Raw genomic sequence first — 525,335 nt, forward strand, 5'->3', positions numbered from 1 at the left:
ATTGTTTCTGTTTTGCATCCGTTGAAAAGGGATTCCCTTCTGACATTGCATCTGTTACAATCGAGGGGCGAGACGTAGCCAAGTGGTAAAACGTTCGCTTGATGCGCGATCGGTTTGGAATCGATCCCCTTCAGTGGGCCCATTGGGCTATTTCTTGCTCCAGCCTGTGCACCACGACTGGTACATCAAAGGTCGTGGTATGTGCTATCCTTTATGTGGGGTGGTGCATGTAAAAGATCCCTTTCTGCTAATCGAAAAGAATAGCCCATAAAGTGGTGACAGCGGGTTTACTCCCTCAATATCTGTGTGGTCCCTCAACCATATGTTCGACATCATATAACCGTAAATAAAATGTGTTCAGTGTGTCATTAAATAACCCATTTCCTTCCTTGAATGCCTACAATTGAATTGCCTTTAGTGATAGCATATGTTGCAAGTAAATTCGATTCTGGTTTTGCGTCGGCTACAAGGGAATTAGCTTTAGGCCTAGCATCCGTTAACAGTGAATTTCCACGTGAGTTTTGGTTTTTCCTTTTCAGATCAAATTTACGTAACAGATTATATGAAATGGGTTTCTCCAATATGCGCAATGAACGTTGTGAAGACCTTTTTCTATGGGTGTTTAATTTCCTAAACGATATTTTCAGTTGTCTTATGATTACAATATTGCAGATGATCATAATGGTAAATGGAACAGAGGAAAATAAACTAAAATCAATCCATGACCACACGTGTTCTACATGACAGTCCAGCAATTGCACTACATCCAGTGTTCACCAAAATTACATGTTGAAAGCCACGAGAATAAGAAAACCCATAGCCGAGATCGCGTCTTGCATTCTGAATGTTACAACGCTTCACTGTCATACCAGGGTGACGGACACATAAAGACCTTTCTACTGCTAACATCGGCATGATCCATGCGGAATAGTCAATAAACAGGGTGGATTCCACTGAACTTGTCCTGTGCAAGTTTGAGTGTTTTAAGCTAGTCTTGGAAGTGTCAGTCCTCCTACAGGCAGCACAAAATCGAAGAAATCACTATTTCGCCTGACATGGTTTCAACAGCATTGTGCAGAGATACGGTTTTGATATCGGAATATCGTTTTTCTTGTTCAGATTTATAATCTTTAAAAAATCCTCATTTGATTTAAAGTCTAATGATTCAATTTTTTTTACAAAATCAGCTTGCTATCAAATTATACAAATTGGTTAAGTCCTAGATTTGTCTCAAGTGGAACCCGATGCGGGAGTGACAAGCATCATTAGTCAAAATTGGTGGAAGAACTCTGACCCGGAAGTGCAACAAATCTGCTGTGAAACACAATTTCACGTCAGATTCGGCACATAGAGCGAGTTTTAACAACTCAATGGGTAGGTGTAGGACCACCACACTCTCTTCTCTCTAACTTACCAACAATTAACCCGCTGTCCTGGACGAACAGCCCAGATAGATGAGGTGTGCCCAAGAGAGCGTGCTTGAACCTTAATTGATTATAAGCACGAAAATAAGGTACAAGAAGTAGCTGTTGTGACCAATGCTTGGCACACACCTACCGATTAACACCGACTAGACTGTCGAGTTGGCGTTAATTGATCGGTGTGTGCCAAGCATAACTTGACATATTTACGCGATATTTAACTTGCCAGTTCACCTTTTTCTGTCGACCTTTTCGTTGAGTGGATGTTATGTAGCTATTCAACATATTTTGCTTTAGAAAAAAATAAATAAATAATAATAATAATAATTGACTGTCGTTCTTAAAGACAAAAATATAATAGACCTATCACGAAAATTGAAGACAAAAAAGTGCCTCCATTCCTTTTATATTTCTCATTTAGATGATTAATAGTCATTTTTCATTTTGATGACAAAGAAAGTAAAGTTTGTTTTAATTAACGACAACACTAGAGCATATTGATGTATTTATCATTGACTATTGGATGTCAAACATTTGGTAATTTTGGCATGTAGTCCTACAGATTAAACCCGCTAAAGTTCTTCATTAACAGCAAGGGATTATTTTTATATGCACAATCTCATAGACAGGATAGCACTGTTTGGAGCGAGAAATAGCCCAATGACCTCACCGACGGGGATCGATCCCGGACCGACCGGGCTTCAAGCGGGCACTTCACCACTGGGCTACGTCCTGCCCCAATACAGTAACAATTCGAGATCTCCTTATGCCATACACTCGTATGAAAAAAGGTGACTAAATTAAAACATTTTCTCTCATTTATGGGAATTTTATTACACAGAATACTTCATACAATTAACTAAAAATGCAGAATTTAAAGAGAAAAAAAAGCATTACACAAAGAAATATTAAATAATCTGGATAATAATAATAAAACAAATAAAAATCCAGAAGTTTTCATATTGATGTTCGGGTACCGAGATTGGCCTGGTGTTATGGTTGTACAATGATCTAAAAGAAAGGCCTCCATTCAGAATGTATGCAAAATATCAACCATATTGTAAATTTTCAACAGAGAAGCTGGCAACTTCAGGAGGACCAGTGAAACACCTGAAAACCCTATACAAACACTCAAATTTCCAGAATTCAGGATAAATATTGAAAACTTTCATGTCTGATTTGAAGAGAAGTAGCAGACCAGACTCTCGTTAACAAAACAAGCTGGAATACAGTTCTTTGATATTAAGGATGTGATGTGAAATATTTTCATTGGATTCAACTGTTGTAAGGGGGTAGGATGTAACACGTCACTTACACCTTGGGACTGATACGTGGTTTACCAAATGTCGACCAGAACACTTTACGGAAAGAAGATATTGTCAGGTAATACTGGAAGAAATGAATGGAATTGCCAGCATACTGCAAGATGTTGGTTACAGCCCAGCCAAGCGTTAGTTCCGCCTCTTCGTGTACATCTGGAGAGACCTGCCAGTGACTTAACCCAATCAGGTAAATCACAATTGGTGACGTCAACAGAAGAAACGTGTAATTAATCAATAGAAACATTAGTGCCAGCTTTGTATGGCTCCCCCTTGTAATAAATATTTTTGTGCAGAATGATTTCAGTTTTGACATGTTTGTAATCATCATAATTTTAAAGTAGATCGACTGCTGACTTTCTGCAGTTCCGAGTTTAGATGGAATTGTTTCTGGCACTGCATCTCTTACAAGTGAATTACCTTCTCGCATAGGATCCGTTATATGTGAATTAGCTTCAGTCATAGGATCCATTACATTCAAATTATCTTCTGGATTGGGATCCATTACATGCGAAATGGCTTCTGAATGAGCATCTGTTGTAAGCGAATTATCTTCGGTTATAGTGTCTATGAATTGGGAATTTGCAGGTGGGCTAGGTCGATCCTCTTCAAGATTGTATACTGACCAAACATTACTGAAAATTGTTTTGACTGTCTGCGGTCCTTCAGTAGTTTCCGTTTCAGAAGGAATCGTTTCTGATACTGAATCTGTTACAAGCGAATTCGCTTTTGGAATAGGATCAGTTATACACGAATTTGCTTCAGAAATAGCAAATTTTACATACAAATTTTTATCATGCATATGATCCATTACAAGCACATTAGCTTGTGGCATAGGAACTATTACATGCGAAGTGACTTCTGACATAGCTTCTTCTGGTGCAAGTGAACTTTCTTCTGGAATAGTATTAGTGTCCACGAACTGCGAATTTGCAGGTGGGCTTTGTTCTGACAAAAATATACTAGAAATTGGGCGTTTCAAAGAATGGTATGTACTACGCGAAGACTATTCTCTATGGTCCTGCAATTTCCTAGATGATATTCTCAAGTTTCTTAAGATTAAAATGTTTCCAACCACCATGATAACAAATGGATTAGATGAAAAAACAAAGAAATCGATCCACGTCCACACATACTCAACAAAATATTTATATTCTAGTCTGCCTATATAACAGTCTTTTTTTCGTCCATGCATGCCTATTTCCACCACATCATGTGTCCACAAAAAATGCATGTTCACTACCAGGAGCATAAGAAAGACAACCGCTGAAACGATTCTTGCATTCCGTATGTTACAAACCTGTGATTCCTTAGTAGGGAGGCAGACACAAATACATCTTTCTACAGTTAACATTACAATAATCCTAGCAGAGTAGTCTAAAAACAGGGTGACGGCCAAGGCGTGAACCTTACAGGCGAAGCTAGAAGTGTTACTTATATTGAAACTGAAGGTATAGTCCATCCAGTTGTGCAGCAGTCCCAGATTGAGAACAATGACATCATTACACGCCAGCTGGACCAGATAGAATTTCGTGGTCGCTGAATGCAGTCTAGTTCTTGACAGCACAACAACGGACAGAATGCTTCCCACGGTGCCAACCAACAGCAATAATGGAGAAATATAGCGCCAGATTACCATGGCAGCATCGTACTCGGCAAAGTCTTTCACTGTCAGTGTGATATTTGTTAGCTGTCGTCGTTTCTGTCATAGCGTTGACTGGTATAAGGACTGCTGAACTAATATAGAGAACTGGTTTATAATATTGTTCTATACAGGTGATTCCTAGTAACATCCAGCATGACAGTTACAAAGCGATGTACACTAGGATTCATAGAGCATCCTGTTTGAATTCTGACATTGTGTCATTTTGCTTAAGAGTGAAATCTGACCAAAATGTACTATGTTCGTCTCTTTCCACGAAACACTTATCCATCAAAGGAGAAACCCAAGAAGATAATTGTGTTTGTTAGGGCAATGCAGGTTGGCTTTATTAAAAGGTGAAGATCCGTAAAGCTGTTCTGTTATCTTTTGTCCTCATCTAAACAATTTAGGTGTTGTGCGACATGGCAGTCATCTGTAAAATGAAACAAGAAATGATTAGAATTAAATGATGGACAAACTATGTATTTTCTCTTGCAAAAGTTTGTTTTGTTTAACGACACTAGAGAACACTCTTTAGTTAACCATCGGCCATTGCATAAACAGTTTTAGTAACTTTAATTCCAGCTGCTGATCCTAGTGTAAAATATGTTTTGTGTGGTACAGCGTTATTTTTTTTTCCATGCCCACATAAACGACACCTACATGGGAGTTTGTCGATATGCTGTGCAAGTTTGGGTTTTTTAAAGCTAATATTGGGAGTGGCAGTCCTCCTACGGGCAGTGAAAAATGGAAGCAATCACCATTTTGCCTAACATACTTTCAACTGCCTTGTGCAGAGATACGATTTTGATATTGGAATATCTTTTGTTCTTCAGATTTATCACCTTTAAAAAATCCACACTTGAATGAAAGTAATTATTAAAGTTTTTACAAAATCGGCTTGTAATCAAATTACACAAATTCGTTATGTCCTAGATTTCTCTCAAGTGGAACCCGGTGCATGATTGACAAGCATCATTACAGTCAAACATAGTGAAAGAACTCTGACCCGGAAGTGCGACAACTCTGCTGTCGAACAAAATTTGACGTGAGATTCTCATCTACGTATATAAGAGAGAGAGCGGTTTATCAGCTTCGTGGTGTCATGGTTAAGCCATCGGACATAACGCTGGTAGGTACTGGGTTTGAAGCCCTGGACCAGCTCCCATACAGAGCGAGTTTTCACGATTCAATGGGTAGGTGTAAGATCACTACACCCTCTTCCCTCTCACTATCCACTAACCCTGGACGGACAGCCCAGATAGCCAAGGTGTGCCCAAGACCAGGTGCTTGAACCTTAATTGGATATAAGCTCGAAAGTAATTTAGAAGACGAAGAAGAAGAGAGCTGTTGTGACTAATGCTTGGTGTACACCTACCGATTAACACTGACGCGACTATCGAGTCGGCGTTAATTGGTAGCTGTGTGCCAAGCATAACTTGACATCACATTTAAGGATATTTAACTTGCCAGTTCACCTTTTTCTGTCGACCTTTTTCGTTAAGTGGGTATTATGTAGCTATTCAACATATGTTGCTTTAGTAAAAATAATAATAATAAATAATTGACGGTCTTGGTTATGAAGACAAAAATAGAATAAAATAGATGTTTAGCAACACCTAGTATGAATATTGAAGACCAAAAAAAATGCTTACATTCCTTTTTTTTCAGTTAGATGACTAATAGTCATTTTTCATTTTGACGAGCATATTGATTTATTTAGCATTGGCTATTGGATGTCAAACATTTGGTAATTTTGGCATGTAGTCTTACAGACGAAATCCGCTACAGTTCTTCATTAACAGCAAAGGATCTTTTATATGCACAATCTCATAGACAAGACAGCACATACCACCACCTTTGATATACCAGTCGTGGTGCACTGGCTGTTTCGAGAAATAGCCCAATGACCTCACCGACGGGGATCGATCCCAGACCGACCGGCATCAAGCGGGCACTTCACCACCGGGCTATGTCCCAACCCGATACAGTAAAAAATTAAAGATCTCCTTATGCCATACACTCGTATGAAAAAAAAGGTGACTAAATTAAGACATTTTCTTTTATTTATGAGAATTTTATTACACAGAATACTTTATACAATTAAGTAAAAATGCTGATTTTTTTTCAAAAAAAGCATTACACAAACAAATATTAAATAATATGGATAATAAAAAAATAATAAAACACAATTTAAAATCCAGAAGTTTTCATATTGATGTTCGGGTACCGAGACTGGCCTGGTGTTAGGGTTGTACAATGATCTAAAAGAGAGGCCTCCATTCAGAATGCATGCAAAATATCAGCCGAAAACATATTGTAAGTTTTCAACAGAGAAGGTGGCAAATTCAGGACGAACAGTAAAAGATCTGCAAACCCTGTACAAACACTCAGAATTCAGGATAAATCTCAAAAACATTCATGTCCGATTTGATGAGAACCAGACTCTCATTAACAAAACATGCTGGAATACAGTTCACTTGGTATTCAGGATAGATTCCTGTTCAAACTGTGTCGATAAGACATACAATGTGTGGCACTGAGAGAACGCCTATGTGAAATATTTGCATTGGATTCAACTGTTGCAAGGGAGTAGAATGTAACACGTCACTTACACCTTGGGGTCGATACGTGGTTTACCAAATGTTGACCAGAACACTTTACCAAAACAAGGTATTGTCAGGTAATACTGGAAGAAATGAATGGAATTGTCAGCATACTGCAAGATGCTGGTTACAGCCCAGCCAAGCATTAGTTCCGCCTCTTCGTGTACATCTGGAGAGACCTGCCAGTGACTTAACCCAATCAGGTAAATCACAATTGGTGACGTCAACAGAAGAAACGTACAATTAATCGATAGAAGCATTACTGCCAGCTTTGTATGATGGGTCCTTCTAAATAATAATTTGAATAATTTGAATTTTGACATCTTTTTAGTCATCATAATTTTAAAGTCGATTGACTGCCGACTTTCTGCAGTTCCGAGTTTAGATGGAATTGTTTCTGGCATTGCATCTCTTACAAGTGAATTATCTTCTCTCATAGGATCCGTTATATGTGAATTAGATTCAGTCATAGAATCCATTACATTCAAGGTAGCTTCTGGCTTGGGATCCATTACATGCGAAATGGCTTCTGACTGTGCATCTGTTGTAAGTGAATTCTCTTCTGTTATAGGGTCCACGAAGTGCGTATTTTCAGTTGGGCTAGGTCGATCTTGTTGCAGATCGTATACTGGCAAAACATTACTGGAAACTGGTTTGACTGTCTGCGGTCCTTCAGTAATTTCCGTTTCAGAAGGAATCATTTCTGGCACTGAATCTGTTACAAGTGAGTTCGCTTCTGGCATAGGACATTTTACATGCATATTTTCATCATGCATATGATCCATTACATGCACATTAGCTTGTGGCATAGGATCCATTACACGCGAAGTGACTTCTGACATAGCTTCTGATGGAAGTGAACACTCTTCTGGTATACTACTAGTATCCACAAAGTGCGAATTTGCAGGTGGGCTATGTTCTAAGAAACATATACTAGAATCTGGGTGTTTCAATGAATGGCATGTACTACGCGAAGACCGTTCTCTGTGGACCTGCAATTTCTTAGACGATATTCTCAACTCTCTTAAGATTAAAACATTTCCGACCACCATGATAACAAATGGAATGGATGAAAAAACACAGAAATCGATCCACGTCCAAACATACTGAGCGAAGTATTTATATTCTTGTCTGCCTACATAACAGTCTATTGTTCGTCCAAACATGATCCTATCCACCACATCATATGTCCACAAAAAATGCATGTTCACTGCCAGGAGCATAAGAAAGACAACCGCTGAAACGATTCTTGCATTCCTTATGTTACAAAACTGTGATTCCTTAGCAGGCAGGCAGACACAAATACATCTGTCTACTGTTAACATTACAATAATCCAAGCAGAGTAGTCTAAAAACAGGGTGACGGCCAAGGTGTGAACCTTACAGGCGAAGCTAGAAGTGTTCCTTAAATTGAAATTGAAGGTATAGTCCATCCAGTAGTGCAACAGTCCCAGGTTGAGAACAATGACGTCATTACACGCCAGCAGGACCAGATAGAACTTCGTGGTCGCTGAATGCAGTCTTGTTCTTGACAACACAACAATGGACAGAATGCTTCCCACAGTACCAACCAACAGCAATAGTGGCGAAATGTAGTGCCAGATTACCATGGCAGCATCGTACTCGGCAAAGTCTTTCACAGTCAGTGTGATATTTGTGTTAACTGTCGTCGTTTCTCTCATAGTGCTGACTGGTGTAAGGACTGCTGAACTATTATAGAGAACTGGCTTTTACGATTGTTCTATACAGGTGATTCCAAGTCCCATCCAGCATGACAGTTACAAAGCGATGTACACTAGCATTCATAGAGCAACCTGCATGAATTCTGACGTTGTGTCATTTCGACTATGGGTGAAATCTGACCAAAATGTTTTGTCTTCATATCTGTCCACGAAACACTCATCCACAAAAGGAGAAACTCAAGAAAGATAATTGTGTTTGTTAGGGCAATGCAGGTTGGTTTTATTAAAAATAAAGATCCAAAAAGCTGTTCTATGTGTTATCTTTTGTCCTCATCTAAACAATTTAGGTGTTGTCCGACATGGCAGTCATCTGTAAAATTAAACAAGAAATGATTAGAATTAAATGATTGAAAAACTGTATTCTTTTTCTCTAGCAAAAGTTTGTTTTATTTAACGACACCACTAGAGAACACTGATTAATTAATCATCGGTCATTGAATAAACATATTAGTCACTTTAATTCTAGCTGGTGACCCTAGTGTAAAATATGCTTTGGGGAGTACAGCAAGGGTTTTTTTTTCATGCCAATACAAACGCCACCTAAGCATACAAATGACACCTAAGCGGGAGTTGGTGGATATATATATATATATATATATATATATATATTCCATTGAACTCATCCTGTGCAAGTTTTTTTTTTTTTTAACCTAGTCTTGGGTGTGGCAGCACTCCAACGGGCGGCACAAAATGGAAACAATCACCATTTTGTCATTCTTTCGATTGATCTATACAGAGACACGATTTTGATATTGGAATATGATTTTGTCGTTCAGATTTATCACCTTTCGAAAATACTTGAATTAAAATCTAATTATTAAAGTTTTCACAAAATCCATTGGTATCGAATTACACAAATTGGTTATCTTTAATTTTTATGACAAAGAAAGTAAAGTTTAATTTCAATAACGACAACACTAGAGCATATTGATTTATTTATCATTGGCTATTGGATATCAAACATTTGGTAATTTTGACATATAGGCCTACAGAAAAAATCCACTACATTTCTTCATTAGTAGCAAGGGATCTTTTATATGCACAATCTCATAGACAGTGGTAAAGCGTTTGCTTGATGTGCGGTCGGTTTAGGATCGCTCCCCATTGGTGGACCCATTGGGCTATTTCTCTTTCAAGCCAGTGCTCCACAACTGGTGTAACAAAGGCCATGGTATGTATTATCCTGTCTGTGGGATGATGCATATAAAAGATCCCTTGCTGCTAATCGAAAAGAGTAGCCCATGCAGTGGCAACAGCGGGCTTCCTCTCTCAATATCTGTGTGGTCCTTAACCATATGTCTGATGCCATATAACCGTAAATAAAATGTGTTGAGTATGTCGTTAAATAAAACATTTCCTTCCTTCCTTTCAATGATCAATCTCATAGACAGAATACCACATACCATGACCTTTGATATACCAGTCGTGGTGCACTGTCTGGAGCGAGAAATACCCAATGAGCTTACCGACGGGGATCGATCCCAGACCGACTGGGCATTGAGCGAGCACTTTACCACTGGGCTACATCCCACCCCAATACAGTTAAAATGCGAGATCTCCTTATGCCATACACTCATATGAAAAAAGGTGACTAAATTACGACATTTTCTCTCGTTTATGGGTATTTTATTACACAGAATACTTCATACAATTAACTAAAAATGCAGAATTTTTTGTTTAAAAAGCATTACACAAACAAATATTAAATAATCTGGATAATAATAATAAAACAAATAAAAATCCAGAAGTTTTCATGTTGATGGTCGGGTACCGAGACTGGCCTGGTGTTAGGGTTGTACACTGATCTAAAAGAGAGGCCTCCATTCAGAATGTATGCAAAATATCAACCGAAAACATATTGTAAGTTTTCAACAGAGAAGGTGGCAAATTCAGGACGAACAGTGAAACACCCGAAAACCCTGTACAAACACTCAAAATTCCAAAATTCAGGATAAATATCGAAAACTTTCATGTCTGATTTGAAGAGAACTAGCAGACCAGACCCTCATTAACAAAACAAGCTGGAATACAGTTCACTTGATATTCAGGATGGATTCCCATTAAAAATATGTCGATAAGACAGACAATATGTGGCACTGACAGAACATGTGATGTGAAATAGTTGCATTACATTCAAAAGTGTTATAAGGGGGTAGGATGTAACATGTCATTTATACCTTGGGGTTGATACGTGGTTTACCAAATGTTGACCAGAACACTTTACGGAAAGAAGGTACTGTCAGGTAATACTGGAAGAAATGAATGGAATCGTCAGCATACTGCAAGATGTTGACAATAGCCCAGACAAACGCTAGTTCCGCCTCTTTGTGTACATCTGGAGAGACCTGCCAGTGACTTAACCCAATCAGGTATATCACAATTGGTGACATCAACAGCAGAAACATACAATTAATCGATAGAAGCATTACTGCCATCTTTGTATGGCGCCCCCTTGAAAGTATTAATTTTTTGCAGAATGATTGCAGTTTTGACATGTTTTTAGTCATCGTAATTTTAAAGTTGATCGACTGCTGACTTTCTGCAGTTCCAACTTCAGAAGGAATTGTTTCTGGCACTGCATCTCTTACAACCAAATTCTCTTCTCGCATAGGATCCGTTATATGTGAATTAGCTTCAGACATAGGATCCATTACATTCAAATTAGCTTCTGGCTTGGGATCCATTACATGCGAAATGGCTTCTGACTGTGCATCTGTTCTAAGTGAATTCTCTTCTGTTATAGTATCCATGACGTGAGAATTTCCAGGTGGGCTAGGTCGATCTTGTTGCAGATCGTATACTGACAAAACATTATTGAAAATTTGTTTGACTGTCTGCGGTCCTTCAGTAGTTTTCCTTTTAGAAGGAATCCTTTCTGGCACTGAATCTGTTACAAGCGAATTTGCTTCTGGCATAGGATCCGTTATATGTGAATTTGCATCAGTCATAGCACATTTTACATGCAACGTTTCATCATGCATATGATCAGTTACTTGGACATTAGCTTCTGAAATAGGATCCATTACACGCAAAGAGACTTCTGACATAGCTTCTGATGTAAGTGAACTCTCTTCTGGTATAGTACTAGTGTCCACGAAATGCGAATTTGCAGGAGTGCTATGTTCTGACACAAATGTACTAGAATCTGGGTGTTTCAATTAATGGCATGTACTACGTGAAGACCGTTCTCTGTGGACCTGCAATTTCCTAGATGATATTCTCAACTCTCTTAAGATTAAAATGTTTCCAACCACCATGATAACAAACGGAATAGATGAAAAAACACAGAAATCGATCCATGGCCACACATATTCAACAAAATATTTATATTCTTCTCTGCTTACATAACCGTCTATTGTTCGTCCAAATATGATCCTATCCACCACATATGTCCACAAAGCATGCATGTTCAGAGCCAGGAGGATAAGAAAGACAACCGCTGAAAAGATTCTTGCATTTCGTATCTTACAAAACTGTGATTCCTTACCAGGCCGGCAGACATAAATACATCTGTCTACTGTTAACATTACAATAATCCAAGCAGAGTAGTCTAAAAACAGGGCGACAGCCAAGGTGTGAACCTTACAGGCGAAGCTAGAAGTGTTCCTTATATTGAAACTGAAGGTATAGTCCATCCAGTAGTGCAACAGTCCCAGGTTGAGAACAATGACGTCATTACACGCCAGCTGGACCAGATAGAACTTCGTGGTAACTGAATGCAGTCTCGTTCTTGACAACACAACAACGGACTTAATGCTTCCCACGGTGCCAACCAACAGCAATAGTGGCGAAATGTAGTGCCAGATTACCATGGCAGCATCGTACTCGGCAAAGTCTTTCACTGTCAGTGTGATATTTATAAATAAGTTTGGCGGAATCCTCCATTATTGCAATTTGTCAATATTGTTGGCACTGTGTATGTGTGTGCGTGTGTGTGTGTCGATATATATAGATATATATAGATATATATAGATATATATAGATATATATATATATATATATATATACTACTAATAATAATGATATATACACATACACACACACACAGTTGAATCCCGTTGGCTCGAACCCCGTCAGTGCTCAAGAAAGTGTTCGACCCATCAAGTAGTTCGACCTAACCATTCGATCAACATCAGATATTTCTGTAACATCAGTTACAAAGTTGAATTAGAGATACATATTATTTTGATAACTACAAACTTTAAAAATTTCATCAATGTGTTATATAGCAAATTATCTTGAAAGCATGTATTAGAAATTACACTGATTGTGTGATGCAGAAGCCCTTGCCGGTATTAATTAAATATGTGGTTGTGGAAGTCAAGACAGCTGATTAACTCACCCATTGTTTCATTTAAAACTGGTCTTATAGACGTGTTCAAAGTAACGCTTTATGCCGAGGCCTGTTTATACACTAATTGTTTTATTGGTATCACGGTCCATCTAACAGTGACCCTGACACCAACAGTTCATTCCGCCTAAATAATTAATCCAAAGGTTGTAATAACCAACTGTCCAAGCGCAGCAATAGTTGATCCTTTTCGGTGGTTTCCCATTTAATATGTGATGGATCACCAGTTCGAGGGAAATATAGCTAATAACACAGACGGAATCGAAAATTTAGTTCGAGCAAAGGCTTATAGTCGACCCTGGACATGTTCGACCCGTCAGCAGTTAATATAAGGGTTTATCGAACAAAAAACTCGGGACTTCGTTTTTGGTTTGACCCTTCCAAAGTCGAGCCAACGAGATTCTACTGTAGGTATTAAAGTTAATATCAACTATTAGACCGAACATACGTTTTGACCACAGACATCCTAGTAAAGAACGTTCAGGTCTATTTATCAACACACCGAAACACATTCCATAGTTTGCACGTGCACCACGCAGTTGGTCGATTTCTGTCAATCGTTTTCATTCTGTTGATCATACAGTTGTTATTGTTTTGTTTTTAGTCATTTTTATTGTTTGAATTTGCGATTTACTGATAAAAAAACGTCAACTTTCATATTTCACTTCTGACCCCAATCGTTCTTCGAGATCTTTGGTGGTCATAAAACCTACTGTAATAATGAACTACTGGTTGTAATGTTTGCCCAATTAATTCACCATTATCATATAACCATTCCCCACAGCTAATATACCTTACAATTTTGGCAATTGTAAATTCTTATTAGAGTTTTTGAAGAGTATATGTATATACATGTATGCATGTATGTATGTATGTATGCATGTAAAATGATAATATCACAGTTCACAACAGCACTAGGGGTGAAATGTGCGATTTCATAAAGGACCACTCATAACGAAGGTGAATAAATTTGACCACAAAGAACATGTTTCAATAGCGTGTATGTCCACCATGTGCAAGTATGCAAGCATGGACCCGACGTCGGACAGATTTCCGTCGATGACAATAAGGTCTGTCCGCTGTTGGCCACAGATACCACCCCAAACCATCACAGATCCACCACCAAACGGTTCAGTCTCCTGAACACAGCACGAAGCTGTTCTCTCTCCTGTACGTCGGTATATCCGAGTCCTGCCATCAGCTCTGAATAACTGGAACTTGCTCTCATCAGAAAAAGAGTACACGCTGCCAGTTCCGATTTTGCCAACGTTGAAACTGACGTGCCCAACGTAAACGTCGAAGTCGATGTTGCCTCGTCAATGGCATCCCTCTGAATGGTCGATAGGCCCTGATACCATGCTGTCGTAGTCAACGACGTACAGTGTGACGACTGATGACATGTCCAAGGCCAGTCGCTGCAGATGACGTCATAGTGAGGAATCTGTTACGTAAGTGTAAGATGCGGAGATGGCGGTCCTCGTTGGCTGTTGTGACGCGAGGTCTTCCACTTCATGGTCTGTCTGCAGTCCTGCCAGTCACCCTGTAACGCTGTATCAACCTGGTGATCTACAATTTTGTGCAATTCAGGATTCTTGCCACATGGGCATAACTCGCACCCAACTGCACCATACCAATAGCTCTCTCTCTTTCTTCGGCAGTTAGCCTTGCCATGTTCTCTGGTGTTTTACTGTTGACCGAGGCATGTTCTAAGCAATGGCACCCTTTTTTTACATCCTTATGTGCACGAGTATCATGTTTCTCGTGCAGTATAAATTTGATGAATAAACTCATTTTGCCCAAACGCAGCAATGTGCGACTATTCGTCACTGATTGCATTATAACGAGCAATACTGGAACCTATCTAACCTTCCATGAACGTGTAATGTGTTTATTTATCATAAAAATAATTGGTATACTTTCTTTTGATCGTCAGTTTATATATATATATATATATATAGATATATAGAGAGAGAGAGAGAGAGAGAGAGAGGGGGGGGGGGGCAGGCGGGCAGACAGACAGACAGACAGACAGAGGATTCGTCACGAGTATTTTTATAATAAGGAAAATATCAACCGTGTCTGTTAATCGGTATTTAAGGTTCTGCCGAGACAAATAGCGATTAAGTAGACGAGGTTGATATTTTATATATTAAAAAACACGAGCAGAGAATTCTATTTATTATCCACATAGTTCAGTGTATTCAGGGGAATATAACCAGTATGAACCACGTGTATGATACTGATTTCACGTGCACAACGAATGACGTAATTTTGTGAAGCGACGTCATAACTTAATGCCGCTTCCCCAGTTTTAGATCTTTGTAAACGCATGTGAAAATGACGTCGTTTCGTAGTCTCTTTTTCGTTACGCTTGAAAAGTTTTAACATGGTCCTAGCTTGTTATTCATAAAAATAAAATGTTGGATAATGTGAATAATAAAGAAATTATTACTCTCGAGTGTGAATTGTACCGATTTTACGAAAATGGTGTCAGGATTCATGTATTACCCTCGCTCTTGCTCGGGTAATACAATAATCCTGACACTCGTTTCGTAAAATCAGTTACGCCCCGGAGTCGGTCACTGGCGAAGTCAGAGGCTGAATCCGGGGCGGGCGTGCCTGAACCCTTGTGGATAGGGGCACGTTAATAGAGTTTCCCAGTTCCCCAGTTACGCTCAGGAACACAGGTCTTGTTGGATTATAAGTAAATGACCCATCCACAGCAACAAATTACCTAGAGACCTTGCAGATTTGCATACCATTATTAACCGGGTTAATGCACTAAATTATTATCCACATAGATCAAGATATTCAGGGAAATATAACCAGTATGACCCACGTGTGTCATAATGATTTCACGTGCACACGAATGACGTATATAGAGGATACTCCCCGAGTGTCTTGTGATATCATAATTTATCAACACGAGTTGATATTATACTTTTATCAACCAGTGCTGATAAATTATGATATCACAAGACACGAGGGGGGTATTCTTTTTATCATCCATTATCATTCTTTTCATTTGCGACAGTTGTAAACAATGTCAGTAATGTGGGTTGAATGTCAGCGGTAGACTAGCAGAACGGCAGTGGCGTGACGTCACTAATAGTCGGTTTAGCGCTGAAACAAACACAGTGACGTAACAAAACATTGTCTTGTGATTAAAATTTGACCATCTAGATTATAAGAAGCGTTATCTCGCCTTCGTGTAAAATTCTTTAATCCCATTGGTTGTTTGCCGTTGGACAAATCCCTTATACCCCTGTGGGCGGAGCCAAATTCTCTTATATCCCGTCTGTAATTTCCAACAGTTTCCAGCCACCCCAGTTAATGCTAAAGCAATAATTAGATTATAAATAACATTGATAATCAATCAAGTATACATAATTAATTTTATTTTTACTATAAAATACACTATTTCAACACTTTTAAAAGCTGCAATGTTGAACTCGGCTACCTAATTACGGTCGTGGTGTTATTGTATTAATGCGCGATTAGCAACAGTTTTTTTTTTTTTTTAGTATTTTTATTTTTTTACTACATACATTTCTGATAAAAAAAAAAAAAAAAAATTATTTATTAATATCTGTTTCAGACAATTTCGTATTACAAACATTTGAAGTTAAAAACTCGTTTATCGATTGAACTATTTTTCGTCACTGGCAAGTGGTTTCGTTCGCGTCCGCGTGGTACGGCTCCGTTAATAAATTCTTAACAATTATTGTCTGGCGTCATTTTGATTATTTGGCTATATAGTTTAACATGTCGGCAAGATAAATTCGTTGTAGAAGCATCTCTCGGGGTATATGGCTTTTTATGTACCCTCTGTGTGCTGTTTTACCCCTCGCCTTCGGCTCGGGGTAAAAAAACACACAGAGGGTACATAAAAAGCCATATACCCCTCGTGATGCTTCTACAACTTATAATATCTCCTGCGGAGATATCGCAGGAGATATCACAAATTATAGTGCCAGTGATCTCTCCTACAAAAGCCTTTAATGGAAATAAAAACGCTTATCAAAAATGATGTTTCGGAAAATGACGTCGTTTTGTCGTCTCGTTTTATTTACGTTTCAATCGTTTTGACATGATCCTAGCTTGTTATTCATAAAAATAATAGTTTGGATAATACAGATAATAAAGAAATTATTACACTCCCGTGTGAATCTTACTGATTTTACGAAACTCGTGTCAGGATTCATGTATATTACCCTCGCTTTCGCTCGGGCAATACAAAAATCTTGACACTCGTTTCGTAAAATCAGTACGACACACAAGCTCGTATAATAATCTCTATTTATCACATGGGTTTATGACATGGATATCATGGGTAAGTATAGGATAATTTTGTGTGTGTGTGTGTGTGTGAGAGAGAGAGAGAGAGAGAGAGAGAGAGAGAGAGAGAGAGAGAGAGAGAGAGAGAGAGAGAGAGAGAGAGAGAGAGAGAGAGAGAGAGAGAGAGAGAGAGATACCAAAACTGTTCACTCGTTTCATAAAAATGGTATAACAGGCAAGTTCGTTTCGTATTTCTATATATATATACGAGTCGTTCAACAATTACGTAACGCTTTAAAGTCCGAACCATGTTGTTAAAAAGTTTGTTTTGTTTAACGACACCACTAGAGCACACTGATTTATTAATCATCGGCTATTGGATGTCTAACATTTGGTAATTTTGACATAGTCTTACTGAGAAAACTATATTTTTCGATTAGTAGCAAGGGATGTTTTATATGCACCATCCCACAGGCAGGATAGCACATGCCATTTGATATACCAGTCGCAGTGCACGGGCTGGAACGAGATATTGAATAATATGTCGTTAACAATTACGATAAATTACTCTTCTATTTTTAATGGCGAAGGCAGTTACGCCAACTCCTCAATAGGTCCCACGTTACACTGTCAAAAACAAGGAAGTAAACGACTTTACATCTATAACATTTGGTAAAAGTTCTATAAATAATGCCTTCTTCGTGTTTTTTGTGTTCCTCGATACCACGGAAGAAGGAAAGAGTTTTCTTGCCCACTGGTAACGGGTTATCCAGCTTTTGCCCGGTGCAAGAAAAATCTGTCTGACCCTAGGGCTAGATTAATAGATTCCATTATATGTAGTCATGTGGGATAGAAAAAGTACATCCGAGGTGGTGGAAATTTCTACCACCAAGAGTGTACTTTTTCTATCCCACATGACCGCATATGATGGAGTCTTTTATTTCAAGTGACTAGATATCGTAGAAAAAAGACGTATTGTTGCCATGAGATAAGACAAATGGCATTGTTCTATACATGATTATAAGCATAAGTGGCAGGCAAAACAAAAAACCTAATATTTAAAAAATATCCCCTCAACAATTTTACCTCCCCCCCCCCCCCCCCCACACACACACCCAAAAAAGAAGAGAAAACCCCAGTAACAACAACAAATCTGCCCCCAAATAAACAATAGCCTACAAAACAAGCCCACACACCAGTACACACGCACAACCAAACATAGCCCAGACTAACACGCACATTTGAAAAAAAAAAAACGTTTTATCTATGTACATATACCAGTGGCGTATGGAGATGGCAAGGCGGGGTGTGTGTGTGTAGAGAGAGAGAGAGAGAGAGAGAGAGAGAGAGAGAGAGAGAGAGAGAGAGAGAGAGAGAGAGAGAGAGAGAGAGAGAGAGAGAGAGAGAGAGAGAGAGAGAGAGAGAGAGAGAGAGAGAGATTAGTGGCGCAGGAAGGTGCCAAAAGGTCTGGGGAGGGGGCCACACTTTTATATTTACACACTTTTACACTATTATAAAGCAAAATATCTGAAAAGTAGGGGGCACTTGACCCCCTGCTTCCTACGCCAGTGAATATATATATATCACGGAATGCTTAATGGTTGTGCTGACAATGACACTGGACTCGCTGTTCCGATTTGTTTGCGAGTCAGATAGTAGAAACCGTATCGTTAGGCGAGGAAGTGAATTTCTGTATCGTTAGTTTCATTATTAACTACTGTATAGGTCGTAGTTAATAATGCAGCTAGCGGTACAGAAATTCGCAGCTAGTCATTTAGTCAAATTAATGTACACTTCCATTCGTACACAGTGATATATACACAAACACATGCATATTATTTGCAAATATCAAAACTTTATTAAGGTGCAGTTTTAACGAGTCAATCATGAATGAGCCATTTGTCTTGGAACCCCCCCCCCCACACACACACACACACACACCACCCCCCCCCCCCCCCCCACCCCCCCACCACCCCACCACACACCCCAAGACGTGTTCGTAAGTATTTTTGTTGAGCACAAAACATATTGTACATTTTCTTTTCTATAAAAGAAGGAGATTGCACACAATCTGACAAACAATAATAGTAACAGAAAACTTTAACGTCAAAAAATAAAAGAACAAGTCCACTACTTCACAGTTCAGTAGTAACAAAGGGCCTTTGTTGCAAGTAACTGAAGCGTAACGCGCCGGAAATAATTTAGTAGCTAATTGGGGCAGCTAAACGCGATGCAAATCAAGGGCAGATAAGTATGTTTCTAATAGAGGCTATAGGCTAAACATTGTTCTATTATCAATTGCAACTGTGTTACTGTCACACACAATTCATTAAAACTGTAGGTGTGTTTGTATTTTAAATGAAATTATGATAATATGAGGCGAGATTGCAGCTTTGAAAAAAAATATCTAAAATTTCCAAGCAAGAAAACCAAAACAATCAGGGCGGGTGACAGCTCGCTAGATTCATCTCTTATATTTAATACATGGTCAGTTATAACAAAACGCAATTTCATCAACTTAATTTTTACCTGCATCCTTCTTTATTTTTAAAGCATAGGTAGGGACATTTATGATGCCAGGGGCTGGTATGAATAAATCTCAGCTGAAGATTCACAAACAGTTATGGTCATCAGCCATTGGTGCTGCTACCGGAACACGCCGGAAGTGGTTAGGGGACGTAACTCTGCCTATTTTTTCTCGCGAATTTCTAATAGAGGCTATACTATAGGATCTGCGGAGGCGTCTTTAAACAGACAATCCTGTTCTTTCCTATTTTTTGATTTACAAATAAAAACTTGTGCAAAATATATTAGGCTTAGCTACATGAATACATTTGTACAATTGAATTTTGCATTTCAAGTACGGTTCGTTAAAGACTGCTAGAAGCCATTCCATGCTTGTTTTTGTTTTTATAGACAGAGCCTGATTTATTGTCCTGTTGGGACAGGACAAGCAGACTACAAAATAGAAACAATAAGAAAAGTGCCAGATTTGTATTCAGATGATGAAACAAAGTTGTTCATGTTTCATGATGATTGTTCCTTAGTAAAAAAAAAAGTAACAAGTGTCAATGTGTCAGATGTTGAAGTTTTGATATACACGTGAATATCACTGTATTTGGAACATTGAGTACTGAAATTTTTGTTATGCTTTGAATGACTAAAAATTAGTTCACTGAAAGTTGGCTATGAAATAATGGTAATAAAATTGATATGAAACAGGGTTTTTACACCTAGACTATTATTCAGTACCATTTCACCTGTTATTTGTATGAGTGAAGCCTACATGAAACTGGGTTCTGGACAGTTAATCTTTAAAAAAGTTAATTGCCCTAGATCAAACAGACAATGTCATGGTTAGGGATCCTTGAAGTAATACATATTGTAAGGACGTGACATGAATGAAAACATAATATGATGACAGATATAAAATAAGAAAAACCCGAAATATGTTGATAACAAAATAGAATTCATCTTAAAATAGTTCACCCTTCACAGCTTTGCATTAGTGGCACCGGTATTCAGGGCTTTAAATCTCACTAATTTGGGCACAATAGATATATTTTGTTTTTAGAGTACAGAGAGGTCTTTTCAGCACAATAATATCATTAACTAATGCTGAAGGGGTTATATTGCATTAAAGTTATTTTAATCTAATTAAGAAAAAATATTTCAGTGGTTTTGAGGTAAACTGTTTTGAGGTAAAATGTTTGTATCTAATTTGGTATGTTTATTTTGGGCACAGCATTTAATGCCTTGGTTTTGTTGCAATCTAAAGCCCTGGGTATTGTTTTCTTAACATGACATCTCAGTTTACCATACCATGAATTGGCCCATATTGTTTCACTAGTACAATTTGTATTCCAAAAACCATTAAGTGGAACACTTTATTATTAAATGGAGAAAAGGAAAGGTGACTTTACTGTTCTTTTGAAAGAATGATATTCAGTCTAACAAAATGTGTAAAAAAACCCACTATTGAAATAAAACATTCAAGTATAGTTATTAGTGGTATGAATGTATAAGTACTTGATTATAACTGAATATTGTCCCAAACAGTGCACCATGACTGGTATATAAAACCCCATGATATATTCTGTCCTGTGTGGAGAAGTGTATAATAACGCTGCTAATGGAAAACTGTCAATTACCAAATGGTTGACATCCAATAGCTGATCATTAATTGATCAATGTGCTCTAGTGGTGCCATAAAGCAAACAGAAATTTTAACTCAAAAGGCATTCACAGCATCCAGGTAAATTTGAAGACTGATAATAACATTTGCCCTCACACCTCAAATATGTCAGTTCGTCTCCAACTAAAAAATCCGGTTCGCGGCCACTTGGGTTTTGGTGTGTCCTTTATGTTTTTTTAATAAGTTATGAAACATGACTACGTTTATAGGTAAAATAAGTCACGTGATCACTAACACCATGCATATTATTCAACGTCATCTTTACTGCCGAACATAATATTGGTAGAGGGGCGAATCGACAAATAGTTGGGGGCGAACTGGCTTGGAGAGGAAACGTCATTCACGATAATTTTCAAAATATCTTTGTTTAAAAAAAAGTCATAATAAAGTTTATATAAATTCACAGGCATTGTACTTCACAATGATTATCACTTCTGAAAAATATTATTAATAAAAAAATAATAATTTTACTCCATTTTTCAGTTGGTCCGAATTAATGTTAGTCACGAAAAAAAAAAAAATGTTTTCCTCACATTTAACCATGTCACTTGTATCCAGAGCCGTAGCTACCGGAGGTGGGGTGGAGAAACCAATCCGGTAAAAATAAGAAACACTTTTTTAAAATCCTATTCTTAACAGTTTGAGGAATTGTAAATTTGCGCAGAATTCATCTGCCCTATCAACCCACAACTCTCCACCCCCCCCCCCCCCCCTAAAAAAACAACAACAAACAAACACAAAAAATACCCCCAAAATATCCTAACTATGGCCCTGGTATCCAATTCGCTGAGATCTCCTACTCCAAACAAGAAACGTAATTTATCGCTGCCGTCTGCCATTTTACTTTTTTATCGAATACTCTTCAAGAGGGGTGGAAGCCTCTGAAGTATGTGACGTCATCACGATTGCATTTTATCATAATCAGCGCTGGTCATGACGTGGTAGATTACGTCACACCCTTCCCTCCCGCCATTCAATAATTAGATAACGCTCTAAAGTCCGAAACACATTCTTAACAACTACGATAAATTAATTACTCACCTACCTTTAATTACTGTTTGATTTCAACCACATTTTGTCCAGTCAGAAATCTTGAAAAAAAAAGCTATTATGACACAGATTTCACATACTATATTTTAAGTTATTGGCATAGCGTGGGCGGGACCACCGGGGCGGTTGCCCTGGGCGCAAAATTTTAGACTGGTGGATGGGACTCGGGGAGTGCTAACGGTCCACTGGTTAGGGGCGCAATACTTGCCTTGCCCCGGGCGCTGGCAACCCATGCTACGCAATTATTTGTAACCATGTCACCTATATCGACTTCGCTGAGATATCTTGGAGAAAAAGCTTGTTATTATTCGCCGACTGCTAATTGTTTGTTTGTTTTTGTGTTTTTTGTTGTTGTTTTTTTTTTTTTTTTGTATTTGTTTTTTGTTTTGTTTTTTCCAAGAGGAGTGGAAGCCTTCGAACAAGCCTTCCAACAAGCTTTCACATACTAAATTGTAACCATGTCACCTATATCGACTTCGCTGAGATCTATTGGAGAAAAAGCATGTAATTTTTCGCCAACTGATATTTTTCTTCCGTTTTTGGAAGCTTTCGAACAATGTGACGTAATTAATATACCATAACTCGATGGAACGAGTCATGTGCGTACGCTATATTGTATATATTAACTATAATAGTATCTACGACAATACAGCGTACACGCATGACTCGTTCCATCGAAGGGGCGGGACGTAGCACAGTGGTAAAGCGTTCGCTTGATGCGCGGTCGGTCTGAGATCGATTTCCGTCGGTGGGCCCACTGGGCTATTTGCGTTTGTTGACCGATTTTATTTTATTTTTTATTTTTTTTATTATTATTATTTTTTATTTTTTTCTAGATCCTTTTCCCTATAATAAGTGTTTGGAAGTTTGAATTAAATCAATGAAGGCTTTGTTTTAGTCTGCAATAAAAAATATGTTTTGTCTTAACAGCATTTAGTTCATGTTTTAGGCAAGATTTTCTTTCGTTTGTTTTTTTTCTTTTCTTGTTTTTTATAGTTCATTTTGCCTATAATAAGTGTTGGGAAGTTTCAATTAAATCAATGAAACATTGTTTTGATCTACAATAAAAACATGTTTTGTCCTAAGAGCATTTAGTTATTTTAGGCAGGATTTTTTTTTTTTTTTTTTTTTTTTTTTTTATAGTTCCTTTTTCCCTATAAGTGTTTGGAAGTTTCAATTAAATCAATGAAGGCTTTATTTTGGTCTACAATAAAAACATGTTTTGTCTTAAGAGCATCTAGTTCTTGTTTTAGGCAGGATTTTTTTTTTTTTTTTTTTTTTTTAAATTAAAACATTACTAAAAGCTTTCGCAGGCCCGTAGCCAAGGGGGTGCGATGGGTTGCGAACGCGCCCCCACCACCACCACCGAGCGAAAATCGGAGTTGCGCTAAAAAAAATTTTCAATTTTTTTTTTTAACAAAATCTTTGCCGATTCATACCTGCCGCCTTACTCGATATACATAGTTCCCCAACCACCCCATAAAACCGGCTGGCTACGGGCCTGTTTCGTGCCTAAATTTGAAAAGGGTAGTCGTGCTCCACATAATGTCTAATAGTTTTGTTTATTAGATTAAGTTTTAATTTAAATTGACCTCGGGATTCTTTCTGCAATATGCTGGGGTATTTTTAGTCCACTACCTGTCCAACCGGAGGAAACTAAAGGTTTCATCTCCGCCTTGGCTGTCTGTCTATTTGTTTGTCTGTCTGTCCCACATAGTTTTCTGGTAGTTTTTCCCACAATACCTCAAACTATTGATCAAAAATTTTGTGTATAGCTTTTTCACGTACTGTTACAGATCAAATTTGACTTTCATGGCGATTTACTCATTTTTGACAGAGTTATGGCCCTTGCACTTACGAGATACCAACATATGTTAGGCCCGATAGAGAACATGTATGTATTTCTTTAGCAGTTCTCTCAGAATGCGTTTTTATATTACTTATCGCAGACTGATTGGACACTGTGCATAAATATAGGATATGGCGTGACATTCACTACAGACAAGATACGTCTTGCCTGTTTTCCACAAGATGTGGTGCATAGTCCAAGAACATTAGGGTTTAACCCGAAAATAAATACTACAGAGCGGATTTATTTTTTCAGGATAGATGCAGAACACCGTCAGTAATAACATATCAAATTTCCTCAAATTTCCGAGATGTGCTAACGTCATAACAGACGTATAGATATAATTATCGTCATATAATCAGTTTACGTATGTACCCCATTTTCGTTATCAACCGTAGCGAGTTCAACCAAGTATCGCGCGCGCATTTTTGATATTTGCGGTCGAAATGTTTTAATAACGTATATGAGAAGCTGGAGACAGTAAAATTATTACATGATTCATAGAAATTAGAACAAGAAGATTAAGAATGAAAAAACAAATGTTTTGTATGGAAGTATTTTATTTAAAAACGACAAACAAATTGCGTTTGAGGGTAGGCCTACTTTTCTTTTGCAAGTTAAAATAAATATATTAAAGTCACTACATGTATTTTTAGTTGCATGCCCCAAACTTAGTAGGACTATATCAGGATTATCAGGATCACATATTACTAAATCTAACACAGACAATGAGTCTGATACCAAGATGACGCGTGTTGTATCTGCAAAACGTTTCAGCCTTTTTCATGAACTAAGCGGGTCATCTGCTGTGGGTTATTTACAAAATTAGTAAAGTTTGCGTATCCAAAGACATACACTTCATCCAAAAAGAAAAAGAAGAAAGAAATCAAGAAGGAAAAATAATGAATGATGCTGTTGCTGAAACAAACAAACCCCTGTATGAATACGCCCTGCAGCCGTGTGTTTGGGCTAATATGTCCGACACTCTCAATGTCCTGGAAGTTCCGATATAGGGACTTTAGAAGTGTTTGTTAAAAAGTCCGGTTAGAGGGACGGAATGTACGTGTTTTATGTACTAATATATAAAGATCAAAATAATACTGCTTGTAACCCATCGCTAGAGACTGGCCCGTTATTAAAGATTGTGCCCCTCACCCAAGATATCGTTTATGCGGACTGCAATTCATGTATTGTTTACTTAACTTCATTCATATTATACAATGGATTATGTATATACATGTATATTATAAAACAAGAACCTTATTTATTGGTTGATAATGGACAATTTGTAATATGAGAGCACACAAAATATCACAATGTATGTTAATGTTCTGAACACTGGTTACACGAGGAGCGTTTCCAGATTAAAAAAATATATATTAAAAAAAACAAATCTTTTAAAACAAAATTAAAAAAATTAATTGTTTTCTTCACAAAATAAAAAGTACGGCTTTTATTAACTAGACACTTTTCATTAGGATAGACAGTAAACTATGTATCTTTTCACTATAAATACTAATATTGTATTTGAATTTCACAAGGCCTCAAACGTTTTTCGTTCTGGGTTGTAGTGCCTATTGATACTTTTGACTGTCGTAATCTAGTGACCGGCCTCGGTGGCGTCGTGGCAGGCCATCGGTCTACAGGCTGGTAGGTACTGGGTTCGGATCCCAGTCGAGGCATGGGATTTTTAATCCAGATACCGACTCAAAACCCTGAGTGAGTGCTCCGCAAGGCTCAATGGGTAGGTGTAAACCACTTGCACCGACCAGTGATCCATAACTGGTTCAACAAAGGCCATGGTTTGTGCTATCCTGCCTGTGGGAAGCGCAAATAAAAGATCCCTTGCTGCCTAACGCAAGAGTAGCCCATGTAGTGGCGACAGCGGGTTTCCTCTCAAAACCTGTGTGGTCCTGAACCAAATGTCTGACGCCATATAACCGTAAATAAAATGTGTTGAGTGCGTCGTTAAATAAAACACTTCTTTCGTAATCTAGTTTGACATACCAAATGACCTAAATATTCCAGATTGTAAAATCATATATACATGTTTAACAATTATATGGTTTGGCTGCGAGTTTTGCTTCTTGTAGTCTTGTGCACTTCCCAACACTGATAAATGTTTCTTGCCTAGACACTTAGGTTACATTTCAGGATATATAAAGTTCGTGTATCATTAAAGGTTTTGAAATTTACTTTAGAAGCAGTGTAACTGGCCACAGACCACAATTACTTTTGCTATATGTTTCTATATAGCCTTAGTGGCTATAACATTTTTATTAACATCAGCAGGCCCGTGGATTTTTGTATGTACCTTTGCCTGCCTGGGGAACACATACCCTGAAAAGGACAACCCCTATTGTCCAGCTTTCTCCCAGGATATTGGTTTGAACGAACAGACCCTCTAAACCTGGCCGGAGTACACCCATTTTACACAAAAATCACTACTTTTGCATGGACCGGAATTACCACAAACAAGTCTTCAATGTCAACAAGTTACACATGTTTACAAACTACATGCTCTCACCTGTCAGTTCAGTCAAATAGTTGCCACTTCATAGCTGTCTGCCATGAAATAATCAGTCAAACAGCAAACTACTTGCACGGAAAAATTTCCAAATTGGAAGATAACTGTAATCTGAGGCCAACTGTCCGTTGTTGGTTACATGCAAGTTGTGTGTTCTGCACTTATCTGTATGCCATAAAGACATGTTAAGTCGATAAAACAAAAGTTTCGATTTATGAACAAAATTGTGAGTTTTAATCAAATATAACCTACTTTTGGTAGTACTAAACCAAATAACTTCTGGCTGGGTCAAAGTTCGAGGTGCACCCAACTTTTGATAGAGAAGTTAACACCACAAGTCCTGTGATTGGTAATACATGTGTGTTGGTTGTAAAAAAATATATATATAGTTTCATCTGGGCAAAAAAATGTATGCAATTTTATTTCATCTAGTACGACTGTGTCAAGTAGCTTTGTGCTTGAAATATGTATGGGGTACTACAGGTAAAAAAAAAAGTATCTCTGAAATGAGCAGCTTGACGTCCATTTTTTTTTTATTCACTTTAAGGGTGAGGGGAGGTAGTATATATACCTGTGGTGTTTATGTCGATTGATACGCTGCAGGTAGGAGTTTTAGCCACATATGTTACTATTGTCATCTATGGGATTTGATTTGGTAGTATACACCCTATTTTCTTCATTTGAAACTAATAACGAACGTTTGCACATTTAGGTTCGTAAAAGTATTATTAAATTATTTATCTTAATAAAATTTATCCTGGACCTGTCGAATTCCGTCCAATTAACAGGAAAACGCTACTGGGCGTGTTTAATCCAGCAACCGGATAAATTTAATGACATGATTGTTTATCTCGTCCAATACAAGTACATAATAATAAATTTTTTGTAATTACTTATCTTTTTTGTCAACGAATGTAAAATTCCAACCAGTAAGTGAATATTTGTAAAACAAAACAAATAAAAAATAATAATAATAAAAAAAATAAAAAAAATAACACCATCGAAATCATCCCATGTGAACGTCACAAACGCGGAATGTATGAAAGACCACACCCATCATAAAATTGAGGGAACAACAATACAACTGATTGTCAACGAAGCAAATGTAAATGAATTATGAACATATATACACGTTTTTGGTGAACATTGATTGTCGACAAACATCACTATATTCGAGATTAGAAAGTTCCCCTTGCTTTTTTAATTCTTTAGAGTTTGTTTTAAAATTTGATTTTTTTTTTAAATGCTTTGTAAACAGTCATGCCACTCTTAACAGCTTTTCAAGTAGTCAATACATTTTCATGAATATAGGAAAATGGTTTTCTTGTGCTAACAACTTTTGTAGTTGAATGAAAAAAGAAAAAGCTTTCTTATACAAACAGTAAAAAATCTACTAATGTTGTTTCTCAATAACTATTATTGTGGATCTGACACAAATAGCCTTTCATCACCCACCCACCCACACACACACACACACACACACACACCACACACACTAAGAGTGTCAGTCATGTGACTAGTTACTAAATATAGACAAAACTTATGCAGACGACAGTCATTACCGATCTGTCAAATCTAGTTTCTTCAATTATAAAGGTTTTAATATATTATAACCTTTGGATATGGTTCCTGTATGCAATAATAGAATCACCGGTACTGTACAAGGGAGGGGAAAAAATCTTAGCTTTTTCCACCCTCATTTTCAATGTTGATCGATCGAGGCTTGGTTAGTTGATATATATGCAGTGGTATTAAAGTTCGTGCTTACACGGTTTGATTAAAAGGAGTTCGGAAGTGATATGGGACGGAATTCGATAGTTTAGGATAAATACACATTATTTATTTAAATAAAATGTATAAAGGTATAAGTAATTTAAACTATCGTCCACTGGCAAATATGCCCCCACCCCAAAAAACACACTTATTGGCACCTTCCTACGCCACTGTAGTCGTAATTCAACATAAAAGTCAAACATCAAAACCGGAGATCCTTATAATGTTTTTGTTCTGAATTTACAAATGTTTAAAATGTGCGTGTGATGGGGAGTCTACAGTATATTGCGGGCTTTCAAAGGCTGAAGACAAAAATAGGTTACTGACGTAATTAGGTTACGGGACGATAAATATACATTTACGTCTGTAGTAAAGTTAGCACACCTCGGAAACTTGGGGACTTTTGATATGTTATTACTATAATTATCCTGAAAAATTCAGCTCTGTACAATTTTTTTCGGGTTAAACACTGATTTTGATCTAATGTTCCTATATTATTATCTCTTTCTTTACCTGTTATTTTTTTTTTTTTTTTGTTGTCCGTTTAGTTTTTAGTGTTAATCTTTGAATTTATTTCCCTCCTTTTCCTCCTTGTCAAATTTGCTCTGCACTATTAATATCCGTTACAGTCTGGATTTGAAAAGTTTCTTTTCTGAAAGTTGTGCTTGTTGTAACGTTTGATATTTCTTCCCCCACTTTTTGCTTCTGCTTGTGTATGCTTGCCTGTGCGAGTCAGGAGCATTTTTCTTTGAACTTCAAATGCATTTGGAATGATCTTAGGCATAATTACTTCAATTTCGTCCGGCCAGTGGAAGAAATAATAAAAGATACTACAAAACATTACGATGTTCAGAAACGATTTGGTTATATTTCAAACATGAAAATGTTTGTAAATTTTAAAAATGTAAAAATATTTTATTTGCCGAAAACCTTTTAAAATGGCTACAAACCCCAACTCAGGATAGTCCCTTTAATAATTTCTCGGCAAAACGAGACATCCACACAATTAAATCCCAATTAACCGTAGTGAATATCAGTACTGTCAAATACTCGATGGCAAGGATACATAATACTTAGTCATGTACAAATAATGAAATTGCAAGTTTGTAAACGAATTGGGGGTGTGGGGGGGGGGGGGGGGGAGATTGCCCCAGGATTGTAATCCAGTACCGGGATTTATGGTATAAATAATAAACAGAGGTAACAAACTTGTTTTGTTAAGCTTCAACAAAAAGAGGACTTGTTAGGCTCTTTAAAGATAACTACTTTGCCCTACAGAATGCAGTCTGCCAGAGTAATACTATAAGACTCCATCATATGCTGCCATGTGGGATAGAAAAAGTGTGGTGCATATTTTGACTTGGGACGAGGCTTTCCGGGTCCCAATGTCGAATTTTCGTTCTCTCACCCTCAAGTATATGGGACAGAGTTATCCCATGAAAGACAGTTATGTGAGAGATCTATGTCTTTCTTGCATACCAGACAGGTGAATCCATCCATTTGCGGTATGGCTGATAGATCTGACTTTCCCTAGTAGATCTATACTATAGTATAGGGACAGACAGCTAACATGCGCAGAATGACGTCATTTAATCAAAACCACGTCACTGAGTTTCTTTTCCCGCCTTCTTTACCATATAATTGCATTAATATTTTGTGTATATTACATCGGTACCGTATATATTTAATACATGCATTTGCAGCAACTGGTAGAAAATGTATTGCATGTGTGTTAATACAAATATTAGTAAAATAAATACAACTTCACATAACAGCCGCAAGCGACAGCGGGGAAAATACCAATCTGATTAAAATTAGCTCTACTGGGTCTACCAGTAGATCTAACAGCAATGCATGGACTCTCATGTCCAGATGACATTTCATCTATAAATAACAATTTAAATATCGACCAATTACACTTCGCCTTTTATAGCGTTATTCGGGAACATACAAATTCTAAAAATATCGGGCGATACTATTTATGCAATAGGCGAACGTGTTGGTCTATTTCAACATTGAAAAAACAGGGGGGAAAGTGCAGTAATAAACTCTGGATTGTATACTAGTATAAACAGATTTTATGGCTATACCATCACGGTTTTTTGTTTCGTTTTGAAACGAATTTTATATAAAATTTTATATTGCAATTAGTTTCCGGCATACTTCGTAATTCACCCGAATCATTTCGTATACCCTCGGCATAATCCCGAATGTTTTCAAATTCTTTTTAAATCACTGGCATGATTTTGCAAGTAAGGTTTTGATTGGTCACATGAAAGGTCAACTGGACATGAGCAACGGGCTGCTGTTAGATCCACGTGTAATAGTGGAGCTAATTTTAATTAGATTGGAAAAATACATCCTACCTTTAATTAACGTTAGATTTTCTCCACTTTTTGTTCAAACATAAATAGTGAAAAAAAAACCATTACAGTGACACAGACTGCACATACGAGTCTGTAACGATGTCACCGATATCGACTTCGCTGAGATTGCATAGGGCAAAATATATGTAATTTTTCACCGTCTGCATTTTGCTTTTATGTGGAATACTCTTCAACACGGGTGGACGCCTCCTAAGTATGTGACGTAATTAATGTGACGTCATAAGTGCGTTAAACGCGCTCAGTCACGGATGGTTAACCTAATTAATGACCTAACAATGTATTATCTAAAAATATACACATTTGATTTGTCGCTAAAAGTACTTTATTTAACAATCTACAAAACTACCATAACCCACTTGTTACTGATATTTTGTAAAAATAATTTAATTATGTTGACGGTCCATAATTCAGGAAAAAATAACGGCTATTTGGAGCGAAGAGGTGTGACGTATTATTTTTGTATTCACATGATGGGCAAACCCCGAATAATTGCAGTGTCAAAACGATTTGCCAAGCTCGTGTAACGAGAACGGTGGACCGTCCTCTGCTACCTAAGGTAAATCGAATGAAAAACAATGAAAATAAGTTATTAAAATATTGTATAAACATGTACTGAATATAATAATAAGCTTATACATTAATTTATTTTAGTAACAGAAGCATTTTAAACGGCGACGATCCCGACTAAAATAGTTAGGCCTTTGCATGTAGGGCCTACAGTTAAATGTAGTTTGTTGTACGCGGAAAAAATCTAAACACCGCATTCATTTTTCACTTTGTCAAATTAATTATTATGCAAAATATGCCACAACCCCATGGGTAATTACAGCTGGCTTGGGATAGAAATTATTACATTTTTAAAGAATAGTGTGAACTAGATGGCGTTTATATACGAAGTGGCTATATACACGACATCCGTGTATAAGGCCTCCGCTGACGAGGACTGACTATAAACACTGCAAAAATGTATATAGGCGGTAAATAAGTATTTGATTGATCCATATTACCAAACCACTTGGAACAGGAGGAATATATACTAAGTACAAACAGTGCGTGGGTTGAACAGGAGAATGGGGGTTGAATATGAATCTAGCGGACCCTTTTGTGTACGTTTTTCATTGACACCTACCCAGTGTTTCTGCCGGAAAGAAATATTTTGGGTATGGCGCTATGAAATTAAATATTTGCAATGTGTTTGCTGAATGCAACAGCAGTCGATGGGGGGGGGGGGGGCGGGGGGGGGGGGGAGAGAAATAAAATGTGTTAGGTGTAGGGTTAGTGTTAAGAAAATCATACAGTAATAATAGAGAGTCATTAATATTGTCAAAAGGTTAACTTTAAAAAATTAAATCTGCAATAAAATTTGGGTATACCCATTTTACTCTCTGGCAGAAACCCTGCTACCGTATATTAATAGCGTAATATTGCACCTGCAGTACTATAATAATAAATAATAATAATAATAATAATAATAATAATAATAATAATAATAATAATAATAATAATAATGAATGAATGAATGAATAAAATTATCAGCTGCTGAGAGATTATCTGAAAAAGAAAACAAATACACAAACGGACAGCGGGGGCTTGTAACTGGAAGCAGTCGGAAGGAAACGTGTTATCTGTTTTCGAACCGTCAATGTGCCTTTAAATTGTTAGGCTACAGATAAGCATAATTAATAACTATGATTCGGTAACAGTACTAACAGTTTAGTTAGTTTTGCAGATCAGTACGGTTAGTGACTTGAATATGGCGGCATTCTCAGAAGTATTATTATTATTATTATTATTATTATTTTAAATTATATATTAGCCACGAACTGTATTATATATAGCAGGCCGTTTAATCATAAACAACTGGAAGGAAGCTGTTAGTGCGTCACCAACTACACTCGAAGTGGTGACCAATCACTATCCGTATAGTAACGGTATAGTTGAGAAACCTCTCTATAATATTTTTAAATACCTGCAGATAATATATATAAGGGATGGGACACAAGCTATATTTTTACGTTCGGAAAAATTATTGTGCCACAATGTTTTTTGTCGGTACAGGCACATACCCATCTCCTTGCACAAGCATTTTGGTTATTTGTTGTTGTTGTTTTGGGGGGTTTCTTTTGTTTTGTGATATATTTTTCGGGGAACATGTCTCGACCCCTCACCGTAGACTTCGCTCGCCTCCGTGTAGACCCCCTCCCCATGTTAAAGTCCCTGCACACGCGTCTGCAGTGGTACCGTGTACGGAGCTCCTCCTTCTCCCCACCCCCCAAAAATTAAATAAATAATAATAATAATAATCGCTTGCTCAATCCCCTGCTCAAGCAAATTTAGTTTTCTGTTGTTTTTTCCCGATAATTGTTCGGGGGAGCGTGTCACCCCCATGAAAACGTTGTTCACCTCAGTCTAGATCCCTCTTGCTACAATTCCTACACACGTGCCCGCAACCCACAAATATATAGCCTCATCAATACTCGGTTTTGTCGTACGTTTTAGACTCCTCATAAAAGAGTTCCAATTTTTAAAAAAAAGCAAAAAAAATTAAAAAGCTGCTCACTCTATCATGGTTCAATTAAAATGTTTTGGGTGATACAATAGCGAGGTTTGGTATTCCAAATTAATGTAATTGTCATTTATAATCCATATTTAGCGAAATAAGGCCCACTAAATCTGTGACCGGGTGCCTTTAAGGCCTGTCCCTGAAATAGGATGAAATGGGAATGAATGGGCATAATTTAATATTAGTCTAAATAATAAACAATGATAATAAATAATGTTTTCAATCGTTAAATGCCAAATTAGTTTCCGTGATAATCAGTTTGAAAATGATAATGTTAATGTTAATTTTATTTCTAAAACATGGGTGTCAGATGTTTGGACGGGCGCAATACAAGTGATTGTCTTGTCATGGGCGCTATTTTCCGTAGATACGTCACAGCATACACTTAGTCTTGCAGAATGTATTTATGTAAATTGGTCCAGCATCCCACAACTTCACACTGTGAAAACTAATCTGAAACCGTAATTGTTTAAATCTCTGATTAGCAAGGTGTTTTGAACTATCAAACATCATGATGGTCCAATATGTCTTGAACGTCTGTCTATTGACGTTAAAAAACCCCAAACACAATATAGGTCAGGCGCGGATGCAGGATTTCTGAAAGGGGGGGGGGGGGGGTGTCCAAATGTGATGACTGATCTCTCCTTTTACACAGAACAGTTAATATAATCATGTTTCCCCTTAACGGTTATGGTCGGTTTTCAAAAAAGGGGGTCCGGACCCCTGGACGACCTCCCCCCCCCCCCCCCCCCGGATCCGCTACTGTGTGTACAGAAATATATTTTTGAAGCAAGAAAATGTAAGTGTTAATGTCAAGTACCATATAATCGTTTTAAAGAGTTGAAAATGGGCAGACCTTTGAAAATAGCAATTAATAAACAAGTTAAAGGGACATTCCTGAGTTTTCTGCAATTTTTAAGAGATATTTTTCTGCATAAAATATTAGTGGCTGTATATTAAAAGTGTTTCGGATCGTTCTAATATCTGTACTAGGTTAAATTTCATTTTATTTCCTAAAAAAGATTTTTTCGTACGTACGAAATTATTTGAAGACAAAATCCAGTTTGGACTTCTTACAAATTTTAAGACGACTAGAAACACTTTGAATATACAGAAACTGATATTCTAAACAAGAAAATGTATTTAATATGTAAGTTTAATCGTAGAACTATTTTATAGTCGGAAACATGTTACAATGCAGCAAACTCGGGAATGTCCCTTTAATAAAATTAAAAAAATAAAATAAAAAGTTAACAAGCCAAAAATAAAAAGAATTGACTGCTCGGCAGAATGTTATTGTAATTTGGAGCATTTTAGAAGGACAGTCAAAAAATAAATACAAGAAAGAAAAGAGGATCGGGCTATTTAATAATATTAATAATTAAGTAATTTCGACATAAAATTTCGAATGAAGGTCTAAAAGTTCAGGCCCGTAGCATGGTGGACATTATTGGGGGGGGGGGGGGGGGGGGGGGGCTCAATTGAAGGAGCGCCGAAGGCGCGAGTTATCTGGAGGGTCCGGGGGCATGATTCAAATGTTATTTGCCGTTACTGTAACTTCCGCCGTTAATCTCGATCCGTTAGTCTCGCAACAATTTTTACATTCAGTAGAGATGTAAAGGTTATAAAAAAAATAAAAAAAATAAAAAACAGCCAAAATTATTGGGGTGGGGGGTGGGGGGCGGGCCCCCCCTGGCCATCCACCCCATGCTACGGGCCTGAAGTTTAAAGTCCGATTTATATGTCCACGTGTGTGGCCTCGTTAAGACCGTTAAGGAAGGAAGGGAATGTTTTATTTAACGACGCACTCAAAACATTTTATTTACGGTTATATGGCGTCGGACATATGGTTAAGGACCACACAGATAATGAGAGAGGAAACCGCAGTCGCCACTTCAAGAGCTACTCTTTTCGATTAGCAGCAAGGGATCTTTTATATCCAGCATGACACAAACAGGATAGTACATACCAAGGCCTTTGCTACCCCAGTTGTGGTGCACTGGCTGGAGCGAGAAATAGCCCAATGGGTCCACCGACGGGGTTCGATCCTAGACTGACCGCGTATCAAGCGAATGCTTTACCACTGGGCTACGTAATTGATTGATATCAGAATCCATGTACATTTATTTACTGCTGATTTAATTACAGATTTCATGTGTGCTCTTTCGATTATTATTATCCTCGAGTAACCATGAACCGGGTTATTAACAGGAAATGGCTTCTATACAAGCGCATTGTAATCACACGATCAATTTGAAGAATGTTGACGTCATAACTGACCAACTTTACGATCTTTAACATGCATGAGATGAGGTTTTAAATAAGAGGTACGTAATTTTTATTGTTTTTGTACCTGCTCCTTGTGAGTGTTTAGTACAATAAAATTTAATTGAAATTAACTAACATGGACTTAGTAGTCTTAAACAATGTCCTTTTATAAAAATACAAATTAAAGAGGCCTATAGTCTTGATTGATATCAGAATTTATGTAGACCTACATTTAATTGCTGCTCATTTAATTACACATTTAATGTGTGTGTGCTGCTTTGATTAATATTATTCTATGTTTAACAAATTTAGATTTCTATCATTGTCATATTATTTAGCTTGTTCATGTATTAATAGACCATAATACGTGGCACAACTCATTTATACTGTTCATGTGTTTAAGAATTGACCACAATTATTTTTTGCTTTATGCAAGTATGAACCGGGGGAAAAAATATGTGCACACTATATGACTCCACGTAGGGTCATACAAAAGTGTGTACATCGTTTTTTCGGTTCATACTTGCATGAACCAAAAATAATTGCGGTCAAATCTTATAATTAGGGGATGATATCACTGTGTTTCGTTGTTAACTATAAGGATTTATCACAAAATCTGGGTTTTGTGATAAATCCTTATAGTTAACAACGAAACACAGTGATATTGTCTCTATTCTAATACTACAGCTATTAAGACTATCTGTAAGCAAATTTATTATGTTTTTTATTAAAGAAATCCCACAAATTTTAAAAACCTAATTATCTATTCTCCTTACACACGATATTCAATGAAAACGCTTGTAGTAAAAAGTTTGACAAACTTTTGGGGGAATCTAACGATAGGAGAGTAATCTATGGTAGTTGGTAACAATTTGGTTCGGACTTTAATTAAAAGAAAACGCAAGCAGACGACGATTGTTATAGAATGCAACTAAGGTCGACGACAGTCACTTTTCGGACCCATGTTTTGGCTTCGTACACAATAAATGAAACATATCCAACATTTTTTATTTTTTATTATATGATATATTTAACAAAAGGTACTTTTCATTTCTTTCATCTTTTAAAACTTCAAATTAATATTTTGTCCAGAATTATGAAAAAAATAAATAAATACAATTTAGCCGAATCTCCCCTAACTTTAAACAACGTCTGCTTGTTATAGAAATTTGACAGGGGTCAAGGTCAATAGATTAATGCACCTGAATGTGTTTGAAGAAAATCTTGTAATTTAAAAATTGTACCTTTTACGAAATATGGATTTCAAGTGAAATTACGATAAGATATGCTCTATTGTGTACGAAGCCAAAACAAGGGTGCGAAAATTGACTGTCATCGACCTTATAAGGTCCGGGGGGGGGGGGGGGGGGGGGGGGTATACAAAAAGGGGTGTAGTTAGCATCTGCTGTGCAAATTGAAAATGATAAAGAATGATGGGACGTATGAGTGAGACTAATTTATCCTAGTTTTCGAATAGTTAGGAATGCTTAGTGTCAAGCACGGGGCGGGATGTAGCCCAGTGGTAAAGCGCTTGCAGGGTTTCTGCCAGAGGGTAAAATGGGTATGGCACCATACCCAATGTTTTAGGCAGATTTTATTTTTTCAAGTTAACTTTGACAAAATCCCGTTTACTGTGGATGCATTCAATTCCATAGCGCCATACCCAAAAATGTCTTGTTGGCAGAAACACTGGCTTGCCTGTTGCGCGATCGGTCCAGGATCGATCCCCGTTGGTGGGCCTATTGGGCTATTTCTCGTCCTAGCCAGTGCACCACGACTGGTATATCAAATGTCGTGGTATGTGCTATCCTTACTGTTAGGTGGTGCATATAAAAGATCCCTTGCTAGGCTACTAATGGGAAAATGTAGCCGGTTTCCTCTCTAAGACTGTATATCAAAATTACCATACATTTGACATCCAATAGCCAATGATTAATAAACCAACGTGCTCTTTGTTAAACAAAAGAAACTTTAAAAAAAACCTTTTAGGTATTTTGTACGATGCTTTGCGGCGTTTGCATTAAAGCAAAAAAGGAAACGATTGAGACTGAATCTGAGGAAAATATCATGCTTGAATCTAAGAAAACGTTGGAGATCAAATCTGAAAGGAACACAAGGTCCAGTAATAAAGTAAAGCCTTTAGCACGAGCTACAAAGAGGACCCATACAAAGCTCACGGTGATGCTGCTGTCCGTTAACTGTGTGTTTTTTCTGCTCGTGTCACCGGTGTCGGTATTCACTGTCATATTCAACAGGACGACATACCAGCAACCACCACACACTTTGGCGACGGTGCAGCTGCTCTGGGCAGTAGTCAATATGCTGATGTATGCAAACAATTCCATTCATTTCTTCATGATCTATCTAACAGTGCCGTCCTTTCGCAAATGGTTCTTATCAATGTGCAGATGCAAAAGACAAATAAATAACTAAATAAATAATAGTGTTTCCACGTCACCACCAGTAGAACGAAAGGAAAAAGATTATTTTAAATCTGGACTATTTGGGATTTTAAAAAAACCCCCATTATTTTGAGAGTTCGTCGAAAGATATGGTGATACTTTAAGAGTATAAGTAGGACCTGTATACCCTGTGCTGTAACCAGTTAAACCACTTAACCAATTGCTAGGAGTAGGACAGTCCAGTGGCAAAGCACTCGCCTGATGCACTCTGTCAAGGATCCATCCCTACCGGTTATGGCCATTTCATGTTCCAGCCAGTGCACCACGACTGGTATATGAAAGGCTGTGGTATCATGACTCTGGGATGGTGCATATACAAGATCCCTTGCTACTAATAAAAAAACAATGTAGCGGGTTTCCTCTCTTGGATTGTCAAAATTACCAAATATTTGACATCCAATAGCCGATGATTAATAAATTAATGTGTCCTAGTGGTGTTGTTAAGCGAAACAAACTTAAATTTTGCTACAGAGCTGGGGTCATCGTTTGTTTTTTGTTGTTGTTTGTTGGGGGTTTTTTTGTTTTTTTTTGTTTGTTTTTTTTTTGGTGGGGGGGGTGTTTGGGGTTGTTTTTTTGTTTGTTGTTGTTGTGGGGGAGGGGATCGTTCATGGCTTGCCCGAGTGTATGATATCTTGACTATAGCACTGGGTCGTTCTGCTATGTTACTGCAAGATTCACATGAACCGCCAACACTAAAACAAAAAGACATGGCGTGCAGTATAATTACAGTTGTATTCTAGTTAATGATTTTCAAAATATTCCACAAATACAGAGACTTTGCATTATGTACAATATTATCTACAAGGCACGAGTAACTAGGTGTAAATAATTTTATAGTTAATAAATATTACAGTTATACTTCTGTTATAAAAATTAGTATATCAAGAAATAGATCAAGAACAACACCGTGCATGTAATCGACATTATGTGCATGCTATCACTCGGGAGTGGACTGAAAATATTTAGGGCTGTTGGATGAGTTATGGTAGGATTCTGATACTCTTTCCGATTAGCAGCAAGGGATCTTTTATATTCACCATCCCACACAGGGCAGTACATACCACAGCCTTTGATATACCAGTCGTGGTGCACTGGCTGGAACGAGAAATAGCCCAGTGGGGATCGAGCGAAAGCTTAGAAGGGAGTTCTATCTTAAAGGAGATATCAATTGTGTTTGCCAGTAAAGTTTCATAAATTGTTAGGGGATGTTTAACAAAATAAGTAAAACAGTGTGGGGACCATGTCATGCGTTATGATTCGAGTATTTGTCAATCTGATTAAAATTAGCTCTACTGGTCTATCAGTAGATCTAACAGCATTGCGTGGACTTCCATGTCCAGGTGACATTTCATCTATAAATAACAATTTAAATATCGACCAATTACACTTCGCCTTGTATAGCGTTATTCTATGAGCATACAGATTCTGAAAATATCGGGCGAGACTATTTATGCAATAGGCGAACTTGTTGGTCTATTTCAACATTATAAAACAGGGAGAAAAGTGCAGTAATAAACTCTGGATTGTATACTAGTATACCATCACAGGTTTTTTTGGTCTTGAAACGAATTTTACATTGAAATTGTTTCCGGCATACTTCGTAATTCACCCGAATCATTTCGTATACCCTTGGCATAATCCCGAATGTTTACAAATTCTTTTCAAATCACTGGCATGATTTTGCATGTGAGGTTTTGATTGGTCGAATGAAAGGTCAACTGGACACGAGCTCCAACGGGGTGCAGTTAGATTCACAGGTAATAGTAATTAACCCGTAGAGCTAACTTTAATTAGATTGTTCAACAATAACAAGTAAAACTGTGTGGACCATGTCATGTGCTGTGACTCTAGCACATAATTTTAGAGGGATGAGTGGTCATAATATTACATAAATAATATAATATAATATAATATAATATAATATGGGAAGGGGGACACAGAAAACGGCCAGATTTGTTTACGGTATATGTAATAGTTAGGGACTAATTCAGCACGTCTCAAATACTGAACACATAGGCCCCTTCCCAAAGGCATGTGGCTCTGAAATTTCCTGTTATGTGTATATATTTTTGTAATTAAATCTGTTACAAGAAATTAATTTAGTAATGGTGCAATGCATCATTCGGTGTCCTTAAGAACATCCCATTTTGTTTCAATCGTACTAGTTTTCCCAATCCCATCAGCCGAAACTCCAGCCAGCAAACGTTTCGCGAACTATTTTATTGGTTCCCAACGTGGCCATTTGGTTTACTGTGAAGCGTACAAACCAATATGGCTGAACGCAGCCCAGATATAGGACTCTTGACCCAAAAAAAATCCTGAATAAATTCCTGGTTCAACAATAATGTAGGTAAACTGGTGAGGGGACCATATTGTTATGTGTTGTGTCTAAATCTGGATTAAAGAAGAGTGAAATACAAAACAGAAAAAGGGAGATAACGTTTTAGATGTACAAGGAGTTTTCACCAACTTTGTAACTGTAAACAATTTGGCAACAACCTAGTTTCGATCGATTCCATTCCTTTCAATTACCATCTTTTATTTACATCTTTGATATCACTCATATTTTACCATATATTGGGTACGATACTTTAAATTTATTTGTGGAAAAAGAAAATTAATAAGCAAAAAATGGTTTCTTAGTACATATTATTAAAGGTAGACTAAACTCCAACAAGAGCCTTATGTGTTGGAAAGATGCATACCCGGACCACCAATACATACTGACACTTTAACAAATGAAAAACGCGTAATTTTAGAATTAATTTAAAAAAACGTGATTATTCCTGCTAACTGGGGGCAGTCATTTTGTTTCGTTTTTGTGACGTCCGGTGGTATACATGTAGCTTGGGGCGAAGTGACGTCAGCTCAGGTCCAACTTCTCTATTATGCATAGTGTAAACAAATGCTCTAATTTACAAGGCGCTTCGCTTTCATCAACCTGACTTGTAAAACAACATAAATGACTTGATAGTATAATAACCTATTTAACAAAATATATTTCAGTTTGCATCAATATAACGAAATGGAGTTATAGTATTTTTTTCTTTTACAAAATCCAAAGAAAAAATGCATAATATTGTTATTAGGCCTATTGGTAGGATATGTTCGAGCAAAAACGACCACTCACGATACCCAAGTGATAATTTTCTTTTCTCTGGGACTACGTAATTGGTCAGTTTTGTGATTTTAGATGGGGAAAGTCTACCTAATCAAGGGTTTTATAGAATTATTTACAGTAATAAAGCTGGTAAAGTCCATTACGATTTGAGGTTATCACACAATACCCTGTGATCTTAATAAAAGAGGCACATCCTTTTAGTGTGTCTAGACACAGTGTCTAGGGACAGTCTGAATATAAACCTGCCAATCAAGAACCACTGGTACAGGTCACAGAAAGAAAAGACCAATTAAGCAAGAAAACATTCTACTATTATTTCAGTACGTGGGTTAATTTATATACAAAATATAATAGTTATTTCAACACTGACAATGGTGGTTTATTTTGTATTAAATAAATAACCACATACATGTATACAAGTTGCTGTGTTACTGGGATAGATATTATTACAGAACATTGCGATGCATCCGCAAAAATCAGGTATGTTTTGTTTCTTCAGTTCGAAGACTAATTCCTGACGTGACACGTTAGGTATTACGTAACCACCAGCTCGCCAGAGGGCATATTCACTGGGAAGGTACAAAATGGCTGCGCCCGTTATATATAATAGCCGTCACATTTAACCGTTTTATTAATTAACTATACGATTATACTTGTTGATATTAAGCAATAATGTGCATTATGTATCGTTGAATATGCACACCAGTCCAAAAGTCTTGCATTATCATTCCTTTAAGGGATGACAGTAATAAATACTTCTTTTTTTTAATAATAAATTCTTTTTTAAATTTTAGACAATTCCAAAAATAATAAATTCTCTTTTAAATTTTAGACAATTCCACAGATACTTATTTTTTTAAAGTGCATTTCCAAAACACACTATCAGCAAATTTCCTAATGTTGGCATTAAAGGGGAAGCTGTATCGATGTTAGACCAATTCAGCAGTACGACAATAGGTTTTACCTCACAATGCTCAATATGTGGATGTTGCAGCTAAATCATGGGTCTCTCAAAATAACAAATGGATTTATCCTACAAGTTACACATGGTATACATGTCATAAATCCATGTGATAATTTAGTGTATTAACTCTGTTAATAATGGTATGCAAATTTAAAGGGATATGCAAATTTGCAAGGTCTCTAGGTAATATGTTGATGTGAATGGGTCACTTGTTTACAAGCCAACAAGACCTGTATACCTCAGTGTAACGTTTTCATAAGATTTAGTTAAAATGCATAACGTCAAACTAATTTGTGCTAATCATGATGACGTCATTTTACAGATTTAGTACTGTGATTTACTAAAAATCGAATTAAAATGTCATTTTATTAGTGTTATAAGATAAATAGAATTCGCTACTTATGTTTTTTTAATATGTAAAATATCAACCTGGTCTAGTTCATTGGTATTTGTCTCGGCAGTCTCTCGATAAAAAAAGTAAAGTTTGTTTTATTTAACAACGCCACTAGAGCACATTGATTTTTTTATCTTATCATCGGCTATTGGACGTCAAACATAATGGTCATTCTGACACTGTTTTTAGAGGAAACCCGCTGTCGCCACATAGGCTACTCTTTTTATGACAGGCAGCAAGGGATCTTTTATTTGCGCTTCCCACAGGCAGGATAGCACAAACCATGGCCTTTGTTGAACCAGTTATGGATCACTGGTCGGTGCAAGTTGTTTACACCTACCCATTGAGCCTTGCAGAGCACTCACTCAGGGTTTGGAGTCGGTATCTGGATTAAAAATCCCATGCCTCGACTGGGATCCGAACCCAGTACCTACCAGCCTGTAGACCGATGGCCTGCCACGACAAATACCGATTAATGTTTATTATCCACATGGTCTACAAGTAAACAGTTATATAAATATAAATATTGTATTTTCCCCAGGCTATCTTTATGGCATGGGTCATAATAATACATTGAAAACCGTTATGACACACTTGTGATGTCACTGTAGTTGCTATAGCAGCTACAAGTTTGGGACAGTCGCGGCTGTGCTATTGACATGATTCAACGTTACTGTAACTGACATCGCTGAATGTTATTAACATTGATTGTTATGGCATTACAATAACATTTCACGTTTCCTATAAATCAGTTTGTGCCACTTTGTGGATAATAAATAAAGTATAACATTCGTTTGGAATTTTTTTTATACCCATCCCTATCACTTGTTTAATAACTTCCATATGGCACTCCTACTCATGCAATAATCTATCTATATTGTGTTCTGGAAATGAATTCTTCATTAATTGTTGATATTTGAGAGGTATACATGTACATGTATGTTCGGAACATTAACACTTGGTAATAGATAGTACCGAGGTTACAACCCCTGTAATTAAGACAATATCCACGGCAAAAAAAAAGAAAAAAAACCATGCCGTTGAAAAAAAACCTGAATATAGTCCATTGCAGAAAAGTGCCACGGATAATTAAAACCCCCACGGCATTGCCGATTGCCGTGGGCAGGTGAAGGGATCGAGTTATTATTCTAATTATTACCCCCAGCTATTTGTTATCATTATTATTTGTTGTTGTTATTGATATTACATAATTCTGACACCAGATTGTGTTGTATTATGAAATGAATTGAATTGAAGTAGTTTGTTTTGTTTTCTTTCTTTTTTTAAAATGATTATTTAACATGCACATATATGTATATAAAACCAAAGTAATCCAATTTTAGTGGGGACAATTTTCCATGATCACAGAATAGCGGATGGAATCACGGAATTCTGTAACTGAAACAGAATTCTTGATCTTTACAGATGTTTACTATTTGGTATTATTTCTTTTCAACATGCTTTTTATTTCATTCTCAAACTTGGTTATAAACATTTGTTGTATTTTGGTATGTTTACCATTATTTGACCAAAAAAACTTGCATTTGTCTTACACTAACACTGATGTGTACTATTTAACATAAGCTGCAAACAACTGAGGTCATTCTGGAATGTAATGCTAGGATCAGACTACCAACTGCCAACAGCCAACTTTCTGCTCTCACATACAACTTCTACAACTGTCCAGTTACTAGCCTGAGCACTCTTACAACTCGATCCCCATTGTATAACATATTAGTTGTTAATCTGAGCACATTTGAGGAAATTACAACACAACCGTCAAGTTGGCCAACCTCGTCTGACAGTTGACAGTCTGATTAATTACTCAACACTTGATTTCCATTTTAATGTCTCATTACTATTATTATTTTATTTCTCTGGTTATTCATAAGCATAACTGAATTGCACGACACATTCGTAAAACTTTGGCTGTATTATCCATTAGAATAAATTTGTATGGGGAAATTTCACATTATTTGTAGCAAAAACTTAAATCATTGCTTGGCACATAAATTGCCAAAATTGGAAATGGAATTTGCTAAAATATGAAACGGAAAATCATCTCTACTTTTTATAGACAATTCTGAATATTACTTTAATGTTCCATATTATTCACTTTAAATACCAAAGCTCTGTTCTGTTGAAACTCTATGAAGAATCATGTTCAATCACATTGTCAACAAATTTACCAATGGAAACAGATGCACATAAACTCAAACTCAGTGATGTCAATTTGTATATTTGCCAATTAAACCATCATGATGACATTTAGTATGGTATGGACAAGACCAGTGGTTCGTAAATGCTAAATCATCCAAAAATATTGTTACACCAATGACAGACATTTTAAATTCAATTTTAAAAAATGTGTTTCCATTATGAGTCAGGGTTTCTGCCATACCCTAATTTTTTCACAATTATTTTTTTAAAAAGGTAACCCTTTTAACAAAATGAATTACTCTTATCATTACTGTATGTTTTTCTTAACCCTAACCCTAAACTTAACACATTTTCTTTTTGGGGCCACAGGGCTTCTGCCAGAGGGTAAAACGGGTATGGCACCATACCCAAATTTGTTTGCAGATTTGTTTTTGTTAAGTTAACCTTTTGACAAAATTAATTACTCTTTATCATTACCGCATAATTTTCTAATTCTAATCCTAATTTTAACCCATTTTCTTTCTGGGGAAGGCCCTATACCCCATGCTGACTGTTGTTGCATTCAATTCCACATAGCGCCATACCCAAATATTTCTTTCTGGCAGAAACACTGAGGGACGCTCCCCATACCCACTGTTGACTGTGCTTGCATTCAATTCCACAGCACCATACCCAAATATTTCTTTCTGGAAGAAACACTGAGGGACGCTCCCCATACCCCATGCTGACTGTTGTTGCATTCAATTCCACATAGCGCCATACCCAAATATTTCTTTCTGGCAGAAACACTGAGGGACGCTCCCCATACCCACTGTTGACTGTGCTTGCATTCAATTCCACAGCACCATACCCAAATATTTCTTTCTGGCAGAAACACTGAGGGACGCTCCCCATACCCACTGTTGACTGTGCTTGCATTCAATTCCACAGCACCATACCCAAATATTTCTTTCTGGAAGAAACACTGAGGGACGCTCCCCATACCCCATGCTGACTGTTGTTGCATTCAATTCCACAGCACCATACCCAAATATTTCTGGCAGAAACACTGAGGGACGCTCCCCATACCCACTGTTGACTGTGCTTGCATTCAATTCCACAGCACCATACCCAAATATTTCTTTCTGGAAGAAACACTGAGGGACGCTCCCCATACCCACTGTTGACTGTGCTTGCATTCAATTCCACAGCACCATACCCAAATATTTCTTTCTGGAAGAAACACTGAGGGACGCTCCCCATACCCACTGTTGACTGTGCTTGCATTCAATTCCATAGTGCCATACCCAAATATTTCTTTCTGGCAGAAACACTGAGGGACGCTCCCCATACCCCATGCTGACTGTGGTTGCATTCAATTCCACATAGCGCCATACCCAAATATTTCTTTCTGGCAGAAACACTGAGGGACGCTCCCCATACCCACTGTTGACTGTGCTTGCATTCAATTCCACAGCACCATACCCAAATATTTCTTTCTGGAAGAAACACTGAGGGACGCTCCCCATACTCACTGTTGACTGTGCTTGCATTCAATTCCACAGCATCATACCCAAATATTTCTTTCTGGAAGAAACACTGAGGGACGCTCCCCATACCCACTGTTGACTGTGCTTGCATTCAATTCCACAGCACCATACCCAAATATTTCTTTCTGGAAGAAACACTGAGGGACGCTCCCCATACCCACTGTTGACTGTGCTTGCATTCAATTCCACAGCACCATACCCAAATATTTCTTTCTGGAAGAAACACTGAGGGACGCTCCCCATACCCACTGTTGACTGTGCTTGCATTCAATTCCATAGTGCCATACCCAAATATTTCTTTCTGGAAGAAACACTGAGGGACGCTCCCCATACCCACTGTTGACTGTGCTTGCATTCAATTCCATAGTGCCATACCCAAATATTTCTTTCTGGAAGAAACACTGAGGGACGCTCCCCATACCCACTGTTGACTGTGCTTGCATTCAATTCCATAGTGCCATACCCAAATATTTCTTTCTGGAAGAAACACTGAGGGACGCTCCCCATACCCACTGTTGACTGTGCTTGCATTCAATTCCATAGTGCCATACCCAAATATTTCTTTCTGGCAGAAACACTGAGGGGAGGCTCCCCATACCCACTGTTGACTGTGCTTGCATTCATTTCCATAGTGCCATATCCAAAAATCTATTTCTGGCAGAAACACTGTGAGTGACTACAGAATAAATGTCTCCAGATTATTGAGTAATCATAAATGTTGTACAACATCAGAATCGACATACCACTGAAAGGCAAACATAACTAGCATGGAGGTCGTGATAATAATAGCCATCGAACTGCAAAAATTTACACGAGGAAATATTTCTCCCTAAAACATAAATAATACAGTGAAACCTCTCAAAACCAGACCTCAGCTTCTGTAAACCAGAATTCCTTTAAACCGGATGTTTTTCGTGGTCCCTTTTAAAATATCTGTATAGAAGAGAACCTCTCTAAACCAAATACCTCTTAAAACCAGACTTATTATTGGTACCTAGTGTGTCCGGTTTAGAGGAGTTTCACTGTACTTAACTTTAGCTTTTTGTCCACAAGGAAAGTTATTACATATATTATTATTCTGTTTGTAACAATTAGTATATATAAATTTATAAAACCAGCATTCACAGGAATTAAATGATTCCTCTTTTTTAATAAACGGATTTGGTGTCGAGCATAGCTGCACCTATAAAGCCTCATCTATATAAGGTTTTCTAACCTGGGTTAACCGTTTGCACGATGAAAACCAGAGTTACTCTACTGAGAGAAAATTTAACCCGGGTTATTTGACCAATTGTACCAGAGACAGACTATTTTCATACTTGGGTTAACTTCAGTTCTGCTTTTATATTCCCGTGTCTAGTGATATTCAATGTTGGGCTAGTAAATAACTACTACTGCCATGCCCGATGGCTAGTGAAAGATTTTGGTCAATTATTGCAGTTAAGTCTATTTTGTAAATATGAATATCCTGCCTTCACCCCAACCCCCAAATGTTAGTCTTTTTAAGCTCTATTTCTCTGTTTAGGTGACATATCCAATTATTACTATTATTTAATAAAATTATACTAACATAAAGTAAAGTAGAGCTAGTGAATTTTTAATTGTGGTTAGTAAAATGTTTAAATCACTGATTCCATGGCTAGTGGATTTCATAAAAATTCTAGAAGCCCTGCGTGTAGATGAATAACCCAGGTTAAAGCATTGTGTCTTGACTCCGCTCTGGAGGTGGTCACAGTAGTGGCTAGTTCAGAGGCGTAGCGTCATCTGGAGTTTACTTTCACTTATGATATCACATTAATACTTTGCAAAAATTAAACATCTAAATGATAAACTAAACCAGAAATTCTGATGATAACGGTGAATCGAACAGGGCCATATATGAATGTAACTACCGTATGTTAGTAGCTTTTTCATTGTGGTTTTCTTCTATTTCAAAAATATAGTACTCCTAAGTCATTATGCAAATTTTAAAGTTCAATCACACCATAGCCCGGAGACATTAAACTGTGTTACTACATGTATGTTGTGTACTCACAACTCTGATTTGACTCGCATTAAAGCGACAGCCCATGTACATGAAGTATTAGATATGTAGGTGCAACTATAAACCAAGTTTTCAATGGTCCTGAATGTATACTTTATGATGTAGTAAAATGTAATCAGTGATATCACTGCCACCATCACAAATATAAACCTGCAGGTGGCTTTTCAACTGCATAAAGGCAAAACAATAAAACGTTACCGGATCATTCACACATTTTGAAAATGCAACAGATCATATCTACATGTAGTGGTATAAACTTTTCACTAAAATAATATATGAACATGAAAATCTATATTACACTGTGCAATAACAAAAAAGTGCAATAACAAAACAAAGAACAATGAGTCCACTAACTTAGACTAGCGATCTTGTGCAACCTGATTAAAATCATAACTTGGTTATCACCAGAGACGAAAATTATATCCTGGGCCCGTGCTTATAAAACTTTTTAAGAGTCCACACTCCATCTCTAATGACATCACATGCATACAATTTGTATGGCATTGTCATGACATTACTGTTTCGGACTCTATTAATCTTGAGTCTAGACAAAAAGTTTTGTAAGTGCCAGGCAAGGCCTCTTAAAAATTGCAAGAACAATAGAAAGTTAAAGTTTGTTTTGTTTTACGACACCACTAGAGCACATTGATTTATTAATCATCGGCTATTGGATGACGAGAACAGCAGTTTAATTTGCCAGATACTGATTTAATTTAAGCCAAATGAACACAGGAGTGAAAAACATGTTTAGCAAACAAAACAATGCTTGATTTTAAAAACATTATTAGCTATACAGCTGCACATAGACATATGGGCTCACATTTTTGTAGGGGGGGCAGGCTAGTTTTGCCAGAATTAAATGAAAATTTCCTCCAATTTGGAATTTTTTTTTTTTAATCATACTAGCATTACTAATTGCAAATTAATCACTACATATTTTTACATGGATTACAACTAGTTTTGAGGGTAGAATGATGAAAATACATGGTAAAATGGTCTCAGGTTAGAACATTTTGCCTGAATATCAGTATAATTTTTGCCCGAATTTGAAGTTTTACCCCTGTCTCGTACACTTATGTAGTTGCAAAACGTTTTCTTTCTTTTTTTTCATCAGTCTCCAATTATGTGCTTTTGCTTTGGGAAAATTGTTTGCATTTGGCTTTAGTTTTAATGGTTAACTTGATAATAAAGGATTAAATCTATTTTAGTGTATACCAGTACCAGTACTTCGTATTCCAAAAACCCGAGTAAAATGTGTTATTCTGACTTTTTCTTTCACATAAATGCTGCAAAATACGTATGCCAAAGATTCCGAATATCCTGTGAAAAAAGGACGCATTATATGTGAAGTTATTTGAATTTGTTTAGTACTTACATTAAAGACAAACAAATTCTGCCACTATTCCAGAGAAAAATCACACACGAAAATACGTCACTATTCAAAAAGTTACATGTAACTTGGTCCTTTTTTCATGGCTGTTAACAAAAGTAAAATGTTGTGACTGAAATTTCAAGGTACAGGGCATTGCCCTGGTTGGGGGTTTCGATGGCGGATGTCAGTGCCATGATTATATCACCATTCAAAATGGTAGTGTTTTACATGACAATTGTAGTCCACTTTAAACATGTATTTCTCCCAACCCAAACCCTGTTATTTTTTTTTTTATTGGACAAAAACATTAATTTGATGGGTCCTGTAGTGAACCTATATTAATAAAAATAGTCCTATTAGGCTGATATTTGCTGGGGTGTTCTTTCAACAAGCTACGGACATTTTTTTTAAAGTTTGCATTATTACTTGATATTATTTATTTAGGCTTGACCGCCAGCTAATGGACGGCAAATCAAATATTCAAATACATTTACATCGGGTCGCCGTAGTCTTATCGCAAATTCATTATGGTCGTTAAAACTTGGGGTAAAAGCCAATGTCTGATACTGCATTACGGTAACGTTGAATAGTCCTCTGTTGATCTTTGTGTCCATTAAACAATACGTAACGCAAAATCTTGCAGTTTTAATACTCTTCTCGCTCGTGTAACGTTTTGTGACCATGTCATATTTTACTTTGGGGTCTTTAGTAATACACATATGTTAAAATAAAACGGCAATGACTGGTTGCATACTTTATTAATTAACATTACGTTGCACAATAACAACCCCCCCCCCCCCCCCCAAATTACGTTTTGTCACACATCCCATAATTCCAACTCTCCTTAGTGCACGTTGAGTCAATCTAATTAAAATTAGCTCCACTATTACATGGAGCATACCTAACTCCATACATAACTTTTAATGAAGGATTTTTATATATTTGAAATAGCCTTTGTTGGAAATGAAAACATATATATCATCTGATATTTGACTACAACTTGGCCAAAAAAATATTTTGGTTTCATTTTAATTTTAATTTATTATGAAGTTAACCTTGAAGTAACTCAGTTTTTCGTATATGTATTAAATTTATAATATCACATAAATGGTTGTGACATGCTACACAAAATGAAACGGGTTACTGGCACCTGTAAAAACACTTTGCTCAACCAATAAATTGTTTACACAATGTTCCAATTCTTAGTGGCATGACATTGGACAAAAAATCCAAAAATCTTGAAAAGCAGGGGGTTACTATGAGCTTTTCATCAAAGAACAATTTTCTGACTGCTAACAATACAGTTTTGAAAAAAGTAGTTTTTCAATCTCTGCGTTACTCAGCATCTTGGAGGGCTCTGGATCTGATCAAACCTTTCATTCAACCAGTCAAAACACAGCTGGTATAAACCTGCCAGTAGATTAAAGCAACATATTTTTCACTATTAGAGCTGTTCACGATCCCTGAAATCAAATATTACTTACATTTTATTCTTTAGATGATCCATTTCCGTAGAACAGAAATGTTTCTGGTCATCCTGGTGTTTCTATCATATTTTTAAAAATGCACATGCGTCTGAGAAGTAGCAGTTTATTGATTCAAGATCTAGTCTATTTTTAAAGGATATTTCCCATTTTAACATCACAGACTCTTCTTTCACTCTATTGTAACATTATCCAAATGAGTTACAGGCTTGTAAATTAATTAAACTTAAGTGTACATTTTTTATAGGTTAAAACTAAACTAATGATTTAAAAATTCTTGTTCATAATGAAAGGTTACCCAAGTCATGTTAAGGACGACAAATGTTCACCGTCACTCACTAGACCGGTTCTTCCACCTAATATTAAAATAAATGTAATAGGATTGGATATGATGAAAACCAGTCAAACTGTGCACATAATACACGAATACCCATTGGTGTTGCCAAATGTATCCGAGTGTAAGTGAGTTGGATACTTTTGGGAATGACGATTGTAAGATAAATCGTCTTCAACGGGTACTCAGATATTATTCCATTTCTTACACACCCTTTAAAGGGACAGCCCCTAGTTTTTAAACACTACAACATATTTTTCACTATCAGAGCCATTTACAATCACTTAAATCAAACATTACTTATATTTTATTCTTTAGATTATCCATTTTCGTACAACCGAAGTGTTTCTGGTCATCCTGGTGTTTTTAATACCAAATTAAAAAAAAAAATCTTCATATTTTAAAAAAAGCATGTGCGTCTGAGAAGTAGCGGTTTACTGATTAGAGTTTTAGTCCATTTTTAAGGATATTTCCCATATTAACGTCACAGACTCTCTATTGTAACTTTATACAGATGTGTTATACATGTACACATGTAGGTTTGTAAATTAACTAAACTTAGTGTCCATTTTTTACGGGTTAAAACTAAGGTCTGTGCCTTTAAACGGTAATTTTTATTATAGTGTAATGGGAAAAAACTAAACAAAAAGACTCAGCATTAGTTTGAAAGAATGTAAGTCAGTGATATCATAGAAATACATGACGCACTGACATGACATCTATGGTTATTTGGGACACTTGGGTCATGACCTCGGAACAGCCAATCACAAGTCTCAGCAGTGATCTACATCATCATATGTTGAAAACAATATTGATCTCCACCAGTTCATCCATTACATGGGTGTGTAAGAAAAATGCTCTCCCTAATGGACACAAAACTATGATATTTCATATAACGAAAAAAACCTGGACATCAAATGGCATTGGTTGACATCAGATCCACTCAAAAGGGTAGAGGCAGTAAAGTCTGATCTCAATCAGATCGGATCTTGAGGTAAAAGAACGGGGACACACTGTGACACATCTAGTAATGAAACTAACAAAAACACTAACGTCTGTGAAAGAACATTGTGGTTACAGTATTTTGGCTTCATACAAAATAAATATGAGCTTTATTATACATTTTCATTTAAAAAGGTTCAGATATGTCTATCTATTCACATTAATGTTTGGTTAAACTGTACATTTTTCTTTCTTTCTTTTTGTTTTTCAAACGGCAAACAAAAATTTTCTTTAACAATTTTATATTGTAAATTTGCATGTACACAGATGGTCAAATAAACGTTGGTTCCAAACTGATTAGATGACATCATTTATATTAATCAGTATATTTGTTTTTAACAAATGTAAAGAAACAGATATGACATAATTATTGCATATGAAGCCAAAATATGAAAACAATAGTCCGACAGTATCAGATTATAAAGTTGAAAGAACACGGAAACATTGTGATACTTGTATACTGACGTCTAAAAGAAACTATACTAAGTCTTGAGACTACTGAAGAAAAACCAAAATATACTGCTTGTTTAAAACATATATGTTCATGAGGGTGGTGTTTTGGCATGTTGTGAACTAAATTTCATTCCATAAACGCAAAAACATATTTAGCCATCATGTTATTTTCATTATCCAAATTATAAAGTAAATTAAATCAATTTTTCTTGGTATAGTTTCTTTTGGACATCAGTATACATGTAGTATTCAAAACGAGAACACTAATACATCCATGTGTTCCAGGATATTTTCTTTAACACATTCAAACAGTACATTACTCTAATATGTACAGTATTCACAATGAAATAAGCTACAGAATTGTCAAAGTTTATATATATATATATATATATTCTGCAATTAAATTGGCAACTCGAATTTAACGTCCACAGAAGCCTCTCGCGCCAATCCAACAATTGCTGACAGCCGCACAACCTAAAAGACAAACCAAAGGTCAAGGTCAGTCTAAAGTAAATAAGGCAGCAAAGTGTCCAATCATTTTTTATTTAACAATGCCTGAGTAAATTTTTAAATAGGGCTTTTAATTAACATGACGTTATTTTGACACTTAGTAGAAAGAGTCCCAGGTTCAAATCCCATCAGAAGACAGAAGTTATTAATTGGATAGTTATCAAGGGAATAAACATGAAGTAGGTCGTCAGTTGTATTCTGTGAAAGTAAAGTGTTACACTGCAATTACCAGTTATAGTCTTTGTAAATAATTTCAGTTTGGTTTGACATAAAAAGCAAAGTAAAATGGTTTGGAAATAACAAAAATGTACTATATTTGTGTGCAATTTAGAAAAGAATCAACTCAAAGATAAATAACTTGTAGTAAATTCCATGAATTTATGATAGTATGAAAAAAGGCATTTCCTGTGGGAATGGACTATTACTTTTAATAGCCTGGCTATACACTTATCCAACCTAAATGTAAGTCCACCTAACATCCTTAAGCCCATTCACCCACTCGTCGGGGCTTTCAGGATTTTCTAAAAATTAGCTACCGAATAGATCAGTGATTTTCAAATTTCACAAGTCTTAGTTAAAAATTTACTAGTATCATACGTTTGTAATACAAGAAAATAAAAACAAAACCTAAACACATTATATAATAAATAGCATGTAAGTTGTAATGTTATTTGCATAAATACCATTAACTATTTCCAATAAATTAACAAACATGTATATATATGTACATGGATTTGGTGTACAATTGCTAAACAAGAGGTTGCAACCTGAACCAGTATGGGGTACAGTTAAAAAATACAAACTGTTGATTTCTACAAAACTGAGGGATGCTAATAAACACATTCTTTGAATCTCTTAAATACCATTAACATTTTTTTTTTAGCATGTAGTTTAAAATATACAATACCACCCCTTTTAATGTGTACTGCCAACTTTGTTTAGACAAGTTTTATTGATAACTCTTAACAATATCAAGCAATAGGAAACTGATTTGGTTAAACGTGGCAGGATTCTTACAAAAAATCAGTCATATCTGTTTAACTTAGATTTGCATAAAACTAACCTGGTTTGGATCATTAATTTTAGAAATGATATATATGTTAATGATAATTATACATGTATTTTCCATATACTGTAGCCAAGACAACTTTAATGACTTCGACTGTGTCCCCAAAATGACCTCATTTGGACCCAAAATGTCATGGTGTGTTACAATATTATTAGTTGAGGAAGTGCGGTATTACTTCTGGTATACATGTAGATGGCTCTGTTGTAAAAAAAAATAATTAAATGTTGAAGGGAAGGATCAAAATCGATGTGCATGCTTTCAAAGGCCAGTACTCAGTGTTTCTGCCTGCAGGGTAAAAGGGTAAAATTACGTACCCAAAAATAATTCTAGGGTAAAATTACGTATCCAAAATAAATCCTGATAACATTCTACGCATTGGAACGAAACCGTGCCAAAACATTAGACAAGATGGAACGTACATTGTAGCATTGACTGGCTAAAATGGAAACAAGTTTTTTTTAAGTTTGCTCCCACCACCCAATACATATTTTTTATTTTTTTTTAAATATAATTATGCTTTTGTCTTCCTAGAGTGCTTAATACATTATCAGTAGTAATTTCAAGACATAAATCCATAATTAAGTACGAGTAGCACTTGCTGTAGGTTAGGTAAGATCAACTTTGTATATTTTTGAAAAATATTGTATTAATATATTTAATTTATACATTCATGTGCTTACAAATTTTCTATCATTTGTTTATATGTTAAATTTATTTTATCTTGATTGGCGAGGGGTTTTTTTTAAGTTCATAAAAAGAACAAATAAAATAAAACTAATGACATGTATTGTAAACCTTTTTGTTGTTACTTTTATGATGTTAATAGGTTATCGGACATCTAAATAAAATATATACGTGCCATGAATGGGAGGGGTTGAATATCACACACAAAGAGCGTATGGGAGGGGTTCATGACATACTCTATCAAAATGTACCAGTGCAACCAGTCCGGGTTCGGGTAAAAAAAAAAAAAAAATTTCAAGTTTGTTTAAAACATTAAATAATTGTATTTTGGTGTAGACCTGCACATGAGATGGCAGGATGGGTAGTTATGAATGGTTCCTGTTTATTGTATGCAATAATAAGAATATGTTTAAAAGTTAGGCTACCATTTTAACCATACTGAGCCAATACTTTGAGGTATGTATTTGCCAAATCAGTCTGTTTTTGACAACGAAAATTGTTAGTTTTTTGTAGTGGTTCCATTTTAACCTGATCCCATTAGCTAAATTTCAGCCAACCGTTTGTGGTTTACATCTGCTTGACTTTGTTGGGTTTTTTTTTTAGTCAACATGTGAAACCGAATGACCTTTTCAAGAACAGTCAAAATAGTTTGGGAAAGTTTCCATCATTCGCTGTCGCTGAATGCAGTCTACTTCATGAATAATCGGATAATTAAAGGGACATTCCCAAGTTTGCTGCAATTTTAAAGATGTTAACGACTAGCAGACTTTTTAACGATTGTAATTACATATCAAATATTTTTTTCTGTATAACATATTAGTAGCTGTATATTAAACGTGTTTTTGATCGTTCTAATATTTGTACTAGGTTAAATTTCATTTTATTTCCTAAAATATGGGTTTTTTTTCGTATGTACTGAATTATTTGAAGACAACTCCAGTTTAGGCTCCTTACAAATATTAAGACGACCAGAAACACATTGAATATGCAGACACTGATATTCCCTTTAATTCAAAAATGTGAAAGCAAGTTTACAAATTTCCTGCTGACTGTTACATTCGTCATTCTTTCTCTTAAGAAACATGGAAAATATCACCATAAGCTGGCCTGGATTTTAGACGCCGAGAATTCGCTTCTCCAGACATCTACAAATCCATTTTTTTATGGACCCCCCTACCAAGCTTCGCCTGCCAGCTCCGGGATCACAAACTCATAACTACGTACCCAAATTTAATTTCTGGCGGAAACCCTGGTAATATAAATTTGTTTTGATCAAAATATGAATTTGGTAAAAGTAACTATTTACTAGGCAAACCTCCCTAATACTACACACCCCTCTCCATCCTAACAATTTCTGAAACGTGTGGCAAATTAATGCGACAAAAACATTTTGTCTAATAATATTTTTGTATGTATGTTTTTTCCTCCCTCCATCACACTCCACATTTACCATTCTGGCTGCCTCATCTAAATTATTCATTTTGTTGAGTATACTATGTCTGTATGTCTGTTTTTTCCTCCCTCCATCACACTCCACACTTACCATTCGGGCTGCTACATCTAAATTATTCATTTTGTTGAGTATACTATGTCTGTATTTAAGTTTTTTCCTCAGTCCACACTTACCATTCTGGCTGCTTCATCTAAATTATCACAGGACAAAATTTTCATCTGGCTTGCTGCTATTACCGCACGCGCATCTTCATTTCTTGTTCCTGAAATACAGTGAAAACAATGCTTCAGGTGAAAGAAAGAAAGGTTTTATTTAACGACACACTCAACACATTTTATTTACGGTTATATGGTGTCAGATATATGGTTAAGGACCACACAGATAATGAAAGAGGAAACCCGCTGTCGCCACTACATGGGCTACTCTTTTCAACAAGCAGCAAGGGATTTTTATATGCACCATCCCACAGACAGGGTAGTACTAACCACGGCCTTTGATATACCAGTCGTGGTGCACTGGCTGGAGTGAGAAATAGCCCAATGGGCCCACCGACGGGGATCGATCCCAGACCGACCGCACGTCGAGCGAGCGCTGTACCACTGGGCTACGTCCCGCCCTCTCGTTCCTGAAATACAGTGAAAACAATGCTTCAGGTGAAATTTTTATTAAAATATATGATGTAAACGCACAACCAATAGCATTTTATTCCATCGCCGAAAAAGTCTGCATACCACCTGAAAATCCCAAGCTAGGCCCCTGCAGTCAAATATACTGTATAGCTTATAGTGAATAATTTTATCATAAATTTAACCATTAAAATGTGTTCCTTTAACGCCACCAATAGAGCACACTGATTTGTTAATTATCAGCTACTGACAGGAATGGGACGATTACAAATGTAATCACGGTTCACATAAATTTCAGTTTTATTTCAATTGTTTTTTATTTCTTGATTTTAAAAAAACAAAACAATTTTAATGGTACATGTATAAATGGTTCTGCACCCTGCTGGTAATCCCAATGACCAGTAAAGTATTTCGGCCAATCACAGTGCTCAATTTCCCCTAGGTCCCATTCGGATTTTTTTTTTCACTTTCAATACCAACAAAAAAAATAAAATAAATAACAATAACTAGTTAAATAATTCACTATTATATATTATGTGCATGCACATGTGCTAAGTTATATTTAATTTTTTTAAATCAATGATACCTTTTTATGTAACTTGTGTTTAGTTAAATAATCAACAGTAGGCCTATTATGTATTTGTGATTATTCCATAATTCTTGTTTCAAACTAATGCTCATCAAAGAGTATTAACATGTGTCGACTGATTTTGATAATAAATAACAAGGTAAAACATTATTTCATCAAATCAATCGTACATTATAGTGTGCAGAAACCATTTCCCCGATTTATGATTACTCGAGGATTACAAAGTAAAAACACTGTCTGACATGCGGCAACAAGGTGCCAAGTGAGCTATGACAATAAACAAGTTGGGGTCTTGACGTCCGTTGTTTGATTTCGTTTTCAAAATCGGATTAGGTCCAGAATATTACGGGGACTTCGACTTCTCATTACTGGTCATAACTCAGCGACTTGAGACGATTTTCAGCTAAAAAACTGCTCATTTTGCCGGCAAGATTAGGGCCTGGAATGTTAAAGAGGACAGCAAAAGAAATTGAAAGATAGGAGGAGTTGCCAGATGGGGAAGAAATGAGATGGAATTCAAAGGAGCGAAAGGAAAAGGAAGCAGTTCTCACATAAATTCGCGTATGATTTGTTTTGGTCATTCCCAGACAAACGTAAAAGCAATAACTGACAATATTTATAATTAAATTCGAATCATACTTGCTAATAACAACACTACAACTTCATACTTTTATAAAAATTATTTTTAGTCGATAAACAGTAACGTTCAATAAGACAACTTGCCCATATAAAATGATGTCATCATATATAACATTTGCTGACAACATAATTTTTTACATTCATCGAGAAATGAACAAACTTCCATTGCTACATCTGGACCGGATCAATGGCATGACGTTATGTTGTAATGAATGTAGCAGAAATGTAATTATTATGTAATTAATGGCACGGGAACAAACCTGCTTTTTCGTCATGCTCTTTTGAGCATGCTTATCTCCCCTTTCTTTAATGAATTTACCAGAATGTTTTATTTTTTTTAAATGACACCAGTAAACCTGAACTGACCTTGTAGGCGAACAACAATGGGTATTTTTAGGCTGAGTTCCAGAGCCGCAGCTACAATACCCTGAGCTATGACATCACATCGCATGATGCCACCAAATATATTTACAAGAATTGCATCAACCTGAAATTAAAACACACACATTTATTTCTATGTACTCATGAATCTCAATTTAAATCACATTACCCAAGACTTCAAACTTAAACATTTCTACTCACACACAAGAAAAACCTGAACAAATCAGATATGTCCCTCTATGTACAACACCTTTTTCACCACCACTATATAAATAGGTTCTTCACAGGAGGCAAAGTCCTCAATATATATTTATGCTAAAGATTTTGTACTTGATTTGCATATTATTCAGTATTCATGATCTGTATATATATATATATATATATATATATATATACACACACACACACACACACACACACACACAGGGCTTCTAGATTATGGTAGGCCCACTCCCACAGCTAGTGATATTCAATGTTGGGCTGGTAAATAACTACTACCATCATGCCTCATGGCTAGTGGAAAAAAAGTTGTCAAATGCTGCATTTAAGTCTATTGAGTAAATATGACTATCCTGCCCCATCCACCCAAATCTAAGGGATTTTAAGCTTTATCTCCCTCTATGGGTGACATACCTGTATCTTATTATTCCTTATTAGTGAAATTGTATTTATTAAAGTTGGGCTGGTCAATTTTAATTATGGCTAGTAAAAAATTTTTGATCCCATGGCTAGTGGATTCTATAAAAATAGTAGAAGCCCTCATATACTTATGTACATATGAATCATGTCCCACTACCTCAAGAATGCAAAATGGTCTCCCAATATATTATGTGTTCCACCTACATTGTATGTCCTTAGCGATAGATCCTAATCTATCCTCATCAGTAGATATTTATCAACACAAACACAGATTCCTTGTTGGGCAAGATGACTCTTATACAAACCTTGGGATCTGAAGTAACAAGTCTGAAGGCTTTTCTGTGACTTGTTTTGAACCTTTAGTAGATATCAACACATAGATTGATGTTTGACAGGTCAACTGTTCTACAAACCTTGGGATCTGAAGTAATCAGTCTGAAGGCTTCTGTGACTTGTTTTGAACCTTCAGTAGATATCAACACAAAGATAGATGTTTGACAGGTCAACTGTTCTATAAACCTTGGGATCTGCACTAATCAGTCTTAAGAACAGGACAACTGTTCTACAAACCTTGGGATCTGAAGTAATCAGTCTTAAGAACAGGCCAACTGTTCTACAAACCTTGGGATCTGAAGTAATCAGTGTTAAGAACAGGACAACTGTTCTACAAACCTTGGGATCTGAAGTAATCAGTCTTAAGAACAGGTCAACTGTTCTACAAACCTTGGGATCTGAAGTAATCAGTCTTAAGAACAGGTCAACTGTTCTACAAACCTTGGGATCTGAAGTAATCAGTCTGAAGGCTTCTGTGACTTGTTTTGCTGTTGCTCCACCTCCAACATCAAGAAAGTTAGCCGGCGCCCCACCGTGGAGTTTGATGATATCCATGGTCGCCATAGCCAGACCAGCTCCATTAACTACAATAGATAAGTTACAATTAATAATTTTAAACACAACGTAAAGGGAAATATATTCAGGGGAAAAATTCACGCAAAAATAAATTCTGTCTAACGCAAATAAAATAAGGTTCTTTTAGGATAAAGAAAACCTTACCCCAGGGTTCATACACCTTTTTCAAAACTAATTTCCATACTTTATCCATACCTTTACGAAAACACATTCAATAATTTTCCAGACTTACTTTTCACAGATTATTTCCCATATTTGCATGAAAACAATGTCCCACAAATCGAAACCCGCTTATTTTAAGATATACATACATGTATGACCAACTTTCAAAGGGACACTGCGCAAGTATTTAAAATAAAAAAACTCCCGATTAGCTTCCAATAGTTAACGACTGCATGTAATAGGAGATCATATTCAGGCGATGTTACACAAGTTGCTGACTAAAATAAAAAAAGCACGAAAATAAGTTAAAATGAATGAATAATTAAATATGATAAAGCTATACACAATAATTTCAGCTCAATATCTTGGCATTTAAACAGGTCTTAACCCATAAACTAGTGATGACAAGGCATTTAAATAATACGTACTAGACATATTTCAGTTAGAACTACCAAGACAGCCGATGTTGCCTTCAAGACATTTAAATACAATGTAACACGTACCAGAGATATTTCAGTATGACCTACCCAGGCTGCCGATGTTGCCGTCAAGATAACATGTACCAGAGATATTTCAGTATGACCTACACAGGCAGCCGATGTTGCCGACAAGATAACACTTACCAGACATATTTCAGTATGACCTACCCAGGCAGCCAATGTTGCCGACAAGATAACACTTACCAGAGATATTTCAGTATGACCTATCCAGGCAGCCGATGTTGCCGTCAAGAGAACACGTACCAGAGATATTTCAGTATCACCTACCCAGGCAGCCGATGTTGCCGTCAAGACCGATGTAGTTGAGATCTGCCGCAGCGGCCCGTCTGTCACGGTCGTCTTCCTGAGTCCAGTCACGCAATTTGAAGATTTCCTGCTGTCGGAATACAGCATTGTCGTCAATGTTCAGCTTGCAGTCCATACAATAAACTATTGAGAAGAAAATGTTTTATATCTGCAGTTTAAAAGTCAACACAATACAACGGCTAGCTCTGGATGTTCGCAGCCCGGTACCGGCTCCCACCCAGAGCGAGTTTTAATGACTCAGTGGGTATGTGTAAGACCACTACACCCTCTTCTCTCTCACTAACCACTAACAATTAACCCTCTGTCCTGGATAGACAGTCCAGAGAGCTGAGGTGTGTGCCTAGGACAGTGTACTTGAACCTTAATTGGATATAAGCACGAAATATGTTGAAATGAAATGAAATAAAATGATATGTAACAAAATATCAATTATTAAATGAATTTATTTCGCCAAATCAAAATGAAATTTGTCAACTGTACTTAAAATTTGCACCTGAATGTGTTCCTGTTCTTAATTCCCGCACTTATCTCGGCAGGTGGTGTGACGAGTATGGGTTCTAGAACATACGCGAACACAGTTTCAAACACAGATTTTCTGGTTCAGTCCACAACATGGTCATATTTAGATTGTAACTGTTACACATTAATATTTATTTGGAGTATTGCTTTCATTATACCAACAATAATACCATATTCAATTACTTTCGAACACACTTCAACTTTCAGCGGATATGTACAGGGGCTTAGCATTATTCAACAGATTATGGCAGATTGGCATTCAAATAGATTATTGCCATCTTTTTAGAGGGATATTTGATAAACAAAAATATAAAAAATTCATTTATTTTCATTTCAACTAATTTTTGTGCTAATATCTATTAAGGTTCAAGCACAATGGGTTAGTTGTTAGTTGGTTAGTGGTTAGTGAGAGAAAAGAGGGTGTAGTGGCCTTACACCTACCCATTGAGCCCTTAAGAACTCGCTCTGGGTTGGAGCCAGTACCAGGTTGCGAACCCTGTACCTACCAGCCTGTAGTTTGATGACTTAACTACTGCGTCACAATAAGATTTCTAAAATAACACTATGCCCTATGATGGGGCACAATATTTCATGTGCACAACTGTTCCATTTCAGGGCTAGCTCTGGCACTAGCTAAATTCGCAAATGCAAAATTTAAAACACAACTGGCAAATTTTATTTTAATTTGGCGAAAAAATTACATGTAATAATTGATATTTTGTTAGAAAATAACTATGTTTCTGCAATTTTTGAAGTTTTATAGATAATTTTGCGAAATTGTTTGCTCATCCACAGCTAGACCTGTGTTTGCGTGTCCGTTACATAATTTTAAACTCAGAAACTGCCTATCAGTTACATAGTGAACCATTACATTCTAAAATTAAGTTCCAAACTTTAGGATCATCAGAACTTTATTCCCAGTGCAAATATATTTCGTGCAATCAAAGAATCACTTAATTTGGTAAAATTCAAGTAGACCAACAAATATTGTCTCCCGCATTACTTGAGTTTAACAAATCTTCAACATGGAACTCAGGGCTTCTAGAAATTTCATAAAATCCACTAGCCATGGGATCAGTGATTTAAATTTTTTTACTAGCCACAATTAAAAATTCACTAGCCCTACTTTACTTAAGTTGATACAATTTAGAAAAATAATAGTAATAATCAAACATGTCACCTAAAGAGTGAGATAGAGCTTAAAAATACCAATACTGGTGGGTTGGGGTGGGAGCAGGATATTCATATTTACAAAACAGACTTAACTGCAACATTTGACCAAAAAAATTCACTAGCCGTCGGGATTGACAATAGTAGTTCTTTACTAGCCCAACATTAAAAATCACTAGCCATGGGAGTGGGGCTACCATAATCTAAAAGCCCTGGAACTGATAGTCACTATTTTATTGAAGACCTCACTTACCCTTTCCACTAGAGTCCTCTGACATGGGGTTGATTTCCAGTAAGGTGGAATCGTACTTGATAAAGACGTCTGTGTACAGTTTCATCATCATCTCAGCTGCCTAAGAAGATAAAAATATAAATTTGACACCTCAGCATATTTCTACAAAAGGCTGTTCAGTGTATCATTATTTTAACACTGCCATCACATATATATAAAAAAAATACTATTAAAAACCAGCAGGGGATCTTTAATATGAAAGGAGGGAGGGAGGGAGGGAGGGAGGGAGGCATATAAGTCTTCTTTCCAAACCAGCAAGGGATCTTTCATAAGGAAAGAAGGCATATAATAGTCTTCTTTCACAACCAGTGAGGGATCTTTCATATGAAAGGAAGGAAGGAAGGAGAGAGGGAGGCATATAAGTCTTCTTTCCAAACCAGCAAGGGATCTTTCATAAGGAAAGAAGGCATATAATAGTCTTCTTTCACAACCAGCAAGGGATCTTTCATATGAAAGGAAGGAAGGAAGGAGGGAGGGAGGGAGGGAAGGAAGGAAGGAATGGAGGGAGGCAGAGAGGCATATAATAGTCTTCTTTCACAACCAGCAAGGGATCTTTCATATGAAAGGAAGGAAGGGAAGGAAGGAAGGGAAGGAAGGAAGGAAGGAACAAAAGAAAGAAATGTTTTATTTAACGATGCACTCAATACATTTTATTTTACGGTTATATGGTGTCAGACATATGGTTATGGACCACACAGATTTTGAGAGGAAACCCGCTGTCACCACTACATGGGCTACTCTTCCGATTAGCAGCAAGGGATCTTTTATTTGCGCTTCCCACAGGCAGGATGGCACAAACCATGGCCTTTGTTGAACCAGTTATGGATCACTGGTCGGTGCAAGTGGTTTACACCTACCCATTGAGCCTTGCGGAGCACTCACTCAGGGTTTGGAGTCGGTATCGCAATTAAAATTCCCATGCCTCGACTGGGATCCGAACCCAGTACCTACCAGCCTGTAGACCGATGGCCTACCACAACGCCACCAAGGCCGGTGAAGGAAGGAACAAAGACAGAAAGATTTTATTTCACAACAAACTAAACACATTTTTATTTACAGTTATACTGTGTCGAACATATCATTATTGCCCACAGACAATGAGAGAGAAAACCCACTGTTACCATTTTACAGGCTACTCTTTTTGATTAGCAGCAAGGGATCTTTTATATGATCATGGCCTTTGTTACACCAGTTGCTGGAATGAAAAATAGCCCAATGGACCAACCAACATGGATTGTTCCCAGACAGAACAATACTTATCACAGCCTTTGGTGTACCAGTTGTGGGGCACTTGTGATGGAGGGACAAAAACACAAGCCCAACGAGAGAATTTGATGCCGCATTGCACACTTCAATTAAGCACTCTGTTGAACAAAGGAATATGAACATTTAAAGGCACAGATCATAGTTTCAACCAGCAAAAAATGGACACTAAGTTTGGTTAATTTACAAACCAGTCACTAATTTGGATAAAGTTACAACAGAGTGAAAGAAGAGTCTGTGATGTTAAAACAGGAAATATCCTTAAAAATAGACTAGATCTCGAATCAATAAACCACTACCGTACTTCTCAGACGCACATGCACTTTTAAAAATACGAAAAATGCTATTTTTGGTACTACAAACACCAGGATGACCAGAAACACTTCGGTTCTAAGGAAATGGATAATCTAAAGAATAAAATATAAGTAATATATGATTTCAGTTATCATAAACGGCTCTAACAGTGAAAAATATGCTGTAGTGTTTAAAACCTAGGTTCTGTTACTTTAAAGTGAAAGACGCTAGTTTTTAAACATTACGGCACTATTAGAGCTATTTTTGTCGATTGATATCAGACATTACTTAGATTTTATTGTTCAAATTATCCACTTCTATACTCCGGCCAATGCACTATGACTGGTAGTGGCACTGGTACATCAAAGGCCATGGTATGTGCTATCCTGTCTATGGGATGGTGCATATAAAAGATCCCTTGCAGCTAATCAAAAAGAGTAGCCCATGAAGTGGCAATAGCAGCTTTCCTCTCTCAATATTTGTGTGCACCGTAACCATATGTCTGACGCCATATAACCGTAAATAAAATGTGCTGAGTACGTCGTTAAATAAACCATTTCCTTCCATTTCTGTACATCCGAAGTATTTATGATCATCCTGATGTTTCTAATACCAAGAAATGCATTTTTCATATTTTAAAAAAATACAATAACATGTATCTTTCATCAATATAGTTTATACATGTAGATGATCTCTAGTCTATTTTTAAAGGCTATCTCTCCATTTCAACACCACAGACTCTTGGTTAAAAAATTATTTCATTAAATCAATCGTACATTACAGTGCACAGGCACCATTTTCCGTTAATAGGCCGGTTCATGATTACTTGAGGATACTTTAGTTTGTTTTTATTTAACGACGCCACTAGAGCACATTGATTTCTCATCTTATCATTGGCAATTGGACGTCAAACATATGGTCATTCTGACACGTGTTTTGTTTTTTAGAGGAAACCCGCTGTTGCCACATAGGCTACTCTTTTTATGACAAGCAGCAACGGATCTTTTATTTGCGCTTCCCACAGGCAGGATAGCACAAACCATGGCCTTTGTTGAACCAGTTATGGATCACTGGTCGGTGCAAGTGGTTTACACCTACCCAATTGAGCCTTGTGGAGCACTCATTCGGGGTTTGGAGTCGGTATCTGGATTAAAAATCCCATGCCTCGACTGGGATCCGAACCCAGTACCTACCAGCCTGTAGACCGATGGCCTAACCACGACGCCACCAAGACCGGTCGAGGATACAATCTGGCGCCAAAGTAAAAACACTGTCCGACATTTGGCAACAAGGTGCCAAGTGAGTTATAACAATAAACAACACAAGGTCTTGATGTCTGTTGTGTGATTTTTTTTGTTTGAAATTTTGATTATATCCAGAATATTACAGCAACTTCAACTTCTCACTACTGCTAATAACTCGGCGACTGAGCTGAATTTTGGGAAAAAGAAGACGTTTGTCTTGTTGAACAACAGCACAAGAGTGTATTGATATATATTAATCAATTGGCTAATGGATGTCAAACATATAGTCACTTTGACAGTCATAGAGAGGAAACCCTACATTTTTTCCATTAGTAGCAAGGGATACTTTATATGCACCATCCCACAGAAAGGATAGCACATACCACAGCCTTTGATATACCAGTCGTGGAGCACTGGCTGGAACGGGAGAAATAGCCCAATGGGCCTACTGACAGGGATCGATCCCAAACTGACCGCACATCAAGTGAGCGCTTTACCACTGGGTTACGTCCCACCCCATGGCAAAAACAAACGCTCATTTTGTCAGCAAGACTAAAGAAAGAAAGAAATGTTTTATTTAACGATGCACTCAACATACTGTATTTACGGTTATATGGTGTCAGACATATGCTTAAGGACCACATATATATTGAGAGAGGAAACCCGCTGTCGTCACTTCATGGACTACTCTTTTCAATTAGCAGCAAGGAATCTTTAATATGCACCATCCCATAGACAGGGTAGTACATACCACGGCCTTTGATATACCAGTCGTGGTGCACTGGCTGGAACGAGAAATAGCCCAATGGGCCCACCACCGACAGGGATCGATCCCACACCAACCGCGCATTGAGTAAGTGCTGTACCACTGGGATACGTCCTGCCCCCAAACGAGCAAGATTAGGGCCTGAAATAGTTGAAACAACTCACCTCGTCAATGCAAGGTTCACTGAATCCCATCTGCTTGGCAAAGTTGGTGGTCTGCTCCTTCGTGATGCCAGTGAGAATGTCAACTGGTTCCTTCAGAATTGCTTTTGGATCCTTTTGGGCCACCTCCTCAATATTCATACCTCCCTGAGAGCTCCCTACTAAGACTGGCCCCTGAAAAAACCCCACCAAGAAATAAGCTATACTGATGAAAAGAAATATGGAAACATTTTAGATCAAATTGAATTCATTATTAGCATAAAATACAAAACTATGATGTGGGATTGAATGTCACTAATATGGAGTTGAAAGTCAGTAACATGGGGTGGAATGTCAGTAACAAGTGGTTGAATGTTGGTAACATGGAGTTGAATGTCAGTAACATGGGGTTGAATGTCAGTAACATGGGGTTGAATGTCAGTAACATGTGACTGAATGTCAGTAACATGTAGTTGAACGTCACTAATATGGGACTGAATGTCACTAATATGGAGTTGAATGTCAGTAACATTTGGTTGAATGTCAGTAATATGGGGATTTAATGTCAGTAATATGGAGTTGAATGTTAGTAACATGTGGTTGAATGTTAGTAACATGTGGTTAAATGTCAGTAATATGGAGTTGAATATCAGTAACAAGGGGCTGAATGTCAGTAACATGGGGATGAATGTCAGTAACATGTGACTGAATGTCAATAACATGGGGATGAATGTCAGTAACATGGAGTTGAATATCAGTAACATGGGGTTGAATGTCAGTAACATGGGGTTGAATGTGAGTAATATGGGGTTGAATGTGAATTATATGTGGTTGAATGTCATTAACATGGGGTTGAATACAATTAATATTCCTTGATAGTTCAAGCATATGACTATTAAAACCGTAGTTTGGTTTTTATTTGGGAAGAGAACTTAGGAGAATATTACAGAGATACGGCCTTAAAAATTAACAGCCATATTCAGCAGTGCTGCTGCAAAAGCCATTGTACTTTTTTTGCCTACTCTATATAAAGAAAGATAAAATCTAGCTTGTGCCACCACCCCCCATGCACCAACAAGACTGTTCCCACATCCACTAGGCATTTACGTTGTTATTACCTAGCAATGTGCAAATTAGACGTTGCAAAATGATCTAATTTTCAAGAACTGATGACAGTGTTTTCAAGAACTGATGACAGTGATTTCAAGAAATGAAGATACAGATTGACCAAGAAAGTAGCGAATTATCAAATTCTAATAATCAATTACAAGAAATTTTTGGGTATGGCGCAATGGAAATGAATATTTACAATGTGTGACAGGGGGTATGGGGGCCTCCCCCAGAAAGAAAATGGGTTAGGTTTAAGAAAATCACACAGTAATGATTAAAGTCAAAAGGTGAATTTAAAAAAAAAAAAATCTGCAAAATGTTTTGGGTATGGCACCATACACCATAATCGAATATGTAGGAATATGTTTACTGTAATAATTGTTCCTCCATTTTAGATGAGGGAATTGATGTGAATATGTTGGCGTTTGTTTTCATGTGTACATAAAGATAAATGATAGCAAATAGTTAGTATCCCAGTGAACACATCAATATGTTTGTTTTGTTTAACGACACCACTAGAGCACATTGATTAATTAATCATAGCCTACTTCATGTCAAACATTTGGTAATTTGACTTATACCTGTAGCCTTAAGAGTGGAAACCCAGTACCATTTTTTGTTAGCAGCAAGGGATCTTTCATATGCACCATCCCACAGACAGGATAGCACACACCATGGCCGTTGATATATCAGTCGTGGTGCACTGGCTGGATTGAGAAATAGCCCAATGGGATCAATTCCAGACCAACCACACATCAAGCGACCGCTTTACCACTGGGCTACATCCCTCCCCCCAACACTAAAAGAGAGAAAGAAAGTTGGACAAGGCATGGCTAGCTCTGGGTGAGCAAAACAATTCGCCAAATTGTCTATTAAACTTCAAAAATTGCAGAAATTGTCAAGTTATTTTCAAAAACATTTCAATTATTACACGTAATTATTTTGCCAAACTAAAATAAAATTCGCCAACTGCTTTCAAAATTTGCAATTGGCGAATTTGGCAAGTGCCAGAGCTATCCCTGACAGGACATACAGCGAAACTTCTCTCCATGGTAATGGCGAAGTAGAACTCTCTGCGAGAGTAGAGGCGCTGGACAACCATCACGTTGCTGCAGAGTCGGCCCTCCGTGCCCGTCTGTTTGGTGAACAGCTTGTGATTGATCATCTTGTGCGATATGTCGCGGGCTTCATCGGCACTGCAGGGTAAATCACAAAGAAATTAGATAAATCACAAAGAAAACAGATAAATCACAAAGAAAATAGATACATGTAAGTCACAAAGAAAACAGATAAATCACAAAGAAAACTTGCAAATCAAAGAAAATGGATAAATCACACATAAAAAAGATAAATCACAGAAAAAACCCAGACAATTCACAAAGAAAATGGATCTAGATAATTGATAAGATAAACCCCAAAATATAACTGTAGTTAGTCAACGAACATAATGTTAAAGCCACACACCCTAGTTCCATCCAGCGAAAATAAATTATAATTTGGTTAATCTACAAACCTGTAACACACTTAGATCACGTTTTTATCAAATAGAGTGAAAAAGCAGGTTTTATATCGATAAATACCATGGGAATCCCCATGTCCCAATTGCTTGAAATAATTTTTAAAGTTAGTATTCTGATGTCACCGGTAGATGTCGCTCGAAGCACAACAATGCCTACGTCACGACAAATTTCACAGAGTGCGCACAGACTTGGGGTGCGTTCTTTTCACCTCTCCTGGACATGTTCCAACTGTTCTGTCTTGGTTGTATCCCCTCTCCAGATATCATAAGACTTAGCAAAATTATTGGTTTTAAGGGTTTGTAACGTTTTGTATTGAGAAACTTACTTGTCTGAACTTTATTGTTACTGAAAATGTTCACGAACTGTGAAGAAGAATCTCACAAATGAACAACAACAAATTGGATGTTGATTGTGCGAACCGTGCACGAGAAAACAAACCGAACCAAAATGATAACGGTCACGTGGTATACCAACGTCTGTGACATTGAAATGGAAATATCCCCTCTTAAAATAGATTAGACCATGTCTGCTCAACGTTTTTTTCTGAAACATGCGTGCGTTTTTAAGAAATAAGAAAAATGCATTTTGCTGTATTACAAAAACCAGGATTACCAAAAAACACTTCAGGTGAATGGAAATGTATATTCTAAATAATAAACGGTAAGTAAAGTGCAATTTTATTTGTGAAAAAATGGGTTTAATAGCGAAAAACAACGCCGTAATGGTTAACAACTAGCTGTAACTAGGGTGTTTAACTTTAAATGTTTTGTGTCTATCATAAACCTATTTGGTGTAAAGAAAAAAAAGTTAAAATAAATACAGTGCCGTTAATGATGCCATCTACATGTACATGTATCTACAACAATCTGTATTTTACTGACGGCAATTGCTGTCAGTACCATCGTTAAGTTCGAGTCCTGTGTTAATCGAATAGTAACAAACATTTAATGTTTATAATTGAGTAGTCATGTCTGAAATATTCCTAGTAGATCGCCATGCAATATTTGAACAAAATATTCCCTGCAGAGATACGTCACTTGACAAATTAACTTACGAAAAGACGAGCTTAACGCCTCCTTGTAAACCACTATCCCATGATCCTTTGCCTCGACCACCAGCTAAAACTTGTGCTTTCACAACAACATCAGGGGTTCCAGTCTCATCACCTGTAATCAAAGTTTAAAAACAATAAGTTTGCTTTGTTTAATAACACCACTAGAGCACTTTGATGTATTAATCATCGGCTATTGGATGTCAAACATTTGGTAATTTTGACATATAGTCTTAGAGAGGAAACCCACTACATTTTCCCCATTAGTAGCAAGAGGTCTTTTATATGCACCATCCCAGACAGGATAGCACATACCATGGCCTTTGATATACCAGTTGTGGTGCACTGGCTGGAATGAGAAATAGCTCAATAGACCCACTGACGGGGATCGATCCCAAACGGTTCACGCATGACTGGTTGTATTAAATTATTAAAACCACCACCTCAAACTTTGAGCCAGGATGTGACATTGAGCCAGGACGTGGCATTCAAGATGGCAGGTTAAACTGAGTAAAGATTAAAAATGTATTAAATCTCTCTATATAGTAAAAGTAAAGTTTGTTTTATTTAACGACGTCACTAGAGCACATTGATTTTTTATCTTATCATCGGCTATTGACGTCAAACATATGGTCATTCTGACACTATTTTCAGAGGAAACCTGCTGTCGCCACATAGGCTACTCTTTTTACGACAGGCAGCAAGGGATCTTTTATTTGCGCTTCCCACAGGCAGGATAGCACAAACCATGGCCTTTGTTGAACCAGTTATGGATCACTGGTCGGTGCAAGTGGTTTACACCTACCCATTGAGCCTTGCGGAGCACTCACTCAGGGTTTGGAGTCGGTATCTGGATTAAAAATCCCATGCCTCGACTGGGATCCGAACCCAGTACCTACCAGCCTGTAGACCGATGGCCTGCCACGACGCCACCGAGGCCGGTCTCTCTATATAGAGAAAATGACAAAACTGACTAGATAACGCACATGTACCTAAAAGAAATTACTTTTATTTTCAATGTCGCCATCAAGAATCGGAAACGGAGAAACTGGACATTCGGGGGAGCATGTTCGAATATTTAACATGGATTTATGTTGATACAAAAATACTACATGTATTATCAATTAATTCTATGCTTCTATGTTTTGACCAAATAATGAATGAATGATAATCCACCAATTTAAAGAAAATTGTATTTATACCAATTTAAAGAATATTGTATTTATACCAAATTTTCCATTTTGTGAATCCAAACTGGAACATGTACAGGGCTCAAATTTAATGGCAGTGACATATAAACAGCCGTCAGTTGGGGTCGTCACCGATGGCACTTTTGTTCCGCCAGATAAAAATTAGGCCCTACTGCCATCGGTAAAGCTCCTCACCGACGACAAAATGTATAAACGTGTATGATCATTATCTGCCAGTATTTAACACGAGCGTTCGGATCCTGGTTGGAGTTAATGGGTGTTTGGTTAGTACCATTTGATGGAACTAGTCATGCGCATACCCTGTGTTGTTGTATAATATATGTTCTCACTGCATTTTGCCTCCTCGCTTTCGTGTTATGCCACATATTTTTACGTTTGGCATCCCCATTTGGGTTTTTCTGCACCCCTCTTTATTTTTTGGCATCCTGTTATAATTTACAACAGCCACCTCCGCTATTTCAAAATGCACACTAAAAAACATCAGTCAGTCTGCACACCAAAGGAAACAAGCCGTATTGTGTACGAAAGCACAACTCACAGAAAACTTCAGTAGCTTACAACAGTGACTGTAACATAATTTAACAATATTTTTAACAGCGTCTGTTGTGTCCCATACCAGTATCCATTTGTATGTTTGTTACACACAATAAAAGTTATATTTTATTTTAGCAATGAAATGTTTTTATTTTTATCATTTCGGCAACCTCCGACTACAAAACCACTTATTTGGCGTCAAATTTGCCACGTGATCAGAGCGGTCTTTTGTGTCCAATAACTCGTCTGATATTTTATCCTCGGTTTCAGATTTAATTGGTCAAAACTGATTTTTACTTACAGTCATTTGTTTATTTAGCAATTCTTAATAAAATATAGAAACTTTAATTTTGGGGGTGGGTGGGTGGGATATATTATCACCACTTACAGAAACAACGGAAGTGGTAGTGTTCATTATTAAAATCATTTATCTTGGGCACCAAATAATATATATACACCGCCTTTACAAAAACAAAACTATTTTTTATTAGCTGGCAATATCAATGCGATCAATTCATTCGATGAAAATAAGAACAGAAAAATGTTATCCCACAGTAGGAGATCACTTGAAAAAACTATTATTTTTCAGATATCTTAAAATCTTTATTAAAATAATAATATTAAAACTTTGATCGGTTTAGCAAAATGAATGCCCATGAATGTCAGACCGACACTCCGTTTTAACTGAACTACATTTTTAACTAACAGTGCATAAAAGATCATCTTCATAAATCAAGGCTAATATTCGTTCCTCGTATTCAGCCTTGATACATGTAGTCAAGATTACTGATATCCACTACTAGCGCCCTCTATTGGAAGAAAATTTGTAACACCGATTATGTCCCTTACACAATGACATCGCTGACCAATCACAGTGTCGGTAACATGTGACAATCTTGAAAGCAATATCAAAAATTAACCGCCGAAACCTTTTTTTTTAACATATCGTGACAAACACGACACATTTCCACGGACGCTGACGCTGCCATCTTTGTTTACAATACAAAGGGAATCTATAAGGAGCGTTGCGATTCATTGCAATCAGATCTCATCGCATCCAATGAAATGTAAGCATTTTGTGGCACGATTTCTTGACGACATGTACCAAGGCTGAATACGAGGAACGAATATTAGCCTTGATTTATGAAGATGATAAAAGATAGACAACTTGTACATCATACCAACTTTCCAATACCATGGCAAAATAAGGGATACATGTAGGTATTGCCACAAAGTCGACCAACATACAACTATATACGGTAACCGAACATTCACTTTTTAGTTTTTTTGCTTTTGAGTGGTGGGGTTTTTTTTAGTTTGTTTTTTTAGTTTTTTTAGGGTTTTTTAAATGGTGGGGTAGGGGTGTCGCACGACCATCCTCCTTTAATTTTCACCCAGTGAGAACACTATATACAGTTTAGTATCATAAAGAGAATCATTTTTATGTCACATTCACCGAAAATTTTGGCAACTTCGACTTTAAATGTTAGCTTATGCTAGTAGTATATGATTCCATTTTTAATAACCGTAACCATATGTCCGATGCCATATAACCTAAATAAAATGTGTTGAGTGCGTCATTAAATAAAACATTTCCTTCCTTCCATTTTTAATAAATTCTTGTTTATTGAAGTTTATTGACATAAACTGAAGAAATATGACTACATGTACATACAGAAAAATAACCTTTCAGTCAAGTTTATTTGTTGCAAAATTAAGTTTTTAAAAATTGCCGTTGGCATAATCAAAATTGCCGTCGGTGGGCCCTTTCACAGATGGCAGTTTTTTTTTTTAATTACCGTGGGTGATAAATTGTTAAGTTCGAGCCCTGTGGTATACACATAAAATAAATATTGTGTCAAAGAATTGTTCAAATACAATGTGCTGCTAGAATCTTAAGTTTATTCCTTGGCAGATACAGGTATTCAAACATGAATTGGAATATATAAACCAACATTTTTCCAGTGAAGGATGCAATTGATAAAGATATACGAGCCGTCACACACGAAAACCTACAACTTAGCATGACACTGGAAACCGAGTAAACATGGCTCAAAGTTTGAAGTCACATGTAAACATGGAAGTAAAAGTTGACATGCTGTTTGCATTGTTTGTTTTGAAGAATTTAGAAGATGACATCTTCTTCTTTACATGAAGATCAGTTTGAAGTAAACATACATGTATACATGTATCTGTATGTACAGTAGTGTTTGGTTACTATTTTGTATTTTGTACCTGATAACATTGGTTGAGATCATTAGCGATACCATCAGTACTTTGATACACATTTACAAGCATAGGGAGAATTAAGTCCTATATATCGATATGGTATGCAAGTATCACATGTTTTTATAACACACGATTATAAAGTTCAGCAACTTTTCCAGAAGTTATATACAACATTCATAAGTTAGACCAAACATCAAATTAGGATCGTGTCAGGTATCAAGGGTCTACCACTCGGTTAGGCCTACCTGTTCTGTCGACTACAATCAACACCACTATTTCTACTCCTATTTCTATTTATAATCTAAATACTGAAAACTAAATCATTTCCTACAAAAAAATATATATATCTGTAACAATACTACATTTTTAGTTATTTATTTTACCATCGTTTGCAAACAAATTTACTGTTGTCTGCACATACATTGCAGTACAGTAACAGAAACATTTCATTTATATACCTTTATTATACGTCATGATGTCATTGCATAAGCTGGTCTAGAGATTAACATGCTAGATCAATTCTTGAAAGGTTGTTTCTCCCTCAACAAATTTTATTATTATTATTAAATTATTATAATACATGTATCTGTTCACTTTACTCACTTCACATCATTTGTATAGGAGTTGGTTTTCTTTCCTTACAGATGTATATTTTAATTTTACAAGAGCCTGAAGTAGGCCTACTCTTTGAGGCACATTTTGGAATTCAAAATAGAAGACTAAGAACAGTGGAAATAGAAGAAACAGTATCTGTATTAGATGATGAGCGGGACGTAGTCCAGTGGTAAAGCACTCGCCTGATGCGCGGTAGGTCTGGGATCGATCCCCGTCGGTGGAGCCACTGGGCTATTTCTTGTCCCATCCAGTGCACAATGACTGGCATATCAAAGGCTGTGGTATGTGCTATCCTGTCTGGGATTGTGTATATTAAAACATCCGTTTCTACTAATAGAAAAATGTAGTGGGTTTCCTCTGTAAGACTATAGGTCAATATTACCAAATGTTTGACATCCGATAGCCGATGATTAATAAATCAATGTTCTCTAACTTTAACTTTAACTGTATTGGATGAATATGATAAATACAGTCCAGTAGATGTTGACAATAATACTGAACATAGAATCAAACACTCATCTGATGATAACACCAGTGAGCAGAATGACACTGAACCTGATCCAATTAGCACAAGTTACAGAAAGGATGCAGTGGATTAGTTTTTTAGAAAATAATTTGAAAATCAAATTTATTACCATATTTTGAAGTTGAGGGAAATATAAAAAGAGCCGACGGAAATGTAGGCCTACATAATATTCTCGCTGGGTAAAAATTAAAGGATGGCGGAAGCACCCTCCACCCCACCCCACCCCCCACCCCCAAATAGAAACCAGGAAAGACAAAGAAAAAAAAGGGGTTGGAAACATGGTTACCGTATAGGCCAGCCCGAGTACTTGGGCTATGTGTAGGCCTATCGTTGGTTATTAGTCGACTTTGCGAAAAGACATACCCCTTGTTTTAATATTATTTTAATAAAGATTTCAAGATATCTAAAAAAATAAAGGTGATCCCTTAAATTGGGATAACATGTCTGTGTTCTTTTTATATCTTCATCGAATGAATCGATCGCATTGATATTGCCAGTTTCGTTTTTGTAAAGGCGGTGTATACATGTATATAATTTGGCGTCCAAGAAAAATGCTTTTAATGATGAACACTACCACTTCTAATATTTTATAAAGAATTGCCGAATAAACAAATGAAAATCATTAAAAATCATCAGTTACGACCAACTACATCTGCAATTGAGAACAAAATATCAGAAGAAAGTTAGTGAACACAAAAGACTGATTGACCGAGGCTTTTAAAATAGTGTTAAATTATGTTACGGTAACTAACATAAGCTGCTGAAGTTTTTTCACACTGCGGCTTGTTTTCTGTGATGTTGACTATGCCGACTGATCAATTATTTTTTTCAGTGAGAAAAAAAAAGTGTCCAATATGAAATAGCAGAGCTTGGTTCTGTAAAATATAGTAGGATGCGGGAAAATAAAGAGGGATGGAGAAAATTAAAGGGGGCGACAAAATGCAATAGCGGGCCGGCCACCCCACTTAAATGGAACAGCGAGAACACTTGTCACAACAGAAACAAAACTAAATATAAAACCATTCGACCCTTTGTCCGCCCCAAGTACCAGGATACAACACACCTATTACCAACCGAAGAATGAAACGATATCATTCGACAGTACGATACCAACAAAATATGAAATTACTCCATAGTGTATACAGGAATCTGAATAAAGTGGGGTGGGGGTGCAATATGTAACAGAAAATTGAAAAACATTGGTGCGAAATATTATAGTTCGCTAAATGTCATATCTCTCATTAATTAGTATTACATTCATGTATGGGATCTGTAGAGTTATTTAAAAAAATTAAATTGGAATATATTGCTTTAAAAAATAATAATACAAAAATTGGAATATACAACTTAAAATACTGGGTAAAAATAAAATGAAAAAAGTACTGATTCCAAATCAATTATTTTATTGAAATTGGTGGGAAGTAATCTAGAATAAGGTAATAACATTGAAATTTCATTTTGACACTGTCTAGTTTGATTTTGAAAACGTGAAGTCATTAATGCTGTATTTTTACAAGAATAATTAACATAGATCCCAAATACCTGAGATTTAGTTTTGTAAGGTTATTATTACCTGTTATTTACCCCCCAAAAAAGACAAATTTTGTTTTTTTGCTAAGTTGTAGGTTTCCTTTGTGACGGCTCATATGTGGAAGATAAAACTGGAGGAATTCTAATCAATTGTGCCGTTGAGATTTTTGCTATTGTCATCCATCAAGTTTATATTAATATACATTGTTGATAGTTTGGCCTATCAGATAATGATGAACAGAAAGAAGAAACTATCCAAAAACTATAATTTCTGTACTGATTGGGGTTCATATTTTGAATTCCAGTTAAATCAGATGATCATAAAAATACCAACAAAAGGCAAAATATAATAATATATTGATTCTAAAATATATGGTAAACTGCAAACAAGAATTCTACAGAATTATATGTCTGGCCTACCATAAACGTATTCAGTGTCATTGATAGTGTATCTGTAGATATCTATCTCAATGCATGTTAAAAAAGTTTTTAAAACATTAAAAAAATTAAACTTCCAAAAATTAAATTAAAATTTTAAAATAATGAAGTTGAAAAACAAATTTTGACATGCAGTGAGGTGAACATTCATAGATAGAACTATAAATGAAGCTTTACTGATACAGGACATGTGATTTATGAGAAATGTAGCTACATTTGTACAATCAATGTTGAGCTAAATGCAAAAGCTGATGCCGCAGCTGTCAACAAAAAAAATATACCTATATTTAATCTTTTTAGTTTGTACATGTATTGTAATGTAAAGGTAAGACAAAAATCACCAGACTTAGCAACAACAGGATGAACAATGCTGTTGACAGTATGGTTATAAAAGTATATTATATGAATATTGTATGAGAACTCTCTTTTTTTGCACAATGACAGATTTTATGCACTTATTTTGATGATAAAAACACTTAAAACTAGTCAATATAATTGATTTCATAAATTAACAGTGTTTCATTACTAGTATTTGATATACATATCATTTATTAGTTGTGTAAGTGAACTGGACAAATTGTCACATCCTGGCTCGTCACGTCCTGGCTCCTACTGAAATTTTAAAAAGTAAATGTTACATCATAAAGAATATTTTTTTAGTAAATTGCTATACAGCATTTAGAAATAGACTGGATATTGTGTTAAACAGTGTATTTCATAAACAAACATTCTATCAGGAGAGCAGAGTTTTGGAAATTACTGCAGTGTTAAAAAAGTGATGTCCATTTTCGACACGTCCTGGCACATTTTACTTTTCCCTTTATAAGTTTTTTTTTTTTTTTACAAAAACAAAATTAGGCCTGACATGTTTATACTACTATATGTAATGAGTCTATAAATGATAAAACTGCATTTCCATTTAAAACGGATTTTTAGTGAAGGAGGTCATAAGAGTCAGAATGTCACATCCTGGGCATACCATGGAATGGCCCACCATCAAAACTGTGTTAAAGGCATATTGTCACAGACCACTGACCTATTACTTGGCCTAGCAAAGTATTACCTGAAAATATATATATTTGATTTGTCCCTAAATATTCAACCATACTCCACTTATTAATGATATTTTGTAAAAATAATTGAATTATGGCAATGGTCCATAATTAAAAAACTAACATTGCTGAGAGGGTTGACATGGATTTCACTCCATCATGGTGTTGTTAAAGTGATGCAATAGCTAGATTTGGTCTGCAAAAATTAATGTAATTTTGATTTATTATCCATTTTTAGAGCCACCAAAGGGGTATCAAAATGTGGCCTTTTAATTTAAGACAGGTGGCTGCTTACTACAGGTCAGATTGAACTATATTTGGAAGAATACAATGTGGCCTTTTTAACAGCGGTGGCCTACTTAATACAGCAGCAGTGTTTCTGCCATAGGCGTACAGGACTACCATTTTTTTTTTGGGGGGGGGGGGGGGGTGGGGGGTGGGGCAGCAGGCTGGTTTTTGCCTGAATTAAACAAAAATGCCAGAATCTAGATAACATTTATTCATATTTGCATTACTACCAAACAGCAAAAGAACTGGGTTTTTGCAATTTTTTAAGTTTAATAGATAATTTGGCGAAATTTTCTGCTGACCCAGAGCTAGCCCTGATAAGGAAGGAAATGTTTTATTTAACGACGCACTCAACACTTTTATTTACGGTTATATGGTGTCAGACATGGTTAAGGACCACACAAATATTGAGAGAGGAAACCCACTGTCGCCACTTCATGGGCTACTCTTTTTTAGTAGCAGCAAGTGATCTTTTATATGCACTATCCCATCTTCATAAATCAAGGCTAATATTCGTTCCTCGTATTCAGCCTTGATACATGTAGTCAAGATTACTGATGTCCACTACTAGCACCCTCTGTTGGAAGAAAATTTGTAACACCGATTATGTCCCTTACACGATGACATCGCTGACCAATCACAGCATTGGTAACATGTGACAATCTTGAAAGCAATATTAAAAATTAACCGCCGAAACCTTTTTTTTAACATATCGTGACAAACACGACACGTTTCCATGGACGCTGACATCTTTGTTTACAATAACAAGGGAATCTATAAGGAGCGTTGCGATTCATTGCAATCAGATCTCATCGCATCCAATGAAATTTAAGCATTTTGTGGCACAATTTCTTGACGACATGTATCAAGGCTGAATACGAGGAACGAATATTAGCCTTGATTTATGAAGATGGCACCATCCCAGACAGGATAGTACATACCACAGCCTTTGTTACACCAGTTGTGGAACACTGGCTGGAATGAGAAATAGCCCAATGGGTCCACCGACAAGAGATCAATCCTAGACTGATCGCGCATCAAGCGAACGCTTTACCACTTGGCTACGTCTCGCCCCTGCAATATAAGGGTGCAAACGAATCACTACGCATTTTTACATGAATTATAACTAATTTTGACAGTACAATGATGAAAATACATAGTAAAAAGGTATCAGATTGAACACATTTTGCCCGAATATCTCTATCATTTTTGCCCAAATATGTTTTGCGGCCCCCTGTCTTGTACGCTTACAGAGGTTGAAATTTAATTTTTTTACCACTATCCCAAAGGAATAGTGAATTTCAGAAAACACTATTCCGTCTAAAAATGTACTATCCCTTCAATTATTAATGTACCACTAGTTTTCCTGACTGTGCTATGTCGCCCTGTACAACATTGCGTAACGAACAATTGTTTATATACCAGTCTATGCATTATTGCGTACTAGCTGGAATTACAAACAAAAATTAGTCTCGATCAAAAAGACGTTTATTTTGTACCAGTAAGTGCATGAGACATGAGAAAGGTCTTATAGCGCGAGAATTTGTTCTGCCGAAAAATGTAGCTGAAGAAAAAGGATAAGCAGAATAGTCGCAGGCGATTTTCGGTATTCTGTGCTTTATTTTCACTTTCATGATGGAATATTGGAAGAATTGTTTTACTATTCCGTTTCGAAATTTACTATTTGTGGAATAGCGTAAAATTCGACCCCTGGCTTATGGTTCCTGCCAGAAATAAAATTTTGGGTACGGCGCTATGGAATTATATGCAACGACAGTCAGTATGCGGGGCTTCCCTCAGAAAAATGGGTTATGTTTAGGGTTAGGGTTAAGAAAATCATACAGTAATGATAAAGGTGTAATTTTGTATGATGTACACACATGTACAACAGTCACAAATTTAGTATAAAATTCTGTAGGGTAGCAGGGCATAAAATTTGGCACAAATGATTCTGTCGTTCGTCTATCGGTTAATGCAAAACCAATATCAACATAAACAACGAATCATTTGTGCAAGAGCTGATTCGGGTCTATTAATTGTAGATGTAATGACATTCTAGCGACTGTACCTAGTGTTAAACAAAATGACTGCTATTAACTTGCTGACTGTCAAAGCATGCCAATACATAGCCTCATCTGGCTCACGCGAAGGTACCTGTACAGCTACCGTTAGATTGATTTAGTTGGAAACCCATTTTGTCTGTCACAAGAGGATGTAGTATTACTAACATGCACCATGGTGTGCGAGATCTCATGCCACAGTCACGAGAAAATTGTGTTCTCATTACTATGAATAGCATTTTACAGAATTTCTAATTTCCTACAAATCGAAACTAGCATAATTTTTTGTTTCGCTTGGAAGCTTTCAAGATAGTTCTACCACACAAAAATTATATTTATGATAGGACATGTGATGGAGAAAAGCTATGAAAATCACTCATCTTAAATTCTCGTTTGATTATTGTTGCCCATTGATCTTTTCATTTGTATCCGACTACTGAAGAAAATTGTTTGTGTAAACACTAAAACCACACAAATGACATATTGACCATTGTCTGAAAAATTCCAATTTAAATTTTATGCCATGGGGTAGCAAAGTGATTTTAAATGCAATTCTTGTTCTTAAAATATAACACCTGATTCAGGCATGTGTGCAGATAACTGTGCAGGGGGTCTAGACTGGAGGGAGCGAAGTTTTTAGGGGGAGTCAAGTTATAATTCCCTGGAAAATACAATTTTGAGTAGGAAGGAAGGAAATGTTTTATTTAACGACGCACTCGACACATTTTATTTACGGTTATATGGCGTCAAATATATGGTTAAGGACCACACAGATATCAAGAGAGGAAACCCGCTGTCGCCACTTCATGGGTAACTTTTTTCGATTAGCAGCAAAGGATCTTTTATATGCACCATCTCACAGTCACAGACAGGATAGTACATACCATGGCCTTTGAAATACCAGTCGTGGTGCACTGGCTGGAACGAGAAATAGCCCAATGGGCCCACCGACGGGGATCAATCCCAGCCAAACATGCATCGAGTGAGGGCTGTACCACTGGGCTACGTCCTGCCCCTACAATTTTGAGCAGGGCAGAGTTTTGACATACACACACCCAAAATCTCCTCTGCACATGCACATGTGATTTGCTAACATTAAGAAATACTAAATTAGAAAAACTGTACCAATTTTCTTGGCATCCTCAAAGGCTTGGTCAGATGATGCAGCAACCTTGAACTTTGGTACTGCAACACCGGCATCGTGCAGAAGTTTGAAGCTGAGGTGTTCGTGAATGGATAGGTGGCGTTTTGGCTGTGTTGGGAGAATGTTACAAGCTGCAAGTACCTGAAACATATATTTAAGTGTAGTGGTGTACCATTATATTAGGATTCAAAGGGTAAATACTACAGAACAAGGGTTTGAGACTGTCATTTATTTCTGGTAGTCAGTGGACTCTGGGAACATTTTGTTTTCAAAATCTTGATTAGTGATATTTCTTGTCAATTGAAAATTTATTAGCAATTACTCTTTAATGTCTTAACATATCTGTAGTAATCTCTGTAACTTGTGTTGAGAATCGCAACGCGGTACAGTACCGTATGGAACAAAATATTTCCTGTGAGTCTGACTCAATTGAAAATCTACAATGTTCATTAAGTTAGGAGTCATCTTTTGTCATGATAAAAACACATAATAGCTGAGGTGCACACTTAGTATTCCACCTAATAACATTTCATATAAATTGCTAATTATACATGATCGACAGTTCTGCATTTGTTTTATGGTCTACTTAATTTTGGTACAATTTTAGTTTCCAATTCCAGAAAGAACACCTGTAGGCATTCTGAAACTAAAATAAATAAATGAAATAAAACTAATTTTTTAAACTATGAGAGCAAACACAGCATTTATGTGTAGTTTCCATAAGTAGGCCTGTAAGGATTACAACAAAAAAAAAACGGACATAAATAGTTATGAACCAGTTCAACTTGCTTCAAGGCCAAGGTTACAATCTGGAAATGTTAGTTAGCTAGAAAAACATCGAATAAAGCAATAGTAAAAAAACAGCACTGAAATTACAGATTTTTTAATGCAAGAAACAAATAGTATGAACAAAATTAGGTTATTACTTTATTGGTATTATTTTATTTTATTATTTTATATCCACTGGAAATTCCAGTCGTGTTCACGGTGTTGTGTTGAACTTTCAATGTCAATCCAGTTTATGCAGATTCTTCGAGTCTCTCTTTGCAATATACCTAAACCTGCATACCAGTTTGTTTACGTCATCTTCTGATTAAAATGAAATATTGCAATATTTCTAAACTTACTTTGGCAACATGTTTTTGAGTCAAACATTCTGAAATTCGGCAGCTTCGAAAGAAAACAGACGCCATTTTCCACCAAAGTTACCGTTTGTGAAAATAGAGTTATTTCCCTTATACCATTAGCCTGTGCAAACATCCTGTAATGGATCTCCTTGGGAGTGGCTGTCCTCCTAAGGTGAGCACCCGATAGTGGTACATGGAAGTAATCAACTTTTTACCTAAAATATCATTTCGACTCTGCCTTGTGCATATATACAATTTTGATAACGAAATGCGGTTTTGTCATTCAGATTTCTTAAAACGGTAACTGAGCATACACACGGGATGGTGGGTTGGGGGTGGGGGGTCTGACAGATGAGGTGCGTAGATGATGAGAGCCTTGAGATATTTACGCTATTTTTCGTTCAAGCCATGTTCTCCACAACCCTGGTGCATGGGCGTACATAGGATTTTGGAAAGGGGGCGTTCCAAAATAGATTGCAGAGATATTGAGCATATATTTCTATGTTGAGTAAATATAATAATGTCAGATATCAATGTCAAATATATTAAATTATTTTAAAAAGCGATTTGAGGGGAGGTTCGGTCGAACCCATCGCCCCCCCCCCCCCCCTCATGTACGCCCATGTGGTGAAATAAAGGCCGTGGTATATATTATACTATCCTGTCTATTTGATGATGCATAAAATATCTAAAATATTCTTTGCTGCTAATCGCTGCTAAAAAAAACAACAAACAAACAAACAAACAAACAACAAACTCAGCTTCATTCTATAGATTACAGCTGTGTTCTAACATATTCACTTCAACTTCTCAACAGGTTTTTCCTCCCGTCCCGGAATTACCCACTGGCGATGTCAAAGGTGAAGTCCGGGATGGGCGTGCCTGAACCTTCAGTGGACATGGACACGTAAAAAGGAGTTCCCATTCCAACAGGTTTCACATCAAATGTACTTTAGTTTGCCACTTTATAAAACAAAATTTTAAGAGTAACGGACGTTTCATATATGCATTAAAACACAGGATAGGGTCCATTTGTATTCCTCATATGCTGTAAATTATATTACAATCATTTTGTACATTAGGACAGCTTCATCTTATCAAAATTGTTACCGTGAAATGCACTTGTTTATTGAGAATTAGTGTTAACTGGTGTAGTGGTTAAGCTATCGGATTTAGCCTAACACTGGTAGGTACTGAGATCGCACTCTGCAGATTAGTGCAGGGCGTACATTAAGTCAAATCTTTCCTTAAAGAACCACACTTTCTACTTCTTCTTCTTTTGCGGTCAAGCTGTAGTTGATCATGCTTTATGTTTGGAGTCCGGTTGTCGTGGTAAAAAACGCTGTCTCTGTTGAGTCTTCTTTGGAATCCCAAAGCTTGACAGCCAGTGTTGCTCCGTTCAGCCAGTGCTTTATTCTGGCTTCATCGTAGAGGGGGCAGCATTGTAGGATGTACTCTGGGGACTGGTCCTGTTTGACATCGACATTCATCAGTGTCTGCCAGTTTCAGGCGGTACATATGGGATCTGAGATGACAGTGACCGGTTCTTAGCTTGAAATGATTGTCTCTCGGTATCTCTCCAGATGATGGATTGGATCCTTGGTTGTGGCGTGGGTGCATCGGAACGTTCTCTTAATTATGGTTTTTGCCTCTCTGAAGGAGATTGGATGATTTGGCTGTTCCATTGTGCTTCCCTCTTATGCCAGCCTGTCAGCATGTGCATTCTCTGAAATATCACATTGCTGGAACCCACTGGACTATAACTTGCATGTGTAGAGAAAGGCCAGCCAGTTCCTGTTGAACTGTTATTACTAGGGTTTTTTCAGGTGACTGTATGCTCTGAGTGAGGGATTTGCATGTGATGGAAGTGGATTCTCCAAATTGATTATTCTGGTGGCTTGAAGAAGGGCAATTGTTTTTGTTCTGAAGTCTGTTGATTGTTTTCCTGCTAGGTATGATCTGGAAGTTACTCGTCCATCAGGAAATCTTACGTGAACACCACTACCAGCATTCTTTACTGCCTTTTCAGCTGAGACATCTGTGTAGACATGGGTCCACTGTGAGGTGTTGTACTTGTTTTAAAGCATTTCCAGCGTTAGAGACTTAGGATGGCATCTGACTGTTCTCCCTTCCTGGTGATTCCTGGAACATCCTCTATAATCGTTACGTCGTTCGATGATGTTGTTCAATCCTCTACATCTATAAAGGATATCAGAGTATGTGTGACCAAGCTGTGTGGAAAGATGGTTTATGCTGCTTCGTTTTAAATGTTTTTTGTTGGGTTTTTTGTTGTTGTTGTTGTTGTTTGTTTTTTTTGTTGTTTTTTTTTTGTTTTTTTTGCTCTTGGAGTTGCTGGTGTGCTGGGTGAGATGGAAGCATCTTTAGTTTCTCGACCCTGATTAAGAGTTTCTCCTCTCTTCGTGTGTCTAGTGGCAGCAGTCCTGTTGTTTGTTCCAGTGCACTGATTGGAGTGGTTTTCATGCCACCTGTTATAAAGCGCATTCCTGTGTTCTGTATCTTTGTCAGTCTGTTGGTGTTTATCTTTGCAGCGGTTGCCCAGGCTGATGATTCTTATTCCATAATAGGTCTGACGGCTCCTGTGTATACTTGTTGTAGGATCTTGCTGTTTGCTCCCCATTTGGTGCCTGAGAGAGAGACTTTTCTTCTAATTGATGAAGACTGAAGATAATTGGAGATATGACACTACCTTGTTGTACACCTTGTTTGATCTTTATGAGGTAGCTCAAACATCCATTTATTTTTCCTTCCTCTGTTCGGTGTTGCAGGTAATTCTTGATCCAGCTGTACATTTTGCCTGCTATTCCTGCAGTCAGCAGCTTCAGCAGGAGTGCATCCTTCCAGACCTTGTCAAAGACCTTTGAGATCCATGAAGACTGCTATGACTTTTGTTCTTCTCCTGAAAGCTATTTTCAATTGACGGAGTTAGGATGATAAGCTGGTCTTCAGTGTTTCTGTTCTACCTGTAGGCAGTCTGTTCTTTGCAGATGAGACCATTGCTTCCCAGACGCCACCTAAACCTTCGGTTGACCATTCTCTCCACGATCTTTCCCAGAACACTTAAAAGACTTATTGGTCTGTAGCTTGTTTTGTCTTTTCTGTTTTTGCCTTTTTCAGGATGGGGATAATTATGGCCTCCTTTCAGGCTGGGGGGGGGGGGGGGGGGGGGGGGGGGGGGGGGGGGGAGATTCCATTGTTCCATGACTGGTTGTAGAGTTGCAACAACCTTTCCTTGGCTATTTGTCTCAGATGTTGGATCATTTCATTGGTGATACCATCTTTGCTTGGTGCCTTTTTTTCCTTGAGTTTTCTGATGGCATCAGTCAGTTCCGAAAGTCCTAAATTTGAGATCAATGATAGGTTCGGTTTTGATTTCTGGTCTTTTCTTGAAGACTGTCTTTGATCTTTTTGTTCTTTTCTGGTGGGATTTGGAGAGAACATTCATTTCGGAATGCATCTGCCAGAATATCTGCTGCTTGCTTTCCCGTGTGGAGCGTCCCAGCTTCTTTTATGATGGTATTCCTTTGTGAGAGTGTTGCATCGTCATTGAGCGACTTTGTGAGGCGCCATAGTATTTCTGTTTCTCGTTCTAGATTGAGAGAGGAAGTTTTCTCACGCCAGCTGCGACGGAGTTCCTCCGTTTTTTCTTTTGTGAAGGCTTCCTGTAGCTGGTTGTGTATTCTCATGTTAATAGGTGTAGGTACCTGTTCCATTTGGGATCTTGCATCAGACAGTTTGTTGTGGATTTTTCTGAGTTTGTCAGTCCAGTATGGCTTGTAATCCTTTCTGGATCCACGTGGAATAGATTTTTTAGCTGCATTCAGAATGGCTTCTGTGAGGAGTTTGATTTTGTAAGTTGATGTCTTTTGTGAGATGCATTGACAAGTTGGTCTGTGTGATGTTTGAAACTGCTCCAGTTAGCTTTCTTGTAGTTCCACCTGGGTTCTTTTCTTTGGAGATGGTCACTTCTACCTAACTGGTTGTTTACAGTCCTGGGTGCATTTTTCTGCACATCTTCTGTTGCCATAGCTAGGTCTGGTGTAGATGTTTTCTTACATGCTCTATAGTAGTAGGATGGTTTGTCACTTGGCTGGTTGATAAGGATTAGCTGATTGTCTACCATCCAGTCCTCGAGCTCTTCTCCTCTACTGTCTGTAACTTCACAGCCCCAGCTAGGCGAGTGGCCATTAAAGTCTCTATGTCCCTTACACTTTCTACGTCCCTTCGAACTATCTGCAGATGGGACCGGCTCCCATCCAAAGCGAGTTTAATAGCTCGGTGGATAGGTGTAAGGCCATTACACCAACCCCGTCGGTGGGCCCATTGGGTAATTTCTCGCTCCAGACAGTGCACTACGACTGGAACATCAAAGGCTATGGTATGTGCTATCCTGTCTGTTGGATGGAGCATATAAAAGATTCCCTGCTATTAGTGAAAAAATTAAGCGGGTTTTCTTTCTATATGTCGCAATTACCGAATGTTTGACATCCAATAGCTGATGATGATTACTAAATCAATGTGCTCTAATGGTGTCGTTAAACAAAGCTTTTTTTAACTCTCACTAACCACTAACAAACAGTCCAGATAGCTGAGGTGTGTTCCCAGAACAGCGTACTTGAACTTTAATTGGATATAAGCACAAAAATAAGTATAAATGAAATTAATTAATTAATAATGGAAAAGACCAGCCTTTGGCGTGGCGGAAGCGTGATTCCTCTTTTATTATTTGTGGTCCTTAACCATATGTCCGACGCCATATTTTATCATAGAACGTGCTACGGGTCCGCGCTTTAAGGGACCCCTCGGTGATGTGTACATTTATATTCCCCAGGTCAGTATTCCCCTCTCCCCGAGGGGGTTGCAAAATATATAAATCCTGGGAAGGTGGTTCCTCTGTTATTTGTGCTACAGGCCCCGCTGATCCTTAAACCGGCTTTGCATATACTCGTAATTAAAAAGTGCGTCCTTAAATAAAACATTTCTTCCTTCCATCCTTCCTTCAAGATATTTAGTTTTTAAAAATGTCCGAGGAGGTCATGCCTTCAAACCCCCAAGAATGTAAACGTTATACCAAGGGAGTCGAATCAGGTCAGGTCAGGTCAGGTCAGGTCATATGACTTAACGTGCACATCCAGAGCACGCTGTTTTAGCGCACGCCTGGCATGGGTCGAATCAGTTCTGCTAGTCCTTTAAATAGCCTTCTACATAGTAAACTGATAATGATACAAGACAAGACAAGATATTTATTCAGTTATTGAGGCCACACGATCAAGATAACTACTTTTAAAACAAACGAATCGTGCGCTACTTGTATAAAATATAATATAAAATATTTCCTGCTCAAAGCTCAATATGGACATACTAGTTAAAAGAAAATGATTTTCATCTTCCACATGATTAAGATTACACTTTAAACAGATAGTTTCATTTCTTTTTATTACTGGATTATATTTGCTTTTCTGTACTTTTAATTTATGTGACAAACACATAAATTTAGAAAAAATTCTCAAGCGATCCTGATTGATAATGTTACATTGCAAATGACATATTTTTAAATTACTATTCATGATGCATTTGTTATTGTAATTGCAATGGTTTACTTCCTTTGACTAGGTGAACGTGTCCCACCTAAAAATGAAGTTCACCCTTCAAAAAAAACAACAAAAAAACACACACACACACACACACACACATACACACACACACACACACACACACTCAACACACAGTAGTTACAGACAGTAGAGGAGAAGAGCTCGAAGACTGGGTGGTAGACAATGAGCTAATCTTCATCAACCAGCCAAGTGACAAACCATCCTACTATTCTAGAGCATGTAAGAAAACATCTACACCAGACCTAGCTATGGCACACACACACATTCACGAAAGCCATTCTCGTTTAATTGGATGCCGTTTTCATTGGTTTGTCCTACGTTCTTCTGCTCTAGGTCCCCTCCCTGGAATATTTCCTGGGTCCGCTACTGTTTTGCAGACTTCAGCTTTGTAGTCTCAGCATTATAATACACTCCCATTACTGCATCTGTTTCCTTAACGACTCCACTAGAGCACATTGATTTATTAATCATCGGCTATTGCATGTCAAACATTTGGTAATTCTGACATATAATCTAAGCCCCGGTCACACTGTCAAGGATCAGGACGCTGCGTTAGCCACGGATACGATCCGGCATCATTCGTGACAATCCGTTGTGGTCCGTACTAAAGTGTACCGATCCTTAGCGTTCCGTAGCGACCCGTAGCGCTTCCCGTTGTGAACTAACCCCTATTCTTAATAATCCTTGGTTTATCCGTCAAAAACCGTAGTTAAACCGTGGTGCATCCGTAGGGGACCGCGGATAGACCGTGAGGTTTTTATCCGTCATGGATCCGACCAGACGATTCTTGACAGTGTGACCGGGACTTAAGAGAGGTACACTTTTCCATTAGTATCAAGGGATCTTTTATATGCTAAACTATCCCACAGACAGGATAGCACATACCACAGCCTTTGATATACCAGTGGTATATATGCTATCCCGTTTGTGGGATGGTGCATATAAAAGATTCCTTACCACTAACAGAAAAATGTAGCGGGTTTCAACTCTGAAATCGTATAAGACAATTACCAAATATTTGACATCCGATAGCCGATGTTTAATAAATCAATATGCTCTAGTGGCTAAAATATGTTTTAAAATTCAACATTAGGCTATTCATATAGGTATCCATGTCACATGTAACAACAACAAAAAAATGTTTTATTTAACGACGCACTCAACACATTTTAATTATGGTTATTTGGTATCAGACATGTGGTTAAGAACTACACAGATATTGAGAGAGGAATCCCGCTGTCCCCACTTCATGGGCTACTCTTTCCAATTAGCAGCATGGTATCTTTTATATGCACCATACCACAGACAGGATGGCACATACCTCGGCCTTTGATATACCAGTCGTGGTGCAGTCTGTAACGAGAAATAGCCCACATGGGCCCACCGACGGGGATCGATCCCAGACCGACCGCGCATCGAGCGAGCGCTGTACCACTGAGCTACCCCCCCCCCCCCCGCCCATACAGACAAAAGGATCCACTATAGATACATATTTGATCCTCCCTATCCCCCCTTCCCAAGGTTCAAACTACGCTACGCCCATGTTTAATGCCTGCAGACTCATCAAACATCTGGCGCCAAAGAGAAATTTTATATATAGATTTCATGAGATTCATCTTTCCAATCAAGATGACGACTCTACAAATTCCACGAATAGTATGGGTCCTGTAACGGCAGTAGTATCAGTAACTGTAGAATCTGTTCAGTCGCGTGACAATGTTTGGCTCGCGTTCGATAGGTCGTTCTATTCACTAACAAGATGTTAATTAGGAACGCGCGTAAATCAGGCGATGTCACTTTGAAGAGATCGATGTCGATAACAACTGGATGAAAAAAGCTATTTCATGTCAAAGCTAAACGTTGGATTAAAGAAGATCTGCGATAGATATAGAGATAAAAACTATTTTTATTTGTCATCGAAAAATGATACTTTACAAATATTAATCATAATAAGAAGTTGATAGTGTTTCCCTGTTGTCCTGTTGCTTTGTTACTTTGTCTTTTTTTTCATGTCTTTTTTTCTCATCCAGATTTGTTTTGAATTTTGAATTTTGAATTTGAATTTTTTTTTTTTGTCTTTCATTATTATATCTGTTTGGAGGATTTTGGATCATATAGAAGCAGAAAAGGTAGAAGATGAGGATGACATTTCTATAGAGTTAAAGTTTATTGTTTGTTTTGTTCAACGACACCACTAGAGCACATTGATTTATTAATCATTGGCTATTGGATGTCAAACATATGGTCATTTTGACAGTCAGAGAGGAAACACGCTACATGTTTCAAAAATAGCAAGGGATCTTTTATATACAGACATGATAGCACATACCACGGCCTTTGATATACCAGTCGTGGTGCACTGGCTGGAACGAAAAATAGCCCAATGGGCCCACCGACGGTGATCGATCCTAGACCGACCGCGCATCAGGCGTGCGCTTTACTACTGGGCTACGTCCCGCCTCTTTTATAGAGAGGCATTTAATTTTATAGGTTTACCGATCCACTTCATTTGTTTAAATAAATATTGTGAGCACCGTGGTCTAGTGGATAAGCTGCTGGACAATCAAGCTGACGACAGTGGTTCAAATCCCGTTAAAGCTGGCTCACACATTCATTAATATTTCTCAGCACCACCCTCTGCCTACCATTCTCATTATCTTAATACAAAAAAAAAAAAAACTTTCCAATTTCTCCCACGATTTCAATCTGTTTCGACTCTTTCTGTCAATTTCCTCCAATTCTGTCTTTTGAGCTGTCCACACCATCGCCTACCTGTCTGAACTTTCTTCACGGGTGCAGTCTCTGTGTATTTCCCAGTACCCACCTGAAATCCTTGTCCTCTGCCGCTAATAAAACTGGTCTGACCCACGGCACTAACTAACGACCGCCGGTAGTAGGGGAGCATAGTAGGTAGTTACGCGTGCCTCTTAATAATGTCGGAAGTAACTATTGAACAATCTCCGAAGTGGTCAGACTAAGCCTACAACTAAAATTGATATACCAAAAGCCGTGTTATGTGTTATTCTGCCTCTGGGATAATGCGTTTAAATGATATTTTGCTGGTAAACTGTAGAGAAAGCGATGTTAGTTTATTGAAACGTATTTCATTTATATATGGCTTACGCTACTTAATAAATATTTAAATATGAATTAACTGTTATTAATTGGTTAGACTAAACGAATCGATAAATTCGTGAACTAATGGTAGAGAGATACACGATATTTCCAGTTAGCAGGTGTTTTTCTACACAATGGGGCGCGAAGTGTTGATAAACAAGCATGTGTTGTTGTTTTTTTTTTTTTTTTTTAATTCTTCTAAACATCCATCAAACAAACTAAACATTCGATCATTTATTATAATATGTACAACTCCTACAAACTAAATATCAATCGATTTACATGAGCATATCTACAAGCAAAACATCCATTCTTGGCATTTACAAGGTACGGAAACTTAAAAACTAAACATACATCCATTCAGACATGACGAAAGCAAGTAAACATTTGGGTGGGATGGGGTGGAGGGGGGGGGGGGCTGAGATCGAGGGCGCCAAGCAACCTTTCTAGGGGAGTTCGGTGGTACGCTCCCCCGTAAAATGTTGAAAAATAGATGTCCTGAAGTGTAATTGTTTGCATTTTATAAGTAAAATTGATCTCTGGCGTAAGATTTACTACCAATAATATTTTTTATTCAGAATTATTGGAGGGGTGGGGGCTAGAGCTTCCCCAGCCCCTCTCCCCTTGCTTCGCCGTGCCTGTCATTACATTTACAATGTGTACTACTTCTACAAACATATAAAAGCATGCAGTCATTACATTTACTATGTGTACTCTTGTACAAATAAATAAAAGCATGCAGTCATTACATTTACCATTGTACTACTTCTACAAACAAATAAAAGCATGCAGTCATTACATTTACCATTGTACTACTTCTACAAACAAATAAAAGCATGCAGTCATTACATTTACCATTGTACTACTTCTACAAACAAATAAAAGCATGCAGTCATTACATTTACAATGTGTACTACTTCTACAAACAAATAAAAACATGCAGTCATTACATTTACAATGTGTACTACTTCTACAAACAAATAAAAGCATGCAGTCATTACATTTACAATGTGTACTACTTCTACAAACAAATAAAAACATGCAGTCATTACATTTACAATGTGTACTACTTCTACAAACAAATAAAAGCATGCAGTCATTACATTTACAATGTGTACTACTTCTACAAACATATAAAAGCATGCAGTCATTACATTTACAATGTGTACTACTTCTACAAACAAATAAAAGCATGCAGTCATTACATTTACAATGTGTACTACTTCTACAAACAAATAAAAGCATGCAGTCATTACATTTACAATGTGTACTACTTCTACAAACAAATAAAAGCATGCAGTCATTACATTTACAATGTGTACTACTTCTACAAACAAATAAAAACATGCAGTCATTACATTTACCATTGTACTACTTCTACAAACAAATAAAAGCATGCAGTCATTACATTTACAATGTGTACTACTTCTACAAACAAATAAAAACATGCAGTCATTACATTTACCATTGTACTACTTCTACAAACAAATAAAAGCATGCAGTCATTACATTTACAATGTGTACTACTTCTACAAACATATAAAAACATGCAGTCATTACATTTACCATTGTACTACTTCTACAAACATATAAAAACATGCAGTCATTACATTTACCATTGTACTACTTCTACAAACAAATAAAAACATGCAGTCATTACATTTACCATTGTACTACTTCTACAAACAAATAAAAACATGCAGTCATTACATTTACCATTGTACTACTTCTACAAACAAATAAAAACATGCAGTCATTACATTTACCATTGTACTACTTCTACAAACAAATAAAAACATGCAGTCATTACATTTACCATTGTACTACTTCTACAAACAAATAAAAGCATGCAGTCATTACATTTACAATGTGTACTACTTCTACAAACAAATAAAAACATGCAGTCATTACATTTACCATTGTACTACTTCTACAAACAAATAAAAGCATGCAGTCATTACATATACAATGTGTACTACTTCTACAAACAAATAAAAGCATGCAGTCATTACGTTTACCATTGTACTACTTCTACAAACAAATAAAAGCATGCAGTCATTACATTTACCATTGTACTACTTCTACAAACAAATAAAAGCATGCAGTCATTACATTTACCATTGTACTACTTCTACAAACAAATAAAAACATGCAGTCATTACATTTACCATTGTACTACTTCTACAAACAAATAAAAGCATGCAGTCATTACATTTACCATTGTACTACTTCTACAAACAAATAAAAACATGCAGTCATTACATTTACCATTGTACTACTTCTACAAACATATAAAAACATGCAGTCATTACATATACATGCGCGGCAAGGCTCACTGGGTAGGTGTAAATCACTTGCACCGACCAGTGATCCATAACTGGTTCAACAAAGGCCATGGTTTGTGCTATCCTGCCTTTGGGAAGCGAAAATAAAAGATCCCTTGCTGCTAATCGGAAAGAGTAGCCCATGTAGTGGCGACAGCGGGGTTTCCTCTCAAAATCTGTGTGGTCCTTAACCATATGTCTGACGCCATATAACCGTAAATAAAATGTGTTGAGTGCGTCGTTAAATAAAACATTTGTTTCTTTCTTTCCTTACATTTACAATGTTTACTACTTCTACAAAAATATAAAAGCATGCAGTCATTACATTTACAATGCGTATAACGCCTACAATTTAATGTATCTGTTCATTGCATTTATAATATATGTATCACACCCACATTAAAATTCCAGTTCTTAAACCGTACTTTTTGAAAATTTGACCGGCCTGGGTGGTGTCGTGGTTAAGCCATCGGGCATAAGGCTGTAAGGTACAGGTTTCGCAGCCCGGTACCACAGGCACCCTCAAACAGAAACTCCTAATACATATACATGTATACATACTAGAGTTACATATATATGTATACATACTAGAGTTATACATATACATGTATACATACTAGAGTTACATATATATGTATAGTAACACACACTATTTATTATATAACGTAAGTATAACAACATATCAAACGTTAGTGTTTGGGGATACCTCATCTTCATAAATCAAGGCTAATATTCGTTCCTCGTATTCAGCCTTGATACATTGTGTCAAGATTACTGATATCCACTACTAGCGCCCTCTATTGGAAGAAAATTTGTAACACCGATTATGTTCCTTACACGATGACATCGCTGACCAATCACAGCATCGATAACATGTGACAATTTTGAAAGCAATATCAAAAATTAACCGCCGAAACCTTTTTTTTAACATATCGTGACAAACACGACACGTTTCCACGGACGCTGACGCTGCCATGTTTGTTTACAATAACAAGGGAATCTATAAGGAGCGTTGCGATTCGTTGCAATCAGATCTCATCGCATCCAATGAAATTTAAGCATTTTGTGGCACGATTTCTTGACGACATGTATCAAGGCTGAATACGAGGAACGAATATTAGCCTTGATTTTTGAAGATGGGGATACCTGTGCCCGGTACCGGCTCCCACCCAGAGCGAGTTTTAACGTCTCAATGGTTAGGTGGAAGACCACTACACCGACTTCTCTCTCACTAACAGCTAACAACTAACTCACTGTCCAGGACAGACGGCCCAGATAGCTGAAGTGTGTGTGCCCAGGACAGCGTGCTTGAATCTTAATTGGATACAAGCACAAATATAAGTTGAAATGAAAATGAGATGAAATTTTGAAATTTTTCTGACCAGATAAAGATACGTTTATTAACCCTTCTCATTGGGTTGAGGCGTAGCCCAGTGGTAAAGCGCTCGCTTGATGCGCGGTCGTTTTAGGATCGATCCCCGTCAGTGGACCCATTGCGCTATTTGTCGCTCCAACCAGTGCACCACGACTGGTACATCAAAGGACGTGGTATGTGTTATCCTGTCTATGGGATGGTGCATATAAAATATCCCTTGCTGCTAATCGAAAAGAGTAGCCCATAAAGTGGCGACAGCGGGTATCCTCTCTCAATATCTATGTAGTCCTTAACCATATGTCTAACGCCATATAACCGTAAATAAAATGTGTTGAGTGCGTCGTTAAATAAAACATTTCCTTCCTTCCCTTCTCATTGTTCATATTAACAAAGTTTGTTTTGTTTAACGACACCACTGGAGCACAATGATTAATTAATCATCGGCTATTGGATGTCAAACATTTGGTAATTCTGACTCGTAGTCATCAGAGGAAACCCGCTACATGTATATGCACTTTCCCACAGACAGGAAAGCACATACCACGGCCGTTGTCCAGTTGTGGTGCACTGGTTGGAACGAACAAAAACAACAATCAGCTGAATGGATCCACCGAGGTGATTCGATCCTGCGACGCAAGCACCTCCAGCAAGCACTCAGCCGACTGAGCTAAATCACGCCCTGTTCATATTAACAAGTCTGTGCTCCATCGTTCAAGTACAGCCTTCCACGTAGACACTTTCATTGGAATCCATTCCATATTAACATTTACAGTTACACTGGAGCTATATGTCCCAACACCAAAAAAAATAAAAAAATCAATAAAAAATAAAATAATAAAAAATAAAAATAAAAATCTATAAGCACAGTTTTGAACTACATTTCCCGTTAAGTTACGAAAATTACCGAAGAGGTTACCATAAAAGCGTCAACATTCCCTTGACGTGACGTCAACAATGCTTTTACGTTTTATTTTAATATGCTTACTGATGTCAAAGCGATACTACGCACATTCGTCTGAATATAATTTAACTTCAGAAATGTGCGAAAAAATCGTTGTTTGACATTTATAATCATATTTATTTTAAATATGTATACATATAAAGTATATATGTGAATCTATCTAATACTACGTACTGCTGACATCTAACTACTGTGTTGTTAGGGTTATGTTCCAATATTTCCAGCCAATATTGGATGGATATATCAATAGAGGTAAGTGATCGATTATTTGTTTGTTTGTTTGTTTAACCGTTTTTTTTTATCAGGACGCCAGTAGAAGCCAGTATTTTATATTGGGCGGGGGGAGGGCAGGCGCGGATGCAGGATTTCTGAAAAGGGTGGGGGGTGTCCAAATGTGATGATTGATCTCTCCTTTTACACAGAACAGTTAATATAATCACGTCTCCCCTTAAAAGTTATGGTCGGTTTTCAAAAAGGAGGGGGGGGGGGTCTGGATTCCCTGGATCCTCTGCTGGAGGGGGTAGCCACAATGGGAGGAAGAACCCACACTGTTAATGAGTCGTGTTATGGGGCAACAGGTAGCCTGCAGATAAAAAAAAAAAAATTGGGGGAGGGTAAAAAAAGAGGGATGATTGGCGGGCATTAGCCCAATGCCCCCTCCCCCGGCTACGCTAATAAATATTAATAGAGAATACAATAAATATTCGCTAGGTTAATTCAGTTCAGTTCAGTTCAATTCAGTTTGTTGCATCAATTTAAGCATAATATCTGCTTCCGTTCAAAGGACTGCTAGCGTGGATTCAAGAGGAAGATGCTGTAGTTGCATCCCCCACCCACTTCCTAAATTCGAAGTGTCCCCCCCCCCCCCAAAAAAAAAAAATCCAAAAACATCCAGTGCTTACTGGTTTTTTGTGGGGACCATGTTTACAATATTTATCTTAATATATCTGTAGATGATTACTATACTGTAATACAGATAATACATGTTAGTTTAATTTTGAATACTATAGATGCCTATTTTAAAGACACTTGTCGGAGCCACACGAAATCCATTAAAATGTCAAGGCAGTGTTATGATAAGTCCACCACTGCTGATCACGTTATATAAACAATATTGAAGCCGGTTCCCTTCTTGCACTCAACACCTTGAACATATCCACGGACGGACCTCGGTAGACTATGGGGGGGGGGGGGGGGGGGGTGCATACGCACCCATCGCACCCCTGCGTACGGGCCTGCACCACCTACTTCTACATCACCAGCTTCACAGCCTTGCTGTGACCTCCTTCTTGATTTCACGCTGGATCCGCCACTAAATTAATTACATTTACAAACTAACTTTTACACCTTAGAATACGTACGTATGACAAGTACAAACAAAATGAAACCTTTTTTACATTTTGAAGGTCAGGGACTTTATTCACTCAACTCTCGCAACTTTACGATCTCGTTGTTCAGTGCAAAAAGCATTAGCGTACAAGACGGGGCGGGGAGGAGGCAACTGCTCCTCTCCCCCCCCCCCCCTCCCACACACACTGCTGGAGAAAATCCTCAAATTTGGGCAGAAAAGATAAAGCTATTCAGCCAAAAATGAGCTTGCTTGAAACCTTTGTACCATATATTTCCATCATTCTATCCGCAATGTTATTTATAATCCATGTAAAAATGCGTAGTGATTCGTTTGCAATTCTATATAGCTGTTTGACAGTTTGAATAAACGTTGTTTATAACATTCGGGGATTTTCGTGTAATTCGGGCAAAAATCCACAAAAATCTGTTAAGTATATCGGTAGCTAGATGGGACTGTTAGAGAAAATTAAAATGAGTTACACAGAGACAGCAAACTTGTCGGCATAACGTTACAGTGTTCGTCTCTACTGAACGCGTCCCATGTTGTTGATTCTTGAAATAAATAAATAGTGATGTTCCAAAGATCGATTATAATCGAAAATTGATCGATTTGATGATCGATGATAAAAATCCATAATCGATTGTGTGGGAAAATGTTAACTGTAATTGTACCTCTAATTTAGATGCTAGAATTGATTTAAATATTTTGGTGTTAGTGTTTATTTTCATGTCTACATAAATAAAAATATATATTAAATAGTCATTAAAGGTAAAATGTACCATTTGTAGGGTCCAGATTCCTGTGAACACGGCAATAGGTACACGACCCTTATTATTCAAATATTTGTTGTGTTCATATAATTATAACCGGTTGTGTAATCGAAAGTTGATCGGTTGGAGCAAACCGATTATAACAGGTGATCGACGATGAAATTCCAATCGATTCCCAACACTATAAATAAATACTAGTAAATTGAATTAGTTGGCTGTAATTTTTATGGGCTTATGGTTGAAAGTACAATATTTATATTTCAAAGCAAAACAATATGAATAATTTATGCAACTTTGAGATGGCACCTTTAAATTCACTTCACTTCTCTTTAAAGCCGACGCATTCTAATCAACATCATTAATTATTCAGCAGATCATAAAACAACAATTTATTATTATTTGTTTTTAAACAAAGTAAAAAAGCAATAACATTATGTTCGGATGTATTCCCTTCAATTCATTTTAAACCGAACACATTACTTTCAACGGAATTAATTATATCTGTTAACATAAAACAACACATTTAATGTTTCCCTAAAGTAACACCGACGTGGTTGTTTAGATAGTAATATCGATACATAACACTAGACTGGTTATCTTTTGCTTCTACAGCATCTAAATATAAAGAGTTTCAAAGGGAACCGAGTGCGCCGTCTAGACACCCGAGTCCGCGGATTAATATCCTTCCGCGCAGAACACAAATTATTCATCGGGAACTACGTGATTTATGGCTGTGACAGTCGACAGCGAGTCGCGGTGGCACCAATCTGATCGATCGCTGTACAATAAATAACTGTATTATGCGTGTGACATATCATTTAATACCTCACCGCGACACACGCACGCGATAACTGTAAATTCAAAGTTACCTGTCCAAGGGGTGATCCAGTGGGGTTCAGGGTCTAACCTAGCTGAGTGACGACTAGCCCTCCACCCCACCTCACCCTCACTTCACCCCCACCCCTTATTGATATGTTATGGGGGGGGGGGGGCTAGAGGTGACTGTGTGTAATACCTCACCGGGACACACGCACGCGAATAACTGTAAATTCAAAGTTACTTGTCCAAGGGCTGATCCAGTGGGGTGCAGGGTCTAACCAGCTCGAGTGAATTCTAGCCCTCACCCCTTATTGATATGTTATATGAGAGGGCCAGAGGTGATACTTCGGCAATCGTCGACGACCAAATGGTGGCCAGCTACTGTGTCTAAAATACTCCACAAATCTGTACCCATATAACTAAATGCACGTGCTAAACTGGTATAAATGCCTCGTTTGTCAGCAGTACAGAGAGAGACAGCCATTGGTATGGCCCAGCTGGGAGCCATGCATGACCACATTGCAAGAACATTCGCTTGTACTCGTGCTACCATAACCAGGTTGATGGGACGTTTTCGGCAGACAGGGCAGACAACTGACAGGGCTAGGAGTGGAAGACCGCGTGTGACCACGCCCATTCAAGACCGTTACTTGCGCATTCTTCATCTCCGAAATCGCTTCCTCCCCGTGACAACATCGGCATCAGCGGCATTAGGACATCGTGTTAGTCGACAGACAGTGTCAAAGACGATTACGGGAACATGATATTCGAGCACGTTGACGCTACCGTGGAGTTGCGTTAACGCAACAACACCGATATTACAGTTTGATATGGGTCAATTGGCATCGCCGTTAGCAAGTGCGAAACTGGCGACAAGTTGTATTCAGTGATGAGAGCAGGGTTTGCCTGTTTAGAGCTGATGGTCGACAGCGTGTATACAGACGTCAAGGAGAGCGTGTAGTGCAGAACTGTGTCCAGGATGTTCAAGCGTTTGGAGGAGGTGGTGTCATGGTCTGGGGAGGAATCTGTGAGGACTTGAAAACGAGGCTTGTTAATTCAAGGTAACCTTAATGTACAGATGCATCGAGATGAAGTTTTGCGACTCGTTTTGTTGCCATTTATTCAACAGCAGCCACGCGGTATACTCTTACAGCATGACAACGCTAGACCCCATACTGCAAGGATAACACAGGACTTCCTCAACAAAATGAACATTCCTGTTTTGCCATGGCCTGCATGTTCTGCTGACATGAACCCCATCGAACATTTGTGGGATCATCTTGACAGACAAATCAGAAGACGAATAGTACCACCAGCCAACCGTCAGGACATGGAGAGAGCTTTGACTGACGAATGACAACGTCATCCGGCGCTTGACGTCATCAATGTGGCGATGTGTTGTGGCATGTATTGATGCACAAAGTGGACATACTTGCTTTAATCCAATGTTTAGTGACTTTGCAGACACTTAACATACTGTTGTTGAAAAGCTTTTCTGACAGTGACTTTGTGAATCATCTCATTTTGACCCTATATGTCTTTGTAGTACAGTTTCTTGAACATTTTATGCTTTTATTGAATGAAATTTTGTTCACAACATGCCAAAACACCACTCTCATGAATATATATCTTTTGAACATGCAACATGTTTTGGTTTTTCTTCAGTAGTATCTCAGAGTCTTGGTATAGTTTCTTTCGGACGTCAGTATATATAGCAATACGGGGAGGGCTAGATGTTACTCGAGCTAGGTCTAACCTTGTGATACGCTAGGATCAGACTGTCAACAGTTACTGTTACGACGAAGTTGGCCAACTGGACGGATCTGTTGTCATTTTCCCCAACTCCCAACTTACGACGGGTGCGTTCAAATTAACACGAATATACTCAAATATACGAGTCTTGCGGACGTCGGAGTAAAGCGGGAGACAGTCGTAAGGAGTCTTAATTAAGTACAGTCGTAGTAATTCGTGGCGTATTCCGGATAAATCATAATGATTCGTATACTGTATTCGTCAAGGTACCGTAGTGGAGGCGTACTACGTCGTAGCAATTCGTAATGAATCGGCTTCAAGAACGTAGTGCAATCTCGGTATTAACTTACAGCAGTCGTGAATAGTCGTAGAGAGGTCGTCATTGAAGCTGATTCATGCTGATTTTGGCTTAAATTCGGGAGCAACCGTGGCAGGATAGAATCGGGGATATTCGTGGCCATTCGATGCAAACATCGTGTATATGTGACTGGGGCTTGAAGCCGATTCATGCTGATTTTGGCTACAATTCGGGAGCAACCGTGGCAAGATAGGATCCGGGATATTCGTGGCCATTCAGGGCAAACATCGTGTATATGTGACTGGGGCTTATACATATAAAATATTCCTTGCTGTAATGAAAAAATGTAGCGGGTTTCCTCTAACAACTACGATTCAAAATTACGAAATGTTTGACATTCAGTAGCCGGTGATTAATTAATCAATGTGTTCTAGTGATGTCATTAAACAAAATAAACTTGTTTATGTTAACATTTCTTCTTCTTTTTTTACACAGGATATTGTTTAATGCAGGTGGCCGCTTGAGCAGATTTTGCATCACTGGATTATTTTCTAAGTAATGTGTGATTTACTGGCATTTCGAATACCCATTACCAGAACTACGGACTTTTATATAAAATATGTAGCAAAGCAAAACACGTTACAAGTCCATAATTCATTCCATTTTTTTTTCCCCCATTGTCGACAGACCTCACGTGCTTACAATCCGAAACCAGGATATCAAAGTTCATTACGCTGTAGCGTGATCCTCACACATAACATTTAGGTTGACTCATCGCGAACCGTGATTACCAGTTAATGAAATCAACGCATTTCCCGTTTTGTCTTAAAAGAGAATTGGAAAAATGGAACTAATTGCAACAGTTCAAATTGCATGTTCTATCGCTTTCGATTTTCTTACGGTAATGTATTTGGTTGTTGAGTTCTCTCTCTCTCTCTCTCTCACTCTCACCTTTTCTCTTCTCTCTCTCTCTCTCGAATTCTCTTCTCCATCTGGGTTGTTGGAACTAATTGCAACAGTCCCCCTCTTTCAAATTGCATGTTCTATCGCTCTCTTTCGATTTTCATCGGTAATGTATTTTCTCTTTGTTGAGTCTCTCTCTCTCTCTCTCTCTCACTCTCCCCTTCTCTCTCTCTCCTCTCTCTCTCCTCTCTCCCCGCCCTCTCTCTCTCTCTCTCTCTCTGTGTGTGTGTCTCTGTCTGTCTCTCTCCCCCTCTTTCTCTCTCTCTCTCTCTCTCTCTCTCTCTCTCTCTCTCTCTCTCTCTCTCTCTCTCTGCTCTCTCTCTCTCTCTCTCTCTCTTCCAACTGTTTGACGAATGTTTCCTAATTCATGTTCAGCAGGTAGAGGTGAGGATGCAATAAGTTTAAGGTTACACTCCACCATTAATTACTCCACGCGGTTCAATACAAGTCCTATGTTGGAATATAATTTGTGAAAAATAAAACACTATCGAGAGGGTCATGTGACTTATAAATTTGTGGAGTGATCTCAACTAACAAGTACTGTGTCAAAAAATCAACATGAGTCGACCACGAAATCGTTCAGTCACCCAACCTCATGTCAGAGTACCGCTCTGTGTTGCTGTTATATAAGTGGCACTATATCACTTGCACAGTTGTTATCAGTTAGTACTACATATAACAAATAACTCAAACCAATGGGTTATTTAAATACTACAGACGTCAACCTACTCGTAATCATCAAAGAAAGATTTCAAAAGGCATATCAGATGTTTTATTATCATTATTTTTTATAAGTAGGCCTATTTCCTAATCCGGACTATATTTAGCTGCTACAGCAAGTAACGGCACGATAAATGGTGATGCATTGTCTTAAAGGGACATACCCTAGTATTTAAGCATTAAGGCATATTTTCCACTACTAGAGCTGTTTATGATCACTGAAATCAAACTTTACTTATTTTTATTGTTTAGCTTATCCATTTCCGTACAAATGAACTTTTTCTGGTCATCCTGGTGTTTCTAATACCACGAAATGCTTCTTCTTCGTTTTTATTATTTTTTTAAAACGCACGTGCGTCTGAGAAGTAACAGTTATGGAGTCGAGTTTTAGTCTATTTTTAACGGTATTACATATATTACTATATTGGTATTACATATATTACTATATTACTATATTAGTATTACAGGTTTGTAACTTAACCGAACTTAGTGGCTATTTTTACGGCTGAAACTAGGCCTTTAAGGATTAGTGAATTTCAAAAAGGAAAATTGCCTGTGGACTCAATTCCAAAAAACCCCAGTCACAGCAGGCGTGATATTTTAAAGCAGCATTTTGATTGTTAGAAAAATATCAGTTTATTTATTTGTAAGTTTGATTAAATTAGGCCTATATGTACTTGTAGTATACCTGCTGCTAAAATGTTTGTATAAATAAATAATAATACTTTAAAACAGCATTTTGATTGTTAGAAAAATATCAGTTTATTTGTTTTTATTTATTTATTTATTTGTATGTTATATTAAAGTATACGTACTTGTAGTATACTTGCTGCCAACATGTTTCTTAACCACCTCAAATGTAACACGAATGGTGTTCTGAGAGATTACAGTTGTGTTCTGTTCTGTTCTCTTCTGATTGAAATCACATATAGATATAGATGCGGACACGAACGCAAGTCCAGACGATACCAGATATCCACCGGTCGGTTTAGCTCCATGCTACGTAAGGGCGGGACGTATCCCAGTGGTAAAGCGCTGTCGGTCTGGGATCGATCCCCGTTGGTGGGTCCATTGTGATAGCTATGCCTTGTATTAGCCAGTGCATCACGACTGGTATATCAAAGGCCGTGATATGTGCTATTCTGTCTGTGGGATGGTGCATATAAAAGATCCCTTGCTAATAATGGAAAAATGTAGCAGGTTTCCTCTCTAAGACTATATGTCAAAATTACCAAATGTTTGACATCCAATAGCAGATGATTAATAAATCAATTTGCTCTAGTGGTGTCGTTAAACAAAACAATATTCTTCTTCCATGCTACGTTAAACTGATTGGAATGTTTTTTATAGCCATATATCGTGACAAAAACCCATATAACGTTTTAAAAATGACGTAACACGCCAATGAATAACAGTCGCCATTGATCCATAACGTGGTATTAATAGTTTCGTTTTGTGATCGTTACAGGAATAATGTTTGACTTTTACATTTGGCATAATGGGTTATGGGTAACTATTAACGTGCCAACAGTCCTCTAAAGGTTCAAGCATGTTCCCTCTGGGTACGAACTTTGGCATCGCCAGTGACTGAGTTTAAAGGACGGAACGGAGGGGGACTTGCCAAGCCAGAGAGATTTCCGTAGTGTGTGCTGTTGTTGTTGTTTGTTGGTTTGTTGGGAGGTGGGTGTTGTTGGAGGGGTTTTGGGGTGTTGCTGTTTTGTGTGTGGGGGGGGGGGGGGGGGGTGTTGGGGGGTAATTCTAATTTGCCATTAGTGAATTCAACAAATAATCCGTGGATGTCTTCTTTGGTAGTTGGAACACTGCTGATATTGACGGGGACATCGCCGAATGAAGTCCAGCGCGTGTTCAATGGGGGAAAGGTCTGGGTTCAGGGCTGGCCGTGGTTGCAGTAATGCTTTGCTTCAGCCATCTAAACCATCCTTTATGCGACTGCCATACTCACACTTATATAAAGTCTAAAACCTGTTGTTTATTTTGGACAGTATATAATAAAGTAGCTAGTGCGACACGGATATCTGTTCTAGTGTTCTAGTGCACGTGTTCCTTCTAATCAAATCTATATTCGTTTTCTTTTAATTTCAACGTCTCTGTTGACACTTATTTTACAACATCTGGAATTTGGCGCCAAAAAGATTGTAATTGACGTTTTTGCCGTCTGCCGTAATCAAGTACTTTCACATCGTTCCATGTGTTTCTCTTTCTTTTCTTCTTGGGGTTTTTTTTTTTTTTTTTTAGTTCTTTTTTAATTTTTAATTTTGTTTTGTTTTTGTTTTGTTTTTTGTATTGTTAAACCCAATTTACAGTGTAATTTTGAAGCTAATGCGGAAAGATGAAATTTGACCTTTCAGCCAGAACACGTCAGCCATTGCGTTTCGTCTAGTGATTTCTCCAATGGTAGCGCGAAGACATGGACAAGATGCTATTTTCTATACCACCATGACGGTTTGTTATCCATTTTACAAGACAAACGTGTGTTGAATTAGTTCTATTTCTTCAGGTTTGCAATCTGATTAAAGTCAGCAACACTTGTCCATAACTATTACCTGTGATAGATAGACCAGTAGGGCTGATTTCAATAAGATTGCCAGGTTTGTATTTTTTGTGTCGGGGGGGGGGGGGGGGGGGGGGGGGGGGGGGGGATGGGTGTGGTGGAGGTTGTAGGACTCCTCTTTATAATGTATGTATGCAACCCTGACCACGGCAGTCGGCAATGCCGTGGAGATTGCCGCGATGTTTTAAACTCACCACGTCATTTATGGATCCAGCCAGTGCTCCACGACTGGTGTAACAAAGGCCGTGGTATGTGTTATCCTGTCTGTGGGCATCGTACATATAAAAGATCCCTTGCTGTTAATCAACAAGAGTAACCCATGAAATTGCGACAGCGGGTTTCCTCTCTCAATATCTGTGTGGTCCTTAACCATATGTCGGACGCCTTATAACCGTTAATAAAATGTGTTGAATGCATCGCTAAATAAAACATTTCCTTCCTTCCTTCAGTTATGGAACTTTCATAACTTTTCTGTCTCTTTTGTTATTTCTTTCTTTCGTTTTTAAAATACTGACAAATTAGAATGTCTTTTAAACATTAACCGCATGTCGCCACGACATTTTCTTTCATTTTATGAGGTGGCCATTTTGTTAATAGTCACGATTGTGTATGTATACATGTATGTATGTGTGTATGTGTGTATGTATTGATGTATGTATAGATGTATAGATGTATGTATGTATTTATGTATGTATAGATGTATGCGTGTGTGTGTGTGTGTGTGTGTGTGTGAATGTATGTATGTATGTATGCATATATATATGTATGTATGTATAGATGTATGTGTGTGTGTATGTGTGTATGTATGTATAGCTGTATGTATGTATGTATAGATGTATGTGTATGTGTGTATGTATGTGTATTTAAGAATGAATGTATGTATAGATGCATGCATGCATGCATATATGCGTGTATGCGTGCATGTATGCGGGTATTCATGTGTGTATGTGTGTATGTATGTATGTATATGTGTGTGTATAGATGTATAGATGTATGTATGTATAGATGTATGATATATATATATATATATATGTTTTATGTATGTCAGGTTTGACTTGTACCTTAAAATATATAAATGTAGGGGCGTATTGTATGAATGTATGTACGTACGTGTGTATTTCAGTGGATGGATGGATGGATGAACCGCACGAACGCACGCAAACAAGCACGCACAAATACACATACACATACATATACTTACATACATACATACATACATACATACATACAGACAGACAGACAGACAGACAGATATACAGACATACATACAGACATACATACGGATACATGTGGATGCCTCGATAGCTCAAAAGGTATCGTGGCAAGTCTGCAAAGTTGCGGGCGATTCGGTGCCATAGGTTCGAGTCCCAGCAACGGCATGGGACAATTTGTAAGGCCAGAAAGGATTTAATTATCTCCTGCGCAAGTGCGTTAATATCTATGTATGTAACAGTGAACCTCGACATACATACAATATATAGATATTCATACATCAATACATACATACATACATACATGCATACATACATATATACGGGGCGGGACGTAGTCCAGTGCTAAAGTGCTTGCTTGATGCGCGTTCGATGTGGTATATCAAAGGCCGTGGTATGTGCTATCCTGTCTGTGGGATGGTGCATATAAAAGATCTCTTGATGCTAATGGAATTTGTTTTAACAGGTTTCTTCTCTAAGACTATATGTCAAAATTACCAACTATTTGACACCCAATAGCCGATTATTAATAAATTAAATCAGTGTGCTCTAGTGGTGTTAAACAAAACAAACTTTAAACTTTTAAACTTTAAAATATACATACACATACACAATAAAAAAAAAACTAATAAAAAAAAAAAAACTAAAAAAAAAACCCACTAAAAAAACCCCAACTTAGTTCAAATAGATCGAGGGCTGTAGAAAAAGGCGTAAAAACTCTCAAACCTTGAAAAAAAGAAGAAAAAAAACAACCCGTGAAAACTAATATATATATTAAGCTGTGCCCGATTGGCGAACGTGTTACATCTCTAAGAGGTTATGGTGGTGTGTCATTTTATTTGGCGGCTGATGGATTTCATTGAACATCGCCACTTTGCGTAAATTGGAAAATCTTGGTTTGGTCTTTTCAAAAGGTTAACGCGGCTGGCGGTGATAAAAATAGTTTCTACTACGGCTATTTTATGTCCGAGACGTAATTTGGTGTTATATAAGTTCAGAGAGGAAACCTTTGGTGCGTCTAATGTAATAGAGAAAGTCATGAGCTAAATGGAATATTGCATCTTTCAGTCGATCATCTGTGACGTCATAGTTGCACAGTTTCGCGACTTCAGCTACTGGGAAGGTGTTTACAGCAAGCGTTGAAGACGAACGAGGCGTCTGATAGTATTACTATAACACATGGCTGGTATGCGACAGGTTATGAGATCAAATCAGAGGAACCTTTAATTTATACTTCTGGTATGAATGTTTTTTTTTTTTGTTGTTTTTTGTTGTTGTTGTTGTCGGGTGTGGGGTTTTTTGGTGTGTGTGGGGGTTTTTTTTTGGGGGGGTTGGGGGGTTGTTTGTTTGGGGGATTTTGTGGAGGGTGAGTGTTATTTCTTGTTTTGTTTTGGGGATGGGGGTTTGTTTGTGGGTAGGAGCATATAAAGGATCCCTGGCTGCTTATGAAATGTCTGACATCCAGTAGTCGATGATAAATTAATCAGTGTGCTCTAGTGGTGCTGTTAAACAAAACAAAGTTTACCTTTGATTTATTTATAACAGTAGAATAGGCCTACTCCCCACATTCTCTGAGTGATAACCCACGGGGCTATCAGCTAACAAAATCTAAACCTAGACATTGGAAACCTAATCTTTAAAGGGACAGACCCTAGTTTCAACCCGTGATAATTAACACTAAGTTTAGTTAATCTACAAACATGTAACACATTTGGATAAAGTTACAACTGAGTGAAACATGAGTCTGTGACTTTGAAATGGTGAAATATCCTCTAAATAAATAGATTAAAAGTCGACTCCATAACTGTTACTTCTCAGACACACGAGCGTTTTTAAAAATATGAGAAATGCACCAGGATGACCAAAAACACTTTTAATGTACGGAAATTTATAATCTAAACAATAAAATCGAAGTAAATTATGATTTCAGTTATCAAAAACTGTTCTAATAGTCAAAAATATTCCTTAGTGTTTAAAAACTAGGGTATGTCCCTTTAAAAGCTATCTTATTGCTTTATCCTTAGGAGTAGCCTATGTGACAGTAGCCTATGTGACAGTAGCCTATGTGACAGTAGCCTATGTGACAGCAACTTGTTTCCATTCTTTTTCTCTTCGCCAAAGGGGCGGGACGTAGTTCAGTGGTAGAGCGCTCGCCTGATTCGCAGTCCGTCTAGGATCGATCCCCATCAGTGGACCATTGGGCTATTTCTCGTTTCAGCCAGTGCACCTGTCTGTAGGATGGTGCATATAAAAGAACCCTTGTTACTAATGAAAAAATGTAGCGGGTTTCCTCTCCAAGACTATATCACGATAACCAAATGTTTGACATCCAATAGCCGATGATAATGATTAATGAATCAATGTGCTTTAGTGGTACCGTTAAACAAAACAAACTTCTCTTTTTCCCCCTCTCTCTCTCTCTCTCTCTATCCCCCCCCCCCCCCCTCTCTCTCTCTCTCTCTCTCTCTCTCTCTCTCTCTTTCTCTTTCTCTTTCTCCAAAATGTTGAAATAACCATATAATAACCAGCTATTAGGTATTAAACATTTGGTAATTTTGACATATAGTCTTAGAGAGGAAACCCGCTACATTTTTCCATTAGTAGCAAGGGATCTTTTATATGCTCCATTCCACAGACAGGGTAGAACATACAACGGCCTTTGATACACCAGTCGTGGTACACTGGATGGAAACAGAAATAGCCCAATGAGACCAACGATGAGGATCGATCCCAGACCGCCCGCGTATCAAGCGAGCTCTTTACCACTGGGCTACGTACCATCCTCCACACGCGATGAAGACATTGGGCTAAGTTTACAAGAAATGGGGTGGGGTTTATTCTTTTTTTTTAGTCTTACACACGTGTAATTACACTCATTTACGATACTTAAACACCTGCGTTTAAGAAAAACAACAGTCTTCGTACATTCTGTCCATCAATGTTATTTATCACACACAGTTTGTCCCTGTTCTAGATAAATAAATTAACCAATATGGCTTATGTGCCACCAGTGTATACTATTCAGAAAAAAAGTTGGACAAGAATGATAACAAATCAAAGACATACGTAGGTGTATTCGTAATGGAAGAAGTTTAACGACACCACTAGGGCACATTGATTAATTAATCATCGGCTATTGGTGTCAAACATTTGGTAATTTTGACATATTGTCTTAGAGAGGAAGCCCACTACATGTTTCCATTAGTAGCGAGGTATCTTTTATAAGCACTATTCCACAGACAGGATAGCACATACCATGCCCTTTGATATACCAGTCGTGGTGCACTGGCTGGAACGAGGAATAGTCCAATGGGCCCACCGACGGGGTATTCGTAATGGATGGATATAATTGTAAGAGTGAAGGAAATAACAAACGAAGGTGACGAGAACAGGAGGACCCCCCCCCCCACCCCGAAATTATGATTATGCATCCCCCTAGTTGTAGTGCAGCAGATTGGTGAAAATTATAGAAGAATTGTGCCTTTGATGATAAAAGCATGAAACTTGGCATGAAGTATGAACATACCAAAATAGTTATTTCTAGATATAGGGACATTGCAGATTTTTCCTGTAGTTGCCATGGTGGCCATTTTGAAAAATGGCCACCATGGTCACAACATAACTTGATGCAGGGGTTAGAATGTAGCTTACTTTTTGTTCTTTACACAATTAATGACGTTGATTTATAGATATGCCTTTTCACATCATGTAGGGGTGCTGATTTCAACGACAAATCTAGAGTATGAGCCAAACGAAATTATAATAATTAAGAAACTATGGTGTCTATATTTTCTTTGCCAATAAATAGCTTATATAATTATAGTGCAAGTATTTACAAGGTTCATATTAAACTGTTTTATAGGTATGTCCATTCCACATATAGAGGTGTAGTTTATTAAACATCCCAAAGCATATCCTGAATGAGAGAGAATTGTCTATGGGAAAGAGTAGCGTTTCTCCCCATTTACTATATTATTTATTCCTTAATTAATCATTTCTGAATTTTAATTATCAATTTATAGTATCACCGAATTCAAATAGAGAACAAATTATTATTTCTTAATTGCTTTCATTCACAATATATATGATTTGTTGTTTTATAAGTAGTACAGGACGTACAGTACTAATAAAAAAGAGTCATGACTGTGTCGTAATTTTGCACCTTCTTATAATGTTTCCGAATGAATACCTGTCGGTGAGTCCATTGGTCTATTTCTCATTCCAGCCAGTGCGCCACGACTTGTATATTAAAAAGATCATTTGCTACTAACTGAAAAATGTAACAGGTGTCCTCTCAATGACTATTTAACAGAATTACCAAATGTTCTACATCCAATAGCCTATCAATGCCCTCTAGTGGTGTCGTTAAACAAAAAACCTAACTTTTCTTACAATTTGTCCATGCATACATCTTAAATCCTGATTAGGTGGCAATAAGTACCCTGGATCAACCTTTGTATGACACTGATAAACAAATTCATGGTCCCGGCCAGCAACTCGCGATGTAGACAAGTTTATTGTGTTCTTTGGTGCTCTTCATATTGATACGACAGCCCTTAAGGTGGTAAGGGATCTATTTGATGGCAGTGGTTGGACAGATGCCCTTGTACAGGCTGGAGTTGCCTCTGCAGTTATAGCAGATTCTTTCTTAAAAGCTACAAATGTAACACACACTCATAAAGCTTATCAAGTTACAGCTTGTAGCCTGCACATACTCCTACATGGTGCAGCCGCAGACTTGTAGAAGACAAACATCTGATGTCAATCAGAGCGGTGAAGTATCAGAGCTATAGCAAGTCCCCAGTTTTAGTTTTGGTTCATGGTTTTCAGCTGGAAGTGAAAGTCTTGATCTTTGTTCCTGCAATCCAGATGACAAAGTTTCTTGTGTACATTGATACATTGACCAACATTGACCCATTCTTCTTTGCCTTACATCACACACATTATGCCAGATGGATTCCAGTCCATTTGAGAGATTTGGTAACACTTAAAGAATGTCATCTTCTTTTATATTCCGAATTTTAGAAAGCAGGTTGATGGTCAAGAAGACTTTTCCCTGCTATTACCATTGATTAGACCCAACATAACGCTGCTGTGAAAGGTGATGGTGTAGCTATAAGCCTGACAGAGAATCCGACAGTTCTTAGATGCTGGATGGTATGTGGACCAGAGATAACTCGACTAATAGTTGAGTCATCCATGGAGATGAGTCAGAAGAAGGCAGCAAATTCGGTACATAATGAACAGACCAAACAAACACAGAAATCATTTCTTTGAGATGTCAAGTCACTGACAAATACCATAGAAGGGATCCATTTTGTGAAGGTAGTGATAATCTACAGAAACTAGACGGCTGGTACATTGCAGACCATGCTATTGTTTATACCATGCGCAGATTTGAGATGTTAGGACAGGATCAGTATGGAATATTTGTGAAAGAACAGCATGTTTTAGAGACAAAATCCATCCAAGAACCAATCGAGAATTTCTGCCGCTCTTCAAACATTCTCCAGTTCGAAATAAATCCAAAGTACAACAGCAAATGTCTGCTCAGTTTCCCAGACTTGACGTTGCTTGTCAGGTAAAGGTTGGCAACTTGGATGAGTTGTTTTAGCATGAGATTCAAGCCTGGCCATCATCACTGCCACATATAGGGAAACTGAGTCTGACCCCTTGTGTACTGTGTACTAGAGGAGCTTATTACATCAGATTGCAATATTAACAGACCTCCTGTTGAGGTAGGCATCCTTGATGGTGAAGCTGTAAATAACATGTTGAAACCAGGAATTTCCATGAATATGCAGGTCAGATCTTCCTCACATATCTGGTATCACAATTACAATAGGCTATAAGGAATGATGTCATCTGGGATTTTTACAACCTAACTAGTCTGAATTCAAGCACTTTAAACATCAGAGGAAAAGGCACATGGAGCCATTGAGTAAAATTCCTGGAACCTGGCATGGATTACTAAGACTGAACTGTTTTCCTACCTTACCAAGAAATCAGTTCTGTTGGAAACAGAGTGTCAGGTCATTTGGACACATGGCTAATTTTATTTTAATATGGCGAAATTATTCTTATGTCATAATTGATATTATTTTTGAAAATATCTCAGTTTCTACTATGTTTGAAGTTTTATACATAATTTGGTGAAACGTCCTGCACACCCAGCTCTAGCCCTGGCACACATCTTCAAAATGTCCTATGCAAACAGCCAAGAGATGTCGCCAGTATAGCCCGATATACCCAAGAGGAGGCAGACACGAATATTGCTTCATGTAGCTGATGCTGTCAGTGAAGAACACACTGGCGTCTTGGCACCATAGCAACTGTTCAATATCTCTGAACTCTGGGTGGCTTTTGGTACTGGACATTTTCGATACCTGGCTGTCCATGAGATATCTCATGTCTTGGGTTCAGACAGGTGCCTTTCATTGCCCATGTTCCATTCTACTGTCTTCATTCGGTAGTAAGGGCAATGATGGAAGTTGGGCCATCTGGAAAGTAGCAAATGAAGTCACACTAGTTGTTGGTGCCTTAACAACAACACCAAGCGCCACCTGTGCTTTTCGACCCTCCCAAAAATAGTACTCGATCAAATACCTCCTACAAAGGCAACCCTTCTACAGTATGTGAAAAGGACAATGTACCAGCCATCACGCTGTTGGGGTTAGATGCTAGTTTGTGCACCAGAACTCCCACCACCAAATGAATAAGGATGACATCAAGGTAACACAACCTTGCCTAGGGCTACCAATGCATGTAGAGAACTCATTAGATATGGTTGTAGAAAAGGAAGTGTTTCAAGGCTGCCATTCCTCATCAGCTTTTAGCTGTTGGCCTAGTGTGATCTCTTCGGGGAGTGTTCAGTAGTTACTTCTGGCATTGTTAAGAAAGAAATGTTTTATTAACGACGCACTCAACACATTTTATTTACGGTTATATGGCGTCAGACATATGGTTAAGGACCACTCAGATCTTGAGAGGAAACCCACTGTCGCCACTACATGGGCTGCTCTTTTCGATTAGCAGCAAGGGATCTTTTATTTGCGCTTCCCACAGGCAGGATAGCACTAACCATGGCCTTTGTTGAACCAGTTATGGATCACTGGTCGGTGCAAGTGGTTTACACCTACCCACTGAGCCTTGCAGAGCACTCACTCAGGGTTTGGAGTCGGTATCTGGATTACAAATCCCATGCCTCGACTGGGATCCGAACCCAGTACCTACCAGCCTGTAGACCGATGGCCTAACCACGACGCCACCGAGGCCAGTCAGCATTGTTAAGAGGCACTTGTAACCACCCACTATACACCCCTACTACTGGCGGCTGTAGTATGACCATGAATGATTGCACACGTATGTATGAGGGGGAAAAAAATAACGTCGTTTAGCTTATATTCCGGAACTGTCCCTGAAATTTGTATAAAATATCACCTCTACATCATGTACAATGGACATATGTATAAATCAGTGTAATTAGTTCTAAAAGGACACAAAATATGGTAAATTCAGACACTCGCATTGGATCTTGCGTTAGTCATGGTGGCCATTTTGAAAAATGGCCGCCATGGCTCCCAGAGGACAAATCTGCAATGTCCTTATATCTAATTTTTGTCTCTAGGGTATGTCCTAGCATCATGCAAAGTTGCATGCTTTTATCATAAAAGGCACAATTTTGTCACATATCTGCTGCACTATTGAAAGGTGGCTTAATATATTACCCGCCCCTCTTGTTGTTGGTATAACTCCATATGGAGCGGCATTTGTATTGTTTATTAAGAATGTTTCTCGTGTATTTCTACAGTGTATATATTGGGTGGGACTTGAATAAAATATACCAGCCTCGGTGGTGTCGTGGTTAAGCTATCGAACATAAGGCTGGTAGGTACAGGGTTCGCAGCCCAGTACCGGCTCCCACCCAGTGCGAGTTTTAAAGACTCGATGGGTATGTGTAAGACCACTATACCCTCTTCTCTCTCACTAACCACAAACCACCTAATAACTAACCCACTGTCCTGGACAGAAAGCCCAGATAGCTGAGGTGTGTGCCCAGGATAGCGTACTTGAACCTTGGTTGGATATAAGCACGAAAATAACTTGAAATGAAATGAATAAAATATCTGTCTGTCTGTCTGTTTGTCTTGTTGGCTGGCATCTTTCGACGTCTATGATCCATTTCACAGGGGAAAACAGAGTTTGAAAAAGACAAACACGCATTTCGATAATCATACCACCTACCTTTTTCGCATAGTATACATTTCACAGGCTAATATCAGTTTTGGTGAAAGATGTTAACTGTGTCACCAGTGGGATTTGATTTGGTGTGAGGCAACCTCTAAATGATGACAGTGCTGGATGTGTGGCTTCCTGCAAGGTGCCGTGATTAAACAATTATACATCCCTGTTTGTACAAACTACAGCTGCGTAACAGCAGTGTAACCGAATCTCCAAATGGATTCTCTAACGAGCTGTAAGCTGTAGAATACAATTCTGGAGAAGACGATTACTCAATGTCATTACTTGCCAAGGTGTTTTTTTTGTGTGTTTTAAGTAGCAATCTCAAATATAGTCCGAACGGACATAGATAGAAAGTGTGGTTCTTTCTACGTTCGAACATTGTTACATTACCCTATATATAGCTGGTATTCAAAACTTGTGGCACCACATTTCAACCGTTTATTGACCGAAATAATGCAACAAATAGACACACGAGTCAAAAATGTATAACCTACTGTACTCACTAAATCCTGATTGAAGTACTTGCGTCATTATTAACAAAATAAATCTTCCAACGACAACCTTCAAAACTTTCCCTGCCATTTTAAATTTGCTAAATAGAGGGAAGCAACTCGCCCTGCACATGAAGAAAAGTATTGAATTAATAGTATTGTCGGAATATCTCGAATATATTTTTTTTATTTAATACTTTTCTAGTATTACCGTTTTTAAAGTAGCAATTTCGAGTATATGTTTTATATTTAATAATAATACTTGTCTAGTATTACCGTTTTTAAAGTAGCAATCTCGTGTATACTTTTTTATATTGAATAATTTAATATTTGTTTAGTATTACCGTTTTTAAAGTAACAATCTCGAGTATATTTTTGATATTTAAGAATTTAATACCACCATCTTACCGTTTTTATAGGGGGGACTTATATTGGGGGGGGGGGGGAGCAAACCCACACTATGTATGTATATACTGTAAGTATGTCGAGGTTGACTGTTACATACACAGACAGCGCAGGGGATAATTAAATCCGTTCTGGCCTCCCATGCCGTTGCCTGGACTCAAACCTGTGGCACCGAATCGCCCGCAAATTGCAGACTAACAACGATGCGTTTTGTGCTATCCAGACGAGTGTGTGTGTGCGCATGTATGTATGCATGTATGTGTGTATGTATGTATGCATGCATGTATGCATGTGTGCATGCATGTATTGATGTATGTATGCATGTATTTTTATATTTTAAATATCTTTATTGTATGTATGTCGGGTTTTGACTTAAACATACATATATTCAATGACGTACTGGCACAGGGGATATTAAAATCCTTTATTGCCTTCACAAATTTCCTCATGCCGTTACCGAGACCCGAACCTGTGGCACCCAATCGCCCGCAATTGTTGGGCCGGAACGCTACCAATCAGACCAATTACGTTCCATGTATGTATGTATCAAATTTAATACATGCTCGGCTATGTGAAAACTGGATCCCCATTTCTGAACCATTGGTCTATTCTTGCAACTACTCGCACCTCTGGCGCACGTTTTACCACTGAACTAAACCCCGGACTGTCTGTAGTTAATTTAACCTCCCCATTACCGGTGTGGGTCTTTAAATCATTCGCTATTCAGCAAGGCAGTAACCGCGCGTAAACGACGCTGACAGGCGCAAAGTGTAGGGCATAATAAACATTTGCAAGAAACGCAATTTAGTAATACGCGACAAATATAGAGTAAGCCCTAGTTTATGCTTGTGTGGTGATTTATGACACAGCACGGTCTCTCTACTGGGGTTTTTTCGCTGAACCTTCACACCATGTTATTCTGGTAAAAAAAAAAAAAAAAAAAAAAATAGTAGGGAAGCATAGTAGGTGTCACCTGACATCCTCGTCCTCTGCCGCTAATAAAACTGGTCTGACTCACGACACTAACTAACGACCGCCGATAGTAGGTGTCACCTGGCATCCTCATCCTTTGCCGCTAATAAAGCTGGTCTGACCCACGGCACTAACTAACGACCGCCGATAGTAGGGGAGCATAGAAGGTGTCACCTGGCATCCTCGTCCTCTGCCGCTAATAAAACTGGTCTGACTCACGACACTAACTAACGACCGCCGATAGTAGGTGTCACCTGGCATCCTCATCCTTTGCCGCTAATAAAGCTGGTCTGACCCACGGCACTAACTAACGACCGCCGATAGTAGGGGAGCATAGAAGGTGTCACCTGGCATCCTCGTCCTCTGCCGCTAATAAAACTGGTCTGACTCACGACACTAACTAACGACCGCCGATAGTAGGTGTCACCTGGCATCCTCATCCTTTGCCGCTAATAAAGCTGGTCTGACCCACGGCACTAACTAACGACCGCCGATAGTAGGGGAGCATAGAAGGTGTCATCTGGCATCCTCATCCTCTGCCGCTGATAAAGCTTGTATGACCCACGGCACTAACTAACGACCGCCGATAGTAGGTGTCACATGACATCATCTTCTGCCGCTAATAAAGCTGGTCTGACCCACGGCACTAACTAACGACCGCCGATAGTAGGTGTCACCTGACATCCTCGTCCTCTGCCGCTAATAAAGCTGGTCTGGCCCATGGCACTAACTAACGACCATCGATAGTAGTTGAGCATAGTAGGTGTCATTTGGCATGCTCGTCCTCTGCCGCTAATAAAGCTGGTCTAACCCACGGCATTAACTAACGGCCGCCGGTAGTAGGGGAGCAATAGTATAGGTGGTTACATGTGCCTCTTAACAATGCCACAAGTAATTACTGAACACTCTTTGAAGTGATCAGACAAAGCCCACAGCTAAAGCTGATGGGGAATGGCAGATGTGTGGCACAGACAGTCACAAGAGACAAGCACCTGTCGCGGATGTAGAGACAGGAACTGGGATGTGGAGGTGGACAGCGAAGGAAGTTGACAGGTAGAAGGAGCTGCCAGATCAGGAAGAAATGAGATGGGATTCAAAGGAGAGAAAGAAAAGGGGGCAGTGGGATAAAAAAATAAATAAAAATAAAATAAAAAAAAGAGCCATCTCAAAGTTGCATAATGATTGCTTCTCGCCAAAATAATTTGTAAATTTTCGCTTTGAATTGTAAGCATTATCTTCAACTATGTACCCATAAATAAGTATAACTAACTGATTTAATTTATTAGTGGACGGGAGAGCAAAATAAGAATCGTGGCGCAGTAAAAAAACCCAAAAAAAACAAAAAAACAAACACAACAAATTGTTTGTTTGCAGGTTGTTTGATTGGGGTGTATAGGAGTTGTCCCCCCCCCCCCCCCCCCCTCATTTTTGTTATGTTTTCCTTTGTTTTTTGTTTTGGGGTTAGGGGTAGGTGTTTGTTTTTGGGGTAGGTGTTTGTTTTGTTTTTGGGGTAGGTGTTTGTTTTGTTTTTGGGGTAGGTGTTTGTTTTGTTTTGTTTCTTTTTTCTTTGAATTCTTTCTTTTTTAGGGGTGGGACGTAGCCCAGTGGTAAAGCGCTCGCTCGATGCGCGGTCGGTCCAGGATCGATCCCCATCGGTGGACCCATTGGGCTATTTTTCGTTCCAGCCAGTGCACCACAACTGGTATATCAAAGGCCGTGGTATGTACTACCCTGTCTGTGGGATGGTGCATATAAAAGATGCCTTGCTGCTAATCAAAAAGAGTAGCCCATGACCATGTCTGATGCCATATAACCGAAAATAAAATGTGTTGAGTGCGTCGTTAAATACCCCCCCCCCACACACACACACACACATTTATCCTTTTCTTTTTTCTTTTTACGTTTTTCTTTTCTTCTTTTTTTTTTTTTTTTTGGGGGGGGGGGAGGGGGTATTATTATCATGTTGGGTTGTTTGTTATATTGGTTTTGAGCATTTTTTAATTTTTAGTTTGTTTGTTTGTTTTTTTGTTTGTTGTGGGTTTTTTTTGGGGGGTTTGGTTGTTTTTTTGGTTGTTGTTTTTTTTACTTCGGTGTGCCGTTTCTAGTGTCGTACACTGTAGACCGGTTGCGATGACATATCTAAGAGGCGGGTTGCCATGAAACCCGATATTTTTTGGTGACAGGACACATTATCCTCAGATAAAGACAGATGGTGGCGTCAGATTATTCTCTTTTACCGTTAGTTTTCCTTTAAAACTACGAAATCCAAACTAATCGTCTGCTCAAGTAGCGCAGACTGAGCTCCTTGTATTGTTCCGGAGCTTGCATTACACGTGGAAGCTTGATGCACAAGTCATTAGTTACAGTCAATGTTTTTTCAAAGCTTCAATACTGGGATAAAGTAGATGAGCTGTGCACAAGCGTACGAGACGTGGGGTCGGGGAGTGGGTGCGCTGGAGCAAAAACGATAAAGATGTTCGGGCAAAATGTGATAACTTGAGACCTTTTTACCATGTAGCCCAGTGGTAAAGCGCTCGCTTGATGCTCCGTCGGTCTAGGATCGATCCTCGTCGGTGGGACCACTGGGCTATTTTTCGTTCCCGCCATGTGCACCACGATTGGCCGTGGTATGTGCTATCCTGTCTTTGGGACGGTGCATATAAAAGACCCCTTGCTATTAATGGAAATATTGAGTGGGTTTGCTCTCTTAGACTATTATGACCAAATGTTTGACATCCAATAGCCGACCGGCCTCGGTGGCGTCGTGGCAGGCCATCGGTCTACAGGCTGGTAGGTACTGGGTTCGGATCCCAGTCGAGGCATGGGATTTTTAATTCAGATACCGACTCCAAACCCTGAGTGAGTTCTCCGCAAGGCTCAATGGGTAGGTGTAAACCACTTCCACCGACCAGTGATCCATAACTGGTTCAACAAAGGCCATGGTTTGTGCTATCCTGCCTGTGGGAAGCGCAAATAAAAGATCCCTTGCTGCCTGTCGTAAAAGAGTAGCCTATGTGGCGACAGCGGGTTTCCTCTCCAAATCTGTGTGGTCCTTAACCATATGTCTGACGCCATATAACCGTAAATAAAATGTGTTGAGTGCGTCGTTAAATAAAACATTTCTTTCTTTCTTTCCAATAGCCGATGATTAATAAACAAATGTGCTTTTAAAGGTGTCGTTAAAACCAAAACAAACGTTAAATTTTGTAACAGGTCATTTTAGAGTGCAGTAAGTGAACTTAATGGCTCCGTGAGGAGGGGGGAAGGGGGAGGGGGGCTTTCGCTTTGAATAAGAGTATTTTAAGACATTAAACGGCCACATATTTAGTATTCTCTAAGCAACAGAACATAAGGATACACTACACAAATAGCTTTTACTAAATAATGAAATTAACTCTTGTTTGCCGTGAGCCAATTTACATTTATATTCCACGTGGTACCAGTAATTTTCTGGCTAAATGCCATTTCAGTAATTTGATCAAAGGGTTGATTTCAAAGGTAGAACTTTACACCTGCTTCGGCATGCTGTCACTAATTGCCATATGCCATCAAAAAGCAGCGATATTAATTTCTTTCAAACATATTTGGCCATCACGACATCTTCATTATAAGTTAAGTACGACAAAAAAATACCGCTATTTTGTTCCATCCACAAAGACACTTCCGGTGTGGCGGACACAAATGGCAACTGATAGAAAGCTGCCCCTGTTCGTGCGCAGACTCGCTTCCGAACAAACTTCCGGGCCAAACGAGTAGAAGTGTCTGTATTACAGACATCGACCCAAGGGCTGTCTCGGAAGATACCGATCGATAGTTTGTAAATGAAAACGGCGAATTTGAACGCGCAATGCACTGGAATAATGAATAATTATGCCTTCGGTTTTTGTTTTGGTTTTTTTTTAATTCTTTCAAAGATGGCTGCATAACTCTTGTTAGGAAATTTCTGTTCGTTGTAGGGCGTCTGAAACTACATGCTTCATTGGTTAATGTCTTTTAAAGGGATTGTCCTGTGTTTTATATTAGTAGCTACACTGCTTAAATCTGTTTGGCATACATGTTAAATGTATGATATTTCTTGTAACTTTCCCGCTAACAGTTACACAGTCTTTTTAATAACTAAAATTATATACATGATTCTTGTTTAGAACACCAATATCTGTATGTATGCTCAATAAAGCATTTTTAAAATGGCAGCAAACCCATTATAAGGTATTTAAACGCCCACATAAAGTTTACGGAACAGCTGATGGATTAATATTATTTGCTTGAAGCATAACTGACAAAATTAACATATGTATTTCAATGCTATAGGCCTGTCTAAGTAGATGAGTAGGGTTAATAAGAATTGGGTAAGTATATACGTTTGTACATTGTCTGCTGGTGGGAAAAGACACTGTCTTTGGTGTCTAACTTAATTCTTGTTATTTCGACACTTGGAGAGAGAGAGAGAGAGAGAGAGAGAGAGAGAGAGAGAGAGAGAGAGAGAGAGAGAGGGGGGGGGGGGGAGGGAGGGAGATGGGAGAAATCTGCCACCGCATAAGCTAATCCTGCTGAAAAGCAACAAGAGATCTTTTATATGAAGGAGGGGATGGAGAGAGAGAAAGAGAGAGGAGAAGAGAAACATACAGAGAGAGAGAGAGAGAGAGAGGGGAGGGGGGAGGGAGGGAGGGAGGCAGGCAGGCAGAAAGAGACAGACAGACATACAATGGCAGGGAGAGGAGAGAAATGTTCTGCCACAGCATAAGCTAAAGCTGCTGAAAAGCAACAAAGGATATTTTATATGGAGGAGGGGAGAGAGAGAGACAAAAAAAGACAGAGACAGACAGACAGAGAGATAGACACAGAGGGAGAGAGACAGGCAGAGAGAGAGAGACAGACAGACAGACAGATAGACAGGCAGATAGACAGACAGAGACAGGCAGACAGAGAGACCGAGACAGACATATAAACAGAGAGAGAGAGAGAGAGAGAGAGAGAGAGAGAGAGAGAGAGGGAGAGGAGGAAGGGAGGGAGATACAAAGACAGAGACAGACAAACACAGGGAGAACAGGAACCTTTTACCGTGAGTATATTGAACGCATGTGGACATGCCGATAACATGATGAACTGATAGAAAGATGGGTATTTCATGTTTTTTTGTCAAATATGATTCATATCTCATCGAGTAAAGTTTGCAATCATATCTCACGAGTCGCGCTTTCGCGACGAGTTTGATATGATTGCAAACATCACGAGATATAAATCATATTTGACAAAAAACATGAAATGTTCTATTTATTATATAACTTTGGACAATTTACCTTTATTTTTAAAATGTCAGCAGCCAAATAGTTCCGGCTTTCTTACAGTGAAGATAACACTTTCTACAATGACAATAACACATTTTAGAGTGACTGATAACACTTTTATTTCACTGATATTTTAAAATATTTCACTAAATGTTATATAATAAATTGTATACCATAATATTATGTACCATAACACAGGTGTCGGAAGCAGATGTGATGTGGGAGTTTCTTTCCAGCAGTTTATATATATTTATTTCTTTGTTTGTTTGTTTATTTATGTGAAATACTTATACGTTTGCCATATTGTCGAAATATATGTATAAATGTATTATGTACCTCATATGCCGTGGTTTACACCCTGAGAGTAAATAAAGTTCAGTTCAGAGGTTATTGCTGCTAATGAAAAACAAAGTAGCGGGTTTCTTCTAAGACTGTACGTGTCAGAATGATGAAATGTTTGTCATCCAATTGCCTATGGTTAATAAAAATCGGGTTGGCAGTACAAACATAACCAGGCACAATTTTTGTTAAATTGTGCCGTCACCTCCCTTCTTGGAACGACCCTGGTATATATCGCGACGCACAGACAATGACGTGTACATGAATTGTGGTTATAATTTGTTCAGCGTACACATTTAAGAACATTGCGCATATCTGCCTGTGTCATATCTAGCAGAGGCGTGGGAAATCAGAAGAAAAAAATGCTTTGCCGCCAACCCCACCCCATTGGCGTAGCCATGATTTTAAACTGATTTGGGGGTACCGACCATTGAGGGCGGGGGAGGGGGGAACCACATTGTCTATGAGTCATGTTATGTGAAGACAGGGAAATATATAACGTGGTGGGTGGAAAATAAGTATTATTGTGAGGATGGTCCTTATGGGTTCTCCTTCTGGCTAAACCAGTAATCACCCTCAATTCCCACCCTTTGTATAATATAGCTGCCCCTATACAACTTATGGCATTATTACAACGTCTACGGGTAACCATACTGTCTATGCTTTGCAGCCAACCCCTCCCTACTGGCGTAGCCAGGGCCCATATTTTCGAAGCTATCTTAGCCTACGAAATCGTGAAATCATCGTAAGCTATGACGTCACTATGGCATGTGCTGTAGTGACGTCACAACCTGCGACGGTTTTATGATTTCGTAGCGCTAAGATGGCTTCGAAAATAGGGCCCCAGGATATTATACTGTGTTAGGAGGTACCGATCATTCGGGGAGGAGGGGGGGGGGGGGGGCAACCACATTGTCTATGAGTCGTCTTATAGGAGACAGGAAAATATATAACGTGTTGAAAAGGAAGAAAGGAAATGTTTTCTTTTACGACGCACTAAGCACATTTTATTTACGGTTATATGGCGTCAGTCTTATGGTTAAGGACCACATAGATATTGAGAGAGGAAACCCGCTGTCGCCACTTCATGGGCTACTCTTTTCGATTAGCAGCAAGGGATATTTTATATGCACCATCCCAAAGACAGGATAGTAAATACCACGGCCTTTGTTACACCAGTTGTGGCGCACTGGGTGGAACAAAAAATAGCACAATGGGCCCACCGACGAGGATCGATCCTAGACCGACCGCGCATCAAGCGAACGCTTTACCACTGGGCTACGTCCCGCCCCGGCTTTGTTGAAGACAGCGTGTATGGTTAACGGTTCGCGTGATCAGACGACTGATCTTTATTGGACACCGGCCATTTCCAACTAATATTAATAACAATAATTACTGGCAACTTTTATGAGCGATCTCACGTTATAGTACACTGCACACACAAGAAAAGAAAGAAAGAACGGGAAAACTAAGACAATGCAAATCAGTTTCTTTTGATTAGTTCCTTCCGAATGAATGAATGTTTAACGACACCCCAGCACGAAAAATACATCGGCTATTGGGTGTCAAACTATGGTAATGCAAATAAAGTGATGATCAACATCAATATAAAAATTCAAAATTTAAACAAAAACACAGTGTAAAGAACCGTGCAAAAACACAAATATCACAGATAGATACTGACTTTTACTCTAAATTTATTTGTGCTGTATTGGCCATTCTCAAAGAGAATGTTACACCCCTGCACCACGGTGAGGTTACAGCACGCGCAGGGGAGTTCCTTCCGAAGTTTGTTTCCAAAGACGTTTGGTAGTTTTTGTAATGGTTGAAAACGCCCGAGTTATATAAACAGAAAACAAAAAAACCCCAACCCAAACAAACAAAAATAACCAAAAAACGCCCAAAGAAAACCAACCAACAAACAAACAAACCACCACAACCAAACCACGAAACAAATAAACAGAGCAGCAATACAACGCCTCACACCCCCTTCCCGGTTGGTTTTTTTGGGGGGTTTTTAGGGGTCGGTGGGTGGGTGATGGTTTTTTGTTTCTTATTTTTGTTTTCGTGTTAGTGTGTATGAAGAGTCGTTGTTTTTTTGGTGGGGGGGGGGAGGAGATGGAGTAAGGTATTTATGAATTATTAAATTGTCAAAGAGAATCCATCCATCCATCCATCCACCCATCCCTCCATCCATCCACCCAGCCACCCATCCATCCATCCATCCATACATACAAAATCAACCCATCCATCTATCCACTCATCTATCCATCCACCCACCCACTCATCCATCCATCCATCATACAAAACCAACCCATCCATCCATCTATCCACTCATCTATCCATCCACCAACCCACCCATCCATCCATCCATACATACAAAACCAACCCATCCATCCATCCATCTATCCACTCGTCTATCTATCCACCAACCAACTCATCCACCCATCCACCCATCCATCCATATATCCATCCATCCATCCACCCATCCATCCATACAAAACCAACCCATCCATCCATCTATCCATTTCCTAGGGTTCACAACCATTCGTACATATAACTTATGCCACCGTAGTTTTCCTAATTCCCTCGAGAGCATGATCCCAAAATCTGAACACCATTAAATATTTTCAAGGCCACGTCTCAAGCCACATCTTTTCTTTTTTTTAGGCAGAATGGTGATAATGACATATTAATATTCATACTAGATATTTGCAGCAGTTTTCTTTTTTAGCTATTTAAATTATAAAATCGTTTATAATATTTATACATCTCTTTGTTTGGCAAGGTTATTTTATGTGCTAATGCCAATCGGCTATTTTATCGATTTGTCAATCCTCCCGTTGGTTTAGGATGTCTGTATACATTAATAGAAATACTATCGGAGCTATAATGGTCTGTCTACCTTCCGTTGGGCTTTTAATTTGTTTCTGTTTGTTGTGAGGTGTCTGATATTTTGATACAATTAACTGGTTTCAATATCAGTATCTTTAGAATTTATATGCAGTCGTTTTGATGCATCAAAAACAAAATCTCATTAGTTGGATTCTTTGCTCCAAAATTGGCGCGCTGAAGGTTATGATATATGCTGACCATATGGGTTTTTTATGTCGGGGTTTTTGTTTTGTTTTTGAGTGGGAGATTACCTTTTTTTTTTTTTTTTTTTTTTTTTTTTGCTTTCTTTTTGTTTGTTTGTCGTGTTTTGGGGTTGTTAATCTGTCTTTATAAAAGCGTTATTTTAATTATTTCTGAGAGATGTTATCAAATGATATAAATACCACATAATACAATAACAACAGTTTATATATGTATGCAGTAATTAATATTAATAATTGCGCGAGTGCGAATAATTTTTACATGCTCATATACCACTAGAGTTTCGAGCATGTCCGCCCCGGGGCCTGTCTCTGGATAGTCAGGGGCTTATCCCGAGACAGAACAAAATTAAGCGGACAATTTTGAAATTTACATCCAAAAATTAAATAGTGGACCTTTAACATTTTGATGCGCATCTCTAATATAATTAATAAAGAAAATTCTACTCATTAAATCTGGTCGCTAGATTAGATCGGGTGGTCAAAAAGAAATTAGATAAGATGGAGGGGGGGGGGGGGGGGTGTAAAGTTGAAAATGGGCAGAATTTTGAAAATAGTAATTAGTAAAAAAGTTAATAGGATTTTAAAAAAAGAAGAAAAGTTCCAAGCCAAAATTAAAAAGAATTGACTGCTCGGTCGAATATTTATATAATTTGGAGCATTTTAGAAGGACAGTCCAAAAATAAATAAGAGAAAGAAGAGAGGATCGGACTATTTAATAATATTAAAAAAAGAAAGTAATTTCGACATAAACTTTTGAACGAAAGTCTCAAAGTTTAAAGTCCGATTTATATGTCCACGTGAGTGGCCTCGTTAAGGCCGTTAGGGTGCACAGCTTGTAGGGACGAGATGGGTTGCATCCCGTCAAGAAAACCCCTAGATTGACAGTCAATAGACGTGGAAGGTGTAGTGCTGTGCTGAAATACAGATTTTGAGAAGCCGGATCCGTCTGAACGAGAGAGAGAATCAGACTAGGGTATAGTCCAGTCGTCATAGGTTGGTATAGTGGTGCGGACGGGCCCGACTCCGGAGGATACGAGGTGGTATCACAATAAAACAAAGTAAAGTATAGAAAAGAGTAGTAGGGGCCGACCCCGCTTCCTTTTTCTTCTTAGAGTGGGGCGGTCAATCTTCCAGTGCTGCTAGGACAGGCTCGGACATGTAGAGACTAAACGCGAACAACCATGGCGTTCTGCAGATGGCCGTCATACGAGTCACGAAAAAAGAAAGCCAACATAGTCAGACGGAGAAATGACGTGGAGGCAAGGAATCTCGCTAAAAAAGAATCCAACCTGGTGGTGCAGACTGTCGAAACGAGAAGCGTTCCAGCGTTCAATCAGTTCCAATGGCCGCATACATCCCAGTAGAAAACTTCACTTCGCTGATAAAAACAACTAAAGTTAAGGATCCCCAAGTCGAGCCGCGAAAGCACGCGCAGTGTGCACAAACACGTCTTAATGCGACGAGCTCCAGACTGGGAATGTTAATAATTGCATTGATACTATCTACAATAATCGTACATCCGGGTATAAATTGTTATCCTAATTAATTAATTTAGTTTCAGAAATTGATCCCCCCTAAAATATATCCAAATAAGGTTCAAGCACGCTGGCTGTCCTGGGCACCCAACTCGGCTATCTGGGCTGCCTGTCCAGGACAGTGAGTTAGTTCTTAGTGGTTAGTGAGAGAGAAGAGGGTGTAGTGTGTGTGTCTAGTGGTGTCGTTAAACAACAACAAACTTTGACTTTAAACTTTATTGGCTGTAAGGAAGAGGACGTAGCTCAGCGGTAGAGCGCTTACAAGGTATTCTGCGAAGCGCAACTAGCGACATTTTGCTGGTTGAACGTAGCCCTTACTAAATGTAAACCAGCTCATTTCATTTCATTTCAACTTATTTTCGTGCTTATATCCAATTAAGGTTCAAGCACGCTTATCTGGGCACACATCTCAGCTATTTGGGCTGTCTGTCCAGGACAGTGGGTTAGCTGTCAGTGGTTAGTGAGAGGGAAGAAGGTGTAGTGGTCTTACAAGTACCCATCGAGTCGTTAAAACTCGCTCTGGGTGGGAGCCGCTGTCTGTCTGTCCGTCCGTCTGTCCCGAGACGTTCATGGCGAGTTATGGCTCTGGAACTTAGATATGAAAATTTGTTTGCCGGACGGACCGGCCTTGGTGGTGTCGTGGTTAAGCTATCGGACATAAGGCTGGTAGGTACAGGGTTCACAACCTGGTACCGGCTCCCACCCAGAGCGAGTTTTAACGACTCAGTGGGTAGGTGTAAGACCACTACACCCTCTTCTCTCTCACTAACCGCTAACAACTAACTCACTGTCCTGGACAGACAGCCCAGATAGCTGAGGTGTGTGTGCCCAGGACAGCGTGTTTGAACCTTAATTGGATATAAGCACGAAAATAAGTTGAAATGAAATCAAATGTTTTCTGGACTTTTTATCCCTTTTTTTGTTTTGTTTTTTGGTCAATGCCTAGAGATAATGAGATGACAATTTGTATATACCTTTATCATGTACTGTTACAGATCAAGTTTAACTTTAATTTACCCATTTTCAATTAGTTATGGCTTAGGAGATACAAAACTATGTTGATCACGGTAGCGGACATATATTACTTTAGCAGTACTTTCAGAATGCTTGATGAATGTCAAACGTTCAGTAATATCCAGCACTTGCCTTAAACAAACAAACATGACGTTCGCGTTAAAAAAAAAAAAAAAAAAAAAAAAAAAAAAAAAAAAAAAAAAAAAAATCCAATCATTAAGCTAGCGACCTGCCCCGTCAGACTAACTTCCATCCCGGCACCAGTCTATTTATTATAAATACGTATATATTTTTACTTTTTTTTTGTTCTTTTTTTTAAAAATCTGCTTCAGACGTGTCGGATATGGCTTAATATCACATCAAAGAGGGTCAAAATGGGTCGTAAAATGCACCGGATGATTGCATCAATTCGTTCCCACTCGTGCTGGAAGTGGAAAAATACATTAATTTGCGCGACAGTGTGCGAAACTAGACACAATTTATTGAAGTCATTAGATGCGCGATGTATCAACGTAGACAGGTTATTACGACCATCATAAAATGTCTGCCGCAGACAATGCAATCATTATCACACATTTTCGTGAATCGGAAACATGCTATCTACAGCTGTTAGCTTATTGGGTACATATTGATGAGGCTTTGCGAAATTACTATTGCATTTATATATATATATATATATATATATATATATATATATATATATATATATATATATATATATATATATACACAGTGAAACCCCTCTAAACCGGACACCCTAGGGACCAAGTAAAATGTCCGGTTTTAAGAGGTATCCAGTTTAGAAAGGTTAATTTCTGTACTGAGTTTTAAAAAAGGACCGCTTTACAGAGGGTCCGGTTTTGAGAGGTATCCAGTTTAGAAAGGTTAATTTCTGTACTGAGTTTTAAAAAAGGACCGGTTGACAGAGGGTCCGGTTTTTAGAGGTATCCAGTTTAGAAAGGTTAATTTCTGTACTGAGTTTTAAAAAAGGACCAGTTTACAGAGGGTCCGGTTTTGAGCGGTTTCACTGTATTTACATACGTTTGTTCATAGCCATACACTAAATCATTATACATTATACTGTATACATGAAATATACCGACCTCGGTGGTGTCGTGGTTAAGTCATCGGACATAAGAAGGCTGGTAGGTACTGGGTTCGCAACCCGGACTCAATGGGGTAGGTGTAAGACCACTACACCCTCTTTTCTCTCACTAACAATTCACTAACAACTAACCCACTGCCCAGATAGCTGAGACGTGTGCCCAGGACAGCGTGATTGAACCTTAATTGGATATAAGCACAAAAATAAGTTGAAATGAAATGGAAACCGAAACATATCAAACAGCTGTAAAATAAATATATAAATAACGTATACATGTATATATATATATATATATTAAATTTATTAACCCAGAAACAAGTTTGGTAGTGTCAGATTTGTGGGACCCTGAGATCACTACCTTAAAGTCATGTTATAGGTTAGAAACTGTACATAATATATAAGCTGAAAATATATAGGTGTTTATATTATAGAAGGAAAGAGAGATTGAATTGAAATATTAACTTTCAAAGTAGAGAATAGTACACTTTGTATTATTATTCCATACCTATGGGGATAATTTAACAAGAGAAACGAGGAGTTAATTTGACGTATGTATAAAAAGTTTGTTTTGTTTAACGACACCACTAGAGCACATTGATTTGATTGATTGAAACATATTTTATTGCTTTTTAACGAACAAATGGATTAGGAACAAGTTATACAACTGACTAGGCCTTCTCCATAATACATGAATGTTACGATAGTAATATATTTTTGCAATTTAAATATGAACAGAAATAAATATTTTTGAAAAAGAGAAAGAAGAAAGGAAACAGAAAAAAGACGCAGTAAAGTGTTCTATGTGTTCTATAATTAGACAGCAGGTTTGCTAAAGGAAAACAAACCCAAAAAAAAACATAAACAAGGCATCGCAATGATTACGTAATGGCTACAAAAATAACAATAGCAATAAAATAAATAAATAGTAATACTTTTAAAGATCCATACTTTATTTACAAATTATGGGAAACGTTTTGTTTTATTTATAAACTTGTGCACAGTGATTTATTAATGATCGGCTATTGGATGTCAAATATATGGTTATTTTGACACAGTCATGGAGGAAATGTTTTATAAAACGACGTACTCAACACATTTTACTTACGGTTATATGGCGTCAGACATATGGTCAGTCATAGAGAGGAAACCCGTTACATTAGTAGCAAGGGATCTTTTATATGCACCATCCCACAGACAGGATAACACATAACACGGCTTTTGATGTACCAGTCGTGGTGGACTGGCTGTGACGAAAAATAGCCCAATGGACCCACCGACGGGGATCGATCCCAGATCGACCGCGCATCAAGCGAACGCTTTACCACTGGGCTACGTCCCTTCCCACGTATGTATATAATAATCACCTCTGTCCATCAAGCGAACGCTTTATCACTGGGCCACGTCCCTTCCCACGTATGTATATAATAATCACCTCTGTCCATCAAGCGAACGCTTTACCACTGGGCCACGTCCCTCCCCACGTATGTATATAATAATCACCTCTGTCCATCAAGCGAACGCTTTACCACTGGGCCACGTCCCTTCCCACGTATGTATATAATAATCACCTCTGTCCATCAAGCGAACGCTTTACCACTGGGCTACGTCCCTTCCCACGTATGTATATAATAATCACCTCTGTCCATCAAGCGAACGCTTTACCACTCGGCTACGTCCCTTCCCACGTATGTATATAATAATCACCTCTGTCCATCAAGCGAACGCTTTACCACTCGGCTACGTCCCTCCCCGCGTATGTATATAATAATCACCTCTGTCCATCAAGCGAACGCTTTACCACTCGGCTACGTCCCTCCCCGCGTATGTATATAATAATCACCTCTGTCCATCAAGCGAACGCTTTACCACTGGGCTACGTCCCTCCCCGCGTATGTCTATAATAATCACCTCTGTCCATCAAGCGAACGCTTTACCACTGGGCTACGTCCCTCCCCGCGTATGTCTATAATAATCACCTCTGTCCATCAAGCGAACGCTTTACCACTCGGCTACGTCCCTCCCCGCGTATGGATATAATAATCACCTCTGTCCATCAAGCGAACGCTTTACCACTCGGCTACGTCCCTCCCCGCGTATGCATATAATAATCACCTCTGCCCATCAAGCGAACGCTTTACCACTCGGCTACGTCCCTCCCCGCGTATGCATATAATAATCACCTCTGCCCATCAAGCGAACGCTTTACCACTCGGCTACGTCCCTCCCCGCGTATGCATATAATAATCACCTCTGTCCATCAAGCGAACGCTCTACGTCCCTCCCCGCGTATACCGCGAACGCTTTACCACTCGGCTACGTCCCTCCCCGCGTATGCATATAATAATCACCTCTGTCCATCAAGCGAACGCTTTACCACTCGGCTACGTCCCTCCCCGCGTATGCATATAATAATCACCTCTGTCCATCAAGCGAACGCTTTACCACTCGGCTACGTCCCTCCCCGCGTATGCATATAATAATCACCTCTGTCCATCAAGCGAACGCTTTACCACTCGGCTACGTCCCTCCCCGCGTATGCATATAATAATCACCTCTGTCCACCTCTGTCCATCAAGCGAACGCTTTACCACTCGGCTACGTCCCTCCCCGCGTATGCATATAATAATCACCTCTGTCCATCAAGCGAACGCTTTACCACTCGGCTACGTCCCTCCCCGCGTATAATAATCATATAATAATCACCTCTGTCCATCTCAAGCGAACGCTTTACCACTGGGCTACGTCCCTCCCCCCACGTATGTATATAATAATCACCTCTGTCCATCAAGCGAACGCTTTACCACTGGGCTACGTCCCTCCCCACGTATGTATATAATAATCACCTCTGCCCATCAAGCGAACGCTTTACCACTGGGCTACGTCCCTCCCCACGTATGTATATAATAATCACCTCTGTCCATCAAGCGAACGCTTTACCACTCGGCTACGTCCCTCCCCACGTATGTATATATAGAATACTATACGAGTTTTCGCTAGATATCATTTTTACGAAACGAGTGAACTTCCCAAACGTATCCGACCTCACTTTCGTTCGGTCGGATACGTTTGGGAAGTTCACGAGTTTTGTAAAAATGATATCTAGCGAAAACGAGTGTAGTATTTTATTTATTACCCTCCTTTAAATCACGCAAATTATGAAAAATAAATAAATCAATCAATTTTGTAGCCTATTTCAAGACCGGATGTTGATTTGCATAACTAGCCGGTGCACGACTACGTACCGCCGCATTGAGAAATAGTTCGTTGTACTTCCGCTACTTCTCAGTGACGTTTTCAGGGGAGTGGTGTAGACGTACTTCCCCATAAATTTCCATTGGGTTTCATTTTTTAATTTAAAGAAAGCTGTAAGGTACATGCATCAATATATGTTTATTTTCATATTGGGTGAAAAATGAGTAAAACTAATGCATAATTTCATATTTTAACAAAACGCCCCCAAGAAACAAATGTTCCCGTTACCCCACTGGTTATGCTAATAATGATGTATTCACAAATCACAACTGACAATAACAATTTGTTGACCAAAAATCCAACCAATAAGAGAATAACAAGTGTTTTTGCAGTTAAAAACGTGTAGCTTGCAAAAGCAGCTCAGTTCACGGGAAAACTAAAGATAACTTTAAGGTCGACGACAGTCACTTTTCGCGCCCTTGTTTTGGCTTTCTTTGTACACAATAAATAGGCCTATAGCATATCTTACCGTAATTTCACTTGAAATTCATATTTCGTAAAAGGTACAATTTTTCAATCACAGAATTTTCTTCAAACACATTCAGGTGCTTCAGTAATGTTCGAAAAAAAAAAAAATCAATAGGAATTTTGCATTGGATTTTTTCCAGCATTCTTAAAACGGAAACGTCATGTACCCAGTTTGTGGTTATTGTAAGGAGGTGCAAAGTGACGTCATTGGAATTCTGACGTCATTCAAATTCAAAATTAGCTATATTATTACAATGCATCGCCACATTAAAATAAAAACTGGTCTACTAACCTTGACCCCTGTTAAATTTCTACAACAAGCAAACAACGCTGTTTACAGGTCGATATATTTTACTTTTTCATAATTCTACAATTTTTTTTATTTTAAGTTTAAAAAAATAAAAAACTACTTTTCGAGTTGCCAAATAAACAAAATCGGTAGCAGACGATACATGTTTACGATATTTTATTTGTGCATTTTATTTTTCAAGGTGTATATAGCTTTGTTTATAGAAATAATACATATATACAATATTCAATTTTATTTATTTTATATATTTTATTATTACTTGTCTCGCGACATCCGATGAATGAATGAAATATATAGTAAAACTTGTGGAATGTTGACAACGTAATTTTTCATGAATGAAAAAAAAAGTCCCGGTAGACTTACTGCTTCATTGTCAACCAATGAAAAAACGTACATCCGGTACGACCCTCGTGGTGCGTACCGCTATACGTTCACCAGGTGGGTGATAAATAATAATCACCTCTGCCCATCAAGCGAACGCTTTACCACTGGGCTACGTCCCTTCCCACGTATGTATATAATAATCACCTCTGCCCTCGGTGGTGTGGTGGATAAGCGATTGGACATCAGGCTGGTGGGTACTTGGTTCGTCTGCCGGTACCGGCTCCAACCACGAGCGAGTTGTATCGACTCAGTAGGTATATTTTCTTTCACTAACCACTAACAACTAACCACTAACTCTCTTTCAGGCAGCCCATATAGCTGAGGTGTGTGCCTAGGACAGCGTGCTTGAACCTGAATTGGAAATAAGAGCGAGTTTTAATGACTCAATGGGTAGGTGTAAGATCACTACACCCTCTTCTCTCTCACTAACCACTAACCACTAACCCTCTGTCCTGGACAGCCAGCCCAGATAGCTGAGGTGTGTTCCCTGGACAGCGTGCTTGGATATAAACACAAAAGTAAGTTGAAATTAAAGAATTAATGAACATATCCAACAGATGAAAACAAATATATAAACAACGTATGTATATATAATCATCACTATTATTAGTCCAGGCAATAAAAAGAACAACAATAACAAAAAAGTATTAAACGTTTGAAATGAACAAGAAGCAAATTCAAATTACACATCTTAAAGTATTGTGTATCTGATTAACAATTTACCACCAACAGTGTCAACATTAACAGTGTTAAATTAAATATTGTAACCCGATAGATGATGATTTATTTTTATTTATGTTAAATTAAAGTACATGTTAAAGTTATATCAGTACAAGAGAACAAAAACTGCTTCTCAATTTTTAGGATTTGATTCCAGATATTTAAAAACCCGAAAAACCCCCACACAAAACACACACACACACACACAAAAAAAAAGAAAAAAAAGAAGAAAAAGAAAACAAAAAAGAACAGTGCTTCCTATTTCATAATTTTAAGCCTTGAATACAATATATCTAAAAACAGCAACATACAAATTCCACTTAATTTTAAGCCTTGAATACAATATATCTAAAAACAGCAACATACAAATTCCACTTAATTTTAAGCCTTGAATACAATATATCTAAAAACAGCAACATACGAATTCCACTTAATTTTCATTTCAACTTATTTTCGTGCTTATATCCAATTGAGGTTCAAGAACGCTGTTTTGGGCACACATCTCAGCTATCTGGGCTGTCTGTCCAGAACAGTGGGTTGGTTGGTTACTGGTTAGTGAGAGAGAAGAGGTGTAGTGGTCTTACACCCACCCATTGAGTCGTTAAAAATCGCTCTGGATGAGAACCGGTACCGGGCTTCGAACCCAGTACCTACCAGCCTTATGTCCGATTACTTAACCACTACACCACTGACACCACCGAGGCCGATCTCTTATATGCATTTTTCCACAGACAGAACAGCACACACCATGACGTTTGGCATACTAGTTCTGGGGCACTCGCTGGGACGGGGAAAAACTAATCAGATAATGGGTCCACTGACAGGGTACGAACGTACGATCCTAACACCTCAGGCGAGCATTTTAATGATTTCATTAAAACTTGCCCTTTTTTTATTTTTTTTATTTTTTTATTTTTTACTAAAGTAAAGTTTTGTTTATCGACATTACTAAAATATGACCGATTAGTTGTTATTCTGAGCACACGAGGCCAGTCGTAGGGAGTAGTGGATATTACAACACAACTGTCGAGTTGGCCAACTTCGTCGTTACAGTTGATAGTCTAATGCGAGGCTGAGACTTACGACGGGTGCGCTCAGATTAACAACTGATGAGTTATACAACGATAATCGAGTTGTAAGAGCGCTCAGACTAGCAACTGGACAGTTGTTGAAGTCGTGAGAGCAGAAAGTTGGCCAACATTCTGCTGGCAGTTGGTAGTCTGACACTAGCATTAGATGCAAGATGGAACTGGGAAGCACAAAATTAATATACTCCCTAACGGGTTTCGATCCTTCGACCGGGTGCATCCTCTAACCACTGTACTAAGCCCCGCTCAGATGCATGCATGTAAATCAACACCGAACCGTTACCCCGTTTCATTGCACATAAAAATTTGCTTTTTGCATAGCGCAATTCTTGGACGATGGAATAAAATCTAGATTATCCTGCAAAAACGATTTGTAATGCTAAAATATTACAAAGCTCAGTGAATGAGAGATGGTGTGCAATAAAATGAAAGACATAAAAAGAGGAAGAGAATTTTTTCTTTCATTTTGAAATTGCTTCCATCAAAACGAGAGAAACAAACGAAGAACACCGCTGTGCGATTCCAAAAGCACGAACAAAGACGTGTCACGAATTGGTTATGAATTTTAATAATAAAAAAAGCGCCCGGGACGAGGGGCAATTTCTTTAATTACTAGATCACTTTGTTGTTAACTCAGCGACCGTAAACCGAAAAAGGATTCTTATTTTGACAAGTGTTTAAAGTGCAATGAAGGTTCCAGTACGCCCGACGTCAACATCCGTCATGCTAGGCTCAGACTACCAACTGTCACAATTTTTGCATCCGTGTCCATTGTTAAAGATCGATGGCTTGCTTGCCCAAATCACTAGATTGTTCTCAAGTACGCGAGTGCGAATAATTTTGATGCGCATCTCTAATTAATATAATTAATTAAAAAAATTCTACTCATTAAATTTGGCCGCTAGATTAGATCGGGTGGTCAAAAAGAAATTAGATAGATAGATAACTAGTTTAACGTGTTCGTATTCTACTAGGGTTTCGAACACGCCCATCCCTAGTCCGACCTCTGATAAGATCGGTGGCCTGACTTGGGATGGGGGGGGGGGGGATGGGGGGGGGGGGGGGGGGGGGGGGGGTTGAAAATGGATAGAATTTTGAAAATAACAGTTAGTAAAAGAAATTAGTAGGATTAAAAAAATTCGGAAGAAAAAAAAATACAAGCCAAAAATAAAAAGAATTGACTGCTAGGCCGAATATTTATATAATTTGGAGCATTTTAGAAGGACAGTCCAAAAATAAATAAGAGAAAGAAGAGAGGATCGGACTATTTAATAATATTTAAAAAAAGAAGAAGTAATTTCGACATAAAATTTTTAACGAAGGTCTAAAAGTTTAAAGTCCGATCTATATGGTCCGGGCCAGGAGGGAGGGTAAGTTGGAGGTGGGCGGAATTCGGAATACGAATTTAGTAAAACTTTAGGTCAAAGACCGAAAACCAAAATGAGCTGTAAACATTTAAGTCCAAACAATAATCTGTCCCGGATTGAGCCCCTGGCTTTCCAGAGGCCGAACCCTGGGGCGGACGTGCTGGAAACCTATGTGGTATATGAGCATGTGGAAGTCTTACGCACGCACCCAAACAATAAAATTAGAGTGCTCGACCGAAAAGGTTTTAAGATGATTTGAGCAATTTAGACAGGCTTTCAAATTAAACTGCATCGGACTGTTTACAAAAAAATAAACATAAAATGTTCAATTGCGGCCGAAATGTGCGAGTGCGAATAATTTTTACATGCTCATATACCACTAGAGTTTCGAGCATGTCCGTCCCGGGGCCTGTCTCTGGATAGCCATGGGCTTGTCCCGGGACAGAAAAAAATTAAGTGGACAATTTTGAAATTTATATCCAAAAATTAAATAGTGGGCCTTTAAAATTTTGATGCGCATCTCTAATTAATATAATTAATAAAGAAAATTCTACTCATTAAATTTGGTCGCTAGATTAGATCGGGTGGTCAAAAAGAAATTAAATTAAGATCGGTGGCCTGACTCGGGATGGAAGAAGGGGGGGGGGGGGGGGTAGCGTTGAAAATGGGCAGAATTTTGAAGAAAAAAAGTTACAAGCCAAAAATAAAAATAATTGACTGCTCGGTCGAATATTTACATAATTTGGAGCATTTTAGAAGGACAGTCCAAAAATAAAGAAGAGAAAGAAGACTATTTAATACTTTTTTTCTTTTTTAAAGTAATTTCGACATAAACTTTTGAACAAAGGTTTAAAAGTTTTAAGTCCGATTTATATGTCCACGTGGGTGGCCTCGTTAAGGCCGTTAGGGTGCACAGCTTGTAGGGAAGAGATGGGTTGCATCCCGTCAAGAAAACCCTTAGATTGACAGTCAATAGACGTTGAAGGTGTAGTGCTGTGCTGAAATACAGATCTTGAGAAGCCGGATCCGTCTGAACGAGAGAGAGAATCAGACTAGGGTATATTCCAGTCGTCATGGGTTGGTATAATAGTGCGGACAGGCCCGACTCCGAATGAATGAATGAATGAATGAATGTTTAACGACACCCCAGCACGAAAAATACATCGGCTATTGGGTGTCAAACTATGGTAATGCAAATAAATAAAGTGATGATCAACATCAATATAAAAATTCAACGTTTAAACAAAAACAGTGTAAAGAACTGCCAAAAATACAAATACAAATATCACAGAATTTTACGGACACAGAATTTTACTCTAAACTTCAATGTGTGCTGTATTGGCCATTCTCAAAGAGAATATTACACCCCTGCACCACGATGAGGTTACAGCACGCGCAGGGGGGCCCGACTCCGAAGGATACGAGATGGTATCACAATAAAATAAAGTAAAGTCTAGAAAAGAGTAGTAGGGGCCGACCCCGCTTCCTATTTCTTCTTAGAGTGGGACGGTCAATCTTCCAGTGCTGCTAGAACAGGCTCGGACATGTAGAGACTAAACACGAACAACCGTAGCGTTCTGCAGAATGGCCGTCATACGAGTCACGAAAAAACACAAGTCAACATAATCAGACGGAGAAATAACGTGGAGGCAAGGAATCTCGCTAAAAAAGAATTCAACCTGGTGGTGCAAACTGTCGAAACGAGAAACGTTCCAGCGTTCAAATCAGTTCCAATGGCCGCATACATCCCAGTAGAAAACTTCACTTCGCTGACAAAAACAACGAAGTCAAGGATCCCCAAGTCGAGCCGCGAAGGCACGTGCAGTGTGCACAAGCGAAACAAACACGTCTTACCGCGACGAGCTCCAGACTGGGAATGGGCCGAAATGTTTCAAGTCCAACTAAGCCCCATAAAGGAGGTGCCTGTCCTAAGAGAGGGTGCGCAGCGGAACTCATGGCGAGTTGATGGGATGATCTGCTCGGAACCTCGGGAAGAAGTGGGGCAGGTCGATGTAACACTCTCCCCGAAGAAGTGCTGAGTATTCTTCCGGAAGTATTAGCTTGATAATCCGATGGATGATTGGATTATCCATGTCTGCCTTCAGCAAGCCTTGCCGGTACATCCCGTTCCGCTCCGCAGTCAGGTAGAAGGTGCGACTTCCCTCGACATACTGGAACTGGTACCGCCCTTGACCAGATGGTGTTGGTCTCCAGCTCTTTGAGACGAAAGGGCCTGATAGCTGAGAGGTCGCAGTGAACCCCCACACCCCACCCCCTTCACACACTCGCGGTACCGTCCAGGAAACTTGTTACCGGCGACCTGCCAAGTCGTGGGCTGTGTGTCGGACAAGTCCTGGACCGACACCTTCCTCTTCTTGGCGTCACGCTCCGTAGCAGCTGTCGCAACAACTTGTGGAGGCGCCGGTGGACTGGTTGGTGCGGACATCACTCTTCCGGTCTCCATCGGCCCTGGTGCTGCAGGGGGAGGGACCGTCCCCCCCCCTTGCCGCTCCTGGCGTCTGCTGCTTCCGAGTAGTGTGTGTGTGTGGGGGGAGGGGGGAAGGGGGGGGGGTGACGCAGAAGGGACCGCCGCCGGCAGTTGAGCTGCAGGTTTTGATCCCCCTGAACCGCCCCTGCCGTTTTTGTCTTCTTCTGTGAAGCCGGAGGGACACCCCCCCCCCCCCGAACCGCCGTGGGACGCCGTCTCCTCCTACTTCCCGATCTCTTCTGTTTATTGTCAACATAATAAAGGGTGACAACAGCCGTGCTCCCATTGTGTTCAACGCGATACTTGGCCAAACGGCCAAGCTCGCGCAACACAGCCCCAAGGGTGTGTGTGTGTGTGGGGGGGGGGGGGGGGGGGGGGGGGGGGGGGGGACCTCGACGTCTGCTAAACACAACTGCATTGTAGCACAGCTCGAGTGATGTGAATACGCCTTTAGCAGATTTGTTTCAGTTTCAGATGTTTGTGGAATGTTTTATCTACTAACGTGTTTCTCTCCTCGCTCACCAGACCGAGTAAGACGTTCACCACATGTTAAATCACCTGATAGTCCCCTGTTAGACAATGTGCTGGGGTGTCGTTATATCATAAATACATTCCTTTCTTTTCTTTTTATCCTCAAGTTGTTAACAAAACAAATCTGAAATCAATAAATTCGCTTTCAAAATTTCCGGTAGAAAAACTGGTTTTCAAAATCTAATTTTTGTTTTAGCATCAGAATGCAGTAAATCTGTTATGCAAATAAGACGCAATAAAGATGTGTTTTAGATTAGTGCAGGCAAAGAGAACGCTATCTCAAGGTGATTAAAGTCTTTACATGTTAGTGTTGGTCGACAAATATCTTTCATTTTAGCTGCACAGACCACAAGATATGACGTACACAGGCCCGTACGCAAAATTTATATGGAGGGGGGGGGGGGGCGTAATCGACGGCCGGAGTTGCTGGGGGGGGGGGGGGGGGGGGCCGGGGCATGTCCCCCCGAAATGTTTTTAAATCTAGAATGCAGGTGATGCATTTTCCTGCATTCTGGGAAGTAAATTTGTCACATCGTCGGACTTTTTTTTTCTTCTTTTTTTACACATTTACACATTACCTCGGCAGACTATGGGGAGTGCGTACGCACCCTCGCACCCCCTCCCTAGGTACGGGTCTGCGTACATAGTTATAATAACCGGAACATTTTGATGACTGGAACATTTTTAAACCAACGGTTATTTAGTTATTTCGAAACTATTTCTCGCTCTAGCCAGTGTACCACGACTGGTATATCAAAGGCCGTGGTAGGTGCTATCCTGTTTGTGGGATGGTGCATATAAAAGATCCCTTGCTACTAATGGAAAAATGTAGCGGGTTTCAATTCTATGACTGTCAAAATTACCGAATGTTTAACATCCAATAGCCAATGATTAATAAATTAATGTGCTCTAGTGGTGTCGTTAAACAAAACAAACTTTTTTTATTTCGACATTTGATCGATAGAGAACAAGCGAAACACACTGCCACCAAATAAGTTACTCCTATCGATAAAGCAACAAGGGACAGCACTTACCTTGACTTTTGATATACCAGTCGTGAGGCTCTGGATGGGAAGGTGAAAACCCGAGTTCACTGAGAGCGATCGATCCAGCGACCTTTCGTACACCAGGCTAGTGATGTAGGCCTACCCCTGAGGTACATCCTGTCATTTTTCTTCTTCTTTTTAAAAACTTATTTTTTTTATATACTAATGGCCATTGAGCTAATTCACGTTCCAGCCAGTGCTCCACAACTGGTATAACAAAGGCCGTGATATGTACTGTCCTGTCTGCAGGATGGTGCATATAAAAGATCCCTTGTTGCTAATCGAAAAGAGTAGCCCATGAACTGGCGACAGCGGGCTTCCTCTCTCAATATCTGTGTGGTCCTTATCCATATGTCCGAAGCCATATAACCGTAAATAAAATGTTGTGAGTGCGTCGTTAAATAAAACATTTAATTCCTTCCATTAAATGTTGGAGGGTAGAGTGTTCGCATGAGGTACTTGCGTTATGGGATCGAAACCCAGTGGTGAACCCATTCTCTGATTTTTTCCACGACTGGTATATTAAAGACTGTGGTATGAACTATTCTGCCTGTGAGAAATTGCATATAAAAGATCCATAACTGTTAATGGAATTTTATAAGACCATATGTGTCAGAACCGGCCTCGGTGGCGTCGTGGTTAGCCATCGGTCTACAGGCTGGTAGGTACTGGGTTCGGATCCCAGTCGAGGCATGGGATTTTTAATCCAGATACAGACTCCAAACCCTGAGTGAGTGCCCCGCAAGGCTCATTGGGTAGGTGTAAACCACTTGCACCGACCAGTGATCCATAACTGGTTCAACAAAGGCCATGGTTTGTGCTATTCTGCCTGTGGGAAGCGCAAATAAAAGATCCCTTGCTGCCTGTCGTAAAAGAGTAGCCTATGTGGCGACAGCGGGTTTCCTCTAAAAAAAAACAGTGTCAGAATGACCATATGTTTGACGTCCAATTAAAATAGCCGATGATAAGAAAAAAAAATCAATGTGCTTTAGTGGCGTCGTTAAATAAAACAAACTGTACTTTACTTTATATGTGTCAGAATTGCCATATGCTTGATATCCAGTTGCCGATGATAAATAAATTAATGTGCTCTAGTGGCGTCGTTAAATAAAACAAACTTTACTTTACTTTATATGTGTCAGAATTGCCATATGCTTGATATCCAGTTGCCGATGATAAATAAATTAAATTGCTCTAGCTAGTAATGTCGTTAAGCAAAACAAACTTCTTGGGGCTTTTCTGTCTTCTTTGTTGTTGTTGCGTCTATATTCTGCGTTCCGTACCTGCCTCACACTCATACAGACAGCGCCCGCACCATGCCAAAAACCGCGCACATGTAAAACGGTCCTAAGCAGTTTCGCAAATGGTTTAAACAACTGGCGTTAGATATATATATATATATATATATGAACGAAGTTATTTTCTCTAATTTATGTCTGCGTACCTGTAATTTAGGTATGGACCAAAATATCGATGACAAGCTGGATATAAAAAATATATGGATGGTTGATAGAAGTAGCCTGCATTTCGGGGCACATTAAATGATGAATCTGTTATGATTACACTTCATGTCCATGGCCACAATTAAAGTGAACAGGCGGTAGTTGCTCCCCCAACCCCCGAATACGAGGTGTGTGTGTATATATGTGTCTATAAGTTTTCTATTTTTGTCTAGCTGAGTTTTAATTCCATTTTACTGTAAATTAATAAATAATAATAAAACAGGCCCTAATAATACTAGTAATACATTGTATTATGTTATGTTATGTTATGTTATGTTATGTTATGTTATATTTATTATATATTATATTATATTATATTATATTATATTATATTATATTATATTATATTATATTATATTATATTATATTATGTTATATTATATTATATTTTATTTTATTTATTTACTTCTTTTTTTTTACTGTTTATTTGTTACGGTTGGTAGAACTTAAAGCATGGATGGCTGTTGTTAAAGTTGCAATTCTTTTAAATACTTGTTTTAATCATTTAGAATAGATAATTTGTAGGCCCTATCACAGATAGTTGAAATATGTAGGCCTACCCACGACAGCGTGCTTGAACCTTAATTGCACATCTTAAGTATGAAAATCAAGCTCAAAATGAAACGCAACATTAGAATGAAAGTGTTTCTTGGTTTGGTTTATGGAATTAGTGTCGGTGTGTTAGTGTCAGTTACAACTCATTGGCCGTTATTTTTTCAAATTTGAAATTTACATCCCCGCGTCTCTGTAAATAATCAATAGCAATTTTGCGTAATTTTCCCCGCAGATTAATAGCGGAGTCAGAGTTAGGGGCAATTCAAATTTTTGTGATAATTCACTTGACACTTTTATTACTAGTCGCAATCGACCCGCATAAAGTGCTGGAGAGATAGAGTGTCTGGTCACTCTAACACGAGCGATTGGGTCACGTTGACTTCAGATTTCGAATTCATTGGCTGTTGAATTAGCGGGACGTAGCCCAGTGGTAAAGCGCTCGCCCGATGCGCGGTCGGTCTGGAATCGATCCCAATCGATAGGCCCATTGAGCTATTTGACTGTGAATTTGATGATAAAAGTAAATACATGTAACAATCTGACTGTGAACTATTTGTCGTGCACAAAAGTTTGTTTGTTAATGTTTGTTTTGTTTAACGATACCACTAAAGCACATTGATTAATTAATCATCGCTGGATCCATTCAACTGATTGGGTTTTTCTCGATCCAACCAGTGCATCACACATGGTCAAATGCCGTGCTATGTGCTTTCCTGTCTGTGGGGAAGTGCTTATAAAAGATCCCTTGCTACGTTAGATTTTTTTTTTAGCGGGTTTCCTCTGATGACTACGAGTCAGAATTACCAAATGTTTGACATCCAATAGCCGATGATTAATTAATCAATGTGTTCTAGTGGTGTCGTTAAACAAAACAAACTTTATATACGATATGATGCTATCCCATCTGTCGGCTATTGAATGTCAAACATTTGCAAATTTTGATATATAGTCTGAAAGAGGAAACCCGCTATATTTTTCCATTAACAGCAAGGGAACCTTTATATGCACCATCCCACAGACAGGATAGCACATACCACGGCCTTTGACCAGTTGTGGTTCACTGGTTGGAACAAGAAAACGTCTGTGGATTGGTGCATATAAAATGTTCTGCACCTCATTCCTTTTAATACCACATGTACTTTTACACAACATATTAATAACGATATGCCATTATATCAAACATATTTAATAAGCGGTTTGCTTGCAAATTCAGCGAGTAGTGTTCGCCAGTAATTTAAAATGTATCATGTAAGAATGAACTTTTAGCTTCAAAGTTTAATTTCAAGCATGGAAAGGTAGGTAAGGAAGGAAGGAAGGAAATGTTTTATTTAACGACGCACTCAACACATTTTATTTATGGTTATATGGCGTCGGACATATGGTTAAGGACCACACAGATATTGCGAGAGGAAACCCGCTGTCGCCACTTCATGGGCTACTCTTTTCGATTAGCAGCAAGGGATGTTTTATATGCACCATCCCACAGATAAGATAACACATACCACAGCCTTTTATATACCAGTCGTGGTGCTCTGGCTGGAGCGAGAAATGGTCCAATGGACCTACCGACGGGGATCGATCCCAGACCGATCGCACACCACGCGAACGCTTCATCACTGGGCAACGTCTCGCCCCTAGGGTGGGTAAGGAAGGCAAAACGCCGATTGAGAACCACAAAGTAATCCTATTGCAACAAACAACCTCTCTGATCCAACTGAAATGGAAATTTCGCGAAACAGTTCAAATTTGACATATGAAATTAGGCAGGTTTATATTTAATCATTTTGAGCCATACAATTTCGCGGGGAAGAGGATGGGAAGGGTGCATAGCGTCTCGTGAACTAAACCTTTGATCACTTTTTTATCATTTAATTTCGTGAAAAACGAACAGCAGATTAGCAACGCATTATTTCTGTCCAATTTCCGACATCGAAAGTAGATCCAATATCGAACGTATTGGATAAAAAAAAATTAATTTGTTTTTTTAAAGAGTGAAGGCAAAAACATGAAAATAAAAGGAATAGTAGCTTAATGAATCTTCAACACGTTTTAACCCACAGCTGTTTGATGTCTAACATATTACTGAACCATGGGCGTCTGCGATAATGTTTCCAGAGAGGGATACAACATAACGGCATATAACAGGGGCGTCGGAAGCGGTACCGTACCACTTTTGGGGCTAGGAACTTTTTTTTTCTCTTCCTATGACGCTCGCATAGTATAGAGCTCATTATATACATTGCTTCCGCAATCTAATTAAAATTAGCTCCACTGGTTATTTACTATTACCTGTGGATCTAACAGCACCTCGTTGGAGCTCATGTCCAGTTGACCTTTCATTCGACCAATCAAAACTTCACTTGCAAAACCATGCCAGTGATTTGAAAAGAATTTGAAAACATTCGGGATTATGCCGAGGGTATGCGAAATGATTCGGGTGAATTACGAAGTATGCCGGAAACTAATTTCAATATAAAATTTTATATAAAATTCGTTTCAAGACGAAAAAACCCCAACCTGTGATGGTATAGCCATAAAATCTGTTTATACTAGTATATAATCCAGAGTTTATTACTGCACTAGTATATAATCCAGAGTTTATTACTGCACGTTTCCACCTGGGGGTTTTTAATGTTGAAAAATACCAACAAGTTCGCCTATTGCATAAATAGTCTCGCCCGATATTTTTAGAATTTGTATGCTTCCGAATAACGCTATAAAAGGCGAAGTGTAATTGGTCGATATTTAAATTGCTATTTATAGATGAAATGTCACCTGGACATGGGCGTCCACGCAATGCTGTTAAATCTACTGGTAGACCAGTATAGCTAATTTTAATCAGATTAGTTGCTTCCGTGGCCGTACTAACTTTTAATTGCTTCCGACGCTCTTGCATAATATTAAAGTTTAGGCATGGTGAGGCATATGCAGGCATGGCCAAAGTAAGTGAACATTTTAGGGGGCCGATTAATTGAGATTATTTTTGGAGGCTTTGGGGGAATGCTCCTCTGACAAAACTGAAAACTAGATGTTCTGAAATGCATTTTCTTGCATTCTACAGGTAAAAATCATCAGTACAAATGTTGACAAATGCAACACTTGTTAAAAAGAAAAATGTTTTATTTAACGACGCACTCAACACATTTTATTTACGGTTATATGGCGTCAGACAGGAAACCCGATGTCGCCACTTCATGGGCTACTCTTTTCGATTAGCAGCAAGGGATCTTTTATATGCACCATCCCACAGACAGGGTGGTATATACCACGGCCTTTGATATACCAGTTGTGGTGCACTGGCTGGAACGAGAAATAGCCCAATGGGCCCACAGACGGGGGTCGATCCCAGACCGACCACGCATCGAGCGAGCGCTTTACCACTGGGCTACTTCCCGTCCCTAACACTAAAAGAGACATAGTCTTCAGACAGGGGTACATACAAATATTGGGCGCTTGCCTGTTACCAAAGAAGAAAGTTCCGTGTCAACGTTCAAGGATTACGGAGTAAAAACAGCTGCGGCTGTGATTGGTAGGAATAAGTGACATTGATTATTTGTGCAAATACTATTACCCAGTAGCAGTATATTAATACAATTTTATTTGTTATACACTTGTTATGCAGTATATACCAGAGGTTGAAACTAGTGCAGGTACCCCCAAATATGGAACTGCGGGTTTCTAATAAAAACCTTAATTCACACACACACACACAGACACACACACACACACACACACACACACACACACATTTTTGCAGGTAGATTAAACCACTACCACCAACACCACCACCACCACCACCAATAATAATAATAATAATAATAATGCGGGTTGCTAACAAAAATATTAATTAATTTCTTAAATTCCACTAGTAACAAGGGATCTTTCATGTGCACCATCCCACAGACAGGATAACAAATACCACGGCCTTTGATATACTAGTCGTGGTGAAATGGCTGGAATGAGAAATAGCCCAATGGGTCCACCGACGGGGATCGATCCCAAACCGACCGCCTTACGACGAGCGCTTTACCATTGGACTACGTCCCGTCACAAATAAACACAAACGTGTGTGAGTGTGTCATTATGTGTGTGTGTCACTGTGTGTCTGTATGTGTCACTATATGTGTGTCATGTGTGTGTGTCACTGTGTGTGTGTCACTGTGTGTGTGTGTGTGTGTGTGTGTGCGTGTGTGTGTGCTCGTTACATACGCTTTAAAACAACTTGCTATGAGATAAAGAATCATATAAATGACTTTTGTTTGAATTAAATACACACGGTATTGTGGCAAGATTTATGTCACAAATACAAACGTGTTGTTCTTGGGGGATCTCTCTCTCTCTCTCTCTCTCTCTCTCTCTCTCTCTCTCTCTCTCTCTCTCTCTCTCTCTCTCTCTCTCTCTCTCTCTCTCTCTCTGTGTGTGTGTGTATGTGCGCGCGCGCATGTGTAATACACTGCGATAAGATGAGATATCTATCTTTCTACAAAACTAAACTTTCCCCTCTTCTTTTCCTTGGTAAATTTTTTTTTTTTTAAATCTCTCTCAGCTCTAAGATGCTATTTGTGTTGAATCCAGAACTAATGACGCATTTTGTGCTAAACGACCCGTTTCAAATGTAACGACACAGCTGTATACGTGTTTTAGTCATTTCGCTTTGTCATCCGGGTGATTAAACTATATTTGAAACAGACAGATTGATAAATAAATTTCTTTACAAGACAGCAAAGCGATGCTTCGTTATAAGAGCTTTATATATATATATATAAAAAAAGAAATAAGTCTTATTGATTTATACATCCCTTGTGGTAGAAACGTGTTATCCTTAATTATCCTAAAGTAATATAATGTTTGTCTGTAATTATTTCTGTCTGTCAGAATAATACGCTGAGAGTGTCTGGCGCCTAGGAGATAAACATAATTTGGTGCCTCTTGCTTCCGGGGGAGTGTGTGTGTGTGGGGGGGGGGGGGGGGGGGGGGGGTGTCGACGTTTTACGTTTGTATTTTCTTTTAACTTTACATAATACACAATAATTACAGTCTTTCTAATATTACAGATATCGAGAATACTACATGAGTGATCGTTAGATACGATTTCTCTCATGACAAGGTGTTTTAAAACTTACGAGCACACACACAAACACACACACGCGTGCGTAGAGAGAGAGAGAGAGAGAGAGAGAGAGAGAGAGAGAGAGAGAGAGAGAGAGAGAGAGAGAGAGAGAGAGAGAGAGAGAGAGAGAGAGCACATATACACACGCACACACTCCAACCCCCACACACAGATAATGAGATAGAAACACACACACACACACACACACACACACACACACACACAGACAGTTTTTATTTCGGGACTTTAAAACGTCTTATAATGCTAATACGGAAACCTGACGATAGAACAACCATAAAAATTAAAATGTATCTAACGAGCGACGTTTTTAAACGAGTTGCGAGATGAATGGTATCTAACGGACACGAATGTATTATTCTATTTCTTACATATCCTCAATTAAGCAAATTTTAACGTCTAACGTCTAAACGTTATTTAGGCTACAGTCGTTGTACTTGTAGCTAACTTACGCGTCACAGACACATGATTGTCAGGTTAACTATACATCACAGTGTAATCTATTTCCACCGTGTTGTTTTTCATTGGATGCATGGCACTGGTGACCTGGTCATCATCTAGGAGCAGCCAGTCGTATGTCTTAAAATTGTTAACACACATACGTGTGTAAACAACCCATGTGTTATAAAAAATAAAATAGATTCGGTGGCGTATTGGTTAGACCATCGGTCTACAGGCTGGTAGGTACTGGGTTCGGATCACAGTCGAGGCATGGAATTTTTAATCCAGATACCGACTCCAAACCCTGAATGAGTGCTCCGCAAGGCTCAATGGGTAGGTGTAAACCACTTGCACCGACCAGTGATCCATAACTGGTTCAACAAAGGCCATGGTTTGTGCTATCCTGCCTGTGGGAAGCGCAAATAAAAGATCCCTTGCTGCTAATCAGAAAGAGTAGCCCATGTAGTGGCGACAGCGGGTTTCCTCTCAAAATCTGTGTGGTCCTTAACCATATGTCTGATGCCATATAACCGTAAATAAAATGTGTCGAGTACGTCGTTAAATAAAACATTTCTTTCTTTCATACAAACCTGTATGATAAAAGGGCCTTTAAGGGAGGGCTTCTGTTTTCTAATAGTTAATGTTCCCTTCGTGTCGAGCAATATTCCTTTAAGTCCAGATTGTGGTGCCTTTATTTCGCAACTTCTGAGACACCTTAGGGCATGCTAATGATATATATTACAGACCGACATATCGTTCTGGGAAAGAAGCCCTAAGTTCAACCAGCGAACGTTTCGCTAACGTTCGAGAACTATCTGAATGGTTCCCAACATTGTCATTTGGTTTACCGTAAAGCGCATTAACCAGTCTGGCGGACGTTTTTCTGCTCGGTCTGGCTGAACTCGCCCAAGTTGTTTGATCAGGGTTATAACACTCATGAATTCCCGAAAGCCTTCAAAAACCTTTATGGTGGACACTTAAAGGCCATTCCACGGTAAGACGCACCACTGACTAAAATCATGTCTTATGCAATATCCTACCTTGACCTTGTACATATCTTTTCATTTTTAAAGTGAAAATCATGTACATTTTAGCTATGGACTTGATGGCTGTACGCTGTTCTTATGACAGGTGCCACCGGTGGGGCAGGATAAGCTCATCTTTCACGATCATCTGCTGTCATCGCTCTTTTTGACAGTGATTCATGGGTGCATACCATCACAGCTGTACATATTCCATTGGGCTCTATCCTGTGCAAGTTTGGATTTTCTAAGCTAATCGTGGGAGTGGCAATCCTCTTACAGGCTTTGCAGGATGAACATCCTATTACGGATCTCGTAGGAGAGTGGCGGTCCTCCTAGGACGAGCACCTGATCACCTGATAGTATATCATGGAAACAATCACGACTTTGCCTAACATCCTTTCGAATCTACCTTGTGCAGAGATATGATTTTGATAATGGAATAGGGTTTTGTCGTTTAGATTTACTGGCTCCTTTTTGTCATATATATATATATATATATATATATATATATATATATATATATATATATATATATATATATTTATCTCAAGTCTGTAAGTGCCAGTCACAGACGCAGGAACTCTTGTTTCCTTGGTTACTGGAACCGTGGCAGGAAGACGATTATAGTCCTGTAATGTCTGGAAATATTTGGGAGGCATATTTCTACCTGAAAGTGTCCGCATAATGGGCTAATGGGCTAATGGGCTATGAGCCTTATTTCATAACACGTCTGCAGATATAGAATGTCAAGTGATATCCATTATATAGCAGAACATCGTCTCATATTATTCTGTTAAGTCTGAGCAACAGATAATAAAGTATTCCTGAATAAATATATATAACAATGTATTGATAAACACGGGTTGGTTTTTTTTTTGTTATTTGTCACTAGATGTAGCCCGTGAAAACAATACGACAGCTGCGTAAATAGCCACTTCTGTTACGTAACACAGATGGCGGCCTCCATTATGGTTGTATTTATGGAATGCACAATATTTATCACAGGAACGTTTAGATGGGGAGTGGTGAGTGTACACAGTCCCCCCCCCCCCCCCCCCGAAAAAAAAACACGGTATATATAGGCGAGAGAGAGAGAGAGAGAGACAGAGAGACAGAGAGACAGAGGTGTAATTTCACGAGTGTTTTTCGTTATCGTCAATATCATGTATTAGGAATAAAAATTGTATTGTATCATTTATCAATTTTATGACCTCCGCGTAAATAGTCACTTTTGTGTTTAGAATGAAACAAAGATGGCTGCCTTCATTACGGGGCGAAGTGCAAGCAGTGCGTAATTTGACACCTGTCCCTCCAGTGCTTAAGCAAATTATCAAATTCGGAAAAAAATGACAAACCTAATAATAAAAATGTCATATAGGCTTTCTAGTTCATAAAAATAAACTCGAATGTAAAAGTTTATTTTTATGAACTAATAGGCTTTCGTGTCCGTACGCCTATGCACATGACACATACCAAAACCCATTGCGCATGTTTCTTTCATCCGGAAGTCATGAAAGAAATAAACAGTCATTTCCCGCTAAAGAAACTTAAGTTAACATCGCATTCTTTTGAATAAACTCAACCGAAGTGTGTTGCTATGCATTGACTGGATGAAAGGTGAGTGTGTTTTGATAGCTTTCAAAGTTTCATGTTATTTCGTTTTTAAAAATCGACACATGATTATTGTAAAAATGTGCAAGCTCGAAATTGCGGCCTGCGAAAAACAGTCTATTTTTTTTTCTTTCTACGACAGTCACTTTTTGTACCCTTGGTTTGGCTTCGTACCCAATAAATATAGCATATCTCACCGTAATTTCACTTGAAATCTATATTTCGTAAATAGCATAATGTTTTTAATTACAAGATGTTCTTGGGGGGGAAAAAAACCCCAAAAATCAATAGCGTGTTTTTGTTCTTTCCGTATTAATCCACCTCTCCACAGATGTACCAAGGACTGTGTTCTCATAGATACAGTACACATTTTCAGAGAAATGTGAATACAATTCTGAATAGATTTTCTATTTGGAATGAGATTTATAGTCTGTCCCACAGGGAACACCTGTTTTCATACTATGAAATTTACTACAAATTATTTATTTCTGAGCTGACTGATTTGTAAATTGTATCCTAAACTATCGAATTCCGTCCCATATTACTTCCACACTCTTTTTAATCACACTGCGCAAGCACGAACTTTAATACCACTGCATATGTATTAACTAACCAAGCCTCAATCAATCAACATTGAAAATATGGGTGGAAAATGCTAAGATTTTTTTTTTCTTCCTTATATAGTACCGGTGATTCTATTATTGCATACAGGAACCATATCCAAAGGTTATAATGTATTAAAACCTTTATAAATTAAAAGACTAGATTTGACAGATCGTAATGACTGTCATCTGCATGAGTTTTGTCAATATTTAGTAACAAGTCACATGACTGACACTCTTAGTGTCTGTGTGGGAGGTGTGTGTATGGAAGGTCGTTTGTGTCCGATCCACAATTGTTATTGAGAGACAACGTTAGTAGATTTTTTACTGTTTGTAGAAAATGAAAATTTATTGACTATTTGAAAAGCTGTTAAGATGCATGACTGTTTACAAAACATCTAAAAAAAAATTCAAATTCTAATACAAACTCTTAAGAACAAAAAAGCAAGGGGAACTTTCTAATCTCGAACACAGTGGTGTTGCTCGATAACCAATGTTCACCAAAAACGTGTAGATATTTTCATAATTCATTTACATTTGCTTCATTGACAATCTATTGTCTTGTTGTTCCCTCAATTTTATGATGGATGTGGTCTTTCATACATTCCACGTTTGTGACGTTCACATAGGATGGATTTCGATGGTGTTAAAAAAATTACAAATATTCACTTCCTGGTGGGATTTTTACATTCGTTGACAGCAAAGGTAAGTAATTAAAACAAATTTTTATTTTATTTTACTTTGTATTGGACAAGGTAACCAATGATGTCGTTAAATTTATCTGGTTGTTGGATGGAACATGCACAGTAGCGTTTTCCTGTTAATGGGATGGAATTCGATAGGTCCAGGATACACACAAATATATTTTTTTTGTTATTTCCAAAACACTTTTACTTTTCTTCTTATGTCAGACCAAACTGAAATTATTTAATTTTTAATTTTTTTTTATCAAATGACTATAGATTGGAGTACAGGCAGCCATTATGCATTACACTCATAATGCAGTGATTGTTTTTAAATGTATTTTATGACATAGTTCTATAGACAGGTGATTCAGCCACAAATTTGCATTATACTTTACAGATCTGAGGCCTAATTCACTAAACTCTCGCAACTTTGCGATCTCGCAATGCAGTGCTAAAAGAATTGCAAAGAGGATGCTTTGTTGTCTAGCAGAGCCTAAGAGACCTTTGTGAATTAGGCCCCTGTACTGTCCAGGATGATTTGTGTCAGACAAGTTTTGCTTTACATTCTCTATTCCATGTGGTGACACCTAATAACTTCATTAGCACTCTATTAATGCTTGACATATAAAGTTTTCTCAATGAATGGTATTCTGGACACCGGACTCTTGCTTTTGTTTGTTTGAAAGTTCCTTTTTCACACCAATTTTCTTGGCAGTTCATTCATATTGGGTAACTGATAACGTTCCAGTGTATTGGCAACACCGCAAAAGACATATATTCAGGGTTCCTGGAAAATCCTTGAAAACCCTTAAAAATAAACTAATGTATTCCAGTGCTAGAATACCCTTGAAAATCATCTTGCGGTCTGGAAAACACTTGAAAATTATAATTTGATGTCAAATAAAAGGTAAACGCCTAAAACTTTATTTAACATGTAATTAAATTATTTGTTTAATTTCCGTGGCACAATCAAATGCCAATCGTCCGGCCAATCGATGTTTACCAGCTCAGTTGACGTGAATGTTTGTTGTTGTTTTTTATCTCGCAATGTGAGATTCACGCGGGCCACGAGATCCAAGCGACAGCTTTGCCATATTGGAAAAGAAAGTTTGTCACTTTTTGCCGCTGGGTATTTAGCAAGTTCAGGGAGCGTGTCAAGTTAATGAATCTATTGTAAACCCACAAAGATGGTTGGCACTTGCGTGTTTAATGACCTGTGGGAACTCGGTAAGGTCCTGGAATTTTGGTAAAGTTGACCTGGAAAGTGCTTGAAAAACCCTTGAATTTTGACTTCCTTTAAGTGTATGAACCCTGTATATTGAGGATTGATTATTCATGTTAACAGCAGTTTGATCGCTAGTTCTTGAATAGTAGTATTGTTACAGTTTAACCATGCTACAGGAAACTGAGCTGTCTTCTGTGAAGCTCTGCAGATATGGGTAATGCTCCAAGAAGGAGATAGACTATACCAATTGCAGTCCATTGTGGCGAGACTGGAACATTCGGAGGCTATTGAGATAGAATCTCCTCAGCCTTTCCAAATCTGAGCTACTCAGCTTCAGTACATCCAAGCCCAACAACGAAAGAAATGTTTTATTTAACGACGCACTTAACACATTTTATTTACGGTTATATGACGTCAAACATATGGTGAAGGACCACACAGATAATGAGAGGAAACCTGCTGTTGCCACTTCATGGGCTACTCTTTTCGATTAGCAGAAAGGGATCTTTTATATGCACCATCCCACAGACAGGGTAGTACATACCACGGCCTTTGATATACCAGTCGTGGTGCACTGGCTGGAACAAGAAATAATACAATAAGCCCACCAACAGGGATCGATCTCACACCGACTGCGCATTGAGTGAGCGCTGTACTACTGGGCTACATCCCATCCCAAGCCCAACAAAAGTCACAGTAGTACATATGCTTAATAAATCTTATATGATGTTTTTGGGTCGAGTCCATTTGTACCATGTTGGACAGTATTAATGAGACTGGACATTTTTCTTCTTGTTAAACTAATACGCTCACTAGTGTTCAAATTAGATTCACCGGAAGTCACACGGATTAATCCCAAATGGATTGTCTGTTCACTAGCACTTATTTCATTATCATCTATTATCCAATATTCTGGACTGACATCAGTGTTTCTACCAGAAAGAAATGTTTGGGTATGGTGCTATGGAATTGAATGCAACAACAGTCAACAGGAGGTATGGGGGGCCTCCTCCAGAAAGAAAATGGGTTAAGTTTAGGTTTGGGGTTAAGAAAATCATACAGTAATGACAAGAGTAATTTATTTGGTCAAAAGGTTAACTTAAACAAATAAAATCTTTACAAAATTTGGATATGGCGCCATACCCGTTTTACCCTCTGGCAGAAACCCTGACTGTTAGTTCTGGCATTAGTAATTACCTTGCTTTTACTTGAGTGTAACATGTAGCAGTGTTGTTTTGAATATCCACTGGCAACATTCAGCATTAACTGCAATTCACTTTGATTGTCTGATAACAATGCAACATTGTAGGCACATCCAGCATACACATTACCAATGTAGAGACCAATACTATTTTGTTTTAATTCATGAAGTAAACCATCTACGTATACTTTATAGAGTTCTGTTGATAGCACACCTCCTTGTCTAACACCCTGTTGGATCTAGAAACCATCACACAATTCTCCAGCCTTCTTCACTCAAGTTGTTAGTCCTTCGTACACATTCTTCCCAAATTCATCACAATTAACCATAGATCCGTATGCATTTTCTGATAATACAGCTTGTCTAATAAAATGAAAGAAAGAAAGAAATGTTTTATTTAACGACGCACTCAACACATTTTATTTACGGTTATATGGTTAAGGACCACACAGATTTTGAGAGGAAACCCGCTGTCGCCATTACATGGGCTATTCTTTCCGATTAGCAGCAAGGGATCTTTTATTTGCGCTTCCCACAGGCAGGATAGCACAAACCATGGCCTTTGTTGAACCACTTATGGATCACTGGTCGGTGCAAGTGGTTTACACCTACCCATTGAGCCTTGCGGAGCACTCACTCAGGGTTTGGAGTCGGTATCTGGATTAAAAATCCCATGCCTCGACTGGGATCCGAACCCAGTACCTACCAGCCTGTAGACCGATGGCCTAACCACGACGCCACCGAGGCCAGTTAATAAAATGATGTCATCAACAACATAAATTTATGTATTTTGGGCATCTAATGTTGCTGATATATGTTGCTAGATACATATTTGCATTGTAATTTTTCCAGCGTTCTTAAAATGGAAATGTCATGTACTCAGTTTATTGTTATTGTTACTTATTTCCAGACTTGTTATATAAAAATTATTTTATTTTGTTATGATATCAAGGTTAAGGTCGACAACAGTTACTTTAGAATTTCGCAGCCTTGTTTTGGCCTCATACGCTCGCTCGCCAAATGTGAGTAAAAATTCTGACGGACGAGTTGAAATATGCAACTACCAGTCCGACAGGCGATCTGTCTTTTTCTGACCGACTGCAAATTTCGTTTATTGTTATTTTTATTTTTTACATTAAATTCACGACTTGGCATCAGCCATGATAGAATTCCAAACCATTCAAACAAACAGATGATGAAATAGTTAAAAACACAATAATACATGTACCGCATTGCCGACTTCTGAGTTCCGAACTGCACATGAGTGACATCCAGGAAACGGCCCCAAACAAAAACGGAACCAAATTGACCAAAACCAAAATCTATGGCTATATGACTTATACAGAAACCCCCCCCCCAAAAAAAATTATAGTTAAAACGGCAATAAAACAACAGCTCTATTAATTATGTATTATTTGGTAATATATTGAAATGCCGTTATAGCTAAAACAAAATTTTTACAAAATCAATAAAAAGGTACCATTTTCTCCAATACACTTAGGTGCCATTATAGCCAAATCGATTCCGTTTTGGCCAACAAAAATGGTTCCGTTTTGATAGAGATTCCGATTTAGCCTCATTCCTGGAAACAAAGCAATTAAAAGATCAATAGTTCCTAAAAAGTATTTGTTTAAGTTTAAAGTATGTTGTTGGTGTGTTTTGAATTATTGTTTGTTAAATACTTGAGGGGTGCCACTTAAATTTTGTAAATCTATATGAAAAAAATTTGTAAAATGTCTTTAACAGAATGTTTCAAAATTTATTGATTTGTTAATCAAGGTTTTGGGTTTGATTTTGTTCGATTGCCACGTGATGCTGATCACTTACCAAGTGTCTTTATTTAATAATGTTTTATCATTATATGTACATTGTTAAACAATAATATATTGTTGTATAGGCTGGCTAGTCAATTTTAGTCGGTTCTGTTCCAGTGGACTATTTTCCCATTTCTGCACCCCTGCATACATGTATATTAAATCTTCTGATAAAAAAAATTGTACTATTTACATATGTAATTTGTTTTCCGGATTTTTGCAATGTCTGGAGATATCAAGATGAAATGCTGTATATAGCTTTATCATTTGTATAAAGCTTTACAGATCAAGTTGAAGTTTCGTGGTGATTTACCCACTTTTCAGAGTTACGGCCTTTGAATTTAGGAGATGCGAAAAAATTGTTGGGCCCGGTAGGGGACATTTATTGCTTTAGCAGTACTCTCAAAATGCTTGTTTAGTTTGTTTTGTTTAACGACACCATTAGAGCACATTGATTTATTAATCATCGGTTATTGGATGTCAAACATTTGGTAATTGTATAGTCTTAGAGAGGAAACCCACTACATTTTTCCATTAGTAGAAAGGGATCTTTTATATGTACCATACATCCGGCAGACAGGATAGCACATACCATGGCCTTTGGTATACTGGCTGGAAGCAGAAATAGCCCAATGGGCCCACCGATGGGGATCGATCCTAGACTGACCGCGCATTAGGCGAGCACTTTACCACTAGGCAACGTCCTGCCTATTTAAAAAAAAATAAGTTACGTGAACTCCTGAAGAATAGATACTTCATTGATCGTAGCACTGCACATTAGGCGAGCACTTGACCATTGGACTACGTCCCGCCCCGGGTTTTGTTTTTTTAAGTTCTGTAAAACTCCAGAAGAAGAGATACTTCATTGACCGTAGCACCACACATTAGGTGAGCACTTTACTACTGGGATACGTCCTGCCAAGTTTTTTTGTTTTTTTTTAAAGTTCTGTGAACTCCAGAACAATGGATGCTACATTCATCGTAGCATGTACATGTCTTTTGCATGCAGAACGGTGTGTGATGAATGGTTTGACACAAGGGGTATTGCATGCTCACACTTCTTATTGATTTCAGCGTTGAAACTTCACGGATCTGCATGCCCAGACAGGAAATCTGTGACAGTTGCTAATTACTGTAACGGACCCAGAATAACGACGGGCTGCAATTTTCTGCCGCCATCTCTGAAACGTTATTGCATACTTTGTGCTCCTTGCCAATTAACTTGATCTCGGAAGTCTCCAGATTCGAGCACTTTCTTAAAAGCATGGATTTCCTTTTTTTCGTTTTCTATTTTCTCATCTCACTGTTGTAAAGTATTTCCATCTTCTAGCAGACAAATTGGATGTGACAGAGTGATCACTTGATGCGTGATGGGTTTTCGGATCAATCCTCCTTGCTGGATAATATCTGTTTTAGGGGGAGCATCTGCTGCCTTCATCCTCCCACAGCATAATTTCTGCCAGAAAATAAAGTTTGTATTGTTTAACGACACCACTGGAGCACATTAATTTATTAATCAATGGCCATTGGATGTTGAACATTTGGTAATTTTGACATATAGTCTTAGAGAGGAAACCTGCTACATTTTTCCATTAGTAGCAAGTGATCTTTTACATGTACCATCCTACAGGCAGGATAGTACATACCACAGCCTTTGATATGCCAGTCGTGGTGCACTGGCCATTGGATTTAGAACATTTGGTAATTTTGACATGTAGTCTTAGAAAGGAAACCTGCTACGTTTCCATTAGTAGTAAGGGATCTTTTGTATGCACCATCCCACAGGCAGAATAGTACATACCACTGCCTTTGATATGCCAGTCATGGTGCACTGGCTGGAACGAGAAATAACACAATGGTCCCACTGACAGGGATTGATCCTAGATCAACCGCGCATCACTCGAGCGCGTTACCAGTGGGCTACGTCCTGCCCCGCAAAACACACCATATCCCTTGTAGGTGATTATTGGTTTAAAATTGGACAATGCATTTCATATGCTGATATATATATATATATATATATATATATATATATATATATATATATATATATATATATATATATATATATATATATATACAGTGAAACTTCTCTAAACCGAACACCCTAAGGACCGAATAAAATGTTCGGTTTAGAGGGGTGTTCGGTTTACTGAGGTTTTAAGAAACAGCCTTGATAACCATTTTTTAATTTTGAATTATTGGGCCACTGACCGGAATGTTTTTCGCACGTGCGTAACAAAACCACTGCCAAACGAGTTCGTTGAGTCAGTCAAACTTACACGCGTTATTAAACCTTCGTTTACTTCCATTTGCATTATTCTTGTACTGCGATTTATAGGTGTCCCTTTTCTTGATTATGTCAGATACAGTCGATTTCCCAATGCCAAATTTGTTAATAATTTTAACTTTCTCGTCCAGTGACAACTCTCCAAGACACCGTTTTGCTGGACGTTCGGACTTGTTGACAATCGATATGGAAATGAAATGCTATTGACGTACCTACGAAACATATCGGAAACAGAAGCCGACTTATTTGTCTAAATAAACAGTGGAACAGACATAATGAGAATGCAGTGAATTAAACTTATGGTTGCTTTGTCGGGTCCTCGTGTAAAATAATCAGATATAACCAGTGATAAATTTGTTCGGAAGAGGTAATAATCTCATTCCCAATAAACACAGTGCACATGATTATTCCCGTTACAAACGTAAAGGTGTTAATTGAATGACAAGACTTAACTGAAATCTAGGTAACAGAGACTAATTAGAGCATTGTTCGACAAACGCTTAAACACGTCCCGGACACACTACACCAAGCATGCGCATACCATCTGGTATAGTTAGTAACACCGCGACTTTGACAACTACCGTATATCTTCGCCTGTAAGTCGATCTCGGCTATAAGTCGAGTCCCTAATTTCAAGCCCTGAAAACGTATTTTTTTTATTGACCCGTTTATAAGTCGACCCATGAAAAACTACTTATAAATATTGAAATATTTCTTATTTTCAGCACATGAGAACAATAATATTTGAACAAAAGAAAATTATTTTACAAACTTCGGTTTTCACGTTTTGTACATCGCAATATGATCAGACTATTCCAATCAAACTATCATTATTACATAGCATCAAAACGAAATATTCCTTTAGTAGAGAGTGAAAGCTGTTTGACTGTTACTGTATAGTACTGTACAGATGGTTTTGTGCACAGACAAGAACTTTATTTATAAACACTGACAACAGATCACTACGATAAAACTGAAAGTATCACGTTTTGCCGCCATATTAATACATGTAAGGAGGATAACTCTGGAAAGTACACTGGTTTTTGTACCAAATGATGTGTGTCCCTATTGCTCTAGATAAGTGAACTGCAGAGATCAGTCTATTTTAAGGGAAAGCTTAGTAATATTCATGAAGTTAATCACCGCCAAAACATTGTTTGAACAACCATTAATGCCAGTGACCAGATTTCAAAATAAACTCAGGCAACAGGTAGTTAGTATTGTTTACATTTTTACTATTAGTTATGACTGTTAATTTAAGTAAGTGGACTGTTGTCTTGGCATGTGAGTGAGATCGTACGCCTTTTCGCATAACCAAAACCGTTCTAATGCCCAAAAAAATAGGTTATAAAAAATAAATGTGTCAAATTAACATATTTGAGTATAAATACATGGCATACTTCAACAATAAAACTTGTAAAATAATCCCCAAAACAATAATATTTTTTGGTGAATTTTTTTTACCCTCTTATAAGTCGACCCCCCAAGTTATAAAATAATTTTTGGGTGAAAACATTCGACTTATAGGCGAAGATATACGGTAATTGGTATGGTCGAGACAGGCGACGCTCCTTCAGAGTTTTTAATTGTTCGGTTTTCAGAGGTAAAATTTGTATTGAATAAACAAAACGGGACCCAGAAATTCGTTCGGTATTCAGAGTAGAGGGGTTTCCGGTTTTCAAGGGTTTATTTCAGTGATTAAAGCTGTGTAAAATGCGGGACCATGAAAAAAGTTTGGTGTTGAGGGAATTCCGGTTTACTGACGGTCCGGTTTAGAGAAGTTTCACTGTATATATATATATATATATATATACTCTGATGTGGGAAGCAACCTTTGTTTATCATATTTTAAAGCAATCTTTGCTTATCATATTTTAAGCTGGAAGAAGCAACCTTTACTTGTCATATTTTAAGCTGGAGGAAGCAACCTTTGCTTGTCATGTTTTAAGCTGGAAGAAGCAACCTTTGCTTGCCATGTTTTAAGCTGGAAGAAGCAACCTTTGCTTGTCAAATTTTAAGCTGGAAGAAGCAACCTTTGCTTGTCATGTTTTAAGCTGGAAGAAGCAACCTTTGCTTGTCAAATTTTAAGCTGGAAGAAGCAACCTTTGCTTGTCATGTTTTAAGCTGGAAGAAGCAACCTTTCTTTGTCATGTTTTCTGCTGGAAGAAGCAACCTTTGCTTACAATGTTTTAAGCTGGAAGCAAATGCTAGAAATTTTTTAGCATCAAAACTTAGGCTTTATAAATTTAGAGAATAGCTAACAAGCTACAAAGAATTATGATAATTATCTGTCCCAAGTGAATGAATGTTGTAAACCTGAGCCTTTGGCGAGTGTTTTGCAGCATTCGTTCATGAGAGACAGACAATTCGTAACTCCTCTCAGTGAGTTTATTACCCAGTCTACAAAGCCATCAGCCATTATACAGTGTTCGAGATTAACGGTATCCCGATATCCCAGGGATACCAGAATTTAATTTTGGATACCAGACTTCAAGTATCCCACAGGGATACCATATAATGTTGTTGGTTTTTTTATTTCCTGCATTTTTATTTTTTGCTAAACAAAGAAAGTTGTCATTTACTGGTGAAGTTAAGTAACAATATTTTCGAGCTCATACACAGTCTAATGCTATGCCATAACAATATCTCCCCCAACTCGTACCCAGTCTAATGCTACACTGGAGAAATAGCGGTGTAGCAATAGACTGGGAACTGCTAAGTCGCTATTGTTTTTGTTGGATGTTTCCTCCCTTCAAATTTTATTTGAGATATTGATTCCACATCTGCAGAAAATTGATACAGGTAGGTTTATCATTAATAATGTCAGAATCACTTATACATTACTGATAAATATTAATTTATGTTGGTATTATTCAAAAATTTGAATTGCAAATTTCACAAATTCCGCGATTGCTGTGTTGCAATAGACAGGGAACGAGACCAGTGTTGTCCACATTGTGACGATGTTATTTATGAATTTCATTTAAGTGGAATACTAAATTCTCAGGTGGGATACCAGATTTTGAAATGTTAGTATCCAACTGGGATACTGCCCCAAATATTTAATCTCGGAACACTGTTATGTCATATAATCTTACACACATTACACGACGTAATGTAAGTGATGTCATGGCATAACTGTGTTCTTTTTTTCAATCAAATGTTTACAGTACAAAATAATACAACTCTAGTTGCAACATTAAACAAATAAATACTTTTCTATGCTACTAAAGCCACTACTTATGAAAAAAATGTATATGGTAATAAATGTAACTTCATTTAACAGTAGGTAGTACTAAACCAAATAACTTCTGGCTAGGTCAAAGTTTCATCTGGGCAAAACATTTGGGCAGTCAAGTAGCCTTGTGCTTGAAACATGTATGAGGTACCTGCTAAAAATGTCTACAGAACTAGGATAGTCATAGACGCTATCCGTTATCTCTGAAATGAGCAACTTCACCCCAATTTGTTTCTTATTTGCTTTAAGGGTGAGGGGTGGTAGCATTTATACCCATGGTGTATATGTCGATTGATACAGGCATCGAAATAAGTCCAGAACAGTCGTTCAGGTTACCGGGAGGTTACCACATGTATATGTCAATTGATACGCTGCAGGTAGGAGTTTAGCCACATGTTACTATTGTCGTCTACGGGATTTGATTTGGTGGTATACACCCAGTAACATGGAAGACTTATAACAAATGCAGATGAAAACAAAAGTTTTTATTATTAGTCTTTATTATACCAATAGACTATAATTTCATATTTTAAGGTATAATATGCATTAAATATCCTTGAATATGCATGGGAAACCAAAAGCATTGCCGGACTGGAAGGGACAATTAAGGCATTTGGCCTGGTATGCATATTCAACGATATATAATGCACATTATTGCTTAATATCAACAAGTATAATCGTATAGTTAATTAATAAAACGGTTAAATGTGATTTGCTACTATATATAACGGGCGCAGCCATTTTGTACCATCTCATTGAGTACGCCCTCTGGCGAGCTGGTGGTTACGTAATACTTAATGCGTAATGTCAGGAATGAGCCTTAGAACTAGAGAAACACAATCTACCTGGTTTTTACGGGATGATAAATAGTCATACATTGCAGTGATCTGTAATAATACACATCCCAGTAAGCCAGCAGTAAGTACATCCAGCTCTATATATATTATTTTTCAATACAAAATAAAATACCATTGTCAAAGTGGCTACACAACAAGTCGAAATAATTAACAATGTTTAGTCCATGCATTAACCTACTACTGAAATGATACACGGAGTGTTTTCTTAGTTAATTGGTCTATGCTGTTAGTTGCTTCTACCTGTGATTCTTGATTGGCAGGTGTGTATTTGATTGGTAACCAGACAAGCCAATTAATTGACGCTGTCTAGACACAAAAGTACATACCGGTATTGTGGAATATTACCTGTCGCCCCTAAAATGGTAATGGACATGGTTTATTACTGTAAATAGTTCTGTAAAACTATTGATTAAGTAGACTTTTCCATCTAAAAGCATAGCAGGTGTAATAGCCCAAAATATACCCCCAGCCAAACTATACCCGAGGTATAAACTGGACTAGCCCAGAGTATACCCTGGGGTATAAAACAGGCTAGCCCAGAATATACCTCTCTAGTCTGTATTTCAATGTCCAGAGGGTTTTTTCCATCATAATTTATATATTTTGGGCTAGAGAATATCAAAATATCTTCTAAAATTACTAATCTGTGATACTTTTATTTTATGAAAGCAATAGTTGATTTTCTTTTAAAGCGTTTGTTATTATTATTTATTTATTTTGTATACAGGTTACATGTAATAAAAAATGAGGGTTAGGGGTATAAAACAGGCTAGCCCACTTTAACCCCGGGTATATTTTGGGCTGTTACACCGAACTGTTCCTTTAAACTTAAAAATATGCCCAGTCTGTCATGACATTTTGTTTCTGTCAGAAAGATGCAGCAATCTATCATGGAATAGCAAAGCATGTCCTACCTATCAAGGTGTGGGGGTGGGGTGGGGTGGGGTGTGATCAGTGACTGAGAAAATAAGCATTAATTCTCAGAATTGGAAGACATTTCTTTTAATCGGAGCAAAAAAGGCTACATAAACTGTAAAAATATGCTCAGTCTGTCAAGGTTATTTGTCTTGCTATACATGTATTGCATTTAGAGCATCTCTATTAATCAGTCCATCACAATGACATCACACTATTGTTCTACATGTAACTAGATTATTTTTTAAAAATATATAGCTTCTAAAGTTTGAATATTTGGTAGGGGATTGAGGAGGAGGGTGTGGTGGATTGTTTTTAAAATCTGTCACAGGTTTTCTGCCAAAAAAAAATTTGAGGGTAGGCTCTGCTAAACAGCAAAGCATCCTCTTTGCAAGTCTTTTAGCATTGCACTGCGAGATCACAAAGTTGCAAGACCACAAGTAGATGTTCTAGGTTTGAAATCTTTTGAAATTGGACGACACAGCATTTCATGTATTTGGAATATTTTTAAACAAAAGTTCTCTTACTGTAATCTTTCTAAAAATCATTAAAATGTTTCTATTCATTTCCAAGATTGTTAGGTACATAATTTTACCCTCCATTTTTAAAAATATGATAAAATATATTTTGTGCTATTACCAGGGTTCGCACAGGTGCTTGAAGTGCTTGAAAGTACTTGAATTTTCTTAATGTATATTTCCAAGGCCTTGAAAACCTTGAAAAATCTTATTTTTGTGAAAAAGTCTTTGAAAAGTCCTTGAATTTTATTTTCCCCTCCTGAGAAAATAGGAAATGTGTCTTTCCTAGCTTTAGTGAAAAATTTGAATCGCTTCCGTAGCTTTATTTACGTGTCAATCCAAAACTTGTTTGTCATTCCGGGTGTGGGACGTAGCCCAGTGGTAGAGTGCTCGCCAAGGCTTCAAGGCAGGCATACCAGCAGCATTTGAAAAGGGAGAACAAACAACAAAAGAACAGTGATAGAAACTCTGTGAAACGTAAGAACTTGGAAGAATTGACCAGGGAAAAGAAACGATTGTGTGCTGATGTTCAGGCTCTTGAAGCCTCATGTGATGATGTGGCTACTCAAGCTGAAAGATCGAACAACAGGGAATTTATTGTCAAGTTTAACTTGTTTAGAAACGCTATTAAGGAAAAATAAGCCAAGCTAGAAGGGATTAAGTATTCCATCCAGCAGACCATGAAGGAGTGTCCGTGAACACTTGAAGCAGTGTATAATTATATGTGCAATGACAGTCTACTTTTTATTACTAGGTAAATTTAGTTAAAACATGTTTTTGTGTCCTTGAAAAATTAATTTAAGTACTTAAAAAAGTCCTTGAATTTTATTTTCTCAAACCTGTATGAACCCTGTATTAGAAACACCAGGATGACCAGAAACACTTTGTTCGGATGTACGGATATGGATAATCTAAACAACAAAATCTAAGTATTGTTTTATTGCAATGATAAAAAACCCAAAACTGCTCTAATAGTGAAAAATATGCTGCAGCTAGTGTTTAAAAACTAGGGTCTGTCACTTTAAAAAATGGGGTGGGGGGGGGGGGATGGTGGTGGCAGGATGTAGCCTAGTGATAAAGCACTCGCCTGATGCGCGGTAGGTCAGGGATTGATCCCTGTCGGTGGAGCCATTGGGCTATTTGTTGTTCCAGTCAGTATACCACAACTTGTATATCAAAGGCCGTGGTATGTGGTGTCCTGTCTGTGAGATGGTGCACAACTGCTGTAATAGTTAAATATGTGCCGCAGTATTTAAAAACTAGGGTCTGTCACTTTAGGAAATGGTGGGGTGACGGGATGTACATGTAGCCCGGTGATAATGCGCTCACCTGATGTGTGGTAGGCAGACCTTGCCTTTTAAGGTACGCGAGTGCGATCGCGCTCGTACAGCGCACGTCATTTCAATCTGGCGAGTGTGAAAAATAACGCACGTTATACTCAACAAACAGCGCACGTAAAATACTTTTGTATATAGATTGCCACTATTTACCGTATGTAGCTGATAGAAAGATCTGTTTAATAATACCAGAAAAAAATGTTACGAGAACGGTAGCGTCCATGCAAGATTTTAATATATGACTGGTACTTATCTTTGCTATACAAATCAGAAAACACAGGTTTAATAGACATCTTCGAAGACGTACCAATCCAATCAAAACTTCTTTGCCTATTTAATTTATTATTAATTAGAAACAGTCCACCTTTGTAAGGTAATAGATCACAACGTCTGATAAGGATAACTCATTTATACTGTTCATATAGTTATGACAAACAGAGAAAAGGGATTGAATTAAATAGTGGCTTTTGTAGCCTACACAAATGAACTCGTTACGGAAATCAGAGAAATCAGTAACCAACAAAGCTTACGTGAGGTCCCAAAAATGGCAATCGTGTAATTTTATACTTTCTTTAAAAAAAAAGAAATGAAATTTAGATGGAATAATAAAAAGAAGGAAAAGAAATGATAATAGGTATGTAGGAATAAGCCTAGGTATTTTTTTACGTCTTATTATTATTATTTTTTTTATCTTTAAAAAAAATCAAATAAAACTTCATTTAAATATTTGTATTTCAACCAGAGGTTAATGAATATGCATAATATATGTACACACTATAGTAACAGTAAACAATGATTATTGCCGACTATTTAATTTTGGTTTCGTTTGTTAGAAAGTCACAGACCATGTGACTGGAACATGATTTGATGCAAAGTACTCTGTGGCATATTGACCAATCAGAGCTATCGAGGTCAGATTATTTTTACTCTTGGAATTCTGCACGCACACGCTGGTCTACTTGACAACTTATTACGCACTGATGATGGTGTCTAAAATTATGGGGTTTTTTATCTTTATTATGCATCCCACGTTTGGAATAAAATCCGTTGTAATGACAGATTTTGTCAGAGTTTGTATTTTCTTTTTTTACCAACAATATTGGGGCCGTTCTAGATCATTGACATAATGCTGTCAGAGCCGTTCGTAACTTTTAGCGGTAGGTCAAATGGCATGTTACAAAATGTTGAGGGAAGGAGACTGGTTGCTTAATTGTTGAATTAAAAATGCCACGTGAATGTCAATGTCCCGATCAACACTATCAATTGAAGTAATTATAGGCCTACGTTTCACGAGTTATTAAACAATTTTTTTTTAATAATATGAGTCGGTAGTGCACACCTGAAATGCTTGGGTCGTAGTTCATGAACCACCTCGGAACCAGTGGGTTTTTTCCTTATCATATTCGTTGTACATAATAATGAAATTCAAGACAAGTTGATTCCTATACATGTTTAGCTGCACGTTCATCAAACCATCTAACACTGAAAAGGTGTATTTATAATTGTGTGCATCAAATTATCTGAATAGTACATATTGTAATTAAAGAATCAAATTGTCTGCATTAGTGTATACATGTCATAATTATATTTCTATAGCACTACTCCTGAAACTTTTTAATAAACTACAACTCCATTCCTGAAAGGGAAAAGAAGTCCGATTACACTAATGAACCAAACAACATAAAATTAGAAGAAAATATTATTGGTTTATTGGTTAATTTGTGCAACATATGTCTCTGCATTTACATGTACCAATTACTTCATAAATTAATAATGTTTGGTTTTCACTCGCCTTGGCATTTTCATAAGTGCGACTTTTCACTCGCCTAGGCGTTTTGCGGTATGCGATTTTTCACTCGCCTTTATTTTTCATAAGCCAAGGACTGGTGGTAGGTCTGGGATCGATCCCCGTTGATGGACCCATTGGGCTATTTGTTGTTCCAGCCAGTGTACCACAACTGGTATATCAAAGGCTGTGGTATGTGCTATCCTGTCTGTGGGATGGTGCATATAACAGATTCCTTGCTTGTGATGGAAAAATATAAAACTTTGCAAAAAAAATGTCTTGTGGGGAGCAGATATGTAGGCAGTTTGACCTCAGACCTTTGAAACACCAGTCCTGGAGTAGCGACTGGAATGGGAAACTGTTCCCTTGACCCAGCACACCTCTGATGATGGAGTGCTGTAGCACCAGACAGGCATTCATATAGATCTCTGTATCTGTGTACAGTAGACAGTTCGCCCTGCGGTGATTACATATTTTTATATCATTGTCAGTGTATTTAATTACAAACACTACAGATGATTCGGCTGTGTGTGTTGTACAAAGGGTGTGCCGACTTCCATTGGTTTGGATTTGCTGTATGAATTCAGAACTCATACTGGTTACATCCTTTATTGAACATTTTTGACATCTACACACACACATACACATACACACACATACACACACACACACATATGCACATACACACACATGCAGGCACGCACACACACTGACACACAGAGACAAACACACGGTCACACACACACTTTAAAGGGACATTCCTGAGTTTGCTGCACTTTTTAAGATTTTATCGACTAACAGAGACTTTTTTTTAATGATTGTAATTACATATCAGATATATTTTTCTGCCTAAAATATTAGTGGCTGTATATTAAACGTGTTTCTGATCATTCTAATATTTGTACTAGGTTAAATTTCATCTTATTTCCTAAAATATAATTTTTTCGTACATACGAAATTATTTAAGACAAAATCCAGTTTGGGCTTCTTACAAATATTAAGACGACCAGAAACACATTGAATATACAGCCACTGATATTCTAAGCAATTTTTTTTTATTTAATATGTAAGTTTCATCGTAGAAATATTTTATTAGTCGGAAACATCTTACAATGCAGCAAAGTCAGGAATATACATATAGATATGAAATAAAAAAAAAAAATTTGCTACTTTTTTTTTTTTCTATATTATTAAATAGTCTGATCCTCTTTCTCTCATTTTTTTTTTTTTTTTTACTTTCCTTCAAAAATGCTCTAAATAAAAAAAAATATTCAGTTGAGCAAACAATTCCTTTGTTAATGTTTTTTTTTTATTATTTAAAAACATATATTTATTTAATTACTACTAGAAGTTGCTATCTGGCAAAGTCAGGGATGGAGAGATATGCCTGAACGTTAATTGAATATAGGCATGTTAATATGTTATACTATCCTATACTATCCTATCCTTTTATTGTGCAACGTACTCAATACATTTTGGGCGAGACGTAGCCCAGTGGTAGAGTGCTCGCTTGTTGCGCAGTCGGTCTAGGATCGATCCTCATCAATGGGCCCATTGGGCTATTTGTCGTCCTACTACCCAGTGAACCATGACTGGTATATTAAAGGCCATGGTATGTGCTATCCTGTCTGTGATATGGTGCATATAAAAGATCCCTTGAGCACTACTAATGGAAAAATGTAGTGGGTTTCCTCTCTAAGACTATATATGTCAGAATAACCAACTATTTGACATCCAATAGCCGATGATTAATAAATCAATGTACTGTAGTGGTGTCGTTAAATGAAACAAACTTTATTTTTGGTACACTAGTTGTGGAGCACTAGATGTAGATGGAACAAGAAATACCGGAGTGGGTCCACGGATGAGGATGGGTCCTAAATCGATTGAACGTCTAGTGAGTGCTTTATCACTGGGTTATGTGGAGGAAATGAATATTTGTTTAACAACACCTCTGGATATTTTAAACTCTGACTGTTTTGACACATGGCTGGGAAAGAATGAAAGAACTAGGAGAGGAAACCCACACTGCCTTCACATAGTCTATTCCTGCTATGCAAAAACATTTTCTTTTAAATCCCAGAAGAAAAAACAAAATGAAAAAAAAGGAGGACCTTTTGCATATACTACCTAAAAGCAAAGCAGTGCATACCACAGTTGTGATTGACAAGTTGTGCAGCACTGGATGAAGTGGAGAAAATACTTATTCTAATTCAGTGTGCATGTAACGAGAAATTTGATTAACTAATCTAATCCAGTTTTATCTCTATCTTGAAAAATGACCCGCAATTTTTGTGAGGTTTTACCTGGTCAATTTCTATTTCACCTGCTAGATCTTAAAGAGGTACTGCTTTTTGCTTTTTGCAGGCTGCTATTTTGAGCACTGAATTAGTTCTAAGTGTGAATAGTTTTGTTATTTACTATTATTTTAATTTTTTTATGGGGTGGGGCATAGCCCAGTGGTAAAGCGCACGCCTCGTGTGCGGTCGGTCCAAGATCGATCCCCGTCGGTGGGCCCATTGGGCTTTTTCTTGTTCCAGATAATGCACCACGACTGGTATATGAAGGCCGTGGTCTGTGCTATCCTCTCTATGGGATGGTACATATAAAAGATCCCTTGCTGCTAATGAAAAAATGTATATGTCAAAATGACCATATGTTTGACATCCAATAGCTGATGATTAATAAATCAGTGTGCTCTAGTGGAGCCGTTAAACAAAACAAACTTATTTTTAAATATTTTTTACAGATGACAGATGACATGAAGCCATTCTAAATACCCACAGACAAACAGGTAAGAGAAATTATCTTACTACACGAACCAGTCATCTTTGTTTCCATTACGTCGGATCAAGAAAAACAAAATATTGGCTGAATACATACATGAATCGATCCTAGACCGACCGCACATCAGGCGAGCGCTGTACCACTGGACTACATCCCGCCCCCTGTAAAATAATTGTTTTTAATAAATAACAAAACTCTTCACACTTAGACCTAGTTCAGTGCTCGAAATATATGTCTTATGAAAAACAAAAAGCATTCTGAAATTAAAATGTGTGAACTTTGAAGATATCTACTCTGTACTTTCAAAGAAATTTTGAAATGTTAGGTTACGCAAATATAATTGAGTGTAACTTAACAATTATTTACCTATAGTCCTTTCCATCCTCCATTAACAATGTTTTTTGGAAATAATTTCAGTTTGATTTGATGTAAGAAGAAAAGTAAAAGTGTTTTGGAACTGACAAAAAAGAGAGATGGAAAACCCACTATTTTTATGACAAATCAAGTTTGACTTTCATGGCGATTTACTCATTTTTCACAGTTATGACTTTGAACTTGCTGGGCCCTGTAGGGGACATGTATGTACCTGGTAAAGCTTGTTACAAATTGATGATTGCAAGGCTTGAATTTGGCAAACGTCAGGCAGCAATTGCCACTCAAAACGCACAAAATGATTTCCAATAATCCATTTCACAAGCAGCTTTTGCTTTCCACCTTATTTCTAAAAATTGTTTCCAGTATTTCCCAGAATTCTTGATTCATGTTTGTCACATGTTTTCTGCATTTTAATTGAAATTTGTTTTTAATTTTAAATCATTACATTTGTACCAGCATCATGGATGCAGCCATTTTATATTGGTGCGCACACCAATAATGGAAGAATTATCTACCAACAACATTATCGAAATTCATTCGGATCACTTCGCCCAATTACGGTTTTTCAAATCCGAGTTCAGTAACAGCAAGTGATGCAAACATTGTGAACTATTTAGACTGGTTCTCGGAGTGGTCATTCGGTTTAACATGTGGCGTAAAAACCAGTTTAGCGAACTTGCTCTTATTTATCGATAGAATCAGCCGAGAAGTTCCTAGTGTAAAATGATAGCAATACCTGTGCTCTAGAACTACTTCTCAAGTTCAAACATTTGCCTCCCAATTAAAATTTAAGAAGTGAAGATTGCTTCCCAATCAACAAAATGAAGGAAATGTTTGATTTAAAGACGTACTCAACACATTTTATTTATGGTTATATGGTGTCGAACCTATGGTTACGGATCACACAGATATTGAGGGAGGAAACCCACTGTCGCCACTTCATGGGCTACTCTTTTCGATTAGCAGCAAAGGATCTTTTATATGCACCACCCCACAGACAGGATAGTACATACCACGGCCTTTGTTACACCAGTCGTGGTGCACTGGCTAGAATGAGAAATAGCCCAATGGGTCCACCGACGGGGATCGATCCTAGACCGACCACGTATCAAGCGAACACTTTACCACTGAGCCACGTCCCGCCCCCTCTTAGAGATGAAACCTGCTACATTTTTCCATTAGTAGCAATGGAGCTTTTATATGCAGTTTCTAACAGACAGGACAGCACATACCGTGACCTTTAATATACCAGTTATGCACCATCCCACAGACAGAATGGCACATACCACGGCCTTTGATATACCAATTGTGGTGCACTGGCTGGAACGAGAAATAGCCCAATGGGCCCACTGACGGGGGGGGGGGCGATCCCAAACCGACCGCACATCAAGCGAGCGCTTTACCACTGGGCTATGTCCTGCCCCCTCAACCAAATGAATGTCGTGGCTTGGATTGTGACATTGTTACCTTTGAAACAAAAACATAATATGTATATTGATTGGATCAGAACCTAACGTGAACATAGTGCACTGATTCACTCTGCATTTGACAGAGTTAACCTCAAGAACACCTGGGACATTCACAGAAATGAAGGCGCAATAAATAAATAGTTCAAAGTCAGTAAGTACTGTCAAGCACGTGGTTTCAAAGCATTGTATTGATACTTTGTATTCAACAGGGGCGTGATCTACAGTCCGTCCAATCATCCTACAAAAATGTGGGGTTTTTTCGTAAATAATTTCAGTTTTGTTTGACGTAAAAGTGGGGTTTTTTTTAAATACAGTTTTTTTGTCCAATTTAGAAAACAGTCGGCTCAGAAATAAATAACTTGTATTAAATTCCATAGCATGAAAAAAGGTGGATTATAACTTACTTTTTTTTAGTATATATCTTTTTTTTATCCCACTTCCCTTTTACTCCTTTGAAATCCATCTCATTTCTTCCTGATCTGGCTACTCCTCTATCTTTTAACTTCTTTCGCTGTCCGCATCCACATCCCAGTACTTGTCTCTCTAACCGCACCCTGTGCTTGCTTGTCTCTTGTGGCTATCTGTCCACACACCTGTCATTCCCCATCAGTTTTAGTTCTGGGCTTAGTCTGACCACTTCGGGGAGTGTTCAGTAGTTACTTTTGACATTGTTAAGAGGCACTTGTAACCACCTACTATACATTCCTTAGTTAGTTAGTGCCATCGTTAGTTAGTGCCATGGGTCAGACCACGTTTATTAGCAGAGGACGAGGATGCCAGGTAGGTGCAGGTAAGTACACACAGACTGTACGTGTGGAGGAAGTTGAGACGGGTAGACGGTGGTGTGGACAGCTCAGAAGACAAGAGTTGGAGGAAACTGACAGAAAGGGTCGAAACAGATTGAAATCTTCGGAGAAATTTGATTTTTTTTTTATATTAAGATAATGAGAATGGCAGGCAGAGGGTAATAGATGAGAAAGATCATTGAATGTGTGAGCCAGCTTTGACGGGATTTGAACCACTGTCATCAAGTTGATTGCCCAGCAGTTTATCCACTAGACCACAGAGCTCACTAATTACAGTGAAACTCCTCTAAACTGGACATCCTCAGGACCAACTAAAAAGTCTGGTTTTAAGAGGTATCTGGTTTAGAGAGGTTCTCTTCTGTACAAATATTTAAAAAGGGACCATGTAAAAGTCCGGTTTTGAGGGAATTCCGGTTTACAGAGGGTCCGGTTTTGAGGGAATTCCAGTTTACAGAGGGTCCAGTTTTGAGGGAATTCCATAGGTTTTCAAATTTCACGGGAAACACTTTTTCGGTTCCGTGCCTTGTGATCATGGGAACCTATCAGAAACTGATTTTAGGTTCCGTTGAATAGTCGTACTCTATATAATAATAGTCGTACTCTATATGATAATAGTCGTACTCTATATAATAATAGTCGTATTCTAAATAATAATAGTTGAATAATAGTCGTACTCTATATAATAATAGTCGTACTCTATATAATAATAGTCGTACTATATAATAATAGTCGTACTATATAATAATAATCGTACTCTATATAATAATAGTCGTACTCTATATAATAATCATGGGAAACAACATTTAGGTTCTGTGATTTTACTGACATGATACCGAAAACAGTTGTTTCCATGAAAACCGAAGGCCTGATGAAAGGAAAAAAGAAAGGAATGTTTTATTTAACAACACACTCAACACATTTTATTTATGGTTATATGGCGTCAGACATATGGTTACGGACCACACATATAATGAGAGAGAAAACCCACTGTCGCCACTTCATGGGCTACTCTTTTCGATTAGCAGCAAGGGATCTTTTATATGCACCATCCCACAGACAGGGTAGTACATACCACAGCCTTTGATATACCAGTCGTGGTGCACTGGCTGGAACGAGAAATAGCCCAATGGGCCCACCGACGGGGATCAATGCCAGACCGACCGCACATCGAGCGGGCGCTTTACCACTGGGCTATGTCCCGCCCGAAGACCTGATGAGGCACGGCAAGTTGGCTGTGAGACTGTTGAAGCATATTGGACTGTTGAAGCATATTGGACTGTTCAAGCATATTGGACTGTTCAAGCATATTGGACTGTTCAAGCATATTGGACCGTTGAAGCATATTGGACCGTTGAAGCATGGCTACCATTAAATCTGAGTCCTGTTCTCTGGGACTAAGTAGTCCACAGGCAGAAACACAGACCCCCATACATGTAATAGAAACACAGAGTTTACGTTGATGGAATTCGACCCTAGTTCACCGATTCACAAACAAACATCCTAAACATTGCTTCAGATCACCAGTGATAAAAAAAAAAAAATTCCACTGAACTAGTGGGTCTTGGTAGGTTCAAGAAGTCCCATTTGAGAATTCTCGCTCTCCTCCGCCCCCCAATCCCCCCTCAAAAAAATGCCCACAAAACAGCAACAACAAATCTTAGACCCATCTTTGTTCTTTAGTAATATTTCTCTTATTAAAGTCCAATTGCATTTCCAGGTGATACATGACATCTTTTGTGGGGTTGGGGTGTCTAAATCCCAGCCTCCCAGACAGGTAATTAAAACTCTTTAGTCACACACATGCCCAAGACTTCCCCCGTGTTTAATAATAAAACATCAGCCTTTTGCAGACCCCGTCCATCAATAAGTCTCGCTAATTGTTTTGCGTGGTGGGGCAGGGCAAATTGCCCATTATGGCTAAAGAGTCTATTGTCGGCAGATTGGAAAAGTGAAATGAGGACAACAATAAGTTGGGTCTTGCATGCGAAAGGGCCGTTACGGGGCCCAAGTGGGATGGAGCAGCAAATTGATAGAGACTGAATTAGAACATCAAAGCAAGAGCTTTCCATGATGTAAAAAAAACACCTTTGATTATTTTTGTGGCCTGGTGGCTGTAGACTAAGTGACGTTTTACGGCACACTGCGGTATTGTTTTTAAGAGTATGTATGCTGGCTTGTGTTTTCTGGTTTATGGCAGGAAAAAAACAAACATTAAAAAGTGCCTTTTTTTCTTCAGTTAGCTCAGTACTGGAATTAATAATAGATTATCTTTAATTTAAGCAATGTTTGGTGTGCTGGTAGAGATTTAATTTAATTGAAGCTGAATTGAATTAAATTAATTGATTTTATCTCTTTTTGAAAGGTATGTTTGGGATTTAGCTCGGTGGAATGCTCACCCGAGGTTCTTGGGTCATAGGATCAAACACCCTTGGTGGAGTCATTATCTGATTATTGGGGTTTTTTTCTGTCCCAGCCAAATGCTGCCCCATGACAGGTACATCAAAAGCCATATGTAGCGTGTGGCATCCTGTCTGTGGGAAAGTACATATAAAAGATCCCTTGCAGCTGCTAACGGAAAAATTATCAAAGACTATATGACAGAAGGAAGGAAGGAAATGTTTTATTTAACGACATACTCAACACATTTTATTTACGGTTATATGGCGTCGAACGTATGGTTAAGGACCACACGGATATGGAGAGAGGAAACCCGCTGTCGCCACTTCATGGTCTACTCTTTATGATTAGCAGCAAGGGACCTTTTATATGCACCATCCCATAGACAGGATAGTACATACCATGGCCTTTGTTACACCAGTTGTGGAGCACTGGCTGGAACAAGAAATAGCCCAATGGGTCCACTGACAAGGATTGATCCTAGATTGATTGCGCATCAGGCGAGTGCTGTACCACTGAGCTACGTCTTCCCCATCCTCCTAAGAGTACCCCATGAAGTGGTGACAGTAGGTTTCCTCTCAAAATCTGTGTGGTCCTTAACCATATGTCTGACGCCATATAACCGTAAATAAAATGTGTTGAGTGCGTCGTTAAATAAAACATTTCTTTTCCCCCTCCCCCCATGTGACAGAATTATCAAATGTTTGATATCCAGTAGCTGATGATTAATAAATCAATATGCTGTAGTTGTTAAACAAAACAAACTTTAACTTTTTTGGAAGGCAATAATATAAAAGCCTGACTGAAATGGAGGATGTGTCTCAGAGTGTTGCCCCCCCCCCCCCCCCCCCAAAAAAAAAAAAATAGAAGCACATAGATTCAATGATTTACGGTATGTGAATGGGATGGGATGGGAACTCTATTTACGTGCCCATATCCACAGAGGTTCAGGCACGCCCACCTCAGACTTGGCCTCTGACTTCGCCAGTGACCAATTCCGGGGCAGGAGGGCGGTATGTGAATACAATATACAAAACCATCGTGTACATATTTATTGTCAAGTCTTGCTGCTGTAACGGGCCTCGGTGGTGTCGTGGTTAAGCCATCGGACATAAGGCTGGTAGGTACTGGGTTCGCAACCCGGTACCAGTTCCCACCTAGAGCAAGTTTCAACGACTCAGTGTGTAAGTGTAAGGCCAATATACACACTGTTCTCTCTTACTAACTACTAACAATTAACAGCTAACCTACTGTCCTGGATAGACAGCTCAGATAGCTGAAGTGTGTGCCCAGGACAGTGTGCTTGAACCTTAATTGGATATAAGCATGAAAATAAGTTGAAATGAAAAAAAAAAAAAAACTGTAACTAGATAAAATATGAAAACCGTGATATAATTTCATGTCACGGTAGCTCTAATACAAGTTACTTTGTATTATGGTAAATAATTGAAGAATGGTTTTACCATTGAATGAATCAATGAATCAATCACTCAATCAATCAATCAGTGAACCAGTTAATAAATGAATCTGTGAATGAATGAATCAGTTAATAAATGAATCTGTGAATAAATGGATAAATGGATAAATGAATCGGTGAATGAATAAATGAATGAATGAATGTTTAATGATACTTACATGAATAAAAACATTGTAAAAATTGTGTATCAGAGCTGAAAATCTTTTAAACTTCCTAATTGCTGGTGTCATTGTTTTAAGTGTAATCAAATGAAAAAGTCTTTTACTTTGTTAGTTTATGTAAACATTAGGTTTGACCAAGTTTACAGTGTTTCTTTTGTAAATGGGAGGAAAAAAGCCATACCAATATGTATAAGCATTATGTATGTTTTTAGGTAAACCAGTTCTATATTGTTTTACTTACAGATGGGAAAAACAAATAACAGTGTGTAAGTGTATGTAAGCAATATTAGGTAAAACCAATTGTATATTGTTTCTGTTTTCAAAACCTGTTGCTATTTAACCCAGTTTTGGATACACAGTGGTGGTCGGTGGTCGGTACAGAATGAACATGTCGTTGTTCCATTTGCCTATAGTTGTCTAGTGACGACTATTTATAAACAACACATGCAACCCGGCTGATTGGTGACCGAGCACCCGGTAACTCGTGATCCCGATCATTGTTTGTTATGATCACAAAATTCAAACAATATTTTAAATATAAACACAAAGTTCAACTCTCGACATTTATTTCCATTTAACGTTTGTAACAATAGGACAAAAACACATGGCATACATGGCATTATGTCAGTGTCTGAGTTTAGATGGAAATCAATAAAGTACTGTCTGACCTGTTTATAAAGAACACCTTTGCATTAGAAAGACCCAGTCTTTACAGGTCTGCTTTGCTTAACAACCACATGTATGTATGTATGTACTGCATGGACACAGTGATAGAAATAAGCAGAATTTTTTACTAGTCCACCGGACAAATATATCTTGAAATTCATTTGTCTGCCAATATTTTCACTTGTGCAAATAGATGGTGCGTTTTATTCAAGTACCAGGATGATGTTTGTGATTGCGCAAAATGAAATTGCTATGAAATTTTTCACTTGTCCACAGGACAACCACCAAGGCACATTTTGCTTATTTTGAACACTGGGACACAGACATTTAAATAGTTACTTTTTATAACAATCTCCTGTTTATACTGAATGGTCACATGTCTAAATAGCTACTTTTTATAACCACCACCTGTATATACAGCATGGACACATAAATGTCTAAATAGTTACTTTTTATAACAGCCGCCTGTATATATACTACTCAAAAGAATTTAAGGGTCAGACGATATTTTCGACATTATTTTCTGAATGTCAATTATATTAGCTAGACCATAATGTCACGCATGGTATTGTTCCATTTTGACGAAAGTGGGTCTAAGCAACCCATAAATGAATTAAAATCCACTGTCATTGACACTGTCGACTAGTTCTAATGGCGAAAACATGCTTACATTTGCACGTAAATTAGGGCGAAAGCGAAAGGTCTGCTAAGTGCCCATAACTTGCTTTTTCACAAAGCGCTTCATTTGCACGCTTTGCATGTGTATTCCATGTTCCCAATGCTGAATTTCCGTATAATTGGAGCTTGCGTTCGTGTACGGTGCACACTCCAAATTCGACAATGGTACGACATCAACTGACTATCGAAGATCGAGGAAGGGCTATTGCTTGGCTTCAGGATGGCAATACGCAAAGAAATGTTGCTCTGAGACTTGGTGTCAGTCAGAGTGTCGTTGGCCGACTGTGGCAACGGTACCAAGCAACGAATTCTGTTCGAAATCGTCCACGTTCGGGAAGACCCCGAAGCACTACAAATAGAGAGGACCGCTACATCACCAATATGGCTCTACGTCAACGCACAACCACTGCACGCCGATTATGTGACAATCTGCGGACTGCGACTGGAACTCGAGTGTCTGATCAAACCATACGCAATCGTCTGAGAGCCAATAATCTACGCTGCCGTCGCCAGGCTGTTCGACCACCACTCCTACCACGTCACAGAACGGCCAGACGTCACTGGTGCACACTTCATCTGCGGTGGCAACGTGTTCAGTGGGGTCGAGTGATGTTCACTGATGAGTCCAGGTTTAGTCTCCAGTTCAACGACGGTCGGGTTCGTGTCTACAGACGTCCTGGGGAGCGCTTCGCTGACGTTAACGTTAGACAACGTCACCGGTTCGGTGGTGGCAGCGTCATGGTGTGGGGCGGCATCTCTATCCACCACAGGACCCCCCTCTATGTGGTGGATGGCAATCTGAATGGAATGCGCTATCTGAATGAGATTATCCGCCGGTGGTTCTCCCAGGCCTTCAGCAGATTGGCGGCGGGGCAGTTCTGCAGGATGACAATGCCAGACCCCACCGCGCCAGGGTGGTAACGGACTTTCTCAGACAACAAGGTATCGCCAGGATGGATTGGCCAGCATATTCGCCTGACTTGGCCCCAATAGAGACGCCTGGGACGAATTAGGCAGGAGAGTTCGGGATAACCATGCCCCTCCGGCCAACCTTCATGATCTGGGTCAACTTCTTATGGCAGAGTGGCAGGCCATTCCCCAAGAGTTCTTCAGACGTCTGATCAACAGCATGAGGCAACGATGTGTCAAGTGTATTCGCGCCAGGGGTGGATTCACACACTATTAAAAGAATGTTCTAATGTGTAAAATCCATGTTTGACAACCTTCAACTTTGACAGCATGTCATGTGACTTTCTTGTATACAGTGACGTTTATTTGTGTTTTTTTGTAAATATGGAACAATAAATTAAATTTTTGGTGTAGTTTACATCATCAATCTAATACACTCTGAAACTTATTTGGTTATAAATTTTTGACCCTTAAATTCTTTTGAGTAGTATATATTGCATGGACACAAACTTCTAAATAGTTACTTTTTATAACAACTACCTGTATATAACATGGTAAACTGAATGGTCATATACATTCTTGATAAAAAGCACCTGTGTATATAATGCATGGACATGTACATGTCTAAATAGCTATTCTTTATTACCCCCTCCCCTCCCCAAACACACCTGTTTATAATGTATGGATGTGTTCATGTCTACATAGCGTCTTGTTACAACAACAACCTGATTTTGAGGTTTGCTTTGTGTAATCGCCTGACCAGACTGCACTCTGTATAATAAATCTACAGTTGTGTATAAATCAAGGACTAATTTATATAATGTTTAACCACAGGTCTGATTATTGATGTTTTAATTAATCTTTGTAATGGAGAGCCACCTGGGATGGGACGTGGCACAGTGGTAAAACTTAATGTGTGGTCAGTCAGGTCAGGTAATTTTTAAACATGCTCATATACCACTTAGGTTTCGAGCATGTCTGTCCCGGGGCGATTTCTGGATTTGTGTACCAATTGGACTATTTTCTGTTCCAGCCAGTGCACCATCATCAAAGTAAAGTTTGTTTTATTTAACGACGCCACTAGAGCACATTGATTTTTTATCTTATCATCGGCTATTGGACGTCAAACATATAGTCATTCTGACACTGTTTGTTTTAGAGGAAACCCGCTGTTGCCACATAGGCTACTCTTTTACGACAGGCAGCAAGGGATCTTTTATTTGCGCTTCCCACAGGCAGGATAGCACAAACCATGGCCTTTGTTGAACCAGTTATGGATCACTGGCCGGTGCAAGTGGTTTACACCTACCCATCGAGCCTTGCAGAGCACTCACTCAGGGTTTGGAGTCGGTATCTGGATTAAAAATCCCATGCCTCGACTGGGATCCGAACCCAGTACCTACCAGCCTGTAGACCGATGGCCTAACCACAACGCCACCAAGGCCGGTACCATCATCAAAGGCTATGGTATATGCTGTTGTGTCTGTATGATGGTGTATATAAAAGATCCCTTACTAATTTGAAAAATATAGTGGGGTTCCTCTCTCAGACTATATGTCAAACTTACCAAATGTTGGACATCCAATAGCCGATGATTAATAAATCAGTGTGCTCTAGTGGTATCATTAAACAAAACAAACGTCTCTTTTGTAGAGTCATCTCTTAACTGAATAGGTTTTCTTGCATCCACAGGAGTTCAATTTAAAGAATTGTTCATCATAGTATCATTGTGTTCAAAGGCACTCCATATTTTGAGATCTACATTTCTATTAATGGCACCATATTTCCCTTGTTCCCCCTTTTTCCTTTTCCCATCTCCCCTAACCCCTCCTCTTTCTTGTCCCTTCTCTGACAGCTATAAACTGTCACTGAACTCCTCTGAAAGCAAGGGAAAATATAAAAAATTTAAAAGCTGCCATCAATATTTCCTCCCCTCCCTTCTCCCACATATAAGTTTCCTGTCTCTCCTAACTTACTTTTTTCTTATACACCCATGCAATAGATGACCCACTGTAGATAAATACTGGTTCTAACACATGCTGAAGATAACTTTTATGACTTGTGATTGGTTGCGCCATGGTGATGACCCAGTCACCAGAGCCATATACCATCCAGTGATATAAGGATGTCTGAAATTGATGGTTCTGTGATGTACAAATGGGTTTTTTTAATTTATTTTTTATTTAACAACGCCTCTAGAGCACATTAATTTTTATCTTATCATCGGCTATTGGATGTACAAATTAACCTGGAACTGATTACTGTGTAATACATAAGTTAACTGTCGTGCAAGTGCCGTAAATACGTTTTAGTTGGAAAAGATGCTTAAATTTATTTTAAACTTGATTTATGAGGATGTGTAAACTATAGAATCTAATACATTCGTGTCCGTTAAATAGCATTTATCTTATAACTTATTGTTTAAGAACATATCCAACTTACTTTCACTCGTTAGATCTGGATTTTTAAACAACTCATAAGATGAATGCTATCTTAACGGCCACGAATGTAGTATTCTTTATGTCAGACCATATTATTTTTACAGACTAACTTTCGTGTCTCCAAGCTCTACAGTACATGGAATTGGAGCATCCCTGGGTTGGGATGGTGATACGAAAGTGTGTCTCTTTATCCATTGCCAATAAAGATGTTGTAGTTTGTTGGGTACCGTACCCAAATATTTTGGCATTAATGACAATAAAAAGGCAGATTCTGCTGCTAAGTCTGCTTTGAATTTGCCACGTGACAGTTGTCGGTATCCCCTACAGTGAATTTAAATATATTAACCAAGATATCCTTTTGACTTGGCAAGATGATTGGAACAGTGCAGTTACGAACACATTCCATTCTGTCATGCCAGTCCTGGGAGAGTGGCAATCCTCCTACAGGTGGTGCAGGAAGGATGAAGTAGTCTTGTGCCGTACCCGCATCGGCCATCCATATTTGACGCCTTCATTTATTTTAAAGAAGGGCCCTCCTCCTCAGTGTGAACATTGTCAGTGTATACTGACTGTCCACCACATTTTGCTGGAGTGATCATCTGAAGCTATATACATTGTATTTGGCAACAGAAATGTTTTGGAATCTTTTAAATTCCACCCAGAATTAATTTTAAAGTTTTTTTTTCAAATACTTTGATGTCTATACAAAGTTTTAAAATATATTTAACTTGATATTTCTATTGTATTATACTTCTACACACAGCTCTTTACACTGTAGTGTTACATAATTATATAAAATATTTTCTATATACTTATCTTTCTGACACCCAATAGCCGTTGACATCCAATAGCCTATGATTAATAAATCAATGTGCTCTAGTGATGTCGTTAAACAAAACAAACTTCCCAATACCCAATGTATATTTTTTTCCTGGGGTGTCGTTAAATATTCATTCATTCATTATGTTTTATACATATTTACTTACCTTTATTTGACACTCAATAGCCAATGTGTATTTTTGTGCTGGGGTGTCATTAAACATTCATTCATTCATTCATTCATTCATTCTATACCTGCAACAGGTGCTTACGTTGTCTCTTGTGGTCGTGCAAGACAAACACCTGTCAGTTCCATTGACTGTATTAACAACAAGCAAAAAACAAACAACAGAAAACACCGTAGCCCCAAAAAAAAAAGAAAAAAAAAAAAATCATTTCAGAAACAAATGGCTGAGGGCCTCTGGCTCTCATAATAAAAATCTCAACATCAATAATGGATGCAAATTGGTGAAAATTCCATGTCGGTCATGTTTTGTTGCCGCAGGCCATGATAGGTGCTTTTGATAAAACAAGTTATTATTGGCTTAAATTATTCATCAAAAGCTTGGCTGCCGACCGATCACTCGGGTCCGAATTACGTCCCGCGTTGTCAGGCAGAGATAACCTTTTTGATCTATTTCAGCACAAAGGGATGCCCATAAAGGTTAATCTGACCAAATGTATAGACTTCGTAAAACAGGTAAACTCGTTATGTTACCTGAGTCAGTGAGGAGTCGAATGATGCAGCCGATTTAGAGACTAATAGATGCTTAGTAATACGATCGCTCTTTCATTGTGCACGTAGAAGCTGGGATAAAGTAAGGCCGTTTGTGCTAAACTCTGACTCACTGTTTCATTTGTTATTTAATTAGTTTTTATATTTATTTATTTATGATTATGATTATTATGATTATTATTATGTGTTTCTACAAGAAAGAAATTTTTGGGTATGGCACTATGGAATTGAATGCAACCACTTAAAAGTTTAACTTAAAAAAATAAAATCTGCAAAAAAGTTTGGGTATGGCACCATACACATTTTACCCTTTGGCAGAAACCCTATAAAAATTAAATTATCATTATTTTTTTTAATGTGTACGTATATTTAATTTTTGTATTTTATTTATTTACTTTTATTTCTTTTAGTCGCAGACCCTAGTTTCAATCCATAAAATGGACTCTAAAGTTTGGTTAATCTACAAATCTGTACCACATTTGAATAAAGTTATAATAGTGTGAAATAAGAGTGTGTGATGTGGAAATAGAGCTTGTCTCCATAATCGCTACTTTTCAGAAGTATACATTGTATATGGGCATTTTGAAAAATACGAAAAATGCATTTCATGGTATTAGAATTTGTTACTACCAGGATGACCAGAAACACTTTGGATGTAAAATGGATAATCTAAATTACCAGGATGACCAGAAACACTTTGGATGTATGAAAATGGATAATCCAGACCTGTCAACCTTTAGTCAAGAGAAAGCAGGAGGTGTGTGTTGAAAAAGCAGGAGATTTTGTCAAAAAGCAGGAGATTTTTTAAATTCATACAATTTAACCCAAAATCGCAAGATTTAAAAAAAAACATTATTACAATAAGTTATATGAATACTATATAATATCATATATACTTCTTAACCTTAGATCTTGGCATTAAAAATTAAAAATTAAAAGTTTTAAAGTTTAAATATTATTATGATTTAATACATATTAAAAAAATTAATTTTATCCAAAAATGTTAAGAACATTAACAAGAAATTAAAAATTTAATTATTACATTTACGGTATTACACTTACAGCCTTACAGGTTGCGTTACATTATCATTTGTGGTTAGTGTACCTAAGTACCAAAGACAAATTTATATAAATCTTATGAATTAATATTCAGTTTTTACTATAATGAGGAACGGTGGCGTGGTACTTATTTAAAATCATTATAATGATGCAATAAACATTGTATTTTCATTAATCATAAGTAAAACCTCATTACGGACATCGTGTGAAATATACCGGAATTATACCCATTTCCGTGAGTAACTTTATGTCAATGTCAAACACAACATTTTTTAATTGTACAAAAATAATTTCTTGAAGAGTACCCTTATAACCAACATTTTACTGCACAAACATACAAAATTAACTGACACAAGTATGTTTATACAGCTAATTGGTCTTTTCGTTGTTTTGCTGTGACATGTGATTTTAACATGCATCGTGTGTATCGCTGTCAACTCGGGAGGCTAGCACAGTTCAGATTCGTCATATGTAATCCAGTGGGAAGACATTTTACAATTCAGAGGTGTTATTAGAACTAAATTGGATAGTGTTTTTTTTTTTTTTATATGCAACACTGAATGTCAATACACAGCCTGTTGAATTAGCAGCAACACGCTTCGTAGCCATTACGATAACAACAAACATTATAATAACATGTCATTTTATAAACTCCATGTGCTTTTTTAACAATATAAATAGGCTATCCCACAATTCTCACTTCGGCAAAGGTTAAACAGTCATGACAATTCGGCCTGTTACATTCTCAGAAACCGAAAGTAGTCGACATTTTCCGAATGAGAAAAAAAAGGCAGAGTTACTTCCTTTATGTTATTTTGACAAAAGAGGATCGATTTTTTTTTTATGCTTACAAAAATGTCATTTAACAGGAGAAACTGTCTCCCGCACAGGTAATAGGAGATTTGATCAAATACCGGGAGACTCCCGCGGAATCCGGGAGGGTTGACAGGTCTGATAATCTAAACTACCAGGATGACCAGAAACACTTTGGATGTATGAAAATGGATAATCTAAACTACCAGGATGATCAGAAACACTTTGGATGTATGAAAATGGATAATCTAAACTACCAGGATGATCAGAAACACTTTGGATGTATGAAAATGGATAATCTAAACTACCAGGATGACCAGAAACACTTTGGATGTATGAAAATGGATAATCTAAACTACCAGGATGATCAGAAACACTTTGGATGTATGAAAATGGATAATCTAAACTACCAGGATGACCAGAAACACTTTGGATGTATGAAAATGGATAATCTAAACACTAAAATCCAAGTAATATCTGAGTTCATTTATCGAAAGTGATTCTAATAGTGACAAACGGGGAACATTTTGTTCAGTATCGTGTTGCGATTCGCTACGCAATTTTAAAACATAAACAGTAGTTGCTAATAAATTTTCAATTGACTAAAAATATAGCTAATCAAGATTTCAAAAACATAATGTTCCTTGACAAATATTCTGAAGTGTTTAAAAAGTAGGGTCAGTCACTATGACAATTTCCTCTAAAATGCTGAATAGTGCGAATTTGTGAAAATTGAGAATTTTATGACATACAGATTTTTAATTCACATTTATTCCGTGCTTTCGTGATCAGTTTTGGATCGGAATGTAAGATTATAAAACACATATAAATACCCAACAAAATGTGTGGGTTTTTTGTGTGTTTTTTTAAAGAAAAACCAAGAAAAATTACACCCACGAAAATATATTATTTCACAGTATTTTTCAACATTTTATGATTCTGGCAGTAATCCTGCCTGCAGAATGTGGAACCATTGATAACGTGAAATATTAAAGACAAGGCAGGGTGGTAAAAAAGAAATTACTGGTGGTAAATAATAAATATGTAGAGAATACATGAGTTGCCATTAGATACCTTTTATCTTAAAAAGAAATTACTGCTGGTAAATAATAAATATGTAGAGAATAATTGAGTTGCCATTAGATACCTTTTATCTTAAAAAGAAATTACTGCTGGTAAAATAATAAATATGTAGAGAATAATACATGAGTTGCCATTAGATACCTTTTATCTTACAACGCATTGTTTTAAAATGTATCTAATGAGTGAAGGGGTGGGACGTAGCCCAGTGGCAAAGCATTCACTTGATGTGCGGTCGGTCTGGGATCGATCCCTGTCGGTGGGCCCATTGGGCTATTTCTCATGCCAGCCAGTGCACCACGACTGGTATGTCAAAGGCTGTGGTATGTACCACCCTGTCTGTGGGATGGTGCATATAAAAGATCCCTTGCTACTAATGGAAAAATGTAGCAGATTTCTTCTTGAAGACTATATATATACATGTCAAAATTATCAAATGTTTGACATCCAAAAGCCGATGATTAATAGATCAATGTGCTCTAGTGATGTTGTTAAACAAAGCAAACATATCCTCAAAACCCATGTTTTAAGCAAATTTTTACATCTTTTTCGACTAAAAATTATTTACAGCCCTTAAACTTATGTGCCACACAAATGATTGTCAGGTTAACTATATGTTACAGTGTAATCAATTTTGATTGTGCTGTTTTTTCATTGGATGTATGGCATTGATGACCTGGTCATCGCCTAAGAGCAGACAGTCATATGTCTTGAAATTGTTAACACACATACATGTGTAAATAAGTATGTTATAAAAAATAGCGAATGATGTTCTCACAAACAAGTGTGTAACAAACATTTTTCATCCAACTTTTTTTTTTTTAAATGGGGCCTGGGTTTTTATTTTATTTTTTATTTAATATTTTCAGAACATTAAAAATGCAACACATGAAGCAACATATACATGTATATTACGTTTAAAGGATGAAAAAGAAGAATAAATTTTGGCCATTAAAAAATGGACATTGGCCTTTATTCATGGGTTGAGCACTCACCTGAATTGCTTGCGTCGCCGGATTGAACCACGATCAGTGGATCCATTAAACTGATTGCATATAATAGAACTCTTGTTGCTAATGGAAATGTGTAGCGGGGTTTTCTCTGATAACTACATGTCAGAATTACCAAATGTTTGACAATAGCCAATGATTAATTAATCAATGTGCTCTAGTAGTGTTAAAAAAATAAAATAATAATAATTAAAATTCTTCGGTTATAGGCATGTATGAAACTGTAGGATTTTTGTTATCATGGCCTAAGCGACAGGTTTGTTGCTCCATTGTTCACGATGAAACAGTCTTCATACAGATGAGGAGCTTAACCCTTTTGGTTTATGGAATTACTTTTGCCGTTCATTATTTCCCCGAGTAATGAAGAAACAAATACGTTAGATTGGCAGAAGAAATGCTGACAGCCTATTTCATCTCATCCAATTTCCTTGAAATGAATTTGATATGAAGATGGCTTTAAAAATATATTACATGTATTCCAGACAACAAAAAGATATCTTTTACTTTAGCCATGATCACTTTCAGACACTGATGTATATATTGATCCATGTAAATACCTTTGTATGGCATTTCTGGGATGTCATTAAAAATGTATATATCCATCCATCCATTCATCCATCCATCCATCCCATCATTCATTTATTCAACATCCATCCATCCATCCCATCATTCATTTATTCAACATCCATCCATCCATCCATCCATCCATTCATTTATTCATTCATGCATGCATCTAGCCAGTGCACGACAACCAGTATATCAAAGGCTGTGGTATGTGTTATCCTGTCTGTGGGATGGTGCATATAAAAGATCCCTTGCTACTAATGGAAAAATGTAGCAATTTTCCTCTGTAAGAAACCACTGGTCAAATGTTTGACATCCAATAGCCAATGATTAATAAATAAATGTGCTCTAGTGGTGTTGTTAAACAAAACAAACTTCTTTTTCCATTCATGCATCCATCCATCCATCCATCCAATCATTCATTCAACATCCATCCACCCATTCATTCATTCATTCATTCATTTATTCATCCAACCATCCATGCATACATGCATCTATCCATCTATTAAACCATCCCATCTATCCATCCATCCATTCATCCAACCATCCACTCATCCATCCACCCACACATTTATCAATCCATCCATTCATTTATCCATCTGTCCATCCATCCATCCATCCATCTCATCCATTTATCCATTCATTCCTCCCATTTTTTTTTTTATTTATTGAGAAAAAAGTATAGTAAGAATTTACACTTCCCACTGACACCCCAAAACCCTGTGATTCCCTTTTTCATGTTTTCAGATTCTATTGGGACAAAAACTGAAATTTCTCAGTTTCCAACATTTGACATCTCGGTTGTCATGTCATCAGTTTTGTCAAACGTGATATCATCTTCCATGGATCGTGCCCCAATTCTTATTATGTCCTCCATCAAGTTTTGGAAACACTATTTGATGGCTCTCTTTCAACGAAGGAATTCCATCTTGAGTACAGATTGTGTGCTCGGGCAAAGTGCACAGCCCAACTCCAATTGTGTTGACTTGTGAACCAATCAAAACTGACAAATGAGTCAGATGACTTTTTGTAAACCAATCAAAACTGACAAATGAGTCAGATGACTTTTTATAAACCAATCACAATATTGTACTTTTCAGCGGTAGAGGAAGGGAGGTATTGGAGGGGGGAGATGGGGGGGAGGGGGGAGTGTGGTATTGAGAATGTCTGAAAGCCGTTATTGACCGGAGTTCAGCGTCAATGGCTTCGATTGTGCTTCAGAATGACCGAATTGTCCGACAATTTATTGTCGTGACACGTCTATTAAAACTGTCTGGCCAGGACAATTAAGAGTCATCTAGCGGGCGACGGTGTTGAGAAATTAATTTTGCGTTTGCCATCGGAATGGTCGATCTGATTCGAAATCCGTGAAGCTGCTGATAGGGAAATCTAAGTAACACTGTGATTAGTGTTCACGTTGATGGCTTTTATCAGTGTTGTTTTGATAATGAAATGTGTATGGTGGACTAAGTCTCCATTACAAAGCCGGTTATCGATAGCCGGTGGTTTTATATCGGTCTCATTGCTATGGTTCCAAATGTAAAGCCGGTGGTTTAATATGAAGTCAGTAGTTTTTATGTAAAGCCAATATTTTCATACAAAGCCAGTGGTTTCATATAAAGCCAGTGGTTTCATATAAAGTCCGTGATTTCATATAAAGCCGGTGGTTTCATATAAAGCCACTGGTTTCATATAAAGTCAGTGGTTTCATATACAGATGGTGGTTTCATATAGTCATTGGCTTCTTGTAAAGCTGGTGGTTTCATATAAAGTCTGGTTTCATATAAAGCTGGTGGTTTCATATAAAGTCAGTGGTTTCATATAAAGCTGGTGGTTTCATATAGAGTGGTTTCATATAAAGCCCATGATTTCATATAAAGTCAGTGGTTTCATATAAAGCTGGTGGTTTCATATAGAGTGGTTTCATATAAAGCCCATGATTTCATATAAAGTCAGTGGTTTCATATAAAGCTGGTGGTTTCATATGAAGTCTGGTTTCATATAAAGTCAGTGGTTTCATATAAAGCTGGTGGTTTCATGTAAAAATGGTGGTTTCAGTGGTTTCATGTAAAGCTGGTGGTATCATATAAGGCAGTGGTTTCATATAAAACCAGTTGTTTCATTTAAATCTTGTGGTTTTATATAAAGTCAGTGATTTAATTTAAAGCTGGTGGTTTCATAAACAGCTGGTAACTACATGTAATTTGTAGTCCCATAGATGCTAGTTTCATGTATAAAGCTGGTGTCATATAACGTTGGTAGTGTCATATAAGGCCAGTGGTTTCATTTAAAGCTGGTGGTTTCACACAAACCTGGTGGTTTCATATAAAGCTGGTAACTACATGTAGTTGAATATGTATATATGAAGCCAATGGTTTCATATAAGTTGGTGGTTTCTTATAAAGCTGATGGTTTCTTATAAAGCTGATGGTGTCATATAAAGTTGGTGGTTTCATATAAGACCAGTGGTTTCATTTAAAGCTGGTGGTTCCCACATAAACCTGGTGGTTTCATATAAAGCTGGCAACTACATGTAGTTGAATATGTATATATGAAGCCAATGGTTTCATATAAAGCTGGTGTTTTTTTATAAAACTGATGGTTTCTTATAAAGCTCGTGGTTTGTTATAAAGCAGATGGTTTCTTATAAAGCTCGTTTTTCATATAAAGCTGGTGGTTTCTTATAAAGCTGATGGTTTCATATAAAGCTGGTGGTTTCTTATAAAGCTGATGGTTTCTTATAAAGCTGGTGGTTGCATATAAAACTGATGGTTTCTTATAAAGCTGATGGTTTCTTATAAAGCTGGTGATTTCTTATAAAGTTGATTTCTTATAAAGCTGGTGGTTTCTCATAAAGCTGATGGTTTCATATAAAGCTGATGGTTTCATATAAAGCTGATTTCTCATAAAGCTGATGGTTTCAGATAAAGCTGATGATTTCATATAAAGCTGATGGTTTCTTATAAAGCTGATTGCCACATGTGGTTGCATATGTAAAGCTTAAATTTAAATTTGTGCACCTCCCAAAAAAAAGAAAAGAAAAAAAGGTATGTACCTTGGTAATGAGGGTTATCAGCTTTAATATGTTAGTTGTCGGCCATTATATGGGATAGGATCGATCCCTGTCAGTGGGTCCATTGCGCTATTTCTTGCTCCAGCCAGTGCACCACGACTGGTATATCAAAGACCGTGGTATGTACTACTCTGTCTGTGGGATGGTGCATATAAAAGATCCCTTGCTGCTAATCGAAAAGAGTAGCCCATGAAGTGGTGATAGCAGGTTTCCTCTCTCAATATCTGTGTGGTCCTTAACCATTTGTGTGATGCCATATAACCGTAAATAAAATGTGTTGTGTGCATCGTTAAATAAAACATTTATTTGTTTTTATATGGGATAGGAGAAAAATTGCTTTGTACCCTCCACCACAAAGGAACAATCACAATTTAAAGGGGCAGACTCTTGTTTTAAAACATTAAGGCCCGATTTCTCCTCGTCGCCGGTTTAAACCTCATTTGCGGTTTAAGCTCATCTAAAATTCTCATTTCTAGTTGCAAATCAAATTTGAATCTTGGATCAAAATCTTCTTAAACCATGTTCAAAGTAAACCTCCAAATCGGGCGTTTAAGGTCTTGATCCATGGAAATATGGCTGACTTAGATATCGATGATCTTGAAATATTGCAATAAAATCGCCATATCGTGAAACGTACCTTGTGTTGTTACTGTACAGTCTGGCCCATTTTACGCATACAGTGAATATGAATTCCTGCAACGATTCCATTTATCAAATTATGTTCCGCAATAAATTATAATTTATAAACAGTGGCCATAACATTACAGTCAGGCAGCAAACACTTTTGACATTGAGGTTTCTTACAACAGGTTCATTTCAAATAGTCCGTACAGTTTGACTATTGCAGCATCACATACATACAGATAATACGTATAATTTCCATCTGGTGATGAGGTAGATCGTACCAAACAAGATATTTTCACATATAGTTAATTCACAGGGGTTGTAGCTGCAATACAATACACACGTACCATTTTCATTCGGTGTGACATCATCATCAAAGTTATTGGGTAGAGGATATATACATTTTTCCAACAGGCCTTTAATTGTTTGGAAAAACGTCCTCGTGGTGTTCGGTCGTTCTAGGATAGATCCTCATCGGTGGGCCATTTGGACTATTTATTGTTCTAGCCAGTGCACCACAACTGGTATATCAAAGGCTGTGGTATGGGTTATCCTGTCTTGTGGGGTGGTGCATATAAAATATAACTACTAATGGAAAAATGTAGCGGGTTTCCTCTCTAAGACTACATGTTAAAATTACCAAATATTTGACTTCCAATATATTACCAGTATTTTTACAGACTCACTTTCATGTCTCTAAGCTATACAAAATATGAAGCTGGAACATTCCTTAATTGAGATGTTCATACGAAGGTGCGTTTCTTAAAATTTATTACACTGATCTTAAACATGATATTAACCAACATATTTTTTTCAACTTGGCAAGATGGTTGGAACGTTGCGGTTGCAAACAAGCTTAATTCTGTCAACCCAGTCCTGAGAGAGTGGCTGTCCTCCTGTGGACGGTGGAGAAAGAATGAAATAATCTTGTGACACATTCACAGACAATTTTTTGGTGGAGTATAATCATGTTTAACAGATGTGAAAAGATGTATTTGGGAGATACAGTGTGATGGAATCATTTCGATTTCACCCACAACTTATTTAGAAATTTTTACATATTGACTTTTATTTAAAATTTCATATATTTATCTGTCATATTCATATACACCACATTTTAACATACTTGTGATATTTATACTTTGCACAGCTCTTTGCACAGCTCTTTACACTGTTTTAAGTTTTATATTGTTGTTGATCCATCAGTTCATACTCTTTTTTTACAATTGTTTTTACCCAATAGCCGATATTTTTTTGTGCCATATCATTCATCCATTCCAAAAGCTCTAGTGATCTAGTGATGTTGTTAAACAAAACACACTTTAACTTTCATTGTTTGGTTGTTCGGTTGTGGGTGTTTTTTGTCAGCATTATATTTATTGATTATTGACGACCAGACATTTTCTTAATCCCTTTTGCTTCTGCCATCTGTTTTCTATTTATCCTCGACTATATCCCGATGTTCATTAATTGAAGCAATCAGTATTTCCCGTTCATAAGAACTGTAATTGTTACAATGTTTTGCCATAACCTGATAGAAAGAAGAAACAAAAAAGGGGTACATGAAATGTACACAACATGGAACAGCCAGGTTTTGCTGAGTGAGATAATGAATTCGCACGTGAAATGGGATCTTTAATGATCGGTGGTTTATACTGAACTAGGTTTGAATGATCGTGAGCATGGGTTTAAACCTTGCATATTTGAGCGGTCGACGAGAAATCGGCCCTAAGGCATGTTTTTCATTATTAGAGCCGTTTATGATCACTGAAATCAAACATTACTTATATTTTATTATTTAGATTATCCATTTCCGTACAACCGAAGTGTTTCTGGTCATCCTGGTGTTTCTAATACCACAAAAAGCATTTTTCATATTTTTAAAAATGTATGTGTGTTGAGAAGTAATGGTTATGGAGTTGCGTTTTAGTCTATTTTAAGGATATTTCAACATCACAGACTCTTGTTTCACTCTGTTGTATCCATGTTTGTTACAGGTTTGTAAATTAACCAAACTTAGTGTCCATTTTAACAGGTTCAAACTAGGGTCTGGGTGAAAAATATGCCTTAATTAATGTTTAAAAAACGAGTGTGTGTTCCTTTAAGCAATTTATGATTGATATGATTCAGTTTTTAATTGCTATTGCAGTGAGTAAGATGTCCGTTCGTGTTCAATTTACAATCCACATCATACAGTTTTTATTTGCAATTGCAAGGGATAGATGTCCGATCTTGTTCAATTTATGATCAGTATGATTTTAACCTTTTTTAATTTGCAATTGCAAGGGGATAGGTGTCCATTCTTGTTCAAATTATGATCAACATGATAACATTTTGTTTTTTTAATTGCAAGGGGACAGATGTCCGATCTAGTTCAATTGATTGTAGTGGCATTTTGGGGTGTTTTTACGCAGGCATTCCATGTGTGTTTGATATGTGATTGATATTGTTAAATTAAGTCGTACAGTTGCAAAGATGATTTATGAGCAAAACTGTAGGTTGGTTTTTTTGTGGGGAATATAAATCCTGCCATTGCAGAAAAAAAGGCTGTTGAAAAAATTATCACATGTATTGTTATCCAACACCTATCAAATACAATTGAAGAACTTGACATTTGACAAACTTCAGAAAACATTTGCTGTAATCTGAACAATGTTTGAAAAATGTCTCAAGTCTCAAATGTCTCAAGTCAAACAATAATATAACATAACATAACATAACATAATATCACATATGCTTTTTTTTCTTTTTCTTTTCTTTAGGATTGTATTTCATAATTGCATTTTAAAAATTCATGAATCTTGGAAAAACAAAGTTGAATTGATAACTAATTTAACTCTCCCCACTCCTTTTCTTTTAAAAAAAAATAAGTGAAAAAAAGAAAGAAAGAAAGAAATAAAGAGAAAAAAGAAGAAGGAAAAGAATACTCTACATGTTTTTGTCTTGATGACAGTAACACCTGTCCGAAATCTTTCGTTAGAATCGCTCTGCGATTGTTTGTTTGGAAGCCGGCATTCTCCGACTCGCAGAACACGACTCGATCCACTGTTACCGCGGTGAAAAAACAAGCACGCTGTGAATGATGGTGCCATCTATCAGCTCCTTCCATATTTTTAGATGTATGATTGTGTAGCCAGGAATGCGGGGCGCACGATGGTGATTGGAGATTCCTCACATTCTACAGTTGGTAGAGCCATTCCACCGATCCCGCATGCTTCACTGCATGCAGTTGGAATTCCCCACCAAGACGTACATGTATGTTGACCTTTAATTTTTCAAAAAAGATTTTTATTTTTTTATTTTTTTTTGTGTAATCGGAACACTTATAAAATTGCCCTTACTGACTTTGACTTTTGTTTTAGCTATATTTTCAAAAACAGAATCTGAATTTAATTTCTAATCTATTTAAAAAAAAATAATAATAATTAGTTTGTAATTGTAAACACTTGTAAACATTGATCACATTGACCTTACCGACTTGAACTTTTGGTTTAGTTATAATTAATGGTTACATGTTTAATTTTAACTTTTGGTGAAGGTATAAATATTACTCTTTTAAAAAAAAAAATTGAAAAACAAATCAGATATCATCGGAACACTTATAAAAATTGCCCTCAGTGAATTAAACATTTGTTTTATCGATAAAAGTATAATTTTAAAAAACAAAATGGTTGCATGCTTAATTTTTTCTTTTTTTTTAAAAGTACATGTATAAATATCACTATATTTGCTTTATAATAGTGTAAATGTGTATAAATATAAAAGTGTGCCCCCCTCCACTTTTTGGCACCTTCCTACGCCACTGACCTTGTTGCAACATGGACCGTGAAAATTCTTGATTAACTTGTGCACCGTACAAACTCTTAATTAAGTTTACAGTGGCCTCGGTGGCATCATGGTTAAGCCATCAGACATGTGGCTGGTAGGTACTGGGTTCGCAGCCCGGTACCGTCTCCCACCCAGGGCGAGTTTTAATGACTCAATGGGTAGGTGTAAGGCCACTACACCCTCTTCTCTCTTACTAACCACTAACAATTAACAACTAACCCACTGTCCTGGACAGACAGCCCAGATAGCTGCGGTGTGTGACCAGGACAACGTGCTTGAACGTTACTTGGATATAAGCACGAAAATAAGTTGAAATGAATGAATAAATTATCTTTACACAATTACCGTTTACCAGCTACACACATACATACATACATACACACAAACATATACACACACACATTTCGATCATCTCACCGTAATAACAATAATAATCGCATTATCATGTTTATTCCGGCCAGTCGCCCTTTTCATCTTGTTATCTGCACCAAAGAAGATGGTGTGAATGAGGCGACCTTGTTAATGCCTTCGTTGATATTGGGTAGACGCATTACCTATGCATTAAGTAATTGCCAACTGATCGGTTCTCTGGACCGGGTTTTACCTCTCGAGGCAGATTAATCCATAGCACTCTAGGTGACTATTGGTTGGAGGATTCACTGTCTGTCGAACGAATGGCGGTCATCAAACGACAGAATCGCAGGTTTTTTAGACTACTGTTAATACAAAATAATGGTTTAAAAAAAAGGAGAAAAAAAAGAGGTAATTGGTCAAAGTGATGGTAAATCCGGCTGTATTTTCCTCGTCTAAAATGATGCGATTATACTAATGATGTCTCAGAACATAGCGCACCATTAGGCGGCTCGTTTTATTTATAGAGAAGCTAATTGTGTGGTGTATTTCGATCACAATGTAGAGAAATGACACACTCACACACCACACCTGTTTAATCATGATCGTAATATAGTGCATATGACACACACCTGTCCTTTGTGTAGTAAAGTGATGATATTAAAACCAAGGAAGGAATTTTGTTGAAACTGAGCAAAAGAAAAAAAAAAATATATATATATTCCTATAAAAACATTTTAAAATGAACATAAGATGTATTTCCTATAATTTCCATTATAATACTGAATGATTCAGTCCTTGAAGCCTTCACCTGTTTTTGTGACATTATTGACCGGCCTCGGTGGCGTCGTGGCAGGCCATCGGTCTACAGGCCGGTAGGTACTGGGTCGGATCCCAGTCGAGGCATGGAATTTTTAATCCAGATACCGACTCCAAACCCTGAGTGAGTGCTCCGCAAGGCTCAATGGGTAGGTGTAAACCACTTGCACCGACCAGTGATCCATAACTGGTTCAACAAAGGCCATGGTTTGTGCTATCCTACCTGTGGGAAGTGCAAATAAAAGATCCCTTGCTGCCTGTCGTAAAAGAGTAGCCTATGTGGCGACAGCGGGTTTCCTCTAAAAAAATAAATAATAATCTGTGTGGTCCTTAACCATATGTCTGACGCCATATAACCGTAAATAAAATGTGTTGAGTGCGTCGTTAAATAAAACACTTCTTTCTTTTTTTGTGACATTTTTACACTGTATCATTTGTTGCCTTCTTTTGGAAATAGGTTTTTTTGTTTAGTATTACAAGTGATAAAAGAAGAAAAATATATATATCTCTGTTTGTTTCCCCGAACAGTTTACATACTGAATATGAACAAGTTTAAAGTTTGTTTCTGTTTAACGACACCACTAGCACATTGATATATTAATCATTGGCTGTTGGATGTCAAACATTTGGTAATTCTGACTTATACATGTAGTCTTAGAGACAAAACCTGCTACATTTGTCCATTAGTAGCTTGGTATCTTTTATATGCACCATCCCACAGACAGGACAGGGTTTGAGATTAAAACATTTGGGCAGTATCCCAGTTGGATACTAACATTTCAAAATCTGGTATCCCACCTGAGAATTTAGTATCCCACTTAAATGAAATTCATATATTACATCGTAACAAACTTGGATGACATTGTTCTCGTTCCCAGTCTATTGCTACGTTGCTATTGCTCCAGTGTAGCATTAGACTGTGTATGAGCTTGAAAATATTGTTACTCAACTACACCAGTAAATGATGACTTTCATTGTTTCAGCTTAAAATAAAAAACTCACGATTAAAAAAAACTAAAAACATTATATGGTATCCCAGTGGGATACTGGGTTGTTGAAGTCTGGTATCCAAAATTAAATTCTGGGATATCGGAATACTGTTAATCTTGAACACTGCAGGATAGCACATACCACAACCTTTGATAAACCAGTCGTGGTGCACTGGCTGGGACAAGAAATAGCCCAATGGACCCACCGACAGAGATCGATCTTAGACCGACTGCTCATCAAGTGAGTGCATTACCACTGGGCTATGTTCTGCCCTAGTTTCTCAGGTTTTTGTAAAGAAAATACATATTGAATAGGCATTAACTGTAAAATTAAATATGTTAAAATTTCTCTTAGGATCTAACCTACTGAACAGGACAGTGAGTCATATGAAAGGCCCTGGTAAGTGCTGTCATGTGTGTCACTGTGGGAAAGCTAGTGCATCATTTAAAAGATCCCTTGCTAGGGTTTCTGCCAGAGAGTAAAATGGGTTTGGCGCCATACACAAATTTCTTTGCAGATTTTGTTTTGTTTTTAAGTTAACCTTTTGACAAAATTAATGACTATCATTACTGTATGATTTTTTTAAATTCTAATTCTGAACCTAACCCATTTTCTTTCTGGGGGATGCCGCCCCCCCCCCCCCCCCCCCATACTGCCTGTTGACTGGTTGCATTCAGCAAATATTCAATTCTGTAGAGCCATACCAAAATATTTCTTTTGGCAGAACCGCTGCTTGCTGCTGATGCAAAAATGTAGGTTTTCTATCAGCACTGTTCATTATCAAATGTTTGACAATCGATAGCCGATGATTAATTAATCAATGTGCTCTAGTGGTGGTGTTAACCACAATAAACTTTAAACATCTTCATTGTTGCTGTGTTAGAAATTTCAAGAGTTGTGATGAGTTTCTGAGTGTATATTACCTCAGCTCAGGTTCATCATAATACTTAATTCAACTGCTAAAACTTATACCTCTATACCTGTGGAGATTTCACACTCTTCCATGTGTTTACATGTAGTGAAACACTGGTAGCATTGTTACCATCTCAGAATGGTCTCACTTCTGAAAAGGCTCAGACTTTCTGCCAGAAAATAATTTGAAGGTAGGCTACGCGATAAAAACAAAACAGATCCTTAAGTGCCCTATAGCTAGTAGATGGTTATGGGTTTAAAATCTTTTGAAATTGGACGCTACATTTCATGTACCTGTACTTGTAAGGGGCGGATGACGTAGACCAGTGGTAAAACGCTCACCGTCGGTGGGCCCTTTAAGAGAAGCTATCTCTGGCTTCCAAACTATTGCCTGGGATTAGTTAAAGGAAAGTAATTTTTGGCTACCCACAGCATTTAAAAAAAAAAAAAAAACATTATACAAGGAATACGGTAAAACAAATTAAAATGGCTCAATCCTCATAATAATCTAACTTAGCGGAGCAGTTAACATTCCCCTCATCTCATTTCATTTCAACTTATTTTCGTGCTTATATCCAATTAAAGTTCAAGCATGCTGTCCTGGGCACACACCGTAGCTATCTGGACTGTCTGTCCAGGATAGTGGGTTAGTTGTTAGTGGTTAGTGAGAGAGAAGAGGATGTAGTGGTCTTACACCTACCCATTGAGTTTTAAAACTCGCTCTGAGTGGGAGCCGGTACCGGGCTGCGAACCAAGTACCTACCAGCCTTATGTACCGATGGCTTAACCACGACACCAGCAAGGCCTGTAATAGCATTGTTACATCTCAAAGATGCTTCTATTTCAATGGTCGTACAGTTTTATTGGCACTGTATATGTATCTCTTTAACTTGCAGGCTTATTGGTTCTGTACGTAACACGTTACCGTTAACGCGGTGTTTAAAACATTTACCTTCAGCCGCACTTCATTTCTCGGTGACTAACGAACCGTCGGTCATTGGGTTTCTGTATTGTGAATCACCGATGGTCCTTACAGTTACTTATTAATGTGACAATGATTTGCGCCGTGACCTGGCTGGGAAATTACATTACAGATTTTTCTTTGTCGCTTGGTAATATAGCCAGGTTACTGCAACCCTGATTACGCTCCGGCGACTACAGGTGCCAAAATAGCAAGGATTTGATTAGGAAAATGCCAGATGCAAAGGACTTTGTCGAGTTTTTTTGTTACTGCTGAATCAATGTAGTAATTTTGTCACGCAGGACTTGTTGAGACTTCTGTTATTGCTGAATCAATGTCGTAATGTCGAATAGCATAACAGATGAGAGCTAACTGGAAATAAAAGAGAGAGAGATTTATGTGGCTGATGTGTAGTTCACATCTGTCTGTCTGTCTATGTATGTCTCTCTGTCCATCTGTCCGTCCGTCAGTATTTATATATCTTTCTCTCCCCGTCGGTGGGCCTATTGGGCTATTTCTCGCTCTAGCCAGTGCACCATGATTGGTTTATCAAAGGCCGTGGTATGTGCTGTCCTGTCTGGGATGGTGTGTATAAAAGATCCCTTGCTACTAATTGAAAAATGTAGCGGGTTTCATCTCTTATGACTGTCAAAATGACCATATGTTTGACATCCAATAGCTGATGATTAATAAATCAATGTGCTCTAGTGGTGTCGTTAGACGAAACAAACTTCTGTTGTAGTGCTGTCTTTATTAATCTTTAGTTTAACAACATATATGTATCTATTTATGGTAGGCTAGACACTGACAAAACTTGTTTTTCTTAAACACAGGTGTTTTAAAAGCATTGTAAATGTATGTAGTTACACGCGTGTAAGACATAAAGTCTTTGTGAATTCGACCCATAAAAAATTTCAGAATTCTTTTCTTCTTCTTTTCTTTCTTTCTGACACACAAAAGAAAAAAAGAAAGAAAAAAAGCCTTTAATATCTTTAAGAATAGGTGGCTGTGTGCTAGTAAAAGATGAAATGTATGTAAGACCGAGTGATTCATGATTAGTTTTCGATAAGCCGATCGTCTGTGTATGCATAATAGGAGTGGTAGTTGGTATGTGTTTGTTGGCAGCAGTGACTAACCAATTGTAAAAGTGTAATTGATGGATATTAGTCAGACAGACAGACATGCGAGCAGACAAACGGACAGACAGATGGAGGGACAGACACAGACACAGACAGGCAGGCAGACACAGACAGACGGACACAGACAAAGAGGCAGACACAGACAGACAGACATGGACAGACAGGAAGACAGATGGACAGACGGACGGACAAAAACTAAGGCCAGTAATTAATCTAACACTTGTGGGGGTTCTGGTTGGAACAGGAAAAAAACTCCCAGCGTGTCCGCTGAAGATGATTGATCAGATCGAGATGAATGAAAGTCCTCTGGAATTTCTGAATTTTAATCATCATGGGGTGTGTTTTTTCTGCTGTTTGTCCTAAATATTTCATATTCTCTGTCTAAAACTTACGATATGGTTTCAGTTGACGCTTTGCATCCATTTTAAATGGGGGCCACCATTTTAAATCATATTGCAACTCTTACCCCAAGTGGTATTAAAATTTTCTGATTTGTGATTTTCCCCAACCTACATTCATCTCAAGGGTGGGATGTAACCCAATGGTAAAGCACTTGCTTAGGATCAATCCATGTCGGTGGGCCCTTGCTCTGTAGCAGGTTTACTCTCTAAGACTATATAAGTCACAATTACCAAATGTTTGACATCCAATAGCTGATGATTAACAAATCAATGTGCTCTAGTGGTGTCATTAAACAAATCAAACTTTAACTTCTTTTTTTAAATTCATCTCTGAATGATCTAAAAACCCAAATTGTACAAGCCAGTGTTCTGAATGATCTAAAAACCTAAACTGTACACCAAGGCAGTGTTCTGAATGATCTAAAAACCTAAATTGTACATCAAGCCAATGCTCTGAATGATCTAAAAACTCAAATTGTACATCAAGCAAGTGTTCTGAATGATCTAAAAACCTAAATTGTACATCAAGGCAGTGTTCTGAATGATCTAAAAACCTAAATTGTACATCAACCCAATGCTCTGAATGATCTAAAAACCTAAATTGTACATCAAGGCAGTGTTCTGAATGATCTAAAAACCTAAATTGTACATCAAGCCAGTGTTCTGAATGATCTAAAAACCCAAATTGTACATCAAGGCAGTGTTCTGAATGATCTAAAAACCTAAATTATACATCAAGCCAGTGTTCTGAATGATCTAAAAACCCAAATTGTACATCAAGGCAGTGTTCTGAATATCTAAAAACCCAAATTGTACATCAAGCGAGTGTTCTGAATGATCTAAAAACCTAAATTGTACATCAAGGCAGTGTTCTGAATGATCTAAAAACCTAAATTGTACATCAAGCGAGTGTTCTGAATGATCTAAAATCCTAAATTGTACATCAAGGCAGTGTTCTGAATGATCTAAAATCCTAAATTGTACATCAAGGCAGTGTTCTGAATGATCTAAAAACCTAAATTGTACATCAAGCCAGTGTTCTGAATGATCTAAAATCCTAAATTGTACATCAAGGCAGTGCTCTCAATGATCTAAAATCCCAAATTGTACATCAAGGCAGTGCTCTGAATGATCTAAAATCCCAAATTGTACATCAAGGCAGTACTCTGGTTGATCTAAAAACTCTAATTATAAATTAAGCGATTACTCTGATCTAAAAATCCAAATTATAAATCAAGCAAGTGCTCTGAATGATCTAAAAACCCAAACTGTACATCAAGTGAGTGCTCTGATTGATCTAAAAACCCAAACTGTACATCAGGCAAATGCTCTGATTGATCTAAAAACCCAAATTGTACATCAAGAGAGTGCTCTGATTGATCTAAAAACCCAAAGTGCTCTGATTGATCTAAAAACCCAAACTGTACATCAGGTGAGTGCTCTACCATTAAGCAGCATTCCAACCTCTGGGTGGGACGGGACGGGACTGGACGTAGTCTAGTGGTAAAGCGTTCGCTTGATGCACGATCGGTCTGGAATCAGTGCCCATTGGTGGGCCCATTGGGCTATTTCTTGCTGAAGCCAGTGCACGATGACTGGTATACAAAGGCTGTGGTATGTGCTATACTGTCTGTGGGATGGTGCATATAAAAGATCCCTTGCTACTAATGGAAAAATGTAGCAGGTTTTTTCTCTAAGACTATATGTCGAAAATACCAAATGTTTGACATCCAGTAGCCGATGATCAATAAATCAGTGTGCTCTAATGGTGTCGTTAAACAAAAAAAACCTTCTTCTTTCAACCTCTGGTAGGCCCTAGTTGTTACTAGGAGTATATTTAAAAAATAATACATATAAATGTTGTTTTTTGTTGTTTGTTTTTTTAAAATTTAAATTGCCTTTGCTGTTAATTAAAGTGATCAAGTAGCTTATATGTGGCTTGTTAAGCTTTTTTCCTTATTTTCTAGACCAAGTGTCGTGGTTCAGACATGTAATAGTTACTGACTGAACGGTGTGCTTGGAACTCTATAATCATTTCGGAAGGGATCTAGCCCAGTTGTAGATTGCTCGCCTGTGGTGCTTGGGTTGAAGGACAGAACCCCTTCAATGGACACATTGTCCAATTGGTCCCCCACCCCTACCGACCCAACCCCACTGCCCAAACCCGCCGCCCCAGCCCCGCCGCCAAACCTGTCAACCCTTCTGGATTCCGCGGGAGTCTGCTGGTATTTGATCAAATCTCCACCAATCTTCGCGGGAGACAATTTCTCCTGTTAAATGGCATTTTTGTAAGCATAAAAAAAAAAATCGATCCCGTTTTGCCAAAATAACAAGGGAAGTAACTCATTCTCATTCGGAAAATGTCGACTACTTTCAGTTTCTGAGAATGTAACAGGCCAAATTGTCCCGACTGCTTAACCTTTGCTGAAGTAAGACTTGTGGGATATTTATATTGTTAAAAAAGCACATGGAGTTTATAAAATGATGTGTTATTATAATGTTTGTTGTCATCGTAATGGCTATGAAGCGTGTTGCCACTAATTCAACAGGCTGTGTGTTGCCATATATATAGTTATCCAGTTTAGTTCTAATAACGTCTCTGAATTGTAAAATGTCTTCCCACTAGATTACATAATGCAACTATGATGAATCTGAAGTGCCAGACTCTGGCCCAGAGTTGACAGCGATACACACGATGCATGTTAAAATCACATGCCACAGCAAAACAACAAAAAGACCAATTAGCTATATAAATATACTTGTGTCAGTTAATTTTGTATGTTTGCGCAGTAAAATGTTGGTAACAAGGGTACAAGAGATTATTTTTGTACAATTAATAAATGTTGTGTTTGACATAAAGTTACTCACGGAAATGGGTATAATTCTGGTAAATTTCACACGATGTCCGTAATGAGGTTTTACTTATGATTAATGAAAATACAATGTTTATTGCATCATTATAATGATTTTAAATAAGTACCACGCCACTGTTCCTTGTCGTAGTAAAAACTTTATATTAATTTATAAGATTTATATAAATTTGTCTTAGGTACTTGGCTACACTAACCACAAATGATGATGTAACGTAACCTGTAAGGCTGTAAGTGTAATACCGTAAATGTACTAATTATTTTTTAATTCTTGTTCGTTTTCTTAACATTTTTGGATAAAAGAGTTATTAAAAAATATATATATATATATATATATATATATATTAAATCATAATATTTAAACTTTCAAAAAAAGATATATATATATTTTCAATTTTTGTTTTTTTTTGTTTTTTTAATGCCAAGATCTAAGGTTAACAAGTATATATGACATTATGTAGTGTTTATATAACTTATTGTAATATATATTGTTTTTAAATCTTGCGATTTTGGGTTAAATTGTGTTAATAAAAAAATCTCCTGCTTTCTCTTGACTAATGGTTGACAGGTCTGCCCGCCACCCCAACTAGTGTTTTATGACTGGTATATCAAAGGCTGTACATGTGTCAGGTGCTATCCGGCCAGTGGGAAAATGCATATAAACTATACCTTACAGCTAATGAATGGGAAACTGTAGCAGGTTTTCTCTAAGATTATATGTCACAATTACCAAACGTTTGACATCCACTGGATGTAGATAATGATCAATAACTCAGTGTGATCTATAGTGGTGTCTTTTTCCTTTTGTTAACAATCCTGCATGTACCTTCCAGAAGAAAAAAACAGGAGTAAAACTGTTTGATGTATTGAGCTGGAGCCAGCAAGTCAGTTCTTTCTCGTTAGTCTGCGGAACAAATGTTAATGGTGATTTACCTCTTAAAGGGATTTCACCAAGACCTGTGACATTTGATCAATCAAACCATGTAGTTTTGGTTTTTGGTTTCTTTTTGTCTTTTTTGTTTTCTTCCTTTTTTCTTTTCTTTTTTGTCACTCTCTCGTTTTTTATTTTTTATCACTGTCTTGGCAAAGCTTATACAGCTAGTTGATGAAACATCCTGATGCGTATATTCTTTGGGGATTCCTCGGACATCATGAGTAAATTGAAGGAAAGAAATGTTTGTCCGAAAGAACCGTAGCGAAATATTTAATGAGTAACCACGGTAGCAAAGTAAGGAGTGTTAGAAAGCATTTCAGTTTACCCTGGCGGTGGGCCCATTGGGCTATTTCTCATTCCAAACAGTGTACCATGACTGGTATATCAAAGGCTTTGGTATGTGCTATCCTGTCTGTGGGATGGTGCATATTAAAGATCCCTTGCTACTAATGGAAAAATGTAGCAGGTTTCCTCTCTATGACTGTCAAAATGACCATATGTTTGACATCCAATAGCCAGTGATCAATAAATCAGTATGCTCTAGTGGTGTCGTTAAACAAAACAAACAAACATTTCAGCATATTGTTTTAGGTTCAAATTTTAATTGCTGGGGGCTCAGCAAGTGTTGCCTTCAGTTTAATAACAAATTAAAAAAAGAGTAAAGTTTGTTTTATTTAACGACGCCACTAGAGCATATTGATTTTTTTATCTTATCATCGGCTATTGGACGTCAAACATATGGTCATTCTGACACTGGGTTTTTTAGAGGAAACCCTCTGTTGCCACATAGGCTACTCTTTTATGGCAGGCAGCAAGGGATCTTTTATTTGCGCTTCCCACAGGCAGGATAGCACAAACCATGGCCTTTGTTGAACCAGTTATGGATCACTGGTCGGTGCAAGTGGTTTACACCTACCCATTGAGCCTTGCGGAGCACTCACTCAGGATTTGGAGTCTGTATCTGGATTCAAAATCCCATGCCTTGACTGGGATCCGAACCCAGTACCTATCAGCCTGTTGACTGATGACCTAATCATGACGCCACCGAGACCAGTCGGCTACACAGTAAGATAGCATATGCTTGTGGCACAATTTGTCTGGAGCAAGAGGAATCAAACTGACTGCTTTCACAATTGTAAATGGATCGTTTGTACGTTGTTTGTTCCTTGTAAGTATTGGTAGACCAGGGGGCAGGATGTAGCCCAGTGGTATCTGGATTAAAAATCACATGCCTCGACTGGGATCTGAACCCAGTACCTACCAATCTGTAGACCGATGGCCTAACCACGACGCCACCGAGGCCGGTAATAACAGAAATAAGGGCACCAAGGCAAGTTGGAGCATCACCAAGGCAAACTTTTCCTTCAGAAACAGGGCATGAAAGAAGAAGAAGAAGTTTGTTCTGTTTGACGACACCACTATAGCACATTGATTAATTAGTCATCGGCTATTGGATGTCAAATATTTGGTAATTCTGACCAAATCAGAGGAAACCCGCTATATTTTTCCTAATGCAGCAAGGGATCTTTTATATGCACTTTCCCACAGACAAGAAAACACACACCATGCCTTTGGCCAGTTGTGGTGCACTGGTTGGAACGAGAAAAAACCCAAGGGATCTTTTATATGCACTTTCCCAATGACAGGAAAGCATGTCCCACTGCCTTTGGCCACTGGTTGGAATGAGAAAAAACCCAATCAGTTGAATGGATCCACCGAGGTGATTCAATCATACGACGCAAGCACCTCGAGCGAGCACTCAACCGACTGAGCTAAATCCCGCCCGGCCATTAAGGATAGAAACAGCAATTGAAAATGAAATTGTATAGCTGGGTACTATTACTGTCACCTACAGATGTATATGTGACATAATGAGGTTGATAATGAAGACGAAGAATTTTAATTCATATTGATAACGGACATTATACACTGGCTGGATAATATTGTAACCAGGAAGAAACTTTCAAACACGTATGACAGGGTTATTAACAGGTGCAAATTGGGAAAATTATATTAAAAATATCAATATTCCTGCAGTCGGCATCTATTCTATACCCGAGAGCCAAGACATAGCCCACTGGTAAAGCGCTCGCGGTCAGTCTGGGATTGATCCCCGTCGGTGGGCCCATTGGACTATTTTTCACTCCAGCCAGTACACCACGACTGGTACATCAAAGGCTGTGGTATGTGCTATCCTGTCTATGGGATGGTGTATATAAAAGATACCTTGCTTCTAATCGAAAAGAGTAGCCCATGAAGTGGCAGTAGTGTTTCCTCCCTCAATATCTGTGATCCATAACCATATGTCCAATGTTATATAACCGTAAATATTGAGTGCGTTATTAAATAAACCATTTCCAAATTCATTCCTTCTTTATTTTATACCCAGAGAAAATGTATTTATAATATCTGCGCTAAACAGTTAATTTTTATACCATCAGACAACCTTTTTTACATGAATGCATTCCAAACATTCACCATATTTATAATCAGCAAATATTTAAGAAAGAAAAAAATTCCAGCTCAATTTTTGCTGTCAGAACTGCCTATCAGTTCATAGATATCACTGAAATACATGTGCCCCATTGCTACCAATAAATTACAACGTACACAACTCAAATATTCATGGGGAAAAAAACCCTCAAACATTATCTATTGATTGTGGGATGGTGCATATAAAAGATCCCTTGCTGCTAATTGAAAAAGAGTAGCCCATGAAGTGGGTTTCCTCTATCAATATCTGTGTGATCCTTAACTATATGTCTGATGCCATATAACCGTAAATAAAATTTGCTGAGTGCATCGTTAAATAAAACATTTCCTTCCTTCCTTCATCTATTGATTATTTATTATTCAATTCAGAGAGCTGAAAAAAACCTGTCATATGTAGTCTGGAATGTTTTCTATTTCTGATATATACGCTACGTCTCGTACTTGTCAGGTGACATGAATTAATTTAATGGGTCAAGATGTTTCCTATGTTTGTGTATCAGCTGAATTGAATTTCCAATCGCAAAATCAGTCTACGTATTTAATATTTAATTACGTTGGAGTGTTTTAACAAAAATGAAGATAACCAGACAAATTGCTTTCGATATTCTGTGATGGGGATATGTCTGCTTTTCGTGTCTCAGTATTTGGAGTCATGGCAGGGTCATGATCTAGCCCAGTCACTTAGAGTGTTTGCCTGAGGTGCTTGCGTCATAGGATCAAATCACCTCAGTGGACCCATTCTCAAAACCCAACTAGTGCACCACGACTGGTATATATCAAAGACCATTGTATGTGCTATATCCTGTCTATGGGAACGTGCTTAACATGAAAGATCCCTTGCTACTAAGTGAAAAAATTTAATAAGTTTCCTCTAAAGCGGGGCGAGACATAGCCCAGTAGTAAAGCACTCGCTTGACGTGCGGTCGGTTTGGGATCGATCTTTGTCGGTGAGCCCATTGGGCTATTTCTCGTTCCAGCCAGTGCACCACTACTAGTATATCAAAGGCCGTGGTATGTACTACCCTGTCTGTAGGATGGTGCATATAAAAGATCCCTTGCTGCTAATTGGAAAGAGTAGCCCATGAAGTGGCGACAGAAGATTTCCTCTCTCAGTATCTGTGTGGTCCTTAACCATATGTCCGACGCCATATAACGTTAATGTACCGTAAATAAAATGTGTTGAGTGTGTCGTTAAATAAAACATTTCCTTCTTCTCTAAAGCTAGTGGTAAAGCACTTGCTTGGTGCTTGATGCTTGATGAGCTGTCGGTCTGGGATCGATCCCCGTTGGTGGGCCCATTGGGCATATTTCTCGTTCCAGCCAGTGCTCTACAGCTGGTATATCAAAGGCTGTTGGGATACATGTCTTAGTATTTTTAGTGAAGGCAGGGCCAGGATCTATCTCAGTTGATAGAGCACTCGCCTGAGGTGCTCAGTGCATCATAGGATTGAACTATCTCAGTGGACCCATTGTCCAGTTGGGTTATTTCCCATCCCAACCAGTGCACTACGACTGGTATATCAAAGACCATTGTATGTGCTACATCCTGTCTGTTCAGTTGGCTGAGTGCTTGTCTGAGGTGCTTGTGTCATACGATCGAAGGAAATGTTTTTATTTAATGACGCACCCAACACATTTTATTTATGGTTATATGGCATCAGACATTAGGTTAAGGACCACACAGATATTGAGAGAGGAAACCCGATGTCGCCACTTCATGGGCTACTCTTTTCAATTAGCAGCAAGGGATCTTTTATGTGCACCATCCCACAGACAGGGTAGTACATATCACAACCTTTGATATACCATTCGTGGTGCATTGGCTGGAAGAGAAATAGCCCAATGGGCCCACCGACAGGGATCGATCCCAGACCAACCGCACATCAAGTGAGCACTTTACCACTAGGCTACATCCCCCACCCCACCCCCCCCCACCCCTCCATAGGATCGAATTACCTCAATGGATCTATTCTCTGATTGGGTTATTTCCCATCCCAACCAGTTCACCACGACTGGTATATCAAAGTCTGTGGTATGTGCATGCTCTCCTGTCTGTGGGAAAGTGCATATAAAAGATCCCTTGCTACTAATTGGAAAAATGTAGTGGGTTTTCCTGTATGATTATTATGGGAAGGGATGTAGTCCAGTGGTAAAGCGTTCGTTTGATACGAGGTCGGTCTAGGATTGATCTGCATCGGTGGGCACATTGGGACATTTCTCGTTCCAGCCAGTGCACCACGACTGGTATATTAAAGGTCATGGTATGTGCTGTCCTGTCTGTTAGAAACTGCATATAAAAGCTCCATTGCTACTAATGGAAAAATGTAGCAGGTTTCATCTCTAAGAGGGGGCGGGACGTAACCCAGTTGTAAAGTGTTCGCTTGATACGTGGTCGGTCTAGGATCGATCCCCGTCGGTGGACCCATTGGGCTATTTCTCGTTCCAGCCAGTGCATCACGACTGGTGTAACAAAGGCAGTGGTATGTACTATCCTGTCTGTGGGGTGGTGCATATAAAAGATCCCTTGCTGCTAATCAAAAAGAATAGCCGACGAAGTGGTGACAACAGGTTTTCTCTCTGTGTGGTCCTTAACCATATGTCTGATGCCATATAACCGTCAATAAAATGTGTTGAGTACGTCATTAAATAAAACATTTCCTTCCTTCCTCTCTAAGATTACATGTCAGAATTACTAAATGTTTAACATCCAACAGCCGATAATTGATCAATGTGCTCTAGTGGTGTCGTTAAACAAAACAAACTTTAACTTTGAGTATTGGCACAATGTTTCGTATATGAACGATCATTCTGTTTGCATGTTCGCATGTCGGTTACACAACATTAAAATTACTCTTAACTGCCAGGTGGTTATGTGGTGAAGCATTACACATTCTGAAGATAACCAATTTTAGTGTAAGTTTTAGATTGATTAGATTACAGTAATTTAATCCAAGTAAGCAAATAATCAGTTACCTATGTAAAAATCACATGATCTGACTTCCAGTTATCTATGGTTTTGAAATATTAATTGTCCCCAGTTGAGTCCACCTTTAAATATATTCCACTGCATATTTTATCCATAAATATAGGGTACTATAATATACAGTGAAACCCCTCTAAACCGGACACCCACAGAACTAGGTAAAATGTCCCATTTTAAGAGGTATCTGGTTTAGAGAGGTTAAGTTCTGTATCTATTTTTTATAAAAAGGATCGTGAAAAATGTCCGGTTTTGGAGAAATTCCAATTTACAGAGGGTCCGGTTTTGAGAGGTTTCACTGTATCTGGCTTACCTTCATTTGATACTATAAATAGCCGTTCTCTATTTTTGTGCTGGGGTGTTGTTAACCATTCATTCATTCATTCATTCATTCCTGTTCCAGCCAGTGCACCACTACTGGTATATCGAAGGCCTTGGTATGTGCTATCCTGTCTGTGGGATGGTGCATATAAAAGATCCCATGCTGCTAATTGAAAAGAGTAGTAGCCCATGAAGTGGCGACAGCGGGTTTCCTCTCAATATCTTTGTGGTCCTTAACCATATGTCCGACGCCATATAACCGTAAATAAAATGTGTTGAGTGCGTCGTTAAATAAACCATTTCCTTCCTTCATTCATTCTTTCATTCATTCATTCAGAATAATCTGGATGTTCATTAGTAGGCCTATTAATGCAATAGTGATTTACCTCGGTGCATTCAGTAAATGTAGCTGCCTGCTTTTCTGCAATGGCTAGCCTTTCTTCCGTAAAAGGCATATAAAAGATCCCTTGCTGCTAATCGAAAAGAGTAGCTTATGAAGTGGTGACAGCGTGTTTCCTCTCTCAATATCTGTGTGGTCCTTAACCATATGTCCGACACCATATAACTGTAAATAAAATGTGTTGAGTGTGTTGTTAAATAAACCATTTCCTTCCTTCCATATGTCTGACGCCATATAACCGTAAATAAAATGTGTTGAGTGCATCGTTAAATAAAACATTTCTTTTTCCTTAAAAGACAACAAAATTAACACCCTGATATTTATTCAGTCTAGAACTAACCCTAACCCTAATGTGCCAATTGAATAAATAATCAGGACTCAGAATTTCGACTGTCATGAAAGTACATGACAGTTGAAATATTTTATGCCCAAAGCATATCATCGCTTACACATCCATATTTCTTGTTGTTGTAGACTTGTTGTTGTTGGCTCTGCTAGTTTACGTGTATCCTCTTATTGTCGGGATTTTAGTTTTTTCAAATGATGGATTGACAGAATTCCAAGAGTATGCATACAAAGGAAGGTTCTTTGTTTTTTCACCGGCCTGTTTTTAACTTAAGTATAGGCTGCGTTGACAGTTGCTGTCGATCTGTCAGACGAAGAAAAAACTTTGTTTGACCTGGTGTCTGCGTTAATCAGACCAACATTCTGTTTTTAAGATATGTTGGGATTTTTTTTTTTTTGTATGCAATTCTGTGCTCATAGTTTTTAAGATTTATTTTGTGCATGGTATGTATGTGCAGATGGTAGAAATGTTACTGTCATTGTGATGAATATTGAAAAAATAATCCCATGAACAATGCAAAATTTATATTATATACATTCATTGTAAAAGTATTAATGTTTATATATTGTACAGAATTCCCTAATTATTTATATTTGGACTAATAAATTTTGTTGACTAATGTTTACCGTTTTTGAAAAATATAACCCCTTGAACAAAACAAAATTTGTGTACAATCATAGTAATTGTCTGTTTATGCTGGTGCAATATAGTTTAACAGAATTAGCAAATTTGGACTGATAATAGAATTTTCCAATTTCTGAAATGCATAGCTGAGTGGGATGAATTTTTCTGCTCAGGTGACCCCCATTGATCTCCCTTTAAGGTACCCAAAGTCATCATTCCAGATGTTGTTACATTTAACACCCGATAGCCAAAGCTTCAAATTTGGCAAATAAGATGGCAAGGCCATTTGGCCTAAACTGATGGAAATGTTTTATTTAACAACACTCTCAACACATTTTATTTACGTTATATGGCGTCGGACTTAAGGACCACACAGATATTGAGGGAGGAAACCCGCTGTCGCCACTTCGATTAACAGCAAGGGATCTTTTATATGCACCATCCCATAGACAAGATAGTACATACCCCAGCCTTTAACGTACCAGTCGTGGTGCACTGGCTGGAGTGAGAAATAGCCCAATGGGTCCCCCAACAGGGATCGACCCCAAACTGACCGTGCATCAAGCGAGCACTTTACCACTGGGCTACGTCTCGCCCTAAACTGATGGAGATTTTGAGGGGGCATTATGGCCAGGTCTATAGGGAACAAGACACACCTTAACAAGTGTCTTAATATACCAAATTCAAAATAAAAAGGTGTGAATAAAATTTAAATAATGTGGCCAAAGGTCATTCCAAAGATATTTATCAATGTAATGCTTTGTAAAATATGACTAAAGATTAGAATAATTCCTTTAAAGTTGAAATTATCTCGTGAACAGAGCCCAGATTGTTAAAATTGTCTTGTGAACAGAGCCCAGATTGCTGATACAAAGTTAAAAATGTGTTTTGTTTAACAACAACACTAGAGCACATTGGTTAATTAATCAAGGGCTATTGGATGTCGAACATTTCAATTCTAACATATAGTTTTCAGACAAAACCCACTTTATTTTCCATTAGCAGCAAAGGATCATTTGATATGCATTTATCCAACAGATATTAATAAGACAGCACATACCAGGGATGCAAAAATGGAAAACATTTCACTATATATAGCCCACCGGACCAGAACCAACTAAAATTTACTAGCCTGCCAGAATTTCTACTAGTCCGCCAGTCTGTAGAACAATATACAGTGTCTTCACTTCAAATATATTTTCATATACTTGACACCCAATAGCCGATGTGTATTTTTGTGCTGGGGTGTCGTTAAACATTCATTCATTCATTCATTCATTCATTCATTCATTCATTCACTTCAAATGATATATATAGATATATTGACAAAACATTATTATGAACACTTGGCAAGTGATCAACATCACGTGGCAAACAAAATCAAAAAGACAGATAGACGGTCAGACTGGTAGTTGCATTTTTAAACTCGTCTATCAGAATTTTTACTCTCATTTGGCGAGCGGGCGAGTACTTATGCTTTGATATATTAGTTGTGGTGCACTAGATGGGATGGGAAAATGCCCAGTGGGTTAGCCGGTAATTCTGACATGTAGTCATTAGGAAATCCGGCTGCTACATTTTTCCTGATGAAGCAAGGGATCTTTTATATGCACTTTCCTACACAGACAAGAAAGCACATACCATAACCTTTGACCAGTTGTGGTGCACTGGTTGGAACAATGAAAAACCCAATCAGTTAAATGGATCCACCGAGGTGATTCGATCCTGTGATGCTAGGACCTCAAGTAAGTGCTCAACTGACTGAGCTAAATCCTGTGTTATCCTGTCTGTAGGATGATGCATATAAAAGATCCCTTGCTGCTAATCGAAAAGAGTAGCCCATGAAGGGGTGACAACGGGTTTCCTCTCTCAGTATCTGTGTGGTCCTTAACCATATGTCCGACGCCATATAACCATAAATAAAATGTGTTGAGTGCGTTGTTAAATAAAACATTTCCTTCCTTCCTTCCACTGGTATACTTCCTAAACAATCCAGCATCACACATGTTCTAACATCCAGCATCACACATGTTCTAACATCCAGCATCACACATGTTCTAACATCCAGCATCACACATGTTCTAACATCCAGCATCACACATGTTCTAACATCCAGCATCACACATGTTCTAACATCCAGCATCACACATGTTCTAACATCCAGCATCACACATGTTCTAACATCCAGCATCACACATGTTCTAACATCCAGCATCACACATGTTCTAACAATCCAGCATCACACATGTTCTAACAATCCAGCATCACACATGTTCTAACAATCCAGCATCACACATGTTCTAACATCCAGCATCACACATGTTCTAACATCCAGCATCACACATGTTCTAACATCCAGCATCACACATGTTCTAACATCCAGCATCACACATGTTCTAACATCCAGCATCACACATGTTCTAACATCCAGCATCACACATGTTCTAACATCCAGCATCACACATGTTCTAACATCTACAGCATCACACATGTTCTAACATCCAGCATCACACATGTTCTAACAATCCAGCATCACACATGTTCTAACATCCAGCATCACACATGTTCTAACATCCAGCATCACACATGTTCTAACATCCAGCATCACACATGTTCTAACATCTACAGGCTGACAGCTAGCAACTTTTCTGTTGAATATAGCGATCGAAAACATTTTCACAGTTATGCATGCATGTAAAAATATCATTGGATATATACCATTTTAAGAGGATGAGGAAGACACATAATCAGTTGACAAGTTTTATTGAAAAAAGTAATCCTCTAAATTGAACAAATTGACTGTAATCGTTGCAACGGCCGACATAATCTTCGGAACAATTTTTCTTAAGTTGTGAAGTACTTTGTCAGATTTGTGTGGGTTTTCTCTTTTTTTTTCTCTTTTTTTCTTTTTTAAATATAAGGAAGACATAATCTGCTGGCAAGTTTTATTGAAAAAAACCCAACGTAATCCTCTAAATTGAAACAAATTGTCGGTAATCGTTGCAACAATTGGCATAATCATCAGAAGACTTTTTTTTTTTTTTTTTTAAATTGTGAGTTGATTTGTTTGATTTGGCTTGTTCTTACTTCCTTTTTTTGTAAAAAAAAAAAAAAAAAATTGTAAAAAAAAAAGAAAAAGAAAAGATCCTAATCATAATAAATTGGCAAATATTTGAAGTGCTCAGGATCTTGTCTCACTTGGCGATTTCAACAAAGAATTGACTTTATTAAACAGGAAATATCGTAATTGTTTTTAATGAAATTAGTTCCAGCTTATTCTTCAAAAGAAACCTGAAAGAATATTACCCTGTCAACCAGAGCCTGTATGTTAGCCAATCAATGCAGCTAAGAGCTAGGGAAAGGAAATCAATGGATAACTTATTGACCAATCGGCAGGTCCGAAAGCCAGTATGAAAGAATTTGTTTTTATTGGTGTGATAGGTCAGGGGATTGATCCCCCTTGAGGTGGTTGCATAACACAATTAATTAAAAATAATGTTCAGATTTTGGCTTTGTGGGAGAAATTTCGCAGAATTTCTTGAGAGATGGCTGACTAGAGATTACGTAATTACAGTTATTAACAAGGCTGGGATTCCCATGGGGATTTATAAGCAGGACTCGCTGACTCAATTCCCAGAATTTTTAATTTTTTAATACAATATGTTAGGCTTTCGTTAAAAGAAGGAAAGGCTGTTTATTTAATGAAAATAAAAGTTTAGTTTATTTAACAACACCACTAGAGCACATTGATTAATTAATCATCAGCTAATGGATCAGAATTACCCAATGTTGTTGACATCCAGTAGCTGATGATTAATGAATCGGTGTCTCAAGAGGTGTCGCTAAACAAAACAAGCCTTAACTTTGGCTATGGGATGTCAGACATTTGGTAATTATGACGTCTCGGAGGAAAATCAAGTAATTTTTCCATTAGCAATAAAGGGGCGGGACGTAGCCCAGTTGTAAAGCATTGACTTGATGCGCGGTCGGTCGGGGATCGATCCCTATCAGTGGATCCATTGAGCTATTTCTAATTCCAGCCAGTGCTCCACAACTGGTGTAACAAAGGCCATGGTATGTACTATCCTGTCTGGGATGGTGCATATGAAAGATCCCTTGCTGCTAATCGAAAAGAGTAGCCCAAGAAGTGGCGACAGCGGGTTTCCTCTCTCAATATCTGTGTGGTCCTTAACCATATGTGTGATGCCATATAACCGTAAATAAAATGTGTTGAGTGCGTCGTTAAATAAAACATGTCCTTTCATTAGCAGCAAGATGTCTTTTATATGCAATTTTGGACAGATGTCTGGACGTGATGCAACTCGGTGGGAGAGTGCTTGCCAGCGGTATGATGGGATGTGCGATTTATCATCCTTGATGAGTATCTCATGTTTTATCTCATTCCAAATAGTTCACCAGGTCCCCGTTCTAGCTAAGATCAGATTAAGTGCATAAGGTAGAAATGTACTTGATGTGATCTTAGTGCTAAGATATTGCTTCATAAAATGGGGCCTTGGATTGGTACATCAAAGCAGTGCTAGCCCTGGGTGGCTATTTTTGTTCGCCAAAAAATTCGCCAATCTTCAATTTCTTTCGCCAATCTAAATATGTATTCGCCAATTAAATTTTGGCATTTGAGTTAAAATATTTTGTTTTTAATCCTGTTCTTTATGATAATATAGTATATGCTAAGATGTACTTATTATTCAGTTTACGTCTTGTATGACACTGTTTTAGGGGATTATGTTTTAGCAGATGTTTCAACTTGAAAAGAAAAATTAATTAGATCTGCTCGAATTTTAGTATAAACCATCCGCGTATTATTATTAGACCAAACTCTGTGGTTATCGACAGCAGTGTGTAACACACACACATCCCCCCTCCAAAAAAAAACAAAAAAACAAATCCTGATGCATATATGATAAAGCAATGAATAAATGTTTTTATTAACAAAAAAAAAAAAAAGGTGTGAAACGACCCTACATGGGGGCAAACCGACTCGGTTAACAGTACAAATGGATCCGGGTTGAAACGATGCGGGCTATCTAGTAACAAGGGCGAAACGACCTGTTACCAGTCACACCAGATACTGTGCTACCCTTCCAGAGTGCTCCAAAGCCACCGGCCTATATGCATATATCTTAATAAATAGATGTATTATTGTATATATAATAGAAAAATCTTCTTTTTTTTTAGAAACGAAATGACCAGACAGGCTGTTTTATTTTATGAAACAAAAATTTATATATATATATATATATATATATATATATATATATATAAAAACTTACCTGTATGATTTATTACTCAGTTTACTGAATACTGTTCATAATTGTTTTGGTGTCCAACTCAAGAGTATTGCCAGTCACCCAAAATAAAGACAAAGGAAACGTCTTTATATGTTATTGCTATCAAAACACTGGCTCGCGGCTGTTTCACAAGTGGAAAAATGCTCATTCAGTTTCACACCGGTTTTGAGAGACTTTCTGTGCAAGGGGCGGAGGGATGTATCATGTTGGTGTTTATATTATATCAGTAGATATAGCAGATATGAATTATAATTTCGCCATTTAATATATTTGAAACATAATCTGTAAACGTAGAAAGGTTAAACTAATAATGATTGCATATAAGTGAGAAACAATGTGACTGTCTTCCTCACTAACATACCCACTTTGTGGAAATGAACTGAACCATGTGACCTAGATTTACAACGTAACCGGTACGACAAAACACGACTAATAAAATTTTAAACTTGTCGCTAGTAATCAAACATTTAGTATCAACAATGCAACATGACTTAAAGAGTATTTAATTTTATTTAATCGCGTTTTCTAACTTTACGACAAGCAGCTGGCAGTACACTACTGAATAGTAGACTGGCTCACAGACATGCAAATAGCACTTATTTACACCACGAGGCGGATCAGCAGAACAAAACTGGTTGAAGAAATGTTTGGTTCTAAAAATCAGATGGGGGGAAAAAATCTTTCGCAATTTTTTCCCGCCAAACCGAAAAATCTTTCACAAATTTTCATATTCATATTCATGTGGACCTTGATTTTTGGCATAACCCAAAACTGTTCCTGAGCCCTGTTTTAATAAGTCATCTTTCAGTGCTAAAATCACCTTAAGTACAAGATAGTCGGGCATTTAAGGCGATTTTAGTGCTAAGATCATTTCACAAAATGGGGCCCTGTTCTTGAATGAAAAGCTCCCACAAACTCTCTGCATTCTAAGACCCTTCAAAGTCTTGATGATTCCACTATTTAAACGTTTTCATATGTCAATCCGATTCGTGATACCTACTCCTGCCTGACAGGTGAACAATGCAAGACAAGACAGATGATCTGTCTAGGAGAAAAAAACAACCTTCACAATCATAACTGGATAGGAGAGACTCATAAGTCCAGTAAGGACACTCCTAAAAGAAGGAAAATTCTAAAACTCAAACCACCTCCAAAATCAGTGGCATGTTCAGGAAGCCAAGTACTCACAAACCATTTGACTGGTACCATCTTCTTCTGTCATATCACAGTCATCTAAGGTTAAGTGCAAAAACCAGTCTGGTGAATGACTGCAATTGCTTGCCCTTCTGGACATGGCCTTGGAATACAGGAGCTGGCCATAACCATAGTGTTGAAATCATAAGGAAATGTATGTATATGCACAAAGCTCTGTATAATAATATATCTACCCTGGGCAGGATTAATGCTATGAGGTCCGGGCCCGTGCTTATAAATCTTTTAAAGTCCAGGCTCAATTGCTAATAAATTTGTATGGCATTGCCATGACGTTTACGTCTCAGACTCTAGACTCTCGACAAGTCTTGACTCTAAAAGTTTTATAAGCACCAGACCAGAACTAAAATTGTGACCAGAGCAGATGTGTCTAAAACCGTGACTGCTTGTTGAAAGTGCACCGTGACCCTATACTGTAGCAGCATCAAGAACGGGTCATTTTCAATTCTGTTGTTTAAACTTTACATATTATCACATGACAACTGATGCCTCCCTGGGCAGGATCAGAACTTTTGACCAAGGCTGGGCTCATGCTTATCAAACTTTAAAGTCTAGTCACAGTGTTTCTGCCATAAAGACATTTTTGGGTATGGCGCTATGTGGAATTGAATGCAACCACAGACAACAGGAGGGTATGGGGGTCCTCCCCAGAAAGAAAATGGGTTAGGGTTAAGAAAATCATACAGTAATGAAGGTTAACCCTGCAAGACTCAAGTCTCTAATGACGTCAGACCCATGCAGTTTGTATTGCATTCATTACCATGACGCTAAAAGTCTCAGACTCTATTAAGAGTCTTTGAGTCTAGACTAAATGTTTCATAAGCACCAGGCCATATGTGCCTGAACATTGCGCGAGGTCAGAGGCACCTTGACCTGACTGCTTCAGCATCACATACGCGTGTGTGCGTCTAAATCTGTTAATTCTCTTTGTTAGTGGCCATATAATCAGACCTGGAATAAAACTCTACCAATTCTTGTTTCTTTTGCATGGCTTAACCCCAAGTCATTTTGCTTCCTTTTTTTTTCCCACTGCCTTCGTCAATCCCCTGGTTGAAACAGCTAGACTCGTATAGTACGTTGCGGAGTGTAATTTCACCCATGGTTGGTAATTAGTGTGAATTGATGTGTCTGCACTTGTTATTGGTTTTCATCCCGCGTCTTTGATCTGTGGCTACAATCAATGGGAGAACCCACAGTGGAAATGCTTTTTGACAGTTTGTTGCTGCTTAACAATGTGTTATGCCTTTGTATTGTGCCACTTAGAGGGTATTACCTTCGTCGTTTGAGCTTTCATTGGTCAGCCGATATGTGAGCAGGAACGGCTTATTTCATCAGAAAGTTGCCGAGTAAGAAACGGATATAATGGTAAAAGAAAAGGTTTTTTTTTTTTTCAAGACTGCATGTATCTGTTATTGCATGATGATATTCCCCAGGAAGATGTTTGAATTCCGTTATTGAATTTTTAACTCTAGCACCTCTTAAGATGGGTGTTTGCTGCTGACCTTCGAGAATCTTTTTTTTTTCTTCTTTTCTCCCAACCCATGAAATAATCTTTGTTTTCACTGGGTTAATAAAAGCTGAAAAAGCTGAGAATTAAAAAAAAATTAAAAAGGAAAGGAAGGAAGGAAATGTTTTATTTAACGACGCACTCAACACATTTTATTTACGGTTATATGGTGTCAGACATATGGTTAAGGACCACACAGATATTGAGAGAGGAAACCCGCTATCGCCACTTCATAAGCTACTCTTTTCGATTAGCAGCCAGGGATCTTTTATATGCACCATCCCACAGACAGGATAGTACATACCACGGCCTTTGTTACACCAGTTGTGGAGCACTGGCTGGAACGAGAAATAGCCCAATGGGTCCACTGACAGGGATCGATCCTAGACCAACTGCGCATCAAGTGAACGCTTTACCACTGGGCTACGTCCCGCGTCTAAAAAAGAAAAGAGAAAGAAACTATAGTCTGTCCCATCCTCATACAAAAAAGTTCTTTGTAAATTCAGTTTTGTTTCATGTAAGAAGAAAAGTAAAAGTGTTATGGAAATAAAAAAAAAAACCCAGAAAAACCCCAACAAACTATTTTTGTGTCCAATTTAGAAAACAGTCTGCTCAGAAATAAATAACTTGTAGTAAATTTCATAGCATGATAAAAGCCGTTCCCTGTGGGACGGACTATAAATATAGGACCGTGTTTTTGCAGCAGATTTACATTTTTTGTTTTACTATCTAAACCAGTTATAATTTATTAGATACCTAATAGTCCACTGATTAAACAATGTGATGAGATGTCATTAAAATATATTCCTAATAGCTGTTGATTGAACAATGTGCTGGGTTGTCATGAAACACATTCCTAATGGCCGCTGATTAAACAATGTGCTGAGGTGTCATAAACAGACATCGTAATATCTTCTGATTAAACTGTGATGGGGTGTCATGAAATGGAAATTTTTTGTAGTTGCTGATTAAACAATGTGCTGGGGTGTCATGAACATTCCTTATAGCTGTTAATTAAACAATGTGCTGGGGTGCCATTAAAACCCCCAATCTTAATGGCTGCTGCTTAAGTAACGTGCCGGGGTATTATTAAATTCGACATTCCTAATACCCTCAGATTACTAAAAAAAAAGCCCATTGTTGATAGCTACTGATTAAACAATGTGCTGGGGTGTCGTGGCATAGACATTCCTAATAACTGCTTGTTAAACAATGTGCTTGGGGTATTATTAAATTCGACATTCCTAATACCCTCAGATTACTAAAAAAAAAGCCCATTGTTGATAGCTACTGATTAAACAATGTGCTGGGGTGTCGTAACATAGACATTTCTAATAGCTGTTTGTTAAACAATGTGCTGGGGTATTATTAAATTCAACATTCCTAATACCCTCTGATTACTAAAAAAAAGCCCATTGTTGATAGCTCCTGATTAAACAATGTACTGGGGTGTCGTAACATAGACATTCCTAATAGCTGTTTGTTAAACAATGTGCTGGGGTATTATTAAATTCAACATTCCTAATACCCTCTGATTACTAAAAAAAAGCCCATTGTTGATAGCTCCTGATTAAACAATGTGCTGGGGTTCTAGCTGTGCGTGTCTGGTGGAGACATTTCATGTATTCGTTGTATCAGCTTCATTGGAATGGCATCGATTCCAATTACGTCCCTGCCACAGATTCCAATATCTTGTAGCAGGATTCCCAATAAATGTAGCACCAAATCTATTGTAGGAGCAAAACTATGATTTAATCTGCATTGTAGCAATTCCAATGGATCATGAATCAAGTCTGCGACGCCCATTTGGTCTTGTCTAAAAGTTTATTTTCACAAATTACTTTGGTCCAGACAGCAGTTCCGGTCCTTCGTTTAATGAGTCGAGATGTCTTGTTTACCCGTCTTTACGTCTTCGGTAAATTAATTTCATTCCGCACACATTCCGAAGATGTTTCACGACCGCCTATAGAACCAAGCCCATTATTAATGGGTGTGCTTTTTTAATTAATGTCTGTGGGCTTTCACAATCCATCGGTACTATTATTTTTTCATTTTCCCATATATTTTTATTTAAAACAACATAATAGTCACTTTTTTTTCAAGACAAGTATTTAATTGCAATTTGACTATTATAATAGTACAAATATATTTTTTTTTAAATCAGAAGTAATCCATTTTTTCCTCAGTGTGGCATAGGGTATATAGTTTTTGTTGTGATTTTAATAAAACATTGCATTTATCAGGTTCTGCCTCTTTTAAAAAGGGGGGGGGGGGGGGGTCAGTAAAAAAACCGCGAACACGTTCTTCATTTAGGTAGACAAAAAGGGTATTTTAAAACAATTTCCCTGGTACCTCTTAATATATTTCATCCCTGATGATTAATTTTGTTTATATCTAATTACTTGGTCAGGATGCATTTTCATGATTTAATAACTTGTATGTGAAAGATTAAAATAAATTGTGTACATATAGACCATACTAAATTTGCATTATTATGCCATTAAATTTTATCAAATGTTTTTTTTAATGTTTCCATACAAAGTTATTGAATCTTACAAACAACCACAAACACCCTATGTTACCTTCAATGAAATGATTAAAAAATTGATTGTGCATTTAATTGTACCACAAAATTATTGTTCTCAGAGTTCAAAATAATGGTTGCCCAATCGCTCAAGTTACTTTTATTAAAGGCCCACTGATAATTTTACAAATTAAGGCATAGTTGACCTGTAGGGTGACCAATAAATGTGATAAGTTAAAGGGACATACCCTAGTTTTTAAACACTAAGGCATATTTTTGACTATTGTAGCCATTTTTGATAACTAAAATCATACTTTACTCAGATTTTATGGTTTAGATTATCAATTTCCCTACATTCGAAGTGTTTTTGGTCATACTGGTATTTTAATATCACAAAATGCATTTCTCATATTTTTTAAAATGCATATGCATCTGAGAAGTAACAGTTATGGAGTAAAATTTTAGTCTATTTTAGAGGGTATTTCACCATTTTAAAGTTACAGACTCATGTTTTACTCAATTGTAACGTTATCTAAATATGTTACAGGTTTGTAGATTAACTAAGCTTAGCGTTAATTTTCACGGGTTGAAACTAGGGTCTGTCCCTTTAAAGATCAGGAGCCCCGTTCCACAAAGAAGAAGATTAGCACTAAGATCATCACTTTAAGCAGGGTTTCTGCCAGAGGGTAAGAGAAGAAGATTAGCACCGAGATCATCACTTTAAGCAGGGTTTCTGCCAGAGGGTAAGAGAAGAAGATTAGCACCGAGATCATCACTTTAAGCAGGGTTTCTGCCAGAGGGTAAGAGAAGAAGATTAGCACCGAGATCATCACTTTAAGCAGGGTTGCTGCCAGAGGGTAAGAGAAGACGATTAGCACCGAGATCACCACTTTAAGCAGGGTTTCTGCCAGAGGGTAAGAGAAGAAGATTAGCACTAAGATCATCACTTTAAGCAGGGTTTCTGCCAGAGGGTAAGAGAAGAAGATTAGCACCGAGATCACCACTTTAAGCAGGGTTGCTGCCAGAGGGTAAGAGAAGAAGATTAGCACTGAGATCACCACTTTAAGCAGGGTTGCTGCCAGAGGGTAAGAGAAGAAGATTAGCACTGAGATCACCACTTTAAGCAGGGTTGCTGCCAGAGGGTAAGAGAAGAAGATTAGCACCGAGATCACCACTTTAAGCAGGGTTGCTGCCAGAGGGTAAGAGAAGAAGATTAGCACTGAGATCACCACTTTAAGCAGGGTTGCTGCCAGAGGGTAAGAGAAGAAGATTAGCACTGAGATCACCACTTTAAGCAGGGTTGCTGCCAGAGGGTAAGAGAAGAAGATTAGCACTGAGATCACCACTTTAAGCAGGGTTTCTGCCAGAGGGTAAGAGAAGAAGATTAGCACCGAGATCACCACTTTAAGCAGGGTTGCTGCCAGAGGGTAAGAGAAGAAGATTAGCACCGAGATCACCACTTTAAGCAGGGTTGCTGCCAGAGGGTAAGAGAAGAAGATTAGCACTGAGATCACCACTTTAAGCAGGGTTGCTGCCAGAGGGTAAGAGAAGAAGATAAGCACTAAGCAGGGTTGCTGCCAGAGGGTAAGAGAAGAAGATTAGCACCGAGATCACCACTTTAAGCAGGGTTGCTGCCAGAGGGTAAGAGAAGAAGATTAGCACTGAGATCACCACTTTAAGCAGGGTTGCTGCCAGAGGGTAAGAGAAGAAGATTAGCACTGAGATCACCACTTTAAGCAGGGTTGCTGCCAGAGGGTAAGAGAAGAAGATTAGCACCGAGATCACCACTTTAAGCAGGGTTGCTGCCAGAGGGTAAGAGAAGAAGATAAGCACTAAGCAGGGTTGCTGCCAGAGGGTAAGAGAAGAAGATTAGCACTGAGATCACCACTTTAAGCAGGGTTGCTGCCAGAGGGTAAGAGAAGAAGATTAGCACTGAGATCACCACTTTAAGCAGGGTTGCTGCCAGAGGGTAAGAGAAGAAGATTAGCACCGAGATCACCACTTTAAGCAAGGTTGCTGCCAGAGGGTAAGAGAAGAAGATTAGCACCGAGATCACCACTTTAAGCAGGGTTGCTGCCAGAGGGTAAGAGAAGAAGATTAGCACCGAGATCACCACTTTAAGCAGGGTTTCTGCCAGAGGGTAAGAGAAGAAGATTAGCACCGAGATCACCACTTTAAGCAGGGTTGCTGCCAGAGGGTAAGAGAAGAAGATAAGCACTAAGCAGGGTTGCTGCCAGAGGGTAAGAGAAGAAGATTAGCACTGAGATCACCACTTTAAGCAGGGTTGCTGCCAGAGGGTAAGAGAAGAAGATTAGCACTGAGATCACCACTTTAAGCAGGGTTGCTGCCAGAGGGTAAGAGAAGAAGATTAGCACTGAGATCACCACTTTAAGCAGGGTTGCTGCCAGAGGGTAAGAGAAGAAGATTAGCACCGAGATCACCACTTTAAGCAGGGTTGCTGCCAGAGGGTAAGAGAAGAAGATAAGCACTAAGCAGGGTTGCTGCCAGAGGGTAAGAGAAGAAGATTAGCACTGAGATCACCACTTTAAGCAGGGTTGCTGCCAGAGGGTAAGAGAAGAAGATTAGCACCGAGATCACTACTTTAAGCAGGGTTGCTGCCAGAGGGTAAGAGAAGAAGATTAGCACTGAGATCACCACTTTAAGCAGGGTTGCTGCCAGAGGGTAAGAGAAGAAGATTAGCACCGAGATCACCACTTTAAGCAGGGTTTCTGCCAGAGGGTAAGAGAAGAAGATTAGCACCGAGATCACCACTTTAAGCAGGGTTGCTGCCAGAGGGTAAGAGAAGAAGATTAGCACTGAGATCACCACTTTAAGCAGGGTTGCTGCCAGAGGGTAAGAGAAGAAGATTAGCACCAAGATCATCACTTTAAGCAGGGTTTCTGCCAGAGGGTAAAACAGGTACATGTATGATGCCATACCCAAAATATGTTTCAGATTAGGGTTTTTTTAAGTTGATCTTTTGATAAAATTAATGACTCTTATCATTACTGTATGATTACTATAACCATAACCATAAACCTAACACATTTTCTTTCTGGAGGAGGCCCCCCCATATGCCGTATCGACTGCGGTTGCATTCAGCACATATATTCAATTTCATAGCGCCATACCAAAAAATGTCTTTCTGGCAGAAACACTGTTACGATAGTCGTGCACTTAAGGTGATCTTAGGTCTCACTGCATGAAACGGGGCTCAGTACATGACAACCAATCATATCTAACCAATGTAATACTGTAATAGAATAGAAATCAACCTCCAATGAGGGGATTCGAAAACCATCGGACTCTCAGTACGAGAGTCCAGCACTCTACCCACTGAGCTAATAGGGAAGTTCCCACTAAGCTACTGCCAGTAGGAGCACTCTCAAGTGAAGTTATGTCCCGAAGCTGTGGGCCAAGGGCAGTTGAACTGTTACAGGTCCCCAGAAAGAAAATGGGTTAAGTTTAAGGTAGGGGTTAAGAAAATCATACAGTAATGATAATGAGTAATTAATTTTGTCAAAAAATTAACTTTAAATTTTATTTTCAGCAAAAATATTTGGGTATGGTGTCATACCCATTTACCCTCTAGCAGAAACCCTGATTTTGGAAATGAACTCCTTATGTATTAGATTTTGAAAACCTGTGATCTGAAGTTTAGTCAGGTTCATTTGTTATCCAAGTTTTGTTTCGAAACGAAGAAGCCCATATGTAATGTTATAAATGTATTGCAAGTCATACCCATAGTGTCAATACTTGCTGTATGTGGCGTCAAATTTGAATAAAGATTTAGTGTCGGTTAAGACCATCACTGAAAACTTACTTGGTTTTTGTAAAAATTATTAACATAAGAACCAACATTTTTTAAATTGTAGATAAACGTGATTCAGAATGATTTTTAAATTATTATTTTTTTAAATGACGCATGCAGTTACATATTCATCATATACATGTAATATGTTTAATGTTGATCTGTAATTTTACTTAATGTATATATATATTATACTGCAATTCATTACAAGCAATGTACAGATTGTCGTTAACTTCCTTTTGTGGACGTCATAATAGGTTCTCTGATGAACAAAAGACTTATTTCATTTGACGGTGAAAAACGTATTATCCACAGCACAAAAGCCACCTTTTGTAATCTTCAGCAGCCATAATGGGAAAAAACAATGACAAAACATTAACCTGCAACAAAATATATGTGGCATGAGACCACATAATGATTACGGTATTGAAACGCTAGTAATGATGCTCCTCAATGGATTTTTTTTCTTCTTCTTCTCATTTTGATGAATTCACTTTTTCATTAGGAAAATTAAATCTTTGATCTTGATGTTTTAAGAAGTTCATCATTGAGGCCGTATTGATTCCCGTAACACAAATATTTACTTTTGCTTTTCTTTGGATGCCAAAGGTGACTTCGTTTAGTCGTTACATCATGTGAGACGGCTGCAACGGCGTTCAATTACCGCACATGCGCTGAGTCATATCGGCGGCGGTCGAGTTGGGATGCTGTTTACTTTCGTAGCAGTCAAAACACAATTCTCCTAATTTTGCTTGGGTTTTTTTTCTCTGTTTTTGTATTTCTACATCTGGAGAAAAGAATGATAATTTTAAAAAGAAGAATAACTAGATTATATCATTTTATTTTTCATGCTAAAACAAGTATTTCAGGAATTAAAATTAATCGAATAATGATTTAAATAGATTTCTAGTTAATCTGCACTAAGCACATAAAAATAGTTTATTCATAGCAGATAGATAGATTAAATAAATTAAAATAAAATAATTTTATCTTTCTTTTCTTTTCTTTTTAAATGTTTGCACTAAGCACATAAAAATAGTTTATTCATAGCAGGTAGATAGATTAAATAAATTAAAATAAAATAATTTTATCATTAATAGTATTAATATTATGCTTAAATGGGATCAAGGACATACATGTTTCCCCGTCTGCTTCTATATATATCCTAGCATAGTCTTACAGTATTATGCTGCTGTAGATTATCACACTCTTACAGAATGGCAGGGTGTTGGGGTTTTTCTTTTTCTTTTTGTTTATTTGTTTATTTTTGTATCTTTGTTTTGTCATGGTTTCAAGATAAAACATAGCGTAAACGATGAACTATTCGTCAGGAAGTCGTTAAACATTAATTCCTTTCCATTTTCGTCTTCTTCTTTTTTCGTCTTTTTTTTGCTTTCTTTTTTTTTTAGTTTCTTAGCTACATATATTCGTCGTCTTCTATCAGCTAGATTTGATTCCATTCTTCATCTTTTTGTTTTGTTTTGTTTTGTTTTGTTACAAAGAATGCCAGCAATAATGCATGGTAACGTGAGCTACGTAACTTTGCTTCATGACTCTGCTATGTAACGTGGTCTCCTATTTTAGCTCTGGGCATAAATCTACAGACAGAAAAACCTAAAGATAGTTTCTGTAATGTTCATTTTCTCTTGGTTTTTTTGTTTGTTTTGTTTTTTTATTTTTATTTTCAAAATGTGATATTCGAGACCATTGTTATTTCTCATGACCTTTGCAGTAAGAATACAAATCCATAATTCTCAAGTTTCAGCCATATTGAATCAGTTTTATCAAAAGCATAGTCTTTCGTAATTCTAAAGAATGTTCTGTATATAGTGACAGTAGAAAAGTTATGATTAAAAACGTTGTTTTCTTTTCGGGTGGGTGAGAGTTTCCGTGAATGCCCAGCTTGCTGGAATTGCGTATTATAAAACAAAGCTATATTTTAAAGAGACTGTCTTCAGTTTACTGCCATTGTGTATATATTGATAGATATATATATATTTCTTCCATCCCTAGCCATGCAAGACAGGTGTATTCCATGACGTCAGCCCATGCATGACCAAGTGACTTCTATTGTTTGAGCTGATATTAACATTGGGTGACATCACGTAAACGGCAAAATAACGCAAGAAATGCTTTTTATATTTCATAAAAACAAGGAAACCTGCTGTCATAATGAAATTATACTATCATTTTTGGTTTATGTTTTTAGTATAAACCATTTTTGGGTACAATCTTTTCAATGGTAATGATTATTTTATTGTAAGATAAAAAATAAAAAATAAAGATTTTTTTCACGTTTTCCAAAAATGCTTGTTTTTCATCTACTGGATGGGAGAAAAATAATCCTCCATTATGTATCCATGTGGGATAGGGTTATTCCACCCTCTGGTACATAATATGATGTCAGGATAATATGATGTCAGGAACAAGGCTGGAATAGCCCTGTCCCACATGGACACATGTGAAGGATTCTTTTAATATATATACAGATAAATCCATTTTAGTAATTTTCTGCAAAAGAGTTTTTTGTTTTTTATGCTTTTCATTTCATTTCAACTTATTTTCATGCTTATATCCAATTAAGGTTCAAGCACGCTGTCCTGGGAACACACCTCGGCTATCTGGGCTGTCTGTTTAGGACAGTGGGTTAGTTGTTAGTGGTTATAGTGAGAGAGAAGAGGGTGTAGTGGTCTTACACCTACCCCATTGAGTCCTTAAAACTCGCTTTGGTTGGGAGCCGGTACCGGGCTGCGAACCCTGTACCTACCAGCCTTATATGTCTGATGGTTTAACCACGACACCACCGAGGCTGATTTGGTCTTCCTGCCTAGTAATTTGAGTTGTTAAAATGTCTGTTGGACAGAAACATCTTAACAATAGAAACAAACTTGGTACAGTGTATATTAATTTTGGTTATTATATTTCTATTATATTGCACAATGGTCAGTATTGGCAGTTTCAGTTGCTTGAGAAAGCAGTTAGGCCTGAAATTATGAAGCCTGTTTTTGTTTTACATGTGCGTAAAGTTTCTTTTGTTTAACAACAACACTAGAGCACATTGATTATTAATCATCAGCTACAAGGCTAGCTCTGAGTGAGCAAAACAATTCATTAAATTATCTTTAAATATGCAAAATCACCTGTTATTTTTCAACAAAATACCTATTATTACATTTAATGTTTTCGCCAAATCAAAATAAAATTCGCCAATTGTTTCTGAAATTCGCCGATTGGCGAATTTGGTAAGTGGCAGAGCTAGCCCTGAGCTACTGGATGTCAAACTGTTGGTAATTCTGACATGAAGTCATCAGTGTAAACCTGCAAGAAGTTTTACTAAAGAAAGAAATGTTTTATTTAATGACGCACTCAACACATTTTATTTACAGTTATATGGCATCAGACATATGGTTAAGGACCACACAGATATTGAGATAGGAAACCCGCTGTCGCCACTTCATGGGCTACTCTTTTCGATTAGCAGCAAGGGATCTTTTATATGCACCATGCATCCCACAAACAGGGTAATTCTGACATGCAGTCATCAGAGTAAACCAGCAAGAATTTTTACTATAATAATAGTCGTACTCTATATAATAATAGTCGTACTCTATATAATAATAGTCGTACTCTATATAATAATCATGGGAAACAACATTTAGGTTCTGTGATTTTACTGACATGATACCGAAAACAGTTGTTTCCATGAAAACCGAAGGCCTGATGAAAGGAAAAAAGAAAGGAATGTTTTATTTAACAACACACTCAACACATTTTATTTATGGTTATATGGCGTCAGACATATGGTTAAGGACCACACAGATAATGAGAGAGAAAACCCACTGTCGCCACTTCATGGGCTACTCTTTTCGATTAGCAGCAAGGGATCTTTATATGCACTTTTGCACAGACAAGAAAGAATTTACTACAGCCTTTGACCTTTGGTCATGAAATGTTAAAACAATAAAACAAAAATAAAATTGGGAGCATCAGTTTTATTGCACATAAAAACAATTTTAAGAATTTAATTTTGCTGTAAATTAGTTTATAAGGCGGATGATTTGAAACATGATATAAATTCAATAATCAGACTTTTGTTAATGCTGCACTCTTTCTGAAAATAGTTATTTACATGAATTTTGTTTTGTTTTGAAATACATTTATTAAATTAGAATGGGAGTAATGTTGTATTTGACCATTTGCAGATGTTAATGCTGGGTTTATGGTCACAGATACATGTATCCGTTTTATCGCCTTCACTTCATGTCACTAGTAAAACTCAATTTGTGACAGTAAAACCAGCATTATTAGTGTCTGCGAATAGCCAAATACAACATAGTTATCCCCTAATTGCCATTATTAAAGAAAACGAAATGTAATGACCTGTTATGTGATACTGTTCTATGTTGCAGTCTAAAACATTAAATAGTAGTTTCTAATAATTTTGGAAATAGCAGAAGACCAATATCCATTGCATTCCTGACAATAATTCCTGGTGACAAATGTTCAAACTTACGGAAAGGTGTGTTTTAAAGTTTGTTTTGTTTAACGACATTACTAGAGCACATTGTTTAATTAATCATTGACTATTGGATGTCAAACATTTGGTAATTCTGACATGTAGTCATTAGAGGAAACCTGGCTGCTACGTTTTTCCTGATAAAGCAAGGGATCTTTTATATGCACTTTCCTACACAGACAAGAAAGCACATACCATAACCTTTGACCAGTTGTGGTGCACTGCATGGATGGAACAAGAAAAAAAACACCTAATCAGTTAAATGGATCCACCGAGGTGATTCAATCCTGTGATGCTAGGACCTCAAGTGAGTGCTCAACTGACTGAGCTAAATCCTGTGTTATCCTGTCTGTAGGATGATTGCATATAAAAGATCCCTTGCTGCTAATCGAAAAGAGTAGCACATGAAGTGGCAACAGCAGGTTTCCTCTCTCAATATCTGTGTGGTCCTTAACCATATGTCTGATGCCGTATAACCGTAAATAAAATGTGTTGAGTGCGTCGTTAAATAAAACATTTCCTTCCTTCCTTCCCGTCCCTTCAACATTAAGGAAAGCAGTTGCACACATTTAAAAAATATGTTTCAAAACAACACACACTAAATCAGATTGTAAACAGATGGTGAGTATGTCCTGTTCCCTCTCACTGATTGATGAATTACATGGTTTTGTGGAATATTATAAATAGACAAAAACATCTGCATGTCTTTCTTGTTAAAAAATATGAGACATCCTATTAGTTCTGTGGAAAAAACATTTCAGTTTACAATGAACATACCAAACATATGGTGTTTTTAGATTTGCAGGCGATGTTATCTGTTTGTGGACGTCAGATAGACAATAACACCTGCAAATTTAAAAACTCCATGTGGTGATTTCACAAATGATGAAAGGTGAGCATAGAAGCCCAGTAGTTCACCACCTTCATCATTGTGGTACCAGCTTAGTGGTACAGCGCTCGCCTGGTGCGCGATCCATCTAGGATCTATCCATGTCGGTGGGCCAGTTGGGCTATTTTTCATTCCAGCCAGTGCTCCACAACTGGTGTAACAAAGGCTGTGGTATGTACTATCTTTTCTATGGGATGGTGCATATAAAAGATCCCTTGCTGCTAATCAGAAAGAGTAGCCCATAAAGTGGCGACGATGGGTTTACTCTCTCAATATCTGTGTAGTTCTTAACCATAAACGTCTGATGCCATATAACCATAAATAAAATGTGTTGAGTGCATTGTTAAATAAAACATTTCCTTCCTTACCTCCATCTTCCGTGAACTGTGAGGTGAGCGTAGGCAGTTACGAAATAAAGGGGTGGGGGTGGGGGATCTGCTGCCATCAGATACTCTCACCAGCTAGCAACAAGGACTTATTATTTCCTCACAAATATAATATTGCTCAGACAGCCACAGATCACAGTTATCTTCCTATTTGGTTGTCCAAAATCCGGAAATTTGTCCGCCCAAGTAGTCTGCTGTTTGACTGTGATTATTTCATGGCAGACAGCTTTGAAGTGGCAACTGTTTGACTGAAGTTGAGAGGGGAGAGCATGTAGTTTGTAAACATGTGTAACTTGTGGACATTGAAGACTTATTTGTTGTAATTTTGGCCTATGCGAAAGTAGTGCTTTTTTTTGTGTAAAATTGGTGTACTCCGGCCAGGTTTAGTGGGTGTGTTTGTTTAAACCAATATCCAGGGTGTATACTACCAAATCAAATCCCATAGACGACAGTAGTAACATATGCGGCTAAAACTCCTACCTGCAACGTATCAACCGACATAAACGCCACGGATATAAATACTACCACCCCTTACACTTAAAGTGAATCAGAAACAAATGACGGTCAAGCTGCTCGTTTCTGAGATAATAGGTAGCGTCTATGACTACCCTAGTTTCGCACAAAATTCGAGTACTTTTTTTTACAGGTACCCCATACATGTTTCAAGCACAAGGCTACTTGACATATTGGTACTAGATAAAATAAAATTGCACATTTATTTTACCCAGATGAAACTATTATATTTTTACAACCAACAAACTCACATTTATAACCAATCACAGGACTTGTGGTGTTCCCTTCTCTATCAAAAGTTGGGTGCACCTCGAACTTTGACCCAGCCAGAAGTTATTTGGTATAGTACTACCTATACTATTAACATACATTTTTCAAAAAGTGTTCTGCTATGTGTCTTTATGACAACCAGGATCTGGTGTATTCTGACATAAACTGACAACCTCACTGAAACTGTTGTTTCTACAGTGCAACCTAATATAATGTACACCTCAAAAAGCATATATATTGCATATAGTTTTGTACAATTGCAATATGTCATATTAAACAACAAAATGTTTTAAAATAAAACTCCTGAAGATATTTACTTTCAGTTGGGTGTGTGTACTCAGGTATATATGTAGAGACAACAAAGATAGTCAAAGTACCTCTACCCCTTTAACGAATTCCATTAAAACACATGCACTGGATTGACCCCTAGATTATGAAGACCTTAACAGGCACATCAAAGAAATATGAGTATTAAAAAAATACACTGTCTGAGGAAGGAAACACAAACATGACTGTACCTGTATGAAGTAATGACTTAATGTCCTGAACATTAGTGTTGGGAGGAAATCCTGTATGCTGGGTGTGGGTGTCTTCAAGTTACCAGGTGTGGGAATTTCAAATCCATCGGCCATGCTGATTTTCATAATGAACAATCAAAACTAATGGCAGCCACCAATATTCCTGATTATATTTTATTTATAGCCTACTGTAGTTTAAATGACAAAATTACCCGAACATCTATTTTCTTGCATTATTTTCTAATCCGGATGAATACAATATGTACATTAGATGTATTCCTACAATCTGTAATCCAGCATTTTATTTAGCTAGTAACATTAGGTAATACAGCTTTAACAATAAAATAAATTATCAACTTAATCCAAGGCAGATAATCAAATCTGAAAAAATTTATTCTGAATCTAGTATAAACTCAAAATGCTTTTCATGAGAGCTAACTAAGTGATTATTAAGAAACAAAAATGATCTGGAGATCTAAGTATATGTTTAACAACCTTATTGTTATGTACAAATAAGGCACAATACAGAAGGCACAATAGTGACAACAAATTTAATTATGTTTTTGGTAAAGTTTTTCTTCAAATTTACTTTAAATTTTGCATAAAACTACAAATTTGTCTAAAATATAACTTAGCACCCTATAAATATGTCAAAATGACAATAAAAATCAACTTCTTTACAAATTTGAGTTTTCAGAATTTCATACATAAAAAGTTAACAATGTTAATGGAAACTAAAGACATTAAAAAACCCACTATTGGCACATGCTATTTTTAATATAAAAATAAATTGCTATTAAAATCTTAGTTCAGGTTGCCTATATATAATACCATATTTAAGAGCAGTTGTATATGGCAAGTCAAATACCATGTAAAAAGAAATTATTTAAATCTTTACAGTATGAATTATAGGCCAAAACCAACTTTTCTTCAGTGCTAACTTTGATTCAAACTCCATTCAGAGCCATGTACAGAGATTATTTTCAAGGTCATGGTCATTGTGAACTTGCATGATCGAGTGATGGCTAATTAATCAACCAGTATAGTTTAATTAAATAAAATGACAAAATCATAATATTTTTTATTATGCACTGAATATGTGCTATAGGGTGTATACTACCAAATCAAATCCCATAGACGACAATAGTAACATATGCGGCTAAAACTCCTACCTGCAACGTATCAACCGACATAAACGCCACGGATATAAATACTACCACCCCTTACACTTAAAGTGAATCAGAAAAAAATGGGGGTCAAGCTGCTCGTTTCTGAGATAACAGGTAGCGTCTATGACTACCCTAGTTTCGCACAAAATTCGAGTACTTTTTTTTACAGGTACCCCATACATGTTTCAAGCACAAGGCTACTTGACACAGTGGTACTAGATGAAATAAAATTGCACATTTATTTTACCCAGATGAAACTATTATTTTTTACAACCAACACACTCACATTTATAACCAATCACAGGACTTGTGGTGTTCACTTCTCTATCTAAAGTTGGGTGCACCTCGAACTTTGACCCAGCCGGAAGTTATTTGGTATAGTACTACCTATAGGGAGAAAGAGCTGGACAGCAGGAGTTGTCCTTTTCAGGGTTTCCCCCAGGCAGGCAAAGGTACATACAAAAATCCATGGGCCTGCTGATATTAATAAAAATATTACAGCCACTAAGGCTATATAGAAACATATAGCATAATTAATTGTGGTCTGTGGCCAGACCACATCCTTTAATTAATAAACTAATCACGAGGCACTAGTTTGCATGGAAGCCATAGGGGAAAATAACTCACTCGGTCCACTGAGGGGAATCGATCCTATGACCCATCGCACCTCAGTCAGACTCCATACATGTATATATACTGCTGATCCATATCCCAGTGGGAGATAGAATTTGAAAGCCAGCTATGCCCAGTATTAAAGGAAACCCGACCAGCAACATACCTGAGGAAGATAGTTATCCCAGGTATTTCTAAACAACTGTGTGTTGTAGCAGATAACCAGACACAATGCTTTGTTACCAAAAAAACCTAAAAGTACATCAGCCGAGGATTTTTTTTTTTTTTTTTTTTTTTTTGTGTGTCCGTGGGCTGCCTGAAAGCATTGTCTTGTAATAGAAACCTCCACTAATAGGCAGTTTTAGTCTACCGTGCTGCAGGTTTAATTTGTGTGTTGCTGTATAGGAGCGGAGAATGTGGTGTAATCGCACCTTGGCACTTTGTTTTAATCTGCTATTGTTTAGATGGCAATCGCCACCACTTAGTCAAAAGCAGTACTGCTTAACCTCGGAGGAAGGGGAATGAGGGAAACAATTTAAGATGGGAGATGAAGGCAGTTTTTAGAAAATTCTGATCAATTTTCTACGGCAATTTAGTACTAATTGTAACAACATAATATGTGCCTGATCATGATAAAAATGTCATCGCAAATCAATTTTGCAGCAGCATTGCTGATTTTCATCGTGAATTTCGAGGCCTGTGAATGGCTTACCCAGTACTGTGTTGGAGGTGGGGAGCAGATGTTGGGTAAAATATTGTCTTGTTTTAAGGGTTGAAGAATTTGCCCATCCCACTGACCTCCCCAAACATTATGTATGATCAGTAATTGCTACATGGTGTAAATGATGATGTGTCATATTCAGGAATTCCAGATTCAAATATCTCACTCCAGCCAGTGCACCACAAGTCACTGGTACATCAAAGGCCATGGTATGTGCTATCCTGTCTATGGGATGGCGCATATAAAAGATCCCTTGCTGTTAATTGAAAAGAGTAGCCCGTGAAGTGGCGACAGCTGGTTTCCTCCCTCAAAATCATGAAAAGCTCATTTGTAGTAACTTGGTTTTTAAGATCTTGCATGGGCGGGATGTAGCCCAGTGGCAGAGCACTCGCTCGATGCGCGGGCTATTTCTCATTCCAGCCAGTGCACCACGACTGGTATATCAAAGGCCGTGGTATGTACTACCCTGTCTGTGGGATGGTGCATATAAAAGATCCCTTGCTGCTAATCAAAAAGAGTAGCCCATAAAGTGGCGACAGCGGGTTTCCTCTCTCAGTATCTGTGTGGTCCTTAACCATATGTCTGATGCCATATAACCGTAAATAAAATGTGTTGAGTGTGTCGTTAAATAAAGCATTTTCTTCCTTCCTTCCAGATTCAAGGGCAACCCCAAAACAGTTCTTACATGAAAAGCTCATTTGTAGTAACTTTGTTTTCAAGATCATGCAAGGTTTCCCATGTTTTCGTCCAGTATTTTTGGTAAAGCACATGTGGTATTTGATAGGAATATCTCATGTGGTAACAGTGGGTTTACTTTCTCATTATTTTGACCAAGTGGTACTATACATTTCAAATGTGCTGGTAATGACATTAAACAAAGACTGGTCTGGAGAATGAATTAAAGTTCTGTTTTAGAAAACTTTTTTCTTCCCTTCCATTTCACCCTCCTTGTTTCCATATCTCCCTCGGTTACTTCCTCTGCCTCTGAATCCCTCTTGTCCATCTGTGTCTGTATGCTTTGGTCTCTTCAAATTCTGTCTCTCTCAGTAGACGGGACATAGCCCAGTGGTAAAGTGCTCGCTTGATTTGTGACCGGTCTAGGCTCGATCCCCGTCGTTGCAACCATTGGGCTATTTTTCATTTCAGCCAGTGCACCATGTCTGGTATATCAAAAGCCGTAGTATGTGTTATCCTGTCTGTGGGGTGATGCATATAAAAGATCCCTTGCTACTGATGGAAAAAATGTAGCGGGTTTCCTCTTTAAGACTATATGTTAGAATTACCATGTTTGATATTAATAAATCGATGTGCTCTAGTGCTCTCTCTCTCTCTCTCTCTCTCTCTCTCTCTCTCTCTCTCTCTCTCTCTCTCTCTCTCTCTCTCTCTCTCTCTCTCTCTCCACCCCCTCTCTCCATTATTCCGTGTAAACTGTCACTACATTTCTCTCTAGCCACTAATACTTCTAATAACATTTATATTTTGTCAGATGGATGACTCTGTCGCCAGTTTGGAATATTTGTTTAGCTATGCTGTTAGTGGTTCTTTCATTGCGACAGGCAGTGGGCCAGGGGGTAAAGCACCAACTCACTTCTGTCAAAACTGCACAAAAGATGCTCTTAACATGCCAATCACTGCAACTGCATGTCTTTTGAACCGGAATTCTTTTTTTAGAAATCTTATTAGATTGGTTATTTGGTGGAGATAGTGGGTTTTTTCATTTAGTTTTTTTATAAACAGAAACAGAAATGCTGTGGCCTGCATGTATACAGTAAATTACGTGATCAGAATATTTTATATTTAAAGGGACATTCCTGAGTTTGCTGCATTGTAGATGTTTCCGACTAATAAAATATTTCTATGATTAAACTTACATATTAAATAAATTTTCATGTTTAGAATATCAGCGTCTGTATATTCAATGTGTTTCTGGTCGTCTTACTATTTGTAAGAAGCCAAACTGGATTTTTTTAAAAATTAAATGAAATTTATCCTAGTACAAATATTAGAACGATCAGAAATATGTTTAATATACAGCCACTAATATTTTATGCAGAAAAATATATTTGATATGTAATTACAATCATTAAAAAGTCTTTGTTAATCGATAACATCTTAAAAATTGCAGCAAACTCAGGAATGTCCCTTTAAGTAATGGAGCTATTACCAAACCTTGTATAGTTTTAGATTATTTATTTAGTGGGGAACTCCCATGCCCCACCCCGTTTTTGGTGTGAATATAGTGTTTATAACTTGTGCATATTGAGTTTTTTGACTAAACAGTTTTATAATGTTTGATAACCATCTGAATTTTTTTTTTTTTTTTTTTAATTGAATCATAAAAAGAAAAGTTGTTAAATTTTATTTCATTAGTTACTTCATGAATATTTTGATTGCATACAGCAATGGTTTTGACTGATCTCTTTTATTAGTCAGTATAAGAAATCTGAAAGAATTATTAGAATCCTGTTAGATTGTTTACTTTGTGATGAATCCTCCCTCAAACCGTCCACCGTCCACCCTTGTCACTCCCCTCCTTTTCTCACTCCTCCCCCCCCCCCCCCTGCTAAAAATAAAAAATAAAAATAGCAGGCACTTTTGAAGATACAGATTTAGGTATGTTTATCTCATCTGCTATTGATTTTGTGGTATTTTAATTACACAATACTCTAAAATACAGGTCCTAATTCTTTACACACTGTCCCAAACCACATGCTGTCTTATTTCAGGCCGACCATATTTTACTTCCTATTCCGAGCCCTGAAATACGATGATCACTTAGTCCACACATCATGACTTTCATTTAGTCCACACTTCATGAAGGTGACAAGAATGTAGTGATCTCTTAGTCCATACTTCATGAAAGTGACAAGAACAGTGATATCTTAGTCTACACTTCATGAAGGTGACAAGAACATAGTGATCACTTAGTCCACACTTCATGAAGGTGACAAGAACATAGTGATCTCTTAGTCCACACTTAATGAAGGTGACAAGAACATAGTGGTCATTTAGTCCACACTTCATGAAGGTGACAAGAACAAAGTGATCATTTAGTTCTCACTTCATGAAGGTGACACAAACATAGTGATCACTTAGTCTACACTTCATGGAGGTGACAAGAACATAGTGATCACTTAGTTCACACTTCATGATGGTGACAAGAACATAGTAATCTTTTAGTCCTCACTTCATGAAGGTGACAAGAACATAGTGATCACTTAGTCCACACTTCATTAACATGACAAGAACAGTGATCACTTAGTCCACACTTCATGAAGGTGACAAGAACATAGTGATCACTTAGTCCACACTTCATGAACGAGGGTAGAACATAGTGATAACTTAGTCCACATTTCTTAAACGTGACAAGAACATAGTGATCACTTAGTCCACACTTCATGAAGGCGACAAGAACATAGTGCCCACTTCATGACTTTCACTTAGTCCATACTTCATGAAGGTGACAAGAACATAGTGCCCACTTCATGACTTTCACTTACTCCACACTTCATGAAGGTGTCAAGGACACAGTGATCACTTCATGACTTTCACTTAGTCCACACTACATGAAGGTGACAAGAACATAGTGATCACTTAGTCCACACTTCATGATGGTGACAAGAACATAGTGATCATTTAGTCCTCACTTCATGAAGGTGACAAGAACATAGTGATCACTTAGTCCACACTTCATGAACGAGGGTAGAACATAGTGATAACTTAGTCCACATTTCTTAAACGTGACAAGAACATAGTGATCACTTAGTCCACACTTCATGAAGGCGACAAGAACATAGTGCCCACTTCATGACTTTCACTTAGTCCATACTTCATGAAGGTGACAAGAACATAGTGCCCACTTCACGACTTTCACTTACTCCACACTTCATGAAGGTGTCAAGGACACAGTGATCACTTCATGACTTTCACTTAGTCCACACTACATGAAGGTGACAAGAACATAGTGATCACTTAGTCCACACTTCATGATGGTGACAAGAACATAGTGATCATTTAGTCCTCACTTCATGAAGGTGACAAGAACATAGTGCTCACTTCATGACTTTCACTTAGTCCACACTTCATGAAGGTGACAAGAACATATTGATCACTTAGTCCACACTTCATGAACGAGGGTAGAACATAGTGATAACTTAGTCCACACTTCGTAAACGTGACAAGAACATAGTGATCACTTAGTCCACACTTCATGAAGGTAACAAGAACATAGTGCCCACTTCATGACTTTCACTTAGTCCACACTTCATGACTTTCACTTAGTCCACACTTCATGACTTTCACTTAGTCCACACTTCATGAAGGTGACAATAACATAGTGCTCACTTCATGACTTCCACTTAGTCCACACTTCATGAAGGTGACAAGGACACAGTGATCACTTCATGACTTTCACGTAGTCCACACTACATGAAGGTGACAAGAACATAGTGATCACTTAGTCCACACTTCATGAAGGTGACAAGAACAGTGATCACTTAGTCTACACTTCATGAAGGTGACAAAAACATAGTGATCACTTAGTCCACACTTCATGAAGGTGACAAAAACAGTAATCACTTAGTCTACACTTTATGAAGGTAACAAGAACATAGTGATCACTTAGTCCACACTTCATGAAGGTGACAAAAACATAGTGATCACGTAGTCCACACTTCATGAAGGTGACAAAAATATAGTGATCACTTAGTCCACACTTCATGAAGGTGACATGAACATAGTGATCACTTAGTCTACACTTCATGGAGGTCATAACTGTGAGATAAGCATACTGATAATTCATGTCTCACAAGGCAGTGTTTCTGCCAGAAAGAAGACATTTTTGGGTATTTGGCACTATGGAATTGAATGCAACCACAGTAAATAGGCGGTATGGTGGGGGGGGGGGGGGGGGGCTGCTCTCATAGAAAGTAAATGGGTTAAGTTTAGGCAAAGGGTTAAGAAAATCATACAGTACTGATAAGAGTAATTAATTTTGTCAAAATATTAACTTAAAATTTGGGCATGGCGCCATACCCATTTTACCCTCTGGCAGAAACCCAGCAAGGTGAAGCAAGTGATCTTTTTTTCTTCTCTCTCACATTTTATGAGGTCATTTGGTATTGAACGGATGAAGTTGAGACTACCAGACATAGTAATCACTTGGTATCACAATACAGAAAAATTGATTAATACATCTGTCATTGTCTTTGTATTCTGTTTTGGGTTTTTTTAATGATATATATATATATATATATATGTTTCACCAGCTTTTTTTTTTTTCCCTATCAAATATTCTGACTTGATTTATCATTGTGCTGTGAAAACTTGTGTAATCTGGTCTCCAGGCAAACGTCTAAGTATGATGGATTACAAATTATCAGTTTTCTTCAGAGGAATACTGGTGCAGTTGTTGAATAATTTATAAAGAGGCAGCTGATCAGCAGGACTGCGACTCACGACTCGAGACTCAAGACTCATGTCTGTGATACAGGAACGCTGATGATTATGCCGTGAATATTAGACTGTATCAGGGGTAGGACACATAGCTCAGTGGTACAGCACTTGCTTGCTGCGCGGTCAGTCTGGGATCGATCCCTGTCAGTGGGTCCATTGGGCTATTTCTCATTCCAGCCAGTACACCACGACTGGTACATCAAAGGCCGTGGTATGTGCTATCCTGTCTATGGGAAGGTGCATATAAAAGATCCCTTGCTGCTAACTGAAAAGAGTAGTCCATGAAGTGGCAACAGCGGGTTTCCTCCTTCAGTATCTGTGGTCCTTAACCATATGTCTGATGCCATATAACCGTAAATAAAATGTGTTGAGTGCATCGTTAAATAAAACATTTCTTTTTTTCTTTCTGTATGTGTGTATGGTGTGTGTGTATGTGTGTGTGGTATTTGTGTGTTGAGTGTGTGTGTGTGTGTGTGTTGAGTGTTTGTGTATGTGTGTGTGTGGTATGTGTTTGTATGTGTGTGTGTGTGGTTTGTGTGTGTGTGTGTGTGTGTTGAGATGTGTTTGTGTGTGTTGAGATGTGTGTGTGTGTGTGTTAGGAATTCTTCCATGTATAAGTGTGCTTCGATGTGTGAGTGTGTGTGTCTGGGGTAATACTGAAACTTTATTGGGGTTCCCCTTTCATGAGTATGCCCTTTAAACATTCATGAGCTTGGGATTACTTTCTATCTGGACTGGTCATGATAGAATAACTGCATGAGTGTGTATGGGTTGGTCTGGAAATGCTGAAAAGTGCATCAGGATTTCTAAAGATGTAAAGTACCATAAAAATGTATTTAGCTGTACATAATATTGTAAATTGATGGCGAGTGTGTATTGTGACTGGTTAATTACATTCTTTTTCTGTGATCAAATGAAACTAACACCCAGAAAGCTAATGACGTCATTAGAAAGTGACGTCATTAGCAATTGGAACAGGCCAAGTAGACTGTTCAAGGGTCTACAGTTAGATTGTAGCCAGGTATTTTTTCAAGAAATACTAAATATACAGTTAGTTCCGTAGAAAAACAGTTAAGTTTACAATGAACATAACCATATGGAGTTTTTAGATTTGAAGATGTTACTGTCTTTTTGATGCCCGCAAATGTTTCATTTTTAACCTCAGGCTAATGCCTTCGGTCAAAAATGACATATGTGGGATCAAGTAAATAATAACACCTGCAAATCTAAAAACTCCATGTGGTTATCTCCTAAAGAATTATATAGATTTTTTCTTTGCTTAATTAAAAAAAATTTAGATTTAATTTAATTTTAAATGTTGATATAATGTATTTTTAAAAGTATTTATTGTGTTGAAAAAAATGGCTCTGCATTCCAAAAGTCTAATGATATCTTTTTGTTTTCCTTTTTTTTCTCTCTCTTTTATTTATTTATTATTGTTAGGTCTTTTCTTTCAACAGTAACTGTTGCTATGAGTAACCTACATCTTTTTACAGCCATTCTGATTATGATGATTTAAACAGGTTTGATTTGTTTGCTCAATTTAGCAGCAGACAGTTTCCCAAAGCCATAGGGAATATACAATGGTAAAATGGTTTGGTCAATTTAAAGTGTTTTTTGCACCACTTTGCCATCTTATCTCATCAGAAATGATCTTTTCTTGCGGCCACGTTTGTCCAGGTTGGAGAGTATCTTGTTCTGTGTCTGGTCAAACATATTGATCTGTTTTATCATGTGGCTGACCTCATGACAACATTGTCTAGGTCTTGAAACAATTGGCCATCAAGATAACATACAACGCCGACACTGGCCGGTGGTGGGTGTTGTCTGGAGAGACTCGGGTTTTTGTATGGACCGGTGTATTGATTTTTGTGTGCAACCTTGGTGATGTAGGCTGGGAGGTAATGGGTTCAAATCTTGGTGCCTCCTCACTCTTAAGAGTGAATTTTTAGTGGTTCAGTGTGAAGGAGTAAGGCCACCAGACTAACTTCTCTCTCACTGACTACTAACAGCTATAACCACTAACCCTCTGTCCTGGACAGACAGCCCAGATAGATGAGGTTTGCGTGCCCAGGACAGCATGCTTGAATCTTAATTGAATATTGGTTTTTCGGGTGGGTGGGCATAATTTGGTAGTCCTTGCATACGGTGCAATAGATTGTATAGGACTGATCACCTAGCTTGGTGATCCGTAATGGTCCCCCCCCCCCCATCATCCCAACCAGTGCTACAACTGGTATATCAAAGACCATGGTGTGTAATGTCCTGTCTGGGGAAATACATTTGAAAAATATCACTTGCTGCTGTTTGGTTGGAATAGCTTATGTGCTAGAAGTTTAAGTGAGTTCTCTCTTGACTGTGATATATATGTGTTATTGTATAGTATGCGATTTTGGTTTAAAAAATTCAAGTGTCATAAGGACTCCCTGTTTGCAAATCTTTAGAGCCCGCAACCAACCCAGCTAGCCCTGCCATGCAGAGAACAAAGATACACTAAATGTTTTTTCCATGGAAAAGATCACTATTCAAGACTGGTTTCCCAGGATTTTGACATATATGTTGAGTGTGTCATTTCGAAGAATCAATGTAATTTGTACAAATCATTTTTACGAGCCATGTGGGCTCAATGCGTGCCAAGCTAGAGAGTCCTATATGATTTTTGCGAGCCTCAGGCTCCCGGACTCTCCTCAAAATCACACATGCTTAAGAACATTCCTATGCTACTAATCATCAATAAAAGTTTTAAAGTTTGTTTTGTTTAACAACACCGCTAGAACAGTTAGGCTATGTGGTTTCTTCTGCCCCGAAGGGGCAAGACATAGCCCAGTGATAAAGCACTCGTCTGCTGCACATGGACAGTCTGGGATTGTTCCAGCCAGTACACCACGACTGGTATATCAAAAGCAGTGGTATGTGCTATCCTGTCTAGGATGATGCATATAAAAGATCCCTAATTGCTACAAATGGAAAAATGTAACAGGTTTCCTCTCTAAATAAGACTATGTCAAAATTACCAAATGTTTGACATCCAGTAGCAGATGATGCATAAATCAATGTGCTCTAGCAGTGTCATTAAACAAAACAAACCTCAACTTTTTATCTTTTATACCACTTTACACCAAATAAACCCCCAACCATATGCTAGACACTCAACAAATTAACAACTGCTGGAAATTTTGTGAAGTAAGCATTCTTTTATACTATGTCAAAATTACCAAATGTTTGATATCCAATAGTAGATGATAAATAAATCAATGTGCTCTAGTGGTGTCATTAAACAAAACAAACTTCAACTTTTTATTTTTTGTCCCACTTTACACCAAATATAAAAAACACAAACCCAACCATATGCTAGACACTCAACAAATTAACAACTGCTGGAAATATTGTCAAGTAAGCATTCTTTTACACTATGTCAAAATTACCAAATGTTTGACATCCAATAGTAGATGATAAATAAATCAATGTGCTCTAGTGGTGTCATTAAACAAAACAAACTTCAACTTTTTATCTTTTGTCCCACTTTACACCAAATATAAAAAAAGCCCAAAAACCCACAAACCCAACCATATGCTAGACACTCAACAAATTAACAACTGCTGGAAATATTGTCAAGTAAGCATTCTTTTACACTATGTAAAAATTACCAAATGTTTGACATCCAATAGCAGATGATAAATAAATCAATGTGCTCTAGTGGTGTCATTAAACAAAACAAACTGTTTTTTTATCTTATGTCCCACTTTACACCAAATGTAAAAAACCCAGCCCAACTATATTTCTAAACATTCAGCAAATTAACAACTGCTGGAAATATTGTCAAACAAGCATTCTTTCACACCATCGTTTCCAATTGATGGCTTGGTCATGAAACACTTGTCCATCTTGACCTCGCGCTACTAACATTAGCCGTCCTCTGGGGAGACCAGCGCAATTTGTGACGGGCTTCTATCTACAGATCTCCATACTGAAGATGTCTCGTGGCATCTCCCGTGACCTCAGATGGTCCTGGCGCTTCCACTTGGACCAAAATTTATGACTTTCAGGTCTATAAATATTTGCTAGTAGATGTCTAGGGAAGTGCTGCTGAATGCTAGATATGTTCCAATTACATGCTCTGAAAATACTTATGGTCCCTCCGTTGACACCTTGGGTTATTAGCGTGGAAAGTTTATTATTGCAGAAAAGAGATTCAGGCCGTTTCATGTTCATGATCCGTGTGTGTTTTTGTAGCAATAGAATGAAAGAAAGAAAGAATTTTTTTTTATTTAACGACGCACTCAACACATTTTAATTACGGTTATATGTTGTTGTTTTTGTGTTGTTTTTTCAGTTTGGTTGATGTGTGTGTAAAGCTGTGAAGCATTTCAGACAGGTAGGTTTGTTTAACCCTTTAACACCTAAGACATCTTATGCCAATTTTTAAGTATGGGTATTTAATCTTTAAAAATAATTTTAAGAACACTGTTCAGTAGATATAGCCACCTACTTTTCATAGTTAGAATTGTACACCTCACTGTGTTCAGTAGATACAGCCACCTACTTTTCATGGTTAGAATTGTACACCTCGCTCTGCCCAGCAGATAGAGCCACCTACTTTTCATGGTTAGAATTGTACACCTCACTGTGTTCAGTAGATATAGCTACCTACTTTTCATGGTTAGAATTGTACACCTCGCTCTGCCCAGCAGATAGAGCCACCTACTTTTCACGGTTAGAATTGTACACCTCGCTCTGCCCAGCAGATAGAGCCACCTACTTTTCATGGTTAGAATTGTACACCTCACTGTGCCCAGTAGATATAGCCACCTACTTTCCACGGTTAGAATTGTACACCTCGCTGTGTTCAGTAGATACAGCCACCTACTTTTCAGGGTTAGAATTGTACACCTCGCTGTGTTCAGTAGATACAGCCACCTACGTTTCATGGTTAGAATTGTACACCTCGCTGTGTTCAGTAGATACAGCCACCTACATTTCATGGTTAGAATTGTACACCTCGCTGTGTTCAGTAGATACAGCCACCTACGTTTCATGGTTAGAATTGTACACCTCGCTGTGTTCAGTAGATACAGCCACCTACGTTTAATGGTTAGAATTGTACACCTCGCTGTGTTCAGTAGATACAGCCACCTACGTTTCATGGTTAGAATTGTACACCTCGCTGTGCCCAGTAGATATAGCCACCTACTTTCTATGTTTAGAATTGTACACCTCGCTGTGTTCAGTAGATATAGCCACCTACTTTTCACGGTTAGAATTGTACACCTCGCTGTGCCCAGTAGATATAGCCACCTACTTTCCACGGTTAGAATTGTACACCTCGCTGTGTTCAGTAGATACAGCCACCTACTTTTCATGGTTAGAATTGTACACCTCGCTGTGTTCAGTAGATACAGCCACCTACGTTTCATGGTTAGAATTGTACACCTCGCTGTGTTCAGTAGATACAGCCACCTACGTTTCATGGTTAGAATTGTACACCTCGCTGTGTTCAGTAGATATAGCCACCTACTTTCCATGGTTAGAATTGTACACCTCACTCTGCCCAGTAGATATAGCCACCTACTTTCCATGGTTAGAATTGTACACCTCTCTATGTTCAATAGATATAGCCACCTACTTTTTATGTTCAGAATTGTACACCTCGTTGTGTTCACTAGATTTATAGCCACCTACTTTAAGAACAACCCTCTTACTTTTAAAGATAATGAACACCCTGTTTTAAGGAGTTAAAAGGCAAATTACTGCATCAGCCCATGTGTAACCATGTCATTGTGGTCTTCCTGAAACAGAGTTACAGGCATGGGAGTAGGGGCAGCGTGGGTGGGGTAGGGGGTACTGGCCTGGAGCTGGAGGGGCCGGAGTATGCTTTGGCCCCCTCACCAGTTGAAAGGCAATCGAAATATGGATTTGAATGAATATTTAGTTTTCATTTTTACTCCAAGAGCAGACATGAATGTAGCTCACATAACAATTCTCCATATAGTTATAGACTGTTTTAATATAACAGAGTTAATTACAAACATTCTAACTTGTGGTATAGATCACACTGGGGACCTAATTTTTATCCAATTTAGACAGGATCTCGTTTTAGAATTTAGAAAATTCGGGACCCTGAAACTTGGCCCGTTTTGACAGGATTCCAATTTCTTCAGGGTCCGGTTTAGACAGGTTTCACTGTATATATGAGACCTTACATTTAATATCTGGCCCCTCCAGTTTGCACCCCCTCCCCCCACCCCTCAATTTACCAGCATCTTCCGACGCCTAAGGTTGCATCGATAGAAGGTCTGTAAAGCCAATTATTGAATCATGCAGTGTCATTAAACGAACCTACTGCATGAGATACCATAGTCTGTGGGAGGAATCAATATTTTCAACTTATTTTTTTTAACATCACTTCCAGAGAAGATACTTGCAGTGAGTTCGGTTCGGTCTCATGGTAAGTGATTCAATTATGAAAAAAACAAATTAGTAAGGTATTGAAATTGAGAAATTGGCTTCATTTTAGCACCGTCCCTCAGGCTTTTCCTATTAAAGTATGGGATATCAACTCAAACTGTCATATTGTTAGAAACTTGTGCTTGACAAGATTATTGTTATTTTTTTTTAGCCAGCTCTGTGCTTTTGGTGGGGCAACAGGTCACGATGTCATGATGTTCCGTTGGGATATGTTGGATCATTAAATAGATATAGGAATTAATGTATTGTATCTTGAAGTGAATGAATGAATTTGCCAGATTGTAAATGTAACATAAAGTACATGTTAGTGCTTACAGTGGATTTTAAAGTGACAGACCCTCGGTTTTAAACACTATACCAAGGGTGGGAATTCTCCTCAGATCTGCGGTTTTCCTCTCATGGAACATTGCGTTTCCTCGCATTTTAATTGTCCTAGCCCCCAGACCCCTCTAGATTTCCTCTTTTTTACAGTTCACCACCCTGGACCCCTCTAGATTTCCTCTTGTTTACAGTTCACCACCCCGGACCCCTCTAGATTCCTCTTTTTTACAGTTCACCACCCCGGACCCCTCTAGATTTCCTTTTTTGTGCAGTTCACCAATTCCCACCCCTGCTATACACAGGGTTTTTTTTACAATTAGTAGATTTTTTATTTTCAGACATTACTTACATTTTGTTGTTTAGATTATCCATGTCCCAACATCTGAAATGTTTCTGCTCATCCTGGTGATTGTAGTAACACAAAATAAATTTTTCATATTTCTAAAAAAGTATGTTTATCTATGAAAGAAAGAAAGAAATGTTTTATTTAATGATGCACTCAACACATTGTATTTACGGTTATATGGCATCAGACATATGGTTAAGGACCACACAGATATTGAGATAGGAAACCCGTTGTCGCCACTGCATGGGCTACTCTTTTCGATTAGCAGCAAGGGATCTTTTATATGCACCATCCCATAGACAGGATAGCACATACCACGGCCTTTGTTACACCAATTGTGGAGCACTGGCTGGAACAAGAAATAGCCAAATGGGACCACTGACGGGGATCAATCCTAGACCGACCGCACATGAAGCGAATGCTTTACCATTGGGCTATGTCCTCCCCTTTAAAGTGACAGACCTAATTTTTAATCACTATACACTTATTTTTCACAATTAGTCGATTTTTCATAATTCTAAAAGAGCAGGTTTATCTGAGAAGTTACTGTTATGGAAACAAGCTCTAATCTTATTTTAACAGGGTATGTCCCTGTTTCAATGGGTCACAGATTCTTCTGGGCTAGCTCTGGCATTCGCCAAATTCGGCAATTACGAATTTAAAAAACAACTGGCAAATTTTATTTTAATTTGGTGAAATAATTTTATGTAATAATTTATATTTTGATACAAAATATCTGGGTTTTTGCTGTATTTGAATTTTTAATAGATAATTTGGTGACATTTTCTGCTGACCCAGAGCTAGCCTTGTTCTTGTTTCTCTCTATTACAACTTTATCCAAATGTGTTACAGGTTTGTAGATTAACCAAACTTGGTGTCCATTTTCACGGGCTGAAACTAGGATCTGCAACTTTAATCGATCAAAATCCATTGGTTGTTTTCAGAAGTCTGGATTGTAGCACTATATATATATATATATATATATATATATATATATATACACCCCAAAACTGTTTTTCAAACAATGATGACCACAACAATACTCTGAGCGATGGACACTTCTGACCTGTTTAGTTATATCATTTATTATATAACATTTAGTGAAATATCTTAAAATATCGGTGAAATAAAAGTGTTATCAGTCACTCAGTGACGATAACACCTTTTGGAGTGAAAATTTCACTATTTCACTCTAAAATGTGCTATTGTCACTGTAGAAAGTGTTATCTTCACTGTAAGAAAGCCGGAACTATTTTGATGATGACTTTTTAAAAATAAAGGTAAATTGCCACATATTATATTATAAATTAAAAATTTCTTCTTTTTTGTCAGATATGATTTATATCGCATCTCGTGAAGTTTGCAATCATATCACATTTGTTGCACAAGCGCGACTCGTGAGATATGATTGCAAACTTCACAAGATGAGATATAAATCATATTTGACAAAAAACATGAAATAACCTCTATGTATCCTTTCTCCTTACTATTTCTTTTCATATAATATTTCATATACTTACCTTCTGTGACACCCAATAGCTGATATGTATTTTTGTGCTGGGGTGTCGTTAAACATTCATTCATTCATTCATTCATTCATTCATTCATTTATTCATTTATTCATTCATTCATTATATCCAATTATTCTCAGCTAAATGGGCTGTCTCTCCAGGGCAGTGGGTTAGTTTGTGGTTGGTATAGTGAGAGAGAAGTCGGTGCAGTGATCTTACACCTACCCATTGAGTTGTTAAAACTCCCTCTGGGTGGGAGCCGGTACCTGGATGCGAACCCAGTACCTACCAGCTTTAAGTCTGAGGCTGGTTTATCATGTTTGTTTTTTTAGGTGTGTGGGGGGGTGGGGGGGGGAGGTGTTAAATGGCAACCAAATGTTTATCTTATATCAAGGCAGTTGACAACAATTTTATGTGAAATCGGATGAGTTCATTCAACCTATAAGTCGAGCGTTTGTTTTGCATTATAGAGAAGCAAGATTTTGCATAATATAGTCCAGGCAAGATTAGCATGCAGTTTAACAGTTGATTTAGTTACATAGCAGCATCGTAAAGCCAGACCAGCTTGGGAGTATGAAATCAATCAAATTTGTACCTCATTTCTGGGTTAGACGGATAAAGCATCAGCTGGACGTCTTCCTTATGACACCCCATTACATCGTTAACCACTGGCTACGCAGTAAGATAGCACATGCTTGTGGCACAATTTGTCTGGAGCAAGAGGAATCAAACTGACTGCTTTCACAATTGTAAATGGATCGTTTGTACGTTGTTTGTTCCTTGTAAGTATTGGTAGACCAGGGGGTGGGAAGTAGCCCAGTGGTATAGCGCTCGCTTGATATATGGTCAGTTTGAGATCGATCCCCGTCGGTGGGCCCAGTGGGCTACTTCTCGCTCCAGCCAGTACACCACGATTGGCGCTTCAGGAACACTGATGATTGTGCCGTGAATGTTAGACTGTATCAGGGGCAGGACATAGCTCAGTGGTACAGCGCTCGCTTGCTGCGCGGGCGGTCTGGGATCGATCCCCATCGGTGGGTCTAGTGGGCTACTTCTCGCTCCAGCCAGTACACCACGACTGGCGCTTCAGGAACACTGATGATTGTGCCGTGAATGTTAGACTGTATCAGGGGCAGGACATAGCTCAGTGGTACAGCGCTCGCTTGCTGCGCGGGCGGTCTGGGATCGATCCCCGTCGGTGGGCCTAGTGGGCTACTTCTCGCTCCAGCCAGTACACCACGACTGGCGCTTCAGGAACACTGATGATTGTGCCGTGAATGTTAGACTGTATCAGGGGCAGGACATAGCTCAGTGGTACAGCACTCGCTTGCTGCGTGGTCTATCTGGGATCGATCCCCGTCGGTGGGTCCAGTGGGCTATTTCTCGCTCCAGCCAGTACACCACGACTGGCGCTTCAGGAACACTGATGATTGTGCCGTGAATGTTAGACTGTATCAGGGGCAGGACATAGCTCAGTGGTACAGCACTCGCTTGCTGCGCGGGCGGTCTGGGATCGATCCCTGTCGGTGGGTCCATTGGGCTATTTCTCATTCCAGCCAGTACACCACGACTATCCTGTCTATGGGATAGTGCATATAAAAGATCCCTTGCTGCTAATCGAAAAGAGTAGCCCATGAATCGGCGAAAGCAGGTTTCCTTTCTCAATATCTGTGTGGTCTGTAACCATATGTTTGACGCCATATAACCGTAAATAAAATGTGTTGAGTGCATCATAAAATAATCCATTCTCTTCCTTATTGGTAGAGCAGCCCAGTTTCAACCTACCTCTATTAAAAGATGGATAATGGTTAAACTACCAATAACATAAAAGTTTGGCTGACAGGAGTTGAACCTGTAGCCTATCACACCTCAGATGGGCTCTCTACAATTAGGCTGCATCCCACCATAAACACCACAGTGGCTACCCAGATGGGGATATATGTCCAACTGACCTTGCTGGTGTAGTGGTCAAGCCATGGGATGGACATACGGCTGGTATATAGGTTCTGGGTTCATCTGGTATCCCACCATAAACACTACAGTGGCTACCCAGATGGGGATATATGTCCAACTGACCTTGCTGGTGTAGTGGTCAAGCCATGGGATGGACATACCGCTGGTATATAGGTTCTGGGTTCATCTGGTATCCCACCATAAACACCACAGTGGCTACTCAGATGGAGATATATGTCTAACTGACCTCGCTGGTGTAGTGGTCAAGCCATGGGATGGACATACGGCTGGTATATAGGTTCTAGGTTCATCTCCTGGTATCTCACCATAAACACCACAGTGGCTACCCAGATGGAGATATATGTCCAACTGACCTCGCTGGTGTAGTGGTCAAGCCATGGAATGGACATAAGGCTGGTATATAGGTTCTGGGTTCATCTCCTGGTATCGGCTCCCACTCAGAGCAAGTTTAACGACTCAGTGAGCCACTGCTATAGAATTGTAATTAAAATGTGTTGAGTGGATTAATTGTTAAACCTCGTTCCAGCCAGTGCACCACGACTGGTATATCAAAGGCTGTGGTGCGTGCTATCCTGTCTGTGGGATGTTGCATATAAAAGATCTGTTGCTACTAATGGAAAAATGTGGCGGGTTTCCTCTCTATGACTATGACCGACTTACATTTGACCAATACAGAAGGGCAGCCACAGCAGAGGTACCACTGCCACCCCTCTTTATTTTGAGACACTACACTTTTTGTTATACATCTGTAGGGTCACTAACCATTAACCACTAACCTCTAACCCTGTCCTGGACAGACAGTCCTGATAGCTGAGGTGTGTGCCCAGGACAGTGTGCTTGAACCTTAATTGGATATAAGCACGGAAATATAACTACAAATGAATGAATTGAATTTATTATTGGATTGGTTTCTTGTTATGTAAAAGTTAAAAGATTTATTTAGGTTTTTTTTAATGACACCATGCACTATAGAAGGAAGTAAATATTTTATTTAATGACACACACAACACATTTTATTTACAGTTATATGGCATCAGACATTATGGTTAAGGACCACAGATATTGAGAGAGGAAAACCCGCTGTCGCCACTTACTTCATGGGCTACTCTTTTTGTAGCAGCAAGGGTTCTTTTATATGCACCATCCCACAGATAGGACAGCACATACCATGACCTTTGATATATTAGTCATGGGGCACTGGCTGGAACGAGAAATGGCCCAATGGGCCCACCAACGGGGTATCGATCCCAGACTGGCCGTGCATTGAGCGGGCACTTAACCACTGGGCTATGTCCGCCCTGCTCCGCCCCATCCCCCCCATCCCCCCCCATCCATGCACTATAGAGCACATTGGCTTATTAATCATCCTGTCTGTGGGAAGTGCATGTAAAAGATCCTTGTCAACCTCTAGCTCTCCCTGTGGACTAAGTGTCAAAATAGCCATATGTTAGACACCAAATACCATAGTTTAAAATGTACAAAGGAAGGAAAGAAAAAAAGAAAGAAATGTTTTATTTAACGACGCACTCAACACATTTTATTGACGGTTATATGGTTAAGGACCACACAGATTTTGAGAGGAAACCTGCTGTCGCCACTACATGGGCTACTCTTCCGATTAACAGACGGGATGGCACATACCACGGCCTTTGATATACCAGTCGTGGTGCACTGGCTGGAACGAAGTTTAACAATTAATGCATTCAACACATTTTAATTACAATTATATGGCACTGGACATATGGTTAAGGACAACACGGTTACAGAGAGAAGAAGCCCACTGCCGCCACCCAATGGGCTACTCTTTCCAATTTGCAGCAAGGGATCCTTTATATACAGCATCCCACAGACAGAGAAGCGGGACGTAGCCCAGTGGTAAAGCATTTGCTTGAGGTGCGGTCGGTCTAGGATCGATCCCCATCGGTGGACCCATTGGGCTATTTCTCGTTCCAGTCAGTACACCATGACTGGTATATCAAAGGCCACAACTGGTGTAACAAAGGTTGTGGTATGTACTATCCTGTCTTTGGGGTAGTGCATATAAAAGATCCCTTGCAGCTAATCAAAAAGAGTAGCTCATGTGTTGAGTGCATCATTAAATTAAACATTTCCTTCCTTCCCACAGACAGAATAGTACATACTTTCCCAAACAAAAATGCATGCTTGCAGCTAGGTTGTTGCAAGGTAGTTACAAGGTTGTTACAAGGTAGTACAAGCAATGCAAGCTATTTGCAAGCTAACATTTAGCTCGCGTAAGGTAGTCAGTATTTCTGCAAGCTTGCCGCATGCATGTTTTCATTTGTGAAAGCATGCGCAAGCTTGCTGCATGCATATCTTCAACTGTGCAAGCTTCCCGCAAGCATGTTTTCATTTTTGCTAGCTTGCTGCATGCATATCTTCAACTGCAAGCTTCCCGCAAACATGTTTTCATTTTGCAAGCTTGCTGCATGCATATCTTCAACTGTGCAAGCTTCCCGCAAGCATGTTTTCATTTTTGCTAGCTTGCTGCAAGCATATCTTCAACTGTGCAAGCTTCCCGCAAACATGTTTTCATTTTGCAAGCTTGCTGCATGCATATCTTCAACTGTGCAAGCTTCCCGCAAGCATGTTTTCATTTTTGTAAGCTTGCTGCATGTATATCTTCAACTGTGAAAGCATGTCTACAATCATTTTCATGGTTATTTTTTTTTAATTCATAACTTCTCATATGATTTATCAAATTCAGTGGGAACAGTGGATAAACAACCAAACATACATGTTACAGATTTAGATAGTATTTACAATAATAATTAAAACAAAATTAATATTAATACATACGAATTATAATACAATATGGTTAAAACAGAATCATCTTGTAATAATTGGATTTTCAATTGGCCCCAAAAATAATAACATATGCATGCATGGCCATGAAAGGATGACATGGGCCATGTTTGGTTGAAATTAGCCTGGTGGAATTTGAGAAGATGTTGAAAATGTCTGAGCCAATCAGAGGCCAGGGTGGCCATCTTGGATTTTGAATCAGCCACAAAAATAACAACACTTAGTAAGTCATGAGAGAATCATTTGGACTAAGTTTGATTGAAACCTGCCTGGTGGACCTTGAAAAGAAGCAAAAAAATGTCTGTCAATCAGAGGCCAGGGCAGCGATCTTGATTTTAAATCTGCCCGAAAAATAACAAACTTGGTCAGGCTAGGGCCATGAGAGGATCATTAGGAATACATATGGTTTAAATTTGCATGGTGGAACTTGAGTAAAAGTTTAAAATGTCTCAGTTATTCAGAGGCCAGGGCGGCCATCTTGGAATTTTTATTGGCCTGAAAAATAACAACACTTGGTCAGGTCTATAAGAGGATTATTTGGACCAAGTTTGGTGGAATCCTGCTTGGTGGAACAGGAGAAAAAAGAAAACAAGAAGAAACAAACAAATGACTACACCACAGTGTGGATCTCCAGATAGTGGAGGAATATAACCTAAAACAAGAAGAAGAAGAAGAATATAGGACCAGGAGCTTTTTAGCATATTAGTTTAGTCAAGACTATCCCACATAAATGGAACATGTCTATCAGACAGGTAAACTAATTTTGTAGCCTAAGTATCTGACAACATGTAGCACCTATTTTTTTTGTTTTAACTGTTCATGTTTTTCACTTTAAAACCATTGTTGTTTTTTTAAAGAATTATACAAGATGCAAGATGGCTTCCACTGATGCAAGCTTGTAGGTAGATCATCGCAAGCTTGCAGGAAACTTGTTGCAAGCTTGCAGGAAGCTCGTCGCAAGCGTGCGGGTAGCTCGTCGCAAGCTTGCGGGAAGCTCGTCGTAAGCATGCGGGAAGCTCGTAGCAAGCTTGCAGCAAGGTTGTAAAAAGGTTCCAAATACTAGCTTAAACTGAACAAGCTTGCGGGAAGCTCATCGCAAGCTTGCGGCAAGGTTGTAAAAAGGTTCCAAATACTAGCTTAAACTGAATAAGCTTGCAGGAAGCTTGTCGCAAGCATGCAACAAGCTTGCGGCAAGCTTGCAAGAAGCTCGTCGCAAGCTTGCGGCAAGGTTGTAAAAAGGTTCCAAATACTAGCTCGAAGCGCGGTAGTTACTACCTTGCCGCAAGGTTGTTACCAGCTATTTATTAAGCTTGCAATTTTTGTTTGGGTTGTTACATACACCACTTGTGGAGCACTGGCTGGAAAAAATATACAGAGATGTTGTTAACTATATTCCTTTTCTGTCTGTCAGTGGAAAGTAGGTGTAAAAGACAGCAGCAGGTTTCCTCTCTAATTCGAGACTCAAGTGTCGAAATTACCATATGTTAGACATCGGATAATGGTACCTCAAAATGTACCAAGTTGTCTTTAAAGAGATGGTTTCCTCTCGTTTGCATTATCTCATTGAGATAATCAGTCTCCGGCACCACATACTGAAGTACTTCCCTGGCATCTGTCTCATAATGGGCGGGATTTAGCTCAGTCGGTTGATCGAGTGCTCACCGGAGGTGCTTGCATCGCAGGATCAAATCACCTCATTGGATTCATTGTCTTCTTCCAACCAGTGCACTACAACTGGTCAAAGGCCGTGGTATGTGCTTTCCTGTCTGTGGGAAAGTGCATATAAAAGATTCCTTGCTGCATTAGGAAAATGTAGCGGGTTTCCTCTGATGACTACGTGTCAGAATTACCAAATGTTTGACATGCAATAGCCGATGATTTATTAATCGATGTGCTCTGGTGGTGTTGTTAAACAAAACAAACTTTAACTTTTAACTGTCTCATAACTGAGCCAGGATTCACTGTATTTGAAGCTTAACAACACCACTAGAGCACATTGATTAATTAATCATCAGCTACTGGATGTCAAACATTTGGTAATTCTTCAATAGAGAAAATCTGCTATATTTTGCCATTAGTAGCAAGGGATCATTTTACATGTAACAGAATAGCACATACCACAATCATTGATATACCAGTCGTGGTACACTGGCTGGAACAGTTAAGAAATAGCCTAATGGACCCACCTACGGGGATCGATCCCAGACTGACAGCGCATCAGGTGAGAGCTTTACCACTGAGCTATGTCTTGCCCCTTGAAGCAGGAAGGCAAGTCCACATTTCTTTCAAGTGGAGTTTGATCAACGCACGTGTTGCTAATGTCTCCACTCAATTTTCTGCCCACTTTCACGGTAGAGAGAAGAAAAGTGAAAACGGTCTGTTTCTAATAAATGCTGTCATGACTGGAGTGGGAGGTGTTTCTTTTTCTTCTATCTAGAATCGCAGATAGCGTTTTATGTCTCGTTAAACAGGTGTCCCTTACAGATAGGAAGACAAAGCAGTGTTTGTTTATTCACACCTTGGACATTTTTTTAAACTATAGATATTAGGTGTCTAATCTCTGCATGGTTTATTAGTTGGGCAGATTGGTGCAGAATATGTATACTCTTCTAAAAAAAAGTAGGGGAACCTGAAATATTAATGTTAATATCAACTAGCTATTAGACCGAACATACATTTTGACCACAGACATCCTAGTAAAGAACGTTCAGGTCTGTTTATCAACACACCGAAACACATTCCATAGTTTGCACGTGCATCACGCACTTGCCCCATGCACGTGCATGGGGTGTCATTCTCGATTTTGACAATTTCCAGGAAGGTTGATTAATCACTGAGAAACATTATTTCTGTCAACCTTTTTCATTCTGTTGATCATACAGTTGTTATTGTTTTGTTTTTAGTCATTTTTATTGTTTGAATTTGCGATTTACTGATAAAAAAAATGTCAGTTTTCAAATTTCACTTCTGACCCCAATCGTCCTTCAAGATCTTTGGTGGTCATAAAACCTACTGTAATACTGAACTACCGATTGTAATGTTTGCCCAATTAATTCACTATTATCATATAACCATTCCCCACAGCTAATATACATTACAATTTTGGCAATTGTAAATTCTTATTAGAGTTCCCCTACTTTTTTTGAAGAGTATATATATAAAAAAAAAGTGTTCACGTCTTCCTATCAGCATGAAACTTAAAACACATGTTTAAATTGAGATAATTACTCAATATTGATATAAATTAAAGCACATTTAACGAGACCTACTTCAGGTTATTTTCAAGATGGCCGACTTATCATTTTATTTTGATTGTTCGGTTAAAAATGACAGGGGAATTAAGCCCAGTACCACTCCTGGTGAACACCAGCAAGGGATAATTTATATATGCACTTTCCTATAGACAAGACAGTATATACCACAGTTTTTGATGTACTAGTGAGTCAATGGACAGTGCATGGTTGGGATGAGAGAAAATGTGAGTCCATCAACGGTGATCAGTCCTAGGACTTCTAGGGCAGAACGTAGCCCAATGGTAAAGTGCTTACTTGATGCCCAGTCAGTTTGGGATTAATCCCCATCTGTGGGCCCATTGGGCCATTTCTCGTTCCAGCCAGTGCACCAAGACTGGTATATCAAAGACTGTGGTATGTGCTACCCTGTCCGTGAGATGGTGCATATAAAAGATCCCTTGCTGCATTAGGAAAAATGTATAGGGTTTCCTCCAATGACTACGAGTCAGAATTACCAAATGTTTGGCATCCAGTAGCTGATGATTAATACAGCAGTGTGCTCTAGTGGTGTCGTTAAACAAAACAAACTTCTTCAATGGTCTTCAACTGAGCTGCACGATGCGCCACTTTGTAGTTGCATGGTTACTAAGAGAATGAATAAATAAATGTTAGAAACATCCTAGCACAAAACACACGTCGGCTATTGGGTTACTATAAGTGTATAGTGGCAGTATATTACTGTAATTTCTTAGTCACACGTATAAACATACATGTGGAGATTGTATAACTTAGCCATAGCAAAACTTTATAGAGGAAGGAAGGAAATGTTTTATTTAACGATGCACTCAGCACATTGTTTGGCATCCAATAGCTGATGATTAATACATCAATGTGCTCTAGTGGTGTCTTTAAACAAAACATACTTCTTCAATGGTCTTCAACTGAGCTACACGATGGGCCACTTTGTAGTTGGTTACTAAGAGAATTAATAAATGAATTTTTAGAAACATCTCAGCACAAAAACACACATCGGTTATTGGGTTACTATAAGAGTATAATGGGAGTATATTACATAGAGATTATTATACGAGCTTGTGTGTCGTACTGATTTTATGAAACAAGTGTCAGGATTTTTGTATTGCCCGAAGTGAGAGCGAGAGTAATACATGAATCCTGGCACGAGTTTCGTAAAATCAATACGACTCACACGTGAGTGTAATAATTTCTTTATTATCCATATTATTATTGTTGTTTTCTTTATGAATAACAAGACCCAACTCAAAATGTTTCAGCCACAACTAGAAGGAAATGACGTCATATTTCAAATGCACAGTCTGAGCTAGGACTGGAGAAGCAAAGTCATGTTATGACATTGCTTCCCAAAATTATGTCATTATACTTGTTATTACATGTGTGCTTCATATGATTATTATTAACTCGGTTATGTCGAACCATATGGATAATAATGTAATTTCTTATTCACACATATAAACATACATATGGAAATTATATAACTTAGCCATAGCAAAACTTTATAGAGGAGACATGTAGAAATGAAATTTAAAGGCTGTATATATCAACATTAAAATTCCCACTAGCTACTGCCAGTAGGAGCACTTTACACCAACACTACTACATACTCCCCCCTCAAGTGAAGCTAAGTCCCAAAGCTGTGGGCCACGGGCAGTTAAACTGTTACGGGTCCTAACTGAGTTATAATTGTATTCTTGTCTTAAGAACACCCAGTCCCTACGTCAGCTCCAAATGTAACAGTAAAATCAACCTCCACTGAGGGGATTTGAACCAGAAACTCTCAATGTGAGAATCCAGCGCTCTACCAACTGAGCTAATAGGGAAATTCCCACTAGCTACTGCCAGTAGGAGCACTTTATACCAACACTACTACACCATTTTTCACTGTTTTTACATTTATATGTAATAAGTAAAGTAATCGACCTCATGCATAATCTTTGCATAAATACACGTAAGTTGGGAATATGGACATTGTAATGTGTTTATACACAGTGTAAACAGATTTGTGCTCAGTACAACAAAATTCCTGTCTTCTAAAAACATCATAACGAATCTTATACAGCCCACGAATCCAAAATCTGGCAAGTTGACTGGATAAGGCCATAAGATACGGATGGATTTCACTAACCCAGCAAATTTGTCGGCAACATACACCTGGCGTAATGCCATCGGTCTTAATTCTGCCAGAAAATATTTTGAGGGTACGTAATAAAAACAAAACATAGCACAAGTGCCCCATATAGGTAGTTAAGGGTTTGAAATGTGTTGAAATTGGACACTGCATTTCTTGGAGTTTGCCGAGTTTTAAAAAGCAGTTTTCTTACTATATAGTCTATCTAAAAATTATTTTAAAATATATCCATTAATTTACAAGATTTTAGGGTACGTAATTTTACCCTCTCTACCCTCTGGCAGAATCCAGCCAGTGCACCACAACTGGTACATCAAAGGCTGTGGTATGTGCTATCCTGTCTGTGGGATGGTGCATATAAAAGATCCCTTACTGATAATCAAAAAAGAGTAGCCCATGAAGTGATGACAGTGGGTTTCCTCCTTCAATATCTGTGTGGTCCTTAACCATATGTCCGATGCCATATAACCGTAAATAAAATGTGTTGAGTGCATCATTAAATAAACCATTTCCTTCCTTCCTCTGGCAGAAATCCTGGTTATGGAGTGTTTGAAAAAATTGCCTAAACTGAATGTGTCCAGTTCCATTGGTCGTCTGGATCCACTAAAGATTCTTCAATAAGTTACTGGTATATATAGTTGGAGATACAAAGTTTGTTTAACAACACCACTAGAGCACATTGATTAATTAATCATCGGCTATTGGATGTCAAACATTTGGTAATTCAGACATATAGTCATCAGAGGAAACCCACTACATTTTATTAATGCAGCAAGGGATCTTTTTGCACTTTCCTACAGTTGGAGTGGGAGAAAAAACAATCAGTTGAATGGATCCACCGAGGTGGCTCGATCCTGTGAACACTTTACTGACTGAGCTAAAACCCACCCCTTTGAAGATATAAATGCTTACTTTTCAGAGTCCCTCTTTATTTTTCGACGGACCGTTCAAAATTGCACCTAATTTCCTTCATTAAAAACTATGCACCCTTTCCATTTGGCATTAATCCTACAGGACATTCCAAATTCCATAGCACCCATAACCACCCTCCACCTGTTACCGACTCCAGTTGGGCTGCTGGTGCTCTCTTGCAGGTGCAGGTTGTCCCCCCTCCAACCCTTCCCACTCTTTCCTGTCTTGCCCAGGACAGGCATGCACTACAACAGCTTGTTCTGAATGTGCACGTTAAACACTGACCTGACCTGAAGCAAAATTCAATAAATGCTTTGAGATGGCACCTTTAATGTTAATGGGGTGAGACGTAGCCCAGTGGTAAAGCGCTCGCTTGATGCGCGGTCGATTTGGGATTGATCCCCGTCAGTGGGCCCAGCGGTATGTAGTATGTGCTATCCTGTCTATGGAATGGTGCATATAAAAGATCCCTTGCTGCTAATCGAAAAAGAGTAGTGCATGAAGTGGTGACAGCGGGTTTCCTCCCTCAGTATCTGTGTGGTCCTTAACCATATGTCTGATGCCATATAACTGTAAATAAAATGTGTTGAGTGCGTCGTTAAATAAACCATTTCCTTCCTTCCTTCCTTCAATGTTAAATGACGTGACAGACCGAGAAGCAGTCGGTTCCATTAGCAGGTGCTTGAAAAGGTGTATACTAAACACATCCCAGGTGTGTCTATACAACAAACCAAATCCTTGAAGATAAATATTCAGGTGGTGTTTGTTTGGTTTTTTTTATTCTCTCCCTCTTTTGATTCAGTGACATACAATCCAACTGTACATGCATGTAGACTATACAGACAAAATTGCTTTGACCTTAAAACGTGATTAAAAAAAATAAAAAAATAAAATTAATTGGCGAGGGAAAGAAAAGTGTGAGAGAACAACAACCTCTGTTTCGACGTAATGGATTATACTGTCAGACTAGAATGATATAATACTGACATCACCGTCCCTGCACTTTGATCTGTGGGAAAATGCTAATAAAAGACCCCTCACTGCCAGCTGCGAACACCAGGGCCTCGGTGGCCTGATGCTTAATGAAGTCATTGACCTTAAGCATGGTAGGTTCTGGGTTCGCCTCCCAGTACTGGTTCCCACACAGAGCGACCTTTAATGGCTCAGTAGGAAGGTGTAAGGCCACTACATTGAATTTTTGTTTCACTAAGTATGCTGACTATGAAAACCTTGTTCTGAAGATTGAAGATTATGGGCATTGCTTGGCGAGTACCCTGGTTTGACCTTTAATTACCACAGTGAAACCTGTCTAAACCACATCATGTCGGGGACCTAATATTTATCTGATTTAGACAAAATCTGGTGTTTAGAGGGTTCAGTGTTTAGAGGGTCACGTTTTAGAATTTAGAACATTTGGGATCATGAAACATGGCCAGTTTTGACAGGATTCCAGTTTTGTTCAGGGTCCAGTATAGACAGGTTTCACTGTGTTGACTACTCATGATGGGTGCCACTTGACACCTGTGTTCACAGTACTCATGATGGGTGCCACTTGACACCTGTGTTCACAGTACTCATGATGGGTGCCACTTGACAGTTGTGTTCACAGTACTCATGATGGGTACCACTTGACAGCTGTGTTCACAGTATTCATGATGGGTGCCACTTGACAGCCGTCTTCACAGTACTCATGATGGGTGCCACTTGACACCTGTGTTCACAGTACTCATGATAGGTGCCACTTGACAGCAGTGTTGACAGTACTCATGATGGGTGCCACTTGACAGCTGTGTTCACAGTACTCATGATGGGTGCCACTTGACAGCTGTGTTCACAGTACTCATGATGGGTGCCACTTGACAGCAGTGTTGACAGTACTCATGATGGGTGCCACTTGACAGCTGTTTTCACAGTACTCATGATGGGTGCCACTTGACAGCTGTGTTAACAGTACTCATGATGGGTGTGACTGGTGGGGCAGGATATGCTCCGGGAACACCTGATATTTTCACTGTTTTGACAGTGATTCATGAGTGCATGTCATCACAGCTATATTTATTCCAATGAGGGTGGTCCTGTGCTAGTTTTAATTTAGTACATTTTTGTCTGGGAGTGGCAGTCCTCTTTGGAGATACGATTTGTATGGTATTGCCATGATATTAATGTCTCTTACTGTGTTAGTCTTGAGTCTAGACTAAATGTTTTATAAGCACAGGTCAGGTTTATGTTTGGAATATATATATATACCCACCCAACTTTAATACTTGTAGGTATTGGGTTTCAGGAGAAAATATTTAAAAAATTTAAGTAACCAGAAATCTGTTCACATGATTTTTATACGCCTTTCTATGATGGGCCATATTATGGTATGACATTGTCCGTCTGTCTGCTGTCCGTCTTATTAACTTTTTCATGTCCGGAACATATCTTGCATACAGATGCATACAGTACTATCAAACCTCACAAACTTGGGATGACAGTGTGTCGTGTACTATTACTGTGACCTAGTTTTAATGGTCTACTGCACATAACAGTAAATCCTTGTCCGAACCATATCGTGCATACAGATGCATACAGGACCATCAAACCTCACATGTAGGAACAACTTGGGATGGCAGTGTGCCGCGTACTATTACTAGGTCACTGTGACCTACTTTTCACAGTTTACTGCACATAACAGTAAATCCTTGTCCGGACCATATCGCGCATACAGATACATACAGGACCATCAAACCTCACATGTAGGAACAACTTGGGATGGCAGTGTGCCGCATACTATTACTAGGTCACTGTGACCTACTTTTCACGGTTTACTGCACATAACAGTAAATCCTTGTCCGGACCATATCGCGCATACAGATACATACAGGACCATCAGACCTCTCATGTAGGAACAACTTGGGATCGCGGCTCACTCGTTATTGCTAGTTTAGTATGTAGCTGATTATATGACTGTGTCATTTATTGGCCAAATTGTCATTCATATTTTAGTATTTAAAAAATTTGTGGAATGGCTAATATGGTAATTAGCTGAAAGTTAAAAAGTTTGTTTTGTTTAGTGACATCACTATAGAAAACATTGATTTATTAATCATAAGCTATTTAATGTCAAACATTTGGTAATTCCAACAGTCTGTAAGGAAGCTGGCTACATCTTTCTGTTATCAGCAAGGGATCTTTTATAAGCACTTTCCCCCAGACAGGATAGCACATACCATGGCCTTTAATATATTAGTTATATGGTACATATTGAGGACAGATAAACCGCAATCGGAGAATGTTAGCTGAAGACAAATATTCACCCAGCATACACTTCAAGTGAAGTAAGTCGTAGATAATATAATTTCTAGTACTGTAAATCAACAAAATATGTCTGAATACAATTTGCATAACATTTTGTAGAATAGTGGAGTGGGTATTTTAATTTTTTAATTATTTTTTTTAAATTGGGGGGGGGGGTTGTTGCATAATAATGTACAGATTGTGTAACGTGTTTTGTTTTTCCTATATATTTTACGGATTTTCGCCCAAGTTCTTGAGATATGATCCACTCTGCTACCGGTGATAACTTCATTGTCTCCTCATCACCGAATCAATTTGTCAGGTCGCAACAGTCTCAAACGAAATTTACTCCTGATTCATGTTTCTGGGAGAGTGCCACGATTTGCCTAATCGCGTTACGACCGATGTGAACGCTACTCGTCGCGGGCGCCATTGACCGGTGCATTGATCTCATTAGCGATTCCGCTGGCGGCAGGACGGTGCGCAGTCGCGTTCTCGCAGCGACAAATTTCATTTGCCTCGCTGATGAGGGTGGCGGATGGAACGAGGGGGATGCGGACGGGACAGAATTGCTGCTGAATTACGCAAGTGGAAATGAAGTGTCGCGCTGAAAGAGAAAGTGTGAATGCGGTTAAATTAGAAATGCATTTTTGGTTTTCCGACTGCTGATTCGATTCCATCACAGATGATGTCGAAAGTTGTGTTTAACTTTTTATCGCCGACATTTGAGGGCGCGATATTTTTATGCATAAAATAGTTGTGTTGGCGTGTCGGGTTTACACAACTTCAGATTCATGCAAATATTCAGTGGGTTATGAGGTGAAAAATTGCCACAAATTCCTAGTCATATGCTTCAATTAAACGTTCGCGCAGCCAAACTGGCTGTGACTTTTTTTCTTTTTTTTTGTATGTTAGTAATTGTTCATCACACTAAAATGCGACTCCTGAAAGTTGTTTATTACAAAAACATAAGGCCAGCTGTTTGTCTGTCTGTCTGTCTGTCTGTCTGTATGTATATATATATGTATGTCTGTATGTATGTCTGTCTGTCTGTCTGTCTGTCTGTCTATCTGTCCCACGTATAGTTTTCTGGGTGGTTTTTGTTTTGTTTTAGAATACCTTGAGATATTGAGTTGAAATTTTATATATATATTGTACTGTTACAGATCAAGTTTAACTTTCATGGTAATTTACCCATTTTTGATACAGTTATGGCCCTTGAACTTGGGAGATATGAAAATTTGTTTCCGAAATATTCTTTTGTAATACCTGAAGATATTGAGGTGAAATTTTTTATATATAGCTTTATTATGTACTGTTACTGATCAAGTTTTAACTTTCATGGTGATTTCCCCACTTTTCACAGAGATATGCTTGTTAAATTTTATATCCTAAACCAACTGACTTGGGCCTAGGAGGCCTGTAATGACATGAAACCCATCTAAACTGGACACCCACAGGACCAAGAAAAAACATCTGGTTTTAACGGGTATCCGGTTTAGAAAACTTATATTTAAGAAGGGACCGTGAAAAAATCAGGTTTTGATGGTATTCCGGTTTACAGAAGGTCCAGATTGTACAGGTTTTACTGTATTATTAAATTGTATTTTTCGTATGTATGTAATGCATAATTTGTGCATGGAACATGCTGTGAAATGTTAAGTTTTCCATTAAAGCTCCATATTCGTGATCAGCAGTTTATCAAAATAATGACATCATCAACAGGAAAGGAAATGTTTTATTTGACGACGCACTCAGCACATTTTATTTACAGTTATATGGTGTCGGATATATGGTTAAGGAAAACACGTATATTGAGAGAGGAAACCCCCCGTCGCCACTCTTTTTGATTAGCAGCAAGGGATCTTTTATATGCACCATCCCACAGACAGGATAGTACATACCACGGCCTTTGATATACCAGTCGTGGTGCACTGGCTGGAACAACAAATAGCCCAATGGGTCCACCGACGGGGATCGATCCCAGACCGACCACGCATTGAGCGGGCGCTTTACCACTAGGCTACATCCTGTCCCTCATCATTATCAGAGACCCTAGTTAGCCAAATAAGAATTAACCAAGTATTGAAAAAACCATAATGATGTTAAGATATAAATTATCATATTATAAAATGGGCTGAGGTGTCGTTAAAAGATAACCCTTTCATTTCCTCAGGGCCTCAGGGAAGATTAGCTTTTTGCTAACTGAGTTACCCTCACTGAACAAAGAATTTATTATTATTTCCCATTCACCCTGGGTTGGTGGAACCAGTCTTCATATTCAGTCCCAGAATCTGTCACAACTGATATAACAAACGCTGTGGTATGTACTGTCCAGTTTGTGGAAAATGAATGAATGAATATTTAACGACACCCCAGCACGAAAAATACATCGGGTGTCAAACTATGGTAATGCAAATAAATAAAGTGATGATCAACATCACTATAAAAATTCAAGACTTAAACAAAAACAGTGTGAAGAACTGCAAAAACACAAATATCACAGAATTTTACGGATACTGAATTTTACTCAAAACTTCAATGTTGTGCTGTATTGGCCATTCTCAAAGAGAATGTTACACCCCTGCACCACGGTGAGGTTACAGCACACGCATGGGTTCTCAAAGAGAATGTTACACCCCTGCACCACGGTGAGGTTACAGCACGCGCAGGGGTTCTCAAAGAGAATGTTACACCCCTGCACCACGGTGAGGTTACAGCACGCGCAGGGGTTCTCAAAGAGAATGTTACACCCCTGCACCACGGTGAGGTTACAGCACGCGCAGGGGTTCTCAAAGAGAATGTTACACCCCTGCACCATGGTGAGGTTACAGCACACGCAGGGGTGTTTGTGGGAAAGTGCATATAAAAGATACCTTGCTATCAATGGAAGAATGTAGTGGTATTCCTCTGAATGTATGTTAGAAAGGTTTACCAAATGTTTCACATCTAATAGCTGAGGGGGGCGGGATTTAGCTCAGTCGGTTGAGTGCTGATTGGTTGTTTGTTTTTTCTCTCATTTCAACCAGTGCACCACAGTTGGTCAAAGGCTGTGGTATGTGGGAAAGTGCATATTAAAGAAAAAAATAGCTCACCCTTTTTCCATTCGGCGGACCAATAAAAAATGTGCCAAACGTCCTTCATTCAAATTGCACACTTTTTTCCCTTTGGCATTAATCCTACGGGACATTCCAAATTCCATAGCATCCAAACCAACCCTTCGCCTGCTACCAACCCCAGTCGGGCCTTCTCCCACCCACCCCAACCCTTCCTGTCCTGGATGGAGGAGACGGCCGAGGCGTGTACTAAAACAGCTTGCTCTGAATGTGCACATTAATCCCTATACCATAAAATACCATACCATTAGGAAAAATGTAGTGATATTACTCTGATGACTACATGTCAGAATTACCAAGTGTTTGACATTTAATAGCTGATGATTAATAAATAAATATGCTCTAGTGGTGTCGTTAAACAAAATTAACCAACTCCCAACCTTAATAACCACTGCAAAACTGATGCTCAAACAATCTGTTTTTAAGTGAAAGATTTTATACACCTTTTTGCATGTACTCTTAAATGTGACTACTCACCCCAAAGTTATATATTTAACTAATTCCAATCTGTAAAGAGTTTATTGTGTTGTAAATACTTGGACTGATCCAAATGATATCATGTGACTTCAAAACACATGACATTCCTAACTCCATGAAGCTCAATTTTGCACTACTTTCTGCAATGCTTAGAAGACAAAATCGATCGTTTCAGCTGTTATCTTTATTTCAAATTAATATAATAACATTTTACGTTATTTCTCAATGTTGAATCAGTAAGCCACTAAATGTTATTCATTCTTTAAAACTGTTTGTATTCCATGTATGAAAGAATGTGAGAATTACCTCATTGGAATACAGCCAGTGCACCAAGACTGGTATATCAAAGACTGTGGAATGTGTTATCCTGTCTGTAGGATGGTGCATATAAAAGATCCCTTGCTACTAATTGAAAAATGTAGCTGCTTTCCTTTCTAAGACTGTATATCAAAATTACCAAATGTTTGACATCCAGTAGCCGATAATTAATAAATCAGTGTGCTCTAGTGGTGTCGTTAAACAAAACAAACTTTTTCTTTCTTTCTGTTTTTTTCATTGGGATACTGACAGAAAAAGCTGAACCACAGAACATGGATTCTTCTTATTCCGTGTATTAATTTCCTGAAGAACTAGTTTGATTAATTACTTCATAGTAGTACCGGCCTCGGTGGTGTCGTGGTTAAGCCATCAGATTACAGGCTGGTAGGTACTGGGTTCGGATCCCAGTCGAGGGATGGGATTTTTAATCCAAATACCGACTCCAAACCCTGAGTGAGTGCTCTGCAAGGCTCAATGGGTAGGTGTAAACCACTTGCACTGACCAGTGATCCATAACTGGTTCAACAAAGGCCATGGTTTGTGCTATCCTGCCTGTGGGAAGTGCAAATAAAAGATCCCTTGTTGCTAATCGGAAAGAGTAGCCCATGAAGTGGCGACAGCGGGTTTCCACTCAAAATCTGTGTGGTCCTTAACCATATGTCTGACGCCATATAACCGTAAATAAAATGTGTTGAGTGCGTCGTTAAATAAAACATTTCTTTCTTTCTTTCTTTGAAGAAATAGTTATACACTGGTGAAAATCGAACATGATGATTTTTGATGTTCATGAAAGTTCATTGAACTGTTTTAGACACTTATGTATGAATGGCTTAGCGATAGTCATGGAACACGACATGGTCGACAAGCAAAAGTGATAAACAACTTCAAATAATACTAATAATAATTTTAAAAATAAAAATGGAAGCACATACCAGTCTTTAGTTGGATTTAAAGCACTGGCTTCAGTATCAGGGTCCAGTGCTCACCATTTTAAGCTTAGATACTAAAAAATAATATTAAAGTCACCGACGCTAATTTCTGGGATATGTGTGTAAAGCAGTTCTGTTGTTCATACCAGGGGAAGATCAAGGATTTTTTAAGGGGAGGGGGGCACAACATCACTGTTTTGTGAATGATTTTTTTTTTTTTTTTTTAAATCATTAAAAAGGGTATTTCAAATGGATGGGTGGGTGTGTCTCGGATCTCCTATTCACCACCACCACCACCACCACCCACCCCCCCCCACACACACACACACCCCGAATCTGCCAATGCATACTTGTGTTCACTTCTTAAATAATCATTTGAGACAGCATTGGAATACCACCATACCATGCTATACCTTGAACCTGAGAAGCTAATATAAATGTATATTAGCAGAAACAGATCAACAACAAGAGATCTGCTGAGCGTCTAGACTGCGTCTTGTTTTGTATTCGTAAAACAATATTTGGTGACGAATCTAATTTATTTTGATTGATGATCCACTGGCATCTTGTCACGAAGTACAATGCGCCCGGAATAACGACCAGGAGTGGACGATTACCCCTATTGGCTGGCCAGACGCTGCCCCGCGATCGGAGAGTCGGAGAAACAGCCACTTATGAATAATTCTGATACCGGTAATAAGACATGTTAATTTTTGTCTGTCACTGCGGTTGCTTATTATTGTGAAATCGCAGAGCACAGAGATTGTGGCTTGTCTGTGATTTTTGTCGTTAATGTGTGTGCATGTTTCACACACAAAAAGAAATTGTTTCCATGTGATGAATAATAATTTTTTTTTGTTTTTTTTCTGGCAAGAAATAATTGGCCTATATACTGATAAAAGTGTATATATGATGCGGACAGATGGTTTTTATACTGTGGTGGTGGAAACAAATCAGAATATGGCACTTATACAATGAAGGGCACTGGCGTAGGAAGCGGGGCCAAGGGGAGCATGTGTACCCCACTTTTCAGATAGTTTGCTTTATATTTGCTTTATAATAGTGTAAAAGTGTGCCCCCCACTTTTCAGATAGTTTGCTTTATATTTACTTTATAATAGTGTAAAAGTGTGCCCCCCACTTTTCAGATAGTTTGCTTTATATTTGCTTTATAATAGTGTAAAAGTGTGCCCCCCACTTTTTGGCACCTTCCTATGCCAGTGATGGGGCGGGATATAGCACAGTGGTAAAGCGTCCACTTGATGCGCAGTCGGATTAGGATTGATCCCTGTCGGTGGACCCATTGGGTTATTTCTCGTTCCAGCCAGTGCTCTACAACTGGTATAACAAAGGCCGTGGTATGTACTATCCTGTCTGTGGGATGGTGCATATAAAAGATTCCTTGCTGCTAATCGAAAAAAGAGTTGCCCATGAAAAGGTGACAGTGGGTTTCCTCTCTCAATATCTGTATGGTCCTTAACCATATGTCTGATGCCATATAACTGTAAATAAAATGTGTTGAGTGTGTCGTTAAATAAAACATTTCCTTCCTTAATTCATTTATACTGTGATAGTAGAAACAATCCAGAATGTTTGACTGTAAATTACTATATAAAATGTGTTGAGTGTGTCGTTAAATAAAACATTTCCTTCCTTAATTCATTTATACTGTGATAGTAGAAACAATCCAGAATGTTTGACTGTAAATTACTATATAAAATGTGTTGAGTGTGTCGTTAAATAAAACATTTCCTTCCTTAATTCCTTTATACTGTGATAGTAGAAACAATCCAGAATGTTTGACTGTAAATTACTATATAAAATGTGTTGAGTGTGTCGTTAAATAAAACATTTCCTTCCTTAATTCATTTATACTGTGATAGTAGAAACAATCCAGAATGTTTGACTGTAAATTACTATATAAAATGTCAGTGGATATATTGGAAGCCAGTGAGATTTTTGTATACTTTCTTTCTCTTCGATATTCTAAGAAGGTCTTTGCAAATTAATAAATTATCTACTACTCTATAGGCCAATAAGCTTCTTGTTATTCCTTAACATGGGTTTAATCTACAAACAAACAAAAAAATATATATATAGACAACATGATAACCAAACATTTGTCCAAGTTGATAATAATTATAAACCAAAGTATGGATGTAAAAACATAATTGTCACAAACAGACAAACTTTAAAAAATAAATAAATAAAGACATTTGACGGTAGGAATACAGAAGGAAGGATGCTCCTTAAATATTTCTTGAATTGACCCCCCCCCCCCCTTCCACCTTCCAAAAAACCCCACCCCACTCACCGGCTATATATTGTAAAGTACTTTGTTCATATTTGAACAAGTATTAAACAGAACAAAAGTCACGTAAGACTGAGTCTGGATGCATAAATTTTGTTTTTGGCTGTAAACTGATTAAGTATACATCATCTATAAGACATTGATACTAATTAGTAATCTTGCCATGTTAGGCATTCTATACACCTCTTTCTCAATCTGATCTGACCAGTATCTCCCAAACCGGGTGTCTTTAACATTTTCAGTGGGTTCTTTGGCTGACTAATTGGAGTTGGCAGGGCATTCAGAAAGGTTTTGCAAGGTTAAAAAAGTAAAGTTTGTTTTATTTAACGACGCCACTAGAGCACATTGATTTTTTTTATCTTATCATCGGCTATTGGACGTCAAACATATGGTCATTCTGACACTGGGTTTTTTAGAGGAAACCTGCTGTCACCAATAGGCTACTCTTTTACGACAGGCAGCAAGGGATTGCAAGGTTAAAATATAAAATAATGTAATTGTTGTAGAGATGTGGTCATTTGCTTAGCTCTGGTTTGTTTGATTGTTATACTCATATAGTTTATTATGTTAATTCTGTAGGTTATGTTAAAAGTCCTCATTGTCAGTTTTAATGTGTTATTTGATGTCAACCAGAAAATAAGTATATATATATATTCAATTGGGCAAAACAGGTCAACATGCCTTAGGCCAACTTATAATTTAAATTTAATTTTTTTTAATTTATGTAACATGACTCATAAAAATCATATTGGTTAACTGTCGATCGACTGACTGACTGACTGACTGATCAACTGACTAACTATAATCAACTAACTGACTAATTAACTTGATGCGCAGTCAGTATGGGATCGATCCCCATCGGTGAGCCCATTGGGCTATTTCTCGTTTCAGCCAGTGCATCACGACTGGTATATCAAAGGCCGAGGTATGTGCTATCATGTCTGTGGGATGGTGCATATAAAAGATCCCTTGCTGCTAATGGAAAAATGTAGTGAGTTTCCTCTCTAAGACTGTATGTCAAATTACCAAATGTTTGACATCCAATAACCGATGATTAATAAATCAGTATGCTCTAGCGGTGTCTTTAAACAAAACAAACTTCTTTTCTTTTCTTTTTTTAAGAATTGCAAATGTATGTAGTTACATGTATGTTAGTCAAAAATAGGCTTTGTAAATCGGGCCCAAGGTGTTTATTTTAAGAATGCCTGTGCCTGTAAAACAGTTCAGACAGTTATATATCTTTCTTTACCTGTTTTGTCACGCTGACAGTAAACAGCTAGTTATCGGGGTAAAAATAATGCACGTAAAAATGAACAAAGAGATACCTGGATGGGAAACTACATAACTGGGATTCCAGTTATACCGATGTACAGGGAAAAGGAATCTTTGTCTAACAACACCCCAGTACATTATGGCTTTTAAGGATCTACCTGTGGCTCAAGGTGGTAGAGTGCTTGGCTGAGGTGCTAGGGGCATAGGATCAAACCCCGTCGATGGACCCATCCCAACCAGTGCCTCACATCTGATATATCAAATACAGTGAAACCTCTCAAAACCGGACCCTCTGTAAATCAGAATTCCCTCAAAACGGGACCCTCTGTAAACCGGAATTCCCTCAAAACCGGACGTTTATTGCGGCCCCCTTTTAAATATCTGTACAGAAGAGAACCTCTCTAAACAGGATACCTCTTAAAACTGGACTTTTTACTTGGTCCCGAAGGTGTCCGGTTTACAGGAGTTCCACTGTATTATAGTATGTGCTGTCAATGTTTCTGCCAGAAAGACATTTTTGGGTATGGCGCTGTAGAATTGAACGCAATTACAATCAACAGGGGGGTATGGGGGGGGGGGGGGGCCCTTATCCAGAAAGAAAATGGGTTAAGTTTAAGGTTAAGAAATCATACGGTAATGATAAAAGAGTATTTAATTTTGTCAAAAGGTTAACTTAAAAAGAATATATATATATACCAAAAAATTTGGTTATGGTGCCATACCCGTTTTACCCTCTGACAGAAACCGTGGCTGTTTAGTCTGGAAAAAATTCTTATTTGCCAGTTGAAAAATGTACAGGGTTTCCTCTAAGGTGTCACTACACAGATCACTTCAGGATGAGTGTTCATTGATGATGGTCCACTATAGTTCCTAATTGTGACACAAGTTATGGTTCACATATTCACTTCCAGGAAATGGTGAAGAATTATAACAATATGTATGTTTAATGGTAACCTTTCTGGCTGTATTTTGCCAATGTTATTTGGTATTATTGTGCATTGACCTTTTGGGACATGGGTGTATAGTGCAAGAGACAGCTGAAGTGAACTGGTTAATGAACCACCTGTTTGGACCGGTATTACAGCCAGATGCAAAAAACTGAGACGGAAATGTTCTCAATTTTGGAGTGAAAATAAATGCTTATATAATGTATGTTCGCAATGGTGTATGTTGTTAGTGCCAATGAGAATCCGTTCTATTAGCAATCTCCATTATAAGTTGGGCAATTTAACATGGGTTTCAATGGCAGACAACATCTGTGTAGTGAGACCTCAGACTATGTCAGAAATAACGAATGTTTGACATCTAGTTTAAAAACATTATAAACCCATAACCATTTAGTAGGGGTACGTTGGACCTTTTAAAAAAAGAAGTTTTTATTACATACCCTCAAATTGTTTTCTGGCAGAATCTAGCCAGGATAATAATCGAGTTGCACCGAGTTTGTTATTCTAGTTATTACATGGGCATACTGAAGCTATAATCTCACCTCATGCGGGCTAGATTCTGCCAGAAAACAATGTAATAAAAGCCTTTATGTTCGATATAGCCTATATCGGCTACATGGCGTAAATTATTTTACTGTTCTGAGTATTGCTTTAACTTTGTATTTTATTCACAGTTCACAGATAATTTTCAAAACTCAATATTTTATATATTCTGTAAAAAACTAAACTATAATGAATTGCATTAAACTACCATTTTATTACAAGTTTAACACTGAAACCAAAAAGATGTAAATGCAAATGCTTTAAACTACGTGACGTCATTGTGTGTGCTTTGCCAAATCGTGATGACGTCATATTTAGTACCGACAAGGTGATTGGTTTGTAAGCGCCAAATCATCCAATAGTATTGTTTGTTAAGACCAGTGCATGATAATTTCTGTGAGAAATTACGATTTTTATTTTCCCCGTTATGAGTGCGTGCTGGGGTAATAAATCTTCATAACACACTGAAGACAAAATGACATCCCAGTATTCATAACACTAATGTGATTGCATGTGGAACGTTTGATGGGTTTCCGTATGAGAAGGCTGCATGCAATACGATTCCTGTGTAATCTGTTGTATTGCATATTGAATAATCTTCCGATTTCATTTTAGAATAGGCTTGATTTTCCGTTGAAACACCAATTAGCAGATGGTGGCATTACATACAAAATGCCATGAATTGTTTTAATTATTCCATTCATAAATGTGTGAACATAGTATTAAATGAAGATGGTGTCCCTAACTCAATATTGATGAAAGGTGAATTTGCCTGAATTTGCATGCATGCAGGCACCTAAAAATAATGCACTGGTATTTTATGTCAAAAAAAAAAAAAAATCTGTTTTGAGTGGCATATATATAGGCCAAACGTACCTAACAGTAATTTATAGAAATATAGTTTAAAGTTTGTTTTGTTTAACGACACCACTAGAGCACATTGATTTATTAATCATCGGCTATTGGATGTCAAACATTTAGTAATTTTGACATATAGTCTTAGGAAACCTGCTACATTTTTCCAGTAGTAACAAGGGATCTTTTATATGTACCATCCCATAGACAGGATAGCACATACCACAGCCTTTGATATACCAGTCATGGTGCACTGGCTGGAACGAGAAATAGCCCATTGGGTCCACCGACGCATATCAGATGAGCTATGTGGTACTACAGGCTTTAATATACTTATAGAAATATAGTGTCACAACCTTGCTGATACACCCTTTGAACTCTGTGGTGCAGGGATATGAGCTTCAGTGTGCTAATGGTTTTGTCATCAAATATTACATTGATGAGAAATATTAAATCTGTGGTGTACAATTGAAAATGCCAAGCCGCGATGCCATTAAGAAGAAAACTAACAGGTGACAATGAAATTATAGCTGTCTGTCAATTGTCACGTCATGTGACATAATCAGGTTAATACTGCAGCCAAAGAATGGAGCGATCTCATTGGTTTATCTTAAATACTAACATTATACATTGATAATAGAGCTTTATTAATAATCAGGAACAAGCTTTCAAATGCATATATATATATATATATATATATATATATATATATATATATATATATATATATATATATAAAACAGGGTTGTCAACAGGTGTAAATTAGATTGTAATTTTTTTAGTAAAGTGGTAATTGAAGTGATTGCTATGACCTTTTAAACAATATTTAATTGAAACTTGCTAAATAAAAATCAGATCCATATTTTATATATAGTATGGTGTGGCTAAATTTGGCTACACATGCAGTTGAAAATTCTAAATTACATCAATATTTTCCAACACTGTTAAACCAGAACAATTGTATTCCTGTTAAGTAAGTCCCGTATATAAATTTTGCATCATGTGAACTTGTTTCAATGTTAGCAACTAATCTAAAAAAAAAAAAAACTTTAATTAAAAAAAACAAAAACACAAACCCAAAACACCTTTTGACTTCCATCATTTTATGTGGCAGCAGGTTTCCTCTCTAATTATAATCTTTGTGGTCCTTAACCATATATCTGACACAATATAACCATAATTAAAATATGTTGAGTGTTGTCATTAATAAATCAATAATTTCTTTCTTTCTTTCCATCCTTATTTTCCATCATTTATTTGGTAAATAATGAATCATATTTAATTTGATACATTCAAGTAGGACAGTGACTGCTCACTTAACACCATTTGAGAAGAAATCTGAATTTTGCTGATAGGGGTGGCATGTAGCTCAGTGGTAGAATGCTCAACTGAGGTGCGATGCTTTGTGTAGGATTGATCACCCTCTATGGACTCAGGATTTTTCCTGTTCTAGCCAGTGCCCTACCAGTGGTATATGAAAGGCTGTGGTATGTATTATCCTGTTTATGGTGAAAGTACATATAAAAGATCCCCTGCAGCTTTATCTGTAGAAATAGCCTATGTGGTGGTAGCGGGTTTCTTCTCTTTCTTTTTTTCAAACAAGTATAAAAATAACCATATGTTACACACACTATTTCCAGCTACATGTAACCATTATTCTGTCCGTATCATGGTTATGCAACTTTAAATTTATGTGACCTCCTATTTGGTTACATGGTGAACCTTTACATTCTAAAATGAAAAGTTACAAATTTCAGAATCTTCAGAATTCTATTCGCTATGCAAATATATAATTTGTGTAACACGACAATTGGTTACCTATAGTCCTTCTTTCCCACAGGGAATGCCTTTTTTTCATACTATGGAATTTACTACAAGTTATTTCTTTCTGAGCTGATTGTTTTCTAAATTGCACACAAAAATTGGTGTGGTTTTTTTTTGGGGGGTGGGGGGGGGGGGGGGGGTAAAAAACAACTTAATTTCTTCTTACTCAAACAAACTGAAATGATTTATAAAAAAAATACAAAAACATTTTTGTAGGAGGTTGGGATGGACTATTGTTGAAAAGCATGTGATCCAAGTTTTGGTTATCCAAAAATTGTTTTTTTTTATTTATTTCCAAAACACTTTTAATTTCTTCTTACATCAAACCAAACTGAAATGATTTACAAAAAAAAAAAAAAAAAAAAAAAAAAAAAACCCACCTTCTTGTAGGAGGATGGTGTGGCCATGACTACTGTTGAAAAGGATGTGAACCAAATTCCGGTTACCCAAAATTTTGAAGTTCTGGTATTGTCTTCTGGTTAAAATGTGCTCAGGTGTTACATTTTTAAAGTAAGTATTCCAAGTGTGTCTGCCATTTTGCTCATGGCAAACACTGGGTGCCATCTTTCTTTTTTTCTCTTTCTTTTTAAAGTCCTATAAAAGTGTCTTATAGCCAGAAATACTGTCTATTGTTACATGAACAGAGGACGCATCCCTTCAAAAGTGCAGCCATGTATCATGTTAAAGTCAGCTGGGTCGTGATGGAAACACTCGTTAAAATTGTACCGGCAGCATGAAAGATGGAAATGTGTGCCACAGGATGGAAGGAAATGTTTTATTTAACAACGAACTCAACACATTTTATTTACGGTTATATGGCGTCGGACATATTGTGAAGGACCACACAGGTATTGAGAGAGGAAACCCGCTGTCACCACTTCATGGGCTACTGTTTTCGATTAGCAGCAATTGATCTTTTATATGCACCATCCCACAGACAGGATAGTACATACCACGGCCTTTGATGTACCAGTCGTGGCTGGAGCAAGAAATCACAATGTATATATGTAGGTAACATTTTGTACAATATTGCAACTCAATTTGCTGAACATATTTTAGTGATTTGCCACACAATTTTAAAATATTAAACAGTAGTTGCTAATCAATTTTAAATTAATTAGAAATGTCGCTCATCAAATGTTTTTAATTAAAAAAAGTTCCCTAAATTGTGCTTAATAAAGGAAGGAAGTAAGGAATGTATTATTTAACATCACACTCAATACATCTTATATTAATTATGGTTATATGCATGGCATCGGAAATATAGTTGAGGAACGCATAGATAATGAGAGAGGAAACCTGCTGCCGAAATGCACTCAATGGACTAGTCATTTTGATTAGCAGCAAGGGAGTTTGATATATGTGACATCCCACAGACAGGATAATACATACCACAGCCTTTGTACATCAGGGGGCAGGACGTAGCCATGTGGTAAAGTGTTCGCCTGATTCATGGTGGGTCTAGGAACGATCCCCGTTGGTGGACCCATTGGGCTGTTTCTTGTCCCAGCCAGTGCTCCACGACTGGTATATCAAAGGCTGTGGTATATGTGTTGTCCTGTCTGTGGGAAAGTGCATATAAAAGATCCCTTGCTGCTAATTGGAAAATGTAACAGGTTTCCTCTGATGACCACATGTCAGAATGACATCCAACAGCCGATGATTAATTAATCAATGTGCTCTAGTGGTGTCATTAAACAAAACAAACATCTTTTTGTTGTGGAGCAGTGGCTGGAATGAGAAATAGTCCAGTGGGTCCACCAATGGGGATCAGTCCTAGAGTGACCATACAGCAGATGGGCACTTTACCACTAGGCTATATTCTGTCTGCCCCTGCCCCCCTCCACACACACCCACACACCCATGTGCCTAATGAAACAAGGATTTAATTAAATGGGGGGGTGGGTGGGGGGGGGGTTGTAAAACATACAGAAATGTTGAAAAGAACTTTATAACCTTTGAATATTGAGGTACGAATACCAGGGAACATTTTGTTCAACACCGCATCGCTATTCACTACACAAGTTTCGGAGATTACTACTCAATTTTGAAACATGAAACAGTAGTTGCTAATAAAAAAAAAAAAATTTGACTAGAAATATTGCTAATCCAGATTATGAAAACAAAATGTTCCCTGAATCCATACCGTCAGAAAATTTGAGGCTATTGCTGTTTGGAAAAAAAGAGAAGCTTTGGTTGAAAAGATTTTCATGAGCATGAAAAATTTAAATGACTGAATAAAAGGAAAAAAGAAAGAAAGAAAGAAAGAAAGAAAAAGCCTAAGTGACAGATGAATGGCCTAATCTTATGTTAACAAGTGAGATAACGTTTTATTTGTGCCAGTAACGTGAACAATGATACCTGCACCTGGAAGCTGTCCACCTGATAACGCCTGATATCGCCTGATAACACCTGATATCATATCGGTTCTCAGATGGAAGGCAGGACTGAGTGGATAAAAAAAAAGCCATTTGTGCATCCACACCTGACAAATGTCGGTGCATATATGTATGTGCGATGTTATCTAGCTTCACACAAGCCATTTGTCACTGGTTACAAATTAATAGTTAATGCATATAGTCACAGTACTGTGGTAAGTGATCATCGTACATGTAGATACATGTAGCACTAAAAACGGCAATCGGTAGAAAGAAAGAATTTGTTTTGTTTAACGACACCACTAGAGCACATTCATTTATTAATCATCGACTATTGGATGTCAAACATTTGGTAATTTTGACATTATATAGTCTTAGAGAGGAAACCCGATAAATGTTTCCGTAAGTCAAGTCATAGGGTTTAACGTGCACATTCAGAGCAAGCTGTATTTGCGCACGCCTGTCATGGGCACAGGTGCCAGCCTCTGCCGGCTCATCTGTCCTGGACAGGAATGTTCCCGTAAGTAGCAAGGGATTTTTGATATGCACCATCCCACAGACAGGACAGCACATACCACGACCTTTGCTATGTACCAGTCGTAGTGCACTGGCTGGAATGAGAAATAGCTCAATGGACCCACTAATAGGTATCGATCCTAGACCGATGCCACATAGGCAAACGTTTTATCACTATCTGCCGGTAGTGTGCTCCACTGGTGTACCTGACTGGTGTGCTCCACTGGTGTACCTGACTGGTGTGATCCACTGGTGTACTTGACTGGTGTGATCCACTGGTGTACTTGACTGGTATGCTCCTCTGGTGTACCTGACTGGTGTGATCCTCTGGTGTACCTGACTGGTGTGATCCACTGGTGTACTTGACTGGTGTGATCCACTGGTGTACTTGACTGGTGTGATCCACTGGTGTACTTGACTGGTGTGCTCCACCGGTGTACTTGACTGGTATGCTCCTCTGGTGTACTTGACTGGTGTGATCAACGGGTGTACTTGACTGGTGTGCTCCACGGGTGTACTTGACTGGTGTGCTCCTCTGGTGTACTTGACTGGTGTGATCCACTGGTGTACTTGACTGGTGTGATCCACCGGTGTACTTGACTGGTGTGCTCCTCTGGTGTACTTGACTGGTGTGATCCACTGGTGTACTTGACTGGTGTGATCCACTGGTGTACTTGACTGGTGTGATCCACTGGTGTACTTGACTGGTGTGATCCACTGGTGTACTTGACTGGTGTGATCCACCGGTGTACTTGACTGGTGTGCTCCACTGGTGTACTTGACTGGTGTGCTCCTCTGGTGTACTTGACTGGTGTGCTCCACGGGTGTACTTGACTGGCATGCTCCACTGGTGTACTTGACTGGTGTGCTCCTCTGGTGTACTTGACTGGTGTGCTCCTCTGGTGTACTTGACTGGTGTGCTCCTCTGGTGTACTTGACTGGTGTGCTCCACGGGTGTACTTGACTGGTATGCTCCACTGGTGTACTTGACTGGTATGCTCCTCTGGTGTACTTGACTGGTGTGCTCCACTGGTGTACTTGACTGGTGTGCTCCTCTGGTGTAGTTGACTGGTGTGATCCACTGGTGTACTTAACTGGTGTGATCCACCGGTGTACTTGACTGGTGTGATCCACCGGTGTACTTGACTGGTGTGATCCACTGGTGTACTTGACTGGTGTGATCCACCGGTGTACTTGACTGGTGTGCTCCACTGGTGTACTTGACTGGTGTGATCCACCGGCGTACTTGACTGGTGTGATCCACTGGTGTACTTGACTGGTGTGATCCACCGGCGTACTTGACTGGTGTGATCCACTGGTGTACTTGACTGGTATGCTCCTCTGGTGTACTTGACTGGTGTGCTTCACCAGTGTACTTGACTGGTATGCTCCTCTGGTGTACTTTACTGGTGTGCTCCACCGGTGTACTTGACTGGTATGCTCCTCTGGTGTACTTTACTGGTGTGATCCACTGGTGTACCTGACTGGTGTGCTCCACTGGTGTACTTGACTGGTATGCTCCTCTGGTGTACCTGACTGGTGTGCTCCACTGGTGTGCTCCACCGGTGTACTTTACTGGTGTGCTCCTCTGGTGTACCTGACTGGTGTGCTCCACTGGTGTGCTCCACCGGTGTACTTTACTGGTGTGCTCCACTGGTGTGCTCCACCGGTGTACTTGACTGGTGTGATCCACCGGTGTACTTGACTGGTGTGATCCACTGGTGTACTTGACTGGTATGCTCCTCTGGTGTACTTGACTGGTGTGCTTCACCGGTGTACTTTACTGGTGTGCTCCACCAGTGTACTTGACTGGTGTGCTCCACTGGTGTGCTCCACCGGTGTACTTGACTGGTATGCTCCTCTGGTGTACTTTACTGGTGTGATCCACTGGTGTACTTGACTGGTGTGATCCACTGGTGTACTTGACTGGTATGCTCCTCTGGTGTACTTTACTGGTGTGATCCACTGGTGTACTTGACTGGTGTGCTCCTCTGGTGTACCTGACTGGTGTGCTCCACTGGTGTGCTCCACCGGTGTACTTTACTGGTGTGCTCCACTGGTGTGCTCCACCGGTGTACTTGACTGGTGTGCTTGGGACATATGATTGAAAATCATCAGTGGTGGTTATGGGTTTGAAATATTTTGAAATTGGACACATGCATTTCATGTAATTTAAACAAAATTCACAGCAGTTCTTTTGCTATAATCTTTAAAAAAAATGTCAAAATATATCCATTAATATCCACGTTGGTGGGCCCAGTGAACTATTTCTCATTCCAGCCATTGGGTTATTTCTCACTCTAACCAGTGCACCGTGACTGGTATATCAAAGGCTGTGGTGTGTACTATCCTGTCTGTAGGATGGTGCATATAAAAGATCCCTTGATACTAATGGAAAAATGTAGTGGCTTTCCTCTCTAAGCCTATACATGTATGTCAAAATTACCAAATGTTTGACATCCAATAGCCAAAGATTAATAAATCAATGTGCTCTAGTGGTATCGTTAAACAAAACTTTGTACCATGGGTTTCAAATCAAAATGTTTTACTTTTGTGTTGTAGACATAGGTCATAATGGGTCACATAGGTCATAATGTGTTCCATAGGTCGTAACGTGTTCCATAAAAGCAAGGTTTGTGTTTTAAGGATGGTAAAAGTTTGTTTTGTTTAACGACACCACTAGAGCACATTGATTTATTAATCGTCTGCTGTTGGATGTCAAACATAGGTCATTTCGACATAGTCAGAGATGAAACCCTCTACATTTTCCCATTATTAGCAAGGGATCTTTTATATGTATGATCTCGCGGACAGGGTAGCACATACCACGGCCTTTGGTATATCAGTCGTGGTGTACTGGTTAGAAGAATGAGAAATAACCCAGTGGGCCCAGCAACAGGGATCGATCCTAGACTGACTGCGCATCAAGGGAGTGCTTTACCACTCGGCTACATTCTGTCCTCTTTAAGAATGGAGTGTACTACGAGAGAGATGTAAGAATCTTAACCTGCATGTACTGTTAAGTATAGCCTATAAGCCAGCTTGCTATTTGTGGATCGTTTCACATTCTCAAATGATAAATAGCCCAATGGGCCCACCGACGGGGATTGATCCTAGACCGACTGTGCATCAAGCGAGTGCTTTACCACTTAGCTACATCTCACCCTCTTAAGAATGGAGTGTACTATGAGAGACGTAAGAATCTTAACCTGCATGCACTGTTACATAAATATAGCCTATAAGCTGGTTTGCTGTTTGCTGTTTGCTATTTGTGGATCGTTACACATTCTCGACCAGGCTGTTCATTGATCGGAAATGTAAAATCACTAATTTAATACCTGTAACTTATGACTGGAGAGAGGATTGCATTGCCCGTCTTACACCAACGCCGGAATGGCAAGCCAGTGAACGTGGGCATCCAAATTAACGCTGTTTCAATGGGAAAAGGCTGGATCCGTCTTCGGGGTTCATTAATTTTACTGTGTCTAGACTGGTAATGGCAAGCTTAGGATATTGATCCTTTTGTGGAAAATACAAATTACTGGCCAGTGCACAACAGTCGCTACAACTTGACTCTCACTGTCTGTCTGTCTGTCTGTCTGTCTCTCTCTCTCTCTCTCTCTCTCTCTCTCTCTCTCTCTCTCTCTCTCTCTCTCTCTCTCTCTCTCTCTCTCTCTCTCTCTCTCTCTCTCTCTCTCTCTCTCTCTCTCTCTCTCTCTCTCTCTCTCTCTCTCTCTCTCAATCTCTCTCTCAATCTCTCTCTCGATCCGACAGCCATATAGACCAGGATCGACGGTCGGTTTGGTATGATTGGACGGTCTCGGCGCATATCGCTTTTATAGAAATCTGCAGTTTAATAACATGCACGCCGGGCCATTTATTGTGAGATTATTCATCCTCGAGTCACGGGTTTTGGGGATCGAAGAGTAAATGATTCGACACACGTATTGTAGCAAGCTGAGACAGAATGATGACTGTAGCAGAGATGCTAAGTGTATAGCCAGGATAATGTCTGCGGAAGACCGGTTTCGATAGAAAATGAAGAGATATGTGTTAAATGTAGCTGTAGCAAGACATTAGGTAATCAAGAAGAGTCCAAAGTAAATTAGTGGGGAAACACATAACAAGTGAAACAGAATTATAACTATAGTCTATCCCACAGGGAACACAATTTTTTCATACTATGGAATTTACTACAAGTTATTTATTTCTGAGCTGACTGTTTTGCATACAAAAATAGTATATTTTTGTTATTTCCAAAACACTTAATTTTCTTCTTATGTCAAATAAAACTGAAATTATTAACAAAAAACACTTTTGTAGAATGATGGGATGAACTATAGCAAGGATATCAAGTGTAGCCAGCCAGGATATCAAGTGTAGCTAGCCAGGATATCAAGTGTAGCCAGCCAGGATATCAGCTGTACAAAACTAAGCCCATAGTAAATATAATATACATACATTAGAGTAAGTTGAAAGAAAATTAAAATTGTAGCCAGGATATCAGTACAAGATTGAGTCTACAGTAAAATTAATATGCCACATATTAGAGCAGCTGAAAGACAATTAAAACTGTAGCCATGATATCAGTACAAGATTGAGTCTACAGTAAAATTAATATGCCACATATTAGAGCAGCTGAAAGACAATTAAAACTGTAGCCAGGATATCAGTACAAGATTGAGTCTACAGTAAAATTAATATGCCACATATTAGAGCAGCTGAAAGACAATTAAAACTGTAGCCATGATATCGGTACAAGATTGAGTCTACAGTAAAATTAATATGACACATATTAGAGCAGTTGAAAGAAAATTAAAACTGTAGCCAGAATATCAAATGTAGTCCAGATATCTGTACAAGATTGAGTCCACAGTAAATAGGACACATACATGTATTAGAGCAATTTAAAGAAAATTAAAACTAGCCACAGTATCAAGTGTAGCCAGGATATATTTGTACAAAATTGTACATGAGTCAGCAGTAAATGTGACATAATTATATTGTATATTAGAGCAGTTGAAATAAAATATAGCCAAGATGGTAAATACCGGTATATTATTTGTACAAGAATGAGTGCAAACTAAATGAAGTGACTTGTATTATAGCATTTGAAACAAATATATTGCCATTATAGCCAGGATATTTTCTGTTAAAGACAGAATCCAAAGTTTGTTTTTATTCAAAAAAAGAGAAAGAAAAGAAGTGAGTATTAAGCTGTTGAAATTAATTTTTAATTTTACCGTAGTCGGGATTATTTTTATAGAAAACCAAGAAAGAAAGAAATGTTTTAACAACACACACAAAAACATTTTAATTAAAGTTTTATGGCATTGAGCATAGAGCCTCCACGAGCCCAAAATATTGGACTCGAGTACTCGAGGGTCAAACTCGACCAGGACCCGAGTACCTGACAGTTACACTAGACAACAATGAGACTAAGGAATAAAGTCAAATACTATTACGCATTTTATTTCCAGCACTGAACATGGATGCCAAATCATGCCATTGTATTGCATTCCACACATTCTCATTTCCCTGTAACGTAACCGAGTGCAAGCATATGACATAACAACGTAAAGAATTATAATTCAATGAGAATGCTCTTCCTTGTACGGTGCTTGAACCTCAATTGGATATAGGCACGTTAATATGTTATCCTATCCTATCCTATTCCTTGCATGGATACTTGAGTCCTGTGAACGGACTCAGTCTTTCTAGACCCGGCCCGTACTCTGGGACTCGTGGAGACCCTATTTGGGTATACATGTATATGGTTAAGGATTCTACTGACAGGGGAAATATAGTGTTGCCAATCCATGGGCTACTCTTTTTAATTAAAACAAGGGATATTTTACATGCACCATCCCACAGACATGATAGCACATACCACAGCTTTTGTCACCTCAGTTGTGGAGCACTCGTTAGAACTCAATATAGCCCGTTGGGCCCGCAGATGGTGATCAATCCTAGATTGACCGCATATTTGGCAAGTGCTTTACCACTTGGCTACAACCCGCCCCATTTTCTGTAGAAGTCTGGAGTGCGAAGTAAATAATGTAATAAATATTTTAGAGCAATTGAAACAACTGCGTTTGTTTTTCCACTTCGTTATTGCTTGGCTGAATTTTTCCTTCTTTTTCTTTTTTTTTTTCTCTTGTTTTTCTTCTTCTCAATCTTCCATTTTCAGTGTTAATTTTGTCTCTTGTTGGTTAATTAGCAACTGCCTGCTGCTTTCAGAACATTCCTTTCTATGACAAGTCAACCTTGAACATAATTACCTTACGCGTTTTCCTGTCATTTAGTTTGGGGTTTTCTCCTTCTGAGAATATCGGTATTTTGCTTGCTGAACATGAAAATATTTGTTTTTAATGGGGTGCTTTTGAGTGAAAATCACTTAAGAAATAACGCCACCTAGTTATAATGTGCTCAAGGAAAGGTCACGGCAATCAAGTTTTATTCCATATTGAACGTAATGTGCAAATACAAATTCACCATTCTTGACTGTGCTGGAAGTAAGTCCTTACAACAACCCGTAATCATCCACATGAATCCATTCAAATCCACACGAATCCATTCAAATCCACATAAAACCATTCAAATCCACATGAAACCATTCAAATCCACATGAAACCATTGATATCCACCTGAAACCAAGGTAGTTACATATGGTGTTGTACGCCTCGAAGATCACAGAAATGATCATTAAAAGTTTGTTTTGTTTAATTACGTACACTACTAGAGCGCATCAATTTTATTAACCATCAGTTGTTGAATGTCAAACATTTAGTCATTAAGTGTGACTCATAGTTAAAGGAAATTAATCCTCTACATTTTCCCCAGCAGCAGCAAAGGGTCCCGTTAGGAGATAACCATTTGCAGTTTTTAGATTTGCCGGTGTTATTGTCTACTTGATCCCACAAATGTCATTTTTAACAGAAGGCGTTAGCCTGAGGTCAAAAATGAAACATTTGTGGGCATCAGATAGACAATAACACCTGCAAATCTAAAAACTCCATATGGTTATGTCCATTGTAAACTGAATCGTTTTTCTACGGAACTAACTGTATATTTGGTATTTCTTGAAAAAAATACCTGGCTACAATCTAACTGTAGACCCTTGAATCATCAACTTCGCCTGTTGTAACTGCTAATGACGTCATTAGCTTTCCGAGTGTTATTGTCTATTTGATCCCGGAAAAATAATGTAATTAACCAATCACAGCACAGAACACACTCGCAGTCAGTTTACAATTATATGTACTTTCCCAGAGACAGGACATTACATACCATGGCCTTTGATTTACCAGTCATGGAACATTGGTTGGAATATAAAACAATAATATGAAAAAAAAAAATAATAAAAACAGTCAGAAAATGGATCCACCAAGGGGTTTCGATCCCATGTTCATGGTATCAATCTACCCATTCAGTCAACATCGTGTAAGTGTAACTTGGAACTTCATTTTTAGTTCGAGCATTATGGTGTATTCGAACCTTCCCAGTTCAACCCAACAAGATTCTACTGTATATACATTCACTGGTAAAAAAAACCCTAACCAAAAACCCCCCAAAACCAAAACATTTAATCTATTGAGTTGTTTCCCAATCATTTTTTTTTTTTTTTTTTTTTTTTTAATAACTAATTTACCAGTTATTTTGAGCTGTAAAATAATTCATTTTGTCTAAAATATAATTTTCTTGTCATAAAATATTTACTGCTCAAAAAACAAAATGGTTTGTGAAAGTAGATCTCTGCAAGCTTAAATTGTTAATCGTTCCTAAAATCTAAAGATGCCATTTTAACCTCTAGCTTAAATTGCTCATACTATAAAAAAAACTATTTCAAATTATTCCGAGAACGCTTTTCACAATCGGTCTACCTGCTGTTTGAGTGAATTGCGCTATATCCATTTGGTAATTGTTACACTAGTTGCATGCTGCCAAGATTCCTGGAGCACCAGCTATTTTCAGTGTTGCAGTACCTGGATTGGGAGCCACACTTTTTAACGAGACTAGGCCAAGTAGAACTCGGATCATTGGTGTGTGTAGACAGAGGCCAAGTTCCTCTCGTTATTACAGACTTTCCAAACATCACTCAGGGTCTGCCAAGTCTACAAGAGAGCTCTAGAAAAAGAGATTTTTCACTTTCTCTGGTTGAAGATGGATAAAAAAATCCTGCAAATTACTTTTTTCTTCTCTTTTTTTTTTTTTTTTTGTTTTGAAGAAAGTGTAGCTCAGTGGTAGGGTTCTTGTTTATTTTTATTATTATTATTATAATTTTTTTTTAATGACATCACTAAAGCACATTAATTTATTAATTAGCGGCTATTGATGTCGAACATTTGGTGATTTTGTCAGACTTAGAAGGAAAAACCCACTACATTTGTCCATTGGTAGCAAGGGATCTTTTTTTATGCACCATTCCACAAACAGGATAGCATATACCATGGTCTTTGATATACCAGTCGTGGTACACTAGCTGAAATGAGAAATTTTGTTTCAAGTGCTGTGGGGCGTACAATTAATTGGTTTTAGTGGAAACGGGTTTTTCTCCTGTTCCTACCAGTACCCTGCATGTACATTATAAATCATGGTATGTAGTGTACTGTCTATGAGAATGTTAACAATATTTTGCTAATTTTCAGTAGTCCTGAATAGTCTTTGTGGTTGCAGTTTGTTTCCATTCATCTCGACCAAGTGTCAAAATAACCATTTCAGACACCAAATTGCCATAGTTTAAAATGTGCTGATGTTAAACAAACATTCCTTTCCTTTATGAAGACTTTGTCAAGTTCATCAGGTTATTGCTGTTACCTTCCTAATAGGGATCACACCACTATTGCCCCAGTCAGTGTCATTTGCATTGAAAATATTGTTTAGTATCACGTTGCAAGTTTCAGAGATCGCTACACAATGTTAAAACATTAAACAGTAGATGCTAATACATTTTCAATTGACTAGAAATGCCACTAATCAAGATTTGAAAAGAAAATGTTCTCTGATATATAGGTAACAAATTCAGTTCCCGAGAAAAGAGGGCTCCTTTTCTTTATTTTGTAATTTGGCCAGTTTTGTATCTTAACAGATGGGACTTCATTGCCATTCTAGTCTTTAAGATTGTTGGTGTGTTTTTGTTTTGTTTTGGGGTTTTTTGGTTTGGGGTTTTTAATTATTATTCACAGATTCCCCGTTACACTGTGCCTACCCTCATCCATCCAGGGGAAACAAGGGCAGGTGGTCAACATGACCCAGGAATTGTTTTTAACATTTAAAAAAAATAAGATTGGTTTTAAATGCTTCTTTCTAAAGTTACTTTTAAAAATATCATGTTTATATAAATACATGAATATTGCAAGCACATTAAAACAATCTAATAGTCATCAACGTGATCATAATCATTAATATTATTTAAAGTCAAGTCAGATTATATGATCTTAAAAGAAGAGAAAAAACAAACAGTTTGTTTCATCTCCAGTTTGAGTTTTCATTTTAATGATGTATCAGGTTTTAAAATGCATGTCTATGTTTGACCTTTCTGCACTGGAAACTGGTTTTCGGATATGAGACAGACCTGTTATGATTAAGACGGGCTTTTGCTGTTTTCCTTCCCATAAATCTTCATGATATTGTTACTGCCTGCAGCCGGAATGACAATCAGCATAAATATGGCAGTTGGACATTTTAAAACTTTCCATCACAGAGATATGCCTTGGCCAAATGATGTGGACTTGAAGTGCTAGGAAATCGAAAGTTATGTGGCAACATGGGGCATGATCCAGCTCCATTGGTAGACCTGAATGCCTGTATAAATCCCTGAAGATCCCTTGCTATTAGTGGGGAAATGTAGCGAGTTCCGTCTGAAGACTTTAAGTGTCAGAATTACCATATGTTTGACGTCCAATCAGAGAATGGGTCCACCAAGGGGATTCGAACCTTCGACCAACACACACGCCTCAGGAAAGTGCTCTACAAACTGAGCTAGATCCCCACTCCCTTGCTGGTTGGGATCGATCCCCGTCGGTGGGGCCCATTGGGCTATTTCTCGTTCCAGCCAGTGCACCACGACTGGTGTATCAAAGGCTGTGGTGTGTGCTATCCTACCTGTGGGGTGGTGCATATAAAAGATCCCTTGCTGCTAATCGAAAAGAGTAGCCCATGAAGTGGGCACAGCGGGTTTCCTCTCTTAATATCTATGTGATCCTTAACCATATGTTCGACGCCATATAACCGTAATAAAATGTGTTGAGTGCGTTGTTAAATAAAACATTTCCTTCCTTCCCTTGCTGGTTTGTAAGCTCATGTTCATAATACTTGTATTCAAACTTTCAAAAGGACCGGCTACATATCCCAGTAACGAAATTCAGCTAAATTTGAAATTTCTCAGAATATTCTTAAAAACATGTATGATTCAAATGCTTACAGTCTTAACAATGAGTAAAATCAAGGTGATCTGTACATCACTGTCCTGAAATGGTGTTAGGCGAGCAATCACATGGAGTTTCAAATAAAATGTATTAAAAATTGCACTGCAAGCTGATCTATTTGCCACTCTTCTAAAACTTCCCAAGCAAGTGTGGAGGGGAGTAGGAGTGATCGCTCACTTTTCCTTGCAGAGAATGTGCTCAATAGGTATCCCTATTCATATTTATGACTCAATGACATATAAAATAAAGCTGCCATTTTAGACATCAGGCTCTGTATTCATAAACGTATTTAAGTCAATGTATGATACTTATTTATGTACTTTAAGTATGTATTTAGGTATCATACATTGACTTAAGTATGTTTATGAATACAGAGTGATTTATCCAGGATATTTTGCCATAGTCCCATGTCTGATAACATTAGGAAAATTTGTTTTAGTAAATCATATTTGGGATATGTTTTTCAGGCCACTGAATGATGCAGTACACCACTGTTAAATTATTAAATATATATATATCTAATTTTTAGCATAGAAATTGGGAATTTTCAGTGCCATTTTCTTTTGGGAAGGGGCCTATATTCGGACCTGCAGAACGTCTGGGTAATTCCCTGTGGTAACTATGGGTAAAAACTGTCGACAGCAAAAGGGTTCACCCACAAGCAGTGCACACTGAAAGTGAACGAGACTGTGCATAATAGGTAGCACTATTTATATTTATGACTCACTGACAAATTAAAACTCATGCTGGCATTTTTGGCTATGGAGGGGGAGGGGACAACCAACAGCAAAAGGTTTAACCCTATAAACACGGCACATTGACAGTGAACGAGACTGCATAATAGGTAGGTATCACTATTTATATTTATGACTCACTGACAAATTAAAACACATGCTGGCATTTTTGGCTATGGAGGGGGAGGGGACAACCAACAGCAAAAGGTTTAACCCTATAAACACGGCACATTGACAGTGAACGAGACTCTGCATAATAGGTAGGTATCACTATTTATATTTATGACTCACTGACAAATTAAAACTCATGCTGGCATTTTTGGCTATGGAGGGGGAGGGGACAATCAACAGCAAAAGGTTTAACCCTATAAACACGGCACATTGACAGTGAATGAGTTAAGCAATAAATAACCCATTTCGTGGCCAAGACTCTGCATAATAGGTAGGTATCACTATTTATATTTAGTACTCGCTGACAAATTAAAACTAATGCTGCCACTTTTTACTATGGCGGGATGTGTGGGAAAAATCACCAACAGCAAAAGGGTTAACCCTTTAAGCACAGCACATTGACAGTGAATGAGTTCAGCAATAAATAACCCATGGCCTGGCCGAGACTCTGCATAATAGGTAGGTATATATCACTATTTATATTTGTGTCTCGTTGACAAATTAAAACTAATGCTGTCATTTTTCAACAGCAAAAGGGTTAACCCAAAAGGCACAGCACATTGACAGCGAACAAGTTAACCAATAAATAACCCATTTCCAAACGTTAATCATGAGTCTTTAAAAAGTTGTTCAGCCGATGATGGTGTCGAAATGCTGCCCTACAGAGAGGAGCTCTTTAGCCTCTCCGATAACACAATTTATTTACTGTGCACACGGTGTTATCACTGCCAGGCGACACGATACCACTTCAAAGACAGTGCGGAGATGTAGACTATCTTCGGAGCACAGGCTGCTCCAGGTCACGCTGACCTGGGAATTCCAGTCTGAAGTAAGCCTCAGGGAGAGATTATGTATACTAGTATATGTCTATTGCTTTGATGGGGTCAGACATGATAACCCTTGATCCTCCCTCCCTTTCACTGACACACAAAATAATAATGCTGTCTTCCAGTTCATTCATAACTGAAAGATAATTGGTGGTGGGGTTTTTTTAGATGTATATATGCATATACATTCAAAGGGTGGCAAGATATGTATATGTTTATATAGATATGTAAATGTTTGTGTGTGGGAGTCTGTAGAGGTGGGTGGGGGTGAGATTTGTCAAAGGATCTATCAGATATGGAAAACATATTTGAGATTACCTATACTCCCTCACCCAGAAAAAAAATGGGTTGGCTGTTTATTTTCAATTTTCAGTTGTTACGGCACCCACAAAAAAAAAAAAAAAAAAAAAAAAAAAAAACATCCCCCCAAAACCTAACCCCAAAACCCCACACGCACAATATAAAATAAATTAATACAGACAAAAAAAACCCCCATCAACAACATTTATGACATGAAATGATTTTGTATTTACCCGGTATATACGTTCACATAGACAGGGCAGTACTTTCTGTGGCCTTTGATATACTAGTCATTGAGCAATGGTTAGAACGTGTGGACTGTGCGGGACATAGCCAAGTGGTAAAACACTAGCTTGATGCACAGTCGCTCTGGGATCGATCCCTGTCAGTGGGCATATTGGGCTATTTCTCATTTCAGCCAGCGCACTGCGACATATATCAAAGGCTGTGGTATATTCTATCCTGTCTATGAAATGGTGCATATAAAAGATCCCTTGCTACTAATGAAACACTGTAGCAGGTTTCCTTTCTAAGACTTTTATGTCAAAATTATCAAATATTTGACATCCAGTGGCTGATAATTAATAAATCAATGTGCTCTGGTGGTGTCTTAAACAAAAACAAACTTTTAAGTCTGTGTGGCCTATGCCTCCACATTTAGCCTATACTGATGCTCTCACTTTAGGTTGGGAGGTGGTATTGGGATATGAACCCAGCATTTATTATCATTAAACACGTTGGCAGGGGCGAGACGTAGGCCAGTGGCAAAGCGCTCGCTTGATACGTGGTCGGTTTGGGATCGATCCCTGTCAGTGGGCCCATTGGGCTCTTTCTCGCTCCAGCCAGTGCACCACGACTGGTATATCAAAGGCCATGGTATGTGCTATCCTGTCTGGGATGGTGCATATAAAAGATCCCTTGCTGCTAATCGAAAAGAGTAGCCCATGGAGTGGCGACCCGGGTTTCCTCTCTCAATATCTGTGTGGTCTTATATAACCGTAAATAAAATGTGTTGAGTGTGTCATTAAATAAAACATTTCTTTCTTTCTTAACCACCACATCCCCGAGGCTGCACTTTTACTAATTAAGGCCACTACTAAGGCTGATCTGCTGAGGCCACTCTACTGAGACAGCTATTGGGGCCACACCTCTGGGTCCAAAAATTCTGAGGCCACTTCAAGACTCAAACTTAACGATGGCACCAATGGCAATTGCTATCATTAAAATATAAATTGCCGTGGGTAGGGACCATCATCAACGGCACTTTTGTTCCACTGCCAGTGTTTCTGCCAGATAAAAATGTTTGGGCATGGCGCTATGGAGTTGAATTCAACCACAGTCAACAGCAGGTATGGGGGGCCTCTACCCAGAAAGAAAATGGATTAAGTTGAGGGTTAGGGTTAAGAATATCATACGGTAATGATAAGAGTGATTAATTTTTATATTTTTTTTAATCTGCAAAAATATTTGGGTATGGCACCATACCCGTTTTACTCTCTGGCAGAAACCCTGACAGGATACAAATTACTGTCGGTAAAATTCTTCAGTGACAGCAAAATTAATATATCTGGTGTACATTATCTGCCAGTATTTAACATCTGTACATCTGAAATATGTCTACATGCATAGTCATATCGAGCCCTGCCGCTTTACTGAGACCACTTTATTAAGGCCACTCTACCGAGGCAACTACTGGGGCCACTTCACTGAGGCCAGTCTTCTGATCCCACTCCACTTGAGCTATTGCTGAGGCCACTTCACTGAGGCCAGTCTTCTGATGCCACTCCACTTGAGCTATTGCTGAGGCCACTTCACTGAGGCCAGTCTTCTGATCCCACTCCACTTAAGCTATTGCTGAGGCCACTTTACTGAGGCCAGTCTTCTGATGCCACTCCACTTGAGCTATTGCTGAGGCCACTTCACTGAGGCCAGTCTTCTGATCCCACTCCACTTGAGCTATTGCTGAGGCCAGTCTTCTGATCCCACTCCACTTGAGCTATTGCTGAGGCCACTTCACTGAGGCCAGTCTTCTGATGCCATTCCACTTGAACTATTGCTGAGGCCACTTCACTGAGGCCAGTCTTCTGATGCCATTCCACTTGAGCTATTGCTGAGGCCACTTCACTGAAGCCTGTCTTCCGATGCCATTCCACTTCAGCTATTGCTGAGGCCACTTCAATGAGGCCAGTCTTCTGATGTCACTCCACTTGGGCTATTGTTGAGGCCACTCTACTCCACTTTCATGGGGCCACTCTTCTGAGACTACATGGGTTTATTGAGGTTACTACTGAGGCCACTCCACTGGGGTTACTCTTCTGAGACCATGTGGGTTTATTGAGGCTACTACTGAGGACACTCTTCTGAGACCACGTGGGTTTATTGGGGCTACTACTGAGGACACTCTTCTGAGACCACGTGGGTTTATTGGGGCTACTACTGAGGAAACTCTTCTGAGACCACGTGGGTTTATTGGGGCTACTACTGAGGAAACTCTTCTGAGACCACGTGGGTTTATTGGGGCTACTACTGAGGCCACTCTTCTGAGACCACGTGGGTTTATTGGGGCTACTACTGAGGAAACTCTTCTGAGACCACGTGGGTTTATTGAGGCTACTACTGAGGCCACTCTTCTGAGACCACGTGGGTTTATTGAGGCTACTACTGAGGCCACTCTTCTGAGACCACGTGGGTTTATTGAGGCTACTACTTAGGCCACTCTTCTGAGACCACGTGGGTTTATTGAGGCTACTACTTGGGCCACTCTTCTGAGACCACGTGGGTTTATTGGGGCTACTACTGAGGAAACTCTTCTGAGACCACGTGGGTTTATTGAGGCTACTACTTGGGCCACTCTTCTGAGACCACGTGGGTTTATTGAGGCTACTACTTAGGCCACTCTTCTGAGACCACGTGGGTTTATTGAGGCTACTACTGAGGCCACTCTTCTGAGACCACGTGGGTTTATTGAGGCTACTACTGAGGCCACTCTTCTGAGACCACGTGGGTTTATTGAGGCTACTACTTAGGCCACTCTTCTGAGACCACGTGGGTTTATTGAGGCTACTACTTAGGCCACTCCACTGGGGCCACGTGGGTTTATTGAGGCTACTACTTAGGCCACTCCACTGGGGCCACGTGGGTTTATTGAGGCTACTACTTAGGCCACTCCACTGGGGCCACGTGGGTTTATTGAGGCTACTACTTAGGCCACTCCACTGGGGCCACGTGGGTTTATTGAGGCTACTACTTAGGCTACTCCACTGGGGCCACTCTTCTGAGACCACGTGGGTTTATTGAGGCTACTACTTAGGCTACTACACTGGGGCCACTCTCTGCTGAATCTGCTGCTGAGCTCAGTCTACTGACACTGCATGACCTACGAGGTCAGTTCACTGAGGCTAATTTCTGTAAAAGGTCTGCTGACACCAATATCCTGAGGGCACTACTTGGCTATTGAGACCACTCTACTAATGCTGTTTGATAGAGACTGATCTACTGTTTGTACTAAGGTGCACTTACATGTATGAGGACTAATTGCAATTGCACAATAATGACATATTCAATTCAGTAGAGTGCTTCACTGATAAACAGTGTTCGAAATAAACACTTGTCCGTTTGTCCCGACAAGTGAAAATCTATTCGGACAAGCAAAATGTGCCTCAGTCATTGTCCATTTGACAAGTAAAAATTTTCAGTGCAGTTTCATTTTTATCAATCACAAACATCATCCTGGTACTTGACTAAAACAAACCATCTATTTGGACAAGTGAAAATATTGGCAGACAAGTAGATTTCTAGATGTATTTGTCTGGTGGACTAGTGAAAAATTCTGCATATTTCTATCACTGATAAATGTCCAAACTGATACAGCTGATCAGAAACCCACCACGTATATACATCGTATAACTGTGACTTCCTGGTAAGATAGTTTACGACTCTATCATGGTTATCATATTAATTTGCACGCCCAGGTGGCTATCTGTCCGAGGTTGATGATAAAGCCAAATATATTAGTAGATCGGTAACCCGTTTGTTTTAACAGTGTCACTTGTTTAAATAAAAAAGAGACCCTATTGTAAGACAAGAATGCCAATACAATAATATTTATTTCAGCAAGGCTGTAGCTGCCAGTGTGTTGTGGAGATAATATTCCTGAAGATACTTCAGATAAAACATACTAGCTGAAAACCATTTGTGTTTTGTCCAAGCTTGCCATCTCAGAATAAATAAACATAATTCATCGGAAAGAATTTCTGGTATCTTAGAACAAGGAGGGGGGGTGTGGGGGGGGGGGGGGAGTTCATTATTCTGAATTTTGTTATGGTAACACGTTTATCAGTTCAGTTTATAGAATATGTTAGTTGGGGTCGGGTTTTTTTTAGTTTTTGTATAATTTATAAAGATTTGCAATAGTTTATTGAAAAATTAAAATAGGATTAAAGTAAATCATGTTGTTTGTGATAATTCAGCTGTTTGGAGTTCTTAGGTTGGGGGTATTTTCTTGTTTTCACTTTTTAAAAATTTATGTATGACCTTTGATTTTTGCTTATGAATAAACATTGTTTTTGACTTTTTTGTCTCTCGTTTTTACATTTTGTTATTATCCATTTGTATGACCTTTAATATTAATCTCAACATCATAGAGATTTCAGTATCATGGAAGTTAAATTTTATAATTTTTGCTTATGAATAAACATTGTTTTTTACTTTTTTGTTTCTTGTTTTTACATTTCTTGATTATCTTTTTGTATGATGAACTTTGATATTAATCTCAACATCACAGAGATTTCAGTATCACAAAGTTAAATTTTAGAATTTTTGCTTATGAATACACATTGTTTTTTACTCTTTTTTTGCCTCTCATTTTTACATTTCTTTATTATCTGTTTGTATGATGAATTTTGATGTTAATTGCAGCATCACAGAAATTTCAGCATCACAGAAGTTAAATGATATAATTTTTGCTTATGAATAAACATGTTCAAAACCCTAGTGGTATATGAACACGTTAAACTAGTTATCTATCTATGAATAAACATTGGGGTTTTTTGGGTTTTTTGCCTCTCATTTTTACATTCTTTATTATCCATTTGTATGATGAACTTTGATGTTAATCTCTACATCACAGAAATTTAAGTATTACAGAAGTTAAATGTTATATTTTTTCTTATGAATAAACTTTAAAAAAAACTTTTTACCTCTCGTTTTTACATTGATTTCTTTCTTTCTTTGTCTTTTTTTTTTTAATTACCCCCAGATCATAGGCAATGTCAAGGTTTGGGAGCCTTGAATCATGGTCTTACAGTATCACATAAAAGTTATGTACAAATGTTATGACATACAAAATTATAAAAATATATATTATATGTGATGTTTAAGATTTTCTGTTTACAAATATGAATCTATATAGGCTTCCTCATACAATTAGTTTAGAAGAGAAGGAAAGGGTAAGGGAAGATGAGGAAAAGAATTCAGAGATTCGTTAAGATACCCAGGTCAACTTTAAAACTGATTGTTATTGGGTATTTAATATAATAATAATGACATTTGGTATCTAACAGAGAAAAAACAGATAAAGTATGAAAGTACAAGTATGAAAGTACATTTCTTTATTATCCGTTTGTATGATGAACTTTGATGTTAATCGCAACATCACAGAAATTTCAGTATCACAGAAGTTAAATGGTATAATTTTTGCTTATGTATAAACATGTTTAAAACCCTAGTGGTATATGAACACGTTAAACTAGTTATCTATCTATGAATAAACATTGGTTTTGACTTTTTTTGTCTCTCGTTTTTACATTTCGTTATCCATTTGTATAAACTTTGATATTAATCTCAACATCATAGAGATTTCAGTATCATGGAAGTTAAATGATATAATTTTTGCTTATGAATAAACATTGTTTTTTACTTTTTTGCCTCTCGTTTTTACATTTCTTTAGTATCCGTTTGTATGATGAACTTTGATGTTAATCGCAGCATCACAGAAATTTAAGTATTACAGAAGTTAAATTTTATAATTTTTGCTTATGAATAAACATTGTTTTTTACTTTTTTGTCTCTTGTTTTTACATTTCTTTATTATCTTTTTCTCTGTTCTCTTCTATTTTAGCTCCATTTTCTTTCATCATTCCTTTCTTTTTTCTGTCTTTGTTCCTTTGTTTTTCTTTTCTTTTGTCTTTTTCTTTCATTCTCTCCTTTCTTTTATCTTTCTTCTTCCTTTTTATAATTCTACCTGGGTTTTTATTTTTATTTTCCATGGGATGTATTTATGTACATGTATGAATGCCCTACATAGACAGGTTATTGTTATACAAATGTTTTTTATGACATGCTAGACCTATGTTCTGAACTGTATAGTTAAACTTTTATAAATGTTGAATTGGAGCGTGGGTTTAGAATGGGGTTTTTCTTCTGGGTTTTTTTTTTTTCTTTTTCTTTCTTTTTTTTTTTTGCAAGTGTTTTTATGTATTTATTTTCAAAGGTGTACTTTTTTTCTGTGTGTGTTTTATGGAGGGTTTTTCAAGTGTTCTTTGAAATGATGTTCCCTTCCTGATTGATGAATGGACTTGTGTAATGGGATTACGTTTCACACATTTGAATTCATTGTTAATGCAGTGAGTCATGCATTTAAAATTATAATGAGAATGGGCTCTGCTCGTCCGTGCTATATCTCTTGTATGTGACACTCGCCTGAGGTGCTTGGGTCATGTAGATCGAATCTCGTCAACAGACTTCTTTTTTTTCATTCTTTTTTTTCATCTGACCCAACCAATGCCCTGTGACGACTAGATACCAAATGCTATGGTAATAATAATATCAGGGTTTCTGTCAGAGGGTAAAACGGGTATGATACCATACCCAAAAATGTTATCATTACTGTATGATTTTCTTAACCCTAACCCTAAATTTAACCCATTGTCTTACTGGTGACTGTGGTTGCATTTACGTCCATAGCACTATACCCAAAAACGTCTTTCTGGCAAAAACACTGGGTATGTGATATCCTGTCTGTGAGGGGAAATACATACAAAAGATACCTAGCTGCTAATGTAGTGGGTTCCTCTGAAGATTAAAAAAATCCTTTGCTATTAGAGGAAACATTTTTGTGTTTTCCTCTGAAAATACTTGTCAGAATAATCAGAGGTTTGTCATTCAAAATCAGTGACTAATTAATCGTAGTGCACTAGTGGTGTTGGTAAGCAAAACAAACTTCAACTTTTTAACTCTGTGTATGGATAGGAATTCCAAGCACAAAAACTTTACATATATTTGGTCTGTCTGTTCAGGATAATGGGTTAGTGGTTAGTCACTCACTAACTCACACATACACACATCAATACAATACAATACAAATTATTGCAAGTGACATAAACTTAAAATATTATAAAAAGGATTTTTCAGAGTTATTTAGGGTTAACATAGTCATGCCTTTTACAAATGAATTCTGTTAATATGGACTCAAAATGCTATTTAAAAAAAATTGAAACCTAGACGTTTTTGCACTTTGAGTTAACATATACATATATATTAGAAAATGAGAATTCCAGCTGACACCGTGACATTTACGACTATTAATCCAGCCGTCCGCGGTCAGTTGACGGTGGCTCGGTCCGGCCGTGCATATTAAAGACCAGATTACCGGACCGAGGTGTGCTTTACAAATAATAACTTTCTTACGGCTGGTGGTTATGTTGTATTGATTGCTTATCACCTGTGGCTCCATCCCACCGACCACCGCTGTGAGAAGTCAATTCAGGTCAAAAGTCAGAGGTCATTGCAGGCCATTGACCAGTGGCAGCTGTGGTTGTAAAGATTGTCAAAAGTATGCTGTGCTGTAAACCTTTTGATATTTGTATTTGTTAATTCCCAGAGCTTTAAGAAAGAAAGAAAGAAATGTTTTATTTAACGACGCAGAGTTTTAAGAAGAAACCCGCTGTCACCACTACATGGGCTACTCTTTCCGATTAGCTGCAAGGGATCTTTTATTTGCGCTTCCCACAGGCAGGATAGCACAAACCATGGCCTTTGTTGAACCAGTTATGGATCACTGGTCGGTGCAAGTGGTTTACACATAACCATTGAGCCTTGCGGAGCACTCACTCAGGGTTTGGAGTCGGTATCTGGATTAAAAATCCTATGCCTCGACTGGGATCCGAACCCAGTACCTACCAGCCTGTAGACCGATGGCCTAACCACTGATGTCACAGATCGTACCGTCAACCCGTGTAAATGGACACTTAAGTTTGGTTAATCCATAAACTTGTAACACATTCAAATAAACTTAAAACAGAGTTTATTAGAGGGACATGCATGCCCTAGTTTTTAAACACTAAGGTATATGTTTTACTATTAGAGCCGTTTTTGATAATTGATATCATACATTAGTTAGATTTTATTGTTTAGGTTATCCATTTCCATACATTCAAAGTGTTTATGGTCATCCTGGTGTTTTTAAATATCACAAAATGCATTTCTCATATTTTTAAAAACGCACATTCGTCTGAGAAGCGAGTCAAATTTTAATCTATTTTTAGAGAGTATTTCACCATTTCAAAGTCACAGACTCATGTTTCACTCACTTGTAACTTTATCCAAATGTGTTACAGGTTTGTAGATTAACTAAACTTAGTGTGCATTTTCCGTGTGCTGAAATTAGGCCCTGTGCCTTTAAGAGTCTGTGAAGTTGAACCCTTAAAAAGTAGACTGGAACTCGTCTCCATAACCATTACTTCTTACAGGTACATGCGTTTTTTAAAATATGAAAAATGCATTTTGTGGTAATAGAAACACCAGGATAGTCAGAAGCATTTTGGATGTACAAAAATGGATAATCTAAACAATAAAATCTAAGTAATGTAAGATTTCAATTGTCAAAATTGGCTTTAATCGGTGAAAACTATGCCGTAGTGTTTAAAAATTAGGTTAATCTGTCGCTTTAAGAAAAGATGATAAGATGGGTTGTAACCAGGTTAGGAAAGCTTGGGAGATCTGTGTTCATTGGTGGATTAATTTATCCAGGCGTTCTGTGGGTCCGAAGACATGAGCCCCTTCCCAAAAGAAAGTGGCACTGAAAATTCACAATTTCTATGTTAAAAATTCTCAGTATATATATATATATATATATATATATATATATATATATATATATATATATATTATATGTCTGTTCCAATAAATTAATTTAACAGTAGTGTACTGCATCATTCAGTGACCTGAAAAAATATCCCAAGTATGATTTACTTGCGCAAATTTTCCCAATTCCATCAGACATGGGACCCAGGATAAAAATCCTGGATAAATCTCTGTAGTTCATTAATCTCTTCCACCCACACCAAAGAGATTTTATTTTATTTTATTTTATTTTATTTTATTTTATTTTTTATCCCACTTCCCCTTTTCCTTTTACTCTTTGAATTCCATCTCATTTCTTCCTGATCTGGCAACTCCTCCTATCTTTCAACTTCTTTCGCTGTCCACCTCCACATCCCAGTCCTTGTCTCTCCAACCGTGACAGGTACTTTTGTCTCTTGTGGCTATCCTTGCCATACACCTGTCATTCCCCATCAGCTTTTAGACGTGGGCTTAGTCTGACCACTTCAGAGAGTGTTCAGTAGTTACTACTGGTGGTCGTTAGTGCCGTGGGTCAGACCAGCTTTATTAGTGGTAGAGGACGAGGATGCCCTCTCTCCCTCTCCCTCTCTCCCTTTCTCCCTCTCCCTCTGTCTGTCTCCGTTTGTCTCTCTCTCTCTCTCTCTCTCTTTCTCTTCCCTCTCCCTCTCCCTCTCCCTGTCTCCCCCTCTCCCTCCCCCCTCCCTCTCCCTTCTCTTTCCCTCCCTCCCTCCCGGTGTTTCCCTCCTTTCTCCCCCCTCTCCCCTTCCCCTTTCCTCTCCCCCTCTTTCTCTCTTCTCTCTCTCTCTCTCCCTCTCTCTCTCTCCTCCTCTCCCCCCCTCTCTCTCTCTCTCTCTCTCTGCCTTTGTATCTGAATATATCCTGTGTGTGAAACACTTAGATTTTCCTTTTTTTTTTTTTTTTATTCTATGACCCCCCCTCTTCTCTTTTTGAAATTGATTACAGTACTGTCCCTCTGGTCCCAGTCACCCTCCCCCTTTTGGCCATCTTGTCTTGCTTGAATCCCACTGTTTCTCCCTGTAGCCTCATTCCACAAAGAAGTCCCAATTCATGAAAGATAAGCAAAAGACTCTTTGTGTTCTTCCCTTTTTCTCCATTTTTTCCCACTCCCTTCTTCTCTCCCTATTTCAGTTAATGTTCCTGCCTTTTCTGTGTGACACCACTTGTGCAATCCGAAAAAAACATCTATTACTTTTGAGTGCATGGATGGATGGGTATGGAAGAATGGGATGAATGTTTATGGATGGATCCCTGGATGGCTATGGATTGATTTTCCTTTGATTCTGGATGGATCCCCTTTATGGATTGATGATGAATGTTTATAGATCTTGGATGAATTCCCCCTCCCTCCCTTTTTTTCTCCTGGGTCCCCTGGGTTTGTTTTCTCTCCCCCTGGGTGGAATGATGAATCTCCCCCCATCTTTATGATGAATAATAAAAATCCCATCCTCCTCCCCCCTTCCCCTTTTGACTTCAAAGACACAATAGAGGAAGTCATTTCTGTTTCCCTTTTACAGGAAATGAGGTCCCTTTATTGACTGAATATTCCCCCTGGAGGCCCGTTGCTTTGTCTTCAGATAAATCCCTTGAAATCAAAGAGAGTATCTCGAGTTCACATTCCTAGCCAGCAAGTCCCAGTGTCTTGAGTTCAAATCTCTACTCCCTTTTAATGTCTGGTCTCTTTCATGTACATCCCCTCCCTCCAAAGTTAAAGGTGGTTTTTGTTTTATGACACCACTAGAGCACATGATTTGTTATTGGATTTCAAACATTTCCTCTTTTTTTGACCTTTAGTTTTTAGGTAGGAAACCAACTACATTTGTCCATTAGTAGCAAGGGATCCTTTTCTCTCCGTCCATCCCACTTTTCCCCTTCCCCTCTCCCCCCTCAGTTTTTTTGATATATCCCCCTTTCCTCCCCCTTGGCCTTCTCCCCAACCTGTCTCTTTAGCCTCTCCTTCCCCTTTCTTCCCCCCTTCCCCCTCCCCCCATCCCCCCCCCCTTTATCCTACTCTCTTCCCCCCCCCCCCCCCCCTCCCCCCCCCCGAAACCCTTTTTTCCTCCTGAATTCAAACTTCCTCCGTTTCCCCCAGAACTCTGAGTTTCCCCCCCCCCCCCTTTAATATTTTTCTTCTTTCTCTCCACCTCTTCCGATCTTCCCCTCCCCCTTTCACCTTCCTTGTATTCAGTAGTTCTTGCCTTTCTTTGTTCTTAGGGCCCTCTCTTCGCTTTTCTTCCCCCTTCTCCCCCCCCTCCCTCTTTTCTTTTCTCAAATAAATTCAACCTTTCAGCCTTTTAGATAGGGAGAGAATTCTTTTTTTTTCGGTAAAGTCCCCTCCTCCTTTACAAATGAGTTTTATTTCCCTGGAGTTTTGAGGATTGTTGTTTTAACCTTTCCATTTTCTTTCCTTAATTCTGTATAGATCAAGCTTCCTTGCATGTTGTCCCTACCTTTAAAACTGCAAATTTCTTCTCCTTGTATACCAAGCATCTATATTAAGACTTTTATGGCCATGGTATGTGCTGCCCTGTATATTGGCATGTGTATATTGCTGTTGGTATTTACAAATAAGCAACAGGACCAGTGTAACCTTCTCCACTTTTAAACAGCTGGAAAACAACATCACTCTTCTTCCTCTTCTCCTTCTGCTTCTTCTCCTCCTCCTGCTTCTTGTCAATCATCTTCTCCTCCTCCTCCTGCTTCTTCTGTTTTTTCTTCTTCTCCTCCTTCTCCTCCTGCTGTTCCCCCTCCTCCTCCTCCTCCTGCTTTTCCCCCTCCTCCCCCAGTTTTTCTCCCTCCACCTGTTTTTTCCCCTCCTTCTCCTCCTGCTTTTACCCCCTCCTCCTTCTTCTGCTGCTCCTGCTTCTCATGTTTCTTCTCCTCCTCCTTTTTCTTCTTCTTTTTCTCCTTCTTCATCTTCTCTTCCGCTTTGTTTTTTTTCTTGTTTTTCTCCTCCTTTTTTTCCTCCTCCCGCTTCTTCTTCTCCACCTCCATCTTTCCTCCTGCTGCTTCTTGTTTTTTCTCTTCTATTTTCTCCTCCTCCTCCTCCTCCCCCCTCTCCCCCTTCTTCTCTTCATTCTCCTTTTTTCTTCTTCTTCTCCTCCAGCTTCTTCTTCTTTTTCTTTTTCTTCTTCTCCTTCTTCTCCTTCTCCTACTCCTTCATCTTCTCCACTTCTGTTTTTTTCTTGTTCTTCTCCTCCTCCTCCTCTTACTCCTTCTTCTTCTCCTTTGTCTCCTCCTGCTTCTTCTTCTGCTTCTTCTTCTCCACCTTCTTCCCTTCTGCTTCTTCTTTTTCTCCTCCTCCTTCATCTTCTCTTCCTCCTGCTTCTTCTGTTTTTCTTCTTTTTCTCCTCCTACTCCCCCTTCTTCCTCCCTTTCCTCCCTCATTCTTTCTTCTTTTCTCCTCTTTATCCTCTTTTTTTTCCCTTCTTCTCTCCTGCTTCTTTTTTTTCCTCCCTCTTCTTGTTTTCCTCCTGCTTCTTCTCCTGTTTTTTTCTTCTTCTTTTTCTCCTCCTCCTCCTCGTCTTCATCTCCTTTTTCTACTTCTTTTTTTCTCCCTTCTCCTTCTTCTCCTACCCCCCCCCCCCCATGTTCCCCTCCGTTTCTGTTCTTTTTTTTCTTATTTTTCTCCTCCTCTCCGCTCCCCTTCCTTTTCCCCTTCTCCCCCCCCCCTCCTGCTTTTCCTTCTCTCCTGCTTATTCTTCTCTTTTCTTCTCTCCTCCTCCCTCCTTCTTCTTTTTCTCCTCCTTCTTCTCCCCTCCTCTCCCCATCCTTCTCCTCCCCCTTCTGCTTCTTCTCCTGTTTCTTTCTCTTATTTTTCTCCTCCCTCTTCTTTTTCTCCTCCTCCTGTTGCTTCTTCTCCTTCTCCTCCTCCTTATCTTCCTGCTTCTTCCTCTTCTTTTCCTTCTTCTTCTCTTCCTGCTTCTTCCTCTTCTTCTCCTTCTTCTCCTTCTTCTTCTCTTCCTGCTCTTCCTCTTCTTCTCCTTCTTCTCTTTCTTCTCTTTCTCCGTTTTCCTGCTTCTTCCTCTTCTTCTCCTTCTTCTTCTTCTCCTTCTCTTCCTGCTTCTTCCTCTTCTTCTCCTTCTTCTCTTCCTGCTTCTTCCTCTTCTTCTTCTCCCTCTCTTCCTCCTTTCTTCCTCTTCTTCTCTCCTTCTTCTCTTCCTGTTTCTTCCTCTTCTTCCTCTTCTTCTCCTTCTTCTTCTCCTTCTCTTCCTGCTTCTTCCTCTTCTTCTCCTTCTTCTTCTCCTTCTCTTCCTGCTTCTTCCTCTTCTTCTCATCCTCCTGGTTCTTCTTCTCATCCTCCTCCTGCTTCTTCGTCTCCTTCTTCTTCTTCTTCTGCTCCTGCTTCCCTTCTTTCTCCTTCTTCTTCTTCTCCTCTTTCTTCTTCTTCTTCTCTTCCTGCTTCTTCCTCTTCTTCTCATCCTGCTTTTTCTACTACTTCTTCTTCCTCCTCCTCCACTTCTTCTCCTTCTTCTTCTTCTTCTGCTCCTGCTTCCCTTCCTTCTCCTTCTCCTCTTTCTTCTTCTTCTCCTTCTCTTCCTGCTTCTTCCTCTTCTTCTCCTCCTGCTTTTTCAACTACTTCTTCTTCCTCCTCCTCCACTTCATCAGACGTTTTATGGGCCATCATATCAGTAATCCAGATGTGGTGATGAAGTTTGCCATCTTCCGGAAGTCTCTGGCATGTCCCCAGAATGTCAAATTTCTTCTAGGTGCAGTCAGATCTGTAGAATGTGCTCCCAATGTTTTCTATTTGACAACACATTCATATCTGGCTGTGTCAGCAGGTGCTATCTTTAGAAGGTGTTGCTTTAGATCACAATGTTTTCTATTTGACAACACATTCATATCTGGCTGTGTCAGCAGGTGCTATCTTTAGAAGGTGTTGCTTTAGATCACAATGTTTTCTATTTGACAACACATTCATATCTGGCTGTGTCAGCAGGTGCTATCTTTAGAAGGTGTTGCTTTAGATCACAATGTTTTCTATTAGACAACACATTCATATCTGGCTGTGTCAGCAGGTGCTATCTTTAGAAGGTGTTGCTTTAGATCACAATGTCCGGTGCCAAGACGGAAGATTGAAATTTGTTCTTTTCTGTTGCTCACATGATTGAGCAGTTCCACACATTTAAAAATAAGCACTGTAACAGCACATGGGCCTACTAAAGCAACCGATGAAAAGGCACCGGCAGAAAGACTCGCCACTTTATATCTTTATTTGAGTGTGAGTCAAGTGCCAGTCACGACCTACATGTCATGGAGAGACCTGAGGCATCACAATTACCATAATATATGTTAGCCAGATTAACATTAATGGCCATAGTTTAAAATGTGCTGCAATTTTGTTAAACAAACATCCCTTTGCTTGTTATAAAGGTCATATTGTGTAAATTACTCAAATGGTCTTTATAAAGAATATCATTAAACATTCCTGTTCAGTATAGATTTTTAGGCCATCTTTTAGTAAAGTCATATTGTGTATATTTCTCAAGTACCGGCTTCAGTGGTGTCGTGGTTAGGCCATCGGTCTACAGGCTAGTAGGTACTGGATTCAGATCCCAGTCAAGGCAGGGGATTTTTAATCCAAATACCGACTCCAAACCCTGAGTGAGTGCTCCGCAAGGCTCAATGGGTAGGTGTAAACCACTTGCACTGACCAGTGATCCATAACTGATTCAACAAAGGCTATGGTTTGTGCTATCCTGCCTGTGGGAAGCATAAATAAAAGATCCCTTGCTGCCTGTTGTAAAAGAGTAGCCTATGTGGCGACAGCGGGTTTCCTCTAAAAAACAAAACAGTGTCGGCGTCGTTAAATAAAACAAACTTTATTTCTCAAGTGGTCTTTATAGACAAGGGGGGGCGGAACGTACCCCAGTGGTAAAGCGCTCGCTTAATATGCTGTCTGTTTAGGATCAACCCCCGTCGGTGGACCCATTGGGCTATTTCATGTTCCAGCCAGTGCTTCACAACTGGTGTATCAAAGGTCGTGGTATGTACTATCCTATATAAAAGGTCTCTTGCTGCTAATAAAAAAGAGTAGCTCATGAAGTGGAGACTGCGGGTTTCTTCTCTATATCTGTGTGGTCCATAACCATATGTCTTATGCCATATAACCGTAAATAAAATGTGTTGAGTGCATCGTTAAATAAAACATTTCTTTATAGACAAGGATATCATTAAATGTCCTTTTCTGTATAAAGGCCACCTTTTTATTAAAGCCATATTGTGTACTTTTCTCAAGTGGTCTTTCAAGGATATTAAACAGTTAAAGGCCACATTTCCATTAAAGTAATTTTGTGTGATTTTCTCAAGTGGTCTTTATAGACAAGGATATCATTAAAACAAACATTCCTTTCCTTTTTTGTATAAAGGCCACCTTTTTATAAAGATTATATTTCGTAGATATTTTAGGTGGCCTTTATAGATAAAAACATTCCTTTCCTTTAGTATATAAAGGACTTCTTGTTTTTTTAAAGATAATATTTAGTAAATTCCTCATTTGGCCTTATTAAACGGGTTCCACTTTACACAGCACACTGCATGACATTTATAACAAGTGCGTAGATGACATTTTCCATTTTCAGATTTTCTTCTTTGTTTTTTTCTTTCAAATTTTGTGTATGAAGGAAGTTCTAATCAGCTAGAAATCACACACACTGTCATAAAGATCCAAATTAGATGTCAATTCGAGGTGCTAGGTTGACTCAGATGGTTGATAAAAAAAATTACAGATTTCCTGCAGGCGAAGCTGAGTTGCAGGCTAAAATAATTGAAGTTTTCAAACGCTTTATTTAAAAAAAGAAAAAAAAGACTTTCATTAGATAACAACTTAATTTGTTTTGTGAGTGCACAAGCACCAGTTTTGACTGAAACAAGTTAGATCTTACTGTGTGGTCTTTGTTAGTAGATCTGACTCGGGCCAATGTTACCCTCGTGTCCAGATGACCTTTCGGCTGACCAATCAAAACATTGCTGTTAATATCAATTTAGATTTGTGTGCTCATGTTATGGATTTATCCAGGTATTCTCCAGTACCAAACATTGGCCCCTTCCTAAAGGAAGACATTACCAGTTTGTAAATATTTTTGTATTATGCTGTTCTAATCAAATAAATTTAATAATGGCTGAAAACAAAAATCCCAATGATAATTAAAGCATGCTAATTTTCACAATCCTATCAGACATAGGACCTTGACCAAAAAAAACAGAAGAAAAGATTTTGACATATTTATAGAGTGCTAAGTTACATTTTAGACAAATTTATAGTTTTATGCAAAATGTTAAGTAAATTTGAAGAAAACCTTTACCAAAGAGATAATTAAATTTGTTGTCACTATTTTGCCTTCTGTTCTTATTTATACATAACAATAAGCTTGTTAAACATATTTAGATCTCCAGATCAATTTTTTTTTTTTTTTAATAATCACTTAGTTTGCTCTCATGAAGAGCATTTTAAGTTGATAATTTATTTGATTGTTAAAGCTGTATTACCCAATGTTGATTAGGTAAATAAAATGCTGAATTACAGATTGTAGGAATACATCCAATATACATATTGTATTCATCTGGATTAAAAAATAATGCAAGAAAATAATTGTTCGGGTAATTATGTCATTTAAAAAAAAAAAAAATCAGTAATTAATAAAAAATAAATGTGTGAAAGCTGCATGATAATTCCAGATATCACAAATATTAAAACCTCCGATTGCAATAGGCTACAAGTAAAATATAGTCAAGATAGTGGTGGCTGTCAATGGTTTTGATGGTTCATTATGAAAATCAGCATGGCTGATGGATTTAAAATTCCCACACCTGGTAACTTGAAGACACCCACACCCAGCATACAGGATTTTCTCCCAACACTAATGTTCAGGACATTAAGTCATTACTTCATACAGGTACAGTCATGTTGGTGTTTCCTTCCTCAGACAGTGTATTTTTTAAGACTGATATTTCTTTGATGTGCCTGTTATGGTCTTCATAATCTAGGGGTCAGTCAAGTGCATGTGTTTTAATGGAATTCTTTAAAGGGGTAGAGGTAATTCTCTGTTGTCTCTACATATATACCTGAGTACACATACCCAACTGACAGTAAATATCTTCAGGAGGTTTATTTTCAAAACTTTTGTTGTTTAATATGACATATTGCATTTGTACAAAACTGTATGCCTTATGAAGTGTACATTATATTAGGTTGCACTGTAGAGACAACAGTTTCAGTGGAGTTTCAGAATACACCAGATCCTGGTTGTCATAAAGACACATAGCTGGACACTTTAAAAAATTTATGTTATCAGTATAGGTAGTACTAAACCAGATAACTTCCGGCTGAGTCAAAGTTCGAGATGTACCCAACTTTTGATAGAGAAGTGAACACAACAAGTCGTGTGATTGGTGATAAATGTGTGTGTGTTGGTTGTTAAAAAAAATTGTTTAATCTAGGCAAAAAATGTATGCAATTTTATTTCATCTAGTACCGCTGTGTCAAGTAGCTTTCTGCTTGAAACGCTGTATGGGGTGCCTGTAAAAAAAAGTACTACATTTTTTGTGCTGAACTAGGGTAGTCATAGACGCTACCCGTTGTCTTGGAAATGAGCAGCTTGACCCCCAATTTTTTCTGATCTACTTTAAGGGTGAGGCGCGGTAGTATTTATATCCGTGGCATTTATGTTGAATGATACGCTGCAGGTAGGAGTTTTAGCCACATATGTTACTATTGTTGTCTATGGGATTTGATTTGGTTTGATTTGGTAGTATAGACCCTATAAAATGAACAGCTTTTCATTGGTAGTATACACCCTATAAAATGAACAGCTTTTTATTGGTAGTATACACCCTATAAAATGAACAGCTTTTTATCTTTCGCAGTGTGCTATTTTCAGCCCTGTGTTAGGCAGCAAATAGTCTTAGTTTAAAATGTGCTGAGTGTCATTAAACGAATATTTCTTTCCGTTGCTCAAAATAGGTCGTTTGAATGATCGGAGACATCAGAAAACAGCAAGCGCGTCTCATTCCGAGAACGCACATATTGCTTCCAATTTTGTAATCAACTATTTTCGGTTCGTTCTGTAAGAATTGATTCCAATTGGTTTTACGAGGCTAAAAATACTTGTTGATTTGATGATGCAGATGGTTGGCTTGGTGGTTTCGTAATAAGTCACAACATTCTGACAACAGTGCAGGTACCAAAGGCTCTGGGTTAGAATCCGGTATATCCATTGTATTAAAAATCCGGGGGAAAGGGTTCTGGAAGAAATCTTTATCAGTATTCAATTAACAAATTTTAAAAGTAGTTTTTCCTAACCCTTAATATATTTACTTTCCACAAACAGAACAACATATACATTTACATGTATAAAAGGTATGTTGCTGGTTTAGTAGTAGACAGCTGGCTGGAATGGGAAAAGCAATAGGTCAGTCCACATCCAATGGACATATGCACTGTATGACCGAGTCACTCCCAGCTCCCAGTTAAAATATTACTGTGAATAATAACAGTAAATAATTCATTTATTAATTTATTCACTCCTTAATTATTTAAAATTAAAATAAAATATAATAATAATATCTGAATGGGAAAAATCAACAACGGGAACCAAAACAATTCATGACCCCAAATTATGCAATTTTAAATTAAAATGTTTATTATTTTTTTAATTAAATTTTAATTAAAACATTACAGAAAGAAATGCAGATTCTTTTGTTTTGTGTTCAAAATTGTTTGACAGATGGTAGCTATGTTCAAAAGTTAACTGTCTGGACTTATTGATCTGCTACCCATTATTCCTCATCTTTTTGAGACCGGCAAAGAAGTTTTCCTTGTGCGTTGTTCTGCCGGCTTTTTAGTATGCACAGGTCACCTTGACATGCACTTTGGCTTAAGGGGTGATGTCTCGCTCAGTTCGAAGTTGTATTCCACAATTAGAGAACATTTCTTGTAATGTGTTTCACAACCAATCAATAACTGCGATCGAGACGAAAGTATTCGTTCCATTGATAACCGTATGGTAAGGTGGGTGTTTTTAAACATTTTAAATTGTTTTCTTTGTTTCAAGGTCATATAATATTTCCGACATTTATTATTAAAAGAATGTAGTTTTAAAGACATTTTGTTGTCTTCAGAAAATGTTCATTGTATGTGTAGAAATATGAGTTTAAATATTGATCTTTTCTCATTTGTCTGATGTTTTTCTTGTTTTATATTTCTTGAATTTTGTTTTTAATAATGAATATAGGATTATTTAAATTTTACAGTGATTTTCATTGTCATTATTATTTATTAAATGGCCTTAATTTTATTTTAAAATCATATATATATATATATATAAAAGGATTTAAAAAAAACAAAAAACAAAAAAACCTGTAAAACAAATGGTTATAATACTTGTTAATTTGTACTTAAGATTATTTGTTAGAATATTAAGGTGGCCTCTTTGCACAGTTTTCTGCTTAACGCAGGTACCTGCTTGAGAGAAATCCACTATATTCCTGCTTAACAAAGTAACAAAGAAGAAATCGAAGAAAATGTTTTAATTTTTTCCTAAAATGAAAAGCTCGGTTACATGTTGTATTTTCCGACATTTGTGTTTTCTATTAGCATTAAATCACAGGAGAAGACCAAAGAGATGTGTTGTATTGTTGAATATTTCATTACCGTCTTACTGCATACCGAGCTAGCTATGGTATAGAAATCATCCTAGTCAGGGAGCCAAAACTGAAAAAAAAAAAAAAAAATGTTTTGGAGAAAACATTTTGGTGAAGTTGGAGGTTGTGAATATGACAGACATGCTTGAACAGGTTTTTGATGCAAAAAAAAAAGAAAAAAGAAAAAAGACCCTCAAAAAGGGTCATGGTAACCCTTCTGATATACTCTTTAAAGGGACAGATCCTAGTTTTTAAAAACTACAGCCTAATTTTCACTATTAGAGCCGTTTATGATTAACTGAAATCAAACATTACTTATATGTTATTGTCTAGATTATCCATTTCTGTAGAACCAAAATGTTTCTGGTCATCTTGTTGTTTTTAATATCACAAAATGCATTTTTCATATTTTTTAAAACGTCAGTGCATCTGAGAAGTAGCTGTTATTGATTCGAGTTCTTGTCTATTTTTTAAGGATATTTTCCGGTTTTAACATCACAGACTCTTCTTTCACTCTGCAGTGTTCGAGATTAACGGTATCCCGATATCCTGGGGATACCAGAATTTAATTTTGGATACCAGACTTCAATAACCCAGTATCCCACCTATAGATACCATATAAGGTTGGGGTTTTTTTTTTTTATCCTGCGGGTTTTTTTTTCATTGAAACAATGAAAGTCATCATTTACTGATGAAGTTAAGTAACGTGTCATCCAAGTTCGTTACGATGTTATTTATGAATTTCCTTTAAGTTGGATATTAAATTCTAAGGTAGGATACCAGTTTTTGAAATGTTAGTATCCAACTGGGATACTGCACACATTTTTTAAATCTCGAATACTGCTCTGTTATAACGTAGCAGGTTTGTAGATTAACTAAACTTAGTGTCCATTTTTACGAGTTGAAGCTAGTGTCTGCTCCTTTATTAAGGCATTTTCAAACAGCATAGATGCTCAGGCTTTGTGCCAGAAACTAATTTTTTCGGAAGGTACATAATAAAAACAAAACTAGATGGTTATGGGTTTGAAATCTTTAGAATTTGAACACTGCACATTTCATGTACTTCTACAAATTTTTAAATCGCTGTTCTCCATCATTAATCCATCAATTTCCAAGATTTTCTGGTACATAATGTTAACGATCGTACCTGATGTTCAGAATAAAGTATTGATTGGTCTGCAAGTCGTTTTCTGTTGCAGAGCTCAAACATTTGAATTTATTACCTTTCGGCAATTTTAAAATGTTTTTATCATTGTCTAAATGCTCTACTATGGCAATTTTGAGTCTGCTTAGCTGTAGGGTGTATATACTACCAAATCAAATCCCATAGACGACAGTAGTAACATATGTGGCTAAAACGTCTACCTGCAGTGTATCAATTGACATAAACACCACAGATATAAATACTACCACCCCTCACCCTTAAAGTGAATAAAAAAAGATTAGGGGTCAAGCTGCTCATTTCAGAGATAATGGGTAGCATCTATGACTACTCTAGTTCCGCACAGAATTTTCTTTTTACAACCAACACACTCATATTTATCACCAATCACAGGACTTGTAGTGTTAACTTCTCTATCAAAAGTTGGGTGCACCTCAAACTTTGACCCAGACGGAAGTTATTTGGTTTAGTACTACCTGTACAGCAATATATATATATATATATATAACTTTAAAAAAGCCAAAATGATACCCTCCACCGATGACGATAATTTTCATCCAACTGCAAAAAACTGCTATTGATAAAGCTACGGTAATTCATATCACAGAAATTACAATTGCTGTTGGTGCTGTCATTAAGTTCAAGACCTGGGCCCGTGCTTATAAAACGTTTTAGAGTCCACACTCAATCTCTAATGACGTCACATGCTTACAATTTGTATGGCGTTGTCATGGCATTAGTGTCTCAGACTCTCGAGTCTAGACTGAAAGTTTTATAAGCACCAGGTCTGCTGTTGCAGGGTGTGTGTGTGTGTGTGTGGGGGTGTGTGTATATGTGTCTGGGTGTGTGGGTGTGTGTATATGTGTCTGTGTGTGTGTGTGTGGACAAATTATCGTATAGGAATTGAAGATGTGTAGATAAAAAATGGTTTAGAAAGTAGAGCAGAATGGTTCACCGTAACCAAACAACTCAGCCTTGGCATCCGTGCGCCATGTATGTGGGGTTTTTTTTGCGAAAATGCACTAGCGCATGTTACTGACGTGTAAATTGTGCAAACAACTGTTTGTATCTGCAATGCATATCTGCAGTGAAAATAATGCGTGTGCATAAATTTTCGGGACATGAAGTGAAATTTATATGCACACATTTTTGTTTTGTCGTCTGCATTTTGCTGGAAAGAAAAAAAAAATCACAACTGTTTAGTGAATCAAGCCATGCTTGGTGTAAAGCTTTTTTTTTTTTTTTTTTTTTTTTTTTTTAGGCAAGACATGTTTTTCAGTCATGTGCATTCGGCTTATATTCTACATGAACAGTAAACCAGTTACGCCAAATAGCATTTGTTCTTGTAATATTGTAGACACTAACGTACATATAGCCACTAACAGTTAAAGTTTGTTTTTGTTTAACGACACCACTAGAGCACATTGACTTATTAACCTTTAGACTACTGGATTAATTTTTAACAAAAACCATGTTGAGTGGGTACAAGTTTATAATTTTTACTCACATATATTCACTTAAATGTTTTATAAATACATGAAATAAAGTTCATATATGAATCGGTAAGTATTATTTTCGTGTCTTTTTTTGTACTTTTTTTTATTTTAGATCGGCTAATGGCAAAAAATCAAAAAAGTTGAGTTTACTTACGGGCATTTGTGGCCAGCTGACCAGTATTTATGTCCATTATTCCCGATAACAGTGGTTTTCTGACCAGAATTTTTTTTTAAACCCGAACTACGATTCATATTGCAATATTTGGTAATTTTCGTTGTTGGTAAAACAATCAAATTTATTATCAAATTAGCTGTCACAATCAGTTATCGATCCCTGAAAATGACCACGACGTGCCGCCATTGTTGTCAAGCGAAAATACTTGCCGAAAACCACTTTTTGAACTCAAAATTTTAAGGTATTTTCAATTGAAAAAATCAAAACAAAAGCCAACATTTTGAAAAAAAATCTTTTTTCTTTAATTATATTTCCGTTTCCGGTGAGTGTCGTGTGCAAAACGGCGGGAAATATGAATTGGGGGAATGCACTGTATACAGTGTACAGTATATCGACTGACGTGACGTCGGGCGAGATATCTCGCCTGCAGTAGTCAGAAGGTTAAATCATCGTCTACATTTTTCTATTACCGGGTAGTAGCAAGGGATCTTTTATATGCACCATCCCATAGACAGGATAGCACATACCATAGCCTTTGATATACCAGTTGTAGTGCACTGGCTGGAACGAGAAATAAGTCTAATGGGCCCACATGACTGATCTACCAAAGGCCACGGTATGTGCTATCCTGTCTGTGGGATGGTGCATATAAAAGATCCCTTGCTACTGATGAAAAAAATGTAGCAGGTTTTCTCTGTCAAAATTGCCAAATGTTTGACATCCAATAGGCGATGAATAATAAATCAAGTGGTGTCGTTAATCATAACAAACTTTGTATACTGTGGTTTAATAAGGGTTCTTTCCCGTTTCAGACTCAAACATTTAACTATAGGTGGCGAACTTGTGGAGGGGGGTTGGGATTTATTTTTACTAGAATGATGTCAGAGGGTCTCTTCTTATCTTCTAAGGTTAAACATTGTTTTTCTGATTTACTTTTGTGTTTAGGCTAATATTTGTATGGTTGGCTGTGTAAAAACAACAATGGTGAGATGTCTATGCCATGGGCTGGAGTATTATTTGAAAAAACCCTGAAACATTACAGATATTTCTTACACACCCGTTGGTGAGAACATCATTAGATATTTTTGATAACACATACTTGTTTACACATATACATGTTGTAACAATTTCATGACATACGACTGGCTACTCCTAGGTGATGACCAGGTCACCAATGCCATTTATCCAATGAAAAAACAGCACGATCAAAATCGATTACACTGTGACATATAGTTAACCTGACAATCATTTGTCTGTGATGTGTAACTGCAAAGGCTGTAAATAACTTTTAGTAAAAAACAAATGTTAAAATTTGCTTAAAACCGGATTTTTAAGGATATGTAAGAAATAGAATAATACATTTGTGTCCGTTAGATACCATTTATCTTATAACTTGTTTAAAAACGTATCAAACTCGCTTTCATTCGTTATATACATTTTAAAACAACTCGTTGTAAGATAAATAGTATCTAATGGCCACTCATGTATTATTCTCTATAGGTAGGTAGGTATAGGTAGGTAAAGTATATAGGTAGGTAGGTTAGTTACCTACTTTTAGTAGGTTACCAACCCGAAATAGGTAGATAGATGTAATATCAATTTGAAAATTTAAATTCTGATTTAAAAAAAAAAAAAATCTCTGTGCGTGATTTCAGCAGTAAATAATGAATAGCTTAATTCGCTTATAAAAGAGTTAATTTGTTTTCGGTCAGTGTGCATATTTGGTGACAAATTGTAAACGTCCCTAGCAATGTATGCTTGATGGGAAACCGGACTGGCTTTCTGCGGTGTTCTGTAGGGTCTGTGTGTGTTTGACACCAGTCTACAAACCAGGAGATTGCGTTGGCAGTGGGTGAATGCCGGCTGCACTGTTTGCTCAAATGGGCTAAAATTTGCTCAGACAAAACTTGATATTTGCCGAGTGATGACCACTGTTTGTTGTTGCTAAACACGCCAGCCATTTGCAGCTGACAGCGCCACCTGTAGGCTACCGGTGACCCCGTGTTACCGAGGGGGATTACCGAACCCCTTACAGTTTAAAAAACAAATTACATGGACAAGATTTGTCAATCGTTTTCTTCTTCTTCTTTTTTCGTGGTTTTTTTTTTTTTGCTAGTGAACTTTCTTCCAATGCATTTGGGAGTGGTTGGGATATAGCTCAGTGGTAAAACGGTTGCTCCTGAGATGTGACGGGCCATGGGTTCAATCGTGAGGGGGGATGTGACAGAGCTCAGTGGTAAAGTGCTTACAAATGTGAATACTCTTGACAGAAATAGGGTGGGATATAGCCCAGTGGTAGAATGCTCGCCTAATGCGCGGTCGGTCTAGGGTCGATCCCTGTTGGTTTGCCCATTGGGCTATTTCTCATTCCAGCCAGTGCACCATGACTGGCATATCAAAGGCCATGGTATGTCCGTGAAATGGTGCATAAAAAAGATCCCTTGCTACTAATGGAAAAGTATAGCGGGTTTCAACTCTTAAGACTATAATGTCAAAATTACCAAATATTTGACATCCAATAGCTGATGACTAAATCAATGTGATCTCATGATATCGTTAAACAAAAACTTCTTAAGAGAAATACTAGTGTTTGTGTGCAGTGTATTTGCCACTATTGAATGGGAAAAACACCATGAAAAAACAAAAATAGAAGGAAATGATTAATTGGCATGCTTGATGGCCTCGGTGGTGTTGTGGTTAAGCCATCGGACTGGTAGGTACTGGGTTCGCAGCCCGGTACCGGCTCCCACCCAGAGCCGAGTTTTAACAACTCATTTATAGGTGTAAGGGCCACCACACTGACTTCTCTCTCACTAACAACTAACCACTAACTAACTAACCACTAACCACTAACAACTAACAACTAACAAGTAACCACTAACAACTAACAGCTAACAACTAACCACTAACCCACTGTCCTGGACAGACAGCCCAGATAACTGAGGTGTGTGTCCAGGACAGCGTGTTTGAACCTTAATTCGATATAAGAATGAAAATAAGTTGAATTGAAATGAATGATGGAAAATGGGGAGCCGTTTAAGATATATATATATATATATATATATATATATATATATATATATATATATATATATATATATATATATATATCCATACTGAGAATTGACCTTTAATCCTTTGGTAGTACTTTTAAAAACTTCAATTCAATTCAACTTATTTTCATGCTTATATCCAATTAAGGTTTAAGTACAGTGTCCTGGGCACACACCTCATCTATCCGGGCTGTCTGTCCAGGACAGTGGGTTAGTGGTTAGTGAGAGAGAAGAAGGTGTATAGTGGTCTTACACCTACCCATTGAGTCGTTAAAACTCACTCTGGGTGGGAGGCGGTACCAAGCTGCGAACCCAGTACCTATCAGTCCAATGGTTTAACCACGACACCACCGAGGCTGGTACTATTACAGTTTTTTTTTTTAATTGACATGGTAATTGAAGGGACATACCCTAGTTTTTAAACACTAAGGCATATTTTTTACTATTGGAGCCGTTTTTGATAAATGAAATTATACTTTACTTAGATTTTATTGTTTAGATTATCCATTTCTGTACATTCAAAGTGTTTTTGGTTATCCTGGTGTTTTTAATATCACAAAATGCATTTCTCATATTTTTAAAAACGCACATGCGTCTGAGAAGTAACAGTTATGGAGTCGAGTTTTAGTCTATTTTTAGAGGGTATTTCACCATTTAAAAGTCACAGACTCATGTTTCACTCAATTGTAACTTTATTCAAATGACAAAAATATGAAAAATGCACAACCCCTCTCCATTCTTTCTTTCTGTCTTACTTACATGTATCTACAACTTAATTATTGTTCATTTACTCTAGATTGAGGATATTAAAATACAATTCCACAACCCCTCTGCATTCCCCACATCAAACCGGTCTCGGTGGCGTCGTGGCAGGCCGTCGGTCTACAGGCTGGTAGGTACTGGGTTCGGATCCCAGTCGAGGCATGGGTTTTTTAATCCAGATACCGACTCCAAACCCTGAGTGAGTGCTCCGCATGGCTCAATGGGTAGGTGTAAACCACTTGCACCTACCAGTGATCCATAACTGGTTCAACAAAGGCCATGGTTTGTGTTATCCTGCCTGTGGGAAGCGCAAATAAAAGATCCCTTGCTGCCTGTCGTAAAAAGAGTAGCCTATGTGGTGACAGTGGGTTTCCTCTCCAAATCTGTGTGGTCCTTAACCATGTGTCTGACGCCATATAACCGTAAATAAAATGTGTTGAATGCGTCGTTAAATAAAACATTTCTTTCTTTCCCCACATCAATCTTCTTTTATTCTTTCTTTCTTTTTTTCTTTTTTCTTTTTTTCTTTTTTTCTTTCTTTCTTTTTACTTACTTATTTTCCATTTACACTGTAGATTGCAGATAATGAAAAACAATTGCACAACCCTTCCATTTCCCCACATCGAACCCCTACCCTACAAACATCATCATTCCTGGATTACCCAATGAACCAGAACAACATGTAAACAAGATGACCTCATCAGAGTTACATTTTTTTCGGAATATATTATGTGGTGGATTTTATTTTTTAATATTTTTTTTTTTTTTCTGTTTTTTTTTCTGTTCTTTCTTTCTTTCTTACTTGCATCTGCTGTAGTGTGTCTAGCAGACATTGAGTCATGTCGTGGTTTTGTGATTCATTGCTCGATTGATCTGAAGGCTAAGTTTCAATATCCGCGCTAAACAAATGCGGAGCTGCATGGTGTCAAATGCGTGTGACCGGTCCTCGTAAAGCACGTGCGTAAATGCAGATCTGATCTCTGTCGTTTGAAAATCAGTTGGGGAAAACAAAAACAGAAGAGAGGTATGTTTGTGATTCGTTTTTCAGCCTTGAGATTTTAAATGAAGAGTGAAATCGTGTTGGGATGGTAGGGGTATCTGTTGTAAGAGTGTTGGTGTTATCTATTGTCTGTTCATCCATCCATCCATCCATGAGGAGTGAAATCGTGTTGGGATGGTAGAAGTATCTGTTGTAAGAGTGTTGGCATTATTTAATGAAAACTGGTGTAGTGAAACTTAATGAGTATTAGTAAAAAAAATTGTTTAACATCTGTCTCTTCAATATGTCATCCACCCATGCATCCCTTGGTCTGCCTTCTCTCTCTCTTTAACCTATCTGTCGATCTATTGTCTGTTCATCCATCCATCCATCCATCCATCCATTCATTCATCCGTCCACATACCATTGCGGCTAAAACAGTTCACTATCAATATAAAATAATTGAGGTAGGTGCCATCTGGCTCCTAGATGGAAAAGTTAACGTCTATTTTTTCATCCACCCATCCATCCATCTAATCAGTCAACTAGCCATCCATCCATCCATATATCCATCCATCCATCTAACAACCATCCATCCATCTTTCCTTCTATCCATCCATCCAATAATCCATCCACCCATCCATCCACCCATCCATCCATCCATTCATTCATTCATTCATTCATTCATTCATTCATCCATCCATCCATCCATCCATCCATCCATCCATCCATCCATTTATCCATCAATCCATCCATCAATCCATTCATTCATTCATTCATTCATTCATTCATTCATCCATCCATCCATCCATCCATCCATCCATTTATCCATCAATCCATCCATATATCCATCCATCCATCAATCCACCCCCCACCCCGACACACACACACATCCATACATCCATCCATCCATCCATCCATCCATCCATATATCCATCCATCCATCTAACAACCATCCATCCATCCATCCTTCCATCCATCCATCCATCCATCCTTTTTTCCTAGTGATACTAGTTGAAGAAGAAAATATGTCATAGCATTATAGTGTAATGTTTATTTACTTCAAAATTAATTCACTTCAAATAGACTTGACAATAATTGGTAACTCAGTGTTTATCCCCTACCTGTGAAATAATGGTTTTAAAGGGAAGTGGGTATATTTTATGAGTCAGCTCGGGTGATACATCAAACAGCGTATTTGTTAAAGGTGGCCTAAAGTAAATATGGAATAACTATAACTTGTCGTTAGATAGTTTTACAAAACAAGTGAACTTTCAAAGTATCTGGCTGAACAGATTTCAGGTCAGCTACTTTGGTTTACTTCGTAAGTTTTTGAAAAATAATGTTTTAACGAAATCAAGTGTGGCATATCTTATATTTATTACCCCAGCAGACACTCATAACGGGGAAAATAAAAATCATAATTTCTCAAATTATCGTGCATTGGTTTAACGTACACTACTATTGGACGATTTGACGCCAACAAACCAGCCACCTTGTCGGTACAAAATATGACGTCATCACGATTTGGCAAAGCAAACACAATGACGTCACATAGTTTAAAGCGTTTGTGGTTACGTCTTTCTGGTTTTAGTGTTAAACTTGTAATAAAATGGTAGTTTAATGCAATTAATTTTTTTTTTTTTTTTTAACAGAATATATAGAACTTTGGGTTTTATCTGTAGACTGTGAATAAATACAAAGTTAAAGCAATACCCAGAAAAGTAAAGTAGTTTATGTCATTTCTATGTACATTGACGTGTAGCCGATGTAGGCTATATCGAAAGTAAAGGCTTTTAAACAAACCCCAAATAGCTGGGGTAATAAATAGAATAACAAACTTGGTACCAGTTATTATTAAATTTATGTCCCTCGTGAAATAATTTTCAGGAAAGAAAAGGTTTATTTAACGACACACTCAACACATTTTATTTACGGTTATATGGCGAGTGACAAGTGAAAATTATTTCACTCGGGACATAAATTTGATAATAACTGGTAACTTGTTTATTATCCTCCATATATTACCCATTTATAAAGAATACAATATTTGTTTTTAAAGAAAATTCTTTTAATTGATTATTTTGGATACATGTATATATGTGGAGTTTTGGTGGTTTTTTTTTACATTGCTGGTTCTGTTTGGGATGGATATTCTGAGATGTTCTTGTAGAGCAATATTCCACAATATTGATGTCCTGTATCAAGATGCATATCATCATATATTATTTACAGCACCATCAACCGACATTATGGATTTTTGTTTGTTTGTTTGTTTGTTTAATGACACCATAAGAGCACCTTGATTTATTAATCATAGCTAGGCTTTTGGATGTCAGACATTTGGTAGTTTTGACATATAGTCTTATAGAGTGAACTCGCTACGTTTTTAAAAACTATTATTAGCAAGGGATCTTTTATATGCACCATCCCGCACACACACAGGATAGCACATACCATGGCCTTTGATATCCCACCCAGAGCCGAGTTTTAACGACTCAATGGGTAGGTGTAAGACCACTGTACACCCTCTTCTGTCTCGCTGACCACTAACCAACTAACAACTAACCCACTCTCTTGGACAGACAGCCCAGATAGCTGAGATGTGTGTCCAGGACAGCGTGCTTGAACCTTAATTGGATATAAGCACGAAAATAAGTAAAAGATAAGAAGAGGTGTACTAAAGCTTAGCTAATAATGTCAGGCCCTTCTTCAGCACTGGCGTATTTTGCTTTATATTTGCTTTATAATGGTGTAAATATAAAAGTGTGCCCCCCCCCCCCACCACCACCACCACCACTTTTTGGCACCTTCCTACACCACTGTTCATCGTTGAGCATAGCTGAATCTAAAAGATCGGGGTTTCCAACTAACAACAACTTGAAATATGGAAAGTACTGAGTGTACCGGTACAGGTAGGATGTACCGTAATATGTCTTGCTTCCTCTTTGAATCATAATGTATCGGTATACCAGGGACAGGACGTATCCCAGTGGTAAAATGCTCGCTTGATACATGGTCGGTCTGGGATCGATACCTGTCAGTGGACCCATTGGGCTATTTTTCGTCACAGCCAGTGCACCACGATTGGTACATCAAAGGCCATGGTATGTGCTATGGGATGGTGCATATAAAAGATCCCTTGCTATTGATGAAAACATCGTCCTGTCCTGGACAGAGGAGCCAGCCGAGGTCGGCACCTGTGCCCAGGACAGGCGTGTGCTACAACAGCTTGTTCTGAATGTGCACATTAAACACTCTGACCTGACCTGACCTAATGGAAAACATGTAGCAGGTTTCCTCTCTAAGACTATATGTCAGAATTAGCAAATGTTTGACGGTGGTGTCATTAAAACAAAGTTTGTATCAGTATACTGATAATGCCACACATCCCTTCTCTAATGGGGACGAGACATAGCCCAGTAGTAAAGCACTCGCTTGATGCGCGGTCAGTTTGGGATCGATCCCCGTCAGTGGGCCCATTGGGCTATTTGTCGCTCCAGCCAGTGCACCACGACGTACATCAAAGGTCGTGGTATGTGCTATCTTGTCTATGGGATGGTGCATATAATAGATCCTTTGCTGCCAATCGAAAAGAGTAGCCCATGAAGTGGCGACAGCGGGTTTTCTCCTTCAATACCTGTGTGGTCCTTAACCATATGTCCGACGCCATATAACCGTAAATAAAATATGTTGAGTGCATCGTCAAATAAAACATTTCCTTCCTTCCCTTCTCTAATATCACAAACGTGTCAACTACAGTTTGATCATTTGTCACTGCTTTGTGAAAGAGTTTGTCACGTTTCCATTAGTTATTTAAAACCAAGATTCATATTGCATGTCTTTTATGAAAATTAAAAATAAAAATTATTTACAGGTACAAAAGTGAGTTTTATGTTACATTGCTATTGCTAAATAAATAATTTAAAAAAACAAAAACAATTGGGCTAGTAGGTCATTGTCCAACCAGTCAAAATAGTTTGAGTTCCCTGTTAACCAATCAAAAAAAATTTAACTTCTGATATACACCTAGTGGTATATGATATTTGTACAACACATGCAAGTGGACACCAGGTGGGTAATAATTAAGGCATGCAGTATGTCAGATGAAATATATGTATAAAGAGATATGGAAATGTGAAACAAAATAAACGTGTTGAATGAATATTATCAGACCGAGGATGTGGAAGTTGATATTCCCGTTTCCGTATGCTATCAAAACAGGAAAATATTAAAGGAAAGGAATGTGTGTTTTATACTATGGCTTAATAGTGTTTAGTTCTTTTGACACTTACTCTGAGTAATGAACTAGTGGGCCCAGATGGATCCACAAAGGGCAGTCGATCCTATGAGCCGTGATACTTCAGACAAGGGCTATACCACCGAGCCACATCCCACCCCAGAAAGGGGGCGGGACGTAGCCCAGTGGTAAAGCGCTCGCTTGACGCGCGGTCGATTTGGGATCGATCCCCATCACTGGGCCCATTGGGCTATTTCTCGTTCCAGCTAGTGCACCAAGACTGGTTTATCAAAGGCTGTGGTATGTGCTATCCTGTCTGGGATGGTGCGTATAACAGATCCCTTGCTACTAATGAAAAAATGTAGCGGGTTTCTTCTCTTAGACCCCATATCAAAATTAGCAAATGTTTGACATCCAATAGCTGATGATTAATAATCAATGTGCTTTAGTAGTGTTGTTAAACAAAACAAACAAACCTACCCCAGAAAAAATACCAGTATCTTGTTTGTGACATATGGACTTTTCGAAGACTATACTTAAGAATAAACCAGTATTGGATTTCTGCATGTTAACACCGGTGAAAAGCAAACCCTGAGATCGAGAGTGCAGACACCTTCCTATTATGACATGATGTATGACCCTTGACCTCGTCTGTGACATGACTGTGCACTCTAACCATTATCACGTTTGCAGGCAGAAGTATGTAGCTCGATGCATACCTATGCGCAATCGATAAAGTATTTTTCTTCTATCATGGTTCAGCCATATGTTTCTTTATGTATCGAAATATGGATTGTGAATATTGACTGTGGTGGGTTTTCATTTCTGTATTATTGAACAGAGGTTTTTTTATAGCTTAAACTTAATTTTATTAAGATATTTTTAACCCTGTATTTGACATAATCAAGGGGAATTTTCCACCCCTATTCCTCTAAATATATACATACACATATATAACTTGATTTAGGAGGCACTGATAAGAGTACAAAAGCTACATGTCAAAAGCTAAAAAGCTGGAATGTGCTTACTTAATGGACAAGCTCCTTAAAATATAAGACATCAAATATGGCACAATAAAACCAGTTGAGCTATTTGCCAAATTGCCCATATCTGTAAAATACAGTGGGATATTTCTTATTCCAGCCAGTCGGAGTGGGATGTATCCCAGTAGTAAAGAGCTCGCATGATGCGCAGTCAGTCTAGGATCAATCCCTGTTGGTGGACCCATTGGGCTATTTCTCATTCTAGCCAGTGCCCCACTTCTGGTATACCAAAGGCCATGGTATGTGCCAATCCTGTCTGTGGGATGGTGCATATAAAAAAAATCCCTGGCTACTAATTGAAAAACGTAGTGGAATTTCTTTCTAATACTATATGTCAAAATTACCAAATGTTTGACATCCAATAGCCGATGATTAATAAATCATTGTGCTCTAGTGGTGTCATTAAACAAAAGAAACGTTTTCTTTTTTTATCGTTAAAATACAGTGGGCAATTTCTCATTCCAGCCAGTGAACCACTTGGATGTTCAGTTTGACGAATGTATTTCATAATACATTCATCTTGAATTTAATTGTATTAATTATTCTGTTTAACGAGTCTTTTATTTTACATTCTACCATGATTGAAAAATACTCAGTTCTGATCGGCCACAGTGAAATAATATTTACATAATATTTTCTACTTTTATAAGTTTCTGAATTTTTTGTCTTCCAAAATGAAAGAAATGACAGAATATTTTGAACTTTTAACATGTTTTATAGCTATGGTAGAACGGAAATAAATATAATCTTATTTTGTTTTTGAGGTAAATTATTGTGGATTTAACACTGCTAAATGTTACACTTAAAACCTCATGCTAACACATTTAATTTTAAAGGTCATTTGATAGTGATAAATCCACGATAACCTACCTCAGAAATGAAATCAGAGTACTGTTTATCTCCTAAATATTTCATTAGGTTAAGAAAATAGGATTTGACTGCACATTATGAAAGTCAAATTGCCAAATTGCAAACAATAGTTTTTGGTGTGCTTAAACCCTGCAAAAATGTTTATAATACATATTTAAAAAATTGTAATTAAAATCAAAATGTACAAGTAAATGTTGACACACACACACACACACACACACCCCGCAATAAAAAAAAAATAAAAAAAAAATAAAAAAAAATTGGTTCATTAATATTTCTAACTAGTATTCTTTGTTTCTTTTTGAAAGTCCAATAAAAAAAAAATTTTTTTTTAATTGGTTCATTAATATCTCTATCTCTGGTATTCTTTGTTTCTTTTTGAAAGTCAGTAATACTATTTTAATAACTTCAGCAATAATGCAAGTTTATCACCAATATTTTTAATAACAAACAAAAAACAAAAAAATGTTTTGTTTCCGTATTGGGTAAAAAAACATTTCAAATTTATCTATATGACTTGCAGTAAAAGTTTTTATTTTGAATATTTTTTTTATTTTTTTTTAAATATCATTGTGGATTGTTAGAATTGCCAACAAAGATCGAAGAGATCTCTTTCTCTGTGAGCCAATAAGAGAAAGCTCTAATAATAGCACGTGACGTGGTGTCTGGTGATTCACATCGGTACACGCTTTGCCTGCCGTCTCTGTCTGCTAGCTTCACTTTTGCTCCACTAGTCACAAAACCAACCGCCTGCCAGCCTCTCACAACACAACAACAACAGCCACCACCACAACAACAATAACAGTAACAACAACATACACTGTCGGTATAAGCCAGCCGACCTGTGCCGGGGAGACTTCGTTACCACTACTACCACGGCCACAGCAACGCCAGCCAGCCAGTGCTAGCCAGCTGTACATGACATCGACAGAGGACGTAGAGGCTCGCTTGACAACGATGGACCTGTAAGTATGCTTGTCTGGTCTGACCTACATATTTGCGCACCTATTGGGAGAAGGCAAGCCTGCCGCTGTGTTATGTGTGTGTGTTAGGATCTGGTGTCTGCCTGCCGGCCCATCTGTGTTGTTATGTATAGGAGTCGGGTCATGTGAGGCCATCGAGGGAGAAAAAGAGAATAGAGAGAGAGCGAGAGAAATATAGAGAGTTTCGTTCTGTTGTTAAAGGTAACCTCTCGCAGTTATCTCACTCTGTTGTTGAAGGTAATCTCTCGCAGTTATCTCGCTCTGTTGTTAAAGGTAACCTCTCGCTGATATCTCACTCTGTTGTTAAAGGTAACCTCTTGCAGTTATCTCACGGTCTGAATTCTAAACCTCTCCACAGTTATTATCTCACTGGTCTGAATTCTCAACCTTGTGGATATTTATTGTTACGTCGGTCGGTTCTCTATTTGTTTTTTCCCCTGGAATATACATTCATTCTCTGTGGATGTTTGTGTACAAACATACGTGGTTCTCAAGCCTGTAAGTATCTGAAATGTATATCAGCTTGTGAGTATTTGAAAAATGTATATATATCAGCTTGTGAGTATTAGAAAAATGTAGATATCAGCTTGTGAGTATTTGAAAAATGTATATATCAGCTTGTGAGTATTTGAAAAATGTATATATCAGCTTGTGAATATTTGAAAAATGTATGTATCAGCTTGTGAGTATTTGAAATGTACATATCAGCTTGTGAGTATTTGAAATATATATATATATATATATATCAGCTTGTGAGTATTTGAAAAATATATCAGAATATAAATATATGTGTATGGAGCATTTATGAATGTATACATAATTGAATAACGAAGCATTTATTTATTTACGGTAAGGTTAGGTAAAGATTTAATTTACTACCCAGAAATCAGAGCAAGTTGGCTTTGTTTAAGCATGCTTGTCATGGGCAGAGTTACGGTTTGTTTTAACGACACCTCTAGAGCACATTTATTAATTAATCATCGACTATTCAATGTCAAACATTTGTTCATTCTAGGACACAATCTTCATAGGAAATATGCTAAATTTTCTATTAGTAGCATAACATAGGCCTATTTTACATATACTTTCCCACAACAGGACAGCACATATCACAGCCTTTGATATACTAGTTATGGGACATTGATTAGTAGGAGAAAAAAAATTAAATTTGAGAATGAGTCCACCTTGGGGATTCGATCCATCCACCCAAGCACCTCAATCACCAGTTGAATTACATCCCATCCCTTAAGTGGGGTGGTAGTGTAACTGTAGCATAGCAGACTTGAACAGGATTATATAGTGGCAAACTGGATTATATAGTGGCAAACTGACAGAGTAGCGTACATACAATAGAGTATTACAAGCATTTACTAGCTGTCAGAAGGAAGGAAGTGGTTTATTTGATGACGCACTGAACACATTTTATTTACGGTTATATGGCGTCAGACATATGGTTAAGAACCACACACAGATAATGAGAGAGAAAAACCGCTGTCGCCAATTCATAGGCCACTCTTTTCGATTAGCAGCAAGGGATCTTTTATATGCACCATCCCAGAGACAGGATAGTACATACCACGGCCTTTGTTACACCAGTTGTGGAGCACTGCCTGAATTACTAGCTGTCAAAGTCTCTATTTTAACTGTGTCACAGTAAACTGTGGTTTTTATTAACGTGTGGTTGTTATTTGTGATCACCTTTGTATAATCTTGTGGGGATGGGAAATTTAGCTCGGTATTAGAGTGTTCGCCCCAAATGTGAAGGATCCCAGGATCAATCACCCTCTTAAGGATTCGAGTTATTTCAACATCGTAACTATATAAAATGTCATCTTGACTGGTATATCAAAAGTTTGGTATGTACCAGAATGCGAATGTATCAAGATTCTGTGCTTCCCAGATTTATAGTCTAAAACATAAGATGAGACGGAATTGTCAAATATCTATATTAAATTATTTTTACGATTCTGGCAGTATCCTAACAAGAAAAAAAAGTCCCCTAATTCTATACTGTCCTGACTCACTCTGTATATAAAAGTGTGCTCTAATGGTGTCGTTAAACAAAACAAACTTTAAACTATATAAAAGGCATATAAACAACCTCTTGCTACTTTCCGAGTAGGAGTGGCTTAAACGGTGACATCAGCCTTTTCTTGTCAACCAAATGTTGCAATAATCATATATGTTAGACATCAAAAGGCAAAAACATGTGCTGGGGTGTCATTAAACAGATATTCCTTTGCTTTATCAACGTCATACTAAGATGTGCTCGTTACCTGTGGTCACCTTTGCAATGTTTTTGGTCAGGTATTCAGCTGCCTGTGTCGAAATAACCATATGTTAAATACCAAATAGCTGGAATTTTAGTTTAATGTGCTGGGGTGTCATTAAATATTCCTTTCTTCCCTATTATCCATGTCATTATACCAAGATGTGGTCGTTAGTTGTAGTCGTCTTTGCAATGTCTTTGGTCAGGTATTCACCTGCCTGTGTCAGAATATCCATATGTTAAATACTAAATAGCCGGAATCTTTTTTAATGTGCTGGGGTGTCATTAAACAAATATTCCTTTTTTTTCCTATTATCCGTGTCATTATACCAAGATGTGGTTGTTACTTGTGGTCATCTTTGCAATGTCTTTGGTCAGGTATTAATTCAGCTGCTTGTGTCGAAATATCCATATGTTAAATACCAAATAGCCGGAATCTTTTTTAATGTGCTGGGGTGTCATTAACAAAATATTCCAATAATCTGTGTCATTCTACTAAGATGTGGTCGTTACTTGTGGTCACCTTTGCAATGTCTTGGTCAGGTATTCACCTGTCTGTGTCAGAATATCCATATGTTAAATACCAACTAGCCGGAATCTTTTTTAATGTGCTGGGGTGGCATTAACAAAATATTCTTTTCTTTGCTAGTATCCATGTTATTTATGAAGATTTGATCGTTACTTGTGGTCACCTTTGCAGTGTCTTTGGTCAGGTATTAATTCAGCTGTGTGCGTGCGTCAAAATGTCCATATGTTAAATACTAAATAGCCGGAATCTTTTTTAATGTGCTGGGGTGTCCATAAGAAAATATTCCTTTCTTTCCTATTATCTGTGTCATTACACCAAGATGTGGTCGCTACATGTGGTCACCTTTGCAATGTCTTTGGTCAGGTATTCAGCTGCCTGTGTTGAACTAACCATATGTTAAATACCAAATAGCCGGAATCTTTTTTAATGTGCTGGGGTGTCCATAAGAAAATATTCCTTTCTTTCCTATTATCTGTGTCATTACACCAAAATGTGGCCGTTACCTGTGGTCACCTTTGCAATGTCTTTGGTCAGGTATTAATTCAGCTGAGTGTGTGAGTCTCTCCTGTGCCAAACTCACCTAGCTACAGTCAAGACTGACTGTCTTGGGTCAAAGTATTGTATCGAGTTTTCCATTTCGTATTGTTCTCCCGTGTCAGTTTTTTCTTCGTTTGTGTAATTCCGTGCCTGTCAGTCATTGGTGTACGCTGGCAGCTGCCGGGACTGGAGACCTGGGAAAAACATCCTTTGTGATCATCGAGTTTTGTATCAGAAAGGAATCAAAATTATAATGTATTTTTTATCACGTTTATAATTTATTTTTTATTTTTATTCTTTCTTTTTCACATTGTTAATGGAGTTATATATATATATATATATAATGGGCAGTTTTATTTTTTTTATGTTTATAGAAATCTGTACAAGATGAAATATTGTCACTAATAATTTTTAAAACTTCACAGTTACAGTATATTGTGTGACACTTAATATATACCGATGATGCATTGTCACTAATCTTAATGTAAATGTCAGTCACAGTATATTTATGCATGATATCTAAAACCCAGATGACATGTTGTCACCAATCATAGTATAACTGTTACAGAGTTTACAGTATATTTGTGTGTGACACCTAAAAACCACAGATGACATATTGTCACTAATTATAATATAAATGTCACGGTTACAAGATGTTTGTTTGTGTGACACCTAAACCCACCAGATGACACATTGTCACTAATCGTAATCTAAATGTCACACAGTATGTTTCTGTATAACACCTAAAAACCAGATGACATATTGTTACTAATTATAATGTAAATGTCACAACCTTACAGGTTGTTTGTATGACACCTAAAAACCACAGATGACATATTGTCACTAATTATATTATAAATGTCACATTTGAATATGTTTGTGTAACACCTAAAAACAGATGACATATTGTCACTAATTATAATATAAATATCACAGTTAAATATGTTTTTGTAATGCCTAAAAACAGATGACATATTGTCACTAATTATCATATAAATGTCACAGTTAAATATGTTTTTGTAACACCTAAAAAACCCAGATGACATATTGTCACTTATTATCATATAAATGTCACAGTTAAATATGTTTTTGTAATGCCTAAAAACAGATGACATATTGTCACTTATTATCATATAAATGTCACAGTTAAATATGTTTGTGTAACACCTAAAAAACCGAGATGACATTGTCACTAATTATAATATAAATGTCACGGTTACAGTATATTTGTGTCACTAATTATAGCATAAATATCACAGTTATATTATGTTTGTGGTACATTATAAACAACAGCTGCAGGATTGTGTACTTAAGAATTGGGACGTATGTTAATTTAATACACTGATAAATGCATTTGTCCGTAATCTGGAACACTTGATATAAAAAGTTATTTAAGGCTGTGTATATTTTAATTTCTGTTTAGTTTAAGTAAAATGTGTTTTTAGTTGTTAGAATGTAAAGCTACGACTAAAATTAAAAACAAAATTATACTAGAATCTAATATGTGTATCTGTAGAACATTTTAGTCTAATAGATAAAATTGTCATTTAAATTAAAAAGTTTGTTTTGTTTAATGACATCACTAGAGCACATTGATTTATTAATCATCAGCTATTGGATATTGTTATTTAAGAGTAGGTGACTGTTATTACTGAAGTAAAATACAAGCAGATAGAAATATAAAGTATGAGCTATGCAATTTTTCAAATCAGTTCATGGTACGAAAAATGGTGTTTAATGGGGGGGGGGGGGGGGGGCATTTTAGTGTGCTGTCATTAATTTACCAAGCATATAAAAATATCAAACAGCAATTTATTTTAGCAGACATGGATGGATGGATGGATCTATCAAAACCAGTTAAATCTAGGATATATTAGTGCATGGTTTATGGGGGTGGAATATTTTAGTGTGATATCACCAATTTCCCAGACAGTTTAAATATATCCTATATTGTAAATGGATAATGTCACATCAGAAGAAGGATGATTGTAACGGTATTTAAAATAATAACTAGAAACTGTCTCATTCTTGATTCTGCCCAGGGCCATGTGGTATTCTGTCTGGACTGTAAAAAGTCTCATGACTAACCTGCTTTGAAATGATGATGTCATTTCTATAATTGAACCAGGAAGGGGATGAGGAAAAGTTTGTACCTGAATTGTGTTACTGGGGTTTTCTCAAACTGTCATAGGTTACAAAAATAAAATCAATGGAATTACTCATATGTTTTTGTTTTCCCCTCATTGTCTGTTGGGCTGTTGGAAGCATTATCGTTTTTATATCTGAGGCCATGGTATGTGCTGTCCTGTCTATAAAGAAAGTGCATGTGTTGGCAGCAGGTTTCCTAAGACTTGATCTATACCAAAGAAGCTGTTCATTAAAAATGTTGAACAAATTCAAGCGATGGTTTTTACCACCTTTCATTCATGGTGCATGCTGAATGTCAAAATAGAATGTTCCACGTGCACGTGCACATGCACACTCATGCACACACACACGTACGCACACACACATACACACACACACACAATACACACACACACACAGTACACGCACACACAATGCACGCACGCACACACACACACACACACACGCACGCGCACACACACACCACTCCATCACTTGACTACTAGTTAAGTATCAAAAGTCCCATTTGCAGTGGAGTCTAGACTGGTTAGCGAAGCATAGGGGTGGTGGGTGGGAGTTTTGAGTCATGCTCCTTCGAAAAATATATTTAAAAAAAAAAAATGCTAGGGGGGGGGGGGGGGTTCAACCCCCATCACCATCTCCTATATATGTGCCTGCCTCTCCTTTCCATCCTTGAATATGACCCGTGTAATTGCTCAACAGTTCCAGTAATTGTATGTTTTTATTATGTATATATATATATATATGAATGAAAAAGCCGTGTATTAAAATATATTGAAGGTGCGTCGCCAGACAGACATTAATCATAGGGATCCATTCTGTGTGCTACAGCCAAGCAATTACCATATGTTAGGACTGTAATAGCTGTTGATATACCATCACACCTTTCATACCTGCAGGATATGATGCGTCTCTATGTGTGTGTGTGTGTGTAATGGCTAGCCACTTGATTTATCACACAAATTACTCTCGCGCCAAATAATTATTAACTCTCCAGCACAGTTTAAATGATTGTAACAGCTCAGTCTTCGCAGACTATTTGTTTTAGTGTGACACTGCTGAGCATATTATATACTAGTGTGTGTGTGTGTGTGTGTGTGTGTGTGTGTGTGTGTGTATATATATATTAATCAAATTAATTCACTTTATGTTGCCATATCTGTAATATATTTTTGTTAAAAGTTTGTTTTGTTTAATGACACCACTAGAACATATTGATTTATTAATCATCGGCTATTGGATGTCAAACATTTGGTAATTTTGACATATAGTCTTAGAGAGGAAACCTGCTACATTTTTTTGTTAGTATCAAGGGATCTTTTATAAGCACTATCCCATAGACAGGATAGCACATACCACGGCCTTTGATATACCAGTTGCGGTACACTGGCTGGAACGAGAAATAGCCCAGTGGGCCCACTGACGAGGATCAATCCTAGACTGATTGCGCATTAGGCGAGGCCCTTTACCACTGGGTTATGTCCTGCCCTTAATTGTTAATCAAATGAAATCACTTTATGTTGCCACATCTGTAGTGTGTGTGTTAGTCGTCGACAGTGAAACCTCAAGACCGGACCCTCTGTAAACTGGAATTCCCTCAAAACCTTTGACATTTTACAGAGTCCCTTTCTAAAAACCAGGACAGAACTTATCCTCTCTAAACCAGATCCCTCTTAATACCGGACATTTATCTTGATCTCAAGGGTGTCCGGTTTAGAGGGTTTTCGCTGTATTTTATTGTTCAATGTGCTGCTCTGTGGAACGTGTCTCTATATATAAACTGCTGTAATTTTTTGAGCGAATACTATGTGGTTGCAACAGCTTTCTTTTAATGTTTTAAACAAACCATCGCAACTATCATATCAGTCGAGGAAACCCGGCTCATTTCACAAATCAAAGCTCGCGTGTATGACAGTTTGAAGACGTGATTCGGTCCAGGTAGGCCCATAATCTGGTTGAAACAAAAGTGTGTGTTATTGTGGCTAACTATAGCTGCTGAAACATAGTGGGCTGAATTTGAAAAAGCTTTGGGGTGGGGGTGGCGGTGGTGGTGGATCTAAACACAGGTGTTTATGAATTGTAACTATATGTAGCTGAATGCATGAAAGACATACATGTAAACAGGTTTTGCAAATTTGGCGCCTTTATGTCAAAAAATTTAATTAATTAATACAGGAATTAGATTATACCATGATGAAAAATTCACAATGACACTCATGTTTTATTTTTTAATTTCATCTCAGGTGAACTCTCTAACACTGAGCTACATCCTGCCCCTGTACACTTTTTGGGGGGTGGTAGTAGGGGTGGGGGAGAAGAAACAATAATTATAATAACAAAAACAACAACAGTTAACATTTGGGGAACAAAAACAAAAAAAGAAGAAATAATAATAAAACAACAGCAACAATTTTGAATTCAAAATTTTATTTATTAAAAATATTTATGCTTACCTTCTAATAAATCTGAGTAATATTCAAAATTCCAACAGTTATCCATTTCAAAGACCATTCAGTTACATGCCCTACAGCACAGTGTATTTATTATTAGTAAGTCTGGACGTGTGTATGTGTGTTAGTGTGCCAGAACCGTACAATTTTCTCTTAATTCCCCCACTATTTATATGCGCTTACGTCTATGCTCAGCCGGTTACGTATTGGGTGAAGAATGTTCCGAAGTAACCCGGTTATCTAAGGGCACGGATTACGGTAACTGCTCCACCACAGCACCACAGATTACAGCCGCTCAATTAAAGAGTGTATAGCTACGGCAGAGAGAGAGAGAGTGTGAGAGAGAGAGAGAGAGAGAGAGAGAGAGAGAGAGAGAGAGAGAGTGTGAGAGAGGAGGGAGGGAGAGAGAGAGAGTGTGAGAGAGAGAGAGAGGGGGAGAGAGGGGGAGAGAGGGAGGGAGAGGGAGAGACAGACAGAGAGAGGAGGGAGGGAGAGACAGAGAGTGTGAGAGAGAGACAGAGAGGGAGGGAGGGGGAGAGAAAGACAGAGAGAGGGGGGGGAGAGCTCTCAGTTGATTGGATTCCTCTTCGCATCTGCCGCATTTGCTTGTTTGCATCTGCCAATACTTTTGTGTCTGCTGCTGCTGCTGCTGTTACATTTGCATCTTCTGCATTGTGTGCCTAGCTGTGTGCATCTGCTACATTTTATGTGTGGTGACTTCTGCTGTCTGGGCTAGCTTATGTATTGATTCAGGGGGAAATGGACACAGATGTTTTTGCAGTACAGGTATTTGATTTGAATGACATTTGGTTATAGTTTTGTTTCATATTCTTGTTGTTGTGTTGATGACTAAGTTGGTGAACCTGTGTAGGAATTATTGGTATACATATACATATACATATACATATACACATACACACATATATATATATATATGATTGCAGAGATAATTTTTTGTTTTTAAAATTTTGATTAGCAATTTTTTCAAATCATTACAAAATTTATCAGTAACCGCTATTTAACTTATTCATTCGAAGAAGAAGAAGAAGAAAAATTTAAGTTAGTAAAATTGTGGTGCAATCTCTAAAACTTGAATAATGAATCATGACACGATACTGAACAAAATACTTCCTGGACTGTGTATGAATCATTTGTTACAGTATGTCACAGTGGGAAAAGGATACGGGTATGTACATGTATAAATAAAATATTTAAATACTGTGTTAGAAAAATAAATAAATCTTTTAGAACATCTGTTAATATGCATTATTAAAATATGTGTCAAGAAGCAAACTGAAAATGGCAATCCAAATATAATAAATACAATTTTTGTCATGCACACACATTTTCATTTATTTCTTTATTTCATTTAATTCCTACAATAACAGACGTGTTCAAAATAATTTTTAAATCTTTTAATATTTTCTAACACAGACGTACAGAGATGACGGGTGATACCAGGCACAGCTATCCAGCATGATGGATTAGCACCAGACACTTTGTCAAATTGAGATGTCTTTGTCAAATGGAGACATCTTTGTCAAATTGAAACATCTTTGTCTCATATAGTAACTCACGATTCTGTCAGGCACATTATATGCTAGATAGCTTGCCTCAGTAATTAAGGAAAGTTTCTTTTGTTTAACGACCCCACTAGAGCACATTAATTAATTAATTTATCGGTTATTGGATGTCAGACATTTGGTATGACTGACTTAGTGTTCAGAGGAACCTGCTGTATTTTTTTATTAGCAGCTAGCAAGGGATGTTTTATATGCACTTTCCCATAGACAGAACAGCACATACCACGGCCTTTGATATACCAGGCTTGGGGGCACTGGTTGTTTCTATGCTTTAGTGGTTGTACAGCCCTTTCTACAGTAGTTTTTTTTTTTTTTGTCTAGGTTTTGCTTACAACTCATATAATCAGTTATAATTTAGACTCTTGAAATTTTATTTTAGTTTTTAATTTAATTTTATTTCATTTCCTTTCATTTAACAAAAAAAAAATTGTTTTACTTGTTACTTCTATTATTCAGGGGTGGGAATTCTCCTCAGATCAGCTGTTTTCCTTTCATGGAACATTGCGTTTCTTCGCATTTTAATCGTTCTTTCATCCAAAATGTGTCAGATGGCACAGATTTTAACCTAGGATTTCAAGAATTTCCGGGACCCCTCTAGATTTCCTGTTTTTTACAGTTCACCAATTCCCACCCCAATTATTCTTTTAAAAAAACACACCGCCTACCCCCACCCCCAACTTTGAGTTGTCTTTCCCACACTAACTATAGGTCAATCATTGGCTACATAACATTGCCAGCCAAATAGTAAAAAAATATATAAAAAAATAAAAAAAATAATGGGAGACATGACATATTGCACAGTAACATTTTCCAGTGCCGTTTATCTTGTCACCAGCGTGCATATGACAGATGAGTAGCATCAATTATCATTGTGCTGTAGTCGTGATGTAAGGCATTTACAGTTATTTAATGGACTGGGAAAACTGGTGTCAGCTTGCTCTCTCTCTGTCTGTCTGTCTGTCTGTCTGTCTGTCTGTCTGTCACTCTGTCACTCTCTCTCTCTCTCTCTCTCTCTCTCTCTCTCTCTCTCTCTCTCTCTCTCTCTCTCTCTCTCTCTCTCTCTCTCTGTCTGTCTCTCTGTCACTCTGTCTCTGTCTCTCTCTCTCTCTCTCTCTCTCTCTCTCTCTCTCTCTCTCTCTCTCTCTCTCTCTCTCTCTCTCTCTCTCTCTCTCTCTGTCTCTCTGTCTCTCTCTCTCTCTCTCTCTCTCTCTCTCTCTCTCTCTCTCTCTCTCTCTCTCTCTCCCTCCCTCCCTCCTTCCCTCCCTTTCGCTCTGTGTGTGTCTGTCTCTCTCCCTCCTTTTCGCTCTGTGTGTGTGTGTATGTGTATGTCTCTCTGTCTCTTTCTCTCTCTGTCTCCCTTTCGCTCTGTGTGTGTGTGTGTGTGTCTGTCTCTCACTCCCTCCCTTTCGGTGTGTGTCTGTCTGTCTCTGTCTCTCTCCCTGTCTCTCCCTCTCCCTTTCCCACTCCCTATCCATCTCCATCTCCCTGTGTGGTGCTTTGTGATCGAGCTATGGACTGTACAGCTAGAGATTTGGTCTGATTAGAGCACTTGACACTGGAAAACCACTTCATACTCTACACAGATGATACCGTCATTTCCTCCCACACGTATCTGTCTATCTGTCGAGGACAGACTGTATACTGACGGAAAATAAATAATGGAACACATGTATTTCGGATCGAGCAGACTTTTTGACAGAAAATAATTTGAGGGGACATAATCAGCATTTCTGCCAGAGGGTACGAAGTGTAAAATTACATCTAAAATCTTGGAAATCAATGGATATATTAGAAAGAAATTTTTTTTAAAATGTGACAGCATTTCTGCCAGATGGTAAAATTACATACCCCAAAATCTTGGAAACATGTCTATAGTGTCCTTTGTAGTTGATATAGCCGGTTCTCTTGTTTGTACATTGTGCATTTACTAAGTATTACATCGGTGGGACCATTGGGCCATTTCTTGTTCCAGCCACGGCTGGTACATGAATATCAAAGGCTGTGGAATGGTGCATATAAAAGATTCCTAATGAAAAAATGTAGCAGGTTTCCTCTCTAACACTATACATCAAAATTACCAAATGTTTGACATCCAACAGCCGATGATTAATAAATCAATGTGCTCTAGTGGTGTTGTTAAACAAAACACTCTTTTTTTTATAAAAGATTCCTTGCTATATATATACTAATGGAAAAAATATAGCAGGTTTCCTCTCTAACACTATACATCAAAATTACCAAATGTTTGACATCCAATAGCCGATGATTAATAAATCAATGTGCTCTAGTGGTGTCGTTAAATAAAAGATCCCTTGCTACTAATGGAAAAATATAGCGGGTTTCCTCTTTAAGACTATACATCAAAATTACCAAATCCCATAGCCGATGATTAATAAATCAATATGTTCTAATGGTGTCGATCGTTAAGCAAAACCAACTGGGTTTTTTATCAAATATTATTACAATATTTAAATTTATTTATTTATTTTCAAAATGTGCATCATTATTCTGTGTATTCCTCCTGTTGCTGAGATAAATTAACCTGTGCAGGGTTATACACATTAACATAAAAATCCCAGTCTGATATAATATATACACACTGGCAGCGATGGGGATTATCTGATGAGGCACAGACAGAATTCCCTCAAGGTCTCAGTAGGTGTCTGGGTAATGTGTGAATCTCTTGTGGTGGTCACCGCACCTTGCTTCAGGCTGCCCAACGAAGCGGCCAACACGATCTGATCAGCTGTTTGAGGTAATGTCCGTACTGATCGTATCGAGGTAATTGTGTGGTGGATGGCCGTCACCAATTTGCCCTTATGTTTATCGATTGGGTCACGGTATATCGGTGCTGGGCATTGTGTTGATCGAGACTCGGTCTGCCAGCAGTGTTAGTGTTACACTAATAAGAACTGCTGGTCTGTGTGTGTGTGTATGTATGTATATATGTATATATATATATACATGTATATATGAGATTTATTTATAGGATATAGTGCATTTATCTATAAGCACTTTTGGTTTTTATGTATTTGCAGACTTTGTTTTACATTTAGTGTTATTTAAGACCAGAGTAGGTGTTTCGACAAACACAAAGTTGAGGCTTTATTTTATTTTATTTTATTAAAAAAAAAATTAATGGGTTTTTTATTATTCTTTTTGTATGGGGTTTTTTGTGGGTTGTTTTAGTACAAACTTCATATTATAAAGTTATATATTAAAGAGATTTTGTACTTGCAGAAATTTCATGTGAACTGAAAAGAGACTAATCTTTCTAACAGACCCAATCATGAGAGATCTCCAACATACATTGGAGATCACTTGCAAGATTTTTTAATTTTCATGAAAATATTCTGAATTTTTTTAACTGGCTGTAAACTTTTTGTATCCTTCAGTTCCTTGATCTTTGATGAAAAGCTTAGCTTAATTACTACTTTTGATAATGCTAAAACGTTTTCCCAGATTTTTTTGTCCAATGTGGTTTTCATTCTATGTTACATATATATTCAGGGTTTTTTGGGTTTTTTTTTTTATAAAATAATGATTTGGATATTTAATATACCCCTATATTACCCTTATTTCCCATGCCCATTTTTCATATGTCCCCATTATTTCCGAAAGATCTAGTTTTTCTGCTTCCATTTTTGGAAATACATATGAGCAAACCTGTTAAGCTAACAAAAAGACAAAAATATTATTTAATGGCATCGGTGAAGTAATTAGGAATTAATTTTGGATCATAATTTATTTTGCCTGCCATATTCTGTCTAGCATATTATTTTAGTAAGAATGTGTGGGATCATTTTATTCAACAAATGTCTTCTTTTTTCCCTTCTTTTTTCCTTTTTTTTTTGTTTGTATAATATTAGCAAATATTAATTTTAAATGCCACTTCAGCAGTAGCACTGGACTTCGTTTACTGGCCTCAGTGCTGTCATGGTTAAGCCATCAGACAAAAGGCTGGTAGGTACAGGGTTCACAGCCCAGTACCGGCTCCCACCCCAGAGCGAGTTTTAATGACTCGGTGAGTAGGTGTAAGACCACTATGCCCTCTTCTCTCTCACTGACCACTAACCACTAACCCACTGTCCTGGACAGACAGCCCAGATATCTGAGGTGTGTGGCCAGGACAGCGTGCTTGAACCTTAATTGGATATACGCACGAAAATAAATTGAAATAAACTGAAGGACTAGCTAGCTATCAAGGAAAAAGACAACACATATTATTTAAACCAGCTGGCCATGTACTTCTAATATAGCACGGGTCGGGACGGTGTGAGATCGATCCCCGTCAGTGACCCCATTGCGTTATTTCTGATTCCATCCAGTGCACCACGACTGGTATATCAAAGGTCGTGGTATGTACTACCCTGTTTGTGCGATGGTGCATATAAAAGATCCCTTGCTGCTAATTGAAAAGAGTAGCCCATGAAGTGGCGACAGCGGGTTTCCTCTCTCAATATCTGTGTGGTCCTTAACCATATGTCTGACGGCCATATAACCGTAAATAAAATGTGTTAAGTGCGTTTCTTTCTTTCTTTCTTGTGCCATGCCTGTGCTAGCTAGCTAGCTATCAAGGCAAAAGACAACACATATTAGTTAAACCAGCTGGCCATGTACTTCTAATATACTGCATGTGACATGTGATAAATCTTCCAACTCTGCAGCAGCAAATTAATTCTTAGATCGTTTTAACGTCCACTTGAGCTGTGTGGCGCTCTTCAAACGTATTTATTAACTGTACAGCATTTAAAACAGGGACTGGGCTGACAGAAATATTGCAGCCCAGTTGAAAGGCCACCTGGTATATATCTGCTGTGTCATGGTCGCTATATGGCCGATGACAGAGCCGTGTTTTGTAGAATTCTGACTTTGATGTAGGCGCAAATGAACTTTTCAACTTGCATGTCATACAGGTGTGTGTGTGTGTGTTGCTTGTCATCGTGGTCGGTTGTTGGTAGGTAGGTGTGGCGTGCATATATACTGCTATTTTTATATCCCAACAAAGGACACAGTGCCCCCGTTTTTACATTGTCTGCAGTCGAGAATGGTTGCTGGGCAAAGACGGACAGACATAATTTGTGCTTGCTTTGACCCCACTTGGATATGATTAATAGGTCTGGTTTGTATAATTGCTTATCTTCACTAGGATTGATTGGGCTTTCATCATTTGTGAATGTCCTGGCCTGTCTGTTTTGAGGTTAACATCATGGACTGTCAAATTGCAATGGTCTGGTAAGGATAACATGGACTGGAAAAAGATTGTCTTGAGGTTAACATCATGGACTGTCAAATTGCAATGGTCTGGTAAGGTTAACATGGACTGGAAAAAGATTGTCTTGAGGTTAACATCATGGACTGTCAAATTGCAATGGTCTGGTAAGGATAACATGGACTGAAAAAAGATTGTCTTGAGGTTAACATCATGGACTGTCAAATTGCAATGGTCTGGTAAGGTTAACATGGACTGAAAAAAGATTGTCTTGAGGTTAACATCATGGACTGTCAAATTGCAATGGTCTGGTAAGGTTAACATGGACTCAAAAAAAGATTGTCTTGAGGTTAACATCATGGACTGTCAAATTGCAATGGTCTGGTAAGGATAACATGGACTGGAAAAAGATTGTCTTGAGGTTAACACCATGGACTGTCAAATTGCAATGGTCTGGTAAGGTTAACATGGACTGGAAAAAGATTGTCTTGAGGTTAACATCATGGACTGTCAAATTGCAATGGTCTGGTAAAGATAGCATGGACTCAAAAAAGATTGTCTTGAGGTTAACATCATGGACTGTCAAATTGCAATGGTCTGGTAAGGTTAACATGGACTCAAAAAAAGATTGTCTTGAGGTTAACATCATGGACTGTCAAATTGCAATGGTCTGGTAAGGATAACATGGACTGAAAAAAGATTGTCTTGAGGTTAACATCATGGACTGTCAAATTGCAATGGTCTGGTAAGGTTAACATGGACTGAAAAAAGATTGTCTTGAGGTTATCATCATGGACTGTCAAATTGCAATGGTCTGGTAAGGATAACATGGACTCAAAAAAAGATTGTCTTGAGGTTAACATCATGGACTGTCAAATTGCAATGGTCTGGTAAGGATAACATGGACTCAAAAAAGATTGTCTTGAGGTTAACATCATGGACTGTCAAAAGTGATGGTCTGTCTAGAGGTTAAGAGAATGGACTGTCAAAAACAATATTCCATTTTGAGGTTAACATGGACTGTCAAAATTGATGGTGTGTCATGAGGTTAGTGTGGACTCGAAAGCAATGGTGTGTCGTGAGGTTAGCATAGACTCAAAAGCAATGGTGTATCATGAGATTAACATAGACTCAAAAGCAATGGTGTGTTGTGAGGTTAACATGGACTGTACAGTTGTGATGGTCTGGTGAAGTTAACATGGACTGTACAATTGTGATGATCTGGTGAGGTTAGCACGGACTGTACAATTGTGATGGTCTGGTGAAGTTAACATGGACTGTACAGTACAGTTGTGATGGTCTGGTGAAGTTAACATAGACTGTACAGTTGTGATGGTCTGGTGAACTTAACATGGACTGTACAATTGTGATGGTCTGGTGAACTTAACATGGACTGTACAATTGTGATGATCTGGTGAGGTTAACATGGACTGTACAGTTGTGATGATCTGGTGAGGTTAGCACGGATTGTCAGATTGAGGTTGCCTGGTCAGGTAAACTTCAAGAACGGTCAAATTGCGATGGTCCATTCTCAGAACCCAACCACCATCATTAAACTTTCTTGGGTTGTTGCTTTTTGTAACCCATTTACAACACTGAAATTGTTTGTTATTTGTTTGTGTGTTTACTTGATCTGTACACAAAGTAACTACTTGGCAATTCCTGACACCTTTTCACCTTGATTTTTCCAATCAAACACGTTCTACATTATATATATATATATATATATATATATAAAATCACAAGTTTTAAATCTCCAGGAATGAAGACATTTCATAATGCCGGTAATAAGAATACAATTCCTTTTATTGTTTGTGCTGGGGTGTCGTTAAACATCCATTCATTCACACATTCAATTCCTTGTTCATTCTGTGGTTGTTATACATCAAACTGTATTGTCCTTGGTCATAGCAACTGGAACGCTGTCTGGAAAAATGCGACTGGACGGAAATGACCATTGTGCCTTCCTTCTTCTACCCCTGTTGGTAACCGATCTGACCTGTAACTCTTTCTTAAGTGTCGGATTAACCTATCTGTGCTAAAAGGACGGCTTTTTAATGCAGATATTCACGTGCTGTAACCCATTCATTACCGTCATTTCGCTCTTTTTAACATCTCTTTGTAGAAATTTTCCCCCACATGACCTCGTTGTCGTGGTGTCTGTTCTGGAGCTGTACTTTCCATTTGGGCTTGTCCCCGACTCTTTTTTCTTCCTTCCTATAAGCAGCTATAAATCTAGTGCTGCTGTCACTTTTGTTGGGCAAGAAGAATTTACAGCAGGAAGCTTTAGAAATTGAAGTGCATGTACGGAGGTTGTGCAATCTTGAAAGTCCCTTCAAAGAACGTAAAACTAAACTTAAAACCGAAGCTAATCAGCAAATGTGATTTTCGCGTTTATTGTTCGTGTGTGTTTGTTATGCACTTTATTTATGAGCCTCGGTTATTTTATGTGTGTGTGTATGAAAATTTCAGGACAGACTCGAGATTAATGAGGTGGATTATTTTGCATCCATACTCGGAAAAATCCTTGATTTTTTTTATTTAATTTTTTTTTTTTTTTTTTTTATGGTTTCTTTTTTCAAGTGTGTGAAGAATGTTAACACATTTTTGAAAATCTGAAGTCCTCAGTTGTACTGTACTTAAAATTTGATTTGTAAAGAAGACAGATGTTTAAACACCACCACCACCACCACCACCACCACCACCACACCTAAAAAATATAAATCCCCCCCCAAAAAAAAACCACAAAAAAAAAAAAACATAAAAAAACCTCCAACAACTACAAGACAAAACAAAACAAACAAGAAAGAAAAAAACTAAATAAACTCAGACATATTAAAAACAAAACAAACCCAGACACATTAAAAACAAAACAAACAAAAAATAAAATAAAAATCCCAAACAAACAATCCACCTATAAATCAAGGTGTTGATATATTTTATCTGTGAAGTGTTTCCTTACACCGAGGGTTGAGTAACACCAGTACTGCAGGTGTACACTGTTCACAATTATTCACTCTGTATCCTGAGATGATCACCTGCCCTTTGGGCTGTGTGCAAACCTCACCAACAGGCACAAATTAATTCCACAGTTGACAAAGTGTCAGAAACACAATATCCTCTTTACGGCTCACATTGTCTGTTATATTAAGACACTCATGTCGGCTGTCTTCTAGTATAGAATATTTTTATTTAATTGTCGTCTTGGCATAAGCTAACCATTCATATATATATATATATATATATATACACAGTGAAACCTCTCAAAACCGGACCCTGTGTAAACCAGAATTCCTTCAAAATCGGACGTTTTTCAAGGCCCCTTTTTAAATATCTGTACGGAAGAGAACCTCTCTAAACTGGACCCTCTTAAAACTGGATTTTTGTACTTGGTCCCTAGGGTGTCCGGTTTAGAGGAGTTTCACTATATTTTTTAAAGCAATTCTCACCTTGTCTCTATATATCCACCCAAATCTCACAGCTGGAACTGAAAATAAGTAGTCCACAATGTAAACTATTTATGTAAAGTCCAATACAGTCACTTCTGTTTACCACATGTTTTTGTCCAGTCCACTGCAGTCCGATGTTTATATCAGTTATGTATTACAGCACAGTTACGGTACTTAATATGTGTTTACAATATTGTTATGTCCAGTTCAATACAGTCATGTGTTTACAACAGATATATCTTACAACACATTTATGTCCAGTCCATTATACTGTCATGTGTATACAACACATGTTTAGTCGGACCACTAAAGTGTTGTGTGTTTACAACACATTGATGTCCAGTCTAGTATACTGCTGTGCATTTACAGTATGTTTACATCCACTTCACTACCGTCATGTGTATTTACAACACATTTACTACTATACAGTAATAGATGTTTACAACACATTTATGTCCAGTCCGTCATACTGTCATGTGTTTACAACACATATCCAATCCACTAAGCTGCTGAGTGTTTACAACACATTAATTCCAGTCTGCTATACTGTCATGTGTTTACAACATGTCCAATCCACTAAGCTGCAGAGCATTTACAACACATTTATGTCCAGTCTGCTATACTATCATGTGTTTACAACACGTCCAATCCACTAAGCTGCCGAACATTTACAGCACATTTATGTCCAGTCTGCTGTACTGTCATGTGTTTACAACACATCCAATCCACTAAGCTGCCGAGCATTTACAGCACATTTATGTCCAGTCTGCTGTACTGTCATGTGTTTACAACACATCCAATCCACTAAGCTGCCGAGCATTTACAACACATTTATGTCCAGTCTAGTATATTGTTGCATGTTTAAAACACATTTATATCCAGCACACTACACAGACATCTGTTGACGACACACATATCTCTGTGTCATATGTTAAATAAGTATATAAGTAAGTAATTAAGTAAGTAAATGAGTTAAGTACATAAATAAGTAAGTATATAAATGATCAAAGTATTAGTATATGATAAGGTGTTTTGTGAACTGTATTGTTCTGTTTCGTTTTTGAAACAAAACTTGTGTTACTTTTTGTCGTAGGAATGGCAGTACTCTGTCACATTCGTCTGTCAAAGACTGTTCTCGTCTTTGATGGCAGTGAGTACCTGACTTACAGAACGCTTGCTTTTGCTTCATTGTTACTTGTTCGCAGGGGGGGGGGGGGGGGGGGGGGGATACAGGATTCTTCCAGGGAGGGGGTGCAGTTTAAACATAAAAAGTTGCATTTGGTGTAATACTAGTTACATACACTAACATGCATTACATTCAGAAAGTATTCTCCTAAACACCCAGCCAATCAAGATATTAGATTTCATTTACAAAAAAAGAAAAAAAGAAGAAGAATTAATTATGTTTATATGTTAAAAGGTTAGGGAGGGATTCCATGTCCTTATTCAAAGCAGTGTATGAAGCAATTCAGGAAAATGTGGGTTTTGTTTGAATCTTAATTTAATGACAATATGAATATTAGTATATCCATGGAGAGTTAGCATTTGTTTTCTTCTTGAATGACATTTGGTACATATAGGTCGATTACAGACAAAAAATGGTTGAAATGGTTACTAAAACGTGTTTTGTATACCTATATATAAACATGGAAAGCTTGATTGTCTATCACTTATAAACCTTACAGAATACAAGGAAATCAGGTTGTTTGGCTTTCTCCTTTCTTTGATGACAGTACACAATTTTATTATGCTCTACCCATTTAAAATTTCCTTTTGCTTGGTCGTTTGATGACTTTGGATATATATGAGCCTATAAAACTTGCTTTTGTTTGGTTCTTCATTCATTGACATATTTATGAACATTTTGCTTTGCTCACATGTTTGATGACTGGGTCCAAAAATTTCTAAACATTGCTTTCACTTAGGGTTTTTTCTTCATTGACAGTATACAAGTTTCCTGTGCTGTTTGTTTGTTTTTGAAATTTAGTTAAGATGCATATGTATGTAAAAAAATCTCTGCCCTCCCTCCCTTCCCTCCTCCACTTTTATCATGTTCTTAAAAAAAATGTTTGCCTGTTTCCTATTACATACTGAAAAATTAGTATGTACATGTATCCGTAGCATTTTGGGTGGGGTTTTTTTTTAATTATTTTATATGGAACCTTTATACAAAAACAAATTTAGTTAAGATGCATATGTATATAAAAATCACTTCCCCTCCCTCCACCACTTTTATCATATTCTTCATGTTCTTCAAAAATGTTTGCCTGTTTCCTATTACATACTGGAAATTAGTATGTATCCATAACATTTTTTTATTTTATTTTATTTTTATTTTTTATTATATGGAACCTTTATAATCACAACATTAAAGAGACTGTTTACTGTAATTTTCTTAGTAATCAAAGGTTTCTTAGTGAGCAAGGTTAAAATTATTATAAGGTTGGTCAGATAACTGGAATCAATTACAACATTTTCTGTTCCGCCTATAATCCTTCACTTAATTAGTGGCTAAATATCACAAAATGACTAAATTCACCAATCTCTTCCACCGTATATATTCACCTCAAGGATGTGTGCGTGTAATAAGAATCCATTTGTACATGCATGTCTCCATGCCGTATGTACGTATCTGTGATGGCATGCAATCTCAGACATTCTCCGATGCACAGCGTACTGAAAGATAACCATCGGCTTCATTTGTGTTGTCATTCCAGTGATGAGCAAGATGAATAATCTCTTTGTACTTGACCTGGTCGAGCTACATTTCGCTTTTCTCGCATGTCTGGATTTTTAGTTTTTTTACTCTCTTTTTTTTTCTTCTTCTTTCCCCCATTCTTTCGAGATCTGGTGTACATGGAACAGTCGCAGTTAGCGTACCTTGCACATGTGTTACCCAGCAGAAAACAATTGCAGAGTCAAACAGGCGTGTAGAGTAGTTGGGATGGCAAATTTTTGTGGAGTTTTGTCGCTGAGGTGTGAAGCAAAACAAGCGTATAAACAAATTTTTTTACATCACTAAGATGACTGTGTGGTCTGGCTGTGTGTGTGTGTGTGTGTGTGTATAACATGTGCTTTTGTACTTTGTGTGAAAGAAGAATGAAAAACATGCATGTGTATGCACACACACACACAGACACACACACACAGATGCACACACACAGACACACACACACATACAAACACATATACACATACAGACACACACACACACAAAATTAATTTCACTTCTACTTAAATCTATCTCCATGACGTCGGACATATGGTTAAGGACCTCACGGATATTGAGGGAGAAAACCCGCTGTCGCCACTTCATGGGCTACTCTTTCCGATTAGCAAGAGATCTTTTATATGCACCATCCCACAGGCAGGGTAGTACATACCATGGCCTTTGATATACCAGTCGTGGTGCACTGGCTGGAACGAGAAATAGTCCAATGGTCCCACTGACCACCCAAACAAAAACAATTCCTTTTCTTTCCAAAATTAATTTGTGCTTTGGTAAAAATGCACCATACAATCCATCCTGGCTTTTGTGTTTTTAGTACTATTCTAATTTACCTTTTGTTTGGACACTGATTTATAGTTGTACAATATATACATCGATCATGAAGTAAAGTAGTTTGTCTAGATGTCTCACGCATGTGTATAAGGCTGGTAGAAACCTACAGTTGGTTAGAGATTGAAGTCGCAGATGGAAATTGAGACAAAGTAATCACCAGCATGTGGAATGGTGCTAGGGAGGAACGACATATGGTAAAAAATGTGCTACGACCTCAAACTGTCCCGCCCACAATTAGTTTTTAATTTTTTTAAAACAAGGCAGATTTTAAACAGCTGCAAAATCTGTTGATTTTTAATAATTTGGAATTAAAAAAAAAAAAAGTGTTCAGATATATAGCAGTTACTGTAGTTCAGGGCTTCTAGAATTTTATAAAAATCCACTAGCCATGGGATCAGTGATTTTAAAAATTTATTAGCCATGATTAAAAATTCACTAGCCCAACTTTACTTTAAGTTAATCAGGAGTGGGAATTCTCCTCAGATCAGCTCTTTTCCTCTCATGGAACATTGTGTTTCCTCGCATTTTAATCATCCTTTCCTCCAAAATGTGTCAGATTTTAACCTAGGATTTCAAGAATTTTCGGGACTCCTCTAGATTTCCTCTTTTTTACAGTTCACCAATTCTCACCCCTAGTTAATACAATTTTACTGTCTGTCATCCAATAGACGATGATTAATCAATCAATGTGCTCTAGTGGTGTTGTTAAACAAGATATATTTTATCTTAAATACAATCAGTGTGCTCTGATGATGTTCTTAAACAAAAAAACTACTTTTAAACCTTTTACTTTACACCGCAGCCTTTGATATGTATACCAGTCATGTAGTATGGTCTGATGTGGTGTTGAATAGTATAATCATATTACTGATGTGGATGGGTTTTTTTCCCCCTTTCTTTCTTTCGTTCCTTTTTTCTTCTCTTGATGATGTTGACAGCTGCGAATTACTGAATTCCAGCTAACAGATACTCCTGCTTCTTGTCTCGTTCTTACCGTAGACTGCTTACATCTTTCAGCTCACTGCATACAGACATTTGGTCCAAATTAGAGTGCAAGAACCAAGGGCGGTGCTTGTTTTTTCTGGAGCGAAGAAAACAAAACGAGATGTTAGTTTTATTTTTTTAAGTCTCTCGAAGTGCCTCATCCCATGAAACATGAACTACCTTCTGATTCATTAAGAAGGTAAACCCTCCTCGATATCTCCCTCCCTCCACCCATCCCTGATATGTGATGTTTAAATTACGAAAATATTGAAAATTATAGTTTTTGTACCATTAGGAGTAGGGGGACGGGATTTAGCATAGTGGTAAAGCGCTCGCTCAATGTGCAGTCGGACTGGGATCAATCCCCGTTGGTGGGGCTATTTCTCGTTCCATTTAGTGCACCATGACTGGTATATAAAAGGCCATGGTATGTGTTATCCTGTCTTTGGGATGATGCACCCTTGCTGGTAATCGAAAAGAGTAGCCCATGAAGTGGCGACAGCAGGTTTCCTCTATCAATATCTGTGTGGTTCTTAACCATATGTATGACACCATATAACCGTAAATAAAATGTGTTGAGTGCGTCGTTAAATAAAACATTTCCTTCCATTGGGAGTAGCCTATGTAGAAATAACCTTACCTTATGTTAGAAACCAAATACTGTAGATCCTGAACTTAATTCGATCATATATAATATCAGTGCCAAAAATGCTAGTTTTCGTGTTATTCGCATTAATAATATGACTCATTTACATGTATTTCTCTGTTTTGTATCACACTATTAAAACAGACAAAGATTAAAATTATTATACATTTATAAAACAACTGGAGCACAATTCATCGAAAGCAAGACATGCAGACTAATTGTCCAATAGTCTTAGTTTTTACTGTTCAAGTTCGCTGCAACTTTGTCGGCATATCTTAGGAAGATATTAGAAGTAATATTTCATAGGGAGGTCACTCGCATTAATTTCATGTCACATTTTAGTCTGCCCACTGTCACTCGCATTAATTGAGGGACATATTAACTTCCGGATCTACAATAGTCGTAGTTTAAAAGGTGCTGATGTGTTGTCAATCATTCCTTTCCTTTCATTCCTAGACATTGCAGAAGCGGGATTTAGTTCAGTTGGTAGAGCGCTCAATCAAACCCCTTGATTGTTTTTTTCCTATTCCAACCACTGCCCTACAACTGGTATATCAATTATGGAAATGTTTTATTTAACGACGTAGTCAACACATTTTATTTACGGTTGTGTGGTGTCGGATGGTATATCAAAGGTTGTGGTATGTGCTGTTCTGTCTATGGAAAAGTACATATATAAAAGATTCCTTGCTGCTAATGGAAAAATGTAGTGGGTTTCCTGAAAGACTATATCAGAATGGCCAAATGTTTGACATCCAGTAGCTGATGATTATTTTAATCAATATGCTCTAGCAGTGAAATTATATCACCCCCTCCCCCCCCCCCCAAAAAAAAAAAAGAAAAGATATTTTTTTTTTTTACACAAACCAACTTTAACAAAATACCCCCCAAAAACAACTTTAACTTTCTTAGACTTCGCCTTTCAAGTTCCCAGTAAAAGTAGATCACTTTAAGATCAGTATACAAGATAAATTATTTAGCACAACAGTGTGGGTGAATGGAAGCTACGAGTAGATGTCTATGTTCTGTTGTCCATGGCGATGCACGGTTCTCCCGCTAACACTTGCGTCATCGGGCAATTGCCGAAGACAAAAGGCGTTAATATTTAATGCTGTTCTTGATGTGCACTGCAGTAAAATAGGGCAGATTAATTGTTGTAAGTGGCTGTGAGATGAAACATTTATAACAGCAATTAATGAAAGCATCAAGTTCATTCTGACGTTTTGCATGCATTTGGTTTTGAATATGTCTGTCTATGTGTAGACCCATTCTCTGATAGTGTGGGGGAAGTGGGGAGTTCTTGTCTCAACCAGTGTGCCCCATGCAGGTTTTCTGTCGGAGGGTACGAAGGGTAAAATATGTACGCGAAAATCTTGGAAATTAATGGATACTTTAAACAAAAGATTATAGTAAAAGAACTGGCCAGGACCCCGTTCCACGAAGCGATCTTAGTGTTAAGATCACCTTAAGTGCATACAGTAGTTATGCATTAGTAATGCATTTATGGTGATCTTAGGGCTAAGATCGCTTCATGGAATGGGGCCCTGGTGCTTATATAACACTTTTAGAGTCTAGACTCGAGACTTTTAATAGAGTCTAAGACAGTGTTGTCATGACAACGCCTTACAATTTGTATGCGTGTGACGTCATTAAAGATTGAGTCTGGACTCTGAAAGTTTTATAAGCACGGGCCCTGCTGTTTACAATTGGTCAAAGTACATGAAATAATACACTGTCCAGTTTCAAAAAGATTTCACTTATTATCTGTTTTTATTTTTATTTTTATTACGTACCCTAAAATTATTTTCAACTGGTACCGTATATCAAAGCCTGTGGTATGAGCTGTCCTGCAAAAGAGCATATTAAAGATCTCTTGCTGCTAATGGAAAAATGTAGCAGGTTTCCTCTATGACTGTTTGTCAGAATTACTAAATGTCTGACACCCAATAGTTGATGATTATTAATTAATCAGTGTGCTCTAGTGGTACCGTTAAACAAAACAAACTATAGATACTATTAATGGAGTTTTCTGTATTGCCTAATTTTAATATTTACTAAATATCATAATTGTCATCTTATGTTAGATAATTTCTCGCTCCAGCCAGTGCACCACGACTGGTATGTGTGGCTGTGGTATGTGTTACCCTGTCTGTGGGATGGTGCATATAAAAGATCCCCTGCTGCTAATCGAAAAGAATAGCCCATGAAGCGTCAACAGCGGGTTTCCTCTCACTATCTGTGTGGTCGTTAACTACATGTCTGACATCATATAACCATAAATAAAATGTGCTGAGTGCGTCATTAAATAAAACATTTCTTTCTTTTGGTGTGGCGGGGGGGGGGGGGGGGGGAGAGGGGAGTGTTGTTATTTAAAAAAAAAAAAATAATAATAATTAATGGCTTTGTTTATTTTAGCTAATATTTGTTGTTCGTAACTCGCACGTCGTGATGTTTGAACTCATTAGTGTTGTACTCCCGTTGGTCATTACAAGAGACCCTATTAAAAGTACAATCTGACGGAGGTGTCATACCAACAGCGGCTAAGTGAATGTGATCAGTTCATTAGTGTTTTCCAATCTCCATCGATTTGCACCGTGTCGTGTTAATTTCTGCGAAATGAGACTTGTCACATTTCCGTGTTAAAATAAGAGCGGGTATCCATAATAGCATTAGTTTGTACGCGGTAAGTCCTGTTTAAGAAGAAAATGTGTTGCAAGTGTTTGGCATCACACGTTCACAGAGAATGAGCTTTTTGTACATTTATGGACAGTGTATTGGTCATGAGATGTGGGGTATTTTTTGCCACCTTAATATGTTTATTTAAGGACAGTATATTGGTCATGAGATGGGGGTGGGTGGTTGCCACCTTATTTTGTTAATTTAAGGACAGTATTTTGGTTATGAGATGGGGGGTTCCACCTTATTTCGTTCATTTAAGGACAGTGTATTGGTCATGAGATGTGGGATAGTTTTTGCCACCTTATTATGTTTATTTAAGGACAGTATATTGGTCATGAGATGGGGGTGGGTGGTTGCCACCTTATTTTGTTCATTTATGGACAGTATATTAGTCATGAGATGTGGGGCATTTTTTGCAACCTTATTTTGTTCATCTAAGGACAGTATATTGGTCATGAGATGGGGTGGGTGGTTGCCATCTTATTTTGTTTATTTAAGGACAGTATATTGGTCATGAGATGGGGGTGGGTGGTTGCCACTTTATTTTGTTTATTTAAGGACAGTATATTGGTCATGAGATGTGTGGGGGGGGGGGGGGGTTGCCACTTGATTTTGTTCATTTAAGGACAGTATATTGGTCTTGAGATTTGGGGTATTTTTTTGCCACTTTATTTTGTTCATTTGAGGACAATATATTGATCTTGAGATTTGGGGTAGTTTTTGCCACCTTATTTTGTTCATTTAAGGACAGTATATTGGTCATGAGATGGGGGAAAGGGGTTGCCACCTTATTTCGTACATTCAAGGACAATATATTGGTCTTGAGATGTGGGGTAGTTTTTGCCACCTTATTTTGTACATTTAATGACAGTATATTGGTCATGAGATGGAGGGTGGGTGGTTGCCACCTTATTTTGTTCATTTAAGGACAGTATATTGGTCATGAGATGGGGGTGGGTGGTTGCCATCTTATTTCATTTATTTAAGGACAGTATATTGGTCATGAGATGGGGGTGGGTGGTTGCCATCTTATTTCATTTATTTAAGGACAGTATATTGGTTATGAGATGGGGGTGGGTGGTTGCCATCTCATTTCATTTATTTAAGGACAGTATATTGGTCATGAGATGGGGGTGGTTGCCATCTTATTTCATTTATTTAAGGACAGTATATAGGTCATGAGATAGATGGGAACAGGTATAGATTAAAGCATAAATTTGTTATTTGATTTTACTACAATATATTTTAATCAGTTCCAGAACAGCTAGCCTTTTAAGCACTAAGCCAGCTAAAGACTGCAGATGACGAAAAACTAAATGACAGCTCTGTGCAAAACAAAGCATGCATCATCCTTGTGTTACATTAACGATAATAATGGAACTTTTTATTTTCAATTATCCATAAGTAATGAACTTCTTCTTTTTTTCTCTCTCTCTTTTTTTTTTGCTCATTTGGCTCTGAAAATCCTAGTCTGCTGCGATATATACTCCTGGGGGAAAACAACAACAGACGTAATAAAAACTGTCGATGGGAGCCAATTTGAAATGTACTTTATTTTTACCTTATTTTTTTTATTATTATTTTTTTTCATTTTTTTTTTTACTCAGAAAATCCTAGTCTGCTGCGATATATATATACTCCTTGGGGAAAAAGACAACAGACAGTAATGAAAAACTGTCGATGGGAGCCATTTTGAAAATAATGGCCTGCCTGGCAGGTGGAATCCCAGATGGTATTACGGCTCTGCTGTACGACACACATCATCCACGTGATGTTGCACAGACAAGATATAGTACAGCGTTTTTCGTTCCTCTCGACTGTACTGCCACATGGGGATGGCCAGTCGAGATTTACTTGCAATATGAGATACTGATTAGCACTTTAGCGCCAGAGACAGGAACACATAATGCAGATGGATTAAGTTTTGACGGCGGAAAGAAATTTGATTATTTGATGCTTGGTTGCATGGAGATGTGATGTGATCACCATAGGCTGAAATGGAGCGTTTTCGATTTTCTTGTCTCTCTTCTTTTTTTATTTTTGGAAACGAAACATGCAAAAAAATATATAAAAAATTATGAGCAGGATATTTGTTGGATTTTAAGAACACGTGGAGGATTTTTGTCCTCGTGGGTGGTCGGGCTCGAATTCATTTAGTTTTCTGGAAGTTAATGGAAGGGTTAAGCAAACAGCATGTGCAACGGCACTTGCGTAATGTGCAAATGTGTGTGTTCACATTGTGTACAGTCATGGAAGAGTTAAACAAATATATAATATTCTGCGTTAATTGATATTTGTTTGTGTGGTATTACTGGGTCGTTAAAAAGTAAATTTCTTGAATTTAAATATACATATGCAATTAAATCAGTTTGGGGGTGGTTTGGAGGAGAAAAAAACAACTTTAATACCAAATTGGTATAGGCAAAACATTTGGTATACTTAAAGCTTGTTTTGCTTAAAGACACCACTAGAGCATGTGCATTGATTAATTGACTTTTGGATGTTAAACATTTTGGTAATTCTGACATGTAGTCTTAGAAAAAATCTGCTACATTTTTCATTAGTAGAAAGACATCTTTTATTTGCACTTTACCAGACTGGCAGGACAGTACGTACCACAGCCTTTGATATACACGTTTCAATATTCATCATATTGGGTGGGGGATAGGGGTGGTTGGAGAGTGCATAAGACATTTTGGGTTTTTTACTTTTCTATAGTCCCTTTCTAAATATCGGTACAGAATATAGCCTCTTTAAACCAGACACCCCTTAAAGCCAGACTTGTTGCTTTGCTCCATGAGTGTCCGATTTAGAGACTAGGGTGGTTTCACTGTACGACCAAATTCGCCATTCTCTTGGATGATGATGCACTTTACACACAGACAGGATCGCACCTAGCGTGGCGCCATACATCAGTGGCGGGAACCCCCGAGTGGGCGCTCGTCTGCGATGACAACTAATTTCTTTCCTTTTCGTTAGTCTTGATTGTGCTCCATTAAATCAATTTGCACCACCCGACATTAAAGAATAATTATCGCTAATTGCTCTCCAGTGCATTAATTATTAAGTGGATTTGGGGGGGGGGGGGGGGTGGGGGAGGAAACCACACTCTTGTGTATTGTCGTCCAATGCTAAAGGTTGTCAAACTATAGGAGGGATTCGCATTGCCCATGCAAAATAACTGGTACTGTCATAATACTGAGAGGTGGGACATAACCTAGAGGTTAAGTGATCACTTGATGTGCGGTCAGTCTAGGATCAATCCCCATCGGTGGGCCCCTTGGGCTATTTGTTTTTCATTCCAGCCAGTGCACCATGACTGGTATATCAAATGCTGTAGTATATATCCTGTCTGTGGGATGGTGCATAGAAAAGATCCCTTGTTTCTAATAGAAAACTGCCTCCCCCAACTCCAAAACCTTTTCCTGTCCTGGACGGAGAAGCCGGTCCAGGCCGACACCTGCACCCATGACAGGCGTGCGCTACAACAGCTTGTTTTGAATATGCAAATTAAACCCTATCACCTGACCTCTCTAGGATTATATGTTGAATTACCAACTGCCAGTAGCCGATTATTAATAAAGCAATATGCTCTAGTGGTGTCGTTAAACAAAACAGACTTTAACTTCATTATAATACTGCTGTTGACTTGTGATAAGTGGGGTGGGATCTAGCTCAGTCGATATGAAGCGTGTGCCTGAGGTGCTTTGACTGAAGGATTGAATCTCATGGACGAACCCCATTGGGATTTTTCCCATCCCAACCAGTGCCCCATGACTGGTATATCAAAGGCTGTAATATGTGCTCAGTGTTTCTGCTAGAAAGAAATTTATGGGTATGGCGCTATGGAATTGAATGCAACCACAGACAACAGGGGCTATGAGGGGGCCTCCCCCAGAAAGAAAATGAGTTACGTTTAGGGTTAGGGTTAAGAAAATCATACAGTAATAATAAAGAGTCATTAATTTTGTCAAAAGGTTAACTGAAAAAACTTAAATCTGCAAAAAAATGTTTGGGTATGGCGCCATACCTGTTTTACCCTCAGGCAGAAACCCTGGTGCTGTTATGTTTGTGGGGAAAGTGCATATAAAAGATCCTTTTTCCTTAATGCTAATGAAGAAAAAATAGAAAGATAATAAATACAATGTCACGGTTATGTATTTGTCTTATGTACACATTCCCGTGTAAAACTAAATATGTATCTATGTTTCTGACATGTACATGTATGTACATGTAAATATAAAAAATACACAATTTTTCATGGACGTTTATGTTGAATTTATTAATGTAGTCATTTATTTAAATAACAATAAAGTACATCTAATTTACTGGCAAATATGGGAACACTTTAAAAAAAACAAAAAACATTATCATGTGTGTGCATGCTAGCTTTCTTGCATGTATGTGTCTGTAAGGTTGGTTGAATGTAGCACAATTTTATTCAGTCTATACATGTGTGTACGTCACATTTAGTTACCTCAATAAGATTGGCACAGCATGTATATGCTTGGCAGGCCATGCACTGTTGCATATCCTGAATTGAAACCTCTCAAATTTGCATATTAAAAAACCCCATTTACCATTAAAAAAAAATCATTTAAAAAAAAAAATACACAAAAATAATAATAAATAAAATACAAAAAAAAAAAATCACAATCTAATATAATTACCTGTTTTCTATTCACTAAAAAACATTTTCATTCCACTTTCACATTAGTGTTATATACAAAGGCACAGACACTTAGCTGCACATAATAAGCCAGCCAGGCGAACCACTTATAAATGCATTGGGCCAATTTAAGTTATATAAGCGACGGGTAAAAACTGTCCTGGGTGCATGCAGACACCACAAATAAGGACTGACACGCATGACCGGCCATTGATGGAATCAATTGTCGCCTTTTATGCTACTTTCTGAACAACCAGCCATGCTTGTCTGGCTGTGGTAAACACAGAAGAGTCGCATGTTCCATAAACCAGGGCACTTTGTCCCCTCACACCTACACACACACTCAGCTAGACACAGGAGTGTGGTAGGAGTGTGGTATATAAACCGTGGTGAGTTATCATGTGCAGTGTAGAAGATAGTGTCACCCTTGTAGCTTAATTCATTCATTCTTCAAAAGGACGGTGATGAGGATCGGGATTTTTTCACTCAAGGAACAGTGATACTGCTTTCGTGTGCTTTGTTTGTGTCGACCGTGGACCGGTTTCAGACGGTATTTGTTCTTTCTGTATCTCCCGTCTGTGTTTATTTATCTGTGGCTTACTTAAGTTATAACTGTGGTCAGACCAAGACTGGGTGATATCTGAATGGCAGGATAACCAGTGTGAGCTGTCGTCCTGTAAGTAGCTTAGCGTGGACAGTAATGGGATTGGATTGCTGCCGATAGCCGATCATCAAGTAACTGCTACCGCTGTAATTATGTAATGTTTGTCACGTCGGGGCTTCGGTCCACTCAGAAAATGGTTACGCCGCCGTAATTGTAATAAATATTTAATAGAATTTGGCTTAAGCCTGTGTGAGCTGTATTGTGTGTGTGGCTGTACGGGAGAGCGAACTGTGTGATATTCAGTTACATTTATTTACGCTGTCCTAGATTGGGTTGTATGTATACTGAGATTAAAAGAAAGGAATGTTTTTGTTTTGTTTATATAACAACTCTCTTCTCTCCCCCCCCCCCCCCCCCCCCCCCCGTCATATTATTAAACTATGGCTGTTTGGTGTTAGATGTCAATGGTGTAGGAAGGTGCCAAAAAGTATGTGGTGGGGGGGGGGGGGGGGCACACTTTTATACTATTATAAAGCAAAATATCTGAAAAGTAGTATAATAGCAGTATAATACCCCGCACTTCCTACACCAGTGGGTGTCTTTAACCTGGTAATTATGACAGTTGGTTTAGGGAAGTGAGGGGATAGCTGAATTGAAGGGAAGGTATTCGTTGGATTGTGTTACTGAATCCGATCTGCATATTTGGCTTAGGATCAAGGCTTTAAAGAAAATGGCCACCTGACCCTTAAGAAATTGGATTTTTAAACCAGTATTGATTGTCACCTGACCCTTAAGAAATTGAATTTTTAAACAAGTATGGATAGTCATCTGACTCTTTAAGAAACTGGATTTTTAAAGCAGTATTGGTAAAAAAATTAATTAAAATTAAGAATATTTTTTAAAACAAAAAAATTTAACATTTATGTTGAGAGTATGTTTCATAAGATATATAGGGATTATTATACGAGCTTGTGTGTTGTACTGATTTTACGAAACGAGTGTTAGTATTATTGTATTACCCGAGCGAGAGTGATGGTAATACATGGATCCTGACATGAGTTTAATTTCTTTAATATCCACATTATCCAAAATATAATTTTTATGAATAGCAAGCTAGGACCATGTCAAAATGTTTGAAACATAACTAAAAAGAGACGACGAAACGACATCATTTTCTGAAATGACATCATTAAGTTATGACGTCGCTTCACAAAATTACGTCATTCGTGGTGCACATGAAATCATTATGACACACGTGGGTCATACTGATTATATTTCCCTGAATAACTTGAACTATGTGGATAATAAAGGTTTATATAATATAATATATACATTTTTGGCAAGCACTTGTTTTGAACTAAAATGTATGTACCAGTAATTACAATATAAACTACCATATTTATCCCTGTGTCCGTTTATTCTAAAAATTAAATTTGCATAATTTATATCATGACGTATAGCCAGCTTTAATAACCATCATTTAAACTACATACAAAGCTACAATAATACAAAGAAAAATATACTCAATGAAAAACGTTCCTGTGCACCAAATAAAAATGGTCTCAAACCAAATTGATCACATAAATGGTTTAAATTTGTCACAGATAATGACACCAGTATCATTGTACAAATCTTATCAAAATGTTTTTCGAATAGCCGAAAACAATTTTAAAATGATTTGATTTTTTCCCCCTTCATTACCTTTAAACATACATGCACATTATCTTTTTCGTTTTTTTCCCCTAAGTATATGTCATGAAAATTATATTTTTACATAATTTATGACTAGCAGTATAATACCTAGGCTTTTGTATCCTTCTGTTCTCTCTGTGCACAAAGCGAACGTAATACAAAGAAAAAACTACAGAACAAAGCAAGTTGTAGAGGATGCTTTTAACTGCAGCGTAACTCTAGAAGGTTTTAATTATTGCAACTGTTTTGCCGGCTGTACTGACATTGACAAATGGCCATCCAGCAAATAACTAACCACTAGGTTAGGGCGACCCTTTGAGCAAAGATCGTGCCATGTTTTCGAAGTCTTTGAGGCTTTGGTTTTTTCGCTAGCCTTCGTCATCGGCAGTTTGTTACATAATACATTTGTTCATTTTCGTAATTACTTTGAGAGAAAATCACTCAGGTGCACTAGTAGAGTATGCATATATATATATATATAGCTTAAGATGATGACAAAAATCATTATTTTAATTACTGTTCTGAAAAAGAAAGAAATGTTCTATTTAACAACGCACTCAACACATTTTATCTACGGTTATATGGCGTCAGACATATGGTTAAGGACCACACAGATTTTGAGAGGAAACCCGCTGTCGCCACTACATGGGCTACTCTTTCCGATTAGCAGCAAGGGATCTTTTATTTGCGCTTCCCACAGGCAGGATAGCACAAAGCATGGCCTTTGTTGAATCAGTTATGGATCTCTGGTCGATGCACGTGGTTTACACCTACCCATTGAGCCTTGCGGAGCACTCACTCAGGGTTTGGAGTCGGTATCTGGATTAAAAATCCCATGGCTCGACTGGGATCCGAACCCAGTACCTACCAGCCTGTAGACCGATGGCCTAACCACGACGCCACCGAGGCCGGTTTACTGTTCTGTACCACAAATAAATAAGAAAGAAGGGTAAGGGTAGATAAGAAGGAAAGGAATGTTAAATTTAGCCGTATGTGTTAAAACTGCTGTCTGAAATGATTTTCTCGTTTAATATAGGTATAAATGTATACAGTTTAAAGTTTGTTTTGTTTAACAACACCACTAGAGCATATTGATTTATTGATCACTGGATATTAGATGTCAAACATTTGGTCATTTTTTTTACTTGTAATCTTAGAGGAAACCCGCTCTGTACTACAAACAAACAACAAAGAAAGGGTAAACCTACTTTTTTTTTCATTAATTAGCAGCAAAGGATCTTTTATAAGCACTTTCCCACAAACAGGACAGTACATACCACAGCCTTTGATATACCAGTCATGGTGCACTAGCTAGAGCAAGAAATAGCCCAATGGGCTCACTGCAAGGGGATCGATCCTAGACTGACTGCGCATCAGGAGACCACTTTATAACTGGGCTACATCCTTCCCCAGGTCATAATTAGGTCATCACATTGATTTATTTATCATCGGCTACTGGATGTCAAACATTTGATAATTCTCACATGAAGGGCCAAATTTACAAAGCCTGTTGTTGTCTTACAAGCATGTAACTACGTATATATGCAATATGCTGTCCTGTCTGGGAAAGTGCATAGAAAAGACCCCTTGCTGCTAATGAAAATATATAGCGGGATCCATCTGAAGATGTGTCAGAATTTTTTACATTCAATAGCTAGTTGATAATTAATTCATCAGTGCACTCTTAGTGTTGTCGTTACAAAAATAAAACAAATATGCTTGAATTTTAATTGGATATATAAAGATCAAAATGAATTACGCTGATGAAAATTAAGGGCGCCTTGTATGATAACTGTTGTTATATATAAATGATGTGACTATCCATCCATGAGTTTATGCTTATGCATTAAAAACCTTTAATATGTATCTAGGGATTTGCGTTGCAATGGATTCTCTTTCATGTTCGGTAATAACGGTTTGTCATGCTATTAAGAATGGAAGTATGAATTTTTAAAGAGTGTTTAGCATGGAAACAATGACCTTGTGAAGATAATGTTATGTAATCGGATGGATTTGACATCGTTTTAAATGTTTATTATCTTCTGTGACTTTTTTTTTTGCCAGTGGTGCATATCTCATAGAAATAGTATCTGTCATTGATCTTTCCTTCCATTCATGTCCGTTTATCCATCCATCTATCTCCAATAATCCATCCATCTACCCATCTGCAGCCAACTCAATCCACCTATTCATCCATCCATCCATCTTACCATCATCCATCCATTCATCCATTCATGTCCATTTATCCATTGATCAATAATTCATCCATACCATACATTCATCCATCCATTTGTCTATCTATCCATCTATCCATCCATTTATTTATCCATCCATCCATCCAACCATCTACCATCCATCCATCCGTCTTTCCATCTATCCATTCATGTCCATTTATCCATCAATCTCCAATAATCCATCATACACCCATCATCCATCCATACATTCGTCCATCCATCTTTCTATCTATCCATCCATCCATTTATCCATCAATCTCTGATAATCCATCATCCATCCATACCATCATTCATCCATCCATCTTTCTATTCATCCATCCATCCATTTATCCATCAGTCTCTGATAATCAATCCATCCACCCATCTGCAGCCAACTCGAACAATCCTTTTATCCATTGATCCATCCAATGTCCATCCATCCATCCATGTCCATTTCTCCATCGATCTCCAATGATTGATCCATCCATCCACCTATCTCCTCCCATCTCCATTCATCAGTACATCCATCCATTCCACCTATCTCCTCCCATCTCCATTCATCAGTACATCCATCCACTCCACCTATCTCCTCCCATCTCCATTCATCAGTACATCCATCCACTCCACCTATCTCCTCCCATCTCCATTCATCAGTACATCCATCCATCTATTGATGCATCAAAGTAACCTATGTGGCTCTGGTGGGTTTTTCTTTCACTGTCAAGTCTCAGTGTTACAAATTTTATGTTAAGACACCTAATAGCAACAGCTTAAATTAAATAATATTAAGGTATCAGAAAACCAAACATCATTCTTCTTCTTTTTCTTTCGATGTGTGGTCGGTCTGGGATCGATCCCCGTTGGTGGGCCCATTGGGCTATTTCTCTTTCCAGCCAGAGCACCACAACTGAAAGGCTATGATATGTGCTATCCTGTCTATGGACTGGTAAAGCGCTAGCTTGATGCACAGCCGTTTTAGGATCAGTCCCTGTTGGTGGTCCCCATTGAGCTATTTCTCGTTCCAGCCAGTGCTCTACATCTGGTGTAACAAAGGCGGTGGTATGTGCTATCCTGTCTATGGGATGGTGCATATAAAAGATCCTTTGCTGCTAATCGAAAAGAGTAGCCCATGAAGTGGCGACAGCGGATTTTCTCTCTCAATATCTGTGTGGTCCTTAACCAAATGTCCGACCCATATAACCGTAAAAAATATGTCTTGAGTGTGTCGTTAAATAAAACATTTCCTGTGGGGTTTTTCTTCATTTTTCTTCTGGGTTTTTTAAAGTCTCTTTAATGAAAACTGCAATGAATGAATGTTTAACGACACCCCAGCACGAAAAATACATCGGCTATTGGGTGTCAAACTGTGGTAAATGCAAACAGTAGAAAACTGCAATGATTGCATTCTGCCAATTTGTTGCTCATTACGAGTATCACATATTCCATACCACCGACCTGTGATGGGCGAGCGAAGGTTTACAGGTTGTAGTTAACACATACACACACATGGTCAATTAGTCGCCGCTGATCTATACAGCAGTAGATTAGTCTGTCGGCCCTCACACACACCTCGAGTCTGATCACGCTATATACACCGCCTTTGATGTGTGTCTGATAGTCTCGTTATCACGTGTATATAGTTCACAGCACAGTGCTATATCATAACGGAACAGTCACAACTTAATACTCTGGGCCGGAGTTACAAAGCCTGTTTTTCTAATGCAGGTGTTCGTAAGCATTGTAAATTTCTATATGTTATGGTGCTATAGAATTGCCATTATCTAAGAGGTGTTTGCCACACCCATAACCACAAATAATTTTTTTTAAATAATTTAATGATATAATTTAGAAAGGTTTTCACAACAAAATGGTATATTTTGTCAACGTAACAATATAATTAAGCCAACCACATATAGTTATTTCAATTCATACGCTACTTTTTGACACTATATGAAATTACAGCCTAACAACCACAAACTCCCCAATCAAACCATTGACCCCAAACACATATGAACACCAAGCTAAGGTAATTTTTACTGGAAACATTACACCTGTGAACATATAGGGCCTATTTTCCAAAGCCGGTTTTAAAAAAAAGAGTAAAGTTTGTTTTATTTAACGACCCCACTAGAGCACATTGATTTTTTATCTTATCATCGAAAGCCTGTTTTAATGTTAAACGTGTATAACTATAGTATGGTGGCATTGAACTGCCATCGACATGACAACATAATTTAGGGTTAAAATTAGGGTTAAGATTTGTTTTTGCAATACGTTGTGATACATTTTTACATTATACTAAATGTTTTATCTAGTTAAATGGTGCCATATTTAGATGCATTTTTTTTTTTTGGTGGGGGGTAGGTGTTATAGATGAATACTTCATACACCATCCCATTCCCACCAACCACCCCCACCCCCACCACCATTTCAGCATATCACTTGCCATGCACCCCACTTTAAAACTTATCTCCCATTGTCACCTCATCCCACCTTAACACTGCAATCCACATTATTATATCTCAACCACCTTATTACCCCCATTTCACCCCACCCACCTTATTACCCCCTTCCCCCAAAGACATCCCTTGTGATCATTTCCTTTACATCCACTGTAACCTGATAGACAGGACCACCAGGACATTCAAGACCAACCACTTTTATCATGCCCATCCCACATTACTATTATATCCAACTTTATCACCCTCCCCCCATCCCCCACTGATCTATTTCCTCCACTGTGACCAGATAGAGGGGGGTCACCAAGTCATTGTATACCCTCTGTCCTTATCTACCCGTGATATCCCCCATCCCACGTTATTACCCATATCCAGCCTTATCAAAGAAGCCACCAGGTTATTTTAGACTTTCTACTGCCCCCCCCCCCCCTCCCCAGTCCAACCGTAACACCCTATACCACCTTATCACCCATATCCAACCTTGTCACACCTGCTCACACCCTCCCAACTCTCCCAACTCTCTACCCCATGTGATCCTTTCCCATCCATCCACTGTGATAGATCATGTTTTCACCCATATCCAACCTTGTCATCCATCCCACCCCACCCCTCACAACCCCATTTGATCTGTCCCTTCCACTGTGACCTGATAGAATAAATTATCATCCTCACCCCTCCCAACCACAATCTGTTCCCCACTGTGACCTTGATCTGTCACACCCCTCACAACCCCATTGTGGCCTGATAGAATACATTATCATCCCCCCCCCCCTCACCCCACCCCTCACAACTCCCTTTGATCTGTCCCACTGTGACCTGATAGAATACATTATCATCCCCCCCCCCTCATCTCACCCCTCACAACCCCCTTTGATCTGTCCCACTGTGACCTGATAGAATACATTATCATCCCCCCTCACCCCACCCCTCACAACCCCATTGGATCTGTCCCTTCCACTGTGACCTGATAAAAAGAAAGAGCCATCAGGTCACTCCGGTTACAGCCCCTCCGCCACATGATAATGTAATTGTTACCCTGGACCTCAGTAACAGGGCCCCACAGCCACCTCATGTTTGTCTTTGATCCCACAGCCAGCTATAGAGCACTTTAAAACCCAGTGTGCCAGTTTTTCTCCGAATCAACACATTTCCTAGGAAACATCTGTCATCCACCGCATATAGCCCTGTATTGCACTCACACTCACACAAATTTGGCGGGAGAGAGAAACAGAGAGAGAGAGAGAGACACTCACTGACGAGTCCCATTGCATTGTGGGCCAGCTAGGTCAGGAGGCAGCTGAGGACAGGGAAGTGAATGTTAATACCTGCGATATAGTGTGTGATACGGGCGACATCGCTAAGCTGCTGGCTGGCGTGCATGTGTGTTTCTCAGACCCTACGCAGTGTTATACACAGAGAGATATATACACAACACCACAGCTCTGACGACGACCACGGGTACATATTGTGTCGAGAAATGTCCGATGGTGTTAATGTCCGACCGAAACATACATTCAGGTGAGGTCAGCGGAATTGTGAGAGAGGAGGATAATAATGATAATATGTGTATACAGGGATCTCGGTTTTTTTCTATTGTCAGTGTGGTTTTCTTTACAGTGGATTTTTGTTTTCTTTCTTTCTCTTCTCTTTCTCTTGTGTTGCGTCTCTTTCTCGCTGTCTCAGTGATCTACTAAAGCACATGGCTCACCTGACATCAGGTAATAAACGTCTCGTACTGCTATCTATAGAACCGGTTACAGTTCACTAGATTTGACTGTGAATTAAGCGCGATTAAATCGATCGACTGGATATCTCGTGGGCTGGTATATTCAGGTGTGTTAGAGGCCGATACACATCAGAATTTAATGTCACGGTAACATCTTATATATGCTACTAGCTATAGGACCGAGTACAAGCTAATTCATTTGTCACACTCTAATAACTGTGTTGGTCTACCGTATTCCGTGTCATTATATATTCAGGTGTGTTTACCCGATATATTTGTGAATTGATGTTGGTGTAATATTTTATACTACTAGCTGAAGAACTAAGTGTAAGTTAATTAATTTGTCACAATGTAATAACCATTTGGTCTACCTTATTCTGTATAATTATATTCAGGTGTTTACCCGATATATTTGTGAATTGATGTTGGTGTAATATTTTATACTACTAGCTGAAGAACTAAGTGTAAGTTAATTAATTTGTCACAATGTAATAACCATTTGGTCTACCTTATTCTGTATAATTATATTCAGGTGTTTACCCGATATATTTGTGAATTGATGTTTGTGAAACATTTTATGCTACTAGCAGTAGAACAGTATAAGTTATTTAATTTATCACACTATAATAATATATTCAGGGGTTTATCCAATATAATTATGACTTGATGTCGCTGAAATATTTTATGCTACTACATGTATCTGTAGAACTGAGTGTAGAAGTTAATTCATTTGTCACACTTTGGTGACTGAATGGTGTGAATTAATTGTTTTGTATATACTTGTGGAAAAACGTTCTTGTGCAACAAATAAACTGGTCTCAAACCAACTGTAAATTTTGTAAACGATTTAAATTTGTGACTCATGTGGACACACCATAATAATTGTGTAAATCTTCTCGTAAAGTTTTCAAATGAACGATAAATAATTTCTTAAAAACAATTTGATTTTTCCTTTATTACCGTTAAATATATATCTTATGCAATACACAAACTCTTTCCCATTTCGTGACGTGATCGAGTACTTGATATAGCCTTGCTGTGCCCAAGAGTGTTTAAATGACTCACTGAAGACGGTCTGTAGGTCTGTATACTGTTGCGTGCTACTAAATATAGAACCACGTACAATGAATTGTAGTAATTTAATACATTTTTAATTCATGACTGACTGACTGCTCCACACAATTTCTGCACTGAAATGCTTGTGTTTGAGACTGATATATGCTGAGAATATGACTTAATATCGCGTGTTATCAGGAATACAATGCATGTTATACTACTAGCTATAGAACTAGGTACAATTACATTAATCCATTCAATTCATTTGTACGGCTCATTTGACTGGTTGTCAAATTTAAAAAAAAATATTTTTAATTATAATTTTTTTAAACTGATATTGCTGCGTGCTCTGTGCATGTACCAAGTGCACGCTATGACATTGGTAATGTATTATATATAATACCATCTATGAAACGGGTTTACAGTTAATTTAATTTGAAACACTCGATTCCATGCGTGTAGTCATGTGTGTGCAACTAAAGCGTTCATGTATGGTACATATTGTTTTTGATAACCACATTGCTATACATATATTGGAAATACAATTACAAACATTATACAGTGAAACCTCTACTAAACCGGACACCATCAGACCAAGTAAAAAATCTGGTTTTAAGAGCTATCTGATTTAGAGAGGTGCTGTTACGTACTGCTATTTAAAAAGGGACCATGAAAAAGGTCCAGTTTTGAGGGAATTTCAGTTTACAGAGGGTGCAGCTTTGAGGGGGTATACTTAATTTTGATTGGTGCAATCTATAAAAAAATAAAAAAAATACAGAGGCACCCATGTTAAATATTGTGTGACAAATACGTAAGAGGTGAGATCGACATAGTGCACCACTATATATATACACACACACACGGACACAGGCACTTGCTTTGTGAAAAGTGTTTGTCATGTGGCAAACTGTTCCTTCCCAATGCGGGTTTGACATTTCCACTTGCGGTATTGGCATTTACCACACCAAACGTATATTTGTAGCTCAGACAGTTAGGCTTAGTGAGTTTTCCTGCATGTCGGGAATTATTGTCTTGCTTCAAACCATGCTCCAACACCTGTGTGACCCCCCCCCCCCCCCCCCCCCCCCCCCAAAAAAAATAAAAAAAATAAATATATATATATATTTTTAAATAAATGAAGTAAAATTTTTTAAAAGAAACACCTGATGTGTAACCCCCCTCCCCCCCCCAAAAAAAAGAAAGAAAGAAAATTAAATAAATAAATAAAATTAAAAATTAAAAAATTAAAAATAGCAAAATCTTTGTTTTGGAACTGACAATAGTTTATGTGTCCGGATGTATTAGGGGCCGTCAATAATTTTCAACATTTTCACAAGCATACAAACCGTACACTTTTGACCACCTTCCTCCTCCCCCCTCCCATTAAAAATGTACATCCCCCCCCTGCATACGGTTTGTATGCTTTTGAAAAAGTTGAAAATTATGGACGGCTCCTTACCAGTGTTTACTATTGCAGATCTTTACTACATGTATATGTTAAACACAGCCATTGTTTAAAGGTATGTGCCGGGGTGTCATTAAACATTCGTTGGACATCCAATAGCCAATGATTAATTAATCAGTGTAGTCTAGTGGTGTCGTTAAACAAAACAAACTATTTAACTATTTCTTTTGTATGTGTACTGAGAACATCTGTGTTAAGTGTTTTGAACAGCCTTCATAGCCATTGTTTAAAAAGTATGTGCTGGGTCGTCATTAAGCATTCCTTTCATTTGCAAATTCACTTAGAAACATCTGTGTCACAATTACCATAATTATTAACCTTTCGGGTATAATAAAATAAAAGTTAGATTTTTATCAAAATGTTTTTTGTTTGTTTTTAAAAATGGGGCTAAAATTAAAAAAAAAATTATATTATATATTCAGAACATTGGAAATAATGCACATTGAGCATTATAATATATGTTCTGCAAATTCACTTAGAACATCTGTGTCACAATTACCATAATTATGACCTTCCGGGCATAATAAAATAAAAGTTAGATTTTTATCAAAATGTTTTTTTGGTTTTTTAAAATGGGACTAAAATTTAATTTTTTTTATATTATATATTCAAAACATTGGAAATAACACACATTGAACGTTATAATATATGTTAAAGGACAAAACCTTTTTTTTTTTTTTTTTTTTGCCAGTAAATTATTATTATTTTTAAATGTGGATGGATCTTTATCTTGGGGGTGGGTGGGTGGAGATGTGCTGGAATGAAAAACCTAGGATTTATATTACTACAGCCTTAACTGCTGGCCATTGTTTAAAACACTATGTGCTGGGGTGCCGTCTTACATTCCTCACCTTGTACGATCGCGTTAGGAACAGCGGTGTTTAGGACGGTAGCACCGCGGCTCTAAGAAGCTAGTCAACAATTCGGAATGGTGTTACCGAGGTATTTGTCCCCACGCTCGTGTCAACAGCCGTATCCTGTAGTCGGTCTGTGACGCATAATATCCCGACTGGAAGTGCCTGATCACAAGGCAAATCTTGCATTAGAAGCACAGTGTTGTCCCCTTTTTTTTCGAATCGAGCTGGCAATTATTTGAGGCTCACTTGCACTTCTTTTTTTTCCTTCCGTCGTTTGCACCGAAGTGATGAAAGTTGCACCTAACAAGTAGTTGACGTCCTGAACTTAAAACAGACCGATTTGGAGCTTAGAGATTAAGGACGTTGCTATTTATGGAGATTTTTTTTTTTTTTTTTTTTTTACGGAATTGATTGGGCTGGCTATTTCTTGACAGACTTTATTTAAATATATTTGACCAGTTCAGTTAATTGTAGGAGCATAAATAAAGGAGTGAGTTATATACAGTATCGGGATAATTTACATCCAATAGTGGATGATTCATAAATCAATGTGCTCTAGTGGTGTCGTTAAACAAAAGAAACTTTAAGTTTAATGTCCAGATAATTATTTAAAGGGGCTATAACAAAGTTGTGTATAATGGCCAAAATTATTAATAAAAATTTTTTCGGTAATGATTACATTCGAACACACAAAATGTAATTACAAGCAAATAATTTGACTTAGTAGAAGAAACCGGCCTTGGTGGCGTCGTGGCAGGCCATCGGTCTACAGGCTGGTAGGTACTGGGTTCGGATCCCAGTCGAGGCATGGGATTTTTAATCCAGATACCGACTCCAAACCCTGAGTAAGTGCTCCGCAAGGCTCAATGGGTAGGTGTAAACCACTTGCACCAACCAGTGATCCATAACTGGTTCAACAAAGGCCATGGTTTGTGCTATCCTGCCTGTGGGAAGTGCAAATAAAAGATCCCTTGCGGCCTGTCAAAAAACAGTGTCAAAATGACCATATGTTTGACGTCCAATAGCCGATTATAAAAAATCAATGTGCTCTAGTGGCGTCGTTAAATAAAACAAACTTTACTTTTAGTAGAAGACATTTTTAACATTTATTTGGAGATCTTCAGAAAATGGCTTACAGGTTATGTAATTTTTGTAAAAAACGTACTTCATAGTGCTTCATGCTTTCCCAATTTATAATTCTTGGATGGTGAAGAATTGGCTGCCATTTTGACAGGTATTCATCATAAATTTTTCTGTTTGCTATTTTCACCCAGAATTCCTGATGGAGACTTACTTTGGATGTGAGTGTTTGACAGAATACATTTTTAACCACAGTTAATTGGCCTTCTGTTGTTGGTTGTTTTTTTGTGGGAAATCCCAGTGGCTGAACAGTTATACAAATTGTGGCAGTCAGTTCAAATCCTGCTAATTGATACTGTGTTCCTATACTTTACTTAATCCTAGTGATAAGACATTACAATTTTGATTAATTAATCAAAGTTAATTATGCAGAATTTATGTGTGAGATAGATTAATTAGTAGTTATGTTTTACAAGTAATTGTTAGGAAAGCTGTCGTCATGTAAAGTAAAGGTCATCAAATTGAATAGCAACAAAGTATCTTTTATATTTTACTTTCATACCGACTGCAAGTTTCTTCTCTGATTCTCTATATACCTCAGTTTCATAATGGACACCATTAACAGCCACTGTGTGCCGAGGTCCCCATCAAATATTTTTTCCAGTTTCCTGAATGTTGGCGATCTGGCACTTGCAAAAGTTGAAAAGTCTATTAGTGCAAGCCCGGGTTTGGAAATTTTGTCATTTGTTTCCCAGTATCCGAGCGCAACAGTTGGGGAAATCTGACATTTTTCTCCCCGTCTTACTGGGTGTGTTCAAAGATTGCCTCAATTGATTGCGAGATGCCTGAATCGCCAAATATTTCCCTTGGTCGTGGTCGCCGTATATGCCTGGAAAGTTGTTTAAACAGACCATTGAAATTAAAGGGAATTTAAAAATTTGCAAATATTTTCCATATCGACATCCTGACTTCGAGGCGGAGTGGACTATTTCTGGAGATTTTTCCCAAGAGGAAGTGTTTTTCTCACCAATGTTTGCAGGAATATATGGATTTTAAATAAAAACAGATTCCTAATACACCTACAAATAAAATTAACAGTCATGTATATAGTTCTGTAATTCATCAGGCAAATGGTGGAATTAAGAGGCATTACTCTTAAAGGCGCAGACCCTAGTTTCAACCCATGAAAAAAAATGGACACTACAAGTCTGGTTAATCTACAGACCTGTGACACTTTTGGATAAAATTACTACAGAGTGAAACAAGAGTCTGTGATGTCGAAAGGGGGGGAAATATCCTTGCAAAATAGAGTAGAGCTCGTCTCCATAACCGTTTTACTTTTCAGAGGTACATGTATTTTTAAAAATATGAAAATATGTATTTTTGTGGTATTATAGAAACATCAAGATGACCACAAACACTTCAGATGTACGAAAATGAATAATCTAAACAATAAAATTTAAGTAATGTTTGATTTTAATTATATATCAAAAACAGCTTTAATTGTAAAAACTAGGGTCCATCACTTTAATATAGCTTTTTCTGTCAGTATTGGTCCTTAACGATATGTCTGACACCATATAACCGTAAATAAAATGTGTTGAGTACGTCGTTAAGTAAAACATTTCCTTCTTCTTCTTCTCTCAATATTCAGAAACTATTGCATATAATTATGTCTTGAACAATATTAAATAACAAATCTCATTGGGTGTTTTGTTATGGACTATATTTAATAAAACTCTATTGAATATCTTAATTGTATTGTACTATACATTAAACTTCTTTAGGTATCTTGTACTGTAATACATAGCAAAACTTCGTTGGAGATTTTACATTGGACTATTTTTTAAACAAAACTTCAATGGATATTGCACTCTGTAACTTCTTGTGGTGTATAACAAAACTTTATTGGATATCTTGTACAGGATTATACAACAAAACTTTGCTGCAAAATATCAGTGGATATATTGTATTGGATTGTATATCAGAACTTCAATGGATATTTTTTTTACTGAACTGTATAATAAAACTGCTGTAACGAATATTTTTACTGGATGATCATTGAACTCCAGGAGATTTATTTTTACTGTACTGTATAAAACAAATGTGAATAAATGACTTTCAATGAAGTTTTGGTTTGAAAGTCCTTCACTGCACTATAAAGTATATCAAAACTTCATTGAAAGTCCTTTGCTGCACCATATACAACACAACTACTTCATTGGTTGTCCTTCACTGCACTGTACAACAAAACTTCAGTGGTTATCTTTGAAAAGATGCTAGGAATTGGGAATTTGGTGTCTACCGGGAAGAAAAAAACATGACTGCTAGGATAGGAATGGAGAAAATGAGATCTGTTGTTGATGATGAATTCGCATCTGAAAGAGAAGAGACATTTGCATGGGCCATTTAGATGTGCATGTGTGTGTCTGTGTGTGTGTTTGGTGGGTTTTTTTGTGTGCGTGCATGCGTGTGTGTGTGTGTGTGTCTTTGTCTGTGTGTGTGTCTTTGTCTGTGTCTGTGTGTGTGTCTCGGGGTGGGAATTCTCCTCAGATCAGCAGTTTTCCTAACCTGGAACATTGTGTTTTCTCACATTTTAATCGTCCTTGCCCCCGGACCACTCTAGATTTCCTCGTTTTTACAGTTCACCACCCCGGACCCCTTTAGATTTCCTCTTTTTTACAGTTCACCAATTCCCTCCTCTGATGTCTATATGATGTGGAAATTATTGTGTTTCTATGGTTACAATGTCCACAAATAATGGTTCTCTAATATGGGAGTAATTTTTATTTGGCGGTGATCAGGCATAGATGAGATGAACGTTTAAATGAATGTTGTTTTGACCAGATGAGATGAACGTTTAAATGAATGTTGTTTTGACCAGATGAGATGAACATTTAAATGAATGTTGTTTTGACCAGATGAGATGAACGTTTAAATGAATGTTGTTTTGACCAGATGAGATGAACGTTTAAATGAATGTTGTTTTGACCAGATGAGATGAACGTTTAAATGAATGTTGTTTTGACCAGATGAGATGAACGTTTAAATGAATGTTGTTTTGACCAAATCCATCTTATAATGACTCAAATGGGTTGGAACATGTATAGGTACTGAAATTGTGTTTTGATTTTGTTAACATCTTTTTCGTTTTCAATTTCAAAGATCATAAAAACCTCAGTTGACCTATGTATTTATTTATTTAGTCATTGCAATGATGATTGTTAAAGTATCTTTTATATTTTGGCTTTAGTTACACAAGCGAACCCAACAGTGTTTTTTTACAACTAATATGTCATTCACATTTAAATTAAGCAACCTATAACTTTACAGATTTTCCCCTTTATTGCACTTTAATCTAAATTTATGATGAAGTAAATGATTTCCATAACTGGTTAGTGTGGTTTGTTGTGTGTGTTGTATAGGAACACACATTGTAGGGCTGAATGGATCGCTTGTAACAACACATAAACCTTTTGTCCCGATCTGACTGAGGTATTGGTATAGATGGTAGAATGCCACCAACTGTTAACTTGGAGCCCTTAAGTCTCTCGTTTAATAGTCATTTTCAAGGGGGGTATGGATTGGAGGTTCTGGATGTGCTTATAAATGCTAATAGTTTATGTCGAAAGTATTTTTCAAATTACGAAAAAGGAGCCATGCCTCATTTAGTTGGGGGTTTTTTAAATGTATATTAACAAAGATAGATGGCTAGACATAGACAATTAACATAATGTAACATGTGAGTGTGTGTGTTTTTGTTGTGTGTGCGCGTGCGTGCATGTTTGTGTGTGCATGTGCTTGTGTGTGCGCACACATGTGCAGGTGTGTGTGTGCGGGTGGTTAAGGTTTAGGTTTTTAAAAAAAATTCTTAAAACTTGTCTTGATTTCTATAATAAAGTTGTTTTAAGAATATGTAGCTAAATCTAAACTATCTTATCTTAATAAAATAACTAATTAAAGGCGGGTTAAACCTACTAATGCTTCAGTTGGCTAACTGGCAAACTGATGCTGAAATATATTTGTCACATGCATTGTGTAATTAATTTTGCATTAATAACTGCTTAAGTTGTTTATAATCAAATTATGGCTATATATACAAATGTATGTACAGCTTGGTTGAACCGTAACCGGATATAACATGCCTCTGAAAATCGCAAGAATGATAATTTCTAATTTGTCGTAACCAATTTTTCATTCACGCATTAAATTTAAAACATCATTTTCATGGACATAATCGGTTATGCAGAAAGGAACTGGGTTACGTATATTTTTTAATTTTTTGCATAACCGATAAATGGGTTAAGCAAATTTTCAAATCAGGTCTGTATAGGTATGAAAGTAAATTAAAAATGAACTGAACGGCATGACCTTTGTGCCTTGTCAATTGCGGCTGGTTGTAAATTAGAGAAATAGACAACATGTGCATGGCACATATTTCCATAATTATAACACACGGTTCAGGTATCAATTGATGTTACCTGAACTGAACAAACTGACAGAACAAAGTGCACATGGCTTTTATTACGGTCGTGTGCAGCGAACATGCACTCCTGTGACACTATATATCCCAAACCAAATCAATTTGAATTATCATGAATAATTAAAAAAATCTTAATTTTCATGCATGTCTAATTTTTATGACATTGACAATGGAATCAGACGCTGTTGTAATAATTTATTAGAAATCCATGGTGTTTTACAGTATATATGTCTGGAAAATACAGGTACAACTGAGTCAAAGGTACCTGGTACAAGTTTTATAGGCTGTTTCAGAGCTCTGATATCTTGTTTAGCTCGAAGCTGAAATTTATTACATCAGGTGTGTTCCAGAATTGATTACCAGGGTGGGGCAGGGTGGGAAAGCACCTGTAAATATTACTTTACACTTGATGGCAGACCTTGACCACAAGTGGTTAACTCTATATACATTATATGTTATAGACAGGTGGTTGTTAATTGTAAAATGGTATCCTTTAGAGGCATCCGTTGGTGACCCCATTGGGCTGTTTCTCATTCCAGCCAGTGCTCCACAGCTGGTGTAACAAAGGCCGTGGTATGTACTATCCTGTCTGTGGGATGGTGCATATAAAAGATCCCTTGCTGCTAATCGAAAAGAGTAGCCCATGAAGTGGCGATAGCAGGTTTCCTCTCTCAATATATGTGTGTGGTCCTTAACCATATGTCCGACGCCATATAACTGTAAATAAAATGTGTTGAGTGCATTGTTAAATAAAACATTTCCTTCCTTCCTTTAGAGGCATGTTGTTGTGCATACACAGTGCACTTCACACCACTTTGAGCTCAACATTCAAACATCTGGGTGTTGTACAGTATAGTAACATTGCTTGTGACATATCTCGAATGATCTCACTTTGTGCCAGGAGGGAACTCTTGATGGGTGTCACCTGGGTCGGTCTCTCCAGTCTCTCCGTCATTGTCTCGCGCTACACACACCTTACCTACAACAGTGATTTGTTGTTTCCACCATCTAACATAAAGCCAACATTGTTCTGTTGTAAACGATCGCTTTCCACTTTCATAGTTTCGCACACATTTGTTGTGCAGATTTGGACCGTCAACTTCCTAGCAGTCTTATGTATTCAGTCATGGGACCATTTTGCCTATTCTTATATACATCAACTTTAAAATATCTATTTATAAGCATGATTTTATACATCAGATTTAAAATATCTATATAAACATAACTATTAAGCATGATCTTTCGTGGGCACATGCATAATTAGCACAGGTTTGACACAATAGCCGATGTATTTTTCGTGCTGGGGTGTTGTTAAAATTTCGATCAGCAGAGATTAAAATATTTGGGTTTCTCCTGAATGCCAGATTTTATTGCTACCCAAAACAAGGTTTTAAACTTAATAGTGGCACTGATGGCAATTGCCTTAGTTACGGTATAACTTGCCACAGGTCAGGGGCTTTACCCCAGGCAGTTTTTTGCACATGGATAAAAATTATTACTGTTGTATATATATGCATGGATAATTTTTGGTTGTTCCAAAGTTACTAGTTTAAAATTGCCTTGGGCAGGCTCAAAATTGCCACAGGTGAGCATTTTTTAACAGCAGAAACATTTCATAACTTTTCATCTTTGTTAACAAGCTCACACTTGATGCATAACTTCCAGACACAGATTTCTGGACTTTATACCTGATATCATTTTCATTTCTACTTAATCGAATTCCCCATGGATATATATGAGTTCAATATGGAGACTTGGGGGGGGGGGGGGGGGGGGGGTGCTGAGTATACTTTATTGATAGAACTTGTTTTTTGTTTATACTTATTTTTGTGGTTATAATCCAATTAAGGTTCAAGCACGCTGTCCTGGGCACAATTCATCTATATGAACTGTCTGTCTATGACATGGGATTATTTGTTAGTGGTTACACACAGAGAGAAATCAGTGTAGTAGCCTTACACCTACCCATTCAGTTCTTAAACTCATTTTGAGTCGAAACCTCCGATACCAAGATGCGAACCCAGTACCAATAGCTTGGAGTCCAATGGGTTCAACCACCACACCACCAGAGGCCGGTATACAGCTCACCTCAAGTATAGTAGGTCATACGATTCATCTTCCTCATTGTGCCCATTGGATAAGTGTCCCTGCTGTTTGAACCAGTCGGTCATGACTGGTATATCAAAGGCTGTGCTATGAATTATTCCGTTGGTGTGTATTGACAGGGCTACAGGTATGTGTATAAATATATATATACCTGTCCGACTAGTATACAGAGTATAGTGTATGGAATATACTAAACCTATGATCTTGGCGGTTGAATCAGTAACTTGTAGCTGGATTATCAGAGGCAGTGGTATTTTTGTCTTATGTGTGTCTGTGTATATTGATTAAGATGCGTATGTTTATGTATACATCTACCTGTTGTATTAGTACACTGAATTTAGTGAATCTATAGTCTTGGCAAGAATGAAGTTCAGGTAAGGTGTTTTTAATCCTTCGTTTCTTTGTCTATATAGTCTTGGGTGTTATATACAGAATTCACTCACTTTTTTCTTCTTATTTTTTAGCTATATATATATATATATATACTGTAAACCGTATTAATATTGCGACATGTTTTTTTCGCGAGTGTATACCGTAGCGCATGTTCATGACGTGTAAATTTCGTGAACGACCGTTGACAGCTCAAAAAAAAAGTGGATAAAGACAGCTCACTGTAATTGTTATAAAGTTACTGTCTGTAAATTAAATATTCTGTTATCCTACATCGAGCAATTGTGCCTGGTACAGAGTCTATAGAGGGGATTAGGCCCTACCCACCTCACCTGTATTAGAATCACAACTCACTGCATCAGTTGTTAACTGTTAACACCCTTTGGTAGATAAAATAATAAACGATTAGTCGCCATCGATTGAAGTTACATAAAACAATTAACGATTAGTCGCTATCAAGGAGAGCTCGTGTTGCCTGTTGAGTGAATCTTTTTGTGAATTTTATTCTCAATAAAATATTTCAAAACAAAACAAATTACTTTATGCACACTTAAAACTGGAAAATAGTGCGTGCGTATTAATTTCGCGATATAAGGTTGGATGCGAACGACGCAAAATTTATACGCACGCATTTTGTTCACGGTTTACAGTATACAGGTTCTGGTTAGAGATTTACCTAGATCCAACTGTAGTGTGTACATCTGTTTTATTCAGAGGAAGGGTCTAGCCCTGTTTGTAGATTGCTTATTTGGGTCCTGGCTTATGAAACGTTTAGTTTGTTTTGTTTAACGACACCACTGAAGCACATTGATTTATTAATCATCAGCTGTTGGATGTCAAACATTTGGTAATTCTGACATAATCTTAGAGAGGAAACCTGCTACATTTTCCCATTAGTAGCAAGGGGTCTTTTATATGCACCATCCCACAGACAGGATAGCACATACCACAGCCTTTGATATACCAGTCGTTGTACACTGTCTGGAGCGAGAAATAGCCCAATAGGGCCCACCGACGGAGATCGATTCTAGACATTGGACATGAAATGAACGCTTTCCCACTGGGCTACGTCCCACCTCAATAAAACCTTTAAGAGTCCACACTTAATCTCTAAAGACATCACATGCATTCAGTCTGTATGGCGTTGTCATGACATTAAAGTCTCACAATCTATTAAGAAAGAATTGTTTTATTTAACGACGCACTCAACACATTTTATTTACGGTTATATGGCATCATACATATGGTTAAAGACCACACAGATTTTGAGAGGAAACCCGCTGTCGCCACTACATGGGCTACTCTTCCGATTAGCAGCAAGGGATCTTTTATTTGCCCTTCCCACAGGCAGGATAGCACAAACCATGGCCTTTGTTGAACCAGTTATGGATCACTGGTCGGTGCAAGTGGTTTACACCTACCCATTGAGCCTTGCGGAGCACTCACTCAGGGTTTGGAGTCAGTATCTGGATTAAAAATCCCATGCCTCGACTGGGATCCAAACCCAGTACCTACCAGCCTGTAAACCGATGGCCTGCCACGATGCCACCGAGGCCGGTTAGAATCTGTTAAGAGACTTAAGTGTAGACTCTAAAAGTTTTATAAGCATTGGTTCATGAGGTTAAAGTGCCTTGGTGGACTCACTTGGTTTCTTCCCTGTCCCAGCCAGTGCCACATGACTGGTATATCAATAGCTGTGGTATGTGCTGTCCTGTATTGCGAAAATATATTTTAAAAATTCCTTGCTGCTAATGAAAAAAATGTAACTAGGTTTCCTCTGAAGACTGTTAGAATTAACAAATGTTTGACATCTAATATAGCCTATGATTAATTAATCAATGTGTTATATAGTGGTGTAATTTTTATGATTGAAGTTTTTCCCGTCCCAACCAATGCATCACGACTGGTACATCAATAGCTGTGGTAAATGCTGTCCTGTACGGGAAAAGTACATGTTAAAAAAAATCCTTACTCCAAATGGGGGAAAAAATGTAGCAGGTTTCCTCTAAAGACTATTAACAGTATCAAATGTTTGACATCTAACACAGCCGATGATTAATTAATCAGCATGCTCTGTAGTGGTGTCGTTAAACAAAACCAACTTCACTGTTTTATTCATGTCGGTTCTACTTTGCCGAGTCTGGAGAATCGCCTGAATGTAAACTCTTGTTACGATCTGCCAGTGGTAAAGCGCTTGTTTGATGTGCAGTCGGTCTGGGATCGATCCCCATCGGTGGGCCCATTGGGCTATTTCTCGTTCCAGCCTGTGCTCCACAATTGGGGCTTAATTCACACAGGTCTCTTAGGCTCTGCTAGACAACAAAGCATCCTCTTAGTAAATCGTTTAGCATTGCACTGCGAGATCGCAAAGTTGTGAGAGTTTAGTGAATTAGGCCCCAGGTGTAACAAAGGCCGTGGTATGTACTATCCTGTCTGTGGGATGGTGCATATGTAGCGGGTTTCTTTTCTAAAACTAGAAATTAACATATGTTTGACATCCAATAGCCAATGATTAATAAATCAATGTGCTCTAATGGTGTCATTAAACAAAATAAAATAAATGAAAGAAAGACATGTTTTATTTAACGACGCACTCAACACATTTTATTTACGATTATATGGAGTCAGACATAAGGTTAAGGACCACACAGATATTGAGAGAGGAAATCCGCTGTCGCCACTTCATGGGTTACTCTTTCTGATTAGCAGCAAGGGATCTTTTATATGCACCATCCCACAGACAGGGTAGTACATACCATGTCCTTTGATATACCAGTTGTGGTGCACTGGCTGGAAGGAGAAATAGCCCAATGGGCAGGGAATCACCTGAATGCTTGTTACGATCTGCTTTGTGTATAGTAGTTACAGGGTTTGAAATGTGATGATGGGTTGTTTTCCATGCTTTACAATGGGTGTAGTTGAAACGTGTGTGTGTGTGTGTGTGTGTACGATGAATCACATTTCCTGCTCATTGTGTTGCGATTGACACCAGGGTCTCAGAGGGTCAGCACATCAATCTCAGTGAGTGTGTAATATCAAATGTTATCTCCCATCTGACCCAACAACGAGGCAAGCACTTGGAAATACCCACAATCCCGGTTCTCCTGTTGTCTTGGCAAGGTGAAAGGGAGGGGATTGAGGGTCAAAGTACAGGAAATAACTTGACTGGTACAAGGTCACAGTGTGTGCTATGTATTATCTTCCTTGAAAAAAAAGAAGAAAAAAACCCCGAAACAACACATTCAGGATGACAGTGGTATAGAGTGCTTGTCTTAGGAGTGATGAGTCATAGGGTTGACCCCATACCCCTCGACAATCCCTTTCTGTTTTTGAATGGGGTTTTTTTTTTGGGGGGGGGGGGGGGGGGATTACTATTACATCATATAGCTGTCCTATCTCTATCTGTGAAAACGTGTGTATGCAAATTACCTTGTTCATTGATAAGATAAAAGTTAAAGTTTGGTTTGTTTAATGACACCACTAGAGCACATTGTTTCAGTGCATATCGAAGCTGTAGTACATATGTCCGTGAAACAAAAGAGTATAAAAATACCTTGTTACTTGATAAGTTAAAAGTTAAACCTTGTTTTGTTTTAACGACACATTGATTTAGTAATCATTAGCTATTGGATGTGTTGTCATTGTGACCTACAAGTATGAGAGGAAGCCTGCTACATTTTTTTCTATTAGCTTTAAGCGATGTTTTCATTTCCACTTATTTCCGTGCTTATATCCAATTAAGGTTCAAGCACGCTGTCCTGGGCACACACCTCGGCTATCTTGGCTGTCTGTCCAGGTCAGTGGGTTAGTTGTTAGTTGGTTAGTGAAAGAAAAGAGGGTGTAGTGGCCTTACACCTACCCATTGAGCCCTTAAGAACACGCTCTGGGTTGGAGTCAATACCGGGCTGCGAACCCTGTACCTACCAGCCTGTAATCTGATGTCTTAACCACTATGCCACCGAGGCCAGTCAGTGATGTTTTATGTGCACTTTCCCACAGACAGGAAAGCACATACCATAGCCTTTGATATATCAGTCAGTTTCCCACAGACAGGAAAGCACATACCATAGCCTTTGATATATCAGTCACTTTCCCACAGACAGGACAGCACATACCGTAGCCTTTGATATATCAGTCACTTTCCCACAGACAGGATAGCATATACCATAGCCTTTAATATATCAGTCATTGAGCACTGGATGGGAAAAGAAGGGGGAAAAAAACAGTCAGAAAATAAGTCCACAGAGTGGATTCGATCCTACAATGCAAGCACCTCAGACAGGTGCTTTACCGACTGAGCTAGATCCCACACCTTAATTGATAAGAATATTGACGTGACAACAACAACTGTGTCTCGACCATTGTCTAGAACGGGTATCTCGATTACCTGTGTTGAATAGACTGTTTCAGAACTGATCATATCATATCAGTGGATCGGGAGAGCTAGGGGTGGCCCGGTCTGTATCGTAATTAATATTTTACGCCTGACGGGACAGTCCACTGCATAGTTCTTTCTCAGAATGGGTGCATATTATTTATTTTTATTTTGTAGATGATGGGTAGTTTAAAAAAAAAAACAAGTTGCTGATTTATTCAATTTCAGTTTGGATTTTCAAAAAAAACTAAGGTTCATGCATGCTATATTATGGGCACACTTCTGAGATATATATATATATATATATATATATATATATATATATATATATATATATATATATATATATATATATATATACCCTTGTGTTTTTCGGTATCGTCAATATCATATATTAGGAATATTATTTTTATTCCTAATATATGATATTGACGATACCGAAATACACGAGGGTAATAATCTCTTTACCATATAAGCTCAAGCTTAATACAACGTGTTTTTGTAAACTGTACATGCAACTTCAATTCCAGTCCGCCATTACTAGATATTCAAATGACGTTTCATTAAACAAACTTTCCTTTCCTTTCTTGCCATAAAACTATACGTGTAATTTGTACTGTTATATTTCTGTGTCAGACCTTGGACTGATAACATATGTAGGACACCAGGAAAGACCCGTCAAAACACAATGATTTCACACTAAATAAATGAGCGTTTTTCGAGCAGAATAAAACTTCCTTTCAAATGTCACACGAACACTCCACTTTTTGAAGGGCAACATCAACAGTTATATACCCTTGCAGCATAAATTATCACTGAATTGTCAGAATTGAGGACAGGTCATTAATAATCATAATGGTTGGAGCAGGACCGATGATGTGTTTATTATGCCATGGACTACTCTTTTTTGATTTGCAACAAGGGATCATTTATATATAAACCAATGGTCCATTCCACAGACAGGATAGTACATACCACAATTAACCCTTATTAAGCCAGCTGTGGAGAACTTGCTGGAATGAGAAATATAGCCCTTTTTGGAAGGAGCAGTCTGTAAAAATAATTGGGGGGGGGGGGGGTCATTAATTGCTGCCCCTTTTTAGATCATGAAGAATCATTTAAGATATATATATATATATATAAACCATCGTTGCTGCTACAAAGTAAAGGATGGGCACATGTCACCCTGCCTCCACACCCCCACACACCCCTCCTGCCCCTCCTTCATACGCCAGTGTGAGGTGCGAGAGTGAGATCTCCCCTTAAAGGACAAGGTCTTCTCTTTCTTTTTTTAATAATCCTGTTAACCTCAAAAAGGCCTCTGATAATTTCTTTCTCTATTAGTTTTGTGAATAAATAGCTCATTGGTGTTATTGTGTCAATTTTTCCTCTCTTTTTTTTCTGTTTTTTTTTTTTCCTTTTTGACATGGACCAGGTGAAGTATGGAGGGTTAAAACATGGTAGTGCTCTTGAAGCTAATTGCTATCTAATGATTTTTTGCCCTGCTTTTAAAAGCCGTCAGGATATCTGATTACGATGGGCCATTCTCGGAAATGTCAGTCCGTTAATTATTTCAGTCTTCCACAGACAGGGAAGACAGACATAGATAGCTCTTCTGTCCCCGAACAGTGGCAGTTATTTTTATATTTTATACCAGGGGTGGATCCAGAGGTAGGGAAAGGGGTGGGGTGCACATTTCTTGCGTTAATCCCAGAACTTTGAACTGTATGAAAATGAGAGACGAGTTGTTTACATGCTAGTAAGCTTAACTAGTGGTTAAGAGAGATTTTCAAACCCAAAGATTGAATCAGTACAAATAATAATTGAAAACATAATGTTGAAATGTGGTTTAGAACAACCTAAGGTATCCATATACATGTAGGAGCGAGATGTAATCCGGCTCTAATAGTGAAAAATATGCTGTAATACTAGTATTTAAAAACTAGGGTCTGTCCCTTTTAAGTTAATGTTTATTGTGCAAAAACACCCAAATAAAGCTGGAACAGAATATGTAGTACGTTAGTGGTATCGTGGTTAAGCCATCAGACATAAAGCTGGAACAGAATATGTAGTACGTTAGTGGTATCGTGGTTACGCCATCAGACATAAAGCTGGAACAGAATATGTTGTACGTTAGTGGTATCGTGGTTAAGCCATCAGACATAAGGCTGGAAGAGAATATGTAGTACGTTAGTGGTATCGTGGTTACGCCATCAGACATAAGGCTGGTAGCTAGGTATTGGGTTCACAGCTTGGTACTGGCTCCTACCCAGAGCAAGTTTTATTATTAACCACTCAGTGGGTAGGTAAGTGACCACTACATCAACTTCTCTCTCACTAACCACTAACCTACTGTTCTGGGGCCTGATTCACAAAGCTGTCTTAGGCTGTAGTAGACAACAAAGCATCCTCTTTGTAAGTCTTTTAGCATTGCACTGCGAGATTGCAAAGTTACAAGAGTTTTGTGAATTAGGGTCCCTGGACAGACAGCCCAAATATAGCTGAGGTGTGTGCTTGAAGCTTAATTGGATATAAGTACGGAAATAAGTTGAAATAAAATGAATGAATGTAGTACATGAATATAATGTATTTATAGGGATTTTTTCAGGTGCAATATTAAAGAGAATAAATCATGTTTCGTGATGACTGTTGATATTTTGGCAGTGTAATTAGCCAATGTTGATAACCCAGCCGCATGCATTCAAACACTTATTCCTGACAAATTAAAGGGACATACTCTAGTTTTTAAACACTAAGGTATATGTTTTACTATTACAGCCGTTTTTGATAACTGAAATCATACTTTTCTTAGATTATATTGTTTAGATTATCCATTTCCTTATATTCGAAGTGTTTTTGGTCATCCTGGTGTTTTTAATATCACAAAATCATTTCTCATATTTTTAAACACGCATGTGCGTCTGGGAAGTAACAGTTATGGAGTCGAGTTTTAGTCTATTTTTAGAGAGTATTTCACCGTTTTAAAGTCACACACTCATGTTTCACTCAATTGTAACTTTATCAAAATATTGTTACAGGTTTGTAGATTAACTAAACTTAGTGTTACTTTTTTCGGGTTGAAACTAGGGTCTGTCCCGTTAATATTATAACTGTTATTTTTCTTATGTTACAGAATCGGCCTGATAACATGTTGCCTGACATTTCTAACATGTTGCCTGACATTTCTAACATGTTGCCTGACATTTCTAACATGTTGCCTGACATTTCTAACAATGTGGATGGTAACAGCCAGCCGTAATTTAATTTTCACCTGCTATTTTTATTCTTAATGACTTCATTGATTTATTTATTTTCATTAGTGAGATGAAGTGGCGAATTTACGAACCCTGTTTATGTCTCGCACGCGTGTAACTACATACATTTACAATGCTTAATTAACACCTGCGTTTAAGTTTAAGGAAAAAACAGGCTTCGTAAACTATGTCCATTATTTCTTGGTCGGTGGGTGTTTGTGCGTAAGATTGTCTGCAGTCAAAACCTGAACTAATGTTGGGATCTAACTGATTTTGGAGGTACAGTGAAACCTGTCAAAACCGGACCCTCTGTAAACCGGAATTGCCTCTGAACCGGACTTTTTTCGTGGCACCTTTCTGAATATATGTATGGAAGAGAACCTCTCTAAACTGGATACCTCTTGCAACCATACTTTTAGCTTGGTTCCGAGGGTGTCCAGTTTAGAGGAGTTTCCCTGTATGTATTGAATTTGACTTACTTTCATGCTTATATCCAGTTAAGGTTTAAGCACACTGCCCTGGGCACACACTTTGACTATCTGAAGTGCCTGGCCAGAACAGTGGATTAGTCTGTATAGGTGTTAGTGAGAGAGAAGTCAATGTAGTGTCCTTACACCACCCTACAAAGCTTTTGGTGGTAGCCGTTACTAGGATACGAACCCAATACCTACTGGTACCAGCCTTAAGTCTGAGGCCAGTTTTGGTGGTATAATGAGATGGTTGGGTTTTGTGAATTCCACTCAGATACTGTGTGCACCAAAATTCAGAACTGGCAAATGTATATATATATTTATTATCCACATAGTTCCAGATACTCAGTGGAATATAACCAGTATGATACATGTGTCATAATAATTTATGTAACATAAAATGATGTCATTTTGGGAAGGACGTCATAACGTAATGCGGCTTCTCCAGTCTTAGCTCTGTGTAATCGCTTACCAAACTGATGTCATTTCATTGTTTCCTTCTAGTTAGTTTGAAACATTTTGAAATGGTCCTTGTTATTCGTAAAAAATAAAATATTATGGATAATGTGGATAATAAAGAAATTATTACATTCGTGTGTGAAACTTACTGATTTTACGAAACTCGTGCCATGATTCATGTCAGGATGCTCTCACTCGGACAATTAATACAAGAATCCCGACACTTGTTTCGTAAAATCAGTACGACATACAAGCTCATGTAATAATCTCTATATATCCCTGTGTTTGCCATCTTTTCTAAGAGACCATCATAGATGTGATTATTCAGGGTACTTGTTATACAAGATGTTGTTTATGGCTGGTTTTCCTGCAAGTCGTCTACATGACACGGTTCACTGCCTGTATACTACTAGTGCCTGTGGACTAGTAGTTGTGCTGTGCAGTACATGGGTGGATTTACCGTAATGCTTTGTCTATCAGATATCCCACACATCTTGATAGATAACATGAAAGACTTAACACCTCTACACAAACACGGTCATGTCCTCCTTTGTCTGCAGTGCATCTGTGTCACTCGGGATCAACAGTAATTAAAACAATGTCACTTTATGACAAACTGTCAGGATTTTTGTTGTTGAATAATATAGCTTGTGTAAAAAACAATATACACTGCCCTTTTGGGTTTTTTAAAGAGTTTTAACAGAATTATGTGCTTCATTATTTGGCTGGTGAAATAGTGGATACTGTTGGCTATCTTACCCCTCTCATGTTTCTTTTGGCTTTTTTTTTTTATTAATTTTTATTTATTTATTATTATAACCCAGTTGGATTCATAGATCTTCTTACCTCTGTGTTGCTTTTTGATGATATTTTGATGTTTTACATATATAGTACCCTTGGGCAGAAACCCTGTCATAAATTGTATGTGCTTTGAAACAACATAGCAACTCTTGATAGGTCAGGTTAGGTCATAGGGTTTAACCGAGCTACTCTCGATATACTAAAGTCAAAACTTATACTAGCTCTACTACCCTTTACAGTTTAGACTGACCATTCAAAATTCGCGCCAAAATTCCTTCAAATCAAAACTGCGCACCTTTTCTCTTTGGCATATTAACTGCTCCATTCAAAATTCCATAGCATCACCACCCACCCCCGCCTGCTACCGATCCCGGTCGGTCCCTCCTCTCCCCCCCCCCTCCCCCCAACTTTCTGTCTTGGACGACAGAGCTTGCTCTGCAAGCACTTGCACCCACGACAAGCATGCCCTACAACAGCTTGCTCTGAATGTGCACGTTAAACCCTATGACATGACATGGCATAGGGTTTAAGATACACATTCAGAACCAGCTGTTGTAGTGCACGCCTGTCATGGGTGTAGGTATCCTATACGCTGGCTCCTTCATCCAGGACAACTCTTTGTAAGCATATTCTTTTTTTATATATATGGATAGATAAAATAATGTACACTAGTTGATATTACACAATTAACGTGTCCAGCTTAGCCGGGTTTTTTTTATCATTATTATACATTTCTTATGCCATTCATTCTAGTTGAACTGGACCAGTGATGCTGTTATTTTGAATGCCAGTTAGTGGGATCATAGATGATTCTTCTGTAATGGGCCATTATTAACCCATCCCTAACCCTGACTCTGCGTAGGGCCCTCTCATATTGTTAGGCACAGTTTTATGGTTTGTGTCATTTCAAAATGGCAGGTAACAACTTAATGGCAGGCAGGCAGCAGCGCAGAGTTATGAATAATATTGATCCTGTATGGGTTGTATGCATGCAGTTAAAATGGATGAAGTCCTATTGTGCCGGTTTATTTTAGTAAACATTTTTTATTGAAAATTGTTTTAGATTTTAAAGGTGAAAGATGTGACTTGTTGGTTATGAGACCAGTTGCTTGTGGAGCTATGGCTGGAAACTAAATTTAAGGTGCATGTAGCAAAAGACCCCCACCCCAAAAAAAAATCCCCCCAAAACAACAACAACAAAAAAAAAAAAACGCCACTGAAACAAAAAATCATGATATGGAGACACAATTGGAAAGCTCCTTGGAGAATGTTAATGGATTTGACTAAGTGACAGATATTTGTGGTAGTTGTGCAATAACAGCTGGTATCTATCTGGAGTTGCTGTTGGGGAGGATGTGAGGTCATTCACTGGGTGAGCCCATGGCACGGTTTCAGCCACGGAAAACAATTGACAGGATACAGAGGAACTAGGGGACCTGGTCTGTAGACTGGGAGGAAACTGGTCACAGAATAAGATATTGTAGCCATCTGTGTGACACAGAAATAGTGGGATATCCAGCATCTGGGTTCGCTTGTGGAATAACACTTTATTACGCTGGTAGAATAACACTTTATTGCACTGGGGGGAATAGCACTTTATTGTGCTGGTGGAATATATAACACTTTATTACGCTGGTGGAATAACACTTTATTAGGCGGTGGAATTAACACTTTATTACGCTGGCGGAATAACACTTTATTACGCTGGCGGATTAACACTTTATTACGCTGGCGGAATAACACTTTATTACGCTGGTGGAATAACACTTTATTACGTTGTACTAAAATAAATAGGAACATTTTACAGAATTATTATTTTTTTAAATCACACCCAGATATATATTTTCAGATAGATCCTGGTCTCATCCTTATAAAGATTTTATGAGCCTAGACACGGATCTTTAATGATGTCCACAAGGCATTCTGTTAGTATGGTGTCGTTGCCATGATGTTAAAAGTCTGAGACTATTGGAGTCTAGACACTGAAAGTTTTATAACCACCAGACCAGATTCTAGAGCATATATTTTGCTCCACACACACAAACACACACACATACACACACACACACACACACACACACACACACACACACACACACACACACACACACCATTTGCACACGCAAACACACAAACACACACCACTGTTTTAGGCCAGGTACGGCCCAGTTTTGTCTTACATAGCTACAAAGAACCAGTTCATTCTTTCAGTAATGGGACGTACATTTAGGTGTTTTTGTGCATGTCAATACCATACATTTGTTTGTACTCACCCAGACAGCAAGCGATACGTGTCTTTTGACAGCCCATTTCGTGGTGCATAGTTACAGGAACCAATTCATTCCGTCAACCATGGAACTGCATGGTGTTTAGTCTTGTGTGCCAGTAACACTGTTTTGTTTGTATACTTTGGCAGACACAGTAAGTCATGTTGGGCAGTACGTCTTTTGACTACTAGTTTTCGTAGTTTATTCTAGAGCTGTTCCAGAATTATTTAAAGGGGATGGGATGGGGTGTGGTGGGAGGCATTTTATAGAACCAGTATCCACCAAATAAAATTTTAGTTCAGCCATGTGTATGTTATGGGTAGCAGTGTGATTATAATTAATGTGCTCCCCCCCCCCCCCCACCCCCACCCCTCCAATATAATCAATTCTGTAACTGCTGGGGTGCATGGGAAGCATTTTATAGAACCATTATCCACCAAATTATTTTTTTAGTTCAGCCATGTGTATGTTTAAGGGAACGGAGTGAGATTATAATTAATGTACTTCCCTGGCCAACCCCCCCATATATTAACAATTCTGGAACTTCCCTTGATTTTAGACATGGACTCTGCCTAGAGACTTTAGTTTTGTGAATCAGTGAGACAGGTGTAACAGCACTCTGTACGGATCACCATGTGGTCTTTTTGACAACCCTTTGGAATGAATTTATGGAGCCTGTTTTTTTCTTAGACACAGGTGTGTAAGCATTGTGTTATGTAGTTCCATGTGTGTAAGTCAGAAACAGGTTTTGTAAATTTGGTACATTGTACATTAATGTATTTCAAATGGTTATGAAATTCAATTCATTGGATTTTGTTGGTTTTTCAAAGCCTAGTCTTACGTTTTGTATATATGTTCCCTGTTGTATCTCACATAGTTACAGAATTCGATTCATTGGGTTTTTGTGTGGGGTTTTGAAAGGCTAGAGACTTATTTTTTGTATAAATTTGGCATATTGTATCTCACATGGTTACGAAATTTGATTAAGTTTTTTGTGTGCTTTTTTTTTTTTTAAACATAGAGACTTATGTTTTCTATAAATTTGGTGTGCTGTATCTCACATGGTTACGAAATTCAGTTTACTCTTTTTTGTGTGTGTTTGTTTTCAAAGCCTAGAGACTTACGTTTTGTATAAATTTGGTGTGCTGTATCTCACATGGTTACGAAATTTGATTCACTGTTTTTTTGTGTGATTTTTTTTTTTTTTCAAAGCCTAGAGACTTATGTTTTCTATAAATTCAGCCTGTTGTATCTCACATGGTTACGAAATTCAGTTCACTGGGTGTTTTTTTGTATGTTTTTTTTTTCAAAGCAGGGACCGACATTTTGTATAAATTCACTCTGTTGTATTTCACATGGTAACGAAATGCGATTCACTGTTTTTTTGTGTGTATTTTTTTGCAAAACCTAGAGACTTACGTTTGTATTTTTGTGTGTCGTTTCAGATGTTGTAAACAGGAAGAAAGCCACAAACCCCGAGTACACAGCTAGATCGTAGACTGCTTGCTAGGGGAGACGATTCTACGCATTTGTTTTATTATTCTGCTTCACAAAACTGGAATTTTAAAAAATTCATCTCTGCTGGAACAAATCTGTGAGAAAAAAAACCCATTCTGCCATAATCCGAGACAAGGATTTTATTTTTGGAATATATTTCGTGCTTCATTTTTATTCCTTCCTTTGTGTATACAGTACAGTTCTTGTGAGGGGAAAAAAAATATCGACACACACCGGTTAAATATTACATTAATGGTGATTTTCACGTGTCTGCTTGACCCCGTTTCCAAAGCCGCCAAAACCACCGCCCCGCTGCGTGTTTCTATTTGTGCGTAACCACGACGACCGTCCTCGCGACCGACAGCCGGTTATGGCCATGGTGAACCAGATGATGAACCTGCAGCCCGCCCCGAACCCCAACGTGAAGGACTCACGATGGCTCACCCTCGAGGTGTGCCGCGAGTTCCAGCGCAGCAAGTGCACGCGCACAGAGAACGAGTGCAAGTTCGCGCACCCCCCGCCCCACGTCGAGGTCCAGAATGGGAGGGTGATTGCTTGCTTCGACTCCATCAAGGTAAGTCGAAGATGTTTTATTTTATTTTATTTTATTATTATTTTTATTGTTGTTGTTGTTGTTGTTCCTTACACAAATCTGAAATCAAAGCATTCACCTCATGTGCAGTCGGTTTGGGATCGATTTCTATCTATTGGGCTATTTCTCATTCCAGCCAGTGCACCATGACTGGTATATCAAAGGCTGTGTACTGTGTCTATGGGATGGTGCATATAAAAGATTCCTTGCTACTAATAGAAAAATATAGCCATCCCATAGACAGGATAGCAGATACCACAATCTTTAATATACCAGTTGTGATGCAGTGGCTGAAACGAGAAATAGGCCCATTGACAGGGATCGATCCTAGACCGACCACACATCAAGCGAGCGCTTTACCGCTGAACTGCATCCTGTTCCATTTTAAAAGGAATGCACATACTCACGTGTCGCTGAGTCGGACTAGTGAAGTCTTCCACTTTGTTATGTACAGCAGGTCTGCTGTAACATCAGCCAAATGCCGACAGGTTCTTCCTAGTACAACACCGCTGTGTCTGGCATTGAGTAATGCAGGCCGGCATATCCCGCATATCCCGCATTAATTTTCAGGCCATCCCTGAAAACAATCCTTGTTTTTTCTGTTGCATGATGAAACGGAGAAGAGAGAAAAGAAGCAGAATAATTTAGTTTGTTAACCCCTAGCTGGCCACCCTAGCAGAATTCCCAAACTGCTTTCCTTAATTTTAATTTCTTGCTTCCGTGAATTTTGTGACTTAGCCCGTCCTAGTAATAGTTGCTGATTAAACAATGTGCTTAGGGATTTATCCAGGTGTTTTGCGGGTCCAAACATAAGCCCCTTCCCAAAAGAAAGTGGCACTGAAAATTCACAATTTCTATACTAAAAATTCCTAATTACTATACTTGACTTGACTTGAACTTTTTAAACATGCATCTATACCACTAAAGTTTCAGGCCTGTCCATCCCAGGCTCTGTCGCTGGATAGCCAGGGACTTGACTCGGGACAGATTTTCTATGCTAAAAATTCCCAATATATATATATATTTAATTATGTCTGTTCTAATCAATTATTTTAATACTGGTGTGCTGCATCATTCAGTGGCCTGAAAACATATCTCCTAAGTATGATTTACAAGCACTAATTTCCCCCATCCCATTAAAGATGGGACCCTGGTGAATTATTCTAGATAACTCCCTGGTGCTGGGGTGTTATTAAACATGCAATGAATGAATGAATGAATGAATGAATGAATGAACAAATGAACAAACAAACGAACGAACAAATGAATGTTTAACGACACACCAGCACAAAAAAATCGGCTATTAGGTGTCAAACTATGGTAAATACAACAATAATATTAAACATGCATTCATTTTTATCTTTAATTGCTTGTAACACGAAAACTTAGGTATCATATATGCATTACACAAAATATCATTGGTATATAGGAGTAGGCTGAAGTGTGGGGGGGGGGGGGGGGGGGGGTGTGTGTGTGTGTGTGTGCGATGAACACTACCACTTTCCTCTACCTTCCCACTGAGACTAATTTAACAATTGCTTACATTACAATATTAGGTTATTCATATAGGTATCCAGGGAAAATGTAGACAAAATGGTTTACTAGTTTCATATTTGAAGGTCCACCCACCTACCCAACAACCCCAACAACCCCAACAACCTGACCACCACCACTACCACCAGGTCTAGACCCTACAAGCCATTTCTAATATGATAGAACACATTTTAATTATTTTTTGTCTTGAAAGGCGTAAATACCTATTTATAGACCTAATGGTACACGGAATACAGGTCAAAATGGTGTGCTCGGTTTTTTATTTTATTTACAAGCAGTGTGGATCTGAAATTTTGCTTTTTATTTCTAGCACATTTTACTCTATTTGCACTGGTGTTTTTATCAGAACTTCTGTTATATCTTTGATTAATGAACACCACAATTTAACAAACTTCAAAAAAAGAAGTTAAATTGCATCAGGTTAATGTCCATGAATGGCATCATAATACATCTTGTGCCCCCCCCCCCCCCCCACCCCGTTAAATCCAGAATCCATTGGCTAAAACATTCCTAAATTTTATACCAAGCCATTCATTCCCATTCCATATGGCCCCTGCCAGTGTCACTGTCTGTTCTTTGTTTTTACACTCTGGATTGCCCGTCTGAATATAATATGACAAGTGTCTGCTTCAGACACACACACACACACAAAAAATACACCGAAATGATATAATTAAGATGCTAGGCAGCCCCATTTGTATTCATGCATTAGCATTTATATTGAAAATAAAAACTTTCTGATCGATGATGGCGAGATCTGGCCAGGATGAGAATGTTGTGTGTCCGCTATGGACGAGGCGTAAAATGAAAGAATTGGATGACCCACGCTAATTATTTGATTCGACAGCAGATCTGCCATTGCTTCTGCTTCGTTTGTTGTGCATTTCCTGCAATCACGGAGAGGTGTCTGGCCGCGGCGACCAGCATCACCGACGGTGCATGACTTGTTTTTATATAATCGGAAGTAATTTGTAGTCGGTGTTCAGTCAGCTGGTATATTGGTAGTCTGGTGTATCGAAGGCTGTCTGGGATATCAAAGGCTGTCTGATGTATCAAAGGTTGTCTGGTGTATCAACGGCTGTGATAGTGTCTGGTGTATTGAAGGCTGTCTGGTATACTGAAGACTGTCTGGTGTATTGAAGGCTGTCTGGTGTATCAAAGTATATCTGGTGTACCGAAGGCTGTCTGGTGTATCGAAGGCTGTCTGGTGTATCGAAGGCTGTCTGGTGTATCGAACGATGTCTGGTGTATCGAAGGCTGTCTGGTGTATCGAAGGCTGTCTGGTGTATCAAAGGCTGTGATAGTGTCTGGTGTATTGAAGGCTGTCTGGTGTATTGAAGGCTGTCTGGTGTATCGAAGGATGTCTGGTGTATTGAGGCTGTCTGGTATACCGAAGACTGTCTGGTGTATTGAAGGCTGTCTGGTGTATCAAAGTATATCGGTGTACCGAAGGCTGTCTGGTGTATCGAAGGCTGTCTGGTGTATCGAAAGCTGTCTGGTGTATCGAAGGCTGTCTGGTGTATCAAAGGCTGTGATAGTGTCTGGTGTATCGAAGGCTGTCTGGTGTATCGAAGGCTGTCTGGTGTATTGAGGCTGTCTGGTATACCGAAGACTCTGGTGTATTGAAGGCTGTCTGGTGTATCAAAGTATATCTGGTGTACCGAAGGCTGTCTGGTGTATCGAAGGCTGTCTGGTGTATCGAAGGCTGTCTGGTGTATCGAAAGCTGTCTGGTGTATGAAAGGCTGTTACTGTGTTAGTTCTAAGACTCGAATTACCAAATGTTTGACATCCAATAGTCTGCTCTAGTGGTGTCATTAAAAAAATACACTAACTATCCCATAGACAGATAATATATTAGCAACAGGAATGAGATTGTAGACCATGGCTATACTGTCTATCATGCTGTAAGGGGGGGGGGGGGGTGAGTGGGATGACATTAGCTGTACTGTCTGTCATACTAGAAGTAGTTTGTGGTGGTAAGGGTGGGGGGGGAGGGGGTGACATGCCGTGGTTGCCTGGGAGAATGTTGGTCGGTGTGGAATCAGTGCTGAGCACTTGTTTACAGTGTGCGGCGTGTACAAACAGGGCACAGGAAGACACACAGACAGACGTGCGGGCGGGCAGGCCGACCGGTGTGACCGCCGAATGCACTTTCTGATGCACATTGACAAACAGATGAGAATCACTTACAAACACCGACGCGGCTATATTACCCAGCCACTATCTGCTGTCACACCAATGTGTTTGCACTTTTCAAGTGACTTCTTTTTTTTTCTTTTTCTTTTTCCTTTTTTTTCTTTTTTTTTTAATTTCTTTCTTTTTCTTTCTTTTTTTTCCTTTCTTTTTTTTGTTTGTTCCCAAGACAAGTTTTCTTTAGATTATGTCTAGGATTTCTCAACAGATATGATACAGTGACCTTGGCAATGTTTAGACCTTATCAGTGCTTAAATTTTGAAAAAGCCAAACCCATCCTATTGACTAACCTTAATTCATTTATATGGCCTGGCTGGCTGACTTCAGTTCATTCATAAAAATATGGGTGGGACGTAGCCCAGTGGTAAAACACTTGCCTGGTGCACAGTCAGTCTAGAATCGATCCTTGTCATGGGCTCTTTTATTGTTCCAGCCAGTGCAGCACGACTGGTATATCAAAGGTCGTGGTATGTGCTGTTCTATCTGTGGGATAGTTCATATTAAAGATCCCTTGCTACCACTAGAAAAATGTAGCAGGATTCTTCTCTAAGGCTATAATGTAAAAATTTCAAAATGTTTGGCGTCCAATAGCTAATGATTAATAAATCAATTTGCTCTAGTGGTGTCGTTAAACAAAACAAACTTTTAACTTTTTCTAAAAAAATATAGAAAAAGTTGTATTACTTAAAAATTGGCTGCATAAATTTAATGCATAAATTAAAAAAAAATGGGGTCTTAAAATTTTCAGACCCCTGGCCTATCAGGTCTCTGATAATTGTGAGAATGAAAGTTTCATTCACACGATGCTTGCACAAATCTAGTTTTGCATAACCATAACATATCATTGAGATAGTCATGATGGGTCATGCAAAAATTAAATGTTTTACCTGAATTAGTTTTTTACGTAACCCATAAATAGTTCACGCATATTTTCAGTTCCCAGAGGCCTCTCAAAATGACATCAGCATTCTGAATTCTGCCAGTAAATTTTGTACAGCTGTACATTCCCCTGGTTAGACAGACAAGTAGAGCAATGACATTCTTGCACTGTCAAAATACATGTTTCAAAACCAATGTGTGTACTAGGTGTTTATCAGAGTTATCCCCAAGGGCATTTGTGAGTTTTAGGGCGTGCCGTTTTACACAGAGTACATTGCACTGCCATAATAATATATCATGTCACTTTAAATAGTTTTCTTCCTTGCAGATATAATAGGGCTGGGTTTACGAAGTCTGTTTTTGTTAAATGCAGGCATTCAAGCATTGTAAATACGTCTAGTTGTGCGTGTGTAGGACAGGAACAGGTTTTAAATTCAGCCCATAGAGTACAATTAGCAAGACATTCCCACCATGTTTAAAATATAAAAATCTATTAAGTTATACATTATAAAGCAAATTTACCAGACAAATGTACCAGTATCACCACGTTTTATATTGTATTAAAATTAGACATTATATAAAGCAAATTTACCAGACAAATGTACCAGTAACACCATGTTTTATATTGTATTAAAATTGTAATTATAAAGCAAATTTACCAGACAAATATACCAGTATCACCATGTTTTATATTGTATTAAAATTAGACATTATATAAAGGAAATTCACCAGACAAATGTACCAGTATCACCATGTTTTATATTGTATTAAAATTGTAATTATAAAGCAAATTTACCAGACAAATATACCAGTATCACCATGTTTTATATTGTATTAAAATTAGACATTATATAAAGGAAATTCACCAGACAAATGTACCAGTATCACCATGTTTTATATTGTATTAAAATTGTAATTATAAAGCAAATTTACCAGACAAATATACCAGTATCACCACGTTTTATATTGTATTAAAATTGTAATTATAAAGCAAATTTACCAGACAAATGTACCAGTATCACCACGTTTTATATTGTATTAAAATTAGACATTATATAAAGGAAATTCACCAGACAAATGTACCAGTAACACCATGTTTTATATTGTATTAAAATTAGACATTGTATAAGGCAAATTTACCAGACAAATGTGAAAAAGACATTAAATTGATTCATTTTTTTTGGCAACCCTCATCCATACCAAAAATATGTTATAAGAACCAAAAATGAGATACCCTCATCCATACCAAAAATACATTATAAGAACAAAAAATTCGATATTTTGATATTTTAGTTCCAATGATATACAGTAAATTCTTGACCAATATTTTCTCAAAGGACTGTTTTATTTTAGTTTTTTTGTTTTTCCTATTCTTTTCAAAAAAGGTTTTCCTCTTTCCTTGACCTTAAAAAACCAGCACAGTGAAATGTCACGGTGTCTTTCGGGGTAAATAGGGCAACCAGGGTCAACATGTTTCCAAGGAACTTGCAAACCAGTTAATTGGTTCCTCCTTCAGAAGAAATTGAAGTAGGGAGCTGTGAAAATAATGAAGTGCCAAAAAAAAAGGAGGAAAAAAAAAGAAGAAGATGGCCTCGTTGAAGTAGAGCAGATGGCAAGGAGGCATCGGACCCCCAACACATGCAGATGTTTACAATGGCTTCTGTCTAGACAGACCTTGGCAGATTATGCCGTATTAAATGACATAATTGTCTGCAGCTGTCGGACAAATAAAAATATGCATCAGTGCTGTCAGTTTTTTGGTGGGGAGGGGGCTTTTGGGAGTTAAATTTGAAAACAAATCTGCTGGGTTTTCTCCTTCATGTTTTTTTTTTTTTTTTTGGTTTTTAAGAGGAATTTCGTTCTGTTTTACTTATGATTATGTTTAAACAATATTTTTTAGCTTTTGCTAACTGTGTTACCCTCACTAAATAAAGAATTTATTATTATTATTATTATTATATATTATTCCCAATTATAATGCTGGTTGGGGATTGGCAAACAGGCAAAATGCCTATATCAAGGCCTGTCCCTTTTGATTATGTCACTAGGTTGATTATGTCACTGTTTTATTTTTGGCGAGGGGTATGGGTAGGAGGTTGATTATATGTCACAGTAATAATGTTAGTAAAAAGTTGAGATGTTTTTTTTGTTTTTTCTAAACTTCAAGAAAACATTTTTAAAAATCATAAATATACAGGTGCTGGTGTAGAAAATTATGCAGGGTAGTGTCTACACTGGCGAGCCAAGTTTTTTTGAAGGGTTTGATATAATGCTCCCTGAAAAATATGTTTAATAAAAGAGAATTTGTTTTGGTGCAAACCCAGTACCCACCAGCCATATTAACACATTAAAATAAAACTTAAGTTTGCACGGCAGCCAGTTCTGGGGTGCGAACCCAGTATCCACCAGCCATATAAACATATTAAAATAAAACTTATATTTGCATGGCAGCCAGTTCTGGGGTGCGAACCCAATACCTACCAGCCTTTAAGACCCATGCCTTCACCACTGCAACCTACACAGACGGACACACCAAGACCGGTCTGATTGATACTAAATTGCCAGGTGTTTGTTTAAGACACACTGTTGATAACACCTGTCCTGGTGCATCAAAACTGGTTCTGTGGGCCAGTAACTTTATCTCTATCAACACAGCAATGAACACAGCACGAAAAAACGTGAAAAACGCCACAGGACCAGTACTTGGTAGTGCTGTATATGGCGGACTCGTTTCCATTCTTTTGTTGTTCCTACGTGAATAATCAGGCTGGTTTCTTTTGTGAGACTTCCATTGAAACCCACGGCTCCCCAGGTCTATGCAAATGTTGAACATGTAGACAATGTAGTCAAGAGTGAACAACCGATATATATATACAGGACAAACACAGACAAGCCTTACAGATGTAATTATATCTAGACCTGTTTTAGTATTGATTTGAGGGGTGGGGGTGGTAGGTGTGTGGGCAGGGTGGGTGGGGGTCTTTTAATATCCAATATATATATATACACGAGTGTAGGAAGGTGCCAAAAAGTCAGGGGCACACTTTTACACTATTATAAAGCAAATATAAAGCAAAATATCTGAAACGTGGTGGGGGAGATATAGTCTCAATATCTACAGTATTGTTAAGAGTTGTAATTACATCGAAGACCTTTTTTTAATATCCAACATTTATAGCATTTTAACATTAAAACTTGTTCCAGAATTGATTGGAGTAAGGGGAGGTAGGAGTGTGGAGGTCTTTTAATATATAACATGGAAATATATAAAAACCTGTTTTAATATCCAACATTTATAAAGTCGTTTTAATGTACCGTATTTGACCGGAAATAAGCCCAGGGGGCCAAGACAACTCATTGTGAGCTTGGCATGGGGTGGGCTTATTCCCAGACAAGGGGCCAGTTTTGTTGAAATTTTTTTTAATAATAATAATTAAAATAAATAACAATATTTAAATGAACTAGCAAAAAAACAAAAAACGTTCAGTAGCACATCTATTAATTAGTGTTCCATTTGTTATTAATAAATAATAATTGTTTATTAATTAAATTGGTTTTTTTTTTACTAGTATCTAATTATCAGAAACACACCTTCTATGTTACAATTACTTACCAGTGCTGTTTATTTACATCCAAAATTTAATGCTGAGAAGACTTAAAACAACAGCAATTAACAACAAACTCAATAGCCTATACACACGTTTCTGACACGGGCAGCTAGCTTACACTGCAAAGAATTGTCAATCTAAGGTCATTGTTCTTAGCCAATCAGAATACAGTATTTGCTTAATTAGCATTAACTGCGGACCCAGTGTGGTGGTAAAAATAGACACTGGTTTTTAGTTCATACTTGGCTTGGATACTTCAGAGAAATACTGCAGGCATGAAATTGAAAACAATGTTACACACTGTTATTGTTAGACTGCTAAATCTCACTGGTGGTAAAATATTGTGTTACATTTGTGTTTAATTATCTGCAGGAGGTATGACCTTTTAAATGAACTTTGAGCAAACTTGCAATTTCATGTTATTTATAAGGTGACGAAGTTGGGGGTGGGCTTATTTACGAATGAGGGCCTAATTTCTTAAATGCTATCAAAACGGAGGTGGGCTTATTCAAAGACATGGGCTTATTTCCGGTCAAATACGGTATTATAAACCTGTTGCAGAATTGATTGTGGGGGAGAGGTAGGGTTTTGGAGGTCTTTTAATATACTCTTCAAAAAAAGAAACGCAAAAGGGTACAAATGGGTTATAACTCCGATTTTATGTTTCCTACCGGTTCATGCTTTGTGAATATAAGGTCATTGCATGTCCCAAACACATTCCCACGGTTACATTCGATAAAACGCAGCTACTGTACAATAAAGTTCCAAAATGTGAATATTCGCAAAAACGCAGCCATGTCTCCACTGCACGTGCGTTGTCTGCACATGCAATATGAACACCGACAGTATAAAAGTGCAGGGTGTTCGCTTGCCTGGCCTCTGTATCTGGCCGACAGTTGACAATCCAGGACATGCCACGTCTCAGTGAACCGCAGAGAAACAATGCCATCGGCCGACTAGACGCAGGCGAATCCAGAACGGCCGTTGCCAGGGCATTCCATGTGTCCCCAAGCACCATCTCCAGACTGTGGGACCGTTACCAGCAACATGGATCAACACGTGACCTCCCTAGATCCGGTCGACCACGGGTCACTACCCCCGGGCAGGACCGCTACATCCGGGTACGCCACCTTCGGGAACGATTGACTACTGCCACCTCCACAGCTGCAGCAATACCAGGTTTGCGCAGGATATCCGACCAGACCGTACGGAACCGCCTACGTGAGGTAGGAATTCGTGCCAGACGTCCAGTTCGAGGTGTCATCTTAACACCACAACACTGTCGACTCCGACTGCAGTGGTGCCAGATTCATCGACAATGGCCTCAACTGCGATGGAGACAGGTGTGGTTCAGTGACAAGTCCCGATTTCTGCTCCGACGTCATGATGGAAGATGTCGCGTGTACAGGCGTTGTGGTGAACGTTATGCGGCAAACTGCGTGCAGGAAGTGGACAGATTCGGCGGGGGTAGTGTCATGGTGTGGGCAGCCATCTCACACACTGGCAGAACTGACCTGGTCCATGTGCAGGGCAACCTGAATGCACAGGGCTACATTGACCAGATCCTCTGGCCACACATCGTTCCAGTTATGGCCAACGCCAACGCAGTGTTCCAACATGACAACGCCAGGCCTCACACAGCACGTCTCACAACGGCTTTCTTACAGAACAACAACATTAATGTCCTTCCTTGGCCATCGATATCTCCGGATTTGAACCCAATTGAGCATCTATGGGACGAGTTGGACCGACAGCGACAACCACAGCCCCAGACCCTGCCCGAGCTGGCAGCAGCCTTGCAGGCCGAGTGGGCCACCATCCCCCGGGACGTCATCCGTACTCTGGTTGCTTCAATGGGCAGGCGGTGCCAGGCAGTTGTCAACACACGCGGAGGCCACACCCGGTATTGACTCCAGATGACCTTGACCTTGGTGGTGTGTCCTATCACTTACTCACAATGGACTAGAGTGAATTGTGAACAATCCTGCAACATTTGGTAATTATCGGACTCACCATTCAGTAATTAAATCAATTCTCCAAATGTTACGACAATGTGGTTTTGCGTTTCTTCTTTTGAAGAGTATATATAGATCTAACATCTACAGTTGTTAGAGTTGGAATTTTATCAAGAGCTGTTCCAAGATTGATTGTATGGGAGATGTGTGTGTGGGGGGGGGGGGGGGTGGAGTTGGGGAGGAGGTGAGGTCTTTTCATATGTAGTATCTGCAGTCTTTTAGAGTTGTAATTATGAATGAATGAATGTTTAACAACACTCCAGCACCAAAAACAGTTGTAATTATATCTAGACATGTTTCACAACTGATTTAATGGGAGGGGGGAGTCTTTTATTATCCAATATCTGCAGAATCTTTTACAGTTGTAATTATATTAAAACTCATTCCTGAATTGATTGGGGGGGGGGGGGGGGGGGGGGGGGGTGAGAGGGTATGGATGTCTTTTAATATCCAGCATCTATAGAATCGTATAATTTATCTTTTTCTATATTTCTTATTTGTCTTCTTTTTTTTATTTTAGATATTTCCCGTAAACTTAGTGTTTCGTATTTGTCAAACTTTTCATTCCAATTTTCATCGATTCTTTAAAGTTTCTATTTGTGACACGCAGGCAAGAAACAGCTGCTCTGAAAGGAAAGCACACATTATTTTCCAGTAATCTGCTAATGCATTCAGCCATTGTAGGAATTTTGATGGAATTGTTTTTCCTTTTCATTTGTGCTGATTAAAATTGGCTACATTCTTCTTGAAAGCCTACATAATACACACAACATGCAATTTATGATTCCTCACTCCCCTCGAGTGTTAGTATTAACGGATAGTGAGCTGGCATCGTTAATGTGATATTAATATGTTGCTAGATTGTCAATATTCGATCACGCCATCGTGCGAACATGAGCGCCATCTGTTACTGGAATATATAGCATGTTTGCTATTAAATTGGAATTACTGTTACAAAAGTGTGCATCTGTTGTATGCTCGTCGTATGCCAACTATGCAGAAATAATGCTGGCAACAACATCCGTGCTATGAATGATACTTGCGGAATTTCACTTCTTCAGAATTAGCAATAATTTTATCGCACGAGTTATTTATTTAAAAAAAAAATTGGATTGTGAAAGAAACAAAATACATGAACAAGAACAACGACATAACAATTTATGTTGCTACGTTATCAGCAATAGGATATTGTCTAATTTGTACTGACTGCAGTTTTTTTTTAATGGACTTGCAGCTTTAAAAAAATGTATTCTGTAGCATTTTTGTACAATCTCTTTTTAATATATGTTACTTGTTTCATAAATTCTGAGCCACACGTACACAATATATTACCATACAAGATATTTGCTTAGAAATAATCAATAGTATTAAAAACGTGAAATCTGAAAAGAGATGTCTTTGATGGGTTTTGTAAGACTGCCATCAATTATTCGTGTTATTTTAGTGTAAGCAGGAGCCCTGTCTGTAATATTACTGGACTGACGTAATCCGATATTTGCCATTGTCCCTGCCGCCACTGGATTTAAACCCATAACCAACAGCACCTGCTAGTCACAGAGATGGAGGAAAAAACCAGCCTCTCGAGGGTTGCCTGGCACCAAATCATTTCCCATTTGTGAATAATGTTGAGAAAAAACATTTTCCTCTCTAATAGAATGGATATTAGCACTGAAACACACCTAGCACCAAATCATTTCCCATTTATGATAATGTTAAGATTTGTTGGATTTTTTTCCCACTAATAGAATTGATATATTAGCACTGAATCACGCCTGCACCAAATCATTTCCCATTTGTGATAATGTTAAGATTTGTCGTTTTTTTTCTCTCTCTAATAGAATGAATATATTAGCACTGAATCAACCTGTCCAGGTGATACAATATATAAAAACGAAGATTTCTTGTATAAAGATTTAATCTGCTTGCAGGAAAATGGAGTGTCACATGACATATAAAATGAATTTCTAATAAAGCTGATGTAAGCAGCGGTGTGCAGGTTTGTGCCTGAGGCAGTACATATGTTAAAAAGGAGTGTTACATAATCTGCTTGCGTAGACATAGGATGTAATGTAGCAGTAAAATGATTTAAAGAATGATGTTTCTAATTAACCCCTGTTTTTGCAGAGGATAAAATTGCACTTTCTGTGATTTACATGTAATTTAAGTATATGATCTTGTACACAGCATTACTAGGGTTAAAAGCTCTGTCATTCGTGAATTAAAGTTTAATTTAGAGAATATATTTCATTATTAATTCACACAAAAAAAATGTATTTTAAAATTATACACTCTTTATACGACCATTTTTAATGTTTAGCCAACTGAAACAAATTTGGCCACAAACTTGCATGTAACAGCTTGAGCCATATTTATTATTATTGTCTTCTATGGGATTTGATTTGGTGGTAGACACCCATAAAGAATTGACGATGATCCTCAAACTTTTATGTAGCAACTTAAATTGAGCCATGTATATGTTATTATTATTATTGTCTTCTTTGGGGTTCCTTTTGGTGATAGACACCAACAAACATTTGGCGGTGATCCTCAAACTTTCATTGAGCTACATGTACATATATGCTATTATGGTCTTCTTTGGGGTTCGTTTTGATGGTAAACACCGGGAACGGGAATTCTATTAACATGCGCATATCCACTAAATGTTCAGGTATGCCCATCCCAGATTTAGCCTCTGACATTGCCAGTGACCAATTCTGGGACTGGAGGATGGTAAACATCTATAATCATTTTGAAATTGCTCCTCGAACTTTGACCTGGAAGCTCACGTTTTGGTACAAGGTAACCTGAAAATTCCACACTGCCTGGAGACCACTTTGACCTAGCTGTATGTCACCGTGTCACAAAGGAACAGCTAATAAAAAACACACACCACTCTCTTGTATGTGTGACTGTTTTCTTTCAAATAATGCCTCTTGCTTGTATCCGGTACAGAAAACTCGTCATTATTTAGGGTTTGGTTTTTTTCCTTCTATACAGCTATTATGGAGTGAGGTCGGATATAAAAATAGAAAAAGAAAAATGGCGGAGGCGAGTTTAAAACGTGTTGATCATTTGTAGGGTTAAGGTGTAGTTAATAAATAAATGAAAGCGTGTTTTTCGGGTTTGACCTGCTTTTCATGCTTATATATCCGGTTCAGGTGCAACTTCATAAAAATGGCAGTTTATCACATGGGGTTTTTTTTAAAAATAAATAGCGTGATATCTTTTTGGTCAAATTTATAATGATGTAGAAATTGAATTGATTGACACCTGCAAGGCTGAATGGTGGTGGGTATCCTCCAATGGATGTACAAAACAGGGAAAGATTATTTGAAGTGCTTTATTTTGTTCTTTCCATCAGTAGCAAGGGATTGTTTATATGCATCATCCCACAGACAGGATTAATACATACCACAGCCTTTGATGTACCAGTTATTGTGCACTGGCTGAAATAAGAAATAGCCTAATTGGCCCATTGACGGGGATCGGTCCTAGACCGACCACACACTTTACCACTGGGATACGTCCTGCCACTGAGCTACATCCTACCCCTGGGCTGTTAATAAAATATTTTCTCATGTCAAGGAGAATATGTTTTAGCTTCCCTTTGCATGTTCATTTATATAGTATGAATGTGGTAATATCTTAAATGGCTCCCCATGCACAATGTAAATTATGGGAGCAATTAATCACTTCCCTCACCTCTTTTCATGTGGAGATCTGATTATATTAGGTGTCTAGCATGTGGCATACCTGTAAGTAATTGCCACACCTGGGCTGGAGAAATAATTCAAGGGGAAACTTACCACTGCCATACTATAGATATATACATTGTTGGCTATTCTTACCAGTAATTCAGCAGCAAGGGAGGTTTTTTTTTTTTAATACACTTTTTCCCCAGACAGGATGGTACACACAAAAGCCTCTGATATACCAGTCGTGGAGCACTGGTTGGAACAGGAAAAATAAAATGATTGTATTGAGGATACCTGGGCCCATGCTTATAAAACGTTTAGAGTCCAGACTCGATCTCTAATGACGTCACATGCTTACAGTTTGTATGGCGTTGTCATGACATTCAATTCTCAGACTCTATTAGTCTCAAGTCTAGACTCTAAAAGTCCTATGAGGGATTGCTATTCAGACAAACACTTTACCACTGAGATATATTTCCCCCCCCCCCCCCCCCCCCCCCCCCCCCCCCCCCCCATATCATACATTTTGAAACGGTCCTTAGCCAACCATTCTGCCCCTGAGCTATATATTCCAATCTGGCCAAAAATTTCAGTGCTTCCCCTCCCCTGATCCCCTTTCTCCTTCCCCTCCCCTCCCCCCCCCCCCCCCCCCCCCCCAACCCATATCATAAATTCTCTGTCCTCAGCAGAACATTCTTTAACACAGACCTACATGTAAAACCTAGGGGGTGGGTGGGTGGTTGGTGATGGTGGGGTAAAAAATGACAGGAATGTATTTGTGATTCAAGCCACATGTTACGAAAAGTTGAGAAATTCTTTCAGTGTAAATCAATCCCTTTGCTTGTGCCAATCAGAACCCTACACAGCAGCAGCAGCCACAGCTCTCCAGCCACTCCCGGTCTGTGTTTGTTGGTTTACGCCCCACAGCTGGTCTTTCATTTTGCTACTACATACATGTATACAGTTATACAGTGATTGGGGGGGGGGGGGGGGGACCACGTAGCCCAGTGGTAAAGCGCTCGCTTGGTGTGCAGTCGGTTTTGGGATCGATCCCAGTCAGGTTTTGGGATCGATCCCCGACTGGTATTATATGGAAGGCTTTCGTATGTGCTATCCTGTCTGTGGGATGGTGCATATAAAAGATCCCTTGTTAGTAATGGAAAACGAAAAAAATGTAGCAGGTTTCCTCTCTAAGACTATATGTTAAAATTACCAAATATTTGACATCCAATAGCCGTTGATTAATACGTCAATGTGCTCTAGTTATTGTCCATTTTAACGGTTCATTTACCAAATACTATATATGTACATGTGCATATGTCAGATATTTTATTATTAGCAGTCTATAATTCTTAGCGGATCAAAAACTTACAGCTTGAAATCTCATGATGCAATAAACACTGCAAGGGTTGCACATGTTGTATTGCATGGTGATTTTTTTTGATTTTTTATAAGCAGATCAAACGTTTACACAGCAGGTTGGATATAAAGATAAAGAAATGTATTTCTTAATAATGTAAACATGAACACGTATTTACTGTTCATTATCCGTGGCATTCAAAACAAACATTGCAGTTAATTCTGGGACAGCTAGCTCTTACAAGTTTTATAGATCTCAGACATATTATTTCCCAAGGGTGTTTTTATCAGCAAAGTTGCTGTTAATTAAAAACTCCCTGATTATTTAGCAGGCTAAATATCTGTGAAGCCAGAATTACCAAATGTTTGACATTCAGTAGCCAGAGATTAATTAATTAATATGCTCTAGTGGTGTTGTTAAACTGTTTCTTTTTTTTGTTCAGTATTACATTCTCTAACGTTAACTATATATAGTTGCTAATAAATTTTTACACAAATAGAAAATGTTGCTAATCAAAATGTTGAAAACAAAATGTTCCCCGCTTTTTTCTCACTAACCACTAACAACTAATCTTCTGTTCTGGACAGACAGCCCAGATAGCTGAGGTGTATGTCTTGGACAGCATGCTTGATAAGTAATTGGATATTAGCACGAAAATAAATAATTGAAATGAATGAATATAAGGTACTTGTGACAATTTGTCTAGAAAGTGAAAAAAAAAGAGAAGAATTTGTTAGTTTAACGACACCACTAGAGCACATTGATTTATTATTAATCCTCGGCTATTGGATGTCAAACATTTGGTAATATGACATATAGTCTTAGAGAGGAAAACCACTATATTTTTTCCATTGGTAGCAAGGGATCTTTTATATGCACCATCCCACAGACAGAATAGTATGTACCATGGCCTTTGATGTACCAGTCGTGGTGCACTGACTAGAAAGAGAAATAGCCCAACGGGACCACCGACGGGGATCGATCTTATACCGACCGCGCATCAAGCGAGCGCTTAACCACTGGGCTACGTCCCACCCCCAGAAAGTGAGGAAAGAAACCCACAGCTGCTGGTTTTGCTAGCGTTATATAAATTGATCAATTTGAGTGTGAAATCGACTGAATCACAAGCCAATTATGTCAAACGATTATTGGTTGTTCGGTAATTAAATAGAACACCTTTTAGTTCGTCAGACATTGCCCAGTGCGTACCACTAAGGTAAATATTAGTTAGAGGACAACACACAATACCGCTCTTTGTACCAGCTAGCTAGTTACCGCCAGTTAGCTTGCCAACGCCATGATTTGTTTAGTCAGTGATTCACTTCCACCCCCCTCCCCCCTTATACCCCAACAGACAAAAACCTCCCCCCAAACTCGAACACAACACATTCATTCATTTTCATTTTAGGTTAGGTTTGTCATTGATTCATACACAACCCCAACCCCCACCCCAACCCCCACCCCCACCAGACACAACCTACCCCAACACAAACACAACACATTCATTCATGTTCATTTAGTTTAGGTTGGTCATTGATTCACACATTCACACACCCACTCCCACTAGACACAAAGCTCCCCTCTCCAAACTTGAACACAACACATTCATTCATTTTCATTTAGTTTAGGTTGGTCATTGATTCACTCCCCGCCCCAACCCCTACCAGACACAAACCTCCCCCTCCCCCCCCCCCCCCAACACAAACGCAACACATTCATTCATTTTCATTTATTTCAGGTTGGTTTGGTCATTGATTCACACCCACCCCCCCCCACCCCCACCTCACCAGACACAAACCTCCTCCCAAACACAAACACAACACATTCATTCATTTTCATTTATTTCAGGTTGGTTTGGACATTGATTCATCCCCACCCTCACCTCACCAGACACAAACCTCCCCTCAAACTCAAACTCAACACATTCATTTATTTTAGGTTATTTTCGTGTTTTGTATCCCATTACGGTTCAAGTACACTGTGCCTATGCACTTAAGTATATGTTAGGGCTAACATTGCTTTGTAAAGTGGGGCTCTCGACAGTGCATGGGTTAACTGAATGGTTTAGTGGCACCCCAGGGGCAGGACATAGCCCAGTGGTAAAGTACACGCCTGATGTGCGGTCAGTCTAGGATCGATCCCCATCGGTGGACCCATTGGGCTATTTCTCATTCCATCCAGTGCACCACGACTGGTATATCAAAGGCCTTGGTATGTGCTGTCCTGTCTGTGGGATGGTGCATATAAAAGATCCCTAGAAAACTAATGAGTTTTCGCTCTATGACTCAAAATGACCATATGTTTGACATTTAATAGCCGATCATTAATAAATCAATGTGTTCTAGTGGTGTAGTTAAACAAAATAAACTTTAAAATTTTAACCATTCATTGCACTGGTTCAGAGAGCTCTTCTTTTAAAGTGGGGTTGTTGTTGGGTTTTTTTGCACATAACATAATTGATTTCTGTATCCATGTATTGACATAAAAAACAATGCTAGCCATTTGACATCATGCACAAGTGTTTTTGTTCGTTTCTAAGTAGGAGATGACTTTGTTTTTTGTTTTTAAATTCTCAGTAGTGTTATAGCAGTTTTAAAAAAAGAAAGAAAGAAAAAAAGTGTTGTGTCAAGTAATTATTGCACTGATGACACTAGCTGATTGCATTTTTTGCCATCGTAACTTGTTCGGATTAATTTAATGATTTACTGAACTAATCCGTGCTTGAATAATTTATCACTCCACAGTTATTTTAATGAAAATGGTCATTAAAAAATTATGGTGTAATTAAACCGGCTGTAATTTAAATGGCACTTCAGATATATGATGATACCTAATGGATATAATTGCATGTATTTTTTATGAAGGTCATGTGCTTTAAAAGCCACATTTTGTATGTGTGTGTTTATATATATACACACACACACACACACACACACACATGAGCATGTGCACATCTGAGGTGCGGAGGGTCACAGGATCAGCTCCTCTTGGTGGACTTGCCAGTTTTTCCCCATTTTAATTATTGTTTTATGACTGGCCATGGTATGTGCTGCCCTTGGACACAAATCCATAATGGGGGGGGGGGGACCAATGGATCCGTACCCTCTAAATATATTCAAGTGCATCGCTTTATATTTTTTTTTTTTTTTTTTTTTAATTTTTTTTTTTTTAAAAATGTTTCATTGGGTTGCCCTTTTCATGAGTTGGTCCATGTAGACATTTTTCCGTAATCACCCCCCCCCCCCCACCCCATAAAAAACCCCTAACCCCCTACCACCACCACCCCCAAATCCCCCCAAAAACCATTCCTGGATCTGACTGGCCCAGTCAATGGGAAAGTAAATACAAAAGGGCCCTTGCTAATATTTGGTAGGAGTAGTGGCTTTGACGGCAGTGTCAAGTTTCCCTTTATGTTATGCAGTATAATTACATGTGATTAAACAATGTGATACAAGGGCTGTCATTAAAGAAATATTCATTTCCTCAGTAGGCAGATAACTTCAGGTGTTTGCTATTTGATACTATATGGACTATATATTTAGGACGGGATGCAGGGTTTTTCTAGGGAATGGTATAATTTTGAAAATGAGTGTCTTCGGTTAAAAAAATGTTTGTTTTGTTTGACAACACCACTAGAGCACATTGATTTATTAATCATCGGCTATTGGATGTCAAACATTTGGTTATTTTGATATAGTCTTACAGAGGTAACCCGCTAAATTTTTTCCATTAGTAGCAAGGGATCTTTTATATGCACCATCCCACAGACAGGATAGCACATACCACGGCCTTTGATATACCTATCGCGGTGCACTAGCTGGAATGAGAAATAAAATAGGGTGTCTTCAGATGTTCAAAGCACTCTGACATGTATAGATACATGCTTGTATAAAGCAGTCTCCTTCCCCACCCCCAGAAATGCCCAACGAACTCGCTAGAAATACATCAAACAATTCATCTGAAAAAACCCCACTGGATTTTAGGGCCTCTTCGAAATTCAAGAAAAAGATGTACACCCGCACTCATACCCACCCCTGGATCAGCACACACACACCACCACCACACCCATCCCCACCCCTACACCCACCCTCTCGATCCGCACCTTCTGTCTCTAGAACTTTCCTTCTCGTATTTCAGTTTTTATTATTCTGGTTGCGACAGGTCTGTTTAATTGTAAAAGGTGATTTACAGTCGGAGATAAATCAATATGTTTTGCGTCATGTGACACGCAGTGACTCACTTCCTGTTGAGGTTACATGTGTAACATGGAGGCCACAGAATTGCCTCTTCTTTTTTTCCCCGTGAATTGATGGCAAACAATTTCGCTAACGTGATGAAAAGTTAAGAACAAAATCCCAGATTTAGTGGCGTTCTTCTTCAAACATATGCCATATTTTACTTGAAAAAAAATCTTATTCTATTTGTTACAGAGAATGTTCAATTGCTTCAGTGGTTTTAAATGTTTTAAGTAACGTATTCATGAGCACTGTCAGAGGGCTTTTCTAGACGGGTGGGGGGGGGGGTGACGGGGCTACTTTTCACCATTCATTCATCATCTGTAAAACACGAGCATAGGAAGGGGAGGGGACACACTTTTATATTTACACACTTTTACACTGTTATAAAGCAAATATAAAGCAAAATATCTGAAAAGAGGGGAGGCACATGCCCCCCCTTGCCCCCCCCCCCAGTTCCTACGCCAGTGTAAAATAAAGTAAAACAACTTTCAGTTAGTTGATACATTTATTTTATAAATATATTTTCCATTATATAGAAGGTTTTGTTGGGTTTTTTTTAACTTTAGTGTAAATTTATGAGCAGTTCTTTTTTAGAAATGGTCTATAAATGTTCATGAGAAGTGGGCAGATGCTAAAGAAATTTGTATTCATAGTGAACCAAATAATTAGGTTTGCTACAACCTACAACTTGTGTTTTGCATTAGTGAAATGAGGGTTAAAGTTTGTTTTGTTTAACAACAGCACTGGAGAACATTGATTAAATTAATCATCGTCTATCAGATGTCAAGCAATTCTGACACGTAGTCATCGGAGGAAACCCGCTACATTTTTCCTAATGCAGCAAGGGATCTTTTATATGCACCATCCCACAGACTTGATAGCACATACCACAGCCTTTGATATATCAGTCGTGGTGCACTGGCTGGAACGATGACAATTATGTTACTTTGTTGCTTTTTTCTTTAATCATATAATATAATAATTGCATTGTTTTGGTGGTGTTTTTTTAATATTTATTTATCAATCTGAATTAAAATTTGCTTGACAGCTTTGTCGGCTGATTAAAAAAAATTACGTTGTTACCATATGATAACAACCATATTTTCTCACAGAATTTTGAAAACAAAATCTCTCAGTGTCACATGTCATTTGGGGGAAAAAAGTCATAACAGAAGTGGGTTTTAAACAGGAAGTTGGTGAAAGGTTTAATAAACAAAAAGTGTTCAATGTTCTTGGTAAAGCATTTTGACATTTGCAGGTATTTTCCATTATCATATACAGTGAAACCTGTCTAAACCGGATCACACCAGGTATTTCCCATTATCGTATACAGTGAAACCTGTCTAAACCGGATCACACCAGATATTTCCCATTATAGTATACAGTGAAACCTGTCTAAACCGGATCACACCAGGTATTTTCCATTATCGTATACAGTGAAACCTGTCTAAACCGGATCACACCAGGTATTTTCCATTATCGTATACAGTGAAACCTGTCTAAACCGGATCACACCAGGTATTTTCCATTATCATATACAGTGAAACCTGTCTAAACCGGATCACACCAGGTATTTTCCATTATCATATACAGTGAAACCTGTCTAAAACCGGATCACACCAGGTATTTTCCATTATCATATACAGTGAAACCTGTCTAAAACCAGATCACACCAGGGACCTAATATTTAATTGATTTAGACAGGATCCGGTGTTTAAAGGGTCATGTTATAGAATTTTTTTAATTTGGGACCATGAAACTTGGGCCGGTTTTGACAGGATTCCGGTTTGTCCAGATCTGGTTTACAATGAAACCTGTCTAAACCAGATCACACTGGGGGACAATATTTATTCGATTTACACAGGATCCGGTGTTTAAAGGGTCGTGTTATAGATTTAAAAAAAAAATTGGGACCATGAAACTTGGGCCAGTTTTGACATGATTCTGGTTTGTCCAGATCTGGTTAACAGTGAAACCCGTCTAAACCTAACTACCTACAGGACCAAGTAAAAAGTTTGGTAATAAGGAGTGTCCAGTTTAGAGAGGTTCTCTTCTGTATCAATATTTAAAAAAGGACCGGTTTATAGAGAGTCCGGTTTTGAGAGGTTTTACTAGTTGTACCAGTAAAGAATCATTCTTAAGTAGCTGAATTTCAGCTAATGCCAAATTCGATTGTTGGACATTTAATTTTAGCTTGTAGTTGAATGAATGAATGAATGTTTAACGACACCTCAGCACAAAAAATACATCGGCTATTGGGTGTCAAACTAGCTTGTAGTTGTGTCCAATGTACTTTTCAGTGTGGATGTACTTGGAGAGGTAGGTATAGTGATGAAACATAGATAAGATAAAGATATGATAAAATTTATCGCATTTAAACATGCCATGTGGGAACAGAGTGCACAAAATAGCATCAATTTTTTTTTTTTTTTAATTGCATAACAGATGTACATGAGGAGATGGTGGTAACCCCTCCCCCCCCCCCCCCCCCCCTCCAGATCAGGGACTTCGGAGCGCATTCAAAGCATTTTGAGGCTTTGTCTACTAAATAGGATACATCACTGATCAAAATGATGGCTGATTGATGCCATTACATGTTTTGAACTTGCACATTTATGGTAGCAGTATACTCGTGACGGGTGCCACTGGTGGGGCAGGATATTCTCACCTTTCATGAACACCTGATATCATCACTGGTTTAGCAGAGATTCATGAGTGCATGTTATCACTACTGTACTTATTCCATGAGCTCTGGTGCTACTTTTGATTTAGTAAATTTGGTCTGAGAGTGGGAGCCCCTCTGGCAGTGCAAGATGGATTCAATCTCCAGTAAAGGATCTCATCAGGAGTGACGGTGCACAAGGGATTAACTCTCCAATAAAGGATCTCATCAGGAGTGACGGTGCATGAGGAATTAACTCTCCAATAAAGGATCTCATCAGGAGTGACGGTGCATGAGGAATTAACTCTCCAATAAAGGATCTCCTCAGGAGTGACGGTGCACGAGGAATTAACTCTTCAGTAAAGGATCTCCTCAGGAGTGGCTGTCCTCTTATAGACGAAACACTAGATTTTGCAGAGATACGGCCCTGTATGATCAAGTATTACAGTTTTGTCATTTAGATTTTTGACTGTGTAAGGTCATCTTGTTCTGAATGTGCAACTTTTCTTTGGCTTATTTTTGCACCGAGACCGAAATACCACACAACACACATTTACAAGGACTACTTTATGGATTAAAAAAAATTCATAATTAATTAATCATCTGTTGATGTAGAAGATGTTTTTGTATTATTGTTTCTGTAAATATATTTAAAGAGACAAAGCTTAATCCTGCATGATAAACATGATGCATTAACAATGGATTCAGCGGTGCCTCTCGTATTGCAATTAACCACACATGATCATCTATTTACATTTCATAGCCAGCTCATTGCTTATGTCACACAACCAGGGAGTGGGCCCCGAGGCACGGTACTGTAACGATTTCTTTTCACTGACTGACTTGACATCTTACGTTTGATTTTGTCTGGCTGTGTACATCTCCGGCTATATTATTGAACAGCATTCAGCCAGTCTTGACACTATTGAGGAAAAGTTTGCCAATTAGGAACGGGGGTATTAATGATAGGGAAGAAACCAGCACAGAACGGCAGATGTGCAGTGTCGGTCGTCTGACGTTATTTTTACTCCTTTTGTTGGCTTCGGAGGAAAAAAAGAAGAAAGAAAAAAACGAACATTGAAAGCATTTTTGTCAAATTAATTGCATGGATTTCGTATCATTCTGGTGTTAGTAAGTGTTATTGGGAATTCAGAAGACTGTTTCTGTTCTAATGGGGGGGGGTTGTATTTTTGTAGTTAAAACTAATATTGCTTTTCTCTGTAAGTACATGTATGTGAAGTTTAAAAGTCTTATTTTAAAAAAACCCCAAGCAAAACAAGATTATAAAAAAAGGGTTTTTTTTTATTCTTTATTTTTTTTAAACTTCATTATAAAATCAGTTTATCATTTTATCAAATAATGATAGTACTAAATACAATATAAATACCACCAAAAGGAGTTGGTGGGAGTTTTTTTAAGGTTGTATGTGGAATTAAAAAAAAAAAAAATGTTGGTATTTTTTTATATTTTTTTTTTATTATTATTATTATTTTTTAAATAAAATAAATGTTAAAAAATAAATAATTCTTATATATAATGTTCCTTCTGTTTTTTTCAAACTAAAGATTAATATTGATTTAGTTTTTCGATATTGAAATAGTTTTTATTTTAACATTTCTTTTTTTGAAACCAAATACACTTTTTTTTGGCTTATTTTTGCAATGAAACTGAAATACCACATAACACACATTTACAAGGACTATACGTTCAGCTTTTCCAATTGTTGTGACATTTAAACGATCATCATGATACTATCTGGTTCCACAAACTTTCTTTTCAATATTATTTTTGGCTACAGACTTGGCAATAAACAAACAGATCTTCTTGGGTTTGACTGTGATATGTTGGGCACAGGTCTGACAATGAGGTCATCAGACAGCGTGATGGCTTTAACAGAACCGCTTGCGTACTGTACTGTAAATATTAAACTTGCTCATTTTGCTATATATAAAGCAGTAATGCACTCACTTGATGCAATCCAAGCACCCCCATCAGTGGGAACCACTGGGCTATTTCTCGTTCCAGCTAGTGTACCATGACTGGTATAGTGAAACCTCCCAAAACCGGAATTCCCTCAAAACTGGACGTTTTACAGAAGAGGCGTGCACTACAACAACTTGTTCTGGTTGTGCACGTAAAACCCTATAACATGACAATGAAAAAAATTAAGTGGGTTTTCTCTCTAAGATTATATGTCAAAATTAGATTGTGGTATGTAGTATCCTGTCTGTGGAATGGTGCATATAAAAGATCCTTGCTACTGATGAAAAAAGAATGTAGCGGGTTTCCTCTCTAAGATTGTCAAAATTACCAAATATTTGACATCCAGTAGCCGATTATTAAGAAAACAATGTGCTCTAGTGGTCTCGTTAAACAAAACAAACTTCTTCTATTATAGTAGTGAATTACATGTGGTCTCCAATACCATGTGTTTCCCTATTTTAGTTTATTTCCATCATTATCTTGCTAGGTGGTGTAATGTGTAAACCATCACCTTTAAGGTCTGTAGGTCGTACCAGCATCTCGACACCAGCCCTGGTGGTATAATGAATGATTAAGCCATCAGCTCCAAGACATGCAGGTTCTGGTTTTGCTTCCCAATACAATCTCCAGCCCAGAATACGTTTTAATGGCTCATTGGGATTTTTGATAGTGTTAAAGTCACTACCCCAACTTTTCTCTCAGTAACCGTTAACCCAGATAGCTGAGGTGTATGTTCAGGACACAGTGCTTGAACCCTAACAACACAAAAATTATGTTACAATGAATGAATGAATGAATGAATGAATGAATGAATGAATGAATGATTGAATGAACGAATTCACTATGTTTCTCTCACTAACCATTAATCCCAGATAGTTGCGGTGTATGCCCAGAACACTGCTTGAACCTTTATGTTTTTTTATTTTTTTTTAGAATGAATGAATATTTAATAACACCTCAACATAAAAAAATACAAATAAAAATAAATAAATAAATTAAAAACCCACCCCACATCAGTTACTGGGTAAGAATGAATTCCCCAAATTGAACATATTCAGTATATTTTGTTGGTTCCTGTCCAGGGCAGTGTCAATAATGTTATCATTATCTGATAAAATTGATAGAAACAGTTTTAAGGCTTCTGCTCTGTATGTTTCTTGAGGGGTGAGAATTCTCCTCAGATCAACTGTTTTCCTCATAGCCGATGATTAATAAAACAATGTGCTCTAGTGGTATCATTAAGCATTCCATATCTTACATATCTTTGCTATAAATAAAGTTCCTCGTTTTTGATAATAACACATTAATGTCACTAGCATGACTGCATTGCTCAAACCCTTCAATAACAAATAGTAAAAATAGATCATACATACCATATTTCATTTTAATTCCCTACTTGAAACAAAATATTATATGACTTACTGTAATGAATGTGTCGTTTAAAAGACGAGATGAAAGTCACGTACCACCAAGAGAAAACAACAACCTAGTTTTTTGTCGTTTCTCTCTCTCTCTCCTCCCCCCCCCCCCCCATCTCTTTACCTCACCCTCCCCCATAATTTTTGGAATGTATGAACAAATGTTAAAGTGGAAAAGTGTGTTTGGAGTTAGATTTCGTCTGAATCTGAAGCTCATGCTGGGATGAGCATTAACGAATATATTATTTACTGTAATCTGATCGGCACGGAAAGGTCAGCGTGACTCGTTTATGTTTCCAGTTATAATTTGTTTTCTTTTTTCTTTCACCCGCCGCCTGCCCCCCCCCCCCCCTGCCCCCCCAAAGAAAAAAATATAAAAATTCTCCAATATTAAAATGGAGAATTTTTATTAATGTTTTTTAACATATTTAAGTGCCTATACTATATAGTGCTTAAACAACGTGTTGGGTTACAGTTGGTTTGTCTTATGGATCATTAGGTACATGCCTTAATAGATTCTGAGTTTTTCCCCCTTCATCTCAGCCACTGCTTCACGACTGATGCATCAAAGGTTGTGGTATGTGCTGTCCTGTCTTTATGGTAAATACATTTCAGTAGGCATAGTATTATGTGTTGACAGTGGGTTTCTTTTCAATCATTCTCTTGACCAAGTTTCAAAATAATCATAACTTAGACACCAAATACTGTATAATACTTTATTTTCGCGTGGAATTTATTTTCGCGTTTTCCCGATGTACGAGGCTAGTAGTAACAAAGCGGTGCTCCCTCCTGTCATGGAACAAACTACAAAACACAAAAAGTTTTATGCTGTTTTCCTTCGCATGTGCTAGCGATCAGTTCATCGGACAGAGTCTACACGTGTTCAACGACAGAAGTAAACATGCATTATCACAGTATATTAAAAATGCGGAAGTGAAAAAATTCGGACTGGGCTATGTTCAGATGTTTCATAATTTTATTTTTATTATTGGCCTGTTAGCCAATCACAAACCGTTTTGAACTAGTATTTAGACGGCAATAAATATTGTTTCAGTCAAACTTAAGTTACTGAGTACTAGTAGCTTGTGCCTTCAATTTTCGTTTCGTTTGTTTTCGGTTTTTGTTTTTATAACAATTATAAGGATTAACAAAAAACTGTACGCGGTAAGCACTTTCTGTAAACAATAAAGTCTTGATTGGTTAAAGCAGGGAAACTATTGTTTTATGTGTATAGCACTCGTGTGTACATGTAGGATTAGTTCTACAGATTACCATAACAACCAGCAAAACTAAGTTCCGTTTTTAAAACAAAATTATTGACATCTGTACTACATTTTTTTATTGATGGGGGTTGGGAGATTCGCGAAAATAAATGTTCACGAATTGACCCATTTTCATTAAATCGCGAAAATTTGATCCCGCGAAAATAAAGTATTCTACAGTAGTTAATCTTAGTTTAAGAAGAAAGGAATGAATGTTTTATTTAACAACGCACTCGGGGCTTTTCAATTATAATTATATGGCATTCGACATATGGTTATAAGAACGAGATATAGCCCAATGGGCCTACCGACAGGGATTGATTCTAGACCGACCGCGCTTCAGGCAAGCACGTTATCACTGGGCTGTGTATTTTGAAGTGTGTGTTGAGGTATTGGTAAACAAATATTTGTGTCCGTTTTGTCTGACATTAATTTTCTTTGCTTGTGTTGTGTCCCTCACAAACCCCCGTAATTTCCAACAGATGACATCACACATATGACAACTGTCGGTTTGTTTTTAGTTTTTGTTTTCCATCACTTTACTTTCTCTTCTTTTCAGAATGTTAACAAACCAAAAAATCTTTTTAGCATGTTACCAGGAATTCTACCCCCTTAAATGTTATAGTTTAGATTATCAATTTCTATATATTCAAAGTGTTTTTGGTCTTACTGGTGTTTTTAATATCACAGAATGCAAAATGCACATGCGTCTGAGAAGTAACAGTTATGGAGTCGAGTTTTAGTCTATTTTTAGAGGGTATTTCACCATTTCAAAGTCACAGACTCATGTTTTACTCAATTGTAACTTTATCCAGATGTGTTACAGGTTTGTAGATTAGCTAAACTTAGTGTTAATTTTTACGGGTTGAAACTAGGGTCTCTCCCTTTAAATATGTTTTATCCAAGTTTTCAAGTACCATTTTTAGACATTGCACCCTGACCCTAGAAAAATCCTGTAGCTGCTTCTGTCAAGAGGTTTCTGCAATGTTCCAGGGAGAAGTTCAGATGACAGGTTACTGAAATAATTCAATACGAGCTTACACGCTTTACGTCTGTGCCAGACGCTCGCTTCCATTGCACAAAGCCAGCTTGTGGCATATACATTAATGTTTAATTGGACGAAAAGCAGCCAGTTTATACACCTTTTAATATTCATCACTTTGTATTACTTCGGTGGTGGCATTTGTGATATTTGCTTAGTTAATTAGCTTGTTATGGAGGGTAAGCTATAAATTATTCATCGCTGGCAACTCCCAGGGGGAGTGGGAGGTTGGTGGTTCTCTTCACAGTGGTACCGGGGGGGGGGGGGGGGGGGGGGACGTTGTGATACCAGTCTGCACTATATTCATTACTGGAGAAGACTGTAAATCTCCTGATTGCCCTACGAGGCCTGTCAGCGATGAATATGTTAATTGTATATTAAACCCCTTTCAGTTGTACTTACATGTTCGCTATATCATTCGAGGAAAGTTGTCAGGGGTGATAGATATGCGGGATAGCATGCAGGGAATATTTTGTTGATTATCGCGTTATTGCGATTCACTACACAGGTTTCAGAAGATCGCTATATATATAATTTTAAAACATTAAACAATAGTTGCTAATTAATTTTCAGTTGACTGTAAATATTGCTAATCAAGATTTGGAAATGGTTAGTGGTAGATGTGCATTGAAAGAAACATGAGTAGCTTAAGGCCTCTTCCTCAAATGATCACAAGTGGGGTGGGGAGGTGAAGTCAAAAGGCAGATATTCAAAATTTTGTGTTTAGTTGGTCTGCTGTAATATATATATATATATATATGCATTCTTTGTTTAAATAAAATTTTATTTTGTGTAAGCCCACCACCCACCCACCCCAAACCAGCCCTTTATATTTGATTGATTCTGGAGGTTGATGGGGAGGAAGGGGGCATCAATAAACAAACATTCCTCGACACAATAACAAGACTATACCATAACCTTTCAGGTTATTGGTCACTGTTGCCTAGCAACCAATCTAGTGCTGAGTTCACATCCTGGCCCCATGGGTTTACTGTTTAAATTTTCCAACTCGTGTAACATCAGTATTTGTTAAATGGGGGGGGGGGGGGGGGGGGGGAGAGACGATATATATAACCTAGTGATTAAGCTCTTGTATGATGCACTGTAGACATTCTAATATTGTCGGTGGGCCCATTGTTTTTTTTCTCATTCCAACCAGTGCTGGTGTAACAAAGGTCGTGGTATGTACTGTCCTGTTTGTGAGATGGTGCATATCAAAGATCCCTTGTTGCTAATCGGAAAGAGTAGCCCATTGTGTGGCAGGAGCGGGTTTCGTCTCTTGATGATCTGTGTGGTCCGATGCCACAAAACCCTAATTAAAATGTGTTGAGTGTGTCATTAAATAAAACATTTCTTCCTTCCTTCCTTCCTTCCTTCCTTCCTTCCTTCCTTCCTATCAAATGGCAACTCTTATGTGGACATGACTCATAGGGAAAGAAAAAAAAACAACACCCAGAATGGAATTATGAAAGAAGGAAATGTTTTATTTACCGACACACTCAACACATTTTATTTTACGGTTATATGGCATCAGACATATAGTTGAGGACCACACAGATATTCAGATAGGAAACCCGCTGTCGCCACTTCATGAGCTACTCTTTTCGATTAGCAGCAAGGGATTTTTTTATATGCACCATCCCACAGACAGGGTAGTACATACCACGGCCTTTGATATACCAGTCGTGGTGCACTGGCTGGAGCGAGAAATAGCCCAGTGGGCCCATCAACAGAGATCGATCCCAGACCGACCGCGCATCGAGCGAGTGCTTTACCACTGGGCTACGTCCTGCTCCTAGAATTATAATGTGAGATGTATTGTGGTCATACTTGCATGGTGATACGGTTTTGGGGTTTTTTTCACAATAAACATGAACAATACAACTTCAAGACTGACAAGAAACTTTAGGATCATAAATGCTTCATGATATTTAAAAGCTTTTGACCATGAAAAGAAATTAATATTACGGAAAAAAAAAACTTCAAATAAAAATCTGGTTTTTATGGGATACCCAGTTTAGGTATGTTTTGTTATGTACTGATATTTAAAAAGGAACTGTGAAAAATGTAAATGCAAAAAGACTCCTTACATTTCATTTCAACTTATTTTCGTGCTGATATCCAATTAAGGTTCAAGCATGCTGTCCTGGGCACACACCTCAGCTATCTGAGCTGTCTGTGGGTTAGTTGTTAGTGATTAGTGAGAGAGAAGAGGGTGTAGTGGTCTTACACCTACCCACAGAGCTCTTAAGAACTCGCTCTGGGTTGGAGCCGGTACCGGTGTGTGAACCCTGTACCTACCAGCCTGTAGTCCGATGGCTTAACCACTGCGCCACCGAGGACGGTAGACTCCTTACAGTTACAGCAGTCAGAGAACCTGTATATATGGCAGCAGATTTATTCTCAAACCCATTAACATATCAACTGACTGGCCAAGGAGCCAGTCCATTGCAGTACGTACAACTGAAAAATCATAACTTAATTTTTAAAGCAGATCATCAATACATTTTACGATTTATACAATAGCTTGTAGTACTGAGCTTGAATTCAGTCTGCCATCTGGGTTGGCAATCATAGGTTTTTTCATTAGACATTGATGGTTTATCAATATCGGTGTCAAAGATGGTGCTATATATGTGTTTGTGTGGGAGAGAAAGAGAGAGAGAGAAAATAATATATGAAATACCCCTTGCTGCTTATTGATAAAAATAGCTTGTGTGATGTCTGTAGCATATGTTTTAGACAGATTGTATAGACAGCCGACTTTATCAGACTGAAAAAAACTTTATTTTGTTTATCGACACCACTAGAGCACATTGATTATTAATCATCGGCTATTGGATGTCAAACATTTAATAATTCTGACATATAGTCTTAGAGAGGAAACCTGCTACAATTTTTCCATTAGTAGATATGGATCTTTTATATGCACCATTCCACAGACAGAATAAGCACATACCGCGGCCTTTGATGTACCAGAGGGGGGAGGTTAAAGAAAAGAAGATAAAATGAAATCCTGCCACCACATAGGTTATTCCTGGTAAAAAAAAAAACCAATTATATCAACTTATTTGTAAATACATTTTGGCAAACTATGGAGAAACATATGGACCAGAAGCCAGACAAAGACAGTATGGTTGATAATCATAACATGAGTTGTTTTGGGGGGTTTTAAAGAAAGAAAAAGAAGGTTGTCGTACATTTATACAATTACTTCTGCTGTAAGCAAGTCGAATTCCATGCTGGTGGTTAGCTCTAATAATAGTGTTTTAATTGGAGGCTGATGGTCAGGCGATGGATGTTTCCCCCCCCCCAGTTGCCCTATATCAATTATTCATTGGTCAACTCCCATGATGCCTCCTTAATGGCTTCAAAGTGGCTGGTAATGATTATTTGACTTATAAGATAGCTGCCTGAGAAAAACAAGGTAATTGCATGTTCAGTTTAAAACATTGGTGGGGGGATTTGTGTGTGAGGGGTACGGGGGTACACAGAGAACATTTTGTTAAATAATCATATTGTGATTTCACTGTGCAAGCTTTCAGAGATCACTGCACAATTTTTAAATCATTAAGTAGCAGGGATTAAGCTATCATTTTTGCCAAATGCGATTTAAAGTTGATTTTGGCAAATATATTATGTCCTTATGAATTCACCAGAAAGCAGCTTTGAAAACAGTGTCATTCGTTTGTGTATATCTTCCTTTTTTTTAATATTCTCTTCAGCTATACGTTACTTGAATTTGGATACAGATTTTCTGATCAAATTTGCAATATTGCTATTAAATGTAGGTGTTCAGCTTCAATAAGAATTTTGAAAACAAAATATTCCCTGAGGTGGATTGTCTTGCAGTTAGGACTGTTGATCTGTTCTGCTACTTACCCAATGTTTAACAACAGGAATGTAACCAGTAGTTACCCAATGTTTAACCACAGGAATGTGACCACTGGTCCAGTGTTTTAACCACAGGAATGTGGCCACTAGATACCCAATGTTTAACCACAAGAATGTGACCAGTAGTTACCCAATGTTTAAGCACAGGAATGTAACCAGTAGTTACCCAATGTTTAACCACAGGAATGTGACCACTGGTCCAGTGTTTTAACCACAGGAATGTGGCCACTAGATAGCCAATGTTTAACCACAGGAATGTGACCAGTAGTTACCCAATGTTTAACCACAGGAATGTGACCACTGGTCCAGTGTTTTAACCACAGGAATGTGGCCACTAGATAGCCAATGTTTAACCACAAGAATGTGACCAGTAGTTACCCAATGTTTAACCACAGAAATGTGACCACTGGTCCAGTGTTTTAACCACAGGAATGTGACCACTGGTTGAGTTGAAAGGAATCCTTGTACTTGACCCCTGACCTGTGTTCTTGTTGACCTGAACCAATAATAGCTATATAACTGTGTGAGTTTGAGGTGAACTGCTGCTGCCCAGTGGTATGAGGTCAGTTGATAGATTGTTCACAGGTGCCAGTGTTTACATCGGGGCTGCTGCTGCCACCACTATATATAAAGTGAGTTATCTGGTCTATTGGCCAGGCAGGTGATGAGTGGTGCAGGGGCAAGAGCTTCATTAACTTCATTCACACTGGCCATGTTTCATCTGGGTCTTGTTCAAGAAAAGGAATGTTTGTTTAACAATATGTCAGCACATTTTCAGGCATGGGGGGAGGTGGAAAGGGTGGGGTGAGTTGACCTAAAAAATACAGGTGGTTATTGGAATGTTGGATTTTACACACTTGCACACACAGGATTTTACACACACACACACACACACACACACACACACACACACACACTAAAATTAAATTAAAATTCCCATATTCCCCACAAAAAATAAGATAATAATAATAAAAAAAATTTTTTTTTTTTTTTTTTAAATTAATAAAAGTTTCAGACATGTTTGTTGATGAAAGGTTCATATATATGTATAGTGTCTCCTAAATTTAAAACATTGTAAAGTTTCTAAAATTTTATTTCTGCATTCTAAATTATGGCTGTCAAGTGCGCACACAGTTTGCTAGGTTTGGGTTTATTTATTTATTTAAAAAAAAAAAAAAAATTGGGGGGGGGAGGGGGGGTTGGTAAATAGGTCATGTTGGGGTTCTATTAGGGCACTTGCACTTTGTGGAAGTCCCTTAGAACTCCCCCAGGCAGGGCACTTTTGTGGTGTCTCCATTACTTAATCTATTTTACTATTTCCATCCATGGTATGCTGCAAATAGCTGAAACCACACCTGAGTCAATTATATTACCGTAATGTATTTGCTGTATTCGGTGTCAGCGTCTGTGAAAGCTTTTCGTTCAGATATGTCTTTTTATGGGATGGGTGATGGTGATTTAAAAATAGTTTTTAAGTTAACATTTTGACAAAATTAATGACTCTTATCATTATTGTATGATTTTCTTAAGCCTAACCCTAAATGTAACCCTTTTTCTTTGTGGAGGAGGCCCCCCATAGCCCCTCTTGACTGTGGTTGCATTCAATAATATAGCGCCATACCCAAAAATTTCTTTCTGGCAGAAACACTGATAATATATATTTATAGATTCTCAGTAAACCGGAATTCCCTGCAAACTGATCATTTATCATGGTTCCTTTTTAAATATCAGTATAAAACAGAACCTCTCTAACCCAGATACCTCTTAAAACCAGACATTTTACTTGGTTCTCTGGGTGTCGGGTTTAGACGGGTTTCACTATACAGTTTTATAATTGACCTAGAAGACTCTGAAGTGCATTACATCCTCTGGTAACAAAGATTACCACTGGTTGTTCCCACATTGATATCAGTGACAAATGGCTTATCTCCCTTGCGACACCTCTCTTGTTGAAATAAATGGTATCAAACTGATTGTACGTTGGAGGGAGATGATGTTTCCTGTATCCTGGAAGACTGGAGCGGATGTTGCTGAAACGGTGGAGCAACTCAAGACTAATTATTCTCTTGTCTCGAGTTCTGCAGCATACGAAGTGGAAAATATCGCCACTGTTATTACCCGCCATCAGTTGGGGTCTGGTGGACTCGTAATCCCGAGAGTAATTGCGTCTTGGGGTCTGTGTGTCTTGTAAGTCTGGGTTAGCGAGAGATTGCAACTCTGGGTCTGTGTGTTTGTAAGTCTGGGTTAGCGAGTGATTGCGACTTGGGTCTGTGTGTTTGTAAGTTTGGGTTAGCGAGTGATTGTATCCCGGGGTCTGTGTGTCTAAGTCTGGGTTAGCAAGTGATTGCGTCTTTGTGTCTGTGTGTCTGTAAGTCTGGGTTATCGAGTGATTGTGTCTCAGGGTCTTTGTGTCTGTAAGTCTGGGTTAGTGAGTGATTGTGTCTCAGGGTCTGTGTGTCTGTAAGTCTGGGTTAGCGAGTCATTGCGACTTGGGTATGTAAGTCTGGGTTAGCGAGTGATTGTGTCTCGGGGTCTGTGTGTCTGTAAGTCTGGGTTAGCAGGTGATTGCGTCTTGGGGTCTGTAAGTTTGGGTTAGCAAGTGATTGCATCCCGGGGTGTGTATGTCTGTAAGTCTGGGTTAGCGAGTAATTGCATCCCCCGGGTTTGTGTGTCTAAGTCTGGGTTAGCGGGAGGCATAATTGGCTCGGATCGTGTAGATTTTGTTTTGGTCTTAAATTGTTGGATTTTTTTCCTCCTTTTTTTTTTTTTTTTTTTTTTTTTAGAGAGAACTTGTTGATGCATTATTCGTTGATTTTTGTTTGTGAAATTGGTTATTTGATAATGTGCTTGTTTTTCCGGCTCATTTGAACCATGCATATTAGTTTTATTTTTCATTTCATTTTTTATTATGATTTTTTTTTATTGCTACATGGTTTTATTATTTATATATTTCTATGGACTTGAGTGTTTGATAATGCACTGAATGTCCGTTCCAGCAGAATTAACCCATTCACAATAATTCTATATGTCTGGCTTACAACTGGTTTGATCCTTTTCACTCTTTAATTTCTAATCATTTTAATTTACCCTCCATTGTTGCGTGGTTTATTGTTTTTAAATCTTTTATGGAATTGGTTCGTTTGATAATGTGAACTGTTTTTCCCACAACAGTTTGATACATGCACATAATCATTGGCAGTTCTGGGGTGGGGGTGGGGTGGTGGGGGGCACAGAGGTCCAGTGACCCTGGCAAACTGAGACTTGTTCTTGTTAGAATTTTGTGACACCCCACCCACCCTTTGTACTGGATCTGCCACTCATAATTCTTGATACATGATCAGTTGTGAAGTTTCAACTTTGATACTTGTCAGGTCAGGTCAGGTCATAGAGTTTTACGTGCACATTCAGAACAAGCTGTTGTAGCGCACGCCTGTCGTGGGTACAGGAGCAGGCCTTGGCCGGCTCCTCCATCCATGACAGGAAAGGTGGGGGGAGGGGAGAAGAGGGACCGCCTGCACTGGCAGGTGCAAGGGAGCACCAGCAGCCCGATCAAATCGGTAGCAGGCGGGTGGGGGTGGTGGTGGTGCTATGGAATTTTGAATGGAGCCGTTAATGCCAAAGAGAAAGTGGTGCGCAGTTTTGATTGAGGAATTTTGGCGCAATTTTGAACGGTCAGTCGAAAGGTAAATGGCTGATACTTGTCCATCATTAAACTATTTATATATTTTCTTTCTCTGTGTATTAGAGGAAAGGAATGTTTTGGATTTTTCAGGAGGATTTGTCTGTTTTTCTCCAGTAATTCTTTGTAGATCTGTGTTTTATGTCTTTCACCATCAAATATTGTTTTCGTATATATTTATTTGTTATTCTTTCATTCATTTGTTTGTTCGATTCGTTCGTTCGTTCGTTCGTTCGTTCGTTCGTTCGTTCGTTCGTTCGTTCGTTCGTTCGTTCGTTCGTTCGTTTATTTATTTATTTACCTCAGAATTATGATTGGCCAAATGGTTTACTAGCATTTTGTTTTAGTCACTCAGTTTTTGCTTTAAGCTATAGAAGTAGAATATTTTATGCATTCTGTACTAATATTACCCCACCCCACCCCCCACCCCAAAAAAGATGATATTTCTTGGTTTATGGGGATCTGCAATCAGTGGTTATGTGGGAGAGACCACAAAAGCACTAAATCTCGATGAGAAACATCAAAGAAACATTATCACCCGCCTGTATTATTTTTCCATTTCCGTCAGGTCACTATAAAACAGAACTTCGGGTCGCATTCGATTACAACCAGTTTCGAGCGACGTCTAATAAATTCATCTATTAAGTTTATTTCACTTAACACTGCACTAAGGCTGCCGATTGCAGAGTGCGTATAATCCTGTGCTCTTCCGAAGTAAGCTAGTTTTTAATTTTCCCATGGCAGCATTAGTGTGCTAAATTATCACCAATGCATTTGCCGATACATTAGCTGTCCGAAATAGCTTTGCCTGTCTGGTTATGGTGGCCAATCATTAATTACTGGTAAAAGGTTAGGTGTCTGTTAAAGTACTGTAGTATGGATCACGGCTAACAGCCACGTCGTCATCGGCTGGGTGGTATTGACGGGGTCATGTAATTACTGCGGAAGCAGCAGCGTCGTTGCACACATCAATGGCAATTTGGATTGCACGGATGATGCAAGAATGTAACCTTTTCAGCGCATTGTTATTATCCCCGTCTAATTTGCCGTGATTGTTTGATAATAATCCATCTGTGAGATCAGTTTACGATAGTGTTTGGGTGCATTCGTAAAGGGCAGTTCCATGGAGCTTGGAAGGGGTGTCTGTTTGGGGAAGGGTTCTTTTTACACATATTACTAGTAATGTTAAACAATTTGGCTTTAGGTGGGGGTTTTTTTTTGGGGGGGTGGGGGGTTGAAAGGGTCTGCTTGTTTTGTTTTTGATTTTAATTATAGCAAATTACCAGACAGGATAAATCTTGCCACACATACATATTATCACCCACACACACACACACCGTATACACATGCATGTGCGCATGCACATGCACACATGCACACACACACACACACACATGCACACATTCTTGCCAACACACTGACGGGGAGGCAAAGTGGGGCATGTGCTCATCCACTTTGTGGGAGCAGTGATGTTTTTATATATTTATACATGTGCCCCCCCCCCACACACACACACACACACTTTTTGGCACCTTGAGTTACACTGCAGACATTGAATATGGTTGGGGAGTGGGTTAGAATTCTGACAGAATCGTAAAATGATGTAATATAGAGACATTTTAGGATTCACGGAAGCGTAGAATCCTGCTAAATTAGCAGCCTGACATGTGCACGCACGCGCGCGCGCGCACACATTTACATTAATAGCACAATGGTTGAGTGATCATATCTGAGTGGAAAAAAAAGAACCTTAAAAAAAGAAATCTGAAAAAAACCCATCCCCCCCCCCCCCCCAAAAAAAAAACCCCACAAAAATCCCCTACAAAACTTCACATCCAACTACAACCCCAAAACAACAACAACAGTGGTGACCACAGGGTGGGGTGGGTGACACTTGCAGTTCCTATGTATAATATGTGTTGCCATGTTGATCCACCGGCCTCGGTGGCGTCGTGGCAGGCCATCGGTCTACAGGCTGGTAGGTACTGGGTTCGGATCCCAGTCGAGGCATGGGATTTTTAATCCAGATACCGTCTCCAAACCCTGAGTGAGTGCTCCGCAAGGCTCAATGGGTAGGTGTAAACCACTTGCACCGACCAGTGATCCATAACTGGTTCAACAAAGGCCATGGTTTGTGCTATCCTGTCTGTGGGAAGCGCAAATAAAAGATCCCTTGCTGCTAATCGGAAGAGTGGCCCATGTAGTGGCGACAGCGGGTTTCCTCTCAAAATCTGTGTGGTCCTTAACCATATGTCTGACGCAGGGTGGGGAAAAGCCCTTTTCTGCCAGTCTGGGACCGATTCTTGATCTCTGAGACCGAAAGTATTTTTTTAAAACGTGTGTTTGCCGGTCCCAATTTTGTCATTCTTGTCGGTCCGAAGCACCTGTCCATTTCTATTATTGACACAAATTCTTATCCGTCGAGTGGACCGGCCTGCCCAGACATCAGTATCTCATGCATGATTTAAAATAATAAATAAATAGTGGTCAATATGGCTTGTGTTTCAGACGTCTGTGATTTTAAAGTCTGCCTAAGTATATATCGTCAGTCACTGAAGTCGGACCTACTGTAGTGTCAATCCACAGCCACTAGGCTAGACATTAATTTTGTCAAAGTTGCTGAGCTGGTCAAGAGCTTAAAAGGACGTTAACAATAACACCATTCTTGGTGAGAGAGCCATCAAGGTATTACATTCCAATTAAAACAAAGGACCCAGAGTTTGCAACTGGTTACAATCAACACCTGTCAACACCTATGTACGGAGCTTTGTGGGTCAAGTGTCCCAGTCCAAAGCAAGAGACTTTTCTGCAATACAAACTGCTTGAAATAGCATGAAATATACTGAAATAATCTATAAATGTATTTATTATTGACTGTTCAATGTAGTCTATCCAATAATTATAAAGGATTTTAAAATTAACAAAAGGTTTCCAATTTTTAACAAGTGGGAGTAAGCAGAACAGCTACATGTACTGGTTATCTCAAGAGCCAGTAGAGGTCAAATTTCGTCCAATCAGTGATGACGTTATTAATCTCTTTGTCTAAACGTGCTAGCTCAGGCTATCGAACGCTTCAACGATGCGATATTTTATTGATTTTCAGGACACAGTACTGAATACTCGTACTTTTTATACATATATGGGATTTAAATTCATAACTTTTATTCCTTTTTTTATATTATTTATTCCATTATGTAAAATATATAAAATTTGTGGGTTTTTTTTCCCACTCGAATCACTAATGTGATAAATAAGGTGTTTTTTTAATTCCTTTCTTTTTTTTCCCTCTTTCCCCCCCCCCCGTTAATAATGACATCACGCGGGACAGATTGACAATTTTATTTTTCCCCACCCCTGGTCTGACGCCATATAACCGTAAATAAAATGTGTTGAGTGCGTCGTTAAATAAAACATTTCTTTCTTTTCCATGTTGATCCTTAATCACAGCTATAGTTGTACTGGAGTTTGATCTCTGCAACAGTTATTACATGTTGTCTGTGCCAATAACTGACTAGGCCAATTTCATGCTAATTAAAGCCACATGAAAGGACTAGCTGAGAGAGGTGACGGAACATCTAGTAAGCTAGAACAGGTTTACAGCACCAACGGGGGAATGCGACCTTGCATAACTTCCGTCTGTGCATTCTATGTTATATATATATATATATATATATATATGCTTTGGTATCTGTGTATGTTTTTGGTCTTGTCTATGTATGTGCAACTGTTATGTTGTCGGTCTGTGTTTTCCATTGCGGTTATGTATTGTTTTGTGTTGCATGTATGTCTTTACTGGTTGTGCTGTAGTAGCCGGAACGGTGCTATCATCATTACTAGAGGGAGCAGGGAACAGTTAATTGTCTCACCTTCAGGAAAGATAATAAAACGTATCCTGTTGTAGTTCTAAAATGCTCTTTTTGAGAGACCCCTATATTACTATACCCCAATTATATATTTTTTACTGTTGTGCTATAGTAGCCGGACCGGTGCCATCATCAGTACTAGAGGGAGAAGGGAACAGTTAATTGTCTCACGTTCAGGGAAAATAATGAAAAGTATCCCGTTGCAGTTCTAAAATGGCCTTTTTTTAAGGAAGGAAGGAAACGTTTTATTTAATGACGCACTCAACACATTTTATTTACAGTTATATGGCGTCAGACATATGGTTAAGGACCACACAGATATTGAAGGAGGAAACCTGCTGTCGCCACTTCTTGGGCTACTCTTTTCGATTGGCAGCAAGCGATCTTTTATATGCATCATCCCATAGACAGGATAGCACATGCCATGGCCTTTGATGTACCAGTCATGGTGCACTGGCTGGAAAGAGAAATAGCCCAATGCGCCCACTGACTGGGATCGATCCCAAACCGACCGCACATCAAGCGAATGCTTTACCACTGAGCTATATCTCGCCTGCAGGTGTTTTTGAAAGACCCCTTTATTACTATGCCCCAATTATATTTTTACTGCCTGCCACTGCCACCCCAACCCAAACCCCGTTATTTTAAGCTAGGTACGGCCCTGGGCGACTTTTATATACAGCTTGAGATATTTAAAGAATCGAAATCTGGTGTTTCTGTATCCAATTTTGATCACCCGTGATGGATTTTTTTTTTTGTAGCCGAGGTGTGCACAGAATGTAATAATAGCCATATTGTTTATCGACAGATTGTGATTGGGCATTGGGGCCGAAGATTATTTCTGTCGTACAACAATTGATTTCGATAGGATGCTGTGGCATTTTGGCCTTTCAACATCTGCAGTTGGCGTTGTGTATAATGAACGTCATTCATTCCTGTCGGGTGATATTCATCAGGCTGTTGTCCGGCCATTCAACAACTTTATCACCAAATCTCACTAAATCTCACACAATTAAAGGCTTTTGACATTTCTGTATTTTAATTTTTGTCCTGTCTTAACCAAGTAACAAGGCGAAATATAGGCATTACTTTTCCGATAGCAACAGCAGTGGCGTAAACTTTTGAGTTAAAAAAGGTTTAGCATTAGAATGAATGTATCTCACTAAATCTCACACAATTAAAGGCTTTTGACATTTTTGTATTTTAATTTTTGTCTCGCCTTAAGGAAGTAACAAGGCAAAATATAGGTATTACTTTTCCGATAGCAACGGCAATGGCGTAAACTTTTGCATTAAAAAAGGTTTAGCATTGGGATCAATGTATAACAAGCTATAAGTCCTAGGTACATGAAACTTGGTTTATAGTTGCACCTATGGAAGTTCAGCACAGAGCACCGAAATGTTTTATGGTAGTTGAGACATTGAATTCTGCAGAATTCTTGTTTAATATAAATTTAAGTCATATTATTGAAGTTTAAATAATATTTAAGAGCCAATTTCAGACCAAACAAATTATAATTATTAACTAAATGTTTGACATTCAATAGCCGATGATTAATTAATCAATGTGCTCCAGTGGTGTTGTTAAACAAAACAAACAAACGTCTCTATGACTAATTTTAATAATGGTTATCCCATATTGAAATACCACTTTAAAGGTGGAGAAATGGTGTATATTCTAAGCAAATAAATGATCTTATATTGTAATTTTCATAATTAAAAACATATTGGTAATTAGCAAAAAATTCAAGATAGTCTTCTTAAAGTATTATTTTATATTTAAAAAAATATTATTTCAACAATGGTTAGCCTACATTAAACTACCAGTTTAAAGGTTTAAAAACGGAAACATATTGTAAGCAAGAAAATGAAAATATATTTTAATTTTAATATTTAAAAAAAAAAATGTTTTGTTTTGTTTTTGGTGCAATTGCTACAAACTCAGGATAGTCCCCTTAATATATTATGCTGAAAAACAATAACAACATACAAAAAACTCACAGTTTTCTCAATACCTAAGTGAAGCCAACAGGTATAAGCGGTAGCAGCAGACTTCTTCTGTTTAATGCTCTCAAATACCTAAGTGAAGCCAACAGGTATAAGCGGTAGCAGCAGACTTCTTCTGTTTAATGCTCTCAAATGTTGCTCAGGTGTTGTTAATTATACAAACATTCCTTTTCTGAAGCAACAATGGTCTTAGTACCAGGATAGGTAACCACACCTACTACTAAACACCATATGGCAATAATAGTTTTCACTGATACCAACGTGTGGCGGGACGTAGCCCAGTGGTAAAGCGTTCACTTGATGCACGGTCGATCTAGGATCAGTTCTCATCACTGGGCCCATTGGGCTATTTCTCGTTCTCGCCAGTGCACCACGACTGGTATATCAAAGGACGTGGTATGTGCTATCCTTTCTGTGACATGGTGCATATATAAAAGATCTCTTGCTGCTAATCGAAAAATGTAGCAGGTTTCCTCTAAGACTATATGTCACAATTTCCAAATGTTTGACATCCAATAGCTGATGATTAATAAATCAATGTGCTCTAGTGGTGTCATTAAACAAAAAAAAAAGAAGCTTTAACTGATACCAACATAATCAATTTTCTTTCCATTTTTATTTTTCTCAAAAAACCCAAAAACAATAAGTTTTTGATTTTTTTTTTTTTCACTACAGTGTATATTAAATGATATAAATAAACCTTTTTTTTTTTTTTTTTTTTTTTATTTTCAATAATAAAACTTTTCATTGACCAATAATCCCGATATTGAAGCTAGCTTATCAATCGATCGGTTAATTATTCAGGGGGAATTGTTGTAGGCTGATCCGTCGAATGACAAGTAATTCCAGTAGAAATTGGCATCTGTTTCCGCTGAAAAACAGATTTGGACGTTGTTATCGGCTCGGTAATACAAAGCACCAATCAATGTGATATTTCCAAATGAACTGATAAAACCACTGTGTGGTCGAGGGCAGATGTTGCTGATTATTCTGTCGGTTGACATGGCGGGAGGTGGGTGGACGTGGCGAGTTATGTGTCACACAGCGAGTATAATTTAACTCGCTATATTGGGCAGGCATTGAATTCGATTACATTTAAAAAAAAAAAAATTGAGGAATCGTAAACGTGAAAAGTTACAAGTTTGTTTTGTTTAACAACACCAGAAAGAGAGAGAATAATACATAAAATACCCTTGGCTGCTTATATATTGATAAAAATAGCTCATGTGATGTCTGTAGCATATGTTTTAGACAGATTATATAGACAGCCGACTTATCGGACTGAAAGAAAGTTTGTTTTGTTTAATGACACCACTAGAGGACGTTGAGTATTAATCATCAGCTATTGGATGTCAAACATTTGGTAATTCTGACATATAGCTAGTCTAGGGAAGAAATTGCAACATTTTTCCATTAGTAGCAAGGGAGGTTTTTATATGTACCATCCCATAGACAGTATAGCATATGCCATGTCATTTGATATACCAGTCGTGGTTCATTAGTGGGAACGAGAAATGGCCCAATGGGCCCACTGACAGGGATCGATCCTAGAGCGACTGCATGTATTTACTGTTCAGGCTGTCGAACTATTTGTAGAAATTCTGGCAGACTAATAAATGTGGTTTGGAACTGGTCTGGCGGTTTAGTGATATATTTACCATTTCTGCACCCCTGTTAATGTGGATGCATGGGGCCTAATTCACTAAACTCTCGCAACTTTGCGATATCGCAGTGCAATGTTAAAAGACTTGCAAAGAGGATGCTTTGTCGTCTAGCAGAGCCTAAGTTACTTTTGTGAATTACAGGTAGGCTCCTGGTCTATGAAAGTTCTCTCTTTTTTTTCACTATTCTTTTTTATTATTCATTTATTTTATTTTTTATTTTTTATTATTATTATTTTTTTAATTTTATTATTATTTTATTATTTTATTTTTTATTATTATTTTTTTTAAATATTATTTTGGAAGACGAGAAAAACAACAAACATTCCAATTTCTAATAAGTCGGCAAATGAAACCACAATGTTATTAGTACGATAATTCCACAACTAAACGGCGGCCATATGGAAAGCATTATCTTCATGTTTCTGTGGATTTGTTTTTTCCCCCCAGCGCCAGCCGCTAATAACACTGGTCTTCCTGTTGCTCAATTGGCGCAGATTGGATAAGTTATATCTCGTCTATCTCACCACAGGTGTTCGGCATACCTGTACGTGCATGCACTTCCCCATTCTTTCCATTGCCAACCCGCTCACCCAATTAGATGAGCAGCCCCCCCTCCATTGATTGTCATGTAGATGTTACTCTCTGCCAATTATTATAGCAGTGGAGGCTGCAACAGGATCTATCTCAATTCACCTGCGAGATTTTGGTTGGTGAGCTGCGGCATCAGACAAAGCGTTAATCGGGAAGAGGTTAGGGATATTTGTTTAACAACACCTGGGCACTATATGTATATATATATATATATATATAGCTATTTGGTGTCCAACGTAGAGGGGGGGGAGGGAGGGAGAGGCAGGGAGAGAGAGAGAGCAGAGAAAGAAAGAGACAGGAAGAGGGGAGTGAAGATAGAGAGAGAGGGAGAGAAATTAATCGGTGTAATTCAGCTATAAAAATTCCACGATAGTGCTACTTTTAGTGTGCAAGTAGCAATTATACCTGTTGTATGTGTTTACATGTGTTTGGCATCTACTTTTATGCAGAAAATTACATCATTACGGAAAATGGAGCATTGTAAGGACAAAAACAATATATATATACATGTGTATAGTGTGTGTGTGTGTGTGTGTGTGTGTGTGTGTGTGTGTGTGTGTGCTTGTGCTTCAAATCGCATTAGTTGTACCTTTACTAGCAACACAAATTGTGTGGGGTTTTAAGTCCTATATTTACATTTACATCTAAAAATTAGCTTTACAAACATTTTTTCTCAAACTGGTCCCTGACTACTAAAGAGAGGTTCCATTATTGGCGTCCTGAGGAGTTGATGGACATCTGTACTTTACACAACCGGCAGAAAGTCAACGACCTCGCGTGACCCCTCACAGTGTCACCGCAGCTGTTACGGATGGCATTCATTGCAAGTTGTGATGTTTGGTATGCTCGGCACTAAACTCCCTTTCATAGCCAAGACTGACTTTCCCCCACTCATTTCCATAACTTATCCCATAATCTTATTATGAGTTGTCTAGACGATGGCCTAATCGGGTTTTGCGTAGTAGCACATGGGGGAAATTGGTTTGGAAGAGAGACTGAGATCACTGGGACTTTACAGTTGCTCCTATTATGTAAGTTAAGTTGTGTGGGGATGGAAATTGTTCGAGCATGTGACCAGCCTTTATATTGGTGGCTTACTGTGCTTAAGTCTTCGGTCTTACAGCTAATGGGTGCTGGGATCACATCCTCCTACTTACTCCCATCTGCCGATTTTCGGTGGTTCAAGGGTTATTTAAGTCATCTGTGGTCTTACAGCTGGTAGGTGTTGGGTTCGCATCCTGGTACCTGGGGGGCTGACAGATTGAGAGCACAAAGCAAAGTTCTAGGGAGGGGGGTTGGGGTATGCTCCCCATAAACTTAAAAACTAGATGTCCTAAAAAGCAATTTGCAGCATTCTGCAAGTAAAATTCATCTATGCCGTGAGATTTACTGCCAATAATATTTTTGATTCAGAATTATTGGGGTGGGTGCAAATTCTGGTTTACATCTCATCTTGTTTACAAATTAAGACCGATATAACCGCACTGATGTGGCATTAAATGGAACGTTACATTCCTTTCTTTCTTTTTTTCCCCCCTTCTTGTAATGGCTTGAGACAGTGGCAGCCCGTCTGTTGTTGATTATTAAGGAAAGTTTATCGGGTATTGCAGCTTATCGGCATGATCCGCCCTCTTGAAGTGTGTCCATGCATATAACGACAGGTTTAACACCGGCTACAACTGGATTTAATCAAGTCTTTGTGCAATCCGGTACACCGCTTAATTGCGTTAGCGGCGGGGGCAACTGTTGCTTCATTCACTGCTGTTTCCTTTGGCATGTGCTTGGATGTTCTAATTAAGGTTCACGCAAGCTGGCCTGGGCACAAACTTCAGTCAGGTATAATGGCTTATTCTATCCAGGGATCTGGCATGTTAGTGCTTTTACACTTTTCTCATTGAGCTGTGATTTAGTAGTTAAGCCATTGATTGGTCTAGAGGTTGTACAGTAGGTACTGGGTTCGCATACCGGTATCGGCGGCTCCCACCCAGAATGAGTTATTAAAGTTAAAGTCTGTTTTGTTTAATGACACCACTAGAGCACATTGATGAATTAATCATGGGCTGTTGGATGTCAAACATTTGGTAATTCTGACTCATAGTCATCAGAGGAAACCCGCTACATTTTTCGTATGCAGCAAAGGATCTTTTATATGCACTTTCCCACAGACAGGAAAGCACATACCACAGCCTTTGACCAGTTGTGGTGCACTGGTTGGAACGAGAAAAAACCCCAATTAGTTGAATGGATCCATCGAGGTGGTTCGATCCTGCGACACAAGCACCTCAAGCGAGCACTCAACCAACTGAGCTAAATCCTGCCCCTGAATGAGTTATTATGGCTTAATAAGGAGGTATATAAGACCCCTACATTGATTCCTCTTACTAATTACAAACGTTTATCCTGGACAGCCAGCCCTACCCCATGACAGATGAAAGAAAATGAATGTCTGTTTAATGTCATCTCAGCATATTTAAAACAAATGGCTATTTCGATAGAGAGAGAGAGGAAGACAGACACAGAGAAAGAGAAAGAGAGAGAGGAATACAGACACAGAGAGAGAGAGAGTAAAAAATTACTGCTGCTGCTATATAAGATACTCCTTCAAGAAAAGCAGCAAAAGATTTTTTTAAATATATTTCCACAGATGGAACAGTACATACCACAGTCTTTGATATACCAGTCGTGGAGCATTGGTTGGGATGGAACAAAATGTAAGTCCATTGAGAATGATCTACTCAGTAATCCATTTAACCTTAGAAGAGCGCTTTACGACTGAGCTACAGGCAGGACCTAGTTCAGTCAGTAGAGCACCCGCCTGGGGTGTTGGCATCGTAGGATAGAATCTGTGGTATGTGCAATCCTGTCTGTGGGAAAATGTGTATAAAAGATCCTGTTATTAAAGTATAAATGTAGTGGCTTTCCTCTCTGATGACTACATGTCAGAATTACCAAATGTATGTCATCCAGTTGTCCAGTATGTCATCCAGTTGTCGATGATTAATAAATCCGTGTGCTCTAGTGGTATTGTTAAACAAAACAGACATTAACTTTTTTAATTTACAACTGAGCCACATTCTAGTCCTAATTTCATCAGGGTGTTGTCTTTAAAGAATTCATAAATATTTTCACATTTCACCACAGAAAGAGTTTTAGGTGCCAAACAAAACTAAATATACAACATGTACATCTACATTCTTTCAAGCTTCAAGTTGAAAAACTAAAATGTTAAAAACCAATTAAGATTTTAACCGTTTATTCTCTAAACAACTTGTGCTCTCCGCTTACATTTAAAAAATAAAAAAAATTCTCTACGGTTCATTCTATTTTTGATAAACACGGCTTGCTTGATTTGAGGGACCGCACACAGAGCTAATTGTACTAAGCGGGTCTCGTTACTGTTATTCAAGGGGTGTATTTCCCATCAGGCTCTAGACTTGACATATCAGGTAACACCAAAGCAAATTAGCACCTGGTCTACCTGCTTTGAACACAGTTTAAAAAACTTTTTTTTTTCTTTTCTTTTTTTCCATCAGTCACTTTATATTAATTTCTTTTCATTTGGAAGGTTTCTTGTGTAGAAGGGTGAGATGTACATGTAGATAAGTGGTAGAGTGTTCACCTGAGGTACAATGAGTCACAGGATCAATCCCCCTCCATATACTCAGGTTTTCTTTTTTTCTGTCCCATGTGTTAAAATAAACCATATACTCAACAGAATTAATTAAAGCTGTAGAATTTTTGGTCACTCTTTGCTAGTTCGACCGGCCTCGGTGTTGTCGTGGCAGGCCATCGGTCTACAGGCTGGTAGGTACTGGGTTCGGATCCCAGTCGAGGCATGGGATTTTTAATCCAGATACCGACTCCAAACCCTGAGTGAGTGCTCCGCAAGGCTCAATGGGTAGGTGTAAACCACTTGCACCGACCAGTGATCCATAACTGGTTCAACAAAGGCCATGGTTTGTGCTATCCTGCCTGTGGGAAGCGCAAATAAAAGATCCCTTGCTGCCTGTCGTTAAAAAGAGTAGCCTATGTGGCGACAGCGGGTTTCCTCTAAAAACAGTGTCAGAATGACCATATGTTTGACGTCCAACAGTCGATGATAAGATTAAAAATCAATGTGCTCTAGTGGCGTCGTTAAATAAAACAAACTTTACTTTTTTACTTTGCTAGTTCAGTGAAACCCCTCTAAACTTTACACCCTTGGGACCAAGCAAAATGTCCGGTAAATAGAGGTATCCTGTTAGAGAGGTTAAGTTCTGTACCGATTTCTAAAAAGGGTGCAGGGTGTAAGGAGCTGAATATGGGTTAATAGAGCATTTGTCTTCATATTTTAGTGAAAAGATCTGAATATGGATTGATGGTTAGAGCATTTGTCATATTTATTTTAGCAGTTTTCACCACGTGCAAAATCAAGGCGAGCTGCAGATCACCCACCTAAAAGGCTGTGGTATGTACTGTGCTGTCTGTGGGATGGTGCATATAAAAGATCCTTTTGTACTAATCGAAAAGAGTAGCCCATGAAGTGGCGAAAGCGGGTTTCCTCTCTCTATATCTGTGTGATCCTTAACCATATGTCCGACGCAATATAACCCTAAATAAAATGTGTTGAGTGCATTGTTAAATAAAACTATTTCCTTCCTTCCTTTAGTTTGCTGGGGTTTATTTAATTGATGATATTCACCGATGACAATTTCTGCTTTTGTTTTCCTAAATCTCGCCAACATGTTGGCCTAACAACGGACTGTGATGTGTGAGTTTGTTTAGGTCATTGAATTCCAGTGGACATGTTTGCGTAGTCGTTATTGCATGGAGAGGACTCACTTTGTGTAACGCGGGTCACCAGCAAATGTCATTCTTTATGAAATGGTCTCCTAACGTCTTTAATTAGATGGCTGCGTCTCAAACTGTTTGCTCTTGTCTGCGAAAATGAATCTCGGTGTTTGTCGAAGCTCATAATTAAGTTTGCCGTGCTTGCTTTCATTCAGAATCTTTTCAAGAGATTTGAGGGTGGGGGTGGGGGGAGGGCTGTGTGTTCAAGTGATGCAAGTTTTCCATCGGCAAAGATCACATGATGAATTTTTTTATTTTTTTATTATTGCATTCGGTACAGTGCTCTTGGAATTGTATAGTGTCTGGCCATGATGTATTATGAGCATTGCACCATTCTCTGCATCACACTGCACCATTCTCTGCATCACACTGCACCAAACTGCATAGCATGGGAGGGGTGTAGCCCAGTGGTAGAACAATCGTCTTAGATGTGTGATGGGTTGTAGGATCAATCCACTTCCAAGGCTAGAACTTTTTCTTTTCTTTTTTTTAAAGTGCTAGCTATAAACATTTAACGCCAAGACAAAGACTCTTCTTCTGTTTTTGGACATTACAAACATGGATGATGATGAGATGAATGGTAAAGCTGCAGTGTTCCAAGGCTAGAACTTAACAAAGGTACCAGTGGTAATCACCATTGCTACGATATGAATTGCCATGGGTTACATTTTTTTTGCTGTATCCAGATTAAATTATTTTTTGCTGTAACCAGACTAAATTATAAAAATTTACAAATTCACTTTTAGGGTTTTTTAGATGTAAATTTCTTTTTCCACCCTTTTTTTCGTCTATTTTCTGTAATATATAAATTAAAAAATATATATATATAATTTGAAAGAAAAGAAAAAATCAAATGATAGGCCATGTTAGAACAAATCAAAATTGCTTTTAAGATTGGTATTTAACTGGATTAACCCCAAAAAAAACACTTAACATGAAGAAGGTTCACTAGGTGCCTACAAATCAATGGTTTTAAAAGTGTATTACACCTGATCAACCTGCTTGTAATGCGGATCAGATACTTTCGAAGGAAGGATTGCCTCGCTATTAATAATAAATTTTCCAAGTACCATTCACTCTCTAGTATCGTTATGCAATTACGAGACCATCATATAATCTGTTTCAGTGCCACATTAATTTATATCACGTTGTTATTGTTACCAGCAGTGTTATTTAAAGCGCACTACACCTCTCGACGGAACACGCCGACTAAAGGAGCTCGGGAAGTTAATAACTGTTGTACTGCATGGGAGAATTACGGTTGATATACACCCCCTACCGTCATATATACACAGAGTTGGGAGTTTTAATCAAACAGTCAATGCTGAACGTGTAATTTACGATGCACGTTGCAGTGCTTTGACACAATTTATAACGTTTTCCTGCAACCCCGGGTTTCCTGTGGTACTTAAAGGCACGGATCTAATGGAAATATTACTGGTTTGGGGTTTTTTTTTTTATTTATGATTCACTCATGGATCAGGCAGAAATAAATTATCTCCGTTAATGATTATTGCAATTTATTTTACAGGTTTATAGAGAGATGTGAGAGTGATTGTACTTTGTGGTCTGTTGGTGTTAATAAATTCTGTAAATATGTCGTAGCTGAACAAAGAGGTGATGATCACGGATCGGTGGAAAAGACGATTTGTAACTAAACACTTCATAATTGGGTGAAATAGTTTTTAAACTTTCGACAAGATTTATAATCGTTTTGTATTTTATTTGATCATCAAGGATATTGAAAAGTGGCTGTGGTAGACATTGAAATACAAGGATTGCAGACGTTATTATCCACATGGTTCAGTATATAACCGGGTTAATAAAAACCATATGAAGCACGCATGTAATAACAAGGTAAATTAGTGATGTCATAACATGACGTTGCTTCTCCAGTCCTAGCTCAGACTGTGTATATGAAATGTGATATTATTTTGTCGTCTCCTAGTTGTCAGTGGTAAAGGGCTCACTTAATGCGCTTGTCGGTCTGGAATCGATCCCCGTCGGTGGGCCCATTGGGTTATTTCTCGTTCAAGGCAGTGCACCATGACTGGTATATCAAAGGCCGTGGTATGTGCTATCCTGTCTGTGGGATGGTGCATATAAAAGATCCCTTGCTGTATTAGAAAAAATGTTGTGGGCTTCCTCTGTTGACTACAAGTCTGAATTACCAAATGTTTGACATCCAATAGCCGATGATTAATTAATCAATGTGCTCTAATGGTGTCTGTAAACAAAATAAACTCTCTTTTTTTTTCTTCTTCTACTTGTGGTTGAAACATTTTGAGATGGTCCTTTGTTATTCATAAGAAAAAGAAAAACACATTAATAATACGAAAAATAAAGAAATTATTACACTTGTGTGTGAGTCTTAATGATTTTAGGAAGCTCGTTTCAGGAGTTATATGTATTACCCTCGTTCTCATTTGGGCAATACAAAAATCCTGATACTTTTTTCGTAAAAGCAGTACAACACAGAAGTTTGTATAATAATCTCTATTTGTAACATGAGTGTAATGGACACAGAGATGTGTGTTCTTTGATATTGATTTGAAATATGATCATTGCAGACACTGAAGCAAAATCATTGATAATGAAACAACCAATATAGACACTGCAACATGACCATTGTGGATACTGAAATATGATTAAAATGTCGGTTGTTAACATAACCATTTGTAGACATTTGAAACATGATCTTTATACACATTGGAACTTGAGCATAATTGAAATGGAACCATTGTTAAAATGGAAACATATAACCATTGTGGAGATTAAAATTATGACCATTATGCACATTGGAAATATGGCCATTAATTGTGAACATTGAAATATTACCATAATTAAAATGTCAACATGGCCATTGTACACATTGAAATATGACCATTATAAACAAAGCAAAATGGAAGCATAGGCATTGTAGACGTTGCAGTATGACCATAGTAGACATTGAAACAAGTATATTGTTATACCTAGTGTACTATGAACTTAAAGGACATTGTAAATGAAATAATGCCTCAAAGGACATTATAATATGACCATTGTAGATACTGAAATATAATGGTATATAGTAAAATTTACAATATGACCATTGTAAATACTGAAATATGACAGTATAGTAAAATTTACAATATGACCATTGTAGATACTGAAATATGACAGTGTAGTAAAATTTACAATATGATATTGTAGATACTGAAATATGACAGTATAGTGAAATTTACAATATGACCATTGTAAATACTGAAATATAACAGTATAGTAAAATTTACAATATGACCATTGTATATACTGAAATATGACAATATAGTAGATACTGAAATATGATAGTATAGTAAAATTTACAATATGACCATTGTAGATACTGAAATATGACAATATAGTAAATAGTGAAATATGACGGTATAGTACAATTTACAATATGACCATTGTAGATACTGAAATATGACAATATAGTAGATAGTGAAATATGACAGTATAGTAAAAATTTATAACATTACCATTGTAGATACAGTATATAATAATAGTATAATAATAGCAATATATGACAATATAATAAACATTGCACGTCAGAAAACAATAAAACATAACAATAGTAAAAAAAAACCCACACTACTACAACACGACTGTAAATAAAAAGCTCAGAAAAAAAATCAAACATTATTAATCCAAAATGATTTGGAAAAAAAACCCCACCCTAAAAACATCTGCTCTGCTTCGGAAAAATGGCCGTCTAGCCATGGGTGTGAGTAAACAGGATTGCGTCCCTTGACCTAGGTTGCCAGAAGGTCCATTATTCGAACAATATACTGTTTTATAAAGCCATTTCGGATCTATATGTTTGCACTTCCCCCGGAGTTGTTTGCTCGGCTGTTGTCGCATTAGAGAGTGCGAGTGCTCCTCTGTGTTGTCGACAATGGCTATCATCCATAATGTAGCATGTTTCTACAATAATGACCAAATTACATGGGAAGGCAAACAGTGCGACTTATTGCATTAAGTCAGCTTATTGTGCTGTCATTTTTCTGAACTCCAGCTGTTCGATATTTTAGTACATTATTTTTTTTTTTTTTTAAAAGAAGAAGAAAAAAGTAAACCTTTTTCAGTGAAGTCAAAGAGAGATAACTCTAGAATTTTTGCTTTTTTTTTTTTTTTTTAATCTTTTTTATAAGATTAAGATAACTTGAGAAACACTCCTTATCATTAAAGTGGGGAAAATATATTTCTATGGTTTCAACATTATCTGTTAAATATTTTAGTACAGTTCAGAAATAAAAAAAATTAAAACATAAGGAAAGATAACTCTGGATTTTTTTTGGTTAACTTTTGTAAAAGCACTTGAAAATTATGAATGAACAGGTGAAAAAATTGTTTCCATGCATGACTGGTACAGATAAATCTCAAAGCCCATGTTATATGCTGTCCTGTCTGTGGGATGGTATATATATATATATATATAAAAGATGCCTTGTTGCTAAATGAGTATCATATGTAGTTATAGCAGCACCAGCCCCCCCCCCCATGCCTCCAACCCCCCATCTCTAGAGTCATTGTCTGAATTACCATACATGTGTGTTCAACTCTAAACAGCCATGGTTTAAAATGTACTCGAGTATAATAAACATTCATGTCTCAAAATCTAATGTAATTCAGTTTTTACACTTACCAAAAATCTGTAAGAGACTGAGTAAATTATTGATCTGCAGAAATTGGTCTACATTTAAGAGTGGAGAATCTGTCCGAACCTCATTACAGGACTAAACCACCACCACCCCCATCCGATTTGATATTCCCACGCAGTCATTAGGGTACAATGCCACCCCTGCTACCCCCTCCCCTCCCCCAACCCATTTGATATTCCCACAGTCATTAGGGTACACTGCCACCCCTGCTACCCCCTCCCCCCCCAACCCATTTGATATTCCCAGACAGTCATTAGGGTACACTGCCACCCCTGCTACCTCCCCCCCCAACCCATTTGATATTCCCAGACAGTCATTAAGGTACACTGCCACCCCTGCTACCTCCCCCCCCCAACCCATTTGATATTCCCAGACAGTCATTAGGGTACACTGCCACCCCTGCTACCTCCCCCCCCCCCAACTCATTTGATATTCCCAGACAGTCATTAGGGTACACTGCCACCCCTGCTACCTCCCCCCCCAACCCATTTGATATTCCCAGACAGTCATTAGGGTACACTGCCACCCCTGCTACCTCCCCCCCAACCCATTTGATATTCCCAGACAGTCATTAGGGTACACTGCCACCCCTGCTACCTCCCCCCCCAACCCATTTGATATTCCCAGACAGTCATTAGGGTACACTGCCACCCCTGCTACCTCCCCCCCCCCCCCAACCCATTTGATATTCCAAGACAGTCATTAGGGTACACTGCCACCCCTGCTACCTCCCCCCCAACCCATTTGATATTCCCAGACAGTCATTAGGGTACACTGCCACCCCTGCTACCTCCCCCCCCCAACCCATTTGATATTCCCAGACAGTCATTAGGGTACACTGCCACCCCTGCTACCTCCCCCCCCCCAACCCATTTGATATTCCCAGACAGTCATTAGGGTACACTGCCACCCCTGCTACCTCCCCCCCCAACCCATTTGATATTCCCAGACAGTCATTAGGGTACACTGCCACCCCTGCTACCTCCCCCCAACCCATTTGATATTCCCAGACAGTCATTAGGGTACACTGCCACCCCTGCTACCCCCCCCCCCCCAACCCATTTGATATTCCCAGACAGTCATTAGGGTACACTGCCACCCCTGCTACCTCCCCCCCCCGCCAACCCATTTGATATTCCCAGACAGTCATTAGGGTACACTGCTACCTCCCCCCCCCAACCCATTTGATATTCCCAGACAGTCATTAGGGTACACTGCCACCCCTGCTACCTCCCCCCAACCCATTTGATATTCCCAGAGTCATTAGGGTACACTGCCACCCCTGCTACCTCCCCCCGCCAACCCATTTGATATTCCCAGACAGTCATTAGGGTACACTGCCACCCCTGCTACCTCCCCCCCCCCCCAACCCATTTGATATTCCCAGACAGTCATTAGGGTACACTGCCACCCCTGCTACCTCCCCCCCAACCCATTTGATATTCCCAGAGTCATTAGGGTACATTGCCACCCCTGCTACCCCCCCCCCCCCCAACCCATTTGATATTCCCAGACAGTCATTAGGGTACACTGCCACCCCTGCTACCTCCCCCCCCCCAACCCATTTGATATTCCCAGACAGTCATTAGGGTACACTGCTACCTCTCCCACCCCAACCCATTTGATATTCTCACATACAGTGTATATTGCGACGTTTTATTTATAGATAAAACTTGTCAGAGGATTTCTCTATTGATACGTGAGCGAGTGTTCGTGCTGAATGAACGACCACTGTGTGAACTTGTTGTCATGTAACTCATGTTGGTAACCGAGTCACACGAGACAATAATTCACGTTGTTGTACATCAGACGGGTTATGAATATTTTATGTCTCAGATTTTCGGTCTGGTGATTTCTCAACGAGTCCGGGATTTCCCGATTTGTGTTGTATACACTTTACAAAAAAGCATGTGACTATACGACAATATAATATTGATTTACTTACCGTAATGTATTTTTAATATATGCATATATTTTAGAAGATTTGCATGAATATTTTATATGTCGATGTACATTTATGTGCTTGGTTGGGAGGGTGGGGGGGGGGGGAGGGCAGGAATATATATGTATACTTTCCACCCCACCCCCCATGATCATTTCTAGAACAGCCCTTAAAATGTTATCAATCTTAAGACACTAATGTTATGTTGCATTCTGGACAAATGAATAGAACTCATTTTCCACGTAGTTAGTTTCTCAATTGGATTTATCGATGTTCGGGATAAAAACAAGAAACCAGCTCGGCGATTGTTATTACGTCTCACCAAAATTTTTTCAAAACGAAGGATGCTTTGAAATGAGTTTTATATTGAGCGACTGTCGGGGAGAGTAAAGTCATTAAAAAATTTTTTCCCTCTGAGTTAATATTCAGAAAGTCGTTAACATTTTGTGCAGCTATTCGTGACCTCGGTGTTGACCCAACTGTCGAGGGAAGGAAAAGCCAACAGACAGGAGGTGATAAAAGTGCGTGTCACTGTGACACCAACGATTCTCATCTTGTCTTCTTGAGAAATGTTTCTTGTTTGTGCCTTGAGAAATCTTTCTCCTAGCCTAGTGTACGGAGGTCTTAGTGTGATCTAATGATTACCCCCTAGGGCGAGCAAAACAATAGACATGGCTGGGCAGGATGGCAGGCTGGCAGGCTGAGTGGTGGGGTTTTTTTGCTTTTTAATATCTTGCCTGGGAATTAACTTGTGAATGTTAGTCTAGTGTTATAATTGTTCAGAAAATATGTCATTGTCAGTTGGATTGATGGATGGATGGATGGATGGGTGGATGGGTGGGTGGGTGGATGGATGGATGGGTGGGTCGGTGGGTGGATGGGTGGGTTTTGGGTGATGGGATAGGTGGATGGATGAATGAATGGAAGGGTGGGTGGGTGGATGAATGGATTTGGATGGGTGGACAAATGGGTGGATGGTTAGATGGATCAATGGGTGGGGGATGGATGGATCAATGGGTGGGTGGGTGGGTGAATGGATAAATTGCTGGGTGGGTGGTTGGATGGATGGATCAAGGGATGGTTGGATGGATGGATGAATGGAAAGATGAATGAATGGGTCAGTGTGCAGCTGGAAGGGTGGATGGATGGATAACAGATGAATGAATGGCTTATAATATTATTGTGCATGGAGTTTAGTTAATATGACCAATAGAATTATCATCAAAACATACTCAGTCTCTGGCTGGCTGGCTGCCAGTTGTCAGTGAATTACGATCAGAATAAATTTTATTAAATGGAAGGCTGTACCCGAGCACTACATGTGTATATGCATGTAAAGTGTCACGATTCTGTCACAAAATGCACAAATCTTCGTTCTTATCTGCCACTTTCTGACAGTTCAGTTCTGTTATTAGATAGGAGTAGCCTCTGTGGCAGTAGTGGATTTCTTAAACTCTACCTTGAAACCAATTAATTGTCACAATAACTGTTCGAAGTAACCATAATTTAAAATGTGATGAGATATCCAGTAAACTCTTTCTTTTTTTTTGTCCCTGTCACCTCAATAATGTGATTATTTCTGACAGTTCCCAGGCAGTCTTTTCAAAATTGACATTCATAAATGAAATAGAAAACAATAAAATTAAAGACATTTAAAAAAAAAAAAAAAATTATTCAGGCAGTCTTTTCAGAATCAACATTCATAAATGAAATAGAAAGCAATGACAATTAAAAAAAAAATTGACCAGAAATAAATTTTAAAAATAGCAAAAAAAGAAAGAAAAATTCATAGCATTGCACCCACCTACAAGCCACCGACCCCTAACAATAAATTTAAAGACATTAAAAATATATATACAAAATTCATTAATAAAATAGAAAACAATGAAATTAAAGACAGTTTAAAAAAACAAATGCATATACATTGTCATAAGAATTTGCAATGGACCAGAATCGTGCATGAAATTTACAAAAAAAAGAAAAAGAAGAAACATTCACAGCATTGCACCCACCTACGAGCCCCCCCCCCCCCCATGTGATCACGTTTGCCCTGGAACCATAGATCATTCTTACATCCATCATTCTGACGTAGACTATCGTGTGCATGATTTCTCTTTTCGTTCGCCAAGTTGTTTGTCTTGTGTCTAGACGTATCTTGCTATTTCTGTATTGATTGCACACGGATCAGGTCATTTGTTTGCAGTAATGCTACTGCATATTCTTGAAGTTCATCTCCCTTCAGACCATTCTTTTTTTCTTTCTTTCTTTTTTTTTTTTTTTTTTTTTTTTTTTTTTTTTTTTTTTTTTTTTTTTTTTTTTTCCTTTTTTTGTTTGTCCACGACTTATTTTCTGCTGAATTACATCGTAATTGTCTTCGAGTTTGGTTAAATTCCAGTTTTGTTTTGGTCATGTCTCTTGGAATATAAATTTCTTTTTCCTTGTCCACATTTTATGTTTTTTGCAATTACTTTTCTTTATTTTTTTCTTTATTTTTTTTTTTTTTTTTTTTTTTTGCACAACTAATTTTTGTGGAATTACATCATACATGTTCTGAGTTAGGTTCAGTGACAGCTTGGTTTAGTCATGTCCCAAAATAAATAAAGTCACCATCCCCCTTCTCCGACCCCTCCCCCTCCTTATTTTACGATTATGTTTTTCTCTGTCCACAATTCATTCTCTGTACAATTACATTGTGCATGCTACGAGTTGTGTCAAGTGCCAGCAATGTTTGGTCGTCACGCCCACAGAATATAGATTTATTCGATTCTCTCCCCCCCCCCCCCCCCCACATCCATATTTTAATTATGTTCGCCTTTAACCTAACTCAGTAAGCAGGATCGATGCATTGTGCATGATTTTTTCATTTCAAGCAATTTACTGTCATTTACTCTATTATTTTTTTTAGTATCTGCCTGAAATTGTTCCTTTCATTAAGCCATATTCTGAGCGAATCGAAAAATTGATATTCCTTCTTTCTTTCTTTTTTTAAAAGCGTGGGATCTGGTTTTGCCATTATAAAGTGTTTCCATCTAATAGTTATATTATGGATGGTGAATATCATGTTACCTAATAATTTCCGGCGAGGAATATTAATGTCGGTAACCTCGTGTGGTTTTTTGGGGCCATCACACTGTGTGGTAGTGACATGTCACGATAGTGAAGTCTAGAGGTCGGGATGTGGCTCAGTGGTAAAGCATTCGCCTGATGCAAGATCCTTCTAGGATCGATCCCTGTCGGTGGGTCCTTTGGGTTATTTCTCGTTCCAGCCAGTGATCCACAACTGGTGTAACAAAAGGCCGAATTATGGACGTGGCCAAGTGGTAAAGCCTTAAGCGCATTCTGTCTAGGATCGATCCCCGTTGGTGGACCTATTGGGCTATTTCTCGTTCCAGCCAGTATACCACGACTGGTTTAACAAAGGCTGTGGTGTGTACTATCCTGTTTGTGAGATGGTGCATATTAAAAATTAATTGCAGCTAATCAAAAAGTGAAATTTAGTTGTTCACATTCCATAGTAAATGTGAAATTCTATTTTTCAAATTTTGTAGTCACTGTGAAATTATATTTCGAAATAACGTCATATGTTTATTATTTGTTTGTTTGTTTTTTAGTTTAGTTTTGTTTTGTTTTTTATTTTAGGGTAAATGTGAAATTTAGTTTTTCAAATTTCACAGTTGATTTAAAATTATGTTTTTCAAATTTCAGAGTACACGTAAGTGTTAAAATTATATTCTGGATTAATGTGAATTTATAATTTAATTAATTTAATTTATTTTCTATAATTTCAGGGTAAATGTCAGCGGAAGGACCCGCCGTGCAAGTATCTACATCCTCCGCAACATCTCCGTGAACAGCTGCTACAGAACGGTCGTAACAACCTGATTCTGCGCAACCTTCAGCTCCAAGCCGCCCAAGCCGCCCTCCAACCCTTCGTGCCCGGGATGATTCCAGTCGTGAGTACTGCACTGTGGTCGTATTCTCAGTGTTGTAGAAAGTGATCTTACATTGGCAGTAGCTAGTGGTTAGTCTTGTCAGTGTGGTAGTGTCGGCATAAAGTGATCCTACGGGCAGTAACTGTAGTGGGAATTTAACATATTAGCTCAGTTCGTAGAGTAATGGACTCTCGTGCTGAGGGTTTGTGGTTCAAATCCCCTCCCCCCTCCTCAGTGGATGGAGGTTGATTTAACTGTTACATCAGTACCCATGTCCTCATTACCCATTACCCATGTTGGTTACATCAGTACCCATGTCCTCATTACCCATTACCCATGTCCTATGGAAAGAAAAAAAAACTAAAAAATGTTTTTACAGTGAAACCTCTCAAAACCAGACCCTCTGTAAACCAGAATTCCCCCAAAACCAGACATTTTTCTCAGTCCTTTTAAAAAAAATAAGTATAGAAATTAACCTCTTTAAACCAGATACCTCTGAAAACCGGACATTTTACTTGGTACCCAGGGTTTCACTGTATATATAATAATATATTTTAAAACTGATAAACAAAAATTAATTTTAAAAACTTTAAACTATTTTTGATACCTTACCTTAAACTCATTTGTATGTTTCTTCACTGTTTTGTGTCAGATTTTGACCTCCCCCCCCCCCCCCCCCCCCCCCCCTTTTTTTTGTTTTTTTTTGAGGGGTAGGTGTTAAATTGTTATTTTGTCATACATAGGTTTTTTGAAATGCAAAGACGAATGACTGTTATTTATGCAGACACTTATTTGTATGTTCTTCATTGATTTGTGTTGATCAGCATGTTTTTCTTTTTTTTATTTCCTCGGTTTTTTTTCCTAATCTTTTTTTTTTTCTTTTTTTTTTCCTTTCTTTTTATTTTTTTTTATTTGCTCTTGCATAAATCAGTTTAAGTTTTGAGAAAGTAAGACGAAATAAGTGACACTCTTAATCCCAGCCATGACATTTATATGTGTCTTCGTGCCAATTTGCGTCCATTTTGACATCAGCTTACAATAGTTGTTATTTGTGTCACATGTAATCTGTTTTAAGTTCTTAAACATTTTTGTTTAATTAATCACTATTCTATAAATGACATTTATTCATGTCATTCTTGCCAACTTGCATTCAATTTTGACATCTGCTGATACGTATGTGTATCAATTTAGCTTTAAAAAAAAATAAAAAAAATAAAAATAATAATGATTTAACAGGCATATATTATCTATGGTTTTTCATTCATGTTTTGATTTTTGATGTCATAGAAAAAGTTTAAAGTTTTACAGAATTATGTACGAATTTTTTTTTTATTGTGAATTTGTCAATATGCTAAACTCGGAATATTGTTTATAACAACAAAATTTAATTGTTTTTGTTAATTGAAATATAGAAATTGTCCCACTTACATATTAGTTAATTCTTGCTTCTTGAGATTAAAATTGCATAAGAATCAGCTTGGATTATGATAGGAATTCATCGATAAAGCCCACACACACTATTTTTAGTTGCCATCTTTCGAGCATTCTAGATACGTACAGTTCACCTGTTGTAAAAGATTACAAACCTTTTCATGTATCGATTAATCTCACTGCATTTGTCCTTCTCTGCTGTGGCTGAAATTTGCAGTTTCAACAGTGAGCAGATTGATTTTTAGAGTGTTTCGAAAATAATAACACATTTTGTGTTTGTTGTACATGATATTCCAGTTAAAACAAAAACATTAACCAAATTGTTCTTAGCAAATATTCAGTGTTGAGAAAATTGTGGCTTACCCGGTAGTTTGTTATTCTGTGAATAATAATTATTATGAAATTAAAAATTTTGGAATTTTTGATATAAATGAATATACCGGTACCATACACAGAGTGACACAAAACATTTAGCAGTTAAAAGATTAAAATATTTATTATTAGCAACTCCCCTACCTCCCCACCCCCCAATAATTTATTTTTTACGTTGAATAAGACAAAATTTAACCCCATCCCCCCCCCCCCAAAAAAAATAAACCCCACCTCAATTATTGCATCGTAACTTGTGAATAATATTGTTTAAAATTCATTTTATTTATTGTTGTGGCTATAATTTATGTCTTTATTTGTCTTTTCTGTATTTTAATGTTTTCTTCTTTCTTTCTTTTTTCTCTCCTTTCTTTTTTATTTTGTCTCTTCTCTCTTTCTCTCTTTCTCTCTTTCTCTCGATTTGTCTCTTTCTCTCTCTCTCTCTCTCTCTCTCTCTCTCTCTCTCTCTCTCTCTCTCTCTCTCTTTCTCTCTCTCTCATTTGTATGTGTGTGTGTGTGAGAGCTGTGTTTGCGTGCATGTGTGTGTGTGTGTGTGAACCCAAGCCCATGTTTACATTCTCATCGCTGTTAGCACAAAGAGAATGTCTCAAACGCAACAACGAGAAACACACCGACATGTGCGTGTTCATCCATTTCCAGACTTTAATTATTTATCACCAACGATTGGTATATGTTGCTTAAAACTGGGTTTATAGGCTTTCGATAGTGGCATGGGAGAGGATTGCATTGTTTACATTTCTTACACAATCTACATTTGTTGATTTGTTTATACAGCTTGCTGTACATGGCGTCTCCATTCAGCTTTCATCACCTCTCTGAACACCCACCCCACCCCTCCCCTTCCCCTTTAGTCTTCCTTTTTTGTTTGTTCTAGCTTCGCTCATTAAATATGTTAATTAACAATTTGTTATTTTTGTTAGCAAGGAGTCTCTCTTTTGTTCATTTACAACAGTTCAATTTCTACAGTTTTTCATAGTAAATTAGTTAACTGTAGAGTTTTAATATTGATATTGAGACACATTGACCATTGTTTGTATAGCTTTTAACAAGTGGGTTCTATAAGAGAAAGAAAAAAATCCTTTCTTTTTATTTTTATTTTTGATGTTTTCTTGTAAGTTACTGATGTACAACTAACAAATTGTATAAATATTAAAGTTGAGTGTTATATATTGATAAAATTCCACACAAAAAAAGAAGGAAAAAAAAGAAGAAAAAGAAATCAATTCTTATTATTACAAACAACACAAATAAAATAGTTCTTTTCATGTAAAAATCTATATTCTATAATGACATTATTTTCTGTACTTTTTCAAAAGAGAACAACATACAGTGTTTTAATGACGTCATCCTGTCAGACTCACATAAATTGTAACCGGCCTCGGTGGCGTCGTGGTAGGCCATCGGTCTACAGGCTGGTAGGTACTGGGTTCGGATCCCAGTCGAGGCATGGGATTTTTAATCCAAATACCGACTCCAAACCCTGAGTGAGTGCTCCGCAAGGCTCAATGGGTAGGTGTAAACCACTTGCACCGACCAGTGATCCATAACTGGTTCAACAAAGGCCATGGTTTGTGCTATCCTGCCTGTGAGAAGCGCAAATAAAAGATCACTTGCTGCTAATTGAAAGAGTAGCCCATCTAGTGGCAACAGCAGGTTTCCTCTCAAAATCTGTGTGGTCCTTAACCATATGTCTGACGCCATATAACCGTAAATAAAATGTGTTGAGTGTGTCGTTAAATAAAACATTTCTTTCTTTTCTTTCACATAAATTGTATACACTGTGACAGTTTACAGAGAGATTATAGTTCTAACAGTTTAAACTGCAGTACTTTTATCTTGATAAATACTGTTTATTCTTTCAGTTGGCTATTTTTGATATCCATTAGCTGATAGGGTTTTTTGTTGTCCTTTCTTATACTAGAATATCATTGATTTATTTTCATGGAAATCTCTTGTCATTGTGTTCAACAAGAAAATTAAACACAGTCGTCTTTGTTCAATACATACACAGTTTGAGTTTGAAAAAATATATATATAGTGAAACCTCTCAAGACAGGACCCTCTGTAAACCAGAATTCCCTCATAAACCGGACGTTTTACAGAGTTCCTTTTTAAAAACCAGTACAGAAGTTAACCTCTCTTAACCAGATCCCTCTTAATACCACACATTTTTATTGGTTCCAAGGGTGTCCGTTTTAAAGGGGTTTCACTGTATATCTATTATTTACACACACACATATATATATATATATATATAACCTCCAGCAGAAGTGAGTTGGATACATTTTTAAACTAGTCCTAACAAAAACAGTATTTAATTTATGAAAGGTTTGTATTCTGTTTCTGAACGATCCTAAAAAAAAACAGGTTTAAAAGAAATTGAAAAAAAAAATTCAACTGAAACCTTTACATGCTTAAACCTGTAACTATTATTATGTCATAATGATATGTAGTATTTGATAGTGATAATTTCATTGGACAGTTTGGCTTTGACATTTAAGACACCACCAATCAGATATCTTTAAATCTTGGTAATTGATAGTGGTAATTTCATTAGACAGTTTGGCTTTGACATTTAAGACATCACCAATCAGATATCTTTAAATTGTGGTAACTGATAGTGGTAATTTCGTTGGACAGTTTGGCTTTGACATTTAGGACATCACCAATCAGATATCTTTAAATTGTGGTAATTGATAGTGGTAATTTCGTTGGACAGTTTGGCTTTGACATTTAGGACATCACCAATCAGATATCTTTAAATTGTGGTAATTGATAGTGGTAATTTCATTGGACAGTTTGGCTTTGACATTTATGACATCACCAATCAGATATCTTTAAATCGATAACTAGCACATGTTGACTATTGCTGTGTGATATCATAAATCTCAAATGGGGGTGTGTGTAAAAAAAAAATTAATAATAATAATAAATAAATAAATAATTAAGTGCTGGTTTTGTAGGAAAGACAAAGTTGTGAAGTTTGAAGGAGAGACTCCTTGTCTGGTTTACCTGTATTTAGCTGTTTGCATCTCTTATTACAGGTGTTGTGTTGCTGTTTAATTCTTCTTAGATTTTTCAGCCACAGTTTTGACCAATTGTTTTCAGTTCCAACACCCTACACACTATTCCACCCCTCCATCCCCCCAACCCACCCAACTCCCACCACATGACTACTCCGATCAACCCTCCTGTGTTTTTTTACACCTTAATATTATGCCAACTTTAGATATTTTTTTTAAAAATGAAAAAAGAACCCACACATACACACAACATTCCTAAACATTAATTGCAGCCCCTCATAGACTCTTTACAGCTACAGCAGCTACAAAATAATAAAATTTAATAAATTAAACCTCCATTCAGTTTATCCCATCCTTTTTTTATTTCACACAAATTATAAGCAGTCATCATCACAGCTAGGGCTATTTCTCGTTCCAGCCAGTGTACCACGACTGGTATCAGAAAACCAAACATCATTCTTCTTCTTTCGATGCACGGCCGGTCTGGGATCGATTCCCATCGGTGGGCCTATTAGGCTATTTCTCATTCCAGCCAGTGTACCACGACTGGTATCAGAAAACCAAACATCATTCTTCTTCTTTCGATGCACGGCCGGTCTGGGATTGATTCCCATCAGTGGGCCCATTAGGCTATTTCTCATTCCAGCCAGTGTACCACGACTGGTATCAGAAAACCAAACATCATTCTTCTTCTTTCGATGCACGGCCGGTCTGGGATCGATTCCCATCGGTGGGCCCATTAGGCTATTTCTCGTTCCAGCCAGTGCACCATGACTGGTACATCAAAGGCCGTGGTATGTGTTATCCTGTCTGTGGGATGGTGCACATGATTCCATGCTAAACTTATATATAGAAACCCACCCATCACACCTAATCCCCGCCCATTGTCTACCACCATGTACTCCCAGTATCTGCTGACTACTTCTACAACCTCACTCATCACCCCGCAGTCCCTACTAATCCCATACCTATTTTCTGCATCAACAGTCAATTCGTGTCTGACCCTTTGCCCAGTTTTAATAACCATCCATTCAACCATCACATTCAATTCCTGTTGAATGCCTGGACAAAGTCTACCAGAAACCAAGACACACAATATTCAATGACTCCCTGGTGAACTTCTACTATACACCCCTACCCCACGCCACTCCCACCACTGCCAACATCACCTAATCCTCATCCACTCCCAACCCACCTTCTACTACCCACATCACCACAAACTGACCCACCCACACCTCCACCATCTCCTAATCCTCCTCCAGACACCCCACCCAACTTTTACTGCCACGAATGCACTCCTCACACCCAAGTCCCCGCTGAATGGATGTGTTAACGCTGCACTATTATATACTAATTTGTCTGCATGTATTTTTTTTTTCTTCTTTTTTTGTTTTACTAAATAAGGCTGGCAACAAACTCATGGCCTATCCAGCAGGACTGCCATCCGGACAATACCCCATTGTGGTTAGTGCTCACTTTATTACACATAGCTTCAGCCAGTCGGGAAAACACACTTTTAACTTCAACTTTAACATTAGTGTTGTCCCCAGGATTTTAACTTTATGGGATTGGCAGGCACCTGGTCTGGGCCCCATTCCATGAAGCGATCTTGGCACTAAGATCACCTTAGTGCATAAGGTAGTTATGCACTTAAGGTGATCTTAGGGCTAAGATTGCTTTGTGGAACCGCGGCCCTGGTGCTTTATAACACTTTTGAGATTCTAGACTCTGGATTTAAGTTTATGGGATTGACAAGCACCTGGCCTAGTGCTTATAAAACTTTCAGAGTCTAGACTTGAGACTCCTGTCATGGACAGAGGAGCCGCGGGCTAAAACAGCTTACTCTGAATGTACACGTTAAACCTATGACCTGACCTGACTCAAGACTCTAATAGAGTTTGAGATGTGAATGTCATGACAACGCCATACAAATTGTATGCGTGTGACATCATTTGAGATTGAGTCTGGACTCTGAACATTGTTTTATAAGCACGGGTCAGGAAGTCCACAAAATTGAGTATTCAAAAGGTCCAAGAATGCCAGGGTCCTCTTTATCTTGGGTTTTTTTTAATTTATTATTTTAAAAACAAACTTTCTGGGGTGTTTTTGGGGGTTTTTTGTGTGTTTTTTATGGACCTTCTATACTGGTGTGTATAAAATATATTGTAAGTAAAGTGTTCAAATTTATTGTATAGTAGGAATATTTTCGGGGTCAGCTCAGAATCTGACAAAGTCCTGGGGAGAACACAGAACAGTGTTTAAGATGGACAAACAATATTTGTAGAGTTTTGGCAACAACAAAAAATAATTATAGCTAAATGTTTTTTGTGGGGTTTTCAGGGTTTTTTTTATTAATAAGTAAAATATAATCAAGCAAAGCAAATGAATATTAGACATGTTCAATCTCAAGTTTAACTTTGGGAAAAATTAATTATGGAAATTATATTCGCCAAATTCAGCATCATGCAGTTTGTATTCAGCAAATAGCAGTGTACTTAATCGAGTCCATGCATTAATATTTATTGCCCACCTCAGGGCTTGACATTTCGAGTGGACCACCACAGTTCATGTCCCGGTCATCCACCTTACAGTGGACACAGACAGCCAATTAGTTACAATGGTACTGGAATTCTGATAACAAATTAAATGTTTTACCATTTGGAACAGAGCCCACAACTAAGACATCAAAGGATGTGGTATGTACTGTCCTGTCTAAGAAACTGCATATAAAAGATCCCTTGCTGCTTTTCAGTAGGTGTAGCCTATGTGGCAGCAGTGGATTCCAATATCAATGGCTGTGGTATGTACTGTCCTGTTTTTGGTGTAACTGCATATGAGGCAGGGGTGGTTTTCAATACCATGTCTGGACCAAGTGTTGCAGTAACCATAGGGTAGACACCAAATTAATGGCCATAAAATACATATTCTTTTTTTTTTGTATAGCTTATAACTTTATTTGACATCAATCAGTAAGTGTAATAACAGCATGCAGCTTGTAAGCATGCAAGTAAGATTTTATATTAAACAACTTGGGGGGGGAGAAAGAAAAAAGCGGAATATAATTATTATTTTTTAATTATTTTTTTAAAAATTGGTTAGACCAATAAACTGGCTGGAGCTTTGACATTTTTGCAGTTAGTTGCTATCTGTGTCTGTTTTCTTATTGCAAGCTTGTTGTTTGGCATGTACCACACACGTCACCGTTTGAAAATATTTTACACCATTGGTTTGTTTGATTGCTTCGGATGTGTCTTGTTTTTTACATTTTTTGCATCAGTAGCAGTAACATTTCTAAAAAAAAAAAATCCAATTATGCAGGCGTTAAACAATTTTTATTTTTTATTTTAATAAAATTCAAATCTGAGATACTGTTTTCTAAAAGAACCATTATGTTTTTTGTTTTGTGACTAAGCCTTGTTAAGCCGTAACATTTTAAGAAAAAAAAATCCATTTATGCAAGCGTTACATTTTTTTTCTTTTTTAAATAAAATTCAAATCTGAGATACTGCTTTCTAAAAGAACCATTATGTTTTTGTTTTGTGACTAAGCCTTGTTAAGCCTGAACAGTTTAAGAAAAAACAAATCCATGTTCAAAGCATGTTTTAAAATTAAAAATTTTTTATTATTATTTCTTTTTTTAAATGTAATTGTGTGGTATTTTCTAAACAACAGTCAGTATGAATATATAATATACATTTGTGTGCTTCGCCTGCTTGCTGGCATCCGTCTTATTGTGTCTTATGGTAATTTTTCTCTTTCCTTCCTGAAAGTAATGTCTGAAGATAGTATCGGTAAAGAAATAACTATTGATCGCAGTTATATCTGTATACATATCTTCGCAACACAGCAAGTTAATTTTACACACAGACAGACAGACTATTTGCATATATTCATACATATTTTATTCCACCTTATTAGATTTTTGTCAGTGTAAATATTTATGGAGTCTGCATTGAAGGTTTAGTCGTCAAGTTATCTCCCTTTGAGATTCAGTGGACGGGTGGAGTGCCATCCAGAACTGTAAGGGATAACTTGTGGGGGGAAGGAGGGTGTTGGAATGGGGTGTGAAAAATGACAGGGCTCGAATTTAATGACGGCATCGACAGCAATTGCCATAGCTGCGATATGAAATGCTGTAGTCAATGAGTTCACCGATGGCAGCGTTCTTTTGGTGTTTTTTTATGCCACTGGATAAAAATTATTGCCAATTGGTTGAAAGGATTTTTTTTTAGGGTTTTTATATTTGTTGCAAAAGTTAATGGTTTAAAATTGATGTAGACAGGCTCAAAATTGTCATATTTGAGCATTTTACCTGTAGGGCAAAAACATTTAAAAATTGCTATAGGTAACAAATTCTATGTCTGAGCCCTGATCGAGCTGGAATTTTAAGCTGTAATGAACAGACTTTTACTTCTTGGATGTTGTTACAGAATGTACAGTAATGAGTACATGACTATATACAACAAAACTCAACCGTGATCCCACAGATGGTTTCTTATAGTCAGTAATATATAATCCATCAGTACAGCAGTAATGGCCGAGCAACTCCTAGAATCCTTAACTGATGTTCATCCAGTTACTTTATACTTATGAGGGGCGGGATGTAGCCCAGTGGTAAAGTGCTCGCTTGATGCGCGATCGGTCTATGATCGATCCCCGTCGGTGGGCCTATTGGGTTATTTCTCGTTCCAGCCAGTGCACTATGATTGGTATATCAAAGGCCGTGGTATGTGTTATCCTGTCTGTGGGATGGTGCATATAAAAGATCCCTTGCTACTAATGGAAAAATGTAGTGGGTTTCCTCTCTATGACTCAAAAATTACCATATGTTTGACATCCAGTAGCCGATGATTAATAAATCAATGTGCTCTAGTGGTGTCATTAAACAAAATAAACTTCTTCTTCTATCATAACATGCATTCGGTAAAACGGGTAGAAATTTGTTTAATTGGCCACATCTGTGTGTCGTTTGTACACTGTATGTGGATATTTTTCCAAGCTTTAATGAAATAGCATCATCTCTAGACCTAGCTAGACCGTATATTCTGGCCATCGCATCTTCAAAAGTCCTCATCTCTCCTACCACCCAATATCAAAACCATAGTGTATCCATTTGTGAATACACAAGTACCAAAGGGATATGAACTGATGGCTAAAGTTCTATGCAGACTCGTCGCAATACAATTAGGTTCTACGTACACCATCCGAGAAGAGATGTTCTGGCCCGTGCTTATAAAAGTTTAAAACTCAGACCCAAGTGTTTGCCAAAGTCTCCAGACATCAGCTACATCCAGTGTGTATGCGCGAGACTTTATTAGATCATTGGAGTCTAGACTTTGAAGTTTTGTAACCACAGGTCCTGCGACCATCTTTGAATATTTTATATTTTTGTTTTTAAATGCTTAATTATTGATCTAATTGTGTCGTGACCGCGTCTTGGTTTGCAGGTTCCTCCATATGTGGGATCGGTGCCCAATTCAGCCATGCCGTCATACAACCCCTACTTGAACTCCATGCCCACGATATCCGTGCCTGGCAGCGAATCGTCAGGCCTGGTCCAGCAACAGGTCTCTGGGGTAATACCCACCTCAATGCCGGCCCAGACGCAGAAGATGGCTCGTCCTGATAGGCTAGAGGTAGGTCATGTGATCTCTTTCGTACATTCAACCAGTCACAAGTGAGGATTTTTTAAAATATGAAATAGTGGGTTTTTTGTGGTTGTTATATCGTAACTATATATGGCTTTGCTTGATTTTTTTTTTTTTTTTTTTTTTTTTTTTTTTGTGGCTTTACGAAGTGTAGTAGAAATTAATTTGTTCTTTCAGTTTGTTTAGGTATTCGTCTGTCACTTTGAGTAATTTATGACGTACTCTTGTCAAGTTGGAGGAAATTAGTTTAGTTTAACCGAAATGGTACGGTCTTCATTGACACAAAATTGTGATAAAAAGAGTTCTATGAAATATGAGGAAATTCCTTTATTCTGTCCTCTGTAGAATTTGAGGAAATTCCTTTATTCTGTCCTCCGTAGAATTTGAGGAAATTCCCTTATTCTGTCCACCATAGAATTTGAGGAAATTCCTTTATTCTGTCCACCGTAGAATTTGAGGAAATTCCTTTATTCTGTCCACCGTAGAATTTGAGAAAAATTCCTTTATTCTGTCCACTGTAGAATTTGAGGAAATTCCTTTATTCTGTCCAATGTAGAATTTGAGGAAATTCCTTTATTCTGTCCTCCTTAGAATTTGAGGAAATTCCTTTATTCTGTCCACTGTAGAATTTGAGAAAATTCCTTTATTCTGTCCTCCATAGAATTTGAGGAAATTCCTTTATTCTGTCCTCCATAGAATAGTATTCATTTATCTCAGCCTCAGTTAAAATGTTCTCTGTGAAATTTGACGAAATTGATGTATATTATACAGGGTGGGAAAGTGTTAATTTTACCTTTATAAATTAAGTTCTTTGTGAAAATTGCTTTATGGAAACTAGTGTGGGATAATATTCATTATAAAGGCACGTCTCTTACGTGAGTCTTTTCACGCGGCCATCACAGGTTATCCAATATGATTTAGTATGACCCAAATTGGCCTGCAATGATGTTTTGACAGTGAATCATGAGTGCATGCTATATTTATTCCAATAAGTTCTAGCTGTACTGTAAACTAGTCCTCGTTAAGAGTGCAGAAAGGATGTATTTTCCCCCATAAAGGATCTCCAATGGAATGGTTGTCTTATAGACGAGGCACTAGACAGAAATTTAGGGAATCAACCACTATTTTGCAAATTGCCCATTTGACTGTATTATGCAGAGATCTGGTTTTGATTATGGGTAACGGTTGTTGTTCAGATTAATTAAGCAGTCTGCTGTCTGATTGTTAGACCGTGTCTTCATGCTTTCACCAGCTGTTGGAATCTATTTTAATGTATTTAAATTAATATATCAAATTTGTTTCCTTCCCGGCCATAATGCAAATTCTTGTTTCAGTCATGTTCTTAATTAACTGTTTAATACATTAACTCTTAAATCGTTTAACAGTACAGCACTCTTTGTTGTTGACTTCACAAATGTCTTACAATATAAAGTCTTAGACTGAATGAATAAATGGGGTTTTTGATACCCAAGCACAGAAAATATGTTTCAGATCATTATAAAATGAGAATGTCTTCACAAATGGTTTGGTCTTGCCAAGATTATTTACACCATTACAAATATGACATGACTCCCTTCACAATAGGCCACAAATACAACATAACTTTATGGTAGGTTTGTCTTGCTGTAGATGTTTCAAACAATTACAAATACAACAAGACAGAATTTCCATTGAAATCAATGATACCATTAAAACACAACCATTTTTAATAGTTTATTGACACATGATCTCTCTGATTATGACGTCGGGCAGGTTTATACACTAACACAGTGATTTATTTTTTTCTATCAATAATTTAAATATATTGCATTCAAATCATTACCAGGGCCTACAATATGTTAATATTATTCAGTAATAAAGATCAATACATCTGGAGTTTTTTGCCTTGTTACATTTGGTGGTCCATCTTCGAAATCAGTAAAGCACCATATTATTTGTCTTGTTCCATCCATGAAATTTTTCAGGAAAGTAGTTTTGGACATCAAGTGAGTATATCATTCTGAGTTTCAGTTTCTGCTTCTTTGTTTCTTTGCCTGACTCAATTTTACTCCAGATCTCCCAGGCGTAACAAGTTTTCACACCAGCAGTAGAAGCATACCATGCCTTAGAGATAACAAACCAGTCTATATCAATATATATATATATATATAATATACATGTATATACACACCCAGTAATGAATAGGTGGTTTTATATGTGCTTTCCTTAGAATATTGCCTAATTTATTCTTTCTGCTTGCTGAGGTTGATGTGGACGCTTTGGATGAAGCTGTCATCATTTCAGAAATTCAGGCATCACAAATTCTAGAATAATAATTGTGAAATTGTTGTGATTTTTGAGATGGGGGTTTTATTTTTAGAAAAACAATAAGTTTAGCAGATTGTTTATTAGTAGGCAAGATGCAGCAGTTTTCCGTGATTTTTTGCTGCCACCATCACTATCAACTGTTCATGCTTAGATTTTTTTTACACCTCACTATACTGCCTTCTGTAGATATAGCCGCCACCTTATTTCCCTGTGTTCAAGATGATGTTTGAACCCTCTTGTGTTATATTCATTTTCTGCCCATATCCTCCTTAAGTCGGTTTGGAAATCCAGTAATTGTTTGGGTTTTTGGGTGTTTGTTTTTTTACTTCATTAATATTATTTTTACCCATCAGAGTGGTAAGCAACTTAGACTGTATCATCGCTGTCATATCTTTATCTTGGTCCATGCATGTAGGTTTGAACTGGCAGGAGACTTCACAGATATTTTTTATTTAATTCATTGTCATATAGGGGGGGGGGGGGGGGGCAACTTTTCTTGCCCATAGTCAGTTTTGTTCTTTGTTTCACTAACAGGGAATGAGATTTATCTTAGTCCATGAGGTACTTTGGTTGTAGGATGGGACCTCCTCTCTGTGAACCTATTCTCAAGAAGGTCAAGGTCATTGACTAGTGTTTAAAGCCACTGGTCACTTCTAGCTTTAAAGGCCCCCCCCCCTTTTTTTTTCTTCTTTTTTTTTAGGGGGTGGGGGTTTGTTGTTTTGTTTTATTTTTTTAAAATTGAAATGGAATTAATGTATAACAGTATCTCAGTACAATTTTTAAGTTATTGCTTTTTGGTGTCTGACATTCTGTTGTTTTAACACCTTGTCTAAATAGTGAGGTAGAAGTTGACTCACTGCCGCCACATAGGCTACTCCTGAATGGCAGAAGTTGATCTTTTATGTGCACTTTTCCGTAAATATAAGAGCACATATATCACAATCATTGGTGCAACAGTGGTGTGGAATGAGTGCATTAGTATTAGGGAGATCAATCTCAAATTCATTGCTACTCAGGCGAGCACACTATCACACATCTGTTCCCTTCTTTGTTTATTTATGATATATACAAGATGAGTTGGTTTTTTGTGTTTTGTTTTGTTCTTGTTTTTTGGGAAGGGTTTTTTTGTTGGGGTTTTTGGATGGTAGTTGGGTGAGGGTGGGGTTGTTGTTGTTTTTGTTGTTGTTTTTTAGGGGGTGGGGGTGGGATTTTTTTACTTGGGTGTGGGGGGGTTTTCGAGGTGGGTTCTGGTTTTTTGTTTAGTTTGTTGTAAATTAACCAATGTTTCCCAATTTATTGATGAGAAGGGAGCATTACCCTATTGTTAACTGGGAATGCTTTTTTATAATGAACTGAAAATTTCACAGAGAATATTTCTTTTCAAAATGTAAACCATTGTGCGATTTACTTCACACATCTTTGGAACTTTAATTCATAGAAACCTGAACTTTAACTTGGCAGTTTTTGTTTACCTTTGACCTTCCATAATGCTTTACTAGAGCACTCTTGTCGTTCACTAGGAAAGGGGAAGCAACTCTTACTGTGGGTAGATTTTGCCACGGCAGACAACTCCAGTTAGTGTTACTGAAACTTTCACCAGCTTTTAATTTAGATTTATTTAATCGGTAGTATGTAGACAGATTCAGATTTTTAATTTTTTTTGGCATAGATAGCAAAATGGATGCCAGTAGAGAGAATATCATTTACTCATGTCAAGCCAGTGTATTTTTACTTTGTATAGATTTAAGTTTAGAAATATATTGTTTTGTTATTTGTTTATTCATTACATTGTTCTCTTGTTTGTTTAATAAATCAATGATCATTATTTCTGAAACGTTTCTGACTAACATATGTTTTGAGAAACTCGTAGAAAAATTCTATCAATTTTTATAACTTTTTTTTTTTATTATTATATACTTTTTTTTCTTTAGTATTTTTTTTTAAAGTGTGCCAACATCATCTGATGTAAGACATATTTTTCAATTGGCGATTTAAAATATGTCTTACAAATTTATCACCAATATATATACTGCCCAATCACAGCATTGTCATAATTTGCACCATTTCTATTGAAGAAAAAATCAAAGAGAGCCAACTCTATTTCACTTGCCTGTTAATCAACTTCACACCAGTCCACTTACACTGCTAAGCAGGAACTAGATCAAGCTGTGTGCCCCTGCTAGGCTTGGCAGTAGGCTGTGCTTGTCCCAGAATAGATTTAACGATGCACTGCTAAGCAGGGTAGCTAATTAATCTATTTACTCCTGCTCAGCCTGCAGTGGGTAGATAGCTCAGCTTCTAGCCTGCCATAGATATATTTATCCAGCACCCTAAGCTCCTTTCTGTTCTTTAAATTTGTTTTTGCTTTCTGTCCTTCTGACAATTTGCTATTTTAGTTGCCTGATGGGTTACAATCTCCGCCAAATTGATTTGTAAATTTTAAAACCCTTTTTGGTCAAACGATTGGAACTGAAGAGAAAACAAAATAATGAAATTTTAAAATTTATAATTGATGAAGACGACACCATTTTTCAGTCTGCAAAATTATTTGGAGGAATTTTACCTTTTTGGTTTTTCTCAATTCTGTTAAATTTCCTTTTTGATAAATATTAATTAATAAAAATTAAATTACAAAGAATATTTTTTGAAACATTTGTCAAAATAATTTTTTTTTAAACTTTTGATAAAAAAAAGAAAAAAATTGTGGAAAAAATTTAATAAAAAAAAAAAAATGGTAACGAAAACTAAGAAATTTGATCTTCACGAAAAAACTAAAAAATAAAACACCCCCCAAAAACATTGCTAGGACAAAGGAACAAAAAATATAGTGGAACCCATCTGCTACTACTAACATGTTCTCTTCTGCTTCTTTTTTTTTCTCCCTTCATTTCAGGTATGTCGCGAGTTTCAAAGAGGAACTTGCACGCGACAACCTAACGAGTGTCGCTTTGCACATCCTCCTGAAAACGTGACCGTTGAGAGCACTGACAACCACGTAACGGTGTGTATGGATTTCGTAAAGGGAAAGTGTGCACGAGATTCGTGTCGGTATTTCCACCCTCCGAGCCACCTTCAAGCCCAGATAAAGGCTGCTCAGCAACGAGTCGCTAACGCATCCGTCGCTACAGCGCCCTCAGCCCTGGTACGCTCTCTCCATCTGCTTCGTTTTTTGTTTTTTTTTCTCTGTCTTTCTCTCGTTCTCTCCTTGCTTGGTTTTTCTCGCTCTGTGTCCTCGTCTTGTCTGTTTGTGTGGCTATCTTTTTTTTTGTCTAATCTTATAGAGGTGGGCAGTTCCAGGAAACTAATTCAGGTTTTTAAAAAAATATCTTTGATACGCCGATTATTGATATTTTATGAAACTAAAATTATTTTGGGGGTAATTTTTTTAACAAAATTCAAGATGACAACTGTTAACAGGCTTCAGCAAACAAAACTATGCGAAAGTAAAACATCAAAAGAAGACATACAAAGAGAAAAGATAGTAGAAATTAATTTGGAAGAACTTGCTTAAAGGAAGTAAGTAAATCCTAGCTGAAATGAATAACAGCTGTCTGAAAGCAACTAAAAACCAAGTAAAAGCAATTAAGTACCATAGAACTCTGCTAAAAGAAACCTGATGAATAGTAAAAGCTTTCTGCTAGCAAGTAAAAACTAATTAAGTGTTTGGACTGTAAATGTCTGCTTAAAAAACTTGATGAAAACAAACACTTGCTGAAAGCAAGTAAAAAGCTGATGAAAACAAAGATAAACTTGATGAAAAATAGTAAAATCTTCATTAAAACAAGGAAAAACTTGTTAAAAGCAAGTAAAAACTTTATGAAAATAAGAAAAAAACCTATTGAAAGCAAGTAAAAACTTGATGAAAACAAGAAAAAACCTATTGAAAGCAAGTAAAATCTTGATGAAAACAAATAAAATCTTGCTAAAAGTAAGTAAAATTCTAATGAACAAAAGTAAAAAGTCACTAAAAGCAAGTTACAAAAAAAAAAAAAAGCCCTGATGAAAACATGTCAAAAGTTACTGAAAGCAGTTAAAAACCTGACAAAAGAAATAAACGTGCAGAAAAGTATTAAAAACTTAAGTAAGATCCTAATAATAAAAAAAAGAAATCCTTATTGAAAAGCAAGTAAAAACCCTGATGAAAAAACTTACTAAAAGCAAGTAAAATCCTGATAATAAAAAAGAAAAGTTCATTGAAAAGCAAGTAAAACTCTAATGAAAGGAAATAAAAATTTGCTGAAGGCAAGTAAACAGTTGCAGTTAAAGCCAATAAAAAACTGCTAACAGAGATTACGTTTCCTAGTGCTGCCCTCTGTTGATCTTAGTTACTTGCTACGTGCTGATGCATCTTGCACCACACCTTGTTCTGTTTATTTTCTTAGCTAGCTCTGACTAGGTCATTCTATAACTTGATCCGGTCAGCCTTTAACTTGACCTGGTCAGCCTATATATTGATGCAGTCAGCCTATATCTTGATCTGGTTAATCTGTAACTTGACCCGGTCAAACTATAACCTTGACCCAGTCAGTCTATAACTTGACCTTGTCAGACTATGACCGTGACCTGGTCAGACTATAACCTTGACCCAGTCAGCCTATATCTTGACTTGCATTAGTATCATCCCCTAACTGAAAACTGCCATCTTTTTTTTTTTTTTTTTTTCTTTTTTTAATCCTTTAATTTTCGACAGTATAGGGATGGGGAATGATGCACAGACAAATACTCACAAGCACCCAGACTCTTTGCTGTACACACCTCAACCTTCAGCTCTCTTGCTCTTTTAATACCACATCGTGCTAATTTGTGCCTTGTTTCGCTCGTAGTAGTTCGCTTAAACAAATCAACCTCTGTCACAAAAACTTGTAGTTGCAGCCTTCTCCACCTTTTTTTTTTTTGGAATGACCACCTTCACCTTTTTTTTTTTTCTTTTTTTTTTTAACTTCCTCATCTCTGGCTTACTGCAATCTTGACCTGAATCTGGTGACATTTGCTGTGAGGTCTCCATCACACTAGACCGCTTGCAGTACCAGTGCCTGATGACGCTATACGTGGCGAAAGAGTAACGGTTGATTATTCTTATTTGGAGGGGGGTGGGTGGGTGGGGCAGGGGGTTCGTGGCTAATACAAAATCATGTTCGTGCAACTATTTGTTATGTTGACTCTTTTTTAAAACCATACTTATTTCTTAAAATTTCTAAAATAATTCCTAAGAGCTTCAAAATAGTTTCATATTTTTGGCAATTGCAGAAGAAGAAAACACTTTTGGCAGAAGTTAAAAAACAGCACTATACCGAACAGAAATGATGTACGTTTTCATTAGGGGGTGATGATCTGTGTGTTAACCCTTTTTCTGCCATGAAATTGTATTCATATATATATATATATATACACACATATATATTGTTCTGACAACAGGAAGATTTCAGCAGCAAGAGGGTTAATGGCTGAAGACTTTGGTGTACCGCATGTTTATATTGGTGGTGTGGCTTGGAACAGCTAACACATACCCAGCAACACAGTAGCACACAGGGATTCTGGTAGAATGATCACACTGGCTTTTTGCTTGATCCTTTCTGATTTATTACGGGTTAACAACAATAATGAAAAGAAAAAAAAAGGTGGGAGGGGGGGTGGCAAGTCAGAATTTAAATTTTTAATTGTCAGTTTAAAATAAAAAAGGGCTGCGTTATAATTGTTAAACTTCACATGTAAATTACATGTATGTAGTGCTGTATGCTATCATATTTGGAGGTGGATTTTATATATATATATATATATATATATATATATATATATGAATGATAGCATACAGCACTACACATATATATATATATATATATATATATATATATATATATATATGATAGCATACAGCACTACATATATGTAATATATATATATATATATATGATAGCATACAGCACTACATACATGTAATATATATATATATATATATATATATATATATATATATATAGACACTAAAACCTCTCAAAACTGGACCCTCTTAAACCAGAATTCTATTTTAAAAATTGACATTTTTCAGTATAAAACAGAACCTCTCTAAACCAGATATCCCTTGGTCCCGAGGGTGTCCGATTTAGGGGGGGTTTCACTATATATATGTATATGTATATGTATATGTATACATGTGTATGTATATGTATAAAATAAATTTTCCAATTTTTTTTTTTTTTTTTACATGCTGGAATGTGGCTGTCATTGTGCTCATTGATTTTGTTGACTATTTTTGAATCTTTATACCAACATGTATCTTATTTATTTTTCAGCATTAACAACAGTTACTCACTTTCATTTCTACCATTTTGTTTTGTTTGCAGAACTTTCTTAGCCTTCAGCTAGATGTGAGGCCCTTTTAGAAACAAAATGAGGCGCTCTCTATATATAGAGAGACCAAATGCACAAATTAATTAATTAATAGTATCTAAATTAACTCATCAACCTTTTCTGCCTTGGAATCTTTCATCTATTTAGAATGATTTATTTTTTTCCTTCCTTTTTTAAAACCGTTTTCTTAATTATGCATGACATGTGCTGGTTATTAATGTTGGCACTCTTGTTCTGTCCAAGAGTTATCTTTCCTTGAAAAAAAATATTAACGACTCAAACTTTCTGGCTATAGTTAATTTAGTTTCAGTTTAATTTTTCTTTCTTTTGTTTTTTTGAAATATAATCTAAACCAACATGGAATGCTCTGGATCTCTGAGCATGACATCTTTGTGTGTACACATATATTCAAAACTGATGGCACAACCCAGTTGTTTCTATGGCAATCGCTCAGTCCAAAATTTAAAACAAATTGTGTTCTTTGTAGATTGTTTGATTTGGTTTGGGAGAATTGTTGTTTTATGTTAGGATTTGATATTGTACAGTTCAAAACGCCGAAATTTTTTTTTTAATTAATATTTTATCTGACACCAAAACATTTTTGTTCAGAAGAAAAAAATGTATGGGAAAAACAACAAAAGAAATTAATATTGCATTTGAAATTGCAAATTTTTAATTAAAAGCTATTTTGTTTGTTCAAAATATTATTTTTAACTGTGATTTAAAAAAAAAAAAGGAAGGGGGTGGGGCAGAAATTGCAATTTAAATTAAAATGCATGAACTCAATCCAATGGAAATGAGATTTTAAAAATTATTATTAAATGAAAATAAACATGAAAATTCATTTACTCAGAGCAATGAAATTAACTTTCTTTCTTTTTTTTAAAATTAAATTTCCATCAAAATAGAATTTGTTATGTTTAATAAGCAACTGGAGTATTTGAATGAAATTCGTAATAACCAGGACACAATCAACAGCCAAATAGCTCGGTTCGTGCCATTTTATTCTGGCTTTTGTGGATATTTACATTGATAACCTTACAGTTTATCGTATTGAGCTGGGAACATACTGTCTGCTTCACTGGTTACAATCACAATTGTTATCTCAAATGGGCGGGTGTGCCAGAATTAATGGTTGTTAAAATGGCCGCATAAACAACAAATAAGAATCTGATTCAGTTATATATATAGATGCACCTTTAGTAGACTGGTTTAATTGTATAGATGCACCTTTAGTAAACTGGTTCACAGAAATGTTTAGCTAGAATTGCTTCTTTTTGTTTTCTTCTGGGGTTTTTTGTTGTTGTTTTGCTTTTGGGGAGGAATTTTGTACAATTTTATTTCAACTTGTATCATGCAGTCTAAAAATTTAGACTTGATTCAAAAATGTTAACAGTGGGAATTACCTCTCTTCTTTTTTTCTTTTTTTTTGGGGGGGTGGGGAGTTGTGGCTCAGATTTAACCAGTACAAAATTAACATTAGATTATCAAATGGTCAATCAATTTTGTTTGGGGAGTGGGGGGCAGTGTGTTTGGGGGGGGGGGGGGGGTGGGGAGGGGGATTCAGATTTTTAAAAATTTGTTTTTGTTTTTCATTTTCTTATCAGCTGAACCAGTAAACAAAAAAGGCTTTTTGGATTTAGGTGTTAAACAGTCTTGTCTTTTTTTGGTGGTGATTTCAAAGAAAAAAAAGAAGGAAAAAAGAAAAAGCTTGTTTTGTGATGAGAAAACATACAGTATGTTCCTAGCTTTATATGCATGATTTATTCAACTTGACCGATGGTGCCTCTTTTTTATTTTCATCACCCGTCTGCCTTGCCGCTGCTTGTTGTGTCATGTGCCGCCATCCCGCCATGCAACCGCCATTTCATTGGCCAATTGCCATCATGTGCTCTGCATACTAATTAGCCGCAAGTGGTTGAGGTCTTGACTGCGGGCAAGAAGCGACCTCGTGACCCTACAGACGATCTCGTTCTGGTACTATTTCCCATGATGCTTTGCATGTAGCTGTAGATGGCTTTTTTAAAGATTATTTGCACAGTCACATGACAATTACCTCGCTGTCTGGCAACTTTATTTCCTTTTTCGGATTATTGAAAAAGAAAAGGAAAAAACAAACTATTTCTGGGGGGAATTGTATTCAAATGTGAATGTTTTTCAATCTAATACACTAATAATTCTTTGCTATCATAATTTAAGTTTGTTTGGTGAAAAAATCTTTGCGACATAAAATTTAATTAGACTGGGGATTTTTTTGGTGGTTTTTTAAATAAATATACCGTAAAGTATCCCCTGAGCTTTGAGTTATCGCTCCTTAAATTGTGTTTACTGCACTGTTTGTTTCGCCTGTGAAAGCACTGGCTTACGTACTGAAATGACAAAATGCTTTGGCACTGGGCTATATGCTTTGAGATGGAGTGTATCACATGAGTCCTAGCACAAGCAGGTCCTTGATTTAGCCGGTCCTTGGACTAGCGGTCGTCGTTCATTCAAGTCCTCAAACTGGCCACTTTGCACAAAAAGTCCGCAGACAATCCTGTCCACATGTTCCAATGACCTAAGCACACTAAGGAAGGAAGGAAATGTTTTATTTAACGACGCACTCAACACATTTTATTTATGGTTATATTGTGTCAGACAAATGGTTAAGAACCACACAGATATTGAGAGAGGAAACCCGCTGTCACCACTTCATGGGCTACTCTTTTCGATTAGCAGCAAGGGATCTTTTATATGCACCATGCCATAGACAGGATAGCACATACCACGGCCTTTGATGTACCAGTCATGGTGCACTGGCTGGAGCGAGCGCATCAAGCGAGCGCTGTACCACTGGGCTACGCCTCGCCCTAAGCACACTAAGCTTCGTGTTGCTAAGCCAAGAGCTAAACAGTTACTGGCCATGGTTATTATATTAAATTGATGACTCGGTCTTTGGAGACTTGCACTGAAGTGGATGAATGGACTGTATAAACATTGAACCATAGAAAGATTCCTCCCCCCCCCCCCCCCCCCTCCAGTCACAAGGATTAAAAAAAACGTCAAAACTGGTTCTGTATTCATGGCCATATAACAAATTAAATTGATGAGTCAGTCTTTGGGACTTCTAGTGGATGAATGGCATTATGCAAACATTCAAACATAGAATGAAAATGTATTCTGGGGTAAAAACATTTTTTAATAAATTGCCAAACCAGGTTTTTTCTTCTCAGAATTACAAAAATATTACTAAGGTAATATTATTCAGAGGAGGGCGAACAACAACAACAACAAAAAAGAGATGAGTTTAATAAATTGCATATTATTGCAAATTTAAAAATTTAACAAAAAAAAAAAATGGATGAAAAAAAAAAAAAAAGTTGTCAGGCAGTTCTTCGCTTGTAGAAATAATTTGTTTTCTTTTTTGATTGGTGGAAACGTGTCTGATTTTATTCACAAGCATTCAACACATACACGCCTATTGCATGGCAGCTGTTTCTAATGAATGCCCCAACAGTCTTGGTTCAAATGGTTGATGGAAGACAAACAGTAGCGGTTGTCATGTGATTATGCAAACACACGAGAATGTAGGCAGAGAAAGAAAAATACATATTGTACTATATGTATATACATATATTATATATAGTTTTTATTTATCTATCTGTTACATAATGAAAAAGCCAGTCCTGTTGTATAAGCTACTTTTAGAGAGAAAAAATGTGTTGAGCACAGAATATATAGTGTATGTACATAAAAATTATTATGGCTTCCATCTAGATCTTTAGATATCTTTTCAATGTTTAGCGCTTTGTTTTGCTGTTATGTTACATAGACTGCTGACCAAAAAAACAAAAAACATTTTTTTTTTAATTTTCTGGATCTTGTACTCAAGGACAAAAAAAAGTAGCATTTCCTTTATTTTCATATTTATTTTCAATTCTCTGGCGAAGGCTAACATTATATATATAACATTTCAACTTTTTCTGTTTTGTTGCCTGTGTTTGGTTTATATATAAAAAAAAAAATTTTTTTTTTTTTTTTTTTTTTTTTGCCTTTCATTATTATTTAACACATTTTGGTGGGGTTCATTGATGTTTGTATTTCCGTGGTCCCAGGGGGCACTGCCGGCGATGGTGCCACCGTACAAGCGGATGGCAATGACCGATTCGAAGAGCGGCATCCCGATGACGTACCAGCCAATCAATGCGTACCAGCATGCTGCACTGATGCAACTAGGACAACAACAGCAGTACATACCAGTCACATGTAAGTCGTCTTACACTTCTATACTACATAGAGAGCACTTGTATAGTTGAACACTTGAGTTTTAGGAATTGGTAAAAAAATTAGAATCCATTGTATATAGTCCAACTGCCTTAATGTCCATTTGGGGGAGGGGGGGGGGGATTACTCATTTCTATTTCAAATATTTTCTACGGTTTTTAGTCCACTTTTATATTATGCAGAGTCTAATAATTGTAGTCCAATGGTAAAACAATATTTTTTCTATGATTGCAATCCACTTTTATATTATAATTTTATTATTATAGTCTAATAATAGTAGTCCAATGATTTTATACTAAGTAAAGACACTTGTATAGTTTGACACTGATTTATAGGAATTTGTAAAAAAAAATAGTATATATAGTCCAACTACCTCAATGTCCATTTAGGAAAACAACTAAAAAATTACTCTATTTCAAATATTTTTTACTGTTTTAAGTCCATTTTTATATTTTGCAGAGTCTAATAATTGTAGTCCAGTTATAAAATTTAGAATGTAGTCCAACTACCTTAATGTCCATTTAGAAAAAAAAAAAAAATTTGTTTTATATGGTTGCAAGTCCACTTTTATACTACGTAGAGGGCACTCATATAGTTGAACACTGAGGTTTAGGAATTGGTAAAAATTTAGAATATCGTCCAACTACCTTAATGTCCATTTAGGAAATTTAAAAAAAAAAAAAATCTATGATTGCAAGTCCACTTTTATATTATAATTTTATTGTTATTGTCTAATAATTGTAGTCCAATAATTTTTAGGAATAGATAAAAATTTAAATATAGTCCCAACTACCTTAATGTCCATTAAAAAAAAAATTACTCATTTCTATTTGAAATATTTTCTTCGGTTGTAAGTCCATTTTTATATTATGTACAGTTAACTCGTATAGTTGAACACTGATTTTTAGGAATATATATAGTCCAAGTACCTTAAAGTCCATTTAGGAAAAAAAAAAATTAATATTTTCTACGGTTGTAAGTCCACTTTTATATTATTCAGCGTCTAATAAATGTAGTCCAATGATTTTGAGGAATAGGTAAAAATTAGAATGTAGTCCAACTACCTTAATGTCCATTATAAAAACTGATAAAAAAAAAAATTACTCGTTTCTATTTCAAATATTTTCTGTGGTTGTAAGTCTACTTTTATATTATGCAGTCTAATAATTGTAGTCCAATGATAAAAATTTCAATATAGTCCAACTACCTTGATGTCAACTCCATTTAGGAAATTAAAAAAAAAAGTTACTCGTTTCTATTTCCAATATTTTCTATGTTATAAGTCCACTTTTATATTATGCAGTCTAATAATTGTAGTCCAATAATTTTTAGGAATAGGTAAACATTAGAATATAGCCCAGCTACCTTAATGTCAATTTAGGGGGGGGGGGGGGGGGGTAAATTACTTGTTTCTATTTCCAATATTTTCCACCTTGTAAGTCCACTTTTATCTTATTTAGAGTCCAGTAATTTTAGTCCAGTGGTTTTAGGAATTGGTAAAAATGAGTCCTATAAGTTTGGTTACAAATTGTAGATTTATTGCCACAGTAATCTGTTTTGCCATACAATGTCTATTTAGGAAATGGTTTTAAAACTACTTGCCTTTTTAAGTATAGCCTACATCATATGTGTTAGTCCACTTTTGTACAAGACAGATTCGATTAATTTCAGTCCATTGATTTTAGACAATGGTTTTAAAATTAGTCATAAATTTCAAGTACATGTGTATTTGAATTTCATAAGTCCAGTTTTATTACTATTCAGAGTCTAATAACGGTAGTATTTCAGAAATGATTTTAGGAATTGGTAAAAATTGGTCTTATAATAGTTCAGTTACAAATTGTAAATCTGTTGTCGCAGATGGTGAGTAATAAAAATTTAAAATTACAACAACAAAAAAAGTGTTAAAAATTATAACAATAAACGAGACCAAAAACCTGTAAATGGTGGCAAATTGTATTCATAAGTATCAGAATAAAAACACCTTTAGGTTGTTGTTTAGACAACCCCCCCCCCCCCCCCCAAAAAAAAAAACAACAACATAGCATATATAATGAGATTAACCTATAGTCCATCCCACGGGGAACACATTTTTTCAAGTTATTTATTTCTGAGCCAACTGATTTGTAAATTGCACACAAAAAATAAAAAAAATTCGTTACTTCCAAACCTCCTTTACTTTCTTTCTTATGTCAAACCAAACTGAAATTATTTACTAAAAACAGGTTTATAGAATCGTGGGACGGACTATAAATAGTAATTTAACAACTATCCCTTTGTAGTGTATCCCTAAAGGTTAAACTTATTAAAATAAATTATGCTAATTACTCAAGATAGGTTAATAGGATTGGTGTTGGAAACGGCTTGGGGAATGTTTGTTGTTGTATAGCATTACACTTTATATTGTTTTAATGTTGTTTCATATTTACTTGTCTTAATTTTTTTCTTTGCTTGCAGCATGTTTGTGTTAGACTTATTTGTCACGGTATCACATTACATGGAACATGGTGTCCTCGAATCACAGGAAATAGACAAGTGATGTAGCTGGGAAGGGAGGAGCACATTAAAAAAATAAAAAAATAAAAATCTTTATTTAAAAAGGGGAAGAGCACATGAAAAATTGGTGTCTGGTTAATTTGAAACCTATAGATATATATATATATATATATATATATATATATATATATATATATATATATATATATATATATATAGTTTGTAATGATGTATGGTATTCAGAGGATCAGGGTGTGTTTGCCTTTCCAAATACATAAAATATCAATGTCCACTATTTTTTGATGGGGGTTTTGGGGTGTTGTTTTTTTAATGTTTAGAAGGTTTTTAAAGTCAAATGAGATTTATTAATAGAAAAAATATTTCTTTATTTTATTTTATTTTAAAATAATTTTGCAAAAATGTAAATGGAAGATGTTTTTCTGTGACATTTTGCTTCCAAAATTACCCAATTGCTACATCACATTGGTTAAGGAAATTTAAAATGTATTTATTTATTTATTTATTATTATTATTATTATTTACATTATCTTTAGCCATGCATTCAAGTTGACATGTGATAAAGACTAATAAAATCACACCGTGTTTAAGCATGTCTGTTATGGTCACAATTGTTGACCAGTCTCAGTTTCAGTGGTTGGATTATAACGTCTTTACAATAAATAAAAAAAAAAAAAGATTGAATAATATGGAGTTTTTAAGACAGTTTGATGTAATGTGATTAGTGACTATGGAATTGGTATTTGCAATGAATATAGAACACTGCATGAAGTTTAGTTTGGTTTCCACATTTGCACTGAAGGATTTGAAATTTAAAGAAATTAAACATTTTGCAAAAGCTGATTATAAAGAAGATTAATTAAAAATAGCATTGTCATTGTAAAATATTTAGAAAGAGAAGAAAGAATTGAAATATTCTTAGTTAAATATAGTTAACATCATTACTGATAATCTTTCTTTGTGTGGAAACCAATAACAATTGTATTCTGATTAATTATTACTTGCATTATGCACATTTCTTGTTATAGATTTTCCAATGCATTTTTGATTATGTTTGCATTATTTGCATATTGACATATTGTGTAACATAGAGGTGATTTGGTTCAGAAATTGAAGCAGAGTTGAGAGAAAAACTACAGGCACAACAGTTATCTCAGCCAGAGACTGATTTCTTCTCACAAAAAAAACAACAAATTCATACAAAAATGTATTACAGTTAAAATGGTTGTGACATATTAATGTAAAGCTAAAATTTACATGTGACAAAATCATGAGATATTGGTTTTGACAGCATTTTTATAGTCTGTTTTTAATCATTATTAAGCAAAAAGACTACTATTGTCTTTATTATGTACAGTATTTAAAATTGTTTTTACATAAATATTGATTACACTTTTAAATTATATACTAAGTAAGGAAAATGAAAGTTCCAAGGAATATAAGTTTGAACTTTCTCTCAGCTCTGTAAAACTTGTTACTCTGTGGTGGTGTTTAGAGACAAAATAATTTTGGTGGTGGTCTGAGACAGAGTTTTCTTCTTTGCCTTACTCATTAAGGGAAAATATTCCCAGATTCTGAAAAAAGTTGAACCTTCATTCAGTAAAAATCTTGGTTCAACATTTCGAAATTTTATTTGCCCAAATTTTAGATTTTACTTATAATTTTTTTTTTTCAACAAGAAAATGTATGTTCTGCACACCACAAATAACATGTTTGTAGTTTCTATAACAATTTAATACTAACATGATTTTATTTTCACTTACTCGTAGCCTAACCCACACAGCAGTCATTGACAAATAATGAACAGTAAATTATAATAAAATTCATATTTTGAATGGAATTGGATGATGTGTACATACACAAGTCATTAATTTGGATAATTAAATTAAATTTTGCATAAAGGGCCACATATTGATATATTTGTATTTGCTGCTGTGTGGGTCAGATTTTATAAATCACTATTTGCTTACTGTTATGTGTATTTGGTTTGGTATGGTATAATGTGAAAGAGCATCCAGCTTGCTGATCAGTAAATTAAAATGTTATTTGATTAGATCAGGGAAGAAGAGAATTCCCAAAACATTTGAATATTTTATCCCGAGTTCACAGTGAATTGAACTGGATTAAACTGTTAAATACTCTTGCTATTATGCCATTAGTATAAGAGTTAAGAGTACAGCTTGGTCACACACGGATTTTGTTTAATAACAAATGGGCAGAGCTCTTTTTATGATGCTTTATCTGCTTGGAAATGTTACCAGTGTTAGTACTCTGTATTTTATTAATTATAATTACCAAATTGGTGACAAACCCCACCTGGTGTCCTAGTACTCTTAATCCCCCTTTGTGTGATATAACCAAGAGCAATTGTGTCTTTCCAGTCCAATTTTGTATCATCAGAGGTGATGGTAATAAAGTAAATCTTGCGCTTCAGCAAAGCTGGATGCATTTTACCCTTTTCTTTTTAAATATGTAACAGTTGATTTTTGGCCTATATAATATGGCCTCGAGCTAAATTTTATAACCAATTAATAAAATTACATTGAGAGATGCAATGTGATCATCTTTTTTTTTTCTAATCCCCTCCAGGTAAAATTTGCTATTCTTAGGCTGATGGGATTGGGAATTTATGGGAAATTGGCCGGCTATATTCATGCCAGAAATCAACTGTCATAGTTTGCGCATTGTTTTTAACATTTTATTTTGTATTAATCTTAACATTTTTGGTTTATTATTTGTTCTTCGTTTGTTTCATAAACGACTTCACTTAACCTGTGCTTCTGCCAAATTGCATGTACATCTGCTTCACCTGCACATTTTTGCATTTGTTGCCACGGCAACATTTGATTGACAGACTCGCTGGTGGTTGCTCCAACTGAGCCTGTGGTAGTTGCGGCTTCGCCGATCCCCGCTTTACCAATTCCTTCTAACGCTGCTAACGTTGACTACTTTGACGATAACAAACAGGTAGTGTTATTAACTCAGTAACCATGGTGATTTAGTTCTGTGTAACCTCGGAAACGTAACGTAGGTTGCATAATAAATGAAACTGGACCATTTATGGAGACGCTTGTGGTGTGGGGTTTTTTTTTGGGGGGGTGGGGGGTTAAGATACCAAATTAATTTTTTCAGTTTTCTAATATTCCATTCTGGTGATGCTTTAACCTTTCAGTCTTCCAAGTGCTGCACTGAATGGTCTAAATACATTGGCTTAGGCTATTTGGTGATGGTTGTTAGACTTGAAAGGGTTAACGCAGAAGCAGTCCCCATCTCTGCCTGGGTTCGGGTCCGGTGGTTATATATATTAACCTTCAATAACCCCATTGCTTATTTGTATACATTAACAATGCACACATCTTAGAGAGCATGCGGTAGAACAAGTTTTATTACTGTTGCATTTATATATATATAAATGACTATGTGTGTGTGTTTCTTTTTATCATACACCAAGACAAGGGGAAATTACTCTGCACCGTCAAGTAGAGTAATCTCCCTTGCTGTAGTCGAAGTATTTCTTGTATGATATTTTAGAACTTAGTTACTTATTTGTCTCTTTAGGGCAGTTGACGTCATCCCCCGTCTCCGAACTTTACACAAGTAAGTCTAGCTGGCTTACCCTAATCGCTCCTTTAAAACCAGAGCATAATGTATTTGTAGCTTGTGTTGTGCTTCAGACCACAGCAGGCCAATTAACTTTGCCTAAGCTTAGTGGAAATATGTTTTGAAAAATAAACTTTTTTTTTTTTTTTTTACATTAAAAACATTTTTTTTTTTTTTTTTTTTTTTTTTTTGGACACGGACTCAAAATTTATTATCACCAGTAGCATAGATTGTCAGTTCATACAACTGAAATAGATTTGAAACGTTTTTGTTTGTTTTTCTTTTTTAAATACAATTATCTTTTCTTATTTTTTTTCTTAAAGAGGGTTATCAATTTGAGATAATTTTGTTTTAAAATTTAAACAGAATAACTAAAACAAATTAACACTTTTTTATTATTTTTTCTCTAACAGTAAAAAATAATAAGTAATTATTTTATCTGATCATTTTTTTTTTTTTTTTTATCTAGATCAGTATAAAGTTCTTAACACCAAAATTAACCAAATTTAGTTCTGCATGTTTTTAAATTTTAATAATTGACAATCAGCATACATGTACTACATTGTATGTGATAGCTTTACTAATCATGTTTTATAATTTTAACATTTTCTCCAGTGACTTTCGTCATTTATTAAAAAAGAAGCAAGCAAGCTTGTTCTCAACCTTTTTCTTTACTAATACACAATGTACATGCATTTACTTAAGCTAAATAAATAAAAATAAAATTTTTTTTTTTATTAATAATATGCTTTGGTTATGTTTTTCACTTCTGCACTGCAATTTGTGCAAGTTTTATTAATTATTTAATCACAGCTCTTACTAATAAATTGTAGAAAAAACAATCTATATTTATAATCAGGAAAACATATTTTGTGATAATTGAGACCCATTTTTTAAATAATTACATAGGAAGGCACTCCAAATATTAAAGTAACATAAATATCAATTTTTTTACCTTATGTAGTATTTTTGTATTATCTAAAATGCCAGCTGCCATAGACGGAAACATAACTTTTGTCATCTTTTAAAAACCGATGAAATTAAGCAAAATTTTATAAATTTAAAACAGAAAAGAAAGTTATATGTTCATGTATTTGTTTTTATGATGTAAAGGTAAGTTTTAAGACTGTTTAGGAAATTAAAAGGGTGGGGTGGAGGAGTGTTCCTCAGTTATCATTTTATGGGTAATTCTTATTTCTGGAACACCCGTTGGTATATATAAATTAAAGAGTGGGAAATCATCACGCCTTATATGTTCATATATATGGTATGGAATTTTTTTTTTTTTTTGGTGATACACTGATAGGAAAACACTGTTTTTGTTGCTCACCTAAAATAACTGTTGTAAACTAAATGTTATCGCATTGTGTATACTATTCTTTATCTACCTGTCTACAAAATTTAAATGAATTTTTTTTTTTTTTTTTTTTTTTTTTAAAAGCCATAATGATTGGCAGATAATTCTGTTGCATCTGAGTTGTTGTGCATGTTACATGTTGTACCAAGTTGTTGTCCTATTTTTGATTAGAATTATTTTAAATATTTTTGTGTCTACTGGTGTTTTGCTCTAGTAATGATTAATAATTGGAATTTTAAACATGAAAATGTATTTTTGCTACCCGGGGGGAGGGGGTTTGGGGTTTTTTGTTGGGTGTGGGGTTGGGTTTTTTTTTGAGGGGTGGGGGGATTTGGTGTTTTTTTTGGAGGGGTTGCTACACATTCAGCAAATTCAAAACAATATAGCACCTATGGGGCAGGATATGCTCAGCTTTTTGCAAACACGTGAAATCACCATTTTCAGTGATTCGTGAGCTCATGCAGTCAAGAGATGGGGTTTTGCATGGCTACATTAATACCTGTTTTGTTGTCCAGATTTATGTATGTATGTATATTGTGTATAAGATCTAAGAAATTTAAACAGGTTTTTAACTAAATATTACAGGTAAGGAAATATTTTATTTAACGACGCACTGAACACATTTTATTTACGCTTATATGGCATATGGTTAAGGACCACACAGATATTGAGGGAGGAAACCAGCTATCGCCACTTCATGGGCTACTCTTTTCGATTAGCAGCAGGTGATCTTTTATATGCACCATCCCATAGACAGGATAGCAGATACCATGGCCTTTGATGTACCAGTCATGGTGTACTGGCTGGAGCGAGAAATAGCCCAATGTGCCCACTGACGGGGATCAATCCCAGACCGACTGCGTCATATGGTTAAGAAGCACACAGATAATGAGAGAGGAAACTCGATGCTGCCACACAATGGGCTACTCTTTCCCATTAGCAGCATGAGATCTTCTATATGCAGCATCCCACAGACAGGATAGTACATACATAGCCTTTGTTGTCCTTGTTCAGGAGCACTGTCTGGTTGGAATGAGAAATAGCCCAATGGGCCCGCCAACAGGGATTCGATCCTAGACTGACCATGCATCAGTCGAGTGCTTTAATACCATCAGCCGACTCCTTACCACCCACCCCTCACAAGTTTATGAAAAACTTCAGATCTATTTAATTTGGTGCTAAGATGAATTACATCTTTTATAGGGAACAAAAAATATCAGAATCTGGTATATATGTATAGCTTGAACTTTGATGAGATGGTTATTAATGACCTAGTGGTTCACTTATGCTTACATGTATTTCAACGTTTGGTTGAGAAAGAGAGACGGATCAAAAGTTTGTTTTGTTGAATGACCTAGTGGTTCACTTATGCTTACATGTATTTCAACGTTTGGTTGAGAAAGAGAGACGGATCAAAAGTTTGTTTTGTTGAATGGCACCACCACTGCAACACATTGATTACACGTTAATCATTGGCTGTTGGATGTCAAACACTTGATCATTCTGACATAGTCTCAGAGAAAACCTGCTACATTTTTTCCATTAGCAGCAAGGCATCTTTGAAATGTACTTTCTCACAGCCAGGACAGCACATACCATAGCCTTTGATATACCAGTCTTGGAACACTGGTTGGGATGGGGGGGGGGGGGACCAATCAGATAATGCATCCACTGAATGGGTTTGATCCTATGCTGAAAGCACCTCAGGCAAACACTCGATTTACTGACTTAGCTGTGTCCTGCCCTTATTTGTGACTTTACTGTCCTGCCAGATTCTATACGGCGGGGATGGGAGGGTCAGGGGGTGTTAACTGCTGAGCAGCTCCCCCTGGTGTTGGAGCAAATCTCCACATGTGACAATGTATTTCTGTCGTTCGACTCACAAAATTAATTGTAATCCCATGTGAAAAGCATAGTGCTTTCTTTTGAACCCTATATCATGGCTGCATGTTTGGCAGTATGCAAATATGTATAAAGTTTTTCCAGATTCTGGCTTCTTCTTTCTTTTCAAATTCAAAATCAGCCTCCACCACCCCAAACCCCCCCCCCCCCCCCCACCACCACCACCACCACCACTCTTACCAACATGGGATCAGATATCAGCCTGCCCATCTACATAAATGGAAGTTTGTACACCTGTGGCCTATACGTTAGACCCTCCCGCCCCGGAATCGGCAACTGGCGAAGTCAGAGGCTGAATCCGGGGTGGGCGTGCCTGAACCCTTGTGGATAGGGGCACGTAAATATAGTTGCCCGTTGCCCGTATACGTTAGTTAAACTCATTGTCTCCTATCGATATTGAAATGGTTTTTTTGTTATTTTCCCCTTGAACGGACAGGTCACGTTATGTAGTTTCACAGTGCTGCGGAGGCAGCTCCCATTCGCAGGCTTAGAAGAGCACTGAGGCACAAGCAAAATGAAAAGCATCATATTAAACAGTATTCTTATCAAAGTGAATATTTCAAAGCGGTTGTCGGAATTACTTAATGAATGAATATTTAATGACACTCTCGGTCTCTGTAGCATGAATAAAAACAAGTCTATTGTGTGTTGGAGAAAGTAGGGTTTATGAAGTGGTGTGCCAAATTGCAGTTTTATGAATTGAACTTCAATTTGATAAATGTATTTCAGAAAATATTTGTTAAAAACACTAATGACAGGATTAGTGTGAAAAGTATGAGCCTTCACTTTGATGCATTGTGCTTGGATAAGAAAACAACTAAAATGGTTGCATATTTAAAACAGAATTCTCCAAATAGATAACAAGTGTTATTTGGCTGGCTTAAAAAGTGACAAAAGTTCAGGAATCAATGATAACAGCATTAATAATCAGACCAAGGTATAGAAATAAATTATAGCATTTGAAAAAAAACAAAAAACACCAGCTTTTTGAAAATGAAATATCTAGTTTTTCTTAATAATCAAATCTACCGGTAAGCTATATAAATAAATTTTGGCATTTTGAAAAAAAAAAAAAAACAACACAAAAAACTGCCTTTTGGAAATAAAATAATTACCAAAGGTTGTCTGTCAAATTTCAATCTTGGTTTTGTTTTGGGTTTGGGGGTTTTTGTGGGGTGTATCCAAAATATTTAAGAATTAAGTAAATTTCTTTAATAGTAAAATGTTATGTTTGTGGCATATTTTGTTATCCATGTTTGTTTTCTTCCATTTCAGTTGCGGGACACCCTCCAAGTGTGCCGCGATTTTAAATCTGGGAAGTGCGACCGACCCCAATGCAAATTTGTGCATATTCTTGAGGGTGAGTTTTACGAGATTTATTAAAGAGGAAATGTCACCTTTTTTTTTGTTACTTTTTTTTTTTCTTTTTTAATTCTTGAGGGGAAGCTTTACAAAATTTATTAAAGAGGAAATGTCACTTTTTTAAAACTTTTTTTTCTTTTTTAATTCTTGAGGGTAAGCTTTACAAAATTTATTAAAGAGGAAATGTTAAAAATTCCAAATATGTGGGTGATGGCAAACACCTTTCTAAATGTTATCAGTCAATATTATTAGTATTTTTTAAAACTGTTTATGTACTTGTATATGGATTGTTTTAAAATCTAGGCACAAATCTTTCCAATTGTTTTAATAAATATTTTTAGTCTTTTGTTTTAATCTTCTTCTTTTTTTGTTGATTTTCTTTTTTTTTTGTATATAATTTTTTTTAAAATTATTATTATTATTTTTATATTTTATCTGCATATTACGTTTTTTTGTATAGCAGAAATCTTTCCAATTGCTTTTCATAAATACATTGTACATGTATTTGAGTCTGATTTTCTTCTCTCTGTTTTTTTCTCATTTTTGTATATGAGTTGTTTTTGGGGGTTTTAATATTCTATCAGCAGGTTACATTCTTAAATGTAGGTCGAGAGTAGAGATCTTTCCAACTGTTTTTAGTTAATATTACATTTTTAAATATAGGCAGAGATCTTTGCATTTTTTTTTCTTTTCTTTTTTAAAAATTTAATGATGATTTTCTATTCTGTGCACAGATTACGTTGAAGTGATGGATGGGCATGTAACGGTCTGCCGTGACTCGGTCAGAGGGAAGTGTCAGCGTCCTCTGTGCAAGTATTACCACATTCCTGTGGCCCTACCGCCAAGCATCTAGACGCTGTCCTGTCAGGGGGGGGACCTCTCCCCCCTCAAGCACACCCTGGTCTCAATGGTGAAGCCAGAAACTCATGTCTCAGCCAAAGACGATTTTTTATACCAGGACAACAATGTCACAGAGATAATTTATCCAAAAACAAAATGTTTTGGGATTTTTGTAATTTTATTTTTTCGACTTTTTTTAATGTAAAAAAAAAAAAATATGTATTCTAGTCCATGGCAAAACAAAAAGAGAATTTTTGTGACTTATAGTCTCATTTTAAAAATGACCCCCAGTATTGAATGTGATTAAATCTTAGTGCTATGATAAGAGATAATTTTATATTTTTTCTAATGCTTAAATCAGAGCTTGCTATTTTGTCTCTCTGTAATATTAATTGGTGGGATTCTATTTTGAAAAAAAAAAATCGCTTCTATTTTTTTCTCTTTTTTTTTTCCTGCAATGCTTGGTTCCTTGCCTGACACTGTAAGATGCTACAAGACAATTGGTCACTGCCTTGTTCTTATGGCCAGTCAATGGAGGTCTCTGAACATTTTGTTACATTTCATTTGATTGGCCACAAAGGTTTAGATGGTTGATCATGTGATTGCTATATGTCCAATGACAAGTGCCCTTGCTTCAGTGTACTGCTCACAAAAGTAAGTTTGACAAATATGATTTTTAAGTGCAAATATATACTACTATTATAATTATTATTATATATTATATTATAAATATATATATATATATAGATATGAAATGAAAATTCCTATTGACTGTGAGTACCCCTGTGTGTGGAAATGGTACTACACTCGATTACACACGCCGACGTACATATCAGGTTGAACAGCTGGAATCTAGCGTCTGCCAGAGTCTGTTGGGTCACATCTCGCGGTCCCAGCTTACGTCTGATTGGTCCCAACATACGTCTGCTTGGTCCCAACTTACATCTGCTTGGTCCCAACTTATACAGACTGTCCTCAGTTAGTTGACTTAAATTACATATTAAATGCATTTCCTTGTGTAAGAACATCAGTATCTGTATACTCAATATGTTTCTGGCCATCCTAATGTCGGTAGTATCCCGAACTGGATTTTACCTCCCATTAAATTTGTACTTATGAGAGAAAAAAGAAACATATCTTGGGGAAATAAGATAAAGTTTCAGCTACTACAAACATTAAGACAATCGGAAACACATTATATACACAGACACTGATATTTTCTAACAAAGAACATGTATACGATGTGTAATTTTTAGTCATTAACAAAAAAAAGATTCTGTTTGTCGAAAATACACCCTAACCAATGGAAGAATATTAAGGACAGTCTCACGAAGTATGGACCTGTAGCTACGTCTGTTGATTTTAACTAGGCGTAGTTTCCAGCTAAACTAGTTTTTTTGTCCTGACAATGATGGCCATCTGATTCTAGCTGTGTCTGCCTGTTATGTACGTCTGTATAGTTTGAGGCGCGCCCGCTGGGTTTGTTCCCATGTGCTGTAGTGCTGGAGCGAGAGAGAGAGAGTGTTAATGTTTGGTGCGCAATACTGGTGCAATCACAAGTGGTGCACGACATTTTTGATGATGATTTTTTTTTTTTAGACAGTGTTTTCCATGTGCCATACATCTGTGAATAATTATTGACGTTTCACAGACAAACTATATTTCTGTATATTGCATATGTAGTGATATAGGCTACACTAAAGCCTAAAATTTTTTTTAAATTACTTATTTTATACGGTGTCCTATGTTTTCATTTTTATTATTCTGAATTTTTATTTATTTTAAACAACCTTTTTTTTCCTTTTTTTTTAAATTTATTTTTCCTTTTTCTTTTGTGGTGGTAGTTATGGTTTAACCTGTTTCCATAGTAACCATTGATTATTCAGTCTTTTTACACCATTAAACCAGCCGTATTCTTATGTACAAAATTGCATTTATGTTCCGAGTTCGTTGCCATGACAGAAAGAGGTCATGTAGCAATATCTTTGACTGCAGAATCTTTTTACTAATAAAGATTTTTGTTTTTAATCATTACACATTGATGTAATATTAATGAAAACATCTTCATGTTATAACTGAAATCATTTTCTAGTGAACAACAATTAAAAGATTTATACAAGAAGACTAAAGAAAATTAATGAAACATTTGTTGGAACATTTTATTATGTGTAATAATTGTTTTAAGATGTCTGGTACAAAAGACTAAAACATTTAATACGTTCAGCAAAAATTATTTTATAGGATCATTTAAAAAAAAAAAGGAAAAGTATTTTACTATGGTGTGATCTGATTACATTTCCCAGGAAATTGTTATTTATTATATCTGTATAGCAAATGCAGCTACATCAGTTTTTGTCGGCCATTAAATCTTGCAGACCTCTTTGATATTGTTACCTCCCCTGTTTGTCATGCGTGAACTCCAAGCATCATTCTTGATTGGTCACTGGCGCATGTAACACACCGTATCATTTTGTATTTTACAAACCAGTGTGTTTTAAACATATACAGTTTTATTTGTGTTGTAGACGTTTTATACGAGAATCTTGCATGTTCTTAAACTTCACCCATTTTTGTGTACAGTCCAACCTGTCTACAAAGACCACTTGTTTTTCTACAAAAATTTGCTTTTATAATAGCAGATGGCCATAATACAGAGGTAAATTACATGTAATTGTAAGCAGAAGGGATATATTACTGAAGTGATAGTGCTTGTTACAGAAGGTGCTCTCTGTAGACAGGTGGCTGTAATACAAGGTGTCCTTATAGCGGAGTTCAACTGTATATAATTGTGTGCTGCTTCTTCCTGAACACTGGAGATTTTCTTATTATATCAGGAACTGAATAATGATGGTACTTCGAAAACAAGAGGACAGCAAAATCAATTGTAAATACTTCCAAATTTTAATTTCCCTCTTCTTTGTTTTTTCTTCTGGTTTTTTTTTTCATGCAGCCATTTTGAAATTAAAGATTCTTGAGGAAACAACTAACATGTGCTATGGAATAGACTCATTAAATATGCTAATTAATTCCTGAATTAGTTGGGGTGGGGGTTTTGGGTTGTTTTTGTTTTTTTAAAAGGGTGGGGGGGGGGGGGTGGTGGCTTAATTAAACATTAAATGTATTCACCAGAATCATATTCCGTTTGGATTTTTTCAAAAGTTTGACATCCTAGCTGTCTCTTTAATTTTGTTAAACATCTGATTTTCATTCAGTTCTTAAATGTTTGAGTGTATGCAGGAGCACAAGGAATGTTTACTATTCAGCTGAGTGATATTTTGAGAAAATCTTCTTGTGTACGACGGAGAGCAGCGTGGTTTGTTAAACTAAAAAAATCTGTTATAAACTGTATGTCGTCTGGTGATGGGCTGTGGACACTGGTTTTATTCTGTTGTGTTGTCACGAAATAAACATGATTGGTTTTTTTAATATATATATTCAATTCTGTCAGTGGTGTGTTACAGCAGTCGTACATTGTTGTCCTTTTAAAAAGTTATATTTGCAAAATAATAAAGTAAAAAGTTTGTTTTATTATGAATAATGGTTTAACCAGTGAAATGTCAATGTGTTGGCTTGTTGAGTAATTATAAGATGTAAAAAATTTTTTTAGTTGTTTCTACTTTTTTTTAAATTAATTTTATATATATATATATAATTTTTTTTTTTTTTTTTTTTTTTATTATTATTATTATTATTATTGGGTTTTTTTCAAAGCGTCAACTCCATATGTGAGGCAGATTATTTTTATCTTGTAATGGCTGCAAGGTATGTGGATCCCAGTGATTATATTGTGATATGTAGCAACAGCAACAGTCTGCCGATCATTATTCTGTGACCACAGCCCATCACTACGTTTTTGAATATAATATTATATATATGTCATCACGGACCAATAAAACTCATAAGCATTCTTTTCTTATTTAACAATCTAGTTTGAGTGGTCGTGGGGTGAAAAAAAAAAAAAATGAAAACTGGATAGTTTTGTTATTTTGAAGTTTGCTTATAAAATATTATCCATATCTGAAAATGATTTGCATTTTTTCCAATCAGATTGAATAAAATTAATATATAACATTAATATATATTTAAAATAATGGACATTCTATATTGATGTTACTGAATTTATAGTTAGATATAATGCTAAACTCCACACGTTGATGGTCATTTTGAGTAATATGGTAAAGTGCTATGAAAGTCCAAGAATTTAAATTATCGATAATGGTAAACTGTTATGGAACGTACATATTATGGGATGGTAGAAAACAATTTCTCCTTTGTGTTGTGTTCATGATCCGTTGATGGCATATAGACCTTGTAAATATTTGTCTGTTGTAGGCCATATGTTTGGGGTTTTTTTTTTTTTTTAAAGGGAATATTACATATCAACTTCAAAAGTTGTTTCTAGATAGGGGGGTTTGTTTTGGCTCTTCTTTCTGTGAAATGTTTTAGTTTGTAAAAAAAAAATTAAAATGAAGAGAAATAAAACATGTAATGTTTATGACTGCTGTTAAAGGTTTTTGATGAATAAGTGCTAGCTTGCATTCTCCAAGAGAAGTCAACCGACCATGTCGGCGCATTGTAAATCTCTATATTGAAATTTTGTTAACCGTCAATCATTTTATATTGGATTGTGGCATTTTATCGACTTTGTGATATTGTTTGAACTATGGTAAAAGCATGCACAGACGTTTTTTTGCAGAGTGTCTGTTTTACGTATAAAGCCATTACAGCTAATCTTTTATAGAGTACAAATTTGATTTTTGATTTTTAATTATGAAACCTTTTATTTTCTTTTTAAATAAAAAAATTACATGTGTATCTATAATGTTTTTAATTTGTAGATTTGTACTGAAATGTCCAATTTGTACCAAAATGTCTATGAATTTGATGAACTTTTCTTTTTCTTGTTGTTGTTGTTCTTGTGATAAGTAAAAAAAAAATTTGAATGTAATTTGTAGTCATGTACGTACCGTACCCATGATGCACCATAAGAACTTAATTGTTTTGTTATGTAGAGTCTCAAGTTTATGAAACACTTGCGACCAATCATTTTGATTGATGTTATAACCATACGTTTACGAATGACTTCCCATTTGTATGATGTGCTATTATTAACGTCCTCTAAGGATTATGACTATTTCTGGACGATCCAAAGTGATTGAACAATTTTGTGGTCCCATTTTTTGCAAATTGAATTTTAATGTATGGATTTTAAGACTATGTGGTGCTCTTCACTTGTTGCGAATGCTGTGATCAGCTGACTAACAAGGTGGCCATTTTTTTTTTTTTTTAAATATCCAGTTGGAATTTGTGATTTTGTCTCATATATTCCGTTCATTGTTGTAACCGATACCAGAGTTGGGGTTACAGCAAAGCAAGCAATTCTAGGTGGTGTAACCATTATTTCAAACACTTAAAGGTTAGAGATATGTAAACCGAAAGTTAATTTTAAAATGTGTCACATTTTTGGAAAAAAGTTGAAAACAAAATAAGTTAAATTGTACTAGAAGTGATTTAATAGCTATTCACTCAGTTAATATTTACATAGCCACCATTATTTGTAGCAATTTAAAAAAATAAAACAATTGCTAGTTTTTACAATGACTTGTAAGAAGTTAGTTTTTTTCCTAATAAAATCATTAAAATATTTGTGTAATCAGTATTCAAGCAGTTATTATTATAAATGTATGTATTTTCACAATCTGTACATATGGTCATCTGCATTCATAAAATGGATAAAGACAACTGCCATATTTGGTAATACATTGTGACGATGAAATGGTTAAAAGACGCAGGTTAATACATGTCTGTATCTTCTGGATTAGCGACTGCATGTAAAGGATATAATAGAATGTTGTGTCATGGGGAGATTAATAATGTCGATGAATTATCATGAAAAATTATTTTAAAAATATTTTGAGAGATTGACCCTTTAAATTTGGCCTGCAATTGTTTTCAGTACTATTTGATTGCCTCTTTAAATTTTGCCTGGAATTGTTTTCAGTACTATTTGATTGCCCCTTTAAATTTCGCCTGGAATTGTTTTCAGAACTATTTGATTGCCCCTTTAAATTTTGCCTGGAATTGTTTTCAGTACTATTTGCTGTAAACCCAACTCTGTTTTGTGGGAGTCTCTCTCTTGTACATTGTAGAATGTGTGTTTTATTTTTGTTCTTTTTTGTTATTATTTCTCTGTTGTTTGAAATTCCTTAATGACTTTCTTTGGCCAAGACGTGTCAGACACGTGGGCATATTTGTTAAATGATTGTTATTAACAATGAATTTGTTTATTTTCTTGGATGCCAGTCACACTCACATACAAAACAAAAAAACACAAAAAAAAAGAAACATGGACATCAAATGTTCCAAGTTGCTGATGTTATGAACAGATAGATTTTTTTTTTTTTTGCCTATATAGCCACAGAAACTGTGTAACGCTTCTTTTGACAGCCCCTGTCAGATTTGTGTGCTTTACGAACTGTGAGACAGTTCTGGTGGGCTATGTTTTTCTTTTGACTGGATAAACAAATCCGAAAGGAGAAAAAAAAAAGAGCGAGAAAGAGAGAGAGACTAAAAGACTTGATATAGTCTTAATAGGGAGCTAGCTATCATTGCCTGGCAATGTGCTCTGCCCAGAATGGAGGAAAACAAAAACACTAACCCTTGATTCTAGCTAGCCGCAGTCGCTTGATGTCTAACACTGCTATTAGGATGCATCCATTTTTTTTTTAAACAAAACAAAAAAAGAAGAAGAAGAGCTTGTTTTTACGATTGAACGTTAATTGTTTAGAAGAAAAATAACAAATGTGCACTTAAGGGTCACAAAGTTCCCATGTTTTCCGCTTGTATACTACAAAGTATATACATATATATCTATATATATTCCTAGTACTGGCTTGCTTAAAATACGCTACGTGAGTAGCTGCTATGTTTAGTAATACAATGCTTCTTGTTTCTTGTGTCTGTCTGCATTGCTACTATTCGTGTCAAACACAGAGCTGAGTTGAAATAAACACTAAAATCATGATTATATTCTGAACTTAGTGTTCATTCGTTGCTTTTTTTATTCTCTGCATGCTTCTTTTTTAAAATTTATCAAATTTAATACAGGCCTCTGGAAATTAATTGCGAAGGAACAATCGTTTTGTTAACCCGTCACCTGGGCAAGTTTGGTTTTGCATAAAAGTTGTTTTGTGCGAGAATTAAATTTAGATGTGGTCGTAATGGATTATTATGCTAGAAGTAAATTAATTTAAAAGCGATCTTGGTAGGGGGTTTGAGTTTTTTGTCGTAACCCATAATTTTTTTTGGCAGATTTACAATTTTCAGAGGTCTGTTTCATAATAATAACACCAATATAGTTTCTATTGCTGAACAGTTTCATACCTGGTCCTAGTGCTTAAGAAATGTGAAAAAACAAACACAATTGGCTCAACTTTGGCTTGGGATGATATATCTAATAAACTCCCTGCACAGTGGTATCCAGTATCCCAAAAACTTGACCTCCAATGCACTACCATGCATAGTTTTTAGGAAATGAAGGAAGGAATGTTTTATGTAACGATGCACTCACCACATTACATTTACAGTTATATGGCGTCGGTAGTTTTCAGAATTGGAAAAGTGATTCTTCACCTCGATTTAAGACTCATGTAATATCATCAAATGCATTTTATGCAACACAGAAAAAGGTACGGTACTAAATAATTGTGGTCGGTTCCTTCAAGGTCAAAGGGACAGATCCTAGTTTCAGCCCGTGGAAATTAACATTGTGTTTAGTTAAAGGGACAGACCCTAGTTTCAGCCCATGAAAATTAACACTATGTTTAGTTAATCTACAAACCTGTAACACATTTGAATGAAGTTACAATTGAGTGAGACATGAGTCTGTGACTTTGAAATGCTGAAATAACCTCTGAAAATGGACTAAAACTCGACTCCATAACTGTTACTTCTCAGACACACGTGCGTTTTTAAAAATATGAGAAATGCATTTTGTGATATTAAAAACACCAGGATGACCAAAAACTCTTCGAATGTACGGAAATGGATAATCTAAACAATAAAATATGGTAATTTTGTAGCCATTTGTTGATCCCCACTTACTCCCTACCCACTCCAAGGCAAACACTGACTGTTAGCTTTGCATGGACGGTCCTGTTTGCACTGTATACTTATTTTCTTACAAACAGGAACAGGATTCTTATCCCCAGAGAACACACATTAATTAAGATCATTACTCCAGTACTTTATAATGCAGCAAATGAATATGGTACCATATGACAAGGAGTAGTTTCCTCTGTTGAATTAAAATATGCAGTGAAAATGGGAACAGACGATGTTTCTTCATGGAGGTTCATGTTGGAATTCTGAGACAGTTTTAATAAAATAGGCTAAAACTTTTTAGGATAATAACATGACTGTGCTGTGTTACCTTTGTCATGTAATTAATACAAAAGCAGTGCCTAACTTAAAAACCAAAGATGAGAAACCAGAATTTTCTGCAATTCAAAATTTTTGCTGTATCCAATAACCGGTTCTGCACATGGTCTTTTTAATGAAAAATTCATAATAACTCAAGCTACTTTACAAGTATGTCCAAATTTTCCCGAATTTTGTGTTCTTTTTGATAAAACAAAATTCACAGTAATATACTACTTTTTAAGACCCTGTCACGTTTTCTGGATTTTTTTGTCTGCTGTGATTTTCATCTCTTAAAAAACAATTACCGGGATATGGAATATTTATTCAGAAGATTTATATTCTTGGATTTACTAGACTGGATAAACAGAAAATGATTAATTTTTCTTGGAATACATGGACTCTTTCCAAACCGGCATTGGTGTAATCTGTATTTCTGAGAAAACCAACACAATCGCAAAGTGCCATTCAGAAATGATGTGGGAGACATCTGTTTAATTAGTCCAGTACTCTGTATAAACCGGCACATTCCGTCATTCCGTCTTGAATTTGAGTCCACCGTATATGCAAAATCCTGAAATATAATTTCAGATATCTCTTGAGGAAACTGAAACCGGTTCTTATTGCATATGTAAAATGCTATAATATAATTTCAGATATCTTTTGAGGAAACTGGTTCTTATTTTATATGCAAAATGCTATAATATAATTTCAGATATCTCTTCAGAAAACTGAAACCGGTTCTTATATATGCAAAACACTATAATATAATTTCAGATATCACTTAAGGAAACTGAAATCTGTTCTTAATGAGTTTCAGCTTGTATTCAGCAACCACCATCACCGTTATCCACAATAATATTAATAGGGATGTAATTTATAGAAATTCCAATGTCAGCTTTTTTGTGTAGTTATAAAATAGTTAGGATTTGGTATGAAATGCTGGAAAATTACCTTTATTTAGGTGTAGTATGGGGGTTTTAGTTTTTAAAAGATCTTTTTAGTTTTTAGTTTTAAATAGATCTCAGACTTATTATAACTTTGTCCTACTTCATGTAAAATGTATAGCAAAGATTGAAAATACACTGACAAAAATATATAAATTAAATCTCCAACCACAGCCAAATAATTTCAGTCTTTTTCTGAAACTAAAATAATCAATTTAATCATTACCAGTTGAGGTTTTAAACACTAAAAACTGTTGCTTGTTACATAAACTTATTAGGTTAACTTTATAATAAAGTAAAGCTGAAATCAGACCAATTTTTTTTTTTCCAGGTTGTATTCTAATATCAGTAGATGATACTACATACGTATGTTTTAATTTCCAATAAAGGCTAAATTCAGTTTTATAAAAATTTAATTAAATGAATTAAAAATTAAAGTAGGTTTTTGGCTGAACAGAAAAATTATCAAGATTTAACTCTCTTGAATAGGTGCTGTCCTGTCTGTGGGAAAGTGCATATACAAGATTCCTTGCTGCTTATCGGAAAGAGTAGCCTATGTGGCGGCAGCGGGTTTCCTCAAAAAATATCTCAGAATGACCATATGTTTGACGTCCAATAGCTGATGATAAGATAAAAATCAATGTGCTCTAGGGGCGTTGTTAAATAAAACCAACTTTACTTTACTTTTTTACTCTCTTGAATAGTGACATATTTCGTATGGTTTTTTTCTCATGAAGAGTGATGTAATTTGTATGATTTCCCCCGTCTGTTCTATAGTGTACATGTACATAATTTTTGTTTTTTAAATGACGTCACATATAAAGTGTCTTTGTTTTCTGATAAAATTTAGAAAGATTAGCATAGGCATTTTGTAAGAACCTTTGCAGTGCTTATGTAAGGGCAAAAAGTAGGAACAACACTTTTTACTCGTTATATTGGGAATACAAAGTATAGAGTAAAATAGATTTAAACTGATTAACTCATAGTTCATAAGTTTATTATAAAGTTAACCTTTAACATTCTGGAGAAATAATTCATAACTATATATGGTATAAAGGCTTGTTTTGTTTTTATTAACTGCACTGGTTTTAGAGTTCATGTGTTATTAAAGCTTTTAAAAGAGCTGCAGAATCAAAATGGCTTCATGCTTGCAAATGATTTGCTATCGGTTAATCCCATTGGTTAAGAACTAAAGGGAAGTGGCTAATCAGAATGTCGATTGGTATGAAGATCAACTTGGCTTTTTTTGCTTGCAAACCATTTTGCTATTGAGTAATCCCATTGGCTAAAGGGAAGTCGTTAATCCTAATGTTGATTGGTGTGAAATCGACCAATCAGAATGTGGATGGGTATGAAATCCACCAATCTAAATTCTGATTGCAGATTTGCCATGGCTGGCTGACTTAGTGAAGTACAGGGTTGGATATGACATTGTTGGTTTAAAGGTCTACCCCTCCTTCCATAGACTCCGCTACCAGCTTAGCTGGAGGTCAGACTTGGGGTGGGCATGCATGCCTGATACTTCAGTGGACATGGACATATCCAAGAATACCTTGACCCTCACACTTCTGTGTTAATCAACTTGGAAGGGTTTGTCCAATATAGGAATGCATGAATCCTTGTTAAATGAATTTTTTCAGATGGTCTTTGATTAAATTAGGCATTAATTTGAAATTTAAATTTAAAAAACCCCATTAACACAAATACATTTTGTGACAAGTGAAAATTATTTTATTTTTTAGACAGAGTATTAAGAAGATATCTCCCCTATTCACTCTCCCTCATGACAGCTTCTGGAACCTCCCTTAGCACATTATATACACAGTACCAGTGTATGTTTGTCTGTAGTTCACTCAAAGTCGGCCAGCTAATACATCAATTAAATGCAGCTTTTCCCCATAGCTTAATTTCCACCTAGTTGCTTCAACACACAATATGATTTATTTTCACATTACTAAGTATTTCGAAAAGGTTATGCATGGGCTAATTTGTAAGTGTACTGAGTATATGATAGACTTGGATTTTAAGCTGGGTCTCTAAATTTTTAATGTCATTTATGAAATGCATTTTGGTGTGTATTTTTTTATTATTGTAATGCCATAATTATTGGATTTTTTTATTTATTTTTAAAAGAAAAGTCTTTCAATGTCTTAAAAAGACCTTTGCAATGATATTTTACCAATCATTTTATAATATAAACCTTGCGCTGTAACCGCAAAAAAAGTCTGAATCTGTTTCTGAAATATTCTCTCGCCAAATCTGACCTGATTAGGGTGCACTGGTCATCTAAAAACAAAATTGTACCAGCCTCGGTGGTGTAAGCCATCACACTTAAGGCTGGTAGGTACTGGGTTCACTTCCCGGTACCAGATCCCACACAGAACAAGTTTAACAACTCAGTGGGTAGGTATAAGGCCACTACACTGACCTCTCTCCCAAACCACTGTCCCAGACAGAATATGTGGGATGCATCAATTCCTGCCCCTCCCCCCTCGGCCTAAAAAAAAAGGAGCAAACGGGACAGTGTACTATAAGTAGGTCCAATACATTAAATTATGGACCAGTGTTTTAATCAGGTCCAATACACTAAATTGTGTACTTATATCGGATACAGAAAACAGTATATTTAGGTGAAATATAGTAAACACATTATCACATTGATACTAACATTTTATAAACAATTAACATGGGGAAAGCTGATGAGAGATTTTATAACCAATTAACATGGGGAAAGCTGATGAGAGGTTTTATAAACAATTAACGTGGGGAAAGCTGATGAGAGATTTTCTTTTGAAAATTGATTACTAGTATTAGATTACAAGCATCTCATTTTGGAATTTCTTAAATGAATAAATGTCCTTTTTAGAAAAATTGTGTTTTGTGAATCTGTTGGGTTTTTTTTTTTTTTGTGTAATAAAATGTTTCTGGGGGTTTTCATCTGTTGTAAACACACATCCAGTTTTCAAAACTTTCGCATTATAGACTATTTGTTTCATTTTTTACTGAATGTTTATAATTTAAAACAAAACCAAAAACATTTTTTTTATAGTTGTTTTAAGCAATACATATTCCATTTTACTAAACTTTTATACATTAAAAGTATTTTTAATGTAAATATTTTAAGAACAAGGTATAAATATTTTTAAAATAATTATAACAAAAGACATCTTTTGTTGATGTGTATTATAAAATTTCCACATGGGTTGTTAAATTGTGTAAATGTCATGAGTATGCTTATTTTAATTGACGAGGACCTGAAGATGTGCAATAATTAATTTTTACTAACAGACAATGGCAGAATATGCTATTACAGTGAAACTCCTCTAAACCGGACACCCTAGTAACCACATAAAATGTCCGGTTTTAAGAGGTATCCGGTTTAGAGAGGTTAAGTTCTTTTCTGATTTTTAAAAAAAGGACGATGAAAAATGTCCGGTTTTGAGGGAATTCCGGTTTACAGAGGGTCCGGTTTTGAGGGAATACCGGTTTTGAGGGAATTCCAGTTTACAGAGGGTCCGGTTTTGAGGGAATTCCAGTATACAGAGGGTCCGGTTTTGAGAGGTTTCACTGTATATCTTTATTTATCAGACCAGTGAGAAATGTGTGAATATATCTGATTGTTTAAAATAATAATAATCTAAATAATTTTGTCGTTTAAAATTCCAAAACTGTAGTTGATTAAATAAATTAATTCTGTTAATTCTAACTCATATTTTTACTTACCTAACCAGTAAGAAATGTGTGAATATAATTATTATGATTAAAAATTTTTTTTTAGTTTATTTCAAAATTTAAATTTCATAAAATTAGTTGATTAAATAATTGTCTTGTTGATTGTGTTGGTAATGATTGAAATCGTGTTTATTTCATATATAAATGTTAAAATGTAAACAGAAAATATTTCATTAAATCCATATTACTATAGATAATTGTCTTCAAAGTTAATTAAATATTAAAAACTTGCAAAAATATTATCTATTTTTTTTACTTACAGACTATTTTGGCTAAGATGTATCCTTTAACAAGCCACACCTTTATTAATTGGTGATTTTTACCTGTGACCTACAATATCTAATTAGTGACCTTGATATGTAACTTTCAATAATTAACACGTGACCTTGACCTGTGACTTTTAATAAACTATAATCAGTGACCTTGACTTGTGTCCTTCAACATGAAAAGTTTAATTAGTTATTCAGGCCAAATAAGTATGTTAATATGATATTTATAGCACTTCAAAAGAATCTAAATAACTTAAATGTGAAAAGGAGATGATTATAAAATAGCATTTCAAAATAATCAAAATTTTAACTTAAATATGAAAAAGGACAAAATTAAAGATGATTACAAAATATTTAACACAATAATTCAAAAAAAAACAAACACACAATTAATATGGAAAATGGGGGGAAATCCAACAAGACAATTATAAAATGTTTATCAATGTAGTAATTTTAAAATAATATGGAAAAAGAAAAAAAGACACAATTTTAGTCTTTTTTAACATAGCATTTTATAATAATCTAAATCCGTTTTAATATGAAAAAGGAAAAACAATTTAACAATTATAAATTCTTTATTATTAGCATTTAAAAAAAAAAGGACAATTTTTTTTTTAATACTTACCACTCATTAAAGAAAATTATCTGGAAGAGGGAAACAATATATATATTTTTTTTTTAATTAATCTTACTGTGAAAGAAATACACACTGTATTGCATGATTATGTAGTCCAGAACAGGCCCACACAATTACTATGTACAGAAGTAAAGCATGAAATTCACTTCTGTGTAGCAGGTTGTCATTAAGGTTGACGTGGACCGTCAGTGTACTTTTCAACTGAAATTGTGCAAATAATTACACAAAACATAATGCAAAAGTGTATTTTTAACATCTACAATCAAATATATTTCACAGCACCAACATATTGAACTTTCAAAACATGTGCCATATAACTGACTGCATCATCAAAAGCCTAAAATTATCTTACTTTTTTATATAATATATGCCAAACCTTAATTTAGCATGCTCACAAGATGCCAGATTTTCTGTTTCTGGTACACAGTTTTACAGATTTATACAAAACCTTGTATTTCATGGGGTTTTTTTCTTATACAGACATTAAAATACATAATATTTCCTTGGGGAGTTACTGTATTAAGCAAATGTCAACGTTCTGCTTTGAATATGATCAGTGATGGAATGGATGTAGGTTTTATAACGATCATTAATTCCATGTCCGGGACTCGCAGCCCTAGATAGCTGAGGTGTGTGCCCAGGACAGCGTGCTTGAACTTTAATTTGGATAAAAGCACAAAACTAAATTTAAAAATAAATCTATGAACTTATCCTTTGTGAAATTCTGGTTGACAACAACACTGATGATCCCCAATAAATATTGATGACACTGATGACCCCCCCCATTAAATATTGATGACAACTTGCAACAGAGAAGTGAATCATTTTACTCTGGACATAGTTTTTGATATTGCCTTTTCTGGACTAAGATAATTATTCCTCTAACAAGGCCAGAACACTTGGTGCTTTGGACAGCTTTGTCTGTCATTTTGATCTCCACCCTTCGGGGTCTATGTTGTGTTAATGAACCATGTGCTAATTATATAACCATATTGCCAAACAAACAAACAAACAAAAAAACCTTCCCAGTAAGAAACCAGATCCTGTATGTATAACATTTTAATGTCCAGTCTCAAGACTTTAATAAAGTCTGTACACACATAGCACGTACACTGAACAATAAAAGAGACATGAATATTTTAATATGTATGGGGTTTTTTTAAAGATACAATTAATGTGGAAATACATCTGTCGAAATGGGCTTAAAATGTTCACACAAAGTTTGTTTTTGTTTAACGACACCACTAGAGCACATTGATTAATTAATCATCGGCTATTGGATGTCAAACATATGGTTATTATGACACATACATGTAGTCATCAAGGGAATCCCGCTACATTTTTCCTAATTCAGCAAGGGATCTTTTATATGCACTTTCCCACAGACAGGAAAGCACATACCATGGCCGAGATGGTTTGATCCTTCAACACAAGCGCCTCAAGCAAGCACTCAACCAACAGAGCTAACTCCCATCCTCTAAAATGTTCACAAGAGATACACTGATAATTTAAAAAAACAGACAAACTAGAGAGATTCAAACTGAACAAAAAAAAAAAAAAAAAAAAAAAAAAAATACATATTTATGTTTCTTTTGCTGTTCAATATAGTTTGTTTGGAGACTGTAAAAAATCTCGATGAGTCTGAATTTGAAATGTTTTCTAAAAACAGATCCAGGCTACTTGTCTTGACTTGAAACTTTTTAACATGCCCCTATACCACTAAGGTTTCAGGCATGTCCATCCCAGGCCCGGTCTCTGGATAGCTAGGGACTTGACCCGGGAAAGACTTGAGACTGGACAACTTGAAACTTTTTAACATGCCCCTATACCACTAAGGTTTCAGGCATATCAATCCCGGGCCTGGTCTCTGGATAGCTAGGGACTTGACCCAGGAAAGACTTGAGACTGGACAACTTGAAACTTTTTAACATGCCTCTATACCACTAAGGTTTCAGGCATATCAATCCCGGGCCTGGTCTCTGGATAGCTAGGGACTTGACCCAGGATAGAGGGCTACTTGTAAAACACCCTCAATACCGTGTACAACAAAACTGCATTTCAGATATCATTAAAATGATATTAAAGATTGTGCAAAATGTGATCATGTTGTAGGGTAGAAAAGTTTGAAGTACTGTAGTGGTGGAGCTAGAACTACAGATGGGCTCGTGGCAAAATTTCAGCAATATGGAGTCATGTCGATCAACAGCAACATTTATGATTAATCTGGAACCAAATCATCAAACAACTTAAATTAAACATTTAACACTGATGTTTTGATATCTGCTACCATAGATTGTGTGCCTACTAGAAAGTCTTGACAAGGTAACAGTTATTCAAATATTTGACTAATTATTAATATTATATTATTCTTAGTGACCAATGTTTTCAATGAAAAATAATTTAATAAATAACAAGGGTTACTAATTTTGTAAGGGCTTCAGAATCTATCGGACATTTTGCCAAAATCCAGCCTTTTGCTCCATCATGGCTAAACACCCTATAGAATATGGTTTGAATGAACTGCCTGCAGTTAAAACGGAGGTAAAAACACATGAACTTTTGTGCAGAAAGTATCATTCAAAAGTGTTGTTTAAAAAGTCAATTGTTCTTAAGCAAGATGCCCTTTGTAACACGTTCCAGTGTACACTGTTGTTTTTAAACCTAAGTTTACAAACTAAAACAATACACAGGCAAATTTATTATACATTTTATGTTCTGGACACGATTTTTGGGAAACATGTTTGTTCAACAAGTCATGTTTGTTTTTTCCGAAGGTCCACATTAAATGTGTTTTTTTCACTTAGCATTTTCTTTTACTATGAGTTGTTTGACTTTGTTATTAGTTTGTAAATAAATATATTTTGATTTTATATTACTCTTCTTTTTTTTCAAAACATTTTTTCCAGTAGATAATAAAAAGTATTTTTCTCAGAGAAAGTTGTCTTCGGTTTTTAGCCAATTTACCAGTAGTCATTGCTAGATGACAGTTATTTTTGTAATAATATTCAACCACACCAGTCCTGGTTTAAGGTCATGGTTGTTTGCCTAAAGTCCGGTTGATCTAGGGTTGACAGTCAGGATAACACATACCACAGCCTTTGATATACGGGTTGCGATGCACTGGCTAAAATAACAAAATAGTCCAATGGGCACACCGATATGGATCAATCCTAAACTGACAGTGCATAAGGTGAGCGCTTTACCACCTTTTAGTACTTCTAGATTTTGTCTTATCAAATCTTATGGAATCCGAGAAGCCACCAAATCTAGAAAGTTGATCATCAGCAGCTAGATAGGGCTATCAGCAACACTGTCTCCGATGAATTGAACAAAGACGGCAACACCTCTCTCGCATAACATTACGAAGTGTTTATCTGAACACAACCAATTTTGATGTCTTCCTCTAAAGATTCTCCAGTTTTTTAAATTAATTATTTGGCTGTAATTTTTTTATGGACATATAGTTGAAGATGTGATGTTTATACTTAAAAAACAAAAATGAATGAATAATTTTAGATGGAGGTCACTATTACCTGTATGTGTCAGAATGACCATATGATTGACGTCCAATAGCCGATGATAAGATAAAAAATCAATGTGCTCTAGTGGCGTCGTTAAATAAAACAAACTTCACTATTACCTGTATGTGTCAGAATGACCATATGATTGATGTCCAATAGCCGATGATAAGATAAAAAATCAATGTGCTCTAGTAGCATCGTTAAATAAAACAAACTTTACTATTACCTGTATGTGTCAGAATGACCATATGATTGACGTCCAATAGCCGATGATAAGATAAAAAATGAATGTGCTCTAGTGGCGTCGTTAAATAAAACAAACTTCACTATTACCTGTATGTGTCAGAATGACCATATGATTGACGTCCAATAGCCGATGATAAGATAAAAAATCAATGTGCTCTAGTAGCGTCGTTAAATAAAACAAAATTTACTATTACCTGTATGCACCTTTGAAAGAAAGAAAGAAATGGTTCATTTTTAACGACCACACAGATATTGAGGGAGGAAACCCGCTGTCGGCTCTTCATGGACTACTATTTTCGATTAGCAGCAAGGGATCTTTTATATGCACCATCCCACAGACAGAATAGTACATATCATGACCTTTGTTACACCAGTTGTGGAACACTGGCTGGAACGAGAAATAGCCCAATGGGACCACCGATAGGGATCGATCCTAGACTGACCGTGCATCAAGCGAACACTTTACCATTGGGCTACATCCCACCCTCCATCACCAATAACTAATTTATTTCTGTCCTGGATAATAGACAGGCCGTATAACTAGGTGCATGTCCAGGACAGTGTGCTTGAATCTTAACTGGATATAAGCACACAAAAAGAAAAAGTAAAGTATGTTTTGTTTAACAACACCACTGGAGCACATTAATTATTTAATTGATCATCGGCTATTGGGTGTCAAACATTTGGTAATTCTGACACGTAGTCATCAGAGGAAACCCGCTACATTTTTCCTAATGCAGCAAGGGATCTTTTATATACACTTTCCCCACAGACAGGAAAGCATAAAAATAAATTAAAATGAAAAAAGCACCCTCACCATGTTAAGTTATGGACAATGAGGGTGAAACCATTGGTTAATATGTTTATTGTAATATGCTGCGATAGGCATATTCACGAGTCAGTAACTTGCAGCAAGCAAGTTTATTGCTAAAGCAATACATGACCCTACCGGGTCCAAAATATTTTCATATCTCCCAAGTTCAAGGGCTATAACTATGAGATTAACGAGTAAACTGCCATGAAAGTTAAACTTGATCTGTAACAGTAGATGAAAAGAAAAAAAGAAATGTTTTATTTAACGACACACTCAACACATTTAATTTACGGTTATATGGCATCGGACATATATAGTTAAAGACCACACAGATATTGAGAGAGGAAACCCGCTGTCGACACTTCATGGGCTACTCTACGCAACTAGTAGCAATGAATTTTTTATATGCACCATCTCACAGACAGGATCAGGGGTGGGAATTGGTGAACTGTAAACAAGAGGAAATCTAGAGATGTCCTGGAAATTCTTGAAATCCTAGGTTAAAATCTGTGCCATCTGATACATTTTTGAGGAAAGGACAATGTTCCATGAGAGGAAAACAGCTGATCAGAGGAGAATTCCCACCCCTGAGGATAGTACATACCACGACCTTTGTTACACCAGTTGTGGAGCACTGGCTGGAACAGTAGTTGATACGGTTATACACAAAATTTCAGCTCAATATCTTGAGGCTTTGTGAAAAAAATGTCTGAAAAAATATGTGGGACAGATGGAAAGACAGACAGAAGACAGAGATGAAATCTATAGTCTCCTCCAGCCAGCCTGGTAGGGGACTAACAATAAACAACAAAGAAAAACGCAAAACATATCATTGAGAAACACAAAACATTATTGTATAATAAAATTTTATTTCTTTATTCGTAAACAAATTGAATAGGACGGATATTTGTAACATGGAAGTTCCAAAAAATTACAATTACAAAAGGACACTTAAAACTTTCTTTCTATTTTTTAAATGTACAATGAAAACCCCTTCCCTTGAAACCAGATGTTCTGTAAACTGGAATTCCCTTAAAACTGGAAATGTTTTACGATTCCTGTTCAAAGACAAGTACAAAACAGAACCTCTCTAAACAGGATATTCCCAACACTGGACGTTTTAGTTGGTCCCTGTGGGTGTCTGGTTTAGAGGGGTTTAACTGTACATTCTAACACACATACAGTCAGTTTCATATCACATATTACATGTATCATTTGAGAGAAATCGGGTATGTGAGACCCGTTTTAAAACATAAACGATGAATTGATCTTTAAATTGCTATTAACTCTATACCCTACTTAAATAACAGTCATTTTCACCATTTCAGATCAAATCCAGTGTACATGTATACACTGAAAACTACTTTTAGGTATATAAAAAAAAAATAATAATAATAAAATAAAAAAAAGGGAGGGGGGAGAGCTAAAATCAGTTAAAAAAACTGATAAATGTCCCCAATCCCAACTGATTTGCTGTTTCATGAACTAAAGTGGCTACAAATAAATAGAAGAGTTGAATTCTTCAAAGCCAAAGCCATTTGTATATCATACATAAATCACTACAGTGTTTGATATATGTTTAAGAAAGTCACTAGCCTTTAAAGAAACTTTGGCTAGTGCTCCAGTTATTATAGTAATACAGGGGCCTAGCTTGGGATTTTCAGGTGGTACGCAAACTTTCTCGGCGATGGAATAAAACGCTATTGGCTGTGCATTTACATCATATATTTTTAAAAAAATAAAAAAAATTATAATCTCAGGTGGTACGTAGCTGCGTACCTGGGGATATGGAAGCTAGGCCCTGTAATACAGTTGATATTTTCTACCAGCCCAGACCAAAACTTCACTAGCCAGGACCAAGGGCCAGTGGGTTTGTCAAACCCTGCACAGCCCATAAATGGATGGTTTTCTCAGTATTATATATATTTAAAAAAAGCTGTTTAATTCAATATCATCAATATATAAACTTTGCTCCAAAATTGACTGAAATAAAAGTAACTCCAACGAAAAAGTAGGGTGGCATTTAAAAAAAAAAAAAAAAAAAAAAAAAAATATATATATATATATATATTATATATGAAGAATGTGAAACACGATATAAACCATTTTCTTTCTTGTTTTTAGTTAAAGCCATTATTGTATGTCTGTAAGGGCTAATCGTAGGCCCGCTGATCTACCGCAAAATGAGATTGATCCTTATGAAATTGTATTGGGTAAATCCTGGTTTTTTTGCATCAAAACGTGATATACGCCAATTAAAAAAATAACTTTTACTGAAAATGAAAAATGGATATATCGTGTTTTGCGCCTGAACTCTTCACACACACACACACACACACACACACACACACACACACACACACACAAGTATATACCAGTTTAAATATATTTATAAAGAAATGTTTCAAGTGCTTCTTGAAAAATAATGACATGAGCTTTAGGAACTTTGTGCAGTTCCATGGAATTCTTGTTCACAATAAACAATTACTACAGTCTTTATTGGTCCAAAATCCTACAAAAGGATGACAAACAATGTGAAACAGTATAATATATTGTATTATCCACCTACATGTTTAGACAAATGAACACAAAGGACACAGGCCTTTTTGAATCGAAAATATTTGCGTAAACCATTTATGGGTTACGTAAAAACAAGTGGAGATAACCCATTTCGTTTTTTGCCTGACCCATAATGACTTTGTAAATAATGTCCTAAGCTTAATGCGCAAACGAAAATTGGGTTAATACAAAACAAGGCTTGTGTTCAATGTAATAACACATTTTAACTTCGGGAAATTGACAGCTGATAAAGAGTTACTTTACAAGGCTATTTGAATAAAGATTGAATCCGAATCGTACAAATGTGTTTAATTAAAACATTATATTTACACACATACTTGTAATCTCAAGTAAAGTGGATATTCAAACAGCTAAGAAACACTTATATTATTACTTGTATTACAGTGTACCCTACTATAATGTAGTATAGACTTTTGACATTGGTAAAAAAAAAGAAAGATGTTTTTTCAGGTGCATATGCAGAAATATATGAAGGGAGGCTTAGACTGCCATTAATAAAGTTTCTAAGTAGGGTCAAGTCATGCCCACCCACCTGGAAAATCTATTTAAAAAACAAAACAAAACAAGAACATTTGCTTGAGCAGGGATGGTTTTGATCCTTGAACCCCCCCCCCCCCCAGATATGCACCTGATTTTACACAAATCTGCATTTTGATAATTCATAATTTATTACAATCACATTTATGTGTTTGTGAAATTTATGAAACTCATTCAGAATTGTACTATTGCCCAAGCACAACTCACTGTCAGACAGGAAAAAACAACAATAAATTAACATGTACTCATTTCATAGATTTCATAGCCCACAGTATGTCTGTGATAATCTGTATGTATCTGAAATATATTTCTGTCAATATCTAATACTATATTCTAAACATATATCACATAACAATACCAAAACATTAAAATATATTTTCTCACAACAATGTACAAATTAATGTAACGTAATATTACAAATAAACAGGTATGACAGCAAAGTTGCTACCATGGTATCACAGATTAAAAATGGATGTTTCAAATAAATTAATAAGAACAGAGTAGTTGTCCTCACAGACTATAGCAACTATAAACCGTGAAATGACTGAAGTATTACTTTCTATTAAAAAATGACTGAAGTATTACTTTCTATTCAATACTCGGGAATGAAAATTATGCTGGAAAAAAAAAATCTGGAAAAACACTGCTGGGTCTTCAGGGATCTTCAAAAGTAGATGAGAGTTATTGTGACCAAACAACAAAGTTGAAATTAAAGCTTGTTTTGTTTCACGACACCACTAGAGCACAATTATTTATTAATCATCGGCTACTTGATGTCAAACATGTAATAATTCTGATACACAGTGTTTAGAGGAAAGGTGCTGCTTTTTTTTTTTAAAGTAGCAGCACAAGATCTTTATATGCACTTTCCCACAGACAGGACAGCACATACCATAACTTTTGGTATACCAGTCATGGGGAACTGGTTAGGATGAGAATCAAAACACAATCAGGTCATCAAATAACATTGCCAGGAACAGTTGCAAGGATGACATGAAAATCTAGAATTATTGAAAATGCTCTGCAACCATCCTGTAAAATGCTAAACATGTACAGGTATGTCGAGTACACACAAGAATTCCTTGAGGTGCTTCTAAGAGAGCATCCTCTGTGGTGCACTATGACATTGTGAAATTCACAGAGATGAAAATAATATTTAAGAAAAGGATCAAAACATTTTGTTTAATTCGGTGGATGTAATGAGAAGTGTTCATCCAAGGCCTGAGATAGTGACCTGCGAAAAGCAGCCCATTTACCAAAACATTGCAGGTATTTTTTCAAGAGACCGATATATGTAAGATCATATCTTCTATTTGGCTGAGGTTGAGCTCATGATTCTATTACATTTTATCGATCCCTGTCAGTGGGCCCATTGCGCTATTTCTCACTCCAGCCAGTGCACCATGACTGGTATATCAAAAGCTGTGGTATGTACTATCCTGTCTGTGGGATGGTGCATATAAAAGATCCCTTGCTGCTAACTGAAAAGAGTAGCCCATGGAGTGGCAACAGCAGGTTTCCTCTCTCATTATCTGTGTGGTCCATAACTATATAACCGTAAATAAAATGTGTTGAGTGCGTCTTTAAATAAAACATTTCTTGCTTTCTTTTTTTCCATTTACCAAAACATTGTAGGTAATTTTTCATGTACGATCATCTCATCTTCTATTTGGCTGAGGTTGAACTTGCGATTCTATTACATTTTAAAATTATAATGCTCTACAACACATCTCCGAGGTCTTAATTCTCCACACACTGTCCCAAACCCTCCACTCACCCCGTGCTGTCTTTATTTCCAGCATGCCATTTTTTTTTTCTTAGCAGGCCGTATTTCTTTTGGCCTGCTATCTTAAAAACAAATAACAGCAGGCCGTATTTTACTTCCTATTTCGAGCCCTGTCATCAAAGAACAAAGACATGAGCTGTTTTTAGGTGGAACTAAAATCCAGAATTTTAAAACAATTTGGAGGTTTTTCCATCTCATATTATAAGTCTGTTACATGATGCACACATGTCAAGTATGGAGGTTATTCATCTCATATTATAAGTCTGTTACATGATGCACACATGTCAAGTATGGAGGTTATTCATCTCATATTATAAGTCTGTTACATGATGCACACATGTCAAGTATGGAGGTTTTTCCATCTCATATTATAAGTCTGTTACATGATGCACACATGTCAAGTATGGAGGTTATTCATCTCATATTATAAGTCTGTTACATGATGCACACATGTCAAGTATGGAGGTTTTTCCATCTCATATTATAAGTCTGTTACATGATGCACACATGTCAAGTATGGAGGTTATTCATCTCATATTATAAGTCTGTTACATGATGCACACATGTCAAGTATGGAGGTTTTTCCATCTCATATTATAAGTCTGTTACATGATGCACACATGTCAAGTATGGAGGTTATTCATCTCATATTATAAGTCTGTTACATGATGCACACATGTCAAGTATGGAGGTTATTCATCTCATATTATAAGTCTGTTACATGATGCACACATGTCAAGTATGGAGGTTATTCATCTCATATTATAAGTCTGTTACATGATGTGCATGTATGTCAAGTCTTGTGGTTATCTATGACACTTTACACCTCAATAAACAAACTCTATATATAAACCTTAAGACATATATTAAAATGTCGAGGTATTTTGTCAGACATAACATGTACTTGAAACTCTATCCTGTTGTTTGGAACATGTTCCTAAACATTACGAAGAGGCGAGAACAATTACGTAAATATTTTCCTATTCTCCAATCTCTCTCTACCTTGTCTGGTTGTTGACAAAAATAGGTACCGTGAACACATATATGATGTAACAACACAATCATATTTTTTTAATCTAAAGAATTCCTGACTTGCTGTATGAAATACCTAAACAAACTGGGCATACTGTTCAAAGAACTATACAATCCAGATTTAAATATCCATAGGACCAACACAAAACATAATACACCACCATAGATGGTTATAAGACTTCCTGTGTTTCTGTGAGTGGACTGTTTTAAGACATATATTGAAAATAACACTTCAGACACTTGCTGTTCAGTGTGATGAGATGAATAAACGTGATGAGACATGTGATTTCCACTAAGCCCGATCTTTGCTTGTGGACCGCACGCTGGTGCCCCCTGTTGGCCGCTCTCTCTCCTTCTGGTATTCCATATCAATCTTTGCCTGGATCTTCTCCCAGTCAATCTCAATCTGGAAAACACAATAAAAAAGCAGGACTCTGAAAATTGTGAGACCAATCATTTTGTTTGTGTGTTGCTCAAGCAAATCTAATTTTGCATGACCTTTTTTTTGTATGCATTAAATTTAAGACATCATTTACATGGATAGAACAAGTTACGTAAAATGAAAATCGATCAACTGAATTTTATTTTGGCACGACCCCAAAAGGGGTTACACGAATATTTATTTCTCACAACCCTGAAAATTGCAAGAACAATCGTTTATTCGCATGTCACTCAAGCAAATATAATTTTGTGCATTGCACTACATGGACAGCGTTTCTGCCAATTTTTGGGTATGACACTATGGAATTGAATGCAACCACAGTCAACAGGGGGTAAAGGGGGAGGGGGAGGGGGGCTCACCCAGAAAGAAAATGGGTTAAGTTTAGGGTTAGGGTTAAGAAAATCATACATTAATGATAAGAGTAATTCATTTTGTCAAAAGGTTAACTTAAAAAAAAATTAATCTGCCAAAAATCATGGGTATGACGCCATTCCCATTTTACCATACCCATTTTACCCTCTAGCAGAAACCCTGATAAATTTAACAGGTTAAGTAAAAAAAAAAAATGATTACCTGAATTAATTTTGGCACAACCCATAAAGGGGTCACACAAATTTTATTTATCACAGGCTTGAAAATTGGTAATGTTAATTTGTATTTTCATTAAATTAAATTTTATGTATGCTTCGAATTAACGATGTGAATGACCCACCAGGCACAAAATAATATTATTATTTGAAGGGCTGGATTGATCTGTCGGTAGAACATTCACCTGAGGTGGTTTGGTTGTAGGATCGAACCCCCTCAGTGGAAACATTCTCTGATTGTTTTTATTTTCTGTCCCAACCAGTGCCCCAGGCTGCGGTATGTGCTGTCCTGTCCGTGGGTAAGTGCATATGAAAATATCTCTTGCTGCTAAGATTACAAAATCAATGTCATCTGGTGGTGTCATGAAAGAAAACAAACTTTAAGCTAAAAATAATATGTACAGTGCCTTCAATTGTTCAAATTTGAGACAGCAATGAACAGTGCTGTCGCAAAACTGATACGCAAATGCCTATTTAGCACAGATTTTATTTGCTGTTATTTGTACTAAATTGCCATTTCAGAATGATCTGAATTTTTATTTTGTGGGGGCCAAATGAATTCTTGGAATGAAATAGCATGGAGGTTGCAAGACACTAGTAATGTTTGTAAAATGACATCCCAGCCCAACTTTTAATATGCAGGTGTTAGATGTCTATCATAAGTCATTGCGATACTTGATCACTTTCCAACACACAGGATATATATAGCATGGATTTTGATAAGACCAACTGTGCAGCTATGATTGAAAAGGGGAAAAAAATAATACAAAACCTGTATGCAACAGTATTTATATTACAGGGCTATGTGCTGCCCCTCCTGGTAACCTGAATTACCATTCTTGCCGTATTTGGATGTCTGTTAAATTACCATTCTTGCCTTATTCCGATGTCTGTTAAATTACCATTCTTGCCGTATTTGGATGTCTGTTAAATTACCATTCTTGCCTTATTCCGATGTCTGTTAAATTACCATTCTTGCCGTATTTGGATGTCTGTTAACTTACCATTCTTGCCGTATTTGGATGTCTGTTAAATTACCATTCTTGCCGTATTTGGATGCCTGTTAACTTACCATTCTTGCCGTATTTGGATGTCTGTTAAATTACCATTCTTGCCGTATTTGGATGTCTGTTAACTTACCATTCTTGCCGTATTTGGATGCCTGTTAAATTACCATTCTTGCCGTATTTGGATGTCTGTTAACTTACCATTCTTGCCGTATTTGGATGCCTGTTAAATTACCATTCTTGCCATATTTGGATGTCTGTTAACTTACCATTCTTGCCGTATTTGGATGTCTGTTAACTTACCATTCTTGCCGTATTCCGATGTCTGTTAAATTACCATTCTTGCCTTATTCCGATGTCTGTTAAATTACCATTCTTGCCGTATTTGGATGTCTGTTAACTTACCATTCTTGCCGTATTTGGATGTCTGTTAACTTACCATTCTTGCCGTATTTGGATGTCTGTTAACTTACCATTCTTGCCGTATTGGATGTCTGTTAACTTACCATTCTTGCCGTATTTGGATGTCTGTTAACTTACCATTCTTGCCGTATTTGGATGTCTGTTAACTTACCATTCTTGCCGTATTTGGATGCCTGTTAAATTACCATTCTTGCCGTATTTGGATGCCTGTTAAATTACCATTCTTGCCGTATTTGGATGCCTGTTAAATTACCATTCTTGCCGTATTTGGATGCCTGTTAAATTACCATTCTTGCCGTATTTGGATGTCTGTTAAATTACCATTCTTGCCATATTTGGATGTCTGTTAAATTACCATTCTTGCCTTATTCCGATGTCTGTTAAATTACCATTCTTGCCATATTTGGATGTCTGTTAACTTACCATTCTTGCCGTATTTGGATGTCTGTTAACTTACCATTCTTGCCGTATTCCGATGTCTGTTAAATTACCATTCTTGCCTTATTCCGATGTCTGTTAAATTACCATTCTTGCCGTATTTGGATGTCTGTTAACTTACCATTCTTGCCGTATTTGGATGTCTGTTAACTTACCATTCTTGCCGTATTTGGATGTCTGTTAACTTACCATTCTTGCCGTATTGGATGTCTGTTAACTTACCATTCTTGCCGTATTTGGATGTCTGTTAACTTACCATTCTTGCCGTATTTGGATGTCTGTTAACTTACCATTCTTGCCGTATTTGGATGTCTGTTAACTTACCATTCTTGCCGTATTTGGATGTCTGTTAACTTACCATTCTTGCCGTATTCCGATGTCTGTTAAATTACCATTCTTGCCTTATTCCGATGTCTGTTAAATTACCATTCTTGACGTATTTGGATGTCTGTTAAATTACCATTCTTGCCGTATTCCGATGTCTGTTAAATTACCATTCTTGCCGTATTCCGATGTCTGTTAAATTACCATTCTTGCCGTATTTGGATGTCTGTTAACTTACCATTCTTGCTGTATTCCGATGTCTGTTAAATTACCATTCTTGCCTTATTCCGATGTATGTTAAATTACCATTCTTGCCGTATTTGGATGTCTGTTAACTTACCATTCTTGCCTTATTTCGATGCCTGTTAAATTACCATTCTTGCCGTATTCGGATGCCTGTTAAATTACCATTCTTGCCTTATTCTGATGTCTGTTAACTTACCATTCTTGCCATATTTGGATGTCTGTTAAATTACTATTCTTGCCTTATTCCGATGTCTGTTAAATTACCATTCTTGCCGTATTTGGATGTCTGTTAACTTACCATTCTTGCTGTATTCCGATGTCTGTTAAATTACCATTCTTGCCTTATTCCGATGTATGTTAAATTACCATTCTTGCCGTATTTGGATGTCTGTTAACTTACCATTCTTGCCTTATTTCGATGCCTGTTAAATTACCATTCTTGCCGTATTCGGATGCCTGTTAAATTACCATTCTTGCCTTATTCTGATGTCTGTTAAATTACCATTCTTGCCTTATTCTGATGTCTGTTAACTTACCATTCTTGCCGTATTTGGATGTCTGTTAAATTACTATTCTTGCCTTATTCCGATGTCTGTTAAAATTACCATTCTTGCCTTATTTCGATGCCTGTTAAATTACCATTCTTGCCTTATTTCAATGCCTGTTAAAGACTAAGGAAAGGAAAGGAATTGCTTAACAATACCTCAGCCCATTATTAAGCTGCAGCTGCATGTACTTAGTGTCAAACACATATGGTTATTTCAACACTTGATTAAGAAAAAAAAAAAGCACACACCCAACACTCTACTGTCACTACAAAAGCTACTCCTATCGATAAAGTAGCAATGAATCATTTACATGTACTTTCCCATAAGCAGGGCAGTACATACCACAGCCTTTGATGTACCAGTCGTGGGGACTGGGGGAGGTGGGGGACCTAGTCCACCTAGTGCATCATCAATATTTATGTAGTAAATTTGAGTGTGAGTGCATGTGCATCTTTGTGGTCTGGGTTTTTTTTTTGAGGGGGATGTTGTTGTTTTAGTTATTTTACTCATGGCTTTTTCTACTTTTTATTACACTTTCTACCCGCTGAACCATACAGTACATTTAACACATAAATAGTGGTATAAACCTAATCAACTTTTCTTTCTTTCTTTCTTTACTATCATATCAGTTACGAAAAGAATCCCATTTATTGCCGGTTTTTACGGAGAAGTGATTTACAAATGTACAGCCTTCAACTCTTCGCAGTTGTGTGCCACACGTTCGCAGCTGTTGATCGTTGTTAACGGTGACGTAACGATGTGACAGAAACAGACAGCGGAGAGCCATGATGCACTTGTCAGTGCCAAGATCAGACTCGCGGTTAAAAAGAGCCATTAAAATAGTTCCATTTACAGCACGTGCACATGTGAAATCCATCAAACACACGAGCCGGCTAATTACAGCAAACAAGAGCGATTCTTCAAACCATTTCTCGAGCCATTTCTCCTCTTTGTGTGTTTGGGGGGTTTTTTGGGTTTTTTTTGTGTTTTTTTGTTTTTTAAATCTTTAAAGGGACAATCCTTTTTCTTTCTTTTTTGCTGCAGTTGTAAAATGTTTGTTATAAACATGCATCATTATTATCTATATAAACGCATATTAATTTTGTTCTCTGAACCGGCCTCGGTGGTGTTGTGGTTAAGCCATCAGAGATAAGGCTGATAGGTACTGGGTTCACAGCCCGGTACCGGCTCCCACCCAGAGCATGTTTTAATGACTCAATGGGTAGGTTCAAGACCACTACACCCTCTTCTCTTTCACTAACCACCAACCCACTGTCCTAGACAAGACAGCCCAGACAGCTGAGGTGTGTGCCCAGGACAGCGTGCTTGAACCTTAATTGGATATAAGCACGAAAATAAGTTGAAATGAAATGTTCTCGGATCCAAGAAGGAAAGGAAGAATTTTTTAAAACATATTTAAAAAAAAGAAAAAAAGTCCTTTTTAATGACTAAAAGTACCTACATGTATAGATAGAGGCACTGATTTTCCGTTTCAGATTTTTCCCTTTTCCGTTTCATAATGTTACAAATTCTGTTTTTTTCCATTTCAGTATTAAATTCTGTTTTTGTTTCACCCCCACACATACACACACACACACACACACGCACGCTCATTGATGCAAATAGCACACACACACCAGTGGCATATAACATCATGGCAATGCCGCAAATGTTAAAATTAATAAGCAAACGTAACATAATATATCCTTCACTTGAGTAAATATCGGACAATTTTAGCTCACAATGTTCGGTTTTGATTGATTTCAACTTATTTTCGTGCTTATATCCAATTAAGGTTCAAGCACGCTGTCCTGGGCACACACCTCAGCTATCTGGGTTGTCTGTCCAGGACAGTGGGTTAGTTGTTAGTTGGTTAGTGGTTAGTGAGAGAGAAGAGGGTGTAGTGGCCTTACACCTACCCATTGAGCCCTTAAGAACTCACTCTGGGTTGGAACCGGTACCGGGCTGTGAACTCTGTACCTACCAGCCACTGCGCCACTGAGGCCGGTTTGTTCGCTTTTTCTGTTAAATCGCCGGGAATAAGCGAAGAAAACACGACTGGTAAAACGTCTAGATACTCTACATTAAACATTTGGCGTAACATACAAAGGTACTAGTGTCATAGCGTAGCACAGGCAGATGTCGGTGTCCATTGTTTCTAGTTAGAAAAATAAATTTTAATTAATCAAATGCGTTATTTAAAGTTAAATAATGTTTTGGAAAAAAATCGGGAATTCCGTTTCAGATAGGTATTTCCGCGATTCCGTCCGCGATTGCGGAAAATCAGTGCCTCTACATGTACATATATGTTCAGATGTTTTTAGCAAATAGCCATTTTAACAGCTAAAATTAAATACATTTTCTTGTTCAGAATTTTTCTATCTGCATAGCCTACCCAATGTGGTTCTGGTTATCCTAATGTTTGTAGTAACTCAAATTTCGTTTAACTTCCCTCTGTATTTTTTTTTATTTCCATTCATACCGTATATCGCTGTGTATTAGCCGACTTTTTGATACAAAAATTATCAAGTCAAAGGCTGGGGTCGGCTTATCTAAGGAGTCAACATTTTATTGGAAATGTAAAGTTAGAATAGTGACATCACGGCTCGACTCGATCTATTGTCATTATTGTGCTCTGCATTTCCGCTTTCATAAAGGTTTAATATTGCATTTTAACACAAGCTATTACAAATAAAAGATATTAAAATTGTATGTATATGTTCATCTTTAATAAATGTTGGTGTTTAAAAGTTATTTAGTAATATTTATCTGTTTAAACAACAATAAATAGTGACCGATCAAAAGAATTTCGGAAAACTTCGCAGGTCACGTGTCATTACAAAACTGCTTACTAAACCGGTGAACATGTTAATTGTTCCAGCTTCATTTGTTTTGTTTGTCGGCTTGGGATTAATCGACACGGGTGGTTGGGTATGGTAGGGTATAGCCGACTAGTAATGAAAAGACCCGATTAGCACAATCAACAATGCAAACAGTCACTGTTTTTAACGTGTGGCTGCAATCAAGAATGTTTAGGTATATTTCGCTATCTTGGTACTTATATTTTACGAGAAATAAATTAACCGGACACCGTTTCTATAAATATAAATAGGCTACTGCTTCCGGATAAGTTTGCTGTGACAAATGACGTTTGAAAGCAGATGTACTTTGTCATTTTGTAGACCACACAGACATCTGACTTGGTTAGTTTTATATAGGGGGGTCGGCTTATATACAAGGTCTATAATTTTAAAGCCGATTTGGAGGGTGAAACTAGGGGGTCGGCTAATGCATGGAGTCAGCTAATACACAGCGATATACGGTATATGAAAATATTTGAAGGTAAAATCCAGTCTGGGTCACCATGCACAGTCATTAAGAAGACAAGAAACACACTGTGTGTACAGACACTAAAAGTCTGAAAAAAGAAACTGCATTTAATATTTAATTTTGGTTGTTAAAATAGCTCTGTTAGTTGGAAACATGCAACAAGGAAGGAAGGAAGGAAATGTTTTATTTAACGACGCACTCAACACATTTTATTTATGGTTATATGGTGTTGGACATATGGTTACGGATCACAAATACTGAGAGAGGAAACCTGCTGTTGCCACTTCATGGGCTACTCTTTTCAATTAGCAGTAAGGGATATTTTATATGCACCATCCCACAGACAAGACTGTACATACCACAGCCTTTGTTAATTACACCAGTTGTGGAGCACTGGCTGGAACTAGAAATAGCCCAACGGGAATCGATCCTAAATTGATCGCACATCAGGCGAGTACTGTACCACTGAGCTACGTCCGGAGTTCCAAATAAGTTCCAAATATGCAGGGGAAGAAACTGTCTGGTAATAAAACAACCAGGTTGGCAAACGTTTGTAGACACTGATAAGAGTATAAAATGTACAGGTTTTTCACAACCAATACGAAAAAAAAAAAAATCATACACACACACAAACAAAATCCAAGTTATAATTCAAGACTTATCAGTATTTTAGTATGAAGCAATGAATGTAAAAATAATCAGTAAAGTTAAAAACGTGAAACTGAATAATGTTTCCTAATTTTACTGTCACTTACGTAAGTATGTTTTTTTTTCTTTTTTCTTTTCCTGGCACAGAAAACAATTTAGAAAATTCAATAACTTGCCATGTTGCAGATTAAAGCCCCAATACCTTGTTGAGGCACCAACTCAGCATCAACAGTATGGATTAAACAATTTAAGGGATATTATCGAGTTAAAAACCAGGGACCTATATACATGTATGTATAGTTCTTCCCACAGGGAACGCCTTTTTTCATACTATGGAATTTACTACAAGCTATTTATTTCTGAGCCGATTATTTTCTAAATTGCACATCAAAATAGTTTTTTGTTATTTCCATTCCAAAACACTTTCACTCTTCTTCTTAAATCAAACCAAACAGAAATTATTTACAAAAAAAACATTTCTGTAGGATGGGACAGACAATAGTTTAGTAAACTTTTGCAACAGTGCAATGAAAGATAAACTTGATCAGTAACAGTACATGATAAGGAAATATAAAAAATTTCATCTCAATATCTTCAGGCATTGCAAAAGAAGTCTGTCAAATTTTTAATCTCCAAAGTTCAAGGGCCATAATTCCATCAAAAATGGGTAATTTGCAATGATCTGCAACAGTACATTATAACGCTATACACAAAATCTCAGCTCAATATCTCAAGACCTTTTGAATAAAAGTCTTGAATTTCTTTTCCCACATCTCCTAAGTTCAAGGGCCATAACTCCGTAAAAAATTGGTAAATCACCATGAAAGTCAAACATGATATGTAACAGTATATTATAAAACTATACACAAAAATTCTGGTCAATGTCTCAAGGCCTTATGAAAAAAATGTCCGGAAAACCAATTTTCACATCTCCCAAGTTCAAGGGCCATAACTCCGTCAAAAATAGATAAATTTCTATGAAAGTTACACATAATCTGTAACAGTATATGATAATGTAATATAAAAATTCCAGGTCAATATCTCAAAGCATTCTTAAAAAAAAAACCATCTGGAAAACTATATGACAGACGGATGGAGATGAAACCTATAGTCCCCTCCGGTTGGACTGGTAGGGGGCTAAAATGCACTTACCTATGAGTAATGATTAAGGAGACGACCTCTAGTCTATTTTTTAAAGGGCATTTCCCTCGTTTTAAAGTCGCAGACTCCTGTTTCACTCTAGTGTAACTTTATCCAAATGTGTTACAGGTTTGTAGATTAAGTATAGAGGAATGTCCGAGTAACTTTCCATTCCTAAAAAATAATGGAGACGAGGCCTGTTAGGGCAGAGTCCCATTCTTTTTCAGGAATGGAGAGTTATGAGGGTATTCAGCTACTTAAAATAGATAATGACTTTATGTCTATATATATATATATATATATATATATATATAAATTCAAATGAAGCTTGTTATCGGTGTGCCACTAGAGTGCTCTATACTGTTACAGTAGAGCGGTTACAGTAGAGAATGTAACCGCTCTACTGTAACAGTATAGAGCACTCTAGTGGCACACCAATAACAAGCTTCATTTGAATTTACGTTTGCTCCTATACTGTCGAGCACTCTATGATATCTATGTGTCAGAATGGATCGTATATCCTTTGAGTATTCAACAAAGAACATACCAATGGCACCAAGATCGGCATATCTGAAGAGGTTCATTGAGAAAACTGAACTCTTTATGAAACGAATGAGATGGAAGGCCTTATTTTTCCTCAAACCCAAGGCGTCGGCTCTTAACCAAGAAACATACGGACTTAATACTCCAAAATCTCCACCCGTGATCGAGGAACCTAAGGAATTTGAGGACTGCATGGTATCCCTTATTCAAAACATCGAGTTTGAGAACAAAACCAATGTCTTTCAGGCCAAATTACATCAGGACCTGGAGACTGTGAAACATGACAGTAAGATAACAATTAAGGCCGATAAAACAACAAACTACTACAAGATCGAACAAGAAAAGTACAGCGATCTCGTAAAAATAAACGTCAACAAAACCTACAAAAAGGAGAGTGAGACCCAAGTCCTAGCTATTAACAGGGAGGCAAAGCACATCGCTGAAAATTTTAAAATCGACGACCGTGTAGATAAACTCGCAGAAAAAGAGGCTTTCATCACTCTGAAAGATCACAAGCCTAATTTCGAGAATAAACCAACATGTAGACTAATCAGCCCAACCAAGTCCGAACTAGGACACGTCAGCAAAGTAATCCTTAGTAGACTGGTGAAATGTGTTGCGGATTCAACTCAAATAAACCTCTGGAAGAGTACACGCGAAGTACTCGAGTGGTACCGCGAGATCCCGAACAAGTGTGAAGGCAGTTTCGTCAATTTTGACATTATTGAATTCTATCCATCCATCACAGAGAAGCTCCTAATCAAAGCAATAGACTTTGCAAAACAACACACCATTGTAACCGAACACGAGAAAGATGTCATCATCCACGCGAAACGCACCATTGTGTTCAGCAATAGAAAACCATGGGAGAAAAAAGAGACCAGTACCGGTTTTGACGTAACAATGGGCAGCTATGATGGGGCTGAATCTTGCGAGCTAGTGGTTTGCTACATGTTATCCCTCTTGAAAACCAAGTACGGCGCGTCTATCGGTCTTTACAGGGATGATGGGCTGGGTTTTTTTAAGGAACCACCGAGAAAAATGGAAAGAATAAAAAAAGATATCTGTAAGATCTTCAAGGAAAACGAGTTGAGCATCACTATCGAAGCCAACAAAAAAGTAATCAACTTTTTAGACGTAACACTTGATTTGAACTCGGGACAATACAGGCCATACATGAAACCTAATAACACCTTGCAGTATGTAAACACTGATTCCAACCACCCACCCACCGTTCTAAAAAAACATCCCGGAGGGTATCAATAAACGCCTATCGGAAATATCTTCGAATGAGATCGAATTCAATAAGGCCGCCCCCGTATACCAGAAAGCGTTGGATGAAAGGGGACACAGTTATAAGCTACACTACGTACAAGACCAACCTAGAGCAGTGAAGAGGAACCGAAAGCGAAACATTATATGGTACAATCCACCCTATGACCGAAATGTGAAGACCAATGTTGGCAAAGAGTTCCTAAAAATTATCGACAAGTGTTTCCCCCCATCCAATAAGATGCATAAGATCTTTAGCAGAAATACAGTCAAGCTGTCATATAGCTGCATGCCTAATGTGGCGCGAATTATTGACAGCGACAACAAAAGGAAACTGGGAAACCACAGAAAGACCGAAACAGAAAAAAAGTGCAGCTGCCCTAAAAACACAGTGTGCCCACTTGGGGGCGAATGCCTCGCTAAGAGCATTGTGTACCAAGCCATAGTGACCTGTGGGGATAAAATAGAGACCTATGTAGGGTTAACGGCGACCGATTTCAAGGCGAGGTATTCTAACCACAAGGCTTCTTTTAATCACAGCACGAAGCGCAACGACACAGAACTCAGTAAACATATCTGGCACTTGAAAGAGAACAACCTTGAGTACGTAATCAGTTGGAAAATTCTATGCCGTGCCCCACATTATTCGAACGCGTCGAAGCGTTGCGGCCTTTGTATTTGCGAGAAGTACTTTATTATTTGCAATCCCTCAACGGCGTCCTTGAATAAGCGAAACGAACTGGTCAGCAAATGTAGACACAAAGACAAATACCTCTTGAGTAATTTAACATGATTAGAAGAGACACGTGGTTGTAATTAATGTTCTATACAAATCACTCTGGTCTATGCACTGAAGACTACAGGTTCGCACAAACATCGCGACCTGTACGAAACAGTATTGTATGTAAATAAACCATGGAAGTCAAAGTATAATATATCCAAGTTATTATTATATGTATATATATATATAGATATATATATATATATATATATATATATATATATCTGTATTTTATCTATATTACTCTTAGTAATGGAGTTATGGAATCATCACTCCATTACTGAACAATTATGGAGCGTTGAGACAATACAGTGACGTCACAGGTGTACGAGTATTTTAACCAAACTTAATATCCATTGGAAACTAGGATCTGCGACTTTAATTTGTAACCAATGTTGAACATAATCAGTTCTGGTTGAGGAAATAGACTTAATCAGAACACAGCCATATTAAACACCTTATATGGTGTGGGCTGCATGATCTGCTTATAAAAATTGTCATAATTCACTTTTTTGTTCTAATTAAAAAAACAAAATTGCAATCTTAATAGTCATGATCAATCTAGTACTATTTAAATATTTTAAAAATTAAAACTGAAAATGAAATTAAATCTTTTTTTCAACATACACCGAGATAAACATCAAAAGGTGCAACTATATAAATCACGTATTATTGATCTCAGAGTTGATGAAATGCATGATCTGTTTATAAAAAGTGCCATAAATCACTTTTCGCTTCTTCTCTCTTTTTTGCAATATAAAATTCATGATCAATCTAGTCATGTTTATATAATAAAAAAATTAAAATTAAAATTAAAATTTGTTTTAAACATCCAAATGTGCAACTATACAAACCAAGTTTTATTGATCTGGAACTTGTTGTTTGTGAGAAAGGATGTAGTGTAGTGTGTACTGATCTGTCTACAGGAAAATGCATATCAAAGATAATTTGCTGGTTTTTGCATTGCATGGAGTAGCCTAAATGGCACCAGCTCACTCTCTCATTCACTTTGTCTCTACCTCCCTCCTCTCTCTCTGTATCTCTCTCTCTCTCTCTCTCTCTCTCTCTGTATCTCTCTCTCTCTCTATCTCTCTCTCTATCTGTGTCTCTCTATGTATCTGTCTCTGTCTCTCTCTCTCACTACATGTATCTCTCTTTATGTCTGTCTGTCTGTCTCTCTGTCTGTCTGTCTGTCTCTCAACCAAGTGTAGAAATAACCATATGTTAAAAACACCAAACAGACATAGATTAAAATGTGCTACGGTGTCATTAAACACAGACCTGTCCTTGTCTTTTGCAAGCTGTCCACTATAGCAGGTTAATCTATAAAGCTAAAGCTTTTGTTTAGCACACTGACTTATCAATCATTGATGTTTTTGAAGTAATTTCTTTTCAGTAATTTGGACATATAGCCTTCAGAGAAAACCCACTACATTTTTTTATTGGCAGCAAGGAATCTTTTATATGCACTTTCTCAGACAGGACAGCACATACCACAGCCTTTGATATACCAGTCATGTGGCTCTAGTTGGCATAGGAAAAAAATATAAAAAATGGGTCCACCAATGGGGTTTGACCGAAGCACCTCGGGCGAGTGCTGAACCCACAGTTAGATTCTGCCTCTGTTAAACGTCTTTGGTCTAAAACTCACCCCCTCCTGGTACTGCAGAAATCTCTTGTTTGTCTCCTTCTTGTCAAAGCGTTGGAGATATTTCACCCGATGGCCAATCACCGTGTCAACGTGTGTCTTGAACTTCACAGCCAGCTCCAGGGCTCTAGAAAAAGAAAAAAAAACCCAGAAGTTAATAAAGTCTTTATTAAAGTCTTCATTCTGCACATTCTACACATACAATTGGCAATGCTGTGGAGTTTTTAAAATGTTTTAATTCTTTTCAGAACTATTTTGGTTATCGACAATATTAGATTTGTTTTCCACGGCATACGTTTTTTGCCATAGCCATTTTCTTATTGTATATTGTGTATAGAAATAAAATTATAGCAGACCCACCAGTATAAAATAATAATTATGGAGCCTGATGCATCCCCTACCCACCATGATTTTTTCTGGAACCACCCTTAACCAGTTGTCTGACCACTGATTGAAGGGGGGGGGGGGGGGATTTTTTTTATAAGCAACTAACCAACAGATGATATTGTTAAAAACATGATCGCCAAAAGAGATGACATCATCATACCTCTGCATATGACATCATGCATCATTAAATAAATTGAGTAAAATAATTAAGTGACCTAATAATGAAATGTCACTGAATGAATTCTTGCTTATAAATCAACCAGTTTTACATGTTTAAAGTTTTGTATTTATTGGTGAACGATTCTAGCCAACTGGCTGTTGGGATGTCCAGACCAATCCACTTCCTTAAATAATAATGGATACGAATTCTAAATCATTTCAAATTGAGCTTTTAATTCTGTCATTTTTAAAATTTGAAGTTGTGGTTAGTTGTTTTATATCAGTCCCAACATGATTTCACAGCCGTAAGTGTAATGTACATGTAATGTTTAATGGCACTGTCCTGGAGTTTCTGCAACTATATGGTGTTACCGCCTAATAAAATAGTTTAAAGACTAAAATTACATACAAAATATAGTTTCTTGTTTAGAATATCCGTGACTGTATATTCAGTGTTTTTCTGGCCATCCTAATCTTTGCAAATAG

At 37.5% G+C, this 525,335-nt stretch overlaps 4 protein-coding genes across 15 annotated transcripts in view; 1 reads left to right on the forward strand and 3 right to left on the reverse strand.

Annotated features, from left to right (window-relative positions):
• Nucleotides 1-2,225: 2,225 nt before the first annotated feature.
• LOC121370158 lies at nt 2,226-22,527 on the reverse strand. The gene is made up of 3 exons (XM_041495304.1): nt 22,302-22,527; nt 6,997-9,040; nt 2,226-4,442 (listed from the first exon to the last, which is right to left on the reverse strand). The coding sequence occupies exons 2-3, from the start codon at nt 8,668-8,670 to the stop codon at nt 3,747-3,749; spliced, it is 2,370 nt and encodes a 789-aa protein (XP_041351238.1). The 5' UTR covers nt 8,671-9,040; nt 22,302-22,527; the 3' UTR covers nt 2,226-3,746.
• A 30,752-nt stretch (nt 22,528-53,279) lies between these two features.
• On the reverse strand, nt 53,280-83,974 carry LOC121371600 (succinate--CoA ligase [ADP-forming] subunit beta, mitochondrial-like). Its single transcript, XM_041497616.1, has 11 exons — nt 83,881-83,974; nt 82,735-82,894; nt 71,130-71,241; nt 69,589-69,751; nt 67,470-67,640; nt 63,700-63,799; nt 61,719-61,880; nt 60,655-60,797; nt 59,227-59,347; nt 57,180-57,268; nt 53,280-53,764 (listed from the first exon to the last, which is right to left on the reverse strand). Exons 1-11 carry the CDS (start codon nt 83,944-83,946, stop codon nt 53,690-53,692), a joined length of 1,362 nt encoding a protein of 453 aa, XP_041353550.1. The 5' UTR covers nt 83,947-83,974; the 3' UTR covers nt 53,280-53,689.
• Nucleotides 83,975-152,043: 68,069 nt separating this feature from the next.
• LOC121371608 (muscleblind-like protein 1) lies at nt 152,044-486,439 on the forward strand. 12 transcript variants are annotated; one of them, XM_041497644.1, is made up of 14 exons: nt 152,044-152,159; nt 171,372-171,416; nt 246,680-246,721; nt 391,786-392,411; nt 451,279-451,443; nt 457,671-457,730; nt 461,714-461,902; nt 463,879-463,899; nt 467,115-467,363; nt 472,478-472,546; nt 474,664-474,814; nt 480,905-480,943; nt 485,481-485,565; nt 486,302-486,439. In XM_041497644.1, exons 4-13 carry the CDS (start codon nt 392,208-392,210, stop codon nt 485,513-485,515), a joined length of 1,182 nt encoding a protein of 393 aa, XP_041353578.1. In that variant the 5' UTR covers nt 152,044-152,159; nt 171,372-171,416; nt 246,680-246,721; nt 391,786-392,207; the 3' UTR covers nt 485,516-485,565; nt 486,302-486,439. The 12 variants fall into 12 exon arrangements, with proteins under 12 accessions (XP_041353578.1, XP_041353561.1, XP_041353619.1 ...); XM_041497627.1 differs by lacking the exons at nt 152,044-152,159; nt 171,372-171,416; nt 246,680-246,721 and adding an exon at nt 327,477-327,848; XM_041497660.1 differs by lacking the exons at nt 152,044-152,159; nt 171,372-171,416; nt 246,680-246,721 and adding an exon at nt 327,883-328,067.
• A 23,701-nt stretch (nt 486,440-510,140) lies between these two features.
• The window catches only part of LOC121370250 (intraflagellar transport protein 80 homolog), a 55,022-nt gene continuing 39,827 nt past the window's right edge, over nt 510,141-525,335 (reverse strand). The window contains exons 17-18 of the mRNA XM_041495415.1: nt 524,307-524,430; nt 510,141-511,332 (exon numbers count right to left, since the gene is read on the reverse strand). Coding sequence (XP_041351349.1) covers nt 511,219-511,332; nt 524,307-524,430 — 238 coding nt within the window. The 3' untranslated portion in view covers nt 510,141-511,218. The remainder of the gene's footprint in view (nt 511,333-524,306; nt 524,431-525,335) is intronic.

The sequence above is a fragment of the Gigantopelta aegis genome, chromosome 1, assembly GCF_016097555.1.
Source record: "Gigantopelta aegis isolate Gae_Host chromosome 1, Gae_host_genome, whole genome shotgun sequence".
Lineage (NCBI taxonomy): Eukaryota > Metazoa > Mollusca > Gastropoda > Neomphalida > Peltospiridae > Gigantopelta > Gigantopelta aegis.

Coding starts and splice junctions, on each gene's coding strand:
- LOC121371608 (XM_041497644.1), top strand. CDS start 392,208: ATGGCCATGGTGAACCAGATGATGAACCTGCAGCCCGCCCCGAACCCC. Junction 392,412..451,278: donor CTTGCTTCGACTCCATCAAG/GTAAGTCGAAGA, acceptor CTATAATTTCAG/GGTAAATGTCAGCGGAAGGA. Junction 472,547..474,663: donor CTACAGACGATCTCGTTCTG/GTACTATTTCCC, acceptor CCGTGGTCCCAG/GGGGCACTGCCGGCGATGGT.
- LOC121370158 (XM_041495304.1), bottom strand. CDS start 8,670: ATGAGAGAAACGACGACAGTTAACACAAATATCACACTGACTGTGAAA. Junction 4,443..6,996: donor CACGTATCGACCCCAAGGTG/TAAGTGACGTGT, acceptor ACGCTATGACAG/AAACGACGACAGCTAACAAA.
- LOC121371600 (XM_041497616.1), bottom strand. CDS start 83,946: ATGGCGTCTGTTTTCTTTCGAAGCTGCCGAATTTCAGAATGTTTGACT. Junction 82,895..83,880: donor CTCAAAAACATGTTGCCAAA/GTAAGTTTAGAA, acceptor TATATGTTTCAG/GTACTTGCAGCTTGTAACAT. Junction 63,800..67,469: donor GTGAACCTTGCATTGACGAG/GTGAGTTGTTTC, acceptor TTATCTTCTTAG/GCAGCTGAGATGATGATGAA.